Here is a 472,807-nt window from a genome sequence, read left to right on the forward strand (position 1 = left end):
TCACCTTGCCCGGCAGCGAAACCGTGTGCCTTGGGTCCCCTTGGGCAACACTCCCCCGATCAGTCAAAACAAAGGGGGAAGGAGATTGGGGAAGGCTCAGGAGTCACAGGCGTGAAGCACGCCATTGCCCAGTTTTTTAAAAAACTCTGTGTATTTAAGTTTCACAGGGTGTGAAAGAAGGGCTTTGCACCTTTATACAATATGCATGTGTGACTTTTTTTATGTATGCTACAACAGCAGCAAGAATACTCATTGCAAAGTATTGGAAGACACAAGATCTACCCACTCTGGAAGAATGGCAGATGAAGGTGATTGACTACATGGAATTGGCAGAAATGACTGGCAGAATCCGAGACCAGGGAGAAGAGTCGGTGAAAGAAGACTGGAAGAAATTTAAAGACTATTTACAGAAATATTGTAAAATTAAGGAATTTTAGAAGGATGTTGGATAGAAACTAAGTGGTTTCCAGCTGTAATGCTTTAAGAGATACGGGGGGGGGGGAAGGTTTACAAATGGGCAAAAGCTTAATGGTAAGGATTTGCTGAACTAATAAATTGAACTGGAATACAAAAAAGGGAGGTATGAGGAGGTCAGGGGAAATAAGTGTAAGGAAGATAGGCTATGGAAAACTAACGTGTTTTTAACTGTTTTATTTTGTATGTTTCTTTTTATTTTTCATTTTTTGTTATATCTTAAAAACTTTATTCTTTTTTCTGTATTCTGTATTTTCTTGCATTTTTACTTTTTGTTTTTGTGTATTAAAAAAAAAAAATACAATATGCATGTGTGCTTGGGCCCAGGGTCTTTTGCCTCACCGTCCCCACTACTGACTCCCTGTTGCTACTCAGCTTCAAAAAAAAAAAAAAAGTGTCCCCGGATTCATAGAAAAAAATCTGGTAAACATATTATAAACGTAATTGTGACACTGAGGGGAAGGGCAGGGCCAAGGAGGCGAGGTTAACATGGATCAGTTCCAGCCCCTGGGCTGGTGGTTCCCTATCCCATCCCTGCCCTACACCACATTGTCTCTTGCAGTAGAGAGCCAGGTTGTGATGGAGTATGGCTTGTATCTCTCGTCCCGTCAGTAAGCAGGCATCTGCTGCCAGCAACCCACGCCAGCGTGTCCCTTTGGATGAGATTTATGTTGGCTCAGCGCCTAGTTTCCCTTTCTGAATTCATTCCTGTTTCCAGTCTCCAGTTGCAAGGGGGTTTATAAACCCTTTGGATCATTCAGAGCTAACCATCAGTTCGTTCACGAGAAGACAAGTAATGGTGGGCAAGTCTGCTTAAACATCTCCCACTGAAAATTTGTGAAAAAATCACTGTTGTTGTTGTTTGTTGTTGATGCTAAGGACAAGTTTAAGATGCTCACTAGCAAAGGTGGTACGAATGGATTCCCTTTGCCATCTCTGGCCAAGTGTGTCATTTCATCACAGAATCAATCAATCAATCAATCAACATTTACAGTGGTACCTCTGGTTACGTACTTAATTCGTTCCGGAGGTCCGTTCTTAACCTGAAACTGTTCTTAACCTGAAGCACCATTTTAGCTAATGGGGTCTCCCACTGCTGCTGCTGCACCGCTGCCACACGATTTCTGTTCTCATCCTGAAGCAAAGTTCTTAATCCGAGGTACTATTTCTGGGTTAGCGGAGTCTGTAACCTGACGTGTCTGTAACCCAAAGTGTATGTAACCCGAGGTACCACTGTATTGGCATACAGAGAAAACAGGAATATGTGGGTCGAAACATAAAATTGGCATCTCGTCGCAGAATCAGAATTGTTGACTTGGAAGGAACCTCAAAGGCCATCTAGTCCAACTCCTTACAGCGCAGGAATTGCAGCTAAAGAACGCCTGACACATGACCATCCAGCCTCTGCTTAAGAACGATTGATGAAGAAGTGTCCACCACCTTCCATGGGAGTCCGTCCCACGATCTGGCAGCTCGTAACATCAGCACCGTTCCTGTAATTTGAATCCCTCAGCTGCAGAACAATGCAGTGGCAGTGAGTTCCGCAGTCTTAAATAGGAGGTTGGGCAGGAAAGCCATCTTGATTAGTTTGCCGACAGTGTCCTTTTCAGAGGCAACCTCTGCCATGCCTGTTCGTTCGGACTACCAGGTCCCTTATTTACCGCAGACTTCCCCACCCAGCCCAAACCCAAGCCAGAGAAACTAGCATCCCCTGGAAGGAAGGGAGCAGCACTCTCCTTGTTCCAGCACTAGAGCAGATAACGACAAAATCAATTTTTATCACCCTTGGCTTTTATGGACCCTTTAAAATATAACAGCAAATCATTGAGGAATTCATTATTCTCTCCCCACTCCCACCACCACCACCTTTCTCTCCCAGTCTGTGTACATCTCGGGTTGTCTGTGTGTGTAATTTTATTTAATTAGAAATGTAAAATACAAAAGACCTGCGGGCAGGTGAAGATGGACAGGCGGGGTGATGCTGAGTGATGGCTCAACGAGGCCGGATTTACGGCTGCATGGATGGAGGCTTTGCCCTTGTATAGCCAATAGTAATGGAGTGTTGCAATCCAAGTCTTAAGCGCAATGGGTGACCTGGGATCTATAGATCATTAATACAACCTGACTCACGGCTGCTGCAATTATCCGGGGTGAATAAGATGGAAGCGCGGCAGAGCGGGAGGGGCAGCCAGCTTAAAAGAGGCCAGGGGCTGAGCTGCCGAGGCTTCTCAGAGGGTGATGGAAATGGCTCAGTGATGCGAAGGGGGTGGGGAGGCAAGGAACAAGTGCATGTAAAAAGAAAAAAGAAGTGGTTGTCAGATTGTTCTTTTATTATTAAAAAAAAATCCCCATAAATGTCTCAGCTGTATCTGCAAACAAGCCCATGGGGGAAGCCTCGTTGCATCTCGTTTTCCATCTACACATTTTATTATGTTCTCTTTTAAAAAAAAAATATATTAATTAATTTTCCAAATTTATAACAAACGTATCAACAAATACAAAAAGAAAACATCAAAATAACAACAACAAGCAAACACAAATCCTAACTATAATTATTCCACTTTTGTTAACATTGTTGGGTGACTTCCTCGAATCCCCCTGTCTGAATTTCCATATATATCATTGTAGCAGTTTTCCAAAACTAATTTCCCCTAAAATTTACTTAGTCAATTAACCTCTTTCTTTCTTTTCCTTTTAACTTTAAACATATTATTCTATAACATCACATATTTAAATCCTAGGCCAATCTGATACTTGCAAGTAATTCTGTTTAAGTTATCTTGACATATTTGGCTAAATAGTCTTTAAATTTCTTCCATTCCTCCTGGTACTCCTCCTCCTTCTGGTCACGGACTCTTCCAGTCAGGTCGGCTAGCTCCCAAAAGTCCATCATCATCTGCCATTCCTCCACTGCTGGTACTTCTTGTAATTTCCAGTTTTTGGCTAACAAAATTCTAGCTGCAGTTGTGGCATACGAAAAAAATCTGATGTCTTTCTTGGGCAATTCCAAACCTGTTATTCCAAGTAGAAAGGTTTCTGGTTTCTTAATAAATGTATATTTCAATATTTTTTTTCAATTCATTATAAATCTTTTTCCAGAAGTCTTTCACCTTGGGACAGGTCCACCACATATGATAAAATGTACCTTCTTTTATTATGTTCTGCATTAGAAACAGAGGGGCTAGTATGTCGAAAACAAAAGCCAGCATTCCTGCTCAGATGTTGATGGTAAACGATGCTTCTACACTGCAAGGCTGCAGCAGGTTCCCTTCTGGAGAGAGATAGGTTTGTGCAAAGGCCTCTCTCCCTCTTTCTAAGAAAGCTCTTGCAATTCCTTTCTTGGACCACACATTTGTACTTTGGACAAACTAGGCCGAACTCTGGGAAGTGGCAGAAGCAAGGCGCACCTTTTTAAAGGCGCTGCCCAAGTAAGCATGAGAAGAATAAAAACCAACTCGGAGCAATCACTGTTGAACTGAGCCGTGTCTGAATGAAAACATGAAATGGTGGTCCTGTTGCAGGCTTTTATTTTCACATTTGCACGGCTGCATTTGCCGGCTCAAACCCGGCAAGCAGGTCAGCAATTGGGGCTGGGTGGGAATAAAGGTAAAGGTAAAGGGACCCCTGACCATTAGGTCCAGTCGTGGCCGACTCTGGGGTTGCGGCGCTCATCTCGCTTTATTAGCCGAGGGAGCCGGCGTACAGCTTCCGGGTCATGTGGCCAGCATGACTAAGCTGCTTCTGGAGAACCAGAGCAGCGCACGGAAACGCTGTTTACCTTCCCGCCGGAGTGGTACCTATTTATCTACTTGCACTTTGACGTGCTTTCGAACTGCTAGGTTGGCAGGAGCAGGGACCGAGCAACGGGAGCTCGCCCTGTCGCAGGGATTCGAACTGCCGACCTTCTGATCGGCAAGTCCTAGGATCTGCGGTTTAACCCACAGCGCCACCTGCGTCCCGGGGGTGGGAATGGACCCCCCGAAAAAAAGAGAAAATTAAAAAAGATGAATCCCATTGTGGAGGAAGCAGCTGCAAGAGGGTGAATCCAGCCCATCACACACATGAACAGTTGATTAGTGCAATTACAACCTTTTAGGAAGTCTATCCAGCCCAGGCTCCTGGAATCTTATGCAACACATATTTGTGTGAAACAGCAGACCCTCCAAGTGTCCCTATTTTCCAAGGACGGTCCCGGATTTACAGAAACCGTCCCAGTTTCTGATTTGATCCCTGAATGTCCCGTTTTTCCTTGGCACATCCCTATTTTCATCGGAGAAATGTTGGAAGGTATGGAGTTACCCAACTCCAAAGTCAGAGAGATAAGTAACTATACCACCTTTAGAAGACATCTGAAAGCAGCCCTGAATAGGGAAGTGTTTGAATGTTTAATGTTTTATTATTATTTTATATATGTTGGAAGCAGCCCAGAGTGGCTGGGGCAGGGTAAATGTAAAGGTAAAGGTAAAGGTACCCATGCCCGTACGGGCCGGTCGTGTCCGACTCTAGGGTTGTGCGCCCATCTCACTTAAGAGGCTGGGGGCCAGCGCTGTCCGGAGACACTTCCGGGTCACGTGGCCAGCGTGACGAAGCTGCTCTAGCGAGCCAGCACCATGTGTTAACGTGTTAACAAGGAAAATTATGCGTTTCTATGTATGTAAATCCTTTTTTTCCCCTTTTTTCTTCTTTTGTATTTTCTTCTTTTTTCTTTAATTTTCTTTTTGTAATATGAGATTGTAATTTTTTTGTAAATTCTTTGTATATGTGTGTAATTTAAATTACATAATAAAGATTATATGGGGGAGGGATAAATGGGCTTTAGAGCACCTAACTGTTCAGTGCATTTAAGTCTACACCCATTAGCCCAGTTGAAATAATTTCTCTTAAGAGGACTTAACTATCGTGTGCACTTAAGCCTATTGATTTCAGTGGGCTAATGGGCTTGAGTGTGCTTCGCTTCGGTATCAGATCGTGGCCACACATTCAGATACACATTCAGTAAAAGGAGAGCGCCACGTCCATGAGTTAAAACACCAGGCTTATGGCTGACGACCTTTTGCACAGCCTCAAACTAGATGAATTGAAAGACCTTGTGAACTGGAGTAATAGAAATGGAATGGAATTCAATAGTGCAAAGTGTAAGGTCCTCTGTTTGTTTATCGTCTGCTCTCAGGCAGAGAGCCTGGGTAGCAGCTCAGAGGATGTGAGCTGTGAGTTAAGAAGCATCTTGCCTCAACTCTCTGGACAGCCTTATAGTGCAATCCTATACACGTCTACTCTGGGATAAGTCCCATTGAGATGGATGGGGCCAATTCCCAAGGAAATGGGCACAGGATCGCAGCATTAAAGTGCAATCTTACATCTCTACTCACAAGCAAGTCCTATTGCATTCAGTGGTGCTTACTCCCAGTAAGTGGGAGTAGGATTGCAGTCTTAGGTGAACTGCTATCTATCTATCTATCTATCATCTATCTGTCTGTCTGTCTGTCTATATCTATCTATCTATCATCTATCTATCTATCTATATCTATCTATCTATCTATCTATCTATCTATCTATCTATCTAGTAACAGAAGCAATAACCCTTCTACACATTTTAACAGACCATAGATTGTTTAATTAGCCAAATGACTGGGAGAAGAGGGATGTTTTTGTCTGGCACCTAAAGATATGTAATAAAGGCACAAGGTCAGTCTCCCTGGGAAGACTGTTCAACAATCAGGGAGCCACCACAGAAAAGGCTCTCTTGTGTTGCCGCTCTCCGGACCTCTCATGGAAGAGGCACATGAAGAAAGGCCTCAGATGATGATCGCAGGGTCCAGGTCAGTTTATCTCAGCTGCCCACACAGAGACAATCTACTATGTAAGGGAAATAATATTGATTAGGCATTTTTAAGGTTTGCTGGGATAATGTGTATGGCATATTCTGAATGGTCAGGGAAAGGAAAATATAGATATGCTACTTGTAATAGTGTCAGGGACTCAACTGAAAAGCATGGAAGAAAAAGATCTTGGGAGACTAGTGTAGGATGAAATGGCCATGAATTAATCATATGATTTCACCCACAGTGAAGATGGATTCTGTCATTAAATTATCGGGCTTTTTCACATACCTGCCAACATTTCTCCAGTGAAAATAGGGACATCCTATTCCATACCCTCCAATAGAGGCATCTGCTCCAAAATTTCTCCACTGAAAATAGGAATGTCCCATTCCATGCCCTACAACAATTCTCCAATGAAAATAGGGACGTCCTAAGGAAAACCAGGATATTCAGGATCAAATCAGAAACTGGAACAGCTTCTGTAAATCTTGGACTATCTCTGGAAAATAGGACACTTGGAGGGTTTCTTTTCAGTGGAACATAGCATTGCTGAGGACAGATCTGGAGCACCTTGTTCAATTTCTATCAGCTATCAGGGTGGATTCAGATTGGTACAGGAGAAGAAGAAGAAGAAGAAGAAGAAGAAGAAGAAGAAGAAGAAGAGGAGGAGGAGTTTGGATTTGATATCCCGCTTTATCACTACCCAAAGGAGTCTCAAAGCGGCTAACATTCTCCTTTCCCTTCCTCCCCCACAACAAACACTCTGTGAGGTGAGTGGGGCTGAGAGACTTCAGAGAAGTGTGACTAGCCCAAGGTTACCCAGCAGCTGCATGTGGAGGAGCGGGAAAGCAAACCCAGTTCACCAGATTACGAGTCTACTGCTTTTAACCACTACACCACACTGAGTAAAGGGCAGCAGCAGAGCGGTTGCATGGGTGGAGGAGTGGCTCTGGCTGGGTTTCCCCAGCCACTCTGGGCAGCTTCCAACAAAGATTAAAAATACATTAAAATGTCACACATTAAAAACTTCCCTGAACAGGGCTGCCTATGTCTTCTAAATGTCAGGTAGTTGTTTATCTCTTTGACATCTGGTGGGAGGGCGTTCCACAGGGTGGGCGCCACCTCAGAGAAGGCCCTCTGCCTGGTTCCCTGTAGCTTTACTTCTCACAGTGAGGGAACCACCAGAAGGCCCTCGGCTCTGGACCTTAGTGTCTGGGCAGAACGATGGGGGTGGAGACGCTCCTTCAGGTATTCTGGGCCGAGGCTGTTTAGGGCTTTCAAGGTCAACATGTTTCTGGACACCGGAGAGAGAGAGCCACCTCCAGGGTCACAAGCAGCAAAACCAGTGTGGTGAGCCTTGCTGCTCAGCTCCTGCTTGCTATGGGGCTTCTCCTTTGGGGCAGCTGGGTGGCTGCTATGACACAGGAGTTTGCCCCTCATTCAAAGGACACCAGGGAAAGCCCCTGGAATCTCGCACCACCTGGAGATTCGGGTGGCATGCAACTAGAGTTTGCCCCCTAACCTACACCATCTGGCTGGTTCTTCTGCACTTTTGGATTTGCTCAGGGAGTGGGCAACAGGGACAAGAGGACAGGCCTCCTGCCCCTCCACTTATGTGGGGGTAAACTGCATATAACTCAATGGGACTTATTTTTGAGTAGGCACGCATAGCCTTGCACTGTTCGGTTTGTGTGGAAAGAGAGTTTGAGAGGGGAGATCCAGTTGCCATACACAGCTGTATGACGGCATGAGGGAAGGGAGACAGCAGGGAAAATTAGCCACTAGCCAGGTAGCCAAGATAGGCTAGAAATTCAAAATGCAGTCTCTTAGACAGCAAGCAAAGAACCTCACTCCTTTCAAGACAAAAATTCAGGAACGAAACCAAACAAGGTAGTAGTTGTTGTTATTGCCTCTGCTGTTTTAAACCGTGGTGCCGCAGGCCAATTCACAAAGTTATACTGATGTTGTAAAGTCGTCATATAATAACAGGATGCAGGGATCATTAAGACTAGCACTTGATATGTGATATGGTAATTTTGAAGATGTGGGGGCAATCCCATATTCCCCCATGTGAAAAACAAGGTCAGGAAGCCAAGAGCTTGTAGACTTAATCTCAGACAGATACGTTTTGATTTGATATAACAAAGGGATACACTCTCTACTGAATCAGCTACATCACAAGGAACGCCAAATGTGAGGTTTTCCCTCCCCTGAGCCCCACACCTCTCTGCCCATTGGCTCCTGCTGACCTCTGCTCCCTAAATATTTCCAGGTCCTGTTCAAAGTTCTTGGGATAACTGAGCATGCAGCTCTTGCTTCCTACTCCTGTTATCACTTCTTCTTTGCTTGCACTTATTTACATGTGAAATATACTCGGAGTCAAGTGTGGATTTCATGTTCTTTATTCAGCTCATAGTAGTGAGGAATGCAAGTTCCCCCAAAATATCTGCTTTATATACATTATTTACACAATGGGCCGCACGTGATTGGCTAATTCTGGGATTCTCCTGTAGGCCAATCAGGTTGCAGATTCTCTTCCACCTGGAGCTGGATTGGGTGCCTCCTGCAGACCAATCATACTGCTGCATTGTTCTAGGACCAATCAGATTGCTGCATTCTGAGTCCTATTGTTCTAGGACCAATCAGACTGCTGCATTCTGAATCCTATTGTTCTAGGACCAATAGGACCCTAACCCAACTCAAGCTCCCCCTGGTGTTCCTGTCGGGGTTGTGGCATGGCCCTAGCCCCCGACCGGGCTTTGGACAAGATCAACACCCCCAGATTCCTTTAACAGAATGCCCTTAAGCATGGAGGGGCAGGTAATGGCCACACCTCCCCTCCCCCACACAAGGTCAAACAATTCCTAACCACAACCCTAACAAAGTTGTGATGATTGCTATGAGGTAGGCGAAAACCAAGTGGCCAGTGCTAATTTGCCAAGTGGAAAAATTCCTACCAGGCCCCCCGGACAACCAAGGCGACCAACTGAAGTCCATAGCAAGGCCAGTGCCTAACCTGCAATTAGGGAGGGAGGGCGTGCTATTGAGGAAGCGAACCAAGAGGAAGTCCTCCAGCTCACTCCTCGGTTTAAACTGTCCCGGCCACACACACACACACACACCCCAGCCAGTGGATTGGCTGGCCGGGCTCTGATGTGGCCGAGATCCCCGGGCAACAGGGGACAAAGTCCCCCGCCCCTGGTGGGGAGTGGGTGGCTGCGCTGTCCACCGCAACTCCTCCCCACTGGGAAGTGGAGCGGATTTGCTCACGGCCTCGGTCCTGTATACCTGAAGGAGCATCTCCACCCCCATCGTTCAGCCCGGACACTGAGATCCAGTGCCGAGGGCCTTCTGGCGGTTCCCTCATTGCGAGAAGTGAGGTTACAGAGAACCAGACAGAGGGCCTTCTCGGTAGTGGCGCCTGCCCTGTGGAACACCCTCCCTTCAGATGTGAAGGAAATAAGCAGCTATCTTCTCTTTAAAAGACATCTGAAGGCAGCCCTGTTAGGGAAGTTTTTAATATTTAATGCTGTGTTGATTTTAACACTTGATTGAAAGCTGCCCAGAGTGGCTGGGGAAACTCGCCAGATGGGCGGGGTATAAATAATAAATTATTATTATTATTATTATTATTATTATTATTATTATTAAGCAGGTGCTGCTCTGATCAGCTGCCTTCTCCAATACCCAATAAGTTCTGCACACTCTCTCAAGTGAATCCAGTGAAATCTCGTCCTTGCCTTCCTTGGCACCAAACAGCAACCCCAAGCGGATTTGTGCTGTGTGATCTCTCCCTACTTGCCATAGTCCCCCGCTCCCCCCCACTCTAAGCCTTCACCTTCCCTTGCTGACCCAATTGAACCTGACCCCGTGCGCGCATGTTTTTTTTCCTTCCTTGTGTGTTATTTTCTTTGCCAGGCTTGGTGTCTAAGGTGGCAAGGAATGGCTGTGAGAAGGAAAGGATATATGATGTCGTCAGTGCCCTGTGACACCCCTATTTGTCAGGGGAGCAGAGAAACACTTTGCCTGGGTGATGAAAAAGCTTTTCTAATGAGGGTTGATCAATATCGCTCCCACTGCGCCATCCATCAGGGGTTGTTAGGAGCCGGCGCGTCCGTTCCTGACTCGCTCCTGGTGTTGGGGGCTGCATTGCGGTGGGAGTGAGAATGGGGGAAGGGAAAAGCTCTGGTGCCTGGGAAAGAACGGGCACCGCAAGCCACCCCTGAACAGCGGTGAGAACCCCATTCAGATTCTTGGGTGGAGAGAGGTGTGCTGAGAGATTGATGGGGCCGCAGCTGGGGCTGCCTCCAATAGGCAGAGCGCCTGTGCCTGGCCTTAAACAAACAGCACTGTAAATCAGGACCAAGAAAGGCATCTCTGCAGCCTTGAGAAGCTCAGCAAAGCCAGGACATCTCCAAACATGGCTTCCCTGGAATCTGGCTTTCCTACCAAAACTGAGCTCCAAAGCAGAAGTGGGCTGTGAGACTATGGCAGTGTGTTTTATGGCACCATAAAAATTCAAGATTCAGCACTGGAATCAGAATACAACAGTCTGATAATCCCACCTTTGTTTTTGGTTGTTTTTTAAAGCATCTTTCTAGTCCTTTTGGCTCCAGAGTATGATGATGATGATGATGATGATGATGATGATTTGTTGCCTTGCCTTGCTTTATTTTTTAAGGTATTTATATATTGTTTTCCAGACCTCAGGAGTAGAACCTGGGAAATGTCTAAACCCAAAACTGGGCATTCCAGCACACAACTTGCAATGATTTTCAGGAATGGGTCTGCAATGCCCACAACATCTTTCTCTTCTGCAATGGCTAGCACCACATTTTCCAAAACGCTATGCAATTTGAGAGAGAAAGGACAAGAAGGTGGTTTCTGCACATGCTGTAGAGGGAAGTGAGGGAAGTCAACCTGGGAAGGTACCCCATCTAGGAGAAGGAAAACTCTGATACCAAACCTCCACTGCCTTGCGGGATATCCTTGGGAGAAGAAAAGGATTTCACCAGGATCAAATGGGGTGATTGGTTAAGGAAACCAGCGCTGGTGATACTGACCAGAGCTGAGAGCCCTGTCATGTTTCTTCTTCTTCTTTGGCGATCACTCATGGCCGAGTAAGATTGACTTCATGAACATGGTCTTAATAGTGTGTCCATAAGTGACTGTGGAGGCCAATTCTGGATCCACACGTCCTTCCACAGTGGGGAAATAGATTTCCAGGTGGGAGTTGATCACAGTGAGAATTTGCCAAACATGCCTTCCTCTTAGCTCATTTCTCCCTTTCGTCCTGTGTTTGTGCTTCTTCAAAGTCCATGACACCTTTGGTAAAGGCTATTCTCCAACTGGAGCGCTTGCTGGCCAGTGTTTCCCAATTATCCGTGCTTTTCTTAGATTTGCCTTGAGAGTGTCTTTAAACCTCTTTTGTTGTCCACTGGTATTTCGATTTCCATTCTTAAGTTGGGAATAGAGTAGTTGCTTTGGAAGATGCTAATCAGGCATCCGAACCACATGACCAGTCCAACGCAGTTGATGTTGAAGAATCATTACTTTGACATTGGTGATATTTGCTTCTTCCAGTACACTGACATTAGTTTGCTTGTCTTCCCTGGTGTTATATAAAAATTTTCAGAGGCACCGTTGATGCAATCTTTCAAGGAGCTGGAGATGATGTTTATAAGTCGTCCATGTTTCACAAGTGTACAATAAAGATGGTAGTACAATAGCTTTGTAAACAAATAGTTTGGTTTCCCTGCAAATGTTCCAGTCCTCAAACACTTTGTGCTTTAATCAGGAGAAAGCTGCACTCACAGAGCTCAGATCTGAGGTCAAGGGTGGGCAGCTGTGAGACTGATAAGCTTCTGATCTGATCTTGTGACCAGAGGCCAGAGATGGGGAATGATGAAGGAAATGATGGTGAGTTGGGCGGCCACGTGGTGTAGAAATTGGTGGTGTGTATTGAATTATGGTGCTGAAGGAGACTCTTGAGAGTCCCATGGACTGCAAGAAGATCAAACCTATCCATTCTGAAGGAAATCAGCCCTGAGTGCTCACTGGAAGGACAGATCCTGAAGCTGAGGCTCCAATACTTTGGCCACCTCATGAGAAGAGAAGACTCCCTGGAAAAGACCTCTATGTTGGGAAAGATTGAGGGCACAAGGAAAAGGGGACGACAGAGGATGAGATGGTTGGACAGTGTTCTCGAAGCTACCAACATGACTTTGACCAAACTGCGGGAGGCAGTGGGAGACAGGAGTGCATGGCGTGCTCTGGTCCATGGGGTCACGAAGAGTCGGACATGACTAAACGACTAAATAACAACAAAAATGTATGCAACACACATTGAGCCGGATGTGATTATAACTCAATTTCATTGCAGGGCAGTACAGAAGAGGTCTTGCTACATCAGGCCAAAACCCATCTTCCCATTCCCATGGTCAAGCAGATGTTTCTGGTTGCTTGGAAGCCAGACAGAACATAGTGGTGGGTTCCCACTGTTTCTCGCCAACATCTAGTATTCAGAGGTACACTGCCACTGCATGTGGAAGTTCTGTTTATCTCCCATGACTAATGGTTTGCAGGTGCTCCTAGAACCATCTTTGTCACTAGAGGCCCAAGTGACTCGGAGCATCTTCTGCTAGCTTCAGCCGGTATAGCATCTGTGACCGCTCCTGGTTGTAGTGGTCCAGCAGCCTCGTGGGTTGGATTACTGTAACCTGCTCTTTGTGGGGCTGATCTTGAGGTTGGTCCAGAAGTTGCAACTAGCGCAGAATGCTGTTAGAAGTGATCTGCTGCCAGCGTGTAACACGGCTGTGATGGCTTCTAATTGGCTACTAGTTTTTGCTGTTAGTGTATAAAGTCCTAAACAGTCTAGGACCTTCTTACCTGAGAGGTCACATTCTCCTGCTCAAATGCTTAGATCCTCAAGCGGGATCCTTTCGTGGGTGCCACATACCCACAAAATATTGTTTAATGAGTACTCATGGGCAGAGCTTTTAGTGTAGCAGAACTCACACTTTGGAATACACCCCATCTTGATTTTGTTCCCCCTTTAAACTCCTCCTTAAGACCCTTGTATCCAACCAGACGTTTTTAAAGGGTCTTCCTCACGCAGAGCAGTTGTTCTACCATTGAAACTTTTCCCAATGAGGCAAAGTGGGTGTTTGAAGAGTTTAGGGTAAAATACAACTTTCTTCCATGGATTTCCACTTTAGGCACCCGGGGTGTTACTCTTAAGCTCTTGGGACCAGGAACAATATTCTCTGCTACTACTTCCGCTTACTATCTTCTGTTCTGGACAGCACCTAGCACTTCCGCAGAGAAAACAAATGTTGTAGAAGAGCGTGTGTGCAGGTATACACATATCTCATACACAGATACCACAAATCAAAACCATTCACTTTTTTATTTATTTGTAACAGGTTAACGGTGTAAAGGGAAAAAGATATACAGTGTTTTATGAGAATAGATTCTCCGGGGAGTCCAGTGCCCAGTAGCTTGATGCATCGATCGAAAATTTAATGTAACAACCAATCATTCATGTGTGTAGCTGTATGCTGAGAGAAAAAGGGAGACAGAGCGACAGATAGATGGGCAGGGGTGCCATTGAAAAGGACAGAGGTGCTTTCACCAGGAGCACCTATTATCTCTGGTATTGTGAAGTCTAAAAGGAAAAAAGGTTATTTGGGCAGAAAACTACCTTTTTTGCTACATCTGTTCAGAGCCTATGTGCATTTTACTCAGAAGAAAGCCTCATGGTGTTCTGCTTGGACTTACTTCACTCAAGTGCGTATGCGAAGAAAGAGAGCCTTAACCGTGGAATAATGCACAAATTATTGCAAGGGGGGGCGGCTGGCTCAGAGGGATGTTCGCCAACATTTCTCCAATGAAAATAAAAGGTAAAGGTAAAGGTACCCCTGCCCTTACGGGCCAGTCTTGCCAGACTCTAGGGTTGTGCGCTCATCTCACTCTAGAGGCCGGGAGCCAGCGCTGTCCGCAGACACTTCCGGGTCACGTGGCCAGCGTGACAAGCTGCATCTGGCGAGCCAGCGCAGCACACGGAACATTTACCTTCCCGCTGGTAAGCGGTCCCTATTTATCTACTTGCACCCGGGGGTGCTTTCGAACTGCTAGGTTGGCAGGCGCTGGGACTGAACGACGGGAGCGCACCCCACCGCGGGGATTCGAACCGCCGACCATGTGATCGGCAAGTCCTAGGCGCTGAGGTTTTACCCACAGCGCCACCTGTGTCCTATTCACTACTACTACTATTCACTACTACTACTAACAACAACAACAACAACAACATTTTTACTGTTTATACCCTGCCTATATGACTGCGTTGCCCCAGCCACTCTGGGCGGCTTCCAAAATATATAATAAAACATTAAGCATTTTAAAAAATCTTCCCCATACAGGGCTACCTTCAGATGTCTTCTAAAGGCTGCATAGTTAATTATCCCCTTGGCTTGGGGGGGGGGGTCACATAACTCCATACCCTCCAACATTTCTCCGATGAAAATAGGGACATCCTAAGGAAACGCAGGACATTCTGGGATCCAGGCCTGGATTTAGGTTTGATAAGGCCCTAAGCTACTGAAGGTAATGGGGCCCTTTATATGTCCAGCTGTTCTTTGTCAACAACAAATTGCCGCTGTTTTTTGTGTTGAATATATGCTATATGGTAATTTATGGACCTAATAAATATCTAAAGCCATTTTTGTTTTTTATCTTATATTTAGGAAATGTACATCCAGGTGTTTTTGCCTTTAAATTTTTTGGGGGGCCCCATTCCTAAGCTATAGCTTGTTTAGCTTATATGTAAATCTGGCACTGCTGGGATCAAATCAGAAACTGGGACGGCTTCTGTAACTCCAGGAATGTCCCTGGAAAATAGGGACATTTGGAGGGTCTGAGAGGAAACCCATCCTTCTTCCCTTTTGCTATTGTTTTCAGAAGGCCACAAAAGAGAGGGATATAATTTGGTTCGAGATTGGAAGGTATCAGGGAGCTGGTGGCTTACATGAGGCTCCCCTGATTTCTTCTCTCTTTGCTCAAACACTGTCTTGAAGAGCCTCGCAGTGAGTTTTTCTGGCTTATATACAATGAAGCATCTCTCCTCCCTCAACAGCTAAAAAGGCATCTCAGTGCAAACGGGCTTGTATTGCATATACAGATATATGCCTGTATAGATATTGTTGCAGGAACCCACCCCCCAATCATTCGGTTTGTACAAACATGACACACTCACACAAATCAGCCATACATCGGATCTGTACCACTCCACTTTTATTTTACACCATGAAGGGAGGACTATCAAAAGGGGGACACAAGGCAGCCAACACGTCCACAGCGAGCCCTACCCAGTTGGCATGCCAACCTTGATGGTCCTAGACAGAAGATGATTACACTCACAAAGTACCTGCATAGGGAAGGGGATTCAGTACGGATTGAAACAAAGGACCGTGACCAGCCCTTCCCTCTGGGGGCAGGAAACAGTGAACTCCTCTTTGTCCTCAGGAACCGGACAGGTGACAAGACACTCAGGTTACCACCACATCTCCTCCCTGAACCCCTCCTCTTTGTGATGTGTCAATGATGTAGTCATGATGTAGTCTTAGGGGTGTAGCATGGGGGATTAGTAGCTAATAAAAGTTGGGGTCTTCTTTTGTTCAGGGCTTCCATCTTGTTCCACCTTGTGGCAGGTGGGAGTCCTGTCGCGACAGTTTTCAATAAAGACCAAGACAACTGGCTGCTGTTTTTCTCTGGTACTCCTGGCTGGTGTCCTTGTTTTGTTTTTGTTTTTGTTTGTTTTTTTGTCTAAGGGAGCCCTCAGATTTCTCCATTAACAATATCTACTGTCTTATCTACATGCATATCATTATCTACTGTCTCTCCCTATATCCATATCTACACCTCTGTCTAAAGGTAAAGGTAAAGGGACCCCTGGCCATTAGGTCCAGTCATGGCCGACTCTGGGGTTGTGGCGCTCATCTCACTCTATAAGCCAAGGGAGCCGGCGTACAGCTTCCGGGTCATGTGGCCAGCATGACTAAGCCGCTTCTGGCGAACCAAACGCCATTTACCTTCCCGCCAGAGCAGTACCTATTTATCTACTTGCATTTTGATGTGCTTTCGAACTGCTAGGTTGGCAGGAGCAGGGACTGAGCAACGGGAGCTCACCTCGTCGCGGGGATTCGAACCACCGGCCTTCTGATCAGCAAGTCCTAGGTGCTGTGGTTTAACCCACAGCGACACCTCTGTCTATCTCCAGATAAATATCTAGATATGCACACGTATGTTGGATGTGTGTGTGTGTGTGTACACATACACACAATAAATTATTATTACAGAGAGGGGGTGGAGTGGGAGATACAGATACGGCTGGACACACATATGGGAAGAGGGGAATTCCATGCCAGGCCACCCCCCTCAGCGCATTCATCACACCAGGAATATATAGAGACCAGGGGAGGTACGGCACAAACGAGCCCCTTTTAATGAGGGAGACTTTATTTGTTCCCGAGACGGAGCATCCGGTAGTTACGGCTGTGACTTTTATGAGAAACTCAGCAGCAGTAATAAGGCAATGGCACTCCCACCCTCCCTCCCTCCTTTTTTTTTTTTTTAATAAAAGAAATTATTATTTTTTGAGCCAGCAGTAACCCGAGGCTTCCCCCCCCCCGCCCCCGCTCTTCCTAAGCAAAGGTTTTATTTCCCAGCCAGCAGAACTGCCCACTACCCACTCATCAAGCATGCGACTGGTTTAAAACACACGTACACCACCTCCGCCCTCCCCAGCTTTGCAAAATTGCATCTTCTGCAGCATCCGACCCTGTATTTTTATTTTTATTTTGCAAAGCGTGAACCATGGGTGCCCCTCCACACACACACACACACACACATACACACACCAGCCAGCGAGTCTCATTTTAAGACCCCAAGCAGATGCCCTCCGTTCCCTCCCTCCCTTCTCCTTCTCTTTGGTCTCTCCAGATCCCATTTGTCTTCTGCCTTATAGGCTGGTGGTGAGTCCTTTTTATTACAGGCCTGGCGGAGTCCTCCTTGTTAGATTGAATTACATGATTCACTGTTTGATGGTGCTTTTCTATTACCTTATAAATTTTGTTTATTCCTTCCCTGACCCTTTATTCACAGCCTGGGATTTCTCACAAGATACAAAATAAATTTATAAACAAATCAATTAAATATTTCTTCACAATTTGTCAGCCCCCCTCCACAAAAGACACACAATATTGCCAAGAGTTATGGGCCGCGTGGCAATGCACTGCAGCTCCCTGCCTGCCAAGGAAAAGCGACGGCGGGGGGGGGCGGCGTGCGAGGAGAAAAGGCAAGGAAGAAGAAGCAGCAGGGAGCTGCTGCAGTCTTGCTGCTGCAACTGCCAGCCAAGCCCAGGCCCTCCCAGTTGCACCACTGCCCCCATTTTGCTGAGTCAGAACACCACTGGCAGAAGCCGCAGGATGAAAGCTGCCCAGGGTTGCATCTGACACAAATCACTGTCTTGACACGCATCATCCCTATGAATGCACCTGCATAGAGCTTTGGAGGGGGCTGCCAACTGATCAGGGGGAGTAACGTGGCCAAAGATTGCTCTTGTGCTTTAACTCGCATCTCACTTTATAGAAATCAGCAAGAGCAGCTTTCCACGGCTCCGAAATAAACATGACCACCTGCTAAATCACACTAGTTCCCTCCATGATCTAAATAATCCATACAACAAACCTGTAAGGTAGTGCAGTGTTTTTCTCCCCGTACAGTGGTACCTCAGGTTAAGAACTTAATTCGTTCCAGAGGTCTGTTCTTAACCTGAAACTGTTCTTAACCTGAGACACCACTTTAGCTAATGGGGCCTCCCGCTGCCGCCGCGCCACCAGAGCACAATTTCTGTTCTCATCCTGAAGAAAAGTTCTTAACCCGAGGTACTATTTCTGGGTTAGTGGAGTCTGTAACCTGAAGCGTCTGTAACCTGAAGCGTCTGTAACCCGAGGTACCACTGTATTGCAGAGAGAGGGTTGACAGACAGGGAGAGGTTTACGTAAAGCCACTTGCTGTGCTCATGACAGGGGTAAGATTTGAATCTAGGACTTCCCAGCTCATACGACACAACAGGATTATCTGTGTGCAAGGCACTTTACAGAGTAACACAAGCACACTGAAAAAGACAAGTTTCTGTCCCAAGGAGCATACAACCTCAACTTCCAACAGTGAGACAGGGAACAAAAGGGAAAGGAGGGGTCGGGTCAAGACACCCAACACGTGGTACAAGAAACAGAAGCAAAGGATGGATGTGAGACCTTCCTGCTCCAACAGGAAGTGAACACCGTACCTGGGTTGGCTTATATTTATTCAGTGGCACTGCTTTTAGCTTATAACAGGGTGCTGTTTCCATCCACTCCTTTATACCATAGCTGTCAACCGCCCCTTATTTGGTGGGAAACTCCCTTATCCCAGCGCCGTGCCCCGCTGCTGTCCCTTATTGATGATGTCCCTTAAATTTCCCGGGTTTCATGCTCGCCCAGCTCGGGAGGGAAGCAGCAGCTCGGGGTCCTCCGCCGCGCGAGAGAGAGCACGCTGGTGCCGTCGTCCTGGCGTGAGGCGTTCCATCAGCCCTTCCCCGCCCAAGGGGAGGGGAGAGGAAGAGAGACTCTCGCCCATGGCGCCCGCGAGCGCGGAGGCGGCAGCAGTGGTGGCAGCTCAGGAGGCGGCCTGAGGGAGGAGGAAGAGGAGGGAATGGGGAGGGACACAGAAGGGCGGCGCTTCAGCGGCCACTGCGGCGCCGCAACCGGCTCATGCCGGATTGACAGCATCTGTCAATCCTACCAATGTTTGTAACTCTTTACAATAGCAAAATCCCTTATTTTCGAGGCTGCTGGTCCCTTATTTTCAAATCTGTAAGTTGACAGCTATGCTTTGTACTTTCTGTGACCATGCTTTACTGTTGCTCAGGTTCTGCTTTAGGGTTTCTCATAGAGGAATCTGGTTGACCTGATCCATCAGGACTCTTCTTACAGTCTTAGTGTGTGTCTGTTTACTGTATCATTGGTTGTTGGCCACCTTGTTCATGCACTCTGGAAAGGCGGGATATAAATGTTTATAACAGATACATGCAGTTACACACATTTTGGGGGGTAAACCCATACCGAAGACCTACTGGCTGGTGACCTCTCTAGATGAGGCTGGACTACAACTCCCACAGCCAATATACCAAACGGTCAGGGCAGTCCAAAAACACCTGGAGAGGTTGGGGAAGACTGGGTTATCGGATTCAACAGAAGCCCCACTATACCAGTAGTAGCTGCCATGGCAGTTACAGCAATGAGACACCCCCAGAGATGCCTCAGGTTCATTGTGGGTGGTAGCTATGGAAGCTCAGGCTCAATGACCTGAGTCTGCACTAAGAGACAGCCAAGGTGGTCTCTGGCTTGCTCAGCAGCTCCAGCTTTTTGCAGCTGGAGTCCGTCAGGGCCTGCAAGGCAAGGAGCAAGTTTCTAGGAGTCATGGGTGCAAGTGGTTTTCCCCTTGCCCTGTTTCTTTCCCAGGGAAAACCTGTTCTTTAGCTCTAAATCGGAACAAATGGCAATCTGTGAAAAACCCTTTTTGCTGTTTGCTCTGAATGAGTGCTAAAGAACAGTATTCCCTGGGAGGAAGTGGCAGGACAAGAGGAAGTGGGGATAAGCCCAGAGTAAAAATGAGAGGCACAAATACAAGATGGGGGACACCTGGCTTGAGAGCAGTACATGTGAAAAGGATCTAGGAGTCTTGGTTGACCGCAAACTTGACATGAGCCAACAGTGTGACGCGGCAGCTAAAAAAGCCAATGCAGTTCTGGGCTGCATCAATAGGAGTATAGCATCTAGATCAAGGGAAGTAATAGTGCCACTGTATTCTGCTCTGGTCAGACCTCACCTGGAGTACTGTGTCCAGTTCTGGGCACCACAGTTCAAGAAGGACACCGACAAACTGGAACGTGTCCAGAGGAGGGCAACCAAAATGGTCAAAGGCCTGGAAATGATGCCTTATGAGGAACAGCTAAGGGAGCTGGGCATGTTTAGCCTGGAGAAGAGGAGGTTAAGGGGTGATATGATAGCCATGTTCAAAGATATAAAAGGATGACACATAGAGGAGGGAGAAAGGTTGTTTTCTGCTGCTCCAGAGAAGCGGACACGGAGCAATGGATCCAAACTACAAGAAAGAAGATTCCACCTAAACATTAGGAAGAACTTCCTGCCAGTAAGAGCTGTTCGACAGTGGAATTTGCTGCCAAGGAGTGTGGTAGAGTCTCCTTCTTTGGAGGTCTTTAAGCAGAGGCTTGACAACCATATGTCAGGAGTGCTCTGATGGTGTTTCCTGCTTGGCAGGGGGTTGGACTCGATGGCCCTTGTGGTCTCTTCCAACTCTATGATTCTATGATTCTATGATTCTAAAGGTCTTTGTGTCAACTGTGCATTGCATTGCTAAAGTATATGTTTTGCAGAAACCACTGAAACTCAGCAGCTGAGTGAAAATGCCACAAGTGAAATGCTACCACCTAGCATTTATTGATTGCTGATTCTGTGCTAGGTGCTGTATAAGGCAGAGTATATCCATCATTTCTGCCTAGAGAGCTTCCAGTCTCCAACAGAGAGCAATGACACAGCAGAGATGGACATTGGAGGAAGCATCCACGGCCGCAGAGGTTGACCATCATGTCATCAGTGGCTCAAACTCAAAGAATCAGAGTAGGTGCAGAGGCATCGAAGCATGGTGATGGCTGTGATTGTTAGATTTGCTGAAGTCTGCCAGGATTTGGTTTGTACGGTGATGGCATATTATGGACTCAAAGGTAAGGAAGGTCCGTGTAATGGCCTGGGATTCGGACTCAGAGGCTGAACCTGAGGAATCCCAGCCTGCACAGGAGTCCCCGCCTCCAGAACCAGCTGAGCCAAGGCTGGGGCATGAGCCTGAAGGATCCTCACCTGTGCTGGATCCTCAGGTGCAGGCACCAGCTGAGTCTGCTCTGGTCCCTGATGTGATGGAGGACCCATTGCCTGCAGGTGCTCCACTCTCAGCCCTGTCAGGGGAAGCTGAGGTTGCCTCTGGGTCCGATAACCCTCCAGCCTCTCCTGAGCTGCAGAGGCTCAGGGCAGAGAGGCGGAGGGAACTAAGTTCCTGCAGGAGGAGTGCTCGCCTCCAGGCCAGGAGAGGTGAGTCACCTATGGACCGGGGCCGCCCTATGCCTCGGGGCAGATAAAAGCCAGCCAGCCCCAGTCCCAGGTTGCGGGAACAACATTGTTGGTAACCTGTTCCTGCCTGCACCCTGTCCTGCTCTTCTGCCAGAGTTCCTGACCCCACCCGACTCCCCGCCTTGGACCCAGCTACAGCTTTGATGGACAGCCTCCATACCGCACCATCGACCTTGGACTGGACTCAGACCTCGCCTCTCGGTTAGCCCCCGGGACCAGCGCAGTCCGATTAATAGATTGCCCCAGGGAGGCTTCATGCTGCAAACTTAGGCAAAATGAAGTACGTGCCTCACACAGCAGTTTTCAAGTGACATTAGAGGGCAGCGAGTTATCCGCTATTTAATTGATCGCTGCCTTTTTTACTGTGAACAGGGGGCACCATTTGAATTTTCCGCCTCGGATGCCAAAATGTATTGGGCTGACCCTGGCTATCTAGATGGAATAACTATGTGGGCTAGGATGATGAGATGGTTGTCTTCCTATGCCAGCAAAACCCAGGCAGACTTTGCTTGGAACAATGAGGATCAAGCCACAGGGATGCAGCTCCCATGTCGTTGCAGTAATGTGTGAAGCAGGATGAAATGAAAGCTCATTAGGTGGTGACCAGTACTATCAAGATGAAAGTCTACCAGGTTTTTGTGCTCAACATGCTGCTTTATGGAAGTGAGTCGTGGGCAACTTACACCCACCAGGAGTGATGCTTCAATTCCCTCCATATGCACTTTGTCAGGAAGATTTCGGGCATGTCATGGCAGGCAGAGTCTCAAACAAAGATGTGCTCTCCCAAGCGCACATCCCCAGCATGTTCTCACTTCTGTCTGCGTGATGTCTACACTGACTTGGTCTTGTCCACAGAATGGAAGATGACAGGATCTGTGGGGAGCTTGCTTCGGGCACCAGGCCCGTTGGCAGACCAACTCTGCGTTACAAAATGTCTGCGAATGTGAAATGAGGGTTGGCAACATCAGCCCTGCCGTGTGGGAATCCCTTGTAGTTGACCACACTGCCTGAAGACAGATAGAGAGGTTGAGTATCCACAGCAGTGACCAGAGGAGAAATGACCGCTGAGAGAAGCGCAAAGAGAAGAAATACCATGTTGCAGCTGCAGCAGTGAAAATGGAGGCCTTCACTTGATTCAGCTGCAACAAAACATATCTCATACCCTCCAACATTTCTCTGATGGAAATAGGAACATACCAAGGAAAAGCGCAATGACAAACCTAGACAGCGTATTAAGAAGCAGAGACATCACCTTGCCAACAAAGGTCCGTATACTTAAAGCTATGGTTTTCCCAGTAGTGATGTATGAAAGTGAGAGCTGGACCATAAAGAAGGCCAATCGCCGAAGAACTGACGCTTTTGAATTACGGTGCTGGAGGAGACTCTTGAGAGTCCCATGGACTGCAAGAAGATCAAACCTATCCATTCTGAAGGAAATCAGCCCTGAGTGCTCACTGGAAGGACAGATCCTGAAGCTGAGGCTCCAAGACTTTGGCCACCTCATGAGAAGAGAAGACTCCCTGGAAAAGACCCTGATGTTGGGAAAGATGGAGGGCACAAGGAGAAGGGAACGACAGAGGACGAGATGGTTGGACAGTGTTCTCAAAGCTACCAGCATGAGTTTGACCAAACTGCGGGAGGCAGTGGAAGACAGGAGTGCCTGGCGTGCTCTGGTCCATGGGGTCACAAAGAGTCGGACACGACTAAACGACTAAATAACAACAACAAAAGAAAAGCTGGACATTCCAGAATCAAATCAGAAACTTGGACGGCTTCTGTAAATCTGGGACTGCCCCTGGAAAATAGGGACACTTGGAAGGTCTGATATCTTTTCTGTATTAGTTTGTTGTTGTTTAGTCGTTTAGTCATGTCCGACTCTTCGTGACCCCCTGGACCAGAGCACGCCAGGCACTCCTGTCTTCCACTGCCTCCCGCAGTTTGGTCAAACTCATGTTGGTAGCTTCGAGAACACTGTCCAACCACCTCGTCCCCTGTCGTCCCCTTCTTGTGCCATCTGCACTATCATACCACTTTAAACAGTCGCAGCATTCCTCAAAGAATATGGGGATCTGTAGTTTGTTACGAGTGCTGATACAAACAACATTTCTCATATTCTTTGGGGAATGCGGTAGCTGTTTAAAGTGGCACAATCCTGCTTTAAATGGGGATGCAGATGGGGCCCCACAGTGAGTCTACCCAATAGACCCCAAAGGCGCACTCCTCCATTCTGTCTTGAGACAGACAGATGCCAACAAGAGGTGATGGAGAGAATGTTGATGCTTTGCCTCAAATGACAAAGCACTTAAAGATGTGCCTATTGTCAGTACTGTCATTACCTCCTAATTTCACTTTCTCACCCCCTCATCTTCTTGTTCCTTTTCAGGCCCATCCACAATAGTTTCTGAAGCATTTCCCCCCTAGCATTCATTATAATGGGAGGTTAAGCTAGTATAGGGACGCAGGTGGTGCTGTGGGTTAAACCACAGAGCCAAGGACTTCGAATCCCCACGACGGGGTGAGCACTGCAACCTCAGAGCCGGTCACGACTGGACCTAATGGTCAGGGGTCCCTTTACCTTTTTAAGCTGGTATATGTGCTGCAGTGACAAGGAAGGGTCCTGATGCAAGTTTAATTGAATGCACCAAGCACACAAAACAGGAACGACCCTGATACAATATAAGAAAAAAAACTGCTCCTTTTCCCTTGTGGGGTACCCAAGAGCCCATATAGAGTCCTTTTGTAGGTTCTCTATCAGTAGGAGGAAATAACAGAGACCAACCAGAGAATATTGAGAAGCAAAGCAGCTAGTAAGCCTGATCTTTATTAACTGCTGCAACAGGGTGCTCCCCCACACGCAGGAGAGAGGAGGAGGACCCAGAACAAAGGTGTGCCCGCCCTTATATAGATATTTTAAATTGCCCACCCTGGAGTCCAAGACCACCCCCAGAAACATCATATATACATCACAGAAGGGGTGTAGCCCAAGACCACCCCCCAGATACATCATACCTACATGACAGAAAAGGCGGCCTACAACAGAAATCTGAGTGTGTTGTTTATCTCCTGTCTGGCAAGTTACCTGATTGCATTATCTAGGTTTTGGCCACTCTTTTGTTATTATAACTACTTAATTCCTGAATCTAGGTCACAGGTCACAGGCTCACACTCTGTTCATATCTTGGACGTGCCCTTAAGACAGGATTTGTCAGGAAAGAGACAATGGGGAGGTTTCCCACTTTTGACCTTGCAGAGAAGTATTTCAGGTCAATTTGTTCAGGACCTAATCTGTGGGGTTTCAGACATGTGGTTTATATATACAGTTATGAACATTTAATTTTTTTATATATGACCTTAAAATTCTTCTAACAACCCCTTTTGCTTTAGAAAACCAGGAAGCAAAACTCAGACTGGATTATTTCTGGGATGGTGAGCAAACATTGCACCCACCTTGAGGCGATCGCCAGGAGCAGTTCATGAGGAAAGCTGTTTGGAGAGGTTTAATTTCTCATGTGAAGGACGCAGGTGGCGCTGTGGGTTAAACCACAGAGCCTAGGACTTGCTGATCAGAAGGTTGGCGGTTCAAATCCCCGCGACGGGGTGAGCTCCCATTGCTCGGTCCCTGCTCCTGCCAACCTAGCAGTTCGAAAGCACATCAAAGTGCAAGTAGATAAATAGGTACCGCTCCGGCGGGAAGGTAAACGGCGTTTCCGTGCGCTGCTCTGGTTCGCCAGAAGCGGCTTAGTCATGCTGGCCACATGACCCAGAAGCTGTATGCTGGCTCCCTCGGCCAATAAAGCGAGATGAGCGCCACAACCCCAGAGTCGGCCACGACTGGACCTAATGGTCAGGGGTCCCTTTACCTTTACTAATTTCTCATGTGGCCTCTCCAGCACCAGTTCCCAGAAGGCAATGCATTTTTGTATGCTCTTTCCACGAATATATGCATTTTCTATGTAGACTTTACCCCTGTAAGTGCATTTTCTGTACACATTACCTTGTTGGAAAACTTCACTGCAAAAGATGGCTGTGCATCAGTTCACATATTTTTTCGGGAGGTGCGGCATAGGTAAGTTCACCTTTAAATGCAAACTGAATCAAATTTCTTCCCCAGCCCTAGCAGTTAATGCCCCCATTAATGTTCCAGTCTGGAGATCTCCTTCCAGTTCTCTTTCCCTGCCTTCCTTCCTTGATTGCATTTAGGGTTTGTCCCTCTGCCTGGAGGCACCTGGGGTGATGTATAGCACAATCCAAATCCATTTTAAAACAAAATACTGTAGTCCCCATAAAAACCTAATAACATAATCAATAAGCAGCAGGCCACCTCTTTTGCATTGCAATGAGCCTGTTAGACATCCCCCTTCCCTTTGGATTGTATAAACTTCAGCTGGCACAGTAGTGGCTGCACATCTGGTACAAATCTAGGGCAATTCACTGCCACAGCAGTGACCACCAGCACCTCAAAAATTGACTCTGTGGTGGCCAAATGCACAGAACGACACAGTCATTACAACAGAAGGATTGACGTGAATTTCAAACGTCCTAAAGTTTGTGAGAGTTTAACTCTTGGGCAATTCACTTTCCCCATGAAGTGAAGTCTGAGTTACATGGTTGTGAGCATGTCTATTGGGTAGACTCACTCTAGGGCCTCATCTGCATCCCCATTTAAAGCAGGATCGTGCCACTTTAAACAGTCACCGCATTCCCCAAAGAATCTGAGAACTGTCATTTGTATCAGCACCAGTAACAAACGACATATTCCCTGATTCTTTGAGGAATGCTATGACTGTTTAAAGTGGTACGATAATACAGATGGGGACTAGCTTTGCCAAATTGCTTTGCAAAAATATTATATTGTGAGAAATTTATATGCTAAAATGCTGGTGAATTTCCATGAGGACATTTTTTAAAAAAAATGCAAACTGATGTGAAAATGCGGAGAACTCAATTTAAGATTGGAAAAGTGAGAAACTAAGAGCAGACAAAATTGTCAGATTTGCACAGTCTTGTTCGCTGCCCAGTGAATGCTCTGGGAGCACTTAATACTGTAGCACTGCGAAAACTAGATCTGTCCTTGGATGTGGGGCTACTGGGAGCTTTAAGGAAAAAACAGTCTGCTGGGAAAATAAACTGGATTAGGAACAACAACAACAACAACAACAACACAGTATTAAATAAGAGTGCATGCTAGATTAAAGATATTGCAAGACTTTTATCCAGAGATCAGTTGCTAGGGCATCATGGTAAGGTTAATAGCTGTCTTAGGTGGCGCTGTGGTCAAACCACAGAGCCTAGGGCTTGCCGATAAGAAGGTCGGCGGTTCGAATCCCCGCGATGGCTTGAGCTCCTGTTGCTCGGTCCCTGCTCCTGCCAACCTAGCAGTTTGAAAGCATGTCAAAGTGCAAGTAGATAAATAGGTACCACTCTGGCGGGAAGGTAAACAGCGTTTCTGTGCACTGCTGTGGTTCGCCAGAAGCGGCTTAGTCCTGCTGGCCACATGACCCGGAAGCTGTCTGTGGACAAACGCCAGCTCCCTCGGCCTATGGAGCGAGATGAGCGCGCAACCCCTAAGTCGTTTGCGACTGGACTTACCTATCAGGGGTACCTTTACCTTTTTAATTTTATGCTTTAAAGAAACCAGAAGTGGAGCACAAATTAAGTAAAGATATATTAGGTGTGAGATGCGGAAGCAGCTGCTGCTGTTTACTAGGGCAAACCATATGAAAACTGGTGTGGGGGGTTGTATCACACACCTGGGATTCACTATGGCATGTATATTTCCATTAGTACTTCGGAAGAGGTGCAGCAACAGTGAAAAGGCATTCCAAATGTTCTTGTTTGCGGGGACGGTTTGTAACTAAAGCTGCCCAGGCTTCACCCCAGCAGAGGTCCTCTTTCTGGGGAAACTGCAGTTTAACAGCAAACCCTACTTCTAACCAGACTTCCTGTTAACCTTGAATATATCTGAACTACGCGTGTAGACTGTGGTACAGTCTATGGTACAGTCATCACTGCATACATCTCTCATGTATGGAACTGTCACCAGTCCAGCAGTGACCTGAATGCTCAGTGGGAGGGGGAGGCAACAGTAGCATCAGAGGGGCCAGACGCATGACTCACAGAGGCACTGATGCCACTGAGGCTGAATCCTGTAGCCAGGGACCTTCCAAACCCAAGACCCCCAAATCAGGGACTCTCCCCAGTGCCGACAGTCCCTGAGCCAGACACCAAAAGACTAGCGCTCTTGCCTCCAACGACCTTGTGTACTACAGAGTCAATACACGACCGCAAGCAACCTGCCTGATGTACATTAGCAGAGAGGCGATGGAGGCTTCAGGCCAGCTCCTTTAGGAATCTTCATTCTCCAGGAAGGGGGTGGTGCCTAAGGCTAAAGGGCTATACTGTATAAAAGCTCAGTCAACAACCTGTTGTTGCCATCCGTTTGTCTCAGAAGACAATGGAGCAGTGCGCCTTTGGGGGTGAAGTCAAACTGTTGGAAGGTTACACAAAGGCCCGTATAGTTAAAGCTAAGGTTTTCCCAGTAGTGATGTATAGAAGTGAGAGCTGGACCATAAAGAAGGCTGATCGCCAAAGAATGGATGCTTTTGAATTACGGTGCTGGAGGAGACTCTTGAGAGTCCCATGGACTGCAAGAAGATCAAACCTCTCCATTCTGGAGGAAATCAGCCCTGAGTGCTCACTGGAAGGACAGATCCTGAAGCTGAGGCTCCAATACTTTGGCCACCTCATGAGAAGAGAAGACTCCCTGGAAAAGACCCTGATGTTGGGAAAGATGGAGGGCACAAGGAGAAGGGGACAACAGAGGACAAGATGGTTGGACAGTGTTCTCGAAGCTACCAACATGAGTTTGACCAAACTGCAGGAGGCAGTGGAAGACAGGAGTGCCTGGCGTGCTCTGGTCCATGGGGTCACGAAGAGTCGGACTTGACTAAATGACTAAACAACAACAAAGGTTTGAAGGATGCTCTGGCACCTTCAAATCTACTTTGCAGTCATAAGGACTAGACACCTGCTAAGCTGAAGTACTCAGCTAGCTGAGTTCCATACTAAATCCCCTGCTGTCTCTTGTATACAGCGGTGAAATGCACACAGTCCTGTTCTAAGACAGCCCTTGTTTGCATCCTGCTCTGCGCATGGCTTCAATATTATTCTCTCACCATAAGCACCTTTCTTTTGGACCTCTGGTGATTTCCGCTTGATTCCACCTGATTTTAATGGACTGGCTTCCTCTTGCAATGCCTTGGCAAGGTATAACCTAGGTTTAATGATGACTGACAAATGTCCGGGGTTTTCTTGTTGCATAAAATACGATTGTGGCCAGGGCCGTTTTCCCACAGGGCCACAGTCTGCTTGCCGGATTTCTGCTCTTCAGGGTGGGACCCTGTGATTTATAGGCACAATTCAAGTTAATGAAGTGGCCGTTTCATAGAGTCAAGGACACCTCCAAGCCTCACGCTGGCAAGCCACACATGGAATGTAAAGAGATTTCTGCGGGGTTTAAATCAGGGGTGGGGAATCTTTTCTCTGTCAAGGGCTGCCTTCCCTTAGGAGTCATCAATCTGGGATTGCATGCTGAAGAAGGGAAGAAATGAAGCCTGTGGAGGCACCCCTCTCTCTTTCTCTCTCTCTCTCTTTCTGATACCCCTTCTCTCTTCCAATGGTGGTTAGTGCCTCTTGTAAGTGGTAGGACAGAAGAGGCTGAGAAGTGGGCAGAGCCAGAGTTGATGAAGGAGGAACAGGTAGTGACAGGGGCAGCCAATTTACAGTGGTACCTCGGGTTACATACGCTTCAGGTTACAGACGCTTCAGATTACAGACTCCGCTAACCCAGAAATAGTACCTCGGGTTAAGAACTTTGCTTCAGGATGAGAACAGAAATCGTTCTCCGGTGGTGCGGCAGCAGGAGGCCCCATTAGCTAAAGTGGTGCTTCAGGTTAAGAACAGTTTCAAGTTAAAAACGGACCTCCGGAACGAATTAAGGTACCACTGTATTCTAGTGTTGTCGTCATGCTCTTCCCTCCTGAGGTCTACAGGGATTAAGGAGAAGCAAGCTGATAAGCAGGGGAGCCCTGCCCTGCCCTGGACATAAGGAAGAAGGTGGAGGCTGGCTGGCTGAGGGCAAACTAAGCTTGGTGGGGCAGTGCCCTATTTGCCCCTAATGGACCTGCCTAATTTATTCGTTTATCACATTTGTGTCCCAGTTTTTTCTCCAAGGAGCACAAGGTGGCATACATTGTTCTACCCCCCTCCTCATTTAATCCCCACCACAACCCCGTGAGGTAGGTCAGACTGAGGGAAGCTACTGGTCTGAGGTGACCCAGTGAGCTTCATGGCTGAGTGGGGATTTGAACCCTCATCTCCCAGGTCTTAGTCTGACACCCTACTATATCACACTGGCTGTCACTGGACCAGTAAGGCAGCAGGAGTACAAAAGATCAGAGCCCAGCCCTGGACCTCTTTTCAAGCCAGAATCCAACCCTGGGATGTATTGTGCAAACCAGGGTTTCCCAAACTTGGGTCTCCAACTGTTTTTGGACTACAGTTCCCATCATCCTTCACCACTGGTCCTGCTAACAAGGGATGATGGGAGTTGTAGTCTAACAACAGCTGGTGTGGGATACCCTGGAGTAAGCAATAAAAAAAAGTTGAGCATGTTTGAGATGCCCTTCATTTGCTCAATGATCGGAACCAGCCTCCAGACACCTAAGACCTCTGCTGGGGTCACCACTTCTATTCCTGAACATCCATTTGGCTCTGCCTGTAAGGAAGTAGCCAGACAACTATTTTAAAGAATATTAATAGTATGATAGTGACATCACTGAGGGACGCGGGTGGCGCTGTGGGTTAAACCACAGAGCCTAGGACTTGCCGATCAGAAGGTCAGCGGTTTGAATCCCCGTGACGGGGTGAGCTCCCATTGCTCGGTCCCTGCTCCTGCCAACCTAGCAGTTTGAAAGCACGTCAAAGTACAAGTAGGGAAGTACAAGCGGCTTAGTCATGCTGGCCACATGACCTGGAAGCTGTATGCCGGCTCCCTCGGCCAGTAAAGCGAGACGAGCGCCACAACCCCAGAGTTGGCCACGACTGGACCAAATGGTCAGGGGTCTTTTTACCTTTACCTAGTGCCATCACTGCTCATAATTTCTTTCTTTTATCCTATCACCTCTAGTCAAACAGGTTTTGCAGGTTTACGAGGCTCTACAAAAACCTCCCCAACCTGTTTGACCAGCTACAGTGATGGGATTGGAGCAAGGGGGTGGGACAAATGTAAATACCATAAGCAATGATGCTTCACACATGCCACTTTCCATGTGGTGGTCCATCTTCAGTCTTACCGCCAGATTTCAGCTTAGACTCCTGCCATTTTCCATATGAGACATTGCTGGAGGCAAAATGGATGCTAAATAATGGTCCCAGCCCCAGTAATGACAGGCATGGCTTATGAAGGTGAAGGTAAAGGTAAAGGTAAAGGGACCCCTGACCATTAGGTCCAGTCATGACCGACTCTGAGGTTGCGGCACTCATTTCGCTTTATTGGCCAAGGGAGCCGGAGTACAGCTTCCGGGTCATGTGGCCAGCATGACTAAGCTGCTTCTGGCGAACCAGAGCAGCGCACAGAAATGCTGTTTACCTTCCCGCCGGAGCAGTACCTATTTATCTACTTGCACTTTGACGTGTTTTCGAACTGCTAGGTTGGCAGGAGCAGGGACCGAGCAACAGGAGCTCACCCCGTCGTGGGGATTCGAACCGCTGACCTTCTGATCAGCAAGTCCTAGGCTCTGTGGTTTAACCCACAGCGCCACCAGCGTCCCTTAAAGTGAAGGTAGCCAATATTATTTCAGCCCTCCCTGTTGCGTCCAGGACTTTCTGGATCAATAGAGAGGCACAATAGCAAATGGGCTAGCTGAATACTTTGACCAGGGCAGAGCACCTTGGAAGTCAGCATTGAAAGGAAGAAATGGGGTTGGGGGGGGGGGGAGAAGGAGCCTGTCAGAGTTTGACAGGGCTCAGGTGATCTACTGTATTCCTCCAAATTTATCTGCATGCAGCAGGGGGCCATTGGGATGAATTACAGCAGCTTTACAATCACCTTCCTCCAGTCCTGGTACCACGAGCAATTCCCCCGGCCACCATTTTGCCAAGGGGTACAAGACACATTTGGCACCTGAGACCATTTCTAACGGCTGTGCCAATCCCTTCCCAACTGCCCCGCCGGGCCTATTCAATCTCAGCCACGTGCCAAGGTTTCTGAGCATGCTGGGTATTGGAAAGAAACCACCAAGCAACATTAATAATGGATCATTGTAGCAACAAGAAAAAGAGAAACGAAAAATTGCATCCAGAAGCAGCGCAGCGCATTTTGCAAAGAAGGCATTGCCCTGTCCGGGGCTGAACTGCAACTGGGGTGACTCCACACAGCCAAGACCAGGCTATGATTTTACGACATTGAACAATCTTCTCTTCAGGACAAAGACTTCTCAAATCCACACACATGTGTGATTATGTGTGTGTTCACTGCCACCTCCCTTTTTTAAAAAAGACAAGGGTAGGGGAATCTGTGTCCCTCCAGAATTAGTTGGACTGCACTGAGCCAGTGTGGTGTAATGGTTAAGAGTGGTAGATTCGTAATCTGGGGAACCGGGTTCGCGTCTCCGCTCCTCTACATGCAGCTGCTGGGTGACCTTGGGCCAGTCACACTTCTTTGAAGTCTCTCAGCCCCACTCACCTCACAGAGTGTTTGTTGTGGGAGAGGAAGGGAAAGGAGAATGTTCACCGCTTTGAGACTCCTTCGGGTAGTGATAAAGCTGGATATCAAATCCAAACTTTTCTTCTTCTTCCCCTGTTGCTCATGACATCAGGACCCTAATCTCTTGTCAGACCACCCTACTTCTGTGGGAGCCTGTGGTCCTACTTTAAAAAACAACAACTCCTGTTCCTTTCAGCCCCAACCAGCATGGCCAGTGGTCAGGGGTGATGGGCGCTGTAATCCACAACATCTGAAGGTACACACAGTGGCGTAGCGTGGGGGGTGCAGGGGGGCCGGCCGCACCGGGCGCAACATCTGGGGGGGGCGCTCGCACTCACAGCTCTCTGCCCCTACCTGACTCACTCACTCTCTCTCACTGCAGTGCTGGCTGTGCGAATCCAATCCGAGCCACCGGGTCGCCGCCCACTGTGGAGGGGGGGTGTGCCAGGCGTGCGGTGCGGAGAGAGGGGGCGCAAATTACTTGCCTTGCCCCGGGTGCTGACAACCCACGCTACGCCACTGGGGACACAGGTTCCCCATTTCTTCTTAACAACCCTTTGCAATACAGCACCTTGCAGAACAATCAGCAGTATACACAGGGGTTTTATATATAGAATGTGGCCCGTATCACTGGTCAAAGGACTAAGAGGTTGCACCTTTCTTGCCTGGCAAGAGTACCACCAATAGAAGATCAGGGGGTGGCCTATCATGGCTTTTAACACCGGTTACAAACACATCATTTCATTCTGGCACTCTTGAACAGATCTCCCTTCTCGGCCCTTTCTCTCCATTAATTTTCCCTTGCCTGTCTAGTTTCTTAGATTGTCAGCCCAGTGGTGGGGACCAGGCCTATGCACAACATCCAAGCAATACAAGTACTCCAAAAATTGTTGTCATAATCTCACCTTACAATGTATGTGGAATCACAGAGCTTGGTGGGGTGTAGGGAATCCAGAGTGTCAGCAACAGAGGCTCAGGTGTCCACCCTCTGCTGCAAGACATCCAGTGAAGAACTCATCACCTCCCAGGTCAAGGGTAGCCAAGGGGGTACGCTCCAGATGTTTGCTGGACTACAGTTCCCATCATCCCTGTTCACTGGCCCTGCTGGCTGGGACTGATTGGAGTTGGAGTCAAACAATATATAGAAGGCACTAATTTAACCACCCCTGCCCTAAGCAATGGGTTCCATTGTCCAGCAGTCAAAGCATTTATGCTGATGTTCAGCCAAAATCTGCCAACTGAAGCCCATTATATTTGGGGCAGGAGAGAACAAGTCTTTGCCCTATTTTCTGTGGCAGCCTTCCAGGTATTTGGAAAGTGTTACTATTCATGCCCCACCTCAGTCGTCTCTTCTCTTTGCAATAAACAACATTAAAACACACACAGAGAGAAAACAGCAATGAAATATCAATGTTGAGAACAGTAGCAGACCTGGCTTATACTGCTGAGGCATGTATAATTTAACATATTCTGGACATGCAATAGTATGCATTTATCAAAATCTGAAGGACGCGGGTGGCGCTGTGGTCTAAACCACTGAGCCTAGAGCTTGCCGATCAGAAGATCAGTAGTTTGAATCACCGCGACGGGGTGAGCTCCCGTTGCTCAGTCCCAGCTCCTGCCAACCTAGCAGTTTGAAAGCATGCCCAAAAAAGTGCAAGTAGATAAATAGGCAGGAAGGTAAATGGCGTTTCCATGCGCTGCTCTGGTTTCAGCGTTCCATTGCGCCAGAAGCGGCTTAGTCATGCTGGCCACATGACCCGGAAAAACTGTCTGCGGACAAACGCCGGCTCCCTTGGCCTGTAAAGCAAGATGAGCGCCACAAACCCAGAGTCATCTGCGACTGGACTTAACTGTCAGGGGTCCTTTACGTTTACCTCTTATCAAAATCTAACCTAAACCTGCCCTGGTTAACCAATTTGAGTCTCAGTCCAACATGGTGGTGGCTGCAACACTTTGAATACCTGTCCCAGCCCCTAGACCTTTTTGACAGTGGCTTCATATATGATAACCCAGGATTTCCTGCCCAGGAAGCTTCAAAGCCCCAGAAGCTTCTGGGTTTAGAGTAAGAGTAGGCAACTTTGTATCCTCTAGATATTGTTGGACTACGGTGTCCATCATTGGCCAGTGGCCATGCTGGCTAGGGCTAATGGAAGTTGGAGTCCAACAAAACATCTGAAGGGCAGCATGGGGATGAAATCCCCAAAGAGCCTTTGGTGGACAGGGTGAAATAATGGAATTGCTGCAGTACCCCAAGACTTTTGCTCCCCCTGTGGGGCTCATTGGAGAGAGTGGAGAGCATGCTCCAAGGCCATCTAGTATCACTAGATGCAAGCCAAAGTGCTGCCCTTTTACATCCCCAGCAACTTGCCTGAGGAGTATGATTCTATTAGTTTCATGAGAATGTAAGAACCCTGCTGTACTTTGGACTTTTTTTCAGGTCAACACCTGCCTTCCCTAGGAGCTCTCCCAGGTCCTGAAACCCTGATCTGAGCCTTGCTATCTAGAACCTGCTACCTTTGATTGTTAAATGATTCCCACTGACCCTGCATCCCTTCTAGGCTTTCCATCTCTGTGGAGAACCTGTGGTTCTCCAGATGTTGTTAGACTCCAACTCTCATCAGCCCCAGCCAGCACAGCCATAAGACCAGGTAGGATGGGAATTGTAGTCCAGAAGCATCTGAAGGGCCACATGTTCCTCTCTAGATCAGCACCTTGTGGGCTTGGCTAAAACAGGGCAGCATGCATTTATACGTCACAGGTTGACATCTCTGGGACAGGACTCCACAAATGTGTACTCTATCAGGCAATGCACATAAAACATGTGCTTCCTAATCCCCTCCTGATATCAGTGGTGCAGGTAGGCGTCTTCTTCTTCTTCTTCTTCTTCTTCTTCTTCTTCTTCTTCTCCTCCTCCTCCTCCTCCTCCTCCTCCTCCTCCTTCTCTTCTTCTTCTTCACATAACCAGTTCCAATAAACGCGTCCACTCCAGTAATCTGCTTCAGTGCACACTGGCATACCCATCCCTCCCCAAAATACCCACACTTATATTTACACACTAGTCTCTATTACAGGAGAACATAGATCTTCCGTATACCTGCCTCGAATCTATACATGAACACACACAGAGGGGGGCGGGGAGAGAGAGGGAGAAATGGAGTAGGGCTCTTTAAATCAGTCGGCTGTGACACAGCCCTCCCTTCGCAGGCCTGCTACCTCTCCCCACCACCACCCCGCCCCCGCCAGAGCTATAATATATAGCAGGCCCTGAATGCATTCCAGTAAAATCGGCCATAATGGATGGGCACTATTTCAATCGCGGCTCCTCTTTATTGATTTTCCTTTAATGAAAGTTAATTATAACAATGATTTAATTAATAGAATTTCTCTCTTCCTTTATTGCTTCCCGCATTAGGACTATTAATAAATATGACCCAGACTGACAGGAGAATGAATCACAGCCGCGGAGCCCCGTCCGATGGCCGGGCCTCCATCCCCCCCTGTAGCTCCCAGCCCATAAAATTTACAAGGGTGGGAGGGTTAATAATACGGGAATTATTATCAAACTTTTACATTCTTAAGTAGGTTTATGAAATCGTCTGTTGAGTTATGTCTAATGGCATCTGGGATAGCCAGGCAGGGAGGCCAGAATTTGTGTGTGTGTGTGTGTGTGTGTGTGTGTGTGTGTGTAAGAAATCTCACCTGATTGAAAAGATCATAGACATGAATTAAAAAGTTGCTCTGTTAACACAAAAAGGATCTGTCATTTGCTAAGACCTCCTCTGGGTAGTTCCCATCAAAACCTGGTTTTCTATCTGAAGTGTGTGTGTGTGTTAACGCTTCTACAAACCACTCTTTTATAATATATAATTGCTAAGCACCTTAGAAATGAGTGTTGTAAATAACTGGCTTGAAGATGCCACTGTCTCTGCCATGGTCACATAGAGAGACCGCAGTGGATTTGCACTCTGTCTCATTGATTTGCTCATTACATCTCTCATACTACACCTTTTCCAGGGAGTACTCTCCATTGAACTTACTGGGACTTACTTCTGAAGAAACGTGCATAGAATTTTACTCCGTCTGTCATCATGAATTAAACTCACAGGAGGTCCTGTGCCTCTAAATTTCACAGGGGATTTAAGCTGTTTCCACCAGCAAGCTACTACCAAAGGAAGTGGGGGAGACTCTTGCTCTTCTGCAGAGCAGCATTCAAAAACAGAAGGAGAAAAGTGCCATAATATAAGACAAAACAATCATGTTAAAAACCCACATTGCATCAGGATGTGGTGGTGGATCCAGTGCTTACTCATGCTGGGAGGAGCAGAACATACAAACGGGGTGGGAACAGGATGAAAATGACAGACACCCTCTCAGTGTCACAATGAAAACTCTTTCAGGACCCACCAATCAAAGACCATGCCAGAGATGACACCCACATGCCATCCAGGGTGCAAATGAACTCACAATGACAGCGACGCACACACCACTGGATCATTAAGCACAAACCAGGCACAACAGTGCCATATCACCCCCAGTTCATTAGCTCAGTGGTGGCTGAGTCAGACTGAGGGACACATTCCCATCTGGGCAACCTTCTGGAGGCCACCTGGCAACGGTGGATGGGCCTGGACACACACACATGCCTGTTTCTATCTATCCAGCCCACCAAGAGGCATTCTCAGAGTTCAAGGATACATCCTGGTGAAGCAGAAGCGCTCAAGGTGGGTATGAAGTTGAGCTGGGTTGGGTTGTGGACTGGGGACAATCCCAAAGGCAAGATCCAGAGGCTTGGAGGGACACATCCAGTCTCTGATGCAGTGGTGTAGCGTGGGTTTCCAGCACCCAGGGCAAAGCTAGTATCCTCAGCACTGCCCGCCAATAGGCTGGAACGAAGCAGCAATAGCTCAGTGAACTACACAAGTGGCAGCAGTGGCACCCCATGAGCATTGTGCATGGCGGAGAGTGGGATGGTGGATTGATCAGGAGTGGGTATCTTTCTAAAGCCCATGTAGAGGGTGCCCTCACAACCAACCATTGCCCAAATCAGCTCCTTAGTCTGCCCATGTGAACGTTGGAAGATTTTCTATGTGATGGGGAAGGCGCACTATTTTTTAAATTTATTATTACTACTTTCTTCTTCTTTTCTTTTGAATTTTTGAAGCCCTAAGAATTTCGAGCCTGGGACACCCGCCCCTGTGATCCTGCCCACGTTATGCCACTGCCCTGGCGCCTGAGGTCTCCCATGCCTGCAATGATCCTGGTGGCAAAACCACCCACTATGCCCAGAATTAGGGCCCCCTGCAGCTGAGGTTTTAATATACATTGTTAGCACAGAAGATACTTTTGAAACATGGCTACAAACAATGAATTGCCACAGTTGAATTCTAGCATTTTAGTTTGTTGCACTGTTTCCACCCTTCATGTCTCCCATTCCCCAGTTAAAGTCAGTGGAGGCACTCTCAATCCAGCGCCTGTGAAAGCCTTCATTGATGCCCCTGAACAGAGGCACCGGATTTCATGTTTTTAAAATAAAGAGTAAGTCTCTAGCCCTACTGGAAAACAAGTTATGAAGCACAGTGTGAAGATACCCTTCTAAATAATTTCTGTTACATGAGCAAGCCTGGCTGCGCCCGCCTATCTGTGGTTTTAGCCAATGAGTGAAGTCAGAACTTTGATTGATAAGTGAGTTGTTTGGACACTAGGCAATAGGAATCCCTGCGGTCCTAGCAGGGCCAGATTCATGATGTAGTGATTACACCAGGACCCATGCCAAACTCTGAGCTTTCATTTCAAAAATGGAAATCTCTAGGTTCCAAAAGGTTCCCAAACTTATTTGGCCTACTGCCTCCTTTTCAGGAAAAAAATATCCAGTGCTCCCCTAGAAATCTATCTTCTTTAAGCCGGCCGGCTCAGTCCGATCCACCCCACAGGTAGTGCCAGTGCTGCTGCCTGCCTGCCACTGGCCAAACAGGCAGGCTAGTTGCAATCCACTTCCCAGGCCTGGGTGAAGCTAAAAAGGGTTCACACCAAGCCTGGAGAAACTCCTCACCTACAGCACGACCGCTGGATCCCGGGGAGGCGTTGTCGCCATCCTGCAACTGCTCCCGGCCTGGCAGTAAGGGTCATTACACAACAGATGAAACATGTACGGATGGTTTTTTTTAAAAAAAAAAATCTTCTTTTCTTCTCTTTCTTTATGCTTCCGCTGCCCCCTTATTTTTATTCAATGCTCCCTAATTCTACCCAAGACTACTACCACCACCCTGGATTATTCCAGCCAGCCCCACCACCCCCTACCCCCCACGGCAGTATAACCCAGTTTGGGAAACACTGCTCTACATCTTCTAGAAAGATTGCATAATATGCAGGCAATTTTTTAAGCCAGGGGTCGCCAACCCGAAGCAAGCAAAGGGCATAGCTGTCAACTTTCAGATTTGAAAATAAGGGATCAGCAGCCTCACCTGTCCCGGGGACAGTCTACGGGATATCTAACAATCCAGGATAGCAGCGGGAAGCAGCGGGAAACAGCGCTGGAATAAGGGAATTTCCCGCCAAAAAAAAGGGAAGGTTGACTGCTATGGCAGAGGGATGGGTATAATGTGGGGGTTTTTTGGCGCTGCAGCCCAGAGCAATTGATGGAGGTGGAAGGGCTCACCCACTTGCAACTCCATTTAGCTATGATGTTAATTCCTCTGCTCCTTTCTGGAGGGAAGGATTTGCCTGGGTGGCTGGTATGGGACAAAGATGGCGAGGAGAGGAGAGGAGAGGAGAGGAGAGGAGAGGAGAGGAGAGGAGAGGAGAGGAGAGGAGAGTTGCCCCACATTTTGGTTTTTGGAGGATATTGGTGGGATGGGAAGTGCCAGCGCCCTTCCATCTTCTCTGCCTTGGCTGCCCATAGAGGGGCTTTTTAAAAACAGGAGGAAGCAAAGAAGTGCTGTGCCCATTTGAGAACTCCACTCTTGCTGGCCAAATGGAAGTGGTGAGCAAGGCACTGAGCCTGCAGCTATCCACATCTTGCAAGTTTAAAGCTGCAAATCATGTGCCCTTTGAAAGATGAGGTTGGATCTGCTGGGAGTGCGGCTGTTGCAACTTGGTATAGCTTGTGAAGTTGGCGAGCCCCCCGCCTCTGGGATCGAAAATGGGATGGAAGCTGCTGGCACCCTTGAAGATGATGAAGTATCTCGAATAGCCTCGTTTGCTTGCCTGAGAGCACCTTTTATTCTTCCGTGTGTCACTTGTGAATGTTGTTGTGGCAATACAGAAAAGTGGAAGAGAGTCATTTTTAAATCGAAAAGCACATTCTAGTCAACATAGTTTTTTTCAATCAATTATATATATACAGAGAGAAAGCATGGACTCATTCTGGAGTGTTAGAGGCCATCTACAGCACAGAGTGTTTTTCTATGTATGCTGTTTATCTATTTTGGATTTTTCATTGTTTGATTAGCTCATTCCTTTGACAGTGTAAACTGCCCTTGGGATATTTTGGAGGGCAATAGTTAAATGCCTAAAATAAAATCAATAAAGTATTTCTAAAATAAATTAACAGGTTCCAAAGATATATATGCTACTAATGATGTGCTTCAGCACTCACCAGGGATACGCAAACATGTTGGCTTCAGTGTCTTATTTTTCTAGTCCTAAATTCACTTCTCCACATTTCCGCATCAATTTGTGGATTTTGTTTTGAGAGTCCTCATGAAAATTCATCAGTACACAGTGTGAATTTCTGCTGATACGCACATTTTTGTATGCAGTTTTGCCTAATATAAACATTTTTGCAAAGCAATTTCCCCACATGCATTATAATACGATCCTGATACAGTGCTGCCACTAGAAGGTTATCTCTTCCAAACAGCCAGCTTCTGCTGGGTCAGGAAATGTACCCTGTCAAGTCAGCAATTAACTGCTACTCCATCTTCTTCCAGAGTTTGCCTTGAATCTGGGGCTCCTTCTAAAATCTCCCCTTCAGTTCCTTCCTGAGCCCAGAAGTTGCTGCTCTGGGTCCTTCTAGTTTCCTGCCATCTTGCTTTGCACAAATTAATTTTCCCATGCTGCCACTGGGTAGGCCTCCCCTCCAGGGTAGATTCCTTCTCACCAAGTGGGTTCCTACTGGAGAACAGCAACACCATGTACCATGAACTCAGCCCAGAGTAGACCCGGCATAACATGATTACAAGAGCCAGCATTTGCCTCCAGGATGAAGGCCCAGATTATGTGTGACACAATCTGATATCACATGCTGCCAAGACCTCCAGCAGGACTGGGAGCACAGTGTACAATATGGTAGAGTTAACTCTTTCCTTTGGCACTGAAGAGTCCGTGAAAAATGAACCCTCGCTCTTATCTAGGGATGTAAGTAGACAGCAATTTCCACTCCAAGCCGTGTAATCAGCGCTGTTTCCATTCTGATGCAGTTCCGTTTCCACCAAACACCACCTTTTATGTCTTGCTGTCTACTGTAGCAGCATTTTTTGGTCATTTCTGCCATATTTCTGTTGTGTTTCTTGGCACTGATGCAGCTCAACGATGCAGAAATCAGGACTGGACTCCCCACCCATCAGCTGATCCCACATAGTGGGTTGCATGTGAATGCAATGTAAAGGAAACGTCAAAACTATTCTAAAAACAATGTTATTAAAGACATAGTTTGTGAGAGTTCATTTTTAAAAAAACTCAACCTTGTGATTTTCATTTCTAATAAGAATGCACACTGCAGCAATTTCTACTTCCATGTCCATTAAGAGCTGAGTTTTCCAGCAACCTAGGTCCAAACATACTGTAGCATGCTACCCCAATCTGCAGGTGGTTCAAGTTTCCTGGGGTTCCAGGCACGTACACAGGGTTTGTGTCTCCTTTCAGGAATGAGGCACAGCAGAGACTGTGGTGTCTTTATGACACATGATTTCTTTACACCTATATACAACCTGAAGCCACAGTGGTGGGGTTCACATCAACCCCCAAAGGGGTATGTCCCTTAATGGCTCATCACCCAGGCTATCACCTCACCAGGAGGCTAGCCTGGCTATTCCAAGAATTAGATTCCCCGATTAAATTCTAACACTCACTGGATCCAGGGATTAGAGGTGTCTGGTACCCAGGTTAACACCCCAAACTCATAACAGTACTATTGGCTGTGGGAAGATTCCATTCATGGCCACTGGAGCTTCCCTCTTGGGGCAGAGCAAAGTGCCTCGGGTTAAGTACTTAATTCGTTCCGGAGGTCCGTTCTTAACCTGAAACTGTTCTTAACCTAAAGCACCACTTTAGCTAATGGGGCCTCCTGCTGCCGCTGCGCGATTTCTGTTCTCATCCTGAAGCAAAATTCTTAACCTGAGGTACTATTTCTGGGTTAGCGGAGTCTGTAACCTGAAGCATCTGTAACCTGAAGTGTCTGTAACTCGAGGTACCACTGTATGTGACTTTCGTCAGGTCTGCGGCATAGCTAGAAAGGGCTGACCCTCCCTGTAGTCCTTATTGTCCCCTGCCCCCAGCAGATGCCAGTGTTTAGGGTTTTTGTGTGTTTTTTTTAAAAAAACCTATATGAAATGTCAAATAATATATTTAATGTCATATATAATTTAACCCTGATTTTAGCAGGTAAAGGAAGACAAGGCTAGATCTTACCCACTGGCCTTTCACAACCTAGAGGTGAGCTCAGGGCAAACTAATAGCCTGGCACTGACTTAAGTGCATAAGGTCATGCTTGTTTATCATAGAGAGGCAACCTCCATCTACAAGCTCCTTCTCAGATTACTTTTTTATTTACATGGGAAGGAAGACCCATGCTGGAGAAGGCAGGAAGATCGCGCCTGCTGTAACTCGAGAATTTGGATAAGATTCTCAACAAGAACAGGGTGAGCTAATGAAGATGCCTGTGTGGTAGTTCTGAGGAAGGAAAAACAGGCATATTGAATCACAATCTGCTTCCTGGAAAACGCCCTCATCTGGATAGGTCTTAGGGTGGCGGTTGTCAAAACTGTGCTCTTATGAACCCTGAGACTTCTCAGAAACTTATCAGGCATTCCACAATAAGTAGTTCAGTAATAACAGACAAATTTCCCTGCCCTTATAGATCTTCCGATGCAGTTGTTGAATTTCCACCTTCATCTTCAGGGAGAAAAGGCAGTATATAAATAAATATAAATTAAATATACAAAAGTGAGTAGGTGGACCTGAGCAGCTGGCTAACACCCTACTGTATTCAGTTACAGATGGGTAGCCGTGTTGGTCTGCCATAGTCGAAATAAAAAAATTCCTTCCTGTAGCACCTTAAAGACCAACTAAGTTAGTTCTTGGTATAAGCTTTCGTGTGCATGCACACTTCTTCAGATACGTATCTGAAGAAGTGTGCATGCACACGAAAGCTTATACCAAGAACTAACTTAGTTGGTCTTTAAGGTGCTACAGGAAGGAATTTTTTTATTTCGACCCTACTGTATTCTAAGTCTCCTCCCAGACCACCCAGAAAAACAGATACAGACAGGAAAAAAGGTGAGCTGGGAAGCAGGTATCTGTTCAAAGTCAAAGTGGGGAACCTGTAAAAAGGTAAAGGGACCCCTGACCATTAGGTCAAGTCGTGACCGACTCTGGGGTTGCGGCACTCATCTCGCTTTGGCCTCCATATATTGTTGTTCTCCAATCCCCATCAGCCCCAACCAACATGGCCAATAGCCAACGGTGAGGGATGATGGGGGTTGTAGTCCAGCAACATCTGGGGGGCCACAGGTTCCCCATCCCTGGCCTGAACACCAACCCACTGAGACTATCTTGACCTTCATCCAGTGATGAGTAATCAGGGATGGGAAAGAAAGGAATAGGGCTGAATCTAAGTGTTCCATCTCCTGCTATCCTTTTGTTTTCTTCTCATGATTAAACCTTTTGCTCTTAAATAGGACCTGGACGACCTGACAGCATCCAATCTGCTGACTAGAGTGAAGGCTCCACTAAACTGTTGACCCAAAAGCAACGTATGCTTGAGGTCCTCCTCTAAACTGTGGAGCCACCCACCCCCCATAATGCTGGTGTAATCAAAATTCTCAGACTTCAGGAAAAATATTAGGCTCCTCCACACTTCTCTTTGGCCTGTCACTTTCCTCTGGAGAAACCCACGGAATCAAAAGAAATCAGAAGGAACAGCAATTGGTTTTTTTGAAGATTGCCGTTTGTTCTTATTTAGCGCTAAAGTGTGGGTTTTCCAAGGAATCGCAGAGGGGCAAAGGCAAAATGACTTGGACCCATGTCTAGAAAGCACAGGACAAGTGGAAAACCATTTGACCCCATGCTTTCTAGGAATGGGACAAGTACAAATGTGAACAAGCCCACAGTTATGCCATTGTGCAGGTGCCTGACGATCGTCTTCCAAAGCAACTACTCTATTCCGAACTTAAAAATGGAAAGCATAATGCTGGTGGTCAACAAAAGAGGTTTAAAGACTGTCTCAAGGCAAATCTTTAAAAATGTGGTATAAACACTGACAACTGGGAAACACTGGCCTGCGAGCGCTCCAGTTGGAGAACAGCCATTACCAAAGGTGTCACGGGCTTTGAAGACACTCAAACTCAGGACACAAGGGAGTAACGTGCTAAGAGGAAGGCACACTTGGCAAATCCACACCGTGATCAACTCCCACCCGGAAACCAACGTCCCCACTGTGGAAGGATGTGTGGATCCAGAATTGGCCTCCACAGTCACTTACGGACTCATTGTTAAAACTGTGTTTATGGAAGACAATCTTACTCGGCTACGAGTGATCGCCAAAGAGGAAGATTACTGCCCATTGTTTGTTCTTAAATTCTTGATTAGTTCTGTAACTCCAAAATCCACCACAGTTCTTTCTGATGGATCTACCACAAGGATCATGCATTTTTATAAAATCTGCACTGTTAAACTATTTTAATAATTTCACACCTATCACCATTTAAATTGTCCTAGTTTTTAAATGCCTATTATAAGGATACATGCCTACTCAGAGAAGTGTCTACTGACTTATGTCGAAGTAAATGGGCAGAGTGCTACAGCCACTCAGAAAACACTCAGTTAAGGATAAAGCAAGAATGAAGACAGTGGGAGTAACATCTGAATAAACAGGCATATGACTTCACTGCAAGGCAACAACTAGGCACCACACAGCCTGATCCAACCTGGGCCATAACAAATCTCGGCAAAGCTGGGAGTTGAAGGGGAGATTCAATGCACAGTATGAGTGGGTAGGAGGGGGCAGCTGGACCCTTCCTCATGCCTATGCTTTCTGCCCTTCCCTAGAACCATTTTAAAGCCATTGATTGATTGATTGATTGATTGATTGATTGATTGATCACAGAAAGGTAGCAGGAACCTGGATAGCTCAGTTGGTTAGAGCGTGATGCTGATAACATCAAGTTGGCAGGTTCAATCCCTGTATAGGACAGCTGCATATTCCTGCATTGCAGGGGGCTGGACTAGATCAGGGGCAGGCAACCTAAGGCCCGGGGTCTGGATGTGGCCCAATTGCCTTCTCAATCTGGCCCACAGACGGTCCAGGAAATCAGTGTGTTTTTACATGAGTAGAAAGTGTGCTTTTATTTAAAATGCATCTCTGGGTTATTTGTGGAGCATAGGAATTCATTCACCCCCCCCCCAAAAAAAATATAGTCCAACCCCCCACAAGGTCTGAGGGACAGTGGACCGGCCGGCCCCCTGCTGAAAAAAATCCTTCAACTGTTCCTCATAAGACTTGGCTTCCAGACCCTGGATCAACTTGGTCGCCCTCCTCTGAAACATTATCCAGCTTGTTAATATCCTTCCAAGAACTGGACACAGTATTCCAGGTAAGGCCTGACCAAGGCAGAATAGAGTGGTACTATTACTTCCCTTGATCTGGACACTACTGATGCAGCCTAGAATAGCATTAGCTTCTCTTTTTTTGCTGGTGAATCACACCATTGACTCATGTTAAGCTTCTGGCCCACCACACGGTCTGAGGGACGGTGGACCAGCCCACAGCTGAAAAGGGTTGCTGACCCCTGGACTAGATGATCCTCAGGGTCCCTTCCAACTCTACAATTCTATGAACCCTACTAGGGGAGAAACCCAAAACCATAAAAAGCCAGCCCATCTGAGAAGGGCTGTAGTTCATTGGTAGAGTATCTGCTTTGCATGGTCCCAGCTTCAGTCCCTGGCAACTCCAGGCAGGGCTGGAATAGAACTTGCTCTGAAATCCTGGAGAGCCCTGGCCCAAAGATGGAAAGACGACAAGACACCAACAAAAGAAGAATGGCAAGAAAAGCTGGCGGAATATGCCGAAATGGTGAAACTAACTGGAAAACTAAGAGATTAGGACAACGGAGACTTTTAAAAGTACTGGGAATTGTACATGTTGTATTTACAGAAATATTGTAAAGAAGTGGACTCACTAGCAGGATTTGAGTAAACATTTACAATCAAGAAAACAAGACAAAAGCTAAGATGCAACATTTGGGGAAACAATAAAATGTAAGGTGTGATTTGGGAAGTATGGTACAAAAAATGATAAGAATGTAATAATATTCAGGTGAAAGATTATAAAATCAAAGTAGAATAAAACAGGCAGGAGAAATAAATATTTAACGAACCAGAAGGGGAAGTTGAGGGAAGTCAGTCAGGGGACTGGGGCTTATACATGTTTTTTGTGATAATGGTGATTGTGTGGAATATAAAATTGTAAAATTCAATACAAATTATTTTTTTTTAAAAAAAATGAAACCCTGGAGAGCCACTTCCAGTCAGTGTAGACAATGCTGAGGTAGATAGAACAATGAGCTGGCTCTGTACAAGGCAGTTTTCTAAGTTTCATGTTGTGCTTGAAGTTTCCCATCTCACTCCATCCCCGTCTTCCATTTTGCTGGGATTAATTGGCAGTGAACTTCACACACACCACACAGACACACACACACACACACACACACAGGAGCAGGGTCGGCTGCTGTCATATCCAATTTACCCCAGAGGGCCATTTTGCATATCGTAGAAAAGACAGATCCTCCTAGTCCTCTTCCACAGCACTGTGGCTGTACTGTATCTTTTATGTAAGTACGAAGATTCATGGTTTTTTCCTGTAATATGTAATGCATCAAAGTTACAGATCTGGGCTTGTTGTTTCCATAGCTCTATAGACCAGGGGCAGTCAATGTGGCATGATCCTGTTCTTTGTCTCTATATCATACATCTAGCATGGGGTGTACTTACGGTATTTTTTGCTCTATAAGACTCACTTTTTCCCTCCTAAAAAGCAAGGGGAAATGTGTGTGCGTCTTATGGAGTGAATGCAGGCTGCGCAGCTATCCCAGAAGCCAGAACAGCAAGAGGGATTGCTGCTTTCACTGCGCAGCGATCCCTCTTGCTGTTCTGGCTTCTGAGATTCAGAATATTTTTTTTTTCTTGTTTTCCTCCTCCAAAAACTAGGTGCGTCTTGTGGTCTGGTGCATCTTATAGAGCGAAAAATACGGTACATGGTTTGTTTAGGAGCATACCCTGATCACTAAGGGAAGTTCTCAAAGTGGCTTACAGTATATTTAAAACACAATAGAACAGACAATGAGACAACAGTCATCACAGAGGGGCAAAAGTGTATATATGTTTCTCCACCTTGTTCTCTGGTGTTCTAACAAACGCCTTTCTGCAGCTGAGTCTCCTGGCCTAGAAGTGTCTGCTGAAGCAGCTAGATGTTAGTCCCACACGCCAGGACTTCCTCACTAGGTGGCCACTGCTCAGGTCTCTCACAGCACCTGGCTCTGGTGAAAGATGGGGGAGATGCTACACACTTCCCTCCCCATTCTCAGATGTTTAGTTGGAGAACTGTTCTGGCTTCTGAGATTCAGAATATTTTTTTTTTCTTGTTTTCCTCCTCCAAAAACTAGGTGCGTCTTGTGGTCTGGTGCGTCTTATGGAGCGAAAAATGCAGTATTTAAAATATCTGCGGCACAACTTTCTGTCCATCAAGGACCCTGCAGCAGCAGTTAACATCAACAGCAAGACACCATTTTAAAAATGGACAGTGCAGTGACAAACGACATCACACACGAGGTGTTGGCTGCATTTGGACATAATGACAAACAGTGTTGGCTGGTGCCTGTTGAAACTGGCAGGGCGGAAGGTAAGAGGCCACCAGTAGGTGGAGCCAGAGCCAGTGACAGGAGGACTAATTAATTCTAGTTGTGTTCCCAGCTTCCTCCTTCCTGAGTTGTACAAAGGCAACACTGAGACTAAGGAGGAGGAGGAAGGTGACAGCCAGAGCCACCCCTCTGATTTGGTTTAAGAAGGCAGGTTGGTAGAGGCTGGTCGAGGGTAGACAGAGATTGCTGGGGCAGTGCCCCATTTTGCCCTAATGGATCAGCCCCCCGTGACTACAGGTGGGGGAGAGGTTCCATTCGGTTTGCATTTAAGGCCAAATTCATCAAATTTGCACCTTCTGAAGCAATGTGAAATCCGAAACTCAACCATCCTTAAAAATTCGCACGTATCTGAAATTTGTGATGTACTTCTCTAACCGACCTATGCTTGCAAAAATGCATATATTTAGGGGAAATAAAAATGAACACACTAGTGAAAAGGACATGGGGGGGGGACATTATAGCAGGATACATTGCTTACAAAAATGTGTACATTAGTTGAAACTGCATACAAAAATGTGTTCTTCAGGAGAAATCTGCACTTAAATGAGGAAAGATTTCCATGAGGGTGTTCTTTTAAAAATGAAAATCCCAAATTGCTGCAGAAATAGGGAGAACTGAATTTAAGAGTCAGAAAAAATGACAAAACTGAGAAAACCAAAATTGATCGATCCTCCCATCCCTAACTGTGACCAACCATGGTTTACTGTTGTGTGAAATGCGGAGGGCCAGCTTTAGTTTTGAGGTGGCCCCAGCAAAGGGATCTCTAGTGGATCGTCTCCTACATTTGTGTGGCCTGAGCAGAGTAGGAATGCTCTGAATCAGGACCGGGCAGAGGAGAACCACCATGTTAATTTCCTACAATTACCCCTATGATATCTCATAATTCTGGAGCATTGCCAAACATTTAGGAGCATAGGAAACTGCTTTATAACAAATTATATCAGTGGTCAGTATTTGTTAGAATTCCTGCTCTGTGATTGCAGTCATGGGATTGTTGACTATCACATGACGGTGTATGTTTTGACTCTACAAAGTGGGAAGTGACGGAAACAGGATGTTTGTGTCACTGTGTTCCGTGAAGTGGGGCTATTGTCCTTTGTCCTTTTTCTATTTGCTGTCTGATGCTAGAGAGAGAGAGGGAGCCATATTGCAGTGCTCCGTGTGTGTTTATATGTAAATAAAGTAGATTAGCCAAAATGCTGAGTTGCTGAGGTCTGTCACGTGAACTGCGCAGACTCTGCGGATCCCTAAGTGTGCCGATGTCTGTTGTCATCGGTCGCTGTGATGTTCCGGCAGAAGACAGCTTTTGAAGCTCCCAAACGATCGACCAGGAGGGAGAGAACATGCCAGTCGGGCATGTGTCTCTACCAGGGTCCTACTCGAGTGTAGGCCAAGCTCCTGACAGTATTGTCAACACAGGCTGTTCTCCAGAATTGCAGATGAAGTTCTCTCCCAGCCTGACCTGGAGATACCAGGGATTGAAACCTGGGCATTCTGACTGAAAAGCATGTGTGTTACCCCTGAGCTACAGCCTCCCCATCTGCAGTTCCCAGAATCAGCTGTTCGCTTGTTTTTTAAAGGAAGGCCAAAGCAGGTATAGGTAACAGCCCCATCAGCTGCCCAAGGATGCTGTATGCTGATGTTAGGCATGAGAATGGGCCACAGAGATCACGGGCCTCACAGGACTCCTCCTCTCCACCCCCACCCCATGCATGTGCGGGGAAGAGATTAGAAGCTTCCACTTCACATTTCCATTTGGCCAACTTGACCGAAGGCAGCAAACATTGCACTGTGAAAGCAACACATCGCAAACCATGATCTTGCACAAAACACAGCATTTGGATGAAGCAGCAGGCAATGGTTTGTCACAGATTTGAAGTGGGAGCTTCTGACTCGATTGTGAAGGAAAGGACATGCAAACGTGTGGCCTGCCATGGTTCCAAACCATCATTTACAGGATTGTCTGGACTGAGCCACTATAAGGAAGCAGTGTGGAAGGGGCACAGAACAGCTGCAGGAGCTCTCTGTGGCTTCTGCAACATCAATTTCCACCCTTGATCATCTTCCACTATCCCTCTTTTCTCTCTGCGTTCTATTTGCTTTTCACGTTTGCCTTTTTACGTGTTAGGTCTGTTGACAACTCTTTTGGCTCTAAAAATCGTCATCATGTTTGTTTGTTTTTGCAGAATGCCTCGTGTCAGCTAGGTGCCTTGTTAAAAAGGTACAAGGTAAAGGACCCCTGACAGTTAAGTCCAGTCTTAGACGACTCTGGGGTTGTGGTGCTCATCTCGCTTTACAGGCCGAGGGTACCAGCGTTTGTCCACAGACAGTTTTTCCGGGTCATGTGGCCAGCATGACTAAACCGCTTCTGGTGAAACCAGAGCAACGCACAGACACGCCATTTACCTTCCCGCCGGAGAGGTACCTATTTATCTACTTGCACTTGGACAAGCTTTCGAACTGCTAGGTTGGCAGGAGCCGGGACCGAGCAACGGGAGCTCACCCTGTTGCGGGGATTCGAACCGCCGACCTTCTGATTGGCAAGCCCAAGAGGCTCAGTGGTTTAGACTGCAGCACCATTAAAAAGGCATTTGAGATGGTGGCTTAGGATCGTGGGTCTGTGCAGCACAATCGTCAGCTAATTTAGGCAGCTTCCAGACCAGGGGGTTAGTAGTTGAACACAGGTTGTTAAGGTGTTGCAAATGGGCCATTGGCAATAGGTTTGGATGTTTGTTTCATTAACCAATCAGATTTTCCCTGGAAGGAGAGGGAAAATCCAGATTAAATGGGGAAGGGGTGGGGATACAGGCTAGCAGTTTGATGGCAAGGGCATCATGGGGATACTGGGGGCGGGGGGAAGCCAGGATCCCACAATAAACCCCTGTCGGGAAGCACCCTCAGTCAAGGTCAGATTGCTCAGACACCAGCAGGCTTTTGGGGTGGTCGTGGGGGTCTTTTTAGCTGTCTATAGATTGTGAACAAGTCATGGCAAACCTCAAGGCTTCCCTCTCCTTCACACATGAAGGGAGGAGATTTGAAGCTTCCACCTCCAATTTGCTGCCGACCGTTGTATGTGGCAGAAGCAGAGAAAAATAAGTGGATTTTTCCAACCTTGTCTCCCTCGGCTGTTTTTTGCCACAATTCTTGATGTGCTAGAGACCCCTGCTGGCCACGAGGAGCAAAAACTCCCCACCCCACCCGGCTCCCCGGTTCACATTCCCTATAAATGACAAACAAAATCCTCCTTCTCTCTGAGAGGAATCTGGAGGCACTGGAGGGTTTTGTGTGGAGGGTTCATAGCAAGCAGTGCTACAGCAACCCCTTATTTATGTTGTTCAACAAAAAGAGAGCTGCTGTCAGTTAAATGGAGCATAGACAATGCATTCAGGAGAAGCTGGAAAAAGAAAAAAGCCTGCTCTTTTCACTGCCGCAGAATCCACCATTTTCCATGGATATGTCCTGAGATTGTCCTGCGTGGGGTGGAGAAGAGAGACTTCCTGCTGCTGGTGGGGTTGTTAGTCACACTCCCATTTTCCAATAACAGGATTAAAACGGAAAGGGTGATCTAGTTCAGTTTGTGGCTCTGCTACCATGTGGGTTGTTATGTACTGAGTTGAATAGGATCCAAACTGTAGCAGTCTGATTGGTCCTAGAACAATAGGATCCAAAAGGCAGCAGTCTGATTGGTCCTAGAACAATGCAGCAGTATGATTGGTTGGCAGGAACCACCCAATCCTGCTCCAGATAGAAGTGAATCCACAACCTGATTGGCTTACAGTAGAATTCCAGAATTAGCCAATCATGTGCAGCCCATTGTGTAAATAATGTATATAAAGCAGATACTGTGAGGGGACATTCATTCATTCCTCCTCACCACTATGAGCTGAATAAAGAGCATGAAATCACTTTGCGACTCTGAGTATATTTCACTGGCGACGAAGGTGGGATCCCGCTGAGCTGACTGCCACACACAGCACCGCAGCACCGCCAACTGCCGCACCGCTGCCTCGCACCGTGTATCCAGGCTTCAGCTCCGGGGCACAAGGAACTCAGAATGGCAGCCAACAGCAGCTTCTCGCCATTCAACCCAGCATCTGGAGACTGGGAAGCGTACGCCTCCCGTTTCACCTTCCTCCTAGAAGCCAAAGGGGTCACCGACGAAGAAGACGCCAAGAAGAGGGCGATATTCTTCAGCGTCTGCGGAGAGGAGACGTTTGAAATCGCCCGGGCTCTCCTTGCGCCTGAAGACGTCGCTACTGTTCCATACAAAACAATAATGGAACAGCTGAAGGGGCACTTTTCGCCGCAGCCCTCAGTGGTGGCTCGTCGAAATGCCTTCTACGCAAAGCGGCAAGCCCCTGGGGAAACCATAACTGGGTTTGTGACCTCTCTCCGCCAAGCCGCCCGGTTCTGCAACTTCTCAGAGCTGGAGAACATGCTTCGTGACCGCCTCGTCGGTGGCCTGAAGGATGAGAAGCTGCAACGACGCCTCTACGCTAAGAAGGACCTAACGTTCCAGGTCGCTCTGGAGGAGGCCCTGGCAACAGAAGCTGCCGAGAGGTCGACCCAAGAGGCACGGCCGAGCCTGCCATCCCAACCGAGGGTCCACCATGAAGACCTCACCGACGACTCAGGATCCGACAGGGAGGAGGTGCACCGAGTACAGCAGCGCACTCAAGCAGCGCACAGACCACAGCTGCCTCGACGAGAAGGAGGGAACTGCGCAAGCTGCGGGGAGAGTCACGAGAGGAGGACCTGCCGTTTCCGCAACGCAGAGTGCAGGCAGTGCAGAAAATCGGGACACATCGCCCGGGTGTGTCGGGCTCGGCCCACCCGACACCAGGCATCAGATGACCAATCCAAGGGCCCCAGGTCCCGGGGCCCAACGCACCAAGGCAACTCGACGGAGCTCACGGACTTCCAGGTATACCAGTTGCCCCACCCCAACGTAGAGAAAATTTATGTAGAGGTACAGATAGAGGGGGCCCCATGCCGCATGGAGCTTGACACGGGTTCAACTCTATCCATAATCTCGGCAAGGACCTTAAGGAAACTGTGTCCCACTGGGGGTCCCAAACTCAGGCCGGCCCCATTCACCCTCCGGGACTTCCAGAAACGTAAGGTCCCCACAATGGGGGTGGGGACCTTCAGGGTGCAATACCGAGGGCGGACGCGGCAACTGGACTTGCTTGTGGTCAAGGGCCCCTACATTAGCTTACTGGGATTGGCATGGTTTGGACCACTGGGGCTAGCTGTCACCGGGGTGAACCACACTAGCTTACAAGTGGACGTGGACGCCATATGCAAGGAATTTCCAGGGGTTTTCGATGGGAAATTGGGACAGTATACGGGCCCCCCCATTGCGCTACAGCTTGACCCCGCAGTACGACCGGTCAGGCTCAAGGCCCGCCGGGTCCCGTTCGCCTTGAAACCCCGTATAGACGAGGAATTGGACCGACTCGTAGAGCAAGGAGTGCTGGAGCCGGTGCCTAATGCTCCCTGGGAAACCCCAATCGTCACACCCGTCAAGCCTAATGGTTCGGTCCGCATCTGCGCAGACTACAAATGTACCATAAACAAGGCCCTCACGGCCCACGCATACCCAGTGCCAGTGGTCAGCCATGTCCTTGCCACCCTGGCTGGGTCGAAAATTTTTGGCAAGCTGGACTTGGCCCAAGCATATCAACAGCTGCCAGGAGATGAGGCCACAGCAGAGGCACAGACGATTGTGACGCACAGAGGAGCGTTCAGGGTAAAGCGGCTGCAATTCGGTGTCAGCGTGGCACCAGGCATATTCCAGAATATAATGGACTCTCTCCTTAAAGGGATTCCTGGCGTCACCCCCTTCTTCGATGATGTGTTGATTGCCGGCCCCACACCAGAGGAGTTTGAGGACCGCCTCCGCACCGTTCTGCACCGTTTCCAGACGGCGGGTCTCAAGGTGAAGCGGGAAAAATGTCTACTAGGAGTGCCTCAGGTGGACTTTCTGGGATTTATGGTGGACGCAGAAGGGGTCCACCCGACTGGGGACAAGGTACGGGCCATTTGTGATGCCCCAGCGCCCAAGAGCAAGACTGAACTTCAGGCCTTCTTGGGACTATTGAACTTTTACCATTCCTTCCTTCCCCACAAGGCGGCGGTAGCGGAGCCCCTACACAGACTCCTGGACAAGCGGGCCCCTTGGGTGTGGGGCCAGCGCCAGGAGGCCGCATTCCAGGCAGTCAAGGACTTGCTTGTCTCAAACTCGGTCTTGGCACACTTCGACGAGAGGCTGCCGGTGGTGCTAGCATGCGACGCCTCACCCTATGGCATTGGAGCTGTCCTGGGGCACCAACTCCCGGATGGAAGAGAGGTACCGGTGGCGTACTTTTCCCAGACACTCAACACAACCGAGCGGAACTACTCGCAAATCGACAAGGAGGGTCTGGCAATCGTAAAGGGAGTAAAAAAATTCCATGATTTCTTGTACGGGCGGCCCTTCACCGTGGTGACTGACCACAAGCCGTTGCTTGGCTTGTTTGCCCCCGAAAAGCAGACCCCCCAAGTGCTGTCTCCTCGCGTCCTCAGGTGGTCAATTTTCCTTGCGAGCTACCAGTATGCACTGATTCACCGACCTGGGAAGGCGATGGGCCATGCGGACGCCCTCAGCAGGCTACCACTACCGGAAACAGGCCCTGACCCAGCACCTGCACAAGAGGTTATGAGCCTGGAGCTGCTTCCCGACCGCCCCATTCAGGCACAAGAAGTTGCACACCATTCCAAGAAAGATAGGGTCATCTCCCGGGTCCTGGACTGGGTGTGGAGGGGATGGCCCAGCAGCAGCCCCGGGCCAGAATTCGCCGGCTACACAACCCGCAAACATGAACTGTCGGCCCACAAGGGGTGCCTGTTATGGGGAAGCAGAGTCGTTGTTCCCCAGCCCCTCTGCAAAAGGGTCCTCACAGCCCTACACGAGACACATCCAGGGGTAGTAAGAATGAAGGCCCTTGCCAGGAGTTATGTGTGGTGGCCGGGGATCGATGGAGAGATAGAGGCCTGGGTCAAACACTGCCAGGCCTGCCAAGAATCCCGCCCAGATCCCCCAAGGGCCCCAGTCCAGTCCTGGGAGTCCGCCCGAGCACCATGGTCACGCCTGCATGTGGATTTCGCTGGCCCCTTTCAGGGGAAAACATTCTTCATAGTGGTGGACTCCTACACCAAATGGCTGGAAGTCGCACTGGTACCGTCCACTTCCACGTCCGCAGCCATCCGGGTACTACGCAGGCTGTTTGCAACCCACGGGCTCCCTGACACTCTCGTCTCAGACAACGGGACTGCATTTACGTCAGGAGAATTCCAAACCTTCACAGCGCAGAACGCCATCCGCCACATCCGTTCGGCGCCGTTCCACCCTGCCACCAATGGCCAAGCAGAACGCATGGTGCGGACCACCAAGGACACCCTTCGCCGCATGACGCAAGGGGACTGGGAGTACCGCCTTGCCACATTCCTTCTAGCACAGCACAGCACCCCCAGCTCAACGACTGGCCGGAGCCCCGCTGAGCTACTAATGGGTCGGCGCCTTGCAATCAGATTGGACCGCCTTCACCCCGATAGAGCTCAGGATGAGGTAGTGGTGGGGGAAGGCAGGAACCCCCGGACCTTCGAGGCCCAGGACCCAGTGTACGCAAAGAATTTTGGGGCAGGCCCAGCATGGGTACCCGCCACAATCACCAGGGTCACTGGCCCCGTGTCATACGAGGTGCTAACGGATGGGGGGCAATGCTGGCGCCGCCACTGCGACCAGATACGGCGACGATTCCCGGGAGAAAACCAGGAGGAGGACAGGTCAGAGGAGTCCCAAGGGAACAGCGGGGCAGTGAGGCCCATAGAGCAGGAGGGGCCAGCAGGAGAGGCAGAATCAGTAAATACAGAGAGGACCCGTGAGGCCGAAAGGACACCGGAACCAGAACCACGACTGAGCGAGCCGGTTGCACCAGACCAAACAGCCGCATCACAGCCAGCATCCTTGGAACACGAGCCAGAACCCGGAGCCCGGACCAGGGAACACCCCAGGCCACAACGCACACGTAGGCCGCCGGCATACCTTGAGGACTATGAATGCGACCTCCCGGGCAGGACTGGAACTTAGAGGGGAGGGGTGTTATGTACTGAGTTGAATAGGATCCAAACTGTAGCAGTCTGATTGGTCCTAGAACAATAGGATCCAAAAGGCAGCAGTCTGATTGGTCCTAGAACAATGCAGCAGTATGATTGGTTGGCAGGAACCACCCAATCCTGCTCCAGATAGAAGTGAATCCACAACCTGATTGGCTTATAGTAGAATTCCAGAATGAGCCAATCATGTGCAGCCCATTGTGTAAATAATGTATATAAAGCAGATACTGTGAGGGGACATTCATTCATTCCTCCTCACCACTATGAGCTGAATAAAGAGCATGAAATCACTTTGCGACTCTGAGTATATTTCATGGGTGATAATCCAAAGCAAGACCAGCTGGGAAATTCAGCCATGAGGTGCTGGCTGACAACCAGCCAACAGGCTACACAAGTCAACAAATTATTTACTTGAATGAAATACAGGAGGAGCTTGGCAACAAGGGGTTGGATCCGACGTTAGTTAGACTCAGAGCAGAGCCACTGAAATTAATGGACATATCTGACACATAGGCTGCAATCCTGCATTCACTTACCTAGGAGCAAGGATGGAAGAATCTGCCAATTTCTGCTTCTCTCGGGTTCTCGCTGCTCCCATTCCGTTCTCCCCATTTTCACGGCAATTTGCGATTTGTTTCTTTGTTTTAAATCCTCGTGAAAATTGGTCAGCACTTTGGTGTGAATTCTTCCTCCTAACACGGGCATTTTTGTATGCCGTTATGGCTAATAGACACATTTTTGCAAACAAAGAGATTTCCCTTGAGAGAATGCATTTCTGCATCTTCTTTGCCCGAATGTGTGCATTTTATAAACAGTTTCACCTAAACGATGCATTTTTGTATACATGGTTTGTTTAGGAGCATACCCTGATCACTAAGGGAAGTTCTCAAAGTGGCTTACAGTATATTTAAAACACAATAGAACAGACAATGAGACAACAGTCATCACAGAGGGGCAAAAGTGTATGTTATGTACTGCTGAGTATATTTCAGTGTATATATGTTTCTCCACCTTGTTCTCTGGTGTTCTAACAAACGCCTTTCTGCAGCTGAGTCTCCTGGCCTAGAAGTGTCTGCTGAAGCAGCTAGATGTTAGTCCCACACGCCAGGACTTCCTCACTAGGTGGCCACTGCTCAGGTCTCTCACAGCACCTGGCTCTGGTGAAAGATGGGGGAGATGCCACACACTTCCCTCCCCATTCTCAGATGTTTAGTTGGAGAACTGCATCTAAAAATTCAGAAAAGTGTACATTTCTAAGGCTAATTGAATTTTGGTTCACATATTGGTCCAAGAAAAGTACATTAGGTACATTCTCAATTAAGAAAGCGATTTCCTCCCCCATCCCCTACCTACGAGTAGGCAAGCACTGTGTGACTTCATGCTGTTAGCTTTCATACTTGAAAATAAGCCCTTTTGCTTTCAGTGGGACTTACTTCTGAGTAGGCACCCAGAGAATTGCTGTTAGTGGTCAGTTTCCAGACAGAGAGGTGCTGGATCTTTTTTTTAACCTTTGAACTCTTCCTTGAAACCATGGGAGCTGGCTGTATTTATCCAGTTGTGAGGCAGAGGCACTCTGTGCATGCTTAAAGGCTACCTCTTTATTTAACATATTTCTGGGGGGTCTCCTTTTCATTTTTCTCTTTAGCCGGGTTTGCCCAAATGCCAAAGCCAGACTTACATCTTCATTTCCCCAGCAGATTCCAACCGTCACCTGTTCTGTGAAACTTTTGCCTTAGCCTTTCAGTGCTAATCCTCAGTTGAAAGAAACCCAAAGCACACAGAACAGTAGTTGCTCATATTCCCCTTTCTTTTCCTCGCTGTGCTGTCTTCCCTCTGCCTGGTCCAAATGTAGAAGGTAAACTATGCTACCAAATATAGACTGTAAATTGTCCTGTTGTGGTTGTGTCCTGCATGCTTAGAGGTTCTCACTGTCGTCTGTTTGGCCAATGGTGAGAAGAGGGTGCTGGAGTAGATCGCCCCTTGCTGGGATCCAGCAAGGCTCTTCTTTTGTTCTTACTGCAAGCTGCAGAATTATGTGAGTTGATCCCATTTGTCATCAGTGACTAGTTCCCTGTTTGCAGGGCATTCTTTCTCCCTCTCGTTCTTCCATGGAAACAAGGGCTGTATGCATTCTTCGGGCTGCAGAACTCATGACAAAGTAGGTTTGCAAGAAAGTGACGCATGCAGAAAGACTATAATAAAAGTGAAAAATTGCACATATACAAAGGACCAGTCAAAACGGCAGGATTTTAATGTGAGCAATGCCATATCACGAAAATAATCCTTTTGCAATGCAGTGCTTATGTGTTACAACATTTGTATGTGCTGGGCAATATTGTACAGTCCTGGTTTTGTATTTGTTAGTTCATTTATTCATTGTCAAAAAGTTCTGGGTTCTGATTTTGGTTTTTTATGATAGACTGGTCTAGTGTTATAGCATTATTGTAGTATGGTGTTAAAGCATTATAGCACCATAATAAAAATCTGCATTACATCAGAATAGTGTTACAGCACTATACCGCTCCTTCGTTGAATATGTCTTGGTGATAATTAAAAGATAATTTTTAAAAAAATAAACTATAAAACCACGAAGGTTACTGAATGTGTGCTGAGTTTCAAATTCTCTACCAACAGCAGCTATGCCATGCCTACCATTTTGGACAGAACACAGCAGGATATACACATAGGAAAATCACAATACTCCCAATGGTGTTGCAAATCAATCGCAATTCTGCCTACAATGGAAGACCAATGATTGGATAGCGCTAGGAGCCACCCGTCTGAAAGCAGCCTTCGAGCATCATCATTCTACCCCCGAAGCAGAACTAATGCTCAGAACTAGCCTATGTTTTGGAACAGCCATGCCTTGAACATTAAAAGAAAAGAGATGCTTACAGCATCTTTTGAGTGTTAGCATTATATGATTTCCCTAAGCTGCAAGACAGCCACAGAGAACTCCTTGGTGCTCCAACAGGGACCGATGACAGAAGCAATTGGACAAAGCTGCAGGAGATACTGGAGTCCTCGTCTTCCCATCTTGGCTTCTATTGTCACCCCCCTCTGACGCCTTCCACTGCAGGCAAACAAAAGCACAGCAATTATGGCATACTTGCATGAATGCTCATATATCAATATCCACACACAGGCTCGCATGTTTCAGCAAAAACATTGAGGGCAGCTTCAATAGAACATCTTGTAAAGCATCGTAAAGGAGCAGTAAACCACCTGGATAAAGGCAATTCTTAATGCGGGGAGTTAATGAAACAGAGAGACTAACTAGTACAGTGGCATGACTACAGGGTGCAGAAGTGGGGAGGAGGAGGAGGATGCTGAGTGGAAGAGCAAAAGGATGGTGTGTGCAACGGGAGAGTATAGTTGAAGCCCTCTCTCACCATTTTAATGCCACTGCAGTTGCCAGGACATTTGCCATTGGGCTGCACTGCAACCCAGCTCTCATCTCAGGGCGGTGGTAAAGAAGAGAGCAAGAAACAGCTTGGAAAGTGGAGAAGCCCTGTCAGCGTCACCCGCCTGCCGATTTATTTTTCTTTCTCTTTGAAAGTTCACTTATATGCCCACCAGCGCTTCTGGACATGGGAATATTTTAAAGGTGCATCCAGACTGCCAAGGTTTTGCAGATGGGATTAAAGCGCATACTGTAACTTTAGCTTTGGACAGTTAAAGTGGATTAAAGGGCTCCGTCACCCTGGCATGATCAATTCACTTTAAGAAAGAAAGGGCAGCAACTGTAGAATTACACAAGTTCAAGAAGTGATCCCCCAAACCCAGTGAAATAATTCCTCTGAGGGTAACTAAGTAAATCACTGTGACTAAATTTAACAGCCCCTGCAGGGAAGTCTTAACCCACTTAGGGCTTATTCCTCTAGGCCAGGTCTCCATTCCAAGAATATGGGCTGCAGATGTTAGAACTAATATTCCTGAGCCACAGAAATCTTCCCAGCTGGTATCTGCCCAGTAGGGGCCTGGCCCATCTGTTGTTCGTCATTTCTCTGGTTACTTTTCACCTTCTGTCCTTTAAGGCTTCTCAGTGCCGGGTTCTGCCCAGCTATGAGGCATCTGAGCTGCCTCCAGCTGGTGTATTGAGCCTCACGTTTCTTGAGGCTGCGAACTCCCACAGCGGGCCTCTCTGGATCAGAGCTCCAGGGGACCTCACCTGCAGAGAAGCAGCTTAATTCACATCTGCAGAGTTTAGTTCCCAGAGTCAGGGATGAGGGAGCAGTGGCTTGAGATGGCAGTGAAATGAGAGTACCAAAAAAAAAAAGCAAGACTGATTTATGGGTATGAGAGAGCGCAGCCCCAAACTGGCAGGCTCATCGTGACCTCCAGGAAGCCAACTCAAGGATGAGTGTGCAGAGAGTGTTAATGCCAACAAGAGGATACAAGGCTGCATTCCTTTCTGGGCTGCCCTCAGGGAGACCACTTGCCAGGAGTGGCTGCGATCAGAGGCAAAAGTGGATGGAAAAACAAGGTAGGGTTGCCACCTTTGTTCTGGCAAAATACAGGGTGGGGCAGGGTGGTTTGGGGACAATTTAGTTTCATTTGGTGCTTAAGTGACTTCTTTCCCCCCCATATTTTTTTGTTGGTTTTCATACATTTTAACAAATTAAGTTCAATTTCAGTGACTTCAAGTCAATTCATTGCAATCTACGCCAGCCTAGCAGGATGGCCCTTTTGGAATTTGTCACACACACACATGTGCATGCACACAAACAAACACGTGAATTTGTAAATCTGTCTGTGCTTGGCTAAAAAGGTAAAGGGACCCCTGACCATTAGGTCCAGTCGTGGCCGGCTCTGGGGTTGTGGCACTCATCTCGCTTTATTGGCCAAGGGAGCCAGGGTACAGCTTCCGGGTCATGTGGCCAGGATGACTAAGCCGCTTCTGGCGAACCAGAGCAGTGCACGGAAATGCCATTTACCTTCCCGCCAGAGCGGTTCCTATTTATCTACTTGCACTTTGACGTGCTTTCAAACTGCTAGGTTGGCAGGAGCGGGACCGAGCAACGGGAGCTCACCCCAGTGTGGGGATTCGAACCTATTGATTGGCAAGTCCTAGGCTTGACCCACGGCGCCACCCACATCGCTCTGTGCTTGGCTACCTAGAGTTTAAATACAGAAGCATTCACTCAACCTTTCAAACATGCATTTGAAGAGGATCCCTAACTTGGCACACAGACACAGAGAAAGAGAGAGAAAGAGAGAGAGAGAAGACCTGAAATACAGGACAAAACTGTATCAATACAGGAAGTGGCATTTTTCATTGAAATACAGGATAATCCTATATTGTAGAGGACAGGCACCCCTAAACAAAGGTGGCTGATGCCTTTCTACAGCAGCCTAGTTTGCATCCATACTTCCACACCTGTATCTGTTCTACATCCAGGGCAGCAAGAGGCATGGTCAGAGTTCAAAGGCACATTCCAGGCAGGTAAAAACACTACGAAGGAAAGTGAGGTGCAGGGCTTTTGAGGAGGGGGGGTGTTTCCTAGGGAGAGTCATGATGAGGGTCAGACTGAGAAGCCTGGTGAACCCCATTTGCCACCCGGGTCTAAGTCCCCCCCCCCCCCCGTAAAGAAGAATAGCATTTGCAAAGCAGCAGGACCAATTTGGAAAGCACCTTTGTTGCGTTCCTTATAAAAGTCTCCATCCAAGACTGAGCTCTGAATAAAGCAGTTCTGGGAAATTGTAGCAAAAGCCAGCTATGGTCTTGCTGGCACCATTTGGTGACTTCTTGTTCCCATTGAGTAAACATTTCTACACAGATCTCTCCTCATCTCTCCAATCCTAGGAAATATTTCCAATTATATTTTTCACAATCCTAGGAAATACAGTGGTACTTCAGGTTAAGAACTTAATTTGTTCTGGAGGTCTGTTCTTAACCTGAAACTATTCTTAATCTGTGGTACCACTTTAGCTAATGGGGCCTCTCTCTGCTGCCGCCGCGTGATTTCTGTTCTCATCCTGAGGTAAAGTTCTTAACCCGAGGTACTACCGGGTTAACAGAGTCTGTAACCTGAAGCGTTTGTAACCCGAAGCATTTGTAACCCAAGGTACCACTGTATTTCCAATTATATTTTTTAAGTGTTTCTCCTTTTCCCCAAAAACAAAGGAAAGTAAGTACAGTGGTACCTCGGGTTACATACCTTCAGGTTACATATGCTTCAGGTTACATACGCTGCTAACCCAGAAATATTACCTCGGGTTAAGAACTTTGCTTCAGGATGAGAACAGAAATCGTGCTCTGGCGGCGCTGTGGCAGTGGGAGGCCCCATTAGCTAAAGTGGTGCTTCAGGTTAAGAACAGTTTCAGGTTAAGAACAGACCTCCAGAACGAATTAAGTTCTTAACCCGAGGTGCTACTGTATGTATAAATGAAATGTGGCACTAAAAAGAGGGAGAAAGCAACAGTCGGGGGCGGACATGGGAAGCTGCCTTATTCTTGAGTTTGACCACTGGACCATATAGCGCAGGAATGTCTACAGCAGCGTTTCCCAATCTTGGGTCTCCAGCTGTTGTTGGACTACAACTCCCATCATCCCAAGCTAGCAGGATCAGTGGTCAGGGATGATGGGAATTGTAGTCCAAAACAGCTAGAGACCCAAGTTGGTCTACACTCACCGGTGCAGTGGCTCTCTGAGGTTTCAGACATGGAAGCTTCCCATCACTGGGCAGAGATGCTGGGGACTGAAGCAGGGGCCATTTGCATGAAAGGCAGATGCTACTGCTACTGAGCCACACAGCCCCTCTCTGAAGGCCAGCTGCTTACCCAGGATTTCAGCACATGGAACGTGCAAACGGTTCTATTATGACTTTAATGAGATCACTACTATTGCACAGGTCGAAGCTGCTGGATAAACAAAAACTGGCCCTTGTATTGAAATAAAAATTATCTAGTCCAAAAATGTGGTTCAGAGACTCACAGAACATAACTTCAAAACAACTTGAAACAATAAAAAACACATTCACTTAGTTGTGTATCTCTTACACTGGTTCCAGCATAAGTCATAATAATGTAGATTAGAAATATCTTGCATTCTGAGCGAAAATCAAAACTCCATCTCTTCTCCATTGCAGCTTTTTTTAGCCTCAGGCTGTTTTGCTGGAGACAGAGAATGACATACATTCTCTTCAACAGCTTAGAACAGGCATTCCCAACCTGTGGCCCTCCAGATGTTTTGGCCTACAACTCCCATGATCCTAACAGGACCAGTGGTCAGGGATGGTGGGAACTGTAGTCCAAAACATCTGGAGGGCCAAAGGTTGGGGATGCCTGGCTTAGAACAAAGAGGCACTGCACCCAACATGGATGACTACCAGCTTACCATACATAGACCTGAAATACTATCTGTTTCATGTGACTGTGAGCTAATTACCTTGTGACTGATCCACACAGATACAGTCCCGTGAGACAGCCCCATTAATGATGAACCTGGTAGGCTCTTCTCTAACTTCATGGAAATTACCAACCATGCTTCACAGCATTACAGTACAGACACATTATAGATTTCCCACCGCAATACACATTAAACAATTATACTTAACAGGCTTCACTTTAAAATATGACCTCTTGCTTCCGCCCTACGCTAAAAAGAACCAGAGAGGGAACTTTCAAGAAGAGGCATCCTTTACTCTTGACATTCTTGTGCTTACCATGCTCCCCCCCCCCCGACCCCATTTCCACCAGTTACAGACTGCCCAGGGCAGATGGGCGCTCAGTAAAGAACTGAACTCTGCACTCCTAGTTCCCTGCCTGCAACCCTAAAAACAAGAAGCCGAAACCATACACCAGAATACTTCTGGGCAATGCTGCTAAGGGACACTCCCCCAAGCCAACCCTCCAGATGGACTGATGCACGGGCTGACATTTCTGTCTGCTTTCCAGCTCCCTTTTGGATCAAGTGGTTTATAAGGTAAAGGTAAAGGGACCCCTGACCATTAGGTCCAGTCATGACCGACTCTGGGGTTGCGGCGCTCATCTCGCTTTATTGGCCGAGGGAGCCGGCATACAGCTTCCGGGTCATGTGGCCAGCATGACTAAGCCGCTTCTGGCGAACCAGAGCAGCGCACAGAAACACTGTTTACCTTCCCGCAAGAGCGGTACCTATTTATCTACTTGCACTTTGACGTGATTTCGAACTGCTAGGCTGGCAGGATCTGGGACCGAGCAACGGGAGCTCACCTCGTCGCGGGGATTCGAACCACCGACCTTCTGATCGGCAAGTCCTAGGCTCTGTGATTTAACCCACAGCACCACCCGTGTCCCGTGGTTTATAGTGTTTCCTAAATAAATAAATAGAACGGCCACTTGTGCATTTTGTCAACGTGGCCACCTTTCGGTTTGGGCGCCTGACGAGCATGATGCACTGTAGTTCGAGAAATGTGCTTGGCTTCTCCCGATAAATTAGCTGGGGAAAGTTTATGGAGATGAATTCTCCGCCATTACTTCTGCTCCAACCAATTACCTACCCAGAGAGGTTCACTCCCCTCAAAGCATAAACCCTTGGCAGCTGTATAATTCCTATCCACTTTTTTAATGCATATGTACAGTATATGTATATTTACTTAGTTTGAGTTGATGGCCTTTTTTATGACCGAGGTTGTAAAAGTACTAGAGGGTCCTTCTATACAGCTTGTGCAGTGCAGCCTGGCAAATCCAGGTCGGAGGGAGGGGAAGGAAAACGACAAGAAGACTGAACAAAGGAGCTGGCCTCCTTTAGCCTGGGTTACATATGCACATGCACACACATGTACACTATTGCCTCAGTTTCCCCTGCTACCTTTTGGCAATAACAGACCACAGGCAGCCACTCATGTGCTGCTTTATACTTGAATAAAACAGATAAGCTCCATTGATTTCAGTACAACGTACCTACTACACAAAACTGTTCGCTGGATTGCGGCTTGGGTTAATAGCTGCACAAGGACATTAATGGCTGGTTACATTTGATCTGATACATTAAGGGTGAGCTAAGAGTCTGGAGAGATGCCCCCAAACCTATCATCAAGCAGGCATTCCCTGAATGGTCTGCTTTCTCTAAGCAAAAATCCACCCCTATAACCCACTGTCTGTAAAATGGGGAAGATAATAATATGGGCTGCAAAGGCTTTGGAGAAAGCCTGTCCTCTCCCTCATGTACCACTTAAAAGTTAATATCCAGCTATGCCAATATAAAGGCTGCTGTGCTTATCTTTATTTCTGCTCCCTGCCTCCTAAGGGACCTGCGTGTTCTAAATTAAGGCTGGAGATGGAACTAACTCTTGTTTTTTATATTTTTTAAAAAATGGATGCGGTGTGTTTTTTTTAAAGCAGATTTTCCAGCTGTATAAAATCTCCTTCCGACATCCCACACTTAAAGAAGAAAATCCAAATAGCACAAAGCATGCTTTGCTCCATGCTTACATTCCATATCAGTGGCCATACTCACCATAGAAGTCAATAGCTCTTATCTATAATATAGTATCGAACAGCACAATCCAATGGCCTGAAAGATCTCTTGTCCTGAAATTTGTCTGTCTATTCCTGCTGCCTCATCAAACATGTGCTAACCAAAATTACCTGTTAAGCTGTTGGCTTAAACTGGCCTGTTTTACATAGCAGTCAATGGGTGGAATTCAAAGTAGCACAAGAGAGATTGCTCTGTCGGAACAAGTATTTCTGCTTGCCTGATAGAACGATCTCCCCTCTCCCCCCTCCATGCGTTATTCTGAGGGTTCTCTAACCCCTCATAGCCAATTGTTGTGGGGAGTGTTCAGTGGATGTAGGGGACAAGAAGGGGAAAGCATTAGTAGTAGTAATAATAATAATAATTTCTTATTTATACCCCGCCTGTTAGGTGGTGGGTTGACATAGCAGCCGGCACAGCGATTTCTTCAAGTAGCTCTTTATTATGGTAAGCTGGAATAGAACTAACTGCGAACAGCTCAGCCGGCCTGTATTTATAGGCAGCCGGCTGTCAACATTGTAACCACAACAGCCCAGAGTTCCCGCCTAAAATAACTGCCGCGGACCTGAGTGAAAACTATCTACAGACCTGAGTGAAAACTATATACAGTATCCCCCTGTTGGCCCAGGGTGAAACTACACTACATAACACCCCTCCCCACCGAGATAAGGCGTTAGTTACAATCGTAATGGTTTCCTTATATACAGCACTACGCGTAATGGTTCAATTAAGCACAAAAGCATATCGGTTACATTTCCCATACTTAGACCAACAGTGATACCTGTCCAACAACATAGTCCTTTAAATAAGTTGGGCGCTTGGAAACTCTGCCAGACCGCCGGGGACTGGTAGCCAAGTCCGGAGGGCCACACAGTTCTCGCTGAGGCTGTGGTGCGACCCTAGGTGGCGTTGGAACCAACTCCCCTGGATCCGCTGCTGTGGGTGGAGCCTCCGCAAGTGGAGTGGTCTGAGTCTGTTCTGAAACGGCTTGGTTCGGCTCCACGCTGGCAGTTTGTGAGGGAGGTGTAGGTGGGGCCTCGCCATCTGTACGTGTCTCTTCTGGAGCCGCAAGCGCAGTTGGGGGCACCTCGGTAGTGTCCAAGTCCCCAACCCTGCGCCTAAGCTGGTCTATGTGCCGTCGCCACAAGCGTCCGTCTTCGAGTGCCACCTGGTACGAGCGAGGTCCAGTGACTCCCACTACTGTGGCTGGCACCCAAGGGATGTCCCCCACATAGTTCCGGGCAAAGACCTGGTTTCCTGGGACAAATGACCGTGGTGCGTTGGCACAGCCTGGGGGTTCAGCCACGGCAAAGTCTGGGTGTAGCCGGTCGAGCGGTGACCTGAGGCGGCGGCCCATAAGCAGTTCAGCAGGACTCCTCCCTGTGGCCGCATGAGGGGTGATGTGTTGCACGAACAAGTATTCGGCGACCCGCTCATGCCAGTCTCCCCGGTCCAGGCGCGCCAGTGCCTCTTTTGTCGAGCGCACCATTCTTTCCGCTTGCCCGTTGCTGGATGGATGAAAAGGTGCCGTTAGGGCATGGCGGATGCCCAGTCCCAAAAGATACCGCTCAAACGTGCCTGACGTGAACTGCGGTCCGTTGTCAGAGACAAGGACATCAGGACACCCATGCGTTGCAAACAGGCCTCGCAGCACCCGGATGACAGCTTCGGTAGTGGTGGAGGGCATCAGGGCGACCTCCAGCCATTTGGAATAGGCGTCCACCACTACCATAAAGGTCCGGCCGTGAAAGGGGCCAGCCAGATCGATGTGCACCCTCGACCAGGGTGTCTTTGGCGTCTCCCAGGTGTGTCCCTTAGCTGCCGGTGGTGCAGGCCTCGACTCCTGGCACGCTTGACAGGCGGACACCCAGGCAGTGATGGCATCGTCCATATTAGGCCACCAGACGTAACACCGAGCCAACGCCTTCATTTTGACAATTCCTGGGTGGCCAACGTGCAGAGCCTCCAGGACGCGCTGACGGAGTCCCTGGGGAATCACGACGCGGTCTCCCCACAGCAGGCAGCCACGATGAGCTGAGAGTTCATGTTGTCTGGTTGCGAAGGGCTGGAACTCTGATGCAAAAGGCCCTTGTGGCCACCCCCTCCACACCCAGTTGAGCACCCGGCTGATGGTGCGATCCTGGGCAGATGCGGAGGCCACAGTGGCAGCCGATACAGGCGCTGCCGGAAGATCCTCAATCAGAAGGAGCGATGAAGCTGGAGCCGGGTCTTCCACAAATGCTGGAAGAGGGCAACGGCTGAGGGCGTCGGCATGGCCCATCGATTTCCCCGGGCGATGGATGAGCCGGTAGTGGTAGGCAGCCAGGAAAACAGTCCATCGCAGCATGCGTGGTGAGAGGACCGGTGGAGTTGGACGATCACCGGCGAGGAGGCCCAGGAGTGGCTTGTGGTCAGTGATGAGGTCAAAAGTCCTGCCATAGAGGTATTCATGGAACCTCTTCACTCCAGCCACAAGTGCCAATGCCTCCTTGTCGAGCTGGCTGTAATTCCGTTCCGTCGGAGATAGTGTCCTGGAAAAGTAGGCGAGCGGTGCTTCTCTTCCATCTGGAAAACGGTGACTAAGGACAGCACCGATGCCAAAAGGTGAGGCGTCGCAGGCAAGGACCAGCGGCCTGGATTCACTGTACTGTACCAGCACACTGTCTGAAGAAAGGAGAGCCTTGACCGCGTTGAAGGCCGCCGTCTCCCGATGACCCCAGGCCCAAGGCGTCTTAGTGCTAAGGAGTCGGTGAAGAGGCTCAGCCACTGTGGCTTTGTGGGGCAGGAACATGTTATAAAAGTTCAGCAGCCCCAGGAATGCCTGCAACTCCGTTTTGTTCTTTGGGGTGGGGGCCTGCTGGATAGCGCGGATCTTGGATGTGGTTGGATGAAGACCGGAGGCATCGATAAGATAGCCCAGGAACTCTACCTGTGGAACGGCGATCTGGCACTTCTCCCTCTTTACCTTGAGCCCGGCCTCCTGGAACCTGGTCAGCACGGCACGGAGGCGCTCGAACAGCTGCTGGTGTGAGTCTGCAGACACCAAGACGTCATCAAAATATGGTACCACGCCCGGAAGCCCTTGCAGGAGACGCTCCATAAGGCTTTGGAAGATGCCAGGAGCCACACTCACCCCGAACTGCAACCGGCGGCAACGGAAAGCCCCCCGGTGGGTGACGATCGTCTGGGCTTCAGCAGTGGCATCATCGACTGGCAGTTGTTGATAGGCTTGGGCAAGGTCCAGCTTAGCGAAGACCTTACCCTCACCCAGGGAATGCAGCAGGTGTTGGACAACAGGAACCGGATAAGCGTGCTGCTGAAGTGCCTTGTTGATCGTGCACTTGTAGTCAGCGCAGATTCTCACCGACCCATCTGGCTTGACAGGCGTGATGATGGGGGTTTCCCACTTTGCGTGGTCAACCGGCTCCAAAACTCCTTGGGCGATCAGTTTGTCCAGTTGTTCATCCACCTTAGCCTTGAGAGCAAAGGGAACCCGGCGTGGCTTTAGCTTGATGGGGGCGACTTGTGGATCAAGGCTAAAGGAGATGGGCGTACCTGTATATTGGCCCAAGGTGCCGTCAAAAACCTCGGCAAAGTCTTTGACCAGACCCTCAGTCTCTGCGTTAGAGATGCAGTTGATGCCGGTGACTTCCAGGCCGAGGGCATCAAACCAGTCTAGCCCTAGGAGGCTTGGCCGCTGACCTTCGACCACCACCAACCGGAGCAGGCCCGAAAAATCCTTGAAGGCGATCCGGAACCGGCCAACGCCTACCACGGGAATGTCGTTTCCCTGGTAGTCTCTCAGGTGTACGCGGTGAGAGTCGAGTTGCCTTTTGGACACTCTGGGTACCAGTCTTTTGATGGTGCTCCATGACACGATGGACAGGGCAGACCCGGTGTCGATCTCCATGTCACATGGAGCTCCTTCAATGAGCACCGTGACGTTCAGCTTGCGTCGCGTAGGCGAGTCGGTTTGGCCAATCGTGGTTCCAGACGGGCAGCGGCAGTTGGTGAGAGCGAAACAACTTTCCTTGGCAGACTGGAGTGAAGACTTGGACTTGCGAATCGATGAAGGGGGGGTGTCAGACGGAGCCGATCGGCAGACCTTAGCGATGTGGCCCCTTCTGGAACACTTCCTACAGATGGCGTCTCTGAATCGACACTTGGCACGGGAATGGTTGCCTCCGCAGCCAGCACATTCCGGTTGGCCCTTGGACTTCTGTTGGAACTTCCTGCGCTCCCGCTTTGTCTGGTGCACGTCATCGTCTTCACTGGAGGATGCCTCCTCACTGCTGGCCTTTTCATGATGCACCGGAACTGGCTCCCTAGCAAGACGCGGGCTGCTGGACTTGCGGATCTCCTGGGCGGAGCGTTCAGCAGCTTCTGAGGTCACAGCCTCCTCAATGGCTTTCTGTAGCGTGAGGTCTGGCTTGGCTAGGAGGCGCCGTTGCAGATGGATGTCCCGGACCCCGCAGACGATTCGATCCATCAGGGCATCGTCTAAGTCTCGGAACTCACAGTGCATTGCAGCCTGTCGCAGGGCGGTGGTGTAGTTGTTGATTGACTCCCCCTCTGCCTGGTTCCGGTGGTAGAACGCATGGCGGGCAGCAATCTTGGACGGCTTTGGTGCGTAGTGGTTGCGGAGCTTCTCTTGGATCGTGTCCCATGGTGTTGCCTGGACTGCTTCAGGCGCAACCAACGCTCGGGCCGTCTCAAACACCTCAGGCCCACAGAGGCTGAGGAATAGGCCCCGCTTCCGCTCCTGTGATACTTCTGTCAGCTCGTTGGCTTGGAGGTAGCAGTCGAACCGAGCGAGGTAGGAGTCCCATGATTCAGAGGCTGGCGCAAACGGCGGTAGAGGCACAAGTGAAGCCATGATTCCGATGCCGGCGTGAAGGGCGATGGATGGAACACAGTGCTCTAGCCAGAACAGTCAGCTCTGAATTGGTTCTGCCCAGTGATTTCGCTCAGTGATTTCGCTCTGTGATTCAGCTCAGTGATTCAGCTCAGTTCAGAGGCTGGCCGCATCTGGCTGTGCTCTGATGTCCATCAATCCCACCTTCGTCGCCAGTGTTAGGTGGTGGGTTGACATAGCAGCCGGCACAGCGATTTCTTCAAGTAGCTCTTTATTATGGTAAGCTGGAATAGAACTAACTGCGAACAGCTCAGCCGGCCTGTATTTATAGGCAGCCGGCTGTCAACATTGTAACCACAACAGCCCAGAGTTCCCGCCTAAAATAACTGCCGCGGACCTGAGTGAAAACTATCTACAGACCTGAGTGAAAACTATATACAGTATCCCCCTGTTGGCCCAGGGTGAAACTACACTACATAACACCGCCCATCTGGCTGGGCTTCCCCAGCCACTCTGGATGGCTTCCAACAAAATATTAAAATACAGTAATGCATCAAACATTAAAAACTGCCTTCAGATGTCTTCTAAAAGTCTGGTAGTTGTTGTTCTCTTTGACATCTGGTGGGAGGGCGTTCCACAGGGCGGGTGCCATCACCGAGAAGACCCTCTGCCTGGTTCCCTGTAACTTGGCTTCTCGCAGTGAGGGAACCACCAGAAGGCCCTCAGCGCTGGACATCAGTGTCCGGGTAGAACAGTGGGGGTGGAGACACTCCTTCAGATATACTGGACTGAAGCCGTTTAGGGCTTTAATGGCCAGCACCAACACTTTGAATTGTGCTCGGAAACATACGTTAGCAGGGCTCACACTGGCTCCCCCAGGCAAATATTTCTCTGAATCCAGCCCCAAAGGGCCAGCAGGCAGACTTTCTGTACCAACCACGCTTAGCTCACCGAGCAAATGGGACGACTCCTGACACCATTTGCTATTATTGTTTGAGTGTTTGTGGACTATGAGGTAAAAAGTATGGGTAAAAAACAATGAATGCAATATAACCTCTCCCCTCCCCTGTCCTGACTAAAAACATCCCTGTACAGTGTCAGACACAGACCACGGCTTGTGCTTATCCTAGCCAGAAAATGAACCTCAAAAAGCTTCTCCAGCATCTACAGTTCTCCTCTGCCCTTGAGTGTCTCCGCATTTCTGCAGAACTTAGCCCTGGTTCTGCTAAGTTCTTACAGTGATGTCTTATAAGAATTCTAAGGTCCCAAATATGAAATAAACGTTCATAAATGCACAAGGCAAACACATACGTAAGTATATAAACCACATGTCTTAAATAGTACAGGAGAGCAAGCCTGAAGCCATTCTGACTCTCCCATAGCGCGTAGCGTGGGTTGTCAGCACCCGGGGCAAGGCAAGTAATTTGCGCCCCCTAACCCGGGGCAAGGCAAGTAATTTGCGGCCCCTAACCCGGGGCAAGGCAAGTAATTTGCGGCCCCTAACCCGGGGCAAGGCAAGTAATTTGCGCCCCCTAACCCCTAACCTGCCGCTGCTGCCAGCTTCTTCTTGCTGCTGCCTGGTCTGGTCTGGTGTGGTTCTCTCCCGCGCTCAGCGCTGCGCTGGGCAGCCGCTGCACTGTCCCTCCCCCAGATAGTCCCTCGCTCTCTCTCCGCACCGCACGCCTGGCACCCACCCCCTCCACAGTGGAAGGTGACCCAGCGGCTCGGATCGGATTCGCACAGCCAGCACTGCAGTGAGAGAGAGTGCGTGAGCCAGGTAGGGGCAGAGAGCTGCGAGTGCGAGCGCGCCCCCCCCCCAGATGTTGCGCCCGGTGCAGCCGGGCCCCCCTGCACCCCCCACGCTACGCCACTGCTCTCCCATACTGACCTGAAATATTTCTCTGCAAGGAAGGAAATGGGAAAGCCTCTTCATTGTCTTTTGCTTACCTATCTTAAGAGCGTATTTGTGTATGAATAGGATGAGCCCGTGACCTGGATTCAGGAATTAAAGTATTTACCATCACAAAAGAAAGGCCAGGCTGCCCAGGTAAAGCAATCAGTGACCATTGTGAGCTATCCTGGCAGAAAGGATTTCTGTGATGTATTTCTGCTGTGGACAGAAAATACGTCCTTCTGTGACGTATGTATGATGTTTTGGGGGGTGGTCTTGAGCTACAGGGTGGGCAATTTCAGAAGTCTATATAAGGGCTTGCGCACCATTGTTTTGGGATCTCTCCTCCCTCCTGCGTGTGGTGAGTGGGGGCCCTGTTGCAACAGTTAATAAAGATCAGGATCATAGCTGTCAACTTTCAGATTTGAAAATAAGGGATCAGCAGCCTCACCTGTCCCGGGGACAGTCTACGGGATATCTAACAATCTGGGATAGCAGCGGGAAGCAGCGCTGGAATAAGGGGATTTCCTGCAAAAAAAGGGAAGGTTGATAGCTATGATCAGGATTACTAGCCGCTTTGCTTCTCAATATACTCTGGTTGGCCTCTTGTTATTTTCTCTGACCGATAGGGAACCCACTTAAGGACTCTTAGATACCCCATGAGGGAAAAGGAGCATTTTTTTTTCTTATAAGAGATGCTTCACTGTTAGTTCAGGAAAAATAGTGCAGGACAGGAATCAACTCTTTCTGTGGGTTCCTAGGCTCCAACTCTTTCTTGAGGACCTGTGGGTTCCTCGTTCCTCCTTCTCCAACCCTTCTTCTCTCAGTTTGTTGCATCAGCATCACAAGCTCAGAGAGGCTCCCAGACTGAAAGCTACTTACTAGCTAGGCCCAACCAGTGGCATAGCGTGGGGGGAGGCCACATGGGTGATTGCCCCAGGCGCGAAGCTTTTAGGGACGCAAAATTTCAACACCTGGTGCTGCCTCAATACAGCTGCACACATCACTGGGCTCCAATGAAAACGGCTTCACCATGAGAACCAGGAAGTTACCTCTCCAGAAAACAGAACGACTCTTCTTTTCTTATCTCTGCAGCTGCAATCTCCTGGGTGACGCGGACACCGTTAGACAGTTGAATGTGCACGCGGACTCCATCTGTTTCCCTGCCAACCCCCTTGTCTGCATGGCCCCGGGCACTGGCAACTCATGCTACACCACTGGGCCCAACAGACAATGTTAAACACAAGGCGTCCCAACAAGCTTGAAGGTCAGTGAGATATAAGTTTGTGCCCATCTACTAAAGCCCTATGCGGCCACATCTCCTAGGGCCCTCATACTTACGGGACCGCCTCTCCTGGTATGTCCCGCAGAGGACCTTAAGATCCATGAATAATAATAGCTTAAAAGTCCTGGGCCCTAAGGAAGCCAGACTATCCTCCACTAGGGCCAGGGCTTTTTCAGTGACGGCTCCGACCTGGTGGAATGCTCTGTACCACGAGACTAGGGCCCTGCAAGACTTGATCTCCTTCTGCAGGGCATGTAAGACAGAGCTATTCCGCCTGCCCTTCAATTTGAATTAGCCTGATCCTCTATTCCCTTTTCCCTTTCCTCTTCAATGAAGAAACCCTTCCTGGGACCCCACATTTAAATTCTTATTCACACACCTCCTTGCTGGCCCTAGTAGTACCAACTTGGCCAGTTAGCCTGGTGATTATTCGATGTCTACTGACTGGGTTCCCCCCGCCCCAAAAAAATGACCTCTGAATTTTTGAATGTTATGGATATTGATGCTGCATTTTATGTTGTATTATATGATGTTTTATGCTGTTTTCAAGTCGCATTTTAATCAATGTTTTAAATTTGCTGTTAGCTGCCCTGAGCCCGTTTTTTAAACTGGAAAGGGCGGTGTATAAATAAAAATTTATTATATTATTATTACAAAATCTCAGTAGATTTACTGAAATACATGTTGAGCTACTGATTATCTGGAAAATACCTTTGAAAATGAGTCATAGCTACTGGTATTTGGCCTTACATTTTTATTTATTTTTAAATCCACAAAAAAAATCAGAGTGAACTCTGCCCAAAGTCGCTCCTTCAGCTGGTTGACTCAGTGGAGTCAAAGCAGAGCCAAAATCAGGTTGGCAGTTGTGTTCGACATGCGCTGCAATCAACAGGGGAATCGGCTCTGTTCCCTCTGCCAAAGGATTTTATATTGTCTGCAGGAGTCATTCCTAAACTTTTTGCAATGGTGGAAACCTATATCTTTGCAAATAAATTCCAAATGGCACCTTAGATCTCCTCCTGGGTACTTTTCCTTACAAGGCAACTGACCTTACACTTTGTACTTTCCTTGCAAGAAAGCTGCTTTTGGAGTTTTCTGCCATTCTAGAATATGGTTGGTTAGTGGTTGCTTGAGAACAAGTACGCTCAATGTGAGAGAGAATGTCTCTAAGCACTGGGGAAAAATGAACTATGTGCTAACATGCAGGAGTGCTCCTTATGCAGGATATTCTGATGCTTCAGAAAAGTTGTTATAGTTTTTACAAAACAAGCAATTTATTGATAAAAAATAAAACTTTTTTTTAATGCCTCTGAACAAGGATATGCATGTGTTTATACCTAGGAGGTGTAGGGACATGGGTGGCACTGTGGCCTAAACCACTGAGCCTCGTGGGCTTGCTGATCAGAAGGTCGGCAGTTCGAATCCCCTGGGGTGAGCTCCCGTTGCTCGGTCCCAGTTCCTGCCAACCTAGCAGTTCAAAAGCACAGCAAAAAAAAAGTGCAAGTAGATAAATAGGTACCACTCTGGCGGGAAGGTAAACGGTGTTTCTCTGTGCTACTCTGGTTTTGCTGTTCCATTGCACCAGAAGCAACTTAGTCATGCTGGCCACATGACCCGGAAAAACTGTCTGTGGACAAATGCCGGCTCCCTCAACCTGTAAAGCGAGATGAGGGCCACAACCCCAGAGTTGTCTGTGCCTGGACTTAGCTGTCAGGGGTCCTTTACCTTTTTTTATACCTAGGTTTAAATAGCACTTCTATGGGCCCCAGTGACTGGTCTAGGAGAGGCTTGGGAGACCTGTGGACCTCCAGATGTTGCTTGTGGTTCGAGGACCCGATCCCCCCTGAAGTGGAATGAATACACAAGGACACGTGATATAAGGTTAATGGGCAAGGAAAGGCCACAACTTTATTGATTACAGCAAGTGAAAAGGTATTGGCTTAGGCTTTGGATTACGTCAGCTGACTCCACCCCCTCAGAGAGGGGTGAGTCTGAAACCAGGGGGTTTATTCACCAGTAGGTGGAGCCTGTTGATGCTAATCCAACTATAGGCTCTCCCCTGATGTCACCGAGGGTCGTGCCATGGCCTCCAGCCAAGCAGGCATCGGACAGAATATACGACCACCGGATTCCTTTAACGGAATACCCAAAATTGAAGGCATAGGCGATGGCCACACCTAGCCCTTCGACACCACGACACATTATTCCAATGCCTAACCTACCCACCAATACCACGAAAGTTGTGACGATTGCTACGAGGTAGGCGAAAAAACCAAAAAGCCTAATGCCAAATGGAAAAATTCCTACCTGTGGACCTCCAGATGTTGCTTGTCAACAGTTTCCATCAGATCTCACCATGCTGCTTGGTTTAGGAACACGGGAGACTATAGAACAGCTGAAGCTAACTTTGTATGGACCTGATCAGTGTCTTAGATGGGAGACCACTGGGAACTTCAGGGGGGGTGGAGTGGAAATACAGTCACTATAGTGTGTGTGTGTGTGTGTGTGTGTGTGTGTGTGAAGAGCTGTCTGAGATAGACAGGATTTTGTGAAATCTACACACAGGTACCAGCTCCCCAGCCTGTACAGGTGCCAGAATCTTTCTGACTCCCTATCACACATGTCAGAGTGTGGCTGTGGGGTCGTTCCAGTGCTGCCCATTTTTCCACACCAGCAGTGATCTAATTACACAGAAATTAGTGGTGAGAAGAATCATTTCGTTTTATAGCACCAGGGATCAAGCTTGCAATAAATCAGAGAGAGAGAGAGAAAGAGCTTTTGAGGTAGATGAGAACCAGCAATCATTGTATCTTCCTAGTAGGAGTGCCATTTAGGAAGGACTGGTTGGCATTTCCTTCAAAACCGCATTATTCTGTCTTCCTGGCTATCTCATAACTTCTATATCCTAATTGACTGTCGCTTGTGACAAATAAATATGTCTATGTATTAGGTCTGTATGCCAAAGACACAAATCCCTTTAGGAACACAGGAAGCTGACATATCAAGTCAGACCATAACTCCATCTAGATCAGTACAGACTGTCTACAGCATGACTTGCAGTAACCTTCCAGAGGTTTAGATTGGAGGCATTCCTAGTTCTACCTGGAGATTCTGGGGATGGAACCTGGGACCTTCTGCATGCAAAGCAGATGCTCTCCCACTGAGCCTTTGCTTCAGAAGAGGATCGGGTCTGGATAATAATGAATGCAAGAACAGGGGACATTTACAGCCTGGTAAAAGCAATTGTTGACGGGACACGGGTGGCGCTGTGGGTTAAACCACAGAGCCTAGGGTTTGCCGATCAGAAGGTCGGCAGTTCAAATCCCCGTGACAGGGTGAGCTCCTGTTGCTCGGTCCCTGCTCCTGCCAACCTAGCAGTTCGAAAGCACGTCAAAGTGCAAGTAGATAAACAGGTACCGCTCTGGCAGGAAGGTAAACGGCATTTCCGTGCGTTCACCAGAAGTGGCTTAGTCATGCTGACCACCTGACCCGGAAGCTGTACGCTGGCTCCCTCGGCCAATAAAGTGAGATGAGCGCTGCAACCCCAGAGTCGGTCACGACTGGACCTAATGGTCAGGGGTCCCTTTACCCTCTACCTTTAAAAGCAATTGTCAGTAATTATTCTAATTGTCTACTTTCCATGGTATCAAAAACCCACTCAAGGGTGGGGAAGACAATTCATCCTATCCTCGTGTTTATGGAATTGGAGATGAGGGAGTAAGGAGCAAATGGAAGATAGTGGGCGGACCCCTGAACCAAGGCTCCAACTTACTTTCTTTGTATTTAGCTACTTATGCTGTTAACAGGGCTGGACTGGCGCTACTAGTCTGTGCAGGAAGTGAGACGCAATGCTAGAGCAATGTTACATCGGTCACTACGTTAATTCACAAAGAAAATGATCTATTGAGGGATCCGTCATTACTATTTGCTGGGGCTCTGGAAAGATCAGCCATACCTGAACCAAGACTGATTGGCCCCTTTTTTAAAATCGGGAGCAGAGAGAGGGAGATTGGACTTTGATAAAACTTCTTTGCTCCTAAGAGGAGCCTATCAGAAGGGTCTGCTCTTCCCGTAAATCATTAAGGTGCCCAACTTCATGGCTGAAAGGGAGGAGGGAATACAGCTCCCCTATACTTCTTCCTCCAATGCCTTGATCCACTTTGACCCCAACAGCTTTCTGGGTGACATTGTGCAGACGCCTTTGTAAATGTACACAGCCTTCAGTTTGACAATGTCCAGATTCATCTCCATGCGGAGATAACAGTTCATTAGCCTGACCTGGAAGCACTTGGAACACTAGCCCTTTCCTTCCAAAGACTCCTGACTAGGGAGAGACGAATTTGTCAACGTCTTTTTCTCATTTGTTCCCATCATAAATTCAGCTCTCCACATTTCCACATCAGTTTGTGAAAAAATTCTAATCCTCATGAAAATTCAGCAGCATTTTAGTGCAAATTTCTCCTGATATACCTTTTTGTATGTGATTTTGCCGAATATAATGCATTTTTGTACATCAGTTCCACCATGTATGTATTTTTATGCAGGCTTTGTCCTAGTATATGCAGCCTTGTACATATCACTTGGCTGGAAAACTGCATTGCAAAATTCAGAGAAGTGGAAGTTTTAAAAGATGAGTATGTTCTGGTTCATGTCTTGTTTCAAGTGTGAATGAGTGTATATATGTTCCAATATACAACTTTAAGGAGCAGGAAGTAGACAAAGCATCTAGACAAAGCAGTACAGTGGTACCTCGGGTTACATACGCTTCAGGTTACATACGCTGCAGGTTACAGACTCCGCTAACCCAGAAATAGTGCTTCAGGTTAAGAATTTTGCTTCAGGATAAGAACAGAAATCGGGCTCCAGTGGCGCAGCAGCTAAAGTGGTGCTTCAGGTTAAGAACAGACCTCCGGTATGAATTAAGTATTTAACCTGAGGTACCACTGTACTAATCTTGAGATAGCATCCATCCCCCAGAAGTCTTCCCAAGGCTGCTTCTTGCTGGCAAAAACTCGTCTTCTTCCTTCCTTCCTTCCTTCCTTCCTTCCTTCCTTCCTTCTGGACTGCAGGGAAATCTATTTTGCAATGCACGTCACAAAACTGGACCCTATGAAAGAAGGATTTGGCATGCTCATTCCCAAATTGTGTTCCCTCCCACAACACACAAATCTATATTTCTTTCTCAAATGTAGCTTTCTCAAATGTCTCTCGCCCAGCACATAGGAGCAGAACTGAAGCGGTATAATCTAGCACATCCTGTCTGTGCCGTGTAAATACCTTTTCTTGCATCTACCCACCATCACATTGCAAAGAAGGAGACTTGGGCTGTTTTTTGTGGCTTGTCATAAGCGGTCTGAGCTCTTGGCTTCAAGGAACAGCCGGGAATGTCATTAGACAGATTCCTGTGGCAGCAGTTGGGGAATGTATCTTGCACAGGCCCAGTCAAGCAACGTTCTCTCCGGCACCGTGATTTCACTGGGGAACCAGCCAGGATTGGATGGGGAAGGGAGAGAATGTTGACCTGTCTCCCAGCTTTGCTTTCTCTGAGTCATAAACATAAACTGACACCAACCATCCATCCAACCTTCACTGGGAAAGCAGCAAAGCAGAAGCCTTGTCTACTGGCAGTTACTGCAACATCCTCCCCTGCCCCCTTGCTCCAGCACTCAGACTCTCCCCACACCCTTGCCCCAGTGTTACATCCCAGCATCGGCCTCTTGGGCATGCCGTGAGACACTAATACATTTCATTATTTATTTACTTTGTTATTTGTTTATTGCATTTATAGCCCGCCTCGTGAAAGTGAAAGCTGGACCATAACAGTTTCAGGTTAAGAACGGACCTCCAGAACGAATTAAGTTCTTAACCCGAGGTACCACTGTATATTTAAGAAAAGACCATCACACTTGACAACCATTAATATTAAATATTATTTATCTCTATACTATAGCCATACTAGTCTGCCATCTTGCTGTTTTCATTGGTTTTCCCCTTAGGTTCGAAAGGCAGTGATGGGGGAAGGAGAGAGCAGGAAGGAAAATAAAGGGGATGTGTGTATAGTAAATGGCTAGTGGGGGCTTAGGGAAGGCAGGGGAAGAAGTGTTTTTTTTGTGTTTGACAGTTTTAGTCCCCTATTGGCAGGGGGAAAGAGAGAGGAGGAATTAGTGAAGGGGCAGGTGGAATTGGGTGAGGATGGAAATGGCATTTGGATGAAGGAAGGGGAAGAAAGCTAGATAGGGGTGAGAGAGAGGGAAGGTTAAGGGCTCTGGTGACATTATGGAAGCAAGCTTGAGAGAAGGATGATTCAGGAGGGGCAGATGGGAGTGGATGGGGGTTGAAAGGGGCATTTGCAGTGCTGTGGAAGAGAAGAAGGGGGACTGGGAGAATGAAGGAGAATACGTCAGTGTCCCTTCCTTCCTGCTGTACTCAAACATCTCTGTTTCCCATTTCTCAGCTGCCTCATATGAGAGAGATAAAGGATGCAGAACCCTCAAATATTCCATAGCTCCTTCCCACAGTATATTTCATTCCTGGCACTGTGTGTTGCCTTCAAGTTCCAAATTCAATGTAGTGATTTAAAACAGATATTTCATTAACAACAAAATATGTACACCGTCCATCAACTGAACTTACTTACTGAGCTCTCTAACTGAACAAGCTTACCAGCAGGGTGGTCTGTGAGCAGGGAGGAGTTGAAAATAGGAGGAAGTTGAAAAAAGGAGAAGGCATGGAAATGGGGGTGAAGAATTGGGGGTGTTCTTTAGCCAACAGCAATTTACAGAGCCATAAAAAAAAAAAGAAGATAATCCCTGCCCTCAGGTTTACAATCTAGAAGTTATGATACAAAAAGAAAAAGGAATAGGGAGGGAGGCGCAGCAACAAGTAATCCCAAACACATTATTAAAGTTACAAAGTTCTTATAATGATCAAAGAAAGTAATAGCTATTCATCTTTTACAGCTGTGAATGAAATTAAATGTATGCAGATTTTAAAGTGTCTATTGAGTATTTATTTATTTTAAGAATGTATCTACTGCTCGGTTGTAATGAAGGAGGCTAATATTTGTAGACGAGCTATTACCGTTGAATTGGAGCAAATGTCAATCCATGGAAAACCAAATTGCAGTTTGCTCCAATTCAGCGGCAAAGAGAGGGTTTTCCCAGGGATGAGCCCTAACACAGTGGCAACCATCATTGCTGTGGAGAAATAGTGATATTTCTTGTCCCATCTACACAGTTATGGTAGGTAACTGATGCCTTCCTGAGATTGTTGGGCTCTGAGTCCCAACAGCCCCCAGCCAAGATGGCCAGTGGTCAGGGATGGTAGGAGTTGTAGTTTTCCCCAACAGTGGTCTATACTGACTGTCAATAAAATAAAATTATTATTATTATTATTATTATTATTATTATTATTATTATTATTTATACCCCGCCCATCTGGCTGGGTTTCCCCAGCCACTCTGCGTGGCTTCCAACAAAAGATTAAAAATACATTAAAACAGGGGTGGCCAACTCCCAAGAGACTGTGATCTACTCACAGAGTTAAAGACTGGCAGTGATCTACCCCCTTTTGGGGTGTTCAGGTCAAAGTTGTTGAGCTTCTTTGGGTGGAGCCAGTGATCTACCACAGATGTCTAGTGATCTACCGGTAGGTCACGATCTACCTGTTGGACGTGCCTGCGTTAAAACATCAAACATTAAAAACTCCCCTAAACCTTCACAGATGTCTTCTAAATGGCAGATAGTTGTTTATTTCTTTGACTTCTGATGAGAGGGCATTCCACAGGGTGGGCGCCACTACCAAGAAGGCCCTCTGCCTGGTTCCCTGTAACTTCGCTTCTCACAGTGAGGGAACCGCCAGAAGGCCTTCGGCGCTGGACCTCAGTGTCCAGGTTGAATGATGGGTGTGGAGACGCTCCTTCAGGTATACTGGACCGAGGCCGTTTAGGGCTTTAAAGGTCAGCACCAACACTTTGATTTGTGCTCGGAAACATACTATAGTTTCAGACAGGGTTGTTTCCCAGCTGTACCTGGAGATGCTGGAGATGCTGGCGATTGAACTTGGGTTATTCTGCATGTGAAGTATCCTGCCAGTGCCACTGTGGGGGTCTGGGTGTAGAAACCTTTGATTTTGGCATGGGTGGAATGTACCCTATTGTACCAAATCATATATGTTGCTCTGTGCATGAATGAATGTCTCATGAATGAAAACAGCGTCAGAGTAAAAAAAGAGTTTGCCTGCTCCTGTTCTCAAGAAAGATGTCAGAGACTGAGCCTGGACCCACGGCTGCCTGGAAAACTTGGACTGCGCCACTAAGCTATGGTACTCTTAGAAGATCTGGAGCAGCCATCACAGGTAAAGCCCCACAAACAAAACCGTTTTATCACCTCCGTGGTGACACTTCACACACTTGGATATCAGTTATGAAGTAACAGATTATATGGAGATGATATTTCCAGTAATGGGTGTCTGAGCAGAGTCCCAGCTCCCTATCAGGAAGATGAGAACGAGGGTGTTTCTAGGATTATTAAACACTGAAGACATTTTTCTTAGTGTGAAAGATGTGTTGGTTGCTAGGGATACAGATTGGTCTGAGAGGAGGATGGTGATTGGTTCAAAAGCTGCTGATGTCACAAAAGCACTGGGAGGTCATTTGAGAGGCTCTCACCCAGGTGAAAGATTGTGGATTTCATGTGCATGCACACACAACCATTTTATGTGCCTCAGCATGTCTCCCACCCACAACAGGAAAGCAGTTCAAAAGGAGAAAAAAGCTATGGCCTTTCCAGATGGGTAGGATTTTTTTTTTCTGCAGGTGTATTATGTAATACAGTCGTACCTGGGTTTTCGAGCAGCTTAGTTCTCGAACGTTTTTGCTCCCAAACGCCGCAAACCCGTAAGTGACTGTTCCAATTTGCATATTTTTGGAAGCCAAATGTCTGACAGGGCTTCTGTGGCTTCCGATTGGTTGCAGGAGCTTCCTGCAGCCAGTCAGAAGCTGCACTTTGGTTTCCAAATGTTTTGGAAGTCGAACGGACTTCCGGAACAGATTCCGTTCAACTTCCAATGTATGGCTGTGTTATGTACTGAGTTGAATAGGATCCAAAATGCAGCAGTCTGATTGGTCCTAGAACAATAGGATCCAAAATGCAGCACTCTGATTGGTCCTAGAACAATAGGATCCAAAATGCAGCAGTCTGATTGGTCCTAGAACAATGCAGCAGTATGATTGGTCCGCAAGAGCCACCCAATCCAGCTCCAGATGGAAGTGAATCCACAACCTGATTGGCCTACAGGAGAATTCTGGAATTAGCCAATCACGTGCAGCCCATTGTGTAAATAATGTATATAAAGCAGATACTGTGGGGAAACTTCCATTCCTCCTCACCACTATGAGCTGAATAAAGAGCATGAAATCAACTCTCGACTCCGAGTATATTTCAGGCTGTATGTCATTGAAGGAATAACAGTGCCTTAATAGTGGATTTATGGGACGCGGGTTGCACTGTGGTCTAAACCACAGAGCCTAGGGCTTGCCGATCAGAAGGTCGGCAGATCAAATCTCCATGACGGGGTGAGCTCCCGTTGCTCAGTCCCTGCTCCTGCCAACCTAGCAGTTTGAAAGCACGTCAAAGTGCAAGTAGATAAATAGATACCACCCCGGCGGAAAGGTAAACAGTGTTTCCGTGCGCTGCTCTGGTTCGCCAGAAGCGGCTTAGTCATGCTGCCCACATGACCTGGAAGCTGTACACCAGCTCCCTCTGCCAGTAAAGCAAGATGAGAGCCGCAACCCCAGATTCGTTCGCGACTGGACCTAACGGTCAGGGGTCCCTTTAGCTTTAGCTTTAGTAGTGGATTTATACTGGACCATCCACCCATTATTTCACTTTATTAGTTGTTTTGCAATGCTTCCCCAACACTAACGCATTCTTGCCATCTGGAGGGTGAAAGCAATCTTGTCATCTGTAGCGCAACAAAAGTGGACAAATATTAAACCTGAATATGTGTGGCATTTTAAAGTTACAGGGTTTTAGCAGGAAGCTATAGGACATGCGCTCACCAGAGATAAAGCAGGATGTCAGCCCCAAAACTTCTGCAGGCACAAAGTGTATAAACTGTCCGTTTACCATCATGAGCCCAAATCATCATCAGCACATAATAAAAAGTATGGGAGGGGAGCATAGTACTGACTCATCCGGCAGTGTCCCAGAGCTCTCCCTCCACAATAAATGTTGCTCCCTGGGCTTCAGAGAGGCTGAGAGCAAGCAGAGCCCACAGTGTACAAGATTAATCCATTCCGGGGTTTTTGCCACTCCCTACCTGTCCTGAGTCTCAACCATCTCTCTTTTTTTTATTCTCACCCCACTCCCCTTGGAAACTTGCATCTTCTCTTCAAGTTGCTGATTGTTCAGCCCAGCCATGCCTGTCCCCACACTCCTCTCTCTGACCTTCTTCTCCCCACAGCTGCAGCCAGTTTATCTAACAGGATGTCTAATTTATGTCCAATACAAATGCGTGCAAACAACAACTTATCTATTTTAGCACCTTGCATTAAACTTTCCCTGGGGAGAGATAATAAAACCTTCAGGCCTTCCATTGCCTGCGCTCTCTCTCTCTCTCTCTCTCTCTCTCTCTCACACACACACACCCCAAAAAACCCACCCTCTTTTCTCGTCAGTTTGTGGCTTCCATGAACATTAGGACTTTCGCCACAGATAGAAAGCAGATCCCACCTGCCCCAGAACAAGATAGCAGCAGATTGCTCTTTTATCTGTGTGTGTCTGTCTAAACAACCTGCGTCTTGTCACCTCGGAGGGAAAGCAGTACCAAGCAAGGTGGCAAATGCACAGTGCAGGGCCCATAAATCCAGCAGGTTGTTGCTCCCAGCCTGGGAAGGAGAAATGAGCATCGCATTTATGAGAAAGCAGCACTCATACACACACACACATGCATACACGCACACGGTCAAGAAGAAATCCCAGTTAGGGCTGACTGCTGAAAGGCCTTGTCATGCTCTACACACACACACACACACACACACACACACACACACACACACCCTTGAGAGAAGCAACCAATGCGGACACTAAGTGAGGCCTGTCTCCCAAGGGCTGTTTAGCATTCTGGTTGCGCACACCACTGGCAAGGAGCGGGCCAAGCCCACTCAGATTTCACAGCACGTCCGCAAGTCATTGGCAGGTTTAAAGCCCTACAAAGGCAAAGCCTGAACAAGGCAGTGATGGAGTGATCGAGCCATACATGCCCAGGCACATATGAGAGCAGAATGGATGCATGCAGCAGCACGCTGATGTAGCCCTCGTGCTCCCTCTCTTTCTCTGGGTCTGGCACAAATGCACAATGGCATACCCTCCAACATTTCTCCAATGAAAATAGGGGTGTCCCATTCCATAATGATAATTTTACTACAGTGGTACCTCGGGTTAAGTACGTAATTCGTTCTGGAGGTCTGTTCTTAACCTGAAACTGTTCTTAACCTGAAGCACCACTTTCGCTAATGGGGCCTCCTGCTGCCACTGCGCCACCGGAGCACGATTTCTGTTCTCATCCTGAAGCAAAGTTCTTAACCTGAAGCACTATTTCTGGGTTCGCGGAGTCTGTAACCTGAAGTGTATGTAACCTGAGGCGTATGTAACCTGAGGTACCACTGTATTTATACCCCACACATTATATTGGGTTGCCCCAGCCACTCTGGGCAGCTTCCAACATATATAAAAACATAACAAAACATTAAAAAAAAAATTAAAAACTTCCCTATTCAGGATTGCCTTCAAATGGCTCGGGGGGTGGATAACTCCATACTCTCCAACATTTCTCCAATGAAAATAGGGACAGCCTAAGGAAAACCGGGACATTCCAGGATCAAATCAGAAACCAGGATGCCATCTCTAAATCAGGGATGTCCCTGGAAAATAGGGACACAGATAAGACACGTAAATGGCACACATGTATTTTAATGGCAGGCTAATTTTGAATATATTTTAGAAATTTTGTTTATTATTTTTGCTGTTTGATACAGTTTTGTTTCTTGGCTATATTGCTGCTACTATTGTTCTGCTTTCAGATTTTATTGCCATTCCTGAACCTATCAGGATACAGGGCACTTCCAGATCGTCACTATTTTCAGGTGGGATTCAGCCACGTACCACCAAATTCAAAGCACACAGTTAAAGTGAATCTGGCACTCTAGAGCAGCAAACCAACTTCCTTGTTAAAAAAACAGGAAAGTGACAAGAAAATGCACTGGAAAGTGTTGGATCACATTTGCCTGACACAAGGTCGCCTCCCTGCAAACAAATCAGGAGGAAAGCTCAACAAACAACCAAGGTCATATAACCTAAAAACTTTTGTGCAAACAACTGAGGATGAAAGCTCAGCAAACAGGTCATCTGAAAGCAGCCGCAGTTGGTTCAAACGTGAAAGAAACATCATGAGCACAAGTAAGGAAAATGGTTGGCCACCCGCTTTCTAGTTACCCCCCAGCAATTAAAAGAAAAGAAATTAAAAGTTGGATCACCTCTTGCTTATGAGTCAAGGAGGTGCAAATCAGGTAATTCCTTCCCCATCTAGGGCTGGGGGGAGGGGGGATTGACAAGGACAATTCTTAGCCATTTCACCCACATTTGAATTGGCTGTTTTGTTTTGTTTTGTTGGGGAAATTAAAAAGGAGGTTCCTAGACTGGAGGTTTCCCACACAGAAACCCAAAGGAAAAGGATGCAGGCTGCAAGTGAAAAGATAGGCCTTTACTGAAATACAAATGTGCATAGGGACAGCCTTAAAAATAAGGAGGCAACTGCAAGCAATTTTTATTTTTTTTTACACACTTGTGGATCACACAGATCATTTCATTTCACCAATCAAAGGATCACAGCATACTTAATAGTTGTAACCCAATGCCATCATTCTGAACCAATCAAAATCATTTGGCTCTTCAGATCAGCCCTCATCATAATATCATGTAATTTAATTACATATAACCATTTTTCAGCATCTTTCTTTATTAAGACGTTGGCTAATTTTCCTATTCATTAAATGTCACCCAATATCCCCTTTCATCTATCTACAAAACAATTCAAGATTCATCACAATAGCCATGCCTAGCTGATTTTCTTTTCAGGTATACAGTGGCCACCATAGAGTCTAACAGTTTATTTTGTTTGGTTTTCTGGAACGGACATTTGCCACGTACAGTACCTAAAAGCGGCTAGTTCTGTACCATGAAAGGTAGTCCATAGGCTTAAAAGAAAATGGAATACTCCAAATACAGTTTCATGAAATTATTATTTTATCCAACAGTTTAACCTATATACTGATGTGATGTGAAATTTGAGGGGTGGAGGTGGAAGGAGAATAAGAGTGGCCGCCATTTTGTTTTGGAAGTTTGGGGGGGGGGCAAAATGGCTGCCATAGTTTTGAAAAATGGCTTCCTCTTTTGCTGCTCTCTGAGGGCCACAGCCATACTGCTAGACAGTTGGCTATCTACAGAAAAAGCGCACACTTTTACTAAATTGGTGGATTGTTCCTCCAGCCACTTGCTTTCTTTGAGCGGTGCAATATTAAGTATTCCTCCAAAGAAAAAGCTGTGGTTGAAGTCGTCTCGTTTTTTTAAAAAGAGTGTTCCATACCATTTTTTTTTTAATCCTGAAGTACTAGGGGAACATTTTTTATTTTATTTTTACATTTAGATGTTTAAAAATAAAATGGAACGAGAATGTCTTTCAGAAAAAGAAACAAAGAAGCAAAATCCACCTCAGAGATGTGTCGTTTAAAAAGCAAAAGTTTAAAGTTGCCTCCAGACCAGAGTCGGGTGGGGGGGGAGGCTCAGAGATTAGGCATTTGTTATCAGAAATAATATTAATATTACAGAGGCCTAGTTGGGCTCAACCAGAAGCCTGGCATTTGTGGAACAATCTCTCCTCAGGCATCCTCGCATTTGACTTTCAGCTGTCTTCTTGAAGACTTTTTTTGTGCCTATGCAGTTGTTTACAATTTTCTTGAGTCATTTGAGTGATTGTTTTGTACTACTTTTAAGAGGGGGAGAGTATACTTTTATATTGCTTTACCACCATCCTGATTTTGTATGAGAAGGCGGTGTGCGTGCTCAGAGTTCAGCGAAATAATTTGAAGTAAGCAAGGATCATAGAAGTTAAGTTGAAATTTATTTTGAGAAACAATGTTGGGGGTGAGGCAATTTCACATTCCTCCTCAATTTACTGAGTCTGTTTCACACAAATTTTGTCAAATTGTAAGTACTACAAATTAGTTTTGTAGAAAAAAACCTGAAGTGCATCAGTGAATGTTCAGGGTGAATGATCATTTTTCGCCATTGTATGTTGGACAAGTGGGGACATTCAAAAACATTTGTCTAGGATTGTCAACATCCACCAGATTTGGGACATTCACTGCAACATGTGCTAGGTAATGTCACAAACTTGGTGAATGTTCCAGTTACAGATAGGTAGCCGTGTTGGTCTGCCATAGTCAAAATAAAAAAAATCCTTCCAGTAGCACCTTTAGGACACTGGCACCAGAGCCTGCAATAAACCCAGATGCCAACTTTGCTGCCACATACACCCGGACAACACCATTACTGGCCCCAACAACATCACACATACCATCTCGGGACTATTCAATTGCTCATCATCTAACATTGTGTATGGCATCAAATGCCAACAGTGTCCTTCAGCTCTCTATATTGGACAAACAGGCCAAACCTTACGCCAAAGAATAAATGGACATAAATCTGACATCAAGAATCACAAAACAGAGAAACCAGTAGGAGAACACTTCAATCTCCCAGGACATTCTATACAAGATCTCAAAGTAGCTGTTTTACTACAAAGGAATTTCAGAAATAGACTGGAAAGAGAAGCTGCTGAATTGCAACTCATTACCAAACTTAAAACCATGGAGAGACCTGGTTTGAACAAAGACATTGGATTCTTATCCCATTATACATGACTAAGCCATTTCTCACCTTCTCACCCCTTGCCTTTTCCTGTAAGACCTATTACAGTCGTTAAGAGTCGTCAGCAGGCTCATCTCAGCTATCTGCCAATCTCCCATTCCCACCACCCTTCTGAGTAATACCCCTCCCCACCTTCTCACTATATAGAAGGATCTGGCAACTTCTGTTTCAGTGTATCTGAAGAAGTGTGCTTGCACACGAAAGCTCATACCAAGAACTAACTTAGTTGGTCTTAAAGGTGCTACTGGAAGGATTTTTTTTATTTTGGTGAATGTTAACATTCATAGGTAACTTTCCAGAGGTCAGTGGGAAATGTCACAAAACTTTGTGTCATGAGACTGATATATTTTACACTGGCTTGATATGGAGTATGTCCTTTCTTAGTAAATGATGAAAATGACTGCGATAAGTTTGATATTTCCTGAAGGCATTCAGTTGGCAATGACATTTGTGGTAACTGTCATAATTTTCTGACTCTCTTAGGATTTATTCCTAGACATCAGTACTCACCTGTGCTGCAACATTAAGTACTTACATACACCCTCACTGATATGTACAAAAATGTGTGTGTGTCGCCTGACACATATTTCCTATAGATGGTCAGACTATTACTATGTGTTTTTGCAATGGGAACAGACAATCAGCTCAGCCAAATATTTGGCATCTGGGCTCTTTGTTCAGTGTGCTTCCATTATTATTATTATTATTATTATTATTATTATTATTATTAGCCCGGGCAAGTTGATGGAGATGGGGTTGTGCTCACAAAGTCTCCTCAATGCCCCTGTTGCATCTGCTCTCCATCTGCACTGACTCCCACAGGCTTTGCATGGTGCAATGCACAACAGGGCAACTTCCTGGGTGTTTTGCTGCACTTCAGCAACACCATGGCTTTTGCAACATTGCATGAGCCCAACATACCTTGCTGCCAATCCTGTTTTCTTTTGCAAAGAAGAGTGCATGGCCGGGCAAAGAGGTACACTCATTCCAGATCCCCCAAGTGTCCCATGTTGGAGGGGATAGTAGGACATCCCTATTTTCATCGGAGAAATGTTGGAGGGCATGGAGTTATGTAACCCCTGAGCCAAGGGGGTTTTATTATGTTTTTATATATGTTGGAAGTTGCCCAGAGTGGATGCAGCAACCCAATAAGATGACCAGGTAATAATAATAATAATAATAATAATAATAATAATATAGAATAGGATATCCCTGTTTTCACCGGAGAAATGTCGGAGGGAATGTCATTCAATAAGTGTACATTATATGTGAGAGAGTGCCTTTGACAATGTTCTAGAAATTTCACCTGGTCCAAAACATAGCAGCCAAAATGCTAACTGAGGACTGGTCATTATAAGCATATGGTGTAGTCAATGCTTAGACATCCACACATGTTTCCAGTCCATTTCCAGGTCCAGTTTAGTGACCTTTCAGGCCCTAAGAGGCTTCAGGCTAGTTCTTTGAAGAATCATCTCCTGTCTATACTTCTCCAAACCATTTGATCATCTTTAGAGGCCCAAATGAGGTACAATGTGTGACTGCAGGATAGAGGGCCTTTTCAGTGGTGGTGCCTTGCTTGTGGAACACCCTCCCCAGAAAGGCTCACCTGGCACCTTCTTTGTGGTCTTTTCCGTACCAAGGGAAGAATATTATTTCATAGTTTTATAGACTTGTTGTTTTATAGGCTTATAGTTTTAGTGCAGGGGTCGGCAAACTAAGGCCCTGGGGCCAATCCGAACCGCGAATGCCTCTGGGCGACGTGGAGGCTGCCAGTTTTGCTGCAATTTGCGCATGCACAGAAGCGGCTTCTGCCACCGTCTGCACATGCACACAACGGCACTTCTACCAGCGACCCGTTTCACCTAAAGGACGGGGCGCTGGAACCGATTATGGTGGTAAGTAGAGATTCCACTGTAGTATGTTTTTAGTCTTCATGGCTTTACACTACCCAGATATGCTATAGACATGTTATGTCTCCAACTGCCCTGAAATTGCCAGGACCATAATGGCTTCTCATTACGTTATGCAGAGTCCTGAATTCCACAGGTGGGGAAAAGGAGTGGGGATGGGCTGGGGCAGGGGGGGATGGGGGGGGGAGAGGCAGCCCAGCCAGACCCATGGGGAGGGAAGGGGAGGGGAAGGGGAGGGATGCCAGCTGCTGCCATTCCACCCCTTCTCAGCTCTGCCAACTGGTACTGCTCAATGCATCCAACTACAGTAGTGGGGCAACAGGAGCGGCCTAGGGGGCCGCAGGCGCACAGTAGCCCTTCGGCTGTCACAGCTGCCAACCATAGAGACTATGTTGCTGCTGCAGAAGTGCTGCCTTGTAAACATCTGGTGTAGGTCCCTCCTCTGATGCCCAAGGCAGGTTGATGGCAACCTCAGGGTTTTTACCATATATAATCTAAGGCTCCCTCATATAACCAAGACATTTGCCAGTACAGTATTGCTACATACTCCTCTTGGTAACAGCCGTTGGGGCAGCTCAGCCGACCCCACCCTTTTCCATCAGCAGTGTGCATATACAGTATAGGGAGTATGGGGGTGGGATGGACACGGATGTAGAAAAGATTATCCCTGTTTTCATCCGAGGAATATTGGAGAGTATGCATATTTGTGCATATCCCTCATACACACACACACAGCGCCCTGATATTGAATGAATTCCCCCCCCCCCCACACACACACATCATTGTTACATACCTTCTCCCACTTATTTCAGTTAATTTTTAAAAATGAAATTTTGGAGCCATCTTATTATCAAATGTATCTCTGGGCCATGAGGACCAGAAACTTAGCTTTGGAAATTAAAAGTGGATTCTTTAAAGCATGTTTATAAGAGTTTCTAGGTCACTAAAAAGAACAAAAAACTAGTGCATGTTGCATAGCTCTGGGGGTTTTTTGGTGGGGGGGAGAGACAAAAACAATCATTCCGTACATTATTCATTTGTTTAACAATATTTACATGCAACCTGCCACATAAAACACATCCAGGCACTGCTCAACAATTAAATATTATCATCTGCAATATACTAAAAACCAAATATAACAAGAGCAGCAGACAAAAACTTGTGATTGCAAGTATCACGAGCCATCAGCCATTCCTAAACACAGAGTCACGAAAGGAACCTGGATCATGGCTCAGTTGGTAGAGCATAAATTGGTAGAGCATCTTAATTTCAGGATTGATGTTGGGCAAAAGATTTCCACATTGGAGGGGTTGGACTAGATGACCCTTGTGGTCATTTTCACCTCTACAGTTCAATGGTTCAATTAGATATGCTAACTATACATTGGAAATAAAGCCTATTCTTTTGTAGGTGGGGAGTCAAAGGACAGAAATAGTTGCATCATAACGTGTATACTAGGGTTGGGGGACCTTGGGCCCTCCACAAGATGGACTACAACTCCCATCATCCCTTCCTCATTGCCCTTGCTGGCCAGAGCTGATGGGCAGCCAACATAGGGCAGACCAGGCCACAGTCTTCTGCTAAAAATGGGAGGGAGGAAGAGAAAAGAAGGTCATTGCTTAAGAATAATATAAAAAATCCCCCTGTCTCTTTGACTTGGTGATAGCAAACCAGGAAGTCTGGGAGGAGGAGGAGGAGGAGGTGGCGAAATGCAAGATAAGTTTCATTTAGCCGGATGGGTGAGCAGAAGAAAGGAGGGCAGAGAGAGAGAGGAGAGAGAGACACCGATGAAGAATAGCAGCGGGGGAAGAGTGACTCTCTGCATATGTGCTCTTTCAGCGCGCTGAAAAATGTCTCTAGCAGAGGAGGCGATCGCGGCGTGAAGGGCAGGCGGCTCGCCGGATTCTCCTTCCCTGCTGTAGTTTTGCTTAACTCTATACTCATTGTAGCAAAGAGCTAGCGGTGGGACAAGCCGTAAAGATGAGTTATCGGCCCGCGACAGGCAGAAATATAACATCATGGAAATGCTAATGACTCCGCGCTGCCTTTCTTTATGGCGAGTGTAATACAGACTTCAATCATAAAAACAATCTTCCAACATTTTAATGGGCTCCATCATGCGCACGCTTGTCCGTATATTTGAAAGATAAATCAAGGCCCCCAGTTGGAATGAATTTCCCGTCAAACTCTGCTACTCGTTGGAAATTGATTGGCTTTAAGTCTGGATAGTTTTCACAGGCAGGTCTGGCTGCAGGAGATGGGGGGCTGGCGGGGTGAGGGGCAAAGAGAGCATTCGTGCCCAGCAGTGGCGTAGCGTGGGTTGTGAGCACCCGGGGCAAGGCAAGTAATTTGCGCCCCCTAACTCGTGGATTTTAGTAGGGGCAGAGAGCTGCGAGTGCGAGCGCGCCCCCCCCAGATGTTGCGCCCGGTGCGGCCGGCCCCCCCTGCACCCCCCACGCTACGCCACTGGTGCCCAGCCAGGCTTCCAGGGGCTTCCGTTTGCTGCCCGATGGAGAGTTTCAGGCAGGGCTGAGGAACCTCAGGGCTAGGGCGGAGGATAGGAAGGGGTGTGGGGAAAACCTGTGTAGAAAGTAGCCTTCTGAACAAAGGTAAAATGTCCCCTTGTTGCTCCGCCCACTTTTGCCTCCAGCTCCGCCCACCACTGGCCCCTGGAAGGTGGCCCAGAAGGGAATACGGCTACCGCTCCTTCCTGCTCCCCAGCCCATTATGAACTTCTGCTTGGGCAATGCACCCAGCCAGAAACTCAGAGGGAAGTCATTCAGGTCTCTGCCATCTCTCTCAATGCAGAATAAAGGAAGCCCAGGGCCCCATCCTGCCACAATCCACGGTGTCCATGTATCTTTGTGAGATCCTGACCCTGATGAACAACCCTTTCTTGCTTCTTCGCCCATGAGCCTGTTGGATATTAACAGCCATAAACTATTCCACAGTCGTCAAGTCAATGCTCACACAAGTCATTATTCCAAGCTCACCAACTCAATAAGCATGTCGCTGGGCTTCGGTTATCTGTCATCACACAGAATGAGCTAAAACACATCCACACTGGAAGCGTGTTCTGAAATCGGACCTTCGATCAGGTTTGCAGTGCGAATGTCACAACAATATTGCCCATAATGGTCTTTGGTGTTACAAGTGGTTTCCCCGCCCCCATCCTTTCCCGCATGAACAACAATGTGTGGGTTTTCACCTGTGAGGTTTAGATCAGCTTGGAGTCTCTCACATGCTGTGTGTGTAAAGGCCTGATTGTTTCTAATGCAGAACCTAACACAGAGTACAGAGTTGTGTAGTATCAATGGGCATCCTGGCCAATGTGGTTTTATTATTTGCATTTTAATCCCACCCTTCCTCCAGAGAGCTCATGATGCCAACACCCTCCTGCTGCTGCACTACCGTCAACCAAGCCATGGTTTGGCATGGCATGTTGTCCAAACAGAACACTTTCAAATATAGGATCGTCCTTTGGTAGCCCATCAGATAGAGGACTGTAAAGCATGGCATGTGTCCTCAGCTGGCTCCAGGAGGCCATTCCATTTCGGAAAATGATTGATGTCCCTAGATATTATCCTCATTATCATCAGGGCCGACTTATCCATTAGGCAAGGTGAGTCTGCCACCTCAGGTTGCATATCTATGGGGCAGTAGATCCAATGTAGGTCTTTATTACCCCCCTTGTTCTGATATACAGTAGATCTTTACTCAGCCCTTCTTCCCTAGTGGGGGGAGAGGGATGTCATTGTGTGGCTCACCTCAGATGCCAAAATGTATTGGGCTGGCCCTGATTATCATTATTAGCATTTGTACCTCACTCCTCAGCCAAAAAGGCTTACAGAGAAGTTTACATACAGTCAATTAAAAAGAATACAATCCCTGCCCTCAGGCTTACAATTTAAAAAGACATGGCACAAAAGGGGAAAGGGACAGGGAGGGAGGAGGAAACAGTAATAGAAAAGGCTAGATAATAGACGATTTGTATGAAATGTTCTCATGTCTTGCAGCAAGGCGGAACTATTCATATAGAGTGTGTTTTGTGTGGGCACGCACACACCTGCTACCAGACTATGCAACCCACAATGGCCTTTGGCAACAGAGGAGCTCTCAGGGCAGGATTGGGGAGGGGGGCAAAAATACAGGACCCTGTTCAATGGAATGAACAGAAGGGCCTCCAAAGAGAGAGAGTACACATATTAGCATCTAAAGAGGGGAGGGGCATAAGACCATTAAGTCCAACTCATAAAATTACCAAACTGCAGCACTGCGTTGTTGTTGTTTAGTTGTCTTCGTTGTGTTCGACTCTCCGTGACCCCTTGAACCAGAGCATGCCTTGGAAACTCTCACTTTCTTCTCAAAGCTTCTCCTTTTTTATGTCCATGGAGGTTTCTTGGCAAAATACTGGAGTGGTTTGTCAGTTCCTTCTCCAGGTGGATCACATTTAATCAGCACTGCATAGCAAACGTTAAATGCACCTTCCTTAACCCATCTAAAGTCTGCGTCATGGAGCACCCTTTGAAACCAACCCATTTCAATTTAATTGTAAAACAAACTTGGATTGCCAATTTGGGTTTTACGAAACTCACCAAGCTCCGAGTTCATTAGGATGTGACGCGCCAGTGGGAACCAGCGTTCAGCCTACACAAGCGCTCTTCATTTGTATTCAATTGGATCTGAAGATTTATTCTTGGAAAGAAATCTCTTGAATTTCATTTGTGCATCGGGGAAGCATGATTCATTCCGGCATTGGTCTCATCCCATTTTATCCGCTATAATATTAATAATAATACAGTTATAATTACCGGGATTACGGCATCAGTTCATGACAGTCAATTGGCCCTGCATATAAATATTGTCACTGGGGATGAAGTTAAAAACTGGAGCCAGTTGGCGTGGCTGGGAAAGAAAACCTGCGTCAAGGCTGACAGCCACAGACAGCTGACTCAAGCCATATATTTTCAGCTAGTAGCTACCTGAACCATTGCTTGTTTCTTGGAAACCATGGGCCTCCAAGAATCTGTTCTTTGCTCACTTCCTGATCCAGGCACACTCTGGTGCCACAAAGCCCCCAGCCCAACCTGCTTCTTTCTCTCTATATCTACCTAAGCTCCCTTCCAGAACTGATCTCATCTTACCTCCCCAGTCTGTGGTTTTGTCTTGGCCCAATCATCCCGCTGGGAAAAGCCCAATCTTGAGAAGATCCAGGTCTTCCATATCTCTCCCTTGAAAGTCCTGAACCTTCATGAGGAGGCTGGGAGAGCAAGACCTCTCACAAGCATGCATAGCCATTTGCCCCTTTCTGAAGGGGGGCATGAACCTACCGTCACGTACTGGGCTGGCCCACCCATGAGACAAAGTGAAGTGACTGTCTCTGGCAGCAGGATCCATAGGGGCAGCAGATCCAGCCTCGAATGAATGCATCTCCTGCTACAGCTGTGATGCACTCCTTGAATGTCAAATTTGCTGCATTCTCAGCAACTCTCCCCCCAGTACAGCCTCTACAGAGACCTCTTCTCAAATAGAGGGCACTGGTGGTCTCCTCCCACCCCTGTACCTAATGTACATCTCCACTCACTACTTCTTCCTTGGAGGTGGTGGTGGTACATTTTGTGGTTTGCCTCAGGTGCCAAAATATCTTGGGCCACCCTGATCATGGCCAACAAAGGACGTGCCCAAGGATTAAGGCTTTCTGGGAGATGATTTATAATGAATTAAAAAAGGTATTTAAATATACCTTCTTGAAGAAACCAGAGGCCTTTCTTCTGGGCATAGTCGGCCAATTGGTGTTAAAGAAGGACAGAACTTTCTTTATGTATGCTACAACAGCAGCAAGAATACTTATTGCAAAGTATTGGAAGACACAAGATCTACCCACTCTGGAAGAATGGCAGATGAAACTGATGGATTATATGGAATTGGCGGAAATGACTGGCAGAATCCGAGACCAGGGAGAAGAGTCGGTGGAAGAAGATTGGAAGAAATTTAAAGACTATTTACAGAAATATTGCAAAATTAATGAATGTTAGAATGATGTTGGATTGAAGTTAAGTGGTTTCTAGCTGTAATGGTATAAAAGAATATGAAAAAATTGGATTCTTAACAGGTAAATTAAGGTTATAATATATTAAGATTAAAGATCAGGATAAAATAAGGAGGGAAAGGAATTGCTAAACTAATAAATTGAACTGGAATACAAAAAGGGGAGGTATGAGGAGGTCCGGGAAACAAGTAAATGAAAGATAAGTGATGAAAAGATTGAATTGTTTTTAACTATTTTTATTTTGTATTTTTTCTTTTCTTTTTTTTCATTTTGTAACATTGTAAAACCCTTAATAAATATTTATTAAAAAAAAAAAAAAAAAGATCATGGCCAACAAAGCTGGTCTGCCTCTTCCACAGGACTGAAATAGCAAGTCTGAGTCTTGTACCTGCAGCAACTCTACTGCTAGGTACTCCTGGCTTGAATACGTAGCCATGCCCACATGCTGATATCATAAAGGTAACTAGGAGGGCATGGCCACACCCACAAGCTGATGTCATAAACGCAGTTGGGGAGGTATCACCCCCTTCAAATGCTGATGTCATAAACACAGCTGAGGCAGTTTGGCCACACCTATATGCTGATGGCATAAAGGCAGCTTTACAAATAATAAGTATTAGTTGTTTGCGTGTTTTTGTTTTTCATGTGCAAGAAGGCAGTGGCGAAGGACTGTTGTCCATCTCAGCTTCAGTAGGGAAGGACTCTGGCAGTCCAGGGTTTGGCTCCCAGCCATTTCTCCTGACTATGTTTCTGGGTGAGTGGAGCTGGCCAGATTCCAGTGGATTTTTATTGGTCTATAAATGCCAACTCTGCTCTTCGATGAAGGGCTGAATGGGGAGGCAGTGAACTGAGCCGTACTGAGCTGCTCTCCCTCAACGGACACTCTAATCCGCCAGCTGTGTGGGAGCCTTGCTGAACTCTTGCATCCCGTTTCCCCACGAGTAGAACGGCAGCGCTTTGCTCTTAGTAGCTCAAGTCCCTCCTGCTGATGGGTCCCTTCTTCCCTTCCTCCCCAAAATAATAAAAACGTGGGAAGGAGCATTTCAGGATTAGTTTTCATGGGAAGAAGGAGCACATCAGACTTAACGATGAGGACTGGGCACACTCTGTGCTTTCAATAATTTAACAAACTTACACAGTTACCGTATTTTTCGCCCTATAGGACGCACTTTTTCCCCTCCAAAAATGAAGGGGAAATGTGTGTGCGTCCTATGGGGCGAATGCAGGCTTTCACTGAAGCCTGGAGAGCGAGGGGTCGGTACGCACCGACCCCTCTCGCTCTCCAGGCTTCAGGAAGCTATCCGCAAACCTTGGGAGCCCGCGGGAGTTCCCGCCGGTCTCCCAAGGCTTGCGGAGAGCTGCCTGCATCCCGAAGCCCAGGGCGCGCTGAGAAGCGTGCCCCGGGCTTCGGGCAGCTCTCCACAAGCCTCGGGAGCCCGGCGCGACTTCCCGCCGGGCTCCCGAGGCTTGTGGATAGCAGCCTGTTCTGGGGGCTGGGGTCGGGGGAAGCTCGGGCTTCCCCAGCCCTGTGCCTGGGGGGGAAATAAATTTTTTTCCCTTTATTTCCCCCCCCCCCAACTAGGTGCACCCTATGGGCCAGTGCGCCCTATGGGGCGAAAAATACGGTATGTGCCAAGGTGGCCAAATGACCTTTATATAGTACACAAATTAATGTAGTTTACCTAGCTTTGCATAATTTCTTCCACTTCTGCAAAACATGGGGGGTTGATCTGACAGCACCACCTTTCCCAACCTGGAAAGAGCCGTGTCAGTAGGAAGCGGTAGGAGTTTCTCCAATTTTTACGCTGGTACTGATGGGAGCGGGAGCTGCAGCTGCCCCTGTTGGCAAGCCAGGGGAACAGGCCTGAAGATGGCAATGGTAGTGCTCTAAAGGAACATAAGACGTTTACAGCCATCTGGGATGGATATGTTGTATATATTGTTATGAGCAAGGGGAAGCACCGGAGCATTATATTGGGGAAAAGTACTTGCAAAAATGTGTAGACAAAACGGCATGCAAAAAGGTGTTTATGTTGAGAAATTTGCGCTAAAATGCTGATGGAGTTTCATGAGCATTTTAAAAACAAATAAGTAAATTGCAAGTTGCTGCAGAAATGCAGTGAATTGAATGTAGGTAAGGTAAAGGGACCCCTGACCATTAGGTCCAGTCGTGACCGACTCTGGGGTTGTGGCGCTCATCTTGCTTTATTGGCCGAGGGAGCCGGTGTACAGCTTCCAGGTCATGTGGCCAGCATGACCAAGCCGCTTCTGGCGAACCAGAGCAGCGCACGGAAACGCCGTTTACCTTCTCGCTGGAGTGGTACCTATTTATCTACTTGCACTTTGATGTGCTTTCGAACTGCTAGGTGGACAGGAGCAGGGACCAAGCAACGGGAGCTCACCCCGTTGCGGGGATTCGAACCGCCGGCCTTCTGATTGGCAAGTCCTAGGCTCTGTGGTTTAACCCACAGCGCCACCCACATCCCCTGAATTGAATGTAAGATTGGATAAAATAAGAAACTGAGAGAACTGAAATGGACAGATCCATCCATCCCTACTGCAGAGTCCCTAGGGGGGCCACTTAACAAGTTGCCAAGAAAAATGAAATGAATCCTCCCACCAATAGGAAACATTTGCATATGCATGGGTGCAAATTTAGACTCTTTAAATACAACACATCTCACCAGAGCAGGGGCGTTTGGGAGCTGTGATTCAAAGCACCTTGAGGACACCAGTTTGGGAAAGGATGCCCCCAAGCAATAGGAACGGCTGAATGATCTATTCCGGGAGAGGGGAACTTTTTACAGCCCAATGGCTGCAAGGTAACCTTCTAGCGGTGGGCAGGGGATGGGGGACTTGTGTCAGTGGTGGGTGGGGCCAGAGGTGAGAAGTAGGTAGAGCAATAAAATGTGGCTTTGACCTTTGCACAATAGGCTACATTCCAGCCATGCGATAGCCAGAGGTTTCTATGCACATCCTTCATCCAGGCAAGGAAGAGGCACAATCCCAGTTCTAGGAGACCTTGAAGCCAGCATCAGAGCAAGCCAGTTGGGTGCCTGGGTTGGCGCGCGTGCCATGCGCCCAGGCGTGGGGCCAGCTGCCCGTGGGAGCAGGATGAGCCGGGGCAGGACGCTCTGCAGGGCCTCCGAGGAGTCTGCCTGCCTCCTCCCACTCAGCTGCCCTACTTCTGAGGGGGAGGCGGTGGGCGGACCATTTGGGGCAGCGCAGAGCCTGTGGGCGTCCAAGCCACTGCGTCACTCCCAGGAGAGATGTGTGGCTTGGGCGCGCTGCAGGCCCCGCGGTGAGTGCCGCCCGGCATTTTGTCACAACCCCCCCCCCAGTGGTGACACCCAGGCCAGACCGCACCCACCTCACCCCCCTTCCTCCATCCCTGCTTGGAACCAGGCAACAGGAAGGCACCAAGTGGGACCAGTGAAGGGGACTCATTAGCTGGGAATTCTCAGTCTGTAGAGCATGAGGCTTAATCTCAGGGTTGTGGGTTCATCCCCCACACTGGGCAAAATGTGGGTTTCTGCAATGCAGGGGGTGGACTAGATGACCCTTGTGGCCCCTTCCAACGGCAATTCTATGAAAAGCCTAGAAAGTCAGACTAGGCCCCCAGGCCTGAGTTGCCCTACACTTGATCTATTCTATGCAAAAGGCAGAGAATAAAAAGGCTTTGGGTGTGCATGGGTGTGTGGAACAGAAGTAAGGAGCAGCAGACAAATACACCAGCCCATACACCAGAGTCAGTGAGAAACTCATGTCTATTTATTCATTTCCTTATTTTATTGTACATCTATTTATTTACAGCATTTATCTCCTGCCTTTCCCACTGAAATTGCTCAAGGCCGCATACAAAGGAGGTAAAATAACCATAAAAAGCATAAAACCATTAAACCCACAAAAGACAAAGGAATAAAATGTACTGAGAAAGCAGCAGCAGGGAGAATGAATTTTGGGGCTGGGTGTTTCCCCCACCACCCCCAAGGTTTTGATAAACAGAAATGTTTTCACTAGTCACCAGAAGACAAATGGTGTCATAAATCTGGCAGGGTTTCATTCAAGGGGGGCTGAAAAAGGTTCTGCCTCATGTACTACCAACTCCCCAAATGCAGGACCTCACCAAATAATCAGGAGGGCCAAGAAGCAGGCTTTTCTGGTCTGGCGTCATATTGCAGCCTGGACAGTCGAGAGCAAAGCAGTTAAATGCCAAGGGAGATTTACAGTCCATGTCTATACATGCCTACTCAGAAGTAATTCCCATTGAATTGCATGTGGGCTTGAAACCCAGGAATGAAATCTGGGCCCAAAATAACATACTGAAATATTTGCAGAATAGGGTCTCCCAGTGGGTCCTGAATTAAATGAGGTGCATAGAGTAGAGGTTTGAGGAAGAGCCTTTTGTGTGGTGGCACCACATCTGTGGAGCTGATACACAGAAGTGTTTTTCTCCCCAGCTTTATATTCTTGTGAATATAAAGTCATGTCTTCTTCTTCTTTAGGCTTTTAGAGGCTGATGCTTTGAGTCATTTTTATGATGCTATTAATTACTTAATTTATGAGAATATTTAATGTTCGTGCTTATTATGTTCTATATTAGCCTCTTTTTGTAATCTGTGCAAGGCAGAATAGAAATCTCTCAGTAAATGAATAAATACACTCTCGGCAGACTCCCAGGGTTAGAATCTTCACACTTCAAGCAGTTAGGGAAGGGTCACATTAATGGCATGTCACCAGCATGTAGAAAATTAGCAGGCTAGCAAAACAACGACTCTGTTGGATTACATCCAGGAGGGCTTTCTGTGTATGTGTTGCCATGTGCCTTGCTAAACTTATAAATCAGCCCTAAGTAAGAGAAGTTTAGTTCTAAGCTCGATGGGCAATGGTTTTTAAATTAACCATGGGTCTTTCAAATGACATTTTCGTGGTTGTTAATTTCGTATGTCAGCAGGAAGTGCTGTAGTTCATATCAGTGCCTTGGGGCTCTCTCGAACTCCTCTAGTTCCTCTTATACCAGGGGCTTATAGTTGGACTTCATTCCAAATGTGTGATGAAGCAATAAAGTACTGTTGTGTTTGCAAAGACTGCCTCTGCCAGTCCCAATGAGGTCCACCATCCCAGTTCTTAACCAGAGTAGACTAGTCACTAGAACAGTGGTCAATAACCTGTGGACTTCCAGATGCTGTATTACATCCCTCAAAAGACCCAGCCAGCATAATCCAATTGTGAGGGATGATGGGAGTTGTAGTCTAGTGATATCAATAATTATATACAATGTCAACCAAGATATTCCCGACTTCTGCTTATGTGTTTTTCTAGCGAAACGGTTTGTGAAGCTTGCCAAGTATGGGGCACAACATCAGGTCCTCCTGAAATTTCTGGCCCTTTATCCCTACTTGCTCCTGATTGGAAGCAAAGCATGTGTCTCCTCTACAGTGCTTTTGGTATGGCCAGGGCTGCTCTGGAAAGGCCTGAACCCAGTGGTAGAGGATTTGCTCTGCAAGCAGAAAGGCCCAGCTTTGATCCCTGGGGTCTCCAAAGTTGGGGAAGACTGGAGAGGGGCTTCCAGTCATTGTAGACCAGTCTTCCCCAAACTGATGCCCTCCAGATGTTCCTGGGCTCCTGACTCCCATCGTCCCTTATCATTGACCATGCTAGCTGAGGTTGATGGGAGCTGTAACTCTGAGCAATTTTGCTTGAGGACTGAACTCACCTGAACAAAAGTGGCACACGGAAGACCTTGTTGATCTTTTTACCCCCTCCCACTGTGAGAATCTCCTGATCTGATGTTTTGAGAAAGGAGGAGGCAAAAACTGCTCTTCTACTCTTCCGCTCCTGACTGACTGCCTGACTCTGTGTGTGGAGAGAGTCTTATCTATGCAGTGACTAGATGGCTGAGTGGGAGCTGTAACATCCATGCAAGCCAGTAGTTCTTTAGTTTGTAGTAGCTATTAGAAATAAAAGAAGTTATGCTTCACGGCTAGCTCCCACGTTATTTATACTCTGCTGAGTCTGGTGCTCACAATGCACAATTGTGGGTCCAGTGCACTGGGACCTGCTTTCCAGGACTGGAAGATCTCTGAAAGTGCTCCAGTTGCCTAGCCCAGTCGGGGCAGAACCAGTTATTGAGCCCAGTCGCCGCACATCGGTTGAAAGGCGTACTGACAGACCTACCCATCACTTCAAATCTGGCAGGCAAAAAGAAAGGGCCCAGAGATTATGTTTTCTTCTAATTTCATTCTGGAAAGTGGGCCTGACCTTTCAGGTTGAGATGTCAAGTGCTCCCTAACACACACCTCAGAAGCTGCAGTGATATCTCAGCTGGTGAGTGTTATTGCAGAAAGTCCAGGTTCCCAGGTTGAAGAGGGCGGTCATCACCGTCAGTATAGTAGGTCAGTGTAGGAGAGCAAAGGTCAGATCTTCCTTCAGAGAAGCAAGATGATCTTTAGGCACCTTCCAGAAGGGATCCATCTATTGAGGCTTGCTGCCCCTGGAGGCAGCCGTAGGAATAAGCCCCAAACCAGGGCTTTGATGCATTACAATCTCCAAACAACTCTCAGCTGCTGCAGTTCAGATGCAAATACCACTTATTGTTATGGTAATTTGGCTGTGATTTAAAGGAAACACTCCCCAGCTGGGCAGCGACCACACAACCACACCTGCAGCTTTAATATTTTTGTAATTGAGGATGATGAGGGGCCGGTTGCTGGTTCCGCTGATTAAAAAAAAAAGTGGAGGTAAATTATGAGCCTGGTAGAAAAACCTTATTAATCACAGATTTGAACTGTCGCTGAATTAGGGGGATGGTAAATCTCCCCTGGCACGAGCCATGTCCGCTGCGGCCTATTAGAAAATAAATCTGGGCAGCTCCAGCCCTCAGCCACATCTTTTCCCTGAGTCAATTAATCTAGTAATTGGTTTTGAAAGGACATCAAGCGATTATCGGAGACAGATAGCAAGAGGTAGCCAGTGGGTGGGAGGCAGGAGTTCCTCCCAGGCTCTTGCAGTCGCATGCTAGATGTTAAAATACACCAGGGAAACCTGTGGCCCCTTAGATCAGGGGGCAGGAGACCTGTGGTCCTCCATGTGTCGTTGGGACTCCAATTCCCATCAGCCCCAGCCAGCATGGTCAGTGGTCAGGGGTGATGGGAGCACATCTACAGGGCCACAGGTTCCCCCTCCCTCCTCTAGATGACTCCAGGAATCAGCATCCCTGATACTTCAAGGAAGGGTGTGCTTAAATGGATATCTCAGTTGGTTAGAGCATGGTGCTGATATTACCAAGGTTGCAGGTTTGATCCCCATATGGGACAGCTGCATATTCCTGCACTGCATTGCAGTAGATTGGAGTAGATCAAGGTCCCTTCCAGCTCTTTGATGGGGTAGCTCATGTCACCCTAAAGAACCTACACTCACTTTTTCTTTTAAGAGACAGAACACCTTGATGAAGAATTGGCTATAACAGCAGTGCGTGTGTTTCTCACATGACATATGGGAGTGCTTTTGGAAAACGTTGCATCAGGACTGTCCGCTGGTGTTTATATTTCAAGAAAAATGCATCTGATAGAGTACAAGGTGCTACAGAGCTCTGCTTTACTTCAACAGACTGGCATGGCAGATATTTCAGGGGGAAATCACAAACAGGACTTGGGAAAAACAAGACATACATGAACGACTAACTCCAGTGTAACATTTTCATCTATGCACACCTCTGTGGGAATAGTTATAAAAGTTCTTCCTTGTGGGCAAAGAAAGGCAGCGTTTTGTTACTTGTACGCAATGCTTAATGTGCACTAAGGATGTAATTCTGAGCGCACTTACCATATATTGTGTTGTGTGAAACTGCAGCTATGATTCAGCTTCCAGCCGACTTTGGAACTGCAACGCCTAAAGGGTTCTCGTGTGAAATTCAAACAACTTCAGAAGTAAGATCCATTAAAATAAATGCAACTTACTTCCTGGAAGCAAGCACCTGTGTGAGCTGAAGAAGATGTATTCATGCTTTTTCAAATATTTCTAAGGAGGGTGATCAGATCAAAGGAGAACAGATTGCTTCATACTCTCCAACTGTCCTGATTTTCCAGGAACAGTTCCAGAATGACAGAAGCCATCCCAGCTTCTGATTTGATCCTGGAATGTCCTGATTTTCCTCTCCATGGCTGCCTCCATTGGGCAGCTTGGCCTCACTGCAAAATACCACAGACTCTGGGAAAGGTTGACATGGGTGAGCAATTCATACTTCCCAGGCTTGTGTCCCAGAGAGAGGTGTTAACCTGTGTCCATCTGGATGTTGCTGGACTACAATTTCCATCATCCCTTGATCATTTGGCCATGCTGACTGGGCTGATGCCCGTTGGAGTCCAACCACATCTGGAGCAGGGGTCGGCAACATGTGGCCCATGGGCCGGATGTGGCCCACGAAGACCATTTTTCCGGCCCCCAAACCGAGCCGTCCGCTCAATGAGTCCCCCACACGCTGCGCTAAACCAGCCCAGCATGGTGCGGGGACTCGCCAAGTGGTGCCGGAAATCGCATCTGCGCACATTCAGATACCGCAAATCATGTCTGCGCATGTCCAGACACCGAAAATCACTTCTGCGTAGGTGTGATTTTCGGCATCTGGGCATGCACAGACACAATTTCCGGCGTTGCACTGCGCCAGTCCAGCCCATGGACAATCTCCGTGGGAGTAATCAGGCCCATCACCGGTAAACCTTGCCGACCCCTGATCTAGAGGCTATAGCCTCCTCATCAGGTACACCATCTAGTGGGGCCAGAGGACCATGGGCCTCCAAAATTTTCAAGGAGGGGTCTGGGACCCCTCAATATTTGGTGGTGACTGTGCACTCACCGTGTGGTGTGATGTGGTCATGCTCTTGCAGAAGTCACACAGTGTGTGCATGACACATCGGCATGGCAAGCAGCATGCACAAGTGATGTTGGCATGGTGCATGGCGCTGGCCCCCTCAACTGCAGGGGCAAGCCAGCACACTTGTTCCCCAGCCCTACTGTATAATCTCCCCAAATGAATAATCTTTATTTGGTGTGATGCTGAATCAGAAGGGAGAAGGGTGTGCTAAGCTAGAATTGAGAGTCTGCCATGGGCATTGTAGTGACTAGCAGTGTTTCTCAAACTTGGGTTGTTGGACTGCAACTCCCATGATCCTTAGCTTGCAGGACCAGTGGTCAGGGATGATGGGAGTTGTAGTCCAACAACAACTGGGGACCCAAATTTGAGAAACACTGACAGGGAAAAGTGCACAGTGGTGGGAAAGTTATTACGGTAGGGCTGGCATACGTCCAGATTTCAAAGGCGAAATTGATGTTCAGGGGGGAATTCCCAACAATTTTGGGGTCTTCCAAAAAAGCTTTCAGGGTGTCCTAGTTTTTACTTGTTGAAATATAGCAACCTTTTCTGACATAGCGCCTTAAGTGTGATAGTTACCACTGCAGTACCTTTTGCCCCAGAGCTGATGAGGCTGGCGTCTCACGCTAAATGACTTGCTGTATTTATGCTCAGTGGGAGGCGAAATGTGATGGCACCCTTCACCGGGCAGAAGCGAGTGCTCCCGCTGCCTCTTCAGCAACTTAGCCGGAGCCCCCTGCCATCTTTGATTCAATTACAGTCTTTACACATGCTTTGTTCTGAACCATAAAGGCAACCCCCTGAGCCTCCGAAGGCAGGACGAATGCACCGCAGGCTGCTGCGATTAAAACTGCAGGAGAAGCCATTGCGTCTCCTAGCCAAAAGAGACAGCTCAGCTTGGTTGCTTAGAAATAGATCCCGCTCGGAGGTCAGTGGCCCCCAGGGATGTGTGCATATGAGACCTTTGGAAAGAAACACAAATGCCAACCAACGCATACAAACAGGTGCCCCCCACTAGGGGGAGCGAGAGCATAACAGGTTGAGTGTGCCCAAGAGGCCGGTCATGAAATCTAAAAGGAGAAGTTGCCCTCTCTCCTCTCTGAGCCTTATCCCTGAGGCTAGAGGGGAGTGAGAACATTACATTGTCTGGCTCATTGTTGCAGTAACTGCTGTCAAACAGACTTCTGCTTTCCTGATTTTACAGATAAGGTTGGGTTGGGAGTGGTTGGGTTCCGAAGCCTTCAAGGAGTCTGTGGCTGAGCTGGCGTTTGAACCCAAGAGCAAGGTTTTGCCCACTGAACAATCCTTCATTTGTACTGCTTATACATGTCTCAGCCTTGGTACACGGACAGCCATACACATAAATAAAGGTAAAGGGACCCCTGACCATTAGGTCCAGTCATGACAGACTCTGGGGGTTGCGGCACTCATCTTGCTTTATTGGCCGAGGGAGCCAGCGTACAGCTTCCGGGTCATGTGGCCAGCATGACTAAGCCGCTTCTGGCAAACCAGAGCAGCGCATGGAAACAGTGTTTACCTTCCCGCTGGAGCGGTACCTATTTACTGTATCTACTTGTACTTTGACATGCTTTCGAACTGCTAGGTTGGCAGGAGCAGGGACCAAGCAACGGGAGCTCACCCCGTCGCTGGGATTCGAACCGCCGACCTTCTGATCGGCAAGTCCTAGGCTCTGTGGTTTACCCCACAGCGCCACCCACGTCCCTCATACACCTAAATAGGGAGCCACAATGGGATTCAGCTGTTAGAGTGGGTTCAGATCTCCGCTCAGCCACAAAGCAGAATGACTTTGGACTGCTCACTCAGTCTGACCTACCTCATAGGGTTATTGCGAGGGGGGGAAATGGGAGCAGGGGGGAAACCTTGTTGCTGCCCCGAACTCCTTGGAAGAAGAGAGGAACATAAATGGAACGGATAACATGCCATACAAGTGGTGGGGTAGCAGGCTGCTTTTGCCGCCCATCTCCCCACAAAAAAGTAATATGCAATTCTAGGTGTGTGCGCATACAATGGCATGTTTGTATGCTTATTTTTCATGATCCGGGCATCTTGGTCAAGTCACAGGCTGCTGAATCTACCAGGGGTAGGAAACCTGTGGCTCCCACCATCCCTAATCATTGGCCATGCTGACTGGGGCTGCTGGGATTTAAAGTCCAACGTCATCCAGAGAGCCTCAAGTCAGTCCCCCTCCCCTGTTTTATACTTATTCATGGCTCTCTGCACCCTATGTTGTGTTAATTTTAAATTAATTTTCTTGCACCCTGATCTAGCAATTTCCTGTACAATGCAGGGCACAAGTCTTGTGCACAACAGTCCCACATACAGGTAGTGTGATGTGTGAGCTGAACAGTATGTATGCATGAGTGTGTGTGCATATGTATTTTTCTAGAAAAAGAGGTGCCAGAACTCACAATGAATGCCTCCGCTGTTCTCCTATAATGGCAATTGTGCACACCTGAGGGGTGCCGGAACTCAGTTCCAATCTCCACCCGCAGAGAATGATTTAATAGTTAGGAGATGGCACTACCAATATAAAAATTAAGTAGTGATCTGTTTAAATCTGTATTCTGCCTTACATGGAAATGTCTGTTGAGACCTGTTGAGATCCTTTGGCTGATGGTGCTAGCTGTCCTCGTAGAAGTGTTTTTGAAATATACTCGGAGTCGAGTGTGGATTTCATGCTCTTTATTCAGCTCATAGTACAGTGGTACCTTGGGTTAAGTACTTAATTCGTTCTGGAGGTCCGTTCTTAACCTGAAACTATTCTTAACCTGAAGTACCACTTTAGCTAATGGGGCCTCCTGCTGCCACCGCGCCGTCGGAGCACAATTTCTGTTCTCATCCTGAAGCAAAGTTCTTAACCTGAAGCACTATTTCTGGGTTAGCGGAGTCTGTAACCTGAAGCATATGTAACCTGAGGTACCACTGTAGTGAGGAATGAAAGTTTCCCCAAAATATCTGCTTTATATACATTATTTACACAATGGGTCGCACGTGATTGGCTAATTCTGGGATTCTCCTGTAGGCCAATCAGGTTGCGGATTCACTTTCACCTGGAGCTGGATTGGGTGGCTCTTGTGGACCAATCATACTGCTGCATTCTGGACCCTATTGTTCTAGGACCAATCAGACTGCTGCATTCTGAAACCTATTGTTCTAGGACCAATCAGACTGCTGCATTCTGAAACCTATTCAACTCAGTACATAACAGTTTTGCTCATTAGGCTTGTTTGCTACTGTACTAGAGCCTTGTCTGTGCTTGAATATGCATCGAGTAACTCCCTTCCTCCATTAGATGCTGGAGGGGAAGCACCAGCATGAACTCAAGCCATCCTTTCTTGGATGCCAGCCTGGGAGTGGGTTGAACTGGTTGGTTGACCTCCTGCTGACACACACCCCTGTGCCAGGACTCTCCCAAGTCCTGCCTGGCCCACACTGTCCCCTTCTCCATCTTTGCCTGTCCCACCCCCTTGGCTGCTGCAACATCTGAGTCACCACCAGCCGGCTGTTGTCATGCCAACCTGAACTCCGACCCTCTTAATGGCTATTTCAGATGGTTATTTATGACAGCGATTAGGCGCTGTCTGGATTTACAGCTGCCTCCCCACACCCTGCTCTCTCAAGGCAGATGGTGGCTGTGTAAACCTGGAAGCAGCAGGGAGACACTGGACCCTCTGAGAGCACCGGCCAGCCCCCCAGGTTTCTTCTGCATTTTCCTCACACACAAGGAATCGACAGCTGCAGTGACAGCCAGAACAGCTGGCGAAAGATGGAACCACCATATCTCAATTCCCCACCCCATTGCCATTTATTAAGTCAGGAATTTCAGGACTTCCCAAGATTTCCCCTGCCCACCTGCCCCTGCCATGCCCTCCAATATGCCACAGAGGACAGTTGAGACACATGTCTTTCGGGCCTGCGCTCTCGTGGGAGCCAAAACAGAACATCGCAGGATCCAATCAGAAGCAGGGATTGCTTCTGTAATTCCAGAACCCTAATCTTTTTTCAGGGACATGGGTGGCGCTGTGGGTTAAACCACAGAGCCTAGGACTTGCCGATCAGAAGGTCGGCGGTTCGAATCCCCGCAACGGGGTGAGCTCCCGTTGCTCAGTCCCTGCTCCTGCCCACCTAGTAGTTCAAAAGCACATCAAAGTGCAAGTAGATAAATAGGTACCGCTCTGGCGGGAAGGTAAACAGCGTTTCCGTGCGCTGCTCTGGTTCGCCAGAAGCGGCTTAGTCATGCTGGCCACATGACCCAGAAGCTGTACGCCGGCTCCCTCGGCCAATAAAGCGAGATGAGCACCATAACCCCAGAGTCGGCCACAACTGGACCTAATGGTCAGGGGTCCCTTTACCTTTACTATCAGCCTCAACCAGCATGACCAGCGGTCAAGGGATGGTGTGAGTTGTTGAAGTTCAGCAACAGCTGGAAGGCTGCGGGTTCCCCAGACCTGCCCTGTTGTAATAGAAGGATACTGACAGAAACATGAGTGGTGAGAGTTCTGGGATGGACTGGAAGAGGGAGCAGGGGTGTGGGAGTTTGATTCAGTTGGCATTTGAAGACGGATCTAGAAAACCTGCCCTTTCCGAAATGGTATGGGAACTGAAGCATGATCATCCTTTGAAATTTGCAGTTCTTAATATTTTTGCAAGGCTGTTCTCCAGCCAAGTAATAAAAAAAGGGTAAAATGTATTGAAATCATAAAGTTGGGAGGGAACCTGAGGAACATCTAGCCCAACCCACTTCAGTGCAGGAATATGCTGTCCCGTCTGAGGACTGAACCTGCAACCTTGGTGTTACCAGCGCCGTGCTCTAACCAACTGAGCTATCCAGGCTGACATACTTAAAGTAACATACAGTGGTACCTCAGGTTACATACGCTTCAGGTTACAGACCCCACTAACCCAGAAATAGTACCTCGGGTTAAGAACTTTGCTTCAGGATGAGAACAGAAATTGTGCAGCGGTGGCAGCAGGAGGCCTCATTAGCTAAAGTGGTACTTCAGGTTAAGAACACTTTCAGGTTAAGAATGGACCTCTGGAACGAATTAAGTACTTAACCCGAGGTACCACTGTACAAAAAATGCAGATGTTGCATATGCATATATGTTGCTTTGCAAGCAAGTGTAGATGGCAAAATGGCGTACAAAAAAATGTGTCTGTTGGGAGAGATTAACACTACAATGTTGCTGAATTTTCATTACTGGTATGTTGTGCTTTCTTTAAAAAAAAGAAATGCAAACTGAAGTGGGAATGTGGAGAACTGAACTTAAGGCTGGGGAAATGAGAAACCAAAATTGTCAGATTCGCCCATCCCAAAGAGAGAGCCCGGATCAGAACAGAGGATGGAACTGGATGTAGAGGAAGACTTGGCTCAGAAAGGCCACCTTTTCATGGATGGCACCTTTCGGATAGAATTCTTTCCCAAGGGAAGCTTGCCAGGTTCGTGGAATGGGTCATTCTAGAAAAGCAGCAGAGACCATTTTTATTATGCTGGGACTTTTCAATTTGATGCTGCTGTTTTTATGTTTTAACTCCTGTTGTTTTACTGTTTGTTGCATTTGTGTGTGTGTGTGTCTTTTGCCTTTTGCTTTTATGGCTGCTGATTTCAAAGCAGTGTGCTTGAGGATTGCTTTTGTTTTAACCATTGTCAGCTGCTTGAGGGGCATCCAGTTGAAAAGCAGAATATAAGTAGCAAAAAATAAAAATAAAAAAGGAAGAATGGTGCTTGGTAGCTAGGCCTTAAGTCATAGGGCAGAGGTGGTGAAGCTGTAGCTCTGCCAGATGTTTTTTGGACTTCAGGTCCCATCAGCTGTAGTCAGCATGGCCAATGGTCAGGGATGATGGGAAATGGAGTCCAACAAGATATGAAGGGCCACAGCTTCCCCCATCCCTGCTGTAGGGGCTGGAGTAACTCTGGACCAAACATTAGCAGCTGTAATCTGATTCACTGTGGCCTGAGACTCAGCTTTGTTCTCAAAACAGCTGCATAACCATGATTCCTTAATATGTACACACACCTAGACTGGGAAAAGAAGGATGTGCAGTTAAAAAACAAAGTGTCTGCCCATTTTATTGGACGGATCTGGGGTCACAGAATAGAATCATAGAATCATAGAGTTGGAAGAGACCACTGACATATGGTTGTCAAGCCTCTGCTTAAAGACCTCCAAAGAAGGAGACTCCACCACACTCCTTGGCAGCAAATTCCACTGTCGAACAGCTCTTACTGGCAGGAAGTTCTTCCTAATGTTTAGGTGGAATCTTCTTTCTTGTAGTTTGGATCCATTGCTCCGTGTTCACTTCTCTGGAGCAGCAGAAAACAACCTTTCTCCCTCCTCTATGTGTCATCCTTTTATATCTTTGAACATGGCTATCATATCACCCCTTAACCTCCTCTTCTCCAGGTTAAACATGCCCAGCTCCCTTAGCCGTTCCTCATAAGGCATCGTTTCCAGGCCTTTGACCATTTTGGTTGCCCTCCTCTGGACACGTTCCAGTTTGTCAGTGTCCTTCTTGAACTGTGGTGCCCAGAACTGGACACAGTACTCCAGGTGTGGTCTGACCAGAGCAGAATACAGTGGCACTATTACTTCCCTTGATCTAGATGCTATACTCCTATTGATGCAGCCCAGAATTGCATTGGCTTTTTAAGCTGCCACGTCACACTGTTGGCTCATGTCAAGTTTGCGGTCAACCAAGACTCCTAGATCCTTTTCACATGTACTGCTCTCAAGCCAGGTGTCACCCATCTTGTATTTGTGCCTCTCATAGAATTGTAGAGTTAAAAGGGACCATGAGGATCCTCTAGTCCAACCCCCTGCAATGCAGGAATCTCAGCTAAAGCACCCATGGCAGGTGGCCACACAGCCTCTGCTTAAAAGCTTCCAAGGAAGGAGAGTCCACAGCCTCCCAAGGGAGACCGTTCCACAGTCGAACAGCTCTTACGGTCAGAAAGTTCTTCCTGATGTGTAGTCGGAATCTCCTTCCTTGTAACTGGAATCCATTGATTTGAGTCCTACATTCCAGACCAGGAGAAAACAAACTTGCTCCATCTTCCATGTGAAAGCCCTTGAGATATTTGAAGATGGCTATCATAACTTCTCTCAGTCTCTTCTTTTCCAAGCTAAACATAGCTCCCTCAACTATTCCTCATAAGGCTTTGTTTCCAGGCCCTTCATCATCTTGGTTGCCTTCAAATACCAAGTAGCTCATGTCTGGGAAGGAGATTTCCCTTGCTCCTCCCTTCCTCCTGATCTTCTATGGTTCCCTCTTCTCCACTCTCAGCTCCCTCCCTCCGCCTCTCTCTCTCTCCTTCATTCCAGTGCACTTGGGGCTGGCCACACAGACAGATTGAAATCTGTGTCCTACTGCCATGCAATCCCAGCAGCAGGTGGGCCGTCACTTCACAGCTGACCCTATCTGCCGCAGCTTGGATGAGGAGTGGGAAAGAGAAAGAGAGAGCATCTTTATCACGGGCTCTCCACTTTCCCATCCTACAGCCCTTTGTCCAAGCCCCTGCCTCCCTATGCAACAGAGGGGCACCTAAATGCGGCCTCTGAGCTTAAAGCTGCAGCCGTCCACATCTTGTAGGACTAAAACTCCCACTATCTCTGACCACTGGCCATGCTGGCTGGGAAAGATGGGAGCTGTAGTCCAATTACAGATTCCCCAACCTTGCCTTAAACAAAGGAACTTGCCTTCCTTTAAGCTCGGCAGCTAATTTACTCAACATTACTTGAATGGAATGAGCAATTAAAAATCAGACTCCCAAGGTCATATGAAGGAATAAGGGGGAGAAGTAAATTCTGAGAAGGGGCAGCAGCTCTAACCACTGAGCCCCATTTTCCTCTCCAAACAAGGTCTTTCTGCCTCTGAGAAGAGATGCTGTTTATCAGCTGAGGCTAATTCAAACTGATTTTTACTATGATCCTCATAACTCAAAGAAGAGCAGGCCCCGGGAGCTGAACACATCATAACGATCAGACGCCATTCCCCTGCCGACGAGGCGAGATGGATCGCTGAGGGCATTTCTGTGTGGCTGGGTGCTCCGCTCCCCTCCCTCCTTCTCTGTAATCACAGCTCCACTTCAGTTTTGCTCTGGGAAGCAGACATGGGCAAAATCTGTAATCATCCAAGAAGAAGGGACACTGTGCCCTCTAATCGGTACATGATGAAGCCTCTCAGAGTGAGAGGTTTGTGGCAGGTGATAAAATCTGCCTGGGGGAGGATGGATGGATAGGTAAATATGGGGGCGCACTAGGAGTGGTAGGTAGGCAGCCAGCTAAAGAAGAAGCACGGGGAAAGGGTGGTTTCACAAGTGACACTAAGAGCATCTTTTTGTCTTCAACTCTCTCTTTTTAAGTCACGTAAATATTATTGGTGTGGCATAAAACTCACACATGCACACAAATCACCATTCTCTAATGGTCTCCAGGAATGCGGCTGTTTCATTTGAATGGTCTGATGGGTGCTCATTATTTTGTTTAGGTGGACAGACTGCTTGCTTGGGAGATTTTTCCAGATGATTAAAAATGATTTTGTTCTTAGCACAGTACTTGTTGCTGGGGCTGATCCATCATCAGTGGTGTGACTCCCCAAGCTGGATGGAAAATGCTTTCTTCTTCTCCCTTTGTGTGGTTGGTTGGTTGGTTGGTTTGCTTATGTGTGTTGTTGTTTAATTGGGGGATATGTCAAGAAATGCTGGAAAGAGGGAGCTGGCAACAAGAACAAAAGGTGAGTAGACTGGTGGGAGCAAGACGGACTTGACATTTTAGGGCGACCAAGCTGCGTTGGGAACAGGCTCTTGCTGCATGTTTCCTCTCTAGCGTTCATATTGTGATGGTGGTGGTAGAACAATTCAGTTCTGCAAGTCTCATGCAGAAACTGGATGGAAGCATAGCGATGATTGGCTAGCACCTGGGATGTCAGCAGGAAAATTTCCTTGCAATCTCCAGAGCAGTTTTGGTTTCCTTTTTTCAAACGTGAAAAAGGTGACAAATGGGTGGCCAAACATACATGCAGCACTTAAAAACAACATCAAAACAGCTCACTTGAAAGACGTATTTCAAGGCGCACAGTACAATGAGGTAAGGCAGCAGAGAGGGGAGCTCCCCTTACTCTCATGTCACGTTTGGTGCACAAAATAGATACACCCACCTAGCCTCATCGGTGAAAAGGGCATAATAATGTGTGTATAAAGCATGTCACCCCCCTAGACTGTCCCAGCAAGTTCAAAGTCTTCCCTCTCCTGCTAAGTCCCCTCTCTTTAAAATGGATGGTTTTCAAAGAGGATTAGAGGAATGCATGGAGGATAAAGCTATCAGTGGCTATTAGCCACAATGGCTATGTTCCGCCTGTGTTGTCAGAGGCAGTATGCCTCTTAATACCAGTTGCCAGAAACCACAAGGAGGGAGAAGGCCATTGCTCTCAGATGCTGGTTGTGGGCTTCCCATAGGCATCTGGTTGGACACTGGGAGAACAGGATGCTGGAGTAGATGGGCAACTAGCTTGATCCAGCAGAGGTCTTCTTATGAAGAAGAAGAAGAAGAAGAAGAGAAGAGTTTGGATTTGATATCCTGCTTTATCACTACCCAAAGGAGTCTCAAAGTGGCTAACATTCTCCTTTCCCTTCCTCCCCCACAACAAACACTCTGTGAGGTGAGTGGGGCTGAGAGACTCCAGAGAAGTGTGACTGGCCCAAAGTCACCCAGCAGCTGCATGTGGAGGAGCGGAGACGCGAACCCAGTTCACCAGATTACGAGTCTACCGCTCTTAACCACTACACCACACTGGCTCTCTTATGAGCTCTCCTCTTTGCTTCCTATTTACTTATTCAGCATGTGAGCCTGCAGCCTTGCAGGATATATTTGGGAGAAGAAAAGGCTAAGGAGTAAACCCTACACAATCAGGAATGGAGTCTCTAGGACAATTGGGTGCTGCTTGTACACCTCCTTCCAGCAACTCCTGCAGCCATGTTAGTGCCAAATCCATTGCTCTGCTCTCCCTTGGACCACATCAGTCATCTGGGCAGTCTTGTCATCTGGGCAGCCCAGGATCTCCATACACACTGTCCAGGCTTGCGCCCCGGGGAGGTCACTTCGGTGCTACTAATGCAGTTGTTTGTCTTCACCCCCAGAGGTGGGTGCCATTGCCATTCTAAGACAAAGAAGGAGCTGTTCATGGCGAGTTCCGGCATCTCTTTTTCCATAAAAATAGCACCGAGAGAGGCTATTGGGGTGGTCTGCATGCTGATTAAACCACACAGCACTTGTGGGGGGGAGTCATTTGTCTCGTCTCAATGTCACAGAAGGAGCACAGCAGCCAACAGCACACTACCAGGGCCACCACCTGCCATGCCCACCCCTTGCTCTGAGACACACACACACTCACATTGCACCTGATCGCAAACCAATTATCCCAGGAAACTTGACCCCGCAAGGGATGAAATACTTTAAGCTGCATCCTAGGTTTTCCCCCTCAGCAATAAAGATGAGTTAACGGCTTTTCTTGGCCCAAAGAGCAGGTGTATAAATTACAACCGCCGAAACCTTGGGTTAAGCAAAGACAACTTGATATGGAGCCTGGCTCCCAGTTTCTCCCTGGGGAGTTGAGACTAGCAGGCCACTACAAGGAGGAAGGGGAAGGCGGGGGGGGGAGTGTTGATAAGTTAATGGGAGGTGTGCTTGGAGAAAGAATGAATGTTTATTAGAAATATATGTGCTTGCGGGGGGTGGGCATGTGTGCACAGCGTGCCTGCCTGCCTGCGTTTAGGGAGGATTTACTGTCCATACGTGCCAAGAGAGTATATTTGAATAAGAACTCCTCTGCAGATTTGGATAGCGCTCCCGGAGGTGAACAGCGATGGGTACTTTCGCAGAGGTCTCACAGGGGTTTAAAAGCCCAGCTTCTGCTGATTCTGGGAGGCCTGACTTCAAATCCCCCTGATGCTACCAGCTCATTGCATCAGTTTGAACCATTTCTTGGTGTCAAATTCCGCATCTGTAGAACGGTGATTGACCTACCTGCTTAGGATGGTGGTGATGGGGTGAAACCTTCCACCATTTAAGAGTGCCATCGTATGCCCTTCAGTGTAAATTTATGCATGTTTATGCTGGTGTGTACCCCACTGATATCTCATTTATTTCAGTGGGAACCTGTATTAAATGTTGCCTTTGGTTCTAGGCTTAGGAACATAGGAATGTACCTTATACTGAGTCAGAGCATTGGCCCATCTTGCTCAGGTAACTACCAACCCATCAGCTTGACATCCATACCAGGGAAGGTCCTAGAACTGATCATTAAAGTTGGTCTGAAAAGGATCCTGTGATTGCTAATACCCAGCATGCCAGATGAAGCTCATTTCTTTTTTCTATCAGAGTTACAAGCCTGGTGGATCAGGGGAATGCTATAGACGAGCCTCTTGGGCTTGCTGATTGGAAGGACGGTGGTTCGAATCCCCGCAACAGGGTGAGCTCCTGTTCCTCTGTCCCAGCTCCTGCCAACCTAGCAGTTCGAAAGCATGCCAGTGCAAGTAGATAAATAGGTACCACTGCGTCGGGAAGGTAAACAGCATTTCCATGCTTCACGGTCCTCCATGCGCCAGTAGCGCTTTAGTCATGCTGGCCACATGACCCAGAAAGCCGTCTGTGAACAAACGCCGGCTCCCTCAGCCTGAAAGCGAGATGAGCGCCACAACCCCATAGTCGCCTTTGACTGGACTTAACCGTCCAGGGGTCCTTTACCTTTTACCTATAGACATAGTGTACATTGATTTTGACAAAGTCCCCCATAATATTCTTGTGGAGAAGCTGGTAAAATGTGGGCTGGATGAGGTTACTATTAGGTGGATATGTAGTTAATTGACTGCCCAAACCCAAAGAGTGGTTAGTAATGGTTCCTTGTCATCCTAGGTGATAAGTGGAGTGCCACGGGGTTCTGTCTTGGGCCCATCATTGCTCAATATTTTTATAAATAACTTGGATGAAGGAATTGAGGCAGGGCCGTCTTAAGCATATCCGATGCCATGGTGCAAAGCTCCCTCCGGGGCCCCCCTTCCCCTATTTCCCAGAGTTTCTTAGGGATGCCGGTGGGGCTGGAGGAGGCGGGCAGCGGCTGGAGGGCAGCTCCTCTGGTGGGGAAGAGGCGGAGGCTGGACGCGGCACCTCCTGGCTCAGCTGGCCGCTTTGTGCCATGGTGGCCATGGCAGACGGAGGCTCCAGGCGCGGCGCTGCATGGCGGAGGCGGGCGAGGGTGGCGAGCTGATGCGGGGAGGCACCGCGTCCAGCCTCTGCCTCCTCCCTGGCGCCCTCCAGAACATGGCGCCCTGGTGCCCCGCGCCACTAGCCTCTATGGGTAAGACGCCCCTGAATTGAGGGAATGCTCATCAAATTTTCAGATGACACCAAACTGCAAGGGGCAGCCAATGCCACAGAAGACAGAATTGGGATTCAGGATGACCTTAGCAGATTGGAGAACTGCGCCAAAACTAACAAAATGAATTTCAACAGGAACAAAGGTTCTACACTTAGGCAGGAATAACCAGCTGCATAAATATGAGATGGCTTGCAAGTAGTACAAGTGAAAAGGATCTAGGAGTCTTAGTGGACCACAAGCTTAACATGAGTCAATGGTGTGATGCACCAGCAAAACAAAACAAAGCAAAAACTAATGCTTTTCTAAGCTGCATCAGTAGTGTCCAAATCAAGGGAAGTAATAGTACTACTCTATTCTGCCTTGGTCAGGCCTTACCTGGAGTACTCTGTCCACTTCTTGGAAGGATATTAACAAGCTGGATCATGTGCAGAGGAGGGCGGCTAAGATGATCCAGGGTCTGGAAACCAAGCCTTATGAGGAACATTTGAAGGAACTTTTTCAGCAGGGGGCCAGTCCACTGTCCCTCAGACCTTGTGGGGGGCCGGACTATTTTTTTGGGGGGGGTGAATGAATTCCTATGCCCCACACATTTTAAATAAAAGGACACATTCTACTCACGTAAAAACACACTGATTCCCAGACTGATTCCCAATGGCTGGATTTAGAAGGCAAGTAGGCAGGATCCGGCCCCTGGGCCTTAGTTTGCCTACCCATGGTTTAGACTCTCCTTCATTTGAGGTTTTTAAGCAGAGGTTGGATGGCCATGGATGCTTTAGTTCAGATTCCGGCATTACGGGGGGTTGGAATTAAATGATTCTATGATGCCTCTTCAGCTTGCTGACCTCATTTCCTGCTCCTTCTCTCACAGAAGAGGAGACACATTGTGTGTCTCTGCTGAGGTCAAGTTCCAAATATGGCACTTCGCAACTCCAACCTAGGCAAAACTAGGAACTCTTTACAAACAGGCATGTATTTCCTATAATAAACTTAACTTCCTCATTTTCTGTACTAAGAGTCTCAGTGTGATTGCTTCCAAAGGTAATCGAGTTCCTTTGAGGTATTTTGGTGCACAGTTCAGGCTTCTGCTGATGCATAAAAACTCCATATGCTATCACTTATTGCTCCCTCAAGCGACTCTGTCCTTACCTGCTTGCTCCCTCTTTGGCTCAGAACTGCCTCCCAGAACACCCATATGAACCCGTCTCTCTTTCTAACTTCAGATCTCTCCTCAAAACCCAATTTTTCTGTGAAGCCTATGGCACCCACACCCGTTATTCCCCATATTCTGCTGTAGTGTATAACTAAAATGATGGCTACCTGCATTCCCCTCCATTTCCTCTGGTGTATCCCTTCTATTTATCTCTAGTCTAGAGGTGGGGAGCCTTTGCACACCCACCCACCAGTGTTGCTGAACTGCAACTCCCATCATCCCTGGACCACTGGCCATGTTTTCTGGGGCTGATAGGAGTTGGAATTCAGCAACCATCAACTCCTAAGCATTCCCATCCCTGCTCTCGATGGGAAGCTCTTTGGGGCAGGGACCTGGCCTCTCATTCTTTTTTAAAGACCGCGTATAAAGGTAAAGGGTAAAGGGACCCCTGACCATTAGGTCCAGTCGTGGCCAACTCTGCGGTTGCGGTGCTCATCTCGCTTTATTGGCCGAGGGAGCCAGCGTACAGATTCCAGGTCATGTGGCCAGCATGACTAAGCTGCTTCTGGCGAACCAGAGCAGCGCACAGAAACGCCGTTTACCTTCCCGCCAGAGCGGTACCTATTTATCTACTTGCACTTTGACGTGCTTTTGAACTGCTAGGTTGGCAGGAGCAGGGACCGAGCAACGGGAGCTCACCCCGTCGCGGGGATTCGAACCGCTGACCTTCTGATCGGCAGGTCCTAGGCTCTGTGGTTTAACCCACAGTGCCACCCGCGTCCCACGTATATGCTACTGCAAATCAACAACAATAAGACCGTTTTGCTCTGTTAACAGCCAGGTCAGCCCTTGTGGTAGAAACACTGGAGCAAAGGCTACAGCCATTTTTACGTGTCCAGGTTTACGGATCATAGAGGGAAATTGGCTTTTAGCAGGTGGCGCTACAGAAGGTGTCGCCGCTGATCTCTGTTAAAATTTTATTGGTACCTTGTGGGTTTTAACAGTGGTTATATCATTGTATTGTTTTCTTTCCTTCAATTTCTGTTGTCAGACGCCCTGCGCTCCATTTGGAGGAAGGGCAATATAAAAAACCACGACTGAATGAATGTAGATGAATGGCATCTGAAAGCACTTCAAAGGTTTTTGCTGGGACCAGTCGCCCTGTGCTGGATGGACCAGCAAGATGGCTTATGAGAGGAAAGCAGTTTGCTTGTTCTGCAGGATGAATAATCAGCTGAAACCTTCAAAATATTCCATGATCAGGCAAGTGGGCAGATTCTCGGGCCAAGCAACACTGCAGCAGTGTCTCCAAAGTCTTGGGCAAGGGACAGGTTTACTTTGTGCTAAGCTCAACTCCTCTCTGTTTTCTTTGTCCCACACTCAAAACTTCATATCCAGAGATGGATGGATCAATCCATTTTTGGTCCCTGTCTATTTCACACGTGCACATGTTCTGCATTAATTGGCAACTTTATTTTTAAAAAATCACAAGAAAATTTGTATTTAAATTCATATTTTTATCATGGATTAATTTTGTGATCGTAAGTCATGTTAAACAGCTTTTAATATTGTGCTTTAATGCTGTCAGCTGCCATGGACTTTAGGGTGAAGGGCAGGTAATTAATAAATAAAATTAAAAATCTATACCAATCTATACATTCCTAAATATGATTTTATCCTAAAATGCACATTTTAACAATTTTTGATACATGTTTGAATTGTTTTATAAAATTTAAAGGTGTGAAGTTTGAAGGATACCTATGTTCTAATCCACCTATCAGTCTAGGACAGGGGTGGGAAACTTCAGGACCTGGGGTCAAATGCAGCCCTCCATGCCTTTGTCAGGGCCTTGGAGAGCTCCACAAACCACACCCTCTTGTGCCCCAAGGTAAAAGACTTCTGGGAAAGGATTTATAATGAACTGAAAAAAATGTTGAAGAACACATTTACAGTGGTGCCTCGCAAGACGAAATTAATCCGTTCCGCGAGTCTCTTCGTCTTGCGGTTTTTTCGTCTTGCGAAGCACGGCTATTAGCAGCTTAGCGGCTTAGCGGCTATTAGCGGCTTAGCGGCTATTAACGGCTTAGCAGCTTTAAGAAAAAGGAAACAAACTCACAAGAACTCGCAAGACGTTTCGTCTTGCGAAGCAAGCCCATAGGGAAATTCGTCTTGCGGAACGACTCAAAAAACGGAAAACTCTTTCGTCTAGCGAGTCTTTCGTCTTGCGAGGCATTCGTCTTGCGGGGCACCACTGTATTAAAAAGCTGTTTTACTTGGTATAGTGGAGGGTGAAATCCCCAAAAAGGATGTTACTTTTTTTCTGTATGCCATAACAGCTGCGAGAATATTGCTAGCGAAGAACTGGAAGAAACAAGATTTACTAACTATCGAAGAATGGCAGATGAAGATGATGGACTATATGGAACTTGACCGGGAGACTCCAAGACCAGAGAGAAGAGACAGCAGAAGAAGATTGGAAGAAGTTTAAGGAATATTTGAAAAAAATATGTTAATATTTAAATTTTATAATAGCTTTGGAAGTGGATTTAGGCTGTAGGGTTAGAAGTAGAAGATAGTGTATTTTAAAATAGTAATATTTGCAAGTGATAAAATGTGAATATTTTTATGGTTAAAGTAAGTGTGATAAAAAAAAAAGTTAGAAATTATGATACTGCTAAAGATGAAGTAAAACGAAAATCAGATGGGGGGGGATTTGGGGAAGCCCACCTAACAATGTTTAGAAAAAATAAGGATAAAACAAGAATCTGTTTCTATTGTTTGTTTTCCTGTTTGTGCTATTTATTTGTGTTATCAAATGAATAAAAAAATTTGAAAAACAAACAAACCCCACCCCCTCACCACAGACCACGCCCTCCAATTGCCCTGCTTTGACCTGTGCATTTTTGCATGTCTGGACTGTGGCCTTGAACTCTGACAATGCCACCTGCTTGTTTGGAAGGAGGAGAAAGAGAGGGGTGCATTTGTTATCTATGGTAGAAAGGCAAAAACGTGTGTTTGTGGCTCTGCCTATTTTGCCTCTATTGGAATATTCATAGAATCATAGAATCATAGAGTTGGAAGAGACCACAAGGGCCATCGAGTCCAACCCCCTGCCAAGCAGGAAACACCATCAGAGCACTCCTGACATATGGTTGTCAAGCCTCTGCTTAAAGACCTCCAAAGAAGGAGACTCCACCACACTCCTTGGCAGCAAATTCCACTGTCGAACAGCTCCTTTGCACCCGGAAGGAACAGCTCTTTTGCACCCGGAAGGTTAGTCAGAAGGGAATGCGGCCCTGGGGTTGCAAAAGCTTCCCCATTCCCGGTCTGAGAAGTGAAGGTCAGGTCAGTCCACATCAGAATTCTCAGAAATCGAATTCCGCGGCATCCCATTTCCACATCTCCATCCTGGATTCCATTTCTTGGTCATGCTCTAGTGCAGGGGTCAGCAAACTTTTTCAGCAGGGGGCCGGTCCACTGTCCCTCAGACCTTGGGGGGGGGGCCGGACTATATTTTTTTTTGGGGGGGGATGAATAAATTCCTATGCCCCACAAATAACCCAGAGATGCATTTTAAATAAAAGGACACAGTCTACTCATATAAAAACATGCTGATTCCTGGACCGTCCACGGGCCGGATTTAGAAGGCGATTGGGCCGGATCCAGCCCCCGGGCCTTAGTTTGCCTTCCCATGCTCTAGTGCAAGGGAACCTCAGCAACCAGTTTTTATAGAGCCATGGATTTCCCCTGTCCCATGCACAAAATTGTATGGACTGCCATGGCTCTCTGTGTGTGAAGCATTTCCTCTCATCACTCCATACCCTCCAAATGTCCCTATTTTCCAGGGATAGTCCCGGATTTACGGAAGCTGTCCCAGTTTCTGATTTGATCCTGGAATGTCCCACTTTTCCTTTGGACATCCCTGTTTTCATCAGAGAAATGTTGGAGGGTATAGAGTTAAGCATCCCCCGAGCCAAGGAGATAAGGAACTATACAACCTTAAGAAGACATCTGAAGGCAGTCCTGTATAGGGAAGTTTTTCCATGTTTAATGCTTTGTTATGTTTTTATATATGTTGGAAGCCCCCCAGTGGCTGGGGCAACCCAGTCAGATGAGTGGGGCATACATAAGGTAAAGGTAAAGGAACCCCTGAACATTAGGTCCAGTCATGACCGACTCTGGGGTTGCGGCGCTCATCTCGCTTTATTGGCTGAGGGAGCCAGCGTACAGCTTCCGGGTAATGTGGCCAGCATGACTAAGCTGCTTCTGGCGAACCAGAGCAGCGCACGGAAACGCCGTTTACTTTCCCGGTGGAGCGGTACCTATTTATCTACTTGCACTTTGACATGCTTTCGAACTGCTAGATTGGCAGGAGCAGGGACCGAGCAACGGGAGCTCACCCCGCCGCGGGGATTCGAACCGCCTACCTTCTGATGGGCAAGTCCTAGGCTCCGTGGTTTAACCCACAGCGCCACCGCCTGCTGTGTGGGCATATATAATAAAATTATTATTATTATTCTGGAAGAGGACGTCCCTATTTTCACCGGGGAAATGCTAGAGGGTATGTCACTCTGATACATGAAAACGCGCCCCTCCTGCCGCCATGGCACCAGCCCTAACGTGGAATGGAAGGCAAGGCTTTTCTTCTTTGGTACAGAGTACAGACGCTTCTCTCCTGAACTTTACTGCACGGCCAAAAAAACCCAGACACTGCTTTATACACGCCAAGGCTGGCGAGGGAAGAAGCTCCAAGCCGGCCCATAAAAATGCAGATTGGGACTCCGCAGATGAAATAGCACGCGGGTGTATAAATCGCTCTCCAGCAAGCCGCAAGATGGATCGGCCCCCATTGAAATTCCGCTGCAGTGATAATTAAAGCGTGCGGGTCCAGGCGCTGAATTATGGCCTTGCAGGGGCTTGCTGGTGCGGCGGATGGTGCACCTCGGCTCGGGGCCCAGCAAATTGCTCCCCGGGCCGACCGCGCCGTTTTATCGCCCACCTGGGCTTGCCTGCCTTGCGGAGGAGTTGGCTCCTTCCAGAGAGACACTAAAGCTGCCTGCTTGATTTACAAGCGCCCCTTCTTCCCCAAGCCGATTACAGGCAGGGTTTTGTCAGGACTGGCAGCAGGCAGAGGGCAGAGGGGTGCAAAACACAGGCAACCGGAGAGACCCACTGATGTTCCTGATTTGCAAGCAGCATCAGGGGACCGGGGTGGGGAGGGCAGGGAGCCCTGGCATCACATTTTCGAGAGATCAGAAAGCCTTCATTGGGCGTCTTGCTCCCTCTTAACAGCAGAGAGGGCATACTCTCCAACATTCCTCCGATGAAAATAGGGGTGTCTAGGGCTCTCCCCCCCCCCCCCCAGTTCTGGCACCTCTCAGGTGGGCGCCCGTGCCATTATACAGTGGTACCTCGGGTTAAGTACTTAAGGCCTGTACTTAACCTGAAACTGTTCTTAACCTGAAGCACCACTTTAGCTAATGGGGCCTCCCGCTGCTGCCGTGCCGCCGGAGCACAATTTCTGTTCTCATCCTGAAGCAAAGTTCTTAACCTGAAGCACTATTTCTGGGTTAGCGGAGTCTGTAACCTGAAGCATATGTAACCTGAAGCGTATGTAACCCGAGGCACCACTGTAATTGAAGAAGGGAGGCGTTCATGGCGAGCTCCGGCACCACTAGAATCTGTCAGGTTGGGACTGGGGAGACCCCTGTTCAATCTCCGGTCGGCTACGAGGTTCGTGGGGTGGCTGGCACTGGGCTGGTCTCACTCAGTCTGGCCTCCCTTACAAGGCTGTTGGGAGGATAAAGGGGGTGAGGTGGAGAACTGTGCATGGTGCCTTAAAGGAAACGCAGTATAGAAATACAGTGGTACCTCGGGTTGCGAACAGGATCCATTCCGGAGCCCCGTTCGCATCCTGAATGGAACATAAGACGCGACAGCGTGCCTGCGCATGCGCGGGTCGCGTTTTGCCACTTCCGAGCATGCACGTGACGTCATTTTGAGCGTCTGCGCATGCGCGAGCGGTGAAACCCGGAAGTAACGCGCTCCGTTACTTCCGGGTTGCCACGGAGCGCAACGCGAAAGTGCTCAACCTGAAGCACCTTTCAACCCGAGGTATGACTGTACTGTAGATAGAAAAGTAGATGTCTCAGGTACGAATCCTGACACAGAAAACAGGATTTAACTCTTGAGCCACGTCTCAAATTAAAGTACGACTAGGGGACGTCCGCGATGATGCCACCGTGCCTGTATTAAAAGCATAGCTGTCTACTTTTCCCTTTTCTTGCGAGGAATCCTATTCGGAATAAGGGAATTTCCCTTAAAAAGGGGGAAACGTTGACAGCTATGATTAAAAGCCGCCCAAGTTTGCAGGTAGCATTGCACTGCAGTAACAAATAGGGTACATCTGTCCTATAGCTGTCAACTTTTCCCTTTTCTTGCGAGGAATCCTATTAGGAATAAGGGAATTTCCCTTAAAAAAAGGGAAACATTGAGAGCTATGATCTGTCCCCCAGTCTCTCCAGGCAAGCACCGCCCAAGGTGGCCGTCGGCCGGGCTTAAGTAACCGTGCTTAAAATCCAGCAGCGTCCGGAACTCCGGCCAAGAGCGCCATATACACACAAACCCACTCCCGACAGCATCGCCCCCCAGTAAAGGGAGAAAGCAGCGAGAAAGCCTATGCAGTACCACCCCGGACCAGCAGATGGCGCGACGGGAGAAACACACCCCTTTTTTAAAAAAACTCCGTTATTGGGCGCTCTAGCCGCCGCGCTCGTTCCACTACAACTCTTTTCCGGGCGCCGGGCGGATGTGGCGTCATTTCGCCTTCCGCTGGCGCATGCGCGAAAGGGGGCCCTTCTCTCGCGGTCTTCCCCTGAGCAGCAGGTAGGGTCGCGGAGTCCCGGCCGGGGCGGCCTAGAAAGGTTCTCCCTTCGCCGGGTTCGCCCGGCCTCGGCCTCCCCCTTCCCGGGCCTTTCCCTTTCCCTCCCCCCCTCATGCTCCAAGGCCTTCGGAGGAGTTATAAGGGGTTTGACCGGGACGTGCGCCCTATTGGCGGGGCTCGAGGGGGAGGAGCCTGCGGTGGGCGGAGCCACCCTTGGGAACGTTCTTGGGCGGGGCGTGGAGTTCAAGGAGCTTCCTTCCCACGGCAGCCTGGGGAGGGTCCGGGGCTGGTGCCGCCTATGGCCTGAGCGGATCTGCCCTGGCCGTGGATGCACTGCAAAGGTCGTGCATCCGAGGAAGCAGGCCCTCGACCGCCTAAAAGCTTAGCTCCAGGAGAGGTGCTGGTCCTCAAGGTGCTGGTTCTAAGGCTGCCGCCCCTATTGAGAGAATGGAAATAAATCTGATGCGCTGTACAGTGATACCTCGGGTTACATACGCTTCAGGTTACAGACTCCGCTAAGCCAGAAATAGTGCTTCAGGTTAAGAACTTTGCTTCAGGATGAGAACAGAAATCGTGCTCTGGTGGCGCGGCAGCAGCTGGAGGCCCCATTAGCTAAAATGGTGCTTCAGGTTAAGAACAGTTTCAGGTTAAGAACGGACCTCCAGAACGAATTAAGTAATTAACCCGAGGTACCACTGTACAGACAGAAGGGTCGAAATTGTTGGCTAGCCAAAGTGGTGGTCGCTGATCCAAGTGTTGTGGGGCAGGCATTTAATGTAAATATACCATTTCCTGTGTCCATGGAGTTTTCTTGGCAGGGAGACCGGAGTGGCTTGCTGGTTCCCCCTCCAGGTGGATAACGTTTGGTCTAAACTCTCCACTATGACCTGTCCATCTTGGGTGGCTCTGCATGGCATAGCTCATAGCTTCTCTGAGTTATTCAAGCCCCTTCGCCACGGCAAGGCAGTGATCCATGAAGGGGACACAGGAAATAACCCTGATGTTGGGAAAGATGGAGGGCACAAGGCGAAGGGGACGGCAGAGGACGAGATGGTGGGACAGTGTTCTCGAAGCTACCAGCATGAGTTTGACCAAACTGCGGGAGGCAGTGGAAGACAGGAGTGCCTGGCATGCTCTGGTCCAGGGGTCACGAAGAGTCGGACACGACTAAACAACAACATACCATTTCCTCCCTCCCCCCAGCAAGTTTTTACAATGTTTTATTAATTTGTTGCATTTATATCCTGCCTTTATTCTTCAAAAAGCTCAAGGTGGTGGACGTAGCGCTCTCCCTCCTGATTTAATCCCCACAACAGCCCTGTGGAGTAGGATAGGCTGAGAGGCAGCGATTGACTCAAAGTCACCCAGTAAGCGTCATGGATGAGTGGAAATTTGAGCCCTGGTCTCCCAGGCCCTGGTCCAACACTCTTAACCACTACGTATCAAGTTGTAGAATTTGCTAACTAGGCAGCCGCAGATATACATTTGGCTTAGTAAAAGGCAAAGGGACCCTTGACCATTAGGTCCAGTCGTGGCCGACTGGGGTTGCGGCACTCATCTCGCTTTATTGGCCGAGGGAGCCGGTGTACAGCTTCCAGGTCATGTGGCCAGCATGACTAAGCCGCTTCTGGTGAACCAGAGCAGTGCATGGAAACACCGTTTACCTTCCCGCCGGAGCGGTACCTATTTATCTACTTGCACTCTGACGTGCTTTCAAACTGCTAGGTTGGCAGAAGCAGGGACCGAGCAATGGGAGCTCAGCCCGTTGCGGGGATTCGAACCGCTGACCTTCTGATCGGCAAGTCCTAGGCTCCGTGGTTTAACCCACAGCTATATGTTCTTGCTGCCAGATCTCTCTGCCTCTTCACAACACACACGTGTGTTCAAGTCCCCATGTGTACAGTGGCTTGGAGAAGATACTGAGAAACACTTTTTGGTCCTAATCTTTTGTTTCTCTGTTCAAATGGGGGGAAACCCCCCCCTGAGCTGTCTCTATGTACTAGATTGGAGGTGGTCAGAAGGTAAATCAGGATCTATGGGTAGATCAAGTTATTGGCAAAGGTTTCTGATTCCTTTTTTCAGTGGTGAACTGATGCTACTGATGGTGACCAGTCAGACATCTATTGGAAGTTCATAAACCGGTTATGAAGATAACCATATTATTGGTTTGACCCCAGTTTTGTGTTGCTGGGAAGTATATTGTCCCTCCACATAGGGATGGGGGACCTGTGGCCCTCTAAATGTTGGACTACAGCTCCCATAATTTCTGAGCATTGGCCATCCTGACTTGGTCTTATGGAAGTTGGAGGGGTCCAACAACATTGGAGGGCCACAGGTTCCCCATGCGGACTCCTTTTAGCTATTCTAGCTAATATCTATTGATGCCTAATCCCTTTTCATGAAAAAAGAAAAAAACAAGATGCCTTGTTCAGTAGCTGTTTTAATGAATGGCACATGCTATTAATTGTACTGGTTCATAATAGTAGCTTGTGTATAGATGAGCAATTGAAACCACCTTAAGCTCAACAACCCATTACAGGTAATACTGTGGGAAGCAAATGTGCTTCCAGTTGTGTGGCCTTGCCCTCAGGTTGCATCCACCCTTGGAGCAGTCTGGGGGATAGCAACTTTAAGGAAGATGTCAGGCCTTGCATGGTATTGCACAGTGCAAATGCTGATCCTGAGGGTACAGATACTGAAAATCATGCCAGGATAGTCATCTGCAAGGCAAATTGCATGGATCAGTTGCTTACGTGCAGCTGATCTGATAGATGCAGCCCAGGTTTATCAGAGAACACCTGAACTATACTATTTGTGTGCTAGCTTTGATTAACAGGAACACAGAGAACCTTTTATGGCAATTCTTTTGTAGTTCTCTCTTCAAGGGCCTCTAAATATTTTGGCATCTTCCAGAGGTGATATACAGCACACCTTGCTTAAGCAAATAATATTTATGCAAAGTTTATTCTAGTAGTATATTTTATTTCTTTTTTAAGAATTGCACTGGTCCTATTTTATAAATATCACAATACTGTCTATTCTGAGCCCTTTGGGGACAGGATATGATATAAATGCAAAATAAAACACAGGCCTCTTAAGTGTGTTAAATGGGGAGTTTAGGGCACCAGGATCAAATCTAGAAGAGCCAGCACCAAAACTTTAGCATCTCTTTCCTTCCTAATTGGGGTGCCCCAAATGTTTGGTCAGCCAAACACTACTTTGTCCAGCCATGCTTGTGCTGAAGAACTAAATTATTGTGCTGTGTAGGGGCCTTATTACTCACGATATATTTTTGCATAGTTGCCTGAATTAATGGCCTCTCTTCCACTTAATATGGCTGTGCATCGTTTTTTGTAGTCCTCCACTAATTAACTGCCACACATCTTTAAAGCCTTGTGGGCTTCTATTGGTAGCAAGTAATAGAAGTTGTAGGCACACTTTCTCCTAATGCCATGTTGTTTGGTTCTTTTCCAGCTGTTGAGTGTGGCCACCCCCAACGTCCCTGAATATGTACACCTGTGCAAAGTTCGTCTCTGCTCCCGCCCTTGTGAGTAACTTAAGATGTGTCTTGTATTTTTCAATAATGCATTGTTTCAAATCACAAGTCAAGTATTTGCCTATGTTGGCTAGTAGGTTAAAAAGGATTAATAACCTGCATAACTGTAACTTTGCCATCTTGTATGGAAAATAAGACAAATCTGTAATGCAGTAGCTTCCAGAGGTTCTTTTAGTTTCTGTTGCCATTTTATCTTTCATTTGAAAAAGGAGGAGCATATTACTAGTTCTCATGATTGCAAAGAAAAACATCGGAAAACATAATGGCAGCTTTTGCCCTAGAACTATAAATCAAAGTGTGTTGGAGAAGCATTTAATGATGGATGGAGCTTGGCAGAGCTCTTAGTTCCTGTCCCTCTGTTCTTAAGACAGCTGGTTTCCCCTCCTTTCTTTTTCTAAAAACAAAACAAGGCATGAACACACATCAGCACTCATTTTTTAAGTTGCATGCTGGACCTTGCAATTCTAAAATGAAATCACGCCACTCCTTTCTGTTCTGGTCTGCCCCTGTCTCTCTCGCCCCCCGCTGCCCCCTGGCAGCCCAGGTCAGAATATGGCTTTCACTGCCATTGTCATGTCACATTCCCAGCACCACAATGTAGTAGAACTAGGGGGTCCTCCCCCCCCCCCCAGCAGACCACTGGAAGTTGCTACACATAACGAGAGGTGGGCAAAACTGAAAATAGCAATACCATGCAAACATCATTTTAGTTGTATGCCGCCTTTCCACAGTTAAAACCATTCTCAGGGTGGCTTACAACATGAAAAGATACATGATTCAAGCACAACAAATGTCAAACAATAAATAAAACATCCAAAACGTACACAACCAAATTGAACAACTTACACATGAATCCTAATAAAGATACAAACATGTAATATCAATAAGAGCAACCAACACACACCCCAAAATCCCTTAAGCAATACTCCAACCATTCCTTCTGTGATACTGGGATGCACTCCTGTGTTCCATTCACTTTTCCCCAGCGCTGTCTGTGAGAGTTGCTATTGAGAGTGGAGTGGGATCAGGAGATTCTCCCCACCCGCTTCTTACTTGCAGGAGTTCTTAAGCATCCTTTTATTTGGGGCTTGACCCGGAAAGTAACTGGTGGCTGGAGGTCATGCTACCTGAAAGGCCTTAATCTGCTCCCTTGGTTGGTGTCTGAATCATGGGGGCTGTTCCCGCATCACTTTACTGAAGATCTTACTTTGAGTCCCACTTTGAGAGCCAGTGTGGTGTAGTGGTTAAGAGTGGTAGACTCGTAATCTGGGGAACCGGGTTCGCGTCTCCACTCCTCCACATGCAGCTGCTGGGTGACCTTGGGCTAGTCACACTTCTTTGAAGTCTCTCAGCCCCACTCACCTCACAGAGTGTTTGTTGTGGGGGAGGAAGGGAAAGGAGAATGTTAGCCGCTTTGAGACTCCTTCGGGTAGTGATAAAGCGAGATATCAAATCCAAACTCTTCTTCTTCTTCTTCTTCTTCTTCTTCATATTATTAACTGCAGCATTGGCAGGCAGAGGACAAAGTGCAAGCTATTGGGCCACACGACATAGTTTATTGTTCTATTTCGTAAGATTTATATAATGCTTGATTGTAGAAAAAACCTCAGTGCTTTATAATTATATATCGCTTTGCGTTACAAAAAGTCCCAAAGCAATTTTCAAGCAGAGTAAAAATACAAACATGTTAAAAATATCGTTGGAGTACAAACATCCGGTCATTGGTGCTGTCCAAATGCCTGGGAGCAACAAGGCAAAAAGGCCTGTAGAAACCTCCCTTGAATCTGAGGTGTTTGCTAAAGAATACAACTTTCTGAGAATCTTACTTCAGGCAAACGTCAAGTGGTTTTCATGAAATCATTCAAGATGATGGCATTTCCTCTTCCGCACTGAAACCTCCTTCAAAAATGGGTGCCCAAGCAGGGAAATCTGGTGTCTATTCCACCACCACATTGACTTCCTCCAAATGACCATCAGGAAATTCCACCTGGTTAACACTTAGTAGGGACGTGGGTGGCGCTGTGGGTTAAACCACAGAGCCTAGGGCTTGCCGATCAGAAGGTTGGCAGTTCAAATCCCCACGACGGGGTGAGCTCCCGTTGCTCGGTCCCTGCTCCTGCCAACCTAGCAGTTCGAAAGCATGTCAAAGTGCAAGTAGATAAATAGGTACTGCTCCGGCGGGAAGGTAAACGGCGTTTCTGTGCACTGCTCTGGTTCACCAGAAGCAGCTTAGTCATGTTGGCCACATGACCCGGAAGCTGTATGCTGGCTCCCTCGGCCAATAAAGCGAGATGAGCACCGCAACCCCAGAGTCGGCCACGACTGGACCTAATGGTCAGGGGTCCCCTTTACCTTTACCTTTACCTTAACACTTGGTAGTGGGGGGGGGGGGCAAATATGTCCCATCCCCAGGTGCTGTCTCTTCCACTCTACAGTGGGTCCCAAGTAGTTGAAAGGGCTGAGTTTCAGCCCAGCCTCTGCGTTCTGCTGGTTCCTGAAACTGTAAGAGGCTTGATGTATAGAAATGGCTTCCAGGAGCTTCGCTTTCATTTACAAATAGGACAGAATTCTAGCATTAATTGCTGATGTGCATTTCAGCAAAGTGTTCAGTGCTGGGGAAAACCAGTAGGGGCTCAGAAGGATTTCTGGGGCCAAGGTTTTAGTGCAGGGATAAGGAACGCTTTTCAGCCTAAGGGCCACTGGGCAACCTTTTGAAGGCCGCATGCTCATGGTAGGCATGGTCAGAGGTAAAAGGGAGCAGGGGAACAATTTGTAGAGTAGGCTAGTTTCTACACACACACACACCCCTCTGTTCTCCACCTGTGCGAGGATGATCAGTGGTCAAGGAACACATTTCAACTAGGCAAAAACACTCAAGGGTGTGAAGCAGGGCTGGTAAAGGGGAGTGGCCTTAGGGAGAGTGCCAAGGGCCAGACAGAGAGGCTTGGAGGGCCACATTTAGATCTTGGGCCTGATGTTCCCCACTGTCTTGCATATGCTGCTGCCCCTTCTCATGTCTAGCCAAAACAGAACAAATTAAGGCAATCTGAGAAAACTTACTTAGTATATGTAAAAGTTATCCAGCTTGCCAGGCTCAAGACTTGTAACTTTTTTGCAGAATATGCACTGCATTGATGATGCATGGGAACGGAACAGGGTACCTGCCATGTAGAATAATAATAATAATAATAATAATAATAATAATAATAATAAATTTTATTTATATCCCGCCCTCCCCAGCCGAAGCCGGGCTCAGGGCGGCTAACAACACTAAAATAGTGCAACATTATAAAAACATTATAAAACAACATGCTTTACATGGTGGAGGGCAAGGTAGAACTGGGGTGGGAGTCACATGTGGCTAATAGACCACCAGTTGACTACGGTTTAGACTAGTGCCTTTTCTGCAGTGGCTCCTCATTTGTGGGATGCTGGGCCCGCCTTCATTATACTCCTTTAGGCTGATTAACATCCGATAGCCTTTTAAATGTGTGAGGGCGGAGGGTGTTTTAGTTCTTATTTTTATTACGAATTTTGTGTTTTTTATCTTGTATTTTTATGTTATGAACCGCCCTGAGTTCTACGGGTGAAGGATGGTGTACAAAATAAATAAATAATCAGTCAGTCACACGATCAGTTCTCTGCTGCCACTGGCCACCTGATTTTGTTCTGAAATTTAAATCCATGAGATACAAGCCCCATTTCAGAATATGTTCTTTACCGGGGAGAATTGTTGCTGTGCTGACCAACGAAGGCATGCTCAAGTCATAGTTTCACTATCATTTCTTCTAGTTACAGGCTGTCTCAGACTAGAATGCGTTTGCAAGAAAGTCCTTGTTGTCAGGGAGAATTTTTCTTCGTTGCATGCATTCACAGCTTGTTTATTTCCCCTCTTGCAGATAAAGAACAGTTCCCGGCTGCTCTGTAGGCCCATCTCTGCCTCTGTGCTGAACAGGCCTGAGGTCAGGACGAAGGAGGTAAATCTGGTGTGGTACGGCTTCCAGCTACATCCAAGGGGAAAGAGACCCTTGGATCTCAAAAACATAATGCTGATGTAACCAGCAAAGGTTGTCTAGGGCAATACTCAGTGGCCGAGTAGAAAAAGGAAATAAGAAGGAGATCCTTTCTAGAACTGCTGGCTCTGCTGGGCCGTTTGGATTATGTGTGCAGCAGCAGTGCTCAACTATATACCTGACCTACAATTTATTATTTTAGATCTCAGTCACTAGGAGGCATGATGCTACAGGGCTGTTTTTTTTCTTGGATAATTTTATTGTTTATTTAACATAATTGTTATAAAATATAAGCAATATATATATATTTCAAATAAGCACACACAGTGGTACCTCGGGTTACGTACTTAATTCGTTCCGGAGGTCCGTTCTTAACCTGAAACTGTTCTTAACCTGAAGCACCACTTTAGCTAATGGGGCCTCCTGCTGCTGCCGCGCTGCCAGAGCACGATTTCTGTTCTCATCCTTTAGCAAAGTTCTTAACCTGAAGCACTATTTCTGGGTTAGCAGAGTCTGTAACCTGAAGCGTATGTAACCCGAGGTACCACTGTATATATATGAAAAAAAGGAACAAAAGAGAGAAAAAGCTGTTTTTTTCTTAAGCTGTACAATTAAGGTGTCTGCCTGGTAACTAAGGAACACTTTTTGATACTCTAGTATTTATCATTCTTCTAGACCACCTTTCCTTTGGGGAGTGCAGGGTGGTTTGTGTTGGGCTATCCCATGGTATCCTCACAACCATAAGTGTAACTTAAACCAAGCTCTTGGGGTTGTAGTGAGAAAGTGAACAGATGACCAGTTTACAAAATTTCTAAGTTGGTGGGGATCTGCCTCACCTCTTTCTAGCTTCAAGGAACACTTTCCAGATCAACTCCTCATTTATTTGTTCCATTTTTATCCTGCTTTGTCCGCTCTCACCCATTACTCCTCCTAAGGTAGAGTTGGCTAAGAGATGATGGCTGGCCCAAGCTGACCCACTAAGCTTTATAGCTGAGTAGGGATTTAAACCCACGTCTCTCTGATCCTAGTCTGACAAGCTAACCACTACATGACATTGGCTTTTTATTTACTTATTATTATTTAACAGAATTTGTATACCGTTAAATTGCAAATTTACAAAGAATATAAAATATATATTAAAGTTGTCAGTAAAAGTTAAAAACATTTAAAGCCCATCCCACCACCACTTAAATTGCAGGTTTGAGGAGCCTCTCATGCAGGGTACTGAACTTCAGTATTTCTCTGCATGAACTGTGGGGACTCCATAGCACGCACAAGTCCCCTGTAGCTGTAGAGAAGATTAATTGACAACAACGAGGCACCACTTTCCTAGAAGCAGCAGTGCAGATGTGGCTGCATTGCTGACCTGGATTCCCAAAACTATAGGCTGCTCCTTCCTTGGAGTAAGCTACTTTTAACTCAGTAGGACTTGTGTCTACTGAGACAAGTGTTGCACCATAAGCAGCCCCCGTCCCTGGCTTGTTGGCCAGTCTTTATCCAATTCAGAATCTCCACTCCCAGTTTTCTGGGGCAGTGTTTGAAAAAATCAGGGTTAAAATTGAAGTTTGATTTACATGGAAGTAGAATCCTGCCATTTAGTTTACAAGCAGCTTCAAAGCAGTATCTTATTCTCCATTTCTGCTTCTTTTTGCTCCTTAGCCTTGTTGTCTCTCAGGTGCTCACAATGAGCTCTTGCCAGTGTCGCGCCGGGAGTTCCAAACCAGCACTGTTTCCAGGGACATTGATACTGCCGCCAAGTTTATTGGTGCTGGCGCTGCCACCGTAGGTGTAGCTGGCTCTGGTGCTGGCATCGGGACCGTATTTGGCAGTCTTATCATTGGCTATGCCAGGTATGTTTGGATTTTTGAGCACCACGTTTTTAAGTCTGGAGTTATGGTCTTCATTCACTTGCTGCTGCCAACTGCTTGCACTCATTATTGTTGTCTTCCTGTTTCTTCAGACCTGATTTGGGCCTCTTATGTAAAACATGTTCGCAGTGCATTATAAACTGGCAAAGTTCTGTTGAGATTTTTCAGGGTTGCTGTGCCTTTAGTTAGAAGCTTCCTCCTTGTAGGTTCTGCTTCTGATTGCTTTCCTGCTGCTGTGGCATTATTGATAAATTGGCTTGTGATTATTCAGTCCCTTTTGTAGGGACTAGTAGTAGGGGACTAGTAATAGGGGGAGTAGTACTTCCTCTTCATTGTTTTCATTTTCCCTAAAAATGCAAAATAGTGCTGTTTCACAAAGAAAAAAGAGAGGAATCCAGTAATTAAGCCCACTGCAGGGAACTGATTTACAGGACTATTTATCAGTAATGCCATGTGTGTTCTGAAAAGGAAACACTAATAGGCAAAAGCCACAAGGGGAAGCTATTAACTGAGAATGGCGGGGCCCTGTGCTGAATGGAAATTTAATTCAATTGTATTAAGTAAATACAACTGAAGGATCTTGGCCTTTGGGGTGGGTATTGCCAGATTAATACAGCACTATATTACAAGCTGTACTGAATCACTGTTAATTCCATTTCCAGCTGAATCCAGAAGAACAATGCCTTCACAGTGCTAAAGGGCACTAGTGTGGCAGCAACCCTAGTAAACATTTTGTGGGCTAGTAAATTTTGTAGACTTAATCAGTGCTTTTTTCCTAGAAAAATAGGTGTCAGTACTCACCATGAAGTTATTGTAGTAAATGCCACACTTTTAAATAATACTGAAAGAAGTGTCGGTACCATGTGCCCTTGAATACCCCCTGGAAAAAAGCACCAGACTTAAAATTATAAAGCTGGCTGGGCTGATACTATACTGCAGGCATAGGCAAACTCGGCCCTCCAGACGTTTTGGGACTACAACTCCCATCATCCCTGACCAGTGGTCCCATTAGCTAGGGATGATGGGAGTTGTAGTCCCGAAACATCTGGAGGGCCAAGTTTGCCTATGCCTGCTATACTGCTAGACCTTTCAACAACCACACACCTGAACAGTACTTGGCTGGAAGGGATGGCTACTCCTTTGACACCCTGTATCTGGGGAGATGGTAGTACTACAGGAGAACCTTAAATTGTAGCATTGGAAGGGATCCTAAGGGTAATCTAGTCCAACCCCTGCAATGCAGAAATCGCAACTAGATCATATATAAGAATCCATTGGTTCAGGTCCTAGCCTCTGGAATAGGAGAAAACAAGCTTGTTCCATCCTCCATGTGATAGCCCTTTAGATATTTGAGGATGGCTATCATATCTCCTCTCAGTCTCCTCTTTACCAGGCTAAATGTACCCAACTCCCTCAACTGTTCCTCACAAGGCTTGGTTTCCAGACCCTTGATCATCTTGGTCTCCCTCCTCTGCACACATTCCAGCTTGTCAATATCCTTCTTAAAACTGCAGTGCCCAGAAATGGACACGGTACTCTAGGTGTGTCCTGTCCAAGACAGAATAGAGCAGACCTGTTACTTCCCTTGATCAGGACACTATACTTTTGTTGATGCAAGCTAGAATGACATTAGCTTTTTTTTGTGTGGCTTCATCACTTTTCCATTGATGGTTATCCTGTCTGTCTGTCTCCTTCCCTTGCAGAAACCCTTCCCTGAAGCAGCAGCTCTTCTCCTATGCCATCCTGGGTTTTGCACTCTCTGAGGCCATGGGGCTGTTCTGCTTGATGGTGGCGTTCCTCATTCTCTTTGCAATGTGAAGGAGCCAGATGTGCTGCCTGTCATGTGCTCTCCTCTCTTTCCCCCCTGTGTTTAGTCCAGTGTGTACGACAACCTGATTGTTCTGTGGCAGATAGGGGAAGCCCGTCTGTTAACCAAATCTGTCCAGCTCAGAGGGGGCAAGTCAATAAATACTGTATTGGTATACATTTTCTTGATTTTTTTTGTTTTTGTTTTATGGGTAACTGGCCCCCAATCCTTTCTGCATCATTAGTCAGTGAATCGCACAGTATCATGGAATGCATTTAACTTGTATTCAGCACATCCAATTGATTCCTGAAAAACCAAAGTCCTACCATAAATCTGACGTTGGTGAGGTTTTCTTTTTGCTATTTTCTAAGTAGAATGGTTTACCTAACAGTATCTCAGTGAATTTAATCAGGCTTCCTCTTGGTAAGTGTGGATAGAAATGCAGCCCTGGAATACCTATTACTGCTTCTGATGATGCTGAATGGAGGTCATTATCTCAGCAAATTACAAAGAGTTTTGCATAAATACAGCTTATGTTGTTCAGCTTTTGGTGAGCTTTTTGGCTCCTTGTGTTTTAGTAAATTAAAACATGACCTAGAATCAACCTTTGAATCTTTTCTCTCCCTTTTAAAAGCACTGTTCTGCTAAGGTCATGGAGCACATCCTTTATATTGATTTGCTCCCTAGTAATTTAAGGCAACACTGTGCTTATGTTGCTTCTGTGCTTGTAACTTATCCTAGCCAATGCTGTTTTTAAAATACAAGGAAACTGAAGCCCAGAAAGGCGAAAGCAGGGATGGGGACCTCTGGCCCTCTAGATGTTGTTGGACTCAAACGCCTTTCAGATCCAGCCAGCATGGCCTGGAAGCAAGTATGGTGGGGCCTGCAATCCAGCAACAATGGGAGGGGACAGGTTCCCCATTTACTAAAGAATAATAAGAATAATTTAATATTTATATGCCGCCCATCTGACTTGAGTTGCCCCAGCCACTCTGGACGGCTCCCAACAAAATGTTAAACATCAACCATTAAAAGGGCTGCCTTCGGATGTCTTCTAAAAGTCGTATCGTTATTTGTTTGACATCTGATGGGAGGGCATTCCACAGGGCAGGCGCCACTTCCGAGAAGGCCCTCTACCTGGTTCCCTGTAACTTCACTTCTCATAGTGGGGGAACTGCCAGAAAGATCTGGGCCTCAGTGTCTGGGCTGGATGATGGGGGCGGAGATGCTCCTTCAGGTATACAGGGCCAAGGCAGTTTAGGGCTTTAAAGGTCAACACCAACATTTGAATTGTGCTTGGAAACATACTGGGAGCCAATGTAGAACCTAAGGAAGGCACAGACAGGCTTCCACTCCACCGTATTACAATGTGGTGAACCTTTGTGCATTCTCATCTTCATAAATGGTGCTTATCTCCCATTGTGTCTCTGGGAGTCTGCAGTGTGGCCCTTCTATACAGTATCAGCTCAGCAGAACTGTTTTCGAGAAAGTGAACATTTGAATTGTGTTGGGGGCTCAGGCCAAGGTTCAGAGGCTTCTTGGAAGCTCACAGGCAGTTTCTTTTTCAACATGAAGTTTCTATTCAGCTCTCAATCTGTTGGTCACTCCTCTTAAAACAAGTTGAATAAAATCTGCAACCTCAAAAAAAAAACAAAAAAAAACCCCAGCATAAAACCCAACTACATAAAACCAACACAATATTCTATTTTACAAATTCAGATCTAATACAATTACAGAGTTACCGTATTTTTCGCTCTATAAGACGCACCAGACCACAAGACGCACCTAGTTTTGGGAGGAAAACAAGAAAAAACTATTCTGAATCTCAGAAGCCAGTACAGCAAGAGGGATCGCTGCACAGTGAAAGCAGCAATCCCTCTTGCTGTTCTGGCTTCTGGGATAGCTGCGCAGCCGGCATTCGCTCCATAAGACGCACACACATTTCCCCTTACTTTTTAGAAGGGAAAAAGTGAGTCTTATAGAGCAAAAAATACGGTAATTCCTTTTTTAAAGGCCATATAAGCTGGTGTCCACCGCCACCTTATCGGTAGTGAGTTTCTTAATACACATTATGTAAAAAGCGCTTCCTTCCATTGGCTGTGAATCTGCTGACAATCGACTTTCATATGCCCAAGTTTTAAAGATTTATAAGAAAGCAAGAATTTCCCCTGTTCAAACCGTTCATAATGTAGAAAACTCCTCTCTCTTCCTTCCTCCCTGCAGAAAGCTTTTCTTTCCTGTACTAAAAAGCCCTAAATGCCTTCTTTCCCCAACCCATTGATCATTTTTAGTTGCCCTTTTCTGCACATTTTCCAGTTCTATGATTAGCAAGGGCTGCATTCTAAAATCATCCCATCTGACACGCATGACCCAAATATGCCTGCGCCGGGTGAGCAAATGGCTGGAAACTATTTTAGAAGTTCTAAGGAGCCTGACCTGTATCAGTCAGAGCTGCTGCTTGTTGAAAGACCCACAGCTGGTCCTGGCAATCTGCTGTTGGGGTTGCTAGGCAACCAGCTGAGCTTGGGTGTTCATTACAGTTGTGCCTGTGTTTTGGAAACCTGCTGATGATGCCAGGCTAGCCCAGTGATAAAAAGTAGCTAAGTGAGCGGTGTTAAATGATCAAGGGAATGCTAACAAGTCTGTATATTTGAATCATGCAAACATCACGTCTTGGGCTGCAGAGGAGGCATAGTTTATGCCAACAAATCACTTAAAGGGTAATACTTCTACCATAAATCAATATCCTGAATTCAAAGGAGGAGAAACAGAACTGGAGGCTGTTGTGGATGCTAAGAAATTCATTCCAGCAGTTTGCCAGATGAAACAATCCCCCCACCCCATTCTGGCAATTTTCCTGACAGACACACTTGGGCCAATTTTGGGGGGCATGAGGAAGGGGGTGGAAACCCCGTTACAGTAGCAGGAGCCAGTAGCAGGACTCTCGAGTTGATTTCTGCCCCCTGCTCCTAACCTATCATTGCAGAGCAATTACTTCTGAGACGTAGTACAGCGGTGGGGAATCTGTGGCCCTCCAGATGTTAGACACCCCGCTTCTGCCACCCCTGACCATCGGCCATGCTGGCTACAGCTGATGGGAGGTGGGATCTAACAACATGTGGGAGGCCACAGGTCCCCAGCACTGCTAGACGCTGTAAACAATAGTCATGGGTGTGCCATACTCCGTTTCATAAGCCCAGCATTGAAGTAGCTATGTTACGTTTAACTCACTTGGATTCCCCCGCCCACTTCAGTAAAGAAAGTGCCGTGGTGTTGAAGACTGTGTAAATAAACTGAGAGTAATGTAAGCAGTTCTGCTGCCCAGACTCGTGGAGCTGTGCTACGGCTCTAGAGAAAATTTTTGGTGGTGGGAGGGTATGTTTGCGATGCAGTCTCCCTAGATCTTCGTTTTCAGGGCCAGTACAAGTAAGGAGGTAGCCAATAATTTTGAAGACAGGAATGCACCTTACAAGCTCCTAGAACTGAGTTTTCCATAGACTTGTGTCTTTTTTTAGGAGGGAGAGCTGGGAACAAAGAAAGGTTCCCTCTTTGCTTGGCCAAAGCTGCAAGCTGGCCCACTTTCAAGCACAAGCCAGTAAAGAGAATTTGGGCACAGATCCATGGTGGTCTCTCTCCAACCAGCACAGAAAAAGCAAATGCCTCAAGTTAAGCCCTTGCTTAGATCTTCAGCTAGATCGTAATATTCCTGCTCTGCCAGATTAAGAACTTCATAAGGGGTGGCACTGAAGATTGGAATAGGTTTCTGCTATGAGATTTCTTGTTCTGATGCCATGGTATATATCTAAATTTTGCCATCAGCACTAAACTGTTTAAAGGGAGTTTTAAGAAGTTACTGCCTACAACATGGGTTGCCAATTTTAAAGTTGCTATTAAGAACTGGAGGTGGGACTTGTCACTCACTTTTAACACCTTTTTGGGTTAGGCCCTGCCCACTTTTGGCACATGTGCCAAGGGCAGAAAGGTGTTCCTCACCTCTGTCTTAAAATAGCTTTTCAAAAGGAATATGGACATTCTAGCCTGATTAAGATATACTAAATGTATATGTAAAGTTGGCTTCTTTAAACAAACCATAGATTATAGAAGAATTACAGTTTGCTGTTGGGATGGCACACTAAACCATAGCTAATCAAAATCAGAAGTGAAAGCTTCTGAACTGCTTTAAGGCAGATACCACAATAGATAAGATAACTATGCAGTCTCCTTTGCCTTTAACAGCGGCCCACCACACAAAAACAAAATTCCATGCTGCATTGTTCAGCCATGTCCTATTAGCCCTATGATCTGCCTACACTGATGACAAACTATAGTTCTTGCCTGTGTGTTTTTTCCCCTGGCAGAGCTCCTGTGCCATTAATAGCTGTGTGACAGGCAATTTCAACAGGTGCATCTCTGACCTGCAAAAGGTTGCCACACAGCCTGTTAAAGGAACAAGCATTTCCAGAAAAGAGGGATTTACTCTAATGAAAACAGTACTTTAGTTTCTGCTGGGGTTTTTTCAATCAATGCCCTTCTTCCCTTGCATCAGTGGCTATTGCAGCTGTAGAATGGAGTGTTTAGTTCTGCAAGATGGGTACAAGTAACAAGACTCATTTTTGGATTCTGAGCCAGGTTGGGAAAGCTGTAACCCTCCACATGTTGTTAGACTCCAGTTCCCATCAGCCCTAGCCAGCATGACCAATAGCCAGGGATGATGGGAACTACAGTCCACCCATATTTGGAGGGCTGCAGGCTCCCCAGTGCCATTGCTAGAGATAGAGGTTGGAGATGTGAAAGGAAGTGAAGGAAGAAGCTTTTGCCACCTCTAGCTGCCATCTGTGTTTTTGCGGGAAATTGTGTTTTGTTCTTTGAGGACTCTCTTTCTACAAGGATGACATCTAATCCTGGCAAGCAAAAGTGGATCTGTTCCATTTTTAAGCAAGAGGGCCAGGCCCATTTTCAGGTCCATTCTGCCCCCCCCCCCCATTTTTTAATCAATTTCTCTCAAGCTGGCTAGACTCGGAGGTATTTGACAGCTCATTCGCCAGCATGCAGGGAGTGTTACCATGGTTTAAATTGCAGTAAGGGTCATAAATTTAATTAATGGAAATTGCATCAAATAGTATCTTGCTCACTTACATATCATTTGCTTAATCTCAAGTATATTACTTCCAATGACACATTATTGTTAACAAGGCTGTTAATGCGCTCTCTTTTAGATCGAGTGCCTGGTTAACTGGAACCTCTCATGCCTTTCTCCCTTTGTTGCCACTAAGTCTTTTCAGCACTTGAAGAGAGCTTTAGGCTCAAGGTTTGAGGGTGGCACTATCTGGCAAGGATAGAGGGATGGATGCTAATTTGAGTAGGAAAGTTTCTTGCCAGCCTCTTGAGATGGGCCATAGCTTGGTTGCAGAAAAGCGAATAGAGAGCTTGGATGACTAAGGTGACAGTTACAACATGAGTGAAACAGAATTAATAAATCAGCTACAATCACAATGATTTCAACTTGTATTTTCATTTTCATTTCCCCCCTCTTAACACCCACAACTCCCTGACCAAGTGTGCCTCTGCTTGTCAGCTATCTACAGCACCCACCCACTCCTGCCCTGTGTGAAAATTTCCCCCCATGCCCTCCCTTCTCAGTGTTCCATCGTTTCCTGGACACCTCTACCACAATTTCCCTTTAATCTCTCCTTTTTGGAAAGTTCATTTTACTGAATTTCAATATGAATTTAACAGAAGAGTAAGAATAGCACCCCCTTTCCCGAAGAGGGCAAGTGAACGTCATCAATTACATACATTACGCCATAACTGAGCCCTTCTCTCTTCACCATCTATACTTCTAGTCCATGCCATTTTTTCTCTGGCCTCCCTTTCAACTTGCCTAAGATCCATGTATCCAGCGACATGCCTTCCTGTGTCTTTTACACCCAGCTCCTACTATCCCCAAGCTCAGTTAATAGCTGCTTTCTATCAAAACTAACCTTTGCTAAGAGAAGCTGCACTGCCCATCAGCTCTGCTAGTTTGCGGGGTACAACATTATTTGAATCCTTTTTGTCATATATTTGCTGTATTTAAATCCCACCTTTTAAAGGTAAAAGTCCTCAGTGGGCTGGGACAGACACAAGGTTCTCTAATCCCAGCGACATTACAATCTTGAGGTTTCTCCAAGATTAAAGGATTTCTGCCTAAATCTTTTTTGTACTTCTGCAAACTTCAAAGTTACCCCTAGTCTGCTGATACTTTCTTCCTGTATGCAGTTGTTTGCCATTTTTTGATGTTTGCAAACATCACCAAGGGTGTTTAATTGGAATCAGAATACAGAATGTGTTACTCTGAAGACTGTGATCCTAAGCACTCATATTAGAAACTAACCTCAACTGAAATGGATGAGAATTACTAGGAAGGTTTTTGGTGAGCAAACAGTAAGAAGAGACTTACATTTCTACTTTTTATAGAAATTCTTGTCTTGCCAAGATCCCCTTTTTTCTGCATTCTTATCTCTTTACCTCAGTTAACTCTTCCTTTGCCACTTCTCCATTCTGAAGTTCCTCTTCCTTGGCTCACATTTTAGAGATTTCCATCTCCTCTATCACAACCACCAGAAGGAGAAATCGTTTGGTTGAGCAAGAATTTTGAATATGGTAGAGTGAATGTCAGCAGTGATGCAGGCAGGCTGAATTGTACTAGCAGCCAGCCACAGCAGCGCTGACAGTTCCTAGCCCCCCCCCCCCGCCCCCCAACCTATTCCACTGTTGAGCATTCTAGAACAAATCATTGGCCACAAGTTGGATCTTAAAATTGGAGAAGCATCAACTCAGTTGGAAGCTGGGGCAGAAGGGGTAACAGAGTAGAAGAGAGAAAGCACTGAATTTTATTTTTCACCTCCCATTTTTATTATATTACTTGCATTTATTAAGTCCCAGTGATTATCTGTGCTATGTACAAACCTCAAAAGAAAGTGTGTCCCAAAGGGATGAAAATTTTCTATTTCATACATGCACATACCTCCTTTTACTTCTCTATACTGGATGACAGGTACTTGAAAGCTTTTTGTTTGGACCATCCAATAATTGCTTCAACTTGCAATCATCGAGTGAGACATTCATGGGTAAACCAGTCTAGCTTAAACAAAGGGATGACAGAGGAAACTGGATAGTAAAATAATACAAAAAATGTAGATGCTTGAGAAAATAACACTCTTAGATGTGTTATTTCTCTTTCACCCCGAACAGTGACTCTGTTAGGAGGTGTAACAATAAATTTATATCACCATTACTCTGAGTAGGTACTTGGGTTCTGTATGTCCATGACCAATGAAGCAGTAGCAGGACAAGTTTATTGCTTAAGCCAGAGGGCATAGCAAATTGCACAATAATTAACAAGAAGTAAGCCAGTATGAATCATGCCAGTCATTTCAATCTAGCACAAAACAAGCCATGACTCTCCAATAACTCACTTAACATGAAAAATTAAACATCAGTATAAAGCATTTAAAGCACTGCCAGCCATCCAATCTCACAAATAAGAGCCCAGTTCCTACTATGTAAACGTGAAGCAAAATTCCACCTGACTGTTAAAACGAATAAGGCATTGTTTTGGTAATCTATGGTTAAATTACCATTACTTGTCATTTAAGCCAATCTTCTAATATCTCATGTATCTGAAATAAGGCACAATCTACCTGTCTGTACCTTCTCTTCCTGAACCACTTTGCTCTGTTGATTTAAAGGCTCACTCTTAGCCTGGTTCATATGTGGGAGAGGGACAATGTCTGCAAACTGGCATGAAAAAATGTGCAAAACAGTGAAAAGCAGGCATTCTTTTGTGCCTCTAAATGGCAACTCTCCCAATGAAAATCAAATCTCATTTAAACTTGGTGCAGTGCTATAAGACACTCTGAGGAATCTGGAACCTTTTACTTATTGTAAATTTTGATGTACAGGCACTTTTCAAGACAACCCCTATGGTCATTATTCTCTGAAAACTAAAGAACAAAAATGAATTTTTTATCCATGCAGGCATGTCTTAAAAACAAGCCATCCCCCCCCCAACCTCCTTTGCTTAGCATCCAACTTAAGAGTTCTGGTGAACTCCTAGGGGGAGCAGGATAATATTCTCAGAGGTTTGGGACAAATGAAAACACTGTGCTTGTTGTGGAAGAATCCACACAGGTTAGGCCATGGGTCCATGCTTGCCTCTATCAGCCGGCTGGCATCTTGCTAACATGGGTTACAGTGAGCTGGGTGGGGACTGAGGTTAGGGCACAGATGAGGCAGCAGAAACGTCTCCAAACTACTAGGATGGGAAGGAAGTTGGAGCTGACGCAGAGTCTTCTAGAATATTGCTGCCAAACAGGCAGAGGCAGATGGCAAATGCTACACTAATTTGGCTATGTCAGGAGTCGAGGAGAGCCCTGCTTGACCCCTGATGGAAATAAACAAAGGTCCGACTATGATAGACAGAGGCTTCACCTTTATGAGAGATTTTTACCCCATCTAGCTTTCTTCCTGTTGAATCAGCACCGTCAAAACCCCAAAGGGTTCTCAAGACAGCGGTACAATTTGGCTCATTCCAACCTCTGGAAGTAACAGTGTTATCGGGTATCCCCTTACCTACTCCTTTAGATGGCAATAAGTGCCAACCTAGCAGTTGGAAAGCACGTCAAAGTGCAAGTAGATAAATAGGTACCACTCCGGCAGGAAGGTAAACGGCGTTTCCATGTGCTGCTCTGGTTCACCAGAAGCGGCTTAGTCATGCTGGCCACATGACCCAGAAGCTGTACGCCGGCTCCCTCGGCCAATAAAGCGAGATGAGCACTGCAACCCCAGAGTCGTTCATGATTGGACCTAACGGTCAGGGGTCCCTTTACTTTACCTAAATGCCTTCCCACTTCCTTCAATATGTGGTAGGCCAGAAGCCCTACTGCATTTGTTTCGGTGCCCTTCCACTCATGATTCTGCTGGGTGGGGACCCTGGACTTCTGCGCCAAAGCAATTTCCCTGAGGGCACCAAAGTGAGGTTTCCGGGGTGTGACCCGCACAGTGGAGCAGCACAAGGCTCTTTTGAGCTGTGCTGTGTCGGAGACTCCAGATGCACATGGGTTGAGCGGGGGGGGGGGCACATTCGTATACAGTGGCACCTCCTCCGGTTACATACGCTTCAGATTACAGACTCTGCTAACCCAGAAATAGTACCTCGGGTTAAGAACTTTGCTTCAGGATGAGAACAGAAATCGTGCTCCGGCGGCGGTGGGAGACCCCATTAGTTAAAATGGTGCTTCAGGTTAAGAACAGTTTCAGGTTAAGAACGGACCTCCGGAATGAATTAAGTACTTAACCCGAGATACCACTGTACTGGAAACCCAGGACCGGCCCAGCCATGAGGTAAGGGGAGGTGACAGCCTGAGGCGGCAGGATCCACAGGGGCAGCAGAAGATCCTGAGGCAGATCTTTATCTTCTCCCTGCCCTTGTTCCTGATGTAGACCTTCACACAGCCCTTCTTCCCCGGTGGGGCGGGAGGGGGCGCCATTTTGCGGTTCGCCTCAGGTGCCAAAATGTCATGGGTCGACCCTGTGGAAACCTGCCCGAATCACACCAAGACCTAACTCGGCCACACACGACGTCAACGACGTACTCCTGGGCAAGGAGGTCGCCCACTGCCTGCCTCTAACCCCGTCGGGGTCTGTGCCGCTTCTTCCCGCCCCGCTCCCTTGGGAACCCGTCGCCCTCGGGCGGCGGCTCCTCTCCCTTCTCCCCGCTCAGGACACCCGGACACCGTCCGCTCCGTCGTCTCTTCGAAGTCTCGGCCCCGCCCCGCTCCTTGCACAAACCCCGCCCCTCCCTCCCCCATTGGCTCCCCGGCTCCTCGCCCCCGCCTCTCCGCCAAGTCTCGCGAGGATCTCGAGCGCGCAGAAAACGAGGAGGCGGGGGGGCCCCACACTTCACCACAGCAAGACTTGGGGGCCGCAGCTCGGGGCTGTGTGGGGAAGAGCCCCGTTAGTGGCGGCGCCAGGCGGAGGGACACGGGACCTTAAAGCGGAGGGAGGGGACAAAAACGCCCGGTCCTCTCAATTCCACCCCCTCCCTCCCTTCCTTCTCCGGTCCCGAGGTGAGTTTGGCCGTTGCCTCCGCTCCTCTCACCCCGCACCTCCCCCTTCTCCTCCCCTCAAGAAAAACCCAACTCTTTCCAAGCCTTGAGAGAGGGTGGGTTCCGCCTTGTCGTGATTGGCAGCTCGGCCGCGCCAATCGGCGCCGCTCTCGGAGGCGAGTGGCGGGCGGCGCGGCCAGTGCGGGCGCGGGGTTGGACCGAGACCCCTCCCCGTCTCCTGGGGGTGGGAGGGACTTTAGGGGCTGCGAGGAAGCTCTAAGAAGGGGGCCCGGGCGGTGGCCGGGAGGGGGAGGGGGCGCCCAGAAGCCCCGGTGACGGGCGGGCTGGGGTGCGTGTGGAGAACCTGGGCTCGAAATGGTCCAAGGGTCCTGAGTAGAGTTTTTGGTGCCTGCACGAGAGGAGTGAGGATTTTTTTAAAAAATGCCAAGGGAGGAGGAGGCTGCTGGGTGGGGAATTCCAGGGGATAAGGGCAATAGGAAGGGAGAACTAGGCGGTTGTGGCCTTTGCAGAAGTGGGTGAGAACACATAAGCGAAGCGATGCCCCAGCAAGAAAAAATCTGAGTAACTCGTGGAAGCTGTTACATAAGTATATGCTCCCAGCCACTTGGTAAAGGTGGTGTGGCTTCCTCAAGATTGCTTTCCGATTTGGAGAGCGCTTGGCAACCTCTGCTGCTCATCCTTGCACCCTCTTTTCTGCACCTCACCACTGCAGTGGCAAGCCTCCCATTTGTACTGCCCAGGGGTACAAGGGTGAGCAAGCAGGGGCTACTTTTGCAGTTGCCTCCCAGGACCACCTCTTGTCAGCCAAAAGCAGTCATTGCCCCGCTCTGCTCTTTCTTCCTGGGTGGTATGGTAGATAGGATGCAGCCCGTTGCACCACCCAAAAGTGAGCAGGTGAGTGACTAGCAACAACAGCTCCTTGCCACTCTCAATCACGCCTCCGATGAAGCAGCTGCTTCCACTGGCTTGTCCACTCCCCCCGGTGGGTGGTGATTGATCCAATTCTCAGTGCCGCCCAGAGTTAAGAGGGCAGGCGAGTGTACAGATAGGGGGAATGCCATGTGCTTACCTGCTTTGCGTAGCACGGAAGAAGGTGCCCTCCAAGCAGCAGTGCTGGCTACTGAGATGGTAACAAGTTGGGGGGGGGGTCTTTGTTAGTTGGTTCTCCAAGCTACCCCCCTTGAGAGAGAGAAAGGGGGTGGATCTGCTGCCGTTCTTGGTCTCTACCCCTGCTGCTTCTCGAGTGAGCGGCAGAGCAGTTAAAAGTGGCTGCAGTATGGTTGTTGCACCCACCACATCAAACAGTTGGGGATGGTGTATGTGTGCAGAGACATTATGCTTGCTTGCTTCAGTTGGCAATCAGATATTAAAGCTGCGCCTTGCTGCCATCTCTGTCTCTGGACAGCATGGAGGTTGGGTGGCCCAGTCCTCCAGGCCGGGCACCCAAAGGATAATAGTGAATGGAGATAAAAAAATTGTCCAGTAGCACCTTAGAGACCAACTAAGTTTGTTCTTGGTATAAGCTTTCGTGTGCATGCACACTTCTTCAGATACATTGAAATGGAGATGACATTTGTTTCTTGCCACCATTGTTTGCACACACATGGAACAGCTACCTCCAGTTGCTTGCCTACTACAGCTGTGAGGTGGTGCTATCCTCAGCTCCTGCTGTTGCTTACATGGAGGATTCAGCTGAGTGAGTGGAGGGTGACTGCTCATTTAAAATGCCACAACCATGCCTACTTGGAGCACAGATAACAGTGTGATGTTAATGCCCAAAGTGACAGCTAGTTAAGCTTGGGAGGTCTCTCAAGTTGCTGTGGACTCAGCACTGCCCAATGGTACTGGTCTCTGATGTCAGGCCCTTGATTTCTGAATATAGTGAGGGGTGATTTGAGGAATTTCATGTAGAGGCTAGTGGGTTTGTCAGAATGACTTTGATATAGAATGTCTCAGTACAGGAATATATTGTGTGGAAGGAAAATGAATGAATTGCCCCACTGTCAAATTTAGTGAACAACATGGTGTCAATGGAAGGAACATGAATATTGATCCTACCCTTGCAGTCCCTGTGAGTTGGATGTAAATGTTAATGCAGCAGTCTTCAACTACATTTCAGGAGTGGAGGGAATAGATTATTTTGCCAGGCTGGTTTTGCTGATAACTGTTCACAGCTAACATTTTATTTGCTTGGTTTCTTTCATATTCACAGTGCTTTGAAATGGGATCTTGATTGGCTTGTTTATCTCAATATTTTGAGGGTCAGGCAGCACTTAATTGCCAACTTAAGACAGCCTATCTGTTCTCTCTATTCTCTCTCAAATAAATAAATAAAATAAAGTTTCAGTATTGAATGGAAAAAGTTTTCTTCTGTTTTACTGATAAACTGTTTAATGTGCATAATTTACTTGGCAATATTTTGTGATTCCTCTAATGTTACGAGAGTTAGTTATATAAAAATGATATGGGCTCTTGCAGTACACACACTGGCTCAACCAACTTGATTGGAAGTGCTCTAATTTTAGTGACGGTACTGTTAGTTACATAGTTACACTCTGTGTTCTAATAACTTAGCATTTATACAGTTCATTTTGATTATTCCAAACACTTCATGCATGATCTCTTGTAAAAATGGCTCTGTAATGTCTTAACTATCACAGGTAGCAGATGGGGTCGATGAACAGTGGCTCACGACTGAGATGAGCTTTAAGCTATGGACTTGCAGGTTCCCTCTTAGTCATTGACCTCATTCACATGTAAAGTTTAGCCAAGCCATGACTTAGTTTGCATGAGAAGACATGTGGCACCTGGAGAGGAGATTGTCACCACTTTGCTTCTCCTCTGTTGCATTGCTGCTTTGCCAAACCAAACTATGGCTTAGAATTGTGTGCAAACAATTGCTACATCACCTTCAAGGGTTAAAGTCAAAATATTTCCTCTATGCTATTGGTTATGTTACACTCTGCATTTACTAATTACTTATCCATATGGAAAAGTAAGTTGATAACCAGTGATGGATATGAGCTATGAAACTGTGTGCACTGCTAAATAAGAGTAGAGTTCTGAAACCTGTTTCTCCCCCCACCCTCTGTAAAACAAAGTAGTGAAGCTATTTCATGCATGTTCAGTTAGCAAAAAAACTAGACTAGCCCTTACCAAGTAGCTATATTTTGGGGCATCCAGCTGCTACTGCCTGCATTTTGAGCTTCATGTCCATATATAATATAAACCAGAAGTGCCCTTCAGATAATGTTGGGCTATAGTTCCCATCATTATCAGCCAGCACAGACAGTGGTCTGGAGTGATGGGAGCTGTAGTCCATTATCAACAACATCTGGAGGGCACCGTGTTGGCTACCAGTGTTATAAATGGATCTACTGCCCAGGTTCTTAGACTTTCCCAAGTCAAAAAGACATTGCCTCTGAGGTTCAAATAAAGTGGTTCTGTCAGATCTAGGGCAGATCCATGAAAAATGGAGCAGTGCCATCCACGCTAAAGCAACAAGCCAGCTTTTAGAAATATTGTTTCCCACCCCTCTGGCTAATATTTTCATGGTTTCTCTGATCTACTCAAAATATGAGGTTCAGTAGTGACTCGATTATCTGTCCCTTTGTCTCTATCCAAACTGAGCAGTCATGGGGCAGCAAAGAGCATATCTGTTTCCCAGGAATTGCTTGTTCAGTTTTACTTGTAATTTGAAAATTGTGATTTGTGAGGGACTGAAAGGACTTGTCTCTACAGTTGTTGCTTATTATATTTTATTGTAGTTAGAAAAATCCCAGCTGCCTTGTCCGTTATGTGCCTAAGTGTTTGAAGAAATTTTGATTCCTTGATTCTGTCAATCTACTCAGGATTGGCAAAATGTTCTTAATTCCTGTTGTTTACTCTGTGGTTCTACTACTCAGATGTTCTGAGGCATTCTAGCAACTGGTGAGGGTCTTTATGTTGTTGTGGTCCCCAAGTGGCTTCATTTGGGTGGTCTGTGGTGTGTCTGTAAAAATGCAATTAAAAAGCTGGGTGCCAAAAAGACTGAACTTAAGAGTTCAGAGCTACTCAAGAATAGTGGCCAAAAGTGAGCTATGAACCAGGAAGTCCCCCAGTTCTTCTTACTCATGGATTTGGGCAGGCAGCTATTCTCTTGCCTACGGTTCCCCATTTGTAGTATGAGAATAGTAATGCTAGTTTATCTTACATAATTACTATAGGAATGACTAGGAAAGTGTACATAAAGTACTCTGGAACACTTGCAATGATGTATGTAAATGTGAAGGGTGGTATTCAGCTAAATTTGACTTGGAGTAGACCCACTGAAATGAATAACTATTATTATGTTAGTGTCAATTAATTTTGGTGGGTCTACTCTATGCCAAACTTAATTGAATACCACCCTAAATATTACTATTGGTCCATTTTCTTTATTTAAAATGCCTTTCTGACTGCAGGTTCTCCATCTCTACATTATGTTCCCACTCATATTTGCACACAAACCGCAAGATGCTATTGGACTGCTTATTATAGAGTAAGTTCCATGGAATGCTGTGGGATCTCTGGGGACCTTATTTAGGATTGGGCTATGGGTTTTCCAGCTTACTGGACAAAGGTGAGCTTTTTGTAGCAATGGACTGCTGAATTGGGCACATGAACATGGTTGTTCACCTACTAGAATGATGTCTCCCTTTTGTAGCCTTATTTGAACTTCTGTTATTTAGTCATATGAACACCATAATCGTAGCAACCACTGATGAACCAAAAGTAACAACTGTGGTGGGTCAACAGACATTAGCTGCATTTGTAGTCTGCCTTCAATATAGGTTTTGTAATAAACATCTTTGATTTACAAACACATATTAGCAAAGAAATGGAGGCAGGGGGGAATGTAGGTGATCCCTGTCATCAAAAGTTTTATCTTTACTTGGTATGGATATAGCAGGAAAAAATGGATTGCACTGACTGACAAGTTGCTTGATCATTGTTGTTATGGGCTAGCCGCTAGGCTGAAAAAACGGCATTTTCTCAGATGCACTTTTACTGATTGTACAGTTAACATGGCTGGTTGTTTCAGTCATGCCTCCAGTATTGTTTATTATGGTTATAATTTAGAACTGTCTTGGTAGCCTGGGTTTTTTATTCCAAAGTGATTAGTAACTCAAGCTAAAATTGTCAATAAGCTGTCAAAATTGAATCAGTATAACAACAATGTAAGCAGAGACAGCAGGGGGAGAATAATATAGAAATTTTAATAATATAGAAAAATGCCCATAATAATATGATCAATTCATGTAAGTATAGATGAGCAAACACAAAATACAAATAGCATTTTACTGTAAGTCAAAAATCCATGATCACACACACACACACATATCCATCCTGTAGAAATTTCAATGTCCTGTGTAATTGGGAAGATATGCTGCCTCCAAGGCAGGATCTGTCTTCTCCCTCTAGGCTCTTCCCTGGCCCTCAGGCAAGCAGGCAAAACATCAGAATCCTCAAAGCTGGCCCTCTCTCAAACCAGATAGACAGTAGGCTGAAATGGAGGTGGCCATCACTGCTCTGTGAAGCAGTGTCCCCCCTCCTTGATGGGGGTGATTTACCGTTGCAGTATGCATCACTTCTCCAACCAGGAAGTGATTGCAAGCAGCAAAAATAACTTTCCTTTCTGGCCAGAAATTCCTCACTCCAGATAACTGTTCCTCTCTAGGCGTGACCTTAGGTGCTTCTCAGCAGAAACAATGGGACCAGGAGGCTATAGATTGCATAGTTCAAGTGTGGCTAATCATTTTCAGCTTGACCGCCACATTAACACCCCTGAAGGCCACATGCCAGTGGTGGGCATGGCCAATGCATAGTTGTGTGCACATGCTCACACTCATCCCCACATGTACACGTGCCACACATACAGTACAGACATCTGGCTCCTTCACTAGCCAGCTTTTGATGAATGCTGAAGACACACCTCTTTACCCTGGCCTCTGACACCTGAGATGTGTGTTTTCAGGAATCAACCTCTTCCTGTATAACTGTTTTTATTTCTGAATTTTAAATTATGGTAACCTGCTCTGGGACCTGCTGGTGAAGGGCAGGTAACAACAACAATAATGAATTGTCTTTGTGAAGAGGAAAAGGCATTATCCCTCCGCCCCCAACTTGGAGAGAGTGGTTTGTGTCTGTGTGAGACAAACTGAAGGTCAAAATGCAGTGGTTCCAGTCTTCACCCCAGCAGAGTGCTGTATCGCCTAATCTGAGTGCTGAATTTGGGTGATAAAGCTGTGGGGACTTGGTAGGCCACTTTGCATGTCTTCCTTTCCAAGCTGGATCTGGCCCACAGGTTAACTACTCCTAGTAGAGACGATCAGTTATTGAAAGTTGCAGTGGGTAAGCATTGAACTCTCTTGGTGCTGTTGCCTAGTGGGCCTAGTTTATGCTTCAGTTGAGTTTTGTCTAGGAACAATTTGATTCCCCACCCCCTTGGATTTGGAGATACTTTGACACATTGAACAGATATCTGAAGAAGTGTGCTTGCACACGAAAGCTCATACCAAGAACTAACTTAGTTGGTCTTAAAGGTGCTACTGGAAGGATTTTTTTTATTTTGACTATGGCAGACCAACACGGCTACCTATCTGTAACTGATAACACTGTTGTAAACAAAGGTACTAGTCTCCCATTTGAAAGCGGCAATTATTCAGGGTGGATTTGTTCAGGAAGCTGCCTTTAGGGAACAATTAGAGCTGAATTTGAAGTCTGTCCTTCCCATTTGAATTAATTACTAGCCTCAGGTTTCAATATTTCTTAGGTGTTGCTAAGACCTTGGGTAATCAAATCTATATGGAATTATTCTGTTCCTGCCTCTTTTCCCCCCTGTTTAGTTTTCCATTGCGTTGCGTGCAGTGGTGCACTTTTTGTGTTTGGCAACTTTAAGAAGAGTGTGTGTATCTGTATTGGAGGGCATTTGGGGAAGAATATGGGGCCTTCATGCTTGTCTTGAAGATGCTTGCTTATGTTGTGGCTAGGATCTTCTGGGAATTCCTACTTTCATTTCTTTAGGTTTTTCCTGGCCCTCTTAGTTACAAATATCTTTCAAAATGCAGTGGTGGGATGTTCAGGGATCAACAAGAAGCAAGTAAGACATCTGCTTTCACTGTTGAAAACTCATGAGTTCCAAATCAATATATCATGATTTTTCCATGTGTGATTAGGCTCAGTCTGAAGAGTAAACTATTTCAGTTTAAATCCTAGGTTGACTTGTGGTGAATTAGGAGTCGGGACTTTCCGGCAAGGCAGGGGACTAGGAGAGAACTGCGGAGGACTCTGAATTCTGGAACTTTGAGGGAACGAACAGGAGCTGCTGGAAGACTTTCAGTGGCTGAGGAATTCTTCAGACAGGCATTCAACATAAATTGTGCAAGCATTGGCTCAAGAAGGGAGTTGCTCAGCATCTGTCCTTTAACTCAGGGCTTTCTTTCTTTTTAAAATAATTTTTATTAATTTTCCAATAAAAAACATCCAATTAATATATCCAATCGTAATAATCCAATTAAAATAAAAAACTAAAATAAAAAAGACCAAATTATAATCCAAATTATAATTATTACTTTTTCGGAGCTCCCCACAGTCAGGGCTTTCTAAAGGCACCCTTGATATCAGTTTGTCCCATCCATGGCTCTTGCACGGAGCTGTAGGATGCGGGAAAGACATTGCAAGGAAAATGGCTATACACTTGCATATCAAATCACCAGCAAGTGTGGGGTTATCTAGGTTAGTCCCAGAAGATACATTAACAGGATGCGGGGAATTTAAAAGGTTTGAGAAACATTTGATTATGTGTAATAACCCAGCAGTCCTTCATGTAGTGAGAATATGGCAATAGTTTGACATTCAACTAAGGTATGTAAGTTACCTGCCGCCCATATGCCCTGTTATATCTTTGTAATGTGGTATTTGACACTTAACAAGATACCTGTTCCCATATTTGGGGAGTGCTGCACTTTCCTGACGCTAGCTCAACTTCTTAAAGCCTTGTCAGTTTCTTTGCCTGGTGACTTTCCCTACTTATGAAGCTAAAGCAAAGCAATTGGTAACTTTTGGGTAATATAAGTGGATTATATTTAATCAAGGCAGTTGGGAGATACCAGAGGGTCATTTTTGGAGCAGACCTACTGAAATCAATGGGTAAGTTACTGAGCATGGCCTCACTGGTATCACCCATAGCCTGGGGAGAGAAACTCCTTGGTCCTGCCAATTCGGTGTCTGTTGTTTTCTACTTGTATCTTCTATAGTAGTCTGATGTCTGATCTAGTAGCTTTAAACCAATGCATAGTCAGCCCAAAGTGATATGAAAAGAGCACAGTAACTTCTGTTTTCCTTGTCCCATCCTCCATGAAATTCTAGTTGGAGAAAGCAATGTATGAGAAAGCACTAAATTTATATCTGATCAAACATCGGCTTCCTTCTTTTAAACTCTGGTGGGGTTGCACCAGGATAAAATTTAACTCAGAAGTGCCATTGAGAATCAAGGAGGGCATGGTCAGTTCTATTAGCTCTTAGAACCTTGGGGACCCCAACTTTTCTCATGTTAAAAGTTCGTTTCTGGCCCTCCAAGGCATATGAGACTTTGGGAAATAGAATATTTCATGTTGCAACCTTCAGAAGCTCAGTTTAACAAATTGTGGCATGGCCTCGGAGTATGACTTGTGCCAGCATGTGGTGACAGAGAATCTTGTCTTTGTTTATAGGAAAAATAATCCAGAGCAGCAGAACTAGTCAATTTGCTATTTATTTATTTATTTATTTACTTACTTACTGATAACATTCCACATCAACAAAGCATAAACAAAAATGACACAACAACAAAAACCTTTCCTTTCAAAGACTTTAAATAATTGACAAAAAATCAGAAAAGCAATCAATTTGTGTAACGTACTTCCCATGTTTGTAACAACATAATTTCCCCCAGTCATCCAAAACCTCAACTACTGTACAGTGGTACCTCGGGTTACAGACGCTGTAGCTGAAATTATTCTGCGACATTGTAGCAGCAGGATAATTAAAACAGTACATGAGACTTTGCTACTGTAGCTGAAACTTTGCTTTTCAACAAAATGTAACATTCCACCATATCATGTTAAAATCTTTAAGTGGGAAAGAAACAAAGATGATTTACCGCTTTGAACGTAGCTGCAAAAAGTTATTTTTTGGGAACAGTTGTTTGGCTAGCAAAATTGTCCTAAAGAAACAGTACTGTGAGTCAGGCATTAGATATGTAAGCTTGGAATCTGTGGCTCAGTTCAGACATCATGCCAAACTATGGTTAGGAAGGCTTAACTATGTTTTGACAGTATGTCTGAATTGACAAAAGATGGTTGCAGTTGTCTAGCAAAACAAGAATCTGAAATGATGTTTGAAGTGGGTTTGTAAACTGTGGTTTCTGTTAATTATGGTTTGGCATCATGATACCTATGGGCATTGCTCCCTTCCAGAGGTCACTGAACCTGGAGTGTTGAACAAATGAAACAGAAAAGCAGGCAAGGAGCTCTAAACTGTGGTTTGTCTTCGGATACTAAAGCATGGTGGGGCAAGCCATGGTTTGGCTTGATGCCTGAATTAACTCTGCATTAACTCAGAATATCTACTGGGTTCCATAATGCTGTCACTACAGATGATTATACTTCTTGTTTTCACCATAAGCAGTCACTGAAAAGTGTCAGGCATCTTACACTATAGCTACTCTAATTGAGTTGATAATAAAGATTATCTGCAATTAAAAATTCTTTAAGGAGTCTTGAGGATGTCTTCCCCCAAAGTCTGCAGTCTGGGATAAGCTGTTACAAAGTTTCTCCTGACTTTGAAGTTTCTCTTTGAAACTCCAACCACAATTCTGATTCCTATTACTGTATCTGGGCACTTCTGTTGCTTGTCATTAGCTCCTACCTTAAGATTGGTTTCATTTTCTTTATGAAGTATGTTAAAATGCTTCTGGGAAATATAATTATGTATTGTACAGGGAAATCCATTGACAAATTTGGCATATGGGGATTTTAGGAAAATGCATTGGTTTCCTACCAGTGTTGTGCTTTCATGCAGTAAAAGTTAGCAGGCATTTTGTAACAGAAAATGAGCTTGCTAAATGTAACAGGGGGAAATATTTATATTGTGGAAACAATATTGAGATGGAATGTTTTCAAAACCTGTTTGTGTGAACACACATGGTATCACAAAGACTTTATAACAAGATGCTGCATGCACGGTAAAAAAAAATCAAATATGGGCTATGTATATGGCTGAAAACAAAAATAGAGGACTCCTCACATTACTGTATAAAACTTTTCAGTTGGTGCAAACTGTTTATCACCTGTTTATCACCTTATATAGGATAAGAGTTTATGGTATTTTGTTATTATTTCCCCAGCTTATGGGTTTGGGTGGGTTATTTTGGCTCCCGTTGCTCGGTCCCTGCTCCTGCCAACCTAGCAGTTTGAAAGCACGTCAAAGTGCAAATAGATAAATAGGTACCACTCCGACTGGAAGGTAAACGGGGTTTCTGTGTGCTGCTTTGGTTCGCAGAAGTGGTTTATTTATGCTGGTCGCTGGCTCCCTTGGCCAATAAAGCGAGGTGAGTGCCGCATCCCCAGAGTCGTCCGCGACTGGACCTAACGGTCAGGGGTCCCTTTACCTTTACGTTTATACATATATTGCTATAGGTCTGAATTTAATAAATAATAATAATATTTTAAAAATAAATATGGACCAACAGTCTTGTCTCCCTTTGCTGAGGGATGCAAGATTTTGCTTACAAAGCCCTGTTTTTGAACTGTGAGCAGCAGCCCACTTCCATCCATGCCAGTCATTAAAAGAACATGAAGAAGGTACCCAAGTTTGCTTGTTTCCTCTTCCGTTTCCACCCCGTTTTCCTTTTTTCTGTCATGTCTTTTGTAAGCCTATGGGATGGGACACTGTTGCATTGCTTTTGTATGCTACTGTGGGAGCTTTCTCAGCTAAAGAGTGGGATATAAAAAAAATGAATAAATAAATCCTTACATGTACAAAAAGTATTGCCTTCTATAAAGGAGCCTATCAGTTTAATAACCTTTAGGAGTACAATTTTAATGCAGTTTTAGGCATTCTCAATTTTGGACAATTCTCCCTTCCCACAGCACCCTATTTCATGTTGTTCAAAGGGATCCCTTGATCCACTCAAGATGCTTTTTGAGGGCAGAGAAGATAAAGCAAACTTCCTTCTACTCATGGTTCTTGGCATCCAAGCTATGTTCTACTGCTGTGGTTTGCATGTTCGTTTCTGTTCAAGTGGTGTAAGCAGCTTTTTGAGATGGAATAATGAAAAGTCTCCTAATTGGAAATAGTTAATAAACTATCAGACCTCTTCCTTATCTGAAAAGTATATATCTGGTTGCGTGACATGGTGCCAAAAGTAGTACTTAGAATCTGGTACCATTGTTTTGAGTTCTAAGAATATTGTGTTCTGGCTGTAAAAGCAAAGTTTATAGCTTTCAAGGTTTAGACAAAAGGTGGACAGTGGGCATGCAGTGTCACAGGCTTCCAAAAATGTCCTCATTTTGCTAAGTAGATTTTCTAGTTGCAGGCTGTGGGATTTGAGGGGTAATTTGGAATCTTCTCCTTTATTATAAAACAGAAGATGCATGGCAGAGGATAGGATACATACATACACACTGCTCAGAGCTTGTGCCCTGGGGAGGTCACTTTGGTGCTGCTAATGCAGAGGTTTGATTGCACCCCTAGAGGCGTACTCCATTGTCTCTTGAGACAGACAGATGTGCCAACCAACAGCTTTTGAATGTGTAAGATTGGTATGTTCTTTGGGGCAAAGGAGAAATGCAAATTTGGGGACTCCTGTAGGATAGTAGGTAGATTTCAGAAGTTACAAGTACTTGCACTTGGCTCTTTCCATAGATCAGCTCCTTCTGGCCAATATTTTTTCCTATGTACTTCAGAAGGTTCAGTGAACATTCTGCTGAATTGTGTTTCCTCTGAAACATTGTTAAGGAATGATACTCTTTTTGGAGCCTATTTCAAAGCACATACTTCCTTCCTTGCATTTTTACTGGGAGAGATTTTACTGCTTTTGCAAGGCAAGCTACGCCTGGCTGTTCTTGCACTTTTGACAGCAAAGTAGGAAGGAGTCATTTTATGGCTTACGGTAATCAAAGTGTTCTTAGCTTACAGGGAACTGTAACATTTCCTATACTACGAACTCACAATTTTTCTTTCTAGCAAGAACATGTTCTCTTACCACATGTAAAAAGTAAGAAGTTGTCTGCTGACACGTTTGCTGCTTAAGGGAGGAATTCAGCCTCATTGTAAGGCACTGGACAAGGGTTTCAGCTGATGAAACTCATTAGTTGAATCCCATCCATAGTCTAGTACAGGCTTCCTCAACCTCGGCCCTCCAGATGTTTTGAAACTACAGTTCCCATCATCCCTGACCACTGGTCCTGCTAGCTAGGGATCATGGGAGTTGTAGGCCAAAAACATCTAGAGGGCCGAGGTTGAGGAAGCCTGGTCTAGTAACCTCACCAGATTTTATCTGTGTTTTGTCTTTTAGAGGTTTAACCTGTTGTTGTTGTTGTTTAGTCGTTTAGTCGTGTCCGACTCTTTGTGACCCCATGGACCAGAGCACGCCAGGCACTCCTGTCTTCCACTGCCTCCCGCAGTTTGGTCAGACTCACGTTTGTAGCTATGAGAACACTGTCCAACCATCTTGTCCTCTGTCGTCCCCTTCTCCTTGTGCCCTCCATCTTTCCCAACATCAGGGTCTTTTCCAGGGAGTCTTCTCTTCTCACGAGGTGACCAAAGTATTGGAGCCTCAGCTTCACGATCTGTCCTTCCAGTGAGCAGCACTCAGGGCTGATTTCCTTCAGAATGGGTCGGTTTGATCTTCTTGCAGTCCGTGGGACTCTCAAGAGTCTCCTCCAGCACCATAATTCAAAAGCATCAAAGAGGTTTAACCTAGGTTTGTTTATTATCATAGGTCTGAGTACTAATGGTGTTCAAAGATAATTGTGAGGGAGTAGTGCCAATAAAATTAGCTAGTGTGCATAAACTTGAGGCAAATGAGTCAGTGCATATTCATCTCTTTTAAAAAGTGGGATGACAGCCAGCCATAGCTGAGCTCTTACATAGCCTTGCTTTTAACAGGGAAGATTATAAGCTTGGGTATTTAAGCATTGAAATCAATGGGCCCTGCATTTTGACTGGATTATACTGATGGTTTCTGCCTCCCAATCTGGCCAGCAGCACCTGTAACTTCCATACTACTTTACAGCAATGTCCCCTAAGAGGAGCTTCTTTGAAGACCTTAAATAAACAGCAGCACTCATAATTGTGTAACTCTGGTTTTGATTTGCTCACAAAAAGAGACTCCAGTTCTTGTTTGTCTGCATGGGTTTCTTCTTGCTCCAATTCAAGGTGCTTGTGATTTATGTCCAAAAAGGCCTTTAATGCTTTCTCCTGAGATCTAGAATCTGTTGGTGTACCTTCCACTTTAGAGATTCAAGTACCAGGGACGTGGAACAAAGCTTTTACTGAGGTGGTGCCTTGTTATTGTTGGCATCCATCTGTCTCAAGAGACAATGCAGAGTGCTTCTGGGGGTGAAGTCGAACTGCTGCATTAGCAGCAGCAAAGCAACCTCCCTGGGGTGCAAGCCAGGGCAGCGTGTGTGTAGGTCTTGGCTGCTGAGATGACAAGACCCCCACTCTCGGCCTTGCTGATGTTCAAAGAAAACAAGAGCAATACGTTTGGCACCAGCTTGGCTGCAGGAGTTGCTGGAAGGAGGAGTTCAAAGCACCATCCAGTCATCTTAGGGACTCTACTCTGGATTTATGTAGGGTTTCTTCTCCTGAAGATATCCCACAAGTTTTCCATCTCCTATTTTTTTTTTTTTTTAAACGATTTATTGGGTTTTACAATAGAAATAAACATAATAAACAATATAACATTTGTCTTAACATAATTTCACATTTTCTTTGGACTTCCTCACATCTCCCGCTCCCACTTTCATCGTTATAACATTTTGTCAGCAATTTATTATCCTATTTACATTCTTATATCCCTTCTGTGTTTCATAATCTTCTAGTTCTCGAAAGGAGTTAAATTTTCACAATCTTACTTATTTTCTTAAAATCCTCTAAATTTAGTGGTGCTCAGTTATTTTGATCTAGCATCCTGTTTAGCATTCACTCATATTACAGTATTTTTGTAAATAATTCTTAAATTTCTTCCAGTCCTCCTCAATCCTCTCTTCTCCCAGGTCACGAATTCTGCCAGTCATCTCAGCCAGTTCCATATAGTCTATCAGTTGCATCTGCCATTCTTCCAGTGTGGGTAGATCTTGGGTTTTCCAGTGTTTTGCGAGAAGTATCCTTGCTGCTGTTGTTGCATACATAAAAAATGTCTGGTCCTTCTTTACCACCCCTTGGCCGACAATACCCAAAAGGAAAGCCTCTGGTTTCTTAATGAAGGTATATTTAAATACCTTTTTCAATTCATTATAAATCATTTCCCAGAACGCCTTCACTTTAGGGCAAGTCCACCAGAGGTGGAAGAACGTTCCCTCACACTCTTTACATTTCCAACACTTATTGTCAGTCAGGTGGTAAATTTTTGCAAGTTTGACTGGGGTCATATACCATCTATAAATCATTTTCATTACATTTTCTTTCAAAGCGTTACATGCAGTAAATTTCAATCCATTACTCCACAACCTTTCCCAGTCCTCAAACATGATATTATACCCAATGTCCTGTGCCCACCTTATCATAGCCGATTTAACCGTTTCATCTTGTGTATTCCATTTTAACAGCAAGTTATACATCCTTGAAAGTACCTTAGTCTTTGGTTCTAACAATTCTGTTTCTAGTTTCGATTTCTCCACCTGGAACCCTAGTTTCTTGTCATTTTTAAAAACTTCTTTAATCTGAGCGTAATGTAACCAGTCTCGCACTTTGTCTTTCATTTTCTCCAAACTCTGCAATTTCCAGTTATCTCCATCCTTTTCTAGTATTTCCCAATATTTTGGCCATTTAGCCTCCATATTGGGTCTTTTTCGGGCCTTAGCTTCCAAAGGTGAAAGCCACCTTGGTGTTTTATTTTCCAGCAAGTCTTTATATTTTGTCCAGACATTAAACAGTGATTTTCTGACAATATGGTTCTTAAAGGCCTTATTTGCTTTAACCTTGTCATACCATAAATATGCATGCCATCCAAAAGCATTGTTAAACCCTTCCAAATCTAACACATCAGTGTCTTCAAGAAGTAGCCAGTCTTTTAGCCAGCAGAACGCTGCGGCTTCATAATACAACTTTAAGTCTGGCAGGGCAAAGCCCCCTCTTTGTTTTGCATCAGTTAATATCTTAAACTTAATTCTGGGCTTTTTGCCCTGCCAGACAAACTTAGAAATATCTCTCTGCCACTTCTGAAAGCACTCCGTTTTGTCCAAAACCTGAAGTGTTTGAAATAAAAACAACATCCTTGGCAATACATTCATCTTGATAGCAGCAATTCGGCCTAACAAAGAAAGTTTCAATTTTGACCAACTATCTAAGTCTCTCTTAATTTCTGTCCAGCATTTTTCACAAGTTTCCCACAAGTTTTCCATCTCCTAGATGGGCTACCTTCCCAGGTTGACCAGCCCCGCCTGCCCTCTACAGCATGTTCAGAAACCACCTTCCTGACTGTTGGACCTGCTATTGGGCTCATCTTCTCAATCTGCCGGAGCCCACCTTCACATGCAGGGGAAGTCCCTAACTCACCAAGGGTTTGAGACCCATCGGCTACCCTCACCTGGTTTAGCCAGCCAGTCAGAGGCATTCCAGGGTGTGACTGCTGTCACATGCTGACAGCTTCTAGGAGCCACAGGCGAGAGCTGACTGCAGGGTGGGGACCAAAGGTGGCAAACTATCCCAGTAGCACAGCGTGTCCCCCACCAGAGGCCCTATCCTTCCCCTAACACCCCAATATTTGACTAGAGTTAAATGCAGGGTGGGGGCCAAAAGTGGACAAACTACAATTCTGTGACTCTATGCTTCTCTGCCTTCCCCGCATTCCTTTGATTTGTGTTTTAGTATCTTCCTTCGTGAGATAATATTATGTGTGTTTGGTGAGCAAAGCAAGTGTGATAGCTAGTATGGTTTCTCAAGGTTTTGACTACATACCAGAATCTGAAATTGCTTGAAAGAAAGATACTTGAAAGAAACATTATAAATTTCCCAATAACTGTTTATAAAGCCTATGCTAAATGAAGGAATCAAATGAAAGAAAACACATTTGCTTTGAAGTTGTAAATGGGATTGCTGTCAACTGGCAATAAATTTTTGAGTGCATTCTGATGTCTCATGTAGTGGGATTTTCTGCTGTGTCCACCATTTGCTCCTAGCTAGCTGAAAAGCAGTTCTACGAAGGACTGGGTTTGTGAGGGATCCCTAGGTCATGTCTTGGCCCAACCAGAGGCAACAGTTGAAATTTCTGAGGAGAGCATTGTGTGCAAATCTTTGAAGTAGGGAGTTTTGCTTATTTTCACAATTGTTTTCGTTGGAACGAAAACCTGGCCTTTCTTACTGCAAAATGTAATGTGATGTCACTTTGAAAATCCTATTTGAAAGTGTACTTAAATGAAAGCACTTTGGGCATTCAGTGTTGGACTTTATCGGTTTCTCCAAAATGGTATTACCTGGGAGGCTTTGCGGGGCAAAAGAAATAAATTATTCTGTGGTCGCTCCCTTAGATTTTCCATGCCATTGCTTTTGCTCTTCTGTCATCACATTTGCTGTTTAGCATTAGCAAGGTGGTCACATACCTTCAGACTATGCCCTTGTGGAAGGTTATATGAATTACACTTGCAGAATATCAGTCATGTTGCAGTTGCTCTTGTCTTTGATCCAATATGATATTTGTGCCCCTTTTGCTATGGGTGGCTGGCTGCTATTGGCACTATCCTCTGGAATAAAGCATTATTGTGATTCCTGCAGGAATATACAGCCCAGAAACCAAATTACTCAGTTCTTCCTCTTTTGTGTAGGGATTTGAGGGCCCTGAAGGCCCATTTGTTTGCCCATCTGTCAAAGTAGTAGTAGTGATGATGATGATAATAATAAATTATTATTATTTATCATTTCTACCCTGCCCATCTGGCTGGGTTTCCCCAGCCACTCTGGGCGGCCTTCAACAGAACATTAAAAACAGAATAAAACTTCAAACATTAAAAACTTCCTTAAAGAGGGCTGCCTTCAGATGCCTTCTAAAAGTCAGATAGTTGTTTATTTCCTTGACATGTGATGGGAGGGCATTTCACAGGGCGGGCACCACTATCAAGAAGGCCCTCCCATAACCTAAGCTGGTTTAATTATTTATATGACTTCTATACCACCCTTTGCACAAGCCGCAAGGCAGGTTACAACACATAAATACTGATAAAGTAGTGAAATTCTTTAAAAACAGGTAACAGCTCACTAAAGAGCAATTACTAATAGCAGCAGCTACAACAATCTGGTCTCCGTTGCTCCAAATGCCTGCTGAAAAAGATGTGTCTTAATTAACCACCTGAAACTATTGAGAGAGGGGACCAGACACACCTCAGCAGGGAGGGAGTTCCAGATACCTCCACTTACCTCATACCAAGGAGGGGACCACCACCAGGAGAACCTCATTGGCTGATGTTAATGATGAGCAGGTCAATATAGGAAAAGGCATGCTTACAGGCAGTGTAAGAAACTGAGATATGAAAGCTAGGAGCTAAATGGCACCTTAAACCTAGGTTATGGGTGCAACAACGGAATCCAACAACGCAACAATGGTGCACTTTTTAAATAACAAGAATACAAAGCTGAAAATGAATGAACTGCAGCTGAAATATTCATTTTTCACATGGTCTAGTCCTTCCTCTGCCCACCCCCCTAATATTCTTAAGAGGGTCTCTTCTCCAATCTTCAGCAAGTAGGTAGAAGTGGGGAGGCAGAAAAAGGTCCTCTTTTCCTTCCACTCTGCAGTTTTAATCTGAAATCTTTGGCGCAGTACTGCGCCCAGAGCTCAGAAACTGCTTGCGCTAATGAAATTCCCTGTTTCAAAATGCACCTAGAACAATGGGAGTTTCAAACACTGCTTACAGGTACTTGAGTCCCAATTAGTTGAGGGCTGTATATGGCAAAGTAGGCACCTTGCATTGGGCCTGGAAAGCAACTGGCCACCAGTTTAGCTGTTTTAAAATACTTGTAATATGTTTGTGGCTTGCTGGCCCTACCAGCATTCTTGCTACAACATATTACGCTTGTTGCAATTTCTAGACAGTTTTAAAGAGGATCTCCGCATAAAGAACACATTGTGGTATTCTATCTTGGAGATTGCACCAGCTGAAACCAGGCAGTGGTGCTCCCAGCTTCCAAAGTCACCTGGGCCTTGAGTAACAAAGATGGTTCCAGGAGCACCCCTATTTGACTACTCTCAGCATCATGTTTATTTGTTGCAGAAGCTTCTCTGTTTTTAGGCATTCCTAGGCAGGGGTCATTGTTTCAGCAAGAAAGTTGCCTTTTCTAAGGAAGTGGGTGAAGATTATTTTTGTCCGGTACTGTGTACTCCCTGCTTGCTCAAGCCTGTGCCTTTGGCTATTGCTGTCCTCTGACCCAGGGAACTAGGTGTTATTGGAGGGGCAATGCAAGATGCTAATTGGAATGAGACTGCCCCATGACATTGTCAGTGCTGACTGAGCATGTGGTTTCTGGAGCTCTGGTACTGATAATTACGCTTTCTTATGAAGTGTACAGGGTCTTTAAAACTGTTGCTTAGCCTGGTATTCCCATAGTTGCCTATACATGGTAAGAACAGATCTTTGTTTCTTTTCCTTCAAATATCTTCTTCCTGTAAAGAATCAGAGACGGCTACAATAAGATTTTTAAATTTGAGGTGTTTTCCCTTGATCTGACCTGTCCTAGCTCACTTGTCTTGAGCCAACTTATTGCGTTTTATCAGCTAGTATGTTCCTTGAAGACACTTCTAGTTTAGCAGACCTAGCACATTCCTACTTTACATTTTGGTTAACCTAAATATGTCTTCTAATTTGAAATAAGATCCTGCCCTGGTTCAATTGGATGGGTTTCAATTGCCTCCAGGTAGCTTCTAAAAGTCTGCAAGAGACATTTCCCCCTCTGGCTAGGTTTCCTGGTATAATTAAGTTGACCTTGGTAAAATGAATTCTTAGCTGTGAATCTAAAGTATTTTCCATTCCTGTTCTTAGCTTCCTTTTCTGACAATATAATATTTAGAAGTTGGCATCTGGCAATAGATTAACCTTGCTGTTAAATAGCATGCTGTAGGTATGATCCCAAACAATGCAAGTACAGTTTCATATGCTTTAGAATTTATAGAAGACAGATTTACTTGAAATTTCACATTCTTGGAAAAACTGGATATTTTAAGAAGCTGTAATGAAAAAGGCTATTTCAATGTGGATTTATGAGGTGACAGTGTTTCTGGTTGCAGCCTTGTGAACCAGTTAATAGACACTGCTGGAGAAACTAAGAGTTTGCATACCTTCTTCCAATGTACTGACTCAACAGAGCAGCAGGATTCACCTTTTTGTCTAGACCACTGTAGTTGATAAATTCTTCATGTCTTTTGTTTTTTTAGTTTGTCTTGAAATCTCCCTGCCCCCCAGTCACCTCTTCTTATAGGCCCATTTTTTATTGTTTATTGTCTTCAACTGTTAATCTTTTAAAGGCTTTCCCCCCTTTATGAACGTTATGAGCTGTTTTAGGCACACACCATTCAAAAAGTGAGATAACAGATATAAAAGCCAAATTAAGCTCATAAGCACCAGGTATCTTGAAACTTTGCATGCACAACTTCTCATCCCTTTTCATAGAATTGTAAAGTTGGAAGGGACCCTGAGGGTCATCTAGTCCAAGTCACTGCAATGTAGAAATCTCAACTAGATCATACATGGCAGGTGGCCATCCAGCCTCTGCTTAAAAACCTCTAAGGAAGGAGAGTCCACCACCTTCCAAATAAGTCCTCTGTTGAACAGCTCTTACAATCAGAAAGTTCTTCCGGATACTTAGTCGACATCTCCTTTCTTATACCTTAAATCCATTGGTTTGGGTCCTAGCTTCCAGCGTTAACAAAAAGTTACTGCAGCTGTTTGAAGATGGAGCGACAACCCCATTGAGAGTAAACCCTCACGGACCATCTCCTAGGCTCAGTGGGAATTTCTCTTTTAAATTAACTGCTTAATGTTTCCCAAGGCCCTGAGCTACACAAGTCCAAGACTTTAAACAAAAGAATTGGGGAGTAGTTCAGTGTTGCACTAAAGTGGCTGTTCCACAGGTCAAACATTTATGTTTGCTAGAAAGAACAATCCCACTTTCCTCTCCCCATGCATTGTTCTGGGGGTTCTCCAGACTCCCTCCAAGCCAGTTTCAAGGGTGGGGAGAGCCCCCTTGTGCAAACAGAAGTCCTTGTGCAAGGCTTCCACTGATGGGGCTCATTCATTGAATCCTGCCCCTAAAAATAGTAATGTGGGTTTTTCTGTGGGGTGATCTGCACATGCAGGGTCGGGACGCGGGTGGCGCTGTGTGTTAAACCACAGAGCCCAGGACTTGCCGATCAGAAGGTGATGGGGTGAGCTCCCGTTGTTCGGTCCCTGCTCCTGCCAACCTAGCAGTTCGAAAGCACGTCAAGGTGCAAGTAGATAAATAGGTACCACTCCAGCGGGAAGGTAAACAGCATTTCTGTGCTCTGCTCTGGTTCTCCAGAAGCGGCTTAGTCATGCTGGCCACATGACCCGGTGATGTGGTGAGGTACTGTATTCTGAAATGCTCTCTCTGATTTGGAGAGACGGGGAAGATATCCTCCCTTGTTATATAAAAATAGAAAGTGAGAACAAAGCTATTGTACCTGACTTGCTACTTTCTATGTAGAAAGGAATTTTTATTTCAGCATGAAGGAGCCTTCATGCATGTGGTACCACTGCTGAAATTTGAAGTGATAACAGTTCTGGAAGGCTGTCCCTGCATGACACATGCACCCTCTCTGACCTCTGTGCAAGTATAGATCAGCCTTGTGTGGGACTCTACAATACTGCACTTACAGAAAACTCACTGAGTTCCTAGGAACCCTAAGAGAAGCATTACAGTTCATGTAAGTTATTAGGGAGTTGCACTGATGGGTATGGGAAGAGTATCCTAACTCCTTGCGAAATATTTCGTCTCCCCTCCCTCTATTTGTATATCTCCATTGGGTTAAGCTGTTGTTACTATTGCTCACTTGATGACCAGGCCTTACTCAAGAAGGGCTTTTTGGATGGATGGCCAGGTTGGTCAATATGTATTAAATCTGCTGTCTTGATAGTACAATTAAGAGATTGGTTTTGCTCTAACCGTAGGAGCCAACTCCTAGGGGCTACGGGGGCTTTGGCTCCCACAATAAAATATTTGAGTGATGAAGTTGATGGGCTTTCCCATTCAAATGGTGTGTGTGCGCACTGCATCATGTGATTGATTATGCAGGGCATGGCTTACCTGGGCCACCACAATATTTTATTCAAGTTGGCACCCCTGGTTCTAACATTTTAGCGGTTGACACAAAAAGGGCTGATGTAATAGTAGCAGCAAATTACAAAATAGATGGGAAAAGTCGCATGTGCTTGGAAGTAGAAGCTTTACCTTAGTAAAGGTGATGGCTGTATTCCAAAACCTACCAGGAATATCTTAACCTTTGTCTAGTTCTTGCAGTTTCAACATGGATATGCTGAAAGCAATAAAACAAACAAACCTGTTTGGTGCAGGAGCAAAGACATTATATTCCCAAGTATCTAGTCATAGTCTTGTCCTGTCTGTTACTAAAATTAGACTTCATTGAAGCAATTTGATCAGATTAAATTTGATATAATCTGACGGCATGCTCAAATGAGCGCATACAGGTCATGTTTCATAAGTTTAACATGTGAAACTTCTAACATGGTGAGAGAGGAGTGGTGTGTGTGTGTGTGTGTGTGAACTTAAGTTGACCGCTTTGCCAAAAATCCAACAGCCAATAGAAGAGTTCTTTTGAGGAAGCAGAATGAAATGTGGATAGTTTCTTCTGCCTCAAGGATGCAAGCCTTAACATTGTTGGGTCATGTGGTTCCAGTACTTTCATTCATACCAGAGCCATGTGTGATGGTCTTGGGGAAGAAGAAGAGAGTTTGGATTTGATATCCCGCTTTATCACTACCCGAAGGAGTCTCAAAGTGGCTAACATTCTCCTTTCCCTTCCCCACAACAAACACTCTGTAAGGTGAGTGGGGCTGAGAGACTTCAGAGAAGTGTGACTAGCCCAAGGTCACCCAGCAGCTGCAGGTGGAGGAGTGGAGATGCGAACCCGGTTCACCAGATTACAAGTCTGCCGCTCTTAACCACTACACCACACTGGCTCTCCTAAAATAGAGTATGGATGTAATCAGATGCTCGTCCCTCCATAAGAGGAAGCAGCTTTGTGTGTTACAAAGTAAGATAAAGGTAAAGGGACCCCTGACCATTAGGTCCAGTCGTGACCGACTCTGGGGTTGCGGCGCTCATCTCGCTTTATTGGCCGAGAGAGCCGGCGTACAGCTTCCGGGTTATGTGGCCAACATGACTAAGCTGCTTCTGGCAAACCAGAGCAGCACATGGAAACACCGTTTATCTTCCCGTCAGAGCGGTACCTATTTATCTACTTGCACTTTGACATGCTTTCGAACTGCTAGGTTGGCAGGAGCAGGGACCGAGCAACGGGAGCTCACCCCGTCGCGGGGATTCAAACCACCGATCTTCTGATCGGCAAGTCCTAGGCTCTGTGGTTTAACCCACAGCGCCACCAAATGCTGCTTGGTAACTCCTGCAGGAAGTTTGCCACATTGGGATGTGCACAAAAATGTAAGGAGGGCCTTGAAGGATTGGGTCAAAGGCCCATGCGGTCCAGCATCCTGCTTTCACAGTGGCCACCCAGATGCCTATGGAAAGCTGACAAGCAGCACATGAGTGCAACAGCACTCTACCCACCTGTGATTCCCAGGAACTGGTCCAGTCATACCTCGGGTTGAAGTTTCTTCAGGTTGAGTGTTTTCGGGTTGTGCTCTGCGACGACACGGAAATAACGGAACGCATTCGTTCCGAGTTTCGCCGCTCGTGCATGCATATACGCTCAAAATTATGGCATGCGCAGAAGCAGCAAATCGTGACCCGCACAGACGTGGGTTGCGTTCGCATCCAGAGTACCACTGTATTTAGAGGCATCCTGCCTCCAGCACTGAAGGGACTACATGACTAGAAGCCACTGATGGTCTCATCTGCCTGGAATGTATCTAAACCCCTTTTTGAAGCAATCTTAAGTTTGCAAGATGCATGCATCACTGCTACTCAGGCTCCTACAAGCCTCCCTTTTCAGCCACTACCAGATATATAAATGCTGTAAGCTAAATGCACTAGTGACTGCATGTTTTCAGGGCAGCACATACTGTGTGATGTTTCGAAACCACTCTTGAGTTTATTCCCTTTTACACAGGGGCATGTGTTGTCATGTAAAACCTTTGAAAATCCAGGTGCCCTCAGGGATTGCAAAACAAAGGGAATATAATAGACATTTTTTGAAAAACACATTGGGCAACTTGAACAATCCCACAGCCCTTCTTAAACCCTGTGACTTATGAACATTGGCTCTGCACTGGCCTCCGAAGAGTTATACCTAAAGAGTTATACCTTTGATAAACACTTCCTTCATACTGCTGTACGTACTAAGTTCAGGTTAAGGTTAGGTTTAAAATTAAGGGGATAGGGTCATTCTACGCTTTCAGTAGCAGAAGCATGCTGCTAATGAGATTGTGTGTGCTTTGCTTGCCAGAGTAGGAGAACTCTTATTTTATAAAATAAATAATTAAACTAGCATAGTTTATGGGAGGGCCTTCTTGGTAGTGGTGCCTGTCCTGTGGAACACCCTCCCATCAGATGTCAAGGAAATATACAACCATCTGACTTTTAGAAGACATCTGAAGGCAGCCCTGCTTAGGGAAGATTTTTATGTTTGATGTTTTGTCGTGGTTTTAATATTCTGTTGGGAGCCATCCAGAGTGGCTGGCAAAACCCAGACAGATGGGTGGAGTATAAATAATGAATTATTATTATTATTATTTATTATTCAGTCATTACATTGCAAATCCCAGTTTGCTGTGATGTTCAACTGTTAACTGTGGTTTTGAATAATCCTCCAAACCAGAATTGTAAATCATGGTTTGATCCTTATTTGGAGGGATTGCTCAAACCACAGTTTACCAGTTCAGAAGTTGCAGGGAACTGTAATTTAGAGGAAACCAGGAAGTCGTCTATAAAGGCACATCTAATCCACCTTGCAACTAACTGGATACACATTGGCAGTCTAGCCTTGGAATTTGCATATGCAAAGCAGACTTAGGAGAACTTGTGTTTCTGAATACATTTTTATTCCACAATGGCTGCAATTATGCCTCAGTGGCTAATATTTGTCAGCTTCTGACAGACTGCTAGCTCCTCAACTTGTGTTTGGAGATGATTGGAAGAAATGTAAACAGCTGCAATATGTCAGAGTAGCAAATTCCCCAAAGGGATAAAGTTTGCTTTATTACGGCGTTTTAAATCCTGCTATTAAAAAACAATGGGGGATGGAACTATAATTTCTAGAATTTACATGATAAGGTTTTTTTTATTTACTCTTTCTTTTTTATTAATAAGAATTGCTCCACTTACAGCATAACAGGACGGATGCTTTGTTATCCTCAGCTATTGTCGGTGACAAGCTACTCTTGCCATCAGTCTTGTAGTTTATCCACCAGGGAGCCAGATTATGGCCTTGTAAAATGGAGTGCCATTCCTAAAATCCCTTAATTAATTACAATTTCTTGCTCTCTCCCACTGAATATATTGTATGTGCATCAAGAGGCCTTGGATTTATCTCCTTGCTACTTATTTGCACATGTCTGTTTGTAGAGCATCTTTAGAAAAGTGCACCTCTTTTTGTGCTACATCAAGAATAGGGGAATCAAGAATAAGGATGATCAAAAAGTGTATGGCATTAAAAAAAACCCTCTTCATCCAGCAAATCAGAATTAGGGGCTGGGACCTGCAAAACAAACATGGAGGGGATGAAATGGAAGAGTGATTAGACTGTTCTTGGCTTCCACACCTTTTCTGTTGCCTGGGCCATTGACTCTTTCTGTGACTGCTAAATGACATCCCCCCTTCCCAAATGGGATGGATACCTGGATTTCTTTGATCAGTTGGCTAATGGAATATCCGTGTGTGTATGAATAGCGCTTATTTGAGGGATCAAGTCCATTCATGAAATGTATCCAAATGGTCTGGTCTAAGTGTGTTGTGGGACTTTTGCCTGGTCCATTGGCATTCAGGTGGTGGCTGGAGGCAACTCTTGCACTCGTGACTTGTATCACCCTCATGACTTGCCCCGAAGCATCTCACGAGGAAAGGCTACTTTGTGCATTTCCGTGCATGTGCTAGAGTGGCATAAGAAAACATTTAAAGGTAAAGGGACCCCTGATCATTAGGTCCAGTTGCGGACGACTCTGGAGTTGCGGCGCTCATCTCACTTTATTGGCCGAGGGAGCTGGCGTACAGCTTCTGGGTCATGTGGCCAGCATGACTAAGCTGCTTCTGGCGAACCAGAGCAGCGCACTGAAACGCCGTTTTACCTTCCCGCCAGAGCGGTACCTATTTATCTACTTCCACTTTGACATGCTTTCGAACTGCTAGGTTGGCAGGAGCAGGGACTGAGCAACGGGAGCTCACCCCGTCGCGGGGATTCAAACCTCCGACCTTCTGATTGGCAAGTCCTAGGCTCTGTGATTTAACCCACAGCGCCACCCGCATCCCTTTAAGAAAATATTTAATGTGTGATAATTTTGTGTGAATCCTGTGTTGGCATATATTTGAGCTAGATCTCTCCAGGAAAAACTTGGAGAAAAACTCTACTCTCCCATTGCCACCTCCCATCCTTTTTGTTTGGCAGAATGGAGTTATGCTTGCAGGACCTGTTTGTAGGACTTTAACTCAGGGTGCAGTCTAGGAACTGTTTCTTTGTAGTCACCCCTGCTTGCCGACAATAGAATGGACAGTAGCCCTGGGAATTTTCTTGGTGTTCCCTGCTCCTTAAAGCAATGGTCCATCTTGTATTACCACCCCCCCTTTATTATTACTGCAGATGAACTGTATTCCTGAAAAGTGTGACATAATTGGTGGTATTCACTTTATTAAATTATTTTTCTCTTTCCTCTTTCCCACCCCTTGCTTTTTGTGTGTGTGTCTTGTGTAGCTCAGCTGTGAAAAAATATGGGAGACGACAGGCCATTTGTGTGCAATGCCCCGGGCTGCGGACAGGTACGTTTACAGTATACTTTATTACGAGTGTATCGTTGTGAATCAAAGTGGCTGTTTTATCACTAAGGCAAAGAGTTTAAAGCCAGTGTTTTACGTGATCACTGGAGGTAATCAGATCGGAGGATTTGCAGTGCGTAAATCCAAGTTACGACCAAGTGCAAGGGCTCCAAAGTAATGAAATTTGCCTGTCTTTTGTGCCGTATTGGTGTTCTTTTGGTATACCAACCAACATCCCCAATAATATCCATGGAGCCTGGAAAGGGAAAACCCTATTCTGATCTCCAGTTAATGTTCTCTTCTTTTGTCAAACAAGCCTGAAAAAGAAAACACACAATCTAATTTGTTAGCTGCTTTAGGATATTTTTGAAAAGCAGCTTATAATGTATCTGTTTATTAAATGTATGTGTTGGATTGGGCTACTAGCATGGTAGCAAAACAGATTATGCTGGTTTGACACATCTTAGACAATGAAGTCTTCATGCAGTATACATGTATGTAATAAAATGTGTATCAGCTTTGACATTTTATTCATACAGGCAGCATGGTATACTTTACCTGTGACCGATGAAAGCAATTGGCGGAAAATTGAAGCACCCCAATGACTCACTCATTCCAAATCTGCATTAATACACTTTCTCTTCCTTTTAACAAAACAAAAATGCCCAATTCCCCCTTTTTCTTTTCCTCTCTGTAAAGTCATATTCACTGACCATTTTCGTTCTGCAAAACATTCCAGCCAGTCATGAGTGCAGAAGCATTCTGCAAAAGCATCCGGCTCCCAGGGTTGCCAGGATTCTGTTCTCCACACTGGTGCCACAGAGAAGGCTGCACCAATGTGGCACATTTCAGCATTTTCATGAACTGGTCACCCTGTAATCTATATTCGCTATATTACACTTTGAAGTGCTGGGTCAGTCTTTTCTTTGGTCCAAGGGGCACATTCACTGTTGGCTAAACCTGCAAAGGCCTCGTGCAAGCAGTAAGCATGGCTGAAATGGGCATTGGCAACCCAAACTCGCTCACTCTGTCCTGCACACAGTCTCCCTACCTCATTAGTGGCGAGAGTGCGATAGGTTATTAAGGAGAGCCTTTTGAAGTTGTTATTTCTCTGATGTATTCAAGGAGAGCAGAACTACTCAGTGGGGGCCACATGCTAGAGAGGCAAAAGTGGGGGGGGGGCAGAGCAATGGGCGTGACTTGTCTTTAAAAAGGAGGTTACATTCCAGCCATGCCTAAGCTGAAGGCTTTTACGCATAACTGTCCTCCATCCAGGTAAGCAAGCAGCATTATCACAGCTCAAGGACACACTCCAGCCTAAGAAACTCAGTTACTGGAAGTTTACTAAGACTTAACTAATACAGCAAACAGTTTAGCACTGTGGCTTGATGAAGTAGCCTCTTTCTCTTGCAAGGTTTTGCAGGTGCATTTCTAGCAAGTTTATTGTATATGTTCAGTAGAGCATAATCTCAGGATTGTGGGTTTGAGCCCCACAATGGACACAAGATTCATGCATTTCATGACTCTCGTGGTCCCTTCAACTGTGATTCTGTGAGTGGTAGCAGAGATACAGATCTGTAAATACATAGGGGGAAAATACTATACGCATGTCAAGACCATGCAGTTGTCTATGTCTGAGAGATGTGACCAGTCAGTGCTCACTACTGTCATCCACCGCAAGTTCCTTGTACATGCCAACATATTTTTTTTCCTTTTAATCTGATGTGAGGATCTTCTTCAATGAGCTTTCTATCAGCCTTCAGAATGGTGTGCTCAAAGGTGGGTTTATCTGCCTACGTTTAGAGAAACCGTGTCTTCAATTTGCCCCTTTTCTTTTCCTTCTGCCTTCCATTCAAAAGGGGGGGAAAAGAAAATCCTACTCATACAATTAATGCATCCCCTTTTATTTTCTCCAATTGGGAACTAATTTATTTTGCATAATATGATGCATATGGGATGGGGCCCAGGAATGTACATAATACTTTGAAAGATGGAATGGTTTCATCACATCCATTAATATGCTTTTTATGTAGTCTGAGAGGAACAGAATGTCTTATGCTGCCACTTCAGCTTATAATGTGTCATAATGAAATGAAATCTTGGTTTGTAGTTTGTGGATGCTAAAAAGTACACCCTCCTATATACTTAGTGGTTCTTACGTAAAACCAGGCTGCTGGATCAGGCCAGTGACCCATCCAATCCAGCAGCCTGTTCTTAACGTGGCCAACCAAATGCCTGTGAGAAACCCACAAGAAGGATTTTGAGCAGAGGAGCCCTCTTATGGTTTCCAGTAACTGGCATTCAAAAGCATTACTGCCTTCAACTCTTAGTTGTCTCTGCCTGTCTCCTATTAAGGATGGGTAGATCAGTCTGTTCCCAGTGCCTATCAATTTCATGTGTTAATGGCATTTATGTCGGCTTCGGCCCAGTATACCTGAAGGAGCATCTCCACCCTCATCATTCATCCCGGACACTGAGGTCCAGCTCCGAGGGCCTTCTGGCGGTTCCCTCCCTGCAAGAAGTGAGGTTACAGGGAACCAGGCAGAGGGCCTTCTCTGTAGTGGCGCCCGCCCTGTGGAATGCCCTCCCATAAGATGTCAGGGAAATAAACAACTATCTGACTTTTAGAAGACATCTGAAGGCAGCCCTGTTTAGGGAAGTTTTTAAAGTTTGATATTTTATCATGTTTTTAATAATCTGTTGGGAGCCACCCAGAGTGGCTGGGGAGGCCCGGCCAGATGGGTGGGGTATAAGTAATTATTATTATTATTATTATTATTATTATTACTATTATTATTACATATCTTCATAAATCCCTGTTTCCATGTTAATCTGATTTTTTTTAACACATGTATGAAAAATTTCTATTTATGAACATATCTAAATACGTATATTCTGAGTACACATTTCTAAATATACTTTACCCTAAAATACAACAATTCTTTGATAAAAATACAGTTTTTATACATTTTTGTATAAGTAGATAATAGTATCACAAAACTTGAAGGGCTGCTAAATCCACAGAATAATTGGATCAAATCCAGCATAGCACCAAGGCAGTCATTCCACCAGTTCAAGGATTTCTGCTTGTTCAATGGAATCTTCTTCACCTCTCTATACCCCAAGCTGTCCTAGGAGTTCCCCAAACCTCTGGTGCAGATTTGGGGAGGGCACAGGGTGGCATGGGGGGGGGGAGACCCATTACTCAAGAGCAGACCCTTACATTGATGGGACTTGTTAGTAGAATACTGCCCAATATGTTATTGGGGGTACATATTGAATCAATATGCTGAAAAAATGTGAACCAAACAAAATTCTCCGCCATCCCTTCTCTTTACTGGAGTGTTTGGTGGGGTCAGGGAAGAGCAGGAACAAGTAAGAGCAAGTGAAATAAATTTGAAATACAAGCTGAAAAGTATTGCTGCGAAGCCTTTCCACTTCTGTCTTGAAAGCACGTTAACAATATGAAATGTTCATTCATTATTGCAGCATTTGTGGCACCAATTAACTTGATTCCCAATTTCTTCCATTCTATTTTTTTTTTTTTTTTTTTTTTTTTTTTGGAAAGTGCTGTTGTGATGAAGGGACGGTGACCTAAAACTGATTTTGATGAGCTTGCTATCCCCTCCACCCTATAATCCAAGCTACTGGGCTTTTAATGGGCCTGTAAACATGTTTTTGGTTGCTAGGTCTTTAATGGCTGTTATTTTTGGATTCTGTACATGATCACTTCCCAGCAGTAAGCTTGATGTGACACAGCTGAGTTCTAAATGTGCTGCATATACTTCTTTTAAAAAGATTCAGCTGAAGGTCGTTTATCTAGTTTCTTTTCTAAGAGGACAGGTGACAATCTTTCCATTCCAGCTCCTGCCCTAAAGTGGTTGCTTGACAAGAATGTGTCTCTTAGAGGGAGTGGAGGCAGGGGGATCGAAAACTTCCTGTGCCTGAGACTGTATACAGTTCTAAGTCACATTAACTTCAACTTTTTTAGGGTATGCGTCTAGCCCTCATGGTTGCAAAGAAAAACATATCAAATGCTGCCCTCTGAACAGTTTTGAAACCTTTCAGTTTTCACCTAGAATGTACCATCTGAAATCCTTTGTAGATGGATATATTTTAATTTAAAGAAGGTGTGTTTTTTTAACTGACTTCCAATTCCAGTTTGAAGCTCTCATAAGCCCTCCTATTTGGCCATCCAGTCAAATATTGGGGTGTATGGGGGGGTTAGGGGAGGGGTAGTACCTCTGGTGGAGGACACCTCATGCTCCTGGGATAGTTTGTCCACCTTTGGTCCTCACCCTGCAGTCAGCTCTCGCCTGTAGCTCCTAGAAGCTGTCAGCATGCAACAGCGGCCACACCCCAAGAATGGCTTTGGCTGACTGGCTAAACCAGGTGAGGGTGGCCAATAGGTCTCAAACTCTTCATCAATTAGGGGCTTCTCCTGCATGCAAAGACAGGTCCTGGCAGATTAGGCGGACAATACCAAAACTGGGTCCAGTGATCAAGAAAGTGGTTTCTGCGTGGTTTCTGCATGTATTGTAGAGGGGAGTGAGGGGCAGAGGGGGCTCATCAGCCTGGGAAAGTAGCCTATCTAGGAGAAGGAAATCTCTGATCCTAAACCTCTGCTGCATTGCTAAAAGGCTAAGGAGTAAACTCTACATAAATCCAGATTGGATCCAGAGTTTTTCAAGCACCTACTGTTGGGTGCCTTATAAACAGGCCTTATAAAGTCTTCAGGAAACCTAGTTTGAAAATGGGGTGTCGATGTTGGTAGTGGTAGTACCCATCCTGTTACTACTTGATTGCCCCTAGTCACTGACAACAAATGTCTAATATCTGCTGGAGTGGAGACAGATTCTTTTTATTTTAATTCTTCCTCCAAAGTGCTTCAGGGGTTGTGGTTGTGATCCATATCTTTTATGCTTTTAATAATCTTCTGAGGTAAATTAGGCTGGGAGATAACAATTAGCCCAAGATCACCCAATAAGCTCTGTGGTTGAACAGTGGCTTAATCTCAGTTCTCCTCTGTTCAATTCCAGCACTTACCACTACATCACATTGGCACACAGACTATGCTCTCAAAATGAGTTGTTTAAATGTAGTTGAAGAGAAACAAGTCTAAGGCTTTTGTCCTTTGGTTTGCGGTTGGTTTGTTTTTCAGGCGCTACCTAAGCACTTCATGTGTAGTATAGTATAATCACATTTAATCACTGCCCATTGGCAGTTCCTGCCCTGAGACAAGATATCCACAGCCTAAAGTCACTTTGATAGCTGTTTGGCCAGCCTTGCCTTGGAAACCTCCAAGGAAATCTATTCCATAGTCTTATCTCTGGAAGGTTCTTGGCTGTTTTGGACTGGTAGTTTGAAAGCTATTGTTTAAATTAAACCTGTTGCCCTATAATTTTAAACCCAGAGTTGCAATTTCTGGAGTAAGAATATTGTAGAATACTTTATATTTACATAACATGTATTTGAGAGTTAGGGAGGTGTTTTCGTTTTGGGGAAATCGGTGGTCTGTTGGCCTTTCCTGCTCTTAGTTGCCATAATATACAAACTCGGATGAGTTTCTGAACATCAGGTTTTCTGCTTATTGATATACTGATATTGAAGAGAAACAGATACAGTCAAAGTGTACCCAAATAGCTATATTGAGGGCTTAAATGCCTTTTCCCCAGGCTATTTATTTCTGTATATTCACAGTAATATAGTAATCCAACCAAATGGATAAAGTTCCGTTATTTACATAAATATCCGTTTTACTTTTTCACACAAGACTAATAAAATTCCCCCTCTGTACAGACTGTAATAGCAAGCTTCATGTACATAATGTTTGAAGGGGAAAGTGTCAGTTTAACATAGAGGTTTTGACAGTACTGTGATATCTATGCAGAGAAGAAAACTTGTTGTAAGAAGCAGCTCTGCGTTTTAGCCGAAAGTGTCAAGTGAAATAGATCCAAATAGTTGGCAGAGATACTGGGCATCCCCAATGGCTACTTAAAATAATCTTCTAAAGCTATTTAAAATACTCTGAGATAATAAAACACATCCTCAGTGGAGCTGAATGTGAGCAATAAACTTTAGCGATGTCATTAAAGCAGAAAGGTATTGACTTAAAAATGTATAATGATGCAACCTTCTCATTAGACCTACTGAAATACACTCTTGTATTAACTGTCTTAGAGACATAAAATTGCCTTCAGTAGAGAAAGGAGCTGATGGCTATTTCACACAATAAAATTGCCACATCAGGGATGCAGATGGAGTGGAATCAGTTTGTTTTTTTGCTCACGGCGAAGCACCCCATGTTCAATTCACAGCTCAGCTCACCACCATTTGCTTTTTGGATTAGTGTATTTTAGTGGCCGGCAAAATTAAATATAACTGGTCACATAGTAGGGTGCTTCTGCAACATCTGTGCCATCAATACAACCCTAAGCAGGGTACACACAACCCATATCCCTTGAATAGACAAGATACCCAAGATCTGCCACAGGACATACTGAGCATGTTTCAGTACCATAAAACTAAAAACAAATCAACCCTCCCTTTTCTAGCTTAAAAAAAAAACCACAACTCAACTGAAAGGTGCAGTTCACTCGTTGTCTGGCTGTCACAAAATATAGCAGCTCAATGTTAACGCTATGAATTCCCTTTCCACTCACTTTTTAAAATCCCAAACATATGGAATTTGTAGATGGTGTTATAAAGTATTTAAAATAGAAGGCTGTCATTAGTGTGCTTTATCCAGTACAACTGCCTTGTAGTATAGAATTTTTTTTTATGAGTAGTGCAGTAACACTGGCTGTATTCTGGAAGGCAGAGAATTTAGACAGCTACCAAGGAAAAAAATTGGAACATTTCACTTTTTAATACTTACCACAAATCACCACTTAGAGTCTGATCGCATCACTACTTTTATACAAGCCATTTCCTCAAACAATTGTCTGCTTTTTAAACCCACCTCCCGGAGAATTTATTCCCCTTAAGCCTATGCTTCTAAGGGTGTCATCTGCAGAACATCCAAGAAATCAAAAGCTCAGAACCTGCATGAGGCCAGAAAATGACTCCCCCTCTTTGTGCTTTATTGTATCCTCTTATCTTGTCATATAATAGAAATAATGTTTATGGCACTGAAGCCTCAGCACCACTTGGCATTTAACCAACCTCCAAAAGTAGTTTATTGCTTTGTATACTCTGCCACTATAACCATTATCCCTTAAATCTCTATTGCTTTGTAATATACGAGCCAACAAATGGCTTCTGTGATTGGTTAAACATGGCACTGAAGCCAAGGTGTGTTTTATAGCTGGTATAATACAAACCAATATAGATTATTCCTGTTATACAAGCTCTTGTATTAGAAAGAGGGAGGGGGGAAGAGAGAAGGTGCCCTCTCTTTCTTTCAAGAAGATTTCCAGTGACAGGCTGCCCTTGCTTTCTTTGACTTTTTAGTGGCAAATCACGTGATTGTAGAAAAGATCTCGTATAAGTACACTGATGCTTTTGAACACAAAAACTTGCATCCATTTTGAGAGTAGTTTCTCCCTTCCTCCACTTGGGTAACTGGGTTGGTAGTTGGTTACTGAGAGTTGATCACATAGCCTAAATCCAAACTAATGCACGATGAATGTCTCTCTGCTAGAAAAGTAAATATGAAGGGGAAGCATCTCCCTTTAACTTTTAAATCCCTGAATTTTACTCTTGTGTTAGTTAGCTCTTTGCCAGAATCCTTCTCCTAAAGGTCCATACTTCCCTACATTTCCCCCATTCCTTTCGATCTGCTTTTAGGCAACAGCATTGCCTGGCCTTGTGAAATAACTGCAGGATGGGGGATGTGGACCAGTTAGGCCAAACTACATACTTTCCCTTCATGTCCAATAACATTGGGAGGAGAAATTCTCCAGCTGGGTTCAGGAGGTCTTAAGGAATTTTGCAGGATTCTGTCTTGCCCCCATACTTTTTAGCATCTACATGGAACTTCAGGGAAAGATCATCCAGAGATTTAGTGGGAAGTGTTGGCAGTACTTTCATAACTCCCAGCTCTATTTAATTGGCTTAGGTGAAAATGAAAGTTCTGAGCCAGTGACTGCTGTTGGTAATGGGCCGGATGAGAGACCAAAAAAAGAAAGAAACATAATCCTGGCAATATGGAGGTGCTGTGAACAGGCGATTTATCTCCTTTGGGAAATAGTGTTCCACTTCTTTTAGACAGGATTGCGCTCCCCGTCAAGAAAGCATAGGAAACCTCCACCCCATGGGCCAAATTTGTGACACATTTAAATGGTGACAAATGCAAGCAATTCTTGCAAAGGAACAATCAGCAGCACAGGCAGGGAGTTAGATCCAACTAATGTCATATGATGTCAGATAATTGGCAGGTGAGCAAACCTGCCCACCTGTCTAATATGGCCTAGAAAGAATTGGCCACAATTGAATTTGGCCCGCCAGCCAAAAGGAACTCTTCATCCCTTCCCTAAAGCATTAGGTTCACAGTCCGCCGGTTCCTCAAGTAGCATTTCCAGCATGGAGTGCTTTTTCTCGGTTGGGGGCATTATCCATGTTCAGTTATATCCAGGATTGACTACTGCAGTATGTTTTATATATGAAGCTACCTTTTTGAAGATTGGCAGAAAGCTTCAGTTTGATCAGAATACAGCTTCCAGGCTACTAGCTGGGACCAAGCACTGGTCACATAACACCCTACGTAGAGAAGTGCAGTGATTGCCAATCTGTTTCCACACACAATTCAGAGTTCTGGCACTTTAAAATTGCCATAGCTTGAGGCATAGGCACTTGAAAAACTGCCTATTCCCATGTCAACCTTCTTGTATGTTGAGATAATTGACCAGAGGCTGTCCCTGCCATCTGAGATGAGGCAGCTAATGACTGGTAAGAGAATATTTTCAGTATCCCATCTGGGGCATTCCTTTCTCAGCAAGGCTCATCTGGTGCAAAACCAGAATCTGCAGCCGAGAACCAGCTGTGCAGAGACACCATGAGGGCCGGTTCTGATAATTGCATTGCTCGCGTTTTAATGGCTCAAATACAGGGTTGATGGAAAAATGGCCAAAGACATGCATCTTTGTCATGTTGGAATAATCAGTGTGGTCTAAATAGATTTGCTTTGGTCCATCACCAAGGCCCCTATATGCCAAATCTAGGCCAAAGCACAAGTGTCAAAGGAACATAAAGAGAGACAGTGAATAGAAGTGTTTATGTACAAATGCTAGAAGCCTATGATCCAAGATGGGAGACCTGGAGTGTTTTGGCCTTAGAGGATAGCATTGATAGAGTGGTCATAATGGAAACCTGGTGGAATGGAGAGTTGGGCATGATTATCTATATCCTAACCCTATAGAAAGGACAGGGAAGGACATACTGGAGGTGGTGTCACTCTGTATGTCAAAGAGGGCATCAGCTCCAGCAAGCTAGAAACCTTAAAAGGGCCAGACTCATCCGCAAAATTGTTCATAGTGATACTGGGCCCTGAGAGTGATTGAGTCCTGGTGATGTGCTATTATTCCCCAGAACAAAAAAGGAGACACAATAAAGACAAATAAAATTAGACATAGGGTGGAGAAAATGGGTAGAGAAAAGTTTTTCTCCCTCTCTCACAATACTAGAATTTGTGGACATCCAAAGGATCTGAATGTTGGGAAGATTTGGGACAGACAAAAGAAAGTACTTTTTCATGTAGTGCGCAGTTAAGCTATGGAATTCTCCCATAGGAGGCAGTGACGACCATCGTTTTGGATGTCTTTAAAACAGAATTAGACAAATCCATGGAGGTAAAGGGGATGCGGGTGGCGCTGTGGGTTAAACCACAGAGCCTAGGACTTGCTGATCAGAAGGTCGGCGGTTCGAATCCCCGCGACGGGGTGAGCTCCCGTTGCTCGCTCCCTGCTCCTGCCAACCTAGCAGTTCGAAAGCACGTCAAAGTGCAAGTAGATAAATAGGTACCGCTCCAGCGGGAAGGTAAACGGCGTTTCCGTGCACTTCTCTGGTTCGCCAGAAGCGGCTTAGTCATGCTGGCCACATGACCTGGAAGCTGTACGCTGGCTCTCTCGGCCAATAAACGAGATGAGCGCCGCAACCCCAGAGTCGGCCACGACTGGACCTAACGGTCAGGGGTCCCTTTACCTTTTACCTATGGAGGTAAAGGCTATCAGTGGCTACTAGACATGATGGCTCTGCTCTTCCTCCATGGTCAGAGGAAATAGGCTTCTGAACACCAGCTGCTGGAAAGTGCAGGAGGGCAGAGCGCTCTCACACACAGGTCCGTCTTGCTGGAGTGCCATAGGCATCTGGTTGGCCATTGAGAACAGGATGCTGGACCAGGCGTGCCAGTGGTCTGATCCAGCAGGCCCTATTTAGAATGTGGATTTTGTTGCACAATACACTTACTCTGGAACCATAGTAACAAAACTCGCTGGCTTAATGCCTAAGGCTTCAAGCATCTTGCTAGTAAGGGTTATTACTCCATATTAGCAACAAAGAGGTGGTTCCCCCCCCCCCCCTTTTTGTATTTTGCTCAAAAAGGGATCACTTTCTAACTGGGAGTGCTGAGCTAATTTTTAAATAATAAGTTTGAAAAGTCATCTGAAGCCAGTGAACATTTATTTTTTAACATGCCTATAACTTAAAAATGGCCAAACCAATTTAAACCAAATTGGATAATAAAGAAAAAGCTCCTGGGCTGAGCTCCTGTATGCCAAGTTCCAGCCTAGAATGAATTTTTATTACCAAATTATAAACCTCTTAAAAATGAGGGTCTAAAATGGAAATGTTGACAGACCTTTAACTACAAGAGCATTATAACGTGTTCTGTGCTCTAACATATAATGAAAGGCTTAAATATTGTTTAATAGCAGCACTTCCAGTAACCTGAAAGCTTAATCATTCTTACTGTGAGGATTCATTGCAGACCTAAGAACCAGTTGAGCTCCACATGCTGTGCTGTATCAACACAAGCACTTGTCTGTCAAATGAAAATGACTCTGGACAGCTCTCCAGATCCTTTCCTCTTCTAAATAAGAGCCAGTCCATTTGATTACATTCTGCTTTGGAGGTGTCGTGAAATGTAAACCTTTAGGCCATGATCTGGGGAGGTGGAGAGGAACTTGCACACTGCAGTGTTAAAAAACAGATTGCTCATTGTTGCCTTTTGGAAAAGTTGGATGGCCACTATCACATCACCAAAAAAAGAGGAAACGTATGACAAAAAAAAAAAGAGGATACAGATTTGCATATGCTGATATACAGAGAAAAATATGCAGATTTAGAAATAACTTTCACACTTCAAATAGAAATACAGTGCTTCTCAACAGAGTGAGCAAACTGTGACCAGAAGATTGGGTACCTGTTCAGTCTACTGTCCAGGTGTTAGCTGTTAATGGGGAGCTTCAAAACACTTTCCATTCTCCCTTCTTTATATTTAGATTACATTTTGACTGAATCATCCTTCAAATAGAGGATTGTCCTCTGTAGCGTAGGGTACATGGCCACCCAGTTGAAAACCTTTTCCATGTTGAGAGATGTACTCAGGCAATAGGTTTGATACACAATCTTAAACCATCAGCTTCAGTCCTCCAGTTTCCTCAAGGAGGCTGAAAATTCTACTGTGGTTCTTTGCAAAGTACTTGCGTAAGTTCAATCTGTGCATCACTGCTCTACACAGAAGGCACTTCCATGTAGGATTCCCTGGTGCAAAGGTTCTGGATGGCACACCTTTTTAAATTTTGTATCTTGGGCTTGTATCAGCAGGGCCCTTTTATTAATATAATTGTTGTTATTATTAATCTTATTGCCCTTCACCCCCAAGGTCCTAGGACAGGTTACAATAATTAAAGCACAATATTAAAAACAGTTTAAAACAACTTCAATCATAGGAATAAGGTGGGTCCTAAAATAATACATTTTAAGTGGCATATGCAAGTGGTGCATCTTCAGCACCTGATATTCAGGATCATTAAGTTCAGTTACTAGGGCTTGGTGGTGAGAACTTGACAGGCAACTTGTGTTCACATCTAAATGTATTAATGGCTGGTGGTTTAATAAAATTGCCTCCCTTAGTAAAAAAGGAGGCGTGCTTGCATGTCTTTTCTTTATAGACTCTTGAGTATCCTGGCAATAGTGATTTGAGCTGCTGTGTGGTTTGTGGTTAGCTCTGAGGATTACTCCAATGGTACAGTTTTACTCTACTCCACAGGCTAGCGAGTAACTGACAATCTTACACAATGCACTTTCTCTTCAGTCCTACAAATCCATTTAATCAAATAAAGGATGCTCTGCTTTTCTTTATCAAATAAATCCTCAAAAAAATTAAAGCTATCAACCATAAAATGCCAAATCAATGCCAGCTTTGCAAAAACAACAACAACAAACCAATAGCTGCACTAGATCAAGCGATATCCCAAACTGTGAGCCTGATAACCCAAGGGGAATACAATCTTCTGAGAACCAGCTGCATCCCTAAACCCATATCACACTGTTCCTCTGTATTACGTTTGAATCAGTTTTCATGCAGACCTCTTTGAGAATAATGTCACAAAGCTGGGGTGGAGAGTGAGGTACTACTGATTGGATGGAACAGTAACAATTTCGAGCTTCTGCCGATGGAAGTAGCGATCAGCCAGCTTAGTCAAGAATATTCAGGGAACCAAGGCATTAAAGATCTTGGAGGTGGTGGTGTGTCTGCCTGTGTTTACCTTGACAGCTGGGTGTCTTGACTCATCAGTTTGAGGTGGCTGTACTACTTGCTTTCTGAAGCACAGTTAACCAAGGATGCGTAGGGGGACAGGGAGATACCTCAATGACCATTTTCATGTCTTCGAATTCTGTAGCTGACTGCTGTTCATCAAGCTGGAAGCCACAAAAAGGCCATGAAGTCAAATGTTTTGTATTTATGAGTGATTATCCCTGGCTTGGGGCAAATATTCAGTTGAAGGAGATCAAGCAGTGAGTGTTTGATTTGCATTGCTCCTTAGGCAAGGCACTGCCATCTGTGTGTTTAATCAAAACACCAAATTTAGCGCTTCTGTCTCCACCCCCAATTTCAGAGTACTTTGGAATGTCTTCAATTTTCTGCATTCTAAATATATGTACCGTAAACCCGTAACGTACATACATTTAACTCGTGCTCATTCAACTTGACACACGGGAGGGGGGGGGGCTTTGGCAATCCTTCCTGCCATTGAACCCAATGTGTTTTGATTATATGTGATTTTGGCTTTAGGTGCGATCCCTGAAACGTAAGTTGCAGGCTTACTGTATTTGTACTTCTGAGTTTGGTATGGAAACTGATGCACTATAAGCAGGGGTCATCAGTCTTCTGGGATGTACCTTTAAACCCAAACAGAAATGTAAAACCCAGAAATCGCTTTCTTCTTCATGCACGTTTCTGAACATGTACCTGCACACACATCAGTAATATGAATTATTTAGTCCAATGTTTGAATTCCTAAAATCAACAAACCCCACCCCCTAATCCCCTGCTCCAGTTTTACTCAAATTATACCCCCCTCCCCATAGACTAAGAGGACCAAAACAAAATACAGGGAGGCTGGGAACCCTCTGCATGTGTGCACACTTACACATGTAGTTTGAACACTAAATTCGTCTCCCCTGGTAGTGATGCAAAATACTTCAATCTCCAACCTGAAGCCATCAGAATTAGTCAGGCAATGAAGTGGCACATCACAGTAACAGATGTCGTACTATTTATAGATTAAGATTATCAAGGACAAATGGAAAGTGCCCAGCAATGCTAGGGAATTCTAAAACAAACAAGAAATAACCGGCAGAGTTTTGAAATAAGTGGTTAAATTTTTGAAAGGTTCAGCCCGCCCCTTTTGTTCAAAATAGCATCAGATTTTATGCAGACATGGACAGAATCATCCTCCTTGATCTCAGGAACCATCATGCAAAATTTGATGAGGATATATTAAGACGAGTTCAAGTGCACAGAGAAAAAGACAAAACTGTTTTCCAAAACATGTAGTGGATAGCAATTAACAGGACGTGCACATTCTTGTTAATAGCATTTTGGTGCTTTGGTTTTGGTAACACTATAAAAGACAACTTATTTGGGAGACAATAAGCAACCAGTTCCGGCAGCCACAACATTCTAACTCAAATAGAGTAATAAAGCTGAGGTTGGGAGACTGGCCCCAGGAAACTTGCCACGAACCTCAGTTTTCCAGCTCTAGGTAAAGGAACCCCTGACCATTAGGTCCAGTCGTGACCGACTCTGGGGTTGCGGCACTCATCTCGCTTTATTGGCCGAGGGAGCCGGCGTACAGCTTCCGGGTCATGTGGCCAGCATGACTAAGCCGCTTCTGGCGAACCACAGCAGCGCACGGAAACACCGTTTACCTTCCCGCCAGAGCGGTACCTATTTATCTACTTGCACTTTAACGTTCTTTCGAACTGCTAGGTTGGCAGGAGCAGGGACCGAGCAACGGGAGCTCACCCTGTCGCGGGGATTCGAACCGCCGACCTTCTGATCGGCAAGTCCTAGGCTCTGTGGTTTAACCCACAGCGCCACCCGCGTCCCGATTTTCCAGCTCTAGCATAAGCTTAATGGTTGGACCTGCCTTGATTGTTTTTCAGACTTCATTCCATAGAAACCATCAAAATGTAACTTGCAGGGGTTCCATCTTAGATATGCAGAAAATTCTCAGCAGAGGTACATCTGCTGGGTACTATCAAAGGATAGTGCAGAAAGAGTCTGACAATTTTGTTGCTGTGTGCCAAGGAACACTTATTTAAATGACTTTTGAAACCTTGGAGGCTTGGAGTTTGTCAGGAATACTCAGATACTAAAAAGGTGTCCTTCTGTTTCAACTGTAACTTCTGTTTGCAAATAACGTTATCCTCATCCTCAAGAGGATAGCTTTTCAAAAAAATCTGTATAATCATATATTTCAATTTCCTTTAATTTCTTGAATACCCAATGCCTAATTCTTGCTGGTTCCAAACATGAGCTGCTGTTGCCTGCTTCAGTCAAGTTCCTGATAAAGAGTTCAGTCATTCTAGAACCACAATTTTAAAAAGGGAAGGAAATGCAGTTAATCAAAGCAGCCCCATTTTGAAGTAGAAGTCAATTTTGTAGCCACCTCTTCTACTGGCAATATGAATGATTAATAGCATATGAATTTAATTTTGTTGTTGCTAAGAAAAGCACTTTGGATTCCTCTCTAGGTTATTGGTGCAGAGAATATTCTCAGAAATGTCTAAATGGGATGTAATCTCATTACCAGTTTTTTCACTGCAGAGGCAAGACTGTGAAGGTGACTGACGACTGCGACAATAGTGCAGTTTTTATTTTACGAAATAGCCATCCATTCTTGTGAACTGCCATTTTAAATCAATCCCATTTAACAACAGAACAGTGAGAACCTCTAGTTCTGTTGACGGATGCAAGCTGCTTTGAGAGCAGCGTAATTAGGTCTGTGTATTCAAAGAGTTCCAGGGATCTCCATTCTTGGTACCCTAAATAACATGCTAGTTTTGTACACTTACCATTTTCCAAACTGGAAACGGCAAATACTGTCTTTAAACTGAACCAATGAAAGGATGTAGAATGATATAACTATCTTATAAAAGTCTGATTGTTGCCTGTTAAAACAAGTATAATGGCACAGTGATGACATTTTCTGATGCAGCTAACGTCCTAGTCCTAATGAGAGGCACTGCACCTCTTTATGGATGCCAAAATACTAAAATACTAATACACTGTAAAATACTAAATTATCAACCCTTGTTTGCTAATATATTAGTCATTCAAACAACCTTTCTCCCTCCCTCCATTCCCAAAGGAAATGCTCGCCAGTCAATCTCCTATAAAAAACCAGCTTTCGCCCCAACAGACTCTGAATAAATACCATCCAGATTAAGAACCTCTAGCTCACAAAAGTTTTCAAATCTTAGTTTTTATTGAACATATTCCTGCAAAATCTTCCTGCAACCATTTATATCTTTTTCCTTTGTTGCATTCTGTGGTAGCAACATTTTTCAGTTGTGACCAACATTTTTCAGTTGTATTACACATTGAACTCAAGTTTAAATACAGCAGATTTCTTTCAAATAAGCTATTGAAAAATTAATAGAATCATAGAATTTTTTGCATATCTTGCACATGAACATGATTTGCATGCTTTATTCTGAATTTGCTTGTGCGGAGTAGAATTAGGAGTCTTCCCTATTAGCAGGTCTCAAGCATTTTCTCCCTGTGGAGAACTTGAAAATTGGTGGAGGATATCTTGGTGGACAATATACCGTATTTTTCGCTCTATAAGACGCACCAGACCACAAGACGCATCTAGTTTCTGGAGGAGGAAAACAAGAAAAAAAAATATTCTGAATCTCAGAAGCCAGAATAGCAAGAGGGATCGCTGCGCAGTGAAAGCAGCAATCCCTCTTGCTGTTCTGGCTTCTGGGATAGCTGCACAGCCTGCATTCGCTCCATAAGACGCACACACATTTCCCCTTACTTTTTAGGAGGGAAAAAGTGAGTCTTATAGAGCAAAAAATACGATAATAAACTTCTTTTGTTCTATGAATCAACTCAAAACTCACATAACTCATGTTTTTCATATCCATAACATTGCCTTTTCAATGTGATGGATGTGTTTGTGGATTAAATATGAAGAAAAATAACTTTCTTTTCTTCTGCACTGGCACCATCATCATCATCAATCCTGTGCCATATTATGAAAATCACATGCCCTAGGCTAGGCCACCAAAAAGGGCCATTTTAACTTGTCAGTTTTTAGGGGAAAGTTGGTAGACTGCACAAGTGTCATGTTATGATTATTATTGGATTTGAGGCAGAGCCTTGTAAGCTTCTGTAATAATCTGGCCTTGGCAAATGGTCTTGGATCATCACAATCAGAAAAATAAACCAAATGCTGAGCCAAATACAGATATTATTGACCACAGCTTTTCTGTAGACCCCCTGAGTGGTACACAGACCATGGTTTAAGAATCTATATTTTTCTTTCAAGTGTCAGTGTAGTGGCAAGAAGAAGGAGGAATTTCGGAAGTGATGGAACATACTAGTGAACGGCTGAGTTATTTGTGACTCTAGACAATGAGTAAGGGGAACGGAATTAGTCAGTGTACAGAAGTGTCAGCTCCTGAATGTTAGATTTGTTTACACGGACATTCCTGGTTTTCATAAATGCGGCTCTGCATTTATAGGGATTACTTGCTTTTTGAAGACAATTAAGGTCACCCTGTGTCAAGTGGTTGACAATCCTTCTGTGTGTGAATGCATGTTTTTTTAGTAGCACTCGTAAGCGCAGGTGACTTATCAAGCCCCCACCCCCCGGGATCAACACATTGGCCTCCATTAATTGATGAACATTTCCCAATCCCTTTCAGGTATGATATTAAAATAATGTTAGAGAGTTTAATTCCCCTGTCTCATTGTCTCCAGTCTCATTCCTCTACTACAGTGGTACCTCGGTTTAAGAACAGCCCTGTTTACGAACTATTCGGTTTACGAACTCTGCAAAACCGAAAGTAGTATACCGGTTTGCGAACTTTACCTCGGTCTAAGAATGCCGAACAGTGGAAGGGCACTGGCGGCGGGAGGCCTCATTAGGGAAAGCGCATCTCGGTTTAAGAAGGGTTTCAGTTTAAGAACGGACTTCCGGAACGGATTAAGTTCGTAAACCGAAGTACCACTGTATTCAGTATTCTACCCCATACATCATTGGCCATTGCTCTATGTATTCTGTACTTAAATTTAGGAGGATGGATTCTGTGCTGGTTGCCCAACTCTAGCTACAAGCAGCACTAAGAGGAGATTATTTGTGATCTGATACACATTGCAATTGAGGCAAATGAAATATACACTTTGCATTTCTTCTTCTCCTCTTCTGCTAGTTCCACTACTAGGGGAGAAGTCTAATCTCTGACTGCTGCAAGTCCTTTTATGCTTTCTGTCTTCTTTGCTCTCTTCAAGAGATTCTGAGACTTCCCTGGGTACTAGCTAAAGATATTTTTAAACTGGTTTAAGCAGCCTTAAGGACTAGTCACTAAAAAACATTTTTCTTAGGGCCTCATTTTTTTTAGGATGCTGCAATCTGCGTTCTGTTACCAAAATCTTTGTGTGAACAGCAGAATCGCAATACACCTACTGCACTAATACTTACTAGTGATCAAAGCAGCTGTCTAGAAAGAGCTTACTCGGAACAGTGGGGCTCTTTCAAAGTGAATGTGTTCTGACTTGAGAAAAATAGTTTAAATAAAAATACTCCTGCTTAATAGGTTTGTGAATCTGGCTCTTCTTATGAGAGAGGGTTATATCATCGTATATGGGAGCAGCAGAGTATGACCAGCAGTTCGTATACCTTTTCATTCCCTCTTCGTGTATGAAAGGATTCAGAAACCTTTCCCCAACTCCATCTGCACAAGACCTCGGAAATGCAGCCAACTGCTGTAAAGCATGTAACAACATGGTAGGGCCTCTGAGATATTTTTGGCCATGCATACCAAGTCAAAAAAACCCATGAGTGAAAAGTTCAATGAGATCTTTATTTGTACAGGGATGAGGGAGAATTCGGTACTTAGGTCAATGCAGATTGGGGGTTCTGAAATGCCTTTTGTTTCCTGTAGGCATCTGAATATGAGCTGCTTAAACATTCCTTTCCCATTTTTGGAGTGCAGCCCCCTCCTGTAATTTGTTTTATTTTTAATACAAATAAATGTGCCCCTGTATGTTCAGGCCGTTGGGGTTATGCTTCTGTAATGTATGTGCTGGCTAGAACGGCTTCTCTCTGAGCTCATATGTGAGACATTTCTAACTCCATATTAACATTCACTGGGAAAAGAAGTGTGGATAAATATAGTAATAAATTTAGCTGTAGGAATCGGCTGCTTTGTATCGCTCTTCCCCACCTCTAACTGGTTTTTCTAAAATAAACTGGGATGCATGCTTTGAAGCTATATCAGTTAGGTGTTCTTTAGTTGGGATGTAACATTTTAAAGAATATACTGTACTAACGATCCCCCAACATAAGGGTACTCTGTTGGGCTAAAGTGCCTAATAGATTGAAAGGTTGGATTTCTCACAGATTTTTGCCAAGTTTCTTTTATTATTATCTCAAAATTAAACTACTACGTTTACTGTCATATCAAATGAATCAAGAGAGTACCTTGCTCTGAGTGCATCACGCCCACAAACCTGTGACTTTATTTCATTTTAAAGCTGTGTGTTTTCCTATGCGCACTCTTTATTATACGGTTTCACTAGGAATTTTCAGAAAGGAATTGTTTTGTGCCCTTCTGCCTGCTTTCCTTTTCCACAGTTTGTTGTTGTTGTTAATTTCTTTTCTATACCACTTTAAACTTTTAAGAAAAAAAGGTCAAAGAGCTTTACAAAACATGAAAACATCAAATGAAACAACTCAGAATAAAGCATTACAAAAGAAATTCAAATATAAAGTACATGTCCAAGGCAACAAAATTGACAGGAAACTAAAATATTATCTTAAAGATTTCAAAATAAAACATTGCAAAAGAGGTCAACTACAGAATGCACATTTAACACAGCAAAGTTTGTGTCAGGGAACTGACATCGGAGCTAGAGGTGGAGGGAAGGCTCTCGGATGATGCTGGAGAAGGGCCCAGCAGGGAGAGAGGCAACTCAGCAGATGGGGAAGCAATTCAGTGCAACACCAGGAATAAGGAGGGGCAGATGGGGGAATTGGCGAGAGGGCTCCCAGACTCTTCACCGGACACCAGCAGGGAGAGCACTGGTCCTCCGCTACCCACGCCCTCCCTGCGCAGAAGACTTCCGCGCAGAGAAAGTAGGAGGAGACTGGGTGTCAAACAACTTTTATGTTGGAAAAGGTTTAAGAAACGCCCACTGACGGATTCTGCTAGCGACTGAGGCAGCCATGAATTGAAGGGCTGTCCAGACAGAAAGGTTTAACAAGGCAACATAGCCAGGAGAGGCGGCAACTTACGCACGAGCAACCCTATACCATTATAGTTTGCAATGACAACAGCAAAAAAAAACCTCAAACATTTCAAAACAAAATATAAAATGCACATTTAAAACAGCATAATTAACAAGAGAATAAAATATTATCAAAAGCATAGAAGGCTGCTGCTGCCAATTCTGCCAGTGGCGGTTCATGGCGGTCAGTCGGTGGTTGTGGAAGTTCAGGCTGAATGACCTGGCTGTCTACTAAGATGGCCAAGATGGTCTCTGTCCTCAGCAGCCTCAGCTGTTTGTAGATGGAGTCAGTCAACGCCCCAGGTGGGAAAAGGCCTTCAAGGCAGGGAGCAGGTTCCCCAAGACTCACAGCCAAGAAGTACCGTATTTTTTGCTCTATAAGACTCACTTTTTCCCTCCTAAAAAGTAAGGGGAAATATGTGTGCGTCTTATGGAGCGAATGCAGGCTGCGCAGCTATCCCAGAAGCCAGAACGGCAAAAGAGATTGCTGCTTTCACTGTGCAGCGATCCCTCTTGCTGTTCTGGCTTCTGAGATTCAGAATATTTTTTTTCTTGTTTTCCTCCTCCCAAAACTAGGTGCGTCTTGTGGTCTGGTGCGTCTTATAGAGCGAAAAATATGGTATTCCCACTTCCAACCCACATAACTTTTAGGCATATTGTACATCTTGAGGATCTTGTTTCTTGTGTGATGTGGCCGTTAACATGCTGTTGTAGTGTTTAGTTTTATTTTCTGTGGCAACTTCTCATGCATGCCTGCAACCTGGGTGTGGAATCTGGAGATGGTCTCTGGGTGCGTTTTCTTCTTGATTCCCATTTTATTTATGAATAAAAGTGTGTACATGTTGCTTTTAACCTGTTGTCCATAACTCACTGAGCAAAGGAAATGTGTTAACTGTCTGCTTGTGAATTCTGGCTTCATTTCCATTTTCCATTGTCTGTATAGGGAAGAGTGCTAAACTCAGCTGCTAGGCTTAAGGCAAAAAAAATAAATACTTGAATTATTCCTATTGGAGATGATAACTTTGCTTTGGAGTTGGCAGTTACCATCTTTCTCAAGCAAGAGCTGTTAAGGGGATCCTAACAGTTGAGTGGGTTTTGGGGTAACCAGACAGTTTTGTGAAGCATGTGATGTATCCTTCCCTGAAAAATCTCCAAAAAAAGAATCAGGATGAGGTGTTCTGTGGAGTGGAGTTGGGACAATGCTGGCCCATTAACTGACCTTGACCACATCAATTTGCCCTCTGGGTCCATAGATTGTGGGTCACCTGCATTTGTGTCTTCCAGACCATGGGAAGAAGACATTAGGATTTTCTTTGTTAATATGGAAAGGTTAGATTTTCTTTCAATTTTACATGAATTCAAACATGACATACCTTGTGATTTAGCCTACTATTTAGTCTACAGTCACGAGACTTGGCAAAGCTAACATATATTCAAGAGTTTATTCATGTTCTTTTTTGCTTCTTGATCTTGATCAAAGCGTGCAAATGTTCAGAAAGCATGAACAAGAGCTTTTCTGAAAGAGAAAAAGAATAGTTGGAATCTCTTTAAGCCTTATGATCTGCCTTGTGGGAGCATGATTTATGACTTCTGGCTAGTGTGGGCTTTGAGAGCCTATGTTTATGAACAAAAGGGATAATGGCAAAGGTAATACCATTGAGAAGAGGGGAAAGTTGACACTTGGACTGACCAGATTGCAGCCATATTCACAGACTGCAGATATTCATGAAAATGGTGTTACACACACACACACACACACACACACACACACCTCTCTAATTGCCCACAAGCTTACCAATCTGTGATGTATTTAAGAACATGAGGCGAGCCTCTGGATCAGGCCTTTGCCCATCAAGCCCAGCTTCCTGTTATCACAGTAGCCGAGCAGGATTTGGGCACAAGAACACTCCCCCCTCCGGTAGTTTCCAGCAGCTGATTTTCATAAGCATTACTGCTGCCAACTGTGGAGGCAGTGCATAGCACTCCAATGTGAAAACGACGTTTGATCAGAAATCTTGTGCCTCTCTTTTATGTTCCAAAAGCGGTGCATGGTTAAAGGCGCAAAAACCCCAATGCAGAGCTCATGTTTGCACATTGTGAGCCCCACATGTGCACCAGAAACACAGGAGGCAACTCCTAGGGGCCGAGGGGTCTTCGGCCCCCACAATAAAATATTTCAGGGGTCCTCCCCCCACCCCCATTGATGGGCATTGCCATTCAAATGGTGTCTGTGCACCATGTCATGTGATCAATTGTGCAGGGCAGGGCTTACTCCCCCCCCCCCTTCAATATTTTATTCAAGTTGGCACCCCTGACCAGAACCACAGGGGAGTCACTGACTTGAAACAACTATCTTGCCTGTTCTGGAAGCTGGTGGCTAAGCAAGTGAGGGCACACGTTCTAACAGTAAACAAAATATTGGGAGTCTGGCAGGGACATGTAGAAAATCGGGCAAGTGGGATTTCATAGATCTTGCTGTTCTGAAGGGAACCCCCGAGGACTGCTTGAAGGTTAATCTCTTGAGAAATGTGGCATCTTGTTTGCCTCTAATACAGTCTTAATGATAGATGCTGACAAACCAAGCCACTGTGTTTTAGAGCTCCCAGCTGTTTCTCTGGAATAATTTTTATAGTCTGGCAAAAAAAAAGCAGCATGTGTTTTATAAAAAATCATGGTTCTAAGATTCCCTTGAGAGTAAACATTTACAAATTAAGAATTGTTTGTGCGAAAGGAATAGGGTATAGGGGACTCTGAAAGCCCAGCAAAACAGAGCTATAATTTAACCCGCTGTAGTAAAACCTTGTTAAATAAAACCACTGTGTGATGTGGAGCTAGGGCAAGGCATGTAAATAAGTTGGTGCTTTTTAAGACTGCCGTATTTCCAGAGGCTTGGATGTCTGTGGTTGTTCAGAAATGCTTAGTTCACTTGCTAACACTTGGGCGTTTCTTCTTAAGATCTGTTGGGGAAGCCTTCTCCCATGCCTCAGGGCATGTCTTGGCCACTGTCCGGTTGCGCTGAAGAGCCTCCCCAACAAATCTTGAGCCGCAGATCTTAAGAAGAAACATGGGATTTCAACTGTGCCAACAAGGCCACCGGCCAAGGGGTGGCTTTATGTTTGGAGGTGAGAATTTTAAGGATTTAGCCCAACTAGAAAGAAAGAACAGTAACTGTACAGCAATGGTAAGTTTAAAGAAGCAGCATGAACACAATTGCAATCTTTTTCTTGCAAATGGTGACTGCTGTTTTGTGATTTATTTTTTTTCCAATGTGAAGGAAGTAACAAGGAGAACTGTGTACACCAACAGATATACGGATGACTTGGGTAGGGAGCAAGTGTATGGACAATGTTGGACTTTGACCTCAAAGACCTCAGATTCTTGCCCAGTTAGGAAGTGACTAGAGGCTTTGGATTAGTCTTTACCTCTCAGCCTTCTTCCCGATCTGATAGCATCAGTAGATGACGTTCATCCAAGCAAGGTGCTTGGATGAACATAATAAAAGTCATTCCCTCTAAAATTGAACTTGGGTTGTGTGCCTATTCATTTGGAAGCAAAACAGCCACCCCAGGATAAGCATACTAAGAGAATGCCGAGGTACACACATTTGTGAATTAAAGGCAGGTAATTTTCACCCAAAATTGATTAACAAGGAGCGTTCACCTCTACATAGTTCCATCCTTATTTCAGACATTGTAATATATTGTGATGTTTAGCTAGTGATATGTTGTGATGTTGGAAACCAGGTATCTCCCAACCCTAACAAGGACCTCCCAGAGTTTCCACACTTGAAAAAAGTTTAATGCTGGGCTGAGACTCCTGTGACCTTCCATCTGGGACCATAATATCCATCACCCTTGGCTTTTGGCCATTGGCTATGCTGGCTGACATCTGGAGTCCAGCATCTGGAAGGCCACAAGTTCCCCATTCCTGCTTTAAAGGAATCAGAACCTGATTGGAGCCCTGAACAAAAGCACTCCTAGAGGGCTGCAGGTCCTACTTGTATTAGAAATAGTTCGGTAGCATAATGATTTGGAATACAGTGGTACCTTGGTTAGCATACTTCTTGGTTTGCATACATTTTGGATTACAAACATGTCAAACCTGGAAGTGCGTGTCCCAGTTTGCAACCTTTTTTTTTGCATTACAACCCATTTTTTGGGATTACAAGCAAAATATTTTTGGAGGCCCCATTGGCAAAAGCGCACCTTGGGTTACAACCTGTTTTGGTTTACAAATGGACCTCCAGAACGGATTATGGTTGTAAACCAAGGTACCACTGTACTAATAGCCATTGCATTGCTAGTAAATATATATCTCTGCTTGCTTTTGTTCATAGTAGCATGAACCAAAGCATTGCCCTTTTAAAGAAATCTGCTTTTTGTTACAATGCCTGATCCAGGGTATTGCACAAAGGAAAAGAAGTCCTGCCCATAAACTTACTTGTTCCCTTTATCACAGATTGAGACCACAGTGGGTCACTAGTTACCACAATGGTTCATCTACTAAACCATCTTGAAGTAGTTTACTTAAGCCTGATGACAGCTAGACAGTTTTCCTTAAAGTATCTGACTTTCTTCATGAGACCACTGTGAAGCTGCCATAGACCCATGCCTATGGGCCCTTCTTCGTCTCGCATCCTAGAGAGGGCAACTATTTATGCATGCCTGCACAGAATTAAGGTCTACTGAGTTCAGTGGGACTTACATCCAGGTGATTGTGTATAGGATTGCAGCCTTACTAGCCAATCCATTAGATATTTCATGATTTTGGAGATACAGAGGTACCTTTTGAATTATGGAAGTTTCTGTTACCTTAAATGAGTGCTTCAGAGCATTGGTCATTTTTAACCCAGAGGAAATCTCCCTGGTCACCAATGAGCTCTCTACAATGAGCTGCTTATTTCACATTTGTCAATATTTTAGAAAAACAAAGACCAAGCTAAGATTATTGCACCAATTTTGTATTTTTAAAGGATTGGCATCCATTTTAATGTCCATAAAACTTCAAGCAGCATAAAACTTAAAAGAATTTATCTCTTTCTACAAATAGAGATTTTTTTTGTCTTTAGCCTATTTTATTATTCCCATTTGAAACAGATGAATAGCCTGTTTGTGTTCTGAGCCCTTTCTACATCCTGACTTTTTTTTTTTTAATCCCATAATTCATTTGCCACATCAGATGGTACGTTTCAGCTTTGGACAGCTGCAGAAGCGTGGAAAGGAAAGAGGTTACTTCAAGATCAAAATATAGGTGCATTGGCAAAATGACATGGAGAAATGCTTCCACAAAGCTCATTCGCATTGTGACTATCAATACTGGTCTTGTCACTACTCTGCCTTTTTATTAAGAGGCTGCATCTGGAAAGTAAAATGCTTAAAAGCCTTGGCTACTGCTCAGGACTAGTTTAAAAAAGCAATTAGAACTGCAAATTAGAGAAGCACCAGGCGCAGAATTGCATTTGGGAATTATGAAGCAATGAGCATGGGAAGACTTTCTGGAGTGGACTTTATCAACACACTCAGTGTGCAGTTAGTATGGGTGTACTGGGAATTTGCTAATGGACTTGCCAGACTTAATTCTCTTCCAGCTGAAATCTCTCTCTGCTCCCCCTCCTCCTGTTGTGAATCATGAGCATTACAAAATGTAAGAATTTAGGAGGAGAACGAGGAAGTAGTTAAGCACTCACTTAGTCTTGTCTGGATTTGTAGTGAAGCAATCATCAACCTTTTCGTTGTGAAAAGTTGACAGGGTTGCATAACACACTTGCAGATAGTTAGTAGTAAGTTGTGGTCATTGTGGTTGAAATGGAAAGTCGCCCTGCAAGTTGTAACTTTTACGTTTTCTGTAGATACCTTTGTTAAGCAGAGAGATGGTGAGCTTGAAGAACGCTTTGGGCGCATTTCCACATACCGATATTTCATCACTGCCTGACTTCCAGGAATTCTACAGCGGTTGTTAAATGTGGGCATCATCATCTTTGCTGCTGCTACTTAAAATATTAAGTGCCAACAGTGCAGTAGGCGCCATACCGACCAAAGAAGTTAATAATTGTTCTTGCTCAAGAACATAACAGTGCAAGTCTTCTACCTAAGGCCTGGCTCATGGGGTGGTGGGACTTCCAAAATTTGTCCTCAATTAGTGTAGAAGCCATTATTTTGAAAAGCTACTTTACTTTATGAATAAGAAGCAAATGCTGAGTTTGCAGAGAAACTAAGCAAATTGAAGTATGTCAACTCATGTTTCTCATTCAATCCAGGGTACAGAAATCCTTGGGTTTTAAAATGTGTATTTCTTTGGGAGGGTAGGGCGGAGTGTTGAATTAAGTTTTACTTTTTCAGGTTATTAAGGACTGCAAGTTAACCTAACAAAGTTGCTGAATGTTCCTCTCTGCATAAAAGGTTGCCATTTTATCTCCTTTCTTTGCTTCTGTTAATTTTACCCTTGCTACCACAGTACCATCTTTGGGAAGTTTTAAGTGATATTGTTGACTATGAAGGCTGCAATCCAGTGCACACTTACCTGTAGGGTAACCTTTAGCAATAACTAAAAGCTAAAGGTAACAAGGTTTGCAAATGTACAATGGGTTACTCAATAAAATTTTCACTAATGAAGCAAGTAAAATACTTAAATTGACTATGTATTCCCTAACTCCCAACAGTATAAAAATAGCTTTAGATTAACTTTTAATGAGGAATGTTAATTGAATGCAAATATTTAAAATGCCTTATATTCTGCAGACAACAATGGATTTACATTTGTGAATCACAGGGTAGAGATATTTGTATCAAAGAATGATGGATTGTTGGTGCAGTGGGTTTATTTTTTAATCTATGCCATTTCTCCCTAGTAAAATATATCCAAAGGTAGATGTACAAGCAGCATAGACATAATTGCAGAAACTATCTCCTAGTAGAGGAATGTTCAAGTGCTGTGATGTGTGTAGAAGCCATAAGCTGCTCTTCGGTTAACCAGAGTCCATGAAGTATAAGTAACTTTAACAATGATTTGTCAGTCGTATGCAGGCAGGCTGAGCACTTGCAGCTTAACCAAGTGATCCAGAACTCTGAAAATAAATCTTGTCGTGGCATGCTATCGTCTCCGTTGCATAGCCTTGATGTGAAAGAGTTGACTACTTACGGGTGAGAAAAGTGTTCAGATTCATCATCTGTGACCTCATTTATTTAATTTTCCCTGCCACATAACATTTTTGAAAAGCAGTTACTTACTTATCAGGGCTTCTGATGGGGAATGTAATCAAATTTTGACTTTGCCAGGTCACACGCACAAGAAATTGTGTGCACTAAGCTTGCATGGTTACAGGAACAATTGAGTTTGTCAGCCCTGGAAGGTGGAGTAGTTGATTATGGTTCATCCACCTGCCCCCACACTGCCATTCAGAAGACATGGTGAGCCATAAACCATTTACTGTGAACTAGCAGCATACCACTGCATGCTCCCAAATCAGCACAGTTGCAATCCTACCCTGGCACAAGCTTTGGCTTATCATAGAATCTCAGTGCTTGTGGTTTGTTAGGAAGCCAAGATTTGTTCTTGGCCTTTTGTTCACAATTTGTTGAGAGAGACAAATCTTGTAAACTTGTTCACAGTATGATTTTTAGCTCACTGTGTTGCCTGAAACACAGCCACAGAATGCCTACCACTAGTTATGGCTAGCCTGCTACGACCTTGCAGCTAAAGGTAATCTTCTGCAGGCATAATATGTGCACTTCTACCACGAGTGTCTGTGTACAGATATCGCACACACTTCCATTGTTGTCCATTATTCAAGTTCTTGCATAAGGAAGGTGTGTGCGACTTGCGTACAGCGTTTGCCAGAGAAAGCTGAATATCAGAATGGTTTGCACCAGTCCTAACTGCTCGTGTTAGCACCTGCTGGCAAAACTTTTCTTGCTTGCGTTTAATTGACAAGGCCAGGCTGGATGCCAGAGATATTTTAAGAGACCCATATAGCCTCACTCTGCACACGTGCACAGAGCTGTAGACAAATTAATCGATTTAATAATTCTGGGCATCTTGCAAAAGACTGAGCTGTTTTTGACTTATCCTTTTTTTCACTTTAACATCCAGTTGTCTATAAACATGAAGCTTGCTTGAGAAGGATCACTGAGTCGGGGATTCAGGAACTGTGAAGCCTTTGCAATTTGTGGTTCATGTAAGAAACAGTCGGATTTTGCTAGAGGGCCAGAATCCAGTCTTGCTTTCTTTTAGTGAATATAAAATACTTTTCTGCATCTCTTCTTCCCCCACTGCCCCCAACACACACAAACTGTTCCGAGGTGGTCAAAGTGGTGCCCTTTATATGTTTCGATCTACAACTCCTATCAGATTCACCCTCTGTGGCCAATTGTGAGGAATGATGAGAGTCCACCAACACCTGGAGGGCACCGGGTTGGCTATCCCTTGTAATTTAATGCAGGCAGTCTCATGAATTGCAGTCTGGATCTGCATGTGGCTGGTCAGCTTGGTACTGTTCCTTCTCTTTATGTGCTGTAAGGGACGCTTCACATTGTGGCTAAACTAGATATGACTTGAGCGGAGGCAGGTTTGCATCTTCCCACATTTTCCCTGCGTATAAAGTGCATGTCTAATTTTGCAACAAAAACTGCATGCTGAACTTTGCTGCTTGAACCTGCTTATCTACGGTATTGTTACGGAAATTACGGGGGGGCGGGACACATCTTTAAAGTTAAATGTTACAAATATTATGCCTGAATGTATCCTTTCAACTTGACAGCTCAGGGAAGCTACCTAGCTTTAAAAATTATATAAAATCAACTCCTTTGCCAGTTTCCTCCATTCCAAAGCTATTTTCCCCTTGAAAAAGGACTCCAGGAAGTGCCCAGAGGTGACAATTGCTGGGCTCATTTTTAGCCAAGGGAAGCCAAATCTCATCACCTGACTTGCCTCAGGCTGCAGACATGCAAAGGAAGTTTTATTGTACTTTTGGGTGGTGGGTAAAAAGGTAAAGGTAAAGGGACCCCTGACTATTAGGTCCAATTGTGACCGACTCTGGGGTTGCGGTGCTCATCTCGTTTTATTGGCCAAGGGAGCCGGCGTACAGCTTCCGGGTCATGTGGCCAGCATGACTAAGCCGCTTCTGGCGAACCAGAGCAGCACACGGAAACGCCGTTTACCTTCCTGCCTGAGCGGGACCTGTTTATCTACTTGCAATTTGACGTGCTTTCGAACTGCTAGGTTGGCAGGAGCAGGGACCGAGCAACGGGAGCTCACCCTGTTGCGGGGATTCAAACCGCCGACCTTCTGATCAGCAAGTCCTAGGCTCTGTGGTTTAACCCACAGCGCCACCCGTGTCCCTGGTTAGTGGGTACTTAAGACATATTTGTCTATGCTAATCTTATACCTGAGTCTTGCCCTGCCATGTCTGCTTATGCTAATCTTGTACCAAGGACTTGTCTGGATATGTTTGCCAAGGTTAACCCCTCCCCTTTTGTGACATGTCAGTGATGTAGCAATGATGTAGCAATGATGCTGTACAAACTGTATTCTGGGATATGGTGCGAAAGTTTTAAAAGACTTTGTCACCCCATCCTCGGGGTTCAAAAATTTCTCTTTGAACCTGTTGCGCAATAAATTGATCTACAACTATTTGCTCCTGGTGGTGGCTGGACTCCTTCCTTTATTCCGCAGGGACCCACGGGCTCTGCCCGACGAGCTGGATGACTGAGCAGTCTCACACCTAGATTTTTCCGTAACAAGTATCATACCAGCTGTACATAGATAATTTGAAGGTACAAAAGAGAGATCAGCGGGCACCTTATAACAGGTATACTTGCATATACATAGGACTTCCTCTCTACTCTCTCCCCTTCCTGCTTACCCCTCCAGAGCAGATGGGGTGGGGCAAGGTGCGGGAGGGGAAGTCCCGTTTTTGTTGTTGTTTAGTCGTTTAGTCGTGTCCGACTCTTCGTGACCCCATGGACCAGAGCACGCCAGGCACTCCTGTCTTCCACTGCCTCCCGCAGTTTGATCAAACTCATGCTGGTAGCTTCGAGAACACTGTCCAACCATCTCGTCCTCTGTCGTCCCCTTCTCCTTGTGCCCTCCATCTTTTCCAACATCAGGGTCTTTTCCAGGGAGTCTTCTCTTCTCATGAGGTGGCCAAAGTATTGGAGCCTCAGCCTCAGGATCTGTCCTTCCAGTGAGCACTCAGGGCTGATTTCCTTCAGAATGGATAGGTTTGATCTTCTTGCAGTTCATGGGACTCTCAAGAGTCTCCTCCAGCACCATAACTCAAAAGCATCAATTCTTCGGCGATCAGCCAGTTGAGGTGGAAATCTTTGCTCTAAAAGGATGGCTTCATTGGATATAACCTGCTTTTTCAGTCTATAAACAACCACTCCACTGGTTGCCAGTGACAAGTTAAAATTGCCTGCAGAAACCAAGCAATGCAGCTTTTGTAAATAAATGTTTGGTTTGTTTGTTCTTTTTTCAAACAACGGATGTGTCCCAAATGCTTATTTAGGCAGACAAATCAGTAAAAATGTTCTGTACTAGCAAGGTCTATGGACTCTTTTTATTTCAAAGGTGGTTGACCTACATTTTAGAGTTACAAAGAAGAAAAATGTGGCGATAAATTTCAGTTTAGTAGATTACTGCAGTTATTACAAGATTTTAGTATTAACACTACTGGTATACCATCTTTAATGACCAGGGATGCAAGTAAGGTTTATGTAAGTGGTGTTGCTATAAGCGTGTCTTCCTATGTAAATAAACTGAGAAACAAAAACAAGATGAGTTTAATTTGAAAGGTCAGAGGATTAGAACAACATAATAAAAATAATCGAGATAATGAAGCTGGAGGAAGTGGGGGGGGGAAATGTAGTAGATAATAAGCTGCAAAAGCCTTAAAAATGTTTTGAGAGAGATAAAAGGAAGAAAATTATCCCTCAATAACCAAACAACAATGTTAAGAGAGATTAGCAGAATTTATTGCATTTTATAAATTTATGTGTAGTTTGAGGCATCCACAGGACAAAGGCTTCAATGAGTTCTTTGCCAATACAGACATTCCTAAATTTAATTGAAGATCATACCGTATTTTTTTAAAGTCTCATAATTTTTCAAGAGATAAAATAAACAAAGCAGATGCAAATAAAATCAAATAATTTTCTATGATTAGATAGGTTCTGAACCAAATATTATGAGGTATTCATTAATTAAAACTTCTAGTTAATACCATACTCCATACAAAATGCTAGGAACACCACATGATATGAATAAATCCTCAAAAAAAGGAAATGCCTGAGATTAATCAATTGATACAGGCCAAATTTTCTGCTGAGTGAGGATTATTATAAGAATCTTAGCACATTTGGCAGAATCAATAAAGTGGTAGGAAATTGTTTGGTGACCATCTGGATTTGATTGTAGAAATTTTTTTTTTAAAAAAGAATCATAAATAATTAGATGGACATTGAACATAATTGCTAATTATGGGTGAGGGTTATTGGGTTGTTTTTGTTTTTATTTTGATTGTGTATTTTGTGCTTTTTTGTTGTGCAAGACTATAATCCTATGCACACTTACTTTTAATCCTGTAAACAGTTTGTTCGGTTAGCATCATGTGTTGTTTTGGCTTTCCTACTGGTAAAAAAATATGGTACTTCAAAATGGTGAATAATATAAATCCTTACAGTTAAGGAGTGGTTATAGGGTAAGAGAGAAATTTGCAGAAACGATAAAATATAAAAATGTGGTACAGCTGTGGGAAAACAGAATTTTGAGATATGCTAATTCAACCCATTTCATCCACATGCTTCTTTGGGGGTTATAAAACTCCTCAGTCCACCTTAAACCTGAAAAGTGGGTGACTAACAAACACGACTGCTCCCACATCATTTTGACCCTGGTACTTCTGATTTACACAAGGTGACAACATGGGGAGTTCAGATCTTTCAAATGAAAGACCAGCATTCTAATCACAGTGTCTTGTAAAAATAAATAAATAAAAATCCACTCTCAAGCTCAAGAAGTAATGCTATTTTTGGCCTCCTGACCATGACTCCACTTCCCAGGTTCTGAGTCATAAAAGCTGCTGAATTCATAACTACTTTTAAAAAAGAAAGGCTTATTTGCTTAACTTGTGCCGAAAACATGTAGAGAGGAAATGTTGCAGCAGAAAGATTGCCTAGTTCTTGATTTCTGTGTTTTATTACCTCTAACCATAGTTTGGTAGTCACTCCATGCTTGTATTGTATTGTATTTGGGTTTAATGTTTTAATGTAACAGGTTTTAAGTTTCTATGTAGGACAATTTTGTATTGCGTCATAGTTTATGAATTTCAGAAACTAAATACTTGTGCATGTCAACCTGTCGTCTAACATGGCAGATTGGGTGGGTTACATTGGTCTGTGCAAGGGGCGTCATTGATATATGGTCATGAAACATATGCTACTTATTGCTTTCACAAGCGCTTCTATGATGTAAGAGTGGGCAGGAGATTAAAACCTAATGATTATATCCATTCAAGGATATTGGGGAGGGGCAAATATTTGGTAGTAGATATGATTGTGAAGATGTGAAGCTGTCCTCTGTCGTACCTCAATTTGGCATCTGTTAAATAGGTTTGCATCTTAAAAAGTAGAGACATCACCTTGCCAACAAAGGTCCGTATAGTTAAAGCTATGGTTTTCCCAGTAGTGATGTATGGAAGTAAGAGCTGGACCGTAAAGAAGGCTGATCGCAGAAGAATTGATGCTTTGGAATTCTGGTGCTGGAGGAGACTCTTGAGAGTCCCATGGACTGCAAGAAGATCAAACCTCTCCATTCAGGAAATCAGCCCTGAGTACTCACTGGAAGGACAGATCGTGAAGCTGAGGCTCCAATACTTTGGCCACCGCATGAGCAGAGAAGACTCCCTGGAATAGACCCTGATGTTGGGAAAGATGGAGGGCACAAGGAGAAGGGGACGACAGAGGACGAGATGGTTGGATAGTGTTCTCGAAGCTACCAGCATGAGTTTGACCAAACTGAGGGGGGCGGCGGAAGACAGAAATGCCTGGCGTGCTCTGGTCCATGGGGTCACGAAGAGTCGGACACGACTAAACGACTAAACAACAACAACAAATAGGTTTGCAATGTGCTTTAGTAATAGACCAACAGAATCTTTATTTTTGAGTGCAGAACTGAGATGATAGGATGCAAGCAGGTTTATAAATGCTCTGATACAGTTGGCTTGTTTGAGGTTATGTGAGAATTCTATGGCTCAGCTGTGTTTGCAAAAGTGTTAGTCACCATTAGTCACTAATGGCCTCATAAGGACTGCTGCGTTCTGCTGCCCAGGAGGACTCTCCTGTGTGAGTGTCTGAGGGCCCTGCTCCTTCCTGCCACTCACCATCTGGCCCAGGGCGGGGCCTGAGGCCTCATAAGGACTGCTGCACTCTGCTGCCCAGGAGGACTCTCCTGTGTGAGTGTCTGAGGGCCCTGCTCCTTCCTGCCACTCACCATCTGGCCCAGGGCGGGGCCTGAGGCCTCATAAGGACTGCTGCGCTCTGCTGCCCAGGAGGACTCTCCTGTGTGAGTGTCTGAGGGCCCTGCTCCTTCCTGCCACTCACCATCTGGCCCGGGGCGGGGCCTGAAGGACTCACAGGGACTGCTGCGCTCTGCTGCCCAGGAGGACTCTCCTGTGTGGGTGTCTGAGGGCCCTGCTCCTTCCTGCCACTCACCACCTGGCCCAGGGCGGGGCCTGACAGGCCTCACAGGGACGGTTGTTGTCACTGCTGCTGCGACCCAGGGGGATCCGGAGGGGCGCAGAGTTTGTTTTAAAATGTTCCTTTTCCTTTCATTTTTTTGTATATGCGGGGACGGGGATGGGGGTGGGATGGATGTTTAGTTGGGAATTTGTTTGATTTTAATGGATTTGTAATTTTTATAGTTTTTCATTTGTATTGTTTTTTGTTTTCTGGGTTTTTTTTATTGTTTTAAGGTCTTATTTTGTTCTTAAGGGGAAGGGTCAGGGCTGCCGGGGAGTGGGTCCCAGCCAACAAAATGGCTGGGGTATGTTCCACGGAGGGGGATGCGCTGGGACAACCGATCTCAGTGATCACGGGTAGGAGGAGGAGTTACGCTAAGACCAGACCATGTCATTACAGAGGAGGCAGGTTTAGTCGTTGTCTGAGGACTATCCCTGCCTCCGGGTCTGGTCCTGTCCGGACGGATACTAGAATCAGCAAGGGATACCCACATAGCCTGAAGGTGCTGCTGTGCAATGCCAGGTCAATGATTCATAAGACCACTGCCATCCATGACGTGATCATGGATGGAGGATTTGACCTGGCTTGTGTAACAGAGACTTGGTTGGATGAAGCAGGTGGGCCTGTTCTTGCCGCTGCTTGTCCACCAGGTTTCTCTCACGCACAGCAACCCAGGCCCTGTGGGCGGGGAGGGGGGGTTGCAGTGATTTTTAGGAAGTCATTAGTTTGCACCAGGCATCCTATTGGGAAGACCCAGTTCTCTGAGTGCATGTTCTGGAAGTTGGGCAATAGGGGCAGTACAGGATTCCTTTTGGTGTACCGACCTCCCCGCTGCACCAAGGATTCCCTGCCCGAGCTGCTTCAGGTCGTGGCGGATGTTCTCCTGGAGACACCTAGTTTGGTTGTCCTAGGGGATTTTAACATCCATGCCGACACGACCTTACAAGGGGCCGCTCGGGACTTCGTGGAAAGCATGGCCTCCATGGGGCTGTCCCTGAATAAGTTTGGCCCAACCCATAGCCACGGACATGCCTTGGACCTGGTGTTTACCTCCATGGATGTTGGTGTTCTGACACTAAGTAAAAGCGAAACAAAAGAAGTGCCATGGTCAGACCACTTCCTGGTGCAACTTGACTTCTCCGCGACCCTTCCCCTCTGCAGGGAGGTGGGACCGATTCGGATGGTCCGCCCCCGCCACTTAATGGATCCAAATGGTTTCCAGAGAGCGGTAGGGGATGCTTTATCCCATGTTGATGGCCTTTCAGCTGATTCCCTGGTGGCCCGCTGGAATGTGGAGTTAACCAGGGCTATTGACTGTTTGGCTCCGAAGCGCCCTCTCCGATTGCATGGAGCCCGGATGGCCCCGTGGTTTTCCACGAATCTGAGGGCAATGAAACAATCGTTGAGACGGCTAGAGCGCCGGTGGCGGATGACCCATTCTGAAGCTGACCGGACACAGGTTAGAGCTCAGTGTCGAGCCTACCAAGTGGCGGTAGCGACGGCGAAGAAGGCTTTCTTCGCCGCCTCTATTGCATCTGCAGAAAACAGCAGCAGGAGACTTTTTCAGGTGGTCCGCAATTTAGCGGAACCACCTGCTACATCGGGGCCCAATACGGGCCACATGATCTCCTGCAATGATTTTGCAAAGTTTTTTGCAGATAAAGTCGCTCAGATTCGGGAAGAGGTAGACGCCACCGTGGGAGCAGGGCCGGGGCGGGGGAGTGCTAGAGTCTTGTCTAGTCAAATTGTGTGGGATCAATTCCAATCTGTTACCTCCGAGGATGTGGACAGGCTGCTTGGACGAGTGAAACCAACCACCTGTCTCCTTGATCCTTGCCCATCCTGGCTTATAAAAGCTAGCCGGGAAGGGCTGGGCGATGGGCTTCGTGGGGTGGTGAATGCTTCCCTCCGTGAGGGAGCCTTCCCAGACCCACTGAAAGAGGCGGTTATTAAACCGCTTCTTAAAAAACCATCTTTAGATGCGGCCACGATGGCCAACTATCGCCCAGTCTCAAATCTTCCATTCTTGGGCAAGGTGATTGAGCGAGTGGTTGCTGAACAACTCCAGGCACGCCTGGAAGAAGCGGACCATTTGGATCCCTTCCAATCGGGATTCAGGCCTCATCACGGGACTGAAACTGCCTTGGTCGCACTGGTTGATGATCTCCGGCGGGCTAGGGACAAAGGTGAGAGCTGTTTCCTAGTTCTGCTGGATCTCTCAGCGGCGTTTGATACCATCGACCATAACATCTTTCTGGACCGTCTTGAGGGGCTGGGAGCTGGGGGCACTGTCATACAGTGGTTCCGCTCCTTCCTCCTGGGCCGTGTTCAGAAAGTGGTGGTGGGGGATGAGTGTTCAGACCCTTGGGCTCTCACTTGTGGGGTGCCTCAGGGTTCTGTCCTCTCCCCCATGCTTTTTAATATCTATATGAAGCCGCTGGGGGTTTGGACTGGGTGTTCATCAGTATGCAGATGACACCCAGCTCTACCTCTCCTTTAAATCAGAACCAGTGAAGGCGGTGAAGGTCCTGTGTGAGTGTCTGGAGGCGGTTGGAGGATGGATGGCGGCAAACAGATTGAGGTTGAATCCTGACAAGACAGAAGTACTGTTTCTGGGGGACAGGAGGCGGGCAGGTGTGGGGGATTCCCTGGTCCTGAATGGGGTAACCGTGCCCCTGAAGGACCAGGTGCGCAGCCTGGGAGTCATTTTGGACTCACAGCTGTCCATGGAGGCACAGGTTAAATCCGTGTCCAGGGCAGCTGTGTACCAGCTCCATCTGGTACGTAGGTTGAGACCCTATCTGCCCGCGGACTGCCTCGCCAGAGTGGTGCATGCTCTGGTTATCTCCCGCTTGGACTACTGCAATGCGCTCTACGTGGGGCTACCTTTGAAGGTGACCCGGAAACTACAACTAATCCAGAATGCAGCAGCCAGACTGGTGACTGGGAACAGCCGCCGAGACCATATAACACCGGTCTTGAAAGACCTACATTGGCTCCCAGTACGTTTCCGAGCACAATTCAAAGTGTTGGTGCTGACCTTTAAAGCCCTAAACGGCCTCGGTCCAGTATACCTGAAGGAGCGTCTCCACCTCCATCGTTCTACCCGGACACTGAGGTCCAGCACCGAGGGCCTTCTGGCGGTTCCCTCACTGCGAGAAGCCAAGTTACAGGGAACCAGGCAGAGGGCCTTCTCGGTAGTGGCGCCCTCCCTGTGGAACGCCCTCCCACCAGATGTCAAAGAGAACAACAACTACCAGACTTTTAGAAGACATCTGAAGGCAGCCCTGTTTAGGGAAGCTTTTAATGTTTGATGTATCATAGTATTTTAATATTCTTTTGGAAGCCGCCCAGAGTGGCTGGGGAAACCCAGCCAGATGGGCGGGGTATAAATAATAAATTATTATTATTATTATTATTATTATTATTCCACTGGGTAACGTTTTTGTCTCGTTCAAAACACCGCATTTTCAGATGTATTTCTGTTGAAAATGAAGTCATGGCTTTACATCTTCAGTATTAAGTGGGCAGCTGAATAGAAGGGTCAGGATTCTTGTTTCAGGCACCCATCCTGAAGCGGCGCTCGTATAGGTTTTGCTGCTCTCTCCTCCAAGCAAGCAAAACTACTTCTGTCAATCTGAATGGCCTGTGTCTTTGTGGCAGGGAGAGGAGAGTGTGGAGGATAGAGGAAGTATCCTCTGACTGCTTGGTTTTAGAGCACAGGCTATATGTAACCCATTCATTTTCTGTTGGGTGGGAGCACATAAATGGAAGGAAAGCTCCAATGCATTATTTTTGTGTGCCTATGAGGTCCACAGATTCTGTTTGGCATGGGACTACTGTGTGCACAATTGCTTATCAGGGAGTATTGCAGAATAAGATGCATCTGCCCAACGTAACCTATTCAAGCTGTATACACTTTGCTCCCGGTCTTTAATAAGACAGTCCTACTCCGCAACAATGAAGTGCTGCTTTCTGCTTTATACATAGGTTTCCACAGAGAAATGCAAAAAAAGAAAATCCAAGTGACTCAGAAGAACCGAGCCAAAGTTGGCTTGTTCAGGAACACTGCTAATATTATTAAAGCTTTTCATTATTGTTAAAGCTTTTCATGTGAAGCCATTACTATGCGATAAACACTATGGTCTTTTCTACTGGGTGACTTAAAGAGGATTCCTGTAGCTCAAACAATGAAACTTAAAAATTAAGTCAAGCATTTTAAACCTAGCTCATGTGAGCGAGGAGGCGTATGGCAGGCATGCATTGAGTGTATTTTTCCAACTTGCAGCTTAAAGGGGGGGGGGAGCAAAAACTCGCTATTTTTAATTTTGTTATTCCTGGCTCAGGGTTAAGCAACGGGCAACGTTTAAAGTTGCATACATTTTCAGATAGTGAAACTTGGCTTGTTCATAATGTATATGTGCTGCCGAAGCAAGCACGACTTGGCTTGCTCGTAATATAAATAAGTGTTGCCCAAGAATGTAGCTTGTATTTCTGATATAGTTTATGAAAACAAAAGAATACGGATTAATCATACTTCAGGATGTAAGCACATTTTTTCAAGTAAAAGGCATATATCCACATGGGTCCCTGGAACTGTCAGAGCCAAAAATAACATTTTAGAATTTAAGCATGAGGCAAATTTCTGGGGCTGTAGTGCACATAAATGCACTGAGCACTCTGTTTCCCAAAGGAACACGTCTAGTTGTGGGTTTCTTGATTTCAGCAAGCTGCCAGTAAAATTGAAGGAAAAGTAATTCACTTTTTCAGTAATGTTCATCTGAAATTTCTAAAAGGCACTGTGTTTTTTATACCCTCATTTTTATTTATTTTTTTGATACAGACATCCTGTTGCAAGATGGAAATGGTGGGTTTGCAAAGGAACAAAAGAAAGTTGTTTCAGTGTATTGCCACAGCCCAGGCTTTTTCCAACCAAGATTGTTCATTAAGTATTCTTGGGTGCTCACCATCTAGCAAGCTTGTTAAATGGAAATAGGTGCTTTAATTAAAATGTGCCCACTATGGTTTGGTGCCCCCTGCTGCTGTGGCGGCTGCTCAGTACTTTTTCAAACACAATGCATTAACCACTTAAACAACATATTGTAATAGGTTAGTGATAAGGCCAGGGACGCAGGTGGTGCTGTGGGTTAAACCACAGAGCCTAGGACTTGCCGATCAGAAGGTTGGCGGTTCGAATCCCTGCGACGGGGTGAGCTCCCGTTTCTCGGTCCCTGCTCCTGCCAACCTAGCAGTTCAAAAGCACGTCAAAGTGCAAGTAGATAAATAGGTACCACTCTGGCAGGAAGGTAAACGGTGTTCCCGTGAACTGCACTGGTTCGCCAGAAGCGGCTTAGTCATGCTGGCCACATGACCCGGAAGCTGTATGCCGGCTCCCTCGGCCAGTAAAGTGAGATGAACGCCGCAACCCCAGAGTCGGTCACGACTGGACCTAATGGTCAGGGGTCCCTTTACCTTGAAAATGGCCTTCCGTCCTTAGCAACACTTCACCCAGAGGTTCACAAACATTGCTTGACTTTCTACCCATTATTTGAGGTTGCTTTCAGCCCTCTCCCTCCGTACAGAGTCCTCACAGCGTAGGGTTGCCATATTTCAAACAGTGAAAATCTGGACAGAAAAGTTGTTGAACTTTTTTGGGGGGGGAGGAAATTCACAAAAAACTGGAACCCTATCTGACTGCAGCCCTGTCATAGCATATCAGATGGCTTGGTAGAGAGGCAGAATATTTTCTCATTTGTGCAGGGATTTGAAGAAGATCAAAAATTGCCCTGGGATTTCAAGAAGGTAAGCCACAGCAGGAGTCTCCTGATCAGCAAGTTGAGACTCCTTTCTTAGCTTTTTGTCAGCTGCTTGATAACTTGGAGGACTGGGTTTGTGGAGCCCTGGCCACACCTATGTTTCAGGTAGATTTGTTTAATTTATGGCTGAGTTCTAAATCCTTTAAAAAATATTGTAGAAAACTTTAATCAGCCAGTGGCTTCCTTTCATGAGACCCGCTGTTCACATAATGCAAATCGGCTAGGCTTCAGTTGTCTTGTGCTGCTATTATACATTACCCATGGACCAAAGAAGAAAGAGCCACAACAGGGGCTTTGGGATAATTAAGGACAAAGCTTTGTAACTTTGTTAAAATCTATCACACGCAAAGCATCAGTTGAATTCCAAGACAGTCAACCCTTTCCCAAAGGTTGAGACAGCACAAATTTGCTTTTGTTTCAACCCACGTTCTCGCCTCCAGGTTTGTAGCAGCCTGCCAGGATTTGTTCTGCAAGCTTCCTGGCAATATACCCTGAAGGTGCTTTGCAGGGCAGATAAGCCAGTCATTTTATGACCTGTTGCTTTCTATGAGATTTTATAAAAGCAGGATAACATGATTATGATCGGTGCTGGCATTATGCTGAAGTTCCTTTGCATTACAGCTTTTAGCGTGCTCTCACTGACAACAGATACAAGTCAGCAACAGTAAGCCAACAAACGGACAGGGCAGATTGACCCTCTAGAATTGGCAAACTGTGGCCCTCCACAATGTTGTTCAGCCACCATCAGGCCTAGGCAGCATGGCCAATGGCTGGGGTGGAGTTTCAGTGCCACCTTAATACTGATTTCTTCATCCATTTTTTTCTGGAGGAAATTAAGCTGAGGTGTAAAGTGGATGAAACTGTTTTGTTCATTGCTGCTGATATGAAATTAGCTTAATGTTATGATTATGTTGATTTGAGTGACTTTATGAGTGATTTTACTGTTTTAATGTGAATACTAGCTGAGAAAAACATTACAGCCCAACTTACAAGACAATTACATAAAACAAGCTGAGATAAAATCTTCCTTTTCTGAATATGGCCATACTCTCTTTTCTTCTTGATACCCCAAAAAGCTATTATTAGTCCTCTCTTTTTTTGAAGAGCAGGAACACAAAAACTAGTTGCAAAACATATTAATGTACATTTATAAAACGTGTTGTTGCAGAAATGATATTTGGCAGTTGTATTATTCCAAACACTTGCAGTTGAAAATTCAGGCCGCCCTGCTTCTGTTCCTCCTTTCTCTTCTCATTGCCTTCCTCAACTTTTCACAATGATCCTCAGGTCAACCTATTAGCTCCTGACCCAAGGTGTGAGTGCTGTTCCTGGGATCTATACTGTCTTAAGAGTCTCCCAACAGGCAACCACAGGGAAACATGTGCTTGCAAAGGCTTTCCTTGGCAGCTACAGAGTGTATACATAAACATACAAATTGGGCTTGAAAGAAGCATTCTGTAGATTAAGGATAGCTCAATTGGTCGAGCCTAGGGCATGCTGATCAGAAGGTCGGCAGTTCGAATCCCTGCAACAGGGTGAGCTCCCGTTGCTCGGTCCCTGCTCCTGCCAACCTAGCAGTTCGAAAGCACGTCAAAGTGCAAGTAGATAAATAGGTACCGCTCCGACGGGAAGGTAAATGGCATTTCCGTGCGCTTCTCTGGTTCGCCAGAAGCAGCTTAGTCATGCTGGCCACATGACCCGGAAGCTGTACGCCGGCTCCCTCGGCCAGTAAAGTGAGATGAGCGCCGCAACCCCAGAGTCGTCCGCGACTGGACCTAACGGTCAGGGGCCCCTTTACCTTCACCTTTATGTATTCAGTTGACTATGCTGTGGTATGTGCTTGTGTGTTCTGTTGTATGTGCGGTGCCCAAAACAGTTATTCCAGTTTACATATGTAACTTTTAAAATTGTTAACTTTTAATAACGTGAGCTTATTTTTCCCAACTCCATCCAATTCCTTTTTCCTTGTGTGTCATATCTTGTGAGCCTGACGACAGGGACTGTTTTAGTACTTGTTTTTGTATGGTGCTCTGAGAACCTTTTGTGGAAAAGGGTGGGGTATATATACTGTAAATTATCATCATCTGTGCCTCTGATCAAATGTTCTCTTTCGAGGAGCATGTCTGGATTTGGGGGGTTATTAAAACAGGTTTCAAATGGACTCTGTATTCACAAAGCACAGGACTGAATGAATCCCCCATTATCCTTATAACAGGTGCAGTTAGCATGTTATCGTTTTCTCTCTCTAAATATTTGAAATCAGTCTTTCTGGTGTGGAAGAGAAGACCACATGCCTTCAGCTACCAGAGCCATTCTCCACTTCTTTTTAAGTGTCTGAAGGGAGTCCTTCCAGAGTCTGAACTTGTCAGTTGGGGGAAGAGAATAAAATGCTAGTACTGTGGTTCAGACTGTTATCCTTTCATCTCACGTTCCATCGCTTCCCCTTCTGTGTGGAGAGGCATGGTTTAGGACTGAAGAGCCATGGTTAGTCTCCAGATTTTGGCATTCATTAGAATGCAGCAGAATCTGTTTCAGTTTGCACACGATAAACATTGCAGAGCAATTAAAATCCTTTGAAAGCTTGTAAACAAATGTGGCTTAGAACAGAGGCATGTATCTTGTCCTGGCAAGGCTGATAGAAGTTGCATCTGTTCCATGATTCTGATAACAGGTTTCCGAATTCCAGGTAGCTAAGGCTGGGTCAGGCAGGACAGGACCTGAGCCAGCTCCCAATGTAAATCCCAGGAGCAGTGCTCAACTGCATGAGCTCAACTGCATGCCAAAATAGCGAAGCAGTCATTCTGCATGCCCTTCTCAAGTTAGGTATAATTTAAGGGGCAGCATCTTGTCTTGGAGGCTGACATTCCTACTTGGCCAGATGGCTTCCACCTATCCCTCTGCCGTCTCTGCTGGGAGCTTAGGGTAGACCAAGGGGCTGTAGGCAGTTCATGACTTTATGGACCCGTAAATCCTGGTTCATCCTCAATTTGTCGAATCTGAATTCTGGGCTTCAAAAGAGCATCTTCTCCCCCTGGGTGGCTTGCAGAGCATTTTACTCTGAGTGGACCTCAAGACCAGCTTCTGGGTCTGTGTTGGATCACTCAGCCAGAGTCCTACTGCACACACATCTCCATAGACATCTCCTCTGCATCAGAACTTCTGTACAGTATGTGGTTTCTGTATATAAGGGCATGAAGAGAATTTCTAAGATTAAACAAAATGTAGCTGAAGATCAGAGTAGAAGCCACAGTCTCCATGACTGAGCTTTACTGAGCAACATGGATTACTTCTTCAAATGCCATGATTATATGGCAGTGACAGTGCTTTGATTACCAATCCCTACTGAAATATGGCACAGTGTTACAGCACTTGAAGAAAAAAAACCTTGATGCCACAAATCCTTCAATGGTGGCAAATAAATGAGTTTTGACTCCCTATTACAGTGTTTTATGGTCCTGCTGCCACTGCTTGCCATTCTGCCAAAGTAAAAACTCCATCCGCTAGTTCCGTACCAGATTGTGGTGTCAAAGAAATAGGAGTTGTAGATGTGGGTTTTAATTTTATTTTCTTCCTTGAATGTTTTGTTTTTTAAGCTGCTTTTGAAATAGTGGCAGATTTGCTGGTAAATGGTTTACTTGCTATCTTCATTCCATACCTTCCAGAGAGAATAAATTGCTTTCACACTGCTTTTGCTCATCCTAACTACTTTCAAAATTCTTAGTGCTTTTTGAAGTATTGAGTTGAAGTCATAAAAGGCAAAGGAGTGATCTGGAAAGTATAGTTTGCAACAGCATTCATTAGATGCATAGCGTGGAAAAAAATCACCTCGCTCATTCATGATGTAATCATGGAAGAGGAAGCCAATCTGGCATGTATCACCAAGACCTGGGTGGTTGAGGAAGGTGGGCTTGATTTCACCCAGCTCTGCTCACCCAGGTACTCAGTGCCACACTATGGCAGACCAGAGGGGTAGAGAAGGTCGCCATGGTCCATCAGACTTCTGTGGCCATCACCAAGGAACCACATCTCTTAGTAGCTGAATTGGAGGACCCGTATCTGCTTTTGGGCCAGAGAGGCAGTCTCCCTGATTGCTGGCCAAGATGGTCTCAAATGTGATGTTGGAGGAGCCAAGGACTATCTTGTTTGGTGACCTCGACATTCATGCTATGGCTGCTTGTGAGCTGACTCAGAACCTCATGGCCTGCATGATAACCGTGGGGCTGTCTCAAGTTGTCATTGGTCCAGCACATGGAATGGGACATACCTTCAACTTAGTTTTTGCTCCTGATGGCACAATAAGTGGTCTAATAGCGGGGGGGGGGGGGGGTAATCATTTTGATTAGACTGGCTTTGCAGGAGGAGTGTTGGGGGCACTGTTTTATGGTGGTTCTGATCCGTACCTGCAGGGTCAGTTCCAAAGAGTAGTAGAAAATATTAGTCTTATAAAGCTGGAAGGCTGAGGTGGCCCAGCTGCCTATGGGTGACCTCCAACTAAGTCATACAGTGGTACCTCAGGTTACATATGCTTCAGGTTACAGACTCCGCTAACCCAGAAATAGTGCTTCAGGTTAAGAACTTTGCTTCAGGATGAGAACAGAAATTGTGCTCCGGCGGCGCTGCAGCAGCAGGAGGCCCCATTAGCTAAAGTGGTGCCTCAGGTTAAGAGCATTTTCAGTTTAAGTACGGACCTCTGGAACGAATTAAGTACTTAACCTGAAGTACCACTGTACTTGGAGAAGACCCACTCAGTCAATTGGGGGGGGGTAAAAATGCTCAGGAGTGTGCATCTTTTGCAGCTATACCACATTTTTCTGGAACTGATTTTTGATCATGGTCATGGTCATGTCTTCGCTGTCGTATAAAGCACTGTCTGCTTTAAAAGGATTTGGTTCTGTTTTGGAGAGGCCAGTCAGTATTGGCAGGCAATTCACTGAAGCAAATTGTTGTTCAGTGGGGGAAATGAAGTAGTAATAATTCTGATAAATGAAGCCTTGATATATTCAGTTTAGTGTTCAGTTCGGAGTTTGGTCTAAGTTTATAATGACATTTAAAGAGCACACTTCCCATTTGAAGAAAGCTATTTTGGTTCATTTGTGTTTGCTATAGTAGGGAATAAAAACAAAAAAATGTTAAAAACTATTTCTTTCTGAAAATGTAGTAGCTTTTATTTGTTCACTTCCATCAATATTGCAAAAGGTCTTTATGGATGTTTTGGTGACATGCAAATATTGCCCAATTTTATTTTATCACCTGCCTTTTATAAGATTAATCATGGTTGGCTGTCTTCACCTTGAGCTCTCATGTGGGAAATCCAGTATTACCAGTAGAGTCCCAGAGACCAGGACCAGCTGTACTTTGTTCCTTCCTATAATAATATTGCAGGTGGAACATAGCATCTTTTGGCACACGAGATGTAAAGGCCTTTGTTCATTGGGAGTGATGATTGAGCTCTTGCATTTCTGTATTTGTAGCCATTGGCCACTGATCTTGAGCCAGCCTAGCTCAGTCATGTTTCATAAACTGAGGACCAAATCGCCTTGTAGGTGCCAGCTCTGTTTGGCACAATTCAGGCCATTAACTGATCCTACTCCTACCCCTCCATTGCCAATAGTAAATAATTTCCCTCTCCATTAGTCAATAATAAAGTGGCACATTTTGCAGAGCACTGCAGAGAGGATATTTCATGTTTCCTAGTCTAGTGCAGTAACTACACGCTGTTGCCTTTTTTCTTCCCTTTTTAAATTTTGATTATTAAACCCATTTCTCTCCATTAGCCAGGAGCTCAACATGTTATGGCTTTCCCCCTTCCATTTAGAGAAAATGTGTTCATGCAGCACTTCTCCCACAATCTGGCCTGTTCTGTTTTTGCTTTAAACTTTGTAGTGATTATATTATAGCCGCTGTCCTGGGGCAGTCCCACCCCACCCCAAATCCTGGTGTAGAATGTACAGTTATAATATTAAGTGTGTTTGTGCACTTATCGTTCTCTCTTTCCTCTCCCCTCCTCCCTGCCATTTTTCATTTTAGAGGTTTACAAATGAGGACCACCTGGCTGTTCATAAACTCAAGCATGAAATGACACTGAAATTCGGTCCTGCCAGAACGGATTCAGTCATCATAGCAGGTACGTGTTACAATCTAGGTCAGTTTGGAAAGTGGCACGTTTAATACAGTCCAATTGTAAGATCAATACCGGAGACCAGACGCACTGAATATTATCTTCTCTACTCAAATTGTGACCTTCATTTATTCAGAAAGAGGTGGGAGGAAGGAATAAAGAAAGAAAGCGAGAGGCTTCTAGAACTCTGCTTCTTTATGTGTTGTGGCAATACCAGGTTTTGTGTTTAAGAGTGAAAAATGTACAGACAAAAGGCTTTTCACATTTCTTCATACTTTTTTTCAGGGTGATAAACAAAAGCTGACGAGCTCTGCTTCCTTCCCTTCTCCCAGGTGTCAATTTTATGAAGCTTTTAGGCTGTCACTTAATAAATTTGAAACTCCATCTCATGCATTGGTTGTTGCTGGGAGTGCATTTGCAGAGTCCAGATGAGTCTCTCTCAACAGGCACAGTCAATGCAACCCTTTATAAAAGATTTCAGGAAAATATACCTGGCTGTCTCAACAGTAGGCTATTGCCATAAACTGTAGGCTGTTGCAGTTGAGGAATGTCCCCGCACCCTGTCAATTATCCTTCATTTGTGAATCCTTAAAAGGAAGTGGCAGGGTTGCAATCTTTGAATGAAATGGCTTTTTCTCTGTTGATTAGTGAAAGAAGAAAAATATTCTGTTATATGCAGGAGTTTCTGCTTGAGAATTAGTCTGCGCCGTGTTTGATTACTGTTAATGTCCTCTATGTGGGGCTGCCCTGAAAGACAGCCCTGAAGCATCAGTAGGTGCAGAATGCAGCAGCAAGAACACTTTTAAGAGTTTTGTCCTCCAGACATAATACACCATTCCATGCCTGGAGTGGTTTATTACGCTGTGCCTGTAATAGGCAACCAATTTGAGAGCCTGGTTTTAACTTTTAAAGCCACAAATGGCTTGGGACCACACTGTCTGAAGGACCACCAAGTACACGTGTGTGTGTGTGTGTGTGTGTGTGTGTGTGTGTTTGTGTGTGTGTGTGTGTGTGTGTGAGAGAGAGAGAGAGAGAGCGCCTTAAGATCAGCATCAGAGACCCTGCTCTCTAGTCCAGCAGTGAGAGCTATGAAGTTAGCAAGTACCAGGGACGGGGCTTGGTACTAGGGCTGATCGATGTATCGTCCAAAACTGGTTTGTAGTCAACATCGTGATAACCGTTTCATAATACTGACTTGGCAATATACTTTTTCCCCCCAAAATTTTTTTTATTCATTTTATAACACAAATAAACAACACAGACAGAAAAACAAACAATACAAACAGATTCTTGTCTTATCCTTATTTTTTCTAAACATTGTTAGATGGGCTTCCCCAAGTCCCCCCTATCTGATTTTCATTTTACCTCATCTTTAGCAGTTTGCATATATCATAATTTCTAACCATTTTTTCTTTTTTTAAATCACACTTAAAATCTTCACATTTCACTTACAAATAATACACTATCTTCTACTTCTAATCCTACAGCCTATATCCACTTCCATTGACTTGGCAATATACTGTGAATCACAATGTTTGTGTGTGCTATGTAAAAAATCACGATGTGGGGAAAACTGTGAAGGTGGTCATCACTTCTCTCATGATTCCTGCTGCCCCTTGTTGCTCTGCTCTATAAAATAACAGTGGTACACAGTGGTACCTTGGTTCTCAAACTTAATCCATTCCGGAAGTCTGGTCCAAAGCCAAAGCATTCCAAAACCAAGGCTCACTTTCCCATAGAAAGTAATGCAAAACAGATTAATCCATTCCAGACTGAAACAGCAACCCCTGAAACAGCAATTTGACATGAATTTACTATCTAACGAGACTGTTGATCCATAAAATGAAATCAATAAAATGAAAACAACTGGACTATAAAATAAATAAGAGAGTATTGTCCATGGTCCATGGGGTCACGAAGAGTCGGACACGACTAAATAACAGCATTGTAGATGATAAAAATTAACATTAAAAAAGTTTCTTACCTGCACTGATGATAATCATTGTTTGGATGGGTTTTTTTAATCCATTTCCGCAGTCACACAATTAATCAATCAGTAGCTGAACTGGGTTCCATACAGTCACAAAAACAAATTAATAGAAAAAGCCTCAAAAACAAAAACGCGAAATAAATAGCAAAAACAAAAGCACCAAACTGAATCCATTCCAGAAGTCTGTTTGACTTCCAAAATGTTTGAAAACCAAGGCGCAGCTTCTGATTGGTGCAGGTGCCCCGGAAACAATAGCCGACAGCTGCAAAAGATGTTTGACTTCCGAAAAATGTTCGAAAACCAGAACAACTCCGGGTTTTTTGGCGTTTGGGAACCAAGGCGTTTGAAAACCAAGGTACCACTTTAACAATATTTAAAATATTAAAAGGTAATTAAAAATGTATAAGTTTCAGGCTTCTGAGAAATAGCAGTTGCCTAGACAATACCCTGTTAGCCGTTACATATTTTCATCCTTATTTCAAACATCGTGATACTGTACAGTGGTGCCCCGCAAGACGAATGCCTCGCAAGACAAAAATCCCGCTAGACGAAAGGGTTTTCCGTTTTTCGATGCGCTTCGCAGGACGAATTTCCCTATGGACTTGCTTCGCAAGACGAAAATGTCTTGCGAGTCTTGAGATTTTTTTCGCTTCCCCCCCCTTTTTCTAAGCCGCTAAGCCGCTAATAGCCTTTTAGCCGCTAAGCCTTTAATAGCCGCTAAACTGCTAATAGCGCTAATCCGCTAAGCCGCTAATAGGGTTGCTTCGCAAGACGAAAAAACCGCTAGACGAAGAGACTCGCGGAACGGATTAATTTCGTCTTGCGAGGCACCACTGCATATCGTAATGTTGAAAACCAGATATTGCTCAGCCCTACTTGTCACAGGACCTTTTCTGCTGATCCAGTCTTAGGAATATCTCACCAGGAAGACATATCCACCTCCTAAAAACTTTTTGTTCCAGCCTGTTTTCGGTGTTTCTTATGGCACAATGGCTGTTTGTTTGTTTATAAGGCTTTTATTTAGATTTTTATTTAGATATGCAACATGGAAAACAAAGGGGGGGAAAGTCAAGTAAAAAAAATCCTACCCAACATAATCCACCCACACTGTTAACAGTTCATCAGTGAATGCTGGTATGTTTGATACCATTATGTTTGGTTAGAGGCCAATCAAACATAAGGGAGTACGAAAAAAGGAGGACTGTGGCAGATAAGCGGGGGGACATATATTCTTCCAATAATCTTGTCATAACAACCAGATATGTAAAGATGCTCCTGGCAACACCTTATTCACATGGCACTGTGTTTTAATAATGTATTTATCAATTACTGTTATTTGAGTTTTGTTGGTTGCTTTATTGTTTTAATATCTTATAATTTTATTATGTTGCTGTTGTTTTTACTGATTGTGCTGTAAATTCTTTGTGAAATTTTTTTATTGATTTTCCACATTTATCACAGAATGACATAACAAAGAAACACAAAACACACAACAAAGAAAAAAACAATCCAATAAAATTAAACACAAAAAAGATTATTCCTTCTAATACCTAATTCTCATAACATTGATAGCTGACTTCCTGAAATCCCCTCTAACTGAATTTCATTATATCACATTTATAACAGTTCTCCAAGTTCATATTTCTAATAATATTCACTCCTTTCATTTAGTAATCTCTTCTTCTTTATTAATCTTCTAATCCTTAATGTTTACTACCACATATCCTTATTCTACCCTTAGGCCTATTTGTTACTTCCAAGGATTTTCTATTTATCTTATATTACAGTATTTAACTAAATATTCTTTGAATTTCTTCCAATCCTCTTGTGTCTCCTCTTCTTGCTGGTCGCGGATTCTTCCAGTCAGGTCGGCCAGCTCCAAAAAGTCCAACATCTTCATCTGCCCAAAAATTCTTTGTGAATTAACATGCATGTTTCTGTTTGCTTGCCGTATACAGGCGACGACCGTTTTGTGCAGGGGTTGCGTTCCTGACCACCCTTCCCCGCTCATTGGTGGAACATATGTAAACCTGCCCATGCCCCGTTATGCCCCCTTTCCCGAACACTTCCAGGGGCACCCCGATGCCCATATGCATGGTCACTCATCAACTGGAAGCACTTAAAAAGATTGTTGCCTGTATTCCACAGGATGGATGTAGGAAAGAGCTTTTGAGCCTTGTGACAGTTGTAAAACTTGTAGAATTTTGGCAGGTGTGGTTTATTTCATTCCCTCAGCACTGACAGGAAATACCTCTTAGGTGCACTTATTGATACAGTCCTTTTTTCATTTTTTTTACTCTTGCTATATAAAAAGTTCAGAAGTCACCATTTGGTTCTGTGTAGCCACCCTCTTCTCACCAGGTGCTAATGTATTACAAGCAGAATCCTTCTTCCACTTGGAACTTTTTCTTCCTGACACATAAAGGAACTGCTGGAAGAATTGTGCATAGTATTGTGGGTATGAACAGCTGGAGCTAGGACAGAGCAAATCGGTTTTTCACATTTTTTTTAGTCCTTTTGTCGAGCACAAAATTATCCACGGTGCTCCAGTGTTGACAACTGCCATCATCTCCAGTTGTGCATTGTGGTGCTGATAGCAACCATTTCAAGGGTAGGAGATGCAAGTCATTTATTCCTCTTGCGGCAGTTATGCAGTAAAATAGATGAGTCACTCAGAACTCCTCTCCAGTCCTTGCAAACATCCTGAAAATATCAGCCCACACAGCTTGTCTCTCCCAGCAAGAACAAATCAGACTTTTCTCTCTGTGAGACCATATAATGTAATTTGCAAACAGAAGGTTCCCTTGAGATTCTGAGCTTGCCAACCTAGTAAAAAGTCCAGCAAAATCCGAGTTATGTGGACCTAGATTTTCACCAAGGCAGTCTGTATCCCATCTTTCTGCAGCTATACTGCACCAAGTTCCTTTGTGGGAGGGGGTGGAGCATGGCTTTAGGCTTCATGGATTTGAAAATAAGCTGTGAGCAATTTATTGTGACTATGTATAACTAACTATGTAATTGCTTCCCTTTCCCATAGCTAACAGCAGCAAAACGAGTTATGCATAATAAGCATATCTATCCAAATATACATAATTCAGAGCGCTGTTTTACTTGATGCAGACATGGTAAAAAAAAATCAATTTTATCTTAGTGCAGAATGTACACTGCACTTTCGGTACAAAGCAGAAACAAGTTCATGTAGTAGTTGGAAATAGGCATTCGGGAGCAGAAGTGAAGCAACTGATGCTTTCTAAATAGTCACTCTTCCAGTTTATGGCAAGTAAGATTCATCTTTAGGCAATTAAGAATAGGTGGGTTTTTCATTAAGATTTTTGTAAATTGGAAGAGAATTGGTGGTAGGCTTATTTAGGCCACTGATGTGCCAGAAATGTTCTTAAACAGATATGTATGAGCTAATAGTAAAAATAAAAAGGTATAAAAAGAATTGTAAAGGTAAAGGTACCCCTGACCGTTAGGTCCAGTTGTAGACAACTCTGGGGTTGCATGCATATCTCGCTCTATAGGCCGAGGGAGCCGGTGTTTGTCCACAGACAGCTTCCGGGTCATGTGGCCAGAATGACTAAGCCACTTCTGGCAAACCATAGCAGTGCACAGAAACTCCGATTACCTTCCCACCGGAGCGGTACCTATTTATCTACTTGCACTTGACATGCTTTCAAACTGCTAGGTTGGCAGGAGCAGGACCGAGCAACGGGAGCTCACCCTGTGGTGGGGATTTGAACCGCCGACCTTCCAATCGGCAAGCCTTAGGCTCTGTGGTTTAGACCACAGCACTACCCGTGTCCCTCTTAAATTGTAGATTGCCTTAAATTTGCACTTAAAGATATTAGTGAGATCATTGACAAAAGGGTGAAGCCCTTCACAAGTGACAGATATGTTTTCTCAGTGATATTTAGGCTGGCCCAGATGGAATGGGCCAGAATACTGTTATATTAGTTAACTAAGGCTGTGAGTATCAGAAGCCCTTTGAGAGACACTGAGGTGACCTGATCAGCATTTATTTCCTACAGTGCAGGGATCAGTTGGCCAATGGTGTTCCCCATGGGGAATTTAGTTGCTCAACTGATCCAGCCATGTCTGCCTGCCCCATATCTGACATCGCATATGATGTTAGCTGCATAGTGGGTTGGTTTGGGGAAAACAGCCTTGCAGGTCAAATTGGGACCTGTGCCAGGACTTCCCCACTGCTGTTTTAGAGGAACTGTCTTTTTAGGGTTGTCAGTGCAGTACTTGTTATCCAAGAGGTATGCCCCATGCTTAAAGGATCCTGGAACATATATTTTAGGTCACGTGGCAGTGCTATCTAGAGCGGATAAAGTGTCAGACTTTCCTTTCGCTCTGTTCTTCTCACAATTGTATCTTCTAAAAATGCCCCTGCGTCCAGATTTTTGCCCAGCCCAAACTGTCATTCCACCCGTACAACCACCCAAGTGGACATTTATTCTCCCCAACCCCGTGACGATACAATGTCCACCTGCCTCTTACATAGTGAATTCCATATTCTGCCCATGGCACCAGCAGAAGGATTTCTTATGATCAGATTTGTGTGTGTAATTTAACAGAGATATTAAAGTTTTAAAACAAACCATTACAGCTTCTTCAGTTGCTCCAATACGAATCAATACTGTAGTCAAGGTGACAGTTACAGAATACCGAAGCACGAATATTCAGAAATGTGGCATTTGTGTAGATGAGTGGTGTCAGGTGTTATCATTTGGGTTGAGCCCATGTAGTGTTAAGGTATCAGGTCCATACACCCAGAAGCTTTCTCTTATTTCCGGTGTTCTTGGATTAGATGGCAATAACTGACAAATCAGGGATGTGCCGACTATCTGAACTGAAGTGATCTGCAGCTGGCTGTTCCTATTTTTTTATTATAAAAAATTTCAAATATATGATCCCTGAAATGTGTGTGTAAAATGTATAATTTTAGCCACCTAAATACAGGCTGAAAACAACATTCAGGAAATTCTATGATGAATAAATAATCCCAGGCTTCTCATTTTGTGAAGTGAATATTTTGATTTGAACTTGTTTTTCATTGTCTTTTTCTCTTGCTCTCTAAACAGATCAGACGCCGACACCGACCCGTTTTTTGAAGAACTGTGAGGAAGTTGGCCTCTTCAATGAGTTGGCAAGTTCATTTGAACATGACTTCAAGAAAGCCACAGAAGATGATGAGAAAAAGGCAAGAGGCTAAGCCTTTTCATTGAGCTAAAATTTTGAGAGCTGTAAGGGGATTTGTTGTTCCATGGTGTCCTTAAATTATGTTCATCTTGGGATTTTAAGATGCATGCATCAGCAACATTACGAGCCAAGAGGGTTCATCTACTGTCGCTTTTTGCTCCAACAGTGGCCTGCACTGAGTGCATCATATGATGCCACATGGTAGTCGTGAAATCATGGCATTATATTGAGTCAGATCAATAGGCAATCTAGTTTGGTGCTCACTTTAAGCAACTTTCCCAGATCTGCCATAGTTTTTTCTTCATCTTGCTTCCTAAGCTGGGGACAATAGCTGTGTGCAAAGTTCTTATTTGTAGCTCCATGCCTTTGGTCCTTTTTGCTTGTGTTTTGCATACAGTGGTTCATTCATTGCTTATAGCAGTCAGATGTTTAAGGGCACTTTGAGTAAAAAAAACAACAGCCACATCACCTTTCTGTTTTGTGAACGCATGCTAGCATTTAAATGCTTGATTGGCATCAATAATGACAGGCACGTAAAGTACCACAGAAACTATGTTTTCCGCCCAGAGAAATTGCATTTGTAACTAAACTGAAGTTAGTAGTAGGGTTGCAGTAAGAGGATGAAACACAGGGAAGCTTCCTTACCCCCAGTGTTGAGATCTGACCTTTATCCAAGCACTGTTCCAGCTATGGCCATTGAGGCAAGAAGGGAGAGGGATCACTTCTGTAGGCTATTTTTCAGCCCTGGAGTAAGGAACAACAACCCACCTGTCTGCCGGTGAACAAGCATGGCATTTGGAGTGCACTGAAATGTCTTTGTCCTACTTGAAATGAAAAGGGTACCACTTTTGGAATGTAGAAGCTAGCCATTCTTATTATCAGCATAATTAAATATATGTGTATATATAATTGCATAATTGTTATATTAAATGTAATTATATCTAATTATTATATAAAATAATAATAATAATAACAGCAGTCTGAATGGCTATAGTGATCTAGAAGCCTGAATGAAGTCTTCAGGCAAAACTCTTTTTGCAATTTATCTGTGAACTAAATTGCCTACCACTAGATTTCCAGTAGAGAGCAAAATATTTACCATGTTGACTAAATAGAGCGATTTTCTTGCATTCTTTACAGGGCTTTAAAATAAACCTATAGGAGGGATTATTATTTTTATTATTTTTATTATTATATATTGCAAACTTTGGAGCCCGTCCCAGCCATTGCTGAAGTTAGGTTTCAGAGCAGCCATGAAAGGAATGAATGAAATTGCAAAGCCAAAACAAAATATATGCACTACCCAAGTTTCTTCCCAGAATTCTTTGAATATCAGTTTTCATGAAACTACATTTAAAAATTGTTCAGGGTTTGTTTTGTGTTTCAGGGCATTCTGAAAAGAAAACTTGGGTAACACATCTTTAGTGCAACTCCTTTTGTTTTGTTTTTCTCCAGACTGAATTCTGCTTGCTAAACAAGTAGACCTCTGTATTCAATCATCTTGTTTCTCAGCTGTGTAAATTAAATTACATTAATGCCTTTCCAAAGACTGTGTCTTTGGGAATACAGATATATAGATATAAAATACCTCTTGCTTTTCTTTCTTTTGAAGAGGCCCCCAAAGCAGCTTACATAGTTACAACTATGTGGCAAAAAATTAAAACAAAACAGTAAAACAAAACAAATCCATTTAGCAGCCAAAAATTAAAGAAATGATGACCAGCTGGGCTTTTATCCCTCTCACTTAGATATTTTCTATGTAAATCAAATAAGTACCATGGATCTCTCAGTCATGTATTGCTGCAATAGTCTCACCTTTCGGAGCAGTGTCATTTCACAGCGAGGTGGTCCTTCCGTGTTACATTTTTTATTCTTTCAGCGCAGAATCTTAATCTTAGCATTTATTTTGAGGGTTGTTTTTTTAATGAAGTGGTAGACAACCCACAGTCTAGCCAGATATTTTATATGTTAAGACCACCCATAATCCTGGTGTTGTACTGTTTTTAATAGCTACCATTATGAATTGCTGGAAGTTTGTTACTTGTTTAATAGGGCTCAGGCTTAATATTTCTGACCTCCAACAAGAGACTGCCGCAGTTCAAAGCTTGGCTCGGTGTCGGCAGGCCGAAGGAATTACCCCTTCTAGTACTGACTTGGATTGTTAGATCCAGCTGGTTTGCTATTCAGAAAACTTGGCAGGGGCTGCTGGGCACATTCATGAGATGCTTTGAACATTTGGCTGAGTTGAGTCCAGTTGCTGGAGCTCGTTTTAGTTCGTGTGGGATTTTATTTTTATTTATTTTTTGTCCTGGATAGCTCCAGCCACAGAGGGTTTTTTTGTGGTAATTAAATGCAGAGAGGGTATTTCCAGACACGCTGCTTTGTGGGTGATTGGTCTTCCCAGTCACTGCGCTAGTCATGTGTAATCCATGCATTTGGGATGCCAACCGTTGTGCCATTCGCTCCTAGATTCTGAGGCGCTTCCTTTGCACGCAGCAGGAAGCAAAATGGGCATGACATCTGGAAGCACATGTAGCAAGGGAGGCAGCTGTTTGTGTTTATTCCATCCTCCCAGTTGCTCAGGTTGGTGACATTGCTGTCTCCTCCCCTTCACCCAAATTTTGTCCTTATAACAAGCCTGTGAGGTAGTTTAATCTAAAAAATAACTGGCCGGTGAGCTTCTTGATGAAATAGGCATTGAAACAGAAATCCCCTCCTCCATCCCTAGGCCAGCATTCTTAACTGCTATATATTGGTTCTCTCCGGGAGCTCTAAACTTTTTCCTTAATTTTAAAATGTCTGTAGTGGTAGTTAGTGCAGGTTATTCAAAGACGTATATGTAGAAGACATGAGTCTTTGTTGGAGCAGCTCCTCTCATCATAGTTTATGCTTCCTCTCCTGTCTGCATTTTAACGTACAGCAGTACCTCGTAAATCGAACGGAATCCATTCCGGAAGTCCGTTTGACTTCCAAAACGTTCGGAAACCAAGGAAGCTTCTGCAGCCAATCGGAAACCGTGGACAGTGCCGGATTTATGTATAAGCTAAACAAGCTATAGCTTAGGGCCCCACTCGCTTGGGGACCCCCCAAAAAATTAAAGGAAAAAAACCTGGATGTACATTTCCAAAAATATAAGATAAAAAACAAATAAAATGAAACCTACATACAGCAACAGTGTTTTGTGTTGTGTAGGCTCCTATTTGTTATGTGCAAATGGCTTTAGATACCTATTAGGTCCATAAATTACCATATAGCATATATTCAACACAAAAAACAGCGACAATTTGTTGTTGACAAAGGACAGATGGACATATAAAGGGCCCCATTACCTTCAGCAGCTTAGGGCCTCATCAAACCTAAATCGGGCCCTGGCCGCGGAAGTTGCGTCAGACATTCAGGTTCCAAAGAACGTTCGCAGACTGGAACACTTCTAGGTTTGCAGTGTTTGGGAGCCAAAACGTTCGACTTGCAAGGGGTTCAGGATCCAACGTACAACTGTGTTTATTTTATGTAGTTAGAGCATTTGTACCCTACTCTTCAGCCAAAAAAGGCTTCAGAGCAGCTTCCATACAATCCAAATAAGGGAATCCCTACCTGCAGGCATATGATCTAAAACAAAAACATGACATGCAAGGACAAGGACAGTGAGAAAAGAGGAAAAATCAAAACCAAAGCTTGGGCACCAGTTTCCTACACCAGATGTTCCTATGATGACCAGCTGGCACAGTTGGGGGAAGGAGGTATCTGATGGAGCTGGGCCTTCAGCAAAGCTCATGAAATGAGACCTGCTTCTTAACCCGCCCACTGAGGCAGCTGGAATGGCTGCCCCCAAATGACCATTGAGGGGAGAGGAGGCCTGATGGAGCTGGCCTGTCACAGCAGAATCCGTGGAGTGAGCTGTGGTTCACAACTTTCCCAATGAGTTGTCTCCTGGCTAGTGACCTTCCACTTGGTACTCCACCGGGGACTAGAAGAATCTGTTGTAGTGTGTATTGTACAGAACTGTAGAAGAGATGTGGCCATGTCCAGATTATCTAAGGCACACCAGCTCTCTAAGAGAAGGGTGGCGGCCCACACTTTAAGCAGCTTCTCACAAAATGGTCTTCTTTCAAGTTCATTTTCCACACAGGCCACTTTTCCCATACTGCTCTAGGTTGGCAATGAGGGGAGGGGAGAAGAGGCAACATTTCTTAGTGGGCTACGTTTGGCCAAGGGGGCTTCAGTTGCAAAGGCCTCCTTCAGGCTCCCTAAACTTACAGTGCACAACTCTCATGACTTTCCTCTCATGTGTACGGGTGTTAAACTGTCAAGAAATTAACAAGCCTATAACCCTACGCAAATAAATTTGCTCCAGAATCTGGAGTGGCTTTCAGGACCTTTTCCTCGGCATACTCACTTGGAAATTGCTCCTTCCGAAATCAGTGGCATTTTATTTCTACAAAAAAGCATATTCAGAATTGTAGCATTCATAAGATAAACTATGGTTTATCTCCATGCTTTGCAAGGAGGAAGCCCCAAGAGGCTCATTCCCTGGCATCCATAGTTTAAACAAAAAAGTAAAAACATTGAGGTTACTCCCTGCCTGTGATTTGGAGAACCTTTGCACAGTAGAAAGCAGAGGAATTTAGCTTTTTTTGGGGGGGGGGGGAGAAATTAGCAGCCAAACAAAGGAACGAGAAGCAACAAGAAAAGATATAAGATCCATGTTTTTTCTAGTTAGCCACTAAAAGCAGTTCTCTTGCTTGTATACACCAAATGATGGCTTGCTCCTCAAGCTCCCTTGCCTGTTTCTTCCCAGCGCTCATTATACCTTGTTTTTATCTTCTTGGCGTGTTCCAGAGGAGCTCCATCCAAGAACTGGAGGAAGCATTGTGCTGTTTTTGATTGCTTGAGGACTACTTGATGTGCTTTGACTCTTTCCTGCTTTGCCGCACACTCCCAAGTCCCTAGCTTTGCCATTTCCTTTTGCTATTGCTTTGACCCATTGATCTACGAAGGCAACAAGCTGCTGTTAATAAAATTGGAAAGGGCCATGTAGTGCTGTTGAAAATAGGTGTGGTGGCATGGTTCCAGGTTCAGGCATATGGTGAGGTTTTATTACAATGGGCTGGTCATAGATTTGCAATAACTCGTATGGCTCTCTTGTTGGCTTTTGATAAATCAAGCAATAATTCAAAAATGACTTATATAGTGGGTTGCAGCGCTTCTGCAAATGAAAGTGCCTTTTGTGACCGACAGGCATTTTAGCTTTCTTTTCATATTGCCAAGGCTTGGCGGAAGAAAAAAAGTCAGGGGAAGTTGCTTGGGTGAGAAATAACTGGCAGTATCTCAAAAACAATCCGTTGCTTTTAAAAAAATATGCATTCTTGATATGAGTTGCTAGAAAAGCCACGCAGTCTGGCCTTCACCTGGGATGAGAAGGAATACACCTTAGTGAAGGGCAGAGCTGCTCCTGCCCCATTGCTTCTCCAGGGAGCACCATATTGACATGCAGTCTCAGTATTCTGAGTGCTGCCTCTCTTAGCGTGCAAAAGCTAGTGGAAGCCTGGGGCTGGGGAAGGTGAACAGATCAGCAAGGCAGCCTGATGGCAAAGCACTAAAGTATGTATTCTGCTTTTCCGTAGTGTTCTGGACCCCTCGATATGTCTCTACCTTCTACCCCAGACATCAAAATAAAAGAGGAAGAACCAGTTGAAGTGGACTCTTCCCCTCCAGACAGTCCAGTAGCGAGTCCACAGTCACCGCAGGCCAAGGAGAAGGTGAGCTTTCGTGAGTTGTCTTTTCATCTGTTTTTAATGGCATTCACCCACTTGTAAAATTTATATTAAAACAAGCAAACCCGCTTCTATCAGAAATGGCAGATATGTGTTCATTATCTTTTATGGTTATACTGGTGTAGTTGTAGGAGATTCAATAGACTGTGCCCTTTGGCCCCTGCACACAGAGGGCCACTGCTAGACTTCTGTAATGACATGAGAGTGCCGGTTGTAAGAACCAGCTTCTCCATTTCATGGGTGGACACATGAAAGGTGTGTTGATCATGCAAATGATGGCCAGCTATGTGTCTCCTCCACATGCTCCCACAAGCAACATGGGCTGGGGGTGGCTGCAAGTTGCACCTGAAGCAGGCCCATAGAGTAAGAAAAAGCTTTGACAGAATGAAGTTTGTAGAAGCTTGGTTGGTTTTAACTTTTTTAAAAGCTTTTGCCTCCCTTGATAGAGACATTTGGCTTGGATTCAGAGGACCATTTTCACTATTCTGGCTCCCTGCAAACTTAGTAGCTGAGAGGTGGCAATCTGCATCTTCTGGCTTTACTGTGGGCAGAGTAGACAGAAACAAACATACAGAAAATGTGAGTTTGGCGAGGCCTGGTAAGAAGATGCCATGGTGCAGACTGTTATCTGAAGCCACCCCAGATTACTCCCTACATCAGGAGCATGCTGAAGATTTACAGTCCTGGTGCATTCATCAGGATTTAGTGTCCCAGCCTAGACACTTGAAAAAGATAAAGGGAGTTTCTGCTCAAAGTTCTGAGAGTTGTTGAGGAACTTTGGTGAAATGGAAGAGCTTTGTAACTTTTAATGGCCTTCATTTCTCCCCTGGAATGTATCCTGCCGATGTCCTGCAAATCTCATCCATCCGCACTTCTCTATTATTTTGCAATTAGAACAAATTACAGTGGTACCTCGCAAGACGAATGCCTCGCAAGACAAAAAACGCGCAAGACGAAAGAGTTTTCCGTTTTTTGAGTCGTTCCGCAAGACGAATTTCCCTATGGGCTTGCTTCGCAAGACGAAACGTCTTGCGAGTTCTTGCGAGTTTGTTTCCTTTTTCTTAAAGCCGCTAAGCCGTTAATAGCCGTGCTTCGCAAGACGAAAAAACCGCAAGACGAAGAGACTCGCGGAATGGATTAATTTCGTCTTGCAAGGCACCACTGTATCTGGTATGATGGCACATGATTTTAAAACAACTGGGTGTGCCTTTTGATGCCAAGTGATGTTCTTAAGTAATACTTGCATAATTTATATCTAGTCGCAATGGATGTGAATGGTTTGGGTTCCTTCCTTTGTGTGTCTCCCCCCCCCCCTTTTTTTTTTTTTACTGTTGAATTTAATGTATATTTACGAAGCTTATTTGCTTTTTGCAAATTTCAGCCTATTGAATGTGTGATTATTATCTCATGCTTGACACAGGATTTAGCACTTTTGGTTTCTGTGGGTAAAGCTGAAGTTAAGTTTCTGTGCTTCAGATTTCCCAGGAGTGGTAGTCCTAGGAAGAATGGGGGTTGGTAGGAGGGATGCATTATTAGTCCCACAAAATGATAGTGCCTGGCATTCATTGAGTATGTGCATGTTTCTTAGGAGAGTGCTTCAAAGCCTGTTATCATTTCTACGCCTACTCCAACCATTGTACGCCCTGGATCACTTCCACTGCACTTAGGATATGATCCTCTGCATCCCACTCTCCCTTCTCCAACTTCTGTCATCACCCAAGCTCCACCTTCCAACAGACAGCTTGGGTAAGTAAGGAGATCGGGAGTGGGGGGAGGTGTAGGGACCTTAAGAGGCCTCATATTGGGCAATCAGTGAATGGCCAGGAGTTTCTCCTGCAAATCTCATGATTTTAGATTTTGTAGAATTTGCCAGTTGTGTATGAACCTGCACAAGAGCAGACATGATGGGGAAAATAGGATCCTAGGGACTGTTAAATCATTTAGTACATGAAGAATTGACACAGAGAGACAGCAAATTAAAGATTGAGAAGGAACAGGGAGAACCATCAGACTTAAACTATGTCTCATGCATAACACTTTTGCTGCAAGTTAAGGCTTCAACCTCGTATCTGTCTACTTAAAAAGTCTCCAGTGTCACTCCTGCAGTCTCCTTCCCTTGAATAGAGGAAGGCTGAGCAGTCTTCTTCTGTAAAAGGCTCCAGCTTCTTGTACCCTATTCTTGCTCCCTCTCTTTAACATTAGAAAACCTTCTTACTTGAATTTGTGGCTTGTTCAGGTTTCCAGATCTAGCTAGAACCATCTCCTGACTAAGACTGGGATCCAAGGAACAGCTCTTGTCGTGGGGGAGGTAAAACCTCTCCTCCTCTCCTTCCCAGAGGCCAAGGGCCAAACTGCAGCAAATGCATGTACATGTAATACATGTAATACATACACTATAGATGAATTTTTAAAAATGAAAAAGAGCCACAGGATTTAAGACTTTTGAGTGAAGAAATGGTAGCTACTCAATTATTCCACTCTCAGCTACAGTCATACCTCATGTTACGTCCGTTTCATGTTACGTTCTTTCAGGTTACGTCCCGCAGCAACCCGGAAGTTCCAGAAAGGGTTACTTCCGGGTTTTGCCACTTGCGCATGCACAGAAGCGAGAAATGACACCACACGCATGCACAGAAGCGGCGAATCACAACCCGCACATGCACAGACGCACCGCTGCGGGTTGCGCTCTTTTCATGTTGTGAACGGGCCTCCGTAATGGATCCCGTTCGCAACCAAAGGTACCACTGTATTTTTTTTATGCTGGACACCCCACCCAAGAAGGGGAAGCGTTAAGCAGCCCCCCTCCTGGCTATTCCACAACTGCTGTGTGACCTCCCATGGCTTTTCTTCCATATATGAGATCCGTTAGGAGGTTGCTTCACATCTCTGCCATATGAAGACTAGTTTGGCCCTGAGATGGATCATCTCTCTGGATAATGACTTCTTTTCCTGCAGGGAGGAAGGGATCTTTGGATGAGTTGGCCCTCCAAGGATCCCCCTCCATTCCCTGCAGGAAATGGACCTTCACAGTAGGCCCAATTTTACAATCTCAAAATGCCTCCTTCAGCTAGCAGTTCAGGTACATCTGGAGAGCTATCTCTCTGCAACTTGAGACCTCAGTAAGTATGGCTCCTATTTAAAATGCTACTGCCAACCCTGCATGGCCCTTGGACCATCTACTCTTGTAATTGCACATGCACTGGGGTTGAAAGCCCAGTGAACTTTACACCTGACGAGATGGCGCTCTGCCGGAAAGCGTCTCTCTCTCTCTCTGTTGCACATCTCTCTAATCCATAATAAGCTCAGGTGATGGATGCTGGTTCGAAAGTTGTAATTATCAAGCCAAATATCAGGAAATTTGAATATCTTTGCACATTCTGTTTAAACCTGAGCAGATCGATGTAAGCTGGGAGCACCTGTGCTTTTGTAGCCCATGTATATTCTGGCATGGAAGCCAATTATTTAACAATTCAAAAAAATGAATGTTTGAAAAATATTATGTTTGCTAACTCTGCTATTGCCAGAGCAGAGATGCTCAGCTTTTCAGTAGAGAGTTTAGGAAACGGAAGGGGGCTCTGTGTGTCACATGGGATCACCTGTGTCTCAGATGTGTTGGGCAGGGGATTTCTGATAGTACTCACAAACTGGACTGCAATATGTTTTGTGTTTGTCTTTTGTTTTCTCGCAGATCTCCCACCAGCTCTGTACCACTTGTCATGCACCTTGTGAATGGACAGACCATGCCCGTCCTTCCTGGCCCTCCCGTTCAGATGCCTTCTGTCATATCGGTAATAGAAGCTTCCAGCCTGGCTACTTTTGATAAAGGAAGGGACAGTTTTTCCCCTTTGTAGAGCATATGCGAGCGCTTTAATTTGCAAAATTGACATCTCTCTCTGCCCCTCCATGTGAGATAAGCCTGGGCTAGCGGGGAGGATGTGGGGGTTGAGGGAGCCACCAGCCTGCAAGTTAGCAGCACCTGCCAATCACATTGCTGGGGGGGGGGGGAGGCTCAAAACTGAATCTTCATCTGAGCAGATGGCAGACACTGTTGGTTCCAAGGCTGGGAACTGCAGGCTCTCTGATTAGCTAGCTCTATGCTGAAATCATTCAAGCTTACAGAGAACATGTTGGCATTTCCAAGCCAGAAAAACTCCCTCTCTGGCCTCTTCGGGGCATGAAATGGTTATTTAGCTTTTATTTCTGCAAATGAATTTTCTTGGGGTATGTGATTGACAAATGCAAGTACCTTCTGGTGCAGTTTGCATTGGTTCTGCTGCTGACTGTGCTATACAAATCCACTTTTCTGTTTCTTTGTGGGTGTACTTTTCATCTATTTAAGTGTTCAGGAAGTTTCTGCCATGTGTTGGAAATTAGAATTGTCTGAGCGGAAGCTCTATAAATCTGAAAATCTAGTTTGGGCACTTAACTGCCTTTTCTCCAGGTTATCTCAGAAATACTGCATGAATTCTAGCTGGCTACCTGTCACTTTCTCTCTTCAACCCCTATGGAAGTTAAGTGTGCCCATTGTAAAAATGCAAAAAGAGTGGTGCACCCCACAAAGAATTGCAGAAAGGAAAATAAATCCCAAGGGTGTCCTCAGAAGCTTTTCTCTGCATTGTAATGATTAGTAGCAGTTTTTATCTTGCCCTTAGTACGAGGAGTTCAGGCAGGTTTATATATTGTTGTTATGTATTTCCATAATAGCAACCCTGTTAAATAGATTAGACTGAGAGAGGATTATGAGCCCAACATCATCCAGCGAGTTTTGTTGCTGAATGAGGCTTTAAGCCTGGGCATCTTCAGTCCAAAGCCCCCCTGAAGCCATTATACCACATTTGCTCTCCAAGCACAATACTACTGAATTGATATGGTGGGGTTAGTAGTCAAGCTGGCCTGGATCCAGAACTCTACTCTTTTGTTGCTAGAAGTACCTAATTTCATGGTAAAAGCTTTCTGTTGGCTGGATTGCACATTACCGTTTTGCAGTGCACATTTAAGATATTGTACACCTAAAAATCTCAAGCATAAATGGGAATATTATATCTAGGATTGGCCGTAGCTCAATGCTGAGATTTGCTGCAGCATAATGCGTGAAATGGTTCAGAGGAAACGAAAGAAAGCATTGGTGTTTTCTCTTTCCTGCAATGTCTAACTTTTCTGAAACTGCCGTTGGTACTCCTCTGCTCTATTAAGCTGCTCCAATGTTTGTTTCTTTTTATCTCTCAAACACTGGTGATTAGATTTCTAACATGTACAGCTTATCAAGCAAGCTTTCTCGCCCACCCCTTCTCCTTCACTGTAGGAGTTAATCAACAAAACTGCTTAACTTATACAAGGTGTTTTCCATTCCCCTTCCAACTTATAGCTGGCAAGGCCTATATCTGTGGTGCCAAACATTCCTGGTATTCCCGGCCCTCCAATTATCAGCAGCGGCTCCATTTCACCATCAGGCCTTCCAGTGCACTCAGAAGCTAAAATGGTGAGTTGCATTAGATAACAACAGAATCGGCAAGCTTGCCTATAGTATGATTTTAGGAAATGAGATGCAGCCATGGTTGGCCCCCCGACATCACCCCCTAACACAGTTATTTCATGGGGGATAATCTCAAAGCATGTGGTCACTCGATGCATGTGGTCACATTCGGGTTGCTGTTTTTCTGTTAACACTTTCTGTTAACACTGAAACCACTAGCAATTAAAAGAGATTGCCGTATACTTTACCTTCTCCCCTAAAAGACAGCAATTTGTAGTCTGTCGGTGCAAGTTGCATAGCCTATAACTGGATGGGATAGCATATATCCTTGTAGGGAAAGTAGGGAAAGGTAAAGGGACCCCTGACCACTAAGTCCAGTCGTGGCCGACTCTGGGGTTGCGGCGCTCATCTTGCTTTATTGGCCGAGGGAGCCAGCGTACAGCTTCTGGGTCATGTGGCCAGCATGACGAAGCCACTCCTGGCGAACCAGAGCAGTGCACAGAAACACCGTTTCCCGCCGGAGCGGTACCTATTTATCTACTTGCACTTTGACATGCTTTCAAACTGCTAGGTTGGCAGGAGCAGGGACCGAGCAACAGGAGCTCACCCCGTCGCGGGGATTCAAACCGCCAACCTTCTGATCAGCAAGTCCTAGGCTCTGTGGTTTAACCCACAGCGCCACCCGTGTCCCTAGGGAAAGTAGAGTGGGGTGGAAAAGGGTAGGATAAGGAAAGGGCAGAACAGAAAGCAACATTCAGATGGAGGCAACCCAGGCATTCTTGTGACACCTAGGTACATTTATCAAGCCCCTCATTTTTTTTCCTAGCGGATATTAGACACTGTCAGGAAGGTTCAGTGCCCAAAATACATTATGAAATGGAAGAAGGTAGCTGTGGATATTGGCGATGTGAATGCTTGTCCACAGAAGTAACCTGCGGTTTCTTATGATTTCCAGATTCACAGATTAGTCTTTTAGTCTGCTCTTCACTGCTGCTACCGGTGTCCCTGTGCTACAGTCCTTGGGGAGGAGAGTAGGAAAAGAGGGAACAAACATGAAAATGAATGTATTTCTGCCCTTCATTTTCAATATAAAACAAAAAGCTGCATAAGTAAATAGAATTCTAACCTCGGGGGCCTCTTTGTACTTTAGTAAGGGAGCCAACTGATCTATAAGATTCAGGTGATGCTGTCATCGTAAAGAAAAAAGGCACATCCGTTTTCCAAGTAGCTTTGCAGTCTAAATTTAGAAACTGAGTGGGAGACAACAGAAGGGTGGGGAGAGGTGTGAAGAGAGGTGTGCGGGTAGCACACAAAAACCAAGGATGATTTTGGAGAGCCAGAGAATGAACATGAGCAAATGCATTGATATACGTTTAGTCTTCAATTAGCTCAGTTGTCAGTTTTAGCTGGGACTAGATTTTGCTAGTTGCCTGTGATCTTCATTGAAAATGGTAGTTATGTATATAGTCCCTCCCTCTGCCTTGCATCTAGCTTGTGTCCTGACATCATCATGATGTGCAGTTACCTGTCTTACCTAGAAATAGAAACCCGGCTATCAGCAGCATGTCCTAAAGAGTCTAGCCAAGCTTCATTCTCAACACCCTGCATCTTTGTAGTAAAGAGAGATGGTGTGTGTGTGTATCGGTAAAAGAGAAATAAATGGTTGAGCCTCTCCTGATTTTGTATTGTTTTTGTCCCCCTACAGAGGTTAAAAGCCAGCCTGACGCAAGGAGTTACTTCCTCACTAAATGGCAGCGGCATGGTGGTGGGCTCAGCAAGCACAATGGTGACATCTCATCCTGAACAGGGTCAGATACTCATCCAGCATCCCGATGCACCTTCTCCAGCCCAACCACAGGTCTGCTTGAAGCTGGAACACATCAAAGCAGGACTTGGGACGGGGGATCTGTAATACTCTGGGAAGGGGGGGCGCTATACCATGGGCATTTGAATTTGATTTGGCTGCAGTCACACTCCTGGCTTGTGGTGTGACATCTGATGGGAAATCCAGTGGCTGCTATCAAATTCAGAGGCTTTGTGTAAAAAGAACAAGTTTCGAGTGTTCATGACTGTGGAGGAATGAGGGAAATTGTTTGGGTGGCTCGGAACGAAACATGAGAACTTAAAGGAGTTGAAAATTGATAAGACAAAAGCACAATTACCCTCTCACCTTTGGTTCCCATTGTCATACACAGTCAGATGTGCTTTTGCAGGCTTTTGAAACACTGTAAAAACCTGACTGAGGGACGCGGGTGGCGCTGTGGGTTAAACCACAGAGCCTAGGGCTTGCTGATCAGAAGGTCGGCGGTTTGAACCCCTGCGACGGAGTGAGCTCCCGTTGCTCAGTCCCTGCTCCTGCCCACCTAGCAGTTCGAACGCACATCCAAGTGCAAGTAGATAAATAGGTACCACTCCAGCGGGAAGGTAAATGGCGTTTCCGTGTGCTGCACGTGTTGTTGATTCTGCAAGTAAGAATAAGCATAGAAATGTTATGGGCATATAATTCATTTGTATGGGGTTTCTTCTCCCCCAGTTGCCAGATTTAGCTTTTCTAGCTATAGAATCTGAGATGTTTTGGCACTGAGTTCCAGATCCCCTGAACGGGTATAGGAAGCCTGTTGCCTTTCAGAGAAGCTGCGTCTTTCACCCTGTTGCTTCTGTCACCACTGCTGCCAGACAGTTACCAGTTAGGCATCACAGGCAATTGGGACACAGTCTGGAATATAGACGCAATGTTTTCAGATCTTCTCTCTCTCTCTTCCTGTTTTAATGACTTGGGTTTAAATGCACCCCATTTGTTCCTGCCAGCTCACCAAATGCCAGCCTTCCATCAAAATCACCACCTGCTCTGTCAGCTAGACAGGCTTCCAGAAGTTTACTATCCATATGCTGCCTGACTGACAGTGAGTAGTAGCAAAGTGTAAACTGGTCTGCATAATTATAAAGCCCATTTGGTGGGGCTGAGCTAAGATGGGAACCTGCAGATCTGTTTTGCTCTTGGCAGCTAGTTTTCTTTGTTCTCTTGAAATAATGGAAAAGGTTTTCAGTGTCCCTGCTGGTCCCACAGAACAAGAACGGCAAAGCAAATAGGTTAAAGGGTTAGAGGATTATTACTCCATATGGCACAGTCCCTACTGGGTTAAAAGAAAGAAAGCATGAACACAATCAGTATTTGAGTCACTTGCACAAATCTTACATTGCTATTTTGCCTAAATGTCCTGGTGAGAGTTAGTGAGGATATGAGATCAAGAATTGGGGAAATGGTTCTGCGTTGTTACTAATTGGCCGCTGAGTGTTTAATGGGCTGCCCTGCGAGTGCACAAACTGCCCAGTTAATCTTGTTCCTTAATTTCGGCAATTCTTTCATTCTTCAACCCCAGGTTTCCCCAGCTCAGCCCACGCCTAGCACAGGAGGCAGACGGAGACGCACAATGGACGAAGATCCAGACGAGCGCAGGCAGCGTTTCCTGGAACGGAACCGGGCTGCCGCCTCCCGCTGCCGCCAGAAGCGCAAGCTCTGGGTGTCATCCTTGGAGAAGAAGGCGGAGGAGCTCACAACACAGAACATCCAACTAAGTGTAAGTGCTTGGAACATATTAAATACTTTTCTTTCAATATTACACTTAATTCGTTCCGGAGGTCCGTTCTTAACCTGAAACTCTTCTTAACTAGAGGCGTGCTTTCGCTAATGGGGCCTCTCGCTGTCACTGTGCCACCAGCACATGATTTCCATTCTTATCCTGGGGCAAAGTTCTCAACTCAAGGTAACTCTTCCAGGTTAGCGGAGTTTGTAACCTGAAGCGTTTGTAACCTGAGGCGTTTGTAACTCGAGGTACCACTGTACCTCGGGTTACATACACTTCAGGTTACAGACTCCACTAACCCAGAAATAATACCTCGAGTTAAGAATTTTGCTTCAGGATGAAAACAAAAATTGTGCAGTGGCGGTTCGGCAGCAGTGGGAGGCCCCATTAGTTAAAGTGGTGCTTCAGGTTAAGAACAGTTTCAGAATGGACCTCCGGAACAAATTAAGTACGTAACCAGAGGTACCACTGTATCCACATTTCAATCACACACAAAAATACAGTCTGCTTAGCTTTCATCTCCTGATTGTGCAGGTGAAATGTACTTTTCCATATCAACAACACCAGTGCAAAAGCATATCTGAACAGACAGGGAAATGCCCACTCCCTGTAGCATCTCAAGGAAGCAGTCAGCCTTCAGTGGGGGGCAGAAGCAGCTTTCCCCCATAATGTCATGCTTATCTTGGGGGGATTTGAATGCTCATACAGACTGGGTAAATTAAAGATTTGTAAATCAGTCTGGAGACATATACTGGAGGGTGTTTCAGCAGATAGCATCCAGATTGATAGTTCCCAAAACTGAACTTTATACCACTAACAGAAACAGTCAGGTCTGCTTCAGAAGCAGACTTAGTAGGGAAGGAGAGAAGCTGGGCTGACAGCTGCAACTTTGCAAACTACTTGGCCTTCTCTTGATCTCTGAGACAGTTGGGAGGCTCACAGAATGCAAAGCAGACATCATCACCACCTTTAAGCAGGCACGGGATTTCTGATCCAGTTGTCCTCTCCAATATTGAGCCATGGCAGTTACTGGTAATATCAGGACTGCCCTTCTTTATCCTCAACCACAGCTTTTCAACCTGACTGCTTGAAAGTTGAAAGATGGCAGCCCCGGGATCATCTCAACTCGTCTGCTGTCCTGTAACTCTTCCACCATAAGCACCTACAGTAATGCGTGGTGCAACACATTTAGGAAATGACATTTTATTTTTCCTTCAAGACGGTTTGGATTCTTGTATGTGACCAAATACATAGACAAGGAAAGTTTTAGCAGTTTTCAGTATCATTGGAAGCCTAGGGGGACAGACGGTTGCCTCTTACCCCAGATCAAGAAGTTATTTACTGCTGTTAATGGATTCCATCTCTCGTTGGTCATGCCATGAGCCTGAGTGTTGGTGTACTTCCCCATAGTTGGTTTGATGCCCTTAGCTGCAGCACCTTTGAAGGTCCTGAGTTCTGACACGCAAGACCTTATCCTTAGTATTCTTTACATTCGCCTTATGCAACCAGAAGGAGCCTTCTTGTTCTCCTTTAGGCTTTATTTACCAGCAGAGGGGTTCCTATAGCTACTCTATCCTTGCATTATCTTTGAATATGCTACCTCTAATTCTAGCTCTCTTGGTTAAGGAATGGCTCCCTTTTCAGCCTTCTGGGAGAGAGCCCACGCAAAAGGATACCTTTCTGTGACATCTGCACATCAGCAGAGGCAGCCTTTGGGTGCAGAGTTCTTAAGCCTTAGGGCTCAATTACAGCAAAGGTGTGAGAGTTTTGTTCCCTCCCTGGGATGCTCTCCTGTTTAATATCTTATTACAGAATGTCCTCCTACCTGGTGGACTTCTGTTCTTGTAAGCAGTGACTCAAATCCTTGCCTAAGTGCATGCAGCGTGTTTTTGCTTTCACTTTTCCCACCACACTGAACCTTGGAAGGCCAGTTTCTCACGTTTTATCCCATATTTTATGGAATTTTGTCCTAATTTGATTTGCTGCTGGAGGTTGTTAGGGGCCACTTGGTTTGCAGTTCTTCTGTGGGATTTTCTTCCCACAATATATATTGCTTCGCTGTCTTTTGGAAAGTTCCCAGCTTCCAGGAAGAAGATTTTAGCCTTGCCAGGCTGGTCCCTGGGAAGGGGACCCAATCCAGCGGTGGACATCCTGTCTCCCTGTGAAAGCAGAACGGAAGCAAGGACTTCCTTTTCACCCAAAAGGACTCCTCTGAGTTCTCTCTGTCTTCATTGAATGAATCTCCCTGCCCATTCATAAGTACCTTCTATGTTATCTTTGGAGTGCCGCAAAAAGACTGCTGTGGCAGGGTTACAAATGCAAGCAGCTCCTGCTCAGATGTTTTAAATGCAAGCTATGACCTGTGACCCCTGCAGAGGCCACTTCTGCATACTAGGACCTAAGAATAGCTGCCACATTCCATGCAACTGTATTAATAAAGGTTGGAAGTATTGTGGGGTTCCTGTCCAGTTGGTGCTGTGGCTCATCAGTAGCTGCAATCTCCCCTCTTGACCGAACAGAGTTTTGGCCGAGTTCCTTGCATGGAGGCTTGGCTTTCATTGTATTTCAGCGATGGAAACGTGTGCCTTTAAACATTCTAGCAAGCTGCATGTGTGTGAATTTTAGCCCACCCTATCCCATGAACTTGAAGTGGATAACTATTTCTGTAATAATTAGAGCATTTTATATTGCAATTTTACTATGTTTAAATATGCACTGTTGTTCGAGGGATTTCCCCCCGCCCCCCAATTGATTGTCGCTCCCAGATTCAGAGGCAAAAGGCGCTGCTTAAGCACAGAGTTAAAATCCTAAGATCAGATCAGTTATTTAAATGCCAAAAATGGAGCATTTCCTGCCTCCGGTAACCAGCAAGAGACTCATTCATGATGACTCACAACACCCCCCATTTTATACAATACCTATCCCGAACAATTAAGGACAAAAGTTTGAAAGGCTGGACATGAGAGCACATGCAATGAAGATAAATGTTTCCTTTCCTGCAGAATGAAGTTACATTATTACGGAATGAAGTTGCTCAACTCAAACAGCTTCTGTTGGCTCACAAAGACTGCCCTGTCACTGCATTACAGAAGAAAACACAAGGTTATCTCGGTAAGTGGGGAGCCGCTGAACATGCCTGCAGGGCCAAAGACGGTAGGCTGTGTAGATGTTTCAATCTCCTTATAGTCTTACCTTGGAATTCGAACGGAATCCATTCCAGAAGTCCGTTCGACTTCCAAAATGTTTAGAAACCAAAGCACAACTTCAGATTGGCTGCAATAAGCTCCTGCAGCCAATCGGAAGCCGCAGAACGTGCGTCGGACGTTCGGGTTCCAAGTGATGTCAGGAGGAGCCACATGTGCAAATTATTTACACCTGCTTATAGAAAGATCCAAGGAGGTAGCAGCAGCCAAGGCAAATCTCAGGGCAAAGGAAACAAAACAAATACAGTCGTACCTTGGTTTTTGAACGGAATCCATTCTGAAAGTCCGTTCGACTTCTGAAAACATTCGAAAACCAATGTGCGGCTTCTGATTGGCTGCAGGAGCTTCCTGCACTCAATCGGAAGCCACATTAGACATTCGGGTTCCAAAAAACATTTGCAAACCGGAACACTCACTTCCGGGTTCACAGCGTTCGGAAGCCAAAACGTTTGGGTTGCAAGGTGTTCCAGAACCAAGGTACAACTGTAAAGGTTCATCACTAGGAAGCCAATGTAGATTAAAGGTCTATTTCATAAGAACTAACTAGATCAATCCGCCAGGCAGGAAGATGAGAGCCATAGGGTTAGAAAAGGGATCTCAAGGTGGAGATGTTAGCTGCTCAAACATTAGCTCCCCAAATCTCTGACTGAATCTCTGGCTGGGCTATAACCAGGGACTAAACCAGGGACAGGGAACCTTTTTCTTAGTTGAGGGCCCTATTCCCTTGGGTATCTGTATGCTGGAGATGGAGTCAGAGGCAATAACAGATGGAGACAGAGACAAAGGTGTCCTGGATTAGCTAAACTGGAATGAAGACTTCCTTGCTCCAGTTTTCACAAGGCTAGCTCAGATTCCCAATCCTGAGTGCAGGTGCACTCGGAAGTAAACCGATTGGGGTTTGATGGGGATACATAATACAGTTTTTATCTATTTTAATTTATTTAGAACAACAGACAATTACAGCTGCTATTCTGGAAAGAAAGTGAAGGCAATTCCTTTGTGACCGTAGTATGTGTGTTCACTCGTACACAGAGAAGGGAGCTTGGGTCGGGGGGGCCTTCTTTTCCCATGCCATACAACAGGAAAAAGATGCTTTAAAAAAAAAAAAATCAATAAATTGTTATTAAATTTTTTTTAAATGGCCCCTTAATTGTTCTGAGACTACAAAATGCACAACAGTTTACTCTAAAGAACCAGGAAAAATAAAGAGGAAGCTATCAGGAAGGAAAGAACTCTGATGGGATAGAAGAATAGGGCAGCTGCTGGAGATTTCAGGGGCATGCAAAACCCAGGCTGCAGTTTATCCATCTGTGGGCTAAAGGAAAATGCAGGGGAGGTGTTCCTGCTCCTGCTCCTGCCCACTGTCCATTCCTTTCATTTAAACTGCTTCTTTACCCCTGACCTATTTATCTACCCCCCGACTCGATCACCCCATTTCCACAGCCTGGGTTCTTGAAGTCTCCTGCATCAGATCAGTTAGTAAGATCTGGGATCTGTGTAACCCTTTGATGCTGGAGACAGGAGAGACTTTGGGCCGGATCCTTCCTTGCCCTAATATTTGTAGTGCCGTTTTGGCAAAACAGCTTAGCTTGGCTGCTGGAGATGTAGAAGAGGGTAGGAGGGAAGGAACAATAATACATGAGACAAGAGACTGTTTGCGCTACAGAAGGCATCACTGCTGTGAGTATTGAGAAATGCCACTTGCCTGCAGTGAACACACATTCGCGCCTTGCAGAGCTCTTGGCAATATGCTGTTTATTTTGATTCACTGCAATGACTCACCGTTTGAGAAATGTGGCAGTGAAACCAAACTGACTCCCTCTTCTGCCTCCCAAGGCTGTTCCTTTGTGTACAATGCAAGAAGGCAGCATGATTCTTCCACCACCACGCCTGTTATCATTTAGAATTTATCATTTGTATCATTAGTCTTTGTTGTCTGCTTGCTGCAGGAATAGAAATTCAGTTTGCATCTGCATATTAAAAATGAAATTATCTCTGTCTTGCGCATGCACACCGACACACAGTCTTTTTTTATTATTGAGATTTGTGACTAAGCAATTCCTTAAACAAAAATGCCAGAGGGCATGGATAGAATTACAGCTTCCTCGTGCACAGTTGGGTTATTTTATTTGCAATACCTTGCAAGTAATTTTTATGTTAGGGCGGGAATGCCAAAATACCATAAACTGCAAGGAGACAACAAGGCAAAACAACACAGAATTTGTAGCACACTATGCTAAAGGTTTGTTATTGTTGTTCAATAGGACATGAAAGTAAAAGCCGGATACTTCATTTAAAATTTGAGTAAATAATACTGAATGGCATGTGAATATTGGTTTGAAACAGCACTGTCATGTACCTATTGTACGGCTGGATTTTCCTCCTGTGTTTCTGGATACACAGGTGCACTCCTGGGACAAAAGTAGCAGCTCATGGCAGTTTTTCCCTGCTTTTGAGCTTGACCACAAGTCAATAAGTGTGTTTGTACTAGCTTGTTTTCTGGGATGTATACCAAGAACAGATGGTGCTATTCACAGTGGATTCCGAGTGAAGGCACTGATCACGGCTCCATTTTCAGGTTTCGTTCCAGGAAAAGTTTCTCTCTAAAGAAGGAACAAGCTTGAATCCCCATGATGTTCCACATCATGGTCTAAGACTTCACATAGAATATTGGATCTTTGAGCTGGAAGGGTTCCCGCATCCCACTTGAAATAGAGCCTTCTTGAGTTGGCAGGTGTGCTGCTGTCAACGGAGAAGAGCTCTGTTCAAAGCTACTGGGGTGTCTACTGCTTGAAACGGGGGGTCTTGCCCTGGCAGAGTGAGCTCTGTTTTTAGTAAGCTGGAGCTTCTCTCAGCCGTAGGTCTTCTAGAAAGCAACACAGACTTGGCTGTTTCTTCTTCTTCTTCTCATAATGAATGCTGAAATCATGCTGCTGAACCTCTAGCTGCATATATATGCCCTGATAATTTTGTTGCTGATTCTTGAAAAACTGGGAGAGAGTCCTGTGGCAGATATAGAGAAATAGTTTCCGGAACTGTGAAGTGGCCATGTTTAGCTGCTGCTGAAAGAAGGTGGCAGGCAATGTTAAGAAGGCACAGTGCTGGAAATTCATCGTACCTTGTACTAGTGATTGAAGGATTGATTAAAGTCTGGTCCATCCGGGTTCTCATAGGGGACTTAGCCCGTTCTGTTTACAGGTGAATTTTTAATGAAAGATCTTTCAAAAATTACCCAGAAATGCACACTTAAAAAACAACAACTTACAAGATGGCCCAAAGTTGGCATGCCACCTCCTTTCTCCCTGCCTCCTTTTAAGCTTATAATGTATTCAGTCCCTGCAGTGTTTATATGGGGGGCAGCCATGGGGTTTTTTATACAGTTCCCCCTGAGAGTGACAGAATATCACCATGTTCCATCACAAGAAGCCCCGAGTGCATGCTGTTCAGGCTGTGGGCGAATGGATATCCTATTTTATAAAAAAAATTAAAGCAAATTGATTGTGGGGCAGAGACAGTGCATAACCCCCAGGCTGCCTCGTATCAGAATACACACAATTGTGGATTCTGAAGAGGGCCACCAGTCCTATCTGGGTCATGATCCGCCTTGATGATCTGTTTTGGAAACCTAGTAGGGCAGATTCCTCCTCGCATCTCTACCTTGTACGTCCTGAGGGAGGCAAACCATGTCAGCGTTCCTCTGGAAAAATCTCCAGAAGATGGATTTGTCACAGTGACAGGTGACACGTGGTATGGATTGTGCTGTCCCCTCACCTGAATTTGCTAGAAAATTCTGTGGAAACCTGGATAAATTACTTAAGCTACACTAAAATGTGGTGGTGGCGTTTGCTGAGTCAGTAGCTGGTCTTACTGCTTTCCACCCACAGGGTATATTTGGGAAAAGGAAACCTACCTAAAACAACATGATTAAATTCATATGGTGGGAAGGGACAAAATGGCTGCCGTGTTGTAATCTACAGACCTATGGGCTTCTTTAAACACATGATAAGAGACAACCTTTTTCATAACTCTTCTCTCTCTCTCTCTCTCTCTCTCTCTCTCTCTTTCTCTTTTTGAAAAAAAATACAGAAAGTCCCAAGGAGAGTTCTGAGCCCACAGGTTCCCCGGCTCCTGTCATCCAGCACAGTTCTGTGACGGCCTCTCCCAACGGGCTGGCTGTCCGCTCTGCAGCCGAAGCTGTCGCCACATCAGTCCTCACTCAGATGGCAAGCCAAAGGACAGAACTGAACGTGCCCATACAGTCACACGTCATTATGGCTCCCCACTCCCAGTCTGCTGGCAGATGATGTCGCAAAATGTGCGACATAGAACTAACCAATAAGAACTTGCAGCTGGAGAGACTGATCATAACTAAGCCCCTCGATCGATATGGGGTGGATACATTTTTGTTTTTGTTTTTTGTTTTCTTCTTAAAGTGAGTTAAGGGCAGCTACGGAGCTTCTAACTAAGTATATCCCCATTCACATCCTGGCCCAAAGTAGTACGATGACCATCCTGTTTCTAAAGAATGGCCTCAAAATGAGCAGCTTCGCCACCCCTTAGGGACGACCGGCCGTCGTATGGAGTAAACAGCACACTTAGCCTTGCTCGGTGTGGTCTTAAATGGTTAATGTTCAGGTATAAGTTCCACTAACACTAAGCCTCCCTTAGCTTGGTTGCTTATGGTGCTTTTCTCGAGTTGGCCGCTTTTTAGCAAAGGGAAGCAGCTCTTGGGAGAGGCTGTGGCGTTTTGCTGGTGCTGCCCGTTTTTATGAAAAAATTAGCACCCCCGCTGCTTTCTGACATTTCCAGTGTACCCATCACCACCGCTGTAGCTGGCTTTCAATTCTGCACTTTCACACCAGGACTGCGGCTCAAGGCTCTGAAGGTGGTAAGCTCCATAACCTTGTAGGTTTGATCTCCCCCATCCCCAACTGTTTTGTGAAGCGAGCAAGCAACCTCACTCGTAGCTGCTGCGGTTGAGGGCTGTTGGTAGTCGCCGCAGTGGAAATGGAAAGCCTGTCGCGCGCATCTCAGACCGCAAAGTCTGTAGCTGTGCATCTGATCAGACGAGTGCATTAATCGGACACCTTTTCATTTGGTACAGTTCCTGGCTCGGTTTGGCTGTGGAGGTAACCGTCAAAAGTACGATGGGAAGTACTTGGTGTTCCATTTGCTAGGAAGAATAAGCAGTGCTTCCGCTGGGCAGAAGGCAGAGCTCTGGCACTCTGTTTACTCCCTCACCTCTGCTGCATCTAGCAGAATCTGAATAAAATCAAAACAATTAGGATCCGTATGTGTGCAGAATATGCACCCTGATGGGGTCTCCCTTGGTTTGTCAACCTTGACTAGGCACCTGCTGCCTAGCGGATGGCTAATGCAAAGCTAAGCTGAGCTGATGTCAGAGCTGCCCTGCTCTGAAGGAGAGGCGGGAAGCCTCTCCGTAGGTCACACATTTGAAAGATTTCAAAACCCCTTTAACCCCTGCACATTTCAAAGGATCGCCTGTTGCATTTAACCCTATGAACTTGCTAAGACTGTGGCCTTAAATCATGGAGTGTCTCTTTCAAGGGCAAGAGGCTGGGAGGAGCATTCTTTTCTGTTTTTTCTCTTCTTGCCCCTGCTTTGAGTAATGATGCACCCGCCGCGCCTTCTCCCAACCACCCTTTCAAATGCAGGACTCCTAGAGCACTGGTGTCACAAGGGTATATTACGGGAAACGAAAAATCTTGGCATTTTAAAAGGGCGCTTGGAGTTGTTTTCTTCCTGTTGCCTCTTGCTTGTTGCCAAAGTGCATTTGTGTGTGTTGCGTGTGTCTTTTCCTCAAGTTGGCCTTGAGCTTTTGCTAACTGGATAGCTGTAGATATCGAGACTGCATCCCTAGCAAGTGGGAGGCAAGCTTGTGACAATTACGCTGCAGCTGTTAGAACAGAAGCCCATCAATGCCAACATTTCCTTCATTTCATCTTCCTTAAATATGTTTTTTTTTTTTTTTTAAATCCTCATTTGAAAACATTCTGTTCTTTTTTTAATGGGCTTTGTACACCATGCTGCCAAACCGTGTAAGGTTAATCATTAATGACTTTTTTAAACCCCAGTTTTGGCAAATTTGTCCATTAGAATATACATTCGCCTATTCAAGAATCTCGGTATCAATTGCGCAATGTGCACATGACAGGACTTGCGCAGATTTTCCAAAGTAGGTGATCTCCCTTGTCTTTCTAGCTTCTCAGGGCCTCAACGTCATTGCTTTTTGACCCATTTCCTTGCCTTAGCACGATCTCGGTTCTAGCCTATTATTCCATGACCTTTTATTTTTCCTTTCTCCTCTTGGGTTCCTTTTCCTTCCCCCTTTGTTTAAAATCAGCAAGAAATTTACTCTCAATGTCTGCAGACTTCCTTTTAGCAAGCATTTCAGACATCCGGTCACTTGTCTTCTCTCCTCCATCCTCCACCCCCCCCCCCACCCCCGCCTTCCCCCTTATTTGATATGTTGAACATGCACAGAGGCAAGTACTTTGAATATAACTTGTCCCAACAGGGTATCTGTTTCCTTAGTGACAGCTCCGATAACAAGACACAGCAGGTGCAGCAGCCAGGATCCTCTAAGGATAATAGAACAGGAAAGGAGCTTGCTGGCTAGAGAACAGATTGCAACTTTTTTTTTTTCTTTTGGCCCCTTTCAAAGCCCAACAATGCTGTGTTTTCATTTTTAAAAAAAATCTCAGAATCCTTTTCCTGGTTGAATGCGTGCCAGAAAAGATAAGAAGGTAAGGTCTTCAGACTGGTCCTGCTTTCTAGGGGAAAGGGGATTGAGGTAAAGTTGAATCCAAAATACGAATTAGTACCACATCTCTCATTAACAGACGCCGTGCTCTTGTGAGAGATGATATCTGAAGCTGATTCTAGTGTTAGTCATACCACCAGTCCTTCTGACTGAGTACTGTTGACTCAGGTGCTCGGTGGCTCCTCAAAAGAGGCCTTTTTCAGCACTGCTTCCTGAGATCCCTTTAGCTGGAAATGCTAGGTATTGAATCCCTGCATACAAAGCACACGCCCTGTGCCCCTTTCACTATGGCCTCCATCCTCATCAGAATTTGCTAAACAGATTTTGATTGGGCGTTCAATAGGAAGTCACCTTAAGCCTAGCTCTAGAGCAGCCTTTCCCCAACTTTGGGTCTCCAGTTGCTGTTGGACTACAAATCCCATCATCCCCAAGCGGTACGGCCAGTGGCCAGGGATGGTGGCAGCTGTATAGGCACACACACACACACACATTTATGCAGGGGTTATGTTCCAGGTCATCATGTGCATAAGCTCATTCCACCCTCTTCCAGTGCCAAACATGGCATGCACAGTTGCACGTGCATCGAACACGCACAAATTGAGAGTTGCCTGTATTCCAAAAACGTCTGGGGATTCAAGGCTGGAGTTGACAGCTGTGGAGCCATGGGAAAGAGATTGTCCCCTTGCTGTCTGCCTCTTGGGGATTCCTTGCCTCTGCCCCATCCTGCTGCTGCCAGTAGCTGCCACAACCCAACTTCCTAGAGAGCCAGTGTGGTGTAGTGGTTAAGAGCGGTAGTCTCGTAATCTGGGGAACCGGGTTCGCGTCTCCGCTCCTCCGCATGCAGCTGCTGGGTGACCTTGGGCCAGTCACACTTCTCTGAAGTCTCAGCCTCATTCACCTCACAGTGTTTGTTGTGGGGGAGGAAGGGAAAGGAGAATGTTAGCCGCTTTGAGACTCCTTCGGGTAGTGATAAAGCAGGATATCAAATCCAAACTCCTCCTCCTCCTCTTCTTCTTCCTACGGGCCATGTTTCCTTATGGCAGTCTAGCAGTGTGCGCATACGTGCGCAGAATCATAAGGTAAAGAGAGCCACGATAAGGAGCAGGAAAAGGCACAGAGACAACAGCCATCAGGGAGAAATGGAGGCTTTGTAGATGGCATTGCAGTGCCTTAAATGGACTTGGAATGGTCCACAAGCTGCATGTTGAGGCAAGGAGAAGTTATGCGCCCAAATCGTTTCCCTGTGATAGCGCTTATGTATCAAGTATATTAACCTATCAGTCCCATCCCGAACAGAATGAACACAGCCAAGCTTCGTTGTTGTTGTTTAGTCGTGTCCGACTCTTCATGACCCCATGGACCAGAGCATGCCAAGCACTCCTGTCTTCCACTGCCTCCCGCAGTTGGGTCAAACTCATGTTAGTAGCTTCGAGAACATTGTCCAGCCATCTCGTCCTCTGTCGTCTCCTTCTCCTTGTGCCCTCCATCTTTCCCAACATCAGGGTCTTTTCCAGGGAGTCTTCTCTTCTCATGAGGTGGCCAAAGTCTTGGAGCCTCAGCTTAATTAGCTTAATTAATTAATTAGCTCCGTTAATGCAGTTCTTTAATAGCGTAACGCATAGATGAGACAGAATTCAAATTTCCTGAGCTGAGAAAGGGGATCTGTCAGTTTTATTATTTACTTTTATAAAAGGGCTTCTCCCTTTCCCATGCACCCGTCGCAAGGTGGCTGCCTCTTTCCTGTTTGTGTGCTTTTGGGGAATGTGGGGGTGAATTGATTGTGAGGGCAGGGCCCATTGCATGGGCCTCTGCCAACCAGTTGTCACCCTGCCGGGAGGGAAGAATACTGAAGGCGTACACAACTTGCTCTGCAAACACTGTAACAGTGTTCTCACACATAGAGAGAGAGCACCACATGGCACTGTGAGATCTAACACCAAGGGGAAGGAGTACCCACGCAGGTACAGGTGTGTGTGTGTGGCCATGTTGAATTCTGAAGAAAGATTGTAAAGGTACATCCCAGTCCAAGGGTTTTGCCAGAGCAGGGAGACCTTGTATCAGAGACATTCGCCGCAGCTAGGGGAGAACTCCTGTGCCATACTTTCCCTTCTAACCCCAGCTGCTAATTAGCGTAGCTTGTGCCAAGTTCATTCCTACAACTCAAACAATCTGGCAAGGATCAGGTGGCAAAGGGTTTCTCTTGCAGCACCCTTGGTTACCAGACCAAGAGGTTAGCAGATAACGCTTACTCCAGGGTGGCAGATATTCCATGAAATAAGTGCGCCAACGTCTCTAGCATAGGGGAAACGTGGTAGTAATGAGAGCTGTATTGGCTGTTCATTGTATGTTGGAAACCAACAGCTGATTTACATAGTCTGGTTCAAGCAACCTGATTTTCTACCAAATTATTTTCTGGTATTATCATAGAGGTACCTGGACTCCAAAGTCTTTTCATCCAGTAGCATTGAACATGATAACTGGGACTGGTGGTCCCAACATACAGAGAGACCCTGCCCCTGCCTTTCAGCATGTCCAAGACTTATTCAACATTTCCTTTTAAAATACTACAGTGTTAGTAAAAAAACAACAATCGCCCTATAGATGGCTCCAGTAGATCTTGGATATCTCCAGCTGCTTCTTAAAGAATCATGCTTAGAGCATCTTCCTGTCTTAAAAGATGGAAGGATAATGTGTGCACATCCCTCTACTAATATCCCATTCTGTGTCTAGTGCTTTAAATCAGCCACACACACCCACTAGACATGTTTTTCTCAGCATAGAAGATCAAGTTCTTAAAGTGAGCCTTGTTCTTCTCTCTCCACACACACACACACCCGACAGATGTTCAGTGTGAAGAAGTTTACAGAAATAATGCTTTGCCAGAGTTGGCCTTTATAGGAAATTTGTCTGACCCAAAGACGTGACTTTGTAACCCCACCTCGCCAGCCCTCCATGGTAAAGGATAGAGATAACGGGCATTTTTCTCCTCTGTAGGAAGAGCTGTCCATTGTTTCTAAATCAGGAACACTCCTAATTCTTCTGGTAGTTGGGACCTGCCTTCTCATAGGAGAAATGCCTAGGTACAACCCTGCCTGTGACATTGATCAGTGGGTCCCCTGCCCACCCCCAAACCCGCCTGCTTTGGCTTCTTGCTTACCTGATGCTGAAACCTCCTCTTACCTGTTCTCTCATGCCAATAGAAAGGTGAAAGAAGTGCCTTTTATGTCACTAGGCTCTGGGCCCAACTTGCTATATAGTTTTGGGGTTTTTTTTTGCAATTCATGCATACTGGGGAAATGACCATTTCTTCAGTTGCATAATATAAAACAGAAGAGAGATTTCAGAACCCAGACTTAGTCGTTCCTTCATTCAGTTGCCTGCTCCCAACACCCCTGTGGTGCTAGTAAGTAGTAAAAACCGTTAGGCTTGTGACAGACTGGCATGGTAGGTGTTGTTGTTGTTTAGTCGTTTAGTCATGTCCGACTCTTCGTGACCCCATGGACCAGAGCACGCCAGGCACTCCTGTCTTCCACTGCCTCCTGCAGTTTCCTCAAACTCATGCTGGTAGCTTCGAGAACACTGTCCAACCATCTCATCCTCTGTCGTCCCCTTCTCCTTGTGATCTTTCCCAACATCAGGGTCTTTTCCAGGGAGTCTTCTCTTCTCATGAGGTGGCTAAAGTATTGGAGCCTCAGCTTCAGGATCTGTCCTTCCAGTGAGCACTCAGGGCTGATTTCCTTAAGAATGGATAGGTTTGATCTTTTGCAGTCCATGGGACTCTCAAGAGTCTCCTCCAGCACCATAATTCAAAGGCATCAATTCTTTGGCGATCAGCCTTCTTTATGGTCCAGCTCTCACTTCCATACATCACTACTGGGAAAAACGACAGCTTTAACATGGTAGGGGTTAGTCCCCATCATTAACCTTATTTGCTAGTGTGCATAGCAAGCTTTGAGGTCAGCCCCTTTTCTTGACCTTCTTTCCTATAGACATTTCGCAATTAAATACAGGTTTTAAAAAATGGCTGGCAACTGCAAATAGAATGTTTTCTTTTCTCGGTTCTCGTCTGCTATGCACACAGCTGGAGATATTTCTCCTTGCTTGCCTTCCCGGAACAGCCTTTGGATGAAGTTTGACACCTTTCTGGATATTCCTTTCCAAATCTCTAGCTGGAGACAATCGTTTACCTCAGTTTTGGGTTTTGTCTTCCTTTTCTTTAGAGTTCCTTCATCCCCTGTCCATCTCTCTCTCAGTGAAAAGTACTTTTCCCAACTTAGTGTCTTTGCTCCCTTCCCTTTCTCCAAAGAACTCTCTTTTAAAAAAGAAAAGAGAGAAAAGAAAAGAGCTTAAATCACACAGATGGTTTTGGTTCTATTCGAACAGTAAATCATTCTGTCTCACCATCACACCTCCATCCCGTTTTACCAACTACCCACATCTGAGCAGCTTGGTGGAATCCCTTCCCTCAAAAGGGAAAAGTTGCCCTCTCACATTGCAGACCGTGCAGTGTGTTGGAGGAAACTCCAGGCCCTTCTTAGTGCCATATCCAGTTTGCTAATTTACAGGCGTGCCTGCCCTTTCCACAAAATTGTTTCCTTTTTGATAGGATACGGAATGTTTTGGCTGGTGTGTGTGATTTTTGGCCCTTGCGCTTGATCCGCATTTCATTGAGGTAGTGGTGGGGGGACGGCTCTGCTTTCCTGGCTTACATCTTGCAAATAATGTATTACGGCTTGGAATGCTGTTCCTTCTGAGCCTAGGGTGTGTTTATGTATGTTCAGAAGAGCAGAAATTGAATCCAGGTATTCGCAGGCAGACCTTTCCACAGTTTAGATGGAAAAGAACATTTAAGGCGGCTAGAAAGTCGCCCGGCTGCTTCAGCCTTCTGGGGTGGCAAGTACAAAACAAGAACATCCTCCTTCCCTTCACCTTTTAAGGGTGCCCAACCAGAGGATCTTGCCCAGTCCTGACTCTGCCTTTTGGTAATGTAGGTAATGCTTTTTCCCATGTGCTTCTTCCCTCTTGTGGTTCCACCCCACCCTTACAATCCACATGCCAGGAATAGTCGGGAAACTCCATAGCTGCCCCCAGAGGCTGAGCTGCGATAAGGCTAGCACATTTCTCAGGCTTCATTGAATGCGTTTACTGTTCCTCTCCTTCCTCACCTCCTACCATGTTCCATCCACTATCGGGTGCATTATGCCTTTCTGAATTCCAGTTGCTGGGAGTTCTGTAGGCTTCTGGTTGGCCACCATGAGAACAGGGCCCTTGGCCTGATCCAGCAGGGCTCTTTGCGTGTTAACAGGAAGTTTGTTATCAGGGGGAGGCATGGAGGCCTAATAAAGGTGAAAGCTGGATGAGAAGCAGCAGTGATAGAAAGCACAAAGTTTTATCTTTTGATTGACATGTACCATAATTTTCGCTCTATAAGATGCACTTTTTCCCCATCAAAAATTAAGGGGAAATGTGTGTGCGTCTTACGGAGCGAATGCAGGCTCTTTGGAACTCCCGCTGCGCTCCGGGGGCTTCAGGCAGCTATCCGCAAGCCTTCGGAGCGCAGCAGGAGCTCCCGCTGCGCTCCGAAGGCTTGCGGATAGCCGCCTGAAGCCTGGAGAGCGAGAGGGGTCGGTGCACACCAATCCCTCTTGCTCTCCAGGCTTCGCTTCGCTGGAGAGGCGCTGCCCAGTTTTCCCTCTCTGCGCAGCGCCCCTTCAGCAAAGCGGAAGGAGAAATGGAAGGGGCTCCGTTTCTCCTGCCGCTTTGCTGAAGAGGCACTGAGCAGAGAGGGGAGAATTTTTTTCCCCTGTTCTCCCCCTCCTATGGTCTGGTGCGTCCTATAGAGCGAAAAATACAGTAAGTTGGCATGAAGCTTTAGACAAAAAAACCTGCAGATCCAGCTACATATACTAGGTTGCATTCACTAGTACTTTACCACTAAAACTATGAATGAAACTGCTCCTGCCACTGTTTTGTTTTTGTTTGTTTTTTTAAAGTTTGCACTGGAATCGTTTTTGCATTTCCCAGTTTTTCTTGTTTTTCTATACCCAACCCACCCTTCCCCTCAGTACGAAATGCGTAGACCAAAGAGAAGCGGAGGTTTTCAATATGGCTAGACCAACAAAGAGACCTCAAAGACACAAATTTGGTCCCTAGTCCACGAAAGCTTACGCTGTTATGAATTTGCTAGTCTTTAAGGGGGCTGCAGGATGCTTCATTTTTGTCGCAACAGATTTGACGTGACCGTTCTTCTGGGAATCTAATTAGGACTGCGTGAATGGATGCTGCAGATACTGTCTGCAGATGATGTCTGGCCATTGTGGGAAGCAAGAAAGAACTCTGGTCAGATAGAACTGGAACTCAGCAAGTGGTAGAATTCCTGTTTCCAGCTCTGTTAAAAAAGCAGGCAAAGTAACTTTGTGTGTTCTAGAAGTAAAAAACAGAGGATGCAACAGCAGCAGTAGGCAGAAGAAACTGGGGAAGAGATGACGCTGACATTTGCAAACAGGTTATGGGAATAAGCTATTGAAGCCCAGGTACATTTCACGTCTTTCATGCTGTGCTGATATAAAACGGTGCTTTTTGTTTTTCTAGGCTTGATTGGCTTGCCTTAAGTTGAGGGACCCAGCCCCTACTTTATGTAAGGGTTGAACAAAGACATTTGCACCCTGAATAAGTGTTTTACAGCCAAAATGCATTGGATTTCTGCACCTGATTTCAACAGGCTGCGTCTTCAAAACATGCAGGTCTATCTTCCGTGTATGTAGACAACCTGCGCAGATTGCAAACAGTAGGACTACATTCGCTTGCTTCCTTGTTACATGCATTTGTTTCCAAAGAAAATTCCCCTGCTCTACAGCAAAATGCCTTGTCCCACTTGGCCTCCATTCGGCAGCAGTGCAGAAGCCAGACAAAATCAACCTTTGAATGTGCAGCACGATGGGTTTTTCTTTTCGTTTTTAGAAATTTGATTCTAGCCGCTGCTCTAGTGCAGCTGTCACATCTTGCTGGTTCATCAGATTGCGCGTTGAGCCTCTGGCCTAATTCACAAGTACAAAACTGCATGGGAAGCCACTGTACGCTGAGTCAGGCTGTTGGTCCATCTAGCTTAGTATTGTCCACACTGATTGTCAGAGGCTGTCCAGGATTTCCAGACGGGACACCTGCAGCCCTTCCCAGGGGTGTTGGGGGTTGAACCCAATACCTTCTGCATGCAAAGCAGTGTGGTTGCATCTTGAAGCACGACAGCATGGAAGTGGGGCCACATATTGAGCTGTTTGTGTGGAAGACCTTGTCTTCTTTATGTTGCAGGGAGTTTTCATCATGTCATTGCAACTCCCCTAGGGAAATACGCATTGGCATAGTGGAAAATGCCTGAAGTACGTGTAGAGCCCTTTGGGGAAGCAGTGGTGGCATATGGAACCACCTCCACCCCATTGCATTTCAAGTGGCTACGGGGAGCAGTGTGAACGTATTTATTGGGCCTATTATTTTGTTTTATTCTGAATCTTAAGAGCCAGACACTGAAAGCAAAGGCTACGTTGAGCCGAGCAAACACTCCTTCGTTTTTTCCCCTTAAATGTTCATAATTTGCTAACAGCCTGCAAAGTGACGTCCATCTGGGAGACAGATTTTCGCAGCATGCTCACGTTATATGTCCTTGCTGCATGCTTGGGAGAGCATAGGCATCGTTTGCGCTCTGAAGGAGACAAGTTGCAGCAGGTGAAGGCGCAGTAAGCGTAATCCCTAGCACATTATGTCAAAATGGAATGCCTTTTATGTTGCAGTCTGTTGATATTGGGTAAATTTTCCAGCTCGGTACGTGCATATTCTACATATTTGCAAATACATGCACAGCCAAAGAGTGTTTTATGATGTCACATTTATTTCACCCACCAGGACAGCATTTTCAAATAGCTCCCAAGGCTGCATAAGAAAGGGGGTTGTCTGAATGTGTTGCCTCAACTTCCTTTCGAAATGAGTCCATGATTTGAGGTTTATTTTACGATTAATCACAGATTCTATTTGTGCAAGGTGTAAGAGCCCCCGTTCTGACAAATCACTCTAATTGGATGGGAAATCATTCTAACGGATGCGTCCGGTGCGGGTGGGTGTCAGTGTCAGAACGGGCTCTTAAGATGGAGAGAAGAAGCTCGTTGCAGCAGGTTTTCCTGACTCTTAGGCCCTGTTCTCAGTAGCTCTGTGTTTTTGATAGTGGTGTTGCAGAAATTGCACAACTGTCCCGGGAAGTCCGGACCGTATCAGAGTTTTGAGGAGGAGGAGCCTAGGTGAGGAGGCCAGTTGCATCGTGCTGGTTGTCCTCACTTAGGAATAAAAGATTCTATGGACCTTCCAATGTCTTTGGAACAGCAGCTTCAGCTGAACAAGCACGTTGGTGAGGAAAATTGCAGTGCAATAGAATGGCTCAGGAAAACTTGGCAATACTTGAAGTAGACAAGGAGTCTGTATGTTCAGGTGACATAGCTGAGCTAGATTCCCTTGGAGAGAGACTTGCTTCTACAAAAATACTGGAATGAAACCCATTGCAGGGTGGCATAGCAAGGAGGTAAGGAACAAAACAGCCGTGCACCGGCTCATTGAGAGAAGTCTGTTTGCTTCTCATATTTTGACCTGAGCTAAGCTAGTGCTCATATTTTGACTCCAGCCAGCAGTACTCCCACTTGCAGCGTCTGAAGGGGGGCGGAAATCGTGTCTCTTTCCTCCCTTCCCTTATTTTAAGCCTACCTTAGAGCAGAACCCACCTTATCACATTGATCTGTTCTCGTCTCCCTCTTCGTGTCCTCCTTCTCAGAAAAATTCACATTTTCTTCACATTTCTGGGACAGAGAAATAAACTTTGCTATCGGAGATCTCCATGTACAAGCATCTTAGCAAACTTGCCTTTGTGGATGAGAGTCACCCCAGATACTTGCAAGCCTTATCTTGGTCCTAAAATCTTCCAAACTGGTAACGCACAGTGTATGAATGCTCCTGGTTTCCAAAAAGAGGCTCTACTTCCCAAATATTCCCATCCCAGCTCTTCCATCCCTCTCCATGTTCACAAAGCCTTCCATCATTGTTGCAAAACTTCAAGCTATGCAGGAGTTCGTGCGATGCCTTCCTTTTCCACAAGTATCTGCCCGGTTATTTCCTTTATTAAAAAAAAATTGTTATGTTTTCAAATATAGATATATTATATGGAGAGCTTTTACGATCAATAAGTTGAGGGTAGGAGGGTGGGGGAGAGAGATCGCTGAATGCTTAACCACAAAAGGGGGTTTAGTATCTCATAAAGTGAAATACGTATCTATGAATATATATATATAGAAATATATAGGCATATATCAGCTCTTTTCTCCTCGATGGCTGCCGTTCCTTATGCAATGACATTGTTGACATGTCACTTCTTGAAATGTATGCAGGTCTGAGGTTCCCAACCCCTCCCTCTCTCAACAGAGGCTTTCGCTTAGACTCTTCTGCCTTTTGATAGCTACGTGACTGGGCAGGGGGCTGCTGGAGGGGGGGGGGCAGAAAGGCGGAAAGATGCATCTACTTAACTGGTAAGCCAACCAATAATTCACCGAAGTGCTCCTGTGAGCAGGTCCTCACAAGCTAGCATTTTTTGCCTGTCTCATGGTTCCCGTGGCCCTGTGTTTTTTGCTACCACAGGCCTGGGTGAGCTGTGGCGTTTCATCTTTGTATCCTGCTATTTTTAAAACAAATAAACTACGTACATTAAAAAAAAAAAACACACACGAAAGAAACCACCAACCCCGGCACTTACCAACTTGTTCTTTCAGCCACTGTTCTTACCAAACATATAATGTGCCTTTTTATTTATGCTGCAAATGTAACATTAAAATATTAACGTGGACAAGCTTGTTTGCATTCCCTCTCGCTCTCTGCATCATCAAGTGCTTCTGCCTCCGAAGGCTAGGATGGGACAGGATTCTGCTTTCTCAACGGATCCTTTCTCTCAAGTGTGTCTTTCTATTCCTCTTTGAGTCACGCCGGAAGCAGCCACCCACAGGTCGTCCTGTCCGCTGCACTTTTGTCCGGCCGTGGCTCTCCGGGGTCTGGGGCTGGGGGGGGGATTTCTTCAACCACCTGCTCCCTGTCCCCTCTCACGGGATATGTCAGGGGTTGAACATGGTGCCTTCTGCATGCAGCGCAGTTGCACCGCCGCTCAGTGACACAGACTCTCCCCTAAGAGTGAGCGTAGCTGTTGGCTGAAATATTTACAAGTATACAGTGGTACCTCGGGTTACATATGCTTCAGGTTACAGACTCTGATAACCCAGAAATAGTACCTCAGGTTAAGTACTTTGCTTCAGGATGAGAACAGAAATCGTGCTCCGGCAGCGCAGCAGCAGCAGGAGGCCATTTTAGCTAAAGTGGTGCTTCAGGTTAAGAACAGTTTCAGGTTAAGAACGGACCTCCGGAACGAATTAAGTACTTGACCCGAGGTACCACTGTAGATGGAAATGGAAGGTGAAGGAGAATGTCTTTATCTGCCTCCCTGCCACCCCAGGATGACAGCTCAAGGGCTGTCCAAACAAAACAAAACTCTCGCTGTCTTCTGGCTAAAAACCAGTAACTATCACTGTCAAATGCAGCCTACGTCTTGAGTATCTGCCGCTGAGGAACACAGGATGGGAGTGCTATTATAGAGTCGCAGAACTGTGGAGTTCGAAGGGACCGCGAGGGTCATCTAGTCTGCAGTGCAGGAATTTATTTTGGGAATAGCAAGCCATGCAAGTCCTTGCAAATGCAGAATGTGTGTTGCTTGTAGAAGAAGTGCAAATTCCTCCAATTGGTTCCACAGGCGTCTTAATGGGGGGAGGTGATCCCTTAGGAACATAGGAAGCTGCCTTGCACCAAGTCAAAGCATTGGTCCATTTAGCTCTGCATTTGGTTTCAGGTGAGATCCTTCTCAGACCTACCTGAAAATGCTGGGGATTGAACCTAAGCCCTTGTACAAGCATCTCTGCCACCACTGCTTCCTGGAAATGCCCCTCATTCCTGGAAAACCTTTTTGTTAGAGCAGATAGGGAGTCTTCTTCAAGTCTAATTCTTTTTTTGTGGGGGAGAGACTGTAGGTCTGACATGGGGCTATAGAGGTCTGCCTTTTTTCAGATGTTAAGAGCAGTGTTTGATTCCAAACAAGGAGATCTTCAGGGATCCCCAGCTGAAGGCTGTTGAGGTGGTCATCTGCTTTACAGGTTGTCATCATCTGAATTTATTTCTTTTCCAGTACGCTCATCTGCTTCTGGGTGTGCCTATGGCAGGCATAGGCAAACTTGGCCCTCCAGATGTTTTTGTCCTACAACTGCCATGATCCCTAGCTAACAGGACCAGTGGTCAGGGATGATGTGATGGCCTGGGATTCGGACTCAGATGCTGAACCTGAGGGATCCCAGCCTGCACAGGATTCCCCGCCTCTAGAACCAGCTGAGCCGGGGCTGGGGCATGAGCCTGAAGGGTCCTCATCAGTGCTGGATCCTCAGGTGAGTCTGCTCTGGCTCCTGAGGTGAGGGAGGACCCATTGCCTGCAGGTGCTCCACTCTCAGCCCCATCAGAGGAAGCTGAGGTTGCCTCTGGGTCCGGTAACCCTCCAGCCTCTCCTGAGCTGCAGAGGCTCAGGGCAGAGAGGCGGAGGGAACTAAGTTCCCGCAGGAGGAGTGCTTGTCTCCAGGCCAGGAGAGGCGAGTTACCAGAGGATCGGGGCCGCCCGATGCCTCGGGGCAGATAAAAGCCGGCCAGCCCCAGTACCAAGTTGCGGGAGCAACATTGTTGGTTGCTAGTTCCTGCCTGAACCCTGTCCTGCTTTCCTGCCAGAGCTCCTGACCCACCCTGGCTCCCTGCTTGCAAGCCTGTTCCTGACTTCACCCGGCTCCCTGCCCTGCACCCAGCTTCAGCTACTAGGGACTGCCTCCATGGTGCACCTTTGACCACAGACCGGACATGGACCTCGCCTCTCGGGTAACCCACGGGACCAGCACAGATGAAGGGAATTCTAGTCCCAAAACATCTGGAGGGCCAAGTTTGCCTATGCCTGGCCTATAGGCCTCTGGTTTGTCCACCAGGTGTGGCCCTATGGTGAGGTAGCCACCTCAGGTGGCAGGTGCTGGGGAGTATTTGTGAGGTGGCAGTACTCCACCCCCACCATTCCTCCTGAGCTGAGCTCACTGGCCGGTCCCCTCAGATGGAAGGCAGAACTGTGTGTCACCCAGTCTGCCCTGTACCCCCTAAACCAGCCCACTGCCCCCAGGTGAGATGGAGGGGGCTGCCTTGTGTTGAAGTTAGAGCCAAGGACCTTCAATACAATGAAAGGGAGGGTGGGCGCCATCTTACCCTTCACCTCAGCTCCCTGTCGGTTGCTGTGCAAACAGAATAGATCGGCAAGGAGTGGAAAACCTTTTTCAAGGATCTCATTAGCCTGGAAAAGAGGAGAGTGAGAGGAGATACGATAGCCATCTTCAGATATCTCAAGGGCTATCGCATGGAAGAGGGAGCAAACTTGTTTTCTCCTGCTCTGGAGGGTAGGACTCAAACCAATGGCTTCAAGTTACAAGCAAGGAGATTCCATTAGGAAGAACTTTCTGGATGTAAGAGCTTTTCAGCAGTGGAATGGACTCCCCTGGAAGGCTTTTAAGCAGAGGTTGGATGGTCATCTGTCAGGGATGCTTTAGCTGAGATTCCTGCATCCCGGGGGGTGGGGTGGATTTGGCCTAGAGTTGGGGCCCCTTCCAACTTTATGATTCCCTCGTGGCCAGCTTTCCAGGAACCACATGCCACTGGCAAAAGGGGACAGAACAACAGGTGTAAATGTTACCTTTGTGCAGTAGGCTAGTTTCTACACACACACACAAAGGGGCATTTTCAGAGGATGCATTCCAGCCAAGGAAAAACATTCAATGCAAGGGCAAAGCAGAGCTGGTGATCGGTTTGGCTGCCCGAGGGGGTGTGACCTAGGAAGACTTCCAGACTTCCATCTGATCCTGGAAGGCTGCACCCCAGGGGCCTGAAGTTCCCCTCACCCTGAGTTAGGCCTGTGGTCTGAGCCACCAGGGCTCTCCTTCGGTTTGCCAGTGGAGGCTAGAGGTACCAGTGCCAGCCATGGAGGAAGTCCTCTCCTGCCAACGATCCAGATAGCTGATGCGTCAACTTGCTGCTTCCTCAGACCTGTGCTTTGTTTCCAACCCAGAAAGTGTGAGCCAACAATGGACCTGTTACCAGAACGACCAAATGCCACTGGGGGTTGCATCATAGCGGAGTCACACTGCCTGGCTCTGCTTGGTGCTGTTTGTGTCCCCTTTGTGATGCCTTCAGGAGTCTCCCTGGCTCTTTAAGAAACATTAAATGGACTGTGGATTAATCTCCCAGCCCCCGGGGCTCTTGCATTAAGGCAATCTTCAGGACCAAAGGAAGCTACTTTGTACTGAGTCAGTCCCTTGGTCCACCTAGGTCAGTCTTGTCTGCTGTAACTGGCAGGGGCTGCCACATTGGGGGGGGGCACCTTTCCTAGCCCTACTGGTGGAGATGCTGGACTCTATCAAAAAAACAAAGATCATGGCCACTGGTCCCATCACCTCCTGGCAAATAGAAGGGGAAGAAATGGAGGCAGTGAGAGATTTTATTTTCTTGGGCTCCATGATCACTGCAGATGGTGACAGCAGCCACGAAATTAAAAGACGCCTGCTTCTTGGGAGAAAAGCAATAACAAATCTAGACAGCATCTTATAAAGCAGAGACATCACCTTGCCAACAAAGGTCTGTATAGTTAAAGCTATGGTTTTCCCAGTAGTGATGTATGGAAGTGAGAGCTGGACCATAAAGAAGGCTGATCGCCAAAGAATTGATGCTTTTGAATTCTGGTGCTGGAGGAGACTCTTGAGAGTCCCGTGGACTGCAAGAAGATCAGATCTATCCATTCTGAAGGAAATCAGCCCTGAGTGCTCACTGGAAGGACAGATCCTGAAGCTGAGGCTCCAATACTTTGGCCACCTCATGAGAAGAGAAGACTCCCTGGAAAAGACCCTGATGTTGGGAAAGATGGAGGACACCAGGAGAAGGGGACAGAGGACAAGATGGTTGGATAGTGTTCTCGAAGCTACCAGCATGAGTTTGACCAAACTGTGGGAGGCAGTGGAAGACAGGAGTGCCTGGCGTGCTCTGGTCCATGGGGTCACGAAGAGTTGGACACGACTAAACAACAATCACTCAGAGCTACTGTCCTTTCCCCAAGAAGTTTCTTCTTACTGGATTCATTCTGTGAGCAGAACTTTCTCCAGTGGCGCAGACACCCCCCCCCCAAATATTTTTATTTTTTCATTACATTTTTATACCACCTTTATCTTCCAAGGAGCTCAGTGCAGGTCTTGGGGAAACAGTGGCCCTTCAGACATCTTTAAGCTTCCACCAGCAGGTTGAGAGTTCTAGTCCAGGGGTCAGCAAATTTGTTCCACAGGGGGCCAGTCCACTGTCCCTCAGACCTTGTGGGGGGGGCCAGACTATATTTGGGGGGTGGGGATGAACGAATTCCTATCCCCCACAAATAACCCAGAGATGCATTATAAATAAAAGGATGCATTCTACTCATGTAAAAACACGCTAATTCCAGGGTCGTCTGCCGGCCAGATTTAGAAGGCAATTGGGCCGGATCCGGCCCCCGGGCCTTAGTTTGCCTACCCATGTTCTGGTCCAACAATATGCTGAGGGATGCAGGATCCCAGCGCTTATTTTAACCAGCAGATTGATCCCCTGTGAGTTAAAAGGAAGAGGACGAATCAGCTTAAATGCTATTTAATTGGTTCTTAGCTCCACTATCAGGGATCTGCGTGGGCTTGTTGGGTATGTGTGTGCCCTAGATTTTTGTTTTGGGGGGGAGGGCTGCCCTAGATTCACGGCAGCATCTCGAGTTCTGGTTGCCAGTGTGCGATCCCCCCCGCGGTGGTGTCGTAGAACTGCAGCGTGTTCGCCTTTCTTTTATGGAAAGCAGTTTCAGCCTCTACAAACCTCGCTAATATAATAAGCCTCCCTGTTTAGTCGCATATCTTAGCCCGCATTTCCTGCTATCAACCACACGATGGCAGCATTGCTCCACCAGAAGTCGCAGCAATGGAGAAGTCCAAATGGAGATCTTCTAAAGACAGTCCGTCTCCATTCATTTCACTGAGTGCAGGAACGAAGTAACCTGCAAACTGCACCCCATAGCCCAGTATTGTTACTTGCCCTCCAGATGTATATTACACGGGTCCCTGTGCACAGCCCCTTTGCAGGGGTGGGGGCACTATTTGTTCACCTAAATAAATATGATTATGTCCAAAAATATGAGGGAACTAAATGCATAAGAGTAGGTTAATTAAATACACGGGTTACTTTTTAAAAATTATATTATTTACTGGGGGGGCTCTCCCTTCCCACTTGCTCCATTCATCAGCTGCCCACCCCCCAAATTTAACCACCTAGACCATGGGTAGGCAAACTAAGATCTGGGGGCCGAATCCGGCCCAATCGCCTTCTAAATCCGGCCTGCGGACGGTCTGGGAATCAGTGTGTTTTTACATTTTTATTTAAAATGTATCTCTGAGTTATTTGTGGGGCATAGGAACTCGTTCATCCCCCCCAAAAAAAAATACAGTCCGGCCCCCCACAGGGTCTGAGGGACAGTGGAGTGGCCCCCTGCTGAAAAAGTTTGCTGACCCCTGACCTAGACGAGTGTCCCCTTCTCACTGCATGCAATTACAAAACCTGTTTTTACATTCACAATCCTGTTTTTGAAAGCAGTCCTTTTCTATTCTGCGGCCCCACTCTACACCCATTTTCATCTCCACCCCCATTTCATAAAATCATAGAATTATAGAGTTGGAGGGGACCCCAGGGGTCATCTAGTCCAGCCCCCTGCAAAGCAGGAATCTCAGCTAAAGCATCCATGGCAGATGGCCATCCAACCTCTGCTTACGAACCTCCAAGGAAGGAGAGACCACTACCTTCCAAGTAGACCATTCCCCTGTCAAACAGCTCTTACTGTCAGAATACCATTTCTAGACGGTATTTGTAGCTGAGAAATAACAATGAACTTTACCAACTGGGCCATAAGTGATTTCAAATTATCTCCCAGGTCAATCTCCAACATTTGGCTCACCCATCCCACAGACTTGGGATGTATCGATAATCTGAAGAGCTGAAACATACAACCTATATCCTTTTTAGAAAATGTTATTTGAATCAATTCATCTTCTTTGCGTTTCTATTACATCAGCTCCCTCTGCAAGAATGCGCCTGTTTCCAAGCCTCTTACGTTCCTTTTTTGTAACGCCCTTTAAACCCCCTATTTTCACCTTCACCCACTTTTCCCTCCCTCCTCCTTTCAATTCCTCCTTGCACACAGACCGCCTCTATTTCAATGCCTCCCCCTCCATCCTGTTATGTAAACCCCTGCTTTGCCCAAACACACCCCATGATCCACTTCCCCCTTTTCCCCAACCTCTTCCTTCCTCCTTTCCTAAACTCCAGCTCAGACATAGGCAAACTCAGCCCTCCAGATGTTTTGGGACTACAACTCCCATCATCCCTGACCACTGGTCCTGTTAGCTAGGGATGATGGGAGTTGTAGTCCCAAAACATCTGGAGGGCCAAGTTTGCCTATGCCTGCTCTAGCTTTTAGGAAGCGAATAAAGCCTGACATAGGTAAAGGTAAAGGGACCCCTGACCATTAGGTCCAGTCGTGGCCGACTCTGGGGTTGCGGCGCTCATCTCGCTTTATTGGCCGAGGGAGCCGGCGTACAGCTTCCGGGTCATGTGGCCAGCATGACTAAGCCGCTTCTGGCAAAACCAGAGCAGCGCACGGAAACGCCATTTATCTTCCCGCCAGAGTGGTACCTATTTATCTACTTGCACTTGGACATGCTTTTGAACTGTTAGGTTGGCAGGAGCAGGGACAGAGCAACGGGAGCTCACCCTGTCGCGGGGATTCGAACCGCTGACCTTCTGATCGGCAAGCCCTAGGCTCTGTGGTTTAACCCACAGTGCCACCCATGTCCTGACATACAGCTGACCAAATTGGTGGCCTTTTTTGATTCCTTTGCCCATGGAACATGCCTCCTCTGATGGCTCCTTCCCCAGGGCAGCAACAAACTTGGCATCGCCTATGATATTATAGGGCAGGTCTGTGCAATGTGGCCAAAGCTGCCTCATGGGCCCCATGGCGAGGCCAGAAGTTCCCCACAGCTGCTGTAATAGGTCAACACCAAAATATAAACAAGACCTCCATCCTAAAAATTATGCCAATCTTTGGTGATATTTTCCTAGTTCTTGCAGCTTGCCTGTTTCCTGGTCTTCATCTACAGGTGATTTTTAGTGCAAGGCATGGGCATGGTGGGGGGGCAGCTGCCCACCCAAACCAAGTAAATAAATAAAAACACTTAACTAAAAGTAGAGATAATCAGAATACAGTGGTGCCTCGGTTTTCGAACGTCTCAGAAGTCGAAGGTTTCGGTTTTCAAATGCCGAAAACCCGGAAGTAAATTCTTCCATTTTCGAACACGCCTCGGAAGTCAAACGGCTTCCACTGAGTCACACCCCCACCCCCCATTTTCTCTGTTGAATTTGCAGACCAACCTTTGCGCCTCAGTTTTCAAACGTTTAGAACTCGAAAGGTCTTCTGGAATGGATTACGTTCGAAAACCCAGGTACCATTGTATATGAAACTGAAATGCTTGCGTGATGTTGTGGCGCGTTCTAGTGCCACAACTGGCAACCCAATTGAGTGATAGATGTGGAATCCACAAACTGACCAATCATGTTGCAGTTCTGGAAACTTCTCATAGTTTTCAAGTGGCTGAAGATTTTGGCTGATTTTTCTGAGCACTTGGGATCAGAAGAAAGTAATTTAAAACAACTGTTTTGAGACATTTCATTCCGAATCTGCCAGACAGAGGACGATGACTGGTGGGTGTCCTGCTGCCCCCCTTCCAACATAAATCCTGGCTACACCCATGTTGCAAGGGAACACCATACAGGAACATTGCCTCTTATTTATATTGGGAACAGGGCTTGCTTGGGGAAAGAGAAGTCCAGTCTTCCTCGGATGCAAGCTGATCTTCTTCTTCCCGCCACCCCCTCGAAGAAAATGTACTGCTGTGCGTGATGAATGGGTCACACACAACTCCGCTGATGAATACGAACCTGTCCCTGCTCCGAGGAGTTGACTGTTATTGGGACCATCAGTCAGGGGCTGGTCAGATGGTTCCTTGTGGGCCTCCAGCAAAACATGGCGTGGAGATTAATATACAGTTATGCTGATGTCTTGCTTTCTCGTGTTGCTGGAGGGCGGTGCAGGAAGGAGGGGGGCACCTCGCAAAAACATTTGTCAGGACTCCATCTTCTCCCCAGCTTTGCCTCTTCTCGTAGATGGAAAAGCTTGGCAAGGGGAAGAGGTGTCACTCGCTGGATTAGTTCAAGGTGCATTGGAACGAAATGAGCAGTGCCAAAGTGTGTTGAGTTGCTATTCCACAATTGCCGGCTCTGGCTTTGTTTTAGGGGCGTTGTGAAACTTGGGGGCCATTTAGTTCACCCAATCTGCTTCTCAGACCCAGCAACGGGAGGACTTTAAACCCTTTGACCCCTTTTCAGGTGACCTGCTGCTGCTACTAGATTTCTTTGCACTGTGTTTTGAGTCTCCCCCTTCCCAGCTTTCTCCCTTCACCCAGGTTCTGTTTCATAGCGGCTGTTCCTTCTGACAGAAGCGTAGCATGGGTTGCTAGTGCCCGGGGCGGGCAAGTCGCTGATGCTGCTGGAGCCGCCCCCCACTGGAGCCAAGCGGGGCCATGCTATGCTGCCTGCCAGCCTGTGCTGGGGGAAGCCTGGCCAGCCGATGCGGCAGTACACGGATCAAGGAGCGAGTGATCAGGAGAGGCTCTCTCTCTCATCTGTTTTCTTTTATCCAAAGTCTTGCCTGTTCCGGCCACCTTTATTAGAAGCAGGCACAGTGTCTGCTAACCAGCTGTCTGTTAGGCAGAAATCCAACAGGTGGAGTTTCTTCCAGTGCCAGGTCTCTCGATTTCTGCCTGTCCCCAGTTGTGCAGCCTGCCCCCCCCAAAAAAGAATGGTGTAGTAGCCCTCTGTGTGGCAAATCTGGAAAGAAAATATCCGCACCAACTTAAAATGGATGAGACCCCCACACGCCCCACACCTGAACATCTAGGGCTGCATCATTTGGGGCCTGGGCCTGCACTTCAACCTCCCCCGACCTCAGTAGCTTCCCCCCCCCCCCATCCTTGTCCCGTCGCTTGCCTGTTTTCCCGTTTCTTGGTAAATGGGTTTCATTAAGCTGTAAAAAGCTCGGCTTCGTCGACGTGAACGCCCCGGGGACCGGGGCTTTGCAGAGCCGCCTGTGCAAGTGGCGACGTGACAAATGTCTGGTCCCGAGTCGCCTCTGGCGTTCGCGGGCCCATCAAGCTGGCGGTGGGAGACCTTGGGGAGTGTGAGGGAAGCGGTCAGTGTCCGGCGAAGAACCTGGGCCTTCGTCCCCCCCGGTGGCGTACAAACGGCGACGTACAAGCAATTAGCTACCAAATCCCCAACAGGACTTAAGAGAGCCGTTTTGGGCTGGATTTATCCTCGCAATTACGCACAAATCAGCCCCAGCCAGCGGTGGCAGAGGCTCAGTCGGGGGGGCCGTGGCGGTCCCTCTCCGCTCGTCATGGGGAGGTGCCGGCGGGCCCCCCTCGCAAACATCGCCTTACAAATGGGTCGCCGTCGCTGCCATCAATCCCACCCTGTGCTGCTTCTGCCCCACCACCATCACCCACGCTGGAGACAGATATATAAAGGCAGCGCCAAAGCAAAAAGGGAAGCGCTTTGAGAGAGAGCAGACCTGGCAACATGGAAGCTGCCCGCCTTCTGCTCGCCCTGGCATTGCTCTCAGGCAGCCTCAAGCCAAGCCGAAGCCTTGAGGAGGGGATCGGCTCCCAAGAGGCAGAGGAGCCTGACGGCTACCCTGAGAGACTCTTCAGCTGGATGGTGAGTGGCCTTCGACGAGGCGGCGGCCTAGAGGGCAGAGGAGGGTGCCAAGCGAACTTCGATGCTGCTTAGTCAGTTATTGCAGGGTGGTGGGCATGGCTCTGTTCACAGACACCACACAAACACACACACACACTTTTTTATCCTCCTCCCACAGCCCTGTGAGGTCAGCTGGGCTGAGAGAGCATAACAGACCCAGAGTCCCACAGTGAACAAGCCTGGGTTTAGAATCCCCAATCCGCTCATTGTGTGGCTTGAGTGAGGATTTGAACCTGACTCTACCCTATGGGGACGCAGGTGGTGCTGTGGGTTAAACCACAGAGCCTAGGGCTTGCCGATCAGCAGGTCAGCGGTTCGAATCCCCGCGACGGGGTGAGCTCCCGTTGCTCTGTCCCTGCTCCTGCCAACCTAGCAGTTCAAAAGCACGTCAAAGTGCAAGTAGATAAATAGGTACCGCTCCGGCGGGAAGGTAAACGGCGTTTCCGTGCGCTGCTCTGGTTCGCCAGAAGTGGCTTAGTCATGCTGGCCACATGACCCGGAAGCTGTACGCCGGCTCCCTCGGTCAATAAAGCGAGATGAGCACAGTAACCCCAGAGTTGGTCACGACTGGACCTAATAGTCAGGGGTCCCTTTACCTAGCCTGTCCTAGTCCAGCACGCTAACCATTATGCCACAGGGACTTGTGGAGGTGTTTTGGGTCCTCTACCCAATTAAGAGAGGGAGAAAAGTTTGGCCAAGCCGGAAGCCATTGCTGCCTCCAGAAAGTCAGTATAACATAAGCCCAGAGTGGGATTGGCAAATGAGGACCTTTTCCTCCTTCCTTCCTTCCTTCCATCCTTCCTGCCTTACTTCCTTCCTCTTTCTTTCTTTCTTTCTTTCTTTCTTTCTTTCTTTCTTTCCCAGACGCTTGCTGAGATCCAGGCAGTTGCCCCCCCCCCAGGAGAGGGTGGCATCATTGCAATCTGTGGGGCTCTAAGACTGGTGGAGCTTGGGATCAAATCCTCCTCAGCCACAAACTCACTAGGTGGCCTTGAGCAAGCCATACTATCTAGTCCTTTCTAGCTGCAAAATGGGCATAATAGTGCATGCCTACTATGCAGTGCTGTTGTAAAAGATTCCTGTGAAGGTATGCAAAGTGCTTTGCATTATTAAGATGTTAACCCGAGCTCCTCCTGGGTTTTATTTAAGGCTGGGTATATACCCTGTGACAACAACATACCTCTAGCATACGCAAGGCACAAGAATCCTAGAATCTCCCTTTCCTTTCCTTTCCTTTCCTTTCCTTTCCTTTCCTTTCCTTTCCTTTTTAAAAGCAAGTTTCTAAACACGGAAGTGTGAGTGTGAATCCCAGAAAGCCAAAAGCATAAGGTGATCAGTCAGAGTTCCTGGTGGTCCACAGGTACCCTGCATAGCTGCTTACTCTCCCCATGCAGAGAAAATGAAATTATGTGTAAGAAGCAAATATGCACAGATATTCACACAATTTTCAGAACATGTTAAGCCTGTGTTGAAGCGAAACCAACAATGCGTCTTCCTGGCACCTTTAAAGATAAAGAGTTGTATCCAGTGCTATTCAGAGTCGATGTACTGAAATTAATAAACGTGACTAACTTGGGTCCATTTATTCCAGTGCGTCTACTCTAAGTGAAACTTGTTGGAGACAACCCAGACAAATGGAATAAGCTTTAGTGGACTAGAGACCATTCCACCAAATGGAGCTTATGTCATAATAAAGGTGTCACAAGACTCTGTTGGATTTTGCCAATATTCACAATTTGTGTAAGGCAATCCCCAGAAATTCAGCTGATTTTGGTGTACAAAGTGTGTGTGTGTGTGTGTGTGTGTGTGTGTGTGTGTGTGTGCGCGCGTGTGTGAAATTGCAAGAAATATAATTGGCTTGACATTATGTTGGGTGGATAGAGCTGACTGCTGTTCAATATTTACCATCATTACGCAACTGTGAGCAGCCAGCCAGCTCAGTCTGTACAGCATGAGACTCGTAATCTCAAGGTTGTGGGTTCCAATCCCACATTGAAGAAAAGGGTTTCCACATTGCAGGGAGTTGCACTAAATCAGTGCTGGATTTACGTATAAGCTAAACAAGCTATAGCTTAGGGCCCCACTCTCTTGGGGGCCCCCAGAAAATTTAATTGTATTTCAGTTCAACAATTACTTTGATAAAATACATATTTTGCTATGTGCAAATGGCTTTAGATACCTATTAGGTCCATAAGTTACCATATAGTATATATTCAACACAAAAAAACAGCGACAATTCGTTGTTGACAAACGACAGCTGGACATATAAAGGGCCCCATTACCTCCAGTAGCTTAAGGGTCTCATCAAACCTAAATCCGACCCCGGACTAAATGACCCCCATGGACCCTTCCACCTCTACAATTCTGTGATTCTTTGATTCTATGAATAATGCGATGCCTATGCTGTTTTCCCTGGTCCTCAAGCTACTTCCTGGTCTTGCAGGGAACTCGTCTCTTGTTGAATTTCTCAAATGACCCCGACTTTTTATTTGTCCACCCAGCTGCAAGAAAATGAGGACCATCCTGTCCAGATTCCCCCTGAGGAGCATCCCCTGGGCGTCCTTCTCCGCTCCCTCCTTCATGCTGTGCAAAGACCTGGTCGCAGCCCCTCCTTCCTGTTCCAGCCCCAGAGGTAAGGAGTGTGGGGGTCGATGCAGCCAGGCAGAAGCACGTATTCTGGCTACACTAGGGGGAGCACAAGTGAATGGAGGGGGCGGTTCATTTAATTTCCCCCTTCCTTTTTAAAGCTCCATTTGTGCTAATTTTCCAGTTCTTGGAATTACATCCATTTTGGCCATGGACTGGGATGGGAGACCCAGAGCCAGTGTGGTGTAGTGGTTAAGAGTGGTAAACTCGTAATCTGGTGAACCGGGTTCGCGTCTCCGCTCCTTCACATGCAGCTGCTGGGTGACCTTGGGCCAGTCACACTTCTCTGAAGTCTCAGCCCCACTCACCTCACAGAGTGTTTGTTGTGGGGGAGGAAGGGAAAGGAGAATGTTAGCCGCTTTGAGACTCCTTCGGGTAGTGATAAAGCAGGATATCAAATCCAAACTCCTCAAGTCGTCTCCTGACAATGGTTTGAGTATTTTCCATCCGAATAGTATTTGAAGGCGTTCTAGCTTCTCCAAGGCCTCACAATTCCCACAGATCAGGCATAAAAAGGTGAAGGTAAAGGGACCCCTGACCATTAGGTCCAGTCGTGACCGACTCGGGAGTTGTGGTGCTCATCTCGCTTTATTGGCCGAGGGAGCCGGCATACAGCTTCCAGGTCATGTGGCCAGCATGACTAAGCCGCTTCTGGCAAACCAGAGCAGTGCACGGAAACGCCGTTTACCTTCCCACCAGAGCAGTACCAATTTATCTACTTGCACTTTGACGTGCTTTCAAACTGCTAGGTTGGCAGGAGCAGGGACCGAGCAACGGGAGCTCACCCCGTCACGGGGATTCGAACTGCCAATCGGTAAGTCCTAGGCTCTGTGGTTTAACCCACAGAGCCACCCGCATCCCCAGATCAGGCATAGGCTCCCCCATTTAAGAGTCAATTTTTAAAAGACAAGCACAGCATCCTTGCTATCTAAATGACCATTCCCACCTGTCAGTTTCACGGGTCTTTCTTAGACCTTTCATCCCTACGACCTTTTTTCTGCAACTCCTCGGAACACCCATTGCAAAAGCTGTGCTTGCAATGCCCCTAAAAACTGAACCGTTTTTCAATCGTTCCCTTCTCTTGTGTTCAAATCCCCACCCATCAATTCCTGCAGCAACAATAAGGGGACTCTGGTTCGTTTTAGTAGTTCTGGATGATGCAATTCTGTTCTCCTGGGGACAGGGACGGCGGGGGAAAGCAAAGCACTATTCCAAGACACCTAGCTGCACAGCTCTGCTTCCTTCTCACCATCCGTCTGACAGAAGTGATGACCTGCAGGACAAAGAGGCCAGGGAGCTACAAGTGCTGTGTTTTTGAGTGCCAAAAATGTTCCCCAGGCAACCTGCTTTGTGCTGCTTTCCATCTCTGTCTCCACCCCCATCGTTCTGCCCGGACACCGAGGTCCAGCGCCGAGGGCCTTCTGGTGGTTCCCTCGCTGCGAGAAGCCAAGTTACAGGGAACCAGGCAGAGGGCCTTCTTGGTAGTGGCACCCGCCCTGTGGAAAGCCCTCCCACCAGATGTCAAAGAGAACTACCAGACTTTTAGAAGACATCTGAAGGCAGTCCTGTTTAGGGAAGCTTTTAATGTTTAACAGACCACTGTATTTTAATATTTTGTTGGTAGCCGCCCAGAGTGGCTGGAGAAACCCAGCCAGATGGACAGGGTATAAATAATAAATTATTATTATTATTATTATTTCTGCAGATTTGGCCGTGAGGCCCGGGCCAGCTCCAGCAGCGGTGGCCTAATCAAGCCACGGGCTTGGGACGCCGTGGCTCCTCAGTTTCTGAGCATGGCTGTTCCCCAGCGCTTTGGCAAGAAGAAATGAAGTCGAGGACAGCAACGCACAGAACTGCCACCACCCGGTCCTTGCACCGAGAACTAGTGCCGCACTGGGTCGAAAAGCCTCCCCTTCCGCTCGTCCTTCTGTGTCGTCCCTGGGTTACCCGGGTGACTGACCCTCCTGTTTAGGGGTTTGTGCTTTGCCCCTTGCTAATAATAAAAATGGTTACATCTTGGAACCTACTACAATCTTTTCTGTCACGTAGGTGGGCTAGAGCAGGGATGTGGAACCCGTGGTCCTCCTGACATTGTCAAGACTCCCATCATTCAGGCGGCGTTGCCATATACCAGTTCTGTAAATCTTATATTTTCCCCCACATAATACACAATCAACTTATGGAACTCTCTGCCACTGGGGGGGGGGGGGTCACAACATGGGAAGCTGGTCACCAGAGCAAGGTGTGCCAAGAGTCCCACAAAATTTCTTCACGAGGGAGGAGGATGGAAAGGAAAATCAGAGAAAATTACCCCTGTCTATAGCGACCCAACAGCTCCAGGGCCGCTTGGCTACCATTGGAGAGGAAGGAGCAATTTGAAGTGTGTCTCAGCAAATTAAACGAATGATGCTTTTGGGAAGGGAAAATTATTAGGGCTGCCATCTCTCCTTTGCCTTGGTCTCAAGCAAATTACTTGCCTCCATCTCACCCAGTATCTTGTTTCTAAGAGCAGCCACCCAAATGCCTCTGGAAAGCATATGATAATTCCAGCAGTGGGAGCATCCCCTGTATTCAGAAGTAACTGCCTTTTGGCCTGGTTAGCTCCATTGGTTAGAGCGTAGTGCTGATAACACCAAGTTTGCAGGTTCAATTCCCTGCACTGCAGGCGGTTGGATGAGATGAGCATCAGGGTCCCTTGCGACGCCACAATTCGATCATCTTTGACTGCTTCGACTCAGGAAGGAGGGGGAGCGGAATGGATAATGGGACCATTCAATTCTGCCTTAGGGCCTCGGCCTGATGCAGCAGTGGTCAGCAGGTGTACAATTCTAGATGTGTCTGTGGACAGCAACTGTGGGGAACCTGTAGCACTCCCCTTCCCCTGTTGGTGGTGGTCTCCAACTCCCATCAGCCCCAGCTAGCATGGCCAATGACCAAGGATCATGGGAGTTGCAAGATCTGGAGGGGTGCAGGTCCCCTCATCTCAGGGCGGGCTCAGTAGGTAAAAGAAGACACTTTCTTATAAAAAAAAATCTGGTTTATTGCAACTCCCAGTTATGGCAGAAATGGTCAGTGTTTGTCCCTCCACAACGAGGAAAAAAACAAGGTGACTGGCATCAGGTGACACAGAGGTGGGACTACCCTGACCTCCCAGCAGCCCCCCCCCCCGGCACTTAGCGCTCAGAGCTACAAGTCTCTGCGAGCCTAGTCTCTGCTGCAAGTACAGCAAACCCCTCTCCGAGTCTTGAATTCAGTTTTGAAGCACAGCCCCCTCTCCACCCTCCACAGAACATCAGGGAGGTCGGTGCCCCTGCCCATAAACGATGGGCAAAAATAAGGGTACATCCTTTAGCAGGCTGGAAGATGGAGACAAGCTGTTTTGAGGAATCGCGGGTGCCCAGAGTCTTCCGTGTGGCCTCACTTGCCCCCTGCCATGATCTTCAGGTACTGAAGGGCATTGCGGGCAGCATCTGCACGCGCAGCATGGCGGGACATGGCTGAGCCGTGGCACACTGTGGTTGGCTGTGTTGAGAGCTCCACCAGGCACTGGTACAGGCCGCTTAAACTCATCTCATCTGTAGGAAGAGAAAAGGTACCGCATCATCCAGGCCAGCAAAACAACATCTCTGTGTACAGCCTTCTCTGTCTGGAAAGTTCAAGGTGGATACTAACTTTAAGGGACGCAGGTGGCACTGTGGGTTAAACCACAGAGCCTAGGACTTGCCGATCAGAAGGTCGGCGGTTCAAATCCCCGCAACAGGGTGAGCTCCCGTTGCTTGGTCCCTGCTCCTGCCAACCTAACAGTTCAAAAGCATGTCCAAGTGCAAGTAGATAAATAGGTACCGCTCTGGCAGGAAGATAAATGGCATTTCCGTGCACTGCTCTGGTTTTGCCAGAAGCGGCTTAGTCATGCTGGCCACATGACCCGGAAGCTGTATGCCGGCTCCCTCGGCCAATAAAGCGAGTTGAGCGCCGCAACCCCAGAGTCGTCCGCGACTGGACCTAATGGTCAGGGGTCCCTTTACCTTTACTAACTTTCTACATGTGAAAAGGATCTAGGGGTCTTGGTGGACCACAAGCTTAACATAAGTCAACAGTGTGATGCAGCAGCAAAAAAAGCTAATGTTATTCCTGGCTACATCTACGGAAATATAGCGTCCAGATCAAGGGACGTCAGTCCTACTGTATTCTGCCTTGGTCAGAACACAGCTGGAATACCATGTCCAATTCTGGGTTCCACGATTTAAGAAGAATACTGCCAAGCTGGAACGTGAGCAGAGGAGGGCAGCCAAGATGGCCAAGGGCCTGGAAACCAAGCCATATGAGGAACAGTCGAAGGAGCTGGATATGTTTAGCCTGAAAGACTGAGAGGAAATCTGACTGCCATCTTCAGACATCTTAAGGGCTGTCACATGGAAGATGGAGCAAGCTTGTTTTCTCCTGCTCTTGAGGTAGGACTCAAACCAATGGATTCAAGGTACAAGAAAGGAGATTCCAACTAAACATCAGGAAAAAAATTCTGACAGTAAGAGCTATTTGAAGGTGGAACGGTCTCCCTCGGGAGGTTGTGGACTCTCCTTCCTTGGAGGTTTTTAAGCAGAGCTTGGATGGCCAACTGTCAGGGATGCTTTAGTCGTGTTTCCTGCACTGCAGGGGGCTGGACTAGATGACCCTTAGGGTCCCTTCCAACTCTGCAATTCTATGAAGATTAAAACAGGTTGGTTCTTCAAATGGAAGAATTCAATTTAATTCAAATTCAGCATCTGCGGATTAAAGCACAGCAGAGCAAGAGGAAAGCAAAATGTGCACATTTCCTAATGCTCAAGTCTGGGGATAGCGGATGTATGGAGGCATAAGGAACTGTTGATTCACAGGCTGGCATAAATTGGGATGTCGCAGCTCACTTCCCTTTTCATTCCCACAGGGCAACTGGCCTTATATGGCTGGAGTCAGGCCCCCATGACCCAGTGCTGGGCAAGTAATGATGCTACAGCAGATATTAATGTAAGTCATCTGTCAGTTCCCTTTCATGTGGGGAGAGGGACTTGGCAGGGTTCTCAGCACATAACCATGAGGAAGACAAAAGGGCAGAGGCACAATAACATCTTATTTTTAGTTATTTTAGAAAATAAGAAATGGGGGTGGAGAGTCCCTGGAAGCCACAAAATACCTTGCAATGTGGGCTTATGTGGTCCATAGGCTGTGGGCTTCACCACACCTGGTAAACTGATGAATGCCAAAGTTCTGTCCCCAAGTCTAGCTTGCGCCCTGACCAAAGCCTTTGCTTGCCCTGCAGTGGATTACTGAGATAGAATCCAAGCTCCTCCCAGGTTATTTTCTTGAGTGTTTCGTGAGTGGTCATGTGGGTAGCTTTCCACTTGTTGGGGTACTTCTGGGTGTTTTTTTGGGGTCACTTGACGGCTCAACTTGCAAGCAGAAAATATAAATTTTCGCACATTCAAATCAATAAGGATGCACACATACGCAGGGGGCCTTTCGGAAAAGTTAGGGTCTGGCCGTTCTCTCAAGGAAAGCAATTCCTCCCCCTCCCCTGTGCCTCATTATTTACCGATGTCAAGGTAGCTAATATCAAAGCTCTGTTCTTCAGACAGCTCCTGCAAGAGGCTGCAGAACCCAGCATTCAGCACTCCCAGGGGATGGCTTTTGAGGTGCAGGATCTTCTCCCCCACTGAGTTGCGCAGAGAGTCCCAGGTGCAGCCAGACCCCCGACCCTTTACTCCATCCACCTTGGTTCCTGCAATCTGAAGAGTGGAAGAGAGAAAGATCAAACACAGGTTGGATGTCTCTTCTGGCTGCACACCTTCCATCATTCTCAGCAAGGCACAGCTCCCTCCCTGCCTTCCCAGGTGGTGCTGACCAAGAAGCGAGAGGCCACAACCTCTGCAAGTTTCCTCAAGCAACTCTCGTGGCCACAGCTTCATCCTAACCCAGGGATGGGGGAACTGTGGCCCTCAAGATGTTTTTGGGGTTCCCAAGGTGGGACTTCCAAGGGATTTGGTGGAGACCATCACATCGAGCAGCCACTGATGGAGCCTTATCCTCCATGAATTTATCTAATTTTCTTACAAAGCCATCCAAGTTAGTGGCCATCGCTACTTCTTGCTTAATTTGCCGAAGAGGCTGCTCCCCTCTTTGGAGCAAGTTCCCAGTTTCTGCAAAGCCTTTCAGGCCCCATCAGCAAGCTGCATAATAAGCTCATGTACGGCTGCCCGACTCTGGCTTCTCTCCCCACCGCTCAGACTCACGATAGAGAACTGGTCTTCCTCCATTTCAGCCTCACTGCCCTCTCGCGGGTCCAGAGGCACGTTATGAATCCGCACCAGCATCTTGGCTGCAGCGTTGCGCTTGGCCAGTTTTTTGGAGGTGCCGCTGCCTAGAGAGAGAAGAAATGGCGAAAAGGTGATCGGGAAGGGGGCTGTGATATGTTGAAAGAGGAGAGGGCAGAGAAGGGTGGGGGGCAGCCTGGGGTGCAAGGGGACTGCAAGAGCCTACACCTCTTCCCGATTCCCTCAGGCTTCCCCCATCAAGCCTGACTGTTGTTTTTTTAGCTCCTGTGCATTGATCCTGCCTTGCAGCCCATCCAGCCTGCCTGACGCAGAAAGCACAACAGCAGCTGTTAAAGAGCATGTTTTTACATAACTGACACAGCTTGTCCTCTTGCAAATGGTGTGGGGTTCTGTCTTTCCTTGGTGCAGAAGCTTTGCAGCCAAACGGGGAGCCTAACTTGAGTGCTTGCAGAGCTGCCACACTTGGCCCAGGGGACTGCAGTTGTGCACTCCTGGTCCTTACAGCCCAGATCATAGTCTCCCAAGTCCTCTCTGGCTACAGCTCAATGCTTTCCCTCTGATTTCCTGCATTCCTCTTGTCAGATGCATTGGCCCTTGCCTCCTAAGTTCTAAGGAGCCTTTATGGGAAAACTTCCAATCACGCACAGGGCACTGCAAATCACAAACAGTTTAAAAGCATGAGCAGATGGGGGCGCAAGTCTGCGGATGCCGCACCTATTTCAATGAACCTTTCAACCCGGCAGGTCATGGTGAATTCCTTGCGGTGCGCTGGCCCTGACTCCTGAGTGACGGTGTATTCGGGGAGCCGCCAGCCCTTCTGCACCACCAGCTCCTGGAGAGAGAGAGAGACAGCTTTAGAAAAGCACTCGCCTCTTCCTTTCTGTGCCTGGATCCCTAGAGGGAATGGCAGCTCAGGACACTACCATTGCAGTAGAAGCATCTAAAGCTGCAGTTTGGGTATAAGCCCAATTAAATTAGGCAGTACTTATTTCCGGAGAAAGCACATACGTAGGTTTGGGCTGTAAAGTGTAACTGGGAGGAAAATCAAGACTGGGTACTGAAGCCTTGCTATACAGTCATATTGGGATCTGAGAGTGGTTTGCCAAAAGGTGAGTGGATACAGACCTACAGACTATTAGTAGTTCTGAATGATGCAGCAAATGGGAGCAGCATTCTGCTTACAGCGTCAAGGCTTCTGCTCAAAATCCTGTTTGTCACCTCTGTTTGGAATCCACTTGGAGGTGGGTGTGCCCAATTTCGTTCCAGAGCTACAGCAAATACATGTTCTTCCTATCCTAAATTCCACGAGCAAAAAAGCTTTGTGTGTACATCCAAGCATGCCTAACTTATATGGCTTCAAAAGCTGCTCCCATACCAAAGAGACTTTTGAAAAAGTGCTGGTGGTGACACCAAATTTTCCCTTTGGGATGCCAGCTTGCATTCCAAAACCAGGACTTTAGGGTAGCCTTAAAAAGGTAAAGGGACCCCTGACCATTAGGTCCAGTCACGGACGACTCTGGGGTTGCGACGCTCATCTCGCTTTACTGGCTGAGGGAGCCAGCGTACAGCTTCCGGGTCATGTGGCCAGCATGACTAAGCCGCTTCTGGCAAACCAGAGCAGCGCATGGAAACGCTGTTTACCTTCCTGCCGGAGCGGTACCTATTTATCTACTTGCACTTTGACGTGCTTTCGAACTGCTAGGTTGGCAGGAGCAGAGACCGAGCAACGGGAGCTCACCCCGTCACGGGGATTCGAACTGCCAACCTTCTGATCGGCAAGCCCTAGGCTCTGTGGTTTAACCCACAGCGCCACCAAACAAGCAACTAGAAGAAGGGGGTGGGGAATGAAACAGGCGATCAGTAGGACAAGGTGCTGCTGGGAAGTACCCTTTCGCCTGTAGGGCAAAGTGTGGATCTACCAACTTCCGACTAAGCTTACTCACCAATACCCCTCCTCCTGTAAGCGCTTGGGGCTGAAGGAAGTCACAGCTAAGAGAGCGACCTACCTGCAGGGCGCCAACCGGGTTGCACTCCGACTGCTGTGGTGATACTGGGGACTTCATGTCCATTGCGGAACTTCTAGGTAAAAAGAGGACACAAGGTGAAGGATTCTCCCTGGTGGTTCTGCTGACCCAAATACGAACGCTACAAAGTAGGCAGAGGTAGGGGAACATAGGAGCCCTTCTGGGGAGGGGAAGCTGAGAAGCGGCCTCGTCAAAGAGAGCCTCGCCTACAACTGGCGCTAGAGCTGGGCGATGTCGGCTTTTCGACATCGCAACGTATCACCACCTAAACCTCATGCTATAGCGATACATTGCAGTGTTGAAAAGGAAGATCAGCCCCGCAAGGTGCCGGGGTGAAACCACCACAGCTCCCTCCACCGCCAACGCCCAGCACAGGGAGGAAGGAGGCAGCAGCCTGAGAAGGTAAGGCACAGGTAAGCCCCATCCACGATATACTGTAGGGTGATGGTGCGATTGTACTCTGGCCCTCAAACCAGTCCTGGACAATGTATCGATACATCACCCAGGCCTAGTTGGTGCTCCACTGTAGGGCAAGGCATGGACCCTCCTCCAATCAGTGTCAAGAGGGGAATTGATGGTAGACTGAAAGGGGGTCTTCCTACTAACCACCACACAGCCACCCATAGCCTGTGTCTCCAGGGGCAAGCAAGATCTTTTACTTCCCCTCCTGTAGCATCTCCACCTCCATCGTTCTGCCCAGACACTGAGGTCCAGCGCCGAGGGCCTTCTGGCAGTTCCCTCGCTACGAGAAGCCAAGTTACAGGGAACCAGGCAGAGGGCCTTCGCGGTAGTGGCACCCGCCCTGTGGAACGCCCTCCCACCAGATGTCAAAGAGAAAAATAACTACCAAACTTCAGGTTTCAGGTTAAGAACGTACCTCCAAAACGAATTAAGTTCTTAACCTAAGGTACCACTGTATCTGACTTTTAGAAGGCATCTGAAGGCAGCCCTGTTTAGGGAAGCTTTTAATGTTTAATAGGTTATTGTATTTTAGTGTTCTGTTGGAAGCCGCCCAGAGTGGCTGGGGAAACCCAGCCAGATGGGTGGGGTATAAATAATAAATTATTATTATTATTATTATTATTATTATTATTATTATTATTTTGAGTGTAGAATACCTGCTGGAATGTGTACCCACCCCACACCCAAGCTGATGCTCTGCAGCCTATGGGAAAACCACTGGGGGGGGGAGCAAGGTCAGACACAAGGGAAGGACCTGCCGCAGGCACCAGCTTGTTCCAGTATGCACTGGTGGCCTATGGGGAAATTTGGGTGCATGAGAAACAGCCAGAGGACTCTGGGCAGCCCAGTCCTTGTGCTTTTGTCTTTCGCTTCCATCCCATTACCTGGGAGACGTAACCGGCAAGGTGGGTACAGGCGCGTTGACTGGAGCGGTGGTCTGAGCCAAGGGCTCTAGAGAAAAAGGAGAGCTTCGGAATACAAGGTGACAAAATTAAAGCACGCTCAGTAGCAGGAGCGCATGCAGTGGAAGAAACTTCCCAAAATGAGAGACTGCTCCCGTGTCATCCCCCGGAACTCGGGTGCAGGCCCTTCCTGTTCTCTAGCAAGGCTCCCTCCACCCAAACTTCCCTCAACCACAGAGGCCTGTGCAACAATGCTCAATGCTGAACTCTCCTGTTCCCATGACTGTGCGCAATCTGTGCACCTGTGACTGTGCTGCTTGATTTGCATCACGGAATGCAAACCACAGATTTCAACTTCTTCTTCTTTTAAAGTTTCTGTCCCTTATTGGCCTGGTTTGCACGTGACACTAAGCCAGCACTTACTGGCTTACTTATCAACAACCTCTTTGTCCTAACTGCCCGCAAATTACCTTTCATAGACAGTAAGCAACTAGAGAGGATGTTGTAGACCGAAGATTCCCTGGGGATTTCATTTTCTAATAAGTGCATGGGAGAAGGGGGGATTCCAGCCTTTTGTACAGACTGTGCATAGCCCTTACCTGGCTTCTTCCACTGCTGCTGGCTCCAACATGTTTCCTCCCTTGAGAAGCCGGAGTGCCACCTCTGCTGCCTTGTGCTTGGCTGCTTTTTTGCTAGGGCCTTGGCCTAAGGACAGGAGAAGGGAGAGAAAGCGAGTCGGGACACAAGGATGCAAGGGCAACTCGGAAGGGCAAACAGAGAAACTTATTTATATCCCGGCCTTCCTTCCATAATGGAAGGTAGCATATATGGGACTTCCAGGCCGCCCAGATCCAGGTGCAATCCGCACTGAAGCTCCTTTTGTTTGCAAAGTGTCACTGTGCTGGTATTTTTCACAAATGCAGCACATGGACAGAGCACAGCGCTGCATCTCATTTGCAACAGCATTCCGTACTATATGCCACTGTGAACTGCAACAACAAGCAGAGTGGGAAGAGGGTGGTGCTTGAAAGCTCACTCTTTCTCCTACATCCCCATGCACTTCCATGCCTCCACAGACAGTTAAGATATGAGGGAACGTGCTTCCAAGTTAAGCAAACATGCACATTTAGAAGTAGCGTCTAAAAAAGTAAAATGAACTATGACCGTCCAGTCACTGAGAGTAAAATTTAATTCCTACAAATTCACTCCCACCCCTGCTGAAGTTAAATGTTAATGACAGGCTAGAGAGAAGAAGGGGCTGTGAGTGCCTTTTGCAGGATCTAAGCCACTCCGGCTGATAATAGTAATATAACAGTGTGAGGCTAATTCATATTAAAATCACGGCGAAAGAAAAAAGACAAGTGAAATAGTAGTGAAAGTAGTTGTGAAAAATCATGGAATAAAGGGGTAGAAATTGTGGTATTATTGCTTGTTGGGGCAGGTGCCATGTATGTAGGCAAAGAGTAGCAGTATCATCAGGGGAAAATGCTGGGCTTTAGCAAGGCTGTTCAAACCACATGAAGAATCTGTCATTGCAGCTATGTATGACATCACAATCAGGCCTTGGCAACTCAACTGTCACCTGAGAAGCAGTGTCAGCCAAGTCTAGGTGGAGGCTCCCTTCAAAGCCTGCGGCTCCACCCTTGCCCTAATCTGCCTCTTGATTATATCTTGTTACAGCTCTGCATGACTTTCTAAGAAGAGTCTGCTGGGTCAAGTTAATGGAGCAACTAGTCCAGCATCCTGTTCTCTTGATGGTCAGCTGACAGTAGGCCAATGAGCTCTCCAAGAAAAGCTGCCAAGAGCCCAGCAGTGAGAAACCCACCCTGTGAGGACATCTGGTGAGTGTGACAGAACAAACAAGCAGCTCAGGGTCCCAGGTTCTGAGAGGAAGAGGGTACCAAACAGGTTACAAAAAGAAGTCTAGAAACTAGCATCTCCTGCATTCTACTACCCAAATCTAGAAGTGAGTTAGGTGTAGTGAGTCAGGACACCCTTCTCCAACCTGGTAACCTCCAGTTGTGGCCAGACTACAACCCAGAAAAACTACCTTGGAATGTGCTGCTGCTGCCGCGCTGGTGGGTTAAGAAGCCCCTTTGCAGAGAGAGTAAGTCAACTGGCACAGGGCAGATATTTTGAATCACTCTGTGTTTACACTGAATTGTGTTGATTGATTGATGAATTGATTTTGTTTTTGCTTTGTTTACATGCTACTGTGCTCTTGATACGATTATGATTACGGTTAGCGCTTGTTAATTTTTACAGCTATTGTTATTATGGTGGGCTGCTTTGAGCTCAACTGTAGTTGGAAAAGCAAAACATAGTGGGGAAGGAGAGCTGAAGATAATGCCAATATATTCCACATCTGGAAACCAATGTGCCCCTTTGGTTTCAGATAGTACATGGGTAGACGAGTCTATAAGGCCTGGTGCATATTTTGCTCTAGGAGGCTTAGTTGGGTCAGAATTGAGTATACACTTCCAAAGATAACGCTCAGTACGATACTTCTGGTAAATGAGCCACCATAGCCACTAGAGGGCTGCGAAAATTTGTGTCCCAGGCTTTTTAGACTCGTCTACCATGTATTAGGGACGCAGGTGGTGCTGTGGGTTAAACCACAGAGCCTAGGACTTCCGATCAGAAGGTCGGCGGTTTAAATCCCCGCAATGAGGTGCTAAAGAGGAGCTTGTATTATAGGGAGCCCCTCAAAGTAGGTGCAAACCCAAAGTTAACTGGAAGCAGGCAGAAGGCCCAGTTCAAAAGTACAACTGGAGAAACTCCATCCCCTTTCTGCTGCTGAGACAAATATGAAGGACTGTAGAAGACATGCAATCTTCTCTATCCGACCCCCAAATATGAGAGTTCTTTTCCTCTCCTCTTCCTCCCCTGCCCAAATTCTACTGGTTTATCCACACTCCCGTTCTTTACCACAACTAACCGGTGCAGCTGATGTCTCCAACAGTGACGCGAAAGGTGAAGTTGGGCTGATGTGCTTGTCCCTCGGCTTTCAGTAGATCGTACACAGGGGTTTTGCCTATGCGTGTCCCATACTCCTGCAGCAGGCTGATAGGGGTCTTGCCAGGGTTGGACGCCAGCATTTGCTCTATACTGAGGGTCAAAAGGAGACAAGGTTGGATCTTGGAAGCCACCTTACTCTTCCACCGGAGCTCCTTTTACCTAGTAGTATTTCTCTGTCTTTCATGAGTCCATCGTCTGCAACAAAGGATGTGCTTGTCTCTTCCCCACACACCTTCTATCATTGGTGGGAGCCTCTAAAACTCCCACAGAGATTTCACTACTGCCAAAGTCCCTTCAACAGCAAATGTACAATGAGGTCAGCCCATCCCTCCCAGCTTCATGGACCAGAGGTCCTAGTGAGGACGGGAGGGATAAGAAAGCAGGAAAGAAATGAAGATTACACCCCAAAGATTTCTTAATGCAGATTACTTAGCTCTTGTTGTCTTTTAACCAGGATAAGTACTGTCTTTCAATGCATTCTTATGAGTGACATGGGGTTTCTAATTTAGGAAGAATGGAAAAGTTACCTTGCTGGATCAGACAAAAAGCAAGAACGGCCAGCCTGATGCTCACAAAAATAGAATTGGGTAGGGACAGGGTACCTGTTGCTGGGGCTACAACTCGCATCATCCCTAACTGGTCTTGCCGGTGGGTCTGATAAGAGATGGCATCCAACAACATCTGCAGGACCACAGCTTCTCCTCTCCAGCATAAAGGCAGCAGCCATTGTTTTGTGTTAGTAAGTTTCCTGGTAAAAGCAAGCTCAGTTTTGCTTTGATGGCTAAACAGCCACTGAGAAAACCGAAATCCTTATAAGCCCTGATTCCAGAACACTTGAAGAACAAATGTTTGATCATACAATCTCCCTAATCTCCCTTTCCTGAGCAAGATGAACCAGATCCAGGGGCTCTTGAAGGAAACTGATATTTCCTCAGTTTCCTAGGCTCAGTTTTGGCACAGAAACAGCTTTGGTCGCCCTGTCAGGAGAGACAGGGAAAATGTGTCCCTGTTAATTCTCCTTGACCTCTCAAGTGGCTTTTGATACCATTGACCATTGCTATCCTTCTGAAGCAGCTGTCCCAAGTTAGGGGTGCGTGACACCACTTTGCAAATGGTTCCAGTCCTACTTGGATGGTTGTTCCAAGGGTGTTGCTTGGGGAGTGTTTTTCAGCAATACCTCAAAGACCACCTCTTTCCATATGAACCTACCTAGACCCTGAGATCATTCTGAGACCCTTCTTCATGCGCCTCCTCCACAAGAGGTCTGCAGGGTGGCAACACAAGAACAGGCCTTTTCTTCAGTAGCTCCCCATTTGTGGAATGCTCTCCCCAGGGAGGCTCACCTGCCACTTTACACACCTTTAGGCACCAGGCAAAAATATTCCTCTGTAACCAGGCCTTTGGCTGATTGACATCCAATGCCAATTTAAATGGTAAATGGGGGGGATTATTGGATTGTCCCTGTTGTTTTTATTTTTGTTATGTATCTCGCGTTTCTATCTAGTCATTTTATGCTGTGAACCACCCTGAGACCTGCGGCTATAGGGCAGTATACAAATTTAATAAATAATACAAGCTTCCATTAAAATAAACTGCTGCTGGCTTGCAGCTCTGTGCCCCCTTTTGTTGTTGTTTAGTCGTTTAGTCGTGTCCGACTCCTCGTGACCCCATGGACCAGAGCACGCCAGGCACTCCTGTCTGTTGTCTTTGTCCATGGAGTTTTCTTGGCAGGGATACTGGAGTGGCTTGCCGGTTCCTGCTCCACTGTGCCCCCTTACAATACGGTAAGTCTTAACTAAGTCATTAACGCTTATCTCTGCTGAGGCACTTCTATGTACGCCTACTTGTACACTACTATGTAAGCCCCTCAGCGGCACCAAGGTCCCTATGCAGAAAGCTGGTGCGGTCTCAGGAAATCGTTTCCACAGAATTGTGGAGTGGGAAGGGACCGTGAGGGTCCCCTATACGGTGGTACCTCAGGTTAAGTACTTAATTCGTTCCGGAGGTCTGTTCTTAACCTGAAACTGTTCTTAACCTGATGCACCACTTTAGCTAATGGGGCCTCCTGCTGCCGCTGCGTCGCTAGAGCACGACTTCTGTTCTCATCCTGAAGCAAAGTTCTTAACCTGAAGCACTATTTCTGGGTTAGTGGAGTCTGTAACCTGAAGTGTATGTAACCTGAGGTACCACTGTACTCCAACGTCCTCGCACTGCGGGAATCTTTTGCCCAACGTGGGGCTCCAACCCACAACCCTGGGATTACGGGTCTTGCTCTCCACCAATGGAGCCGCTCTATCTGGGTCATGGGAAAGGCAGACAACAAGGCTGCGCTCCTATACCTGTCCTCTTGGGACTCAGCCACGACAGGCATCTGGATAGACAGGTGCAGGATTGTTCTGAAGACAGAGTTGTCCTCTAGACTGCGCACTCCTAGGGAGAGGCAGGATGGGTCGCTGTCGCCCCCAACCCCATCCCTCTTAGTTGGGACCCATCCTCTGTCCGAGTCCCTCCTCCCATAATTGCCCAGGCCATAGGTGATGCCCCGCTTGGGCCTTCCCGTTATCATGGCAGCGTAGGCCCGAGCGCTGCTTCTTCCAAGAGGGGTATCCTAGCAACGGCGCTCTAGGGGGCGGGGCTTCCCCTCCTCCTGCCTCCCTCCCTCGTCCCGCCCCTCCCCGCCCGTCTCTTAGCAACGGGGCGCGGGCGGATTCGTTCACCTGGGGAAGCCGCCGCAGCTCCTCGCGCTCCCGCAAGGCTCCTCCGCCTCCTCCTCGCTCATTCCCTCCTCCTGCCCCGCCGCCGCCGCCGCCGCCACCGCAACGCCCGCCGCCCGCCAGCCCGGTTCACAATGGCCGGGAGAGAGGAAGCGGCGGCCCTGGCGCCACCCCGCCGCCGCCGCCGCCTCCTCCCGAGCGCTGCGAGGCGCATCCTGGAAGTTGGAGTCCGGCGCCGGGCCCAGGCCGCGAGGCGGCTTCGGTACGGGGACTACGACTCCCAGAAGGCCGTTCGGCCGCACAGCGAGCAGAGGCCGGGCCTTGTCCCGCGATGCACGCTGGGAGAAGTAGTCTCCGAGGGTCACAGATACAGCGACAGACAAATAGACATTTCTTTCGCTTGCCATCAGTACAGGTAAACGTTGCTATCAGTGCCGGATTTACGTATAAGCTAAACAAGTTCTAGCTTAGGGCCCCACTCTCTTGGGGGCCCCCCCGAAAAAAGTAAAGAAAAAAAACCCTGGATGCACATTTCCAAAATATAAGATAAAAAACAAATAAGATAAAACCTACATACAGCAACAGTGTTCTGTGTTGTGTAGGCTTCTGTGATGTAAGTAATGGGCCCTTCCTGCTATCCTGCTCCCTAAAATATCACTGGTTTGCACATTTCTGTATATAGGGTGCCTACATTCTGCTGTTTATAATTATTAGTAGTTTGCATCATATATTTTCACCTATTATTATTTTATGTTATAGCAAGTTTCCAGAGACTAGATTGTGAGTCTTTGTAAATTGTGTTTCTAAAGAAACTTTTGTTATTGCCAAATGCCAATGTGTTTGCATTATTAAGTTTGTTATGAATAAAAAATCATTTTAAGTTAGAGCTTAATAATTATTTCACTATTAATATACTTCTTCTTAAACGTAGTTCACTATTAAAATACTTCTTCTTAACTGTATTTCAGTTCAACAATTACTTTGATAAAATACATATTTTTTATGTACAAATGGCTTTAGATAACTATTAAGTCCATAAATTATCATATAGCATATATTCAACACAAAAAACAGTGACTATTTCTTGTTGACAAAGGACAGCTGGACATATAAAGGGTGCCATTACCTTCAGTAGCTTAGGGCCTTATCAAACCTAAATCCGGCCCTGGTTGCCATGGGCATAGACAGGGTTTTTGTTAAGGGGGTGGGGGCAAAAGGTTGTTGAGCTATTTTTGGGGAGATCACCTAAAAAGTTGTTGTGCTTCATTGGGAGATCACGGGTAAAAATCCTCCCTGAAATATGACATTACGGGAGGCAGGCTTCTTCTGGGGGGGGGGGGAGGGTAAAACTACAGTTAATTGAGGGTTTTTTAAATACATTTCAGTCATTTCTGAGGTCTACGCCCATGAACCTTGCATACTGTTAAGGCACCTGGTACAAGTACGCACACCCTGCCAAAGCGACGCTCGGCTTAAACACAATAATGATGGATGAAGCCACCAGGGAAACAAGGAATAATAGAATTGGAAGAGACCACACGGGTCATCTAGTCCAAACCCCTACAACGCAGGAATCTTTTCCCCACATTTGGGGCTCAAACCCACAACCCTGAGATTAAGAGCTTCACGCTCTGCCGACTGAGCTATCCAAGGTAACTTGGGTTCATGACTGATTGGTAAGTTAACTGACAATAAAGTTTCTGGTGTAATAAACGTAAATCATCCCTTATTCCTTTGTGGGGGACACAAAAGCCCTTATAGAGTCCTTTGTAGGTTCTCCATCCGTCAGAGAAAAGAACAGAGGCAAACCAGAGAATATTGAGAAGCAAAGCAGCTCGTAAGCCTGATCTTTATTGAACTGTTGCAACAGGGTGCTCCCCTCTCACGCAGGAAAGGAGGAGGACCCAGAACAAAGGTGTGTCCGCCCTTATATAGACATTTTAAATTGCCCGCCTTGGAGTCCAAGACCACCCCCAGACACATCATACCTACATCACAGAAGGGGTGTAGCTCAAGACTACCATCCCAGATATATCATACCTACATCACAGAAAGGGTGGTCTAGAGTGCGTTGTTTACCTCCTGTCTGGCAGGTTACCTGTTAATGCTTACTTGATTGGATACCCTGGGGAGCCTGGCCAGTCTTTTGTAATAACAAATACTTAGTTCCTGAGCCAGGTCACAGGCTCACCCTATTCATACACAGATATACCCTTAAGACAGGTTTTGTGAATGAAAAGACAATGGGGAGGCTTTTCCATTTTCCTTTGACCTTGCAGAGAAAACATTTGGTCAGTTTGGGAGTCAAAATGGTTCCAGGGCTGTTTTCCTGTGCTGCTTCAGACATGTGGTTTATATATTTATGTACGTGTTTGCTTGGTACATTTATGAACATTATATATATATATATACATAAGACCTTAATTTTTTTATTTCACTGGTACTGGTTTTGCTCCACTCCAAGGAGCTGTCTCAAATGCAGTTCAGCTGGGAAGGGCAGATGACATAAAGCTGGCATACAGGCTAGACAACATACAACTGGCTCCCACATCTCCCCTCCAGAGGAGGCCAACAGCAGCACAAACACAAATATTGTGGAGGGCAATTATAGTCTCTTCCCCAGCTTCCTGGAAGTACCAACTGCTGGTGCAGGTCTTTGCTGCACTTATGGGGGAGGGGGGAATCTTAACCTCTTTAAAGTAAATTCAACGGATTTAATGGAATTATTCCCAAGTAAGTGTATACTGTATAGAATTTGCAGTCTGCAGCTTGACACGAAGCTTAAGGATGTGCAACTACAGCTGTGTGCACACTGGAGCATTTATGTGTACATGAGTCACTTTCCCTGTGAAAGATTATGCACACATGAGGCACTTTCAGTTTTAGGACTCCAAACTTGATGTTTCCCTGTCCACACTAGTGGGCAGTGTTTGATGGATTATAGAACAATCCCAAAAGCCATGTTGGCTCCTAATGATTCTAAATACTTCCTCTGCAGAAGGAAAGACCTCAGAGAAACCTTTCCCAGTAGTTCTTTTCACTTGCAAATCCTGTCTTAAGGACATATTTTGTGTATGAACCCTCTGACCTGGATTCAAGAACTGAGGTATTTACCATTTTGAAAGAATAACCCAGACTGGACAGGGAATGCATTCAGTGACCATTATCAGGTATTTTGTCAGGCAGAAGTCAAGCCACACCTTCAAATTTCTGTTGTAGACCACCTCTTTCCGTGACCTATGGATGATGCTTTTTGGGTGGTCTTTGGCTAGGGGGCTGTGCAATTTCTAAAGTCTTATTTAAAACTACAATGGTACCTCGGGTTAAGTACTTAATTCGTTCCGGAGGTCCGTTCTTAACCTGAAACTGTTCTTAACCTGAAGCACCACTTTAGCTAATGGGGCCTCCTGCTGCTGCTTCGCTGCCGGAGCACGATTTCTGTTCTCATCCTGAAGCAAAGTTCTTAACCTGAAGCACTATTTCTGGGTTAGCGGAGTGTGTAACCTAAAGCGTATGTAACCTGAAGCGTATGTAACCCGAGGTACCACTGTACTTTCACACCCTTGTTCTGGGTCCTAACCTCTTTGCAAAGGAGAGACGGGGGAAACTCTGTTTCAACAATAAATATCTTCCTTGCTTTCCTCCTTCTTTCCTCCTTTTCCATCATTCTGCCTGGACACTGAGGTCTAGCGCTGAGGGCCTTCTGGCAGCTCCCTCGCTACGAGAAGCCAAGTTACAGGGAACCAGGCAGAGGGCCTTCTCGGTAGTGGCACCCGTCCTGTGGAACGCCCTCCCACCAGATGTCAAAGAGAAAAATAACTACCAAACTTTTAGAAGACATCTGAAGGCAGCCCTGTTTAGGGAAGCTTTTAATGTTTAATAGGTTATTGTATTTTAGTGTGTTGTTGGAAGCTGCCAAGAGTGGCTGGGGAAACCCAGGCAGATGGGCGGAGTATAAATAATAAATTATTTTTTTATTACTATTTTTACTCCTGCCTCCATCCATTCTTCTTTGACGGTTCATGAACCTAGGGGACTCAGAGTTTCTACAACAGTGTCCAGGGATGCCCATTTAGTAAAAGCGCTCGCGGAGTCCAACGGCTCTGCGACCAGTGGGACTACATTGCCCATAAGCCACTGCGCGGAGCAAGGCGGGCGGCTCCGAGCGTTCCTTTTTTTCCCCGTCCGTCCACCTTTTGTTCCCCCGACCCGTTTCCCAGCCTGATTGGTTCCTACCTAGCTTCCCTCCCGCTTCCCCGAAAGTCCCCTTTCTCCCCGTTCTTGGTCCCCGCCCTCAACTTGCCCCGCGATTGGTCGGGCCCCACCGGCCCGGAGCCGCAATTGGCTCTGCTCGGCGCACCGGCGGCAGTAAGCGAGCCGGGCTGGTGATGGAGGGAGCGCTGCTGAAATGGACCAACTATCTTTCGGGTGAGAGAGAGAGAGAGAGAGTCCTCAAGTGGGTCGGGCTTTGCATTTGGGGAGGCGGCCTCTGCCTTCGTCGCCTCCTGCTCCCCGCATGGATCCGCTTGCCCCCCCCATCATATGTACCCCTTTCTTCGCGTTCCTTAGCAACCCAGCTATCCCACAGGGCAGGGGATAGAACCCAGGAGTCCGGGCTTCCTCCCACCCCTACCCCCCCCCGTAACCCCAGCCCCCCAAAATGTTCCCTTTCTCATTGTGCGACTTAATCCTTACATCCCTTTCCAGGAAACCGAATCTCACTTGCACCCGCTCCTTCCCCAGCCAAAGGGTTTTAAGGGCTGCCATCTTTCTCTGCGCCTTGTAGCAGTTGCGTAACTGGGAAAAATTCAACGGGTGCAGGTGTTTTTCCAGCAGTGGAGATGAGGGGAAGGAATAAGTGTCACCCACTGACTTATGTTTGGTGGTTTCATTTGTCTCTGTGTGGGTTTTTTTAAAGGGTTAGGGCCGTGCTCGACCACCTCTCCATTGTAGTGAGTCACTTTCCTGGTGCTCCTGAGCAGGATGAGTCGTCCGTGTCAACTAGGAGTCTTGTTTTCCGTGGTTTTTCTGCGTTTCTCATTGCAGTTGTTTGAGCACTTCCCATAGGAGGTGTGCCCACGAATACAGAAGCAAAGCAAGACGTGGGGCGGCCACATGCTGCAGGGGGGACTTTGCTTGTGGAGCATCTTCCTGTCATGGCATTTGATAAATGCACAGGAGATCTTCTCTAGCAAAAGCTACAGGATTTGGTCAGAGCAGCCTCCCAAGTGCCGCCCTGGCCCGGCCCAATGACAAGAGTGGGCTGCAATCTCCAAGAAAATAAACAAATACTGGTTTAAATAAAGACTATTTATAGTCAGTGTTACACCCCCATGGTGATGTTTTGTGTATTTATGGTTAAAGCACATATACCTGTGTCAGGAGTGGGGGACATGTAGCCCTCCAGATGTGGCTGGACTACATCTCCCATCATCCTTGACCATTGACTCTGCAGGCTGGGTCTGATGGGTGCGGGAGTAAAAAAAAAAAAGCATCAGGAGGATCACATGCTCCCTCCCATGGTCTTTGCATCCCCTAACCGTTAGCTTTACTGTATTTTGTTTCAAAAAACCCTTACAGTGGTACCTCGGGTTATGCACTTGCCTACTTACAAACGCTTTGGGTTACGAACTCCGCAAACCCAGAAGTAGGTGCTCCAGGTTGCGAACTTTGCCCCGGGATATGAACGCAATCCGCTTCCGGGGCTGCGGGAGGCCTATGTAGGGAATGGGCGCCTCGGGTTAAGAATGCTTTGGGTTAAGAATGGACTTCTGGAACGAATTAAGTTTGTAACCCGAGGTACCACTGTATTAAAAAAATTGTATTGAAGTATGTCTGCATGGGGACGCGGGCGGCGCTGTGGGTTAAACCACAGAGCCTAGGACTTGCCGATCAGAAGGTTGGCGGTTCGAATCCCTTCAACGGGGTGAGCTCCCATCACTCAGTCCCTGCTCCTGCCAACCTAGCGGTTCGAAATCACGTCAAAGTGCAAGAAGATAAATAGGTACCGCTCTGGTGGGAAGGTAAGCGGCGTTTCCGTGTGCTGCTCTGGTTCGCCAGAAGCGGCTTAGCCATGCTGGCCTCATGACCTGGAAGCTGTATGCCAGCTCCCTTGGCCAATAAAGCGAGATGAGCGCTGCAACCCCAGAGTCGGTCACAACTGGACCTAATAGTCAGAGGTCCCTTTACCTTTTTATGTTTGCATGAGAGTGGCTGGGGAAACTCAGCCTGATGGGCGGGGTATAAATAATAAATTATTATTATTATTATAGCTTTTGATGACACTGAGCTATTGTTCAAAGATGAAAATGTAGGATGGCTCTGTACACCTTGCTTCCTAACCCTCGGATTCTGCTAGCTGGAGGGCATTAGGAACGGCTGGAGTTGTATATCTGTTAGCGGAGGAAAGCTTCACCTGCCAAGGGGCATGCCAGCTTCACAGGTCCCTGCTACACCTCTGGAAAGTCCTGCAGGCTTAGCTCTAATGCCAGTGGTGTACTGTTTTAAGCCCCAAACAGGGTGTTCCACTTTGATCTTCAGAGAACTCTAGGATCTCTCTCCCCAGCCAACCTGGAGATGGTGTTTTAAGGGTGTGGGAAAGGCAGGTTTGTTTTTTGTTTTAAAGAACTTCCTTTTCTTACCAGTAGTACTTTGGAAGATCTCCCACTTAGATTGTCTCCACCTCACTTAGGAATGAGTGCTGCAATATACGTGTATGCAAAAGGAATCGTTCAATCATGTTCCTGTTTACATGTGGGTAATTTAATTAAATTTTGATTCTCCTTGGAAACTGCTGGTGAGAGAGCTTGACTTGCCATGGAAAAAGGATCCTCATTTCCACATCTCTCTTTTCCCCCTCTCCTCCCACCACAGGTTGGCAGCCACGATACTTTGTACTAGAGAATGGCATCCTCTCCTATTATGATTCACAGGATGACGTGGGAAAGGGCAGCAAAGGCAGCATCAAGATGGCTGTGTGTGAGATCAAAGGTTGGGGCATTTTGTGCTATTTTGTGGGCAAGTGGGGAGGGGAAGCTGTTTAAATGTCACCTTATAAATAAGCCCACAAATGTTATTAACCTGCCTCCAAAATATTAGAATCATAGAATTGCAGAGTTAGAAGGGGGCAATTCCCTGCAGTGCAGGCCTCTCAGCTAAATCATCCATGACCGATGGCCACAGACTGTTCAATTATCTCTTCTAGGACTTTTCCAGGTATTGACCTGAAGCTGACCTGCCAGTACTTACCTGGGTCTTCCCCCCTCCCCTTTTGAAGATAGGGATACCATTTGCCTGCCTCCAGTCTACAAGGACCTCACCTGTCCTCCAAGAATTCTCAAAGATTATAGATAGAGGCTCTGAGATTGCATCTGCAAGCTCCTTTTGTGCCCTTGAATGCAGCTCACCAGACCCTGGGGATTTGAATTCATTTAAAGTCGTGAGGTGTTCCTTTACCACCTCTTTTCCTACCTTGGGCTGCAGCTGTCTCTTTGCATCATTTATTCTGTTATCACCAGGTTGGGCATCGCCTTCCTTTTGGATGAAAACAGAGGCAGAGTAGTTGCACCTTCTCTCTATCGCCCAATAGAGTTTCTCTGGCTTCTCCATGCAGAGGACCAACTACTTGCTTGTTCTTCCTCTTGCTTCGAACATAGCCAAAGAAACCTATTATTATTAGCCTCTCTTGCAAGCCTGAGCTCCTTCTGAGCTTTGGCCTGCCTGACCTTATCCCTGCAACTGTTGGCTACTCATGTATACTCTTCCTTTGTGATTTCCCCTTTCTTCCATTTCTTGTACATGCCCTTCTTAAATCTCAGCTCCTTATGCAGCCACACTGATTTCTTTCTTTCTTTTAAATAAGTTTTTATTTGAAATTTTATTTACAACATAGCCCCCCCAACACAGAAATCCACCCCCATCAGACACAAACATAACAAACAACAAGCATAATATACAACAATACAAACAACCAAATAAAAGACTTCCTTTATCCTGTTTCTGGCATCCTTATTTACTTCTTATAAGCTGTTTCCTTTATGAATAATTATTAAGATTTTTCTAATTATAACTTAAATATCCACAAAGTCTCCTGCAGACATTAATCGAAACAAGTCCAGATGTGAATTTTAGGGCACTATTCTGTGAAGTATTCTCTGCATTTCCCCCATGCTTTTTGAAATTCTTGTCTAGTATGATCTCTAATTGCATCTGTTAATCTAGCCAGTTCAATATACTCTAACAGTTTGTCTTGCCATTCCATTTTTGTTGGCACAATTTCTTTTTTCCAGTTTTTAGCAATTAGGATCCTTGCTGCTCCTGTAGCTTAGAGGAATATTTTCTGATCTTCTCTTGCTATACCTGCGTCTGTTATCCCTAGTAGAAAAGCTTCTGTATTTTTTATAAAGTTATACTTAAACATTCTTTTAAGCTCGTCATATACTATGTTCCAGAAGCTTTTGATTTTTTCACAGGTCCACCAAACATGTATAAGCGTCCCCTCTGTTTTACCACACCTCCAGCACAGATTTGTTTTTGTCTTGTACATTTTAGCTATTTTGGTAGGTGTTAAGTACCATCTATAAAACATCTTGATTAGATTTTCCCTCAATACTTCACAGGCTGTAAATTTCCAGTTCTTTCTCCATAATTCTTCCCAAGCCACACTGGTTTCTTTAGACGCCTCCCACTTTTCTTTCTTCTTGGAATTGTCTACATTTGTGCCGTCAACATTTCACCTTTTAAAAAAAACCCTCCCGTCCATCAATTAGTAGCCTTCATTTTCCTGCTGGCTTCAGAGAAGAAGGCCCCCTCCTTCATAGACTGTATGGAAACACAGACTGCTAATAACAAAACTTGCCATCTTATAATCAGACTGCTGGAGGAGGGAAGGCTCACCCCCACACCCTTCTGCTAACCTGCTGCATTTTCATGCTGGTTGTGGAGGAGTAGAATTTCCTCCCTCCACATCCAGCACAGAAATCAGTGGTTCAAGAGCTCTTGTCTCAAGGCCTCTTCACTCTAACAGACCCGAGTCTTTTGAATGATCTGAAATATTGGCGCCAGACCCCTGGCTGTATTGCTGACCTCCAAGGCAATTTCATGTGGCCCCATTTAGCTCCCAAATCATCTCAGAGTGGCTAGAAGAGGAACTTCTCCCCTTTAACTGCATCATCTTGGACGAGCGGGGGAACTGGGCAGCTAATGTTATTTAATGTAGAATGCAAAAGTGTGATTGTGTATGTCCAGAGGGAGGTATCCCATGAAATAATTCCACTAGGACAAGGAATTTTGGGCGTGTACAGAACTTCGCCTTCCAATGGCATAGCTAGCCACTCGGTTGTCTGGGGTGGCACGTATGCTGTGCGCCTGGGGGCAGGGTAAGCAGGGCGGCTGAAGGGGAGGTGGTGGGTTATAATACAAGCCTCACACTGCTGTGGATCAGGCACGCTGCAGACCCCGCGGTAAGTGCCCCCCACGGTGTGGTGCCCATTGCCCCCCTAGCTACGCTTCTGTCACCTTCCTCTCCCCCCACATACCTCCTTAAATCTGTTTTCTGAGGTTTCCCAACCATCTAGAGCAGCCTTCCTCAACCTTGGCCCTCCAGATATTTTGAGACTACAATTCCCATCATGCCTGACCACTGGTCCTACTAGCTAGGGATGATGGGAGTTGTAGGCCAAAAACATCTGGAGGGCCGAGGTTGAGGAAGCCTGCTCTAGAGAATATTGCAGGGGGGGGGCATATGGGAAGGGGAGAGGGAGGGGACACTACTGGAAGGACTATTTTGGATGCTGCCCTGCCTCTTGCGTATGAAGCCACCGGCATCTCAACATCCTCTTCTCTCTTTTCCCTAACTGCTTCCATAGTCCACACTACTGACCCCACTCGCATGGAGCTGGTCATCCCTGGAGAGCAGTACTTCTACTTGAAGGCAGGAGGCGCCGCTGAGAGACAGAAATGGCTCGTGGCTTTGGGCAGCTCCAAGGCCTGCCTGGGGGACAGCAGGAGCCAGAAAGAGAGAGGTTGGTTCTTTGCAAATAGCTTTGTCCTGACGAGAGTTTGAAAAGCCCAGAGTGGGATTGTGGGGCTGAGATCCGAGGATGGTGTTGGCAGAGCTGGGGGAATGTAAGGTGGGAACTTCCGGTTAAACCATGATAAGAGTGAGGTGTTTAAGTCTCACACCTCCTTAGCAAACATCCTTGATCCTGCTTGGTCCACTTCAGGGCTCTCAACTCAGTCTAAGCCTGTGGGTCTTGCGCATGCCTTGTTGGGGAAGAGAAAGTAACCAGTTAATTAGATTCTGCCAGGTTGATTTCAACGGTTTCTCCTTGAACACCTGGTCTATCCCTGGAAAGAATGGGAAAATCCAGCTGTGGCTGGATGGTTACGTGGGAGCCGGTTGAAGTTAAATCCTTCGAAGACAGAGGTCCTTTGGCTGGGTCGTGACGATATGGGATTGGGGGGGCAACTCCCATCTCTTGCGGGGGCACAATTAGTGCCAGCACCATCCGTTAAGAGTTTGGGTGTAATCTTCGACACCTCCCTCTCCATGGAGGCGCAGATTGCAGCTATAACAAAGGTGGCATTTTTTCATCTCCGCCAAGCTAAGTAGTCGGCTCCTTACCTCTCTCACCCTGACCTAGCCACTGTGATCCATGCGACGGTCACCTCCAGACTGGATTATTGTAACTCGCTCTACGTGGGGCTGCCCTTGAGACTGACCCAGAAACTCCAGCGGGTGCAGAATGCCACGGCGAGACTCCTTACGGGGTCCTCACTGCGAGATCACATTCATCTGGTGCTATACCAGCTACACTGGCTCCCGGTGGAGTATAGGATCAGGTTTAAGGTGCTGGTTTTAACCTTTAAAGCCCTATACGGCCTAGGACCCTCGTACCTACAGGACCGCCTCTCCTGGTATGTCCCACAGAGGAACTTACGATCGGCAAACAAAAACATCTTGGAGGTCCTAGGCCACAGAGATGTTAGGCTGGCCTCAACCAGAGCCAGGGCTTTTTCGGCTGTGGCTCCGATCTGGTGGAACACTCTGCCACGAGAGATTAGGGCTCTGCGGGACTTGACATCTTTCCGCAGGGCCTGCAAGACAGAGCTGTTCCGCCAAGCCTTTGGCCAGGGCACAGCCTGACTCCCTCCTTTGGCAATCTTCACAGAACTCTACCCAATGGTTGCCATCAATTTGATTTGAAGTAATTTTTTTAATGAAATGATTTTAAAATGTTGTCTTATTTTATTGTTGTTAGCCGCCCTGAGCCCTGCTTCGGCTGGGGAGGGCGGGATATAAATAAAAATTTCTTCTTCTTCTTCTTCTTCTTCTTCTTCTTCTTCTTCTTCTTCAAATCGGACTGGATGTCAAGCTAACATGGAACTGCCAAAGAGGTGCTGCAACTCTCCAACAGTTTGATTATACTGCTGATGATGCCCTCTCCCGTTGCCTGTCGAGACAGACGGATACAGCAATGCAATTTTGCCCACGTTTTACTTACCAAGCAAGACTGAGCTATATTACTTTAACCCAGATAGCTTTGGAATTCCCAAGTTGCGTTACAACTTTTTAGCACCCCCTCATGTTTGGAATTTGAAAGGTGAAAAATTCGGCACGCCCTAGAGAGGGATGTTTTAAAAACATTGAGATCAGAGGTTCCCAACCATTGGTGCATGGACCACCAATAGTCTGCAAGCCTCATTCAGGTTGTCCATAGCGTGCCTGCATTCATATTGATTTCTAATTGTATTTTAGTGCTTATTTTATTTCTTCTATTGTGTTACAATTTGAATTCTATGGAATGCAGCTTGTGATGCCACCAGGTGCAATATAAGAAGTAAAAGAAGCAGTATAAATACAAACAAAGCCCATTAGAGCCGCTACAGCAGGCAGAAAAGCCATTAGGTGGTCGTCAAGATGTTCAGCATCTTTGAAATGACTCCCTGGGCAGTGGGGGAGGGAGGCAGAAAGTTTGGGAACCACTCAAGATGAAGTCTTTCTTTTATTTTACTGATTTTGAATATATTTTTCCTTTTGTTACTCTCCCTGAACCTTTGGGAAGCAGTGAGTTTTCAAGCCATAGAAACAAACCACCCAGCGTGGTACAAAACTGGTTGTGTTCTCTACTTGCAGAAGAGATGACATTTGCAGTACAGTTGTACCTCGGGTTACATACGCTTCAGGTTACAGACTCCGCTAACCCAGAAATAGTACCTCGGGTTAAGAACTTTGCTTCAGGATGAGAACAGAAATCGTGCAGTGGTGGCAGCAGGAGGCCCCATTAGCTAAAGTGGTGCTTCAGGTTAAGAACAGTTTCAGGTTAAGAACGGAGCTCCGGAACAAATTAAGTACTTAATCCGAGATACCACTGTATATCACTTTCCCCTTGGAATCCTTGATGGTCCACCAGAGGGCAGTGTGGCGCAGGGAGCAAATGTTTTTTGACGGCCAATCTCAACCGGTTAGTTATACAAAACAAATGAAATACTGTGAAAATCCCTGAAACGAGAAGTAATCAACTAAAAATATTATCTTATAGAATTAAACTAAATAACAAAAATCAAAGTTTAAGGAAAATATTAGAAAAACCTAGAATTGAACAAAGCCTTAACAAGATGCCGGCTACAAACCTTGTTTCACTGAACTATTCTGTTTCCTCAGAAGGAAATAGAGAAATCATAAACCTTAAATGATTTTAAACAAACTCAAGAACAGGGCTGAAACGCTCCCCTGAGTCTACAAAAAAGGTTTGAAAACCTCAATAGCAAGTTTAAGACACAGCCCTATTTAAAGGAAGCCAAGCAGTAGCGATAAGGAGCTGAGGACTTGGCTGTGAAAACTCCAGTATTGCCTTTACAAAAAGGTTTTCAAAAACCTACATAGCACAAATTCAAAAAAAGGAATAATAAGATAAGCTCTTTTAGATTTTGAACAAACTCAAGAACAGGACTGAAATGCTCCCATGGTCTAGATGTTACTGCTGATGTTGAAGACTGTTAGTTATGGCTCTGCATTAATCTCAACCCCCCCCCCCCCCAAAGCTGGCAGTAAAGCTGTGCCATGTTTTTCTGTGTCCCCACCCCCCACGCCCCCTTTTTTTTGTTTTTGGTACCTGTCACCACTGCTTTCTGCTCCAAATAGAAATTTCACTGCACCTGTCTGTTATAAACAGCAGCTCTCTTCCGCTCTCAGCAAAAGGGGAAAGACTCTTTGTGCGCGCTGCTCATTTTTTCTACGATCCCTTTTTCAGTTCTTGCTCTGCTTGCTTGTCTTCCTCAGATCTGGACCTAAGCAACGAGTCCCTCGGGAGGAAGCTGTCCGAACTGCGACTGTATTGCGACGTGCTGACACAGCAGGTCCTCGCCGTACAGGATGCAACACATCCTCAAGACAATGGCTCCCCTCTTGACCTCCAGGTGAGGGCAGCTTTGGAGGGATCATGCAGTTTGGGGGCCGTGGCATCAGGGAACATTGCATGCTGCAAGCACCTGTTCCTGCAGGTGTGAGGAACCTTTGGCCCACCAGATGAGAACAGCGGAAGCAGCTGGGAGGAGAGTTCAGGGATTTGTTGTTGTTGTTTAGTCGTTTCCGACTCTTCGTGACCCCATGGACCAGAGCACGCCAGGCACTCCTGTCTTCCACTGCCTCCTGCAGTTTGGTCAAACTCATGCTGGTAGCTTCAAGAACACAATCCAACCATCTTGTCCTCTGTCATCGCCTTCTCCTTGTGCCCTCCTTCTTTCTCAACATCAGGGTCTTTTCCAGGGAGTCTTCTCTTCTCATGAGGTGGCCAAAGTATTGGAGTCTCAGCTTCACGATCTGTCCTTCCAGTGAGCACTCAGGGCTGATTTCCTTCAGAATGGATAGGTTTGTTCTTCTTGCACTCCATGGGACTCTCAAGAGTCCTTCAGCACCATAATTCAAAAGCATCAATTCTTTGGCGATCAGCCTTCTTTATGGTCCAGCTTTCACTTCCATACATCACTACTGGGAAAACCATAGCTTTAACTATACGGACCTTTGTCGGCAAGGTGATGTCTCTGCTTTTTAAGATGCTGTCTAGGTTTGTCATTGCTTTTCTCCCAAGAAGCAGGCATCTTTTAATTTTGTGACCTGCAGTGATCATGGAGCCCAAGAAAGTAAAATCTCTCACTGCCTCCATTTCTTCCCCTTTCATTTGCCAGGAGGTGATGGGACCAGTGGCCTAATAATAATAATAATAATAATAATAATAATAATAATAATAATAATTTTTGTGTCTTTGTTTCTTAATTTAATCATATTACATTGTTTTGTATGATTTGTGGTATTTTGGGTATTGTGGTTTGCTGCTATTTTTGTCGATTATAGATGAGTCATTTTTCATTGTAATTGATAAGTGTAAACTGTTTAATTATTACCTTCTGATGTTTAATTTTAGTGTTTACTATTGGATTCTAATGCATTATTGCATACTGCTTTATTTGGTATAAGTTGTTTATTTTAAAGTTATTGTGAGGAGAAGGGGACGACAGAGGACGAGATGGCTGGATAGTTTTCTCGATGCTACCAGCATGAGTTTGACCAAACTGCGGGAGGCAATGGAAGACAGGAGTGCCTGGCGTGCTCTGGTCCAGGGGGTCACGAGTCGGATACGACTAAACCACTAAACAACAACAAATGATTGTTACAATTAATGTTTGATGTTTTATTACTGTTATTGTGTGTGTTGGAAGCTGCCCAGAGTGGCTGGGGCAATGTACCCAGATGGGCGGGGTAATAATAATAATAATAATAATAATAATAATAATAATAATAATATGTTGCTGAACTCCAACTCCCAGCATCCCTGCCCATTGGCCATGCCTGCAAGGGCTGATGGGCTGTTGTATTCCAGGAACATATTGGTGGGCCAAAGGTTCCCCACTCCTCTGTTCCAGGGTGCTTAGCAGAGAACGTACCCCCCTGGGTCATTTGTGAGCAAAATGTGGTCTCCCTCTGACCTCCGTCGGGCAGGAATGTGGAACGTTGGCCTGCTGAACCTCAGCCCAGCTGCCACGACCAGTGGTTGTGGAGTGCTGATGGTTCTCCATTCCTGCTATAGGAGATCCAAGAGAAAACAGCCAAGGATTGTTGTAGTCCATAAGGCACCACAGTTATATTCAGAGATGCTTTGGGGTTATGAGAGGCACCTGTTACTGCTGTGGACGTGGTTAGATGGAGCAAGGGCAGGGTTGGTCCAAGACGTTTTTGTTTTCTTGGGGTGGAAAACCGACAGGGCACCACTCCTGGTTGACGCCATCCACAGCGGTATTCAAAGTTGTAACCTTGGAGAGCCAGTGCCAAAGGAGTGGTACCTGCTACCTCGAGAGAAGGAGTTTTGTCTGTACTGAGCTCAGTGCGCCTAGGGAGCATCCCATTTGTTCATTACGGTGCTTGTGGTGCAGGCCTCCCACTTGGCTGCGCAGTCTTAGTTTTCACTTACAGAACCATTTATCTGAAAGCTCCCCCTGCCCCCAGTATGGGCACTAAGGTGGCACAGAGCTACATTACCTTAGCAGCAGAATCTTTGAACTGGCCCTGGGCTTAAGTCTCTTGGGACTTGCACTGAGTCGCTGAGGCCCTGAAGGCCAGGCGGGTCAGGCTTCCTACTCACTCCTCTTCCTGCTCTTGGCTTCCTCCAGAAGATGAACGAAGCGTCATCCTTGTTGCGAGCAACCTGCAGCCAGTTCATCTCCACGCTAGAAGAGTGCATGAAATTTGCAAACACCCGATTGGCTCCTGAGCTGTACCATCCTTTGACGGTCCCCCAACCTTTTGACTTTGTGGGTACCAAACTCCCACATTCTCACCGGGTGAGTCCAATCATTGCATTCTGCCTTTCCACCCAGATAGGAAGTGCTAACAAATTAAAGTCTGAAATGCAACATACATATAAAACATTCCTTGAAAAGGGAATTTCACAAGTATGGTGCTGCGGTGGGAGCGGGTGGCGCTGTGGTCTAAATCACTGAGCCTCTTGGGCTTGCTGATCAGAAGGTCGGCGGTTCGAATCCCTGCAACGGGGTGAGCTCCCGTTGCTCAGGCCCAGCTCCTGACAACCTAGCAGTTCGAAAGCATGCTGGTGCAGGTAGATAAATAGGTACCACTGCAACAGGAAGGTAAACAGCGTTTCCGTGCGCTCTGGCTTCTGTCACGATGTTCTGTTTTGTGGTGAGAAATGAAGACTCCTGTCCTATACAATGGGACACTTTCATATCTCAAAAACCTAATGTGGGTTCTGGCGGTTCCCTCACTGTGAGAAGTGAGGTTACAGGGAACCAGGCAGAGGGCCTTCTCAGCAGTGGCACCTGCCCGCCCTGTGGAACGCCCTCCCATAAGATGTCAAGGAAATAAGCAACTACCTGACTTTTGGAAAACATCTGAAGGCAGCCCTGTTTAGGGAAGTTTTTAATGTTTGATGTATTTATCATGTTTTTAATATTCTATTGGGAGCTGCCCAGAGTAGCTGGGGAAACCCAGCCAGATGGGCAGGGTTTAAACTGTTGTTGTTGTTGTAAGTTGACTTGCCTTCAACTAGAGCTGCAGTACTTGAGTTGATTTGCAGCATAATCCTTCTATGCAGAAGTCTGTCATATTGATTTCAAGTAAGTGGGTTTAGGATTGCAGCCTTAATTTGGGTCAATCAATTTTAAAAATATTTTCCTTAAGCAAAATAGGTGTTCCATTTGTAAACGGGAGCAGGTTGGTTAAGGAGAGGCTGAAGGATGATGAGTACCGTATTTTTCGCCCTATAGGACGCACTTTTTCCCCTCCAAAAATGAAAGGGAAATGTGTGTGCGTCCTATGGGGCGAATGCAGGGTTCGCACACCTCTCCGCAAGCAGCGGGAGCGCTCCCGCTGCTTGCGGAGAGGTGCCTGCATGCTGAAGCCTGGGCACGCTGAGCTCAGCGCGTCCAGGCTTTGCGGACCTCTCCGCAAGCAGCGGGAGCCAGCGCTGGGCTCCCACGGCTTGCAGAGAGCTGCCTGTTTGGGGGCTGGGGTCGGGGGAAGCTCGGGCTTCCCCCACCCCAGCCCCGCGCCTGGGGGGGGGAATAATTTTTTCCCCTTTATTTCCCCCCCAAAAAAACTAGGTGCGCCTTATGGGACGGTGCGTCCTATAGGGCGAAAAATACGGTAATTTGATGATTTTTCAATTTGCTGTGTCTGGAGTGGTGACCCTAATCCACATTTGCGAGGGTGAACGCAGCAGAGAGGCTCTAATTATTCCTGCATTATCTTAATATTTCTAATGTACAGCTTGCTATTTGTGCTTTATTTGGTTTTATATCGTCTTATAGCCCGTCTGATTTTTGCATGTGGCCTGTTTTTCAATTTTTATGTTTTTAAATCACTCGCTTCCCAGAGGGCATTGGTTACTGGGCAATATACAGATTCGGTTCACAAACAAATGTGCAACTCTGGAATATCGGGACGTTGTTACATTGTGCTTGCGTTCTCATTGCCATGGAATCCCACCCCCCACTTTTATTTTTCCAGGTAAGGCGTTCCATGAGCCACACAGGCATAGCCTCATCAGAAAGGTAAGCACTCATAGGAAGGTAAGAAGTGATGGACAGACACACTCTAGCCCGACTCAAAAAACTGTTTGCTTTGCCCAAGCATTCCCGGGCAGTGCTCAGTAGTGGGGAAACGTGGATCCTTTTGAGCCTTGGCTGAGAAAGTTGGCAAGGCACCCTCCCTTTTCTCTGCCAGTTCCCCTCACTCCTTCCCAAGCAAAGAATCTTACTGAGAAAGGTGGGCAGCGAGGGCTCAGCAGAGACAAGAAAGCGTGCTGAAGATCACATCTTCAGTCCCCAGCATCTCCCGGTTGGGCTGGAATTGTTCCCTGGAGAGCCACTGCTTGTCCTTGTCACCAGAACCGAGCTAAAAGGACTGTTGGTTTGACTTGGGTCCACTCAAGGCCTGCAAAATGCCTCATGCCCTCTTTGCTGCTAGGTATCTATTTTTTCAAGGGTAAGGTTTTTCGCTTGGGAAAGGGGTTAGGGGACTGAGAGGGAAGGGCTGGCAAGTAGGGTGGATAAAATCAATGATTTTAAAAAAAATAAAAAATAGGATTTTTTAAAATTTAAATTAGATTTTTATTATTATTACTTTTTGGAGGAAAAATCATTCTAAATGTAGTTTTCTGTTTAAGTTGCATTATAGTTTAGGATTTAAGGATTTGTTTTAAGTTTTTCATGTGTGCTAAAACTCAGTCTAAGTTTAAAAAACAAATTGTTTAAGCACATCAGTTAACAAGCATGGATACATATGCTATAATGTTGTTGTTTTAGTTAAATAAATTGTTTAAATTCTTATTAAGGAAATGATTATTTTTCTCCTTCCAATAAAGTCCAGCAGAAAAGTTGTCCAAATATAAACAATTAACTTATTACAACCTTACAATAATTACATAATTATCTGTCTATGTATTTCTAATAGTATAACCAAATCAGTAATTTTTGATATAACTGTAAAAACTACTCTGAAAATTTATTATTTCAAAAAGGAAACCTTCATCTGGTTGTAAATATAAAGGTTATACCAGCAAGAATGAATCTTTCTACAAAAAAAATGATTTAAATCAAGTCTTACTGACTAGTGATTTAAATCGTGATTTAAATCAATTTGATTTTAATCAAATCTACCCTGCTGGCAAGTGACAAACCCCATTACAAACCAGGCCTGCTTAGAAGACTTTCCAAGCTGACAGAGCCCACATTCCAAACCTCCTTGGTTCTAAATTGTTTTATTTCGTCGTCCCGTTGCCTGATTGTTCTCTACAGCGGATCTGGGCAACAGGAAATGCCTTGTGTTGTACTATGGAAATGAGAGTGCCTCTTTCCTTTCCCCCCTCCCCCCCCCGCCCAAGCCAGGGACGAATTCTGCAGTCCGTATGTATCTTACGCAAGGTGCTTATTTTGCATAGCACACCCTCCTTTTTTGTGTGCATCCCCACATCTGCTTACTCGGGAATAAGTTCCCTGGAAATCTTCCCTTGCAGAGCTCTGGAGCAGGCTCGGATCTTGCCCGCACCCGCCAAGGGCACCGTGACGGTTCTGCGCAACTTGGAGGAGATGGTGATGTTTCGTTCGCAGCAATGGGGGCAGCCGGGTTCCCAGTCCGAAAGCGCCCCCAGCACCATCGTCGAAGAAGCAGTTGGTAGGGGCTGCCACGAGATAATGAGGTTAACGTGGGAGGGGAGAGGCGGTGAGTTTTGGTAGGCAGGCAGCCTTCCCCTCGGCCCTGTAAAAACAATAATAATTGGAGCATGCTGCCTTTCTTCCATTAGCAATTATAATTACCGTATTTTTCGCTCTATAAGATGCACTTTTTCCCTCCTAAAAAGTAAGGGGATATGTGTGTGCATCTTATGGAGTGAATGCAGGATGCGCAGCTATCCCAGAAGCCAGAACAGCGAGAGGGAGCACTGCACAGCGCTCCCTCTCGCTGTTCTAGCTTCTGGCTTAGCCACACAAAGCCTCCACAGGGCAGCGGGGAGCCTTCATCCCACTGTCCTGCGGAGGCTTCGCACGGCTATTCCCCATCAGTCCCTTCTCTCTCCTCGGGGAAAAGTCCCCAAAAGCCACAAACACGCTCTGCGCACTCTTTAATCTGGGAAACATATATGGTTAGAGTTCCCCTTCTGCAGGATTTTGCTTGCCTCTGGGTGGAGTGTGTGGCTTTGGAGGGTGTTGGTAGGATGTCTGTGCTCAGAAGTGGAAGCCGCCACTCTCTCTCACTCCCAGTTTCTTCCTCTTTTTCCTCTCAGACGTCCTCTCGTCGGCCCAGGACTCTCCAGTGGACTCAGCTGGCGGGGACCAACGACTGTAATCCGGATATTGGCACTGCCGCAGCTCTTGTTGACACTTTGGAGCCATCCTTGCTGCTAGCTCACTAGCTAGCTAGAAGAACTGGCCCGGGGCTCCCTCCTCTAGTTTAGGAATAGCCTTGGCCTGCAGGGTGCGATGGTGGAAGCATCCTTTGCTCCTAGGAAGGCAGTGTGCATGAAGGGCAAGGAGTAGATGCCAGACTTGGTTCTGTGCTTCAGTCTTGTAGTTGCCAAGGTGCGTCTGAGAATGCTGCCCAGGTCCGCTGGCTTTTACAAAGCAGTCCTCCCTGAGAAGGGATGGGGTCTGGGCAGCGGGATAGCGATTAGCTCTCCATGCTGGATTGGGTGTGACGGAAGTGGCGGTCCTGACGAGAGCCTGGGGTGCTTGGGAGGCAGCTTCTGATTGGACAGGTTGCCCCCAGCTCTCTCCGGGGGCTGTCCCTAGTGGTCCTATGCTCTTATTAGGTCAGAGGTTTGGTCACCGGTGTAGCTGGAGCCCGGGGACTTGCGGTCTGTGGCAGATGTAGTGCACCTTCATCCCTCTCACCGGCATAAGTTCTGTCGCTCGGTCAAACCTTAGAGTTGCTTTGCTACAGGATGTCTTGGGAAGTGAGCTGCTGGTTTGACTCTCAGCCAGGATCTTTTTTTGCCCACGAATCTGCTCCAGGAAGGACCTCCTTGCTGAGCATTCTTCCTCCTTCCTCAGCAGAGAGCTCTTTCTGCAAGCCACTCTTCCCCCAAAGAGACACTTACACACCCCAGCATCGAACTTGCAGGACAGATTGTAGTATTCTTCTTGATGCTTTCTCCCTGCTTCTCTTCAGCAGAGACATTGGCCCTGAGCGAATGTCCGATGTAGGAACAGCAGCCTCTTTGGACATCTGACCTCACAGCAACATTGGGCTGCTTCCCTCTGCACAGCGTGTGACCGGGGTCAGGTGACCACAACCAGTCACATACCAAACATCGAATTGACTCTACTGTCGTTTGCTGTACGGGAACTTACTGTTTTGTCTTGTGGGGTTCTCTGCCAACTCCGTTTTTGTAGGGATCTTGGGCAGTTCTCCCTTATCTCGTTCCTTTCTCCCTGTTCCACACACACAGACACCCCGCAAACCCCCGGTCTCTGGAGCCCGTTCCCATGACGAGCCCTGCCCAAAGATCAGACTCTAATTTTGAATGAAGACTCTAATTTTGAAACAAACACTTGCGTCATGGCAATATGTTGCTTTTTCCCTGCGGGGCTGGAAGGAGGCACCGAAGGTGTTTTCCTGTAGGAGAAGCAGAGCCCAGAAAAACACAACCTTTCTCCTGGCTGCTTGAAACGGCTGTAGCAAGCGAGGCGATCGGATGGGTCATCTCGTCTGCTACACCGGCGGCAAAATCGGGTCTGTGCAAACAGGTGGTTGTTTCTTTTATATAAACAATTGTTGCATCACCAAAGCCCGTCGCAGAACCAGGGTGCAGGTGACTCATAACAGCAGAAACATACCGGGAACATCAGGGGCTATTTCTGGCTCTTATATTGCACTCTGCTTTTCTGCCTCCCCTACACAGCAGCTTCCTTGGCGTGCATTTAATTTCTTTATTGGGTACTTTAAATAATTGAGTGGGCAAGGGCTGGGTTTTTATGGCAGCTCAGGCTGCTTCCTTAGTAGTTTCTTGAGCAAGGGGAAGGGCATATGCACCCCCACCCACCCACCCCCAAACATATTCAGAGGCACTCCATTCATCTCCTAGGTGCCTTTCGCAAAAACCGGCACCCAAACCCAAGCCTCTTTTGCACCGGTTTGCAGAGCTCCTGCACCAGCTGATGCTTCCCATTCCCTTCAGTGTTGTTGGACAGCTCTGCTCATTCATTAGGGAAGACATGTGCAGAGCTGTGATACTGAAGTTAATGGGAGGGGTGTATGGGTGGCAAGGGCACACACACATTTGGAGCTCGTGCAGTAACACCTTCCTAGGAATTGCTTAAGACACTTAGCAGTCTTTAGATCAAAATATAAATGTGAGTTCTACAGTGGAAGTGCATGAAGGCTGTTGGCTTCCAGTACGTTTCCGGGCACAATTCAGAGTGTTGGTGCTGACCTTGAAAGCCCTAAACGGCCTCGGCCCAGTATACCTGAAGGATCATCTCCACCCCCATCGTTCAGCCCGGACACTGAGGTCCAGCTCCAAGGGCCTTCTGGCGGTTCCCTCCCTGTGATAAGTGAAGCTACAGGGAACCAGGCAGAGGGCCTTCTCGGTGGTGGTGCCCGCCCTGTGGAACACCCTCCCATCAGATGTCAAGGAAATAAACAACTCTCTGACTTTTAGAAGACATCTGAAGGCAGCCCTGTTTAGGGAAGTTTTTAATGTTTGATGTTTTATCGCTTTTTAATTATTATCATCATTAATTCTGTTGGGAGCCGCCCAGAGTGGCTGGGGAAAGCCAGGCAGATGGGTGGGGTATTATTATTATTATTATTATTATTATTATTATTCAACATACAAGATTAACTAGGGAATAATGCTGCTTTATGGGGCTGCAAGCTGAACACACAGATGGCTGGCTCAGTTGGTTAGAGCATGGTGCTGATGACGCCATGGTCACAGGTTCAGTTCCCATGTGGGACAGCTGCATATTCCTGCATTGCAGAGGCTTGCACTGAATGATCTTCAGGGTTCCTTCCACCTCTACAGTTCTGTGATTCTATGAAGCTTCAGTTGTTAGATTAATCAACTAATCTGTGAAGCTGAGAGTTAGGGGGACACTTGCTGGCTTACTGTAATAAGCAATTGAAAGAAACCTGCCTAGGTCTGGAGAATAGCTTCTGGCAAAAAAATTGTAAGTTATTTCTTCAGTATCACAGAAATCACTGAGATGCTGGTCCTGTGAAAAAAATGGTCAACTGATTTACCAAAAAGCAGGAGATGGACTTGCAGTTCTTGCAGTGTGACCTTGTTGTTGTTTAGTCGTTTAGTCGTGTCCGACTCTTCATGACCCCATGGACCAGAGCACGCCAGGCACTTCTGTCTTCCACTGCCTCCCGCAGGCACTTCTCATGAGGTGGCCAAAGTATTGGAGCCTCAGCTTTCAGGATCTGTCCTTCCAGTGAGCACTCAGGGCTGATTTCCTTCAGAATGGATAGGTTTGATCTTCTTGCAGTCCACGGGACTCTCAAGAGTCTCCTCCAGCACCATAATTGCAGTGTGACCTACTCACACCCAATTGAAAGCAGGCCCTACTGTGTTCATGGAATATATACATGTGTGCATTGGACTGTAGTCTATGATCCCAATCCAGCTCAACACTGTACAGTGGTACTTTATGGGACTGATGCGAGTTGTAGCTCAGCAACATCTTGAAGGTCACAAGTTCCCCACCCTAGGTGTATAATCATTTCCTGTTAGCATACCTCAACATCGATGGGAATTCAGGACTCAGCGTGAGAAAGTGAGAAGCCATGATTGTAGAATCGTAGTGTTGGAAGGGAACCCAAGAGTCATCTAGTCCAGCCCCCTGCAATGCAGGAATCTCAGCTAAAGCATCCATGACAGATGGCCATCCAACCTCTGCTTAAAAACCACCAAGGATGGAGAGTCCACAACCTTATGAGGGAGACCATTCCATGGTGGCTTCAGGGTTTTTGTGACAGTCCCGGCATTGTCAGGTCAGTTGGAGACAATGGTACAGTGGTACCTCAGGTTAAGAATCTTAATTCGTTCTGGAGGTCCGTTCTTAACCTGAAACTGTTTTTAACCTGAGGTACCACTTTAGCTAATGGGGCCTCCCGCCGCTGCCGCACGATTTCTGTTCTCATCCTGAAGAAAAGTTCTTAACTCGAGGTACTATTTCTGGGTTAGCGGAGTCTGTAACCTGAAGCATCTGTAACCCAAGGTACCACTGTAGTCTATGATCCCAATCCCTCAGGACACCCACACTCACACATACACCCACACATGAGCTGACAACAGCCAAGTAAGTCCAACACAACTTCCACTAAGGAGGACATTTCCAAAAATAATAATAACAAGATTGGTAAAAAGGAAGGTGAAAGGGGAGTTCAAGAGAGGGTAGGGGGGATATTCAAAGCCACAATAGTAGATCAGCTAGACTACGTACTCCAAATCAGGTAAGGTACTACCAAAGGCCAAGAGGACACCAGCATGGGTAGCAAGAGGAGACCAGGTGGTTTACTTCAGAACATGGGAATCTTGACCAAACAGGTGTGTCCAGAGCAGTGATCGTTGAGAATTCAAATGCGAACTTGCTGACCTTGCAACAAAAATATGTAACTTGTCTCTGTGATTGACCTCTGTACAGGAGAACTGGAAAGTTGCCAAGGCAATGCCAGTTTTTTAGAAAATGGATAATAGTGGGTGGGTCTGGGAAATCAGGCACGTTTGTTCGCTGCCTGTTCTGGGTAAATTGGTTGAAAGCATATTTGAAGATAAAATGATCACATGTAATGAGCCTTGCTGAAGAAGAATCAGCATGGCTTCTGCAAAGGTAAGTCTTGCCTCAATAACCTTTTAGAGTTCTTTGAAAGCATCAGCAAGCAGGTGCAGCGAGGGGGGAAAGTATTTGATCCCCTGCTAAATTTGCCCGTTTGCCCTCTGACGAAGAAATGACCAGTCCATCATTTTAATGGTAGGTTTATTGTAGCTGTGAGAGACAGGATAACAAGAAGAAAAGCCCCAGAAACCCAGAAGACAAAAGTCAGAGATTGATGTGCATTATAATGAGGGAAATAAGTATTTGATCCCCTATCAAGCAGCTAGATGTCAGACTACCTGGTATCTTCACTGTATGTAAGGAGCTGAGATTAGAAGCACCTGCTGTAAGGGAGAGGCCTTACCTGTAATCCCAGCTTGTTACCTGTCGACAGAAGCAAACCAGCAGATTCCAAAGTAGCCACCATGACCAAGACCAAAGAGCTGTCCAAGGATGTCAGGGACAAGATTGTAGACATGCACAAGGCTGGACTGGGCTACAAGACTATTGCCAAGCAGCTTGGTGAGAAGGTGACAACAGTTGGTGCAATAATTTACAAATGGAAGAAACACAAAAGAACTATCAACCTCCCTCGGTCTGGGGCTCCATGCAAGATCTCATCTGGTGGAGTTGCAATGATCAGGAGAACGGTGATGAAGCAGCCCAGAACTACACGGGGGGAACTTGTCAATGATCTCAGGGCAGCTGGGACCATAGTCACCATGAAAACAGTTGTTAACACACTACGCTGTGAAGGACTGATACCTTGCAGAGCTCGCAAGGTCTCCTTGCTCAAGACAGCACATGTACAGGCCCGTCTGCGGTTTGCCAATGCACATCTGAATGACCCAGAGGAGAACTGGGTGAAAGTGTTGTGGTCAGATGAGACCAAAATCGAGCTCTTTTGCATCAACTCAACTTGCCATGTTTGGAGGAGGAGGAATGCTGCCTACGACCCCAAGAACACCATCCCCATCGTCAAACATGGAGGGGGACATATTATGCTTTGGGGGTGTTTTTCTACTAAGGGGACAGGACACCTTCACCATGTCAAAGGGACGATGGACGGAACCATGTATCGTCAAATCTTGGGTGAGCACCTCCTTCCCTCAGCCAGGGTTGAGAAAATGGGTTGAGAATGGGTATTCCAGCATGGCAATGACCCAAAACATACGGCCAAGGCAACAAAGGAGTGGCTCAAGAAGAAGTACATTAAGGTCCTGGAGTGGCCTAGCCAGTCTCCAGACCTTAATCCCATCGGAAATCTGTGGAGGGAGCTGAAGGTTCAAGTAGCTACACATCAGCCTTGAAAACTTACCGACTTAGAAAGGATCTGCAAAGAGGAGTGGGACAAAATACCTCCTGAGATGTGTGCAAACTTGGTGGCCACCTACAAGAAACGTCTGACCTCTGTAATTGCCAACAAGGGTTTTGCCACCAAATACCAAGTCATCGTTTGCAAAGGGATCAAATACTTATTTCACTCATTATAATGCACATCAATCTCTGACTTTGGAGTTTCTGGGGGTTTCCTGTTGTTATTCTGTCTTTCACAGCTATAATAAACCTACCATTAAAATTATGGACTGGTCATTTCTTCATCAGATGGCAAACAGGCAAATTTAGCAGCAGATCAAATACTCCCCCCCCCCCCCTGTAGATGGGAGGATGTGGAAGACATTTTGCAATTGCCAAAGGGTTTCCTGAGCAAACTTTGCAGTTATGGGAGAAGACAGACTTTTTTTTATTGATCTGTAACTGGTTGAAGAGTAGAGAGCAGGGACAGATCTCACAATGGAGGGTCTTCTTCTGTGTTGTGGACTGTGCCTTTCAACTTGTCCACAAATGATCCAGTGCGGTGGCCAAGTGTACAGGTGACATAAAATTGTTTGGGGTGGTAAAAACAGAAAGGGGGTGTTAAAGTGCTGTGAAAGGATCCTTTGATGCAGGGTGGACAGACAATATAATGGCAAATGCATTTCAGTGAAAGAAATCGTAAGGTATTAGGGCAGAGAATCCACACATACACTAGTGCCCCGAGTGGCTGGGGCAACCCAGTCATATGGGTGGGGTACAATTAATAAAATTAAAATTATCATCATCATCATCATCATCGGAAGCTTGAAGTCATGGTGAATGTGGACCCAGTATGCAGCAGCACCTCAAAAGGCAAATTCCATAGGAATCAATAGGAATGGGACTGAAAATAAAACTGCCAATATCCTAATGCCTTTAGACAAATCTATGATGCAACCACTCCTGGTTACGGAGTGTAGAGTTCTGGTCACCGTATCTCAAGGGATATGGTGTCGCTGAAAAGATGCAGAAAACAACAACCTAGGTTATGTTAACTCTTTATGAGGAAAGCCTGCAATATTTGGAGATATTTCTCACTGGGCGGGGAGTGACAAGTAAGGTGGGGCAAAATGATGGAAATGTTTAAAACTATGCATGTCATAGACGAAGAGATTTTCTCCTAATACAGGCCGAGAAACTGGTCCTCCAATGAAGCTAAATGTTAGAAGATCCAGAATGGACAAAAGGACTCCACACAGCATAAACTGGGATCTGTTTCCTCAAGATCTGATGGTGGTGGCCAACATTTTAGATGGCTTTAAAGGGGGATTAGACAATCATGGCTCCACGCTGCCTCGGGGATGAGAAGCGGCATGCCTCTTGGCTACCAGTCACTGGGAAGACAACCAGAGAAAGATATTGCCTGCATGCCCTGCTTGTGGGTGCCTTGTGGGCATCTGCCCTGAGTTCAGCCACTGTGGGAGATGGCAGGATGGAGTAGATAAACCTTTTCTGTCAATCTAGCAGGGCACTTTTAATTTCCTTATCCTATGTCCGCACCAAAGTTGAATCCCAGCGATCTCATTTAGAATCATAGAACTGTTGCTCTTCCTGGTGTTTAGTCAGAAACTCCTTCCTTGTAACTTGAAGCCATGGGTTCAACTTCTACCCCTCCAGAGCAGGAGAAAACAAGCTTGCTCCATCTTCCATATGACAGCCCTTGAGATATTTGAAGACGTCTGTCATATCTCCTCTCAGGCTAAACATACCGAGCTCCCTCGACCGTTCCTTATAAGGTTGGGTTTCCTTGATCATCTTGGTCACCCTCCTCTGCACATGTTCCAGCTTGTCAATATCCTTCTTAAATCATGGCGCCCAGAACTGGACATGGTATTTCAGGTGTGGTCTGACCAAAGCAGAATAGAGTGGGGCTGTTACTTCCCTAGGGACGCAGGTGGCGCTGTGGGTTAAACCACAGAGCCTAGGACTTGCTGATTAGAAGGTTGGCGGTTCGAATCCCCGCGACAGGGTGAGCTCCCTTTGCTCGGTCCCTGCTCCTGCCAACCTAGCAGTTTGAAAGCATGTCAAAGTGCAAGTAGATAAATAGGTACCGCTCCAGCGAGAAGGTAAATGGCGTTTCCGTGCGCTGCTCTGGTTCGCCAGAAGTGGCTTAGTCATGACCCGGAAGCTGTACGTTGGCTCCCTCGGCCAATAAAGCGAGATGAGCACCGCAACCCCAGAATCGGCCACGACTGGACCTAATGGTCAGAGGTCCCTTTACCTTTACCTTTATTACTTCCCTAGATCTGGACACAGAATTGCAACTTAAGTTTCAACTAGCTTGGCATTGGGTTGAGACTCTCAATAGCTTAAATCAGTAATAGCCACTGTGGTGACATCCCCATGTGGGACTCACTCCCATCATCCCGTCAGCAAGGCCAATGGTCTGGGATGATGGGAATGGTAGTCTATCAACGTCTGGAGGATCTTCCAACCGCTCCTCTGCCCTGGATGAATTGTAGTCTTGCTTTCTGAGCACTGACTGCTTGCTGCTTCAGGCATGGACAACGGTTTTGACTCCAAACCCCCAAAAGCTACAAAGAAGGCCAGATTTTGCAGACTCTTGATAACTAATTCAGATAGTGGCACATAGTGGAGGCAGCAGTAGGCGAAATCATGGGAGGCCTCAGCTCCCTCCCCATCCCGTTCACAGTACAGTCATACCTCATGTTACGGACGCTTCAGGTTACGTCTTTTCAGGTTGCGTCCTGTGGTGACCCGGAAGTACCGGAAAGTGTTACTTCCGGGTTTTGCTGCTCGTGCATGTACAGAAGCGCTAAATCGCACTTTGCACATGCGCACAAGTGCCAAATCGCGCCGCACACCTGCATAGATACGGCGCTTCAGGTTGCGAACGGGCCTCTGGAATCGATCCCGTTCACAACCGGGGTACCAATGTAAATCAACCCCCTGGGTTCTCTTATTTTTATTTTTTATTTATTTATTTGGTTTTTCAAATTAAAGTTTTACAGATGTATATCAAACATAAAGAATAAAAAAAGATTCCAAGGGATCTCCTGGACTTCCACCCTTCCCTTTGTGGGTCCTAATTTACCGTAATCACTTCCTCCCGCATCTTTTTTGATGATCCAAATCTTTTACTTCTCCATTGTGTTCCAATCCTACTAACGATTTTAACTGTTTAAGATAACTTTAAGATAAGTTACAAATTTTCCCTATTCCTTATTAAAATTTTGGTCTTCTTGATTTCTGATTCTTCTAGTCATTTTAGCCATTTCAGCAAAGTCCATCAACCTCCCTGGATTCCCTCTCCCAAGGCAAGGGGTGTGAGAATTGAACTGTAGATGATAGCTGAGTGACCAGGAACCCTCCTACCTGTCCAAACCTCAATCCTCTCCCTGTGTGGCCCCTGAAATATTGCCCATAATAGAACACAGCACTGGGCTGAAAAATATTCCCCAATCCTGCTAACAATACTGATATTATACCTCCTGCTTGAAGTCCTGAAATGCCAGCTCCTGCTCCAGCACTGATATTCTCACATCCCTTTTGGGGGGTTGGGGCAGCACACTCTGATTCCATAGAATTGTAGCGTTGGAAGGGACCCCAAGGGTCATCTAGTCCAACCCACTGCAATGCAGGAACAACCCTAAAATCAAGTCTCATGCTCTACCTACAACAAGAGCCCATGTGGTGCAGCAGTGTCAGACTAGGAGCTGGGAGACAAGGTTCAACTCATTCATGGGGTGACCTTGGGCCAGTCACAGCCTTTCTCAGCGCCAGACCTACCTCACAGGGTTGTTGCGATGATAAAATGGAGGGAAAGGGAGAACCAGGTACCTCTTTGGAAAAAAGGTGGAATATAAATATAATAAGATGCCCGGTGCCCCTTCCTTTTGTTTTCTTCCACGTGGGAATGAGAACACGGACCTTCTTGCAGGGTTCTCGTAAGGACTACTCTGATAATATACAGTGGTACCTTGGGTTACATACGCTTCAGGTTACATACGCTTCAGGTTACAGACTCCGCTAACCCAGAAATAGTGCTTCAGGTTAAGAACTTTGCTTCAGGATGAGAACAGAAATTGTGCTCCAGCGGCGCAGCAGCAGCAGGAGGCCCCATTAGCTAAAGTGGTGTTTCAGGTTAAGAACAGTTTCAGGTTAAGTACGGACCTCCAGAACGAATTAAGTACTTAACCCGAGGTACCACTGTATGTGGGGCTGCTTTGGAATGCAGTATATGGGCTACTATTAAAATGAGGCTGCATTTGAAATTGTATTTTAACCCCAATTATAAATTGGGTTTTGTTTTTGTTTTTTCTTTCTTTTTCCCCCCTATTATGTTTTTATTGTCATTTTACTGGTGTTAGCTGCCCTGAGCCAGGCTCTGGCCGGGGAGGGTGCGGTATAAATAAAAGTATTATTATTATTATTATTATTATTATTATTATTATTATTATTATTATATTTAAAAGCTGGTATGACATATCAGGGGTGCCAACTTGAATAAAATATGGGGGGAGGCAGGTAAGCCCTTCTTGATCACATGACGCAGTGCACACACACCATTTAAATGGCAATGTCCATCAACTGGTGGGGGGCAGCCCCCTCAAATATTTTATGGGGGGGCAAAGACCCTTCAGCCACTAGGAGTTGGCTCCTATAGGCGTCATGGTTGGAATTCGAACTGGGAGTTGTTGTTGCTGTTGTTTAGTCTAGTCGTGTCCGACTCTTCGTGACCCCATGGACCAGAGAACGCCAGGCACTCCTGTCTTCCACTGCCTCCCGCAGTTTGGTCAAACTCATGCTGGTAGCTTCAAGAACACAGTCCAACCATCTCGTCCTCTGTCATCCCCTTCTCCTTGTGCCCTCCATCTTTCCCAACATCAGGGTCTTTTCCAGGAAGTCTTCTCTTCTCATGAGGTGGCCAAAGTATTGGAGTCTCAGCTTCAGGATCTGTCCTTCCAGTGAGCACTCAGGGCTGATTTCCTTCAGAATGGATAGGTTTGATCTTCTTGCAGTCCATGGGACTCTCAAGAGTCTCCTCCAGCACCATAATTCAAAAGCATCCATTCTTTGGTGATCAGCCTTCTTTATGGTCCAGCTCTCACTTCCATACATCACTACTGGGAAAACCATAGCTTTAACTATACGGACCTTTGTTGGCAAGGTCGAACTGGGAGACCGGAGTTCAAATCCCCACTCAGCCAAGAAGGGTGACCTTGGGCCAGTGGCGTAGCGTGGGGGGTGCAGGGGGGGCCGGCCGCACCGGGCGCAAAATCTGGGGGTTAGGGTTAGGGGGCGCAAATCCACGGGTTAGGGGGCGCAAATCCATGGGTTAGGGGGTGCAAATTACTTGCCTTGCCCCGGGTGCTGACAACCCACGCTACGCCACTGCCTTGGGCCAGTCACCGTCTCTTAGCCTACCTCACGGGGTTGTTGAGAGGACGAACGGGGGAGGGAGAGGAGGTGGTATAAAAATGTAGCAAATCAAATGAGCGTCGGCGGTGCTTCTGGCCCTTTCCTTTACGCCGTCGGGGGCGAGCGGCTTCCACGCCAGGCCGCTTCTCCTTTAAGAGGCTGGCGCTCGGCCGGCTCTGCCCGAGGCCGTCCCAAGTCCCCCCGGCCCAGGGCGTGTCTGTCCCCGGGGTGGCACCGGCCACGGGGAGGGAGCGGAGCTGGCGGTGCTGGTCGTGCGCGGAGGGCGGCCAGGAGCGCGCGGATCCGGGGAAGCGGAGAGGAAGCGAGGGCCCCCAAGGCCTACCCGGCGCCGGCTCAGGGAGGACCCCCTGGACGTCTCCATCTTTGCGCCGCGCCTTGGCCGCGGAAGATGCGCATCGTCCTCCTCGGAGCTGCTGCTGGCGGCGGCGGCGGCGGCGCTCGTGTCCGGGGAGCGCGGTGATTAGCCAGATGGGGACCGGCCTGCCCGGCTGACGGAGCGGGGGGAAAGGAGGAGGAGGAAGAGGAGGAGGAGGAGGAGCGGGCGCTTTTGTTGCCGCTGCAGCCGCTGGATCGTCGGCTGCGAGGAGAGGCTGCGCTGCCGGGCGGAGGTAAGGGGCGGCGGGGCGCAGGATCCGCATCTGGGGTATTGGGGTGGGGAGATCGGGGTTAGGAGACGAGGTGGATTATGATGCGGGGTGAGCAGAGGCTCGGGCCGCCCGGGGATGGAGCTGGTGGGGGAGGGGAGGTCTGGATGGAGGGATGGATGGATGGAGAGGCAATGATGGCGCGGAGCAAAGGATGTCCAGTTCTGGCGAAAGGATGCTTAGCTGTTGCTGCTGATGGTCCTCGCTAGCGCTTAACCTGATGCTGGCTCAGATCTCTGCTGAGCACCGTTTGGAGGGGTTCATCTTGCGTCCTCCTCTCTTTCAGCACCCCCACCCCACAGATATGTGGTGTTTCGGTTTGCCTCCACGGTGTGACTTTGCAGGAGGGAAAAGGCACGGCTGTGGTCTTTACTTAGCCCTACAAGTAATCTTGACGGGGAGGGGGGGGGGAGGAGGCGGAAGGATGCCCTCTCCTTCCCACCCCCCTTTCCGAAGAGGAGCCCCCATCTCTCTCCCCCCCCCCACCTGCTTGGATGGTTGCAGGGACCGCAGAGAGGGCGCAGCAGCCTCAATCGAACTGTGGGTGAAGGATGGATTTGCGCCATCGGTGCTTGGATTGGGTTTCACCCTCTGCGCTTCCTCTCCGCCCCCCCCCCCACCCGTCCACTTTGCTTAGAGCCAGAGATGGAAGGATGCGGCTGCTTCGAGGCCAAGTGGCTGGCCGGGGCTGCCCTCCCCGTGGCCTGCCTTTGCCCGCAGAGTGGTCCTCCTTGGGCCCTGTGTGGAGGATGCTGGAGGGATAAGAGAGGAGGCGAGTGAAGGATGAGGAGGCAGATGGACTGAGATTCCCCAGGGCTGGCAGCTGGGGAAGGGGGAGGGGGAGCCAGGACCCAGGCGAGGGGAGGGGAGAAGAGGGGATTCTGTTTTCATGGTCTCCAGCGCCAGAGCCATACAAGAGTTTTGTGTGCTTGCACCTCTCCCCTTTATCTACGTAATTTAGAATAACCACTACTAAATTATTATTCCCATTTAATTGAGAGGGGCTGCCCCTTCAAACCTTCCTGACAACAGCAACCTCTGCTGTGGAAATCCTGCCCCAACGATTAGATGTTTGGGATCTGCTATACCGTAGTTAATAATGAGGAAATGTACTCTGCATGTGCTCAGAGGCACGCTCTCTCTTGTTATTCATTGGCTTTGTCTTTCGGATCTGGTGCTCCAAAACAAACAAAACCCCACATTCAGCACATATTTTATGCTCTGAGAAAAATGACCGCCACACTGGCCCTATATTTAGAATTGTGAAAACAAATTAGAATCCCCCCCTTGGCCTACAAAACAAGGAAGGCCACCCTCCCACCTCACTTACCGTTTTTATATTACCCTGAATATGGGATTCACTAGATTGTAAAAATGGTGTTACAGGGGCAGCTAATTTCCATTAAGTGAATTCAGGAGTGTATTGCTAAGGTTGTTGAAGAGAACAGCTGTAATCTCCTCTTCCCCCATGGAAGAACTATGACTGTTGGAGTCGGGAGAGATGTTTTTTAGGTAGGGAGAGTCATTTGCTGGAGCAGAGGAAAGCAAATCCACCCCCCCTACATTCTGCTTTTCCATCCATCTGTCTCATTTCAATAGTCTCATTATGCAATCTTTGATCGCTTCCCCCCTATTTTTTTTATTATTTTAGGATGGGGGGGGGGAGATGGAGGGAAGCCTTCCACACTCTCAGGTGCTATGAAGCAAAGAGGCTCAGCTGGGGCTTATAAACTAGAATACGGACAATAAAGAGTCTCCTTTTTTGCCACACACTTCCTATATGACCTTGGGAAAGTCACTTATCTCCTGTAGGCCTCCAGCCCTCCACAACAGGCATGCCACATGGCTATAGGGTGGGTGGGGGTTATGTTGCTGTATTCACTAAGTGGTTCCCAACTAGCTAAGGACTATAGAACCCCATTTTTCAAAAGCCAACCCATGGACCCCCTACTTTTGAAAATGTTGATATCTCTATGGTAGCTTTTGTTATGTGAATGGTGTTATATGATCTGTTCAGCCGCTGCAGTGAGGGGGTTAGGATCAGTATGTATTTCTGATATGGAGCTGGGGCTTGTGGAAGCACAGAGGGGTTTAGGAGAGGATGCCTTTAAGCAAGTTTGTGTTGTTGAAAAAGGAGGGGGCACAGAAGTGCTTCATGGCCTCATCCAGCAGGGGGCACTATGCACCCCCCCTACTATCTTGGTCTGGTCAGATGCAAAAGGAATTACCGTAGACCATGCGAATCCTTTGAATCAATGCTTCAGAACACCGCAGCTCAGTTGTTTCGTTTTTGTTTTGCTTGACACCAGATTTCCTTATCGGTGTTTTTGGCATGTGGAGTCCTGAAATGATTTTGGTACAAACCTGAGGACAGATGAAATCTCCACTTAGGGGTTGCACCTCTCAGACAGAAGGATTTCGGGTTAGAATAAACTGTATATTGACCAGCTCATGCGTGTTTGGGAAAGGTCTGGGGTTAATTTATCTACCAGGGCCATAGCTCAAGGATTTGCTTTGCAATACAGATGGTCTCAGGTACAGTCTCTGGCATTTCCAAGCTGGGCTGCAAAAGACTCGTCTCTGAAAGAGAGAGAGGCTCTGTCAGTTCGTAGAGATGATGCAGAACTAGCTGACCAATGCTCCAACCTGGCATAAGGCGGCTTCCCATGTTCCTACGTTTGTTCCTAAGCTGGAGATGTCCTATCTCCAATGTTCCCAGCAGGATGCCTCTGAAGATCAGCTGCTGGGAATCACAGGTGGGTAGGTGGGCTGTTGTCCTCAGGTCCTGCTTGCAGGTTTCCTTTAGGCATCCTGTTGACCACTGCAAGGCCCAGGACTCTAGACTAGATGGGCCTTTGGCCTTATACAGCAGGACTCCTGGCTATCACAAGCTTTCAGCAGTTTTAAAACTGGCTATACCTACGGTGGTATCTCCAACCGTTGCACAGTCCCTGCTCCTGCCCACCTAGCAGTTCGAAAGCACGTGCAAGTAGATAAATAGGTACCACGCCGGTGGGAAGGTATATGGCGTTTCCGTGCGCTGCTCTGGTTCTCCAGAAGCAGCTTAGTCATGCTGGCCATATGACCCGGAAGTTGTATGCTGGCTCCCTCAGCCAATAAAGCAAGATGAGCGCCGCAACCCCAGACCTAATGGCCAGGGGTCCCTTTACCTTTACCTTTATACCGACGGTGGGATCTCCAACTACCACAAACAAAATAATAATTCTCTTTGAAAGATAGGGACATGCTTCTGTGTGCTCACTGTACTGCGCAGCAGGGAAGGCAACAGGGTACAGTGGTACCTCGGGTTAAGTACTTAATTCGTTCCGGAGGTCCGTTCTTAACCTGAAACTGTTCTTAACCTGAAGCACCACTTTAGCTAATGGGGCCTCCCGCTGCCTCCGCAACACCGGAGCACAATTTCTGTTCTCATCCTGAAGCAAAGTTCTTAACCCGTGGTACTATTTCTGGATTAGGGGAGTCTGTAACCTGAAGCGTATGTAACCCGAGGTACCACTGTATTCGGTTTCTCTTTGGGTTAACTCTCAGTGTTAGAATAGAAACTCAGATACATAAGCTAGGCCCAATGGCTTGTTAAACCAGGATTACAGTTGCCAACACAGAATGTCTAGTTGCCATTTTGGGGCCAGTTGTATTTTGCAATGAGAGTTTTTTGGTTCCTGAATTCATTCTGATTGTGCAGATAAAATGTCATGGATAGAATTCAACAGGATGTGTTGTTAGTGTGTGAAAACAGGCAAGATCCAAAGATCCCCCGTTATGCACCTCCAGATGGCATCTTCACTTGGTCACAAAGGCACAAAATATGCCTGGCACCTGGTGAATTTCAAAAATTGCTCTGGAACACTTACATACATTATGAAAACGAAACCAATTGGCATATTGTTTCGTTTTGTATCATTTATACTATTTCTAGTAGAGATTTGGTGAAAGAGCTATTCCCAAGCCCCACACCCTGACCAGTGGAAATATTACTAAGACTATTCCAACAGGTGGAAAATAGCATGTTCTGATCCCACTAATTAACGTGGAGCCAGGATTGTCAGGTAGATTTCCTGCCCAAACCTTTTGGAAATGAAATAAATGTTGCATATGAGATGTCTCCAATAGTTTGTAAAATCTGTCTATTTTTTAGGCCATTTTGTTCTGCCCTTCCTCCAAGCAACTAATGGATCACCTCACTTCCCATTTTATTCTCACAACAACCCTGTGAAGTAGGTTAGGCTGAGACAAGGGACTGGGTCAGGGTCTCCCAGGGAGCTGTGTAGATGGGTGTGGATTCAAATCTGTGTAAATTCTACTTGCACACTGGCCCTCATTCTGTCAACCTTGGTGTTTATCAGCCTGGTGGGATTCAGTAAGAATCAAGTAAGCGACTATATGCGTAACTCCACCCCTTCATTTGCATACCCCACCCTGGGTTCTGTGTCTTGGTCGCTCTAGAACATGGATTGTCGACTGAGCGCTGCCCAGACATTTGTTGGACTACAACTCCCATCATCCCTTACCATTGGCCATGCTGGATGGGGTTGATGGGAGTCGTAGTCGAAGAATTCAAAGTTGGCCATCTCTGCTCTAGAGTGTGACATGACGCAAAAGCTGCCTTTTATGCTGGAAACCAAAACAGAGAGGAGATATTGTTCTTCATAGGTGGTGGGTGGTAGCAATGGAAAGAAAATCCAAAAGTCCTGGCCAGCAAGGCATTGCCTCTAATTGCACATCACTATACAGTGGTACCTCGGGTTAAGTACTTAATTCGTTCCGGAAGTCTGTACTTAACCTGAAACTGTTCTTAACCTGAAGCACCACTTTAGCTAATGGGGCCTCCTGCTGCTGCTGCTGCGCCGCCGGAGCACAATTTCTGTTCTCATCCTGAAGCAAAGTTCTTAACCTGAAGCACTATTTCTGGGTTAGCGGAGTCTGTAACCTGAAGCGTATGTAACCCGAGGTACCACTGTAAAATGCGGTGTTTACCGAACTTTTACTCAGAGTAAACCCATTGAAATGCATAAACAGGGTTAAGTTAGGTTCATTCATTTCAATGTGTCTACTCAGAGTAAACCTTTGTTGACTACTATCCCACATTTCTTATTTCACATTAACGGGCTTCATTCTGCGACAAGACTACAGTGCCCAGAGTTCTTTCGTGGGAGAGTTTGGGAACCCAGTTTACATCCATAGTGCAGATGTGCTCTAGAACTAGATTTCCTCCTTGCGCCAAGGACTGAATGTAAACATCCTTGCTCCGTGCTCTAATTGCCAGGCAACAATACCCCCTGGGTTAATTAAAAGCACCAGCAATGCGCGTCTATGTACAAATGCTCATTGTCCTTGCCGTGAGAGTCCCTCCTTCGTCTTGGTGGAAGCATGTGGTTAGCGTGGGTTAGACCTGGTGGTGTGCAAGATTGCTGTCACTGGGTCGCATGGGAGCTACCACATATATTCTCTTTGCTATGATATTTGATTTCAGCCTGTGTTTGAGGCATCACACACACACACACACTTGTGATTCTAGCTGTGGCAGTGGAATCAGATCCTTTAAGGAAAGTGTCTCCTGCTGAGGTTTGGAGGCAGCTATGATTATGGATGTGTGTTTTTGTCAGCTTGGCTTTGTTGGAAGCGATGCTTTTTTGAAAACCGCACCCAGTCAATTCTCAAATTTTAAGCAGTGTTCCGGGTAGCGAAGGACAGAATCCGATAGGATTTATGACGAAAACTTGGCAAGACCGAAATGGCTCTGCCCAGAACAACTTCGTCTGCCAGCCAAGCTCAGCTCCAGAAGCTCTGATTTTGTACAGCCAATGGAATGATGGTGTGTAAATGAGGCAGAGAGGAAAGGATATCGGTTGGCCACATTGCTTCTAACGTCAGAATGGTCCCAGACAGTTCAGATTCACCTGACTTTGCTGATATCATCCTGGCAAGACTTTGGGGTGGCAGAGATTTCTGATTCTGGGGGGGAAGTAAATCAGCCACCACTGCTAGCAGCTGGCTGGTAGGAGGGCAAAGTTTGTTCAGTGCCAGGACATAAACACAGCATGCCCAGGGTGGCATATGCCTTTTGATTTCTTTTGAAGTGAGTTTTGGCTGGCCTACACCAGGGGCGAGAACCTGTAGACCTCTAGATGTTGTTGGGCACTGATGATGGGAATTGTATTCTAGCATCACCTGAGGGCTCCAAGTCCAACACTCAGGATCCATGCTGAAAGCCTTTGTGGTAAATATCCTGAATTAAATTCAAGTATTGTTTCCCGTTGCTGAAGGAAGGAGCAAGGATGAAAGAGTCCTACTGCAATATTTGGAAGATAGGAGGCAGACTGAAACATTTGATGATGCCGTGCTTGGTTTATATTGCTTAATAAAAGTGCAAAGCTTTGGTTTACGTAGCTTAGTAAAAGTGGGAAGCTTCTCTTCCACTAGCAGTTATGTTTTAAGATAAACTCAGAGTGTTAAATACATCTGTGGAGAAGATAAGGCAAGGAGTTCAATTGAAAAGCCACTACCCTGAGTTGTGTCCACTCTAATTCTCCTCTCAGTAAATAACCTCTGGTATTCTCTCACTTTTTACAGAAAACCTAAACGACATCATTGTCCAGTGGTTGCAGCACACTGATTTCTCCCTTGTTTTTCCAGACCTGATTTGTGATTTTTCTACAATTGCAGAACCAGCCTCTCCAGTGTAGACTCCTGTGCCTTTAATTAAAAGTTTCCTGTTTACAGGTCCTGTTACTTTATTTCTTCTTATTGATCATCAGGCAATCAGTGATGAGCAAATGGGACCTGCAGCAAAATGTTGCAGTGTGTAGTGCACCTGTCCTGGGTGCCAGCCAGCCATGTACTTTTTTTTAAGGATACTGTACTCCATTGCATTCCCTCTTCTTTTGATGTTCTTCTCTTCCACCACTACCACCTCCCTAACTGTCAGTCAGAATTTCATGGCCACTGAACTTCCTCATTAGTCCTCATTAAGCTGTGTTTGAGGTCCCTCTCTCTTACATACAATTTTATTTTTAAAAAATATGCTTCTGCAAACCAGAGTTTCCCTTAGCCTGCTGATATCTCCTTCTTCTCTATGGTTGGTCCTTTTTGGTTACATAAGGATTAATTTATTTCTGCAGATGTGGCAGTAGATGTGCTAGATAGATGTTTTTTTCTCATGAATGCACTGAATGAGAGCCAATGAACTGAAGATTAATCCTGACAAGAATGAGGCATTGTTGGTGGGATGGGATGAATGGGTGGGAGGTGACCTGGCTTTGATGGGACGACACTCCCTTTGAAGGAGCAGGTACATAACTTGGAGGTACTTCTGAATCAATTGCTGTCACTTGGGCTCAGATGGTTTTGCTGGCATGAAGTGGCCTTCCATCAGCTTTGGTTGGTGGCCCAGCTGTGCCCCTATCTGGACAGGGATAGCCTAACTTCTAGATAAGTTTACTGCAACTTCTAGATTAGTTTACTGCAATATGTGGGACTGCCTTTGAAGATGATTTGGAAACTGCTGTTGGTGCAGAAGTCAGTGGCCAGGCTGCACACCAGAGCAAAACAGTCTGAGCACATAACGTCTCAGGACTGCAATACCTCAAGGACCGCCTCTTTCCATATGAACCTACCCGGACCCTGAGATCATCTTCTGAGGCCCTCCTTCTTGTGCCTCCTTCTCGAGATCTGAGGAGGGTGGCAACATGAGAACAGGACCTTCTCTGCAGTGGCTCCCCGTCTGTGAAATGCTCTCCCCAGGGAAGTTTGCCTGGCACCTTCAATTATACACCTTTAGGCGCCAGGCAAAAATATTCCTTTTAAACCAAGCCTTCGGTCGACCTGATTTACATCTTATGCTCTTTTAAAATTTGGTGGGGTTTTTTGGGGGGGAGCTATTGGGTTGTTTTTATTTTTATTATGTATTTTGTGTTTCTATATCTTGATTTTATTTTGTGAACCGCCCTGAGACTCCTGGGTATAGGGCAGTATATACCGTATTTTTCGCTCTATAAGACGCACCAGACCACAAGACGCACCTAGTTTTCGGAGGAGGAAAACAAGAAAAAAAATATTCTGAATCTCAGAAGCCAGAACAGCAAGAGGGATCGCTGCACAGTGAAATCAGCAATCCCTCTTGCTGTTCTGGCTTCTGGGATAGCTGTGCAGCCTGCATTCGCTCCATAAGACACACACACATTTCCCCTTACTTTTTAGGAGGGAAAAAGTGAGTCTTATAGAGCAAAAAATACGGTAAATTCAATACATACATACATACATACAATCCTGGCCTGACTGCCCTGGCCACCAATTTGTGCTGGTTTTGATCAGCCTTATGCAGCTCCAGAACCAATACCTCAAGGACCACCTCTCCCCATATAGAATCACAGAATTGTAGAGTTGGAAGGGACCCCAGGGGTCATCTAGTCCAACCCCCTGCAATGCAGGAATCTCAGCTGAAGCATCCATGGCAGATGGCTACCCAACCTTTGCTTTAAAACCTCCAAGGAAGGAACTGACCCTGTGATCATCATCTGAGGCCCTTCTCCGTGGGAGAAGTTCCAGGGAGGTTCCATGGGAGGTTCCAGGGGGAGGGCAACACCAGAACGGGGCCTTTTCAGTGGTGGCTCCCCACTTGTGGAATACTTTCCTCAGGAAGGCTCACCTGGCACCATTATTTAGGTGTCAGGCAAAACCAGTTCTATTCCACAAAGCCTTTGGCTTTTAATTATAGGTGGGCTCCTTCAGTGGGTGGGATGTTTTAGTTTTCTCTTTGCAAAAACAGTATCTAATAATACAGTAATAATAATAATAATTTATTATTTATTCCCCAGCCACTCTGGGCGGCTTCCAACAGAATATTAAAATACAATAGTCAGTTAAACATTAAAAGCTTCCCTAAACAGGGCTGCCTTCAGATGTCTTCTAAAAGTCTGGTAGTTGTTTTTCTCTTTGACATCTGGTGGGAGGGCGTTCCACAGGGTGGGCGCCACCACCGAGAAGGCCCTCTGCCTGGTTCCCTGTAACTTGGCTTTTCGCAGCGAGGGAACCGCCAGAAGGCCCTCGGTGCTGGACCTCAGTGTCCGGGCAGAACGATGGAAGTGGAGACACTCCTTCAGGTATACTGGACTGAGGCTGTTTAGGGCTTTAAAGCTCAGCACCAACACTTTGAATTGTGCTTGGAAGCATACTGTGAAGAGCTGAGGGACAAAATTGTTCCCTGCACAAACTGAATCCTCTCTGGCTTTGATGAGGAAGCTCTCCTGGGGAGGCTCTGTCTGTTGTGTCCCAAGATTTGGTGCAAGGTAGCTCAGTTCCCTGCTGCTGGGACCTCAACCAAAGACAGAGGCTTTGGGGAAGGGGAGCAGCTGAAGAGGTGGCTGATTTCTGCTCCATCTGAGGCAAAGTAGGCAGCTGGTCACGGCAGGATCCTTGCTGTACCTCCTGTTCTTGGCTTAATTCATCCTCAGGCAGAGGAGGGGCAAGGAAGAGTGGCCTTCTCTCTCTCTCTCAATCTCTCTCTCTCTCTTTCTCTCTCTCTCTTTTTCTGGGTGAGGGGGTGGGGGAACGGAAGGCAATTGGCCAAAAGCCCTCGCAATGCAGGGAAAGCAATTGTGTTCAGGATGCTGATGTGGAAAAAACCTGCTCCTTTTTCCCTTATGGGGTATCCAAGAACCCGTATAGAGTCCTTAAATGGGTTCCTTATCGGTAGGAGAAAATAACAGAGGCCAACCAGAGAATATTGAGAAGCAAAGCAGCTAGTAAGCCTGATCTTTACTCAAGGAACTGCAACAGGGGTCCCCACTCACCACACGCAGGAGGGAGGAAGGACCCAAAATAATGGTGCGCAAGCCCTTATATAGACTTCTCGGCTAGTTTGGCCAGCCTTCTTCTTCTTCTTCTTCTTCTTCTTCTTCTTCTTCTTCTTCTTCTTCTTCTTCTTCCACCCATCTGATTGGGTTTCCCCAGCCACTCTGGGTGGCTTCCAACAAAATACTAAAAACACAGTAAAACATCAAACATTTAAAATTTCCCTATACTGGGCTGCCTTCAGATGTCTGTTTATTTTTCTGTGACATCTGATGGGAGGGCGTTCGACACGGCGGGTGCCACTATCAAGAAGGCCCTGTGCCTGGTTCCCCGTAACTTCACTTCTTGCAGTGAGGAAACCACCAGAAGGCCTGGCATCACTGTTAGGATTTTGAAGTCTTCAGCTAAGACAGGTCTGGGGAACTTCTGATCCTCAACATGTTGGGATTCAGCACTACCTTGGCTATTGGCCAGGTTAGCTAAGGTTGACAGCAGATTAGTCCAGCAACATCAGGAGGGGCAAAGGTTCCCCACCTCTGAGCTAAGATATTCTAGTAGGGCTCAGGGCAGAGCACTTAGGGGATGAGTTTGGCAGTAGGAGAGAGCAGAGCATTTTTCTGCCGTAGCCCCAAGAAGAATGAGCTTCCTCAGAGTTACCTCAGGAAGTTCAGGAAGTTCTGTAAAGCCCGCTGAAGTCCATGGTGACAAATTTTTATGTTGCCCTGCAGCTGATTGATTGTTATGAGCTTATAACAACAACAACAACAACAACAGCTAGGATTTAATTATCTTTGGGAGATTTGTATGTTTGAGTAATCATTTCTGAGCTGTGGTCAGATGTTTTAAATAAACTAATGCCCATTCTGCCCACGGCCGATTCACCCATGAGGTGGACTGAGGCAGCCACCTTGGGTGGCAGAATCCCAAGGGCTGGTGCCCACACAGGGGCCCTATCCACCCTTGCCATGGCTGCTGGAGAACTGCCTGCTTCATCTGGGTTCCAGCGAGATTTTGCGGGCCTCTCACAAGACCCAGTTTCCTCCTGGCATTGCAGAGGAGCTCACCTTGAAGAAGTTGTGTCAGAAGTTGCGCCGTTGTCATTTGTATTCCATCGGGTCAGTTTTGTGTGTGTTTTGGGCTGGTGAGTCACTTTCCCTCCCTCTGATCTCTGCTCTAGACGGGGAAATGTTTTATCAATTACCCCCTAATCTCCTCCGTTAACAGTCTCTCTCTTGACTTCCAGGAAGCGCCTCTCGTGTTTTCCCACCGCTGCCTGAATCATGATGTTTTACTGTTGAAATTTAATGACCGTTGTCATTGTTGTGACGGCAGCCCTGGGAGAAAGTGAGCAAGGCAGTTTGGTCTGTGAGGCTCGTGGTGCCCTGTGCAGTATTGCTTCAGTCCATACTCTTACAGACTGGTAAATGGTTGGTGTAACACAGTGGCAGAGAGGCTAAGCTATGAATCATAGAAGCATATGATTTTAGACTTGGAAGGGGTCCCGAGGGTCATCTAGTCCAACCCTTGCTGTGCAGGAACCTTTTGCCCCAACCTATGACCCTGAAGTTAAGAGGCTCAGGCTGGATCCTGCCTCTGCCACACAGGAAAACACTCCCCACCAGCACTCAGCCTCCATTTCCTTCCAATAATAATAATAATAATAATAATAATAATAATAATAATTTATTTATACCCCACCCTCCCCAGCCAAGGCCAGGCTCAGGGCGGCTAACAAGCAATAATAAAAACAAGTTGAATGAATACAACATAAAAACAAGATTAAAAAATATTGAAACATTAAAATATTAAAATGCAGCCTCATCACAGGAGGAGAAAGGAAAAAGAAAAAAGAAAGAGGGGGAAGGAATCAAATTGGCTCCAAGCCAAAGGCCAGGCAGAACAACTCTGTCTTACAGGCCCTGCAGAAAGAAATCAGATCCTGCAGGGCCCTGGTCTCATGAGGCAGAGCGTTCCACCAGGCTGGAGCCAGTGTTGAAAAGGCCCTGGCTCTGGTTGAGGCTAATCTAACTTCCTTAGGGCCCGGGACCACTAGGGTGTTGCTATTTATGGACCTTGAGGCTCTCCGTGGGGCATACCGGGAGAGGTGGTCCCGTAGGTACGAGGGTCCTAGGCCGTGAAGGGCTTTAATGTTTGTTTATTTCTTAAATCTCTGTACAGCCCTCTGAGGATCACAGGGTGGCTTACAATATGCAAACACAAAAACACGTGCCATAATAACAAGCCAAAAAAAAAACCTGTTTAAAAGGCCATAGTTTGTTTCATTAGCCAAAGGCCTATGAGGAGAGGAATGTTTTCACCTGGCACCTAAAGATATGTAACGCAGGCGCCAGATGAGCCACCCTGGGGAGAGCAAATGGGGAGCCACCACAGATAAGACCCCGTTCTTGTGTTTTAACACCCTCTAGACCTCTTATGGAGGAGGCACACAAAGAAGGGCCTCAGATGATGATATTGGGTAGGGGGGGGTTAATAATACTTGCAGAAGGTTTGGGGGAACTTTTTCAGCCATATTCCTGAGCGCCATATTCCCTTCTATTGGCAACTCAGCAAATGCAAGGATAGGGTTGGGTTATCAATGAATATATATATATACTGTTCTTGTTGGCATCTGTCTGTCTTGAGAGACAATGGAGTGCACCTTGGGGGGGGCGTGGGCATGAAGCAAAACCTCTCCGTTAGCGGCACTAAAGTGACTTCCCCAGGGTGGAATCCTGGGCTGTGTCTATGGAGGTCCTGGGCTCCCCATATGGCAACTCCCAGCCTTCTCAGCCTCACGAATGTGGTCCAAAGGAAAGCAGAGCAATATATTTGGCACCAGCTGGGCTGCAGGACTTGCCGGAAGGAGAGTTTGGATTTGATATCCCGCTTTATCACTACCCAAAGGAGTCTCAAAGCGGCTAACATTCTCCTTTCCCTTCCTCCTCCACAACAAACACTCTGTGAGGTGAGCGAGGCTGAGAGACTTCAGAGAAGTGTGACTAGCCCAAGGTCACCCAGCAGCTGCATGTGGAGGAGCGGAGATGCGAACCCGGTTCACCAGATTACGAGTCCACCGGTCTTAACCACTACACCCCAAGTTGGATTTGCGTAGAGTTTACTCCTTAGTCTAGATATCCCACAAGGCAGCAGAGGTTTAGGATCAGAGTTTTTCTTCTCCTAGATGGGCTACTTGCCCAGTTTGACGAGCCCTATCTATTCCCCACTCCCCTCTACGGCATGTGCAGAAACTGCCTTCTTCACTGTTGGACCTATTCTTGGTCTTGTCTGCTCAGTGCAACGGACCGGCCTGTCATCCTTAAGTTACTGTGGGTTTGCGGCCCATCAGCTACCCTCACCTGGTTTAGCCAGCCAGTTGAAGCCATTTCCTGGGGTGCAGTCGCATGATGACAGCTTCTAGGAGCCACAGGTGGGAGCTGAGTGCAAGGTGGGAACCAAAGGTGTATATCCCTACCCTGAGACCCCACAAGCCCCATGTATTTACAGTATTCAACAGATGATTATTATTATTATTATTATTATTATTATTATTATTATTTATACCCCACCCTTCCCGGATCAAAAACTGGGCTCAGGGTGGCTAACAACAAATTTTAAACACTTTAAAACAAATATAAAAGTAGCATAAAATACAGTATAAAAACAAGAATAACAATAAAATTCAAAAAAAAAAAAATCAATTACCGTATTTTTCACTCTATAAGACACACCAGACTACAAGAGGCACCTAGGTTTTGGAGGAGGAAAACAAGAAAAAAAATATTCTGAATCTCAGAAGCCAGAACAGCAAGAGGGATCACTGCGCATCGAAAGCAGCAATCCCTCTTGCTGTTCTGGCTTCTGGGATAGCTGCGCAGCCTGCATCCGCTCCATAAGACGCACACACATTTCCCCTTACTTTTTAGGAGGGAAAAAGTGAGTTTTATAGAGCAAAAAATACGGTAGATAATCCCCAGGGCTAGCAGGCTGAATTGGTCCTACTTGGGCCAGCGAGGAGACCAGGGGAGAATTAGCTGTAGGTCTCAGAGCGGGTGATCTTCATAAAAGGGGAGGGGGAGGGAAGAGAAGGGAAATAAAAGATCAGGCTGAATTCAAATTAAAGGCCAGGCGGAATAGCTCTGTCTTAAAAGGCCTGATGGAAGGAGGTTAAATCCTGAAGGGCCCTAGTCTCATTGGACAGAGATAATTTGAATACTGTAAATACTGATGGTAATGTTACTTTCTTTACAGCACAACCATGTGCACTTCTACTCAGAAGCCTGTCCCATTGAGTAAAATGGGATTACTCCCAGATAAATGGCCACAACTGCCTTCACCCTTGAGGTGTTTTGGACTACATTTCCCATCAGCTCCAGCCACTGAACTGCACCTTCTCTCACTCCTGGCGATTGGTTCGGCTTTCTGGGACTGATGTGAGTTGTAGCTCAGCAACATCTCGAAGGTCACAAGTTCCCCACCCTAGGTGTATAATCATTTCCTGTTAGCATACCTCAACATCGATGGGAATTCAGGACTCAGCGTGAGAAAGTGAGAAGCCATGATTGTAGAATCGTAGTGTTGGAAGGGAACCCAAGAGTCATCTAGTCCAGCCCCCTGCAATGCAGGAATCTCAGCTAAAGCATCCATGGCAGAGAACCATCCAACCGCCGCTTAAAAACCACCAAGGAAGGAGAGTCCACAACCGTTCCATGATGGCTTCAGGGTTTTCGTGACAGTCCCAGCATTGTCGGGTCAGTTGGAGACAATGGTACAGTGGTACCTCAGGTTAAGAACTTAATTCATTCTGGAGGTCTGTTCTTAACCTGAAACTGTTCTTAACCTGAGGTACCACTTTAGCTAATGGGGCCTCCCGCTGCACGATTTCTATTCTCATCCTGAGGTAAAGTTCTTAACCTGAGGTACTATTTATGGGTTAGCGGAGTCTGTAAACTGAAGCGTCTGTAACCTCAAGTGTCTATAACCCAAGGTACCACTGTATAGGATTGCAGGCCTAAGAATTATTATTTTTTAAAGGGAAGATGTCAGCTGCTGTTAAGAAACAAAAACAAACAGGAAAAAGCCCACACACCCCTAAAGAGACAGCCAAGCTACTTGAAGCGCGTGGGCAGCATAAAAAGCCAATTAGATCCAATAATTGGCACAAATTGGGGGGGGGGGGAGGGAAGAAACTCTTGCAGGTATTAGCTCCAGCCCTCTTCCTTTACCCAGGGATGAGGAATGTGTGGCCCTCCAGATGTTGTTGGATTCCATCTCCCATCAGCCTCTGCCAGCATGGTCAGGGATGTTGGGAGTTAATAATAATAATAATAATAATAATAATAATAATTTCTTATTTATACCCTGCCCATCTGGCTGGGTTTCCCCAGCCACTCTGGGTGGCTTACAACAGAATATTAAAAATAAGATAAAACATCAAATATTAAAAACTTCCCTAAACAGGGCTGCCTTCAGATGCCTTCTAAAAGTCAGATACACTGGTACCTTGGGTTAAGAACTTAATTCGTTCTGGAGGTCCGTTCTTAACCTGAAACTGTTCTTAACCTGAAGCACCACTTTAACTAATGAGGCCTCCCACTGCCGCGCAATTTCTGTTCTCATCCTGAAGCATAGTTCTTAACCCAAGGTACTATTTCTGCGTTAGCGGAGTCTGTAACCTGAAGCGTCTGCAACCTGAGGTATCACTGTAGTTGTTTATTTCCTTGACATCTGATAGGAGGGCGTTCCACAGGGTGAGCGCCACTACCGAGAAGGCCCTCTGCCTGGTTCCCTGTAACCTCACTTCTTGCAGAGAGGGAACCACCAGAAGGCCCTCGGAGCTGGACCTCAGTGTCCAGGCTGAACAATGGGGGTGGAGACACTCCTTCAGGTATATGAACATACACCATTTTTGGAGTCCCAACAACAGGTCAGCCACTCTTACTTTAGCCATGCCTCTCGATTCCCTGCACATAGAAAACTGGCATCGTTCCCAAGTGACTCTTCTCCTTGACGTCTATGTGATCTGAAGTGGTGCAGTCAAGAAATCTCATCTGCCGTTTTGCGGGACCCTGAGCCTCGGAGATAAGGCTTGTGAGAAATGGCAGCCAGAGCTATGGTGGGAGGGAGGCAGGATCTGCAGTGCTGACAAGCTCTGCAGTCACTAGATGGAGCCCGAGGTTTAGTTTCCTCCCCGGAGGAGGGCGTTCCAGTAACACACATCTCCCTTCCCAGAAGTGTCTCTAGAGTTCTTTGCCGCTCATTTGCATGTGTATAAAGGGGACCTGTCAGCCTAATAAGAATGCAATTAATTTCCACTGAGCGCATCCTATTCAAAGGTATCTCCGAACACTTCTGCAGATTTAATAATATAGCTGGGGGAATTATATAGCATTACAGATAATAAATAATAGATTCTAACAATAGGGGATTAGAAGTGGCAGGTCGGCGGTGCTCTCGGTTATGCCGGGGTAAGACTCGAGATCCAGATCTAGACTTCTAGAGAGCAGTCGCAGAAATCTTCCCCTCTCCCTTTTGCTGCAAGGTCTATGAGAGCATCTGTTGATGCATTCAAGGGATGAAGGCTAGGCTCTAGAACAGAGTTTCCCAAACTTGGGTCTCCAGCTGTTTTTGGACTACAACTTCCATCATTCCTAGCTAGCGGGACTAGTGGTCAGGGATGATGGGAAGTGTAGCCCCAAATCAGCTGGAGACCCAAGTTTGAGAAACCCTGCTCTAGAGCAATGGCCTTCAGCCTTAGTTCTCTAGATGTTGTTGAAATACAACTCTGTCCATCCCTGACTGTTGGCTAAACTTCTTGGGGGTTATAGAACAACAGGATGTGGGGAACCAAAGCTGGAGAACAGTGCCCTAGAGTTTGATGCATTTGGGGAAAATATGGAAATGAGCTTGCTGAACCTCGGCATAGCCATGATGTGGGGATAGGTGTGTAGCCGTTTAACCTGGCACAGTCTGGGCAACGTAGCTCAGTGGTTTTCAGAACTGTGGTCCAGGGAGCTCTACATTCCCAGAGGCTTGTCAGGGATTCTTCAGTGAAATGAGTATCAATGTCAGATGGGCTTCCCATATAGACAGCTGGCTTCCCTGCCACTACCAACCTTCCCCTGAAATATGGAGCCACAGAAGATAGTTGAACATGTTCTGGAGAAGAGGTCTAATTTGGTGAGGCTCAACAGGACCGATGCTCAACACACGTTGCATGAACTGAGAATGCACCTTAGAATATGATCCATAATTCTCTGCAGTGCTTCCATGACAGACAAGTCCATCTGGAACACGTTCTGCATGTTCAGTAGACATTTTGAAAACCACGGGCTAGCTCATCTACAGTGAGGGGGGGGGGAGTATTTTATCCCCTGCTAAATTTGCCCGTTTGCCCTCTGACAAAGAAATGACCAGTCCACCATTTTAATGGTAGGTTTATTGTAGCTGTGAGAGACAGAATAACAACAGGAAAAACCCCCCAGAAACCCAGAAGAAAAGAAGTCAGAGATTGATGTGTACATTATAATGAGGGAAATAAGTATTTGATCCCCTATCAACCAGCCAAATGTCAGGCTACCTGGTATCTTCACTGTATGTAAGGAGCTGAGATTAGAAGCACCTGCTGTAAGGGAGAGGCCTTACCTGTAATCCCAGCTTGTTACCTGTCGACAGAAGCAAACCAGCAGATTCCAAAGTAGCCACCATGACCAAGACCAAAGAGCTGTCCAAGGATGTCAGAGACAAGATTGTAGACCTGCACAAGGCTGGACTGGGCTACAAGACTATTGCCAAGCAGTCTGGTGCCAAAAAGTTATTAAAGCCCCATATTATCCTTTGGAACTGCAGTTTTCAGGCAGGATATGACAAAAAGCCCAACGTTACTAAATATTATAACTCTTCAAATCAGATGTCCCTTGCTGTCTAGCGTTAAAACAATGAAATAAAGCTCGCTTAGTGTGTGGAGCTGTCCTAAGAAGTTACGTTTTTCCTTTTCAAGCAAATATTTCTGAAACTAAATGTGAGATTGATTGAAGCTTGGGCACATAATTCTGCCCTCACAAAGTAAGATGGGCAAAGTGTAATAAATTCTCTATTGTGCGTGGGCCAAGTCCCAGGAATATGAAGAACCCATAAATATCATAAATAGGGTTGCCAGCTTTTGATTTCAAAGATGCTAGCCCTCTGGGAGATGCCAGGAAGCAGAGATGGAGCAAGCAGGACAGAACCAGGAAAGGGCTAGGGGTGGAGCCTGACAGAACCAATTTGGCTTTGCAAATCAGACCTGGCACTGCTTACCTCACAGAACAGTAAAGTGTTGGCTGGCACGAGGAAACCCTAATTCTGAACCCAAAGACAAATGGAGGTGAGCAAGGCAGCCTTCCAAACACTTCCTCACCTGCAGCAGAAGCTATCTATCCATTAGGTTTACCAGACCAGTACAGCACAGAAAAACTGATTTATTTTCATTTTAATTTCTTGAGAATTCTGGCCCTCCCTAGCCACAGTGCGTGTGTATATATGAATGATGTTATAACCCACTAAGGGGAGCCATAGACCACATATGGCACCTCAAGAAATTCTTGGGAACCCCCCCCAACCCCCCCCCCCAAAATATGTCATTAATTTTTTTTTAAAAAAAGAATTTGCTCCTGTGGTTCTCCCGCTGTGAGGCCACAATGATACTTAGTGGGCACTCCCAACCCCCCCCCCCCCATATTAATTATTCATTTAAATACATTTTCACAGGCTGCTCACATAGATCCCACACTGTGATACTGTGGTGCCAAAAACGGTTTTTACGAGCCCCCCAAGAACCCCCCCCCCACAATGTGTCAATTTTAGATAGGTAGGTGTTGTTGTTGTTTAGTCGTGTCCAACTCTTTGGGACTCCATGGACCAGAGCACGCCAGGCACTCTTGTCTTCCACTGCCTCTCGCAGTTTGGTCAAACTCATGCTGGTAGCTTCGAGAACACTGTCCAACCATCTCGTCCTCTGTCGTCCCCTTCTCCTTGTGCCCTCCATCTTTCCCAACATCAGGGTCTTTTCCAGGGAGTCTTCTCTTCTCATGAGGTGGCCAAAGTACTGGAGCCTCAGCTTCAGGACCTGTCCTTCCAGTGAGTACTCCGGGCTGATTTCCTTAAGAATGGATAGGTTTGATCTTCTTGCAGTCCATGGGACTCTCAAGAGTCTCCTCCAGCACCATAATTCAAAAGCATCAATTCTTGGGCGATCAGCCTTCTTTATGGTCCAGCTCTCACTTCCATACATCACTACTGGGAAAACCATAGCTTTAACTATACGGACCTTTGTTAGCAAGGTGATGGATAGGTAGGTAGGTAGTTTTTACCGACTGTTCTACCTTCACCGTTGGAGGTAGTAAGTCTCTGAATACAGTGGTACCTTGGGTTACAGACGCTTTAGGTTACAGACGCTTAAGGTTAAAGACTCCGCTAACCCAGAAATAGTACCTCGGGTTAAGAACTTTGCTTCAGGATGAGAACAGAAATTGTGCTCCGGCGGTGCAGCAGCAGCAGGAGGCCTCATTAGCTAAAGTGGTGCTTCAGGTTAAGAGCAGTTTGAGGTTAAGAACGGACCTCCGGAACAAATTCAGTTCTTAACCTGAGGTACCACTGTACCAGTTGCTGGGGAAATCACATCAGGGGGGGAGCGCTGTCTCACCCATGTCCTTCTTTCAGGCTTCCCACCAGGGCATCTGACTTGCCACTGTGAGAACAGAATGTTGGACAAGTATTGCAGGGGGTTGGACTAGACGACCCTTGGTGTCCCTGCCAACTCTACAGCTCTGTGATTCTTTGCCCTTATGGGCTTTTGTTTTGATCCAGCAGGACTCTTCTTAATGGGTCCTGAGGGCCTGAGTCAGGCATAGGCAAACTTGGCCCTCCAGATGTTTTGGGACTACAACTCCCATCATCCCTAGCTAACAGGACCAGTGGTCAGGGATGATGGGAGTTGCAGTCCCAAAACATCTGAAGGGCCAAGTTTGCCTATGCAAACCATGTTTTCATCAAGTTCCAGAAACAAAGCACTGTCAGTGCTTGTCTAATTTCCGAGAGGAGGGGTTTTGCACAGGGTGGGAGCCCAACGTAGTAAGAGAAGGCCCTCACTCTGATCACTGCATGATGGGCATCCAGGCATGTCTACATGAGGGCTATGCAAAAGTCCCACTCAGATTGTTTCTCAATGAAGTGGCCCTTTGCCAGGACATTGTGCCTTGCTGACATCTCAGTATATCCAGCTCAACTTCCTCAAACGGGTGAGCTCCCGTTGCTCGGTCCCTGCTCCTGCCAACCTAGCAGTTCAAAAGCACGTCAAAGTGCAAGTAGATAAATAGGTACCACTCCAGTGGGAAGGTAAATGCCGTTTCCGTGTGCTGCTCTGGTTTCGCCAGAATCGGCTTAGTCATGCTGGCCACATGACCCGGAAGCTGTACGCCGGCTCCCTCGGCCAATAAAGCGAGATGAGCGCCGCAACCCCAGAGTCGGCCACGACTGGACCCAATGGTCAGGGGTCCCTTTACCTTTACCTATACGTCAGAAGATGGAGTCAGGCAGTTCTGGTGCATGGTTGGGAAGTTCTCTTGCACAAGTCCTGTTGAGATGAACAGGAGCAGTTGCAAAGGGTATGATTGTTCTTAGGATACAGTCTTCTTCTATCTTTAAACTGTGTTGAAAAATGAGGCATCAGCCACCTATCCTCCAAGATGGTTTTGTTTTAAGTTTTTCATGTGTGCTAAAACTCAGTCTAAGTTGTGTTTTTTTAAATTGTTTAACCACATCAGTTAATAAACATGGATACGTATGCTATAATGTTATTGTTTAGTTAAATAAATTGTTTAAATTGTTATTAAGGAAATGATTATTTCTCTCCTTCCAATAAAGTACAGCAGAAAAGTTGCCCAAATATAACCAACAATTTCATAATTACCTGTCTTTGTATTTCTAATAGTTTAACCAAATCAGTAATTTTTTATATAACTGTAAAAACTACTCTGAAAACTTATTATTCCAAAAAGGAAACCTTCATCTGGTTGTAAATATTAAGATTATACCAGCAAGAATGAGTCTTTCTGTAAAAAATAAATGATTTAAATCGAGTCTTACGGGCTAGTGATTTCAATCAAGTCTTACTGACTAGTGATTTAAATCGATTTGATTTAAATGAAATCCGTCCTGATCCCACACAATGTTGTTCCTAAAACTTCTGTAATCCACCATGAGAGCAAGGGATGGGAATATAAATAAATACAAAAGGATCAGCTTGAACTGTTGCATCTATTTGTGTCTCCTCATTGTCGTCCCCCCGCCACCTCCAGATGAGCTTGACAAATTGTGACAGCAATAGTAGCACAGACGTGGCTTAAGGCTACGTCTGCTTTAGCAGCTCAAGCAAGTCCAGGGGGAAAGGGGCCTTGGCGCCAGATACACGCTGTGTGCAGACGTTGGGTTTTCGGCGATTTAGAGGTGGGATTGGATGGTATTTCCTACGGTTTGGGGTGCAAGGTGTGTGCGGGTGATTGCCTGGTTGAAACTGATTTTGCAGGATTTGATAGCGCTTGTGCCCCTCAAAAACGCTGAAACCGTTTCTCAGCAGCGTCTCTGAAACTGGTGCAACAGGTGGGATGTGTGTGTGTGTGTGTGTGTGAGAGAGAGAGAGAGAGAGAGAGAGAGAGAGAGAGAGAGTGTTTATTTCAGTGTATCAGCAAATGTCTGCCAGTTATTATTTGTGACAGGTTATGCATTTCTGCACCAATCTCTCACAAGCGGATGCCTGGAGCATTTTGTTTGAACTTGCTTTGAATTTGGTTTAATTAATTAATCTGTTTAGTACACAAAGGGGACAGTGCTTATCTGCATTTTATACAGACGCTGTATGTAAGTGCCCAGTCTTTGTGTGTGTGTGTGTGTGTGTGTGTGTGCACACTGTGGGAGGTAGAAATCTTGTAAGCCTCACAGGGTGACTCTAGCTTCCCCTCCTTTTCAGCAATTCCATAACAAGTCCTCTCTCTCTCTTCCACCCCCCGTGCCTTTTCACTTGTGATGTAGTCTGCTTAATTTCCTGAGTCCATTGACTTGCACACGATTGTGAGTGCACTAGTCAAATGACAATCGGTGCTAGAAACTGGAAGAAAAACGCTATTCACCACATGGCTCCTGGAACCTAGGTTACAGGTGCAAAAACAGAATGGCTAGTCGCCTTTTTCCAGTTAAGCAGCACTTTCTTTCTTTTTCAAAACGCATGAACTAATACACAATTCATATCAGTGGCACATTTATCACATTTTTAATAGCAATTCTTCACTGGACGTGGGTGGCGCTGTGGTCTAAACTACTGAGCCTCTTGGGCTTGCTGATCAAAAGGTTGGCCGTTCGAATCCCTACGATGGGGTGAGCTCCCGTTGCTCGGTCCCTGCTCCTGCCAACCTAGCAGTTCGAAAGCACGTCAAAGTGCAAGTAGATAAATAGGTACCACTCCAGCAGGAAGGTAAATGGTGTTTCCGTGTGCTGCTCTGGTTCACCAGAAGCGGCTTAGTCATGCTGGCCACATGACCCAGAAAAACTGTCTGCGGAGTGGACAAACGCCGGCTCCCTCGGCCTGTAAAGCGAAATGAGCACCACAACCCCAGAGTTGTTCGCGACTGGACTTAACTGTCAGGGGTCCCTTTACTTTTACTTCACTGGACACCACAAACATAAATGGGGCTCAGCCCCAGCCAGCCAGATGGTGGAGATGTCAAGTGCCATCTTCAACTGGTGGCAAGTGGCTGATTTTGAACACTGATGACAATGGTCAAAAGGTATCACTTTAACATAGGTTATTGCTCTGAAAAAGTCCTGGAGTGGGATGGATCAGGCTGCTGCTGCTGTTTTCTTACACAGATCAGGGATGGGGAAGCTGTGGCCCACTAGATGTTGCTAGACTACAAGCCCCATCATCCGTGATCATTGGCCTTGCTTGCTGGCACTGGTGGGAACTGAAGTCTGACAACACCGGGTCTCCCCATCCCTGACGTCGATCATCAGCTGTGTCATTCTGATCTCTCGGCAATATCTATACGCCATCCAGAGTGGCTGGGAAAACCCAACCAGATGGGTGGGGTATCATCATCATCATCATCTCAGTTTTCAAGGCAGGAATTGCACTGTAATGCTTTTTACAACTCTGCTTCCCCCTCTTGCCCCTGTGTGTGTGTGTGTGTGTGTGTTGAGTTGATATGTGAACCTGGAAGTCTAGAATTGTGTCCTGAACATGCATGTCAAACCTCCTCCAGTGGCTCAAGTGTCCAAAGGAAATATCCTTCTGCAAACAAACAGACAATATTATTATTATTAATTTTATTTGTATCCCACCCTCCCCGACCAAAGCCGGGCTTAGAGTGGCTAACATCATATAAATAAGACAATATGCATAAAAACAAGCAATCAATCAATTAAGATACATCCCACACTTAATTCAAACAAATTAAAATTAGAACTGGACAAGTGGCAATCTTCACGTTAAAATTGAAAGCGGTTAATACTCGCCACGACCAACTGTTTCCACTGATATTATAAGGACCTGTGAGCGGGCTGGAAACCTTTGTGCTTGTCCTTATACAAGAGAAAATGAGTCAGACTGAACCCTGACCAAAGGCCTGGCGGAACAGTTCTGTCTTGCAGGCCCTGCGGAAAGATTTCAAATCTTGTGAGAGAGCGTTCCACCAGGCCGGGACCCTTGTTGAACGGTTTGGTAAATACTGGAGGATGTTAACTGAGAACAAAATGCAGCAGTAGGGGTTCATCTTGGACATATCTTATGTCCGGAGAGTGGGGAGCCAGTTTTAGAAAATGGTATGAAATTGAATTGATTTGGAAATGGCTTGTAATAATTTGGGAAATCGATAAAATTAATTGGCAATAATAATAATAACAATAAAACCTTGCTGAACCAAAGGTTCTTCTCTCCACCCCACCCTTCCCTCGCATGCCACATTTAGACAGTGGCCCTTAGTAGATTGTGGCCACAGTACGGGGAAGGATGAAATAATTGCCAGCACATGGCCGTACCAGATGACAGCAAAAGGTCTACTTGCAGTGGTTATGCACATATAGGGTAAAACCAAGCCACCAACCTATGTCAGGCTTGGTGTGAATGCTATTCCTTCCGAAGATAATAGCAGATGTATCATTCATTTATATAATTTCTGCTATGGCTTTACTACGCTCAAAGGGGCTCACATATTGATTAAAACGACAATGACAGTGAAACCCTATTAAAAAGAAAACTAGCAATTCATCACTTTAAAACCACAATAAAAACAAATCCAATTACAGCGGAACCATAAACGACATCTTCCACCAGCAAAGAAACCCTTCCCCCAGAAAACATTGTAGCAGTATCCCCCCTTTTCTAAAAGTGTGTTTTATGTAGCTTTTGGGCCGCCACCATGAGTTCATGCCATAACCTTGGGGGCAATGATTGAAAAGGCCCTGCTACTCGGTTTTATCAATGCAGTGTCTTGGCTGGCAGGCACTGTGAATGGATTCCTCTTCCCCAGATCACAACAAACAGGAGGGCTTTCCAATTCCTTTTAAAATAAATAAATAAATGTGTTGTTTTCCTTTAAAAAAAAAAACCAAAAAAACCCCAGGAGGGCTAACTATAATTTTGATTTCTTTACCTTTTATTTAAAAACATATATTCCAATGTATCATTTAAAATGTATCACAGCTGTTTAAAAGGTAAAGGGACCCCTGACCATTAGGTACAGGCATGACCGACTCTGGGGTTGCAGCTCTCATCTCACTTTATTGGCCGAGAGAGCCGGCGTACAGCTTCCGGGTCATGTGGCCAGCATGACTAAGCCGCTTCTGGCGAACCAGAGCAGCACACGGAAACGCCGTTTACCTTCCCGCCAGAGCGGTACCAATTTATCTACTTGCACTTTGACGTGCTTTTGAACTGCTAGGTTGGCAGAAGCCGGGACCAAGCACCAGGAGCTCTCCCCATCACGGGGATTTGAACTGCCAACCTTCTGATCAGCAAGCCCTAGGCTCTGTGGTTTAACACACAGCGCCCCCTGTGTCCCATAAAGCAATATAAATTGATATAATTCCTCTGTTCATTCAGACAGAGCCTTTGGCCTCAAGGCTGCTTTGTAGAGCCTGGGCTTCAGAGCAGGACCAGACCATTGCTGAAGGCAGCGTGGCCTTTGAAGTGGGGGCAGATATCTGCACCTTGCTTATGCCTGGTGTGCTGAGCTCTGGCATCCAGCCTGCAGCGAGAGAACCGCCCCACGGGATAGCCATGACTTCATTAGGGGAAGCATGCCTATTATTTATTCATCAGCTGTTTAAAGTGGGAAAAGATGTTCTTCACGCCATTGAGCTAATTCCACCCATTGCCATGTGCTCTGTTTTCTTTTTACAAAGTTAATGGCAGCAGGCCTTTATTCTCAATTTTTGGGAGTAGCTACATTTCATTACGAGGGACACGGGTGGCGCTGTGGGTTAAACCACAGAGCCTAGGACTTGCCGATCAGAAGGTCGGCAGTTCGAATCCCCACGACGGAGTGAGCTCCCATTGCTCGGTCCCAGTTCCTGCCCACCTAGCAGTTCGAAAGCACGTCAAAGTGCAAGTAGATAAATAGGTACCACTCTGGTGGGAAGGTAAACGGCATTTCCATGTGCCGCTCTGGTTCGCCAGAAGCGGCTTAGTCATGCTGGCCACATGACCCGGAAGCTGTACGCCGGCTCCCTCGGCCAATAAAGCGAGATGAGCGCCACAACCCCGGAGTCAGTCACGACTGGACCTAATGGTCAGGGGTCCCTTTACCTTTACCTTTACCTTTACCTTTACATTTAATTACAATGCAATTTCTATTTAATTTTTATTCTGACCTTTGCCCGTGGCGCTGTACACAGCCCTCTCTACTCCCCTATTTTATCCTCTCAACAACCCTGTGAGGTAGTTTCGTTTGAGAGAGAGAGAGAGAGAGAGAGAGAGAGACTGAGTGGCTCAAGGTCACCTGGCAACAGCTTCTTGACAAAGTGGTGATTCGATGCTGGGTGTCTCAGATGCTATTCCGACCCTCTGACTACGACACCGCCCTGTCCCGCAATGTGGAAAGGCAGCTTCAGCAAACAGTACAGTGGTACCTCGGATTACATACGCTTCAGGTTACAGACTCCACTAACCCAGAAATATTACCTCGGGTTAAGAACTTTGCTTCAGGATGAGAACAGAAATTGTGCTCCGGCGGCACGGCAGCAGCAGCAGGCCCCATTAGCTAAAGTGGTGCTTCAGGTTAAGAACAGTTTCAGGTTAAGAATGGACCTCCGGAACAAATTAAGTACTTAACCTGAGGTACCACTGTATTTGGAAAGTGAGCAAACAAATTTTCAGCTAAATATAAAGGCCTTTAATGTAGGTCTAGATTTGCTTGCATATGTGCAAGGCGGAAGGATATACAGTGGTACCACGGGTTACAGACACTTCAGGTTACAGACGCTTCAGGTTACAGACTCCACTAACCCAGAAATAGTACCTCGGGTTAAGAACTTTACTTCAGGATGAGAACAGAAATCACGCGGCGGCGGGAGGCCCCATTAGCTAAAGTGGTGCTTCAGGTTAAGAATGGACCTCCAGAACGAATTAAGTTCTTAACCTGAGGTACCACTGTACCGTGTTTTTCTGTGTATAAGACTAGGTTTTTTCCTAAAAAATGTCAAAAATTAGGGGGCGTCTTATACAGAGTGAGTCTTTTAAAAGAGGCCCTGTGGAACATGTGTACTTTGTATCCATGGGGCTTCTTTCTAAGGACTCACCCTGTACATGGACTCACCCCATTTTCTTAAATCTGTGTCCACAAATATAGGGGGCATCTTATACACGGGGGCGTCTTATAGACGGAAAAATACGGTAGGTAGGGCTGACATATGGCAACCCTAATATAGGTCTTTAATACAGATAGTAGCTTGTAGCCAAAGTAGCGTTAATTCTGTTGCTCCGTTAGCACAAGGATTTACTCGTTTGCAATGTGACTCCTCCCTTCTCTTTCCCCCATAGAATCATAGAGTTGAAAATGTACCCCAGGGATCCTCTAGACTAACCCCCTGCAATGCAGGAATCTTGCCCACAGCTGTCCCAGGGTGGGCTCAAACCAGCAACTTTCTGATTAACAGCTAGATGCACTGACCCACTGTGCCACCGGGGGCTCCTTGTCGTGCACCCCTTAAATCTGTTGTGGGAATCCCCCTGCCCCTCTGGAGCAGATTGGGGGAGGGTACGGGGGAAGCGAGAGGGGGAAAGTTCCATTGAGCAAGCAGAAATTCTTGTGCTAATGGAAGAATGAGGGCACTCTGTTCACACAAACATAAAATCAGGGGATGAAAGGTTTGTTGACTCTGCTATTTCAGGCTGCAGGTTGAAGCTCAAAACATTAAATAGCTCTCCTTATTAAATTATTAGTACTATTAGTGTATTCCACTGGTCAACAACAAATTTGTTGTCTGCGTTTTTTCAGTTGATTTAGGACGAATCTGATGCGCTGAATCCAAAAATCACATTGGTTTTGCTCAATCAGGTCAAGTTTTTGAGCTATGGCCACATGTCTTTTTTTACATTTTTGTTCACATGTACGCTTGTGTGGAGCATTTTAGAAGAAGTTGGTGGGGGTAAAATGCCATGTCGAATAATTGTTTTGATTGGAAATGATTATTTTAATGACAAGAAGTATTCAGGTCCGATAGTTCTGGGTGATTATATGGAAAAGGGATCAGTTTGAAGTCATAAAACCTTGAAATCTTCCATAAATTGGTGCGGCTGGGATCAACAGAAAGAACCGGAGCAGCCTCAAGTATCCTGATCTTCAATCAGCACGTCGTCCTGTACCTCATTGTGATGAAATTCCAGTGCTTATCTTCGGAGAACTTCCTGACATTAGTGACGAAGATGTTAGGATATTTCCGTTCCACCTTAAAGGGGAGCACGCTTTGTGAGTCACACAGCCTGCGTATTTCCTGTTTCACAGGATGTTTCTGTTGTGTCTTTGTTTTCGCTCTCTCTGTGTCTGGAGACACTGAAGCAGGCAGTCATGTTTTTGTTCTGATCAACACTGAATAAAACTTGTAAATAATGCTCTCCTGAGTGCGACTTTTGCTGTGCATTATCTGCTGATAGAGCGTGCATGAGCTCAAGAATGATGGCAGGCTATTTCTGGAGCTTGTGTCGCTAATTGCTGATACTGTATCTACGGGAGATCGATGGACGTCCAGAGACGGCTTGGGGGCCATGATGGACTTTGTCTCCCTGGCAGTATCCCAACAGAAGATGCCTCCAGTGTTGAAGGACATGAAGAAGAAGAAGTGGTTCTTGAAGATGATGCTCCACATCCATTTTCCCAAAAGGAGTTGAATGATCTAGTTTGCGACTTCAGCTTGTCAAAGGACTCTGCCGAACTGTTGGCATCCAGATTGAAGGAAAAACCCTCCTCTCTGACAGTGCTCGCATCAGCTTCTTCCGCAACAGGCGTCAAGAGTACCTCCGTTTGTTCTCGGAAGAGAAGGACTTGGTGCACTGTGCAGATATTGCGCAGCTTCAGCTCAAGCTTGGAGTGCCACAGTACGAACCCAAAGATTGGAGACTGTTCATTGACAGCAGCAAGCGATCACTGAAATGTGTTCTGCTACACAACGGCAACCAGTTTGCCTCTATACCCCTGGCTCACTTGAGTACACTGAAGGAGAACTATGAAGCGGTGAAGTATGTGCTGGAGAAAATTGGTTATGATCAGCATATGTGGTTTATTTGTGTTGACCTGAAGATGGTGAACTTTTTGTTGGGACAACAGTCTGGCTTCACCAAGTACCCATGTTTTCTGTGCATGTGGGATAGTAGGGACCGTGCTCAGCATTACACGAAGAAGGACTGGCCTGTGCGGGAGGAATTGGTGCCTTGCAAAGAAAGGAAAGTCATCAACGACCCTCTGGTGGACAGAGACAGAATACTCTTCCCACCACTGCACATCAAGCTCGGCTTAATCAAGCAGTTCACCAAGGCTCTGGACAAGGATGGTGACTGCTTCACTTACTTGTGCCAGGCTTTTCCAGGATTGACCATGGAGAAGTTGAAAGCTGGCATCTTTGACGGTCCTCAGATCCGTCAGCTCATCAGAGATCCAGAGTTCAGAAAGTCAATGAACGAAGTGGAACTGGAAGCGTGGAAGGCATTTGTTCTGGTAGTGAAGAACTTTCTTGGCAACAATAAGGCCAGAAACTACGCAGAACTTGTCAACAATATGCTGACTGCTTTCAGAAACCTGGGCTGCAACATGAGCGTCAAGATGCACTATCTATTTTCACATATGGACCGGTTTCCTGAGAAACTGGGTTCAATGAGTGACGAGCAGGGGGAGAGATTCAATCAGGACATGAAAGAGATGGAGACCAGGTATCAGGGTCGCTGGGACGCAGTCATGATGGCTGACTACTGTTGGACTCTGAAGAGAGACCTCCCTGCCGCTGAGCATTCCAGGAGTTCCAAGAAACGGAAGTTCAAGCCCTGAAGTTTGAAAAATGGTGAAGCAACATGCAATTTACGTGTACTTACCTTTATCAATGCCCACCATTCAGTTTACAGTAAACCTGACCTGATGGAGAGAAACGGATGCCATTTCCTGATTCAGCAGTGCAAAAATACCCTAAATCAGTTGTAGAAATCTAGACAACATTCAAAAAGTAAAAAATTGTTGCCCAGTGTTATCAACAGCAACAACCTGCAGCTTAAGAAAGGTAGCTCATCCAAGAGGAGGCTAAAGGTAAAGGTAAAGGGACCCCTGACAATTAGGTCCAGTCATGGACGACTCTGGAGTTGCGGCACTCATCTCGCTTTATTGGCCGAGGGAGCCGGAGTACAGCTTCCGGGTCATGTGGCGTACCAGAGCAGCGCATGGAAACACCATTTACCTTCCCACTGGAGCAGTACCTATTTATCTACAGTGGTACCTTGGGTTAAGTACTTAATTCGTTCCAGAGGTCCGTTCTTAACCTGAAACTGTTCTTAACCTGAAGCACCACTTTAGCTAATGGGGCCTCCCGCTGCTGCCGCGCCGCCGCCGCGCGATTTCTGTTCTCATCCTGAAGCAAAGTTCTTAACCCGAGTTACTATCTCTGGGTTAGCGGAGTCTGTAGCCTGAAGTGTATGTAACCTGAAGCGTATGTAACCCGAGGTACCACTGTACTTGCACTTTGACGTGCTTTCGAACTGCTAGGTTGGCAGGAGCAGGGACCGAGCAACAGGAGCTCACCCCGTCGCGGGGATTCGAACCGCCGACCTTCTGATTGGCAAGCCCTAGGCTCTGTGGTTTAACCCACAGCGCCACCCGCGTCCCTTCAAGAGGAGACTAGGCGAAGACAAAACACCTCTTCTTGACATAGTTTTCTATATGCAAGGAGATTTAAATACATGTATCAAGGCACATGCAATTAAGTGAGGCCCACCTCCTCCCTGAAATCCAGAAAAAGGTTTATGGGCTGTGTTTGAAGAAGGCCACAAAAATGGCAAACCCTTCAGAAGGAGATGGGACATCCCTCTCCATTTCTCTACCTTAGGAGTTGGGGGGCAGCTTTGCCCTCAGTTCATGGGAGAATGAGGCAAGTAGAGGGTGCAATCCTGCAGCCCAAGCAATTGGGAGAGAACTTGGCAGCTCCTGGCAGAACGACAACCCACCCTTCTCTCTCAAAATGTCTTCCCAGAAGTCCGGATCACTTTCTGTGCTGCCTTTTCTTGCACTAGCCAAAGTTTGACTGCCATCTTTTATTAGCAGCTTTCATCTTGCACCTTTAACTCTTGCTGGACACAAAGAATTTAAGCGTGGGAGGTTTTCCTCTTCGTTTCAGTTTTGAACTGGGGAAAGCTCTGTTTGTAAGGGTGCCACTTTTTATCAAATGTAGGGGCACCCCAGTAAGTCATGTCAATAGTGGGCAGGACGGGGCACAGCTGGTGCTGTGGTCTCAACCACTGAGCCTCTTGGGCTTGCCGATCAGAAGGTTGGCGGTTCGAATCCCCGTGATGGGGTGAGCTCCTGTTGCTCTGTCCCAGCTCCTGTCAACCCAGCAGTTCAAAAGCACACCAGTGAAAGTAGATAAATAGGTACCACTGTGACGGGAAGGTAAATGGCATTTCTGTGCGCTCTGGCTCCGCCACAGTGTCCCGTTGCACCAGAAACGGTTTAGTCATGCTGGCCTCATGACTCGGAAAATCTGTCTGCAGACAAATGCTGGTTCCCTTGGCCTGAAAAGCGAGATGAGCGCCACAACCCTATAGTCGCCTTTGACTGGACTTAACCGTCCAGGGGTCCTTTACCTTTTTTTACCTTTTAGTGGGCAGGGTATCAAGAGACGCTTTGTAGCCATCTGTAGCCATGGCCAGAAGAGGTGGGAGGAGTGGTGGTTCGCTGAACCTCCCCAATGCATGGGGTGTGTGGGAGAGATAAAATCTACAGCTGAGGCCTCCAGGTTGCAAAATAGAGCCCCGCAGGGAAACAGCCTAGAGCTGGAGATGATGGGATCTGTAGTTCAACAGCTAGGGCACAGGTTTCCCATCCCTTCTATAGGGGGTCAAGATGTACACAATAGAGTTGATATATATTTCAATAGCCGAAATACCAGCAGGTGCGTTTTCCTCCTTGTACACCAGTTTAGGAATCCATAATTTGCAGCTGCTTCCCAGCAGATGTATGCTGATGGCAGATGCAGTACAAATAGCACTCTGTGACTCATGCATGAAAACTGCGCTTCATTTTCCACGTCAGAAGAATATATAGCTCTCAAAGTGGCCTTACATATCCGCCGTGAAGAAAGCAAATTTGGAAGGAGCAGGACGTTTGAAGGGCAATGAGGACAGTCTCCTCCAGGAAGACCAGCTAATTGGGGGAGAAGGTTTTGGACCCTCCGGCCCCTTCTCCCAATCAATTCCACCTTTCTCCCGGGACGGATGATGTATTTTTCATCTGGCAGCAAGAACAGGCGAGGGGTGGTTCAGGCTCTCCAGCTGCCAACTCGAGTGACCTCAAAAAAGACCCCTCCCAGCCCCCGATCTCCGTTTCTGATTGGTGGTTCGAGTTAAGGAGTTGAGGAGTTGGGGGATTGGGGCTTGTTGCAAGGGAAATTAAGAGATGAGGGAAGGGAGGTGTTTTTTGGAGGGGGTGATTTGGGGGCAAGCAAGCTGAGAATTGTAAGCAGGGCAAAGAAGTCAGACGGAGTACAGCTGTAGAGAACTTTGCTGAAAACTTGGCAGCAGTTCCTGTGAGTCCTTTGCCCAGTCTGAATCTTCTGCTGCTTGAGTTCTTACCTATGATTCTACTCCCCAGGTAGCATCCATGGCAGCCACTAGGCTTCTCTTTTGTCCTTAAGCTGCAACTATTTTGCAGTGCAACAGCTTCCTTGCTCCTGACTTCATGCTGGGAGGAAGAGTTGGGTTTCGTTGCAGTGAGAAAGCGTGCAATGGTGTCTGCCGTATTTCGTTCCAGAATAAGCCTGCCCGATTTAGGAAGCTACTGGTGCAGAAGAACCTGTCGCCCTCTGGATGTTGATGGGACTTCGACTCTCACCAGCTCCAGCCAGTATGGACAATGGTGGGGGTGATGGGAGTTGTAGTCCAACATTTGGTGCGCTCCAGGTTCCCCATCAATGGCCTAATCTGGATGGTTAAGAGTGTGGTGCTGGTAATGCTAAGGTTGCCGGTTTGATCCTGTATGGGACAACTGCATATTCCTGCATTGCAGGGAGTTGGGCTAGATGATCCTTAGGGTCCCTTCCAGCTCTATAATTCTATGATTCTAATCTGATGGGCAGTGATTCTTTCCAGAGTTTCAGGCCAAAAGTCTCTCTATCACCTGCTTAGCCTCTAGTAGTAGTAGTACAGTGGTACCTCAGGTTAAGAACTTAATTCGTTCCGGAGGTCCGTTCTTAACCTGAAACTGTTCTTAACCGGAAGCACCACTTTAGCTAACGGGACCTCCCACTGCTGCCACGCCGCCGGAGCACAATTTCTGTTCTCATCCTGAAGCAAAGTTTTAACCCGAGGTACTATTTCTGGGTTAGCGGAGTCTGTAACCTGAAGCGTCTGTAACCCGAGGTACCACTGTAGTAGTAATTTATTACTTATACCCCACCCATCTGGGCGGCTTCCAACAGGATATTAAAAACACAATAAAGCATCAAACATTAAAAACTTCCCTAAACAGGGCTGACTTCAGATGTCTTCTAAAAGTCTGGTTGTTGTTTTTCTCTTTGACATCTGGTGGGAGGGCGTTCCACAGGGAGGGCGCCACCACCGAGAAGGCCCTCTGCCTGGTTCCCTGTAACTTGGCTTTTTGCAGTGAGGGAACCGCCAGAAGACCCTCGGAGCTGGACCTCAATGTCCGGGCAGAACGATGGAGGTGGAGACGCTCCTTCAAATATACTGGGCTGAGGCCGTTTAGGGCTTTAAAGGTCAGCACCAACACTTTGAATTGTGCTGGGAAACGTCCTGGTAGGCTGCCATATTAAGTCTTCATTTGGCTTGGTTCATCACTTTGTTGCAAGCCTGCACAGCCTTGGTGCAGGCCTGTTCTGGGGCAGGGAGAGGATAAACTGTTATTTTGGATCCTAGGAACATACAAAGCTGCCTTATCCCAAGTGGGCCCATCTGGCTCAGTACTTTTTTTTTTAGTAAGTTGAGACCTGCGTTGCCACCATTACATTTATCATCTCTATAATGTGAGCTCAGAATACATGCATCTGAGAACCTCTCTGCAGCAGTGCCACTGATGTACTGCATTAAACCCTGAGCGCTGTATGACGACGAGGTAAATGGATAGCTGGGTTGCAGTGGCTCTTTGGAGTCTCCCCCAGCCCAATCAGAGGGTCCCAGGGATTGAACCTGGCACCTTATGCCTTCAGAACAGACACTGTTGCTGAGCACTTCGATGAGTTGTGCATCTCCTGTTTTGCCAGTTCTCTCCCAGCAAGCTGGACAGCCCTTCTGGATTCTTCCACCATGGCATCCATCGTGGGCTGAGTGAGTTTTGGCTGCGTGACTCCCCTGCCTTGCCTATGAGGTCCTCAGTGGGAGCTGCTGCCAGAACTTGCCTCCACCCTGCGCTATGTGTGATCTAGCTGCTCAGCCCCACTGCCTTGCAGTGGGGTTGGCGCCTGGTAACATGAGGGAAGACCAAGGATAGGGGGCGGGAAATGCTTCCCAAATAATCCTGGAGTCATGTTGAAATAATAATAATAATTATTATTATTTATACCCCGCCCATCTGGCTGGGCTTCCCCAGCCACTCTGGGCGGCTTCCCAAAAAATATTAAAATACTGTAATACATCAAACATTAAAAGCTTCCCTAAACAGGGCTGCCTTTAGATGTCTTCTAAAAGTCTGGTTGTTGTTGTTCTCTTTGACATCTGGTGGGAGGGCGTTCCACAGGGCGGGCGCCACTACCGAGAAGGCCCTCTGCCTGGTTCCCTGTAACTTGGCTTCTCGCAGCGAGGGAACCGCCAGAAGGTCTTCAGCGCTGGACCTCAGTGTCCGGGCTGAACTATGGGGGTGGAGACGCTCCTTCAGGTCTACTGGGTTGAGGCCATTTAGGGCTTTAAAGGTCAGCACCAACACTTTGAATTGTGCTCGGAAACGTACTGGGAGCCAATGTAGGTCTTTCAAGACCGGTGTTATATGGTCTCGGCGGCCGCTCCCAGTCATCAGTCTGGCTGCCGCATTCTGGATTAGTTGTAGTTTCCGGGTCTCCTTCAAAGGTGACACATCTTGGTACTTCTGCTCCTGAAACAACACTTGACCAGGATTGTATTGTATGAAATCTTTTGCAAGCTGCTTTGAGAGCCTTTCAGTGCTGGAAAGTGGGATATAAGTATTCTGAATGAATAAATGGGCCTACTGCTGAACTACCCCAAAGAAGAAGTAGTGCTACAAACTGGAACACACCAATCTTCCTATCATAGCTGTCAACGTTTCCCTTTTTTAAAGGGAAAATCCCTTATTCCGAGTAGGATTCCTCGCAAGAAAAGGGGAAAGTTGACAGCTATGCTTCCTATGCCTGCAAAATTCTCATTGGTTCTGATGCCACTGGATTTGAAGGCTACAAAACCGAAATGTGTACTTGCAAGGAAACTCCAGGTTTTTTTGTTTTTGTTTTAAATAACATTTTATTAGAAGAATTTCATTTATAAAAAGATAGAGTGAGAAGAAAAGGAAGGAAGAAAAAAGTGAGCGAGGATGATAAAAATAAAAAAATTCTGTTACATTACTATACATTAATATACAGATGTGTGTATTCTTTTTATCCCAATACACATACAATTGTCAATAACTTAATATATTCTGGGTAAACTCATTCCAAATATCATTGTGTTTACACAAAGAAAGTCTTTGTCTGTAAGCTGTCTGTTCATATGCTGCCAGTGTTGTCATGTTGTCAAGACATTGATTAAGGGAAATCATATCTCTATTCTTCCCATTCATCAGTATCAACCTCTTGGCTTCCATTAGGGCTTGTGGAATCCATTTTTTGCTGTTCTGCTGTCAATTTCGATACAATGGGTATATAGTTCTAGAGCATATTCACCTCTGAAAATGTTAATTTTTTCTGTAGTGTCTTGTTTATACAGTCCAGCATTTTCTCCCCACACTATGTAAGTGTGGGACGCAGTAAAAAGCATGTGTTCCAAAGAAGCATTGTCCAGATTACATCTCCAACAAAGAGCAGCGTTAGATAGCAAACTCCAGTTGCACAGGGCTCCAGCCCTGGTTCTGCAGAAATCTTTGCGTGCACAATGATTTGTGCAAAGGCTCTGTGGCCAGAAACAGCCGTGCTGTTCACACGAACCCTTGGGATCAGGGCTACTTGGCAAGTCCCCACTCCTGTGTTGAGGAACATGGAAGCAGTGGTGCTAAAAGTGCGCTTATGTAATGCTGAGATGTCCAGCACAGGCCCAGCCTACTGTAAGAGGATGGGGAGCTAGGAAGAAACACTCTCATGCCTGCTCCCTGGAAACTCTTAGGCTCCTCGTACAGATCTTGTTCATCGCAGAGGTTGCATTTGCTTCAAGAAGTGCCACGCAGCCATTTCCAAGGGCCAAATGTCCAATTTGTCATGATCCTGGGCACGACTGCGTCGAACAGGCTAACGGTGATGCTTTCAGAGCTTCAATTGCTGCGGTCGCCGCTTGATGCGAGCGGCTTGGAGCAGGAGATAATTGCAAGAGAGGAATTATGATGATAGTCAGCTCCGCCGCCGTGTCCTTCAAGCTCTAGAAAAGTCACAGCAGTTTGCTCAAAATCCCATCAAACGGGGTTTGTTTTGCACCTGCTGTGCCTATTAAAAGGTGTTTGTGATTTTCGGATGAGATCAGCACACAGAGAGGGACTGATACGCGTCCCACAAAAGCAGACATGACGGATGGCTGCTCCAAGCGAGTATAGATGTATCAAGTACCGCATGATTATACAGGTCTCTTAAGAGCACTTCACAGTTATTTTTTATATGTACACCTGAAAAAGAATATTCTGGTAGATTGCATGTAGATGTTTGCACCCTTGAGCGATTCTTACCTGGCTGGAATGTTTCACTGAACTGTGATAATACAGTAGTACCTCAGGTTACGAACTTAATTCGTTCTGGAGGTCTGTTCTTAACCTGAAACCATTCTTAACCTGAGGCGCGCTTTCGCTAATGGGGCCTTCCACTGCCACTGCACCACTGGCCCCCGATTTCCATTCTCATCCTGGGGCAAAGTTCTCAACCTGAGGTACTACTTCCAGGTTAGCGGAGTTTGTAACCCAAAGCGTTTGTAACCCGAGGTACCACTGAATCTCTTATGTGTCTGGATGAAGGACAGAGGGTTGTGTCTGGTCACACCAACTTTCGTCACACCCAGCACTGATACACGGCCCCTGGAAGGCTTTCCACAGTGGAATGTGGCCCTCCAATGGCCCTGCAGATCTTTTTTTTCATGATTTTCAGTTTTGTACATCTCAATAATTTGACAATCATTTTAACATTTCAAAGCTCGACTTCCTCCCCCCTCTTTCTGCGGTTCCTTAAATTTATTTATTTTTATTTTCTGCATATTCCAAATCAACTTAATTTAATCATTTTTTCTTCTACTTTAAGTATATACTCTTATAAAACTGCAGGTTATTACAATAATCCTGCCAATGTTCTTATCTGTTTACAGTTTTTTTCCGTAAATATTCAATAAACCATTTCCATTTTATAAAAAGTTTGTTGTCTTGATTTCTTATTTTTCCAGCAAGTTTCACCATTTCTGCATATTCCATAAGTTTTTGTCTCCGTTCTTCTTTCGCTGGGACTTCTTCTTCTTTCCATTTTTGGGCCAGTAACATTCTTGCCACTGTAGTCACACGCATGAATAAATTTCTATACAGTTTAGGTAGTTCTGTCCCTATAATTCCTAAAAGGAATACTTCTGGGTTTTTGTTTTTTACAAATGTTATTTTAAATATCTTTTCCAATTCATTATATATCATTTCCTCTAGATCTTATCCCTACTTGATATAATCGCTTTGAGACACGTTGGTGTCAATAGCAACAAATAAGTGTAACAAATAACACATTTGCTACCTTTCCTTCATCCAAGAAGCTGAGGCTGCAATCTTACCACCTCTTACGCCACAAGCCAGTGTTCAGAAACCCCATTGGTGGAGCAGAATGCTAGGCAGAACTCAGGCTAGGACTGCAAACTTGTTTCCAGCATAATGTTCAGCTCCTGAAAAAAATGAAGCACCACATGTAGTTTTCAGGTCATAGGTAAAGGGACCCCTGACCATTAGGTCCAGTCCCGGATGACTCTGGGGTTGTGGCACTCATCTCGCTTTATTGGCCGAGGGAGCCGGCGTACAGCTTCCGGGTCATGTGGCCAGCATGGCTAAGCCGCTTCTGGCGAACCAGAGCAGCGCACGGAAATGCCGTTTACCTTCCCGCTGGAGCAGTACCTATTTATCTACTTGCACTTTGACGTGCTTTCAAACTGCTAGGTTGGCAGGAGCAGGGACCGAGCAACGGGAGCTCACCCCGTCGCGGGGATTCGAACCGCTGACCTTCTGATCGGCAAGTCCTAGGCTCTGTGGTTTAACCCACAGCGCCACTCGCGCCCCACTTTCAGGTCATACCTGATACCTTTTAGCAGGCATATTCTGGCCCTTGTTTCTTTAAAGAAGATGAACAGGCCTCGGTTAACTTCCTCTGGTGCCACCTCTGGGGTTGCCAACAATTGGAGGAACCTGTCATGAACATTGCCACCTTTGGCCGACCCCTACGCCTCTGTCACCTGCTTCCCCCCAGCTCCTTCCCTTTCTCCGTAATATCCCAGGCCCTTCCCTCTCCCCTTCCCCCCCGTTAATATTTTATAAAGTGGAACTTATGAAAAATTCAAATTGACTCTGGGAATCGTCTTGCTCCATTTAACAAGGGTGACGGCATGTCTGGCTCCCCTCCCAGGCCCAGGCAGATGAGGGGCTTTTTGGCATCCCAGCCGGGGCTTCGCTCACGTGAGGCCCGGTGGCCGAGGCGATTGGCGAGGACGCCGCGTCGTCGGGGAGATTTGCAAGGCTGTTGCGAGGCAAAACGTGGCAGGGGACCCAGATGGCTGCGGGGAGGGTGGGGGGAATTGGGGAGGTGGTCTCCAGAGCTGGGCACTTCTTGCTGGACAAGACGCAAAGAAAGCGTCACTATGTCTTTTTCATCTCCTAAGTGCTTGACTGTTCTCAGCTTATATATCTTTGTGGGCAGCAAGGAGGGGGTGGTGGCTAAGTGGTCGTTTTCAACTGCGAAAGGCTTTCTCAATGCTAAAGAGCAGAGTAGGTAGGTAAGGATTAGTGGAGCTATTCTGAAGGACCCTCCAAGTGCCCCTGTTTTCCAGGGATAGTCATGGATTTACAGAAGCCGTCCCAGTTTCTGACTTGATCCCAGAATGTCCCGCTTTTCCTTAGGACGTCTCTATTTTCATCAGAGAAATGTTGGAGGGTATGGAGTTATGTGACACCCCCCCCCCAGCCAAGGAGATAAGTACTGTATTTTTCGCTCTATAAAAAAAATATTCTGAATCTCAGAAGCCAGAACAGCAAGAGGGATCGCTGCGCAGTGAAAGCAGCAATCCCTCTTGCTGTTCTGGCTCCTGGGATAGCTGCACAGCCTGCATTCGCTCCATAAGACGCACACACATTTCCCCTTACTTTTTAGGAGGGAAAAAGTGAGTCTTATAGAGCAAAAAATACGGTAATTATGTTCAACCTTTAGAAGACATCTGGAGGTAGCCCAGCAGAGGGAAGTTTTTTTTTAATGTTGAATGTTTTATTATGTATTTATATACAGTGGTACCTTGGGTTAAGAACTTAATTCGTTCCGGAGGTCCATTCTTAACCTGAAACTGTTCTTAACCTAAGGTACCACTTTAGCTAATGGGGCCTCCCACTGCCACCGCACAATTTCTGTTCTCATCTGGAAGCCAAGTTCTTAACCCGAGGTACTATTTCTGGGTTAGTGGAGTCTGTAACCTGAAGCATCTGTAACCCGAGGTACCACTGTATATGTAGGAAGCTGCACAGAGTGATCTGCCCAGTCAGATGGGCAGAGTATAAATAATAAAATTATTATTATTGAATAAGATGTCCCTATTTTCATCGGAGAAATGTTGGAGGGTATGCAGTGGGCACCAGCTACTGTGTTATGGTGTCTTTGTAACAACAGGAAGCTTCTGTATATCAAATCCAACATTGGTCTATCTAGGTCAATATTATCTAGGTTGATCGCCAGTGGCTTCCCAGGCTTTCAGACAGGAGTCTGGAAATGCGAGGAATTTGACCTGGGACGTTCTGCTTGCTCTGACACTGTGCTGCAGCTCTCCCCTAAAAAACAACAACGCCCAGTGTGCTTATCAACTTACAAGTTGGACACAGGGGTTCCTGGACCCATTTGAGGGCCTAACAGAAGAAGCGTCTAGGCTCTCCCAATAGCATTGGGGCAGGGCAATGGTTTTAAGTCTCTGCTATAGGGGTCTGACGCGGGTGGCGCTGTGGGTAAAACCTCAGTGCCTAGGACTTACCGATCGCATGGTCGGTGGTTCGAATCCCCACGGCGGGGTGAGCTCCCGTCGTTCGATCCCAGCTGCTGCCCACCTAGCAGTTCGAAAGCACCCTTAAGTGCAAGTAGATAAATAGGTACCGCTTTATAGCAGGAAGGTAAACGGCGTTTCCGTGTGCTGTGCTGGTGCAGGCTCGCCAGAGCAGCTTTGTCATGCTGGCCACGTGACCCGGAAGTGTCTCCGGACAGCGCTGGCCCCCGGCCTCTTAAGAGAGATGGGCGCGCAACCCCAGAGTCGGACACGACTGGCCCGTACGGGCAGGGGTACCTTTACCTCTATAGGGGTCTGAGGGCCAAAGCTAGATAGCCAGGTCAGTCATGCCCATCTTTAGCATATGTTCAACCAGCTTGCAAAGACAATGAGAGTGCTGTATCTTATTTCATGCACAAAGAGAAGGGGAGCCAAACCCAACACCCACCCCAGCCTTATCTCATTGGGCTTTGCTGTTTTTAAGTAGTTCCCTGCCCCCCAGCCTGGTTCCAATTCTAGACATCTGCTGGGCATGGAGAAAACTGCTTAAAGCATCTGATCTCTCATTTTCCCCTCGTTGATTATGCAACGCTGAACAATCCTCATACCAAAGTGTGACCTGCTTCCCTCCACCTCCCCAACCGCAAATAGCTCAGTGGGAGAGCATCTGCTTTGAATGACAAAGGTCCCAGGTTCAAGCCCAGGCATCTCCAAATAGGACTGGGAATGTCTTCTGCTTGAAAACCTGAGCAGCCTCTGCATAGGCCCGAGTGTTTGAGTTTTGTTTGTAGCGATGCAGAGGCGCTTTAAAAAATCAGAATCCGATCTCCCATGTGTTCATGCGTTGCCATGATTTATATCAGGGGTTGTCAACCTGGTCCCTAACACCCACTAGGGGGCATTTCAGGATTCTAGGTGGGTGGTAGAGGGCTGCACATGCTGACTCCTCCTTCCATCAAACACTGGTGTGCAGTAAGGAAATTTTACCATCAAGAAAGATGCATTAGTGGGCAGTAGATATAAAAAGGTTGACTACCCCTGATTTATGTCACTGCAGCAAATTTAAAAAGGGGGATTCCAATCACGGTTGATTACCCCATTTTTCGCTCTATAAGACGCACCAGACCACAAGAAGCACCTAGTTTTTGGAGGAGGAAAACAAGGAAAAAAATATTCTGAATCCCAGAAGCCAGAACAGCAAGCGGGATCGCTGCGCAGTGAAAGCAGCAATCCCTCTTGCTGTTCTGGCTTCTGGGATAGCTGCACAGCCTGCATTCGCTCCATAAGACGCACACACATTTCCCCTTACTTTTCAGGAGGGAAAAAGTGAGTCTTATAGAGCAAAAAATACGGTACTTTGCATTTGCCAAGTGCTTCTGGACATTCAAAACACTTCATACACACAAATGGGCCACGGCCGTTACAACAGCCTTGCAAAGTCAGCCAGCGTTATTATTCCCCTATTGCAGTCGGAAGGCCTTGGGTTGGGAGAGTGTGGCTGGCCCAAAGCTTCCTGGCGAGTTTATGAATGAGGAAAGATTCAAGATGGAAGAGTCTGAATTCATAGCTTCGTTTCTTAGCCACTGAGTATTGCTAGCTCTCAAGTTCCGGCAGCCATACAGTCATTCTTCCACATGGAGGCACCAGTTCTCATCAACGGTGCCCCCATTTCAGTATTGCTGGACCAAGTCTGCCATCAATGTTCTTTGGGCAGTAGAGATTTAGGATTGCCACAGGGTTAAATCAAGCTTTGCAGTGTAATGTAAGTGTGGTGTGGAGAGTGTGGAGTGTAAGTGTGGTGTGGAGTGTGGAGAGCCACTGTGGTGTAGTGGTTAAGAGTTCGCGTCTCCGCTCCTCCACATGGAGCTGCTGGGTGACCTTGGGCCAGTCACACTTCTTTGAAGTCTCTCAGCCCCACTCACCTCACAGAGTGTTTGTTGTGGGGGAGGAAGGGAAAGGAGAATGTTAGCCGCTTTGAGACTCCTGAAGGGGAGTGAAAGGCGGGATATCAAATCCAAACTCTTCTTCTTCTTCACTAGAGTTGAGTTCTGCAGTTCCGTCAAACTTGCAGTGTTGTCCTCTCACAGCTTACGTGCTTACTCCAGTGACTTTGTCAGATCTGCTTTGTTTGCTTCTGGCATTTTTGTACTACTCAAATAACTATACTATCCGTATTTTCAAGGCTCCTCCAAATGACCTATATATGGAGCATTCTTCTAGGTTTCCTTGCCCAAAGTTTACCTGGTGGTTATATTACATATGGCATTTATTGAGCATTCATTCCGATTTGTTTTCAGGGAAGTTACACCACAATTAGCAGTCATCCTGTGTTCCTGATTTGCTTGTGGGGTATTTACTCATGTTCTTGTTGTCCATTCATCTCACGCTTTTCAATGCATTTCTCATCACTTTCAAAACTCCCAAAGTCCAGTTGTTGTTGTTTTGGGGGGAAAGGGGGGGGATTTGTTGTGTGAGGGCAACAGAGTACTTTAATTCCCTTCTAAACGTGCAAACCTGAATTTTTGGTGTGGCTGAATCACTCTTGGAAAATGCTAACAGTTTGGTAGCGCGCTCAGTCCCACATTCTCAGTTGTCATGGTATTTTGACCCTTTTGAGACATATCGCTTCCTGCAATCTTGTCCCACCAACCTTGTGATATAGGAATCTCATATCAAGTCAGATTGTTTGTCCAGCTGGCTCAGTATTGCTTAGGCCAATTTGGTAGCAGCTCTCTAATTTCTCAGGAAGAGGCCATTTTCCATCTTATGCTGGTACCTGACCCTTTTAACTGGCCTTTTTTTAAACTGCTACGGACACAGCCTAGGAATGTCTATGTGCAAAACATGCAATCTATCACTGAGCTATGGCCCAATCACCCCAAATAACTTATTATTACCCCGACCTGGCCACAGTGATTCATGCGATGGTCACCTCCAGGCTTGACTACTGTAATTCGCTCTACGCGGGACTGCCCTTGAAGCTGTCCCAGAAACTCCAGCGGGTGCAGAATGCTGCAGCGAGGCTCCTCACGGGGTCTCTGCCATGGGAGCATATTCACCCAGTGCTTTTCAGACTGCACTGGCTCCCTGTAGAGTACAGGGTCAGATTTAAGGTGCTGCTTTTGACCTTTAAAGCCCTTCACAGCCTAGGACCCTCGTACCTACGGGACCGCCTCTCCCGGTATGCCCCACGGAGAGCCTCAAGGTCCATAAATAGCAACACTCTAGTGGTCCCGGGCCCTAAAGACGTTAGATTAGCCTCAACCAGAGCCAGGGCCTTTTCAACTCTGGCTCCGGCCTGGTGGAACGCTCTGTCTCATGAGACCAGGGCCCTGCAAGATCTGATTTCTTTCCGCAGGGCCTGTAAGACAGAGTTGTTCCACCTGGCCTTTGACTTGGAGCCAGTTTGATTCCCTCCCCGTCTTTCTTTTTTCTTTTCCTTCTCCTCCTGCGATGAGGCCACATTTTAATATTTTAATGTTTCAATATTTTAATGTTGTATTTTAATTTTGTTTTTAAGTTGTAATCATTCAACTTGTTTTTATTATTGCTTGTAAGCCGCTCTGAGCCCGGCCTTGGCTGGGAAGGGCAGGGTATAAATAAAAATTATTATTATTATTATTATTATTATTATTATTATTTTCCATTTGAGAGGCCACTATGCAATGTGATTGCAAACAAAAACAGGGGAGAGAGAAAGAGAGGGACTGCTGGAATAAACAACCACAAAAGAGGTTCCCACAGAACTAGACAAATGTTGAATTGCGTTTGGTTTTTAAAAATATGTACAACTCCATTGCTTAGGTCTGAAGGAAATGGATCTAGCAAAGGCATTGGTCTTCTGGATTCCACCCATCCCTACTGTTGGCGTTTGACTTGCCAAAAGAGTGGAGAAAGAAGCTTTATTGAAGGATGCAGCGCATTCTTATAGGCCTCTTCCATCTAGCCATGATCTGTTTAGCTGCAAATTCCCCATGAGGGATCAGCGCTGAGCTGCTAATCGCCTTAGAGATTGAGAAGCTGATGTGATACAAACTGGAGGAAGGGGAACAGAACCAGGGAACTGCAGGACCCCCAGTGACCCCAACTGGAGTCTGCTCATAAGCATCCACGACACACAACCGTGTACAGGGCCTTCCTACATCACCACCACCTTGCAATCCCCATAAATGACGACGAAAGGAGGATTTCAGTAGGAAAAGAACCCAGAAGTTCTGAGACTTTTTTGGAATCCAGATCCAGATCCATCGTGCATAGTATCTAAGGCATGGGTCAGCAAACTAAGGACCGCGGGCCGGATCAGGCCCAATTGCCCTCTGGATCCAGCCTGCAGATGGTCCTGGAATCGCTGCTTGGATCAGCGTGATCTTTCAGGCTGCGTCAAATTTTTTTGCAATTTTTTTTGGACCGCCATTCCCCCCACACATACCACAGTGGTGCCTCCTTCCTCCCTCCCTCCTCTTGGCTTCTCTCCGCCCTGCAGAGGAAGGGAGCTGGGCTTTGATTGGCACCAGCCAATCTGAAGCCTCGCTGCCCACGCACTGAGGCAAGGCCCAGACTCGCCATCCACCCACTGGCCTCTCCATCCATAGCTGCACTGTGGGCATCGTGACGGGTGCATTGTGGGGCTTCGGCTGGAGCTTGGCGCACCTGCTGGCCCCACACCTGGCGCCCAGGAAAGCTGGCTTAGATAGGAGAGGCGGCGCCGCCACTGCCGGCTCCCAACCGCAGGCAGAGCGGTGGAGGAGGTAGGACAGCAGGGGAAGGGGAGGGGCTGGGGGAGAGAGGGAGAGAGAGAGAGGCCCCCCTCCGCCACATGCGTGTGTGCGCGCGCACACACATGCATGCGCAGTCCGGCCCACCACAAGGTCTGAGGGGTGGTGAACCAGCCCCCTCCTTAAAAAGTTTGCTGACTCCTAATATAGGGAGCCAGTTAATGGCAGGCAAGCTCATCTAAACTTCTTGCTTATCCAATCTAACTGAATTTCAAGCCCAATCCTGCAGGTAGTAAAAAGTAAATTTGGCTCAACTGTGCTCTGTGTTTTTGTTAAATCCAGCCTCCACACGAAGGCTTTTTTGGATTTAGAATTTGCTGTGTTTACTACTACGTCCTCATGATTCCTTCTTAGCCTTTGTACAGATTTTATTTTTTTACAAAGGTATTTGTTTTCAGATAGTGCCCACTCCAGATGTGACAATGCACAAGCTAAAATATTTGTAACCCATCATTCCTCATGATTGCCATTTCCCTTGGCAAAAATTGACACCAACTGTTTGGGATAGTTATCTGCCAAAGCAGATTTGCCATTTTCATTGCAATACGATTTTCCAAACTGTTGTGCATTGCACATAACCTTGGATCCTACAGCTGTTTCACATTGCTTCTCATTAAAAGTATAGGAAACTGGCTCAGTTGTGTTTGGCTCTAGGCACAAAGAGAAACTAGCTGTCCATTCAGTTCAACTTACTATTTCATTATGTTCTCCATTCAAAACAAACACGGGCTAGATAATTTACATCTGTGCGGGTGGCGCTGTTGGTTAAACCACAGAGCCTAGGACTTGCCAATCAGAAGGTCGGCAGTTCGAATCCCCACAGCTGGGTGAGCTCAGTCCCTGCTCCTGCCAACCTAGCAGTTTGAAAGCACGTCAAAGTGCAAGTAGATAAATAGGTACCGCTCCGGCGGGAAGGTAAACAGCGTTTCCGTGCGCTGCTCTGGTTCGCCAGAAGCGGCTTAGTCAAGCTGGCCACATGACCCAGAAGCTGTACGCTGCCTCCCTTGGCCAATAAAGCGAGATGAGCGCTGCAACCCCAGAGTCGGTCACGACTAGACCTAATGGTCAGGGGTCCCTTTAGCCTTACTAATGCTCGTCATAGCCCTCCATTCAATAGATACCTTGCCCAATCCTGCTCAGCAGGTTGCTGCTTTTGGAGAGTGTAGAAATCATCGATAATCATAGAGAATTTTGCTGTTGCGTTCCAAACATTTATCCTGCTGTGTAAATAGAAAACAGTTAGATTTCTGGAAGTGAAAGCAATAGCTATTCATGACTTCCCAAGAGTTACCTTGTTTTAGCTCTGCGACATCCCAAGGTAGACGCTGACTTATCCAAAGTCACAAAGAAAACGTTGGGAGCTTCCGGACAGGGCTTAATTTGCAGACGAGTCATTGAGATATTACAAAGAGGCATTGGCAGCAATATGCACACACACTCCAGAAAGGGTAAATGTGAATTAAATTGGAGTGAGGAGCATTTTGATGCCAACAATATTGTGTGGAATCTGTGGGGGGGGGGGGACTTGCATGCATGAGGAGCACTGATCCCACAATAAACACCTGTCCGGAAGCACCCATAGAAGCTAAGCAGGGATTTTGAACATGGTTTCCACACATCCAGAACCAATATGTGCTCCACCCAGCAAGAGAAGGGGGAAATTCTGCAGAGTACCTGAGCTCAGCGCTTTGCCCTGCTGCAGGGAGGGAGGTGTGCATGTGATCTGCCTTTCCCCAAGTGCTGGAAAGAGGGCAGTGTGCTGTCTCTTGGCCCACTTTCTCATATACAGCTCAGTTTTCATTCTTTTCACTGCTGCCACCGATTTCACTGTCACCACCAAACTGGCAAAAGGTCCATAAAAGACTTTTCTGGGGCATCAGTGATCCACCATCCATACCAGGGGTCAGCAACCTTTTTCAGCCGTGGGCCGGGCCACCGTCCCTCAGACCATGTGGTGGGCCGGACTATATATATATTTTTTGGGGGGTGAACAAATTCCTGTGCCCCACAAATAACCTAGAGATGCATTTTAAATAAAAGCACACATTCTACTCCTGTAAGAACACCAGGCAGGCCCCACAAATAACCCAGAGATGCATTTTAAATAAAAGCACACATTCTACTCCTGTAAAAACATGCTGATTCCCAGACCGTCCGAGGGCCGGATTGAGAAGGCAATTGGGCCGCATCCGGCCCACGGGTCTTAGGTTGCCTACCTCTGAGCCATACTCTGTCCATTATGGTCTCATGAGCAGAACCTTGAGAACAGGGTGGAATAGTGGTAATAACACTCTCCCTCTAGACAGGGCTTCCACTGTGCTCCTATCTTAAGAGAAGGGCACACTCCCAACTTTAATGTGCTTGCCCATTCACATGCACTGAGCTTTCCTCTTCGTTGCTACAGGAGTTGTAGTCCAAAACAGGTTGAGGGCACCAGGTTGGGCAAAGGCCAAGGATAACTCAGTCAGCAGATCATGAGACTCTTAATCTCTGGGTCATGGCTTTGACCCCATGTTGGGCAGAAGATTGCAGGGCGGTTGGACCATTGTGGTCCCTTCCAACACTACTGGGGTAGAAAAATAGGGGGTTGGCTTTTGCTGCCCAACTCCCCAGAGTCCCCAGAGTCCATGGTTGGCCCGAGAAGAATGGAAGGAAGCAGAATCAGTAAAACATTATCAGGCATCCTGGCAGGCAGGAGAGAAGCCCCACTCTCAAATCTCTGTTGGAGACTGCCTCCTTCTGTGATGTATGTATGATGCCTTTTGGGTGGTCTTTGGCTATGGGGTTGGGCAATGCCTAAAGTCTTTAAGGGAGCATGCACACCTTTGTTCTGGGTCTCTCCTACCTTCGTGCAAGGATGGTGGGGGCAACTCTGTTGCAACAGGAAAATAAAGATCTGCCTTACTTTCACCGGATCCTGCTTCCATCCATTCTTCTCTGACTGATCATGGACTCAGGGGACCCAGAGTCCCTTGGGGAGTTGGGCAGCAAAAGCCGACCCCCCTGTTTTTTCTTCCACACTACAATTCTGTGATCATAAGAACTGTGTCAAATAAGGCGTGTCTGTGTTTGTAAGCAGGCACAGCTTGTCATAAGCAAAGGTGCTCCTGCCCTGTTTCCCTCTTAAAAGGTAAAGGGACCCCTGACCATTAGGTCCAGTTGTAACCGACTCTAGGGTTGTGGCGCTCATCTCGCTTTATTGGCCGAGGGAGCTGGCGTACAGCTTCCGGGTCATGTGGCCAGCATGACTAAGCCGCTTCTGGCGAACCAGAGCAGCGCACGGAAACGCCGTTTAGCTTCCCGCCGGAGCGGTACCTATTTATCTACTTGCACTTTGACATGCTTTTGAACTGCTAGGTTGGCAGGAACAGGGACCGAGCAACGGGAGCTCACCCCGTCACGGGGATTCAAACCACCGACCTTCTGATCGGCAAGTCCTAGGCTCTGGGGTTTAACCCACAGCGCCACCCGCGTCCCTGTTTCCCTCTTATTCAGCCCTTAAAGGTACAGGAACCCTTGTCCTCCTTCCAACCACCCTTCTCACCTTAATTCCTCTCATGCACTGGACTCTTCATCTTAAAGCAGCAAAGTGACACCTCCTGCATTCCCCTTAAGGCCAGCTGCCCTCCTTCCTTCCCCGCCCCCCCCCTTCTCTCTCCCTGCGTACCACCCACTGTGGAGTCAGCGATTAATATTAGTGCTGACTTCATGCTCAGCGCTGCTCTCCTCTCTTGCATCTGTTGCTATGGCAGCACCGCAGCCTTCCATCCCTTGCCCCCTCCCCTTTCCTTGCGCCTCCCTCTTGTATTTGTCACTCACGTGGTTTCCAGGAAGAGCTGAGAGCTAGAAAGCGGCCTCCCACTTGGGATTTATGAGGCAGAGCTCACCCCCTCCTTCCCCACAGCTTTGTCAGCACATCCTCAATAGGCCGCCTTCTTGCTTTCGCTGCAGCTTGACTTGCTGCCAACGCTGCTCTGGACCCTTTCGCACAAGCCAGACCCAACACACACACACACACACACCACCACCACCACCACACCTGTTCTAGTCTTGGTCAACCTGCTTTGCACTTGGCAAATTTGGGCTGAGTTCCCTCAGCAGATTTGCAAAGAGAGGACACTGACATTTGTCCCCTCAGGATGCTGTGGGTCGGAGGTGGGCAGTTTAAATTCAAAAGCTAAAAAGCAGTTCTTTTGGGTAACAAAAGTGCATGTGGTGTCTCAGCTTTCAGTTCACAGAGACTTTTCTATACAGTGGTACCTCAGGTTACAGACACAACCAGGCTTCAGGTTACAGACGCTTCAGGTTACAGACTCCGCTAACCCAGAAATAATACCTCGGGTTAATAACTTTGCTTCAGGATGAGAACAGAAATCGTGCAGCGGCAGCAGGAGGCCCCGTTAGCTAAAGTGGTGCTTCAGGTTGAGAACAGTTTCAGGTTAAGAACGGACCTCCAGAACGAATTAAGTTCTTAACCCGAGGTACCACTGTAGATCATTTTCATTCAATGTGAGACAATAATGTTATGACCAGTTTGAGGTTGGGGGAGAAGAGACAAAGTGGGAGGGGGGGAGGAGGTAGTGAACTTTCATTCTTTTACACAGTGTTTGTACAAGGTTTTAGTGTCAGCCTCATGTGGGTAGGTTCTTTTTCCATTCATTTATTATTTTTCATTGGCAGTGAGAGAGACTGGGGGGGGGCAGGGCATGGTTAGTCGCCTTCAGTCAACTGCTGTGCGTTTTCTTTGCATGTGTGAGGAGGAGGAGGGGGTTGTTGGGTCCACTTAGCCATATCGATCCATTTGCCTTTGTGGGGGGTTGTTGTCATCTTGTTGGGCTGTGTATGTAATGAAGGGGAGCCACACTGAGAAAAGGTGGCAGTTCAATGTGCATATGTTACTCCCCCATGTCGGGTGCCAGCATGGAAGCCGCCATCTTGTCTAACAGTGAAGGAAGATCTTCCATTTACAAGGCAATTTCATCATTGTGAGGGCCTGGTTGTGTAATGAAGTGGCGCCCTGCCCTTTGCCCTCCTCCTCTGCACCCCCAGGCATGGGGGCAGTGCAGTGGAAGTAACCAGGAAATGACTTCATTTGAAAAGGCCTAGCAGCTGAGCAGCTCAGTGCTTGGGTAGCTCAGATTGCACATCCCAAGGGTCTATAAGGAGAGCCGCCAGAGCGGTGGTGGTAGCGAGGAGGAGACAACATAGACTTGGACATATGGGCCAAGGCTCCCCAACCCTTCCCCCACAGTGGTGAATCATACCCGGAAGCTTAAGCTGCACAATCATCCCTGCTCCCAGCCTTCCCTGGGGAAGAGGGAGGCTTTTTGGGTAGAGGATGAAGTCACCTCCGAGCTGTGATCACACAACTGACCTTCACTCCTCTTAAAAGGGAAGCGTCATGGCTTGGGGACTCTCAGGAAGGTGGTAATTTGGGGGGGGGGCTCTCATCCCTTTGATGTATCCTGTTGTGGGTGAGGAACAGCCCAGAGCAAGATGCTCTCCTCGTCCCTTCCTTTCATATTGTAATCTCTCCCCCCCTTAAAAAAAATGATATTTTGTGTAGTACTAGAAACATTTGCTATGGCAAAGAGGAGCAGAGACAGTGTGGTTACAAACTGCAGCCTGATACTGACCCCTGTGGTATATATAATGCCACACCGAGTTATTCACCGCAACTTGATAGCTCTCTATTAAAAATCAGCACCTTGAACAGCAACCGACCCAGCTTTGCAGCGACTTAGGCTGGAGAAACGCAAAACATTGGAAGTGTTTTGTCTCCTACTGATTTGTTATTGTGTTCTCAAACCAGCTTTGCAGAGAACACAACCTGGAGGATCAGGTTTGCAGTCTGGGGATGCCTTCAAATCAGGTGCTGTCTTTGGAGACCCAGACACTGCAGCACAAAAACTGCAGCACCTGCTGCCTGCTGAGAAGAAGAAGAAGAAGAGTTTGGATTTGATATCCCGCCTTTCACTCCCCTTCAGGAGTCTCAAAGCGGCTAACAATCTCCTTTCCCTTCCTCCCCCACAACAAACACTCTGTGAGGTGAGTGGGGCTGAGAGACTTCAAAGAAGTGTGACTGGCCCAAGGTCACCCAGCAGCTGCATGTGGAGGAGCGGAGACGCGAACCCGGTTACCCAGATTACGTGACTACCGCTCTTAACCACTACACCACACTACACCACACAGGGACTTGTGTCCCTGTTGCAACTCCTTCTGGGCACAGGCAGCCTGGCCACAGTCATCCTTTGGTAGCATCCATTTTGAATGGACTACTACAGGGGTGCAAATACTGGTTTCTGGGCTATAGTGGCGCAGATATTGATTTACACGTTTCCCTTGTATGAGTTTGTTGTTGTTCTGTGATAGCAAAAAAAATTAGAAAAGACCCTTTGACTGAACAAAAACGTTCATAAAAAGACTTGTCATCTGCCTTACAAGTAACATTTTAGCTCCAATTACTACAAGAGACAGGTCTGAATAACTTCTTGCTTCTTTGTCACTGTACACCTTGGTGCAGAACCAGGTGATGACACTTAAGGGGTCATTCAGCTATATTGATCTACTGGTTTGGGTGGAAATCAGTGTTCTGGGATATATTCTGGAGAAGAAAAGGCTAAGACATAAATCCTACGCCAAGGGTCGGCAAGGTTTACCTCACCTGGGCCAGTTCACTTCAGCGGAGATCACTCTGTGAGCTGGATTGCGTGCGTATGTGAGTGCGAACGCCCGTGATTTCCGACGTCTGCGCAGACATGATTTCCAGTATCTGCGCATGTGCAGACACGATTTTCAGCACCACAGAAGCGAGTCCCTGCACTGCACTGTGCTGGTTTAGCACAGCACTTGGGGATCTGTCCAGCAGGCAGCTCTGTTTGGGGGCAGCTTGGGGGCCAGTTAAACAATCCCTGTGGGCTGCTTGTGGCCCCTGGGCCTTAGGTTGCTGACCTCTGCCCTACACAAATCTGAAGTAGAGGCCATTAAGCCTGTTGGATGGCGTTTTGTACGCCTCCTTCTGGCAACTCCTGCCGCCAAGCTGGTGCCAAACATATTGTTCTGCTTTCCTTTGGACCACACTGCAAGGCTGAGAGAGGGTTCTTGTCGTCTGGGCAGCCCAAGACCTCCATACACACTGCCCAGGAATGTGCCATAGGTGCCAACTCCCTGCGGCCCTGGGTGCCCGGGCACCCACAAAATTCCCCATGAAGGGGGCCAGGCACCCACAAATTTCGGCACCAGGACCATGCACACTGCATGGTACCCATGGCCCCAGCACCCACAGTCGTGGGGCCAAGCTGACACTCCTGGAGGTCACTGACTTGACCCCCAAAAGCTCTCTCCATTATCTCTCGAGACAGACAGATGCCAGCAACAACTTATGTCCTGCCTGTGCAAGCATATCAGTCTGTCAGATGGAACAATCCTCCCCCCCCCATGTGCTGTTCTGGAGGTTCTCCTGACACCCCCCAGACAAGTTTGGGGTGCATGAGGACGGTGGGAGGGGGAAAGGTCCATTGCACAAGCAGAACCCTTGCACAAGCCTTCTGCTGTTATGGTTAGTTGGTGAATCCTGTCCTTTTTTACCAGATTTATGAAAGTAATTTCATTGTTGATGTTATGCTATTACTGCTGTGATCTATTTTTTAAAAAATTGGTTGGTATAGAATTTTTTGCAAATAAATAAACATTGCAGACTTCCATTATGTCCCCTACCAGCATCAGCTCCCTCTCCCCCCCTCCCTCTCTCTCTCTCTTTCTCTCTCTCTCTGTGGTTTGTTAAGCATTCTTGTTGTTATGGCCACGTTTTCTAAGTGCTATGAAAAAAAATAAAGAAATGACACAGGCCTTGACCTTTGGTTGACAATCTAAATAAAAGGCAGGATAAAATAAAAGCAGAGCTATGTTAAGGGGGTGGATTGGGGGGAGGAAGCCCAATGGCAGCTGTCCCCTATCAAGTCAGTGAGTCCCTCACCTCTCCCTCTTGGGCAGCCATGTGGTTACAAATATCTAAAGTGGCGGTTCTCAACCTGTGGGTCCCCAGATGTTGTTGGACTACAACTCCCATCATCCCTGAGCTCTGGCCTTGCTAGCTAGGGGTGATGGGAGTTGTAGTTCAACAACATCTGGGGACCCACAGGTTGAGAAAGGCTGATCTAAAGCATGGGTAGGCAAACTAAGGCCCGGGGGCCAGATCCGGCCCAATCGCCTTCTCAATCCGGCCCACAGACTGTCTGGGAATCAGCATGTTTTTTTTATTTAAAATGCATCTCTGGGTTATTTGTGAGGCCTGCCTGGTGTTTTTGCATGAATAGAATGTATGCTTTTATTTAAAATGCATCTCTGGGTTATTTGTGGGGCATAGGAATCAGTTCATTGCCACCCCCCAACATAGTCCGGCCCCCCACAAGGTCTGAGGGACAGTGGACCAGCCCCCTGCTGAAAATGTTTGCTGACCCCTGATCCAAAGGGCTGTCACAGGGGAACAAGCTTGTTTACTCCTGCGCTGGAGAGTAGGACTCAAACCAATGGCTTCAAGTTACAGGAAATGAGATTCCAACTAAACATCAGAAAGAACCTTCTATTTTATTTTTAAATATGTATATATTAAAAAGTTACAGTACAATACATTTTCAATCAATATATCCCCTCCACAGACATCTCTGTGATGGTGGTGGCATTAAAATACAGTGGTACCTCAGGTTAAGTACTTAATTCGTTCTGGAGGTCCGTTCTTAACCTGAAACTGTTCTTAACCTGAAGCACCACTTTAGCTAATGGGGCCTCCCTCTGCCGCCGTGCCGCCGGAGAGCGATTTCTGTTCTCATCCTGAAGCAAAGTTCTTAACCTGAGGTACTATTTCTGGTTTAGCGGAGTCTGTAACCTGAAGGGTCTGTAACCTGAAGCGTCTGTAACCCGAGATACCACTATATCCTGTTCTATCCTGGGTTAATAACAGCTGGAGCATTGCTCTATCAGAACGCCTCACATACCATCGGTGACTAATCAAAAAGGTAAAGGTAAAGGGACCCCTGACCATTAGGTCCAGTCGTGACCGACTCTGGGGTTGCGGTGCTCATCTCGCTTTATTGGCCGAGGGAGCTGGCTTACAGCTTCCGGGTCATGTGGCCAGCATGACTAAGCCGCTTCTGGCGAACCAGATCAGCGCACGGAAACACCGTTTACCTTCCCGCCAGAGCGGTACCTATTTATCTACTTGCACTTTGACCTGCTTTTGAAGTGCTAGGTTGGCAGGAGCAGGGACCGAGCAACGGGAGCTCACCCCGTCGCGGGGATTCAAACTGCCAACCTTCTGATCGGCAAGCCCTAGGCTGTGTGGTTTAACCCACAACGCCACCCATGTCTCTGGTGACTAATCAAAGGCATCTCCAAAAAAGATACCTTTCACACGATCTGGTCTCCCTTTTTCTCTTCGATTGAAGAAGAACAAGAAGAACTGTTCAACAGTAGAACAGACTCCCTCAATAGGTTGTGGGCTCTCCTTCCTTGGAGGTTTTTATCAGAGGTTGGATGGCCCTTGGTCATGGCTGCTTGAGCTGAGATTCCTGCAATGTAATCTCAGCTAAGGTAGGACCAGGTAATCCTTGTTGTCCCTTCCAGCTCTACAATTCTATGATTATATTAGCATGTTTGTCTTTGGTTTTTGTTCTGTATGTTTCACATAAGGTGACATATTTTAAAAGTGAATTGGCGCTGGGTGGCCGGGATCTATTGTTTTAACTTGCCAAAAATGTCTCCATGGGCACAGTGGGAAATTAACATGGTGGCTCCTAAACCCAGCCAGTCTGTGAAAGCAGGGAGGGGGACTAGGACAATTGCCAGGCTTTTGGGGCTCCAGCAGTTGCCTAAATACTGGCACTGGGCCCCAAATTATATTTAACCACAACTAGCCTTTGGGTGGCGCTGTGGGTTAAACCACAGAGCCTAGGACTTGCCGATCAGAAGGTCGGCGGTTCAAATCCCTGTGACGGGGTGAGCTCCCGTTTCGCGGTCCCTGCTCCTGCCAACCTAGCAGTTCGAAAGCATGTCAAAGTGCAAGTGGATAAATAGGTACCGCTCTGGCGGGAAGGTAAACGGTGTTTCTGTGCGCTGCTCCTGTTCGCCAGAAGCAGCTTATTCATGCTGGCCACATGACCCGGAAACTGTACGCCGGCTCCCTCAGCCAATAAAGCGAGATGAGCACCGCAACCCCAGAGTCGGCCACGACTAGACCTAATGGTCAGGGGTCCCTTTACCTTTACTTTAGCCTTTGCATAAGAAAGTTTGGAGGCAACAATGGCAAGAGAGGAAAGAAAACTCAACCTCTGCCTCCCACACTTTAGCCAATGCGAGGCATCTGCTATGGTGATATCCCATTTTGTGCTGCGGTGAACTGGATTCCCACATTGTTCTCTTTGTGGCAGTGGCACAGAAGGCCTTAGGGACATAGGAATACCGGTCAGACAAATGACCGGTATTGTCTACACTGACTGGCAGCTGCTCTCTGGCATTTCAGACAGGAGTCTCTCTCCCAGCCCTAACTGGAGATGCCATAGAATAAGCCTGGGACCGTACCACTCAGCTAAGGCTGTTCCCTTTGTGCCTCAACCTTCCTCAAGATGGCGTCCTCTGGACCTGGTTGAACTACAACTCCCATCATCCCTGAGCATTGGGTCTGCTTAGCTGGAGTTTGTGGGAGTTGGACAACATCTGGAGGGCTCCAGGTTGGGGGAGGCTGTGCCTCATGTAGCAGCCCTTGAAAATCATACATACGCGAGCCCCCACCTGCCCAGCGAGGACGTTTCCTGGAGACTTGTCCTTTTACATCATTCACTCCAGCTGCTGTGTTTCACTTTACATCTCAAGGCACTCTGATGATGAATGGCCAGACAGAGAGACTGCCAAAAAGGTAGAAGAACCCTGATTAATTACCCCTGGGCAGCTTTAGCCAATTTAATTTCATTTCCGTTTGGTGGGACTTAATTGGCCAGAGGAGGGAGAATGGCTGTTGCTAAAGCTCAAGAGGAAGCTGGGGAGCAAGCAATGTCTCCGCCAGGGGTGTGTGCATGCAGACAGATGTAAGCAGCTCACGTGCACATGCGAGCAAGTGACCAGGAGCAGGACAAGTCTTGTCAGGTGTTATGCACACTGTGCAAAAGGAAGCCCAGGTTTCCCACCAAGGGCAGATGCAATGGGGAACTGCGATCGATCTCGGCTCCCTGGTGAGCATACCTGCGCAGCACACAGGTGCAATTTCTTTTTGACATTGTAAATCCAACCCAGCAGAGGGTTTTTGCAAAACTGGGGGCAAGGAGATCGAAGCTTTGAAGAGCAAAGTTTCTGGCTTTCAATTGGGAGTTTGAGGACCTGAAGTCAAGTTTTAAAAACACCCATGTTCCAGTTTCATCCGTGAAATTCAAGTTTTGCTTTGTTGAAGGTCATTGACCTATATTTGTCTTAATGGTAAAGGTAAAGGGACCCCAACCATTAGGTCCAGTTGCTGACGACTCTGGGGTTGCGGTGCTCATCTCACTTTATTGGCTGAGGGAGCCGGCGTACAGCTTCCGGATCATGTGGCCAGCATGACTAAGCCACTTCTGGTAAATGCCGTTTACCTTCCCGCCAGAGTGGTACCTATTTATCTACTTGCACTTTGACATGCTTTTGAACTGCTAGGTTGGCAGGAGCAGGGACCGCGCAAGGGGAGCTCACCCCGTCGCGGGGATTCGAACCACCGACCTTCCGATTGGCAAGCCCTAGGCTCTGTGGTTTAAATGCAGAAGTTCTTCAGACCTGTGCCATTTGTTTCTTTTCGTTACAATTTTTAGGAAATCGTGTCAGTGCTGTGTAGTTTTCCTGCCTCCTTGCAGGAGCGCAGATTTTATCATTTTATTATTATATGTTTATATATCATATAAATCATGCATAAACAAGTTGTACATAACTAGAACTTGCATTTGCATGAGAAAGTTTGGAGGCAACAATGGCAACAAAGCTCATTTCAAGCCCTTCCCATATACAGTGGTACCTCTGGTTACGTACTTAATTCGTTCCAGAGGTCCGTTCTTTACATGAAACCTGCTTTTTCTGTGCAGCCTGAGCAGGAGCAGTGAACAACAATATAGTTAATTGTTGCAGCTTGTCTTCACTTACCTCAGCTGCACTTGTCAAGCTTTCAGTTGTGAAGAATATTATTATGTTATTAATGGTCTGTGTCACCATTAAGAAAAATAGGTTGTAATAGACCAATATATATGTGGACTGTTTCTGGATAGAGTGACTTTTCTTCTTTAAGTTCTCAAAGTTCTTAACCTTAAGCTTAAGGTTGTTATCTGAACTAACCAGATGTTTAACTGAGAATCAATCGCAGTCAGTCCATCATTTGGAAAATAAGACTTTAGAGACATCTTGCCCCAAAATGTCCACTAGACATTCTGTTTTGGTGACTGTAACCTTGGTTTAAGGAGCTGCTTGGCACCTAGCATATATACATTACATTGGTACCTCAGGTTAAGAACTTAATTCGTTCTGGAGGTCCGTTCTTAACCTGAAACCATTCTTAACCTGAGGTACCACTTTAGCTAATGGGGCCTCCCACTGCCGCCGCGCGATTTCTGTTCTCATCCTGAAGTAAAGTTCTTAACCCGAGGTACTATATCTGGGTTAGTGGAGTCTGTAACCTGAAGCGTCTGTAACCCGAGGTACCACTGTATCTGAGTTCAGCCCAGACACTGAGGTCCAGCTCCGAGGACCTTCTGGCAGTTCCCTCAGTGCAATAAGTGAAGCTACAGGGAACCAGGCAGAGGGCCTTTTTGGTGGTGGCACCCGCCCTGTGGAATACCCTCCCATCAGATGTCAAGGAAATAAACAACTACTTGACTTTTAGAAAACATCTGAAGGCAGCCCTCTTTAGGGAAGCTTTTAATGTTTGGAGTTTTTAATATTCTGTTTGGGAGCCCCCCAGAGTGGCTGGGAAAACCCAGCCAGATGGGCGAGAGATAAATAATAAATTATTACTATTATGATCATTATTATTATTATTTCTAACACTGGGTCCTCTGGCTGGCCACTGTGGAAAGCAGGACTGAGAAGCTGCCACTTTGGGGATCCTTCACTGAGAAGTTGCTGCCTGCCCTTCAGGGGCTCACCACAAGGGGCAGCTGTCCCCGGATCCTAATAGCTCTTGACTCTGCCCACAGCTCAAATTCACCAGCCCCAAATATACCAGACTAGGAACTGGGCTGAGCCCTTAACTGGACTAAAGAACAGCCGTGTGCAACTGAGGTAGAACTAAAGTAGAGAATGAGTCATAGCTCACAGAGCTCCCCAAGAAAGGCTGTTCTATTTTGAGTGTGTCCTTTGGCCCATGGGATCCTTCCCTAGACAACCTTTGCAGAAAGAAAGAAAGAAGAAGAGCAAATCATTAATTACGTACAGCTGACCTAAGCTTTGGGGGGGATCTACTTCATGTTGTACTAGAACCCCGCCCCTCTACCCCAAGGTCCACCAATGGGAGCCAAGTGCTCAGGAGGGGTGGGGCAGACAAGGAGCCAATTGCAAAACTGGGGCTTAAAGAAGGGGAAGTTAATTGCCTCCTTAAATCCTGAGCCATAGAATGCCTAGAAATCCAAATCTATGTATGTCTGAGTTATTGTGGATCAGGGATTCTAATTTGGGGGGGGGTGTTGTTGATGCTGTGATTTTGTTTTGTTTTTGCATATACATCCCACCTTTTCCCCCAAGGAGCTCCAAGTAGTGTGCAGAGTTCTTCCCTTCCCTATTTTACCCTCACAACAACCCTGCGATGTAGGTTAGGCTGGGAGGGAGTGACTAGCCTGAGGTCACCTAGTGAGCGCCATAGGTGAGTGGGGATTTGAACCCTTCTCTCTCAGGTCCTAGTCCAACACATTAACCACATTAACCAGGGGTCAGCAAACTTTTTCAGCAGGGGGCTGGTCCACTGTCCCTCAGACCTTGTGGGGGGCCGGACTACATTTTGGGAAAAAATAATGAATGAATTCCTTGTTGTTGTTGTTTAGTCATTTAGTCGTGTCCGACTCTTTGTGACCCCCTGGACCAGAGCACGCCAGGCACTCCTGTCTTCCACTTCCTCTCGCAGTTTGGTCAAACTCATGTTGGTAGCTTCGAGATCACTGTCCAACCATCTCATCCTCTGTCTTCCCCTTTTCCTTGTGCCCTCCATCTTTCCCAACATCAGGGTCTTTTCCAGGGAGTCTTCTCTTCTCATGAGGTGGCCAAAGTATTGGAGTCTCAGCTTCACGATCTGTCCTTCCAGTGAGCACTCAGGGTTGATTTCCTTAAGAATGGAGAGGTTTGATCTTCTTGCAGTCCATGGGACTCTCAAGAGTCTCCTCCAGCACCATAATTCAAAAGCATCAATGAATTCCTAAGCCCCACAAATAACCCAGAGATGCATTTTAAATAAAAGGACACACTCATGTAAAAACATGCTGATTCCTGGATCATCCACAGGTCAGAGTGAGAAGGCGATTGGGCCAGATCCGGTCCCTGGGCCTTAATTTGCCTACCCATTGTCTTGTCTAAACAATTGGGAGCCAGAAACCCTTGCTGACCTGCTGCAAATCATCTGGCAATCTGCCAAAAGATCCCAACCCACCTTCTGCTCACCCCTGGAGCATTGCAAATCATGCTCATGTGCTCACTTGCTCTCGTCTATGGCGTGGCAACTCATGACACCAGGGCCAAATTTGCTCCCAACTGAAGCAAACACCCGCTGGCCATTAAACTACCCGTAACGTGGCAGCAGTGGTGGCAGCAAGCCCATAGATGAGGGGAGGGGAGCCTGTGATAATAAACTACAAGGTTCCCCAGGCAGACAGGTATAGACTATCCAAGTTTGTTGTCAACAGATCCTAAACAGAGCCATGGACCGCTTAGACAAGTGGGTGGAGCTGCCCACCTGTCAGTCACCTGACATCATCATGGTATCAGGTGACTCCACTTCAAAGGAATGAATCAGGAGCATGTTCCTCCTTTGCAGGCATCAAGCCATGCCTGCAAATGAAGAGTTCAACTCATATGTGCAAAAGAGGGAGGCATGCAAACTTTAAGTGTGGTCCTGATTCTTCCTTTGCATCAGAAAGCCAACGCTTTTTGAATTTGTTGTGTTTTTCTGTCCGGGTGCAGAGCACTCCCAGTTCTTAGAACGAGCCTCAGATTTTTCTTTTCTTTTTTTAAATAACAGTAGCTTGAACTTCAGATGGTGACAGTAGTCATGAACTTAAAAGACACCTGCTTCTTGGGAGAAAAGCAATGACAAACCTAGACATCATCCTAAAAAGCAGAAACATCACCTTGCTAACAAAGGTCCGTATAGTTAAAGCTATGGTTTTCCCAGTAGTGATGTATGGAAGTGAGAGCTGGACTATAAAGAAGGCTGATCGCCGAAGAATGGATGCTTTTGAATTATGGTGCTGGAGGAGACTCTTGAGAGTCCCATGGACTGCAAGAAGATCAAACCTCTCCATTCTGAAGGAAATCAGCCCTGAGTGCTCACTGGAAGGACAGATCCTGAAGCTGAGGCTCCAATACTTTGGCCACCTCATGAGAAGAGAAGACTCCCTGGAAAAGACCCTGATGTTGGGAAAGATGGAGGGCACAAGGAGAAGGGGACGACAGAGGACAAGATGGTTGGACAGTGTTCTCAAAGTTACCAGCATGAGTTTGAGCAAACTGCGGGAGGCAGTGGAAGACAGGAGTGCCTGGCGTGCTCTGGTCCATGGGGTCACAAAGAGTCGGACACGACTAAATGACAACAACAACAAAGGCTTGAACTTTCCCATGCCCCGGCTGGGAAAAGTGGGTGTGATTTTCCCAAAACAGCCTGGTGGACTTATGTCCAAAGCCTGGCAGATCTAAGTGAGCCTGTGGGCCTGAGATTCCCAAAATATATCGCTAAAGCAAAGGCTGGAAACTTATTGCACCCCATATGCTCTCTGACTACAACCCCCATCAGCCCCAGCTAGCATAACCAATGCTCAGGGATGATGGGAGTTGTTGTTTGCTGGCACCTGTCTGTCCCAAGAGACAATGGAGTATGCCTCCGGGGTCACTTGCACCAAAGTGACCTCTCTGGGGTGCAAGCCTGGGTAGTGCGCAGGGAGGTCCTCGGCTGCCTAGAAGACAAAACTAGACTCCTCCCCACTTGATCTTGCTGAAAGGAAAACAGAGCACTCTATTTAGGTTATTTGATAAGGGAGTAAAGGTAAAGGGACCCCTGACCATTAGGTCCAGTCGTGGCCGACTCTGGGGTTGTGGCGCTCATCTCGCTTTATTGGCCAAGGGAGCCGGCATACAGCTTCTGGGTCATGTGGCCAGCATGACCAAGCCACTTCTGGCGAACCAGAGCAGTGTATGGAAACGCCGTTTACCTTCCCGCCGGAGCGGTACCTATTTATCTACTTGCACTTTGACGTGCTTTTGAAGTGCTAGGTTGGCAGGAGCAGGGACCGAGCAACGGGAGCTCACCCCGTCACAGGGATTCGAACCGCCGACCTTCTGATCGGCAAGTCCTAGGTTCTGTGGTTTAACCCACAGTGACACCCGCGTCCCTTTGATAAGGGAGACCTTGCCCTAATGTTCAGGGTTGGACTAGAGGACCTTCAGAAACAACCTAGTGGGGGAGAGGGGAACCTTCCTTTCCACAGGCTTCTCACAGGTTCCTCCAAGCTGTGAATATGCTTGTCTTCACAGTTTCTATTTCCTGCGTCTTCTTTCTCAGCTGCCACCCTCTCCCCTTCTCAGCAGCAGTTTTGGAGCCCTCTGAGATGCAAAAACGCTCTAGCTGGAAGCCTGATTGTAGAGGAATCAGGAGGTTTCATTCTGACCTCTGCTCCAGCACTTTTACAGAAAAGGAAAGCGCGCAGGTGGGTGTCGGAGGAGAGAGAGGCATGCTGTTGTCCTCCCAAGCCCTCTCCCGCCTCAGGCCTAAACCCCTCCGCCAAACACATGGCACCGCTTCACCTTGGCTCCCGCATTCCACTGCGATGACATCAGTAGCCGAGCCACTGAGCTACCTGCAGCAGAGAGGGCCGCCAACGCAGCCCATTGGCTAGAGCATCCTTGTGCGAGGAGAAGGAGGAGAGAGATTAACTCCAGAGGAGACGGGAGGGAGGAAGGAATTGGAAAAGGCAGACAGGCAGCAAGAGGAGCTCAGACTGCAGCAACGACAGCACATGGGTAGGAGAGAGGGAGCCAGGAGGGAGCGGGGCATGGGTATCTGTACTTTGGTAAATAGCTGTCTCCGTTGATTCTGTTAGGGATGGATGGCAGGAGGCATGTTTATCCCTGGACTCGGAGGGTGAAGTTATATAGGTAGGCATGCAACCTGACCCTGTGCATGCTTCCTCAGGAGAGCTCATTCCCAGGCATGCATGGAATTGTAGCCTTGGATGACAGGGTAGATATCTATGGGTGGGTAGGTAAATTGTGCTCGAAATGGGGATTCTTACAGAGTGTTGAGGACACAGCTTAAGCGGATGTGACCTGGGGCTTTTGAAAGGGTTTGAGGAAGATGGGTGGGTGCATAGATAGATGGCAGATAAGACAGAAAGGCAGACGATGCACTGAAGTTCTCTCCTGTTGGAAAGGAGATAAACAAAAACCACATGGCGCTGTCATGTTTGCTGATGTGAGGGCAGCTGGGATCCACCTGCCCTGGACTGTCTGAAGTTGGAAGAGGTCAAAAGGCAAACGGTTAAATAGGAGAGAGAATTTGCAAGGATAAAAGGACAAGTGACGCCGGCCACAGAGTTGGGAATAACTCAAGTTGCTGGATTGAGGGGACAAAGCACAGGTGAGCAAGATGCTCCTGTTTTTGCAGAAAGATACACAGAGGGTCAGGACTTGGGGCAGGCTTGTATGGCTTTTCTTTTCCTTCTAGGCATTGCAGGACAGTTTCCTGGTTGCTTTGTTTTGCAATGCTCAGGGATGATGGGACTTTTGCAACAGGACTTACTTCTGAATAGCCATGCCTAGGACTGCACTGTTAGGTGCTGAGTCTGCAATTGGGGTGGTGGTGGTCTGAGTTTAATTCAGAGTAGACCCACTGAAATTAATGGACCTAACTTAGTCATGTTCATTAATATCAGTGGGTCGACTCTGAGTAAAGTCTTGTGGAATACCTCCAGTTTCCATTTGTTTTTGAAGGGAGAGGGAATTGGGAGAAGACTGGTCTCAAGTTTGAGAAAGCTGAATCCATGGGACCTGAGACAGAGCAGAGCTTTTGGCTAAGTCTGGGTGGGTGTTACCAGCCACGGGAAACAGTGCAGAGTTTGTTTGAAAAGGGCTTCTGAACACATTGTCTAGTTCAGAGATGGCAATCAGTCTATATTGTGATATTCCACTTGCTCCATAGTGCTTTTTTAAGAGAATTGAGAGTACCATCAAATATCAGCAACTGGCGGCCCCTAAGCCAAATCTGGCCCCTTGAGTGATGCCATCTACCCTCCATGCTCAATTGTCATGATATTGGGATGGCAGAACAACCTTTGGGTGCATTCAGCACTAGATCCTGGCCCACTATCACCCACTACCTTGTTATCAGTGGCAGAATTTACTCAGTCCTTTGGCAAAAGTAGCTAGGTCACAGCACTGATCCGGCTCATCCAATATTCTCCACCCTGGCTGGCAGCATCTCTCTGAGGCCTTGGGCTACCAAGTTCCTTTCTGCCCCCGTCCCTCAAAGCCTTTTTAACAGGAAATGGCAGGGATTGAACCTGAGGCCTTAGAGATGCAAAGCAGAAACTTTACCACGGAGCCACAGCCTGACCCCGCTAACAGCTGTGCGTTTTGCCTGAATACAAAAACAACTGCTAGAGAGCTGTTTTCTGTGGTTGATGCCACAACTGCAGAACTCCCTGCCTCTGGAAATTCACCAGGCGCTAAGCCTAAGTAACATTTGGATATGTTTGAGCGTAGTTTTATTTTTTTGGGGGGGGGGGATAGAGGTTTTATTCTAATAATATTTTTTATTAATTTTTAGCATACAATTTTTTTTAAGGCATACCACACAAATTATTAAACATATGTCCTTGTTTGGACTTCCTTCAGCATCTCTGATAGTCTTCCGTCTTGATTATTTCTCCTGCAATTCTTAACCTAATATTGCCTTTACCTTTTCTAACAAATCATTTCTCTCTTTCCATTTTTACAATATTTCTTAAATTACTCCTCACAGAACTTCTTGTAGTCCTACAAACGTAATCTGATCATCACAAATACTTTTCAAATACTCAGTAAATTTAGTCCAGTCTTCGGTAAACCTCTGGTCCCGCCGGTCTCGGATCCTTCCTGTTAGCTTGTCTAATTCTGCGTAGTCCATCAATTTCATCCTCCATTCTTCTAATGTTGGTAGTTCTTCTTGCTTCCATTTTTGGGCCAATAATATTCTTGCTGCTGTTACTGCTGTTTGAGCGTAGTTTTAAAGGGTCAAGGGATAATCCCGTGTGGGAGCAGGCATTTCATATTGCTGTGTTCAAAATACATTATTTTTATTTTCTGCCATATGTCCCTGTTGTTTTAAAAAGTTTTTGCTACCACACTGGGAGTGAATAAATACCTTAATGAATTAATGGTGTGTTGTGATGGTGGTTTGGACATATCTGGGCCCAGAATAGCAGTCAGAGAGTTTGCTTTTATGTTGATCTGTTATATCTTGCTTTTTATGCTGTAGACTCCCCGCCCCCATTGTCTGCAATGGAGGAAGAGCTTGTGAATGCAAATAAATAAACAACTCTGCACAAGGGTATTGAGCAAAGGAAATTATGCATCTGTATTCTTTCTATCCTAGCCCAAGACCCTCCTTTCTACTAAGGTGGGATGCACAGCTCAGCTTCTTCTTCATTGTCTTCAGTTGGACTAGGTACCCTGGGGTACCTGCAAACTACTTCCCCCCCCTCCTCCTCCTCCTTCCAACTTATTATCCCCCCCAGCACCCTAAGGGCCTATAGCACGTTACAACAATTAAAACACAACTAGTAACTATGAAAAGGGACGTGGGTGGCGCTGTGGGTTAAACCACAGAGCCTAGGACTTGCCGATCAGAAGGTCGGCGGTTCGAATCCCCACAATGGGGTGAGCTCCCGTTGCTCGGTCCCTGCTCCTGCCAACCTAGCAGTTAGAAAGCACGTCAAAGTGCAAGTAGATAAATAGGTACCGCTCCGGAGGGAAGGTAAATGGCATTTCTGTGTGCTGCTCTGGTTCGCCAGAAGCGGCTTAGTCATGCTGGCCACATGACCCGGAAGCTGTACGCCGGCTCCCTCGGCCAATAAAGTGAGGTGAGTGCCGCAACCCCAGAGTCGGTCACGACCGGACCTAATGGTCAGGGGTCCCTTTACCTTTAGTAACTATGAAAACTGTAAGTGATTGAGTTAGTTAGCAGAGGAGGACCCCAGGTCTGCTATTACTCTTGGGGAGTGAATTTTGGCAGCCTTGGCTTTCCAAGTAGCGAAAGCAACTCAGAAGGAAACAGGACTATGGTCCCTGGGGTACAGAGAAGAGATAAGGACTTTTGGCAACAAGAAGGGCTCCGGTTGCCCAAGAGCAGGGCTAGGGAACCCGTGGCCTTCCAGGTTTTGTTGTTGCGCCCTACTCAGTATTCAAGGATGATGTGAACTGGAGTCCAAAAACATCAGGAGGGCCACAGATTATCCCATTCCTGCTCAAGGGAAGCTAATGAGTTTTAGGAAGTAAAGAGGCAGGCAGGCTCAAGGAAAACTCAGTTATCACAGTGACACTCGGGACTCTCTGATTACATTTCCGTCTTTGCTCTTTGCACCCATCAATCCCATACCCTAACTTCTCTCTCTGCTCTAGTCAGCTTTGTATTTATTTCTTCCTGCAAGTCCTCTGTCCACATACGCCTCTCATTGTGCTTCACCTGAGCTGCAGATAGGAAGGTACACTTGATTATAACTTATCTGAAAGACAACTGTAAACAGCTAACATCGTTAGTAGGATTGGAATAGCACTTGTAGTTTAATGTTGATTCTGGACATAATGGAAGAAGTAAAGGGTTTGGATTATCGTAAAAGATGCAGGAGGAACTGATTAATAATAGGACCCACAAAGGGGAGGATGGAAGTCCAGGAGATTCCTTGGAATCTTGTTTTTATTATTTATGTTTGATATATCTCTGTAAAATTTTACATTGAAAAATCAAATAAATAAATTTATATATAAAAAAGAAGGTATGCTTGAATCCATTGTGGAAAACCCAAAACTCAAGAGAAGGTGCAACAAGTCCTCAAGTGCCCCCCCATATCCCTGTTCGTAGCAGCTCTGCATCTTACCATCCATTCCTTAGGCCTGCCAGAGTTCTCTGCTTTGTCTGCCTCATACACCAAGAGCATAGCTGTCAACCGTCCCTTATTTGGCGGGAAACTCCCTTATCCTAGCACTGTGTCCCGCTCCTGTCCCTTATTGATGATGTCCCTTAAATTTCCCGGGATTCAAAGGAAGCAGCTCCTCTCCCTCCCTCCCTCCCTGCCGGCCAGGGAGGAGGGAGGCTCCAACTGTGTTGCTTGGCTGCGTTGCTCACCCAATAAGTAGTCTAAGAACGACTGGGGGGGTGGAGCTTGCATGCCTTGTGCCGATCAAATCGGCCGCGTTGCCTGGGGACTCGCCTTTGCTCAGCACTTCCCAGCGGAGAAGTGACAGTGGTTTTCCTTGCTGCATCCCCCTTTGCCAGGTTGCTGCGCTGTGGGAACCACCGCTTTGAGGCTTTGTTTGGCCTCTGGCTGGGCTTTCTGCCTTTGGCTCGGAGGGGCTCAGAAGTTGAACATACCTGTGCCCAGAAAATCCCTTATTTTGGCTGCTGATCCCTTATTTTTGAGGCTGCTGGTCCCTTATTTTCAAATCTGTAAGTTGACAGCTATGACCAAGAGGGAGGTAGAAATCCATCTGTTTCCACCTATGTAGTGCCTCCGAGATGTTGGATGGCAGCTCCCATGATCCTTAAACCTTGACCATGGTGGCAGGAGCTGATGGCAGCTGGGGTCCAACAACACCTTGAAGGCACCATGTTTGCACACACTCATCCTCCCAAATCTTGCAGTCCTGTCTTTGCCCCATCTATGCTCCCATTTGTATCTTGTCCTTCTTTCCTCCCCATCCAATCTATCTATCTTTGTTATTCTCTCTGTCGTCTTTATTTGTCAGTGCCTTTTAATTTCTGAGGTCCAGTTGCTTGCAACCACAGCCCCTCCTCCAGTTAAAGCCATCCCCCTTTCTTTCCTGAAGACTGAATTCTGCCGTTAAAACCAATATTTGCTCGGTTACCATTCCTGAGAAGGGGGCCATGCTGAAACTAGCTTGCCAAAAGCAATCGAGGTTCCCTAAACTAGAAAAAGCATGCCATCCTTCCACCCCCAACCCATCCCACTGATTGCACTGCTGAGAATCGGAATCAAAGCTGGTGTTCTGTAACGCTCTTGCCCACCTCATTTAATAATAATAAACATAAATAAATTTATATGCTTCCCATCTGACTGGGTTTCCCCAGTCACTCTAGGTGGCTCCCAACAAAAAACAGTAAAAACACAGTTTTGCTTCCTTGGCGAGATTCAGGGGAAGCCAAAATCAATTGAGAGAGTAGCCCCATTGTCTGGTGCCGCCCCTGATGCCACATGCTTCTACAATTGCCAGCTGCAAGGAGGCTCCCATGGGGCACTGGGTTTCATTTGCATACGCACAGTTTATGAGCCAATCACTAGCCTCACCATAACTCTACAGGACAGTCACATGGGGGAGGGAGCACACAGAGAGAGAGAATATGTGCAGCCACTCCATCCGTCCTACAAAGCTTGAAGGAAAGAGTGGGTTTTTTCATGTATGGGCTCTTGGGACAGAACCCAGCCTTCTGTTAATAGTGACGGAAAGCCTGCTTTTCTGTGACTACCCAGGGCAAATATGAGCTAGTTCTCCCTGGTGTTTTGTGCATTGTCAATAGAATTACAGGAGCTCTGTCTCCCACGCACATCATTGCCTGGGGTTGCATCTGAGTTCTGTGGACGGTCAGCTGTCACCTGGGTCCCAGTCTATCCCGCTGTGCCACAGTCTTCTTGCATGACCTTGGGCAAGGCATGTAAGACTGGCTGGTCTTCAGTTCCCCCATTATGGGATAATACCCCTGGCCCTGCTTCTCATTACAGAGGAGTGATGAGGATAAATCCTTTAAAGGCTATGAGTCAGTCCAGCTCTAAGGAGATGAAGGGCTGCATAAGCATATTAAAAAGTGAGAGAACCACGTACAGGGAAGGACAATGAAGAGAAGAAAGGAGTCCTAAATATTGCAGTGGGATGGGTAATCTGTGAATACCCACTATGTAATAATCAGTGTGTGTGTGTTGCTTCTGTGTACGAGCAGTTAAAAAGCTGGGCTATAGTCCAGCCAAAGTTATGCATTTTTCAGTTATTCTAGTGGTGGAGTTAAGGGCATACAATGTGCAGAAAATAACACCAGCCAACCTTTTAAGGTTGTTGTAAGACCTTGAAGGCAATACAAGAGGAACAGTCACTAAAGCTCTAAATTAATGTGGTTTTCGTTGTCAGTATTATTAGGTGTTATTTACTGAAATTATAAGATCTTAAAAATTATTGTCTTTGGGTGGAGTTGCCTGTTATGATTAGATAAGAATGCCCTAAAAACTAGAAAAAATGTCAGCATTCTTAGATAACTCCATTCTCTATAAAGCTGAGAATGACTTAAAAGTTTAGCATAGTTATACACCAACAGATGTTGACCTAATAGGCCAAGAGATAAGTTTATTAGGCCAGTGTCTGTAGGTGTATAAATATGCCAGTTTTTGAGGTAGACGGAAGTGTCGTCTTCCAGAAATAGTTGCCTGAGAAACCAGTTGTGCTACTTCTGTTACTGTAGCTGTATTGAAAATATATTCTTCTGGCTGCTAAAAAGTTCTGTGTGGCCTAGAAATGTCCGCAGTGCACCTACAGAAATTGATCTTGTTCTTTTCAATCACCTTGCTTTCTTTCAGCTCTTTCTATAGCTGAAAATGAGTCCCCTTCTTGCTTAGTAAGAATTCTATGTGACCCCCAAGTTCTCAGTGATTAATTCCATGTTGGCCAATTTTTTTTTTTTTACTTTTTTATTTTGATCTTCTTGCTACTGCTATCTCGGTTAGGTGGGGAAGAGTTCAGTGTAGCTCAAAAGATTGCAGAATACGGCAACTGTGAAAGCGGGGAAAATGATGTCACCTTGCATGCATGTACCCCTTCATCTATAAACATAATGGATAATCTGCGGCTAAGATACCACTTGAAAAGAAGAACTGGGCAAGGCTGGGATTAGAAGGATAAAAATGACGATTTGTCTCCTGCTCTTGTGACCTAGTCTCCATCCCACGATCTGTATTTGTTGTCTGAGCTGCTTATTTTTAGGCTTAAGCCTTGGGTGTTTGTCCAACCCAGCATTCCCCAACCCAGTGCCCTCTAGATGTTTTGGACTACAATTCCCATCATCCCATGCTGGCTAGGACTAATGGGAGTCATAGTCTAACAACACCTGAAAGATGCCAGGCCGAGGGAGGTTGGTATAGCCTATCTTTAATGCCAGTCCCAAGTTTCAGCTTTATATTGTCTCAAACACAGAGTCTGGGCTTCAGAAAGTTAAGCACATATGCATGCACACATATGCAGTTTTTCAAGGCCACTGGCTAACCCTTCCATGGGCCTGATGCGCGGCACTTTGTTCTGAGGTGTAGACTTCGTGTGTGTATCGGTGATTAGAAAAGAGCTTTCCCTTTCGGAAATGTATAAAAATGTGTCAAGTAATTGTTGGAGATGCGGAGACTCAGGAACTTTCTACCATATGTAGTGGATTTGTAGGAAAATACAGGTATTCTGGGAGAGTATCCATGCAGAACTGCAAAAAATGCTAAAGATCTCTTTCAATAAAAACCCAGAGGCCTACCTCCTGGGAATAACAGTTTTGGATATTCCGCAAAAGAGGAAGGGTATCTTTTTATATGCGACGGCAGCAGCAAGAGTTTTGATCACAGCAAAATGGAAGAGTAATGAAATCCCCTCTATACAAGATTGGATCCAAAAGCTGACAGAATATGCCGAATTAGATGGTCTATCAGAAAAAAATAAAGAATAAATCAAAACAGGAATTTGTTTCAAAATGGGAGGTTTTCAACGAATATCTGAAAAATAAATATAGTAGTTTAAATTCTGTTGCAGCATTTGAGGAACTTCAGTAATAGTTGCAAGGTAAATATACGAAATTAGATATATTAAGAATAAGTTTAATTATGATAAAAGTGTGTATTGGCAATAAGTATTATGAAATCGAAATATGGAATAGACGGGAGGTTGGGTCTTTAGTGTTAAGACCAATATATGTTATATTGTTTGCTAAGAAAATTATGTGTCTCTAGTTATTCCTGTGTGTAATTTGGTATTTGTGTTTTTTTTTTTCTTGTTGTATCAATAAAAAATCTTTTTAAAAAAGAAAAGAGCTTTCCAAGCATACGCAGGTGAAAATGAAGGACAAGCGAAATCACTAGACTGGCTGGGATATGCCAGTGCCATTGTATCACCTAGTGACGTAGAATTGGCGAGTGGAAAGGTTTCCCTTTAGTAATGACTTTGAGTCCTCTGCCAGATGGCAGTTCTGCTCAGAGTGCAGCCCAGATAAAAGAGGAAGACAGGTTCCAGGAACTGGAGGCTTCCCACAGCAGTCCTGGTGCCCCGCCGCTAGGGTAATGTAATCTATTTTGGTGCTCCCACGTTGGATGGGGCAAAATGATTCAAGCATGCAGGTTCCACAGAACTCTTCAGCACAGAGAATGGAAAGGCCATCTGCGCATTCACTTAGCTGAGTGCTGTTCTGCTGTACACGCCCTCTTCTCCTGTCATGGCTGCCACCATGGAGTGAATTCAAACAGTGCTCAAAAACCTAAAAATACCAGGAGCGCTTCTGATATTAATCATTTCTATTTGTACATTCAAGGCAGGAGTAAGGATCAGAGCAGGAAATAAAACCAATTGCAGTGACGTGTCTTCGCCATTTCTGAAGCACCTCTTCAGAACTGGATAAATACAGGTTTCTGACTTTCCACATGTGGTTAGCAGGGTGCAAATTTAAAAACCTGTGCATGCGCTAAGGACACCCTCCGCTTGCTCCTTTAAGTTGTAGGTAGGAAGGGGACGTGTTTCAGAAGCAACCCTAATAGCCAACCCATGAGGAAACACACAAGCAACAAAGGAGGCAGATGGTGGATGAATTCAGCACCATGGAGAGAGCTTGGGCCACAGAGAAAGCTGTGAATCAAGGGCATAGCGCTACTTGCATGACAAATTTAATAAACCAGTTCCAAGTGGCTCCCAACAGAAACATTTAGGAGACTGTAAATATCTGGGGCACCAGTCAGAAAGGGAACAGGTTTTAGCTCCACCCCCACCTCACCCCATCTTTCAGTTCACTTGTAATTATGGGAGCCTTTTTAAGTTTAATATTGGGGTAAAAATGCCTATGATGATTATTCATCAGATGCCAACTCTACAAACTGAATGGCTATTATTACACTTTTTTAAAATGGGCCTGTATATTGAGAGTAAGCGTGCCAAGAGGGGCCACTAGGGGCGCATCGGAAGATGGCTGACAATAACATCTCTCCGACCCACACGAGGTAATTAGGAGGCTGTGATGGGAGTAAATAGCCTCCCTGCCCCCCCAAGGGTGTGGGGGGGACTGCCCTTGCCTGCTGTGCCCTATACCAACCCCCGAATTTGTGGGGATGGGGGCACTAGGCAGAAAGCCCTCCTGTGGATCTCGGCGCTCCTGGACGCTGTCTCTGATCCGTGCCCCTAGCTGCAGCAACTTCAAAAGAAACAATTAGGAGGAAGCGAATGCACATATTTCAAGGAAGAAGGGGGAGTAAAGACTGCTAACTGAAGAGATCTCTGATAAACATGACGGGTCAGAGGAACAAGAATAAATCATGAGAAGACACATCAAGGCTCGGTATGGCAAAGGGACTGGATGGAGGAGGGGGGAAAAACTTTACTTTCTTTTCTCTATGTGATTAACCAAGAATCCCCCCCCCCAAGTCACAAGTTAGTAATGCCGTGTAAATGACTTAAGCTGTGGATTTATGACTGTGTGGAGATAACTTTCTAACCAAAGCATGTTTTAAGAAGATCGTGGAAAGTATAAGAGCTTTGGAATGACGCAGTAAAAAATACCGTCGCCATGTTGGCAAGTTCTGTCGGAAGACTTAAGTCTGGGAGGAGGAACAGAGCTGTTTTTATATTGTGGGTGAGACTCCTCAGAGGGACTTAAGAGCCACAGTTTCACGAGATTAATGATGGAAAGAGTGATGTTATTTATGAAAGCGATGATATATGGAAACCATTGTGATATGAGGACTGGACAAACGGAAAAATTCACACAGGATTATAATTGGTGTTTATCTGCTTAAGGAGATTATCAGAAGAGATCATAAAGGAAAAAAAGAAAAAATATACGAGAAAAAGAAAAAGATGAGATGTGGAAACAGCAAGATAAGACTGGATAGAATTATGAACATTATTTGGACTGATTTGTGGATATTAATGCAGTAGCAAGAAGATGATCGGAATCCCCCTTTGGAACTTGAAATATGGGTCCCCTCAACAAAAAATTTAAAATTCGGCTTTGTAATTCGGAATTTATGTGATTTGATTTGATTTGATTTGATTTGATTGGTCGGTTAATAAAAATTATTTTTTTAAAAAAAGAGAGAGAGTATGTGTGCCAAAGGCCCAAACTCTTCTGTTTTAAATATGAAAAAAAGGTGACTGGCCTATAACCATATGTATGTAATTGCAACATATTTTTAAAAATCTGCCTCTCCCCCCCCCCCACCTTGAAAGGTTTATAAACTATCCAATGCCAGTCTTACTCAGAGAAGACCCACTGAAATTAATAGACATGATGAACTTTCCCCCCCCCAAAAAAAAATTTTATTGGTTTTTATTGGTTTTGTCGATAATATTGTAAAAACCAAAAACTAATAGACATGATGAACTTAGGTTGATTAATTTTCCTTTGAGTAAAGCGTTTTTGGAGACCACTCTGAATTTTGAGTACAGTCAACGCTGGGCTCTTGAAACCTTTCTAACAATACTGCTATGCTCATCCCTGAAAAGAGAATCCTTTGGATTTTTGTTCTTCAAAGAGATGGAGAGTGATCCCACAGGAGCAGGCTTTGTGCTGGCTGCTTTAAACTAGACCACATGGCACCTTGCTTGGTGCAAGAAGCCATTGATCAGGAACAATGTGCTGTGTGCAGAGTGATGCACGCAAACCTTTCTCGGGCAGGTGTCCAAGAATTAGGACAGCTCCTCTCATCCCAAAACCCTGCATAGGTAGGTAGGCAGGCAGGCAGGCATTTTTGTATTTATTTATTCCATAGAATTATAGCCTGCTTCGCAGCTCACATTCATACAAATGGATGTATTAAAAACAACACAATCACAAGCAAACAAAAGAGTTGGTTATCCATTCATTCATTTATTAACGAGCAAACAAAAGAGTTTAGTTAGAGCATGATCAAGTGTCAACTGTTCCCCCCCCCCCCATTATTGAAAATATTAATAGATGCTCTGCTGACGGACGTCATCTGGATCATTACTGTGGTGGTGCTGTTGTTGTTGTTGTCACCGCCTCTTGCCTCTGTCTTGCCCTTTCTTGCAGGGCAGTTAAGGACACTGTGCTGGTCCGGGGGGGGGGTTACCATGAGGCGTGGTCAGAGTCTGGTCCTGGGTCGAGGGTCTGGAGACTATCCTCCAAGGGCGAAGCGGGGTCCAAAGCAAGAAGCCGGGCATGGTTGGGAACTGTGGAAAAACAGGTCTGGGTGCTGGCAGAAACAGGTTTCCAACGACGTTGCTCCCGCAACCTGGGACTGGGCTGACTGGCCTTTATCTCCTTTGGGGCCTGGGGTGGTCCTGGCCCACAGGTGACTCGCCTCTCCTGGCCTTAAGGCGAGCACTCCTCCTGATAGAACTTAGTTCCCTCCGCCTCTCTGCCCTGAGCCTCTGCAGCTCAGGAGAGGCTGGAGGGTTACCGGACCCAGAGGCCGCCTCACCTTCCCCTGACAGGGCTGGGAGAGGAGCACCTGCAGGCAACGGGTCCTTAATCACCCCCGGAGCCAGAGTGGATTCATCTGGTGTCTGCTCCTGAGGATCTGGCACAGGTGTGGGCCCTTCAGATTCAAGGCACTGTCCCGGCCCTGGAGGCGGGGACTCCTGTGCAGGCTGGGATTCCTCCGGTTCAGCCTCTGAATCAGATTCCCAGGCCATCACAGACACAACTAGAGCCTTGCTGGATCAGGCCAAAGGCCCATCTAAACCAGCATCCTATAGAAAGGCCATAAGCAGGACATGAGTGCAGCATGTCCTGTGGTTTCTGGCAACTGGTATTCAGTGGTATCCTGCCTCTTGGTGGCAGATGGCACCATGGCAAGAAAGAGGGCAGTCTTGTTGGACCTGAAGCTGCCACCTGTGTTCCTCTTCCCTTTGCTCCTTAAATCACCAAACAGCCCTTCCGCAATCCTCCTTGCCACTTGGCAAGCACATGATGGCAGCAAGTGGAGCCAAACCAGCCTGGAGTTGAGAAGGGACAGAGAGATCCTCCTTGGTTGTATGGTGGGGTTTTTTTTGGGGGGGGTGTTTCCAAAGCTCAGTACAACTGTGTGCATGTGCCGCCGAGACCATATAACACTGGTCTTGAAAGACCTACATTGGCTCCCTGGACGTTTCCGAGCACAATTCAAAGTGTTGGTGCTGACCTTTAAAGCCCTAAACAACCTCAGCCCAGTGTACCCTGAAGGAGCGTCTCCACCCCCATCATTCATCCCAGACACTGAGGTCCAGCTCTGAGGGCCTTCTGGTGGTTCCCTCCCTGCGATAAGTGAGGCTACAGGGAACCAGGCAGAGGGCCTTCTCGGTGGTGGCGCCCGCCCTGTGGAACACACTCCCTTCAGATATCAAGGAAATAAGCAACTATCTGAATTTTAGAAGACACCTGAAGGCAGCCCTGTTTAGGGAGGTTTTTCATGTTTCATGTTTTATTGTTTTTAATACAGTGGTACCTTGGGTTACATGCACTTCAGGTTACATACGCTTCACGTTACAGACTCCGCTAACCCAGAAATAGTACCTCGGGTTAAGAACTTTGCTTCAGGATGAGAACAGAAATCGCCCGGCGGCAGCAGGAGGCCCCATTAGCTAAAGTGGTACCTCAGGTTAAGAACAGTTTCAGGTTAAGAATGGACCTCCAGAACGAATTAAGTTCTTAGCCCGAGGTACCACTGTATTCTGTTTGAAGCCACCCATAGTTGCTGGGGAAACCCAGCCAGATGGACGGAGAATAAATAATAAATGATGGTGATGCAAAAATCACAATGTGGGGAAAACTGTGAAGCCAATGTGTCTACGTGGCTCCATCCTTATTTCAGACATTGTGATATATTGGCATCAGTATGTCGCGATGTTTAGCTGGTGATATATCACAATGTTGTAAACCAGATACATTAAGTACTTAATTCATTCCGGAGGTCTGTACTTAACCTGAAACTGTTCTTAACCTGAAGCACCACTTTAGCTAATGGGGCCTCCTGCTGCCGCTGCGCCGCCAAAGCATGATTTCTGTTCTTATCCTGAAGCACTATTTCTGGGTTAGCGGAGTCTGTAACCTGAAGCGTATGTAACCTGAGGTACCACTGTATCGCCCAGCCACAGTTGCAACCTCCAGCACCCCATTGCAGTGGGGCATCTACAGAACCCGGATGTTGTTGGGCCATGACTTGAATATCAGCAATCCAGTCTGGGGACCTGATGTCTGACATCATTGGCAGGGCCATATGTTCCCCATCCTTGGTTGAGAGCATGAGTTATGAGCTCAATTCGCAGCTCAGCCATGAACTCACCAGATGGGCTCGCACATTCCCTGCCACATGGGAAGAATAAATGCCGACCTTCCTATCTGAACACGGTGCTCTTTCCTGCTGTATTGTGATACAAACCAAGGTGCTTGTTGCAAGCATTGATGAGATGATCTGCACAAAACGGTCCATACAAATGCTAAAGTTTATTCAAATCTTATGTTTGAGCTTGGGGTTTAGGGAATGATATTCATGGCTGGTCATCTAGCTTTGCACATATACATGTACAGCTGTGCAAGGAGGAGGCAGGATATGATGCATTTAGAAGATTTTTATTGTGATTAATGTAGCACCATCAGTAAATGCTTTTCTTTCGCGCAAGCACACACACGATCTTTTGTGTTCCTTAGCTTTTCAGCAACCTAGTACTTCTTTTTCTTCTGAAAAGAACCAAGATATATTGCATCTAGGTGGGGTTTTTTTTCCCCAAGTGAGAGATTTTTTTTCCTTGAAAAATAATGGCAATTGACAGCCTTGGGATATGAGAAGAATTGATTGCTTTGGGGCCCCATCTAAGGCTAGAATCAGATGTAGAATTTCCTTTGCACACCATAAAACCCTGGCCTTGATCTCCCATAAGAAGGAATCCAGCAAAACCAGGTCTCCACAGGCTCTCAACATGCTGTCTCGGCCCACAGATGTTTCCATCAAAAGACTGCTTCCCGCTGTCTTTTTTAAATTTTATTTAAACAAAACCCTCCCCCACCTCCATCACTTCTGATGGACTTTGAATTCTTTTCATCTGACATATGCCTGTCATCTTCTGTTTCCTGTTTAAGATAAAATATCCAAAACTTGTTTGTTCTATCTTTGGTTTCTTGATCCTATCAAGGCCATATCTGCAACGGAGGCTTCTCTGCCACGGCTAATAGCAAGAAGAATTCTTTTTTTAAAAAACCCACAAAAAACCCCTGCCTCTATGCCTCAGTTCTGATCCGATAAGGTCTCACAAGGGCTGTTATTTACAGTATTAGAAAGATTCACCTGTCTAGTTTGGACTTCTTGCTTGCAATTAATTTTAAATATTAACATTTCTCCTATTAGGTATATTAGGAACAAGGTGATAAATGGGTAGCCATTTTTGAAAAGGCAGCCTGCCTAAAGCATGCCAATTTTTTATTTAATATGTTTATATGCTACATTATAGTCTGAAAGGTGGGTAACATAAATATATAAAATACCATTCAGATTATTATTTTTTTAAAAACCCCATCATACTAAGGGTTGTAGCAAACACTTATCCTACACAGAGCAGACCCACTGAAGTTATTGGACATAGCTAACATAGTTGGCTAGGGATGCGGGTGGCGCTGTGGGTTAAACCACAGAGCCTAGGACTTGCCGATCAGAAGGTCGGTGGTTCGAATCCCCGTGACGGGGTGAGCTCCCGATGCTCAGTCCCTGCTCCTGCCAACCTAGCAGTTTGAAAGCACGTCAAAGTGCAAGTAGATAAATAGGTACCACTCCAATGGGAAGGTAAACGGCGTTTCCGTGTGCTGCTCTGGTTCGCCAGAAGCGGCTTAGTCATGCTGGCCACATGACCCGGAAGCTGTACGCTGGCTCCCTCAGCCAATAAAGCGAGATGAGCACCACAACTCCCGAGTCGGTCACGACTGGACCTAATGGTCAGGGGTCCCTTTACCTTTACCATAGTTGGCTACAACCCTAAAAATGTAAGTCTATTCAGAAATAGGTCCCATGCAGTTCCACTTGGCTTATCCCTAGGTAAACAGATAGAGGATTTCAGCCTTAAACACATAAAAATAATGAGAGTCAAGCATGGGCAAGAAAGGACGAGACTCAAAGCTGAACATTTGATCAACTGAATTGCAAAGGTGGTGTGTGTGTGTGTGTGTGTGTGTGTGTGTGTCCATCCCTGCTGCTAAGAGATGCCCTGCGAGTTCTCCTTTTATTCTTTTATCCGTCTTCGCTTTCTGATGCTAAACTTCTTTTTCTTGCTCACTGCTCTGATCACGTAATCCCCTTGGCACTTTTAAGACTGTCTTTGTTGGTTTCCCCATGCACTATATTAACATGAAAGCTTCTTAGCATCCTTTTTAAAGGTCTTGTGTCCTTTTCCTTCTGGCTTTCCATTAAGCGTCCCATTTCTTCCAGGCCAACAATTCCATCTCCTTAATCAGTCCATTTGTTTGGGGCTCCCATACATGCCTTGTAGGTTTTACCCAGGCCACCCTGCTCACCCTCAGGTCTGCTTTTACTCTCTCTCTCTCTCTCTCTCTCCCCCCAATCTCCTTTGGTAAGGTTTCTTTTACATTGTCCACATGCAAGTCCCTTTTTGAGATCTGCCTTTGTTACACTGCTTCCGGGGAACCAATTTTAGAAGAAAACCTGAGAACTGTTTCTCCTGGCAGCCATTTTTAACTTGTGTTGTGCTGCAGCCACTTTGCATTTAACTGCTGCTGAAATCAGCTAGGGCCTGTACCAAAGGACTTTCTGACTCCTTTAATAATAATAATAATAATAATAATAATAATAATAATAATAATAAATTTTATTTATATCCCGCCCTCCCCAGCCGAAGCCGGGCTCAGGGCGGCTAGCAACAATAGAATAGTACAACATTCTAAAATCATTTCATTATAAAATTAATTCAAATCAAATTGATGGCAACCATTAGGCTAAAGTTCTGTGAAGATTCCCAAAGGAGGGAGTCAGGCTGTGCCCTGACCAAAGGCCTGGTGGAACAGCTCTGTCTTGCAGGCCCTGCGGAAAGATGTCAAGTCCCGCAGGGCCCTAGTCTCTTGTGACAGAGCGTTCCATCAGATTGGAGCCACAGCCGAAAAAGCCCTGGCTCTAGTTGAGGCCAGCCTAACCTCTCTGTGGCCTGGGACCTTCAGGATGTTTTTGTTTGAAGACCGTAAGTTCCTCTGTGGGACATACCAGGAGAGGCGGTACGAGGGTCCTAGGCCGTATAGGGCTTTAAAGGTTAAAACCAGCACCTTAAACCTGATCCTGTACTCCACCGGGAGCCAGTGCAGCTGGTATAGCACCGGATGAATGTGATCTCGCAGCGAGGACCCCGTAAGGAGTCTCGCCGTGGCATTCTGCACCCGCTGGAGTTTCTGGGTCAGTCTCAAGGGCAGCCCCACGTAGAGCGAGTTACAATAATCCAGTCTGGAGGTGACCGTTGCGTGGATCACAGTGGCTAGGTCAGGGCGAGAGAGGTAAGGTTAGATGGACTAGAGAAGGTTAGGGAACATCACGGCATATTGCAAGGGGCTCCTTAAGCAGAGTGGGAAGCTATCGCATTAGACAAATGCCTTTGAGCTACGGAATGAGCAGCTAGAAGTACCAAGTTACTCCTTGTCCCAACAGGGGGGACCTGCAGCTACAGTTCTGCAATTTTTAATTAAGCCATTTTCTCCATGTCATCACAAACACTCGCCAGACACACCCACCCCCCGGGCTGGAGACCCAGGAAAGTCACCACTGCCCGTCAAAGTAATAGTGTTGTCTAGTTCAATGGCTAGTTCATTGTTGTTGTTTAGTCGTTTAGTCGTGTCCGACTCTTCGTGACCCCCTGGACCAGAGCACGCCAGGCACTCCTGTCTTCCACTGCCTCCCGCAGTTTGGTCAAACTCATGCTGGTAGCTTCGAGAACACGATCCAACCATCTCGGCCTCTGTCATCCCCTTCTCCTTGTGCCCTCCATCTTTCCCAACATCAGGGTCTTTTCCAGGGAGTCTTCTCTTCTCATGAGGTGGCCAAAGTATTGGAGCCTCAGCTTCAGGATCTGTCCTTCCAGTGAGCACTCAGGGCTGATTTCCTTCAGAATGGAGAGGTTTGATCTTCTTGCAGTCCATGGGACTCTCAAGGGTCTCCTCCAGCACCATAATTCAAAAGCATCAGTTCTTCGGCGATCAGCCTTCTTTATGGTCCAGCTAGTTCATTAATGTTGCTTTAAATTGAATGAATACATAAGCAACAAATAATGAATGACTCAAATAGTGGCTTAGGAATGAGACTTAACAGGAAACAGTGTTGACTGGCTTATAGCTTAGGATCTAGTATCAAACAATATGCAAACTCATATAATACCAGTGGCTGGTTCTTGGAGCAAAAAGAGAGGCGTTAGAAGCATTTCTGCTGGGTTGATGGGGGATGAATTTGTGAGAGCAGACCAAAGACTATTTCTGTATGCCACAGTTGTGGCAAGAACTTTATTAGCCCAAAAGTGGAAATTGCAAGAAATACCAACGATTGCGGAGTGGCAGACAAAAATGATGGACTATGCAGAATTGGCAAAACTGACATGCAGAGTCAGGAACCAGGAGGACATAAAATTCCAGAGAGACTGGAGTAAATTTATTGATTTATTGATTACATTAATAATCATTGTAAAAGTCTGAAGACACTAGCAGGACTGAAATAATTCCTACGATGTGGACTTTACAGTTTAAGTTACAAATGTGAGATATAAATTGGGAATAGAAAGCTTGTTGAAGGGGGGAAAGGAAGTCTTAAGCTCGGCAGAGCATGGAAAGATTGGATTGGTGGTGTAAATTGAAATTATTGTTCGATGAGAAAATGAATAAAAATTATATTTTAAAAAACCGTACTTCTGGAAATAAAGGGGGGGAGGGAATCACAACAGAAATGTATTGGACGGGAGAAGGATGCAGCAATCCACACACGAGGCAATTCTTCACTCACAATCACCTCCCATTGGGGTTGAAATACAGTGGTACCTCGGGTTACAGACGCTTCAGGTTACAGACTCCACTAACCCAGAAATAGTACCTCAGGTTAAGAACTTTGCTTCAGGATGAAAACAGAAATTGGGCTCCAATGGCACGGCAGCAGCGGGAGGCCCCATTAGCTAAAGTGGTGCTTCAGGTTAAGAACAGTTTCAGGTTAAGAACAGACCTCCGGAACGAATTAAGTTCTTAACCTGAGGTAACACCATACATGCACTTGTAAGTCACGTGCAGTTTTGCTCCTTGAACTGTTCCCTGCGGGCGGTTCTGCAGCAGTCGAATGAAAAGGGACTTCTGCGATGGGCAGCAACAGGGCAGGATTATGGGATATAAGATGTAACGAACTCTATGATCCAATTCCCTTTTGATAGCCAGGCTCAGAATATAGTTATTAATACAGTGGTACCTCAGGTTACATACGCTTCAGGTTATAGATGCTTCAGGTTACAGACTCCGCTAACCCAGAAATAGTACCTCAGGTTAAGAACTTTGCTTCAGGATGAGAACAGAAATCATGCTCTGGCGGCAGCTGGAGGCCCCATTAGCTAAAGTGGTGCTTCAGGTTAAGAACAGTTTCAGGTTAAGAACGGACCTCCGGAACGAATTAAGTACTTAACCCGAGGTACCACTGTATGTCAAAACGTTGCTCTTCAAATCTGACAAACTCAGTAATGCTAAGGAAAAGGTAAAGGGACCCCTGACCATTAGGTCCAGTCGTGGCCGACTCTGGGGTTGCGGCGCTCATCTCGCTTTATTGGCCGAGGGAGCTGGCATACAGCTTCTAGGTCATGCGGCCAGCATGACTAAGCCACTTCTGGCGAACCAGAGCAGCGCACGGAAACGCCGTTTACCTTCCCGCTGGAGCAGTACCTATTTATCTACTTGCACTTTGATGTGCTTTCAAACTGCTAGGTTGGCAGGAGCAGGGACCAAGCAACTGGAGCTCACCCCGTCACGGGGATTCGAACCGCCGACCTTCTAATCGGCAAGTCCTAAGCTCTGTGGTTTAACCCACAGCGCCAACACGTCCCACCTCAGTAATGCTATTGGTAGTCTTATTCACCATGCTTTCTTTTTGTCTCTATCTCTTTCCCCCTTAGGGACTAGCTGGACGTTACCTCAAGCTAGACGCCGTCATGGCCTGCCTCCACGAGACCCGCACACCTTCTCCATCCTTTGGCAGTTTCAACACCATCTTGACGGAGAGCTCCCTCCGCAAACTGGACCACGACGCCTCGGACTGCACCCCTGAGAAGGACCTGACGCCCACCCAGTGTGTGCTGAGGGATGTGCTGCCCATCGACGGGGGTGGAGGCGGGGGCAGTGGGCACAGCCCCAGCCCCAGCGAGGAGGCACACGACCAGTTTGCCAACAGCGTCCTGCAGCTCCACGAGAACGAGGCTGGCGGGGGAGGCGGGGCTGGCGCAGGGGCCTGCCCCGGGAACCCCGAGGTGCGGCCTACCCGTTACCACGCCGACCAAGTACGGATCCACTGCCACACAGGGAGTGGCTTCCTGGAAGGCCTGTTTGGTTGCCTCAAGCCTGTCTGGACCATGATTGGCAAGGCGTATTCCACCGAACACAAACAGCAACAGGAAGGTGAGGAGACAGTGGGGGGCATTAAAGGAATCTTAGTGCGATATGAACAACAACGGAAGGGGGCAGAGTACGTCCTTTGTGTGCAAAAAAGTCCTGGATTTGATCACCTATTTTTTAATTATTATTTAAACATATTACCGTATTTTTTGCTCTATAGGACGCACCCGACCTTAGGACACACCTTGTTTTAGAGGGGGAGAACAAGAAAAAAAAAATCTCCCCCTCTCTGAGCAGCGCCCCTTCAGCGAAGCACCATTTCTCCTGCCACTTTGCTGAAGGGGCGCTGCGCAGAGAAGGGGAGAATTTTTTTTCTTGTTCTCCCCCTCTAAAACAAGGTGCGTTCAGTGAAGGCAACCCGAAGTCTCCGGAGCGCGGCGGGAGTTCCCACTGCACTCCGGAGGCTTCAGGTTCCTTTCGACCTGCTCTTTGGGGCTGGTGGGGGGAAGCCCGGATTTCCCCCACCGCCAGCCCCAAAGAGCAGGTCGGGGAGCAGCGGAAAGGCTGCGAGCTCGTCGGGCTGGCGGGGGAAGCCCGGGTCGTCCCCCCCAGCCCCAGGGACCACACATTAGCTCCATAAGATGCACAGACATTTCCCCTTAGATTTTAAGAGGGAAAAAGTGTGTCTTATGGAGCGAAAAATACAGTACTTTTTATTTTCTTACACCAGGGGTCTCCAAGCTTTCCTTGCCTCAGGCCAGTGTCTCCAGCAACGATTGCGCGGTGGGCCGGAGGACGGGGAAGCGTGCCTGCATACGCTATTTCCAGTGCACATCCGGGTTGGAGGAGCCCTGTGCGCATGTGCACAAGATATTTCCGGTGCTCCTCCGAACCGGAAGTGGGTCCCCGAGCTGCACCGCGCCAGTAACAGTGGGCGGTGGGTGTTGCTGTGGGCCAGATAAGCAAGTCCCTCAGGCCTTATCCGACCTCCGGACCATAGGTTGGTGACCCCTGGCATACACAATTCAAAGTGACTTACAGCAATAAGCAATAAATAAGCAGTGAGTAAGCGGTGGCGCTGTGGGTTAAACCACAGAGCCTAGGACTTGCCGATCAGAAAGTTGGCGGTTCGAATCCCCGCGACGGGGTGAGCTCCCGTTGCTCGGTCCCTGCTCCTGCCCACCTAGCAGTTTGAAAGCACATCAAAAATAGGCACCGCCGTGGCGGGAAGGTAAATGGCGTTTCCGTGCGCTGCTCTGGTTCGCCAGAAGCGGCTTAGTCATGCTGGCCACATGACCCGGAAGCTGTACGCCGGCTCCCTCGGCCAATAAAGCGAGATGAACACCGCAACCCCAGAGTCAGCCACGACTGGACCTAATGGTCAGGGGTCCCTTTACCATTACCTTTAAGCCACTTTCCAGCATCCCAGGTTTGTTCAACCATGCAGTTGTTAAGCTAATAGCTCCTCCAGATGACCTGTTTATCGAGCATTCATCCTGATTTGCTTGCACAAAGTTTACATGGTGGTTAGATTAAATCTGGTCTTTATTGCACATTCGTTCCGATTTGTTTGTGGGGTGGTTAATGCAACAATGAGCATTCATCCTGATTTTCTTGTGGGGTGTTTGCAAATTTTCCTGTTAGTTCATCCCACACTTTTCTGTACATTCCTTCTCAACTGCAAAAAGTATGGGATTTTTTTGGTTTGATTTTGAAAAAGCAGATTTGTAGCTCCAGAGTGACATGACTGTTTAAGAATGCACTTTAAAGGTGGGAACCTAAAGTTTGGCGGGTGCTTGAATTCGTCCCACAAATTACCGGCAATCTGAAAGTGCCCTAAATCAGATGTGGTGGCATCAGGGATGTTATGTACCACTTTGGCCAGAGGCCATTCGTCTGCCCTGTGATCTTTCTGGCACATTACTGCCCAGACAAACACGGCAACGCCAACCTCAGGTGGCATCTGTGCCCAGGGGTGGCTCCGGCCAGCTTCACTGGTTATATAAATTGAGATGCAAAGTGCATCCTTGGGAGAATCAGTCTCCATCCTGGGGACATTCAGTGGTCAGGGATTGCTGCAATGCGCTCTACCTGGGATTGCCTTAGAGACGGTGGCTGATCCAGAACGCAGCCATTAGACTCTTAATGTTTTCTAGCCAAAGGGGTCGCATTGCATACTTCTCTCCTGAAAAGATCTGCACTATTTTCCAGTTTGCTTCTGGGCCCAAGCCAAAGTGCTGTTTTCGACCACCGAAGCCTTCAGTTAAATAACTGTTTATTTAATGTGAGCTGCTCCAGTTAACCTGCAGATACAAAGAACTGCAGGGAGAAGGAACATCCTCTAGCAGTGTACCTAACCATTGTAATATAGATTGGGTATGTGCACCTGCCAAGATGGGTTTTGTTACAAATCCCGCGGGGAGATTTTTCCGTCCCAGACGGTAATTGTGGTAGGTGTTGCATACTTGAATTCATTCTCAATACTCCAGGCTTGTTAAGCAGGGCAGCTTAACCCTTTCCTTACAGTGAGGTGCGTTGATTGCTTACCATGCAAATAGATGTTAGGTGAGGAACAGGATTGGATGAATGGCTGCTGATGTCACTCATTGGGATTAACGCGCCTCCATAAATAGGAAGCTGCCTTATTCTGAGTCAGGCCATTGGTCAATCTAGATCAGCCCTACAATGACTGGCAGATGCTCACTAGTTTTTCAGACTGGGTTTTCTCTCAACCCTACCTGAAGATGCTGGGGTTTAAACCTGGGACCAGTAGATCAGATGATCTACTGCTGAGCTACAGCCCTACAACCTGGAAAAGTTCTGCCATGCAGCTTATAGACAGAAGAGACGTATGGGGGTCCCCTTACAGAATTACCTTTCCTTGCCTCTCAGTTTTCTGATGATGCCTATTCCCATTGGCTCCCCCTGCTCTAGAGTCTGCCAGTTGTGGCCTCCCCTGGCCTTGCAGCTTTGTGAGCTGGCAGCCCTAAGGACTAAAAAGTAGGGTGGGTGTTGGGCATTTCACCTGTTGATGACCTCACACCATCCAAGCGAATGTGGACCATCCTTTTATTACAATGCTGATGTGTGTGTTCATACACAAGGGGTCATCAGCCCATTTTCTCTCACCTGTGGTCTTCTGAAACAAATAGGACAGGTATTTCCAACTGTTACAGCTGAATGCCTCTTACATACAGTGGTACCTTGGTACTCAAACGGCTTGGCTCCCGAACAAATCGGCTCCCAAACACCACAAACCCGGAAGTAATTGTTCTGGTTTGCGAACGTTTTTCGGAAGCCGAATTTCCGACACGGCTTCCGCTTGAGTGCAGAAAGCTCCTGCAGCCAGTCGGAAGCCGCAACTTGGTTTTCGAATGGTTTCAGGAGTTGAACGGACTCCTGGAACGGATTAAGTTTGAGAACAAAGGTACCACTGTACTTCCTCCTCCTTTGAAAACACATGGATGGGTCAGGACAATTTTCAGGCTCAAAATGTAGACTCAAGTCCCACGTTTCCTTCCCTCTGGTCCTTTTTCTTATGCTCCCCCAACTACACTGGAACTACCTTTCTGTGACCAGTTCATGCATGGCTGGGATTTAAATGGCCCCATGATGTTGGCTGGGAGCAACTGCCTGGGGAGAATCAAAGAGCTGTGAGGAGCATTGGCCCATGAGGCAAGGGGAGGTGACCACCTCAGGGGGCAGGATCCACAGGGGCAGCAGATCCCCATGTAGATAGTTATTCCTGCTTTGTTCCTGATGTAGGGAACTGTTCCTTGGCAGGGTGGATGGGCACCATTTTGTGGGTCGACACAGGTGCCAAAATGTATTGGACCGGGCAGCGCTCCATCACAGGGACATAGGAACCTGCTCTACAGAGTCAGGCTGTTGGTCCTTCTAGCTCAGAATTGTCAACACTGACTGGCAATAGCTCTCCGTGGTTTCAGGAAGGAGACATTCCCAGCCCTACCTGGGGATATCAAGGATTGAACCTGGGACCTTCTGCTCTTCTCCTCAGCCCTGGAAATCCCTTCCACACACACACACACACACACACACACACACAGAGAGAGAGAGAGAGAGAGAGAGAGAGATTCTACAATTTCCCTACACATTGGCCTCACACTTTCAAGCTATCTTCACTGCCATGAGGGATAGAAACTCGGTTTGAGTATTTTTTTTAACCAAGAGCTGAGGTTCTCAAAATACTGAATGTTACGTCTCTGCCATGTTTCCGTTTGCCCTTCTAATACACGCTTGCTTTCGTGATTCCTACATGAGGGATATGTCTCCCTCAAGCCCTGTGGTCTTGGTGGAAGGAGTGATCCATGCTGGTATAGAGTCTGCCTTCCTCCTCCTCCTCCTCCTCCTCCTTCTTCTTCCCTTGAACGGTTGTCGACAGCCACCTTCTCTCCCTCCCAAATGCAGACCCCTGGGAGGTGCCCTTCGAAGAGATCATGGACCTGCAGTGGGTGGGCAGTGGGGCCCAAGGCGCTGTATTCCTGGGACGCTTCCATGGGGAGGAGGTGGCCGTCAAGAAGGTGCGAGACCTCAAGGAGACAGACATCAAGCACCTGCGGAAACTGAAGCACCCCAACATCATCACCTTCAAGTGAGTGTGGGGTCTGGGTGATGGGGCGCCTTGTGGGGGGGGTGACCTGCCGGCTTCCAGGAGGACAGTGCCCAAGTGTGGTGTGGACATTGCCTTTTTCCAAGCAATAGACCCTCCTCCTGCTGAGTTGTTCACCTGCTCACCTGTGCTGGGCACAAGCCATCTTTCCCATGAGAGCATATACCGTATTTTTTGCTCTATAAAACGCACCAGACCACAAGACGCACCTAGTTTTTGGAGGAGGAAAACAGGAAAAAAATATTCTGACTCTCAGAAGCCAGAACAGCAAGAGGGATCGCAGCAATCCCTCTTGCTGTTCTGGCTTCTGTGATAGCTGCGCAGCCTGCATTTGCTCCATAAGACGCACACGCATTTCCCCTTACTTTTTAGGAGGAAAAAAGTGAGTCTTATAGAGCAAAAAATACAGTAGCTAACTGTGTGTGTGCTTGGTTCAGCCTTCTGCCACTTGGTGCCCACCAGAGAATTTATATGAAGAGTATTTATGAAAGTGTTTGCTACTGCCCTGTCATACAATATCAGAGCATTACACAACAATATACATTCAGGTAGGTAGCCGTGTTGGTCTGACGCAGTCGAAATATATTAAAAAATAAAACGTCCAGTAGCACCTTAGAGACCAACTAAGTTTGTTCTTGGTATAAGCTTTTGTGTACATGCACACTTCTTCAGATACACACTTCTTCAGAAATGCATGCACACGAAAGCTTATACCAAGAACAAACTTAGTTGGTCTCTAAGGTGCTACTGGACAATTTTTTTAATTTTTTATATACAACAATATAGAGTAAAAGAAGAAAACCATTAAAAGCAGGACAGAATATGTTAGGTCCTTTGATTTCAGTAGGCCTGCTCTGAGTAAGACTTAGGTTTGTTGTTGTTGTTGTTGTTGTTTTACTTATACTTACACCCCACTCATCTGGCCAGGCCTCCCCGGCCACTCTGGGCAGCTCCCAACAGAATATTAAAATATTAAAATATTAAAATATTAAAATATTAAAATATTAAAATATTAAAATATCAAAATATTAAAATATTAAAGATATTAAAACAGCAAACATTAAAACTTCCCTAAACAGGGCTGCCTTCAGATGTCTTCTAAAAGTCAGATAGTTGTTTATTTCCTTGACATCTGATGGGAGGGCGCCACCACCAAGAAGGCCCTCTGTCTGGTTCCCTGTAACCTCGGCTTCTCGCAATGAGGGAACCGCCAGAAGGCCCTCAGCACTGGGTCTCAGTGTCCGGGCAGAACGATGGGGGTGCAGACGCTCTGTCAGGTATACTGGGCTGAGGTTGTTTAGGGCTTTAGGGCCACCCTTTGACTTCTGCATGACAGGAATATCATAGAATTGTAGCTGGAAGGAACAGTAAGGGTGATCTAGTCCAACCCATGCAATGCAGAAATCACAGCTAAATAATCCCTGATAGATGGCCATCCAAACTCTGCTTTAAAATCTCCAATGAAGGAGACTGTCTGCCATATGAAGGTAAAAATTGCATCTGTTGGCCTTTGACCACTCCTTCTTTTGCTTCTGGCCCCACCCACCACTGGCCTGCGGCCCCCAAGAGGTTGCACACAAGGAGAATACTCATTGCAAAGTATTGGAAGACACAAGAGCTTCCCACACTGGAGGAATGGCAGATAAAACTGATGGACTATATGGAACTGTCGGAAATGACTGGTAGAATCCGTGACCAGGGAGAAGAGTCGGTGGAGGAAGATTGGAAGAAATTCAAATACTATTTGCAGAAACATTGCAAAATTAAAGAATGTTAGAGTGATGTTGGATTAAAAATAAGTGGCTTCCAGCTGTTTAGGATTTAAAATTATGGATAGATTAAGATTAAGGATTAGGATTAAAAAAGTTTAAGGAAATGGAAATTTGGTTTTTAAAGGTAAAATTTTAATGTTATATTATATTAAGAGTTAAGATTGGGATTAAAAAAAGAGGGAAAGAAATTGCTGGACAAACAATTTGAACTGGAATACAAAAGAGGGAGGTATGAGGAGGTCCAGAAAATAAGTAAATTTTAAAATGGAGATGAAAAGGTGATACTGTTTTTAATTGTTCTACTTTCTCTTGGTCTTTTGTTTTCTTGTTTTTTTATTTTTTTATTTTTCTTTTAGATTATATATTGTATATTTTGAATTGTGTATTTCTTTTTTATGTTTTATGTTTAATCTTTTATTGAAACTTTAATAAATATCATTTAAATAAAAAAAAAAGAGGTTGCACACAAGGAAATACGGCCCTTGGACTTAAGGTTCTTGTTGTTGTTGTTGTTGCCCTAGTCCTGCGATAAAGCTTACAGAATTCTGTATCCCTGCTCTGTGTTACGCTGAGCACTGCTTAACTGTGTGTTCCTGCTGGCCTCTAACATGCCCTGTGCTTCTTCCTTCCTCTTAGGGGCGTTTGCACCCAGGCCCCCTGCTACTGCATCATCATGGAGTTCTGTGCCCAGGGACAGCTGTATGAAGTGCTGCGTGCTGGGCGCAAGGTCACCCCCTCGCTGCTGGTCGACTGGTCCATGGGCATTGCTGGCGGCATGAATTATCTGCACCTGCATAAGATCATCCACCGTGACCTCAAGTCACCCAAGTAAGAAAGGGAGGGGGCAGACTTACAGTGGGGAGACGTGGCTGGGAGTTACCGGGGGACAGTGAGCACCAGGGCTGGGGGATATCTGGTTTTACGGAAACACCGCTAAGACTGTGTTCATGGAAGACCATCTTACTCGGCCACGAGTGATGGCCAAGAAAGAGAGAGAGGTTTTCGGCATTGCAATACGTCACCCAGCGGCGTAGCGTGGGTTATCAGCACCCGGGGCAAGGCAAGTAATTTGCGCCCCCTAACCCGGGGCAAGGCAAATAATTTGCGCCCCCTAACCCAGGGCAAGGCAAGTACAGTAATTTACTCTCCCAAGCAGCAGCAGCAGCGAGGCTTCTCTTTCCCCCGCGCTCTCCTGGAGCTGCCTCTTTTCTTTCCTTTTTCCCCTTTCTCCAAGGCTTTTCGCTTTCTCTCCTTAATTGATTCCTCCTCCACACCGCAGCGTTTCCTAGCTGCTTCCCCCCCCCTTCCCCTCTCTCTCCTCCTCGCTCTGCTTGCCTTGCCCTGCACCGGCAGCAGCAGGCGCAGCCAGACCCCCGCCAGCCAGCCCGCCCGCCCGCCCACCCGGCTTCCTCTCCTTTTTTTGCCCGCGGCAGAAGGCTTCGCTCTCCCCCTTCCGCGACCTCCTCGCCAAGCCGAGCGAGCGCGGGCTCCCTAACCCGTGGATTTTAGTAGGGGCAGAGAGCTGCTAGTGCGAGCGCGCCCCCCGCCCATGTTGCGCCCGGTGCGGCCGGCCCCCCTGGCACCCCCCACGCTACGCCACTGACGTCACCAACTAAACATTGCAATATACCGATACTCAGGTTACATACACTTCAGGTTACAGACTCCACTAACCCAGAAATAGTACCTCAGGTTAAGAACTTTGTTTCAGGATGAGAACAGGAATCTTGCTCTGGCGGTGCGGCGGCAGCGGGAGGCCCTATTAGCTAAAGTGGTGCTTCAGGTTAAGAACAGTTTCAGGTTAAGAACGGAGCTCCGGAACGAATTAAGTACTTAACCCGAGGCACCACTGTATATCACAATGTATGAAATAAGGATGAAACTATGTAAAAGTGAACAGGAGGGCTGGGCAAGATCTGGTTTTTAACATCGTGCTAAACATCGTGATATATTGATACATCACAATGTCTGAAATAAGGGGAAGGACAGTCTGACTGAGCTATGCACATAGGTAGAGCCATTGGCTGGCTTCATAGTTTTCCCCACATCGTGATTTTTGCATAGCATGCACAAGCACATCGTAATATGTGATATATCGCCAGGTCAAAACCTCTGCAAGCAATATCACGACACGGACTTCAAATCAGTTTTGGTTGATATAGCAATATATCGCCCAGCCCTAGTGATCACAAGATGGGATTAGGGTACCAGGTCAGAATCAGCACTGCTTTTAAAGTGGCAATAGGACTAGGACTTTCAACATGTCACGGTTGCCAGGGGCAGTATGTATTCTGCCTCCCTGCCAAATTACCAGCAAGGTAATCCAGATTCTTTGTCTAGACTCTAGAGCATAGAACCATTGAATTGTAGAGTTGGAAGGGACCCGGGGGTCATCTAGTCCAGCCCCATGTGGAGGAGCAGTCTAGAACCAGAATGCTTCTCCCTTCATTAGAAAGGAAGTTATCCTCTTGCTGTGCTCCCCCTGCTGACTGCTGAGAGCATGACTTCTCTTTCTTATTTTCCTTGGTCATGTGCACGGTGGGAAGATCAACACTGCAGTGCCTCATGCTTCTTCTCTGCTCTCCCTTCCCCACCCACCCAATAGCATGTTGATCACTTACGATGATGTGGTGAAGATCTCTGACTTTGGCACCTCCAAAGAGCTCAGCGACAAGAGCACCAAGATGTCCTTCGCCGGAACGGTGGCCTGGATGGCTCCAGAAGTCATTCGGAACGAGCCTGTCTCTGAGAAGGTTGACATCTGGTGAGGAGACGGGCCTGCTCAGAAGAGGGGAGGTGTGGGAAGAGGGAGGGATCAGGGCTTGGTAGGCCACAAGAACGCAAACACACACACACACACACACACACACACACACACAGAAATGTGAAGGCAGCCATCATGGAAGTGGAGACTTTCTCAGCAGTCCCCAGCCCTTTGCAACAGGACCAGGAGAGAACCAGGTTCAAATCCTCCCTCATCCATCAAGCTTGTTGGTGACCTTGGGCCACTCACTACCTCTCAGCCTAACCTACCTCACAGGCTTGTTGTGAAGATATAAACATGGACAGGGGTTGGGTGAGCCATGTGCTCTGGCTTGAGCTCATTGGGTATGAATGCAATTTAACTGAATCATCGTGAGGCGATTAAAATCCAACGCAAAGAATAAAATACAAGGAAGGGAGATGGGGACTGCTTCCAAGAGTGGAACAAGAGGATTTAAAAATTCAGGTCACACCCCAAGTGCCAATCTGAAGAGGAAAATCTCCCATCCCAGAGGGTAGCCACCATGACAGGGGCGGAGCCAGAACAAGGGTAGAGACCCAGAGGCTCTCCAGACTCCTGCCCATCTTTGAATGTTGGCCATTCTGGCTGGGGCTGCTGGGACCTGAAGTCCAGCAATAACTGGAGGATTCCAGCTTCCACATCCATGTTCTGGAACATGTCCCCATCAACCAAAAGTCCAGATAATATGTGATACAGAGCTGAGCCTTCAAATCTGTGTCCATCGTGCATATGTGTTCGTGTTCCATATGGGAAAAGACACCCTTGAATTTTCATATTCTAACATCCTCCTTCACAAATATACAGTACACATCTATATTGCACATAGTCCAGAAATTGGCAATCTATGCTGAACACTTCCTTCTCCCCACGGCTGCCATATTTAGATGGCATCTGTGCAGGCAGGAATTGTCTTTATGTTATTTTGCTATAGCAACTAATAAACATAGGCATTTAAAAAGAAAAAGAACCCAAACATTTATTGATTGACATTTATATAACCAATTTCTCTGCTAGGCAGAAAAACCAGGCAGTTAAAAACAACAACAACAACGGCCTGCAATTTAACAGACGAGATACAGAATGGGAATGCAAGTGGGGAAATCAGTAGAGTTGACTACTGCCTGAGGCATTTTTTTTGAGGGGAGGGGAGCTGAATGGCAGGCAGACCTGACCAGCAAGGCTGATGGAAGGGGTCTTGCTGTCTGGCCTCTCCCTCTGAAGCAGCCAGGGGGCATAACAACTGCTTGGGGGGAGGGGAATAATTTACCTGGTTTGGTGAAAATACCACACCTCACCCTTTTCAGGGGCCATTGGAAGAAAGAGTCACCACATGATATCATGGGGAAATATCATTTCTCAGTTAATTTACATTTTAACTTGTCTATTTATTTTGGGTAACTTATTGCAGAAGAGCAGAATTAAAATGCTAGATGATTCTACCACACAAAATTAGACTGGAAGAAGAGGGAGGAATGCAGAGGAAGGTGTGAGGGTTTTCTACGTTCTCTATCCTGGGATGGCCAACAGGTAGACCCCTCCCACCCACCCCAAAAAAGCTCAACAACTTTGTTGTTGTTTAGTCGTTTAGTCGTGTCCGACTCTTCGTGACCCCATGGACCAGAACACGCCAGGCACTCCTGTCTTCCACTGCCTCCTGCAGTTTGGTCAAACTCATGCTGGTAGCTTCACGAACACTATCCAACCATCTTGTCCTCTGTCGTCCCCTTCTCCTTGTGCCCTCCATCTTTCCTAACATCAGGGGCTTTTCCAGGGAGTCTTCTCTTCTCGTGAGGTGGCCAAGGTATTGGAGCCTCAGCTTCAGGATCGGTCCTTCCAGTGAGCACTCAGGGCTGATTTCCTTAAGAATTGAGAGGTTTGATCTTCTTGCAGTCCATGGGACTCTCAAGAGTCTCCCCCAACACCATAATTCAAAAGCATCAATTCTTCGGCGATCAGCCTTCTTTATGGTCCAGCTCTCACTTCCATACACCACTACTGGGAAAAACATAGCTTTGACTATACGGACCTTTGTTGGCAAGGTGATGCCTCTGCTTTTTAGGATGCTGTCTAGGTTTGTCATTGCTTTTCTTTCTAAAGAAGCTCAACTTTGGTCAATCCAGTGAGTAGATCACCGCCAGTTTTTTTATAGTGGGAGTAGATCACCGTCTCTTGGAAGTTGGACAAGAAATGAAAGAGATGGGAAACTGCTGCAGAGTTTTGTGAAAACGGTAGCAGAATGCAGTCAGTTGCTACATGCCAGATGGGCCCTGAGATTTAATTTCCCCACCACAGGTCCTTTGGAGTCGTCCTCTGGGAGTTGCTGACGGGAGAGATCCCTTACAAGGATGTGGACTCCTCTGCCATCATCTGGGGGGTGGGCAGCAACAGCCTCCACCTTCCTGTTCCCACCAGCTGTCCTGACGGTTTCAAGATCCTGCTGAGACAGTGCTGGTAAGTCCATGAGATGTAAAAAAAAGAGAGGAAAAAAGCCCAAACGCCTCTCTCTGCATCAGGAGTGAGAACCTGGAACCTAGATGTGTGACTCTCCCCACCCAAATCACTGAATATTATACATAGCTAATTCATTTTTGGAGACACATTGGCAGGCCAACGAAAGGCACTTGTGTGCCGTTGTGCTCTGTGGTATGCTGTTTGTGCAGGATCGTGCTTGAACACTGAGGTCCAGCTCCGAGGGCCTCCTGGCAGTTCCCTCCCTGCGAGAAGTGAGGTTACAGGGAACCAGGCCTTCTCGGTGGTGGCGCCTGCCCTGTGGAACGCCCTCCCATCAGATGTCAAGGAAATAAACAACCACCCGACTTTTAGAAGACATCTGAAGGCAGCCCTGTTTACGGCAGTTTTTAACGTTTGATGTTTTATCGTGTTTTTAATATTCTGTTTGGGAGCTACCCAGAGTGGCTGGGGAAACCCAGCCAGATGGGTGGGGTATAAATAATAATTTTTTTATTATCACGTGTTGTGTTGTCAAATGTTTGCCAGTGTGTCATGTGGAAACATTTCTGTCCCACTGCCAGAACTGTGTGGCACACACTTCACACAAGAAGAACAACATCTGGCCATGGGGAGGATTGGGGGAGAATCTTCCTCCGTATTTATTTACCTCAAATATGCAGCGATCAGAATATAACTGGAGGCATTTTATTTTTATTTTAAAGATGTACCTATTACCCTGTGCTGCACAAAATTCCCTGATGGGAACCCAGAAATGAGCTTGGTAGTGGCTCCCTTTGCAATAGCCGCAGCAAAATGTGGGGCAAATGACCTTCTTCAGGCAAAGCAGATGGCCTACTGAGCGGTAGTTCTGCTGACCGATGCCTTCCATCGACGGAGGGGCACCAATTGCCCTCAAATACAACCAAGTGCTCAGGGAGAGAGGCCTGGGCAGAGGATTACCATTAGCTCATGTCCACACCAGCTCCATCCGTCTGTTTCTCTCCATCCAGGAACAGCAAACCTCGGAACCGGCCCTCCTTCCGCCAGATCCTGCTCCACCTTGACATCGCGTCCGCCGATGTGCTGTCTACACCGCAAGAGACCTACTTCAAATCCCAGGTGGGTGTTGTTGGGCCAGTGCCTTTCTTCCAGACCCCCATTGGGGGTCACACTCACTTCCTCTCCATTTTCCTCATGGAGGTTAATACAGAGCTTTCCTCTCTCTTTCTCACCAGCCTATGTGTTGTTTTATTTATTTGCTATAGTTATTCCTCTGTAGATTCATGATGGTGTACAGGGTTCTCCCCTCCATCTTATCCTTGCCTTGTGAGAGATCAGTTAGGTGTAGGTTTGGGTGACTGGCCCAAGGTCACTCGCTGAATTTCGTGGCTAGATTTGGGTTTGAAGCCAGGTCCTCGTTTGACACTCTTAGCCAGGGAGGGGGAACCTCGGCCCCGTCGGCCAAATGAGGCCTCTCTGTCCAGCGTTGGAACTCTCTCCAGGCCACAGTCCTTATTGGCCCTGCATCACCCTCTCCTTGAGTGTGTTTACTTGGCTGGAACAAGTCCTTGAATGCCTCTTTGCTTGCCTGAACAAGGGATAGAGAGAGGTGCATGTAGAAACTAGCCTACTGGACCAAGGGAAAATTGATCTTAGCATGCATGTTGTTGTTGTTTATTCATTTATTTATTAAATGTCTATATCACCTTTCATCCTGCATTACACCGTTCTTGTGGGCATATCTGTCTGACTCGAGAGGCAATGGAGTGTGTCAAACTTCTGCATTAGTAGCGCCAGAGTTACCTCTTGGGGCACAAGCCTGGGCAATATGTGTGGAGGTCTTGGGATGCCCAGATGAAAAGACCCACCCCCCCTCACAGCCTCACTGATGTGGTTCAAGCAGAGCAAGACTTTTAGCCATCCAGCCAAGGAGAGTCCACAACCTCTAGAGCAGTGGTCCCCATATGTTCTTGGACTACAACTCCCATCATCCCTGAGCTCTGGCCTTGCTAGCTAGGGGTGATGGGAGATGTAGTTCAACAACATCTGGGGACCCACAGGTTGAGAAAGGAGACCGTTCCACTGTCAAACAGCTCTTACTGTTAGAAAGTTCTTCCCGATGTTTAGTCGGAGTCTCCTTTCTTGTAATTTGAAGCCATTATCATGGAATCCTAGAATCATAGAGTTGGAAGAGACCACAAGGGCCATCGAGTCCAACCCCCTGCCAAGTTAGTTTGAGTCCTACCCTCCAGAGGTGTCCTACCCATTAGTTTGAGTCCTACCCTCCAGAGCAGGAGAAAACAAGCTTGCTGCATCTTCCATGGGACAGCCCTTGAGATATTTGAAGATCATATATTAAGGTTGCATAGAGTAGACCTGGTGAGGCACTATTATCGTCTTTTGGTTTCAGTACACCAGGCAGCAAGACCATCAAACAATACATTCTAGGACTGTCCATTGACATAGCACCAACACAAATGCATTGCAGCTCTCCTCACCAATGCGTCTGAAACCAGTGGCATGCGGGGGGGCATGGGGGGGTCGCATGCATGTTCCTATCTTCTGCCCATGGACACAGTACAATGTTTCCTTGTTCAGGCATTTGAACTCTGCCAGAAGACCAAAGCCGTGTTCCTTCTTGTTTTCCATTAGTTTCAGCTGTGTATGTTCAAAATCCAGGAGAGAAGCTTATCTATGTCTCCTCTTCTTTCCCCCGCAGGCTGAATGGAGGGAGGAAGTGAAGCTGCATTTTGAAAAGATCAAGTCAGAGGGGACATGTCTGCACCGCTTGGAGGAGGAGCTGATCCACCGGCGACGAGAAGAACTCAGGTAAGGTGATGGATATAGGAGCAGGAATGATACGGTTGAAAAGGTTCCTTCCTTGTAGTCAGGAGCTTGGTGGCAGCAGCGGCGGTGGTATCTGTCTGTCTCAAGAGACAATGGAGTGTGCCTGGGCCTCACTGATGTGGTCCAAGGAAAACAGAGCAAAACATTGGGCACCAGCTAGGCTGCAGGAGTTGCTAGAAGAAGGCGTACAAGGCGCCATTCAACTGCCTTAGGGCTCCACTCCAGATTTTTGTAGGGTTTTCATCTTAGCCTTTTCTTCTCCTGCAAAGCAGTGGAGGTTTAGGATCAGAGTTTTCCTTCTCCTAGATGAGCCACCTTCCCAGGCTGACCAGCCCCAACTGCCCGTTAGGAGCAGGTGCTTATAAATAGTGTGGCGCATATTCTATGTTGTTGCAGATATTAAATATTGAGCAGTTTGAAGCGACTGGAAGCATACGAACTGACTCCTTTGGATATGAAACATCGCCCAAGCGATTCACACTTTTACTGGCAGGACTTCAAAACAGAATTAAAACATCAAAAATATCCATACAGTATCTTATGCTGCCCAGCACAGGCTTGGCATCTTACAAAATCTGGAATAATCCAAACTGACCTATAAACAAATCTCTCTCTCTCTCCAGCCTGCTTTCCAGCCTCCAGTCTGTTTGCTCTCCCTTCAGGAGACCCATTTACTTGCATTGTTTTCCCTGTAGCGTTCAGAGAGACAACCCACTTTGCATCTTCATTCCACTGAGTTTGGGAAGCAAAGACTGGAAGCTGCTCCCTCCTCACATGATCCCAGGTTACAACCCTCACATGTTAGCTACCAGAGAACAGTTCATCATTACCTCTGCAAGAGCTCAGAGTCCTTTAGAAAAACTCTTGTGGAAAACCCCCCGTTTTAGCAACACACATTTATCCATTTTCCATTTTAAACCTTCCTTAATACATACACAGGGACGCGGGTGGCGCTGTGGGTTAAACCACAGAGCCTAGGACTTGCCGATCAGAAGGTCGGCGGTTCAAATCCCCGATACGGGGGTGAGCTCCCATTGCTCGGTCCCTGCTCCTGCCAACCTAGCAGTTCGAAAGCATGTCAGAGTGCAAGTAGATAGGTACCGCTCTGGCGGGAAGGTAAATGGTGTTTTCCATGCGCTGCTCTGGTTCACCAGAAGCAGCTTAGTCATGTTGGCCACATGACCTAGAAGCTGTACGCCGGCTCCCTCGGCCAATAAAGCAAGATGAGCGCCGCAACCTCAGAGTCAGTCACGACTGGACCTAATGGTCAGGGGTCCCTTTACTTTTAATACATACACATTTTCCATTTTTGTGTGAATTAAACTATTATTCTTAACATGTATATCCACTCCCGTAGCAGACAGCATTAGTGAGACAGTGCCCCTTGCCATTTGGGTCACTGCTGCCAATTCTTTTTTTTTCAAATAATATTTATTATTTTCAGTAGATAAACATAATAAAAAAGAAGAGACTAACAATAATAAAGACAAACAAAAAATAGAAGAAAAAGAGGAAAAAAGAAAAATGATACATACCACATATTACCACTTAATTAATTAAAATTAAGTACCATCCATCTTCATAAACATAGTATTTTACTTCCGCAAATCTCTTCCATCCGAATTTCTTAGTAATTATATGTAGCAGTTTCCAATATCAGTGTTTCAAAAGACCACATCACAGTCCTAATCATATTACATAGCTTTCCTTATCGTACATTTTCTTATTTATAAATTTAATTCCATTTTAATCCTAGGCCTAATTGTTTCTTTCAAGTGGTTACATATCTTTAATATTACAATATTTATTCAAATAGTCTTTAAATTTCTTCCAATCTTCTTGGTGTTCCTCTTCTTTCTGGTCGCGGATTCTCCACTGCTGCCAATTCTGAAAAGCGGCCCATCGGCAGCAGAGCTCGGACAGGGCTCCCGAGTCCTGTTCGTATAGGATGCCTGACATCTGCTTTCCTCTCCCTCCCCAGGCATGCTCTGGACATCCGGGAGCATTACGAGCGCAAGCTGGAGCGAGCCAACAACCTGTACATGGAGCTCAACTCCCTCATGCTACAGCTGGAGCTGAAGGAGAAGGAACTCCTCAGGTGAGAAGGCGGAAACTCAAAAACAGGGCAGGGAAACCTGGGGCCTGCTGGCTGCTGTTGGACTCCAACTCCCATCAGCCCCAGCCAGCAGGTCCCAATGGATGATGGGAGCTGCAGTCCCAGAAACATCTGGTGGATCCCACTGCAAGGGGTGCTAGACGTTGCAACTGGTTTTTACCGGGCCAATTTTTTCTCCAGGTTTCCCGACAGAGATCTCTCTCCTAGTCCTATTGGACACAAAGTCCAAAGTCCACTGAGCTGCAGCCGTTCCCTAAAGGAAATGGGGAAGGATCCTGATGCTTCTGGCTGCTCCTGACCTCTAGGTGGCAAGCTTTTTCTGGTTGCTATGCCAGAGAGCTGGACCAGGAAGGATGGCAGCATTATCCAATCTGTGGATCTGAGAAGCATGGCGGGTTTCCCCCCCATAAGCCCAATGATTCCCACAGCATCATTTGAGGCTATACAGGAAGAGGGATGAGGTGTGAGCCAGGGCAAACCCACTTGAGAAGGGCCATAGCTCAATGGCTAGGGCATCTACCCTGCATCCAGATGTCCCAGGTTTGATTCCCGGCATTTCCAGGAAGAACCAGAAGAGACCCCCGTCTGGAACCCTGGAGAGCCCCTACTAGTCATTGTAGACAATACTGAGACACATGGACCATTGGTCAGACTGGGTACAAGGTACAAGGCAGCTCGCTATTTCCCTGTGTCCCAGGGAACCCTGTAACAATAATAATTATAAGTATAAAAAATTATTATTTATACCCCACCCATCTGGCTGGGTTTCCCCAGCCACTCTGAGCGGCTTCCAACAGGACACTAAAATACAATAATCTATTAAACATTAAAAGCTTCCCTAAACAGGGCTGCCTTCAGATGTCTTCTAAAAGTCAGGTAGTTGTTTATTTCTTTGACATCTGATGGGAGGGCGTTCCACAGGGCGGGTGCCACTACCAAGAAGGCCCTCTGTCTGGTTCCCTGTAACTTCACTTCCCGCAGTGAGGGAACTGCCAGAAGGCCCTCAGTGCTGGACCTCAGTGTCCGGGTTGCACGATGGAAGTGGAGACGCTCCTTCAGGTATACTGGGCCGAGGCCGTTTAGGGCTTTAAAGGTCAGCACCAACACTTTGAATTGTGCTTGGAAACGTACTGGGAGCCAATGTAGGTCTTTTAAGACTGGTGTTATATGGTCTTGATGTCTGCTCCCAGTCACCAGTCTAGCTGCCGCATTCTGGATTAGTTGTAGTTTCCAGGTCAGCTTCAAAGGTAGAGCGCATTGCAGTAGTCCAAGCATGAGATAACCAGAGCATGCACAACTCTGGCGAGACAGTTCACAGGCAGGTAGGGTCTCAGCCTGTGTACCAGGTGGAGCTGGTAGACAGCTGCCCTGGACACAGAGTTGACCAGCATCTCTATGGACAGCGGCGAGTCCAAAATGACTCCCAGGCTGCACACCTGGTCCTTCGGGGACACAGTTACCCCATTCAGGACCAGAGTGTCCTCCACACATGCCCCATCCCCCAGAAACAGTACTTCTGTCTTGTCAGGATTCAGCCTCAGTAGACAATTCTGAGATACATGGACAATTGGTCAGGCAGCTTCCTATTTTCCTGTGTCCCAGGGAACCCTGTAACAACCTCCCTGTAAACTTGGATAACATATGTGTATGCATGTGTGTTTTGTTGGGGCGTCGTTGGTTGCTGTAGTTGATGTATTTTAATTGCACAACCATTTACAATAATTGTAGCTTGCCTTCCTGCCCCCCAAGGATCTATTCCACCCAGCGGTCAGGTGTCTGCGCAGTCCGTCCTCGTACGTTCTCAGTTTTTTCCATCTCCATCCGTAGGCGGGAGCAAGCCCTGGAGAAGAAGTACCCTGGGCTCTTTAAGCACCACCCTTCACGCAGCCTCCTGCATGGCAACACCATGGAAAAGCTGATCAAGAAGAGGAACGTGCCTCAGAAACTCTCTCCGCACAGCAAGAGGTGAGGAGTGGCCGGGAAAAGGCCTGCAAAGGAGAGAGCGATTGATGAAGGGTGTCTGACTCCTTCAGTGTTGTGTGGCATGATTTTGTGGGAGTGCAGATGTAGAGTACAGTTCACAGCTCCCTAAGAATCTCAGCTTCCTTCCTTTTATTTCTTTAAAACGAGCAAGCTTCTAGCCCTCATCGTTACATAGGTGCATTTGAACCCATGTAGGCAATGCCTTGTCCAATCTCAGAAGTCAGAGGAATGGCTTAATAAGCTTTGCTGTGGTTGTGGCTTCTGTTGTATAGCTCCTGGCTTCCTCCACATGCCCGTACATTATGCATAGCATTTTTAAAATGAAGAATAAATTAGGCATATTTGCTTAGTTTGCATAATTTATTCAGCTTGCAGAATTCAGCTTTTCTGGGTACAGGATTTCGCTCTCCTGGGCACAGAATTTGTCTCTTCATCTACATATCTGTACACATACATATGTTTGAATAGGGTACACTTAATGGTGTTTAAGGTTTTCCAACGCAACCTCCTAAAATGCAGGGCCTCAAAATAAGCCCTGATGCAAAGGGCCTTTTTACAATGTCAGTTGCATGCAGTACACAGATCTTGAAATGTGACTGGCATCTGGTGAAGAATCTAGGAACCTGAAAGTCATTGCTTTTTGTTGTTAGCCCTTATGATTTCCAAACAAGCACAACAATTTTTTGGTCAGTATTTGGTGGAATCTCCAAACTCAAATGAAGGCAGGAAATAATTTCCAGTGACCAGGAAGCACGGCTTCAATGCATTAAGCTCAACAAATGGAACTGGTTATTTTGCTACAACCTGATAACTATCGGCTTGGCAGGCTTTTTCTCTAGTGGCACCATTGTTGTGGAAATGTGAAATGTGAGAGGCCTCATCAGTATTGGCATTCCGCCGGTTCTTGAAGACACACCTGTTTAGCAAGCATTCCCCTGATCTCCTGACTTGAACCTCCTGCTTTAATTGTTCTTTTAACTGTTTTAACTATTATGCTGGTTCATGGGCTTGTTTATTATAGATCTTAATTATTATTATTACTATTATTATTAATAATAATAATATTTTATTTATACCCCGCTCTCGCGGCCAGGGCCGGGCTCAGGGCTGCTAACACCAAATATAAATTACAATAAAATGTAATAGAAAACAACAACAACAAACAAAGTTAATTAAAATATGGCTTAAAATACAGCTTAAAATTGCAGATGTTTTGATGAAACTGTTTCACTATGTATTCTAATTAGGAGTAGCTATATATTTTTATAATCGGTTTTCTATTTGTTCCTTTGTTGCTGGCTTTTATTTGCTTGCAAATGGTCTTCCTTCCCGAAAGGAAAGGTAGCATATAAAATCAGTAAAAATAATTGGAGGAATATGACATCAGTGACAGTAAAAGAGCATGAAAATCAATAAAGCAAACCAGGAACAACAAAACAAGACCCAACAGGGGATGCTGACAGCATGGGGAACAATTTTTCACCCCAAAGGCCTGATTCCCTTCCAGGAAACTTTCTGGGGCCACATGCCATGGTTGGGCATTAGATTTATAGATCACCCTTCAGTTCACAGAGTACAAAACAGGATAAAAACATAAAAATAAGTAAAAGAAAACAGCAAAACAATAACCGCCCCCCTTCCCACAGACACATTTTAAAAAGTTGTAGGATAATAATCAGCCAAAGGCCTGGTTGAAGAGGAATGTTTTTGTCGGGCATCTAAATACAGTGGAACCTCGGTTTTTGAACATAATCTGTTCCGGGAGACCATTGGACTTCCACAACGTTCGAAAACTAAAGCGGAAGCCTCAATATAATAGGGAAACTCAAAACGGAAGCCATGTGGCCCATTCAGCTTCCGAAAATTGTTCAAAAACTGAAGCAGTTACTTCCAGCTTTTTGGCGTCAAAAGCCGAAACATGCGGCAACAGAGATGTTTGACGGCCGGCGTTCCACTGTATATGCAATGAAGGTGCCAGGCGAGCCACCCTGGGGAAAGCATTCCACAAACTGGGAGCCACCACGGAAAAGGCCTCGCCACCCTCTGGACCTCACATGGAGGAGGCACACAATAAAGGGCCTCAGATGTTGATCTCAGGGTCCAGGTCAGTTTGTATGGGGAGAGGTGGTCCTTGAGGTAAGTTATTATGCACACAGACACACACACCATCCTCCATTCAGGCAAGGCAGCATTATCAGAGTCCAAGGGAGATGGAAAGAAGGGCCAGCATGGGGTATGGCCGGCAGAGAACCCTGAGGGTCAGACAGAGAGGGCTGGAGAATTGGACTCCCAAAGCCAAGGTTCCCCATTGCCGCTGTAAAAGGTCAAACTGAAACAACTGTGGTCCAACAGCTCCATCTGGCACGCAGGCTAAGACCCTTCCTGCCCACAGACTGTCTCGCCAGAGTGGTGCATGCTCTAATTATCTCCCGCTTGGACTACTGCAATGCACTCTACGTGGGGCTACCCTTGAAGGTGAGCCGGAAACTGCAATTAATCCAGAATGCGGCAGCTAGACTGGTGACTGGGAGTGGCCGCCGGGACCACATAACACCGGTCCTGAGAGATCTGCATTGGCTCCCAGTACTTCCCTCACTGCGAGAAGTGAGGTTACAGGGAACCAGACAGAGGGCCTTCTCAGTAGTGGCACCCGCCCTGTGGAACGCCCTCCCTTCAGATGTGAAGGAAATAAGCAGCTATCTTCTTTTTAAAAGACATCTGAAGGCAGCCCTGTTTAGGGAAGTTTTTAATATTTAATGCTGTACTGTTGTTAACACTTGATTGGAAGCTGCCCAGAGTGGTTGGGGAAACTCAGCCAGATGGGTATTGTATAAATAATAAATTATTATTATTATTATTATTATTATTATTATTATTATGCCACAATTGTTCTCTTCCACAGGCCTGACATTCTGAAGACGGAGGTGATCATGGACCCCACCCTGCCCCAGCTCGCTATCCCCGTGTGCCAGAAAGGGCCCCCGTCCCCCGGGCGCAGCCGGCGGGCAAAGTCGCGCTACCGCAAGGTCAGCAGCCGAGGCAGCTGTGGGGAGCTGGCCGATCCGGGGGGAGCCAAGCGCCTAGAGCCCTGCGCGGCCCTCAGGGGGCTCCAGCACGACCTCCTGCTGCGCAAGATGTCGTCTTCCAGCCCCGACCTCATCTCCACCACCCTGGGAGCCGAAGGCCGCAAGGGGGCGGCCGGCCCCGAATCCCCGCCAGCCGAGCAGCCCTGCAGTGAGACGCCCAGCGAAGACACGGCCTCCGTCCCCTGCTCCAGCAGCCCCGAGTCACCCTCTTCGCGACAAGGCGCCGTGGGGCCCCCAGGGAAGGCCAGGCTGCAGCCGGGAGAGGAAGCCGAGCGGGAGCAGGGCAGGGGCAGCCGAGCAGCGGCCGCACCGCAATCCCAGCACCTCACGCCAGCGGCCATGTTGTATCGGGCAGCCGTCACCCGGAGTCAGGTAGGGCGGGGCAGGGGGCGCTCTTCCTTCCCTCCATAGGAGCCAGTTCCTAGGGGCTGAGGTCTCTTTGCCCCCTCCCTCAATAAAATATGTGAGGGGGCCAGGACCCTCCCAAAATTGGTGGGCATTTCCATTCAAATGGTGTGCATGCAGTGCATTTTGTGATCAATTCTTCAGGGTGGGGCTTACCCCCCCGCCCAATATTTAAGTTTGCGCCCTTCCTTCCTTCCTTCCTTCCTTCCTTCCTTCCTTCCTTCTCTCCTCCCCCTTCTCTTCTTTCTTTCTCTTCCTTCCTTCCTTCCTTCCTTCCTTCCTTCCTTCCTTCCTTCTCTCTGTTAGGAGCTCATCCTACACTCGAGTAGGACCCTGGCAGAGGCACATGCCCGACTGGCATGTTCTCTCCCTCCCGGTCGACCTTTCGGGAGCTTCAAAAGCTTTCTTCAGCCCAAACATCACAGCAACCGATGCCAACAGACATCGGCACACTTAGGGATCCACAGAGTCTGCGCAGTTCACGTGACAGACCTCAGCAACTCAGCATTTTGGCTAATCTACTTTATTTACATATAAACACACACGGAGCACTGCAACATGGCTCCCTATCTCTCTCTAGCATCAGACAGCAAAGAGAGAAAACAAAGAACAATATTCCCACTTCACGGAACACAGTAACACAAACATCCTGTCTCTGTCACTTCCCACTCTGTGGAGTCAAAACATATACTGTCATGTGAAAGACAACAATCCCATGACTGCAATCATGGAGCAGGAATTCTAACACTCTCCTCCCCCTTCCTTCCTTCCTTCCTTCCTTCCTTCCTTCCTTCCTTCCTTTCTTTCTTTTTCTTCCTTCCTTCCTTCTTCTCTTTCTTTCTTTCTTTCTTTCTTTCTTTCTTTCTCTCTCTCTTTCTCTCTATCTCTCTATCTCTCTATCTCTCTCCCTCTCCTCTCCCCTCCCCTCCCTCTTCTGTTTCATTCGTCTTTCTCAGGGGTAGTCAACCTTTTTATACCTACCACCCACTAATGCATCTTTCTTGATGGTAAAATTTCCTCACCACCCACCAGTGTTCGATGGAAGGAGGATTCAGCTTGTGCCGTAGAACCCTCTACAGCCCACCTAGAATCCTGAAACGCCCACTAGTGGGTGGTAGCGACCAGGTTGACAACGCCTGGTTTCTGAACATGTATGAGAGGAGAGCAGCAGAAAGGGCTAAGTTCCCAATGACACAGTGAAAGAGAAATGTCTTTTCCTGCCTCCAAAACAATATATATGAAGCGAGCAAATGAACATCCCAGGGGAGGGTAAATCCAGAGTCCTGGAGCCCTTTGCAAAGCAGGCCTTGTTTCTTGTGAAAGATGCGCATACTGGTCTCAAATCTTGTGAAAATTCACATGGGAAAAGACCCTGAGACCATTGAGACAAGGGGTCAACCATGGGCCGGTCCACCGTCCCTCAGACCATGTGGTGGGCCAGACTGTATTGGGGGGGGGGGGATGAACAAATTCCTATGCCCCACAAATAACCCAGAGATGCATTTTAAATAAAAGGACACATTCTACTCATGTAAAAACACGCTGATTCCCGGACCGTCCGTGGGCCGGATTGAGAAGGCGATTGGGCCGCATCCAGCCCATGGGCCTTAGGTTGCTTATCCCTGATCCAGACCCAAGCTGTTTATGCCAAGTGCAAATGGCCCTCCAGGTGTTGTTGGACTGAACTGAATGGAGAAGTAGGGTGGCCAGGTGTCCTGCTCTCCAGGCTCCTCTTTTTGAAGGACTGCCCCATCCCAAGTCCGTGTTAATGATAAAGAACCCTACAAATAGGGGGCTTGAAGCTGCCCATCAAGGATCCGCACCTGGACAGGCCCACAGGTCAGATTCTTCCCCACAGCGTTGAGATATTCTTCCACTGAAATTATGTCCAAATTTGCTTCTTCGTCTGTAGATTAGCACGCACAAATTTTTATACAGATTGGTGCCTGTGGCGATCACACAGGGTTCCCGGACGTTTGACGGTCTATTGATCCCTGTGCCACCACTGTGCTCGCTTCCCCGCTGCTACCAACCCGTACCAACTCGGGTACACACTGAGTCCAGACAGTTGTAAAAATTAAACCAAATAAACAAGTTTATTTTATAAGCATTAACAAGTTTATTAACAAGGTTAATAAATAAATAAATAACACACACACACACACACACACACTCTATATAGTAATAATTATAAATAATAAATAATAATAAATAAATAAATAAACAAGGTTAATTAAAAAAAAAAAGTTTATTAACAAGGTTTCTCAGATAATTTTCTTGTCAGTTTCTTAACCTTAGTTTCTTTACCGGCCTATACCTTCCTAATACCTTCTGACTGATTATCTCAGCTGTTTGACTGACTCCTCTTAACAGATTCTTTCCCTCTCTCACATGAGACTAGCCCTACCCACAGACTTATCCTCCCTCTCTCTTCTCCAACTCCAGACTTCAGACTGACTTCTTAATAACTCTAACTCTAACTCCTCCCCTTGGGTTCCTATAGGTTAGTCATTTTACAATTAGTTAGCCCTTTCCTTATGAACCCAGTATGATGTCACACACCTAGGAGGGCAAACGCCACAGTGCCCTCTTTTGATTATGCATTTGGCTCCCGTCAGACTCGGCCATCATATTGGGTGGGCAGAGTTGATGGGAAGGGTGGCGCTGTGGGTTAAACCACAGAGCCTAGGACTTGCCAATCAGAAGGTTGGCAGTTCGAATCTCCGCGACGGGGTGAGCTCACGTTGTTCGGTCCCAGCTCCTGACAACCTAGCAGTTTGAAAGCGCATCAAAGTGCAAGTAGATAAATAGGTACCGCTCTGGTGGGAAGGTAAACACCGTTTCTGTGCGTTGCTCTGGTTCGCCAGAAGCGACTTAGTCATGCTGGCCACATGACCCGGAAGCTGTACGCCGGCTCCCTCGGCCAGTAGCGTGAGATGAGCGCCGCAACTCCAGAGTCGGTCATGACTGGACCTAATGGTCAGGGGTCCCTTTACCTTTACCTTCTAAGAGTCCAGCAACAATCTGGAGGACCACAGGGGTCTGCATCTCTGATTTAAGGCAAGCAGGTGTACTGGAGCAGAAACAAAATGTCAGGCTATTTTGAGGGTTCTGTATCTGTTTCCGTTACAGTCCCAGCAGTGTGGGCTGTAAATAAGGATCACATGATCCAAGCAACGGGAGAATGAAATCCTAACAGAAGGGGATGCTTTTCCCCTAAAAAAGGCTTGTTGATTCATTTCGGGCAACAGGGTTGTTTGCTCAATTCAGCCCTTCTCCATCCATACGGCCACCATAGGTGACTTTTGCACATCTTTTATCAACGTGTCTGGGAAGTCGCACGTTTAAGTAGGTGCTGTGTGCATTGTGATTGCCCTGCCCTCAGCTGGAGCTGTGGCTGTGAAGCACAGGTACATAGCTGTCAACTTTTCCCTTTTCTTGCGAGGAATCCTATTTGGAATAAGGGAATTTCCCTTTAAAAAAGGGAACCGTTGACAGCTATGCACAGGTGAGAGGTTCGAAACACTGCCAGCCAGCTATTAAAAATCTGTTTCTGAGTGCCACATGCATGTCTGTTTGGAGCACGGCCCCAAAATCTAATAATAATAATAATAATAATAATAATTATTATTATTATTATTATTATTATTATTATTTATACCCCGCCCATCTGGCTGAGTTTCCCCAGCCACTCTGGGCGGCTCCCAATCAAATGTTAAAAACAGTACAGCACTAAACGTTAAAAAGGTCCCTAAACAGGGCTGCCTTCAGATGTCTTTTAAAGATAGGATAGCTGCTTATTTCCTTCACATCTGAAGGGAGGGCATTCCACAGGGCGGGCGCCACTACCGAGAAGGCCCTCTGTCTGGTTCCCTGTAACCTCACTTCTCGCAATGAGGGAACCACCAGAAGGCCCTCAGCGCTGGACCTCAGCGTCCGGGCAGAACGATGGGAGTGGAGATGCTCCTTCAGGTCTACTGGGCCGAGGCCGTTTAGGGCTTTAAAGGTCAGCACCAACACTTTGAATTGTGCTCGAAAACGTACTGGGAGCCAATGCAGATCTCTCAGGACCGGTGTTATGTGGTCCCGGCGGCCACTCCCAGTCACCAGTCTAGCTGCCGCAATAGCACTGAAAATGGTGGAATATGTTTTTTTAAGAATCTTGGAGGTTGGTGGGTTTTCTTTACTCCATTCTCATTTTAGCCATGACATAGTTCCTTTTTTTTCTTTTCTCCTTCTCGGCTCAGAAGCGCGGAGTCTCCTCGGAGGAGGAAGAAGGCGAGGTAGACAGCGAAGTCGAGCTCCCTCTCCGACAAAGGTGAGTGTTTGCCTGGGTTAGCCTAGTACGACTGGTGGAAGATGGGGGTGGTTAGCCCCGAGTCCCCCCCCCCCACACAATAGAATCAATCTCTGTGCAACAGTAGATCAGACATTACTATGAAGCTGGAGGAGTCAGAACAGGTGAAAGAAATGTCTTCACACAACTGGCTTTGGACTCATCTGGCAGGCTCCTGTTGTTTGTTTATTTTGTGTCATTAGAGCACCTCAGGGGTGGGGTAACCTCTGGCCCAGGAGCCAGTCTTAAAATCATAAAGTTGTGGAGTTGGAAGGGACCCTAAGGGTCATCTAGTGCAACCCCCTGCAACGCAACAACCGAGCTAACAAGCCAGCCAAGGCATTGAGTTTGACCCACAAGGCCATTCTTCCCCAACCCTCAGCTGAAATCATCTGTCAGTTGTGCACCGGTTGTGAGGGCCTGTTCCCTGCTGGAGAGAATTGTTCTTGATAGGTGAAGTGGCCGTTCAGCATCTGCTGAAAAATGCTTTGATGGATGGCCAGCACCTTCCTTCCTCTTTTTAAAAAAACAAATTAATAATAATAATAATAATAAATAAATTTTATTTATATCCCGCCCTCCCCAGCCGAAGCCGGGCTCAGGGCGGCTAACAACAATAAAACAGTACAAAAGTACAGCACAAACAACACTCTAAAATCATTCATTATAAAATTAATTAATTCAAGCCACTGGCAACCATTGGGCCAGAGCTCCGCGACGATTGCCGAGGGAGGGAGTCAGGCTGTGCCCTGGCCAAAGGCCTGGTGGAACAGCTCTGTCTTGCAGGCCCTGCGGAAAGATGTCAAGTCCCGCAGGGCCCTGGTCTCTTGTGACAGAGTGTTCCACCAGATCGGAGCCACGGCCGAAAAAGCCCTGGCTCTAGTTGAGGCCAGCCTAACTTCTCTGTGGCCTAGGACCTCCAAGATGTTTTTGTTTACAGACCGTAGGTTCCTCTGTGGGACATACCAGGAGAGGCGGTCCCGTAGGTACGAGGGTCCTAGGCCGTATAGGGCTTTAAAGGTTAAAACCAGCACCTTAAACCTGATCCTGTACTCCACCGGGAGCCAGTGCAGCTGGTATAGCACCGGGTGAATGTGATCTCGCAGCGAAGACCCCATAAGGAGTCTCGCCGCAGCATTCTGCACCCGCTGGAGTTTCTGGGTCAGTCTCAAGGGCAGCCCCACGTAGAGCGAGTTACAATAATCCAGTCTGGAGGGGACCGTCGCGTGGATCACAGTGGCTAGGTCAGGGCGAGAGAGGTAAGGAGCCAACTGCTTAGCTTGGCGGAGATGGAAAATGCCGCCTTTGTTGTAGCTGCAATCTGCGCCTCCATGGAAAGGGAGGTGTCGAAGATTACACCCAAACTCTTAACGGACGGTGCTGGCACTAATTGCGCCTCCGCAAGAGATGGGAGTTGCCCCCCCAATCCCATATTATCCCGTCCCAGCCAGAGGACCTCTGTCTTTGAAGGATTTAGCTTCAACCGGCTCCCACATAACCATCCAGCCACAAAAATACAAATTTAAAAGCTGACTTTCCACCTCCGTATGTTCTTTCTTTTTTCCTCCCTCTGGCACTCTGGTCAGTGACTGAAATACAGTGGTACCTCGGTTTTCAAACGTCTCAGACGTCGAAATTTCAACTTTCGAATGCCGAAAACCCAGAACTGTGTCGGTTTTCGAAAGCTTTTCAAAAGCCAAACATGACACACCTTCTGTATTGAGTTTTCCGGATGTAAATGCTTTCGGAAATTAATACTTCAGTTTTCAAACGTTTCAGAAGTCGAATTGTCTTCCAGAACAGGTTACATTCGAAAACTGAGGTACCACTATAAATCGATTCATTTCCTCCCCTCGTTGCTGTCCCAAGTACAATATCTTTTCCAATTTTCATTTCAAAATCCACTCATCCCATCTCCCTTCACATTGCACGAACAAGTACAGTGGTACCTTGTGTTACGTACCGTCCCCTTTACGAACGCTGCGGGTTACGCGCTCCGCTAACCCGGAAGTAGATGCCCCTTGTTGCGAACTTTGCCCCAGGTTGCGAGCAGAAGTTGCGCTCTGGCAGTGTGGCAGCAGCGGGAGGCGCCATTAGCGAAAGCGCACCTCATGTTACGAGCGGTTTCCTGTTACGAACAGACCTCCGGAACGGATTAAGTACGTAACATGAGGTGCCACTGTACCAATTTCTACTCTGACTTTTATACACGATTATAACCTTTCCTCAAAAAAGTTGAATACTGTAGGGGAAATCCTCTTTTACCTATGTATAATACTCATTAGTCCGTTTTAAAATCGGATGACCTGCATCTTCCAAGGCAGTCTGTTCAACGGGCAAACCGCTTAGACAACCAGAAAACCATTCCTTAATGCAGACACACATTCCCTGGGTGCAGCCATCCCATAGCTCAGGGATGTAGCCAACATGGTACCCTCCACATTTTGTGGGACTCCAGCTCCCATCTCTAACCATGGGCCACGGTCAGTGCCGGATTTACGTATAAGCTAAACAAGCTATAACTTAGGGCCCCACTCTCTTGGGGGCCCCCAAAATTTTTAAAGGAAAAAAAACCTGGATGTCCATTTCCAAAATATAAGATTAAAAAAAAAACCCAAAACCTACATACAGCAATGTTGTTTTGTGTTGTCTAGGCTCCTATTTGTTATGTGCAAATGGCTTGAGATACCTATTGGGTCCATAAATTATCAGACAGTGGGCGCTCGGGTTGCGAACCTTGATCCGTGCAGGAAGCACGTTCGCAACCCGCAGCGTCCACAACCTGCAGCGCTGCACATGCGCGGGTCGCGATTCTGCACTTCTGCGCATGCACAAAGCGCAATTTAGCGCTTTGTGCAAGCACCGAAACCCAGAAGCAACCCATTCCGGTACTTCCAGGTTCGGTGCGGTGCACAACCCGAAATCGCGCAACTTGAAGAGTCTGTAACCCGAGGTATAGCATATATTCAACACACAAAAAAGCGACAATTTGTAGTTGACAAAGGACGGCTGGACATATAAAGGGCCCCATTACCTTCAGTAGCTCAGGGCCTCATCAAACCTAACTCTGGCCCTGGCCACAGTGGCTGAGTTGGAGGCCAGTGAGGTTGACTAGCCTGGCACCCCCATGTTGCCAGAGGGCTTCATGTTTTCTCTCTCTCTCTCCTGACCCAGGTGGCCTCAAGCGATGAGCAAGCGGCAGTCGCTCTCCACTTTCAGCTCCGAGAACTTCTCCGATGGGGACGGCGAGGAGGGCACTGCCAGCGAGGGCACCACAGCATCCCACAGCGGCGGCACGCCAGATGTGGCCAGCACCAACACAGACGAACGCCTGGATGCCGAGCGCTCGGATGACGACATCCTGGGGCACTCGGACGGGCTGTCCGAAAAGGAGGCGGCCATCCAGTTTGTCAAACGCCAGCTCAGTGCTGAGCAGAACCCTGGAGAGGTGGGTGCAGTGCGAGAATGGGAGGGTGCTGGCATCCATTTCAGCTGCCGGGACTTTGTTTTTCCTGTGGGTTTCCCCCTGGTGGTGAACCTGGGCGGTGCAGGAGCTTTGAGAAGGCTGCGAGGTCACTTTTACTGGTGCAGGAAAGCCCAAAACGTAGGTTACCTGCAGCCCTGAAAGCCATTGCCTGTTCCTGCACCTACTGGTTTTGGTGGCTTCTGGTCTGTTGTTAATGTGCATAAGACTGCACCATCAGCAGACGTGGAAGCGGGCAGAATTCAGCCTTGTGAGTGGATTGGCTCACTATTTTATTTTTACAGTGGTGCCTCGCAAGACGAAATTAATCCGTTCCGCGAGTGTCTTCGTCTAGCGGTTTTTTCGTCTTGCGAAGCAACCCTATTAGCGGCTTAACGGATTAGCGCTATTAGCGGTTTAGCGGCTATTAAAGGCTTATCGGATTAGCAGATTAGCTGCTAAAAGGCTATTAAAGGCTTAGCGGCTTAGATAAAGGGGGGGGGGAGCAAAAAAAAAATCTCAAGACTCGCAAGACATTTTCGTCTTGCGAAGCAAGCCCATAGGGAAATTCGTCCTGCGAAGCAACTCAAAAACGGAAAACCCTTTCGTCTAGCGGGTTTTCCGTCTTGCGAGGCATTCGTCTTGCGGGGCACCACTGTACATCATTAAATTTCAAGCTGCATAGGAGGGCCGCCTTTTTGGAAAAAGTTCCCAAGCCAGAAAGAGAACCGAGTGAGATTGCCAGCGTTCAACCCCTCTCCCTGACAAACCCTTTGCCCTTCCCTGCGCCTAGCAGAAGGAACCTAAATGTGGATCACATGCAAGATTAGCTTTTTCATTTTTCTGGGTGTGGAATATTTGCTTTAAAGGATCCTGCTGCCCTCTCAAAGTTAAAGGTAAAGGTAAAGGGACCCCTGACCATTAGGTCCAGTTGTGGCCGACTCTGGGGTTGCAGCGCTCATCTCGCTTTATTGGCCAAGGGAGCCGGCACACAGCTTCCGGGTCATGTGGTCAGCATGACTAAGCCGCTTCTGGCGAACCAGAGCAGTGCACAGAAACGCCATTTACCTTCCCACCAGAGTGATACCTATTTATCTACTTGCACTTTGACGTGCTTTTGAACTGCTAGGTTGGCAGGAGCAGGGACTGAGCAACGGAAGCTCACTCTGTCGTGGGGAATCGAACCGCTGACCTTCTGATCGGCAAGCCCTAGGCTCTGTGGTTTAACCCACAGTGCCACCCGCATCGAGGTTGCTGGGCTGCAAATCACGTCAGCCCTGGGACAGTGGGAGCCATGGTCCAGTCGCATCTGGAAGGTCCCAGGTCCCCCATCCCAACTTTAATGATGAGTATGCACTGGTATGATGGAAGTGGGCAGGAAAAGGTTTCCTCCCTCTCTCACAGCAATGTTTAAACATCCGGTGAAGCTGAATGTCGGGAGATTCAGGACAGACAAAAACTTCTTCATGCAGGGCATAGTTAAGCTGTGGAACTCATGTCCACAAGGGGCAACGATGGCCATTTTGAAAGAGGATTAAATGCATTCAAGGAGGATAAGTCTATCAGTGGCTACTAGTCATGACCGCTATGCTCTGCCTCTACCGTCAAGAGGCGGTATGCTTCTAAATATCAGATTGAGGGGAGTGTTGTTGCAATGATGTCCTGCTTGCGTTCTTTCCTCAGACATCTGGTTGGCCACTGTAAGAACAGGATGCTGGACTAGGTGAGGGACTGGCCTGATCCAGCAGAGCATTGGTTAAAGCTTCTTCCTTGCAGCCCAATTCAGGGCCACAGGTGGCCTCATGCTGGGTGTTCATCAGTATGCAGATGATACCCAGCTCTACCTCTCTTTTAAATTAGAACCAGTGAAGGCATTGAAGGTCCTGTGTGAGTGTCTGGAGGTGGTTGGAGGATGGATGGCGGCAAACAGTTTGAGGTTGAATCCTGACAAGGCAGAAGTACTGTTTTGGGGGAACAGGGGGCGGGCAGGTGTGGAGGACTCTCTGGTCCTGAATGGGGTAACTGTGCCTCTCGCAGACTGGGGCACGAGTCATTTTGGGCTCACAGCTGTCCATGGAGACGCAGGTCAATTCCGTGTCCAGGGCAGCTGTCTACCAGCTCCACCTGGTATGCAAGCTGAGACCCTACCTGCCTGCGGACTGTCTCGCCAGAGTGGTGCATGCTCTAGTTATCTCCCACTTGGACTGCACTGCGCTCTACATGGGGCTACCTTTGAAGGTGACTTGGAAACTACAATTAATCCAGAATGCGGCAGCTAGACTGGTGAGTGGGAGTGGTCGCCATATAACACCGGTCTTGAAAGACCTACATTGGCTCCCAGTACGTTTCTGAGCACAATTCAAAGTGTTGGTGCTGACCTTTAAAGCCCTAAACAGCCTCGGTCCTGTATACCTGAAGGAGCATCTCCACCCCCATCGTTCAGCCTGGATACTGAGGTCCAGCACCGAGGGCCTTCTGGCGGTTCCCTCACTGCAAGAAGCGAAGTTACAGGGAACCACAGGGCCTTCTTGGTAGTGGCACCCGCCCTGTGGAACGCCCTCCCTTCAGATGCCAAGGAAATAAACAACTACAATGGTACCTCTGGTTACGAACTTAATTCATTCCGGAGGCCGTTCTTAAGCTGAAACCGTTCTTATCCTGAGGCGTGCTTTTGCTAATGGGGCCTCCTGCTGCGAACGATTTCCGTTCGCATCCTGGGCAAAGTTCGCAACCAAGAGAAGGTACCTCCGGGCTAGCAGAGCTCGTAACTTGAAGCGTTCGTAACCAGAAGCATTTGTATCCAGAGGTACCACTGTATCTGCCTTTTAGAAGACCTCTGAAGGCAGCCCTGTATAGGGAAGTTTTTAATGTTTGATGTTTTATTGTGTTTTTAGTATTTTGTTGGGAGCCACCCAGAGGGGCTGGGGAAACCCAGCCGGGTGGGCTGGGTATAAATAATAAATTATTATTATTATTATTATATTATTGGGTATTATTTCTCCGCATGCCCCGATTTCCTCACACTCTCCCTCTCATTCCAGGACGCTGCTGCCTACGAGGATTCGGACTGCGACAGTGCCGAACTAGACCATTCAGGCAGCGGGGAGATGCAGAGACTTCAGGACATGCCCAGTTTGTGATTGCACCCGTTTGGCTTTTCCTTCCCCAGGTTGTACAGACCCCTGGCCCTTCCCTGCACCACGACCACCTCCCCAGATATTTATATAAATAATCTATAAAAGCTCTATATAAATCTATATATCTCATAATCTCTGGAAGGAGAGCCAGTGCGCCTCATCCCTGCGTCCCGTCCCTGCCTTCTTCTGGACTGGTTGTGGGGTCGAGGGCCCCTTCCCTGCCACCGGGGCTTGCAGTTTTCACTTGGGGCAGCTGGAGACGTGGAACAAACGGACACGCAAACCCTGCAGCCGTCAGCCCCACAACTAAGCAGGAGAGGCCTTCGATACACGCAGAGAGCAGAGTCGATCCCTTCTGTTCTGCTGCCTCATGAGTCTTGGACATTGTGGGCCCCGGCTGAGGACCAACGAGCTCTAACCAGGCCCAGGGAGTCAGCGATGGGCCCGTGGGGCAGAGAGAGAAGACCCGGGCTGGGGAATGGTGCGTTCTTCTACCAAAGGAAGCGGCAAGGAGCTCTCGGCGCACTGGCAAGGCTCAAACATCTTAGCTGGACCAGGCACATTGCAGGTGCCAGACTGTTTCTGATCTGGACTCAATGCATGTTTGGGCCGCAGTCAGCACGGAAACCTCCCCCTACCCAGAGCTTGGGAATAAGTTGTTTTCCTTCCCCTTGCCCCCAATATAGCCCTCCCCAAAAGTAACAACCAAAGCCTGAGCGCAACAAGCCCTCTTCTCTTCCAACAGTCCTTCCTTCCTCCCTCCCTCCCTCCCATACTGTATATATGTGTACACACACACACGGACACACACACACACACACACACACACACTTGATGTGGCCCATTCCAATGGTGGAATGGGGGGGAAACGTGCTCCATTTCTCCCCTGCTGGCACCAACATGCACTGCACTTTTCAAGTAATTTATTTATTTTTTAATTTATAACGAGAAATGTTTACATTTGCACTTAACACGTGTCTCTGTCAGATGGGTCTGTGTAACGAGGGGGGGGAGCGGGGAGGGAAGCGAGAGATAGAGAGATCGTGCGCACGGACGGACAAGGCAGGAATTGGGATTTCTGATCCCAACGCTCGATTCTGGCGAAAGCCTTTTAACGCTTAAAAAGGGGGAAGGGGAGTCTGTTGAGCGTACCCCGGCGAGGAAGAATCCCCTTTCCTCTTGGTTTCTCAGGTGAAGGTCCTGGTTTGGAGAAATATGTCCCTCTCCTTTAACGTTTGTCGTTTATTTGTGTTTGGTTAAAAACACCAAGGGTGTGAGAGCTTAGCGCAGGGGTGGACGCGAAAGGGTTTTAAAAAAGAGAGAAAGGGGAAAACCCCGCTCCTGGTGCAAAAAGATAAACTAAGGCAGGGTTTCTCAGCCACAGATTTTGGGACCAGCACATTTCCACCCACCCTCTGCCATTTTGACAAAGCAGCCTGGGTGGCGGAGGTGGGGGGCAACTAAGCCGAGACTACTGGGAAAGAGACGAGTTCCTGAAACGAAGCTGAACTGGCTAAACAATGTCTTCCTCTGCTCACTAAGCACTATGAGCTGTGGCTTTTGTGACACCCCCTGCCCAGCTTATTTGCATATGGGGGGGTCCCCCCTCCAGTGCACATTCTGCCTCCTGCCGGATCCTTGCTCACAGTCCTTACCAGAACAGCAGCGAAACAGATAACAGTGCACCTCAATGCTTGCAAAATACACCTGGCTTGATTTGTGACATGTTAACAGGGGGTGTCCCTGCTTGGCCATCTGATTTCCTTCTATGGGGGGGGCTGGCTGTGAGTCGCTCTCTCCCATCGTCAAAAGCCCTCTCCCCTTACACACCTGCTCGCCTTCCCCAGACGCGAGCTGCAGAATGGAAACCAAGTCCGGCATTTTAACCGCAATGCATGCTCCGGTTCAAAAGACCTGCCCGTTTTGCCAGCAGCATTGCCCTGGTGCTAATTCCCTTTCTGCCCACAAGGGGGCAGGGGTTGCCTGCCCTTCCTTGCCTGGTTTTATTGCCGCAGCTGCTTTTTCTTCCTATTTAAGGGGGAATGCAGCAGCTTTTGGTGGAGAGAATTCAGTGCAACCAGGAGTAGGCTTTGCATGATGCTGCACAAGCCTAACACAGAAGCCTGAGCATGCTAGAGCCACATTTGAGAGGTGCTGCCACTGATGGTGCTAAATCAGATTGACTAGGGACATGAGATGTTGCAAGGCAGCAGATAGCCTCCAGAAGCCCCTGCCGTATGCCTGCTGTTCCACCTGCTGTGGTGCTAAGAGTGGCATGCTGGGAAATTTCTTTCCACTGCCCACTAATCCAAGGCCCCCATGCGCCATTGCTACACCAGCTTTGCTTTAGGGATCTGATCTGCTACAGTGCAAACAAAGGCAGCCCATTCTTCAGCTAGGCTCATGTGGACAGTCTCCTTCAGCTCTAATTCAGCAGGTTCATTCTGTGTCCAGGGCAGCTGTCTACCAGTTCCATCTGGTACGCAGGCTGAGACCCTATCTGCCCACAGACTGTCTCGCCAGAGTGATGCATGCTCTAGTTATCTCCCGCTTGGACTACTGCAATGCGCTCTATGTGGGGCTACCTTTGAAGGTGACCCGGAAACTGCAATTAATCCAGAATGCGGCAGGTAGACTGGTGACTGGGAGTGGCCGCCGGGACCACGTAACACCGGTCCTGAGAGATCTGCATTGGCTCCCAGTACGTTTCCGAGCACAATTCAAAGTGTTGGTGTTGACCTTTAAAGCCCTAAATGGCCTCGGTCCTGTATACCTGAAGGAGCGTCTCCACCCCCATCGTTCAGCCAGGACACTGAGATCCAGCGCCGAGGGCCTTCTGGCGGTTCCCTCATTGCGAGAAGTGAGGTTACAGGGAACCAGACAGAGGGCCTTCTCGGTAGTGGCACCCGCCCTGTGGAACGCCCTCCCACCAGATGTGAAGGAAATAAGCAGCTATCCTATCTTTAAAAGACATCTGAAGGCAGCCCTGTTTAGGGAAGTTTTTAATATTTAATGCTGTATTGTTTTTAACACTCGATTGGGAGCCGGCCCAGAGTGGTTGGGGAAACTCAGCCAGATGGGCAGGGTATAAATAATAAATTATTATTATTATTATTATTATTATTATTATTATTATTATTATTATTTAGACTGGCAGAAGAGATGTGTGTATTACTATATTGTTCTTTGCACAGCTGTACCTCCTCTGTTGGCTAAACAGAATCTGGCACTTAAAGCCAATTTCCATTGAAGAGAATTTTTTAGCCCACAGAGATGCATAGAACTGCAAAGAGCAATAAAAGTTTGAAGTCAGTGGGCACTGGCAGCTAGGAGTAGCAAGCACTCCACGCCCCCACCTACATGTTTGAATCTTCTGTACATTTGCAGTACAGCAGCCTCACACATGAGAACTAGCAAGATGCTTTTCAATAAAAAAGGAAACTTTAAGGTTCTCCCAATTTTGCACCACCTTTCTGCTTCCAGGCGGCTCCAGTTATCGTTACAGCTATTGCTTTTCCCACAGGGCAAAGAAAGGATTTCAAGATGCTTGAATATTTGTTGCTTTGTTTAAATAGGTTTTCAAAAGGGAGGAGGGAACCTCCCCACGAAAAATTGGTCAATCCCTTTAAAACTTGCAGCCCCTGTGATAATGCAACCAGTACTGTTTCCACTGGGGTCTCTTGAGGCCACAGGGCAGCGCCCACGTGCCCCCTGGTAGATGGTGTGAGCAGGGAACGTAAGCAGCACTCCCTAGCAGGTAAAGACAAAACACTGCACAACCTCCCTGAGATGTCAGAGCCCCTTTCTTCCATCACCTCGAGGCCCCAGGTCTTCCAGGCAAGAGCTCAGTTATAGGACATCTGAACAGATGGGCTAAAGGGATCGTGCCAAAAAGTCCATTAACTCCAACAGCAGGTAGGAAGAGGATGAAATCTGCCAGCTCTGCAGTTAGGTACACAGGACATTGCAAGCCAATCTCTAGCTGGCAGCAGTGTTTATTCAATACTGTAGAGTTACTCCAACCAAAGGCCAGAGCGGGAAACAGACTGCTCCCTACATACCGTATTTTTTGCACCATAACACTCACTTTTTTCCTCCTAAAAAGTAAGGGGAAATGTCTGTGCGTGTTATGGAGGGAATGCCTACGGGTGGCATGCCTGCGGATTTTCCTCCTCTAAAAACTACGTGCGTGTTATGGTCGGGTGCGTGTTATAGAGCGAAAAATACGGTACTTCCCCAGCAGTAAGGACAGCCAGAAGCCCTCCCTGTCACAGTCTTTCAAGCAAGGCGTGAGATTTCATGGGGGGCAGGATCTGAACTGGCATCTGCTAATGACGCACAAAGATTTAAAAGAACACAGCCAGTTCACACTAATCTTGTTTAAATATACTGCTTGGCCCATCCTGAAGACTTACGATGGCAAAGTAATCTTAAATGTAAAACGTCTCATTAAAACTCCATGAAAAACCAGCAATTCTGAAAATTCACGTGTATCGTAGCTTCTTGCCCCTCTTAGCCCAAATAGACTAAATGATGCAGGTCAGAGCGTGCTTAAATTTTCCCTGAATTGGAAGGGGTTTGATCCTTTCTAAGGCAGAGCCCAGATAGTCATTTCAGTTCCCTTCGCGAGATCTTAACAGTGGTTTCCCAATGTATGCTCAAGTTTGGCATATCTGCTTGAAGACTTCACTTTCTAGCTTGCCCGTCCAGATATGGAGCACTGATTGTTAAGAGCATGTCCTTGGCAGCTCTACAAGATAAGAAATGTTATTTTGAAATGTTAGGGGTTGGAAGGAAGGCAATAAAAATTCTCTAGATTTAAAGACACCCCCTTTTTTAATATATTCAAGATTAAATTGCAACAAAGGCAGGTTATTTTAAAGGTATTTGTTTTGGTTACATAAAAAAAAAAACTTTACAAATTTGTAATGCATGTGTTTATATGATTTCCTACATGCGTTCACTGAACACATCAGAGGGTAATGGGAACATGCCCTCCCATGCGAACACATCCACTGGCCAGGCACCCCACTGGAAACACATTTGGCATTAGGGACAAAGGACCGTACAGCTGTGCATATTAGGGCTGCTCTAACCAATCAGGAATCCTGACCAGCTGGGGTTCCTGATTGGGTAGAGGAGCCATACACGCATTAGGCTCCATCACACAGCAAATGAGCGTCTGTTTCAAGATCATGGTTTCAACATATCAGGTGTTCTCAGGGTAGCTGGGACAAATATCCCAGAAACATCTGGCTGGCCCCTTTTGAAGACAAGAGTTCTAGACCCGATAGGCCTTTGATCTGATGAAGCTGCACATGGTTCTGAACTCCCAACTTTTGGCACAAAAATAAAGAGTGTTTTCCAAAGGCAGTTCTAGAACATGCAGTGCCAGGTTTTGCAGGATTCGAAGGCCTTTTAGCTGTTTCATTCTGACCATCTGTAATGTTGCTAATCTTTCAAAGTGGCATATTTAAAATTTGTTTTTTTGAGCAGATACACACTGGGCGCCTAACCACCAGAGGCTACACTTAACAAAACACCTTACTGTGGGTCTTGCGAGCCATGTTGGAAAACAGATTAAAAATGTACTGAGAACCAGCCTCCTCAAATGGAGACATAACAGCTTGCAGTTGCCCCAGAACAGATTAGTAGAGAGCCATGCTTCAGCAACAGGGCACATGGTTCCCATGTATGAGGTCACAAGTTCAAACCACTGGCACCTCCAGTTAAAAGATCTTCAGGTAGCACAGCAGGGAGAGATTGCTGTCTCACATCTTGGAGAGGGGCTGGCTGTCTGAGGAGACAATTCTGTACCAAAAGCCTGGCAGTAGAAATGTACCGTAGTTTTTTCATAAATGCACAGGGCACCCCACTGGCAACCGGAATCATCAGGCAACACAAACTACATTCAGCCATAGACGGAATGAAGAAAGTACTCCTTTGCAATAGCCCACCCTCACTTACTGAGAACCAGTCTCCATGGAAATAATACAAGCCATTTTACATTAGCTCAAGGTGGAGAAGCTCCCCTGTCAATACTGAACTTTCAACTGGTAGGGTTGACTTTGTGCCTCGTCCTTTCCCAAGGGTCTCTGCTCAGGCTCTTCCTGGCTGCATTAATTCCTTCGCACCCCTAGCCAGGCTCTCACAAGATCTTGGTCCCTAGAAAAGGCTGCGCTGCGGAGCGAGCATAACATCCGACCCATTCCGACCACTCCCAGCCCAGTTTGTCATTCTTCCTGTGGAAGGAAAGTTCTCAGTCCCTTAGGTGAAGCCATACTTCCTACCACTTTGGATCTGTGCATCCTCCTCACTTGTTTTAACATCCACCCTTGTAAGATAGATCATGTCTGTATGGTAATAACATTGCTAGATGAGTAATGGCACTGCAGATTTCAATTAAAGACAATTTTGTATTCAGCGTTTGCACGTTCTCAATGTAGCCCTGTGCTTTCCTCAAGGGTTCCAGACACAAAATTGCGTGTGCTAAGTGGGGAGGGGAGGAGGAAGAGGAGGGGTAGGTACCAGTGAGGAAGGCATTCCATTCGGCTGATGTCCTCTCTGCTGAATATCGCCAAGGCTCCCAATTCTTAGCATTTCACCTTTAAGTACTTGTTCTGAAGCAAGCTTCAAGCCCCACGGCTATAAAAATATGCTTGAAACTGCAAGGATAACTGGCTGCTAAAATCTCAGAAGTCAGAGGAGCAGCAGAATTAAGATTGCCAATGGCTGCAATCAGGGCTTCTGCACCCGATTTTGTTGTCCCTCCTTTTAAGAAAATCAGAGCAAAGTGATGCCAACGAAGTTTTTTTGTTTGTTTTGAGTTGCCTGAGGCAACTAGAAAGAGAACCTCAGTTCCAATCTCGTATGCCAGCCAAATGAATAGTGGTACCTCGGGTTAAGAACTTAATTTGTTCTGGAGGTCTGTTCTTAACCTGAGGTACCACTTTAGCTAATGGGGCCTCCCGCCGCCGCCGCGCTGTTGTGTGATTTCTGTTCTCATCCTGAAGCAAAGTTCTTAACCCAAGGTACTGTTTCTGGGTTAGTGGAGTCTGTAACCTGAAGTGTCTGTAACCCGAGGTACCACTGTAGTCAACATTGGAAGTAGTACTTAACGACACACATAAAGAATCTATATCACACTTAATTTGTTTCCCATAGGCAAGTTCAGAACTTTTGGCAAGTAAGAGACATGGAAAAGAGAATAATGCAAGTGAAAAAGCATGGGGATTGGAGTTAGCTGGCTAGCACAGGAAACAAGCTGAGAGAGAAGACGGGGGCTTTGTGGGAGGTACGAAGAGTCCTGGCCAAATGTTAGCTCTGGCCCCAGTGAGTTATAGAAACCCCTGAACATTGCAGATCCCCATCTTGCCTCAAGCGAGAGGCATAAAGCCAGTCACAGGGGTCAGACACAAGATTGAAGAGAGTTCCTGGAGCCCAAAATTATGAGCAGACAAGTAGGGACTAAGACTGTAGGAGTTGAGGTCTTAGACTGCACCACACATGGAGAAAGAAACCAAATCCGTACTCTCTTCAGGAATCAAGGAAACTGTTCCCAGGCCTAGTTTAAGCTGCCTTGTGACAACTGGATACCTACATTCTGTATATTCACAAATGCAGTGGAAGAGAAGAGCTGTGTGGTATTAGGGCACACACATCTTAAGCTCCCACAAGGAAAAAGCAGCTTTAGGTGCTTGAATGGTGTGGGCTGAATGAAATTGAAACTGTCAGCGTGCAGTGCCCTGCATCACCTCCTTGCCCTCCTGACGACCGAAATAGACTGTTGCACTTGAGAGCAATCCCGGAAAGTCTGCAGCTCTAGGAACTTAATGCACAAAACTTTTGCTTGTCCCTCAATGGAATCTTTCACTCTCTTCTTTTTTGCATGGAGAACTGGCAAACCCGGGATTCTAAGTTTAGAGCACAGACGCATCTTTAGAAATAAAAGTGTTAAGAGATTTGTCAAGTTTTAAACTAGCTCAGGTTTCACTGTCCTTTCCTCAAGGACATTTAAGAAATACGGACAGTCGTGGCTGTATTGCAAGAGTACTAAGACCTCACACCCGGTGATACCTTGTGGTAGCTGTAGATGTCTTTCAAGGCAAATGATGTTGGTGAAAAGCTGCCAGTAGTAGTGTCAGGACATTGTTTACATTCTTTTCCCTGTCATTTTGAGGTGGTGCCTGCAATGAGGTCTTAAAATCCTTATGTAAAAGCACTGGGCTGTACTCAACCAACTTGTTGTGCAAGCAGAAACCAGCACGAAGACTCTCACTCTACTCTGGAGGGCAGGGGGAACCCCCAGAAGAGCACGCCAGGTTAGGATATGGGAAATGGCTCCATTGGGTGAGCAGAAATGCTACACTGGCAAAATAATCTCCTTAGCACTACACTGAATGCAACACATTTGCTTTTAGGCTAGCTGTGGGATTCCACTTTTGAGGACTTTGTGGGCTGCACAGCACACTGCTATAACACCTAGATTCTGAAACAGAGGAACAAGACCAAAGGAAGCACAAGTCGAGAGCGTATGCGCCTCCTCCACAGGGAATCTTTTTCTCGCTAACCAATCTATGGCACAGCAAAGTTTGAGGAACGAACTGCTTTGACAAAAGTCCCTCAGGCAAAGCCTGGAGGAATTAGGTAGGTCCTCTATTCTCCTTTTCGGACATTAGTGCCAATCTCAGCTAGATTCACTCCTTTTCCTACTACAGTGGTACCTCGGTTTAAGAACTTAATTCATTCTCATGGTCTGTTCTTAACCTGAAATTGTTCTTAACCTGAAGCACCACTTTAGCTAATGGGGCCTCCTGCTGCTGCTGCACCGCCGGAGCACGATTTCTGTTCTCATCCTGAAGCAAAGTTCTTAACCCAAGGTAATATTTCTGGGTTAGCGGAGTCTGTAACCTGAAGCGTATGTAACCCAAGGTACCATTGTATATCTATGCAGCCAATTTTTCCCAATACAGTGGTGCCTCGCAAGACGAAATTAATCCGTTCCGCGAGTGTCTTCGTCTAGCGGTTTTTTCGTCTTGCGAAGCAACCCTATTAGCGGCTTAACGGATTAGCGCTATTAGCGGTTTAGCGGCTATTAAAGGCTTATCGGATTAGTGGATTAGCTGCTAAAAGGCTATTAAAGGCTTAGCAGCTTAGATAAAGGGGGGGGGAGCGAAAAAAAATCTCAAGACTTGCAAGACATTTTCGTCTTGCGAAGCAAGCCCATAGGGAAATTCGTCCTGCGAAGCAACTCAAAAACGGAAAACCCTTTCGTCTAGCGGGTTTTCCGTCTTGCGAGGCATTCGTCTTGCGGGGCACCACTGTACAAAGTCAGTTATTAGCCCTGTGGCTGTCAAGGCCACGCAGGTTTATTATTGGTTCCCACTTGCTTGGAGAGAAACAACCCATGAGCACTGGTTCAGATAGAACACTAAGCCAATGTTGTGGTTTGCTTGCTCCTAGCTTAACCAAGGGAGGAGCAGGCAGGCACAGCAAGCTGCCCATTCAAAACTAGCTTTTCAGGATGACACAGCAGAGATGGGGAACATCTGGCCCTCCAAATGTTACAACTCTAATCACCCCTGGTGATTGGCTATGCTTGCTGGGGCTGGTGGGAGTTTAGTTCAGGAACACCTGGAGGACAAAACATTTCCACTACAGTGGTACCTTGGTTCCCAAACTTAATTCATTCCGGGAGTCCATTCTAAAACCAAGGCGCACCTTCCCATAGAAAGTAATGCAAAATGGATGAATCCATTCCAGACTTTTATAAACAACCCCTAAAGCAGCAATTTAACATGAATTTTACTATCTAACAAGACCATTTCTGGGTTAGGGTTAATTTTAGGATTGGGTTAGTGTTATGGTAAGGATGAGAATTAGGGTTAGAGTCAGTGTTGTTTTATGTTTTCTTGTGATTTTGATTCATTGGAGGTTGGTCTGCTTTTTTCAATTTGTTGTGTTGCTGCTTTTTCCAAGTTTGTTGGCTGCTCAGCTGGAGAAGTGCAGGCTCCGTCACACTTTTCCACTGAGGGGTGCGTGGCTGTGTTCATCTCAATAGAGAAGTTTAAAGGAGCATCGCGTGGCAATGCAGAGACAGTCTGACAGCTGCCTCAGCAGCAGTAGTTTAGGGGCTCTCAGATGCAGCTGCCAGGCTGCCTCCACCTTCCCCACCCCAGCAACAATTCCACCTGGCTGCCTTCAGGTGGTGCAGCGGCTCTGATGCTGAGGTGGGGGATCCTTAAACTTCTCCCCTCAGGGCGCCCCCAGCCGTGAACCCCTCAATGGAAAGTGTGACGGAGCCTGCACCTCCCCAGCTGAGCTGCCCCAATCCAGCTCCTACTCCCGTGCAAGCAGGAGCGGGGGCACTCAAAACAGAAGCGTGGCACTGAAAAAGGAAGTGTAACACTCAAAAGAGAGCAGTTCGGATTCCGAAAAAAGCTTGCAAACTGGAACACCTACTTCCGGCTTTGCGGCGTTCAATTTCCGAGTTGTTGGTGAACTAACTTGTTAAAAAACCGAGGTACCACTGTACGGTGGTACCTCGAGTTACAAACGCCTCAGGTTACAAACTCCACTAACCTGGAAGTTACTTCGAGTTGAGAACTTTGCCTCAGGATGAGAACAGAAATTGTGTGCCGGCAGCGCAGCGGCAGCAAGAGGCCCCATTAGCGAAAGCACGCCTCTAGTTAAGAACAGTTTCAGGTTAAGAACGGACCTCCGGAACGAATTAAGTTCGTAACTAGAGGTACCACTGTAATGGCTTACAGCCAGTGCTTTTTTTCTTTTTTTAAAAAATGTTTAGGGGTACTCTCATTTTCCTACTCATATAGCAATACTGCCCCTCAACTTCTTTAAACTAAAGTGGCATTTTGTTCACACACTGAGATTACCTCAAAGCCCTTATAAGGTGGATGGCTTGGTTCAATGTGCAGAAATATTGACGTGTGCATTTCACATTTACATACCAGAAGGATATCAAACAGGCATCTGCATATATTCTACAGGATGGGCAGCTAGTACTCTCCAGATGTTGTGGATTACAACTCTCATCATCTGTGAACACTGGCTGTGCCAGCTGGGGCTTTGGGAAGTCATGGTTCAACTTCTGGGAAACGCAATGTCGGCTACCCGCATTGTATAGTTAGTATTCATCTCCTGAAATTGTGAGAGGCCTGACCCAGTTACAGGAAAGCATTGCAGCATAGAGTCCTGGGGAATTAGAATTTCTTTATTTTACCATAATGAGATTTGACCGTCTCAATTTGCATCCCATATTGAAAATAAAAACCGACTTCAGTAATAGAGGCGTAGCTCAGAGCCTGCCCCAAGCTTCCAAATGAAAGCCTAGGTATTTGGGTGGCTTGAAGAGTTTCAGGCCCCCACAAACAGAGCTCACTCGGAAGGGAGATTTTGTGAGGAAACTTCCAACATACAGCAGTTATACAAGTTTTCATAGAAGTTTAGTGTCCCGTGCATTAGAGGAGTGGGCTAACATGTTTTGCATATTTTATTTACTCCTCCCTTCCCTCTCCAGTGTGAGAAGGCGGCTTTTAACCCACTTCTCTAGGGGTTTTTAGATAATACTAGAAAGCTAGGAGCAGTCACTTCTCAAACCCATACAGGTCACCATGGCAGGACCTTTTTTAAGCATTTCCAAGCAAAGCAGCTTACTGAAGCCTTACGGAGTCACAGAGTCAAAGGCCAGCTATAAAAACTCAAGAGCACCACAATATTTTCTATTCACAAGGAAAAAAGCTCCAGTCCATCTTTTTATTTTTTTGAAAAATTTCTGACATTACAGAACTAAACTGAAATGTATTAATTCCACTCTTACATCTCATGACATAACAGAAAAACTTCATGAGCCAAGAAAGGGGGAGAAGCTTATAAACTAAAATATGAATCAGCATTTTAACAGCTGAACAGAGAAAAGGAATTAAAATGCTGCAATTAAAAAAAAAAATCATGAGTGGATGGGTAAAGCATGTAGAACTGAAAATTTACAAACTAGTTAAAACCTGGAATTGCTGACTGCTCAGAAACTACACAGATGGATCATGGGGATGAACAGCAGAAACGGGTAATGAGTGAGGCGGTTGCATTGTCCTAGCTGCTTCCCATTCCACCAGTCTCCGAAGAAAGCCTACAACGAGAACAAAGGTTAAAGGCCTTTTTTAAAAATTCTGTTAAGACAAAATCCTACCCAGTCGTACTACAAATATTTTAAACCCCAAACGTATGATATAATCAAAAGCCAGAACAAACCCACATCACTCACAGACCAATGCCCCGCGCAGCCCACACCATGCCAGGCAATATAGAAGCAGCTGTAGATTAGCAGTGGGCCGGAAGGCCCCTTTGTCATTTAAGATGCCCAGAAGGAATATATTATCCTCAAAGTATGTGCGGCTGCAGTAAATTTTAGATGGTCCTAAATGTTCAGTGGCTCCTGAATGTTGCTTTCCTGCTGGGCCAGGCAGTCACCAGATCTCCTCTCACTCAGAGCATTGTTAGGAGTAGGCACACCATAGTGGCCTCTGTTGCTGCTAGCATGCAAGCTGTAGCTCAGTTTGCCTTGTGTGTCTGAGTGTCTTGTTCTTGAAGGAAGCCACCAAAACATATGCATGGTTAGGCAATTAAGTTCCATAGTTAGCAGGCAAGGAAAGAATTAACCAGAGTCAGATAATAAAAAAGGCAAGCCAGAAATGGTTCAATTTTTAAATCAGACAACTTTTACAGTTGCCTGATGCTTAAAGCCCAAAGCCGCTGTTATTTTATTCAGCCTATGAAGTTTTACCATATTCTAAGCCACGTCACTCTGATCAGATGAGTTCACTGCTCACGAGGCTTTAAATAAGCCGTGCTTCCGCGATCAATTTGCTACTCCAGCATTAACACAAAGGCACATTTTTGTCCACTGCTGATGGGAGGATGGGCAGGGGGAGGGGACTGCATAAATCCCTGATACACAAGGTTCTTTAAAGGAGGACTTCCACTAGCACCCCTTCCCACATTTGGACTGTTGCAAGTTGACCCCACAAGGGCCTACAGAAACCAACGTTCAATAGCATTCAAGGCCCAACTACAATTCAACCAATTCAAGTTATCTAAGAACTTGAGATCTTATCCAAGAGGTGGAGCCAAGCTATGCGAAACTTACCTTTTATGTTCCAAGGCAAACTAGCTGCCCTTTCTATAGGTTCTCCTAGCTCTGCAAGGTGTGTGCATCCACAAGCAGCTCCTCCACTGCTGGGAGAATATTTAAGATGATCCAACCCCAGGGGTGCAGCCAAACTGTGCAGGTCTTTCCCAAAGGATTGTGCCACTATCGGTGTGAAAGACCCTCATGATCAGACCCTGCCCATGTGGCCGGATCATTTAAAGATTCTTCTGCTTCTTTTAGAATGTGAAGGACTACCAAGAAGCCCCAAAGAGCTGAAATTGACAGTCCAATGGGCAGGGTAGAACCATTCAAGGGTGCAATAAGAATAGCTTATGGTGGGAAAAGTTTGTGCAGTTTGTTGTGCTGCAGTTTGGCTTGTACGCTGTTCTTCTAGAACTGGGAAGGGAGTCTGCAGGATGGCCCATCTCACCACCCCACACATATCCTCATAGTGTAGTTTTGCAAAAACTGCAGAAATACATGAGCAAAAATGCTTTCCTCAAATTAAGAGAAAAGGTGTGGTACTCTATTCCCCATGAACCAGCATTTGTGCATTTGTATTGTCTGGCTTTTAGCAGCATGACCAGAGTTATATAGATTCTCTGACCCCTTGCCTGTAAAGAACAGGAGGAAGGGGGTTTGTTAAGTGGAGTTGGAAGAAAACAACCTTTCCTCAATGCCAATTCTGCCCATTTCAGGGCAGAGAAGCATGTGCGTTGTGTGCTGTGATGGCTTATGGTCAACATCTCTCAACTAGATAAGGTAACCAAACCTTTGCTGTTGGTGCTCACTGTGAAGGGGTATCTTGGGGTAAGGGCATAAATTCTGCCAATCCGGGAGAAATTTACATAAGGTTCTTTTAGAATGACAATTTTACTGGGAGCACTAGAAAGCGAACACATAGAGCCCAACATTGTGTCTGCAAATAGTGTTTACTTGACGTGTCTTGAAGCAAGATACTAGCAAATCAAGTTATAACTGAAGATTTCTGCTGCAAGAAATGGACAAGTCATGAATCCATGGATGAGGCTACAAAAGTAATCAGGTTGACACAGAGAGCAGCTTGTTTCAGAGGCTCACTGAATGAGTCTCTGCTGGAGATCAACTTATTTGCATTTCTCTGAAAGGGCTCTGCAATATCCCCCAGCAACCACTTGCACATGGGAGTGAAAATTTATGGGAGGAAAGGGCAAGATTCTAAAAGATGTCAAGAGTGGACACACCATTCATAGGATTCTTGGGAAACCAGTTCAGTAATATATGCTTAGTGTACCTCTGATATAATAAAATTTGACAGTGGAACACCTTTTGCCTACCTCAACATAGAGCTAATAGACATTAAGGGTTATTACAGGCCCACATGGATGCCAGCTGGATAGAAAAAGGGAACATGAACGAAGCTCTGATCTCAATTTCCCACCACTTGGAGCTCCATATCGTCAACACCATTGGCTAGTGGTAGTGCTGCATGAACAAATAGCTTTTGGACAACACATAACCAGACTTGCTAGTCGAGAACAAATTAAAGCCCATTAAGTCAGCCTCTACAGAACACTATAAAACAAGACGGCCAGCCCAAAAACTTGGTTAAGAGTGGACAATTTTTACTTTATGTGGTTACACTACAGAGCAGAACAGTTTTTTTTTTAAAAAAGTTACAATTGTGAAAGTCAAACTGCAGAAACAAAGTACTAAAAAAGACTTCTGCTACTCAAGGAAAAAGGGTTTGACAGAACTGCATTAAGTCAGCCAGTTGATGGCCTCCCCGTCCCCTATGATAGGATAAGGCCAGGCCCTCCCAGCTCCCTGGATGCAAAGAGTTAACTAGTGCAGCCCCAGAATCAAGCCATCAGTCATCATTTCAAACTTGTTCTAGTAACTTTCTTTTAATACAAAGGATAACACAAGATTCTTAGCAGTTCCAGCTGTCACCGTTTCTTATTCAATGTTGCCTGAATTATTATGTTTTTGGAAAGTCTAAGAGAGCTCAAAAAAAAAGGGAAGTGTCTGTAGTGTTCATGTGACAACCCCAGGCTAAAGATCAAGTGAATTTAGGTGCAGACAGAAAGAATGAGCACGTACTATGCTCAACAACAGCACATCATCCTGCTGCATTATCTGTTTTGTCTGCCCGGTTTTCCCACACGGCTTTTAAATAGCCTTTAGTGGAGGAAACAGGCAGCTGCTGGCCTCAAAAGCCCAAGTTGAAAGACCAGAACAAGTGAAGCCAACTGCCCAGCCTCTACAGATTATCACCTCTCAATACAGAATACATGCGCCAGGGAGGGAACATCCATTCAGATGGCCTATTTTGCCATCAGGAGACAGGGGCTTCTAAAACCACATCTATAGGTGTCTGAAATATCCACCTCTAAGGACTAAGTATCAGAAAGCAGAACAGGTTTCAAGTGCTATTTTAGAAGATGCCATAAAGGAAAGCAACACCTGCAGCATTGTCACAGCTGTTCATTACAGTGTGTATGTTGCTCCAGGTTCTCTCACTCTCTTAAGTGGCTAATAAAAGTCTTGGGTGTGGAGAAAGATTGGTATCAGAATCTCCCAAGCTTTTTAAAGGTCTGCTGCAGTTTTTTACATGGGAAGGGTGTGCACACAAAGAATTTTACTTTTTCTACTGAGCAGGTGAGTTGTGTACACTGGCAAGTGGCAGTTTGTACAAGAGCAGGAATAGTATTCAGGGTCTGAACCCGCCCCCAGCACCATTACAGCTCACACCCTCACAATTGTGTGTTAGGTATCAGAGCCTCCATAGGGAAGTTTATATACTTAATAATGGTGTTAGTGCAGTGCAGTAGTGTAGATAATTTTCAAAAAAAGAGTTTAGCCTGGGGGTGCAATGTCAGATTCAACCGGCTTGTGGTCAGAGTTCGGTCCCAATTCAGGCACATCTGTGCATGTTCTCACCATGACAGCTTTATTACAAAGGACAGACATTGAGACAGGTTTGGCCAAAGTAGCCTCTTTGCACAGCTTAAACCAAGGAATTGCAAGTGAGTTATCTTGTTAACGGACCCTAGCATTCCCTGCCCACCCAGCTCCCTCCCCACCCACCTTATTCCATGTAACAATGCAAACAAAACTACTAAAGCAACAGCTACAAGCTACATAATCAAGATCACTACTGGACTCAAACTGATTAATACACTTGCTCAATTGTCTTTGACCTAGTGGAGGTTGCCAGCAAAAAGAAACTCCATCCTAAAGGAATCACAAAGCTCACTTTTCTTTTGAAGTTTTTAAAAAAGCTCTTCCAAGTCTCCTCTATGGGATCCCCATTGCTGAAAAGCAATCTGCTGTTCCTCTAAGGCCACAAGCAGACACTCAGTAAGGAGAGAATCTCTGTTTTTCCGTTTTCAGTTTGTTAGTAACACATGGCACAGCTGAGGTGGTGGAGGCACCCTTAGCAGCAGACACAACATTTAGAGCCAGGAGAGGGACGGGTTTCATGCCAAGCAGACTGGAGACACAGGGGGCGGTCGGAAGAGGGTTGGGGAGGCTGGAGGGTGCGTCGGAGACCCCCGCTGTCGCAAGCGAGGGGGTGGTGGTGGAGGAGGAAGAAGAAGAAGGGGTGGAGGGTTGAGAGAGGTTGATGCTGAGGTGGTCGGGGATCGTGACGGAGGCTGCCTGGGAGGAGGGTTTAGCGCTTTCTAAACTGTAACAGAGGAAAAAAGGAACAAAAATACGGGTGGGTGGATGGGAACACCACACAAAAAGCACAGGACACAAACAGCTTAAATAGCATGAAACTAATCTGGGAAGCTTTGGAAACAGCATAGCCAGAAGAAAGGTGGGATGGGAGAGAATGCTGACTGCAAGGGAATCTCAACATTCTCTTAGGTGTACCATGGTGCACTAATAACTCCCCCACCCCACCCTCAAAACAAAACAAAAATCCCAGCCTACACAACAGTTCCAATCCCAATCCCATTATGAATAACAGCCCCAGGTTTTGATTTCCTCAATTCCAGAAGCAGAAACTTGGTTGCTTCAATGCTGAACTACAACACACATTTTGTTGAAGCTGCAGAGAACTGCCACTAAACCTAATGTAGCTGAAATCCTATCTGTTCCTGACAATATCTTGCAACACACCACTCTCCCTCCCTCCCTCCCTTGCCCATGCAGCTGTCCCTTCAGATTTAATGCAGGCAGGCTGTAGCTCCTGCCAGTATTCAAAATATGCATTTAGGTAGCAAACGAATTCTAACAGTGCATTGTGTTCCACTCCAAGGTTGCCGTAATTATCAGGGAAGTCTTAATGAACAAACCCTTTGTGCAACTGTCAGAGGTTTTAACACAATCCAGTTTTCTACATCCTTACAGTCAATAAACAGCAGGGGAGGCTATTCCTCATCTAGCCAGAGGATAATTTTTGTTTTAAAAAATGGTTCAAAAAATGAATAAAACAAGCCAAACACCCAAGGGAAGGCTTTATTTGTGTTAGAATAAGGAAGAGGTTGCAGATGGTAGGCACATCTTTTTCAGATACAACATTGTGGTTCTCAGTTAGGTTTTCCTGCGTACTGAACTACAGCAAGTGGAAATGTAGGCTGCTTCTAAAGAAAAGAGCCATGTATTTTATTTGAATAGCAATTTCAGGAGCAATCTTCCACAATTTCATTTGTTCATGGGATTAAGCTTCAACAGAGCACTTGAGGAGCTCCACTGAAAATTGGCAAAAGAATTCTTGGAATGCCCGGAACACTGAGATTATGACCACTGTTCTTAAATGAGTTTCTGAACTGAATGAATTTTAACCAATGTTACACCAGTAACATGCAGCCCAGTAAGAGCTGAACACAAGCAGCAATATCATCAGTATCATCAAAATGACCCACACTCTATCCCCATCTTGAGACCTATATGCTCCAGAATCTGGTGTTTGAAATGACTGGTCCTCCTAGCTTGAACCAGCCTTGACAACCTGGGATTTCTTGCAAAATACATTTAGCAGTTCACATCAAGTAGACAGGATTTGAAGGACAGTTGGTCAGCATGACAGAATGTGAAACCCTAAGGATGGCTGTTTATACAGCAGTTCCCTTCCCCTCAATATTTTATACTGTAACTTTGCAAGCAAACTCTTTTTACCTGTTTTATGTACAGCATTTAGGCTTTTACACACTATAAAAATACCCTAAGCCCTTAAGGAGTTCAGAATGGAGGAGTACCTATTAGCAATCTCTCTTACACACAATTTTTTCCAAGTGTCATCTAGCCGCTTACATAGCAGTCTTCTTTCTTGCAGGCCATAATATATCAACCAATGTATAGCTAACGGGTTGCAGCTTGCCACCACAATGCAAAAATACTGTGTCTGTGCACCTCCAAGAAGGAATTCTCAACTGCAGAAACTGGCTATCTGTAAGCAGCAAGTCACTGAATGCTGCACAGAACTTCAAATTTGGTGGCAGAAACTTCCTAGTTTCTGACTGGTACAGCTGGGGAACTAACCTGAAATCAACTATTTCCTGAGCATCCCAAATGGCCACTTCTTTGAAAATTGAGGTGCTCTCAACTTCCTCAGGGCAAAGGATCAAGGAAAATGTAGCAGGGTTGCTTTAAAAATCATAGCAGATACGTATTTGGGAGAGCACCTACTTGTACAGATGTTGTGTTTTGTTATTAGCCAAGGGGTCATCTAATCCAGCCCCCTGCAATGCATTAACTCATTAGTGGGCAGTTTAGAGAGCTGAAAGCTCATAGGCAAGCCTAACTTTGCTACATTACAGAAGTAAGGCATTGGAGCCAGAAGCTAACCCATAGATTCTAATCATTGACCTGTCATTCTGCAATGAACACTTTAGCTACGTTGGAAAGAGAGGGAAGAAATCTAGGACATGAAATGCCAGCTGCTCATGTCTGGGTTTTTAATTATTGAAGTCAATGCTCTCCATTAAGCTGATGCTTTCACTTTTGCCTTATGAGATCATCTGATCTGCTCAAATGCTGCAGAGGGCCTCTTGCCAAGTAGGCTTTTTAAGGACAGGGCCCAAGGAGCAGCCACTGTTTGCTGCAGAGAACTGCTGCAGCCCGTAGCTGAGGGTTTTGCTGCTAGCAAGAGTACTCAGGGAGAAAGGGAGCTGCTGCAGCCTTTGCAGTGCAGAAAGCTCCACCCCTGGGGCAGTCCCAATTCTTCCCTTTCCTCTATTAACTACAGTAAACTGGGCTGCATAGCTTCCAGATCTCAAAAAAGGCACCAGCTGTATCTGGGTTTTTTAAAGGAACAGTTAAGCATCTTATTTTTGTACAGGCTCAGCTTAGCAGCAAGACTCCAATTTAGTCTACCTTGTTGTAGACACAGGACTTTCAAGAAGCAATATTGGTTGGCTCTGTAACAAACCAGAAATATTCTAGTAAAAAGCCTAAGCGCTGTCAAGGAATGAGCGTTGCATATCCCATTTATTTCTATTCTCCTTCCTCCATACCAACTACTAGAAGGTCAATGGATAGGTCTGGTGCACAGGCTGCTTTTGCACCAGGGAAGTGGGAAGAAAAAAGGTGGTTTTGTTCTATTTCAGCTCAGAGAAACAGCCTTTTTCAAAATGTTGCCCTGATTTTAGTCATCTTTCACGTTCCCCAGTTCTGCCAACTCATACATGCATTACCAAGCAGCATGCCATTTGAATAGACTTACCTGACATTAATTAGATATTGAGCCAGGCTAATGCTGGCTGCAGATCCAGTTATGGTAACCTGCCTGTCAGTAGATCCTTCCACTGGATTGGCAATTTTGATCTGCGCCCCAGACATCTGGCGAATCTCATTGATCTTGGCGCCCTGACGCCCAATGATGCATCCAATCAGCTGAGAAACAAAAGTTGATAATGGTCAAAATGGAGCTTAGGATTCCAAAATAATCATTTTGTCCTGCTATTCTCTTTTCAGGTCAAGTACAGGCCTAACCTCTGGGAAGCTAGTTAAATTCCAACTCATTATCTGATTAGCATATGCCTACTTCTGTGCTTTCACTATCAGGTAAACATTTGTTAACTCAAGAATGATACTTCAGGTTATTTCCAAAGAAACATAGTATCTGTGTGCCAATCTATGCAAGAGTCATTTGTACTGACAACTCTTTATTTATTATCTCATATTGCAGACACTATGCTCACATGCTTGTTCTCTGTGAACCTCAAGATTTCCACACATTAGACTCTGAATGAAAGGCAGATTGAAAGGCTTCTACTGCAATTGTTCTTTCTCTATCCTTGATGCAGCTGTACTGAAAACAAGCTTTGCACCACTAAGACACTCTGGATACTATTATTTGTGGCCAATCTGAATTTGTCAGTCCGCTTGCTCTGGAAAAGGTGAGAACACTCATTTTAGATGAAATCTGAGAGACCATCCAAAATCATGACTGCAGACCAAGAAAAGAATCATCAGTCTGGTCAAGTTCCCTTTATGCTTAGGAAACATTTTATCTCCACAGTACCTAAAAATGCGGAGGGGAATCGAACTTAAAACTCTAATAAAAATTCAGTTGCCTGTCTAAGATCAAGTTTGTCTTCTCCAACTTTTGTTTGTTATAGGAACAACTCGTGAAAGTCCCTTTTCTGGATCTGAAGTTCACCTATTAAGACTGTTCCCTACAGCATTCTTTTTTCTTTACTAGAATCCCCAGTCATCCACAAATACCTAAATTTTAGAAGTCAAATCTATACTCAGGATCTCTTTAAAGTCTTAATTCCAAGTACATATCTCCTTCCATATGAACCTACTCGGACCCAGACATCTTCATGTGTCTCCTCAAAGAGAGATCCAGAGGATGGCAACAAAAGAACAGGCCTTTTCTGCAGTGGCTCCGTTTGGGGAATGCTTCCCCAGAGAGGTCTGGCTGGTGCCTTCATTATACACATCAAACACATTATACACATTTGGGCACCAGGTGAAAACACTCCTCCTTCCCTTGTGAGAGGAAGGATTATTGATTTGCTTTGTTCTTATTTTTTATTATGTATTTTGTGTTTTTTATATTGTAATTTTATGTGGTGAACCACCCTGAAATCTACAGGTATAGGGTGGCTTACAAATTTAACAAATATATAAAATGCAATTTTGTTAAAATGGAAGTCTCTTTTTAGAGAAAGCGAAATCTTACATGCTTCACAACACTCCCAGCAGTCGCTAGACTACCAGACTACCTTCTGCTCTACAGACTGCCGTAACAATATTACCCAGAGAACAGAACCTAATACCTTGTTTGTAAACAAAAGCTTGGTGGTATAACCACCCATAAAGTAAATCTGTGCAAACAGAGCACAAATTCACTAAGGTCCAAATAGGCACTCGAGCCTTTTCTTGGGCTACTTCCTTGACAGATTAGAGAACTGGGCAAAAACTGGGCAGATTAGAGAACGACCTTGACAGATTAGAGAACTGGGCAAAAACAAACAAGATGAATTTTAACAGGGAGAAATGTAAAGTATTGCACTTGGGCAAAAAAAAATGAGAGGCACAAATACAAGATGGGTGACACCTGGCTTGAGAGCAGTACATGTGAAAAGGATCTAGGAGTCTTGGTTGACCACAAACTTGACATGAGCCAACAGTGTGACGCGGCAGCTAAAAAAGCCAATGCAATTCTGGGCTGCATCAATAGGAGTATAGCATCTAGATCAAGGGAAGTAATAGTGCCACTGTATTCTGCTCTGGTCAGACCTCACCTGAGTACTGTGTCCAGTTCTGGGCACCACAGTTCAAGAAGGACACTGACAAACTGGAACGTGTCCAGAGGAGGGCAACCAAAATGGTCAAAGGCCTGGAAACGATGCCTTATGAGGAACAGCTAAGGGAGCTGGGCATGTTTAGCCTGGAGAAGAGGAGGTTAAGGGGTGATATGATAGCCATGTTCAAATTTATAAAAGGATGTCACATAGAGGAGGGAGAAAGGTTGTTTTCTGCTGCTCCAGAGAAGAGGACACGGAGCAATGGATCCAAACTACAAGAAAGAAGATTCCACCTAAACATTAGGAAGAACTTCCTGACAGTAAGAGCTGTTCGACAGTGGAATTTGCTGCCAAGGAGTGTGGTGGAGTCTCCTTCTTTGGAGATCTTTAAGCAGAGGCTTGACAACCATATGTCAGGAGTGCTCTGATGGTGTTTCCTGCTTGGCAGGGGGTTGGACTCGATGGCCCTTGTGGTCTCTTCCAACTCTATGATTCTATACTTCTGTGGTGGCCTGAAGTAACCCCGTGAAACTGCCTGCAAAAATCTAACAGACCATTGTATTGTTTCAATTGTTCTCATCTGCGATGCTCTCCCAAGAGCACAGAGAGGCCCATGCACTGCTGCCAGCTGCATCAGATTTGGTTGCACCCAGTTTTCTATGTATTTGTATGCTCAAGATTTCACCACACAAGAATCCACATGGCGCCCTGTGAGGGGCTGCACATCCTGCATCCCTCCACCTGTTTCAATTAACCTGTGCAACTGCAATGAGAAAGTACAAAAGTTCTCTCTCATTTCAGGTTACAGTCAGGAATCTTAACCCAAGAGCTTCCTTCAAAACAGAAGAGGCAGTAGCCTGGGTGTCCCCATTATGGTATTACAGTCCAATTGCAGTATTACAGTCCTTGCCAAGTGTAGCAGTGCTGTGAACTCTGCTTTGTCCCTCCACGTGGAGGGCAGCTGTCCAGAGCGTAGGACAGGAACAGTGCTGTAACTCCTTGCCGCAGGACTCTTGGAAGCAGCGCCGGAGCCTAGGCCCATCTGAAAGTTGCACTCTATCCCATCTGCAAGCCACCATTTCCTAGAATTCTGCATCTCTGAAAAATACTTACATCATTTGGAATGGTGAGTTCATGAGAAGTAGTTTGAGCTGATGCATCCAAACCTGCTGAGACACAAAAGAGATCGAGACCAGTTTAATGAAAGGCCCTGCAAGGGGGGCGGGCACTGAACAGAGGCCAGACCGGTCAGGCTAGCATTTGCGGCAGGAAAAACTGCTAACCTGAAGAGTTTCTCAAACAGGAGAAGAGCGAGATGCAAGATGTTAAATCCAAGCCCCTCTTCCTAAGCACCAGGGTTAAAATCAATTGGCAGGTTTCACCTAACGAGCCCCGTCAGCACAAGCCATGCACGAGGGATTCCCCTTGAGCAGTGGGGCTTCTCCCCCCTCATCTGCATATACCCCTGAAATTGGCCACAGGGGTGGGAATAACCCCCAGAGCAATGCATGGGGAGAGGGGAGATCATTCTGTCTTAAAAGTTGCAATGATCGCTCTGCTGCGATATACGCCACAGCACAATAGTAAACTCTACCCTCTGGCTGTAAGGCAAGCACCAACAGAATGGTTTTTATTCGGCCAGGGTGGGGGGTGAAGTAGTGACTCTGTTCAAATAAAGAAAGAACAAATGAGCCAGGATGACCTTTTTACAGAGTCCTACAAAGCTGTAGCAAAGACAGACCCCCAAACAAACATGCATTCTCATCTTCCCATTTGTGCCTTATAGTTGTATGTCAATGTTCTTCTTGCTTCAAAAACATCGCAAGAAGTGGAGGAACACATTTGCATTGACCAAAATGGAGAAAGGGTAATGCCACAAAAAGCATGGTCCAACCTTTAGTTTTATTGGTCCAGTGTAGCTGTTTATAGAAACACTTGTGGTTGACCTACCACCTTCACAAGCAAACGAACTGGTTACTAAATGAGAAATAAGACACTTCATTCATTCTATTATGCCCTGCTCTCCAACAGTTTCCAGCTAGATTTCTTTGCAAGAGAAGGAAGGTTTAATAAGCCTGGCCTTTGCACCTAACACTACTTTGCAGTTCCTTTGTACTATATGGGTTAGCAGAATTTGCTGCCTGGGAAAGAATCTCCCACCAGTATTAACACACAATAGAGTTAACTACAGGTTTGTTTGTTTGTTTGTTTTTTTCAGTCATTACCCCAATAGCCTTTCACATCTGGAGAGCTGGATTCAACGCCTGTCAAGATACAAGGGACAGTAAGTGTGATGGTCCTAGCTGAAGCCCTATCAGGCTTTCAGCCACAAGACAAACTATTACACAATTTGGCACTAGTGTCAGGATCGCAGCAGCTGGAAGGCAAGAGGTAACTGGCAAAAGCTGTTGAAAGGGTGAGGGAAGGAAAGCAACATGAAGACTCTACCTAATAAGCAATCTGATCTCATTTCAGGGCAGCGAAATCCACCCTCACCCCAACATGGTTACCTATGGATTTCTTAATATATATATAAGTAAAATAATGGCGCTTAAGCCAAGCATCTGCACTAAAGGCCAAGTGAAGAAAGACTCTTGGACTGGTAGCTTCTACAAGAAAGGAGGAGTTTTCATACCACTGAATCCAGTGTTGCCATGAGACATTGGAAAGTGTGACTGTTGCATTGCCAACTGGTGCAGCTTGGTCAGCTAGAAAGGAAGAGAGAAAGACGGATGTTAGGAAATTCGGAGGCTTACTTGCTTAGCATACAATTTAAAGGAAAACAGACACTGCAAGCTGAGCATGAGGTGCTGCCCCTTGGGGCAGGAGTTCGGGAGAGGGAAAACTGGGTTAAGGTGCAAGCGCTTCCCTGAGCAGAGATGGGTGCAGACAGAAGGAAAGCACCATGGGGCGTGAGGCCAACACCCATCTCAAGAGTCCCCTGGCTCAACAGAAGGCATCTGCAGTGAATTGTGACGAACACTAGGAGACAAGCACGAACAGGCAAAGTAACACAGAGGCTGGTTTGCAGTGGTGCTTGGGACTACACCATGCAGGACTCTGTCAAGCATTTGGAGGGGAGAGGTATATCATGAGGAGTGACCAGAATGGAGTCAGATGCTCTCCCCAGTATTAAACAGTGCAGTTTTCTAGCTCTCTCCCCTACACCTACTTACCCCAGCCCCACCCTTGCCTGATCTAAACATGCTATGAGCAGAGATCAAATCCCTATGTATCTTTCACTGAGAAGCTGCAAGTGCTGCATCTAGCTCAAATACCAGAAGGTTTGGGTAAAGAAGGAAAAACATCCTTTTACATCAAGCAAAGATAGCTAATGGCTTTATTAGAAGAAAGCGTGCCAAGGAAAGGCACCCCAAGCAAAAGCCCCACCACCTCCTAGCCACACCTGCACAGTGACTATACATGATGCAGAGTATCATGTTTGGAGACAAAAGCAAAGCAGAAGTCTGAGGCCAGCCTCTCCTCCACCACCACGGTGAAGTGCACTACACCAAGATGCCCTATGCCCTGTACCAAGAACCACAATGACAGTATACCATGGAGTTTTGTTTTGTTTGTTTGGGGGGCTTTACATCAAATTGGGAGGGAAGAGGGGAACTGAAACTTGGAAAAGTGTACCAAGCTTTGCTGTGCAAGTGTGTCACAGGCTGGCAGAAAAAGGACAGATTAAGATTGGCTACACAAAGAAGTGCTGAACAAAATTTGAGGATCGTTTTTGGTCAGATTTCAGCTTCAAATCAAAACAGACTTCTAAAGCTGCTTGTTGAGAAAGCATGGAGAAATTTTGAAGGGAGAAGTGGGGTGATTTCAAGACAAGAAGTGTAAACAAAACTTACATCTGGCTGTGGAATGGCATACTGTCCTTGAATGGTATAGGCCTACAAAAAGGAGGAAAACAGTCCTATTAAAAACCATTGGACAGCCACCCAGTGACAGACAGATTTCAACTAGCCAGGAAGCCAGAGAGCTGAGGGGGGAGAATTGTTGGTGGGGAGCCTGAAGGCAGGCAGTTCTCTTAAGGGGGCTGCTTGAATTTGCTAGTGTGCGTAGTGTGAGAAGGGAAACTGGTCCCCACCACAAAAAGGATTATAGTATTAGCAGCTGGTTGTTGGTGAAGATTTGTTGTGTAGTGGAGGATTGGACAGTGCTACAAGCCCTCCTGCCCTAGGCATACTCCAAACCAGACCTCCTATGCCTCCAACTGCTTTTAAAGCTAAGAGGAACCAGCTGGGTGTTCATCCCCACCCCACTAAGTCACCCCATCAATCCACACGCCTAGGAACCTGCAGTGGACAATCTACAGTCAGGTGCTGGATGGCAGAAATGCATCTGGAAGAATAGGGAGAGAGAAGCAGCCAAACATGATGGTTCTGGGGATTAGCCTACTGAAGTGACCCAGCAAGGCACTCACTGCATGGGGACTTGCTTAACACTAAGTGAGGCTTTGAGGGCACAAGTCTCTCACCTGCAGGCCAGGGGCGGGGGGGAGTGCAGCCCAGGTTGGAATTGACGAAGCAGTTACCACCTGCAGGGCTGACTACTGGCCTGCCAGGTAGTGTTTGGTGGCCTTAATCCAGTTCCCAATGAACAGGAGTTCACAGCACAAGCCGCCACCACCAGTCTTGCCACCCTTGTTGGCAGTCTCAAAGAGGCCAAGGATTGAATGGGCCATGGAGACTGAACTCCCCTCTCACCTCTTGAGGTGGTCCCTCCAGGTCAGAGTTGAGGCACATTGATGGGGCGGTGTGGGGGTAGCTTGCACTGCCGCTGCTGTACCTGTCCTGTGGATAAATAGAGGACTTCAGTCTCCAGGGCTGTCAATCCAAAACCTTTCGCCAACACCAAAGTCATATAAAACTTACTCTGATCAAGGGCTAACCTGTACTAAAGACAGACGCTGGCTTACTCCAACTCATGTCACATCAGTAGCACCAGACAATGCGAGATTTCCCAACTGCCGGCACCTTCAGGGGCAGGGGGGCCTGCACAGGCAAAAGGAGTCTTGCTCTCTAAAGGCATAACAGGGCTAACCTGCCACAAGACCAACCTCAGGATGCAAGTGAGGTTCTGCCACTATATCTTCAGTAACCTCCCATGTGCCTTTCCACTGCCAATTAACTGCCTAGCAAGCTGTCAAGAGCCTCTGGGAGGGTAGGTAATATGAATGGGGCAGGAAAGAAAAGGGAAGGGATTGAGGCAAGAACAAGAGCACGACAGCACCTTTCCCCCAGCAAGAGGTATCAGCCAGATAGCCCAATATAAGTGGCATGTGAATGTATAAGCACTGGGTGAACTACAGCCAGCCCTGTCCAGGTGCTGCCTCTAAATTTCTATTACTGACTGAAACTATCCATTAACACTCTGCTCTGCCATTTTTCACTTTCACAGCCAGCATTTACAGCAATTATACCCCACCCGTTAGCCAAAAAGGCTCTTAGACAGGCTTGCAAATATTTGCTTAGTTCACCCCACCAAACTCACTTTGAAGCTTCTGCACTGTTGGTATAGCCTTCTTTAAAAAAAATAATACAGGTGGGCATTGAGGCACTGTGCTCAAAAGCAGTCCAATGACAAAGTCCCCAGAGTGTTCCGACTCCACTCCACATACTTATGCAGAAGTCTTTTCTGGGCATGAAGTTCTGAGAGGCTTTAGCTTCTCAAACCCTCATGCTTCAACCTCACGTGAGATCTATCTGCCTAAAACAGTTGCAAGTATCTGCAAGTCCAGCTACAACTTTAAAATGCCTTGTAGGATCTATCTGAACTCGCACAGCCCACTCAAGCACACGTTTCAATGAAATCCATGGTAACGGTAACAGGATTCCAGCAAGCTGAGAGACTGAAGTCCCATCCTGCAATGGCCGCAACAATGCGCTGTTTTAACAAAAATTTAACACATCTGTATCCAACCTTTCTGTGTACTGGAAGCAATTACATAATAGCACTGGGAAGCGAGTCAGATCCAGTATTATTTGGCATCTCTTTAATGTGTCCTCCCCAAATTTTAGTTAACAATCAGCATTTAAATCATCCTTAAGTCATTACCATCTAGTAAAAGGAAGTAATTCCAGAATGTTCTGAATTTTGGATTCAGTATCATAGGATTATCAGCCATATCTCCACCTCACATTCCCAATCCTCTAGGTTCCAGTTCTCCCAACACCTGTCCTTCTCGTTATTCAGCCCCTGCTGCTTTAGAACAACTGTTCAGAATAATTCAAAGCCTACTGCGATCAGCCACTAATTTGAACACTGTCTTAAATTGAAGGCCAGAAAAAATTGTGGGCTGACTTGTGGTCTTATATCTGAAGCAAATTTCAAATTCCAGCTAACTCCCCCAACCCACACTGCTGACTACGATTCCCAAAGGACCTCAGAGCCTGTTGAACATTTGAAAGCAGCCTCCAAAGAACAAAACCAAAGCAGCAGAGGTAGCACTATGCTGGCCAGATGGGCAGCACAGGTGATAAAGCATGCAGAGTGGTTTGATGTGTGCTGGCAGTGTTGAAGCTTGGTAGGCTACTATATTATTGCCCCCAACCCATGCCCAACAAGAGGAATGTCCTTACCTGACCGCCTGCAAAGATGACAGGAGAACTGGATGGCTTGGGTCGGTAGGGGATGGTGACACCCTTTGGGGGAGACTAGATTATAAAAGAGTAAGAGGAAAAACATGGTTAATTATAGAGACTCTGGTTAAGCATCTGTCACAGAGCTATATGGGTCAGTTTATTAGCTGTCTGAACTGATGAGCTACCCACTTCACAGTCTTCCTCATTTGATTGGCACTGCTGTGGAGGCAGTAGTGTCATCAAAATCCGAGACACAAAGCATTGATTTCGATTTCTTCACAATTTTCTCACATCTGTGGTTCTAGACGTGCAAGGCAGGCTTCGCCGAGGTGTCATGGGCAAGTGGGCAGAAGGTCAAGCCACTACAACAAAAGGAGGGGCATGCACAAGACCACTTTGCAGGGTCTCGGGTTGAATCAGACTGCAGTTATTTGTTACATCAAGTAATCACCAATCTGAGCTTTTTGTGAGCTGCTCACATTAGATCAAGGATTGATACCTCCAAGTGCACCTTCAGTTGTACTGCAGGTGTTGCTTTCAGGCAGCCTAAACTGCTTTTATACTGACTTGGCTCTGATGGTTCTCTTCCAGGAAATACTGTGGACACGAACCCACTAAGAACCAATGGTTTCTTTGAAAATATCCAGTGACCTTCGCATCACTTAAAACCAAAACTACACCGCTACTAGGGAGAGGCAGCTGTCGGTGTAAGAATCCTGTAGCAACTGTTCCAAATCTAGAAAGCAGCTGGCCACAATCCACAATCCCTTCTGCTTGTCTCAAAAGCTTTTAGCAACAATCCCTCTGTAGCCTCTCTCGTTTATTTGTGCATTGTGTGTGCATTTACTCATTTTAATCTCGCATCTTAAATAAACCAGGTCACTCCACCATTACTCACCTCCAGCATGACCACACAGATCTGTTTGACGCACTCAATGATGGACTGTGGAATCCCGGCAATGGTGATCGCTCTCTCAGTTGAGTTGGGCAACATGTCTCCAGCCACCTGGACCTGTGCCCCCGTGCTCTTAAGATTAAAAATACCAAGTCAGGTTTCCAGCCTCATGTTTAGTGGCCTCACAGAAGGACACAATCAAATAGCAATAACTTAGCTTCTTCTCCAAAGTGATTTAGAACTAGTCATGAGAAGTTAGTGCATTACAGAAATCACAAGATCTGTTCCAGCATACTATCCAGTGTTCTTAACAAGCCCCTGAAGTCCAGCTTTCATGAGGACAAATTTATTGAATTTTAATGAATTTTATAATGAATGATTTTAGAGTGTTGTTTATGCTGTACTTTTGTATTGTTTTATTGTTGTTAGCCGCCCTGAGCCCGGCTTCGGCTGGGGAGGGCGGGATATAAATAAAATTTTTTATTATTATTATTATTATTATTATTATTATTGCTCTCAAAGCTGCATAAATAAGCTAGGAGGTAAATACAAGGTTTTGCAGGCACCATTGTTACTGAAGACTGGACTTGTCAGACAGGATCATTCAATCCTGTATGACAGCCACAGGGAAAGAATCCCACAAGTCCTATCACTACAGTGCTTACTTTCTATTCCACAAAGGTGGGGAAAAGATAGTAGTAGTTAAAGGCAAATTTTGCATTTAGGAACAAGGAGCTTTAGATAAAGGGAAGATATAGGAATGGAATAAATCTGAAAAGAAAGCCTATGGGGGGAATTATCCAGGAGAAGAGAGAGGCATGCACCCTTGGTTGAGGCAGGAAATGAACTAATGGAAGGGCTTCAAGACTGAAAGCCAACCAAAAATAACTTTCTTCTTTCCTCTTAAGCGGAGGAGGATGGGAACAGAGAAAGCAAACTCCATAATGGATACAATCCTAATCAAATGGAAAGGTTAGTGTAGGTTTGTGAGACCAGGGCCAAACATTAGGAGACAATAGTTCACCTATGTTTAACACTTTGCCACAGCAGCAATGCTGAACTGGCAATTGGTATCTGTAGGCCTGCAGCTGACGTTAAGTAGGAGTGCTTACCAACATGGCATTCTGCCCAGAGTACGTAGTCAAGACAATTGAAACCAACTGCAAATGGATAGCTAAAATGAAATCTCTATTTCTAGGCTAGCTCAATTTTAAAGTGGTGCAAGAGGCAGAAATGGGCAATAAAAATCAGAATTCATTATATTCCACCCTAAACACTCATGGATGGGCTGAAGCACATAATGAAAATGTAGCCTTCTCCTATGCTTTGGAGAGTAACTTATATTTTTGAGGATTCAGTTATGTAAAGTTTTAACCTGGCCTATACCACTTAATATGCCACGTAGACATATTTATTGTTCTGAAATGTTTCAACCCATGCAGCCATTTGTTTTTAAAATGAGGGTTTTCAATCAAATAGAACTAAGGTCTCTCCCAAGACTCAAATTGAGAGAAATATTGCACAACCAAGATACATGGAGGAAAAGCTCTAAATGGGCCCCCAAAGGTGAATATTAATAGTTATTCTATGCTGATACAGTAGCTGAAGTATTAACACTCCAATGTCTTCGCATTCATAGCACCAATGGATTTAATTTGGAAAGGGGGATGGAAAGAGACTGATTAGGTAATGTGGTCAATACAAATCCCAGATGCCAGCCTTGCATATAACTCAACTTCTTTAAAGGTCTTAGTCTGCCGCTTATCTGGCAATAAATTGACCCTGGAGATAAAGGACGGGAGACCAAAAGGGGAACACAAACTTACAAAAAGCACCTGACTCCACTGCGCTTGGCTCCAGCCGCTCTTCGTCTCAGTTTCATGAGCACTAAATATAAGCAGCTGTATTAAGCAGGATGACGCAGAGTCTATGTGTGGCATTCAACCTCAATACATTTGGCACAGGGCTGGGTCGTGGTGAAGGGGAACGAGTAGCATTTTGTAACACACGCAAACTTCACAAGTCTAAGTACACACCTCTCTTATCTCCTTGATCTTGCAGCCTCCTTTTCCAATGAGAGAGCCACATTGGCTGGCAGGTACCACAAGTCTCAGAGTGACGGGGGGCCTGCTAGAAGCCGTGCTGTTGGTCATTGAGCTGCTGATGTCCTGAAAGCACAAGTTAACAAACTTCAACTATCAAAATTTCAAATGGAGGTTGAAATTTCAAAATGAAGATGCCCAAGATACCAAAAATGTGAGGTTCCGGCAATGCATTCACTTTATAGAGGACCAAAGAGTCCAAGTATTTGTGCCATCATTATAGTCCATCAATTTGTTATCTATGCAGCACTTATGTTTATAGCAGGGTTCACAACATACTGCCTGCAAATGCACATGTGCCGACAGTAGCCTTCCCTGCTGCTCACTAGGCCCCCTTCCCCCATTGAAATTAGGCTTGAAATAAGTATTTTATTGCAGTCTATAGAATAGGTCACAATGTGTGCTTGGTTGTGATGGGTATACAGTGCCCACAACAGTTTTTCCGGTTTGCAAGTGTGCCCACAGGCCCCAAAACACTGGCAACCTCTGGTTCACAACCGCTTCTGCTTAGGAAACTGTTCTCATATAGTCACAGCCAGAAGCTGTATTGATAAAAAATTTAAAATATGGCTAAACTGCTTAATTCACCTTGTTCTTCCACAATATCCTGATGACTCAATTTTCCTGCACCATAAACTCCTTGATGGAGTATGAGTAGAATGCAAAAAGCATGCTCATTAATTGTTAATAAGCCACCTTGGGAGCATGAACTGGAACATGTACAATTTTCTTAAGCTTAGTTATATTCTTAATAAGGAGATATACTTTATGGTGCCCTTGGGCTAGCTAATTAACTCCCCCATGTACTTTTCCAGAGATTTCTCTTATAGCATGAACCATGAATACAGTGGGTGTCTAGAAGCAAGCTCCTATCCAGCAAAAATCCACAGAGTAGATACTCTCTGCATCCCAGAGGCTGTCCATCATTCTACACTGTAAGAAAGTGAAAAAATTGCTGCAGCCAGATGTCAACTCTAAACCGGTTCAGTAGAGCCAAGCCTGCACAACATTCATGAAGGCCTGGCACTCAAGAAACAAAAACCCTCTGTTAGTGCCAGAGCTTATATTCAGTATCTTTCATACATTGGCTATGATGTAAGCCTTACAAACAGCACAGCCTAAGCATCTAAACTCAATAGCTGCAACAGCTATTCTGTTAAGCAAGCTGCAAATCTCCATGCCAGGAGCAATAAGACACCATCTTTCACAAGTCAAGGACAGAAGCTCGAACCTTGTGGGGGAGGTAGGGAAGCAAAAAGTGTTCTCGGGTTACTGACATTCTGCTAATGCTCAAGCACTGAATTTCAAAAGTTTAAAGAGGCACAGCTTACCACAAATCATACAGCTGCGGTTAAGTGAACAGGCATTTTGCTTTAAGAGATATCACTAGAGAAGTACCTTCCCATCTTGCTAGACTTATTTTAGCTTGCCAGAAAGTCAATCTTATGCTTCAAACTTTGTTTATTCCTATAGTGTTCTAATGAAACAGCAGGGCGAATGAACTTTGCAAAAAATATAAGATCCTAAGTAAATGATGACTTCAACAAGCTACTAATTTGAAAGGCAACTGAAAACCAATTGCAATTTGGAACATTGTACCAGTCCAAATTTGGCAGTAAACTTGTAACTGAGCAACATAAAAAGTGAACTATTTGCCGAACTTGGAGAAATGCTTTAAGATATGAAGTTCTCTATATTATTGAGCAACGATCAAATTGTTTTAATCAAGACAGCCATTCCATTGCTATACTACCAAATTATCAAGATTAATCCCCATGCTCCAAAATTTTCTACTCAATGGAGTCCTAGAGTCCACTGTGTAGAATTGAAATTCCATGTTCCCACAAAATGTGGTGTATGAGTAAATAAAGCCCATTTGTATTTCTCATTGTTTGCAGTAAAGATGGTAACCACATTCAATACTGCCAGAAACGATGGGTCCATATCATCACCTCCAACACAACAGCAGATGGAACACACATTATTCAACCCATAAAAAGGGGGGGGGGGTCACATACCTCTTCCAGTTTGTCAATGATCATAGCAAATGCTTTGAAAATTGCATTAGTGGGTCCAGCAAGAGTGATAATCCGTTCTGGGCAGTTCCCTTCTGAGATGTTAATGCGAGCACCACTCTAAAAGGGGGGGAGGGGAACGGAGTTATAGAATCAGAGTTGGAGGGGACCCCAAGGGCCATTCAGCCCAACCCTCTGCAAGGCAGGTCAAAGGAGACTCCCCTTTCTAACTCTGTCTCTTCCTCCCACCACCGTTTGATTTTCTAGTAAGACAGCCATCCTATGCACACTTATTTTGGAATTAAGGCTCAATCAATTTATTGTGATTTACTCCAAATAAATATGCAAAGGATAAGGCTGCAGGTTTTAGTGCATCAGGCAGATCAGAAGTACCTAGTAGAGATACTGCCAAACTGATAAACACAGCTTTCAGAAGTTGAGATACAAATAGCTGACTGGTTGGGTTTTTTGGAAAGTCATAAATTGCTATGTTCAAGTAGATATTGGGTAGGAATAACGTCTTTTCTTTCAAACTGACTGCTATCGCCTCAGTAAACTGTTTCTACCAGGTGAGGAGCCCCTTATTGCCATATTTAACTTTCCCTTGATTTGTTTTCACTGCTCTTATCCCCAAGAACCTACCTCTTCACGCATCTTCTTTACAGATTCTCCTTTCTACACACAAACACACAGAAAAAAGAGAAACTGGTTATTACTGTCACTAATCTGAATTAAGGAAAGAATATAATAATTACACTGGACCACTCACCTTCCCAATGATGCTTCCAACCTCCTGAAACAGCAAACATAAGAAATATGTAGTTCTCAATCATTCTGACAGTCCAATATAAGCCCACCCTTCAGTGTATAGACAATATTCGGCTTATACCCACCCTCTACGTACAAACAAGCCTTCATCTGCATAACTAACAGTGCAAATTTGGACATTTAAAAGTTGAATGTAGCTTCCCTACTAGATGGTGCTCAGGGCAGCTTTATATTTGATTGAACAAAATATTGTAAATCTCTAATTAAATATATTTTAAGGAGGCAGCTTGGTTGTTTTTCCAAGACACACCCAACCAACGTATTACAATATTATATTCTCCACTGGGGTTAACTGAGCGCTCTACTACAAAGAACATGGTACGCCAAGAGCAAACTGATGTTTTAATTTGATCAGACAACTGGGTTTTCCAAGGCATTTACTGTGACCTAGTTTCAGTCTGACGCAACCAAGATGAGGAAAAGCAAGTACCTTCCCATGCATAAGTAGGCGAATAGTAAGTGTGACATTTAAACCTCCTTCGATAACACCAGTGTCCATCTTGAGCTGTATTCAGTTAAGTCAGGCTTGAAAGTGGTCAAATCTTTGGTCGCTGGAAGGAAAATCAACCTATAAAATAAAAAGATTATCTTGTACTGTCGCCACACAAGAATTAACTCATTAATACTGTTTTCTGGCAATATCTGAACACTTTGGTGTCCTGTATTTGTTCTTTTTTCCACACTGTACAGGCCTCAGCATTACATGTATCTTGCATTAGATTTAATCTGAGGAATAGGCCCAGTTGACTGTCACCGACAAGTTGTCAAAGCCACAGATTTGCATGTGCTTACTGTCACTAATCAGTTGATGCGCAGAAGTTTACACCTCCTATGTGTTTATTCACAAACTGGTCAGGTAGTACTTAGTAGCCAAATGTGTTAATGCCCATTGGAGACTACTGGTTAAAGACGATCCCCTGAACGCTCATGGCACAGAATAGACATATCCCCTTGAACAACTTGACCTCCTCCTTCCTTTGCTAGAAGGAGAGATAGAGATCAATTGTCACTTTCAGTTTCCAGTTCCATTGCTCAGCAAACTACAAATAGCTTCAGCAGACGCACTTCCCAGTCACTTTCACAGCTTCATCTGCACTATTTTTATTTTTTTTCAAAATCCGTCTATTTTGACAAGATGTATGCCTGCTGCTGAACTTCATGGTTCTTTTTGTCAACTATAAGTAACAAGAACCCCATTACCCATGCCACGAAACTTAACTTTAACCATGTAAAGTAACAGCTTTTAAGCATGAGCAGAGTGTTTTTTCCATACTACTGAACAGTGACAGGAAGTCACCTTTTAAGTAGGCTTAGGGGTAATTGACTCATTAGAGAACATGATGTCATTTTCAAAGCAAGTGAAAGTCATATATATAAAAGTCATTCTTTCATATATATGAAGAGAAAAAATAACAGCAAGCAACTTCCAAGCTGAAATCTTTTTTCTTCTAAAAGAACTATAAATCAGATAATAAAATAATTTTTAACACTAATCTAAGATCAAAAAGCAAAAATCCAAATAAAAGACTTAACTCTTAAAAGTCACCACTAGTTTGCTGCTTCTGCAACATTGCGCAAGTTGGTACCTATCTTTTAACAATGTAAACACTGAATTCTTATTTATCTCAACTAATCCATTTAACTTCCAATATTCAGGAAATTTATTTACAGGGATTACTACCTACAATAACACCTTGAACCATGTCATCGATTTTAAGTCAAAATGTATGGAAAGGAAGGTTGTCAACCCTAAACTGATTTTGGTTTTATAAAGAAGCCACATAGGCCAATCCTCCAACCACCGGAAGCCTAAAGTTGCAATTTTTCTTTAAGTTACCAGTGAAGTTCCTATTTGCAGTATTTTACCTTCCCCAAGGTCTCAAACCACCTCCCACCCTAAAGCTGCCCACTCTAATGAGCAATTATAAACTTGCAGATCTGCACCTTGCACCAACTAAGTTTGGAGTCAAACCTATTTCAGACTCGTAGAGGGGTCGAGGGTGAGGGGAACGAGTATATTAAACGGATCTCACATCCTCATACGAAAACTACTTTTTTATTTTAAAAAATCTCCTTCCACCGGGCAGTTTAATAGAAACAGGGCTCTATTTTAATTTTTATACTTCTATTATTAAAGCTCCGCTACAAAGTTCTCACAATGACTTTCCGCCAGTGGAGAAGAGCTGCCTAAAAAAGAATCGGAGGGAGAAAAAAAGTAAGAAGGGGGCGCTGTATAGCTGGCGGGACGCGTTTTGAAATAACACGACGCAACTGTCCTGTTTTCTCTTCCCCACCCCTCCCGCTCCCCGCCCGCTCCAGCCATGAGATCCGCCCGCCCGCTGCTGCTGCCGCCGCGGCCGCCGGCCTTGCGCTTGGGCCCGCGAGCCAGGCCTCCCTCCATTCTCTTACTCACAGCCGGCCGCCTTAGCGTCAACCTCCTCCTCCTCCTCCCCCCCGCTCAAAGAGAAATCCCCGCCCCTCTCCTCCTCCTCCCCCCGCCATCACTCTCCCTCGCGCGCAAGAGGCCTGGGCCCACATCCCGCTCGATGTGACGCAGCAAGAGCGCCCCCCCAACTACATACATACACACGCACGCAGCCATCCAGTCCACTGCGCGCCCCCCCTCAGCCGCGTTCCACGCGGGGCCCGCTCCTCCCCGAGACGCAAATGGCAGCAACAGCGCCACCCCTCCCCCCACCCACCGACTCCAGGCGCTTCACACGCACTCGGGTGGGACCCGGCCGCAGTAGGCCGCAAGCGCATCCTCGGGCTCGCGTAGCGACCCGGCCCGGCTCGAGGCGCAGGGTTGGCGGAAGAGCGCAGCTACTCGAGGCCGGGGATTCGGAAAGGGGGGGGGAGGAGAAGGGGGGGAAAAGACGAGTACTTTCCATGGGGCGGTGGGAAGCCCTTACCTGGCGGGGTGGCTAGGCCCGGCCGCTCACGCGTTCGTTCGC

At 46.3% G+C, this 472,807-nt stretch overlaps 7 protein-coding genes and 5 long non-coding RNA genes across 42 annotated transcripts in view; 7 read left to right on the plus strand and 5 right to left on the minus strand.

Annotated features, from left to right (window-relative positions):
- Nucleotides 1-36,792: 36,792 nt before the first annotated feature.
- Nucleotides 36,793-59,303, plus strand: LOC308471193. The gene is made up of 2 exons (XR_013982774.1): nucleotides 36,793-37,030; nucleotides 58,232-59,303. It is a non-coding gene; the product is annotated as an uncharacterized lncRNA (long non-coding RNA).
- A 35,358-nt stretch (nucleotides 59,304-94,661) lies between these two features.
- On the minus strand, nucleotides 94,662-95,653 carry LOC308470756. Its single transcript, XR_013982632.1, has 2 exons — nucleotides 95,570-95,653; nucleotides 94,662-94,763 (listed from the first exon to the last, which is right to left on the minus strand). It is a non-coding gene; the product is annotated as an uncharacterized lncRNA (long non-coding RNA).
- Nucleotides 95,654-96,362: 709 nt separating this feature from the next.
- LOC308471183 lies at nucleotides 96,363-121,291 on the plus strand. 2 transcript variants are annotated; one of them, XR_013982761.1, is made up of 3 exons: nucleotides 96,363-96,788; nucleotides 119,498-119,709; nucleotides 120,783-121,291. It is a non-coding gene; the product is annotated as an uncharacterized lncRNA (long non-coding RNA). The 2 variants fall into 2 exon arrangements; XR_013982762.1 differs by lacking the exons at nucleotides 119,498-119,709; nucleotides 120,783-121,291 and adding exons at nucleotides 99,848-99,900; nucleotides 103,467-104,005.
- A 3,948-nt stretch (nucleotides 121,292-125,239) lies between these two features.
- On the plus strand, nucleotides 125,240-142,066 carry ATP5MC2 (ATP synthase membrane subunit c locus 2). Of its 4 annotated transcripts, none has more exons than XM_080995121.1 (5): nucleotides 125,240-125,331; nucleotides 128,804-128,876; nucleotides 132,785-132,862; nucleotides 134,558-134,748; nucleotides 141,790-142,066. In XM_080995121.1, the coding sequence occupies exons 2-5, from the start codon at nucleotides 128,838-128,840 to the stop codon at nucleotides 141,860-141,862; spliced, it is 381 nt and encodes a 126-aa protein (XP_080851247.1). In that variant the 5' UTR covers nucleotides 125,240-125,331; nucleotides 128,804-128,837; the 3' UTR covers nucleotides 141,863-142,066. The 4 variants fall into 4 exon arrangements, with proteins under 4 accessions (XP_080851247.1, XP_080851244.1, XP_080851246.1 ...); XM_080995118.1 differs by lacking the exon at nucleotides 141,790-142,066 and adding an exon at nucleotides 136,470-136,752 and having other exon boundaries at nucleotides 125,256-125,331; XM_080995120.1 differs by lacking the exons at nucleotides 125,240-125,331; nucleotides 141,790-142,066 and adding exons at nucleotides 125,718-125,741; nucleotides 136,470-136,752.
- On the minus strand, nucleotides 134,759-146,372 carry LOC308471162. 2 transcript variants are annotated; one of them, XR_013982728.1, is made up of 3 exons: nucleotides 144,256-146,372; nucleotides 143,580-143,692; nucleotides 134,759-135,646 (listed from the first exon to the last, which is right to left on the minus strand). It is a non-coding gene; the product is annotated as an uncharacterized lncRNA (long non-coding RNA). The 2 variants fall into 2 exon arrangements; XR_013982729.1 differs by having other exon boundaries at nucleotides 143,580-143,696.
- Nucleotides 146,373-146,512: 140 nt separating this feature from the next.
- LOC308470969 (cyclic AMP-dependent transcription factor ATF-7) lies at nucleotides 146,513-253,660 on the plus strand. The gene is made up of 12 exons (XM_080994727.1): nucleotides 146,513-146,682; nucleotides 173,015-173,079; nucleotides 218,622-218,718; nucleotides 225,793-225,911; nucleotides 231,535-231,669; nucleotides 233,273-233,430; nucleotides 235,373-235,472; nucleotides 237,050-237,163; nucleotides 238,863-239,015; nucleotides 240,538-240,735; nucleotides 243,744-243,852; nucleotides 248,031-253,660. Exons 2-12 carry the CDS (start codon nucleotides 173,032-173,034, stop codon nucleotides 248,246-248,248), a joined length of 1,449 nt encoding a protein of 482 aa, XP_080850853.1. The 5' UTR covers nucleotides 146,513-146,682; nucleotides 173,015-173,031; the 3' UTR covers nucleotides 248,249-253,660.
- On the minus strand, nucleotides 250,629-265,210 carry LOC308471158. Its single transcript, XR_013982724.1, has 3 exons — nucleotides 263,766-265,210; nucleotides 263,080-263,164; nucleotides 250,629-259,876 (listed from the first exon to the last, which is right to left on the minus strand). It is a non-coding gene; the product is annotated as an uncharacterized lncRNA (long non-coding RNA).
- Nucleotides 265,211-267,395: 2,185 nt separating this feature from the next.
- On the plus strand, nucleotides 267,396-275,457 carry NPFF (neuropeptide FF-amide peptide precursor). Its single transcript, XM_080995124.1, has 3 exons — nucleotides 267,396-270,750; nucleotides 273,291-273,421; nucleotides 275,141-275,457. Exons 1-3 carry the CDS (start codon nucleotides 270,613-270,615, stop codon nucleotides 275,262-275,264), a joined length of 393 nt encoding a protein of 130 aa, XP_080851250.1. The 5' UTR covers nucleotides 267,396-270,612; the 3' UTR covers nucleotides 275,265-275,457.
- Nucleotides 275,458-276,450: 993 nt separating this feature from the next.
- Nucleotides 276,451-289,009, minus strand: TARBP2 (TARBP2 subunit of RISC loading complex). Of its 3 annotated transcripts, none has more exons than XM_080994730.1 (9): nucleotides 288,867-289,009; nucleotides 286,070-286,239; nucleotides 283,731-283,836; nucleotides 283,114-283,197; nucleotides 281,750-281,819; nucleotides 280,458-280,575; nucleotides 279,702-279,829; nucleotides 279,005-279,197; nucleotides 276,451-277,010 (listed from the first exon to the last, which is right to left on the minus strand). In XM_080994730.1, the coding sequence occupies exons 1-9, from the start codon at nucleotides 288,926-288,928 to the stop codon at nucleotides 276,853-276,855; spliced, it is 1,089 nt and encodes a 362-aa protein (XP_080850856.1). In that variant the 5' UTR covers nucleotides 288,929-289,009; the 3' UTR covers nucleotides 276,451-276,852. The 3 variants fall into 3 exon arrangements, with proteins under 3 accessions (XP_080850856.1, XP_080850855.1, XP_080850857.1); XM_080994729.1 differs by having other exon boundaries at nucleotides 281,750-281,822; XM_080994731.1 differs by lacking the exon at nucleotides 288,867-289,009 and adding an exon at nucleotides 288,489-288,781 and having other exon boundaries at nucleotides 281,750-281,822.
- Nucleotides 283,847-309,923, plus strand: LOC308471062 (pleckstrin homology domain-containing family A member 3-like). Of its 6 annotated transcripts, XM_080994984.1 has the most exons (9): nucleotides 293,177-293,195; nucleotides 293,238-293,291; nucleotides 295,737-295,853; nucleotides 298,730-298,885; nucleotides 302,146-302,282; nucleotides 304,530-304,700; nucleotides 306,385-306,428; nucleotides 307,892-308,097; nucleotides 308,660-309,923. In XM_080994984.1, exons 2-9 carry the CDS (start codon nucleotides 293,252-293,254, stop codon nucleotides 308,719-308,721), a joined length of 933 nt encoding a protein of 310 aa, XP_080851110.1. In that variant the 5' UTR covers nucleotides 293,177-293,195; nucleotides 293,238-293,251; the 3' UTR covers nucleotides 308,722-309,923. The 6 variants fall into 6 exon arrangements, with proteins under 6 accessions (XP_080851113.1, XP_080851112.1, XP_080851114.1 ...); XM_080994987.1 differs by lacking the exons at nucleotides 293,177-293,195; nucleotides 293,238-293,291 and adding an exon at nucleotides 283,847-284,972; XM_080994986.1 differs by lacking the exons at nucleotides 293,177-293,195; nucleotides 293,238-293,291 and adding an exon at nucleotides 284,983-285,238.
- A 10,148-nt stretch (nucleotides 309,924-320,071) lies between these two features.
- MAP3K12 (mitogen-activated protein kinase kinase kinase 12) lies at nucleotides 320,072-437,685 on the plus strand. The gene is made up of 14 exons (XM_080994475.1): nucleotides 320,072-320,563; nucleotides 402,119-402,617; nucleotides 406,983-407,166; nucleotides 409,593-409,784; nucleotides 411,562-411,720; nucleotides 414,034-414,192; nucleotides 415,203-415,311; nucleotides 416,912-417,021; nucleotides 419,021-419,137; nucleotides 420,983-421,120; nucleotides 424,041-424,596; nucleotides 428,877-428,947; nucleotides 432,140-432,413; nucleotides 435,470-437,685. Exons 2-14 carry the CDS (start codon nucleotides 402,155-402,157, stop codon nucleotides 435,566-435,568), a joined length of 2,631 nt encoding a protein of 876 aa, XP_080850601.1. The 5' UTR covers nucleotides 320,072-320,563; nucleotides 402,119-402,154; the 3' UTR covers nucleotides 435,569-437,685.
- A 9,638-nt stretch (nucleotides 437,686-447,323) lies between these two features.
- PCBP2 (poly(rC) binding protein 2) overlaps nucleotides 447,324-472,807 on the minus strand; it is a 25,598-nt gene continuing 114 nt past the window's right edge. The window contains exons 1-15 of one of the 19 annotated variants that reach the window (XM_080994760.1): nucleotides 472,766-472,807; nucleotides 470,284-470,421; nucleotides 469,795-469,818; nucleotides 469,668-469,700; nucleotides 469,029-469,145; nucleotides 466,945-467,076; nucleotides 464,912-465,040; nucleotides 464,011-464,085; nucleotides 462,136-462,222; nucleotides 461,278-461,319; nucleotides 460,056-460,128; nucleotides 459,646-459,684; nucleotides 458,534-458,586; nucleotides 455,386-455,555; nucleotides 447,324-447,710 (exon numbers count right to left, since the gene is read on the minus strand). The exon at nucleotides 472,766-472,807 is cut by the window's right edge and continues 112 nt beyond it. In XM_080994760.1, the coding sequence (XP_080850886.1) occupies nucleotides 447,674-447,710; nucleotides 455,386-455,555; nucleotides 458,534-458,586; nucleotides 459,646-459,684; nucleotides 460,056-460,128; nucleotides 461,278-461,319; nucleotides 462,136-462,222; nucleotides 464,011-464,085; nucleotides 464,912-465,040; nucleotides 466,945-467,076; nucleotides 469,029-469,145; nucleotides 469,668-469,700; nucleotides 469,795-469,818; nucleotides 470,284-470,352 (1,080 nt within the window). In that variant the 5' untranslated portion in view covers nucleotides 470,353-470,421; nucleotides 472,766-472,807 and the 3' untranslated portion in view covers nucleotides 447,324-447,673. Of the gene's footprint in view, nucleotides 447,711-450,313; nucleotides 452,401-455,385; nucleotides 455,556-458,533; nucleotides 458,590-459,645; nucleotides 459,685-460,055; nucleotides 460,129-461,277; nucleotides 461,320-462,135; nucleotides 462,223-464,010; nucleotides 464,086-464,911; nucleotides 465,041-466,944; nucleotides 467,077-469,028; nucleotides 469,146-469,667; nucleotides 469,701-469,794; nucleotides 469,819-470,283; nucleotides 470,422-472,765 lie in introns of those variants that run through there. The other 18 variants (XM_080994759.1, XM_080994763.1, XM_080994752.1 and 15 more) reach the window with 18 other exon arrangements.

Source organism: Podarcis pityusensis (assembly GCF_964106645.2).
Source record: "Podarcis pityusensis genome assembly, chromosome: 2".
Classification (NCBI taxonomy): Eukaryota; Metazoa; Chordata; class Lepidosauria; order Squamata; family Lacertidae; genus Podarcis; species Podarcis pityusensis.

Coding starts and splice junctions, on each gene's coding strand:
- ATP5MC2 (XM_080995118.1), top strand. CDS start 128,838: ATGTACACCTGTGCAAAGTTCGTCTCTGCTCCCGCCCTT. Junction 128,877..132,784: donor TCGTCTCTGCTCCCGCCCTT/GTGAGTAACTTA, acceptor CCCCTCTTGCAG/ATAAAGAACAGTTCCCGGCT. Junction 134,749..136,469: donor CTTATCATTGGCTATGCCAG/GTATGTTTGGAT, acceptor CTTCCCTTGCAG/AAACCCTTCCCTGAAGCAGC.
- LOC308470969 (XM_080994727.1), top strand. CDS start 173,032: ATGGGAGACGACAGGCCATTTGTGTGCAATGCCCCGGGCTGCGGACAG. Junction 218,719..225,792: donor GGATTCAGTCATCATAGCAG/GTACGTGTTACA, acceptor CTCTCTAAACAG/ATCAGACGCCGACACCGACC. Junction 237,164..238,862: donor TGCACTCAGAAGCTAAAATG/GTGAGTTGCATT, acceptor GTCCCCCTACAG/AGGTTAAAAGCCAGCCTGAC.
- NPFF (XM_080995124.1), top strand. CDS start 270,613: ATGGAAGCTGCCCGCCTTCTGCTCGCCCTGGCATTGCTCTCAGGCAGC. Junction 270,751..273,290: donor AGAGACTCTTCAGCTGGATG/GTGAGTGGCCTT, acceptor TTGTCCACCCAG/CTGCAAGAAAATGAGGACCA. Junction 273,422..275,140: donor TTCCTGTTCCAGCCCCAGAG/GTAAGGAGTGTG, acceptor TTATTTCTGCAG/ATTTGGCCGTGAGGCCCGGG.
- TARBP2 (XM_080994731.1), bottom strand. CDS start 288,715: ATGATAACGGGAAGGCCCAAGCGGGGCATCACCTATGGCCTGGGCAAT. Junction 286,240..288,488: donor GCTGAGTCCCAAGAGGACAG/GTATAGGAGCGC, acceptor TTTGACCCTCAG/TATAGAGCAAATGCTGGCGT. Junction 283,198..283,730: donor GCAGCAGTGGAAGAAGCCAG/GTAAGGGCTATG, acceptor TGTATTCCGAAG/CTCTCCTTTTTCTCTAGAGC.
- LOC308471062 (XM_080994983.1), top strand. CDS start 293,252: ATGGAGGGAGCGCTGCTGAAATGGACCAACTATCTTTCGG. Junction 298,886..302,145: donor CAGGAGCCAGAAAGAGAGAG/GTTGGTTCTTTG, acceptor TGTCTTCCTCAG/ATCTGGACCTAAGCAACGAG. Junction 306,429..307,891: donor GGCATAGCCTCATCAGAAAG/GTAAGCACTCAT, acceptor CTTCCCTTGCAG/AGCTCTGGAGCAGGCTCGGA.
- MAP3K12 (XM_080994475.1), top strand. CDS start 402,155: ATGGCCTGCCTCCACGAGACCCGCACACCTTCTCCATCCTTTGGCAGT. Junction 407,167..409,592: donor CCCAACATCATCACCTTCAA/GTGAGTGTGGGG, acceptor CCTTCCTCTTAG/GGGCGTTTGCACCCAGGCCC. Junction 415,312..416,911: donor AGACCTACTTCAAATCCCAG/GTGGGTGTTGTT, acceptor TTTCCCCCGCAG/GCTGAATGGAGGGAGGAAGT.